Source organism: Mesoplodon mirus (assembly GCF_964341445.2).
Source record: "Mesoplodon mirus genome assembly, chromosome: 7".
NCBI classification, from domain to species: domain Eukaryota; kingdom Metazoa; phylum Chordata; class Mammalia; order Artiodactyla; family Ziphiidae; genus Mesoplodon; species Mesoplodon mirus.
The window spans coordinates 14,374,501-14,906,029 of NC_138983.1; the positions used below are offsets into that span (position 1 = coordinate 14,374,501).

Here is a 531,529-nt window from a genome sequence, read left to right on the forward strand (position 1 = left end):
AACTTCTCCAAGTCTCAGTTTACTACCTTTTGTGAGGATTAAATGAAATAATCTATTAAAGCCCCAAGTCTGGAACATTTTAAATGCTCATAAATTCAGGCTGCCATCTCCCCTCTCACTGGACCCTGTTCTAGAGGTGGTGGATTCTTTAAGTCCTGCTTGTCCAGCAGTAGGATTGGCTCTTCCTGAGCTACCCATGAACAGCACTGTGAGCACTGAGGCTCATTGATAGAGTCACTTTTATTGAGAAATATAGTTTTAGGAACAAGCCACAAAAATAATTCTTTCACTGGATTGGCTTCTGTGATTTTGCAGTGAGCAGTGTAGAATGTGGGTGGCCCCCTAACTTCCAAACCGTTCAGTGACCTTCTGTATCCACTTCTTCAGGCGGAACACATGTGTGTAGAAGCCATATTTTCCATCCCTGTCACAGCCTTCACCCCATGAGACGATGCCCATTTGATACCAGCGGTTGTTAAAGGGGCTCTGAGGAAGAAACATGGGATTTCCAAGAGTCAAGTCCAAGGTAGTGTCAGTATTACCCTGTCAAGCAATTGTTTCTGAAAACTTGGGTCCCTCCTCATCCACCCCAGAAGGATCTACCCACCAGCTCCTGGCCTTCTGGGAACTCAGCTTACCTTCATGACAAAGGGTCCCCCACTGTCGCCTTCACAAGCATCCCCTCGTTTCCCTTCACCGGGCTTGTAACCTTGAGAGAGAACAGCAGCACTCAGGGAGGGGAATAGCTCACACTCCAGCCACTCTCCCCTTCAAGAGAGACTGCTGGTGAGTGTCCACTGACTCCTTCTAGGCATCCTTGACTCCGCTCATTTCCTCACCCCACACATCCAATTCTTAGGCAAACCTTGCCAGCTCGATCTTCAACGTACATCCCCAATCCAACCACTCCTCACCACTTCTACACCTGGTCCCATCACATACACTCCCCTGAACCACTAGTTTCCCTAGTTCTACTTTTGCTGCCTACAATCCATTCTCCACCCAGTAAGTAGAATGACTTAAAAAAAAAAAACACGTTAAACTGACAGGTGAGAGAATAATGAGAATTATGGCAGTTACCTTTATCCAAATATCTCCACAAACAACATGAAGAACAACAAAGCTACACAAAAACCACACCTTCAACATAACTCGAATACAGAGAACACCCAAACTTCAAACCACTTTATCTAACTGTACATCTAATAACAAAACTTGTGTGGTCCTAATAAGACCTGGTTCCACATCTCAAAAAAAAATAAAATAAAATAAAACTTGTTTGGAGATGAGGAGGGAAATATATCCACGAGATCAAAGAAGTGGATGCAATGAATTAGGAATCTTGTAAATAACCCCAAATCTACAAAGTGAATAGATGAAAAGTAAGTACATCTATACCAAGGTACTATAGGAAAACAATAAGAACCAAAATACCTCAGCTAACAAAAATTCTTTCCCAAACACAACCATGAAACAAGAAAACTAACTGAATTAAATATCCTCAAGCAAATTTTTGGTATGTGAAAAAGAATGAATCAGAAATTCAAAAATGAGGGACTTCCCTGGTGTCACAGTGGTTAAGAATCTGCCTGCCAATGCAGGGGACATGGGTTCGAGCCCTGGTCTGGGAAGATCCCACATAACGTGGAACAACTAAGCCTGTGCACCACAACTGTGGAACCTGTGTCTAGAGCCCGCAAGCCACGGCTGCTGGGCCTGCATGCCACAGCTGCTGAGGCCTACCCGCCTAGAGCCCGTGCTCCACAACGGGAGAGGCCACTGCAATGAGAAGTTTGCGCACCGCAACGAAGAGTAGCCCCTGCTCGCCGCAGCTAGAGAAAGCCCACACGCACCAACAAAGACCCAACGCAGCCAAAAATAAAATAAATTTAAAAATTTTTTAAATTCAAAAATTAATAAATGGACAGGGACTTACCTCCCTGGTGGTCCAGTGGTAAAGAATCCTTCCTGCAATGCAGGGGACGCAGGTTTGATCCCTGGTCAGGGAACTAAGATTCCACATGCTGCGGGGCAACGAAGCCCGCATGCCACAACTACTGAGCCCGCATGCCTCAACTAGAGAGCCCACATACCGCAACGAAGATCCTGTGTGCTGCAACTAAGACCTGATGCAGCCAAAAATAAAATAAAATAAATAAATGGACAGGGCTTCCCTGGTGGCGCAGTGGTTGAGAGTCCTCCTGCCGATGCAGGGGACACGGGTTCATGCCCCGGTCTGGGAAGATCCCACGTGCCACGGAGCGGCTGGGCCCATGAGCCATGGCCGCTGAGCCTGCGCTCCGCAACGGGAGAGGCCACAACAGTGAGAGACCCGTGTACCGCAAAAAAAATAAATAAATAAATAAATAAAATGGACAAAACAATGGGAAGTAATTAAAAGCAGAAAGTGGTCGAAATGGAACTCAGACTAAAGAAATGAGTCCCTCAAGAAGAAAAAGAAAGCAATGGAACAGAATTAATATGTATAATATAGTCCAAGAAAACTTCACAGAAATAAAAGATTGGATGTGCATATTGAAAGGATCCACTGGGAACCTGGCAAAGCTGATCTGAAACACTGAACTCTGAGACGTATCCTAAAAAAACTGAGACTTCAAAGATGAAGAAAAAACCTTCAACGCCTCCAAGCAAAAAACTCAACTCCCTTATAAGAGCAAAAGAATTACACTGGCATCAGATTTCAAAAACAACATACAAAGCAAGCAACGATAAAGCTATATTTTCAAAAAATTCAAGGAAGGAAAATGTGAACCATGGATTTTATATTCAATCATGCTGAGCTTCAGGTGTCAAGGCTACAGAAAACCAGTTATAAACACATAAAAACTCAGGAAATTCTATACCCATAACTCTTCTTGAAAAATCGACTAGTGGACAAGCTTCATCCAACCAGGAGATGAATGCTTCAGCAAAAGGACTTATTAACTGTCTGACAAGTAGAAATAATACAACTAAAAGTATGAGAGGAGAAGAGAAAGAGGAAAGTAAACTCACTGATTGTAACAACTAAAAGAATATAAGAAACTAAGGGCATTTCAAAAAGGTGTAAGACCAAAGATAATGAGTAGAACAAAAATGCAAACCTTACTAAATATATGAAATTATTTGAAAAGTAAAGAAAAGATCACACAGGGAAAAAACACAGTAAATGAAACATAATAGACATAAAAATAACAAAATCATATGAGATACTAATTCTATTAATCATATCAATAAATATGAATGGGCTTAACTCACTTTTTAAAAAACAAAAAGATTTTTAATTTGACTCACAAAGCAAGACTCAACGATGCTATATATGAGACAAACCAAAGTGATTCATAGAGGCTAAAGTTAAAGGGATGGACAAAAGTGTATCAGGAGAATGGAAACAAAAAGAGAGCAGGGATAGTGAAGCTGAAGTTGAAAATAAAGAAGGACACTTCTAATGCTAAAAGCCACAATCCACAATGAATAATTTAACAGTTATAAATATCTGCACCGAATAACACAGCAACTGCCTTCATAAAGTAAAAGACTATAAGTGAGGCAAGTAGACAGAAATACATTAATAATAGAATTCAACACACCAAACTCAGTACAAGACATATCAAGTGAACTGAAAATGAACAAGGATATAAATGACCTAAATAACAACTGATAAGGTACATTTATGGAGATATATATATATATTGAACTTTACACATGGATAAAGGAGAACACATCTACACACCCCAAGCACACATGTACATTCACAGAATTTGATCAAACGGTTCTCAGAAAAATCAGTTCCATAAAGTAGAAATATTACAAACTATATTCCTGGATTATAATGCAGCAAAACTGAATATCAAAATACTAAAGGGCCCTCCCATCTGGAATTTTTTTTTTTGGTTTTTTTTGTGGTACGCGGGCCTCTCACTGCTGTGGCCTCTCCCGTTGCGAAGCACAGGCTCCGGACGCGCAGGCTCAGCGGCCATGGCTCACGGGCCCAGCCGCTCCGCGGCATGTGGGATCCTCCCGGACCAGGGCACGAACCCGCATCCCCTGCATAGGCAGGCGGACTCTCAACCACTGCGCCACCAGGGAAGCCCCCATCTGGAAATTTTAAAACCACCTATTAACTCTTGAGTGAAAGGAGAATACAAACTGAAATTAGAGAGTTTCTAAAAAAAAAATCATTCAAACATAATTCAATAATTCAAACAAACATAGTGTTTTCCATGAATGGTGTTTTCCATTCATAGCCCTACTCAGTAAAAATTGAAGATCAAAAATAAATTAACCAGGGACTTCCCTGGTGGTGCAGCGGATAAGACTCCGAGTTCCCAATGCAAGGGGCCTGGGTTCAATCCCTAGTCAGGGAACTAGATCCCACATGCATGCCACAACTAAGACTTCACATGCCACAACTAAGGAGATGGTGTGTCACAACTAAGGAGCCGGCGAGCCTCAACTAAGACCCCACGCAACCAAATAAATAAATAATTTTAAAAATAAAATAAAATAAAAAAGAAATTAACCAAATTGGCAGCTCAAAAAGCTTTTAGAAAAAGAACAGCAAAGTGAACCAAAAGGAAGCATAAGGGAAAAAAATTAAGATCAAAGCAGAAATTAATGGGGTACAAAATAGAAAAATAATAAGCCTAATTAATAAGTCAAATTCTTAGGTATTTTGTTTTTTTCCAATCACTAGCTAATTTACTCAAGAAAAATAAGGAAGAAAACACAAATATATAAAATAAGGCGCCAAGGAGGAAAAAAACCATAAGAGAAAACACTGTAGCACAAGATACAATATAGACTTGAACAAATTGAAAGACATTTCTGGTCCTTGGATAGAATGGCTCAACATCAAAAGGAGGTCAGTTCTCCCTCATTTAATTTATGACTTTAATGTAATCCCAATAAAAATACCCACAAGTTTTTTATAGAGCTAGATAAGTTGACACTAAAATTCATGCGGAAAAACAAACATGCAAGAGTTGCCAGGAAAACACTGGAAAAGAAAAACTACAAGAGAAGACAAGCTCTACCAGATATTAAAACATACTCTAAGGCCTCTATAATGAAAACAAGACAACATTTTAACAGAATAGACAACAGACCAGAAGAACCAAACAGAATGTCCAGAAACAGACTTAGGCACACATAGAAACCTAGTATGTGATAAAGGCAACATCTCAAATTACTGGGGCAAAGACAGAATTTTTTTTTCTTTAGTATATTTTTAAATTTATTTATTTATTTATGGCTGCATTGGGTCTTCGTTGCTGTGTGTGGGCTTTCTCTAGTTCCGGTGAGCGGGGGCTACTCTGTTGCGGTGCGCGGGCTTCTCATTGCGGTGGCTCCTCTTGTTGCAAGCATGGGCTCTTGGCGCACAGGCTTCAGCAGCTGTGGCTCGCGGGCTCAGTAGTTGTGGCTCACGGGCTCTAGAGCACAGGCTCAGTAGTTGTGGCACACGGGCTTAGTTGCTCTGCGGCATGTGGGATCTTCCCAGACCAGGGTTCGAACCCGTGTCCCCTGCATTGGCAGGTGGATTCTTAACCACTGCACCACCAGGGAAGTCCCCAAAGACAGAGTTTTTAATAAACGGTACAGAGACAGCTTATTAGCCATTTAGAAAAAGATAAATTAGATCCATACCTTACATCGTATGCAAGAATAAACTCCAAATGACTTTGATCTGAGTGTAGAAAAATGAAACCAAGTACTAGAAGAAAATATGAGTGAATTTCTCTATGACCTGGGTATAAGGAAGGTTCTTTTAACTCTGACTCAAAATCCAGGTGCAGTAAAATGAAAGATTAATAAATTTGACTACATAAAAAATTTAATTGGATGGCCAAAAAATAATAAAGGAAAAAGAAAAAGAAACTGGAAGAAAATATTTGCAAAGTATATCACAAATAGAGGCCTAATATCACTAACATATGAAGACCCCTTTAAAAATGATGGGAGGGACTTCCCTGGTGGCACAGTGGTTAAGAATCTGCCTGCCAATGCAGGGGACATGGTTCGATCCCTGGTCTGGGAAGATCCCACATGCCGTGGAGCAACTAAGCCCGTGTGCCACAACTACTGAGCCTGCGCTCTAGAGCCTGTGAGCCACAACTACTGAGCCCCACGTGCCCAGAGCCGGTGCTCCGTAACAAGAGAAGCCACCACAGTGAGAAGCCTGTGCACTTCAATGAAGAGTAGCCCCCGCTCGCCACAACTAGGGAAAGCCCGCACGCAGCAACGGAGACCCAACGCAGCCAAAAACAAATAAATAAATAAATAAATTTATTTTTTAAAAAAATGATGGGAGAGGGACAAAAAAATGGACCGTAAAAACATGGACAATTCACAAAAAAAGATATAAAAATGGTCAGTAAGGATATAAAAAGATGTTCAATTACAAAATATTGGAAATCTAAATACCCATACACAGGAAATGGTTGAAGACACTATAATACATCCTCCTAATGTGACTATAAAATTTTCTTTTTTATTGAAATACAGTTGATTTACAATGCTGTGTTAGTTTCTGGTGTACAGCTGTGATTCAGTTATACATATATTTTTTTCATATTCTTTTCCATTATAGTTTATAACAAGATATTGAATATAGTTCCCTGTTTTATACAGTAGGACCTTGTTATTTATCTATTTTATATATAGTTGTTTGTATATGCTAATCCCAAATTCCTAATTTATCCCTCCCCTCTCCTTTCCCCTTTGGTAACCATTGGGAAGTTTGTGTGGTAAGTTTGTTTTCTATGAATGGATAAACATGATATAAGATGTGCATGTGTGTGTATATATATATGTGTATACATATATATATATATATACACACACACGAACACACACACACACACAATGGAATATTACTCAGCCACAAAAAGTAATGAAATAATGCCATTTGTAGCAACATGGATGGACCTAGAGATTATCATACTAAATGAAGTCAGTCAGACCAAGACAAACATCATGATATCACTTACATGTGGAATCTTAAGAAATGATATAAATGAACTTATTTACAAAACAGAAAGAGACTCACAGACATATAAAAATATAAAAAAATTTTGTAATAAGGAAAAGCTCTATAACCAAAATGGAATGAATTTCCAGGATACATTAGGTGAAAAAAGCAAAGTACAAAAGAATATCTATACTGTGCTACTCTGTGAAAAGGGAAAAATAAGAAAATATACATGTGTCTGCTCATTTGTGCAAAAAGAAACAGAAGAAGAATAAACCTCAAACTACTGAGATTGGTTAACTGCAGGGCCTGGATGGAAATGCGGTGGAAAGGAAGGAGGTGGGAACAGGACAGGAGGAAAAGGGGAATATCATTCTCTGAGTGTACCTGTATAAAGAATCTGATTTTTAGACCATGTTAATACAGGCACACCTTGGAGATACTGTAGGTTCAGTTATAGACCACCACAATAAAGCAAATCATATGAATTTTTTGGTTTCTTGGTGCATATAAACGTTATGTCTACAGTATACTATAGTCTATTAAGAGTGCAACAGCATTATGTCAAAAAATATATACAGGACTTCCCTGGTGGTGCAATGGTTAAGAATCTGCCTACCAATGCAGAGGCCACGGGTTCGATCCCTGGTCCGGGAAGATCCCACATGCTGCGGAGCAACTAAGTCCGTGCGCCACAACTACTGACCCTGCGCTCTAGAACCCGCGAGCCACAACTACTGAAGCCCACAAGCCTAGAGCCCGTGCTCTGCAACAAGAGAAGCCACCGCAATGAGAAGCCCGCACACCACAACGAAGAGTAGCCCCCACTCACCACAACTAGAGAAAGCCCGCATGAAACAACGAAGACCCAACGCAGCCAAAAATAACTGAATAAAATAAAAAATATATATACACATACTTGAGTTTAAAAATATTTTGCTGCATACAAACTACTATGTATAAAATAAATAATCTACAAGGATATACTGTACAAACAGGGAATACAGTCAATATTTTATAACTATAAATGGAATATAACCTCTAAAATTGTGAATCATTATGTTGTATACCTAAAACTTATTGTACATCAACTACACCTTAATAAAAAGAATATTTTGTAGCTAAAAAATGCTAACCATCATTTGAACCTGCAGCAAATTGTAATCTTTTTGCTGGTGGAGGGTTTTGCCTCCACGTGGATGGCTGCTGACTGATCAGGGTAGTGGTGCTGAAGGTGGGGTGGCCATGGCGACATCTTAAAATAAGACAACAATGACGTTTGCCCCACCGATGGACTCTTCCTTTCAAGAACCATTTCTCTGCAGCACGTGGTGCTATTTGATAGCATTTTACCCACAGAAGAACATCCTTCAAACTAGGAGTCAATCCTCTCAAACCCTACCACTGCTCTTTATCAACTAAGTTTATGTTATGTTCTGAATCCCTTGTTGTCATTTCAACAATCTTCACAGCATTCTTACCAGCAGTAGAGTCCATCTCAAGAAACCACTGTCTCCTTATCCGTTAAAATTTTATCGTAAGATGGCAGCAATTCAGTCGCATCTTCAGGCTCCACTTCTAATTCTAGTTCTCTTGCTATTTTTGCCACATCTGCAGTTATTTCCTCCACTGATGTCTTGAACCCCTCAAAGTCATCCATGAGGGTTGGAACAACTTCTTCTAAACTCCTGTTCATGTTGATATTTTGACCTCTTTCCATGAAATCACAAATGGTTTTTTTTGAATATTTGAATTTTATTTTTTATACAGCAGGTTCTTATTAGTTATCTATTTTATACATATTAGTGTATATATGTCAATCCCAATCTCCCAATTCATCACACCATCACCACCACCTCCGCCAATTTCCCCCGTTGGTATCCATACATTTGTTCGCTACATCTGTGTCTCTATTTCTGCCCTGCAAACCAGTTCATCTGTACCATTTTTCTAGGTTCCACATATATGCGTTAATATACGATAATTGTTTTTCTCTTTCTTACTTCACTCTGTATGACAGTCTCTAGATTCATCCATGGCTCTACAAAGGACCCAATTTCGTTTCTTTTTATGGCTGAGTAACATTCCATTGTCTATATGTACATCTTCTTTATCCATTCGTCTGTCAATGGGCATTTAGGTTGCTTCCAGGACCTGGCTACTGTAAACAGTCCTGCAATGAACATTGGGGTGCATGTGTCTTTTTGAATTATGGTTTTCTCTGGCTATATGCCCAGTAGTGGGATTGCTGGGTCATATGGTAATTCTATTTTTAGTTTTTTAAGGAACCTCCACTCCACACTGTTCTCCATAGTGGCTGTATCAATTTACATTCCCACCAACAGTGCAAGAGGGTTCCCTTTTCTCCACACCCTCTCCAGCAGTTGTTGTTTGTAGATTTTCTGATGATGCCCATTCTAATTGGTGTGAGGTGATACCTCATTGTAGTTTTGATTTGCATTTCTCTAATAATTAGTGATGTTGAGCCGCTTTTCATGTGCTTCTTGACCATCTGTATGTCTTCTTTGGAGAAATGTCTATTTAGGTATTTCTGCCCATTTTTGGATTGGGTTGTTTGCTTTTTTTAATATTGAGCTGCATGAGCTGTTTATATATTTTTGAGATTAATCCTTTGTCTGTTGATTCGTTTGCAAATATTTTCTCCCATTCTGAGGGTTGTCCTTTCATCTTGACTGTAGTTTCCTTTGCTTTGCAAAAGCTTTGAAGTTTCATTAGGTCCCATTTGTTTATTTTTGTTTTTATTTCCATTACTCTAGGAGATGGATCAAAAAAGATCTTGCTGGGCCTCCCTGGTGGCGCAGTGGTTGAGAGTCCGCCTGCCGATGCAGGGGATACGGGTTCGTGCCCCGGTCTGGGAGGATCCCATATGCCGCGGAGCGGCTGGGCCCGTGAGCCATGGCCGCTGGGCCTGCGCATCCGGAGCCTGTGCTCCGCAACGGGAGAGGCCACAACAGTGAGAGGCCCGCGTACCGCAAAAAGAAAAAAAAAAAAAAAGATCTTGCTGTGATTTATGTTAAAGAGTGTTCTTCCTATGTTTTCCTCTAAGAGTTTTATAGTGTCCGGTCTTACATTTAGGTCTCTAATCCATTTTGAGTTTATTTTTGTGTACAGTGTTAGGGAGTGTTCTAATTTCATTCTTTTACATGTAGCTGTCCAGTTTTCCCAGCATCACTTACTGAAGAGACTGTCTTTTCTCCATTGTATATCCTTGCCTCCTTCATCATAGATTACTTGACCATAGGTGCGTGGGTTTATCTCTGGGCTTTCTATCCTGTTCCATTGAAATCACAAATGTTTTAATGGCATCTAGAATGGTGAATCCTTTCCAGAAGGTTTTCCATTTCCTTTGCCCAGATCCATCAGGGGAATCACTATCTATGGCAGCTTTAGCCTTATGAAATGTATTCATTAAGATAGTAAGACTTGAAAGAAAAAATTACTCCTTAATCCATGGGCTACAGAATGGATGTTGTGTTAGCAGGCATGAAAACAACGTTAATCTTGTGGTATGCCTTCATCACAGCTCTTGGGTAACCAGGTGCATTGTCAATGAGAATGAATATTTTGAAAGGAATCTTTTTTTTCTGAGCAGTAGGTCTCAACAGTGGGCTTAAAATATTCAGTAATCTTGTTGTAAACAGATGTGCTGTCATCAGGCTTTGTTGTTCCATTTAGAGAGCCGGGGAGAGTAGAGTTAGCATAATTCTTTTTTTTTTTTTTTTTTTTTTTTTTTTTTTTTTTGCGGTACGCAGGCTTCTCACTGTTGTGGCCTCTCCCGTTGCGGACCACAGGCTCCGGACGTGCAGGCTCAGCGGCCATGGCTCACGGGCCCAGCCGCTCCGTGGCATGTGGGATCTTCCCAGACCAGGGCACGAACCCGTGTCCCCTGCAGCGGCAGGCGGACTCTCAACCACTACGCCACCAGGGAAGCCCTAGCATAATTCTTAAGGGCCCTAGGATTTTCAGAATAGTAAATGAACATTGGCTTCAACTTTTAAGTCGCCAGCTGTTTCAGCTCCTAACAAAAGAGCCAGCCTGTCCTCTAAAGCTTTGAAGCCAGGCAGTGACTTCTCCTCTCCAACTATGAAAGCCCTAGATGGCATCTCCTTCCAATATAAGGCTGTTTTGTCTACATTGAAAATCAGTTGTTTAGTATAGTCATTTTCATGAATCATCTTAGCTAAATCTTCTGGATAACTTGCTGCTTTACCTTGTAGTTTTATATTATGAAGACAGCTTCTTTCCCTAAACCTCATGAATCAATCTCTGCTACCTTCAAAGTTTTGGCTTAAGGGAATGTTATGGCTGACTTGATCTTCTATCCAGACCACTAAAACTTTCTTCATATCAGCAATAAGACTGTTTTGCTTTCTTATTTATGTATTCACTAGAATAGCACTTTTAATTTCCTTCAAGAAATTAATTTAAAAAAATTTTTTTAATAAATTAAAATCTCTAATGAAGAAAAATTAAAAAAAAAATTTCATTCAAGAACTTGTCCTTTGCATTTACAGAGTGGCTAAGTGTTTGACACAAGAGGCCTAGCTTTTGGCCTGTCTTGACTTTAGACATGCCTTCCTCACTAAGCTTAATCACTTCTAGCTTTTTATTTAAAATGAGAGACATGCAACTCTTCCTTTCACTTGAACACTTAGGAGCCATTGTAAGGTTACTGATTGGCCTAATTTCACTATTGTTGTGTCTCAGGGAATAGGGAGGCCTCAGGAAAGAGACAGATATGGGGGAATGGATGGTTGGTGGAGCAGTCAGAACACACAGTTTGCTGTCTTGGCACAGATCATGATGCCCCAAAACAATTGCAATAGTAACATCAAAGATCACTGATCACAGTTCTCCATAACAAATATAATAATAATGCAAAAATCTGACACATTGTAATAATTACTAAAATGTGACACATGAAGTGAGCAAATGCTGTTGGAAAAATGGCGCTGATAGACTTCCTTGACGCTGGATTACCACAAACCTTCAATTTGTAAAAAAACAATATCTGGGAAGGGCAACAACACAAAGCACAAACCTAAGTGTCTATCAACAGATGAATGGATAAAGAAGATGTGGTATATATATATATATATATAAAATAAATATTACTCAGCCATAAAAAAGAATGAAATTCTGCCATTTGCAACAACATGGATGGACCTAGAGGGTACTATGCTTAGTGAAATAAGTCAGACTGAGAAAAACAAATACTGTGTTATCACTTACATGTGGAATCTAAAAAATAAAACAAATGAATAAATATAGCAAAACAGAAACAGACTCATAGAGAGAACAAACTAGGAATTACCAGTGGGGAAAGGGAAGCGGGGAGGGGTAAGATAGGGTTAGGGAATTAAGAGATACAAACTACTATGTATAAAATAAATAAGTCACAAGGATATATTGAACAGGAAATACAGCCATTATTTTGTAATAACTTTAAATGGAGTATAATCTATAAAAACATTAAATCAGTATGCTGTACACCTGAAACTAATATAATACTGTAAATCAACTATATTTAAATAAAATAAAAAATACGTAAATAAAGCAAAGCATAATAAAACAAAGTATGCCTATAGTCCAAAAATAAACAAATAAAGACAACAAAGATAGGAGGGAGGACCCAAAATTGAATACAATCATAAAAAAATGAGCCTAACTGTATTTTAAATAAATAAGACAGGGAAGGAGGTAATAATTACCCAAGTTACTTTTAGACACAGTACTGTGAAAATATATATATATCTTCAGGCTAAAAACAGAAACAACCATGAAGAAATGCTAAACTCTAGCTTGTAGGATTATTTTTCACAGTCATGGATGAATGATTCTCAAACTGTGCATTCTTGTATTAACCAAATAAGTAAATACATTACAGATAATAGGAATCAGATTTCTCATTATCAACAGAGACTGTTAAAAATGTGGAAAGGGAGAAGCTAAAATTAATCCTATTGCATTGCAAGAGGGAGGAACACTCCCCAACTCATTCTACGAGGCCACCATCACCCTGATACCAAAACCAGCCAAAGATGTCACAAAGAAAGACAACTACAGGCCATTATCACTGAAGAACATACATGCAAAAATCCTCAACAAAATACTAGCAAACAGAATCTAACAGCACATTAAAAGGATCGTACACCATGATCAAGTGGGGTTTATCCCAGGAATGCAAGGATTCTTCAATATATGCAAATCAATCAATGTGATACAACATATTAACAAACTGAAGGAGAAAAACCATATGATATCTCAATAGATGCAGAAAAAGCTTTCGACAAAATTCAACACCCATTTATGATAAAAACCCTCCAGAAAGTAGGCATAGAGGGAACTTTCCTCAACATAATAAAGGTCATATATGACAAACCCACAGCCAACATCATTCTCAACAGTGAACAACTGAAACCATTTTCACTAAGATCAGGAACAAGACAAGGTTACCCACTCTCACCACTATTATTCAACATAGTTTTGGAAGTTTTAGCCACAGCAATCAGAGAAGAAAAAGAAATAAAAGGAATCCAAATCAGAAAAGAAGAAGTAAAGCTGTCACTGTTTGCAGAAGACATGATACTATACATAGAGACTCCTAAAGACTCTACCAGAAAACTACTAGAGCCAATCAATGAATATGGTAAAGTAGCAGGATACAAAATTACTGCACAGAAATCTCTTGCACTCCTATACACTAATGATGAAAACCCTGAAAGAGAAATTAAGGAAACATTCCTATTTACCACTGCAACAAAAAGAATAAAATACCTAGGAATAAACCTACCTAAGGAGACAAAAGACCTGTATGCAGAAAACTGTAAGGCACAGATGAAAGAGATTAAAGATGATACAAACAGATGGAGAGATATACCATGTTCTTGGATTGGAATAATCAACATTGTGAAAATGACTATACTACCCAAAGCAATCTAGAGACTCAATGCAACCCCTATCAAACTACCAATGGCATTTTTCACAGAACTAGAACAAAAAATTTCACAATTGGTATGGAAACACAAAAGACCCGAAATAGCCAAAGCAATCTTGAGAAAGAAAAACAGAGCTGGAGGAATCAGGCTCCCTGACTTCAGACAAAGCAACAAAAATCAAGACAGTATGGGGCTTCCCTGGTGGCGCAGTGGTTGAGAATCTGCCTGCCAATGCAGGGGACTCAGGTTCGAGCACTGGTCTGGGAGGATCCCACATGCCGTGCAGCAACTAAGCCCGTGCGCCACAGCTACTGAGCCTGCGTATCTGGAGCCTGTGCTCCGCAACAAGAGAAGGCCGCAACAGTGAGAGGCCCACGCACCGCGATGAAGAGTGGCTCCCGCTCGCCGCAACTAGAGAAAGCCCTCGCACAGAAATGAAGACCCAACACGGCCAAATATAAATTAAAAAAAAAAAAAAAGACAGTATGGTACTGGCACAAAAACAGAAATATAGATCAATGGAACAGGATAGAGAGCCCAGAGATAAACCCACACACATATGGTTGCCTTATCTTTGATAAAGGAGGCAAGAATATACAGTGGAGAAAAGACAGCCAAATAAACTCAAAATGGATTAAAGACTTAAATGTAAGGCCAGACACTATCAAACTCTTAGAGGAAAACATAGGCAGAACACTCTATGACATAAATCACAGCAAGATCCTTTTGACCCACCTCCCAGAGAAACGGAAATAAAAACAAAAATAAACAAATGGGACCTAATGAAATGGAAAAGCTTTTGCACAGCAAAGGAAACCATAAACAAGATGAAAAGACAACACTCAGAATGGGAGAAAATATTTGCAAATGAAGCAACTGACAAAGGACCAAACTCCAAAATTTACAAGCAGCTCATGCAGCTCAATATCAAAAAAACAAACAACCCCATCCAAAAATGGGCAGAAGACCTAAATAGACATTTCTCCAAAGAAGATATACAGATGGCCAACAAACACATGAAAGAATGCTCAATATCACTAATCATTAGATAAAGGCAAATCAAAACTACAATGAGGTATCACCTCACACCAGTCAGAATGGCCACCATCAAAAAATCTACAAACGATAAATGCTGGAGAGGGTGTGGAGAAAAGGGAACCCTCTTGCACTGTTGGTGGGAAAGTAAATTGGTACAGCCACTATGGAGAACCATATGGAGGTGCCTTAGAAAACTAAAAATAGAACTACCATATGACCCAGCAATCCCACTACTGGGCGTATGAAAACCATAGTTCAAAGAGTCATGGGCTTCCCTGGTGGTGCAGTGGTTGAGAGTCCACCTGCTGATGCAAGGGACACGGGTTTGTGCCCCAGTCTGGGAAGATCCCACATGCCGCGGAGCGGCTGGGCCTGTGAGCCATGGCCGCTGAGCCTGCGTGTCCAGAGCCTGTGCTCTGCAACGGGAGAGGCCACAACAGTGAGAGACCCGCGTACCACCAAAAAAAAAAAAAAAAAAAAAGAGTCATGTACCACAATGTTAATTGCAGCTCTGTTTACAACAGCCAGGACATGGAAGCAACCTAAGTGTCCATCGACAGATGAATGGATAAAGAAGATGGGGCACATATATACAATGGAATATTACTCAGTCTTAAAAAGAAATGAAACTGAGTTATTTGTAGTGAGGTGGATGGACCTAGAGTCTGTCATACAGAGTGAAGTAAGTCAGAAAGAGAAAAACAAATACCATATGCTAACACATATATATGGAATCTAAAGGTGAAAAAAATGGTTACGAAGAACCTAGGGGCAGGACAGGAATAAGGACGCAGATGTAGACAATGGACTTGAGGACATGGGGAGGGGGAAGGGTAAGATGGGACGAAGTGAGAGAGTGACATGGACATATATACCCTACCAAATGTAAAATAGATAGCTAGTGGGAAGCAGCCGCATAGCACAGGGAGATCAGCTCAGTGCTTTGTGACCACCTAGAGGGGTGGGATAGGGAGGGTGGGAGGGAGATGCACGAGGGAGGAGATATGGGGATATATGTATATGTATAGCTGATTCACTTTGTTATAAAGCAGAAACTAACACACCATTGTAAAGCAATTATACTCCAATAAAGATGTTTTAAAAATCCTATTGCATTGCAATGGGAGGTTTCAGTGTCATCTCATGGTTTTAGACAGATAAATAGATAGAAAGAACATAGATATATATTTAGGGATATGCATAATACATGTATTTTCTAGTTCTGTCTGCTAAGAGGGCCTAGGAGCAATGACACCCCAGTAACAATGTGCACACCTGGCACCCAGATCTTGGTTTCTAAATACCATTCTCCACTAGAAGGCAAGTAGGATGAACCTAGAACATCTTGCTGTGCTGAAAGTACTCAGAGATGGACAGGACATCTCCAAAAGTCACAGAAGCCAGGTTTTTGGGGGGTTTTTTTTGACTCCCACTGGCCAAACCTGGGATAATTTGAACATTATAATAATGATAGTAACAAATTATAGCCCTTAGAATAAAGAAAGGACCCATGAGTCCACAGTGACAGAGTGAAAGAAAATTCTTCCTTACAATAAGATGATAACTAATAAATGTAGAAGGAATGACAGAATTTAAAAATCACCATTTGGCAGCTACCAGAGTTAGGAGAACAAGTTGATGAGAGACAGGACAGACAGTATTCAACTTTCTCCCCACAAGATATTAAGTCCTAAAAAGGAAAACAGAACTTTACAGTGAGAAACATGGCAGATGCAGATACCACCTTAACCAAGAGGTCAGAGTTAATCTCACCAGTTATGGGACAGAGACATCATATGCCTGAAAAGGACACAACATCACTTAGCTTGAATCTGATCATTAGGAAACCTTAGAGAGAGCTAAACTGAGGCCAATCTACAGAATAACTGGCCTATACATGTCAAATATGTCTAAATCATGAAAGACAAAGACTGACAACTGAGTACAATGTGTGATCCTGGACTGGATCCTGGATGGGAAAAACGTTTTTTTTTTTCTTTTGCTAAAAAAGACATCAGTAAGTAGGACAACTGGAAAACATTTAAATGAAGTCTAAACATTAGACCAAGGTATTATATCATTATTAATTTCTTTTTTCATTATTAATTTCTTGATTTAATAAATGTACTGTGGTTATGGCAGAGAACAACTCTGTTTTTTTGGAAATACTTAAGTGTATGGGTAAAAAAGGCAACATATGTACAATTTAGTCTCAAATAGTGTGTATATGTGTGTGTATAAATACACACACACACACAGAACACACACACACAAAGGAGGTGGCAGAATCTGGATGACAGTATAAAGGAATTCTTTGTATTATTTTTGCAACTTTTCTGTGAGCCTGAAATCACCTAAAATTTTTAAAAATTTAAAAATTAAGTTAGATCGTTTACTCACCTGCCCCAAAGTCTCCAATAATGTCCTATCTCAATAAAAGCCAAAGTCCTTCAAGGCCCTGAAGGAAGCACCCATCCCCTGCCTGCCCACCTCTCTCCCCTCTTCCAATGCTGCCCTTCCTGTGTTTACTGCCCTCCAGCCACACAGGCCTCCCTGCTGCTCCTAAGACACGCCAAGCATGCTCCCACCTCAGGGCCTTTGTACCTGCTGTCCCCGCAAGTCTGGAGTGCACTTCGTCTAGACCGGCTCACTCTTTCATGTCTTCTAGTCTCTGCTTAAACATCACTTCTCAGAGAGGCCTTCTCCAACCACACTGTGTCGATCGCCCCGTCCCCATCTCTCACTCCCTTACTCACCTTCATTTTTCTCCTATCAGGATTGCTATTCTAGATCTGCTTATTGACACACTCTCATTCTAGGAAGGAAGCTCTCTGAAGACACAGGAGACCCTATGTGTTAGGATCCTTGTTGGACACCCTGGAATACTGCCTGGACCACAGTAAGCACTCAGTAAATATTTGCTGAACGACTGAATGAATGAATGGCTTTTCCTCCACCCGTGGCCTCTGGTTGGTGTCTGGCTCACATATACTGACAACTTGACCAGTGACTTAGCCCCACGCCTAACACCTTAAATACACTATCTCGCTCAACCCTCACACAGCCTAATGGAATAGAGCCAGGACTTGAACCCAGGCCTGTGCTACTCACGTGTCTCAGTCCTCCCAACCCGAGGCCCTGCTGTTCCCGCCTGCCCAGCCATGCCCAGGGGACTTTACCAGCACAGAACATGTTGTCGGTGATGCGGATCCGGGTGGAGGCCTTGCAGACCGGCCGCTCCACGATGGGCAGGTTCACCACCTGCAGCGTGCTGGGCTGCACCTCAGCAACATTGGTTGTCCACGTCTCCCTCAGGTTGCCCCAGCCCGTCACTCGCCCTTTGTATCCAGCGTGGAGCAACCTTTGGGGAAAGGAGAAGGACTGAGTGAGAACAGACCAGTCTAGGAACCTCCTGGCCCCAACACCATCCCTTAGAGACCTGAATCTAAAACACCAATGCAGGAAGACACTGAGGCCTGGAAAAGGGAAGGAACTTCGGCAAGGCAATAGGGTGTCAGAGTCAGGCCCAGAACCCAGCCCAGGCCCTCAGCTACCAGGCCCCTGGCTGCCCCCCAACTACCTGACCCCTGGCCAACCCCCACAGCTACCCGCCGAGCCACCCCCCGGCTGCGCTTCTGGCTGCCCCACTTGATTGCTGTCTCCCTGTCAGGCAGGCACACGGGGTGGACATAGTCGGTGAAGCTGATGGGCTTCTTGAGCTTTAGCAGGGCGATGTCCCGGTCCAGGTTCTCCCTCCAGTTGTATCTGGGGTGGATGTGGATCTTTTCCAGCATGGAGATCTTTTCAATCTTTCGCTCATAGCTGTGCAGACCCCAGCAGAGAAAAGGAGAAGCTGTAGGCCACCCAATGAGGGGCAGCTGGTTCCCTGCCTGCCCTCAGGGTCTGGGAGTCAGGGTAACCAGCAGGCCACCAGTGAGGGGGAGAGGGCTGGCTCCTGTCCTGGCAGCTTCTTCCTGGCCTGAAGTTGCCCAGAGCTTTGGGATCAAATAGCCCAGGCAGGTAGGGGGAGGGACGCAGCCTGTAGGCCCTGATCCAAACAGCCTCTACTCAGAGGTCACACCTGGGCCGTGTCCTGGTGCCTGGAAGGGTGCTAAGGGCAGGCCAGGATTCTGCTCTCTGCAAAGGCTTAGTTTTTCTGTCCCCAGGTCCAAACTTCAGTCAGGACGTGGCCATATAGACTGTACAGCAGAGCCTACCGGGTTTTCTACTGTGGGAGATGTACAGACATATCCCTCGTGGCCCAGATTCACCAGAGCCCCTCACAGTCACTCAGGAGGACGCGGACCCCTGCCAGACACGCATGGGCCCCCACTTCTGTACCTGGTGCGGGAGTGCTTGCCAATGCGCACCAGAAGGTCCTTCTCAGTGAAGTTCTTGTCCCAAGGCGGGTACAGAAGACAGTGGGCAGCGGTGAGGATCCAGCGGTCACTGATGAGGCTGGCCCCGCACAGCAGCTCCTGGGGACTCTTCCGGAAAAGCATCACCTGCCTGGGAGAAGAAGTGGGAAGCATTAGGAGGTGGGAGGGCTGCCCCTCCACCAGCCCTACAAGCGCAAAGTCCCAGGTTTAAGAACTAACTGGACAGAGCTCCCTACTGGGCCCAGACACCAGCTTGACCTTCCCGTCCTTGGGGACTGGGGCATATATGTGACACCCCGGGGCTGCCACCTGCTTTTTGCACACACACACCCCCCCCAATCAAGCTTCTTCCAGGCCAGAGCTGGCACAGCTTAGCACAGCTCTGGGGTCAGAAGAACAGGAACCTAGTCCTGCTGCGTAACCCATTCACTAGCAGCACCACTTAGGCGAGTCCCTTCAGCGCTCTGACCCTCAGCTTCACCACCTGCTTTGGAGAAGTAGCAAACCCAATCTCAAAAGGTGGCTGTGAGGGTTCGATGAGATGTTGGTGCTGGGCTACGTTGTCTGTGGAGCCTAGACCTGTGAGGGCGGAGGAGTCTCCCAGGGTGCGGGACGCGGGCGCGCAAGGGGTCGGTGGGGTCAGGGAGCACGCACCAGGGCGCCAGGCCAATCTCCGCCTCCCGGCCCTCCACGATGCGCCCCTCGATGTAGGAATCGAACAGCTCCTGTTCCGTTTGGTCCTGCACCAACTTATTCTCGAACAGAGGCCGCAGGCCACAGTCTGCCGAGCCAGCGGGACCGTGAGGGGTCGAGCGCCGCAACACCCGCCCCCGCCCCACGCCGCGGCCCCGCGCCCCTCCGGCCGCCGCCTGACCTGCCTCCCCGGCGCCGAAGGTCCTCTCGTTGAAGAAGGGCTGAAAGTTGTCCGCAGCGGTGCGTCCCGCTATGGCCGCATCCGGTTCCTCGCCCAGCCCATATCCCACCTCCTCATCCACCGGCTCCTCTGCAGGGACCCAGACACCAGCTGCGGTTGCGCCAGGCCATTCCTCACCCACCCTCTGACCTCCCCAAGCCCCCAGGTAGCCGCGAAGGTCGGCTGGTGTAGAGGTTAAGAGCGCAAGCGCACCTGCGTTACTAGGAAACCAAATCTCGTGGGCCTCAGTTTCCTCAGCTGTAAGGTGGAACTAGGATTACGCCCACCTGATTAATGTCAGGTGTCATGCATGCACTCACTGGTGAGTGGTAAGCCTTAGATCAGGGGAGGCACTGTTCTTGTTATTCCCTCCAGCCTGTGTCCTCTCTCTGTCTCATGTCCCCTGCCCTGCCCTCTCACCACAATAGTCCAGGTCGCAGTATTCAAAGTCGCCAGGCTCCCCGGCCAAGTAGCACCACGCGCCCTCCTCATCCCTGTCTGGGTTGCGGCAGAAGTTCTCCACCAGTGGGACAGCCGGGTTGAAGTCCTGGTCCTTGCTCAGGGCCTTGGCCTGCTCGCTGGCCCAGGCAAGGCAGGGAGACCCATGGGCAGTCACCGCCAGGCGCCCCTGGTACTGCTGGCCGCGATCAGGGATGCACATTTCCGATTGAGGTGACAGATTCACTGGGAAGTCTCTGGAGTTTGGGGTCGGCTCCACAGTGACTCGCTCCTGGCCTGGTGGGTGAGGAAACGGAGGAGCGGAGTGGGCGGGACCCCACGTGGAGCCCGACGGGATGTGAATCCCTGCCTTTCGGCCTTTCTCCTATAGACCTCAAGTCACTTATCCTCTCTGAGCCGCAGTCTGCTTGCCTGTGAAAGGGATTACTAATGCGTTTTTGCAGGGTTATTGAGAGATTTAAACAAAATATATGGCATAAGTGTCTGGTGCATAATAAGCCAGAGATAGTAACCAGGTTTCATCTCCTGCACTATCTGTAATCTATTGGTAGTGACTGCCTGGAGTTTAAGGATTCTGTGCCTTCACAAGGGCACAGTAGGAAAGATAGCTGGGATCCACTGAGGATGTCTACACAGGCAGTAGGTCAGCTTCAGCATGCCTGCAACATGTTTATCATAGGTGTTCAGGGTGGGGGCTTGGTAAACTGTAGCTGTTTTCGTTACTATGATTGGCAACTCGCTGTAAGACTGGCCCCAGCATCCCGCATTGGGTCCTACAGGGATGCTTGAAGGACAAAGAAGAGCAACCCATGTTTGGTAGATTGAGTTACTGGCACTAATTCTTTACTCCTACCTGGATCCACCTGGATCCACATCCTCTGCCCTGTTATTTTACAAGCAAAGGTGTAAAGGTCCACCTCTTGACCTTGGACTTGCTTTGGCCAGTGGCGTGTGGGCAGAGCTGACTCTGCCAGTTCTGAGCCTAGGCTTAAAGATGTGTGTCTGCTCACTGCTTGGTATTTCTGCCGCCCCCATGGAAGAAGCTGCTGCCTTTCAGCCTCCCCCCACGATGAGTACACATGGAGCAGACATGGACCCACCCACACAAGGAGCCAAGCTCAGCTGGACCCATTGTTTGACGTAGGGCCACCAGTCGAGCCCAGCCTACACCTGGACCCCACAGACGCGTGAGCGAGTGCAGATGAGATCAGCAGAGCCACCCCAGCTGAACCTCAGACACATAAGAAATAAATGCGGGACTTCCCCGGAGGTCCAGTGGTTAAGATCTCCCCTTCCAATACAGGGAGTGTGGGTTCAATCCCTGGTCGGGGAGCTAAGATCCCACATGCCTCGTGGCCAAAAAACCAAAACAGAAGCAATATTGTAACAAATTCACTAAAGACTTTAAAAATGGTCCACATCGGCTTCCCTGGTGGCTCAGTGGTTGAGAGTCCACCTGCCGATGCAGGGGACATGGGTTTGTGCCCCGGTCCGGGAACATCCCACATGCCGCGGAGCGGCTGGGCCCGTGAGCCATGGCTGCTGGGCCTGCACGTCCGGAGCCTGTGCTCTGCAACGGGAGAGGCCACAACAGCGAGACGCCCGCGTACCGCAAAAAAAATAAAATAAAAAAGAGCTCAGTAATCCTTTACATTTTGGGCTTCCCTGGTGGCGCAGTGGTTGAGAGTCCGCCTGCCGATGCAGGGGACACGGGTTCATGCCCTGGTTCGGGAAGACCCCACATGCCGCGGAGCGGCTGGGCCCGTGAGCCATGGCTGCTGAGCCTGCGCGTTCGGAGCCTGTGCTCCGCAACGGGAGAGGCCACAACAGTGAGAGGCCTGCGTACAGCAAAAAAAAAAAAAAAAAAAATGGTCCACATCAAAAAAAAAATCTTAAAAAAAAAAAAAAATGCTTATCGGTGTATGCCCCCCAGCTTTTGTGGCTGTTGGTGATTTTGCGGGGTTTGTGGGGTTTGCAGCGTTATTATGGCTATAGCTAGCTGACACATCATGGGAAATAATGATGACAGAATCATGCAGGGCTGGACTGTACGAGGCTTGCTCTGTGATGCTCGGCAAAGGGTACATGGACTGAAATGGTTAGGAAGGGCTTCCTGGAGGGAAGAGTGCCTCAAGCATGAAGTAAAGCATATTTAGAATGGGCCACATCCTGGATCATAAGGAAGCAAAGGCTGTGGAGGGAGGGGAGGAGGCTGGAAGCTAACTCTCTCTGGTCTCCTGACTTCACTAACCAACAAGCTCAAATATGCTGTCAATAACTAACGCCAGCCAGGGTCTTGATTCCCGTCCTGTGCTGCCAGGCCCATTAGGACGCACGGGCCTTGGCCGTGCCCGCCTGACCTCCCCCAGCTCACCGCAGACAGGGATGCTGCACTCCTCCCTCTGCACAGTGGGGAGCGTAGTGTAGCACCAGGGCCCAGTGGTGCTGCCATCTGGGTTGCGGCAAAAATTCTCCTGCAGGTCAGCCCCAGGGTGGGTGGTAGAGTTGATTCTGGAACAGGAAATTGCTCAGCAGGAGGCGTCTCCCCCACCCCCAGTGTCTCCTCACCCCCTATTCTCAGCCCCCTGGCAGGCAGGCCTGCCCATCACTCACTCCGGCTTATGTGGGTAGCGACTCCTCCACAGCTGGCATTCGATGCCTGACCGGGTGAAGCTCACGTTCCCTCGGTAGTTCATACCCAGACCTTCGGCACAGTCACCTGCAGAGACCCCCAGCCCAGGTCTCCTATACTGAGGATTTGTCCCCGCTTCTCTCCTAGTAAAGCTCTATCGGTCCATCCCCTCCAAGCTACCTCTGGTCCATGACCCTTAACCTGCATTTACTCAGCACTTCCTCTGTACCCAGCAGTTCTACAGTCCATTTAACTGTAGTCACCAAATATTCACTGAGTGCCCACCGTGTGACAACCATGTGACAGGCACTATGCCAGGTACTAAGGACACAGCAATGAATAAGACAGTCATAGTCAAGGAGGTCCCTGCCCTCATAGAGCTATTCAGTGGCTCCTTATAGCCAGCAGAATGAAAAAGTGAACAAGGTTCTCCGAATCTGGCCCTGGTCTAGGTGTCCTGTTCTCTTAGCTCCTCGTGCCTAAGGGCCTTTGCACGTGCTCTTTCCTTTGCCTTGGAATGCTTTCCTATTTATTCATCAGTGCATCCCACAAATCCAAGTAAAACTCTACTTCTTCTGGGGAGCAGTCCTTGATTCTGCCAGCAAACGAAATGCTCCCTCTCCTGGAATTCTCTTGGCACCTGGAACAGAACTTTTCCATCAATTACTTTGATGTTTTGTATTTTTGTTTTCTGATGAAACTGTGAACTCCCTGATTCTTTTAAAATCCCCAGCGCTCAACCATAGAGCTTGACACACAGCAGGGGCTGAGTGAACTATTGATTAAATTACTTAACAAATGAAAGCACGGCCAGTGTGATTAAAGAGGTCCATGTTGTGGGGTCTACTGTCCTACTAAAGGTGTATTCAGAATGCTGTGGAGGAGGGAGGATGCACCTTGGAGGCTCTGCAAGGTGGTGGCATTTGAACTAATTCTTGAAGGATAGGGGGGTTTTCAGTACGCACTGACAGCTGCTCCAGGGGGAGACGATAATGTCAGCAGGGGCCAGGATCTAGAAACATCTTGCCCTGTTGAGAGAAGTGCTTGCTGTCAGCAAGCTGGGGGGCTGGATTCAGGGTTGGTGCAATGGTAGATAAGGCTTGAAGGGAAGGTTAAGATCAGAACCTGCAAAATTCACTAGGCTAAGAAGCCTGTGCTTTATTCTCGGGGCAATGTGGAGCCACTCAAGGTTTTGGAGAAAGAATGTGACATCATCGAAGCACTGCCTTGGGGACATGGGGAAGACTGATTGGCATGGGAAGGGGCTCTGATGAGAATGAGGCCTTAAACATTATTTCATTACCCGTGCATTCATTTGTTCCTCCAATATTAATCATCTTACTGACTGCCAGGCACAGAGCCAGGTGCAAAGACACATCCTTGACCGCAGGAACAGAAAGGCAATGTCAGCTGCTAGAGGTCACCACCCCTGGGCCACAACTCCTACCCCACCCCTACTCTGCTCTTCTCCCAGGCTGTCCCCTCCTATCCTGTCCCCACACTCTCATGTCAGTTCCTCACCTTCCAGACATTCAATGAGCTTTTCTCGAGGTTTCCTCACCGACTCACAAGCTGGAAAAGACCCAGAAACACCATTGAGATTGAGGTAGGGATAGGACAGGTTCAAGTGAAGGGTGGGATGATATTCAGAAATGGAGAGAAAGGGATGCATAAGGAAGAAAGGAAGGAAAGAGGCCTGGGTGGAGGAATGGATGATTGGATGGATCAGAAAATTCTCTGGAGTGGCGCACCCTCTAACTTGGGTCCCCAGGACTCCCTTCCCGGAGCAAACCCTTCCCAGTGCTCACCTGTGTACTTGGCCCAGAACACATCCTGAAAAACAAGGCTGAGTGTGAGGCTGTGGTAGGATCCTGCTTTGTTTTGTTCTTTTTGTAAACATCCTGTCTTCTCCTTATACTTTCCCCTTTCCCTTACCCTGGTCATGCTCTGGGGAGGTGTGTGGCCGAGTTTTCTACTTTTGCTGCTAAAAGCCCAAGCCCGCGGAGGAGAACAGTATCTGAGGAGAGGGGAGCTCCCCGCCTCCCCCACCCCGCCCCCGCCCCCGCCCCCGCCCCCAGCCGGACAAGCTTGAAAGGGATTCCCCTGGGTGGGGTAGACTGGAGGAGCGGGGCCCAGGCAGAGCCCCAGGAAAGGGGAAGCTGCAAAAGGCTCCTGGAACACTGAGGCCTAGGCCCAGGCCTGACCAGAGACCCACCTCCCAAGGGTGGCACAGAAGTAGCAGCAAAGCTAAAGCTGAGAGGTCATGCGGCCGGGGCCAGGGTCTCCAGAGACCCCAACATAGACAGATGTCTAAAGACTGAGGAGGCCTCCCTGCCCCGCAACGTCCTGGAGCCTCACCGTACCCTGGGGCCTTGGCATAGCCCAGGCACTGGGGCCTCCTAGAAAGGCTGAGCCGCTCATCAGGGCAGCCCAGGGAAACGGGGCCAGAAATGAAGTTATCAACAAAGAACTGTGATGCTCCCCGCTCCCCTCCTTGGTGCCCCTGCAGGGACCAAGGGCCCCCTTGGAGGGACCCCCGGCCCCCCTCCCTGGGGCCTCACCGTGGCACTGGGAGACTCCAGGGCCTCAAAGGCCTCCTCACGGCTGCACTGCTCCTCCACACACTCTCGCTCCAGGTTGCCCTTGCGCCACTCCTCCAGGAAGCCGCTGTTGGCGCGTCGGACCCGCTGGAGCAGCGACAGTGCTTGCTGAGGGGCCAGGAACACTGCAGGAGAAGGGGCGTGGGACAGTGGCCTCAGGGGCCCAGGCTGTCTTAGCCACCATGGCGGCAGGAAGAAAGCCGGGCCTGCCTGCTGGCTTCCAAAAAGGGGGTGTCTAGGATGGTGGCAGGATCTGAAAGGCTGCTAATGGCAGCCACTAGCCCCCCTCCTTTCATGGGTCACCCCCAGCCCACCCCCCCATATTGCAAGAGAGAAGCAGTCACTGTCTGTCCAGCCCTGAGCACCTGGCTCCTTCCCTAAGCTGGACACAGTGAGCCGAGAGCCACCTGGGGGCCGGCCCTGTGCTCTCTGTCGAGCCAGGGGACCGCAGCCCACAGGCCTACATCCCAGTCTGCCAGCCTGTCCCAGCTTCCAGGCCCCCCTTACCATGCTGGCTGTGCGCAAGGCTAAACAAGGCAGCCAGGGCCAGGCAGCCAGGTAGCCACAGGCCTCGGACGTGCGCCATAGTGTGTCCGCTCCCAGGACTCTGAGGACTTGTCCTGACCCCTCTGGGTTAATGTTGAACCAACATGAAGAAATCAGCCAGGAGGCAGAGGTCAGCAGGTCAGGGCCGTGGGGACAGGTGGATAGATAGTCCGCCCCCGCCATCTGGGAGGACAGGTACTCCTGGGACCAGGGATGGGTGGTCTGGGAGGAAGTCCCAGAGCAAAGACCAGCGTAGCCACCATCCAGCACCTCCCTCTCAGAGACACAGGCGAACTTGGGCCAGTGGGGTCACAAGATCTTCCTGAGGCTCCTTCCAGTCCTAACACACGGGAATGGTTGTTTTGATCTCTGTGTGTCTGTTTCCTCATCTGTACAGTGGGAAGAGTATCCTGCTGTGAGGACTAAAGGAGATTATCAATATACAGTAAGAACTTAATAATGAGTAGCTATATGGATGCAAACCAGTGGGGAGGGTTTTGTAATCACCACATGCACGTAAGAAAATGGAGGCGAGGGTGTGGCCAGATGAGAGCGGCCACCTTATCCCAGGACATACTGGGGCAGGGCCGGCCAACATTTGCCCTGGCCTCTCAGCCACTGATGGAGGGTCCCATTTCCCCTCTTCCTTGTCAGGGAGCCAGGGAGCTGTGTTTGTGTGTGGTGGTTGCCTGGGAGCGGGAGCCAGGCCCTCTGGTCTATTTTCTCTCCCAGGTCTCCCAGGTTGCGGCCTGGCCCGGAACAGGGGCAGCTCAAATCCCTGGTCTCCACAGCAGGGCCCTCCCTCTCTCCCTGCCTATCTGCCCCGTGCCAGGCCTAGAGTGGCTGCTGGTCCCACACTATCCCTGCCCAGCCCTCCCCCACTTCCAGTTTGCAGTATGAAAGGTAAATATTAGTCCTGGGTCTCATTAGGACAGAGGGCCAAAGAGCAGGAACCCAGGGAGCACAGGTTCTCGCCTCGCTGTCCTTCGGGCCTGGCCGTTCAGGGTCTGGACTGCGGACATGTACAGTCTGGGAAGATCACAGGGAGCGGCCCGGTGCAGAGCAGGGGAGGCAGGGTTGGCAGAGAACTGAGGACCAGGACTCGACTCCCACGAATCAGCTTAATGCCTGGGTGGCCCAGTTCCTACATATATATTTATATATTTATATATATATTTACATTATACATATATATTCATTCCTATTTTTCTACATATTTTAAAAATTGAGGTTTAGCTTACATACGGTAATGTTGAAACCACTCCTAAGCGTTTTTTTTTTGTTTTTTTTTTTAATTTATGGCTGTGTTGGGTCTTCGTTGCTGCACGTGGGCTTTCTCTCTAGTTGCGGTGAGCAGGGGCTACTCTTTTCATTTCGGTGCACGGGCTTCTCACTGCGGTGGCTTCTCTTGTTGCGGAGCACGGGCTCTAGGCATACGGGCTTCAGTAGTTGTGGCACACAGACTCTGGAGCGCAGGCTCAGTAGTTGTAGCGCACGGGCTTAGTTGCTCCACGGCATGTGGGATCTTCCCGGACCAGGGCTCGAACCCATGTCCCCTGCACCGGCAGACAGATTCTTAACCACTGAGCCACCAGGGTAGTCCCCCTAAGTGTTTAACTCAAATTTGTATGCATACACCCACCAGATCAAGAGAGAGAACCTTTCCAGACCCGAACATACTCCTTTGAGCCATCCCTGAGATAACCACTATTCTAACCACCATCACCATAAATCAGTTTTCCAACTTTCGAACGTCATGTAAATGGAAGCCAGCAGCATATACCTGTTTCTGTCTGACTTCTCTTGCTCAGCATGTTTCTGGGGTTCATCCCTGTTATGTGTATCAACATATCAGCAGTCTGTTCCTTTTAAAACTGTGTAGTATTTCACTACATGAATATTGTAATTTCATTTATCCGTTCACCTGCTGATGGGCATTTGGATTAGTCTCCAGTTTGGGCTATAATGAATAGTGTGGCTGTGAATATTCGTATGCAGGTTTCTGGTGTAGATAAGCACTAATTTCTATTGGGTACATGCCCGGGGATGGATTTTCTGGGTCACAAGGCAGGCATATATTTTAATAAGCAACTCTGACAAATAGTTGTCCTGAGTGGTTGTATTGGTTTACACTCCCACCAGAAATGTCTGAAGACTTCTGGACACTCATATCTCACCAACCTCTATCTCATCCATCCATTCCACATCAACCATTCTGATAGATATGTAGGTGTCTCACCGTGGTTTTAATTTGTATTCCCTGTTGACCAATGATGTGGAGCCTACACTTCTTTTTTTTCTTGGAGTGGAATGGTGAGAAGACCTCACCTCACTAATTTCTTTAAAAATTCCATGAGTAAGAGAAGGGGGCAGAGCTCTTGAGAAGTGGAGAGAAGAGAGGTGCGGTTTCGTCCTTCCTGCTTCAAGGTAGGTGATCCTCCTTTTTCTGAGGACAGGCTTGGGCCAGTGCTGAGTCAACCTGAGAGGGAGAAAAGAAGGGGGTGTTGCTGGCAGGGAGAAGGACAAAGCACATAACACATGGCACCTCTTCTACTGAGGGTTCGGGCGGCGCTAGGGGCCTGCTGACTTCCCCCTCGTTCCCTTGCTGTCAGAACCCACCACTCCCTACAGACAAGCACCACAGCATGAATGAGAGCACTGATTTGGGAGGCTGGTCCTGGGTTTCACTATCTGTAAAATCAGAATTATAGGGCTTCCCTGGTGGCACAGTGGTTGAGAGTCCGCCTGCCAATGCAGGGGACACGGGTTCGTGCCCCGGTACGGGAAGATCCCACATGCCACGGAGCGGCTGGGCCCGTGAGCCATGGCCGCTGAGCCTGCGCGTTCGGAGCCTGTGCCCCGCAACGGGAGAGGCCACAACAGTGAGAGGCCCACGTACCGCAAAAAAAAAAAAAAAAAAAATCAGAATTATAACAATATTCGCTTCACAAGGCTGTTGTCAAAAAACTTAAATAAGATCATACTGGTCGCTTTTGGCTCTCGGAGCAGCACCATGGCGGTCGGAAAAAACAGGCGCCTTACGAAAGGAGGTAAAAAGGGAGCCAAGAAGAAAGTGGTTGACCCATTTTCTAAGAAAGATTGGTATGATGTGAAAGCACCAGCTATGTTCAATATAAGAAATATTGGGAAAACACTAGTCACGAGAACTCAAGGAACCAAAATCGCATCTGATGGCCTCAAGGGTCGTGTGTTTGAAGTGAGCCTTGCTGATCTGCAGAATGATGAAGTTGCATTTAGAAAATTCAAGCTTATTACTGAGGACGTTCAGGGCAAAAACTGCCTGACTAATTTCCATGGCATGGATCTTACCCGTGACAAAATGTGCTCCATGGTCAAAAAATGGCAGACCATGATTGAAGCTCACGTTGATGTCAAGACTACCGATGGTTATTTGCTTCGTCTCTTCTGTGTGGGTTTTACTAAAAAACGCAACAACCAGATTCGGAAGACCTCTTATGCCCGGCACCAGCAGGTCCGCCAGATCCGTAAGAAGATGATGGAAGTCATGACCCGAGAGGTGCAGACAAATGACTTGAAAGAGGTGGTCAATAAATTGATTCCAGACAGCATTGGAAAAGACATAGAAAAGGCCTGCCAGTCTATTTATCCACTCCACGATGTCTTTGTTAGAAAAGTAAAAATGCTGAAGAAGCCCAAATTTGAATTGGGAAAACTCATGGAGTTACATGGTGAAGGTAGTAGTTCTGGAAAAGCTACTGGGGACGAGGCAGGTGCTAAAGTTGAACGAGCTGATGGATATGAGCCACCAGACCAGGAATCTGTTTAAAAATCAGACTTTTAATGGTGACAAATAAAAGAACTCATTTGTGATTAAAAAAAAAAATCATACTGGTCACTCTGCAGACTCTGCTTCGGAGCTGCAGCCCCGCTGAGTCCATGGCACACTCACGCGCAGACATGGCCATTAAGGGGCAAGTCTTGGGCCGTGACTTCCTCAAGCTGTTTACAGACGATGTTCCAAAGGAGAAAACTTTGGTTCTCTAAGCACTGGGAAGATGAGATCTGGTTATAAGGGTTCCTGCTTTCCCAGGCTTATTCCTGGATTTATGTATCAGGATGATGAATTTACATGCCATAATAGTACACACAGTAAGTCCATTTAGGGGGAGAACTTTTCTGATGAGAAATTCATTTTGAATATGTCCAGACATCTGGTCCTTGGCAAATGCTGGACCCGACCCAAATGGCTCTGTGGGTTGTCTGCACAGCTAAGACTGATGGGTTAGATGGCAAGCATGGGTTCTTTAGCCAGGAGAGAGAGATAGTAACGGATATTGTGGAGGCCATGAGCATTTTGAGTCCAGGAATGGCAAGACCAGCAAGAAGACTCTAGGCCATTGTGAGAAATTTGATTTTGTGTTTTATCTTATCCCACCATTCCTTTTGATCCTGTGGAGAGCACCTCCCAGCTCTCAAATCCTGTTATCTTTGTGCTCTGACTTGCTGTAATTCTTTGGATTCCATATACCCCTTGTCTCCTTCCAGGTTTAGCTGGATTCAGAGTTTAGGCGTTATGAAGTAAAAACTAAATTACTCCCCCAAAGCACATTATGTTTGTAAAGTATCACAAGTCCTGCCACACAGTCAGCACTCAATAAACAGCACTATTACATGATATGATGCAACAGGAAATCCACAATGCTGCCTATGAAGTGTTCTTCCTAAAAAAGTGAACCTAGGCTGGATCAAACCTCTAGCTTTACTTACTAGTTTACAGGAAATACAGACGACAGAGGAATAAGTTAGACACAACCACGAGGAATGAGGGACATTTGACAGGGCAAGTGACCCCGGTTTCTCTAACAAATTCATGATGTGGCAATGCAAGGGGTGGGTGGGAGAGGCTGTTCAGAATAATAGAAACCTAAGAGAGACCTAACAACCAAATGCATGAAGGGAATAAAATGACCATGGCTGATTTAAACCTTTGAACACATCAACTGTAAAAAGACTATTTTCGAACAAATAAGAAAATCTAAACATAGATTAGATATGCAATGATATGGAAGAATTATTGTTAATTTGCTAAGTGTTATATGACACATTGTTATATTTTTTTTTAATTCCTCATGAGTTACAGATTACACTGAAGGATTTACAGCAAAGATGAAACAAGCAGGGCAAAATGTTAGTGATAATTAAATCTAGGTGGTAAGAAGATTGTTACATTATTCTTTTAAATGTTCTGTGGTTGACAACGTTCACAGTGAAAAGTGGACTTAATTCCTTAATAAATGGAGGCTAGTATTATCAAGTGGGTTCTAGTTGTACAGCCTCCCTGTTTTCCTGGGTGAACACAAGACTGTACCTACCCTCTATTTTGCAGAGAGGACCAAGGGAGAGCACCCCTCTGTCAGTGTGGCTCTGGGGGGATCCAAGCACTTCCATGGATGCAGGGTCCCAATAGACTGAGCACACCCTCAGGCTCCAGGGCCCCCTGCAAGCCTCCCAGCCAGGAACCTTCTCTCTGGAACTCTCTCTGGGCCCAGTGGGTACTTGCAGCCAAGCGTGTCATTCCTGCTTTCCACACAAACACATACCTGCACCCTTAAAACAGATCCTACTTCCCTCCGAGAACAAGGCCATAATGAGGGGTTGCATTTCTGCCCAACAAGTTGGCATCAAACAAAATCACGGGTGAAGCCAGCATTATACTGTAAAGCGAAGCTCTATAATCACTGAAAACAGTTGAATTATGTTCCAGGACATAGAGTTACAGAATTTCAGAGCTGGAAAGGAGATCAGATATTATTAAATCCAGACATTCTGGGGTTTTTTTTGTTTTCGCTTTTTTTTTTTTTTTTTGGCCACGCCACGCAGCATGCAGGATCTTAGTTCCCCGACCAAGGATTGAACCTGTGCCCCTTGCAGTGGAAGCGTGGAGTCGTAACCAATGGACTGCCAGGGAAGTCCCAATCCAGATGTTCTGAAGTCTAGGGCTCTGTGCATGTACTACAGGGTGGCCTTGTCCTTTTGCAAAGTAAAAAAAACAGAACTCAAAAATTGTAAATTTATCTTAAGACAAAAATAATTTTTTCCCTTTTGGCTGAAATTATGTCTTTTTAGATGGTTAATTACCTTATTTCTTCCTCAATCTGATCAGCAGTTTTCTAATTTGATTCAAAAATATGAGTTTCGGGGCTTCCTTGGTGGCGCAGTCGTTGAGAGTCCGCCTGCCGATGCAGGGGACATGGGTTCGTGCCCCGGTCTGGGAAGATCCCACATGCCGCGGAGCGGCTGGGCCCGTGAGCCATGGCCGCTGAGCCTGCGCGTCCCGAGCCTGTGCTCCGCAACGGGAGAGGCCACAACAGTGAGAGGCCCGCGTACCGCAAAAAAAAAAAAAAAAAAAAAAATGAGTTTCTATTTAATAAAAATTTTTTTTTAAATACAGGACCCACAGAAGAAAAAAAAAGTTACCAAAAGGGCTTCATGGTGGAGCCGAGATTGGGATCCACTGATCTGGTCCAATTTCCCCATGTCACTGTGAGGAAATGGAGCCTCTGAGCTGGGAAGCTAATTGGTCAAGGTCATACAGAGAGTTGGGCAAGGACCAGGACTCGACTCCTGCCTCCCAGGCCATCGCTGCAAGGGGGGACTACTGTATACCCAGAGGACATGCACCCAAAGTACAAAACTATTGTGAGTTATGCTGACCGGCCCAAACAAGCACTACCTATAGGCAACATGTACCTCAATCTTGCTTGTCTTCCAAGTTAAGAGGGCTGACTCCAATACTATTAATAACCAGCTACAACTCATTAATTGCTCACCATGTGCCAGGTATGTAGCACTGATGAGGTACGTACTACAGCTATCCCCATTTTATGGATGAGGAAACTGAGGCATGGAGAAGTAACTTGCCTGAGTTTATGCAGCTAGTTAAGGGCAGAGCCATGATCCATACCTGAACTTGTCTAGTCCATGATGCTCTGCATTGTTTAAAGGTCCCTAAACATGAATTAAATTTTATTCTATTGTAAGATTTTTTTTCACACTATTAAAGCTGCAAATCAGGATAAAAGATTCTTTATCTCCTGCACTTTCTGATGTTTGGCTCAGCAGCTACACACACTGCATGGTTTTGTTTGTTTGTTTTTGGCCTCACCATGCAGCATGCAGGATCTTAGTTCCCCAAACAGGGATTGAATCCGTGCCCCCTGCAATACAAGCATGGCGTCTTAACCACTGGACCGCCAGGGAAGTCCCCTCACCCTGTGAATTTAAATTTGCATCTGTGTGAAGTAAGTCAGAAAGAGAAAAACAAATATCGTATATTAATGCATATATGTGGAATCTAGAAAAGTGGTACAGATGAACCTATTTGCAGGGCAGGAATAGAAAGGCAAACATAGAGAACGGACATGTGGACACAGTGGGGGAAAGGGAGGGTGGGATGAACTGGGAGATTAGGTTTGACATAAATACACTACCATGTGCAAAATAGATAGTTAATGGGAACCTGCTGTACAGCACATGGAGCTCAGCTCGGTGCTCTGTGATGGCCTGGTTGGGTGGGATGGGGTGGGGGACGGAGGTCCAAGAGGGACGGGATGTGTGTACGCGTATGGCTGATTCACTTCGCTGTGCAGCAGAAACTAACACAACATTGTAAAGCAATTATACTCCAATTAAAAAAAAATTTGCATCCGTGAAAAGGTGTCCAGCAACACTTTCACTGCAACTTTGCTCTATAGCAAGGAGCGGCATTCAAATTCAGTGCGATATACACCAAACAGTTCAAAGTGACTTTATCAGGGGATGGAGAAAAGGAGAAGTAGGGAATAAAGGGACTTTCAACATTATAATGATGCAAGAATTATTTTGATTGGGGGGGGGATATTTTCTCAATGAAAAAAATATTCCAGTGATCAGTCTTTCCAAGAACTGTCATTGCATTTTATTTTCATTGGAAGGGCACTAAAGTGGGTTTCAGAAGACCTGGGCCCTCTCCCGGTTCTTCTACTCACTGGTCTCATGCCTTAGTAGGTAACTTCTCTCTCGGCCTCCATTTTCCCATCTGTAACATGAGGAAGTTGGACGATGCTCTCCGAGGCCCATTCCCACTTCAGCCATGAGCGCTGGCTGAGCAGACGTGCTCAAACCAGGTGGCTTTGAATTTGTTGGCTTTGATCTGACACTTCTCTGCATCACCAGGGACAGTCTCAGTGGAGAGGAAAGTCCCCCATCTGTGTGGGGATGTGACAAAGGGGGGTAAACATCCCAGGTTTTGGCCTGAGGACAGTTGTGGGGTATCAGCAGGCCTCCCCAGCAACCCAAAGCATCCCCACTTCCCTGCACTGTTCAGTATCAAGCGATGGGTATGTCCCCAAGTTAGATAACAACACTGGGCAGACACAGCTGAGGTTACCTGAGTTGGAATGACCCGCCTGAAGCTGGAGCTGGAAGAGAGTAGGACCTACCAGACTGAGTCAGGAGGTTGGCTGACTCAAAACTAGTATTAGCAGCTGTTTTTCAGGCTTTGGATGGTGTGGCCTTTCTCTCCACAGATTGTCACCATCTCTTGCTGTCCTCCCTCTCCTTGGACAGTTTCAGAATGACACTTTCCCAAGAAGTTATTCACATTGGGTGGGTGGATGGGTTAAAGTCAGTGCAAAGCAGGAGACATGGGGCTGCTTATGACACGGAGATTGAGTGCTGGGAAGCCAGAGGACACAACAGGTCACAATCCTGGCTCTGTTGTTTACTGATTGTGCGGTCTCGGCAGTTACCAACCCGCTCTGAACCTGTTTCCCCATCTGTGAAACACGTGGCACAACACCCAATTTGCAGGACAGGAGGAGGATGGAACAAGAATGTAAGCTCCCCTGTCTCTCTTGCCTCCCCCTCCTCAAAGCAATGCAGTCTGGCTCCCAACTGCCCTCACTCAGCTCACCAGCGACGCAAATTTCAACCTTCCCAACAGCAAAGGACATCGTTGCCCTCTTCCTCCTTGTTGAGATGCTCTTCCATCAGCTTCTGCGACTTACACGTTGCAGGTTCTCCTGTTTCATCGGACGTTGACTTAGTCTCTCCTGAGGAGCCTCCCCTCTCCCCGCAGGTTGTGCCCATTTCCCACTGCCTTCGTGAGATCTCCCCCACAGGCAGCTCGACTCAACCCATCCCCAGCCAAAATCACAGTTGTCCCTCTCCCACCCCACGGCTACCTAACTTGCTAACTCAGAAAGCAGGGGTCAGATCTTCCTCTCTCCCTCAGTCTTTGACTTTGGTCACTTCTACCTCCCAGAGAACATGTCCACCCAAAGCCCTCCTCCCAGCCTGCAGCCCCTGCCCTCACCTCCTGCCACGCTCCGCCCTGGCCGCTCTGTTCCTTGCCCTTGCTTGAACTCGCTGGGCTCTGCTGGTACTGTTTCCTCTGACTGGAACCCAGCTCCTTCTGCAGACACCAGCCTGGCTCACTCCTCTCCGTAGTTTGGGTCTCTGTCACGTCACTGGAGGCCTTCCCTGACGCCCTCTGTAACATCACACTCCCAATGTTCAACCTCTCCACTGCATTACTTTTCTTCACTGCATTTACCACCATCTGACATGTATCTGTCTACTGGCTCCTGCCACACCAGAACGTAACTACACGAGAGCAGCCAGCATGCGGGAAGTGCTCAGTATTTGTTGGGTGAATGACTGCACTTCCACTACCACCCATTCCCAGCCACCTAACTGATTTCCCCACAACTGCACCTTGCCCGCTAGCCCTCTCCAGTGGTCTCTTCAATCATGAATCTGATCGTATCATTCCCCTGCTCAAAACCCTTCAAAGAGCCCCTCAATGTCCTGAGAATAAAGTCCAAGCTCTTGAAGCAAGGCCTGTGTGACCTGACCCTGCCCCCCTCCCCTCATTCTCTGCTCCAGCCACGCTGGTCTCAGGGCTCACACCCAGGCTCTCACCATGGGGCTTTTTCACACGCAGCCCCTCACATCCCCACCTTCCCCCACACCTCCTCATCCAACAAGTCACAGCTGAAATGCGGGACGCTAGAGTGTGCAGGTTAAGAGCCTTACTCCAGGGCTAAACTACGTGGATTTGAATCTCAGCTCTGCCACCTAGTAGCTGTCACCTTGGCAGGAAACTTAAAGCTCTTTGTTCCTGACTGTCCTCCTAACTATCTCACAGGATTGCTACAGGATTCTAGAAATAAACTCACATAAAGGACTGGCCCACAACAAAGGCTGTTTATTATCATTATAATTTCTTGGGGACACCTTCCCTGATGCCCACAGGTCAACCCATCCCGTTAAACACATCCACAGCACCGGGGAGTGCTCCTCTTTAAACTCTTACTGTTGCCCTTTGCCCCCTGTAGACCTGAGCTCTGTAAAGGGCGCTGCCTCTGTCTTGTCCACAGCTGCGTCCCCAGCACCTCGGGCAGGCCAGGCCCGCAGCTGATGAAACATGAAACACATGTTCATTCCTCGCTCTTTCCCTCAGCAGGGCTGCCTTTGGCCAGATACACAGAAGGGTGCAGACCTGCCCTAGCTACCTCCAATGAGTCTGGTGTCCTTCAGCACAGAACAAAAACCAACCTCACAGGCCTTCAGTGGTGAGAAAAGCTGCCAGAATAATCTAATGCCTGACTCAGAGACTTGTCAGCTGAGTGTCTCTGGCCTTTTAACCTTCACAAGTCATTCCGTTTGGTTCCAAATAGAAATGCTTGTCCCTCAGGGAGCTGGATGGGAGTGACTATTCCAGCACTAAGCACCCCAGCAGGGCAACAGTGCTGCCTGCGACCCAGCTACCTCACTGGGCAGGGTCACTTCTGCAACATTTAAAGAACAAGCACCTTGAGGAGTTCCCAGGGAGGGTGGCAGGACAAGCTCTACTGGAAGCTGATAAAGAACTTACATCTAGAAGTGGTTTACCTTATTAAGAGTCTTGGGAAACAAAGTGGTTGTCCATAAGCAGGAAGGGAAGTCCTTGACCTGCTTCTCATAGACTAGTCTCTATCAGGGAACCCAAAGAGAAAGATCCAGACCCCCAAGCTCATAAACACCAGTCTTTATACAGAGCTCTGCTGAGGGAAGGTGAGGGTGGTCAGGTGCCCGTCTCCACCTCTACCACTTCTGCCCAGGTGCTAAAGCCCATGTCCTTATGGATGAGCACCAGGCTGGGAGCAGGACCTGGCCCCTCGGGCACCACAAAGCACTTATCCTGGCTCTCGGAAAGGGTGACCTCGAAGACGTCCGGGGCTGGGGACCCGCCCTGTTCACTGCATGTGTCCAGTAGTTCTGGCTCAGTCTGCAGGAGCACCACGGTGGGCTCAGAAGCGGCAGGCGGCACACAGGGTGGGCGGGAGGGTGGCCCGGGCTGATGACTGAGCTGGTGCCGCTTGAGGCTTTGGAGGAGAGTGTAGCCCATGCCACAGGTGGGGCAGCGGTAGGGCTTGTCGGCCAGGTGGGATTTGAGGTGGCGCCTCAGCTTGGTCGCCAGCGTGTAAGCACGGCCACACTGAGGGCACGGGAAGGGCCTCTCACCTGAGTGCAAGCGCTCGTGCGCGCGCAGCGTGTGGGGATCCCGGAGGGCCTTCCCACACACGGGGCACAGGTGGGCCTCCCCGGTGTGGGAGATGAGGTGGCGCCGCAGTTCAGGCAGCTGGGGGAAGGCGTCAGCGCAGTGTGGGCAGTGGTAAGGGCGCTCCCCCGTGTGCAGCCGCAGGTGCCCGCGCAGGCTGCCCCGCTGGCGGAACGCCCGGCCGCAGTGTGGGCACAGGAAGGGCTTCTCCCCCGTGTGGAGCCGCATGTGGTTCCGCAGGGAGCCCTGGTTGGCCAGGGGCCGCCCGCACACAGGGCACGGGCACGGGGCAGGGGCCGCTGGCACCTGGTGTGTCTTGCGATGTAGCCGCAGGGAGGGCCGGCGGGCGAAGGCCTTGCCACACTGGTCGCAAGTAAAGGGCCGGGCACCTGAGTGTACAACCTGGTGCTCTCTGAGGTCTCGCCGGGTGCCGTAGGCCTTGGTGCACTGAGGGCAGGGGAATGGCCGCACCCCACGGTGGCCCAGCATGTGGGCTTTGAAGCTCTCCTCTGAGCTGTAGCTCTTGCCACACTCGGTGCAAAGGAAGGGCTTGTGGCCCGTGTGCACGAATGCATGCTTCTTCAGGTGGCACAGCTGCAGGAAGGCCTTGCCACACTCGGCACAGCGGTACCGTCGCCCCCGCTTCGGGGAGCCTCCCACCGGGCCAGGGGCGCTCCGCAAGCATGTGGGGAAGCCAGGGTGCTGCTGCTCTCCACTCTGCTGGGCCCCGGGCTCTGAGGTCTTCGCTCTGGGTGGCCATTGATCACTGGGGCTACGCAACTTCCTGACTAGGTAAGCACGCAGCTGGGGACCCCTGGCAGAAGATGAGGAACTGGCCTCACTGCTCTCAGGGCCCTGCTGGGGAGTGGAGCTGCTCTGAGGTTCGGGTGGCATCTGGGTCTGGGGTGGGTCCTCCTCATCTACACGGCCATCCTGAGGCAATGGGCCGAGTGGCTGGCTCTCCTTGGAAACTTGGTCCTGGATTCGGGGCTTAAGTCCAGGGCTCACCGCCTGGATGCGGGGGGGTGACTGGTGACCAGGATCTGCAAGGCAAGAGTGGGGTGCTAGGCTTAGTAGACACTGTAGCAGGGCGTCACGGTGGTCTCACCAGGAAATTATAGGAATACGTGTCTTCTCCTCCTCAGCCCCTGAACTGCAATGGGAGCAATGACACCAATCTCTTCCCTGGAACATGAGTCACACACTCTGTTTATCTTTCTGTCCAGTCTCAGGTGCCTTCTGGGGAGGCTCTCCTGGGAACCATAGTGTCTAGACATCTGGATAATTTCTAGAGAAAGGCCATCCCAGAGTGCCCTTGTTCTCCCTCTGGAGACATGCACTTAGGATGAGTTGAGACCACCACCTCCTCGCTTTAGGTCACGTGAAAATAAAGGAATCCCCAGCCCCAGCCCAGACAGAAAAAACATAAGAAAACTGGAAACCTTATACACAACTTGCTGTCTTTGTCAGTGTGACCCTACTATTCCAGAAAACTTAACTCAGGAAGATAAAACTTGCAAGTATCTATACAGTTGACCCTTGAAAAACACAGGTTTGAACTGCAAGGACCCACTTATACGAGGATTTTTTTCAACAGTAAATACCACAGCACTACATGGTTGACCCCACAGATGCAAAACCACAGATGTGAAACCTTGGATATGGAGGGTCAACCATAAGTTATACTCAGATTTTCAACTGCCCGGAGGGTCAGTGCCCCTTAACCCCCGTGTTGTTCAAGAGTCAACTATATTGTTCATTCCAAGGAAAAGACCTGTCACTCTTTAATAAAAAGCATCAAATGACAGTTTACATCCCCAAACTCTGTGAACCTCTACCTGAAAATTCTAGCCTTGCTGTCTGCACAAATCCTAAACTACTGTGTCATGATCCTTACCCAACACTGATCGAGCCCCGACCCCATCCCACACTGAAAAATCCACCTTATACCAGACTTCAAAATTTCGATAAATATCCAGGTTTTGCCCTTCCCTCTCAGAAATGCTACTGTTCTCCCCTACTGTCTTACGCCATAAGCTTTGCTTTGTCTTATCAACAGGTTATTTTGGTGATAACTGGGGAAGCCAGCATTTATTTGACACATACCTGTGCAAGGTTCTGCTGCATCCTCCCCGGGGGAGGCCACTTCCTGTTGTACAGCAGACTCCACTTCTGTCACCACAGCCAAGGATGCCTCTTCCTCTAGCCTGGGCTGGGTGGGGCTCAGGCCCTCTGAGGGAGGCTGAGGCCACATCAGCAGCTCAAAACCTGGCAGCACAACCCGGTACACCTGCAGGTGGAGCCTCTCGCTGATCCGCACCGGGGCCACGTTTCCCTCACCCTCCAGCCTGCCCCGCTGCACCAAACTGCAAAGCAGAGCAAGAGTTAGCTCAGGAGATCCCCTTCAAGTGGCCCTCCCTGAAAGCCCCAGCTCCTGGGCAGTCTGAGTTCTAAAGGATCCCATGCCTTTGGAACACTCACTGCAAAGATCCCTGGGTGGGAACCAGAAGTCAGCTTCCGGTTCCATCCCATGCCACAACAGAAAGCCTCAAAGGAGCATCTTCACTACATACTCTCCTGTAACTTACCTAGTCCAGCCTGAACTCTGCTCACAAGCACACACATCTCCCCATGGGCCTAGTGACACGTCCTGAAATAAACCAATAAAAGTCTTTCTCCCATGTGTTTGAGGGGACCAGGGTGAAACAAACAACATAAAAAACCCCTGATGTAACCTCTCCTGAGACAGATCTAAGATGAAGCCCCTAGAAGGTTAGTGGTCTCTGGTGTGCCTCTATAAGACTATGCCGTTCGAGTTTTCATTCAGTAAAGGCCAAAAAAACTGTCCCCTCACCTCCCTCCCAAAGTGTGGTGAATTACTGAATTGAACAAATTATTGCCTTTCAGTGAATACCAAAAAGAAGAAGTAGTAAGAGGTACCTCAACTGTAAATTTGTTTTTCAGGACTTATGCAATGAAATCCTTTACCTGTGCTTTTTCATCTTTTGTTCCAAATAATCCTGGAGAATTAAAATAAAGGAAACAGCCATTCCTTTATTTTACATGAGTTAAACGAGGCCTGCCATCTAACTAGCTATGTGACAAAGCTGGGATTTGATCCCATGGCTTTTTTTTAAAATAAATTTATTTATTTTATTTATTTATGTTTGGCTGCATTGGGTCTTCCTTGCTGCGCACTGACTTTAGTTGCTGTGAGCAGGGGCTACTCTTCGTTACGGTGCGTGGGCTTCTCATTGAAGTGGCTTCTCTTGCTGTGGAGCACGGGCTCTAAGCGTGTGGGCTCAGTAGTTGTGGCTCGCCAGCTCTAGAGCGCAGGCTGAGTAGTTGTGGCGCACGGGCTTAGCTGCTCCACGGCATGTGTGATCTTCCCAGGCCAGGGATCGAACCCGTGTCCCCAGCATTGGCAGGTGGATTCTTAACCACTGTGCCACCAGGGAAGTCCCCCCATGGCTTTTTAATTCCAAAAACCTTTGCTCTTGACTTTTGTCATCATTGCTGACACTCTACTAATTCACCTTGTTTTTTTTTTTACATTTTGGCTGCGCTGTGTGGCCTGTGGGGGATCTTAGTTCCCCGACCAGGGATGGAACCCGCGCCCCCTGCGGTGGAAGCGCTGGAGTCTTAACCACTGGACCCAGGGAAGTTCCATCTACTAATCCACCTTTTAATAATTTTTTGCACCTCCTCAGCTACCAAAAGTGAAGGGATGAGACAGTTCCTGAGAGAGAGGGCATAAACCATCTCCCATCTCTTGAAACACCCTGCATCTAAAACTGGAGAGTTATCGAGAAACGTCTGATCAAAATTCTCAGTCACGGAGAGGTAAAGCCCTATCCCTCAATACCTCCTTCTGCTTTGTTTTCACTCCATGGCCCTTCTGCTCGGAGACAGACTCCTCTTCCAGTGGCCCCCAGAGCAGTCCTGGCTGCAAGGGTTCCCCAACACACCAGACCCCCAAGCGCTGCTCCTTGATGAGTGAGGGGCCAAGGGCCAAGCCCCGCGGGAGGCTCTTTAGAGCGAGGATGGCTCGGGTAGGTCCGGGCGAGAGGTCTTTGAGTCCCTGTGCACAGCCTTCTCTGGAAGGGCTCCATCCTGAGTCCGGGCCCAGGCGTGGATCGGGGGCTGCAGGGACAGAGAAAGACAGTGAAGAAGCGGCCCAAGAGGTCGTGGGGTGGGGAAAGGTGAGGGAGAAAACCCGAGGTCCAGCTAGGCCTCAGGAGTCTGAGGGATATGTAAGGGCTCCAAGGGGGTCCCGGAAAGGTTTGAGGCGGTTCGAGGGCTCTTAAGAAGCTCCCAGAGGTTCTGAGGGCACTGGAGGAGGATGCCAGGCTCGGGAGGAAAAGGGTCGGGGTGGGGAGAGAGTTGACCAGAGAACGTCAGGAGTATATAGGCCAGGGCCGAGGGTCGGAGACACCGCAGGTCACTCACCGAACTGCAGTCTCTCCCACTCCAAGGGCAGCTCCTCCGCCTCCTCCATCCCGGGTCAGAAAGCCTCCCTTCGCCGGAAGTGAGACTCACCTTCTCAGCTCCCCCCGGAAACAGTCATTGACTACCAAATTTCCTCTCGGGAAAGAATCGTAAGAGTCAGACCTCATTGGTGCGCAGGACTGGGAGCTTGGCAGTAGTGGTGAGGCAAATCTCTGTCCGAGAACAATACGAGTTTAGAATTCCGGAGGTCCACTAGAGATTTGAGTATCCGGTAGAGAGGAACTAATTGTTTCAAAGGCTTCCTTTTGGGAGGGACGAGTCGGACGGTTATACTGTCCCTCCGCCAGGCGTGTACGTAAGCGCGCACGTAAGGAAGTGGGCGGGGCTCCTGGAAGGCCATGTTTGGACCGGGCAGTGGGTCGGAAGTGGGTCGGAGGCGTGGCGGAAGTGGCTGGGGAGTGAAGCGACAGGGAGGGGGTGGTTCCCATTCGACCGCGGAGCCGGATGTTTGCCTGTCTTTGACAGGCGTGGCAGAGGGAGCGGTGACCCGCCACGGTGAGCTGCGGGGCGCGGGGTCTCCCTGGGAGGTGGGGGGGTGGGGGGAGGAAAGGGACTGGCCTGGTCTTCTGAAGGGATGGGATCCGGATGGGGAGGATCCGGGCGGAACCGGGGAAGGGAGCAAGGGTGGAATGGGGCCTGGGAACCTGGCCTTCCTGCTGCGGGGATTCGGCCCCCCTCGAGGGTCTGAAGTGAGAGGACTTTGCTTCCTTGCTGCCTTCTTCCTGGCCTCCTCGCTCGCTGTCATTGAGCAAGCTCGTGGGAAGGGGAAGTCTCCCTGGTCCGATCTGGGGAAGAACTAAGACCAAGAAATTTGGGGGAAGTATTCCACCCTTGCCACTTATTAGGCCACACTTTCATATCTATTTCTTAATCTGTGAAATGAGATAATTACACCCAATCCGGGTTTTGTAAACCATGAGGCTCTATGCAAATGTGATTGTAGTTAAAAGTTTTGCTGTTGTATTGTGGGATTTGCATTTTCACAATTTTGGAGCCCCAACTAGGAGGGCGATCCCCAGGCCAGAGAATACGATTTTAAGTTGTTATTTCAGTTGTCCACGGAGGAGATTAGGAGAGAAGCTTTACTTTGCCCTTTTGTAGAACTTTGAGAATCGCTTGAATGACAGTCCATTAGAGAAGTACTGAGAGATTGACCTGCACAAAGCAACCACCTTAAGGGAGACATGGATTAAAATCTTGACCTTGCTGTATGACCCTAAGCAACTTGCTTACTTTTTCTGGTCCTCGGTTTCTCAAACTGTAAAATGGGTTTAGTAATACATACCTCACTGGTGCTGTTGTGAAAAGATAATTTGTATCCAGTTCATGGTGGTTGGTTCCCTTTTCCTCTTAGGATACAAATTGATTTGTTCAGTCATTCAGCAAATGACTGAGCATCAACTCTGTGCCAGATGTAATTTTGAGTAGGCAGGGTTTCTTAAACGGGAAAGAGGGTCTGTGAACCCCTTAAAATTTCATGCAAGATTTCATGCATGTGCTGACTTTTCTTAGGGAAAAAGTCCATAAATTTCTCCAGAATTTCAGAGAGCTCTAGGACTTCCCAAAGGTTAACACTCCTGCCTAAAGTGATTCTTGAAGATTATTGTAAAGGTAGCGAATTTACCAACTGAGAAGGGAGAAACTAATCTGACAATAAGGATTATTTTGCAGAGTGGAGCAGGACTTGTAAGTGACAGGAGTCTTAGGCAGCCAGGATGCTTCATTTCTACTACTTTATGTTAGAATTGCCCTGCACTAGCTTCCCTCCCCCTCCCACTGAATGGGAGCTGAGCTTCTGGGCTCACAGAGGGCAACAGCTGTGGGTTGGAGGGTAGTGAGGGAGGCTAGGCTGGCTGGGAGGTGGAAACAACTCTGATTAGTTGGGCTGGAAAAGGAGCTTATGGGGCGGGGGAGGGGTCAGTTCTGGAGGAACTGACAAAATAGAAGAGTTACTGGAAGAGGTGGAGTTCAAGATCGTCTCCCTTTTAGAGAGTGTCCCTCTCCCTCCCTCACACATACTTCAACTCCCAGCTGTTCCTTCTAATCCCGTTGTTCACTTCAGCACAAGTAATTTAGAATGCTGGAGAATTATATTTCTGGGAGGAGCCTTCACTTCTGTAGATGAGGAAATTTAGGCCTAGATAGGAAAAGGACTTGCTCAGCATCTTTGCGACTCAGTCAGGACTATAATCCAGTTCTACATGTATCTCATCCCATGTTTTTTTCACTGCATCAAGCACCCACTGTGTGCAGAAAAACTTCTCTGGAACTGCTGTGGGCAAGGCTGAAGGAGCTCTTGGTGCCTGGGCAGTAACCAAACAGAAGGGATGGAGAGAAGGCTCAGGCCTGGGGAGGGTTACTGTGAGCTAAATTCTGTCCCTGTTACCTGGCCAGGGGCCCCTTTGGGGGAGCCCTCACAGCTTCCTGGTTGAATATGGGGAGGAGCTTATAGCTGTATCAGGTGTGGATTTCTCAAGACTGAGGGTTGTTTGGAATGGGGAGCTGGGGTGAGGGGTACAGCAGCACTCTCTGGTAGATATGCATTCCCAAACAATAGAGAACTTCTTTCTCTGTGTTTGTGGTAAGGGACTTGTATTTTGGCAGTGAGCAGTGAATAAGGGTAGCAGATAAGGCCAGAGGAGAGGAAGAGGAAGAAAAATACGTAGTTTTTTTTTTCTGGCTGTTTGGCGGCTCAGTTTTGGCTCAGGAGCTTCAAACAGCTTTTGCCACTGAATCAGTGTGGTTGCCCTGGTAACAGGGTAGTTGTTGCTAGGTTGTTGCTAAGTAAGTAAGTAGGGAGCTGCTGGTTTGCCATCCGGATGGAGTCTTTGCTGTGATGTGCGCAGGCGGTTGTCACATCGCTCAGAGGTGTTCAGGATCTGGAGCTGGGCCCACAGTTCTCCTCTCTTCTCCCTACCCACGCCTGGGTCTTGTCTGTGCTCCTTATCTGCCCTGCTGATTCTGTGACCATATATGTCATTTTTTGAGGCTCCAGGAATGCACTGGACTTAGAGCAGCCTCGTTGGGGTTGGAAGAGTGGGTTGAATCGAAACTCCCGCCCTCACACATATGGTGAGCTTGTGAAGGGAGAGGGATTGGCTTCAGGTTAGGGCTGAGGGCAGAACGTGCCTCCTCCAGGCTGCACTCAGCCACATCCATGAGGCCACACCCCAGACCTGGGCAAACCCAGTTGCAGAGTTGGCTCCTCTCCCTCCCCGCATGCAACAGCTGTTGTTCTGTTTTCCACCTCCTGGCTCTCTGGACTCTGGGTGTCATGGGCTTCCTCCTTACCCACCTGTACCCCCCAGTCCTTAAGGTGGTCTGTTGATCTTTCCCACCTTGAAACTAGTGTCAGGAGCTCCCCCCAGAGTAGATTGGGCTTGGGAGCCTCCAGGAGCCTGCAGATTGTCACAGTGACTGGCAGGAAGGCTCCCTTTCCTGCTCCTCATTCCTGTCCTGGGGCAAACCCAGCTGGGCCCCTTGGCCATCGCCTTTTTTTTTTTTTTCCCCGGTACGCGGGCCTCTCACTGTTGTGGCCTCTCCCGTTGCGGAGCACAGGCTCCGGACGCTCAGGCTCAGCAGCCATGGCTCACGGGCCCAGCCGCTCCGCGGCATGTGGGATCTTCCCGGACCGGGGCACGAACCCGTGTCCCCTGCATCGGCAGGCGGACTCTCAACCACTGCGCCACCAGGGAAGCCCCATGGCCTTTATTTTTAGGTCTTATGGTCTCTGGCCACCTCCTCTTCCCTGGGCCAGGAGTGACGGATGGAGTAGCCAGGGCCACAGCTGACCTTTTTCAGGCAGGGGTTTGGAGCAGCCCTGTGCTCCTTAGATTCTTGCAATATCTCTTCCCCATCACTGCTGGGGCCTGGGAAGCTTCTGTGCTCTATGACCCTGGAGGAGAGGGGCATGGCCCTTGAACCTCTGCAGTTGGGACTGCTCGACTGAACCAGCTGGGTGGTGGGCAGTGCGGGGCCTGGCACAGCTCTTCCTCATCCAGCTGGAGGGCCTGAAGGCAGGCACTGAGGTGTGCCATCCTATGCCCCAGCTGCCTTTTCTGGCAACATGCCAGAAAACTGTGGAGCCAGGAAAGCCAGGAGGAGCTACATGGAGCTCTTGGCAAGGATGAGGAATGTTGAGGAACAGGGACAAGGGAGCTTGGAGGAGGAAAGTGGGGAGCAGGAGGGCTTGCTATAGAAGTTATGGGTGAAAAGAGTGTGTCACTGACCTCCCAACTCCCTCCTGTCCCCCAGGGTTCTCTTCAGGTTCTGCAGCGTGAAGCTGTGGGGCAGAGGCTTGGCCATGGACCCACTCTCAGAGCTGCAGGACGACCTGACTTTGGATGACACCAGCCAGTCTCTGAACCAGCTGAAGCTCGCCTCCATTGATGAGAAGAACTGGCCCTCAGACGAAATGCCTGACTTTCCCAAGTCAGGTGGGTACTGCTGGATCTCAGCAGCCATAAGCGCCTTAGAAGGGGAGACCCCCTTCCTGTGGAAGGAAGACCCCAGGAGGACAGGATGCGGGCAAACAGACCAGCCCCAGGGTGGGGCTGGGAGCACAAGCCTTACTGGGAGGAGGGCCAAAGAGCACGAATCTCAGGAAGAAAATTGTGCCAGACCCCCAGATGATCCCCTGACTTTGCTGTGTTCCTCAGATGACTCCAAAAGCAGCTCCCCGGAACCTGTCACACACCTGAAGTGGGATGACCCTTACTACGACATTGCCCGGCACCAGATTGTGGAGGTGGCAGGTGAGCACACCCAGCCTTGCACTTTTTCCCTCACAGTCTGCATCCCTGGCTTAAGGAAGCCAGGCCCTCCTGCCTTAGGGGAAGGGGCTGCAGGGGAGGGGCCGGTCTGACCCCTGACCCTGGGGCTATTGAGGCTCCATGTATCATTCATTAAAAATACAGACTTGATTGTGATGGCCACTTGGTCTGTTCACCTGCAACCACATCCTGACCTGTGACCTCATCATCTCCACTGGCAGATGGCGTGTGGGAGGCACTGTGAAAGCCCTGGGTTTGATTTCCAGCTCTGCAGTGTGAGCTCATTTCTTCCTCACAGGGTTGCTGAGAGGATGACAATCGTGAACGTATATCAGGGTCTAGCCCACAGCCAGAACATAGTTGGCCCTCAGTAAGCATTCATTCATCTCCCTTCCCTTTGCCCTCAGGTCAGCTTTTCTTCCCCATCAGTTATTGGGGAGCAGGGAGGTGCCAGTCCCTCCGGGGAAACCCTACCTCCAAGGAAGTCTGGAATGGCAGACCCTCCTTCCAGAAGTTAGGAGCCACATGACTCCTGGAGCATCAGGTTCCCCACAGATGTGCTACCCTGCTAAGAATGAGCGTGGAGCCCCCCTGGGTCTTGGCCTCAGTGAGCTCCCGCCCTCCTGTTCATAATGCAGGACCCAGAAGCCTCCAGGAGCAAGGGAGGTAGCAGAGATGTTGATGACCTGGTTTCTGCCTATAGGGTCCTAGTGCTAGAAGAAGAAATTGGAATTGTAGGATCCTTTGTCTTTTCTTCAGCTGTAAGCAAGGATGGCAGCACGGCCCTGCCCTGAGGCATTGGGGTGGGCAAGGGGAGCCAGGTAGCTTGTGGCCCCTGGAGCCCTGAGTGGTGCTGGCTGAGGGGGCCCTGGAGGCATCCGGCCATAGGGAAGCAGCAGGGAGCTCCGTCTCTCCTGAATGCTGGGCTCAGGGAGGGATGGGGCAGTTGAGAGGATTGTTCCTAATGTGAAGGTGTTTCCTTGGCATCTGTGTTCCTGATGCCTGCCCTGGTCTGGATTGGAGGACTTGGCTATGGCCTCTGTCACCCCTACAAAAGCAAGGCTGAGAGCTCTTTTTTGGCCTGGTCCTGCCCTGAGTACAGGAGAGTCACCTGAAGGCTCAGAACTTTCCTCACTCCTAGAGACGGACCTGACTGGGGCATGGGGATGTCTGATGTGAAGGAGTCTCTCAGCTGACATCCTCCTGGCTATGTGGCCAAGTCACAAGGCAGAGCAGGGCAGACTGCCCCCATCCCCACCAGGTGACCCCTGCAAGCAGAGCTGCAACATGTTTCTGTCTCTCCAGGGTGCGATGAGCCTGAGGGGGCCCAGCCAGGTAGGTGTGTTCCTGGCTGTCTGTGCTTGGCCTCTCTGGGCTGTGGATCAAGAAGGGCTCTTGGTGGAGGCCAGGTGGAGCCAGCTTAATTGCAGCCCCACTCCGGGGAGCTGGGAGCTGGGAGCTGGCAGTACTTGGGAGCTGGAAATAGCAGGGGATTTATGGGAGATTTGACAGGGTGGGGACTGTGTGGGGAGCCCACACATCCAGAGCCCAAAGGGAAAGGAGCTCCAGGGAAGGGGGGCCCTTGTCCATGGGGGTCGTGGGGCTGGCTGTAAGCAATGGCCGGGCCCGAGTGCTGGCTCAGGGCCCCTCTGGTAGGGTGTCCCCCATGTGTGTGCCTCTCTGACTGCTGAGAAGAGTTTGGAATCGCACTGCCAGAGCAAGAGTTGTTTAATGAGGCTATGGTGACTTCCTGGGAGGCCAGTTTCCTGGCCTTGGAAACCAGAGAAAGAGCCCACGTTGGAAGGGAGGGTGCGTTATGTCCCCAGCTCCTCTGTAGCCTCTGTTCTCCTTGCTGGCAGTAGCTGTCATGCCCCACGGTCAAACCTGACTGGTCCACGTGGGTTCTTTCCAGTGGTGTGCTGGTAAAGGTTTAATAGTTGGCCCTCCAGAAAGAAAAAAAAGAAAAGGCTATTATTTGTAACATGTGCCATTTCTAACTACAAATAGCAGATTTCTAGCCACCAACGATGATGTCAGCTGGCTTGCAGTATTCCTGACAATTTCACATTTTAACCAATGTGCCCCAGCCCCCACCTCCCATCTCCTTGGTTGGCCTGCTCTCAGGTCGCGGGAGTGTGCTGGTCTGGCGGGTCCCAGAACGCCTGCTGGAGGAGCTGCTCTGTTGCTGATTAATACCCAGGTTCCCCTGGGAAGTTCCTGATGCGTATCTTGGGAACGCAGAGGCTTCATTCTCTGGCGGCTGGTCTTTTCCCGGTGCTTTCCACAAACGCCGTGCCTCCTTTTGGAGCCCTCTCCCTCAGTGCTCTGGAGCCGCCAGTGCTCCTTCTTTCCTTTCAGTTTCCAGGGTAAATCTATTTGAATCTTCGGAGACGAGGAGGGGACTCCCAGGCCTTTTTACACATGCTTCTTGTAGGAGCCGTTACCCTGCCTGCTGGCAAATGCCCGAGCCACTCAAGGACTTGGGCAATGGGACTCCACTCCAGGGAGGAGAGGACGGGCTAAGCCCTGGGGTTGCCCATGTCTCGTTCTTTGCTGGTCTGGGAGTCTTGCCATCCAGTCCCTCTCTGAGCCCCCTCCTTTGTCCCCCATCCCCATCCTGACTTTACTTGGCATGCATTTATAAAACACCTACTTTGGGAACAAGTCCAGTACTCAGCACTGAGGATTTTTTTTTTCATATTTATTTATGCCTGCGTCAGGTCTTATTTGAAGCACGTGGGATCTTTCATTGAGGCGCGTGGGCCTCTCTCTAGTTGTGGCGCATGGGCTCCAGAGCACGTGGGCTGTGTAGTTTGTGGCATGCAGGCTCTCTAGTTGAGGTGCACGAGCTCAGTAGTTGTGGCGTGTGGGCTTAGTTGCCCAGTGGCATGTGGGATCTTAGTTCCCCAACCAGGGATCGAACCCGATCCCCTCCATTGGAAGGTGGATTCTTAACCACTGGACCACCAGGGAAGTCCCCAGCATTGAGGATTCATTGAGGAAAAATGCACATTCCCTCCTTCAAGGAGCGTACAGTCCAGGGAAGCGGTTCTTGAAACTGGTCAAGAGTCCTCCTTGAAAATATGAAAGGTGTGGACCTCTTCCCCAGAAAACACGTGCATGTGCTTGTAATATTTTTTATATAACATCATGACATTGGCGGATGCCCATTGATGGAAACCTGGTTGAGAACCCAATTTCCCATTTACAAGTTGCTGGGGCAGCTGAGCGGTGGAACTACAGGCCTCTGGCCTCTCACCTCAATTGCCTGCTTAACCAGTTACCAGCTCTTTAAATACCAGAGCCTTGGGCCTCCCTGGTGGCGCAGTGGTTGAGAGTCCGCCTGCCGATGCAGGGGATACGGGTTCGTGCCCCGGTCTGGGAGGATCCCATATGCCGCGGAGCGGCTGGGCCCGTGAGCCATGGCCGCTGGGCCTGCGCATCCGGAGCCTGTGCTCCGCAACGGGAGAGGCCACAACAGTGAGAGGCCCGCATACCGCAAAAAGAGAAAAAAAAAAAAAAACCAGAGCCTTGTGAGCTCAGACTTTCTGCTCTGCCTAAGTCCTCAAATCTGCCGGCCAGTGAGGGCTGCCTTACTGTTGGAGGGCAGGGCAGTGATGAAGAGAATCTTTTAGAATCCTCCATGCTCCTCCCAGCATTTTCTGCTATACCCTGGCGTTTCCTCTGCTTAGAGGGGAGTAGACAGATGATGTCCCCCCACCCCACAGGCTCATAATAGAAGGTCCAGGGGTTTCTGAAGCTCCAGATTGTCCACGAGGGTGGCCTGGGCAGTCTAACCCTTCATCCCTACCCACTGCCAGTCTGCTCTTTCTTCTGTCAAAGCCTATGGGAAGTGAATCAGAGCAGGCCGCAGAGCCACCCCCAACTGGCCTGGAAGGAACCCAGCGCCTCAGGATCTGGTCCAGGGTGTGGAGGGGAACAGGTGACACCTGGTCTTTCAAAATAGACCTGCTGCTGGACGGAGCTGCACCAACTCCTCCTCAGACATGCCTGCAGAGGGTTCTCTGCTTGTTAAGTCTGGAGAAATTCTGCCCCAGGCTTTGGGAAACTGTCCAAAGCAGTTTCATATCCCAGATAACATTGTGAGCAAACTCAGAAATAGAACCGTGCATACCGTGTAATGCCGACCTGTGACAGGCTACCAGCGTTTATTGAATACCTGCCACATTGCTGGGCTCTGGACCATCTGGACATTTAAAGATGGACAAGACAGTCCCTGTCTTTGAGCTGCTCACAGCCACTAGAGGAGACAGACACATAAATAGTTATACAGGAGAGTCAAAGTGTTGTGACAGAGACGGGTGATGGTTCATGCTGGGAGCTATGAAAAGGGACAGCTAACCTGCCTGCAGGGAGGAGGAGGGGACACAGGCTTCTGGGAGATTATGCCTGGGATGAGTCTTAAGGATTCAGAGGAGTTAGCCTAGAGGAAGGGAGCAGAATTGCCTAGAGGAAGTCTGTCTGGCATGAGAGACAGAGGCTAAAGCCACCTGCTGCGGACTGGGCTGAAGGTGTGCATGGTGTGAGCCTTCAGAGGCGGTTGATGGGGCCAAGCCTCAAAGTGAGCCTTTCTACGGGGCTTTTATACAGCTTGGGGTGGGGTTCAGGAAGAAAAGAGTCAAGGCAGGAGAGTCAAGGGCAGGTAGATGTTTCTAATTCTCCAAGGCTAGAAGCTGGGGCAGTTTAGAAAGGAGAATGGAGCCTCTCTCTGGGCTTGGTGGGCCAGGCCTCAGACCCTGACCCAGGAAATTCTTGGAGGGTCCTGGCTAGGACGTTTGGCTAGGGCCAGCAGAGACTAGGCAGTGTTCTGGGTGGAGATGGGATCATTGGAGGGGTTGATCCGGAGGCTGGATGCAGTGGGAGACTGCTGGGAGTCAGGCAATAGCTCAGGCCAGAGCACCAGCAGGGACTGGGGCCGTGCTGCCCACATTCCAGAAGCATTCCTCAGCCCCTCCACTGAGTCTTGCCCAGCCCTTGAGAAAAGGGTCAGAGCCTTGGCAACCACTTTGGAAAAGCACTGAGTCCTGGGTTAAGTCACTCACTGACCAAGAAGGATCATCAAGATCATGGTTTATTTAACATGGAGAAGACACTCAGCAAGTTGTTGGGGGATCCCTGAATCCTCAGAGGTAGGAGGACAGACTGTGTGGGCTGTGTAAGGGGTCTTTTTATTTGCCTCTGAAGCAGTGGGGATTAGGCAAGAATGACTCTGGAGAGGTGTGAGGGTAAAGATAAAGGGAAGGGCCCTGGGACACAGGGGAGTGGGGACCAGGCCTTGCCCCCATCGAGCCGTGCTTAGAGTTCCTGGTTCACACTGACCCTGGAAGAGCATCTCACCTTGGGAGGCTGTGGCGTATGTCTCAGGAGCTCCCCAGCTTCATGACAAAGCCAGATGGTCAGACCATGAAATAGTGACTAGTTTTGGACAGACATCGCTCAGTGATTACACTCAAATGAGCACCTTCCCAAAGTGTTACAAACTCCTCTCTACTCCATGTGTTTTAGAATATCCTTAATGAGAAAGGAATGATCTTTAGAAATGTCCAGAGGTCAGTCAACTGTGGCAAATAATTCTGGCAGTAAAATCAGAAAGTGTTGTTAGTAGTCAAGAACAAGACGTGACTATTAAGTAATCAGACTGATTTCCTCATTGGCCTCAGGCTTTCTGAGAAGGCAGCTTCAAGAAGTTTTTCAAATACAGGCTGCTCAGAGGAGACGCTTCTGGAATAGGTGTGGAGTTTTAAGATGATGTACGGCAAGATAACAGTTGCTTTGGTTGGTGTGACTTTTTTTGTTTTCTTAGTTATGGTGAAATTTATATAACATAAAATTAACCATTTTAGAGGCTTCCCTGGTGGTGCAGTGGTTAAGAATCCGCCAGCCAATGCAGGCGACACGGGTTCGAGCCCTGGCCCGGGAAGATCCCACATGCCGCGGAGCAACTAAGCCCGTGCGCCACAACTACTGAGCCTGTGCTCTAGAGCCCGCGAGCCACAACTACTGAGCCCGTGTGCCGCAACTACTGAAGCCCGCGCGCCTAGAGCCCATGCTCTGCAACAAGAGAAGCCACCTCCATGAGAAGCCCGTGCACCGCAACGAAGAGTAGCCCCCGCTCACCGCAACCAGAGAAAGCCCGTGCACAGCAACAAAGACCCAACGCAGCCAAAAAAAAAAAAAAAAATTAACCATTTTAAAGTGTATACTTTGGTGGTATTTAGTACATTCACAATGTTGAACCACCACCACCTCTATCTAGTTCCATCATTTCATCCATTTCATCCATAGTTTCACCCATACTAACCCCCATAACCATAAGCATCAATCCCTATTCTCCCTTCCTCCCAGCACCTATAACCACTAATTTGCTTTCTGTTGTTACAGATTTACCTATATAGCTCATATAAATGGAAGCAAACAATATGTAGCCTTTTATGTCCAGCTTCTTTGACTTAGCATCATGTTTTCAAGGTTCATTCACAATGAAGTGTGTATCAGTACTCCATTCCTTCTTATAGCCAATAGTCCATTGCATGGATACACCACATTTTCTTCATCTACCCATCCATTGATGGACATTTGGGTTGTTTCCACCAGGCATGACTTTTTAAGAAGTCATGTTATTTTTTTTGTGCCCCAGCTCTGTAGCCCTGAGACCACCTGTCCCTCTTTCTTCAGTGACACACCCTTGAGTGCAGGCACCTGCCCAGAGGTCTGTCCGCATGGGCCACTCTGGCCCCAACGCTAAATGGTACAGTCTCCAGGCCTGGCCCCTTTCAGATCCTCACCTGACTTCTCTTGGCTTATTGTTCACCCACTGTGCTCCACCTTTCTCCACACCTAGGAGATGACAAGTATGGGCGGAAGATCATTGTGTTTAGTGCCTGCCGAATGCCCCCGAGCCACCAGCTGGACCATAGCAAGCTCCTGGGGTGAGTACCCATGGGGAAGTGATGGAACCCGTGCTCAGATCCCCACCACGGCCTGGAGCCATTTTCCTTACTGTCCCTTCCTGCCCCGGGGGTACCAAGCCACCTCCCTCAAGGCCTCCCCTGTTCTCCTGAGGGATATTGGGAGCACTGGGCTAGGTGTCAGATCTGGTTTCTAGTCCTGGAAACCATCTGTGTGACCTTGGAAAGTGTGTTCATCTCTTTAAGCCTCTTTTTCTTCACTCTTCTTGGGGAATAATAATACAGCCCTTGTTCCTCGTAGGAGTGAGATACTGCATTTGAAAATGCTTTGAAAAGTAAAATACCGTCCAAATGTGAGGACTGATTATGATAACGATATGGTGCGCTTCTGAGGCAGTTGCAGTTGTTCATCATTTACATGAATAATTAGTGTTGTTTTGTGCCAAATCTGGTGCCAACAACTTGTGTACCTATCCAGGTTCTAATAGCTAAATACAGGTAATAGCTCTGTTTGGTCTAGAGATCTCCTGATGCAAGTCCGAAGGCTGATTGAAAGCAGGAGTTTGACAGACTGTGTTCTGATAAGTGTTCATCGTTGAGCCGCCACTGGGCCAGTGCTGGGCCCACAGCAGGTGCGGGATCCCTGGAGGCAGAGCCATAACTGACTTCCTCCTGAGGTCCTCAGTGTGTGTACAGTTTCCATCTTGTACTCCTTTCTTTCCTGACCCTTTAAAGCACTCCCTGCAATTGCAAATGTCTGCCCCACCCTTACCGGCTTCTTTGGGATCCTGAATGATTGTGTGTGTGGAGGGGCTGGTGTGGGATTGGGGACAGTCCGGGGCTACAGCAACAGAAGGGGAGGGCCTGACTGCAGAGGCTCTGCAGTCCTGTGAGCCAGGGCCAGGCCCGAGTCTCTCCAGCTTTGTGTGAATGCTTTCTCTCTGGTCTCCTGAGCCCTCCTCCCACTGCTCCTCCGCCGTGCAGGTAGGCAGAGCCTTCTTCAGGCCCGTCACATGGCCCAGCCAGGAACAGGCCAAGAAGCCCAGCCTGAGGGTGGCTGAGTCACCTATCCTCCTTTCTGGGTTTATTGTCACAGCATCTGACAAGGCAGGTGACAGACTCCTGGCCAGATTATGGGCTGAGTGGGAGGAAGTCAGAGGAGGTGGATGGGAAAGCACCCAGCTTTCAGGAGAGAGCGTGCTGAGCGAGGCTGCCCCCACTCTGGGGCTTTGTCTGCCTTCGGGAAGCCCTCTGTCACCCATCCTGTCCATCCTCCACTCCTTCCCAGCGGGATCTCCCCGCCACCACCTGGCCGGGCAGGGAGGCGCTTTCATCATGCATCAGTCCTGTCATCTTGTTTTCAGTCAGATTATCTCAGACTTGGCTTTTCCCAGCTGTCCAGCCAGATCTGGGGGGTTGAAATGGAAAGTGCCTGAAGCTTGGATGCAGAAGACCAGTTAAACTTCAACTCTGCCTCTTACTAGCTGTGTGCTTGGGGTCAGGTCTCTCCTGAGCCCTGTGAAATGTCATTGTATTCATTTGTAAAGTATCACAGATTTCAAGAATGTAGAAAAATGTAGATAGCTATTAAGAAAAAATACAGACAGCAATAAACAAAGTCTCCCATAAACCCACCACCCAGAGAGAAAACCACTGTTAACATTTCAGTGTATTCACTTCCCATTTTTTTCTATAACATATACAGAACTCTATAGTCAGTTTTGTATCTTACATAATGTTTTTATCTTCTGAGCATTAAACATTCTTCAAGGATATCCTTTCAAAAAATTTTATTGACATATGTGTATCCAGAAAAGTGAACACATTATGTATACTACTTGATGAATTTTCAAAAACGAAATACACCCATGTCATCCACACCTACAAACTTCCCTTTGCTCTTCCAGGCAGTACCCCAAAGGGTAACCACTGTTCTCACATCCGACTTCACAGATTGGTTCTGTCTGCAGAAACATCCTGTGAAGTATTCTATTTATAGATCTCCTGTGATTTATTTAACCAATATTCTGTTCTTGGACACTTCCTTTGCTGCTCATTTTTCCCCCCATTATAAAACAGGCTATAATGAGCAGCCTTTTACAAAAACATTTCTGTTCATCTCTGATTAGTTCCTTGGGATAAATTCCTGGACATATTTTTATCAGGTCAGAGTATGAACATTTTATAGCTTCTGATAAACATCACTTTATTGACCTCCAAAAGGTCATAACATTCATCAAAGGATGAGTGTATTTTCACTACAACTTTTGCTATTTTATTTATTTTGATTTTTATTTATTTTTTGCATGGCATGCGGTATCTTATTTCCCCAACCAGGGATCGAACCCATACCCCCTGCAGTGGAAGCACAGAGTCTTAACTGCTAGACCACCAGGGAAGTCCCTAACTTTTGCTATTTTATAGTTGCAAAATGCCATCTTTTTATGTGACAGCTGTTTTCAAACTGCAAAGTGCTCAATGTGTGTAAGGGGTAAATTACTGTATAGTGATAATGATGGGAATCAAGATAATAAATCCAGCATAAGACACCTCACATGTCCGCCAGTGCTGGCACCCATGGACCAATGTTTAGGTTAGCCTCTCTGGGATAGGTCGGGTTGTGTCTGGGCACTTAGTCACATCCTTGGGCACTTCCCAAGGCTCCTTCCTGGGCTTCCCTGGTGGCTCAGTGGTTAAGAATCCGCCTGCCAGTGCAGGGGGCACGGGTTGGAGCCCTGGTCCAGGAAGATCTCACATGCCACGGGGCAACTTAGCCTGTGCGCCACAACTACTGAGTCTGCACTTTAGAGCCCGTGAGCCACAACTACTGAGCCCACGTGCCACAACTACTAAAGCGCACGAGCCACAACTACTGAGCCCGTGAGCCACAACTACTGAAACCTGCGTGCCTAGAGCCCGTGCTCCGCAAGAGAAGCCACCGCAATGAGAAGCCCGCGCACCGCAACGAAGAGCAGCCCCCACTCACTGCAACTAGAGAAAGCCAGCGCGCAAAAATGAAGACCCAACGCAGCCAAAAATAAATTAACTAATAAAATTTAAAAACCATCAGATTTCTAATTAATAACTGTAAGCTTTCCAAATCATTAAAAAAATAAAAAGGCTCCTTCCCTCCTTTCCCTCCTCCCCTCCTTTCCCTCCTCCCCTCCTTTCCCTCCTCCCCTCCTTTCCCTCCTCCCCTCCTTACCCTCCTCCCCTTGGAAGCCCTTAGCATTCCTGCTTGCCCAGCCTCCCAGCCTGGAGTGGTGTTCCTGCTGGGGCCTGGGAGCTGTTGGCCAACAGAGAGAGGGTTTTCCACTGGGCTCCTCTCCCTTTCTGGAATCCACGTTCACTCAATTCATACTTCTCCACCTCAGGTGGGCCCAACACCCGTGTGTGTGTTTGTGTTGGATGGTAGGTATTGTGTTGTGAGCCTAGGGAACTTGAGGTGTGGGTCTTTGGTCCACAGACCATCCAGTGACTGGAGCAGGGGAGGGGACCCTCTGACCACCCTGATCCCCTTTGGTGGGCACAGTGTTCTACAGACAGCACTGGGAGTGTAAAAGGCAGAGCTGTCCCATGATCAACAAGGTGAAACTTGGAGAGTTAGTTCACCTCCAGTCTCCACCACAAGCTGTGTGACCTCAGAGAAGCACTCGACCTCTCTGAGCCTCACTGCCCTCGCTCGTAAGAAGGGGATTGTATTGGCCTCCATTATAATGAGGAAGGCACGAGATACTGCATACAAAGTGCTTGGTAGACACTAAGAGCTGAATACTGGTAAATATGGTGACTGTTGTCATTTCTGTTGGCTCGGGGCAATCCTGTGAGTGAAATGTTATTCCCATTTTTACTGCAGGTATGTGAGATGGCTCCAGTTAGAGTCCTGGTCTCCTGACTCCTAGTCAGCGCTCAGACCTGAGAGCTGCTGTTGTTCTTATTATTCCTCCACCCAGCCCAGCCACTACCTCGTTCCTCCTCCACCCCAACATGGTGACTGATTATACAGCCAGGACAGACAGGGCAGGAGAGGGGCTGGCGAAGGCAGGAGGAGGGGATTCCTGGGGCACTGGTTCTGTCTTAGTGGGGCCCCACTTGCATACAGGGCAGGCCTGAGTGGGGCTCGTCTCTTACAGATACCTGAAGCACACCCTGGACCAGTATGTGGAGAGCGACTACACGCTGCTCTACCTGCACCATGGCCTGACCAGCGACAACAAGCCCTCCCTCAGCTGGCTCCGGGACGCCTACCGGGAGTTTGACCGCAAGTGGGTTAGGGCCTCGGAGGAGCTCCAGGGCCCGGGGGCCAGCAGCTCTGCCGGGTTCTGGGCTGCCCTGTCTGGGCAGGAACGTATTCCATGCCGGGGGAGGCGGGTCCCCCCTACCTGGGTAAACTAAACACAAAGAGTCTCAAGTTGGAATGGCCTGGGCTTAAATCCCAGTTTCTCTACTTACTCGCTTTCCTAATCTATAAAATAGGGCAACAATGGCACTTACCTCGCAGGTTTACTATGAGTCATCAAATCAGTAACTGTACATTAAGAGCTTAGCTCTGTGCCTCTCCTACCATGCCCAGTCCTGAGTTCCCCGTTCTGCCTCTGCAGGTACAAGAAGAATATCAAGGCTCTGTACATCGTGCACCCCACCATGTTCATCAAGACCCTGCTCATCCTCTTCAAGCCCATCATTAGGTGAGTGGGCCCAGGGCGGGGCACTCATCTCTTGTGCTTCCCCTTGAACTGTGAAGCAGATACCTGAGGAAGCCAAGCATCCTGGGGACCGACCACTTTGGGGCTAGGCCTCTGTCTGATCTGGGTGGGCTGCTGAGGAGAAAGTGGAGGCCTGCTGAAGCGGGCCTACCCTGGACCTATACCCTTTCTTCCATCGGCAGCTTCAAGTTTGGTCAGAAGATCTTCTATGTGAACTACCTGAGTGAGCTGAGCGAGCATGTGAAGCTGGAGCAACTGGGGATCCCTCGCCAAGTGCTCAAGTGAGACTGGGCTGGGGGCTGTGTGTGCCCACCGGGCACACTGTCCACATATATCATGTTTGTGGGGGTAGGATGTGCTGGCCAAGGGGAGAAGCAGCCTTGACAGCGCCAGGATACACAAGGGAAGCAGATGTGATGAGTAAGGGGCAGCACATGGGGTCAGAGAGAGCAAGTCCAGATCCCGTATCTGGGTTGGTGGGGGGACTGAATGAGGTAATCCATGTAAGATAGCACAGAAAGTGCCTGACAAACAAGAGTTGCCATAGTGACTGCAGAGCCAGGTAGGGGCCCTGACCCTCCCCGCTGCTTCCCCAGGTATGATGACTTCCTCAAATCCACCCAGAAGAGCCCTGCGACAGCCCCCAAGCCCATGCCACCACGGCCCCCTCTGCCCAACCAGCAGTTCGGGGTCTCCTTGCAGCAGTGAGTATGCAAAAGGTGGGTGGGGCTGGCACCTGGGGACCAGGAGGGCTGCAGACCCGTCACTGCGTTGTGCCCACAGCCTCCGGGAGAAGAACCCAGAGCAGGAGCCCATTCCGCTCGTGCTGCGGGAGACCGTTGCCTACCTACAGGCCCACGGTGAGTGCTGGGGAGCCCTCTCCCCTCGGGAAGCTGCTGGGCAGGGCTGGGCGAGGTCCCAACGTGCACCAGCACCCACACTGACCCTGACTGGGACCCCAAGACACAGAATGGGTGGGGAGTCCGCACGTTGCTCCAGACCTCTGAGACTCACCAGGCCCCACTGTTTCCCAGCTCTCACCACTGAGGGGATTTTCCGGAGGTCGGCCAACACCCAAGTTGTACGGGAAGTGCAACAGAAGTACAACATGGGTGAGTGGCCCCGGGGACATGTCAAAGCCCAGAGGGCCAGTACAGATCGCGCGCGTGCACACGTGTGTATGTGTGTGCGTGTGTGAGGTTTCTGTGGCATTTGGTATAATTACATGGGTCTCACTCCTGCCTGGTTGTCCCAGGCCTACTTTCTCATAGGTCAGGCTTCTGGAGCCTGGGTTCAGGGTCATTCGGAGGCGAGGAATAACTGGTGTGTGTGCTCGGGGGCCCCACTCCCCAGATGGCCTGACCCTGTGCCCCCTGTCCCAGTGGGAGGAGGAGGAGGCTTGTGGCCAAGGGTGAAGTCAGGCTGTGGGGCCTGCTTGGCCTCTGGATTGGCTGCTGGTCTCCAGGCTCAGCCCAGCTCCTCCCCTCCCCACCCCCAGGGCTGCCTGTGGACTTCAACCAGTACAATGAGTTGCACCTGCCAGCGGTCATTCTCAAGACCTTCCTCCGGGAGCTTCCTGAGCCCCTGCTCACCTTTGACCTCTACTCCCACGTTGTGGGCTTCCTCAGTGAGTGCCCCTCTCCCCCTTCTCCAGCTTCTGCAGGGTGGGGTTGCAGCTGGACTCAAAGCAGGCGGGTTTGGCCTGTCCTTCAAGGAAAGTCTGGTTGGGTCTTCCCCCTAGCCTCATGACAGGGCTTCCCGAACCAGTCCGGCCATGGGCCCCTGTGACCTGGGCCCCCCTTCCTCATAGACATTGATGAGAGCCAGAGAGTGGAGGCGACGCTGCAGGCCTTCCAGATGCTGCCCGAGGAGAACTACCTGGTGCTGCGTTTCCTCACTGCCTTCCTGGTGCAGGTGAGACCTCGGCCTGGGCCTCTACCGCTTACCTGGAGGAGAGAGGGAGGAGGAGTTGCCATGGCTGCTGCTCCTGGGCGTGGTTGCCAGGCGTGGGAGGCGGTGTCTGTGGCTTCCTGCTGCAGCCCCCTGATTCCTTCCACAGATTTCTGCCTTCTGTGAGCAGAACAAGATGACCAACACTAACCTGGCTGTTGTCTTCGGCCCTAACCTGCTGTGGGCCAAGGATGCTGCCATCACCCTCAAGGCCATTAATCCCATCAATACCTTCACCAAGTTCCTCCTGGATCATCAAGGGGAGCTGTTTCAGCCCTGACTCCAAGGGGCTCTGAGCCCATCCCCTGCCCCACCCGCCCCCTTCTCTGATAGCCCCGGTTTGGACTCTTCCTCTTGGCTTCAGCCTTACGGGAGCCCAGGGCTCCTGCCCAGAAAGGGGCTGTGAGCCCCCTGGAGACAGAAGCTGGAGCCAGCCAACTGGACAGCTCCTCCTCCCCTCCTGTCCAGCCCACCTCACCGGCCCTGGAGGCCTCGCTGTAACCACAAGACGTTTTTCTTCGCCTTATACTTCTCACTGCCTCTTTGGATCCCTGGCTCCTGCCGGGCTCTGCAGAGCTGGCCTTGGCTCTTCAGGCAGGAGGACTGGCCCCAGCAACCGCTTGCTTACCTGCTTTCTCCTGCCTCTTCCCCTGGCAACTGGAGATGCCAAAATCACTGCCGGCTGGGCTGGTAGCTGGGGCTGGTCCTCCCCTTCCTGACTGCTGGGGAATGAAAGGCTGAGCTGGTCTGGGCTGGCCCTGCTGAGACTCCTCCCTGTCTGGGTGAAGGAAGGCCTGGTTGCAAGCACCCTGTTCCTGTCCTCCCCTCTGGTGGCTCAGCTTCTGGCACTTACACAGTTAACGAATGACAGCCTGGAGTCCTCTGTCTGCCTTCTCTTCCACACATCCTGGGTCAGGCTTTCCCAAGTGGTACTGCCCCCAGGGTGTCTTAGCCCCCTGGTTCTGCCAGGACTGGCAGCTTGGATGACAGGGCTGAGTCCCAGCATCCATTCAAAATAGACACCCCACTCTCACCCCTGAGAGCCTCCTAGTGTCTGGTCAGACCACTGACAAGCAGTCCCCGCCCACTCCACCCCCCATGCCTTGCCTCCCCTCCCTTCCTACTTGGACAGATCCTTGGTCACGTCTGATGTGGAGTCACACTGGTCCCTGCTCTGGCCAGGGGTGACTCAGTGCCTCAGGGTCTGGGGTGGCTCCTTCCTCCAGTTGTGGACTCCTGGAGGGGCTGGGTAGAGACTTTGCTAATTAGATTGGCCCCTGCCAGGTAAGTTCTAGCAACCTCCCCCTGGACCCTGATGCTGATGGATATCCCTCTTTCCAGCTGTCCCTTCCTGGTGAACCACCTTCCTGCAGCCTTGGCCAGAGCCTGTACTGTGGCAGTCCTCACTGACCAGTCCTGCCCCATCTGCGAGCCGGGTGTGGCCTGGGCCTGACTTCACTGGGCTCTTTTCCCAGGACACTAGCATGTCAGGAGTCCCAAGGCCTGGTGTGGCTGCTGTCAGTCCCTGTGTCTCTAGGCCAGGCCCAGGCTTCTGCTTTCTGCCTTCCTTCCTTTGTATCAGGTGTTGCTCAGAGCCCCATTTACTGGGGAGCCTCGTGGATCTATTTGGTCTCTCCCCTGTCGACCCCCGACTGGTCTTTACCTGGGGGCGGGGGGACTTGTACTGTGAATCAAGTATTCACATTCACAGTGACTTCCTTGGCACCAATCATGTATTTCACCTTTGCACTTTTTATATTTCAATAAAAATGGAAAACTGCCCACCTGGCTGATAAGCAAGTGGGCATGGAGGCTCATAACTGGGTGGGAGATGTGGTATGGCTGCGGAAGAAGAGCAGATAGGGCTTCAGGAAGTCCCCTCCCCAGTCAGTCTGACCCCTTCCTCATGCTGCTCACTTGTGAGCCGGTATGAAGCCAGCTTTCTGACCATATTCCAGGCTTAGAAGTGTGAACAGTCACCTTCCTTTTTGCACCTGTAGCATTCCAACTGGCCACCAAGTGCTAGATCCTAAAACCAGGACCTCTTTCCCCCAAACAGAGCAGACTGGTGGACCACAGCGCAAGCTTTAGAGTGAGACCAGGGTTTGAATCCTAGTTCCATCACTCACAACCAGCTCCAACTGGTAATTGTCACGTACCTGGTCCCATGTCCGAGACTGTTGCTTCATTTCTCTGAAGACCAGACACACAGTCGTCCCTATGTGTGGGGGACTGGTTCCAGCCACCTGACCCCATGACACCAAAATCCAAGGATGCTCAAGTCCCTTCTAACAAGTGGTGTAGTATTTGCGATATAACCTACACACATCCTCTCTCTACATCATTTCTAGATTACTTATAACACCTAATACAATGTAAATGCCATGTAAATAGTTGCCAGCATGCAGCAAATTCAAGTTTTGCTTTTTGGAACTTCCTGGAATTTTTTTTTTCCAAATATTTTTCTATCCAAGGTTGGGGGAACTCTCGGGTGTGGAACCCACGGATGCGAGGGCCGACCGTAACGTATACACTACATACAGAATGAGTGCCCAGTGGGAACCCGAATGATGGTCATTTCACAGAGGAGTGAAGTGATAGTCCCAACCTTGTACAGCAGCCAGGGTTGGAACCCTCATCTTCCAGCCATTCCGGTCCTCCCCACCCACCCCTCAGCCTGAGAGCCTTGGCTGTTTCCACCTGCCACCTAGTCACGTGGAGGCTATGAAAGATCCAGCTTTCCTCTTTCGAGCAGTTTTGCTTTGCTTTAAAGGTTAAGATGGTAAAATTTATGTTACATTATTTTACTACAATTGAAAAACTAAAATGGTTTGTCACAGGGAGGGCAGGCCAGAATTCCACTTGGCACTGGTCAAGTTCCAGCTGTCTGCTGCTTGCCTGCTGACTGCAATCAGGGGGCTATGATGGCCTCAGTCAGGCCTGTTCTTTTTTTCTCCTCATTGCTTGTTTGGGCTGGGGAAGCCGGGCCAAAGCTGAAGGATCAAGACAATGGTTACAAACACAGGCACTGAGTTCCAGGAAGCCAGTCCACCTGCACAACTGTGACCTTCGTCCAGGTAGCTCAAACAGAAGGCACTGGCGGCCTGTCCCCCCCGGCTCTGCTCAGCTCTAAGCTGGGTGACTATTTAGAATAGAAGGGCAGTGACCCAAGGAAATGACAAGACAGGGGAGCAGGAGACGGAGAGCTGTTTACTTGGGTTGGGCTCCTGGCAGGGCCTCTGCCAAGTGACTCAAAAGCCAGTTTACCCCTGCCTTGGCAACAGTGGGTCTCTGGGGGCAGAGTGTAGTGACATGGCTTAAAGGGGTAGGACACCATCAGACAAGGGGCAATTGAACACTTTGCTTTTGGGGGACCCCTAACTGAAGGTGAGGACTCCAAGGACAGTCTTTCCACCATTTCTGACCCAGGAGTTGGATGCGTGGTCAGGTATCATGGTCAGCGTCACATGCAGTTCACTCACAAGCAAGGGCTCCCAGGGCCCAAAGCAGCAGCAGTGGGCGGGCCCATTCTTTTCAGCCCCAGGTTTGAGTTGAATTTAGAATTTTCTAACTAGTCCTCTTCTGCCCTGGGGCCTGGCTTCTGGCCTGAAGGGCGTGGGAGGCAACCAAGACAGCACTTACCTGGGTTTGTCAGTCCCCGGTCTCCGGCCTCCAGAACCACCTCTTCCTCTGGGACACCAGCTCTACCTCCCACTCCCTCCCGCCACTGCAGGCGAAATAGGAGGAAGGAGCTGGCTTTGCCAGGGCTGACACCTGCCATGGAAGCCCCCAGGGGGCCAGGCAGGAATAATCCCCACAGGGCTCTTCTACTTTTCCAGTGCCCTGGCTCCAGCTGTTTGTCAGATCAGGGCAGCTAAACAAACATGCATGGGACCTGGACTTCTGCTTACTTCACTCAGTCCCTTCCCTGTCTGGTTTGCTCAGCCACAACCCCTCACACCACATCAGCAAATATCCCAGCAGTCTGGGGAGTCCCCCGCCCCCTGCTTGGCCTCTGCTGGAAACATGGCAGGGACCTGTCAGTTGTCTTTCCCTCTGAGCCAAAGTCTGTTGCCCAGGGTGAGTGGTGAGCTGTGCTGGGTAGGAAGGATAGTGAGCTGAAGATAACGGCCTACCCATTCTGAGGATTTTACTATGGGCGTACCTCATGCATGTCTACTTCATACACGTCATCTCACTGAATACTCTCACACAACCCTTGAAATGGAAACATTACAGCCAAGGAAAATGAGGCTCTAAGAGGTTTCCTGGGACTTCCCTGGTGGTCCAGTGGTTAAGACTCCGTGCTCCCAATGCAGGGGGCCTGGGTTTGATCCCTGGTCAGTGAACTAAGATCCCACGTGCTGCGCAGTGCGGCCAAGAAAAAAAAAAAAAATTCTGACCAGCCCAAGGCCCCAGGACTCCGAACAGCCTGAATGGCTCTGAGACCTTGCTGTGCCTCACATGGCACCACTCTTCCCTCCACGGAGCTTGTCGGTGACCCGGGGCTGCCCAGAAGTGGGAGGAAGTGGGCTAGGTTTTTCGACAGCTTGCAGGACAGGAAGCTATAAAGTACAGAAAAAGTTTATTGGAGATCTCCTGAATACATTTTAAAGTATAGCTCAGTATTTCCAAATAAAGTAGGCTGGAGGAGCGGGAGGGGCTCTCCCACCTGGAGACACGACTGGTCCCAGCCCTGTCCCGGGGGTGCTGTGCGGCTCCGTCGAGGGCGCGTACCTTTCACTGTACAGGGCTGAGGGACAAGGGCCGGCCTCGACAGCTGCTCTGCTCCTCCCAGGCTCAGCTCAGAGTCAGGGCTCAGCCTCCCTGGCCTCTCCCTGATGGGGTCCTGAAGAAAGGCTGCTGCCTGCAGAGGCCAACAATTAGGAGTCAAAGAGGCAAATGGCTAACAGGCCTTCCCATGCTTGGCCTTGGAAGAGGGCGGCGGCTGAGAGATTAGGACGAGGTGGGGGAGTGGGGGAGTGGGAGGCAATCAGTAACTTACCAGGGCCTTCGCCCATCTCAGTGCTGGGGCCTGGGGGGTAAGCCTGGATTGGTTTAGCAGGCCACAGGTGTGCTCTGGGCCAGTGACAGGATGGCCAGCTGGACGCCACTACTGGAAACACTTTTTTTTTAAATTTAATTTATTTTTATTTATTTTTGGCTGTGTTGGGTCTTTGTTGCTGAGCACAGGGCTTTCTCTAGTTGTGGTGAGCAGGGGCTACTCTTCGTTGTGGTGCGCGGGCTTCTCATTGCGGTGGCTTCTCTTGTTGCAGAGCACGGGCCCTAGGTGCACGGGCTTCAGTAGTTGTGGCTAGCGGGCCCTTGAGCACAGGCTCAGTAGTTGTGGCACACAGGCTTAGCTGCTCTGCAGCATGTGGGATCTTCCCGGACCAGGGCTCGAACCCGTGTCCCCTGCATTGGCAGGAGGATTCTTAACCGCTGCGCCACCAGGGAAGCCCTGGAAACACTTTTTTAGGCAGGAGGATGTGTGCACAGGGGCAGGGCTCAGCCCAACTGAGGCAGCATCAGAGCTGAGCCCAGCCCGCAGGGATCAGCCTCGCAGGTGAAAACAATGTCACGTAAGTGAAAACAATGTCACGTGCACTTGCTAACAAACAATTGAGGGCCACCTGCTCTGCTGCAGCACAGCTGCCGCCAATGAACACCCCAGGTGGGCCAGAGGAGCGGGGTTGGGCCTATCAGTTAGGCAGGGAGGAACAGATGGTCAGTGGGTGAGGCTGGGCCCTTGACTTAACTCAAGTAACAACACCTGAATGCCCAGCTTTGGTTTCTCAACAAGGAACCAATCCAACTAATAAACCTCAGGGCAGACCCTGGGGTTAAAGAAAGGTGGTGGCTAGGCCTAGGTGGAAGAAGGAAAAGGCCCGTAACCCAGCCCTGAGAATCAGGAACAAATGCCCCAGGAGGAGGGGCCTGTCTGGCCTTCCCCGGGGCCACAGCGCCCCTTGGGCACTACACGTGCCACAACTCTGGGGAGTCATCACATGTCACACCCAGGACTTCCTGGGCTGCCAGAACAGAGTCAGTCTCTCTGGAGAAGCTGGGAGATTCAGCGTTCTCACCAGGAATATGTACATGTCCAAGGCAGAGCGTGATGTCAGTTCAAATGCAGCAATTCTGGGAGGTTCTGCTGCCCTCAGCCAGCCCTATTTTTGGATCCCACCTTATACACATGGGAAGGGAAATCCTCAGGGCAGCAACCTGAATCCAAGGAACCTCTAAGGAGGAGGCGCTGCCCCAGGAAGAGGCCCTCCAACCTTCCCCAAGTGAAAATGTCTAACTTCAAACATGTTTTCTCTACAAAATATCTGATTTCTCTGAAAGTAATAAATATTTACTGGGTTCTATAACCAAGGAGCAATGACAGGGGAAGGGAGAGGAAAAAAAAGAACCTTTGTGGTGACTCCAATGACAGAATCCTAGAGAGGGAGGCTTCTGTTTCCATGTAGCTGAGCACAGGCAGCCGCCAGGGCTGCTCGGATGGGCTGGCACAGCCTTCAAGGGTGGGAATGGCTGACTTTAGGGTTCTTATCACCTTGGGCAGGAAGCCTGCCATACTGCCAAAAATACAGGCACGGGGCAGAGAGAGGGAGAGAGAGAGGGGAAGAAGATACCAGAACTAAAGGAGAAAGACCCTGAAGGAGAGCTTCCTTCCTTCCTCCTCCTAGCACTGTCTCCTTCCTCTTTCTGCCTCCACACCAGTCTCTGGGCCACCAGCTGGAATGTCGAATGGTGGATGGCAACGGCAGGCAGGCAAGGGGCCAGCTGCTGGGCAAACCCGGGGCAGGGGGCCGGCAGGAGGAGCGGGATGACAGCCTTTGTGAAGCAGCTGCCGAGGGCGGTATAAGCAGAGGGCCCTGCAGAGGGAGGTCAGAGGGTGAGTCCTCTCAAATGCTATCACTGGCCTTCACTGCTGCCGTGAGTCTCCAGGAGTGCAAGAGCAGGGACTTCCGGGTCCCCATGGGGGAACCAGCCTCCCCTCCACCTGGCTTGAAGCGGACAAGGGATGGGAGCAGCTGACGAGTGGGAGGCTCTCTGTCTCCTGGGACCACAAAAAGGGATGCTGCTGGTACTCGAGCACACCAACTTTTACTGCAGGGTTTCTACAAAGGCATCAAATTCTCGGACATTCTTCTCGTGCACAGCCAGCTTCTCTGGTAGTGAGTCCTGTACCGGGAGGGGAGAGAAAAGCTGCTTATTCAGGTAGGGCCTTGAAGCCAGCTGTCACCCTGGGCTGAAGGGAGCACGGCAGAGTCCGGTTCAGCAGTGCTGGGTTGGAGAGCAAAGTGCCGAGCAACTGAGCAAGCATTGGCCAGTGGGCCTTTGCCCAGCAGGGGTTAGTGGGGGCTGGGGAGGTGGACAGAACAGCCTAGGGAATCTAAGCCAGCCACACACATAATGAGATGGAAAAGGACCATGCCAACAATAGGATGACACAGAGAAATTCAACGTGAAGTATCTTTGGCACAGATGAGACTGACATTAGAATAACACAGTAGGTTTAGAGCCCTACAAATTCAGAACGTGTACAAATGATTTCTTCACAGCCTGTGGTGGGCAGGCATCAGAATCCCCTGGGGGCACATGAACAAGGCAGTCCCAGCCATACTCCCAAGAGATTCTGACCCGGCAGGTCTACGGTGAGGCCTAGGAATCTGCATCTTTACATCAGCTGAGAAAGGGATGGGTTAGAGGGGGTTGAGAGAGAACAATGAAAACAAAAAAAACAGAACCATGAGGAATTAAGTTTAACTGCCCTCAGGTATCAACCATTAATTAAAATGTGGTCCTCATCAGGTGGTCTGTCTCCACTGATGAATTTGCATTTGAAGAGTTCAGCCATCACAGAAGACTTCCTGACAGGCACGAGATACTTGGTACCACAGGACTTACAAAGCAGCCCAGACAGGCCCGATGCCCGGGCAGGTTTGGGAGGTTGGGGCAACCAGCCAGCACTGGCTGCAGCCTCACGTTGAGCCTTTGGACTCCGGTTCCGTCCAAGCAAACTTCAAATGAGAGGCCAGGGAGCCAATGGTTAAAAGCCTAAAATCAGAAGCCAGACTCTTAGGGGTCAAAGCTTGTTTTGCCAGCTCAGTGTAACCACCAGCAAGTTATTTGCTCCCAGTGTCGTTTTTCTCATCTGTAAACTGGGATAATAAGAAAACCTACCTCTTAGGGTCATTGAAGATTCATGTAAAGCACTTAAAAAATGCTTGGCACCTAGAAAGCTTCAATAAATGTTAATAATAATGACATTATTGCTGTATTATTATTACTGAGCATGCTTTTCTGATTAAATCAAATCAAGGGCAGCTAAACCTAGATTCCTATTCCTACAGCCATTCCTCTGATTTCGACACAGGAGGTGATATTCCTACCTCAGGCAGAGGGACCCTGACATCTTGTGGCATGGGGCACCCTGAGTTTGCGGCTGTGCAGGGCACTCCTCTGCCCTTCAGAGACAGGAAATAGGAAACACCCTAAGCGGAGATGTGGTCATTACAGTCAGTATCAGGACATCTGGCTGAACACGAGAACCAGGGAACGAGCTCTCCGAGGAAAGGGCAAGAACACCAATGCTGGGGACCTTCTGCCCTGTACCACTGTCATCTGTCTGGCAAGCTTAACAGCTGATGGCAAGAGCTGTTGGAGCAGCCTGGCTTAGTGGCATCAGCAAGCAGAAGACATCAGGCACCAACAACAGGAGTGTGTGAGAAATGCTGTGACAAGAGTGCTGAGAAAAGGAGGAAATGAGCGCAAGCAAATTTGAGATAATGACCGCCAGGCACAATGCAAATCTCAAGTGTGATTCCAGGAAGGTAATGGTCTAAAAATCTCCATCCTGTTACAGGGAAGATGGGAGGTGTGGGCGTGGAGGAGTAACAGGAAGAAATTTCCAGGCCTGTGGAGCAGGAACGACCATCGAAGGAGGAAAGGAGGCCAGAGGATGAAGTGGGGTGGGGGAAGGGGTTTCCATACCAAGTCCTCAGCCATGGACTGTGCCCCGATATCTATGGAGAGGCTGCTCAGCTGAGGGGGGTTCTGAAATTCACGATAGAAGGTCCCCAAGTCCATCGGAAGAATGTCGTCTTTAGAAAAAGCTGGTTTCTTAAAAAACAAGACAGACTCAAGTTTAGCTTGCCTTGGACCACAGAGGAAGATCAGAGGGGGGGTAAGCTATCAACAACCCTCTTTCCTTCCAGTAATTAGCAAAGAAAAGGCTCCTCCAGGCTTATCTTAGAGAAATCTTTACACCTTCCTCTTCTAGGCAGCTGAGTTAAGCCTGGTGATGACATCCCTCTCCCCTGGTTAGGTTTTTGTCCCCTTCCTTCACACTCCTCTCCTTGGAAAAGGACTATCCAGGGACTTCCCTGGTGGTCCAGTGGTTAAGAATCTGCCTTCCAACATAGGGGATGCGGGTTTGATCTCCGGTTGGGGAACTAAGATCCCACATGCCACGGGGCAGCTAAGCCCATGTGCCACAACTAGAGAGAAGCCCGCGTGCTGCAACGAAAGATCCCGCATGCCACAACTAAGACCCGATGCAGCCAAAAATTAAAACATTAAAAAAAAAGGGCGGGCTTCCCTGGTGGCGCAGTGGTTGAGAGTCCGCCTGCCGATGCAGGGGACACGGGTTCATGCCCCGGTCCGGGAAGATCCCACGTCGCGGAGCGGCTGGGCCCGTGAGCCATGGCCGCTGAGCCTGCGCGTCCAGAGCCTGTGCTCCGCAACGGGAGAGGCCACAACAGTGAGAGGCCCGCGTACCGCAAAAGAAAAAAGGGTGGGGGGCTACCCATTCATGAATAGGACCTACGCAGTTACCACTGGAAAATCCCATTTCAAGTTGAATTTCAATCAAAGACATGGCACAAAATGCCTTACTGTTGATGGGCCTCCAAATGCCTCCCCAAGCAGGGTGTAAGGGCAGGTTCCCCACATAAGATGCACAGCCAGCACCCATTCCCTCTGCCTACACCGACCCATCTGATCCCCAAAGTCCTATTCAAGTGCAACGGATGCTTCCAGGTTTATTGCCCCCGAAGCAGCAAAGGTCAAGGAAGATGACGGCAACTTACGAAGTCGATCATGACAAAGTCGTCCTGGGTATTGCCACTGCTGCCCCCACTGGAGCCATCAGAGTGCAGGCTGCCCTGAAGAGGAGATGTAGTCTCTGGGGAATCTGGAGGATTCACCTGTTTCAGAATAAGGCAGAGGTAGGGGCTGGTTCTGGGCACTGGCTGTAAACCAAAAGCCAAGGAGCATGGCTAATGGTCTGTGGAGGAATAGTGAATGACTCGCCCAGGAAGGACAACGACTACGGCACCATCTCACTGCAAACTTCAGTCAATGGTGGACTCACCATGGGATCCACATCCTCCAGCTCCAAATTCTTGGGAGCAAACATGGCAAAGGGTATGTCCAAACTGGTCAGGGTCACCTGAAGAGACATGGGAGAAAGTATTAGTGTCCCCCTTCCCCCAGTTTGCCTGCTTCCTTAGAGCCCACCAGAAGCCTGGGGGTCCAGCACGTTTGCACACCTCAGCTGACCATGCCACCCCTCAGGTTCCTGTCTTGTTGGAGACCTCTCCAACCCCCCGTGCCTCCCGCTGCATGCCCACGGCATCAACAGGGGTGAGGGCTCCCCAGGACCCTGAGAATTCAGCTTTGGAAGCTGGACCCACAGTAATTCAGTAACAACTGCTTTTCACTGGCAGAGCTGAGGAGGAACGTCCTATTTCAGGTTAGGCTGAGGCAATGACACTTCGGTGTAACGTGTCTGTACCTAATGGCGTGGTCTCCTCTCCTATATGATCGCAGAGCAATAGTTAACTTTTCTGGAGGGAGGTCACAGGTTATTAACCCTCTTCACAAAAAATTCACACACACACACAACTTCACATGCGATTTCAGTGGTTCCACAGATCCCAGGTAAGGCCTCACTCTGAGGGCTCACACATTCTCACAGTTGCAGGGGCAGAAAAATCACCTGGTTGATGGGTTTGTTGACAAAAGCGCCCACTTTCCGGACAAAGATGGTCTCCAAGACATCATGGGGGGAGGCCCGTCCCTCACTGCTGTTTGACACAGTTTCAGTATCCTCACTGGAGCAGAAAGGTAATGTTGGTTCTCATTCTCAAACCATAGCAGAGCCTACTTGGTTCCCCATAAATCCACCATCTTGTGAGACTGCAGCCTAGGGCAGGAGTTACCCCCCACCAGCTCACATATGTGGGAAATGGCAATATGTGGTCTGGCGGCTGCCACTGTCACCCTCCCTTTTGAGTTGAGAGCAGAGGACTGCATTTCCTGGAGAAGCTAAAAATTATGCATATGTTAATGAAACTTGGTGTTACAATTGTATAGAGCTTACATAAAATTTAATCTGTAATACCAATGCTAAGCATCAATCATCGTGCATCTAGCAATCATACATATAGGCAAGCGGCTCTCATAAGCAGCTAATTTTAATATTAATCTAATTACAAAGCCAGCCTCAAGATTTTAGATTTTTCCTGCCTTCTTTTGTTTTGTTATCTGAAGCTCCGCACCATGTTTCCTCCCTTCTCTCTGCCCCCAGTCATCCCTCTGTTCAGCAAGATGTTCCAATGACACATTCAATTTGGCTGCTCCCACTCCCTCCCTCTAGACTGAGGCTGAGTCCTGGAAGATGGGGGACTCCAGGCAGCAGAAACAGGGGCCCATACTGTCGCTACCAGACTAGCAGTCATAGCCCTACAAGCAGCGGGGGATGGGAAAGCCTCAAAGCAGGGGCTCAAGATGGGAAACACTATGCAGTCCACGTGGCCTCTAGACTCCAGCCAGCAGGGAGGACCAGCATTTAAGAACCCCCTACACGGTGTCCTCTGTCTTAAGTTACTCCCAGTCATACCCCAGGAATCAAGGCTCAGAAAATGAGAGTGTAAAATGACCAAGAGGATCCTCCTTTGATTCTCTGACAGGAGGAGGGATAAGAGGATGGAAGCTTGGGGAGCCAGGAATGAAAGTAATTACTTTTCCTGATGGATGGCACAGAAAGATCTTCCCAAACAATCTCCCCCTCCTCCATCTCCACTGTGGGAATGGAAAAAAAAAAAACCCAGGAATTTCTATGATCTGAAAGTTCGTTTAAGATGTGGTGGGGCAATCAACGTCATTAGCTCTGGGGCCTTCCAGTTAAGGGAGGGAAGGGCAGATCAAGACAGGCCCAGCTTCCCACAGAACTCCGAGTGTAATGGAAAGAGCGAGCCCAGGCCTTGCAATCCAAGGAGCTAGGCCTGTGTCTGGCCATCTTGTGAGCTCAGTGCTCTCTTAGGCAAATTGCTTTACCCTTCTGAGATCCTCTCGTCTTTTAAAAGGAGGTAACCGTGGTGATTTTTGCAGGGTGGGATTATGAGGACTTTTATTTCCACCTAATCAATGTCTTCAAATTTTGAATTTCACAGACTATCACTTCTGCAATCAGAAAAGACAAAGATTTTTTTTTCTTTTTCAATTTTAGTGAGGGAAAATAGTTGTTTCTAAAGGATCTCCATGAGGCACTAACATAGTAGAAAAAGAAAATCAATCCTAACTACCACCACAGACACACTGTGACTCCCGACGTCAGGGTTATGGTTAACAACGCCCTGTTGTGGTCTCAGAAAACACTGAGGATGCCAAGGGAGTCGATCCTGGGGTAAGAGAGGAACATCTGAAAAACACCTTCACTGGATGAGGGTGAGAAGCACTAAGCCCGACGCTTGCTGTTAGCAGCAGTGCCCAGGGAGAGCTTCCTCACGTATCAGCTGCAATGTACAATTCTTATTGAGAATTTTAAGGATTCCACATTTTTCCCTCAAAGGCCAAGCCTGAGCCAATGCTGAAAGCTACTCTTTACGGATACCAAATAAGCGCATGTGCTGGGGAGGACAGGTCCCTGGCTGGTCCAAAGAGCAGCAGAGCCAAGACGTGAACTCACCTGCTGGAAGGTGTGGCAGCACAGTGGGCCCCATCAGAAGGGGTGTAGGTTGCCAGTCTCTCCTGGTCACCAGCCTGGGCACCGTGGGCAGGCTGGTTGGGAGCGAGGGGTACCCCACCTTCCTTCCCGGGAACCATTAGCTTTGGGGAAAAATGGAAAAATACAGCGAATCATGGCCGTGTCAGGTAGAAGGGGAAACTCATGGCCTAGCATGATGGTATCTGCTTTTCAGCTTTTCCATCACCAATGCTGCCACCAAGTGGGCAGGAAACCTTGGAAATCTTTATCCTCTCTGGGGCTCAGTTAATGGAAGACATGCATGGAAATGACTACAGAGGGAAAGACAGGGAGAAAACACTTGGGAAACTCTTCTTCCCTTTTTGAAGTCTAAAAGGGCCCCGCTCAGAATCATCTTAGTCCTCCAAAGCTACAGAAGAGCTTTGAACACTGGTGTCTCAAGAGGCCCTTCAAATGTGTCAGGGCAGGGGAGGCAGCGTAGGAACCCCTAGTGTCCTCCCCATCTTTAAAGATATACCTGGTAAGGGTGTGTGGTGTTTAAGCCGGCAGCAAACACTGCTGGACAAGCCAGGTCAGCTGATCCAACGCCCAGGGCAGCAGGCTGACAGGAAAGGCGAGAGCTTGAGAGCTAAGCAAGAGAAAAACAAAGAAGGGCAGAGGAAAGGAAGAGGAAAAAATAGGCAATCCTAGAGTATGACTAATGATCAAGATCGGCAGAGAGGTAAGGAATGGATCCCAGCCCACATCCTCACGGTGCGGGGGGCCTGAGGTAAGGGTTAAAGACAAACCAGGCCATTACTCTGTAAATAAGAAAGCAGACTTGTTTGCAGTGGGATTGAGATTCCCAGCTCTGTGCCTTCCAAAAGCCTCAAATGAGTTCCTTGCGCCCCCTTTTCCCAGGGGCTCAGCTAACTGTTTCAGTTTCCACCCCGGTAGATCTGTGGAGCACAAGCCTGGGCAGAACTCGGAGCCAAAGTCATCAGTTTTTCCCAGGTCATTCTATTTTCTCCTTTGACCTTGAGGTCTCTTTGAAACAGAAGCAGTCTTCTCTAATCACACCCTCCATCACCACTGGGTTTGGGAGGGTTCCTATTTATATTGAAAAAGAAAGAAAACCATTCTTGGATGGTTTATTTGGAAAAAAAGATATAAACAACTCCATGTATTTTTCACATCAATGGTAGGAGGGAGGGCAAATGACAAATCCTATTTTGGGCTGCTGTGCTATGGCTGTATACTGTTAAAAATCAATTACCATGCCTCAAAATAACCCACAGAAAACTTGGGGATATTTAAATAGCTATACCCTGTACTTTATTTACAGTTTTTAAATAAAAAGATACCGCCTGATTATATATACCCCCTTCTTCCCAGTATGGACTCACTTGATGGGAAAAGGCCAGTCCTGCCATGGGGACCCTCAGAGTGTCCGTCACCACAGGAGTAGGGGTCTGAAAATGTGCCTTTGTGACAGTAAACACACACTGTGCACAGATACACACAGAGACAGGAGAAACAAGAGAAGAAAAAAGAAAAGGGACTTGAGAAAGAAGTGAAAAAACTCTGGAAAGGGCAGTTGCAATAGAGGCTGAAATGTACAATGAAGTCAGGAGGGAAGCAGGGAGAGAGCTGCATGACTGCCTTTGGAAAAGGACCGCCTGGAAGGATGTGAAGAAGAGATGTTTATCCCTGGTGCTCTCCCTGATGAGCAGGTGGAAAACAAAGCTGAGTTGAGCTGCTATGACTTGGCGAAACCTGAACCAAGCATTAGTCTGTCTTTAGTCAAAAGAGAGTGGAAGTTAGAGAGCAGCTTCCAATAGGAAGGTCCTGAGAACAGACACAGGTTGTGCTAAGCAGGAATGAGGACACTAAGGTTAAGATGTTAGACTGAAAGCCTTTTTCTGGGGACTCAGGATCTGCAGGCTCAGGTTTAAACAGTTGACGTTTGTTGGCTGGAACTTTAAAATGCTCAGATACCCAGCTGCAAACTTTCCTACGTCATCTCAGGGAAGATGAGTGGGGGTGTGCAGGTGTAGGCATCAGGGTGTGTGTGTGCACGCTCTTACAGTCCCTGACGGTGTAGGAGAACTTCATGGAGTAAAAGCTGGGGCATTTTCAAAACTCATGATTTCAAAGCTAATTATGGGTATGATGATTGTTTTGGGTCTTGCTGTTCCATCTTTAAGTCTCACCAATTAGCTAATTAACGCCTAGAAATGGAGGTAGGACCTTAAGTCACAGTAGCAGGTTCAGGGTCACAACTATTTCTTGACTCAACTCTGTGCCCAAATGACATAATGAGCCTTATTTTGTTGGGGGGGGGGGCGGGAAATCCAGCTCATTAACATGTATTTACTGGATTCTAGCAAAAGCTCAAATAGAAGTTGTTGAACGATTATGCAATTCCCTAGGTTAAACCAAGGAAGAAACTATTTCAATATTTACAGGAACAAGGAGACCAGATGGCATATGATTCTTCTCTCTCTGTTCTACCATCAAGGTTCTAAATGAGTATTTCTGCACCAAACTGTATCAGTCTTGATTACAGGTACTCAGGGAGAAGTGACAAGGCTCACCCATGGGTGCTCAGTATTGATGAGATCTTGACGTGATCTACTTTTAAACTGTAAGAAGACACAACTGAGACCATGAAAAATACAGACTCTCCTTACACAGGTTAACAAACTTTTTTGCAAACATCAGGTACAGAAACTACTTAACTTCCCTTTATTTTGGGGTCAGGTCGAATTTCCACTGTATCAGAGAAAAAGACAAACTGATTTGTTAAGGCCCAGACTCACCATCTTTCAGATCTCCCAAGTTTATATACTATTTATGAATTTATCACATGTAAAACAAAACTGTTTAATGAACATTAAATGACATATTCACATTCTGATGATCTTAAAAAACAATCTACTCACTAATGTGCACTAGTAAGAAAGTGGGCTCTCCCCGCCTTTTTTGGTCAGGATTGTTCCATGTCAGCAAGTGTACCAGAAGCTACCCCCTCCCAGAGCAATGGTGACATCCATGCCTACATATACTAATAGGTGGAGGGAAAAAACAATTTCCACACCCCCAAACCAAACTGTCTAGGTAACTTTACAACAAGAATCTCTTTAACTCTAAACTGGGACAACAGAAATAATAGTGATCCATGGATTTTGTAAAGTGCTTCACACACCAGTTAGCTTTTGTGCTTAACTTCTGCTTTTAAAACAAATTAGAACTATAATTTTAATCCAGTACCTAACAACCCAGGATATAATAAATTAAATTTTTTTCTTAATTAAGAAAACATAGAAAATAAAAATGTATGCATAGCTAATTAATTTGTTGGGTCCCCCAAGTCAGATGGTGAAAAGGGATAATCTGGGGCTAGTTTCAAGGAAAGTAGAACTGACTGATGTCTAGAACCATCTAATATGAAAGCAAAGAGGAGGGAAATAATAGAGATGATGGGCAGGCAATGGGTAGAAGATGAAGACTTGGGGTGGAAGGGAAGAAATGTGCCCCTGAAATTCAGTCAGCTGGCAAAAATGATTCCTTATCTGAAGCAGTCTCAGTACCACATACATCATACAACACTTCTTTGTGAGAAGAAGTTCTCACGTTGTTTGGAGACTGTGTTTTATTGAAACTGGATTTGACACTGAAGATGGACTCGAGTGGAAAAGTTAATGGTTAAAAATGTTCAGAGAGGGAATGCAGATAGGCAGATATCTGTGTAACTATGAAGAAAAACTGCACGGTTGGTGTCTTACTGGCATTTTATGCTAAATTATCATTGGCTCCTTTTGTGCTCCTTCCATTATGAGGAACCAGATTTACCACTTCAAAGAAGAAGTAGCTACCAAATTAACAAGTGTAGGTTAGAGTACCTCTCTGGTACCAGAACACATTTCTGATTTTCTGTGACTGATTTTCTAGGGAATTTTCAGATGTCCCAGGAAGGTAAAGGTTACAGGTAATCTTGCAGGTTAAGAATGATTACAGACTAGAAACACTGCAGTATTACCAGCTGGATAAGAAGGCTCTCCCTCACCCCTCAAAATAACCTCCTTGAAATGATCACCATCACCACCGAAAGAGATTGTATCTAAATTCTGACACCATTTCATAAGGCCCATATATGTACCAAATAACTACTGCCGCCCCGGATCCTGTTTCCCCCTACCTGGGATGGAGGGGAGGTGGAAAAAGAGGTGGTACACACTTCTTGAGAATCTTCCACAGAAGGATATGTTACTCCAGTGTCCTCACCAGCGGTTCTATGGTGAGTGGAAAAGAAATCATGAACTGACTGACGGCAGTAATTTCAGAAAAGATACAAAGAGAGGTTAGATACGGATGCAAGTTGTGACATGAACTGTTTCAGGCAGAGTTCCTAATGGCAAGAGAGGTATGTTGAATCCTTGATAATTTCAAACATTTCCAGAAAGCAGCATCTAGAAGTTGACAGTGGCTTTTTTTTTTTAATCCAAACATTTTACCTGACATATCATTTGAGAGGATTTTCTGAAGCCTGGCCAGTGTTGTGACCAAGAATTATCAGCAATAGAGAATGCAGTGAAACAAAAGTCTAGACTCCAAAGACAAAACCTATCCAACTTCATGAGTCCTTTACAGAAAGGCAGCATCTCTCCTGATACAAATCTATTCCAATCTCTAGAAAATTCTGTTATCTGGGATCTAGGTCTGGAGATATTTGATTCTGATGTATAAAACTGCCTTGTGGGGCCTCCCTGGTGGCGCAGTGGTTGAGAGTCCGCCTGCCGATGCAGGGGATACGGGTTCGTGCCCCGGTCTGGGAGGATCCCATATGCCGCGGAGCGGCTGGGCCCGTGAGCCATGGCCGCTGGGCCTGCGCGTCCGGAGCCTGTGCTCCGCAACGGGAGAGGCCACAACAGTGAGAGGCCCGCGTACAGCAAAAAAAAAAAAAAAAAAAAAAAAAAAACAAAAAAAAACTGCCTTGTGCCAGTCAGTGGTGACCTGAAAACCATTTAATTTGCAAAGGACATTCTACAAATTACTGTCACTCTCACAGTCCCGAAGTAAAATCAAATCAAAAGTCAAATCACTACTGTCAAGATCCAAAATATCCAAGAATTTTCTGAGACTTGGTACACCCTAAGTCTTGGTATACCCTATAGACAGCAGCAAGAATGAAAGCTGGCCACTCCACTTCCCTCCACATGGCGTCTCCATCAGTGCCCCCTGCCTATCAGTGAGTGCTGATAAAGGTGCTCTATGGACCTGTGCAAGATGGATGCTTCTGCCTAGCTGCAGTTTGGGGAAGTGTTTTTCACAGTCCTCACCTGTAATTGCAGGGATGCATGGGCGAGGAGCTGGGATAGGGACGGTCCACAAAGTGATCAATAATAATCCCCATGATAGGTGGGGTCCTCTCAAAGTGCCTGTAATGCAGTAAGCAGATTGCCGTATTTGTTAGAATGCCTTGTCAAGTCCCCCTGAAGTCCTCAGAGAGCCCCTCGCCTCTTATCTATCGGCAGGAACCACAGAGCCTTAACTACTACATCCCTAAATATAAACCACCCATTCTACATTGGCTCTGGGACCCTCAGATTCTCCAATCTGGAAGAAGGGTTCTCTCAGTTCAGCAATGGAGAAGCTGAATTGTAGGCTTAGCCACAAGGTTTGGAGGAAAAGAACTTTAATATCTTTAGAAGAGTTCTATTGGATTCCAAGGCTCTTTCCTCACCTGGTGGACATGAATGCCAAGTTAATTCTGTAAGCACAAGAAAGAGTGATGGTGCCCACAGGGGTACCCACTGTCCCAACACGAACTGTCTGGAAACCTAGGAAAAGAGATACATAATTAGGTTTTTCCAGAGAATACTTACAGTACCCGCAGTCTGTCTTTCCCTGAACCACTTAGCCTGTTGTGCAATCTCTGGCGTTACCCACTTAGCACCCTGAGTGCAGCAGCCTCAATTTCATACATACGTGCATGTGTGTGTATGTATATATATATTTTTTCAATTTATTCTATATTGACCTAATATTGCCAGGGGAAACAGCATTCTATTTCCAGATAAAACTACCTTCAAAGGGGTAAAATGATGATTAGTCCTAAAGCTTAAACAAGTCCTAACCAACCCTGTCCAGATGTGCTACTAAGACAGCAAAGGGGCACAGGGAGTTTCTCACACAAACACCTCAATTTATGAAGTAAATGCACTCCCACCCAAGTTGCCACCCCAGAACTAAATACAGAAAAGAGTCAGAGTGTTACAACAAAGCTTTCCTGGTTTTCTTGGTTTCATTTCCAATTTTTCAAAATTGTTGATGCTCATCAGAGACATTTAACATGCTCATTGTAGAAAATTAGGAAAACAGACAGTCGTATAAAGCAGGGGTCGCGAACCCCTGGGAGGCCAGGCCACAGAGCAGGAGGTGAGTGGCGGGCAAGCGACTGAAGCTTCATCTGCCACTCCCCATCACTAGTATCACCTCCCACTTCCGTGGAAAAATTGTCTTCCACAAAACCGGTCCCTGGTGCCAAAAGGTTGGGGACTGCTGGTATAAAGAGTAAGAAAGAATACTGAGTTACTGGAACTTTTGGGAAAATTATTCAGTCATTCCCTGGTGGCTCTTTGGACCACCTACCTGTCTTTTCCTTACTTGTATCACTCATACTAAAATCACAAGCTATGTATTATTACAGGCAGCATCCAAGCATATCTCTGAAGTCAGGAGAGCTCTTAACAATACTACAAATGTTTTTCAACCTTGATACATACCTTCTCCTAAGCCATTCAGCTGAACTTCCCCAAAATATATTCTGTAGGGAAGGAAGAAAGAAAATGTTACCTGGTTCTTTATTCTAAGGGACTACATACCAAACACCGAGAAACAAAATAAACAAAACCAACCCTTCTTATCTGCATGAACATCTCTCCTAATGGTGCAATATTGCTACCACTTGATTAAGCTGTAGGCATGGGCATGTAGATGGAGAGGACTGGTTAAGAAATTAGGAGAATAGGGACTCCCCTAGTGGCGCAGTGGTTAAGAATCCACCTGCCAATGCAAGGGACACGGGTTTGAGCCCTGGTCGGGAAGATCCCACATGCCGCGGAGCAATTAAGCCCGCGCACCACAACGAAGAATAGCCCCCTGCTCACCACAACTAGAGAAAGCTGGCGCACAGCAACGAAGACCCAATGCAGGCAAAAATAAATTAATTAGTTAATTAAAAGAAAAAAAAGGATCAGTTAGTAAATATTTTATGCTTGTGGGCCACATAGTCTGTAGCAACTACTCAGCTTTGCTGTTATACTGCAAAAGTAACCACTGATAATACGTAAACGAATGGAGTGGCTATGTTGTAAGATAATCTTATTTATAAAAACAAGGGACTTCCCTGGTGGTCCAGTGATAAAGAATCTGCCTTCCAATGCAGGGGATGCGGGTTCGATACCTGGTTGGGGAACTAAGATCCCACATGCCGCGGGGCAACTAAGCCCGTGCGCCACAACTTCTAAGCTCACGTGCCTCAACTAGACAGCCTGCGTGCCCCAAACTACAGAGCCCACGCGCTCTGGAGCCTGTGCACCACAACTAGAGAGAGAAAACCTGCATGCCACAACTAGAGAGAAGCCCATGCGCCGCAACAAAGAGCCCGCGCGTCGCAATGAAAGATCCCGCATGCCTCAACGAAGATCCCACGTGCCATAACTAAGACCCGATGCAGCCAAAAAAGAAAAATAAATACATAAATTTTAAAAATATATTAAAAAATAAAAATAAAAACAAGCAAATGGTCTGCTGACCATAGTTTGCTGACTCCTGCCATAAAGTAATACATGAATAATGTTAATAAACTGTCACCAAAGGAGATTTTGCTAGGCACCCTCTGACAAAAAGCTGACCATCAGCTCACTACTCATCTGAATACTGGTACAGTGCTTTAAATAATCTGATTATGTTCCACTTTTTCTTGGCTATATTCTTTCTTTCTTTCTTTATTATTTTTTTTGCGGTACGCGGGCCTCTCACTGCTGTGGCCTCTCCCGTTGTGGAGCACAGGCTCTGGACGCACAGGCCCAGCAGCCACGGCTCATGGGCCCAGCCGCTCTGCGGCATGTGGGATCTTCCTGGACTGGGGCACGAACCTGTGTCCCCTGCATCGGCAGGCGGACTCTCAAGCACTGTGCCACCAGGGAAGCCCCTTGTAAATACTGTATTACTCCAGAGATACAATGAAGACTTGAAACACAGGTATGAGAAGGACTAGGAGTCCTAGTTAACTAAGCTGATGACTAGTAGTGTAACATGGCTACTTACAGAAGAACCAAAGTGAAGGAAACTTAGCATAGGTAAATGGGAAATAAAAGAAAGGAATCTATTATATCTAAATAAAAGTCTAATAATTTTCAAATGGAATACACATCCTGAAACCTGGGAAGACAACAAAAATGTATTAAAGACTTGGAAAAATAAATATAGGTAGGGTTGCTGGATTATTTCAACAGAACTAGTTAAGTCTCTCATCCTTGGTCCTTCCAGCCTGCTATACTAATTCTTCTAAAGTTCAGCTCTAGGGACTTCCCTGGTGGCACAGTGGTTAAGAATCCGCCTGCCAATGCAGGGGACACGGGTTCAAGCCCTGGTCCAGGAAGATGCCACATGCCACAGAGCAACTAAGCCCATATGCCACAACTACTGAGCCTGCACTCTAGAGCCCGCGAACCACAACTACTGAGCCTGTGTGCCACAACTACTGAAGCCCGTGCATCTAGAGTCCGTGCTCTACAACTAGAGAAGCCACCACAATGAGAAGCCCGTGCACCACAACAAAGGGTAGCCCCTGCTCGCTGCAACTAGAGAAAGCCCGTGCGCAGCAACAAAGACCCAAGGCAGGTGAAAATAAATAAATAAATAAATAATTTAATTAAAATAAATAAAATAAAGATCAGCTCTATACATGTAAGCCAAAGGCTAAAACCCATGGCTCATCACTAATATGAAACAGAGTCTTGGATGATTTAGGAACCCTTGACTTTCCATGCTCTGCTCTCACACTCTGCTACACATCCTCCTCACCACCGCTCTGGTCCTTTCGACAATCTGAGTACAGCTCATTTCTGCCTCCCATTTCTGTTCCTTGCAATCTGCTGTACACCTCACCTGGAATGATCAGGCTCCCTTACTTCCAACAGATGAAATTTTCTCTGCCCCAAGGTCTAGCTGGAATGCTACTTCCTCCATGAAGCCTGTCTTGATTCTCCCACCCAGAATAAACTCTTTCTTCCTGTGTTTTCACAGCACTTTTTTCCTGACACTGCTATGCAAATCCTGCTTTTTACTGTGACTATGCATGTACCAAACCATTTCCCCCATTAGATTAGAAACACCAGTATGGCTGGGCCTCTGTATAGTTCTTCCTTGGGCCTACCACAATGCTTGCCTCAAAAGAGCACTCAAATATATGTTGATGTGAAATACTACAAGGAAAATACTCAAAGAACTGTTACCAAGTTCTTTATATCCACAGACAACTAATTAAAAACACACTGAATTAGCAGTTTGTTACACAAAAAGTTTTAATCTAACTCTGGAATACAGAACATTGTGGAGTCTTCCCAGGATAGCCTGTTTTTCAAAGTCTTAACTTCCTTTTCCAGAAATGGGATATATATCAGTAGGACTTCAAAATCCATTCTACAGGAGTCATGACTGTGTACAAACAAAAGAATAACGAACTTGGTTGCTTTGCAAAAAGCTGAGGTTCAGAAGGGAGAATAGACAGACAATCATAGTAAAGCTACAGCATCAACTATCCAAACGTCTGTCTAAAAACTAATCATGGAATACCTGAATGCTGGTCAGACAATGTGCAAAATGATGAGGCCCATGAGTGAATCATGAAGGTGACTGCTTACCTATACAATATGACATATTCATGCCCTTGTTTCCTGGACAGTCTGTAAGCTGGTGTCACCCTAGTTATAGCAAGGAGAGACTTCAGTAGCAACGACAGTCTGTTGTATACGGCATAGGAAACTTTGATTTCTTTATCACACCTGAGGAGCAAAGACACTATCAGCATTCTCCTACTCCACTAATGAAAAACAAAGAACAGAAATGCAATGAATAGAGATGTTAGTTATGTTCTATCTAGCTACTGAGATTAATTTGTTAGCATTAGAATATATATATATATATAATTGAATCACTTTGCTGTACACTAGGAACTAATACAACATTGAATATCAACTATACTTCAATTTTAAAAATCTAAAAAAAAATCTGTTAGCATTATTCATAAATTCTGATAGAATATAATCTGATTTGCAGTCTAAATAACCTTTCACAGAGTATTACAGTCAACAGAGATAGTCACAAATTAAGTGCTGGAACTGTGTAAGATTAAATTTATTATTAAAACATGTTCTGAACTAACATTGTAGTTAGAGTTCTTTGTCAGCTTATCAACAGATTGTTGAAGTTAGCCAAAGTTTCACTTTCTCATGCACTAGACAAAGGCAGGTGGGCACCAAAAGGTATCCAATATGTTTTTTTTCTAGCTTTGAAGCAGTTATCTTTCTAAGAAATAAAGCAACACCCTTAAAAACAGTAATTCAATATTGCAATTGTATTACTAAAGGTGCAAACAATTTCAATGTACTATCTCACAAGCAGTTTACCTCTATACATCTAACAGGGAATCTGGAGAAGTGTCTGGTACTAAAATTTTGGACTCTAACCTGGCAGTTGCTTTCTATTTAAGAAAGAAAAATAATGACCATACCACTCATACTTATTAATAAGATTTTTCTTCTGATGTGTTGCTATTTCCTCAATTTTCCTATATATTCTTCTTGAAAACTAAAGCTTTGGGCAGGAAGTAAGCTAACCTGCCCTGAAAGAAGAAAATGGAGGGGGAAAATAACATGCATTTCCAATCCGTGACCAACACAGCATGTCTAAAGGAGTAGTGAGGGGAAATCTTATTGGATGTCTGCCACACAGAAAACAGACAAAACAGAGTAGTCATGTTGCAAGGGCTCAAGGGATTTAATCAGAGAACTATTTGTACTCTGGGAAAACAACAAATCCTTTTTCAGCTTTCTCTCTGCTCCTCTCCCAGTGGTGTCTGAATCTCTCTCGACTGACACTCCCTCTGAAGGTCATCTCTGTGCCTGGGCTGGAAGCCAAGCATGAAGCAAACTGTAGCAAAGACCTATTGGCTCTGTCAAGTGGTCAGAACCCTCTCCATGACTGGTACAAAGCCCTGCTTTTCACATGATGTCACGCACTTTATCCTCAGCAACCACAACGAAGGACCCTGAGACAGACCACTTACTTTTCATTCATTTCCAGACACCAGATTTCTAGCTCCATGGAATCTCCCTGTAGATGGAACAATTGAAAGATATTTCAGGGTTTTTTTAATCTTCTTTTTCCTTATTATAAAGCACTATACAGTCACTATAAAAATATTAGAAAGTATAAATAAGCAAAAAGAAGAGACATCAATTTATAATCCAATCAGTGATTTTTCTAAATAAAAGTGAGATCATACTATATATACTATTTTTATCACTTTAAAAAAAATTTATTCATTTATTTATTTTTTGGCTGCATTGGGTCTTTGTTGCTGCACACGGTCTAAGCCCCTATCACTTTTTATCAATAAATACAACATGGAATTTTCCTTATAATTAAAAATTCTAGGGGACTTCCTGGTGGTGCAGTGGTTAAGAATCCACCTGCCTGGGCTTCCCTGGTGGCGCAGTGGTTGAGAGTCTGCCTGCCAATGCAGGGGACACGGGTTCGAGCCCTAGTCCGGGAAGCTCCCACATGCCGCGGAGCAACTAAGCCCGTGAGCCACAACTACTGCGCCTGCGCTCTAGAGTCTGAGAGCCACAACTACTGAAGCCCACACACCTAGAGCCCAGGCTCCACAACAAGAGAAGCCACCGCAGTGAGAAGCCTGCACGCCGCAACGAAGAGTAGCACCCACTTGCCACAGCTAGAGAAAGCCCACACAAAGCAATGAAGACCCAACACAGCCAAAAATTAAATAAATAAATAAAATTTAAAAGTCTACATTATTTTTAATGGCTGCGTAGTATTCCAACATATGACAATTATTTTATCCAATCAGTACCCCCATACTTGGACATACAGCTTGTTTCTAAATTTTCACTACTACAAACAACACTGTGATAAACAGACTTGAGACTAAAATTCTGTATGCATCCTGACTTAGTTCCTTAAGGTAAATTTCTAGAATTAGAATTGTTGGATCAAAGAATATTCATGCTTCTAAGACTTTTGCTATGTACGTCCAAATTGCTCTTCAGAAAGGCCAACACTTCAAACGATGGAGAGAGCCTTTCCCTCCAATTCTATAGAGGATATTTTTAGGTGATACTCACAGTTAAATATCTTAACAAGCTCCTTACTTAAAAGTCTTTTTAGCTATTTGATGTCTTTAGCCAAACTGTTCAGTCTCTCTACGTGTTACTCTGAACAGACTTAGTCTAGTGGGTGGGAAAGAAAAAGAAAAGACCAAAGCCAGAATCCCTTAACCCTGTAACGCTCTTGTGTGTCATTTAGTGAGATGGATAGTCACATACTTTTGAACACAAGTAATCTTTTTACGAATCAGCTGTAAGAGGGCCATTCTTTTAGGTTTGGGAATAAACTCAGGTTAGTTTGCGGAGTAGAGAATTTTTACTTGTTCTAGATCAAATTTAAATATGTATTCTTAATATATATCCTTTTCATCACAGTGCCATCTTTAAATGATATGATGAATTTTGAATCCACCCCCCCAAAAAAAATCAAGGGATGACTGGACACTAGGAAGTATCCAAGATAAATTGGTGTGGTTTCTCTAGGATAATCACAACAGTTTAGAATAGGATTACACAGATGCCTGAGAGAGGAAAGAGTTATTCCAGGGACTCCTTTTGGACTCCCCATGGATCGCTAAGAAAAATAATCCACAGTATAAATTGGTAATTCAATAAAGAAAAATACGAAGTTTTGTTTTATTTGGTGCTTAAGGTTGCCATGGAATAAGTACTGACATCATTCGTTCAACAAAATTGAGAGCCTACTGTGTGCCATCCCAGGCACTGTGCCACGCAGAGATGATTATTTATTTATATCCTGCTTCATTTCAAAAAGAATTTTTTTTTAAATTTTATTTATTTTTGGCTGCGTTGGGTCTTCATTGCTGTGCGTGGACTTTCTCTAGTTGTGGCGAGCAGGGACTACCCTTCGTTGCAGCATGCAGGCTTCTCATTGCGGTGGCTTCTCTTGTTGCAGAGCACAGGCTCTAGTTACGCAGGCTTCAGTAGTTGCAGCATGCGGGCCTGGTAGTTGCAGCGTGTGGGCTCAGTGGTTGCAGCACACGGACTCTAAGGTACACGGGCTTCAGTAGTTGTGGCTCGCGGGCTCTAGAGTGCAGGCTCAGTAGTTGTGGTGCACAGGCTTAGTTGCTCCGTGGCATGTGGGATCTTCCTGGACCAGGGCTCGAACCCGTGTCCCCTGCATTGGCAGGCAGATTCTTAACCACTGCGCCACCAGGGAAGTCCCTCAAAAAGAACTGAAGAACTACACAGATAAATAAGATGTGGCAAAGCTGCTGACCTCAAGAATAAAAGTGCAGGGACTTCCCTGATGGTCCAGTGGTTAAGAATCTGCCTTCTTATGCAGCGGACGTGGGTTCGATCCCTGGTCAGGGAACTAAGATCCCACATGCTTCAGAATAACTAGGCCCGTGTGCCTCAACTAGAGAGAAGCCCGTGCACTGCAACAAAAGATCCCACATGCCACAACGAAGATCCCAAGTGCTGCAACTAAGACCCGACGCAGCCAAAAAAAAAAAAAAAAAAAAAAAAAAAAAAGGATAGTATGAACATGAATATGTAATGATCACCTACCATATGTTATGTTAGGTAATTTACAAGTAAGAATGAAATGAGGAAGTATTATAGCTCTGCAAGACTGTGAAGTGTCATGTTACTTTGGTGGTGTTAGTGGAGGTGGGGTTAAGTAATTCGGACAAAGTTGCTCAGCTAGGATCTGAATTTGGGTCTGTATAGCTCCAAACTCATTTGCCTTTTATTATACCATGCACCCTCACAATCCTGTAGTGGATATTGATTAATAAACATGAAAGAAAGAATATTTGCCTCAATCCTAGCACGGAATAAGGTGAACAAAAACACATTAAAAAAACCCCACAATACAGCAAGTTATACTCCGGAAACAAACGTAAAGAAAACACACAGGAAATCTAAAGAGGGTTTAGAAAGGGAGATCCTCTAGAGCAGCGGTCCCCAACCTTTTTGACACCAGGGACCGGTTTCATGGAAGACAATTTTTCCATGGGGGGAGGGTGGTGTGGATGATGATGGTTCAGGAGGTAATGCACGTGATGGGGGGGATAGTTCAAGGCAGTGTATGCGAGCAATGGTTCACACATTAATGACAGCGATGGGGAGCGGCAGATGAAGCTTCACTCGCTCACCCACTGCTCACCTCCTGCTGTGCGGCCCAGAGGTTGGGGACGCCTGCTCTAGGGCATATAAGTCTTGAAGGATGAATAGAAACATACCACATATAGATGATATATATGAAGATGAGGGTGAAGAGTCTATTCCAAGTTGTTGGAAAAATAAGTACAAAAACTACAACCTCGGGCTTCCCTGGTGGCGCAGTGGTTGAGAGTCCCGCCTGCTGATGCAGGGGACACAGGTTCGTGCCCAGGTCCAGGAAGATCCCACATGCTGCAGAGTGGCTGGGCCCGTGAGCCATGGCCACTGAGCCTGCACGTCCGGAGCCTGTGCTCCGCAATGGGAGAGGCCACAGCAGTGAGAGGCCCAAGTACCGCAAAAAAAAAAACAAAAACAAAAAAACCACAACCTCCTCAGAGAATGATGAGGTGATAAGAGAGGGAAGGAGCAGGAATAAGGCTGAGTTGGGGGACTTCCCTCATGGTCCAGTGGCTAAGACTCTGCACTCCCAATGCAGCGGGCCCAGGTTCGATCCCTGGTCAGAGAACTAGATCCCACATGCCACAACTAAAAAATGATCCCGCATGCCACAACTAAGACCCAACACAACCAAATAAATAAGTATTTAAAAAAAAAAAAGGCTGAGTTGGAACCAGAGTGTGAAGAGCTTTGAGTGCCTAGTTAAGACACCGTCCTGGTGGAGAGAAGGGAACCCTCCTACACTGTTGGTGGGAATGTAAATTGGTATAGCCACTATGGAGAACAGTATGGATTGTCCTTAAAAAACTAAAAACAGAGCTACCATATGACCCTGCAATCTCACTCCTGGGCATATATCCAGAGAAAAACATGGTCCGAAAGGATACATGCACCCGAATGTTCTTTGCAGCACTGTTTACAGTAGCCAAGACATGGAAGCAACCTAAATGTCCAACGACAGAGGAGTGGATAAAGAAGATGTGGTATGTATATACAAAGGAATTTACTCAGCAATTAAAAAGAATGAAATAATGTCATTTGCAGCAACATGGATGGACCTAGAGACTGTCATACTGAGTGAAGTAAGTCAGAAAGAGAAAGAGAAATATCCTGTGATATCCCTTATATGCAGAATCTAAAAAGAAATATACAAATGAACTTATTTACAAAACAGAAACAGACTCACAGACTTAGAGAATGAACTTACCATTACCGGGGGAGGATGGGGGGAAGGGATAGTTAGGGAGTTTGGGATCGACATGTACACACTGCTATATTTAAAATGGACAACCAACAAGGACCTACTGTATAGCACAAGGAACTCTGCTCAATGTTATGTGGCAGCCTGGATGGGAGGGGAGTTTGTGGGAGAATGGATACATGTATATGTATGGCTGAGTCCCTTTGCTGTGCACCTGAAACTATCACAACACTGTTAATCAGCTATACTCCAATATAAAATAAAAAGTTAAAAAAAAATAAAAGACAGCCTTCTGGCCATAACCTTACCTCAGAAGTCTTGAGTGAGATCTCCACACACATAGACCTCCCGACGGCAGGCAGCTGCCCTGCCAGCGCCTTCTTCGCTTCATGTGTAACCTCTGGGATGTCTTTGATTGCTAAATTGAACTAGAAAACAAAAGGAACTTTGTGTTAAACACTCACAAGGAACATTATGGAAAGATTGTAAGTAGTAAGATTGGATGCTGAGTAAAGCAGGCATTGCTCTTGACTGATTAAGGACATTCATCTACTTCTCCCTTACCCATAAGATATCTTGCATCAAAGCCCCAAAACTCAGGTTGAAAAAGCTTTTCACCTATCACAGCGGAAAGCCAAAAAACAAATACATCAGACTAACATTGATGAAGAACGTACTTTCCAAATGAATGGATCAAATGGAATTAGGTTTTTTTTTTTTCAGTACGCGGGCCTCTCACTGCTGTGGCCTCTCCCGTTGCGGAGCACAGGCTCCGGACGCGCAGGCTCAGCGGCCACGGCTCATGGGCCCAGCCACTCCGCGGTATGCGGGATCTTCCCGGACTGGGACACGAACCCGTGTCCCCTGCATTGGCAGGCGGACTCTCAACCACTGCGCCACCAGGGAAGCCCGGAATTAGGTATTTTAATGTTATGATTTAGTAATACTAGAAATAGCATTATTTATTACTACATCGTGATTCCTTGTGACAAACACCATAGTATATCCCTTAACAAAGAATTGGAATTTTACCCAGTCTGAACCCGTTGGGGAAGAAGATGAACGAGTACAAATCTTCTCGCCCAGTCGAGCCTGGACAATCACTTGGACAGTCTAAAAAAGGCAAACAAACAAAAAATCAAAGATGAAAAGTTATAACAAATTGATTTGGCTCCTAATCAGGGTTAAAACCCTCCCAATGCAGGATTAAAAAGATGCTAGTGATCATAACTATACTTCAGGAAAGGGTAGGATTTAAAATCTTCAAGAACAGGTAGGAAAAAAACACGGCACAAAAATAATACTGTAAATATTCCTGAGGGCACAGTGTCAACCAATTGGAGAAATTACAGTTTGAGGCTTGTAATCTATAATATTCTCACATGGCAGAAGGGAAGTTGCACATGGTGGCTCTGACTTTCATAGAAAAACAAGTCCAACCATAGGTTTAAATATTCACTGCCATACACTTATGTAATCATAGTTGATTTAAACCAAGGATTCCACAATTATTCATAGGACTTGGCCCATATGGCAAAAGTCTTCCAACTAATTTTACAACCAGAATCTACTGCCTGGATTATTCTTACATAGCAATGGTTGAGAGGAAGGAGTGAGAGAGGTGGAAATGATTTTTAGATTTAGGAAAATATGCCTTCTAAAGCATTCAAAATTCAGTTTTAATTCTTCATTTACCCAGAAGGGAACAATAAGTGAAAGTGAGACATTTCAAAGGTAGTTGATGCTTACGGAAAGATGCCCAAACTTCTGTCCATTCCAGTCCGCAGTCTTTGTTCCCACCCCAAGGGAACATACTGTGCCAATAACCTGGCATAATAAGTTTGACATTTCTGCAAACAGGCTTGCAAAAAAAAATTTTTTTTGAACAAGTAGCTGAGGAAAATTGGAAGCTACTTTTTAGTTACACCCCCAGTACCGCCCCCAAATTTCACAGTTTGGTTTACAACAGACAGAAGTATCCCTTAAAATGGGCAAGCTGCAAGCTGTTATGCTATATTTCCAAAAAGGGAGAAGCACGGAAGTTATTTCTAACAGTTCTAGGCTCAAGAGAATGGATATAGTACCTTGAGGGCAAAAAACTTAATGAACTTGTCCAGGTCCTTTCTGTCCTGGGAATTGAGATCAGTTTCCATTGCCTATAGGAATCTAAAACAGGAAGAAAAAAAAAAAAGTGTTGAAAAATGTGACTAATATCTTTTAAAAGGGATTGCTACAACAAAGCATACAGAGATGGTATTGTCTACTAGCTGTATGAATAGTCACGTAGGAGGTAAAAAAAATTTCCCCCCTGACTAAAGACACCAAAGTGAAAAATACATACTATCTTTTGAGCAAAATAAATTCCACACAAAGAGCTAAATCTGTAGACCTTAAAAATAGATGAGACAAGCCGTTTTACCTGAATCTGAAACTTTGAGCTTTTAAATATAACTTATATATTTTAAAAGTTGTATTACTTACCTATTAAAAAAGTTTTATTACCCAGCATATTGAAGACTAGGTGTTAATGAGACAAAAACTTTATTAAAACATAAAGTGAGTTAACATTCCTTCAAAGGGCCAGTAAATCAATTTAACTTTGGGCGGGAGTGGGGTAGGATTGGGGGTAGGTTTTGGACCCTTTCTGAGAATCCAATGACATGACAAGCCCTTTCTCCAAAAAAATGCACAAATACAGAAACTTTGGGTATATTCAGGGAGTTCATGAGTTTCACGAAGTACATCATAAACCCCCAGGCTAAAATGTTTTGAGAAGGGGCTGGTATGAGGAAGAAAGCATTTACGGAGAGAAGACCATGAACAAAGGCGTATAAGCCACAGAGAGCAAAATGGGTTTGGAACTATTAAGTATGCCAATTTTCCAGCGGTTGTGTATGGCTGGCTGGGGCCAGATCATGAGAGTCTTAAATACAGTGCTAGAGACTGACTTGCGTCTAATATGCCAGAAATGGGAGCACCCTCAAGGCTTTTGAGGAGAGGAAGCAACACAATCCAAATGCTGCTTTAGATGACAGCTTTGCTGGCATATTGTAGAATAGTTTTGAGTATGGAAAGCAGGGAAACCAATTAGGTTCTTGGCAAGAATTCAGGCTTGTGGTCAAGGCTAAAACTCGAATACAGATACAGACATGATTTGGAAATAGTATGGATGGGAGGTATTTTAAAGGAAGAGCTAACAGGATTTAAAGACTGAGTGCAAAAAGTTTAATGGGCTTTCAGTTAACAAAAAAACAAGAAAGCCAGAGGGACAGCTAGTTTTAAGGAAAGGTATAAACAAAAGGATAGAGTTGAAGCAGGAAATAATGAATACAAGTTAAAAAAACAACAACATTGTTCTCTATTGAGGTATAACTTACACGTAGTGAAATGCACAAATCTTAGGTGTACAGCTCAATAAACATTTTGTATGTAAACACTCATACAATGACAACCCAGATCGAGTTATAGTACATTTCCAATAATCCAGAAGATGCCTTTGTGTTCCCTTGGTCAATAAAACCACCAAAAAGTAACCATGATTCTGACCTCTATCACCATAGATTAGTTTTGTTTGTTTTGAACTTCTTATAAATGGAATCAAATAGTATTAACTCTTCTGTTGTGTACCTTCCTTTATTCAACATTATGTCTGCAAGATTCATTTATAATGCTGCATGTAGCAAGTTTATTCTTTTTCATTGTTATGTAGCACTCCATTTTATGAATATGCCACAATTTATAAATTAAACTGTTGATAAACATTTGGGTTGTTTCCTGCTTTTAGCTGTTATATTCTTTTTTTTTTTTTTTTTGGCTACATTGGGTCTTCGATGCTGCGCACGGGCTTTCTGTAGTTGCGGCGAGCAGGGGCTACTCTTCCTTGTGGTGCATGTGCTTCTCATTGCGTTGGCTTCTCTTGTTGCGGAGTCCAGGCTCTAGGGCATGTGGGCTTCAGTAGTTGTGGCTCACGGGCTCTAGAGTGCAGGCTCAGTAGTTGTGGTGCACGGGCTTAGTTGCTCCACGGCATGTGGGATCTTCCCGGACCAGGGCTCGAACCCGTGTCCCCTGAATTGGCAAGTGGATTCTTAACCACTGCACCACCAGGGAAATCGGTTATTATATTCTCACATGAGAGTTTTCGTGAATATAAATACTCACTGCTATCAGATGTAGAGCCAGGAGTGTCGTTGTTGGGTCACAGAGTATGCATATGCAGGCATACCTTGTTTTATTGCACCCTGCTTCACAGATATTGCCCCCTCCTTTTTTTAAAAAACAAATTGAAGGGGCTTCCCTGGTGGCGCAGTGGTTAAGAATCCGACTGCCAATGCAGGGGACACGGGTTCCAGCCCTGGTCTGGGATCATCCCACATGCCGTGGAGCAACTAAGCCCATGCGCCACAACTACTGAGCCTGCCCTCTAGAGCCCACGAGCCATAACTACTGAGCCCACGTGCTACAACTACTGAAGTCCACGTGCCTGAAGTCCACGTGCCTACAGCCCGTGCTCTGCAACAAGAGAAGCCACCGCAATGAGAAGCCCACGCACTGCAAAGAGAGTAACCCCTGCTCGCTGCAACTAGAGAAAGCCCGCGCACAGCAACGAAGACCCAATGCAGCCAAAAATAAATAAATAAAATAAATAAATTTATTAAATAAAAAATTTGAAGGTTTGTGTCAACCCTGTGTTGAGCAAGTCTATCAGCGCCATTTTTCCCATGGCATTTGCTCACTTTGTGTCACAGTGTCATATTTTGGTAATTCTCAAAATATTTCAAACCCTCCACCAGCAAAAAGATTACAACTCACTGAAGGCTCAGATGATGGCTAGCATTTTTTAGTAATAAAGTATTTTTAAATTAAGGTATGTACATTGTTTTTTTTAAGACATAATGCTATTGCACTCTTAATAGTCTATAGTTTAGTTTAAACACACCTCTATATGCACAGGGAAACAAAAAAATTCATGTGATTCACTTTATTACAGTGATCTGGAACCGACCCACGATATATCCAAGGTATGCCTGTGTTTAGCTTTGATAGATACTGCCAAACAGTTTTCTAGGACCTGTACCAATTTGCATCACCACCAACAGTACGTTAGAGCTCCCAGTGTTCCACGTCTACACTACCACTTCGTATTGTTGATTCCTTAGCCATCTTGGTAGGAGTGTGGTGTTATTTCATTTAATCTGCATTGAATGACTGATGATTAAATTAGAGATGAAATGATGACTGCCTTTCCCCCACTGACACCTTTTCATATGTTTATTAGACATTTGGATATCCTCTTTCATAAAGTGCTAGTTCAAGCCTTTTGCCCACTTAAAAAATTAGGTTGTCTTTTTCTTACTGAATTGTGGGAGTTTTAAAAAATATATAGTGGATTCAGTACATTGTTGGATATGTACTGCAAATACCTTCTCCCAGTTTGTGGCTTGCCTTTCTTGTGGAATTTGTGTCTTATCATGAGAGTCACGACATACTAATGGACAATGGCCAGACTATGTATATAAAGATAGGGCTCTGACCCACAATCTGCAAAAATCTAGCCCAGGAAGCCAACCTACTATCTACACTTACCAGTCAAGGAAGTCAGACTATCTCTAGCAACCAGTCCAGGAAGTCAAACGATAACCCCTGTAAAAACTGGCCCCAAACAGCCAGGACTTGATTAACTGACAGCTTCCCTAATTTTTATCCCTGCTTCCAACTTAGGACCAACCAGAGAAAGCCAAATATGTACCCCAACCAAACATATAGAATACCCCCACTTGTAGTCAGGCTGCCTACAGCTTCCTTGTGCCAATAGCCCCAAATTAGGACATTCCTGAAGGCTTCCCTGCCTTTTTTCCATTATAAAGCTTCCCCAGTGGTCTACCTGCCTTTGCATCTCTGTCAAAGGCAATTGCTGGAGCTGACTCCTCTGCTACTGCAAGCTCTGAATAAATGGCCTTCACCTGTTCTCATCTGGGTGGTTTTTATGTCCACATTAAATACAGATGTATTGAGGTATAACTGACAATATCAGAAGTATAAGATAAGTTTTGACAGGTTTATAACTGTAAAATTATCACCACAAAATAGTGAACATAACAATTACTCCCCAAAAGTTTCCTCATGTTCCTTCGTAATCCCTCCCTCCAGCTGCACCCCCATAATCCCCCATACCTAAACAACCTCTGGTATGCTTTCTATCACTAAAGATCCCTATCTGCATTTTCCAGAGTTTTATATAAATTAAATCATACAGTATGTACTCTTTGGCTTCCTTCACTCAACACAATTATTTTGAGATTCACCCATGTTATATTTTTTTTCACCCATGTTATATTCTATGTCGATAGTTCATTTCTTTTTTTTTAAGTTTTTTTTTGATGTGGACTATTTTTTAAAGTCTTTATTGAATTTGTTACAATATTGCTTCTGTTCCATGTTTTGGTCACAAGGCCATGTGGGATCCTAGCTCCCCACAGGGATCGAACCCGCATCCCCCGCATTGGAAGGTGAAGTCTCAACCACTGGACTGCCAGGGAAGTCCCGATGGTTTATTTCTTTTTATTGCTGAGTATCATCCTCTTATGGAGTTTCCTGATGATCAGAGGTTCTTTATTTTAGTAAGTTCAATTTATCAATCTTTTCTTGATAGTTAGCACTGTTCTGTGTGCTGTTAAAAATTTTTTTGCTGATTTCAAAGTCATGAAAATATTCTCCTACATTTTCTTCTAGAAACATTACTGTTTACCTTTCACATTTAGATTCGTGATCCATCGAAAATTAGTTTGTATATGTGGTGTACGTTAGGGATCAAGGTTCACTATTTTTTGCCAATCAGTTCAGTTTATTTAATAGGTTGAGTTAGAAACACCTGAAGATCTGCCTGAAAATGCTAAATCTGTAGCTAATGGAAAAGGTTAAGACTGAGATTAAAGTTGGAGATAAATCTCAAAAAAGAAGGAATAATTAAAACTATAGCAACAGATGAAATCACCAAGGGAGGTAACAGGAAAAAAACAAAACAACGACCTTGGAATGCATTTGCATAAAAGAACCACAAAAAGAAATTCAAGAACTAATCAGAGAAATAGGAGATAAAATGATTTCTGAGAAGTTTTCATTGAAACTGAAGGAAAATTAAAGTTTCAAGATTGAAGGGATGGTCAAACAGTGTAAGTTCTTGTGGAGGAGGCAAAACTTTACCTCTACCCATCTTAAACTTTGAGCTGGGACTCCTTCAACAAAAAGACAGATTAACAAGAGAAAAACAGTTTACTGACTAATGCAGCACCTACCACAGAGGAGAAACCTCAACAAAAAATAACTCAAAGCAGTCGCTTAGAACTATGGCTCATATGGGGTCTTCAACAAAGAATAATAACTTCATAGAGAAATGACAGGACAAAGGAAAGCAGTTTTAGGCATTCAAGAGTGCAGGCTGAGGGAGGAAACTAAGTAAGGGAGCAAGGTTTGTTTGCAGATTTCTCTGGTGTCTTCTCAGGTCTGATAAGAATCTGTCTCCAGTAAAAAAAGGGGAATTTATATCCCGCCTTTAGGCAGAAAACAGGAGGGCAGAGAAAGGTTCTCCTGCATGTGCTGCTTCTTAACTGCCTTCAGCTCAAAATAATTATGTCAAAGAGGCATATTTTGGGATGACATATTCTGGATTCCTTCATTCTCAAGAGGAAAAGGCCACTGGACTTGGCATTACGTTGTTAATGACCTTTGAGAGGAGAGTTTCTTAGGGTGGTAGTGAGGAATGGATTCAGCTACTTCTGAGATGTTAGACAGGAAAAGAGCTCAAGCTTTTCTGTTAAAAGGATTTTCCCTGTAGGATAGGAATATCTGAGCAAATTTATGGGGGTGGGGAAGAAACCAATGAAGGAGAAATAAAACCTTTGAGAAGAAATAATTGATGAGATGCCACAGGAGAATCTACTGATCAAATTACAAAGGACTCATCTTTGGGGGCCTATCAAATAATATGCTTGACATGTACACCCACCTTCAGGCCTTCCTAATTTTGGTTGAAAAGAACACTAACAAATATTAAAGTAAAAATAAAAAGACCTTTTAAAGGGTTAAACAGCTGAAGGCCCTGAAGCAACATAGCAACAGATCTGAGATAAGAACAGTGCTGGAGGATTGGGCTGCCCCTATCTTACACTGAAGTGGGGAAGTGCTCCCACTACCAGAGCATCTACCAAAGCACAAACATTACAATGGCACAATGACTCTTGTGACTTTTTGTACCACTGGACGCACTCAAAGGATTATGTAACTAGAGTTAGTTATTGAGCCAAAAAGGGTGGTCTCCACAGAAAAAAAGTTCTCTCAAAGGGATCAGAGCTTATTGTCCCCTTAGGTCTAGGTTATCTATCAAGGATGTTAGTTCATCCTTTACAACAGAAATGTAATAGAAAGTTTACTTTTGCTTTGCACTTTGCAAAATTCCTTCTTTGAGTGCTCCAAGGAATATAAAGGGAAATTTGGTACAAACATTAAAAACACTGATTTTTTTCTTTTTTTCTGCCCTTTACTACACTAGCCAATTACTGAATCCTTCAAACTTATGCTTATACAAAATTCTTTATATTAGCGGCATTTTCATTTCCATAGATAACCACCTTAATCCAAGTCTCATTTCTTATCCAGAAGAGACTCTCTTGGTTCCTTACTTTACCTTTGAAGAGGATAGGCTATGCCATCCTAAAATATGCCACTCTGGCATAAAGATTATTTTTAGCTGAAGACATTTGAGATTCAACAGATGTAGAAAAGAAATCTTCCCAGAGCTTCCCTTATCTGACTAAAAGCGGAAACTTCTAAGAAATGAGGACTGCCATAAATTCCCATTTCAGGTTGGCTTCTACTCCCAGGAGAGAGACCTAATATAAACCTAATATAAATCCCTTATCTGGGGGAGTTTCATAGTCATGAAGAAGATGGAAAGACCATTTGCACCCACACAAGATAAAGTTTGTTATCACAAACTTTCTTATTTCCCATTTTTCTCCTAAACACCCATTCTTCTTTCCTAAAGAAACTAATTTTTCTTCCCATAAAACCTTTTTCCCCTCTCTTTCTCCCACTGAGTTAGGCATATAAGTCCCAAATTTTTACCACCTCCTTGAGCTATTCATCACTGAGCACTCCTGTGGTATACACTTTGCAGGCATTAATAAACTCTGTCTTTTCTCTTGCTAATATATCTTTTGTTGGTTTAATTTGCACACCCCCATCTGCTGAATCCAAAAGCTTATAGGAAAAGTTTCTTCCCCAACACCTCCTTCTAGATTATACTGTAAACCTCAAGTAAACCACTGAAAGGCTAGTCTAATAAAGCATTATGTCATCATATTGCTCCTATGTGCCAGAACTTTGGGCAGACTCCTCAGTCTGACCTTCAAGAGCCCACAAAGTCAGCGGGGAAAATAGGTAAAGTGATTTTGCAAAGGTAATCAGAGGCTTGCTGGTACTTTCAGGAAAGATCTTGGTCATTGAAACTAGCAAATAAATGGTGATCCTGGACAAGGATCTAGTCCTTGGATGTACATGCTCAGGAAACTAATTTTATTAGTTCAGTCAAGATTTGGGGGACTTCAGTTACAATAGACAGTATACATACCATAAATCCAATTTATTAATTGAGAAATAAAACTGCCAAGTCGATAAAAAGAAGCATCAAGTGATCAACATGTTGCCTTTCCTACAGGGAGACCATTTTGGGAAACTAAAATCGTATCAACCCACTATTAGCTTCATATATCCTTCTCTACCTCAGGAACAAGCACATTGGACTTCTGCCACCAAGAGTCTAGAGAGGGCCTTCTTGGCTGACAATGAATGTATGTGACTTTCTTTCCTCTAGACTTTACAGACCACTGCCCATATCAGTCATTGTCACCAACATGTTCTAACTGCCAAAGACCCTTGATGAACAGGTTTTAAGAAAACTGGCTGCTAGAAGACTAAGCCAAAGTAGGGCTTTTAGGTTACCACTTAGTTTAAGTCAAGGCCACTTTACCTCTTAGCATTCTAGTCTCTCAATTACATAGCAAACTCTTCTGCAAGTGAAACAGGAGGGAAGGAGGCAGGGCACAACCTTTGAAAGAATGACATAGCCTGAGGACATGACGTAAACTCAGTAGAACCAAATGGGTCCAAGATGGCAGACAAGTCGACTTCCACTAGACCTTGAGCCTTAGTACACACTCACATCAGCAAGCTAAATGACATACCCACAGGCGCCATGACAGTTTCAAGACAGACCACAAGGATCAAAAAGTGGGCAGTGGCCCAATTCCTGGAAATCCCCACCCCTTCCTAAAATAGCTGGAATACTCCTCCCACTCATTAGCCTATGAAATTACCCACTCCTATAAAAACTGACAACCCCAGGGCCTCCCTGGTGGCGCAGTGGTTGAGAGTCCGCCTGCCGATGCAGGGGATATGGGTTCGTGCCCCGGTCTGGGAGGATCCCATATGCCGCGGAGCGGCTGGGCCCGTGAGCCATGGCCGCTGGGCCTGCGCATCCGGAGCCTGTGCTCCGCAACGGGAGAGGCCACAACAGTGAGAGGCCCGCATATCGCAAAAAAAAAAAAAAAAAAACTGACAACCCCATACCCTGGTGCCTTTCTCACCTTCTGAGATGGCCCACCCTTTGTCTGTGGAGTGTTTCCCCCAAGGCTGCTCTCACCTTCTGAGATGGCCCACACTCTGTCTGTGGAGTGTGTTTCTCTGTAAATGAATCCACTTCTTACCTATCACTTTGTCTCTCACTGAATTCTTTCTGCTATGAGACAACAAGAACCTGAGCTTCATTAAGTCCTGAAACCATGTGTGTGATCTCAGTTGGAAGACCATGGGTTTTGTCTGGGTTCGAGTCCCGGCACATGGGTTCAAGTGCCAATCTGAGGTGCAAGGTTTCACAAGCATTCAAATTTCATGTCCCTTTCCTGTTAATATGTTGAATAAGCAAGCTCATCAGTGCTACTTATTACCTTATTAAATTTTTTTGCCTTAGGGACATAAACCAATTACTATGTATGATTTTGGATATTTACAAAAAGTTCTATGTGGTTCCCACCCACATATACTTGATTAAATTTACCAGGGGTCACCTCTAAAATGGCTTAATTAGGCCGAAAGTATATTTATGAATCATAATGCTCCTAATATTGCTGTCCCTTCAACTTTCACCAGCATCTATTTCCCCAGACTTGCCACTTGTAGCTTTTCTTGTCTGAGAAATACCTCACTTAATTAAGGCCTTTCTTCAAGGCTTAAGACATTTAACAAATAACAAAAACTATTTACTGGACCTTGACTAGCAATTTCAATTTAGCAACATTCTCTACACATCATTTTCATTAACAGAAGTTCATAACAACAAATAATTCTGTCAGGTTCCCACAGTGTTTAGAACATGTGCAGACTTGTGCCATACTAAAATGTTTTTAAACAGTTATCTGAAAATAGAATGGATAAGCAAAATGTGGTATATACATGCAATGAAATATTATTCCACCTTAAAAAGGAAGGAAATTCTGACACAGGCTACAACATGGATGAACTTTGAGGACATTATGCTAAAGTGAAAAGAACTAGTCACAAAAAGACAAATACTGTATGATTCCACTTATATGAGGTACTTAGAGTAGTCAAAATCGTAGAGACAGAAAGTATAACGGTGGTTGCCAGGAGCTGGGGGGAAGAGAGAATGGGGAGTTGCTGTTTAATAGGTAGAGTTTCAGTTTTACAAGGTGAAAAGTTATGGGGACGGATGATAGTGAAGGCTGCACAGCAATGTGAATGTATTTAATGCTGCTGAACTGCACACTCAAAAATGGTTAAGATGGTAAATTCTGTTGCTTGTATTTTAACACATACACAAAAAGAAAAAAAAGATGCCATTACTAAATAAATAAAGTTTCCCATTATTATGTAATGGATGTAGATAATCACCAACTCCCAAATACTAGACAGAAGATTTTACAACACTGCTCAAGTGCAAATGATACAATCAGGTAAGGGAAAAGTACAGTTATCTGGATAGACAGGTTTTTTAGATCTTTTACTTACTTTCATACTGAAATACTAATTTTAAATTTTAAAAATACGAGTTCTTCTTAGGCAGACAAAACCCATTTATCTCAACTAATTTCCCAATCCTCAATTAAAAGCACAGAAATATAAAAGCTATAAATAAACCCAGAAGAAGAAATAACAATGAAAGATGTCAACAAAATATTGGGGGAAAAAAGTGAACAGACTGGTTAAGGATAAAGGTTCAACGTTTATTTCTGCTCACTCCTAAAAAAAGGGTGGGGGACTTAAAAAGCATACGCACAGACAAAAGATAACAACATCAAAGTTCTGGAAGGTAGAAAGTAGAAGGAATAGATAACTGACTAAGCAGAGCACAGCTGATATTCAAGCCAGCAGCGGGAGATACCCTAAACAAAGAAAGCTCTTCTGAACCAAAGAACCTAAGAAAGTCTAAGGAATTAGTCACCAAGTAGCTACTAAAGTAGGGTGGCAGATGGGGCTGAAAACAGGAGGATTATTTCAAAGTCCACGGAAGAAGCAGTTAGACCCACTCTAAGCCCTACACCCACACCATGACCCCACTCAGACCAGAACTGCCCTTCCTTCCTAACGTTAGAAGGCTGGACATTGGGAGGTCCCCAGATGGTGGAGTAGGAAGACCCTGATCTCACCTCCTCTCACAAAACTTACAATTATGTACAGAACAACTATTGAGGAAAAAGACCCTGACCCTAACTAACCCTAACCTACCAGAAAAGATCTTCTACAACTAAAGATATAAAGAAGGAACCACAACAAGATGGGTGAGAGTGGGGAGTCCCAGTACAGTCACGACCCATGCCCCTGGTTGAGGAACCCACAAACATAAGAATAATTACCATTGCAGAGATTCTCCCCAAGGAGCAAGGGGTCTGAGTCCCACATTGGACTAACCAGCCTGGGGATCCTATGCCAGGAAGACAAGCCCCCAGAATGTTTGGCTTTGAAGGCCTGTGGGGCTTACATCTGGGAGCACCAGAGGGCTGTGGGAAATAGAATGGAGTCTCTTAAAGGGCACACAAGCTCTCACATGTGCTGGGACCTTTAAGGCAGAAGTAGTAATTTCAAAGGAGCCTGGGTCAGAACTACCTGCTGATCTTGAAGAGTCTCCTGGAGAGGCAGAAGGCAACTGGAGTTCACGCTGGGGACATAGATACTTGTGGCAGCCATTTTGGGGAGCTTGTTCTACCACATGGACACTGGTGCAATCACCATTTTGGAATCCCCCTTCTACCACTAGTATGGTGTGTGTGTGTGTGTGTGTGTGTGTATACACACACACACACACACACACAATGGGAGCTTGTTCTACCACATGGACACTGGTGCAATCACCATTTTGGAATCCCCCTTCTACCACTAGTATGGTGTGTGTGTGTGTGTGTGTGTGTACACACACACACACACACACACACACAATGGAATACTACTCAGGCACAAAAGAGAATGAAAATTTGCCATTTGCAACAACATGATGGACCTGGAGGGTATTACACTTCGTGAAATAAATCAGAGAAAGTCATATACTGTATATTATCACTTATATGTGGAATCTAAAAAAAACAACAAATGAATGAATATAACAAAACAGAAACAGACTCATAGATAGAGAGAAAAAATTAGTGGTTACCAGTGGGGAGAGGGAAGGGGGGAAGGGCAAGATAGAGGTAGGGGATTAAAAGATATAAACTACTATAAAATCAATACATAAAATAAATAAGCTACTAAAGGTTGCTGACTAACAATCAATCAACCAATCAATCACCTACAAGGATATGTAGCCAATATTTTACATTTATTTAATTTATTTTTTTGGCTGTGCCATGCGGCATGTGGGATCTTTAGTCCCCAACCAGGGACTGAACCCATGCCCCCTGCATTGGGAGCATGGAGTCTTTTTTTTTTTCTTTTTAACATCTTTATTGGAGTATAATTGCTTTACAGTGTTGTGTTAGTTTCTGCTGTATAACAAAGTGAATAAGCTATATACATACATATATCCCCATATCCCCTCCCTCTTGCGCCTGCCTCCCACCCTCCCTATCCCACCCCTCTAGTTGGACACAAAGCACCAAGCTGATCTCCCTGTGCTATGCAGCTGCTTCTCACTAGCTAACTGTTTTACATTTGGTAGTGTATATATGTCTATGCCACTTTCTCACTTCATCCCAGCTTACCCTTCCCCCTCCCCAGCAACTTTATTTTTATTTATTTATTTATTTATTTTGATATTCTTAATGGAGCATGGAGTCTTAACCACTGGACTGCCAGGGAAGCCCAGTAGCCAATATTTTAGGATAAATATAAATGAAGTATAATCTATAAAAAATTTGAATCCTACCTGAAACTAATATAATATTGTAAATTATACCTCAATTTAAAAAAGTAAAATAAATAAGAAAAATAAAAAGGACTGGACATTAACTTTTTAGAAACAGTGAATCAAAAACATGGTGAACTTTGGTTATCAAAGCCTTTATGAGACACTCCCTCTCCCACCTCTTGAGCCTCCTTCCTCACTAAGCTTGAAAAATACTGGCAGCTACAATGGACGCTTTCATCAAGTGACTGGTGATCCTTGGCTGTCCCATTCACATCTGAGCATTAGGCACCAAAAAGCCAGAAACTCAGGGTATATGAGTGAGGCTGGTAAACTGGTAGGGCTCAAAGAGGGTCATCAGAAACAAGCTGGGCGCAGCCTCACCCTTTTTTCTATGTAAAGAAACCTCAAAAGAGGAAAGAAAGTGTCAATATATAGAGGTTTTTCCCTCCAAAGACACTTAATTTCTCCAGAGAAGCCTCCAATCTCCTGCTGAAGACAAGTTTTCAACTCCTTTGGGTGAGTTACAGGAGTGCAACTGCTGGATCATACGGTAAGAGTATGTTTATTTTATAAGAAACCATCAAACTGTCTTCCAAAGTGGCTGAACCATTTTGCATTCCCACCAGCAATGAGGGAGAATTCCCAATGCTCCATGATCTCTCCAGCATTTGGTGCTGTCAGTGTTTTTGGATTTTGGCCATTCTAATAGGTGTGAGATAGCAACTCATTATCTTAAAAGATACCCCTTTGGGGACTTCCCTGGTGGTCCAGTGGCTAAGACTAGGCACTCCCAATGCAGGAAGTCTGGATTTGATCCCTGGTCAGGGAACTAGATCCCACATGCCACAGCTAAAGATCCCGCACACTGCAATGAAGATCACGCATGCCCCAACTAAGACCAAATAAATAAATAAATAAATATTTTTAAAAGATATTATCTTTTGCAAATATTTTCTCCCAGTCTGTAGCTTGTCTTCTAGTTCTCTTAGACAACCTTAGTTTTTTTGAAAAGCAAATTTATACATGGAACTAATCTAATATTGAAGAGTTTAAGTTTCCTTGATTTATCTTAAGGATGAATGTTATTAAGCAAATTCAGTTGTTTTGAGTAACAGCTCCTGGCATATTAACAATATTGCTTTCATATTTGTTTGATGCCTACTTCTATTCACACATACTCTACAAAACAGTAACCTCAAAACTATTACAGAGATAACAGGACATTTTGCCTTCAATTAAAAAAACGGGGCCTCCCTGGTGGCGCAGTGGTTGAGAGTCCGCCTGCCGATGCAGGGGATACGGGTTCGTGCCCCGGTCTGGCAGGATCCCATATGCCGCGGAGCGGCTGGGCCCGTGAGCCATGGCCGCTGGGCCTGCGCATCCGGAGCCTGTGCTCCGCAACGGGAGAGGCCACAACAGTGAGAGGCCCGCATACCGCAAAAAGAAAAAAAAAAAAAAAAAAACAAACTTGCTGACAAATGCTCAGCACAACATTACTTTCAAGACTGATAAGTGTTTAAATAACACTTTACACCCATAAAGTGTTTTTAAACTCATGTTTGTCATGCAATATGTAAAAGTTTGGGGAACACTGAAATTAAAACGGACACTTTTACATTTGCTTCTTCAACTAACAGTGGAAGAGCAGAGATAATCTTTTCTTGCCGTAGTCATTATTCTACAGCAAGAATTTTCACATTTTCTCCAACACTGGTTTCAAAGGCAGTTGTACAATAAGTGGGGGGGGAAAGAATGCTTCTTCACAGTAAATTGCCACTTAGTAAATGTATAATAAATAAAGATTTAGGAAAGTCACCATTTTGGGAGTTCCCTGGCGGTCCAGTGGTTAGGACTTGGAGCTTTCACTGCTGTGGCCTGGATTCAATCCCTGGTCAGGGAACTAAGATCTCACAAGCCGTGTGGCGCAGCCAAACAAACAAATCACAATTTTTCAATCATCACAGGAATAACTGGTTCAAGCAAATCACCAGTGGATGATAAAACCACTGTAAATATACCTTTTGCAAACAAATTTTCACAGTCTTCCTGCTTATTGACTTATTAATTACAAAGAGAAGTCAGATGAACACAATCTTAACAAAGTAATCAAAGAAACATACCAACTGAAAAACTGACATTACATTCTCTTGATGTGATGTAGGGAGAAGGACATGTCACTTATGTAGCTTTTACATTAAAACTGTATAGGGGCTTCCCTGGTGGTGCAGTGGTTAAGAATCCACCTGCCAATGCAGGGGACATGGGTTTGAACCTTGGTCCGGTAAGATTCCACATGCCACAGAGCAACAAAGCCCCTGCGCCACAACTACTGAGCCTGCGCTCTAGAACCCGCAAGCCATAACTACTGAGCCTGTGTGCCCCAACTACTGAAGTCCACGCATCTAGAGCCCGTGCTCCGCAACAAGAGAAGCCACCGCAATAAGAAGCCCGCGCACCGCAATGAAGAGTAGCTTCCGCTCACCGCAACTAGAGAAAGCCCACGCGCAGCAACGAAGACCCAACGCAGCCAAAAAAAACCCAACAACTGTATAACCCAAATCTAACCATGAGGAAGCAATCAGATGAGCTTATATTGAAAGACAGGGCATTTTACATAATAATGGGCTTGTACTCTTCGAAAAAGTCAATCTTATGAGAGAAAAAGTCTGAAGAACTGTTTTAGAGTAAAGGCAATAGGAGTATGACAACTAAATACAATGCTTAACCGAGGACTTTTTTTTTTTTTTAAGTTGCTATAAAGGAGGGTATTGAAACAATTTGGCAACATTTGAATACTGACTGTATACTACATAACCAGTATTGCATCAATATTAAATCTCCTGAATTTGATACAATTACACTTTGTTCAATGTTCTTGTCTTAAGAGATACAAGTAACTTTTCTCAAGAGTCCAGGGGAAAAGAAAAAAGTAAGAAATCGTGTGTTGTTCTATTATAAAGTATGTGATACATACAGAGAGAAGTAAAGCAATGTGGCCAAGAGAGAACAATGTATGCAATGTAGGTGAAGAGTATATGAAAGTTCACTTTAATAGTCTTACAATTTTTCTGTATATCTTAATTTTTCCAAAAAAATCGAGTAACAAACAAAATCCATTCTTATCAAATGGTCTATAGCAGGGTAAAGATCTTAACTAACTTTCACCCAGCATAAAAGTTTTCTATCTCCTTGTAGACCTATTTCAAATACAATTTTTCCAACATCTGAATGACTGCTCTAGCTATACTTCCAAGATCCCATCACAGGATATCCTTGCCTTGAGAGTGAAGGAGACAAGGAGTTCAATGCACTGCGCCATGTCAGATACAAGTTTCAAAACTTGGAGGACATCCAACAACAATGTGGACTGAACTAAAGTTATCAGTCACACCCCACATACCGAGTTTCAAAACTCGGAGGACATCCAACAACAATGTGGACTGAACTAATGTTATCAGTCACACCCCACCCCTGCCCACTACAGGTACATAAAAATGCAAATAAGATATGACAATAAAAAGGTTTTGATACACAGCTAAACCAGAAAGATTGAAAAATCCCAGGTTCCAGAAAAAAAGGTAAGTTAAAGCCATAGATATAAGGGAAAATTGATGCCAGGGAGCTGAGGTTTATGGAGAGCAAGGTCAGATTCTTATAATGAACACATGAGAACAAGAGTGGGGTGTGAGGGAATCATGCCTCAAGCTTATGGGCAGGTAGAAACCTCCCCTGCAGAAAACCCCAGAGCCAAGTGCTCCTTGATCAGAGGCCAGAAGAATCCTAGAAAAGCAGTGAAGAGCTTTGCCATCTATCATGGCAAGGTTGTGAGGTGGGGAAGTTACTCTCAAACCTTCAAAAGCATACATCAGTAAGGTACACAGATATAAGATCCAAAATTACACTACCTACATAGATGGTAAGGAAACAAAAAGCCAAGAAATTAACCTAAAAACTTGTCCAAAACCACTGAAACTCCTAGAAACAGGCAGAAGGAAGCCTGAAGGAGAGAAGCTTTCACAGACTTGGATCATCAACAGCCTACTGCCAGGCCATTCATAACCCTTCCTTCCAACTTTTAGCTAGATGAACTCAGAATTTAAAAATCTGCAGACTGCACGTGGAAATAAAACACCAAGAACTCAAAAGAACAAGACAATGTGAGAGACTACACATCTGAGATAGGAGACTGGGCAAGCTAAGAAGAAATACGCTTATTTATGAACTTGTTAAACACGTTGACTTACAATGTTAAGGCAGTAGGTTAAAATTTTTTAAAGAATCACTTTATATAGTTTTTCTTAACAGAGTTATAATTCACATACCATAAAATTTACCATTTTAAGGTGTACAATTCAGTGCTTTTTAGTATATTCACAAGGATGTGCAACCATCACCACATTTTTATCACACTGAAAAGAAATCCCACATCTGTTATCCATCACTCCCCTTCCCCTTCTCCCTGTCTTTGGCAACTACTAGTATGCTTTACTGCTATGGACTTGCTTATTCTGGAAGTTTCACATAAAGGAAATCCTATGTCACCTTTTTGTGAACTGCTTCCTTCACTTAGCATGTTTTCAAGGTTCACTCTGTATTTTAGCAAGTGTCAGTACGTCATTCCTTTTTATGGCTGAATAATATTCCACTGAATTGGCAGACTACATTTTGTTAATTGACTCATCAAGTGATGGACATCTAAGTTGTCTCCACTTTTTGGCTACTGTGAATAATATTCCTGAGAACACTCATGGGTAAGTTCTGGTGTTAACATATGATTCTCTTGGGTATACACCTACAAATGAAATTGCTGGATCATATGGTGATTCAACATTTAATGTTTTTGAGGAACTGCCAAACTGTTTTCCAAGGCAGCCATGCCATTTTACATTTGGTAATGGCTTAATTTTAAGATTAGGGTATATAATGAGTACAGAGATGACAGACATTATGAATGGGTCTTTCTTTTTTCTTTTTTCTCCAAGTATTTCCTTGTTACTCCTTTCCCTTTTAATCCATAATATACAACCCAGATAAATAGGCTACTGCTGTATTCTTTAAGGTTTTTTTTTATTTACAAAAACAATGGATAGTTCTTCTCTCAGAAAACAAATGTAGTTGTAATTTGTATGACTTCAAGCTAATTTTAAAAAGTTTTTATTATGAAAAATTCTACACATCACTCAGCTTCAACAGTGTAGAATAAGGTCTGCCCTTAGCCTCTGCCAGAAACACAGGTAATTTCTCCCTGGAAGAAAATAATGTTGTCCTAACCCATAAATTATCTCTATAATTATTCATATACAATTTCTGGCACATGTTAAAGTAAACCAGGCACTCAGGGAGACAAACACAAATTATCAAAATCCAAAAGATATTAGAAACACATTAACAGTTATCAGACACAGACCTTAAAATTACTATGCTTAATATGTTCAATTAAATGAAGCACAAAATTGAGAATTCGGACAGAGAACAAAAATGTATAAAAAGTAGGTAAGTATGATCCAGCCAGATTAGTAGGGAAACATAAAAGTGAGCAAAAGAGACTAACAGTAGATTACAGTAGGGAGTCAATGCAGATTCTTCTATAGGTAAAAATTTAGGGACATTAATCTGAATATAGAGAGGGGGAGATGAAATAAAGGGACTAGAGGCAGGAAGACCAGCTAGGAAGCCATTTCAGTAATCCAGATGAGAGTTGGTGATAGCACTGGATTAAGGTGAGGCAGTCAATAAAGGAAGGAAAGAGCAAATAATTTCAAAGAAACAACTGAATAATTTGGCAAGAGATTATACAAAAATGACCCCAGATAATATCTCCAGCCCCTAAAACTGGGGAAAGTTGATTAACATCAATTACTGAAAAAATAATTATGCTTTCCAATATTTAACAGTTTTTAAATGTTCTGGATTCAGGCTTAAAAGCTCAGTATGGCAAATCAGGAACAGTTAATAAGAAAAAAGTTAAGGGAGTTCCCGGCGGTCCAATGGTTAGGACTCTGCGATTCCGCTGCACGGGGCACGGGTTCAATCCCTAATCAGGAACTGAGATCCCGAAAGTTGGGTGGTGCAGCCATAAAACAACCCCCCCCAAAAAAAACCCAGTTAGGTACAAGTTCAAGGGTAAAGAGAACAAAACTGTAATTTCCCCACTTTCTAGGCATCAGAATTAGTAAATCATAAAGATCTTTTTTTTCCATTTAGAAAGTTCTTTGTAGACAAATGAGAAACAGAATGGAAAAGTTTAAACAACTGAAATAGTCTTCTACCAAAAGAGTTACAAAGAAAGTCTGAAAATAAAGAAGGAAGCAGAGATACACTCACTTGGGAGGGGGGCGGAAAGACGAAGAGAAAAGAAAGAAAAGAAAAATAAAGCAGGGCCTTCCCTGGTGGCGCAGTGGTTAAGAATCCGCCTGCGGGCCTCCCTGGTGGCGCAGTTGTTGAGAGTCCGCCTGCCGATGCAAGGGATACGGGTTCGTGCCCCGGTCTGGGAGGATCCCATATGCCGCGGAGCGGCTGGGCCCGTGAGCCATGGCCGCTGAGCCTGTGCGTCCGGAGCCTGTGCTCCGCAACGGGAGAGGCCACAACAGTGAGAGGCCGGCGTACAGCAAAAAAAAAAAAAAAAAAAAAAAAAAAAAAGAATCCGCCTGCCAATACAGGGGACACGGGGTCGAGCCCTGGTCCGGGAAGATCCCGCATGCCGCGGAGCAGCTAAGCCCGTGCACCACAACTGCTGAGCCTGCTCTCTCAAGCCCGCGAGCCACAAATACTGAAGCCCACGTGCCACAACTGCTGAAGCCTGTGCACATAGCGCCTGTGCTCCGCAACAAGAGAAGCCACCGCAATGAGAAGCCCGCTCACTGCAATGAAGAGTAGCCCCCGCTCGCAGCAACTAAAGAAAGCCCATGTGCAATGAAGACCCAACGCAGCCAAAAATAAAATAAGTAAAATAAATACATTAAAAAAAAAGAAAAAGAAAGCAGAAGTGTCAATATTTATGACAATTCCAGACCAGAAGTGATGAAATGAGATTAAAAGGGACATTCAGTAATGATAATCTCTGAAAATATGATAGCCATAAACCTTTACATATAAGCAATATAGCAATAAAATACATAAAGCAAAAATTCCTAGAGATACTAGGAGAGCTTGATAAAACCAAAACTATACCTGAAGATTCAACATACCTCTTTGATACATCAAGTAGATATAAAAAAATTTTGAGGATCTGAATAATAAAAACAAGTCATTCATATATATATATATACACAGAGAGAGAGAGAGAGAGATATGGTGGCATATAGTGCGAGTCACTCAATCTTTCTGTAGTTCAGATTCCTTTCTCATAGGGTTGTGGTGAGGATTAAATGAGATAGTTCCTGTAAAGAGTACTTGCCACATATGAGATCCTCAATAAAGCTCTTGGTTATCTAACTCTACCTTTCACATTATTCTCTTAGGTTCAAGGGACACCACAAACTGATCATGTTCTTGACCATTAAAAAATTTTTTTTCCAAGATGTTATTGCCCATAATCCAATAAACTAGAAACATATAATAAAGTTAACCGTGTATACACTAGGAAGCTTTATAATCAACATTGAAATAAAAACGAGTTACAAATGATCTAGAAATTAACAAAATGAAGAATATTTGACAACAAATGAGACACAGCAAAAGAAGAATTCAGAGGAAAATTTATAGTCTTTATAATTAAAAAAAATCTCAAGTAAGTATTCAATTTAAGAAACCAGAAAGTAAAGTAAACCAAAAGAAAATGGGAAGTGGGAATAAAGATAAAAGACAAAAAGCTGTGTTTGATTAACTAAGGAACAATTTAAAAACCAGTCTAAAGAATACATAATGCCAATATCTGATTTCTTGAAAATTCCAACAGAAATAGATTAAAGCATAAAAACACCCTTAAGCTTATATTTAAAACAGGGCATTTAAACCTCTACAAGTATTTCTCTACATAATCTCTCCTAATGACATAATAGCTCTGGGCAATACAGGAGGAATGTGAGGGTGGCGACAAACCACCCTGGAAATCCTTGAAAGAATAATATGATTTTTAACTCTATTTCGTTCATATTTGTATGAATCAAAAGTCAAGAGTGAAAACAGTATTTTCCAAAATAAGAATACTGGGTTATCACTTCTATACATTCTTTATTTACCTTTATTTTTACTAAGATACTATTGACAGACTGGGCATGTTAATTGAGCTGTTTTTCTATGTAGTGGTGATTCACTATCTTCTCCCTTCTCTTGTAACCAAGGGCATATGGGGGACACCACCAGGGCAAAAACAAATTTCTTGTGCCACCTATACTGGTATTTAGAGGCCTTCTCTAACAAACTGGCTCACATTTACTCTACAGTTAAAACAATTATTTAAAATTAATTTTACATCCTCTTAAGGGATTTAAAATCTTTTTAAAGATTCAAAACTAATTTTACATCCCTTTAAGGATTTTAAATCGTTTTAAGATTTAAAACCCAAACTTCAAGTTGTTGTTTTTTTGTTTTTTTGGGGGGGTGGCGTGCACCACTCGGCATGCGGGATCATAGTTCCCTGACCAGGGATCAAACCCGTGACCCTCTGCGGTGGAAGCGTGGAGTCTTAACCACTGGACTTTGAGGAATTTCCAAGAAAAGTTTCTTTTTCCCCTTGGTCATAGAGGTTTCTAGTTAGCCTCCTCTGCATTCTCCCTTTGCATACACTGCCTATATCCTGTCAGGGACTACCTGCAGTTTTTACTGCTCTCCACAATTTGACAAAGAGGAGGCAAGGACGAGTAACCCCGTGCACCCTCTCTTCTATTAAATCCATGCATGAAAAAATGAGGCCCTATGGAAATTTATTTTACTCAACTCAACACCCCAAGTTGGAAATTACTTCTAAATTATCCACACATAAAGTTTAGGCAAGCTTTTTCCAAGAATAAACTTTTAGTAAAGTATACATATTTTAAGACTCTAAAGTCAACATACAAGCCAAAAAAATCTTAAGCAATATAGTAGTTCAAATATTAGCTGAATAGCCTGCATTTCTTACTCAGTGAGTTTCTATACTTTTCTTCCATTAAAAAATAAAACCAGGGACTTCCCTGGTGGTCCACTGGTTAAGACTCCTCGCTCCCAATGCAGGGGGCCTGGGTTCGATCCCTGGTCAGGGAACTAGATCGTGAATGCTGCAACTAAGAGCCTGCATGCCACAACTAAAGATCCGGGGTGCTGCAAAGAAGACCCTGCACGCGACAGTGAAGATCCTGCGTGCTGCAGCTAATACTCAGCGCAGCCAAATAAATAAATTTTTTTTTAATTTTTAAAATTTATTTTTGGCTGTGTTGGGTCTTCGTTGCTACGCGTGGTCTATCTCTTGTTGTGGTGAGCAGGAGCTACTCTTCATTGCGGTGCACAGGCTTCTCACTGCAGCGGCTTCTCTTGTTGCGGAGCACAGGCTCTAGGCATGAGGGCTTCAGTAGTCGCAGCATGCAGGCTCAGTAGTTGTGGCTCATGGGCTCTAGAGCACAGGCTCACTAGTTGTGACGCATGGGCTTAGTTGCTCCGCGGCATGTGGTATCTTCCCGGACCACAGATCAAACCCATGTCCCCTGCATTGGCAGGCGAATTCTTAACCACTGCGTCACCAGGGAAGTCCCATAAATAAATATTTTTTTAAATAAATAAAAACAACAAAAAAACTTAAGTTGAATAATAAAGGGTCATAGAGTGAGGAATGCAGTGCTCCAACCATAGTGTTATGAATGTCATTTTCATCTCTTCTATAATAATGTAAAAAGTGTTTAAAAAGTAAAAGTTTTATGGATTTCCAAGCATTACTAAGATTAAATAAGTTCCCTCCAGATAAAAATTCCAAAATAAATAACTTCCACTCCCAATGGAACAAAATGTAATTGCAGAGCTTTGGTAATGAACCTTATCAAGTGACAGCAATAAGTTCTATAGTGGTTGCCCTTTCTGATTAGTCAAAATTATCTTTGAAAACTCACTCATGTAGTAGGTCTCATGTCTTTGGAAGCTCAATGTTAATGTCTTAGGCTTCTTTTTGCATTTAGGCTATGGACACCCTGCTCTGAGTCATGGAGGTCATAAGCTGATGCAGCTGAGTGGATGCAAGCAGGAAAGACAATGGAAAAAAAGAGATTTCTTGCCCCCACCTCCATACAGTACAATTCCAGTACGTGTATAGGGTAGGACTGAATTGTGTCCAGCTGATTTTTAGTCCTTAAATAAAACAATATAATTTGGAGTATTTAGTAGCTGAAGATCTGCAGTTTTTGATCTGCAGTTTACACTTGAGGGGAAAAAAAATACAAATTATAAGAACTGTTAGGTGTAAGTAAAGAAATAGCAATTTTTATGAAATGTAAATCTCGAAAGTTGCCATAGCCGTCTTAACTTCCGACCCAAAGGGGTACAATTTGAAAACAGTGGGAGAATTAACTACATGCATTTTACTATACAGATCAATACATATGACATTTGCGTCATCACTTATTCATCATCCCCTGGGTATGAAAAATATTAACTCAGGATTCCCTTCCACAAGCACTTACAAGACTTCTGCTCGGCTGAAAAATGGAGTTGAAAGAAACAAACAAAAACATATAATTTAATTGGAGTCACAATATCGACACATGAAAGGACTAACACATAAAACAACACACAATAACCTGGAGTTAATTTAGTGTAAAGAAAGGATCTGTTGTTTCTTATTATTGCACATCTCCCATTGAAGGTGTTCAATAAATTCTACCACCTTAGGAGATGACTTTTAAAGTAAGTGTAATGAAAAAATAGGCACTTTCGTTCTTTAAATATTCGTTCATTCACATCCATTCCCCCGCCCTCCACCCCTCTCTCTCTGGCTGTGGGATGGCCAGAGAGGAAGGAATACTAAAAGTGAAACGCTACACTGAACTGACCAGAAAAACTTGGTAAATAACTGAGAAAGTGAAAACTGAGATGAGTTAGTGATGAATCCAAGAAGGTGCTTAGCCACTTACCCAGAGATTTACTTAATGAGAATGGATCGCAGGTTTCCACAGGTCATTCCACTGCCAGTAAGAGAGTCGTGAACCTTGGGTCCCTTTTTGCACTAGTCAAGTCACCCTCACCTACACGCGGAGTACATAGTTGGCACTCAACAAATCTTCATTGAATGAAAACCTATCTCATTCATACTGGTACCCAACCACAGAGTTATGGGCCCACAAATTCCTTCCAAAAAGCCTTACGACTTAACCCAAAGAGCTGAGAAAGCAGAGTCGAAAGCTCTGGGCATCTCTGTAAGGACTGGGAATGATCAAGGGCCAATGAAGCCTACAGTAAGTAACCTGACTTCCCAAAGAAAGCTTAGGGGACTGACCTACAGCTAGTAGGCTTCGGCTTCGCCAGGACGTACCCGACAGGCCGCAGGCCGCAGGTCCACAGCCTCCCACCCGGGGGCGCTGAGAGATCCGGGGGTATCCCCTCTAAAGTTAGTACCTGTGAAGCTGCGACACAGAGAGTGGCTCGGGGCTCTCATTACGGAGGCCGGGGCCTGGGGCCGGCCAGCTGCGCCTCTTGGCTGAGAGCTCCGCGCTCCGGAGCTGCACTGACAGCACGGGTCGCAGATAATACCTCACGCCTCAGGAGCCTCGTGGCTCGCAGACCCCGGGAGTTTCGTTCCCAAGACTGCGCGAGTTGTCGCACTCACGTCTACAGGCGCTCTTCAGGGCTTCCCTCACAGCTCAAGTGATCACTCCTGCCTTCAGCCCAGCAGCCGGTCGCTTCCCGGCGCCGCCATCGTTACTGTTTGTTTTCATCCGCTTCGGTGACGGCGGTGGGAGGAAGAGGGCTATGGGGGAAATACAGCTATGTAACCTCAGCCGCCCTTTCGGCACAGTGTGGATGACCTACTTAATCTCTTCCCTCTTTGACGTTCCCATAAAAACTGGTTTCCTTACCATGTAAGTCTGATTCACCAATCTCTTCAAGCGTCTCAGAAAACAAAGGCGTAAAGAGGCGGTCTTTGAAAGAGCGTGAACCTTTGGGCCGTGTGTGGAATGTGCGCCGGCGAATCGCAGGTCGCGGCGGCAGCTGCAGTGAGGACGCGACTTGGGGCGGGCGGTGACGCGGGAGGGCGGTGCCTACACAGAGCGCCGTGGCGGCTTGTGCTCGGCCGCCGGTTCCGGAGGAGGGCCGGACCCGGCTGGGTGGGTGGGAAGTGCGGCTGGTAATCTGGCAGCCGCCGAGAGGTGGGTGAGCGGCCTCGGCTGACTTTGAGTGGCCGGGGCAGTCACACTTTCGTATCCATTTCTAAGACATCTTTTTAAAAGCCTTGGAGGTGGAGTGTCTTCTCAGCCCTAGCTCTCCCAGCCTCTTCTTTTGCGCCTTCCTTCCAACCTGTCTGGTCTTCCCTGCTTGCTTGCCCTCAGCCTCATGATTTGGATTTCTTGGGGTGAGGGGAAAGGCTTTTGTTACAACACAGAATCTCCGTCTACCAGCCTGGGTCGTGGGCGGTTTTTTGCCCCTTCATCCCTTGTTAGACTAGTTTGAACAACGACACTCCTCCCTCCCCGCCCCCGTCTCTTACCCCTTACTTATCAGGTGGAGCCAGAGGGCTTTGGGTAATGAATCCTGCCGTGACTAATCCCTGTCCTGGGTAGCTATGACTTACGTCAGCTGCTTCGTGGCCTGTATAGTTAGGAGCAGATCTCTTTTACTTTGTGGATAGTTATGCCATCACTTCCATTAATCTTTTGTTCTTCCCAGTGCAAATGCCAGGCATTAAATGAGCCACCAAAAGTCAGCCCCCATTCTCCTTCAAACCAAAGCAAGCCTGTTGTATTTTGCCATGAGTTAGTGGAACAAAACCGAATTACAGTTACAGCACCTTTTGAACAAAACGGAAATTTGAGAAAAGGATCTGTTGTAGCCTTTGAATCGCTTTTTTTTTTTGATGTGGATGATTTTTAAGGTCTTTATTGAATTTGTTATAATACTGCTTCTGGGTGTTGTTGTTTTTTTTAATATTTTTGGTTTTTTGGCCGCAAGGCATGTTGGATCTTAGCTCCTCCACCAGGGATCAAACCCGCACCCCCTGCCTTGGAAGGAGAAGTCTTAGCCACTGGACCGCCAGGGAAGCCCCTGAATCACTTTAAAATCTTTGGTACGTTTCTAACGTTTTTTGTTTTTTTCTTTAACCTTTACAGAGAGAAGATTATAAATGCCAGAGCCATTTAAATGATGGCTAGCTGTTGAATTCTGACACTTCCTTAAATACCTTCTTGCACCAACATCTTCAGAGGGAAGAGTTCAGGCAAAGTAGCAGAGGGAAGGAGAGACAACAGTTACATGTACCATGGCTATACCAATAACAGTACTTGACTGTGATCTCTTGCTATATGGCCGAGGTCACCGCACATTGGACCGCTTTAAGCTGGATGATGTGACAGATGAATACTTGATGTCCATGTATGGGTTTCCTCGACAGTTCATTTACTACTTGGTGGAACTCTTGGGGGCGAGTCTTTCTAGACCTACCCAGAGATCCAGGGCTATTAGCCCAGAGACACAGATCCTTGCAGCACTGGGCTTCTATACCTCAGGTTCCTTCCAGACTCGGATGGGAGATGCTATTGGAATCAGTCAGGCATCTATGAGTCGATGTGTTGCCAATGTCACCGAAGCGCTTGTGGAAAGAGCTTCGCAGTTCATCCGCTTTCCAGCTGATGAAGCCTCCGTGCAGGCTCTGAAGGATGAATTCTATGGGTTGGCAGGGATGCCAGGGGTCATAGGGGTGGTTGACTGTATCCATGTGGCAATCAAGGCGCCAAATGCTGAAGACCTTTCCTATGTGAACCGCAAAGGTCTTCATTCTTTAAACTGCCTCATGGTGTGTGACATCAGAGGGGCACTGATGACTGTGGAGACAAACTGGCCGGGGAGCCTCCAGGACTGTGCTGTGCTACAGCAGTCTTCTGTCAGCAGTCAGTTTGAAGCTGGGATGCACAAAGAGAGCTGGCTGCTTGGTAAGTCTGCAGGTGTAAATGCTTCATTTTTGTAACTATAGAAAAAAGTTTGGGCAGAGTACAATGAAATATAGGGGTCTATAGACCTGAGACTCAGTCCTGTTCTGTTTTAAACACGACCTCAGATGAGAACTCTCTGAGCCTTAATTTTTTTTTTAATTTTTTTATTTAATTTTTTTATTTTTTTATTTTTTTATATATATTTTTTTTATTAGTTTCTGCTTTATAACAAAGTGAATCAGTCATACATATACATCTGTTCCCACGTCCCTTCCCTCATGCATCTCCCTCCCTCCCACCCTCCCCATCCCACCCCTCCAGGCGGTCACAAAGCACCGAGCTGATCTCCCTGTGCTCTGCGGCTGCTTCCCACTATCTATCTACCTTACGTTTGGTAGTGTATATACGTCCATGCCTCTCTTTCGCTTTGTCACAGCTTACCCTTCCCCCCTCCCCATATCCTCAAGTCCATTCTCAAGTAGGTCTGTGTCTTTATTCCCGTTTTACCCCTAGGTTCTTCATGACATTTTTTTTTAATTCCATATATATGTGTTAGCATACGGTATTTGTCTTTCTCTTTCTGACTTACTTCACTCTGTATGACAGACTCTAGGTCTATCCACCTCATTACAAATAGCTCAGTTTCGTTTCTTTTTATGGCTGAGTAATATTCCATTGTATATATGTGCCACATCTTCTTTATCCATTCATCCGATGATGGACACTTAGGTTGTTTCCAGCTCCGGGCTATTGTGAATAGAGCTGCAATGAACATTTTGGTACATGTCTCTTTTTGAATTATGGTTTTCTCAGGGTATATGCCTAGTAGTGGGATTGCTGGGTCATATGGTAGTTCTATTTTTAGTTTTTTAAGGAACCTCCATACTGTTCTCCATAGTGGCTGTACCAATTCACATTCCCACCAGCAGTGCAAGAGTGTTCCCTTTTCTCCACACCCTCTCCAGCATTTATTGTTTCTAGATTTTTTGATGATGGCCATTCTGACTGGTGTGAGATGATATCTCATTGTAGTTTTGATTTGCATTTCTCTAATGATTAATGATGTTGAGCATTCTTTCATGTGTTTGTTGGCAGTCTGTATATCTTCTTTGGAGAAATGCCTATTTAAGTCTTCTGCCCATTTTTGGATTGGGTTTTTTGTTTTTTTGCTATTGAGCTGCATGAGCTGTTTATAAATTTTGGAGATTAATCCTTTGTCAGTTGCTTCATTTGCAAATATTTTCTCCCATTCTGAGGGTTGTCTTTTGGTCTTGTTTATGGTTTCCTTTGCTGTGCAAAAGCTTTGAAGTTTCATTAGGTCCCATTTGTTTATCTTTGTTTTTATTTCCATTTCTCTAGGAGGTGGGTCCAAAAGGATCTTGCTGTGATTTATGTCATAGAGTGTTCTACCTATGTTTTCCTCTAAGAGTTTGATAGTGTCTGGCCTTACATTTAGGTCTTTAATCCATTTTGAGCTTATTTTTGTGTATGGTGTTAGGGAATGATCTAATCTCAAACTTTTACATGTCCCTGTCCAGTTTTCCCAGCACCACTTATTGAAGAGGCTGTCCTTTCTCCACTGTACATTCCTGCCTCCTTTATCAAAGATAAGTTGGCCATATGTGCGTAGGTTTATCTCTGGGCTTTCTATCCTGATCCACTGATCTATCTTTCTGTTTTTATGCCAGTACCACACTGTCTTAATTACTGTAGCTTTGTAGTATAGTCTGAAGTCAGGGAGCCTGATTCCTCCAGCTCCGTTTTTCGTTCTCAAGATTGCTTTGGCTATTCGGGATCTTTTGTTTTTCCAAACAAATTTTGAAATTTTTTGTTCTAGTTCTGTGAAAAATGCCAGTGGTAGTTTGATAGGGATTGCATTGAATCTGTAGATTGCTTTGGGTAGTAGAGTCATTTTCACAATATTGATTCTTCCAATCCAGGAGCATGGTATATCTCTCCATCTATTTGTATCATCTTTAATTTCTTTCATCAGTGTCTTATAATTTTCTGCATACAGGTCTTTTGTCTCCTTAGGTAGGTTTATTCCTAGATATTTTATTCTTTTTGTTGCAATGGTAAATGGGAGTGTTTTCTTGATTTCATTTTCAGATTTTTCATCATTAGTGTACAGGAATGCCAGAGATTTCTGTACATTAATTTTGTATCCTGCTACTTTACCAAATTCATTGATTAGCTCTAGTAGTTTTTCGGTAGCATCTTTAGGATTCTCTATGTATAGTATCATGTCATCTGCAAACAGTGACAGCTTTACTTCTTCTTTTCCAATTTGGATTCCTTTTATTTCCTTTTCTTCTCTGATTGCTGTGGCTAAAACTTCAATTTTTTTTTTTTAAGGAGGACTGAAACAGAAGTAATGTCTTTTTTTTTTTAAGTCTTTATTGAATTTGTTACAGTATTGCCTCTGTTTCATGTTTTGGGTTTTTGGCCTCGAGGCATGTGAGATCTTAGCTCCCTGACCAGGGATGTAACCTGCACCCTCTGCGTTAGAAGGTAGTGTCTTAACCACTGGACCACCAGGGAAATCCCCAGCCTTAATTTTTTTAAATCAACATTTAAAGGACACTTGTTAACATTTAAAAACATACAATTTGACCCAGCTCTTCTTGGAGGTACATGTTCAGAAATATGTAAAACAAAATTACAAGCATTTGCATCGCAGCAGTGTTTTGTACTCACAAACGACAATAGCAACAACAACCCGACAGAAGCATTCCTCTTAAATATAGCCAAGATACTTTCAATGCAGATCTGGTTAAATATAGTACATCCATACAGTTGAGCCTTAATTTTTATCATCTGTAAAATGGTGAAAATAATGCTAAGGGCAGTAATACCTATTGTTAGGATTAGGGAATATATATGAAAGTTCACTCTAAAGTATTGTACAAATGTATTATTTTTGCCATTGGTGATTGTCACCATGATATCTATATGAAAATGATAGTAGACAGTGCATGTATACAGTTCTTATGGAAACTCACTTCATAGATCAGTTTGCCTGAGTGCCCTCGGAAAGCCTGGCTTAATGATCTGAGTAGGACAAGAACCTATTCAGTACTGAGCAGTGCAAACTGATGTGACTGTAGAGCTGGGAGGAATACAGTTAGTTAACAGTGATAAAACCCTCGAGCCTGGCAGCTTTCTTTTTTGTTGTCATTTTTTTTTTAAAGCACCCTTCTATGTGAGCAATAGGACAAGGGTTATCTTGTACACAACATGTTATGTGGGAGATGAAGGCAATGAAGGATTGGAAGACCTCTCTTTAAGGCCACTAATCATGTCTGCACTGCACATGCTCATAACACAGTGTTTTACATGTAATAAACACTCAGGAATTTTTCTCTTTAATGTGCTGACTGGCAGTTAAAGAAAAACCTCCCCTTGGGACTTCCCTGGCGGTCCAGTGGTTAAAACTGCACGCTTCCACTGCAGGGGGCACAGGTTTGATCCCTAGTCGGGGAACTAAGATCCCACACGCCACAGAGGCAGCCAAAAAAAAACCCTCCCACCCCTGCCCACTGTTCCAAGTGAGGAGAAGAGACTGCTCACACTGATTGGTTTAGAGCTGCCAGGGTACCATGGGTAACATCTTGGAACTTAACTGATTTTCTTCAGTTGTTGCTTCTACACACTGTTGTCAGCACCCCACCTTCTTGTTACCCTACTGGAACTTTGTCTTAATCCCACCTTTTGCCTACTCTGAACTTTCAAATTCCATTTTCATACAACTCAAGCCAAGAAGTGAAGGGAAGACTGTTTGCAAGTGTCTCATCCAACTACTTCTGCCACAGCTGGGGAAGTACTTGGGTTCCAAGCTGATTTCTTGTGAAATCACTTTGGTACCCTAACTCTAAAGCCAGCTAAGGGGACTTCCCTGGTGGCGCAGTGGTTAAGAATCCGCCTGCCAATGCAGGGGACACGGGTTTGAGCCCTGGTCTGGGAAGATCCCACATGCCATGGAGCAATTAAACCCATATGCCACAACTACTGAGTCTGCAGTCTAGAGCCCACGAGCCACAACTACTGAGCCCACGTGCCACAACTACTGAAGCCCATGTGCCTAGAGCCCACAGCAAGAGAAGCCACTGCAATGAGAAACCCGCACACCGCAATGAAGAGTAGCCCCCGCTCGCCGCAACTGGAGAGAGCTCGCAAACAGCAACGAAGACCCAATGCAGCCAATAAATAAATAAATAAATAAACTTAAAACACATGGTTTCTCATTTAAAAAAAAATAAAGCCAGCTAAAAATGATTGAGCACTTAGAATTTGTCAGGCAATCTTGTAAGCACTTTGCATTGGATTATCTCACTTAATCCTTATAAAAACTCTTAAGGAGTTAAACACTAATATCAACATTTTCACAGAATAGGAAATTAAGCACAGAACATCTGTGTCATTTGTGTTTATGTTTTAAACTGGATCATGTGAGGAGTTACTCTATTTGGCAAATGATCCTTTTGTTAGGACTTAAAGGTCATGTATGAATTACTGATTTTCTTTTCCTTCACCCCTTGGGACCCCAGATTCAGTTGGAATTATGACTTTAAAGTAGTTTGTTGTTTACAGAACATAGCTGAAAATAAGTAAAAACTCGGACGAATTTTTATTTATTTTTCTGATTCCCCTCTTTACAAAAAGAGTGGAAGTGGAAGAGATGGATATTGCAACATTTAACAAATGTTTACTAAGGCCAGTTTCGGTACCAGGCCACATGCTACTCACTAATGATGCCGGGAAAGTATACCCACAGAAGTTGATGATGTGGAATTTGACTGCCTTAGTACTATCGGTTCTAACACAGACCCCCTGGAAATCCTCCATGAGCCGTAAAAGGCAAACTAGTTTGAAGACCCCTTAACTAGTATAGTGTTTCACAAATTTTCCAGATGAAAAGTTATCTGGGAAATTTACTTAAGATGTACACTTCTGGGCCCCACTTCAAACTTCAGGAATGAGAATCTTCAAGAAAAGAATCTGGACATCATTTTTAACACGTGTCCTAGATGATTTGTAATGAATAGATGTTTGGAAAACATCAGTCTGGATGTGTAGGGAAGACTGGCAGGATTATAAGGAATGACAAGATGTTAAAAGAGAGAGGGAGATAAGATGGTTGATTGTGGGACTTCCCTGGTGGCGCAATGGTTAAGAATCCGCCTGCCAATGCAGGGGACATGGGTTCAAGCCCTGGCCCGGGAAGATCCCACATGCCACGGAGCAACTAAGCCCGAGCACCACAACTACTGAGCCTGCGCTCTAGAGCCCGTGAGCCACAACTACCGAGCCTGCATGCTGCAACTACTGAAGCCTACACGCCTAGAGCCCATGCTCCGCAAAGAGAAGTCACCGCAATGGGAAGCCCACGTACCGCAACGAAGAGTAGCTCCCGCTCACCGCAAATAGAGAAAGCCTGCGCGCAGCAACGAAAATCCAACTCAGCCAAAAAAAAAAAAAAAAAAGAAGATGGTTGATTGTATCTTAAGAACACCATCAGATTTGTAGAGTGGTACTAGATTTGCCAAACCTAGAACTAGCTGTGATTCCCCCTTGTTTTTTTTTTTTTTTTTTTTAGTTTGTTTGTTTAGCATATTTTCATCTTGGCTGTCATCCCTTCATGTCCTCATTCTCGTATGCCCCTTCAGAGGGCATCACCTAATTCCTCTTCTCTAAATGTACCTGCTCCTACAAACAATACAGCCTGAGTTATTTCTTCAGCTCTTGGCCTAGTCTTGTTAAGCAGCTTTGGGTAAGATCTGCCAGAATGTCTCTTGGATGACTGATCATGTAAGCAATTGTAGTCTGTTTGGGAATTCTGATCCTAATCCCCTCCTGAGTGTCTGTCTTCCAGTGGTGCTTGGATTATAACCAGTTAATGATGATGGAGCATTTTATAAGAGGTCTACATTAACTAGCTTGTCTTGTATGTCTTCCCAATTAAGGCTCATACTGTTTCTTAAGAGACGTTTAACAAATATCTAGAATCTCTTTGTTTTGGTAGTCATCTTAAATGTTTTTCTTATTCTCTTTTACAGCATTATACCATTGTTTTAGTGACTTTGAGTCTGACATTATTAGCATTTAGTGACTAGCTCCTTCCTCTTCCTGTGCCTAACATATCAAAGGATGGGTGATGTTTATTTTTATTTTCTCACATGTAAAATGAGGTCAGTAGTATCTGCCTAGTGGAGTTGGGATTGGACAAGTCATAGATATTATTTTCATTATTATTTACAACATCAGTTTCTAAAATTCAGTATGTAGTAGGGATGAGTTCAATTAAAATAGGTTGTACTTAGGAGGTAAAAAGCCAGCTAAATATACAATTTGAAAATTTTGTGAGCCATCTCAGATATTTAAAGTTAATCCAGTATACCTAAAACTAATACAATGTTATATGTGAATATCTCAGTAATTTTTTTTGCTTTGAACGAAAGTTTATGGCATATCATTAATAGAAATTAGTGGAAATGGCTATGAAAGTAAAAGTTGAGGTGAATCATCTGAGCTGACTTATCTTGTTGAATCCAACACAACCTATATCTTAAATCTCCTTGCTAACAAATTTAGTGATAATTTTTTATACTACTACTTAACAAGTTAATAAAGACATGGTACCCATGAGAAGCTAATCTCATTTAATGGGGGACACAGTTTCCATACAGTTCTGCCAATATTCCCTAGTATCAATCTACACCTTCTTCGCTAATCAACACCAGCTTATTCCAAAAGAGCTCATGGTTAACGAAAAAGGCCAAACTCCCTTGACCTTAAAAGAAAATTAAGCCCAGGGTCCACCCCCACCCCCGTTCCCCCTCTAGGGTATAAGGTTAGTGTAAACCCACAGTGTAACAGTGTATTGCTTTATGGAGGGGGTGTGGTTGGGAGGGAGACACCATGGTGAGGAATGAATCCAAGTCACACAAGTATAGGAAGCAGTGAGATAGTAATACACAAAGTGGATAACTGCAGTCATTTTCATAGAGGACTCAACTCGTGGAAGAAGAACTTTGACTGGTGCTGCAAAAACATCTGTATGAAGTAGAAATTGATTTCAATAACATTAGTAGAGAATATGTTCTAGAAAGTGGAGGTAACTGGATGCAAAATCCTGGTAGCAATTTAATAGAACAGTCCCAGATGGCTAGGCTGAGGCCAACACCTAATGAAGACGAAAGCCTTGTCTGTGGGGAATGTTGGATGATACCTGGAGAAAAATTACACCCTGTGTAAACCAAATTAAATTGTTTTCACAAGTGTTGTAAAGTTTCATACAGTAAAAGGTTTCTTCTACATGCACTTCAATTTCACAGCAAGAGTGGCATAGGATACCTAAACACAGAAGAGAGCATTCATGCAAGATATCTAACTCCTTGATATAATAATGCATACAATTCAAAATGATTACACTGTCATCACATCTAGGGCTTTCTGCAACTACAAGGTGGCAGTTACGGAAAGCATGGCCCTTGGTATCAATATCTAAAAACCAGCCACCACCTCCTTCTATGTGTGTTCTCTTTTTGCACTTTTTCTTCATTTTTCTTAATCAACTCTGCTGTTGCTGCTTCTTAGCAAAACTGGTAAAAACAAAATTATAATAATTGAACATAGTGCTCTGGCAATCAAGACGTTTAAAACCTTCAATCTTCTGGGGTGAAGAAAGCACTGTGTGACATTTAGAACTCTGATTTACAAACAGGGTGGTCACAAATTTTCCTGGCTTGAAGACTTCCACAACTTTCCTGATCAGGTCATCATAGGAGGTCTGACTTAAGTTTGTTTCAAAGCTAACATAAGAAAATTCTGGTTCTGGAGTGATGTGAATAGTCCAATAAGTTCCATCCAGTTTCATTCCATTCATTGAATACCCACAAGGATTGAACAGTGTGGCATCAATGACAGAACCTGGTATCAGTTCACGAATTCCACTCTCACGAGTGACATCCTTTGCAGTAACACCATCTTTCATGTAGAACTGGTCCATAACTGCTGGATCAAGCTCACTCATCAGAATTTCCAGGGTTTGATCTGGCTGATTGATTACCCGACTCTCTGGGAAATCCAAAGTATACAAGTACCAACAATCAGAATTCATACGTCCCATACAATATGCTGCTCCATTTGGGAAAATTGCACTAAGAAACTCTATTTCTTCCTGGAAATTCCAGTGTGGGTACCCTTGGTGAGAAGGCTTCATGAAATTCTTACGAGAGTAAAAGAAGCTTTGAATTGAGTCAAACCCACTGTAATCCCTAGCAAGTTTCAACAGGGGAACCAGTGCTTTCAGCAAGAGGGTGGTACCACATGTCTTCAAAATGAAACGTCTCTTGGAGACAAACATGCTACTCTCACTGAGTACATAAGCTTCCTGCTTGTCAGTTTTTGTCATACTTATGATTGAACATTGCACATCCTTCAAAAGTATGTCCCACTCGGATCTTGGGATGGTGTGAAGATCCCCAGATCCTTGGTTTGCATCGGGTTGCTGCCTGGAGAACCAAACCTCTAGCAGCTTCTCGGTCCCTTCGACAAAATGTGCAGCTTCCATCACTGTGAGACTAGCAAACAACCAACAACCACAGAAAATCAACTAAGTTAAATCTCTTCTCCCACCGCTGCCGCCACCGCTGCGGATTGTTCCAGCTGTGTTACTAAAGTTCAGGTTCCTTTTTGGCTATAATTTTATATTAACTTTTTTTAAAAAAAAGGTTAATAAAATTTTCCCGGCTTTTTGTGTGTGTGTGTCTGAGCGAAAGTTGAACGTGAGTCTGTTGGAAATAGAGGCAGATACAGCTCAGTCTCTTGTAGTCCGCTGTTTCCCCGTTAGAGAGAGTAGAGCGAGCGCTAGCTAATGTCGCCGGCCATACTGTGGGAGCCTCAGTAATTTTTTAAATTTAAAAAATTGCATTTAAAATAAAGTTGGGACTTCCCTGGTGGCACAGTGGTTAAGAATCCGCCTGCCGACACAGGGGACATGGGTTCGAGCCCTGGTCCGGGAAGATCCCACATGCTGCGGAGCAACTAAGCCCATGTACCACAACTACTGAGCCCACGTGCCACAACTACTGAAGCCCGCATGCCTAGAGCATGTGCTCTGCAACAAGAGAAGCCACTGCAGTGAGAAGCCCATGCACTGCAACGAAGAGTAGCAGCCAAAAGTAAATAAATAAATTTATTTAAAAAATAAAATAAAATAAAGTTAACCCATGGGGAATTCCCTGGCGACCCAGTAGTTAATACTTGGCTCTTTCACTGCCACGGGCCGGGATTCAATCCCTGGTCAGGGAACTAAGATCCCGCAAGCCACGTGGTGTGGCCAAAAAAAAGAAAAAAAAGAAATGTAAGCTCCTAAAAGAAAGGAGTGCCATATGTTTGGAACAGTGCCTAGCACTCTCTGAACAATCCATAACTATTTACTGAAATTGATGGTGGGTGAGGAACACAGCAACTATACAAGTTGGTATTCCTCAGGTCTATTTGTCTCAAATTTCTAAGGGGTTGTTCCTCTGAGACATTTCATCTTCCAGATTTAGTGAGTCAGGACAATTAAACATTATAGAAACATTGTACTCTTGTAATGGGACATTGCACCCCAGTTTTGTTTTGGTTTTAGCACTTCCCAGGATTATTCCATAAAGAAGTCACTTAAGGGAAATGCCTTGTGTATATTATTTTAATTGACTTCTGATTTTATTTCTTTATCCCTATTACTATTTGCATCATTATATTTATGGTCTCCTTGTTAATGTGAAATTCTACCTGTTCCTCTATTACAAAGGCATGGTTCTAATGAAGGTAATATCTAGGAAGGCAGAACACCTGAGTTCTCATCTCTGCTGGGAATTTTCTCTTATTCTTCTTAGCACTGGGAGAATGAATGATTATTGTCTATGAAATACTCTGAAATTCCTAGGTAGTGCTTTCAGACCTGACATTTTAATGGTAAAGTCAGAGATTTTTCTTCACAAGTGTTTTGAGGTCTCCTGGCAGAATTCTCTTTTTCTCTCTTGCACTCTTGCTCTTTAGAGATTTTGAAGATTGGCTCGCTATGTGATAGTTTCTACTAACCTTTATTTATTTATTTATTTATTTTGCGGTTCGTGGGCCCCTCATCGCTGCGGAGCACAGGCTCCGGGGTCATGGCTCACAGGCCCAGCCGCTCCGCGGCATGTGGGATCTTCCCAGACCGGGGCACGCACCCGTGTCCCCTGCATCAGCAGACGGACTCCCAACCCCTGCGCCACCAGGGAAGCCCGTACTAACCTTTTTTTAAAATTTAATTTTATTTATTTTTGGCTGCGTTAGGTCTTCCTTGCTGCGTGCATGCTTTCTCTAGTTGCGGCGAGTGGGGGCTACTCTTCATTGCGGTGCGTGGGCTTCTCATTGCAGTGGCTTCTCTTGTTGCGGAGCACGGGCTCTAGGCACGCGGGCGTCCGTAATTGTGGCTCGCGGGCTCTAGAGTGCAGGCTCAGTAGTTGTGGCGCACAGGCTTCGTTGCTCCGTGGCGTGTGGGAACTTCCCGGACCAGGGCTTGAACCCTTGTCCGCTGCATTGCCAGGTGGATTCTTAACCACTGCGCCACCAGGGAAGCCGTATTAACTTTTTATTAAATAATAATATCTCTGAATTCAGAAAATCCTGGAATTCCCTGGAGGTCCAGTGGTTGGGACTCCGCGCTTCCACTGCCGGGAGCCCGGGTTCGATCCCTGGTCAGGGAACTAGGATCCCGCAAGCAGTGCATCGCGGCCAAAAAAAGAAAATCCAGGAATTTCATGTCCTCCAGTGCCTTCACCTCTGTCCTACATTCTTTCAGACTTAGCTTTCTTTAGCCGGGTCAGCTTTTTTCTCTGTTGGTTTTAGCCAAGGGTATTCCCAGCCAAGACTCACTCTAGTCTTCCTGCTCCTGACTAGCTGTGGGCTCTCTACCACAGCATTTCCCTCTTCATTTCCCTGGTGTGCTTTGGCTCTGGAAGCTGTTGCATTTTCTTGTCCATTCTCTGTACATGCTCCTGGATTTTCCTTTTTGTTTGTATTCCAGTTATAAACATCTGTGATGTCTTTGGGCCTTCCCCACAGGTGACAGTTCCTTCTTTCTCCGCACCTGGCTTATGACCCCACTTCACATTCCTGAAACTCCAGCCGAATATCGCTATAACATGGCCCATTCTGCAACTCACAGCGTGATTGAGAAGACTTTCCGAACCCTCTGCTCCCGATTCCGCTGCCTGGATGGATCCAAGGGGGCACTGCAGTACTCACCGGAGAAGTCCAGCCACATCATCTTGGCCTGCTGTGTCCTCCACAACATCTCCCTGGAGCATGGGATGGATGTCTGGTCCTCTCCAGGGACAGGACCCGTGGAACAGCCTCCTGAGGAAGAGTATGAGCACATGGAGTCCTTGGACCTAGAGGCTGACCGTATCCGTCAGGAGTTGATGCTCACTCACTTCAGCTAATGTGGAAGGTGGGGAGGGGGGAGGCTTTCCAGAAGGAGCTGTGACAAACTTTCCCTCTCACCACCCCCTACACAGTTCCATCATCTAGCATGGCTGAGCCTGTGGACACTTGTCACAAACTGACATTTAATCTGCATGTTTTAGAAAGGTTGAGGCTAGGCCAGAATATCTTGATTCATTTGCAAGTTTATTAACTAAACCAAAACCTCCGAGACAACAGTTCTCTCCTATCCGTTGAACACCAGGTTAGCACCACTCACTCATTGGAAAGTTCCCTGGTTGCAGACATTTATATCATGCTTACAAAATCAAAGCAGAGGGAAAAATAGCATCTAGACAGCCAGAACACTTTGTTTCAGTTATCTAGAGATTTCAAAAGAAAACAATATTTGTCCTGAAAGATTTGGATGGTATTTTAGCTTTTCTACTTTACTACCTATATAGGCATAATCTGAGGCAAGTGTGAAGAGTAAATTTCAGTTGGGAAATGGTCCTCTGACATAAATAAATGGCTACTAATGTGATTTTTCAGCTTTGTGTTTTTAAGAGGAGGTTAGGGACAGTCCAAAACCTCCATCTTAATTCTGTCTGTAATTACTGAGCTGTGACGTGGACCTAGTTCCCAGGGAGAACATCTGGACTCCAATCTCTTACTTCCAACCCTGAGTAGGAGCTAAAGGCTAAATGGGTTTAAGAATTCAATCAGCTTAAAGAAGACAAGTCAAATAGAGACAAAACAGCAAGCTTACACATTACAGGGGATCTAAAGACCCTGAAAGATTGATGGGCAAAGGAAATTCACCCAGGTTTAGACAGTCCACATCTAAATAGATCACATTTCTTATGATTATGATGTTAGGATGTCTTTTTGGTCATTCTGCTTTGAAATTCCTTGTTCAGAAAGAAAGTTTAGGGGATACAGAAGACATGTATTAAAAAGGAGAGGTAAAAGGAATATAATTTCTTGGTTTGAAATGAATTTTGGAGTTAGACCTACTTGAATATCTTCTGTGCAAAGTGATGGACAGAACTTCTCAGGAAATAAATAATCCTCCACCAAGTCTTATTCTAAAATTATACTGATATAAAAATAACCTGGGCTTCCCTGGTGGCACAGTGGTTGAGAGTCCGCCTGCCGATGCAGGGGACATGGGTTCGTGCCCCGGTCCGGGAGGATCCCGCATGCCGCAGGGCGTCTGGGCCCGTGAGCCATGGCTGCTGAGCCTGCGCGTCTGGAGCCTGTGCTCCGCAATGGGAGAGGCCACGGCAGTGAGAAGCCCGCATACCTCAAAAAAAAAAAAATAACCTGATTGGAATAATGAAAGTGTGAATTAGGTTCACACATTGGTGCCTTTGCTGGGACAAAATAGAGCCTTTCCTGAGGATTGTTTTGTTCCCAGTTTCTCAGCCACTCACCCATGTGATCCCTCTGAATTGTCCTCATGGATCATTTCCTACCTGCCTTTGGCAGTGTTAATCTGGTGATTTTCAAAGTAAAGAAGTGAACAGCTGATGACAAAAGAAATTTGGAAATAAATTGAAGGTGACTCATGCACAAGATTAAAAACAATTATGGATTATTATCTGCTATTTATTTCTACTCCAAATGCTATTTTCCATCATCATCCTACTCTGTAAGGAGTGGGTCCATTTGGCAGGAGGTTGAGCTTAACAAGTGCAGTGATATTGCTGAGATGGGAGTGGACAATGAAGAGGTGACTGGAAACTTTTGTTCTATTCATTATGCAATAGAGGTGCCCTGTTATGTTTTTTTTTCTTTGTCAAGTTAAACCTGTGACCCAAGCTTGCTTTGTCTCCCTGATAGGCAATATTTTAACTCTCACAGTCTTTCCAAGTTTCCTGAGATGGGTACTTTTCCCTCTAAAGTTTTGGTTCTATTAATGAGTATTGCATGAGGAAAGGCATACTGCCACCTGTGCATCTTCTTCTTCTTCTTCTTTTTTTTTTTCTTTGCGGTACGCTGGCCTCTCACTGTTGTGGCCTCTCCTGTTGCGGAGCACAGCGGCCATGGCTCACAGGCCTAGCCGCTCCGCGGCATGTGGGATCTTCCCGGACCGGGGTACGAACCCGTGTTCCCTGCATCGGCAGGCGGACTCTCAGCCACTGCGCCACCAGGGAAGCCCACACCTGTGCATCTTAAGAGGCAAGGTGGAGTGTAATCTTGGAAAGTGCCTAGCACTTATCTTTCAAAAACCACATTAAAGGAAAATTGGGGTTTTTCACAACTTAACTCATTAGATGGTGACGTGAAGCCTCAGTGGGAGGGACAGTCTGGGGGAGAATTCATTAGCAATTTCAAGCCTATTATTTGCACACCAAAGATAATTTCTAAGTGCTGAACAGACCAAACATTGGCTGGAAGTGTTTTTCCCTGGGAGCATTTTATTTCCTAATAATTCCACAGAATAACAGTTAAAATCTATTCCTTTAATCTCCTTTCAACGTGGATTTTTATAGGCCAGGATTTTTTTTCAGTCCAGTTACACTTTCCTCAGAATGACCTAGGGGAGGGATCACGATCTGTATTTCTAAATTGCCAAGGGTTTGCTTATAGGGACTTTTTATAGGTGCCTGAGAAGTCTTCTCTTGAGGTCCTTATTGTGGATTTATAGTATCTTCCTGGTATAGCTTTGGGACAAAGTCAAGGATTTCACCTGTCTTATATAAGCCTCATCTTCCCATAGATGATTCCATCTGGCCAGCATAAAAGTTTTCCAGATTTGCCCTTAGCTGTTCCAAGACAGCAAAAGTCCCAGGATGTATTAAGGGAAAACTACAATACTGGTTTATCAGCGGTTTACTAATTCCAAATTATACAAAAGAGGGACCATAAACATATTCTTAGTTTAAAATGAACTAAACAGAGATGGAGCTCCTTTCTTGGACTGTAAAGGATCTATAGCAAGTTAATCTAATTTAGGGACAAGGAAACGACACAATTTTAATGGGATCATATATGAAAAAGTATAAGAGATAAGGAGGAATAAAATAGAGGCTATATAGATAATAGACATACTACAATTGTATCCCTACCTGACATAATAAACTGGAAGCTCAAGAACTGAGCTTAACCATTGATTTCCCTGACAGTGGAGGGGAAGTTAAGAAGAGATCAAGAAAATAAATTGGAGTTTTAACCACTGTGCATGCATATATCCTCAGGTCCCTCTTGCTCCCTAGATCCCACCCAGATTTTACAAAATTGTGAGTATAAGAGATAATGGACTCAGAATTAAGTAAAAATAGCAATGCAGGAAGGAAGAAAAAGTACTAGTTGAAGGCTGGGGACACCCCAGGAACCTAACTGCATAAAACTCACAGGTTTTTTATTTTTAATGTGACTACCATCTAATACCCTACTTCGTGATAATCAGATAAGAGGTATGAGATCTCTTGATATTAAACAGGAACAAGAAAAGTAGACCTTGAAATCACAGGCTGGTAAATTTCAAAAAGTCTTTTGGAAAGGAGTCTCCATGTTTGCCCAGCTAAACATTCCGTTTCAGTCTGTTGAGACTTTTTCTAACCCTTATATATACAGTTGTCTTTATAGAAGGGCTGATTTCCATGCCATTCTAGAGTCTTAAAAAGTTCAGACATTTCAATCCATTGATAAATTCCACCACTAGAAATTTATCCTATATAAATGATTCCAGAGAAGGAAAAGCCTGTTATGGTTCTGTGAATGGTTACCTGCTGTTCTGGGATCTCTCCTCTTCCCTGGGCTGCTCTTACATCACTACACAGCTTCTACCTTTACCATCCAACCCAAAGTGTGTACATTACCCCACAGTGCCATGAGACCAGACTACCAAAGAACAATAGAATTGCAACGCAAAACCTACAAGCGGCTCATCATTTTGGCTGCTCAAGGCCTAACTCCGCTTCCTGGACTTCATAATAAGATGACTCATGGTACTGCTACAGAATCTCATCTTAGGTTCAGGCCTGATTCCTACCACCCAATGTGGTAGGTTTCTCAGAGCCCAGAGCAAGATAAGGAACAGTCTCCTCCCATTCTCTCCTTTTCCCTCCCTTCACCCTTTATCACAGGCAATTCCCCCAGGTCAATAAGTCCCAATCCTCATTCCTGGTTTAGTCATTTTAAAAATATTTATTTATTTATTTATTTATTTTTGTTTTTGGCTACTTTGGGTCTTCATTGCTGTGTTCAGACTTTCTCTAGTTGTGGTGAGTGGGGGCTACTTTTCGTTGTGGTGCACAGGCTTCTCACTGTGGTGGCTTCCCTTGTGGAGCACAGGCTCTAGGCGCACAGGCTTCAGTAGTTTTGGCACACGGGCTCCGTAGTTGTGGCTCGCGGGCTCTAGAGTGCAGGCTCAGTAGTTGTGGCACACGGACTTAGTTGCTTCTTGGCATGTGGAACCTTCCCAGACCAGGGCTCAAACCTGTGTCCCCTGCATTGGCAGTCGGATTCTTAAGCACTGCACCACCAGAGAAGTCCCCTGGTTTAGTCTTTCCAGATTCTTTCCACATGATTGACAGTGGTTATATTTATTCTTAGGGTGACTAACTCTCCCGGTTTGCCCTCAGTTGTCGCAGTTTTAGCACGGAAAGTGCTGTGTCCTGGGAAACCCTTTAGTCCTTAGCAATCTGGGACAGTTGGTCACCCTACTTCAGGGTAAGCATCCTCTTACCTTCACGGGGGGTGACTCCTCCACAAGAATCCTATCAGAATACAATAATCAACAATCAACATAATAATGAGTTATTGAGTTTTTAACACCAAGGTGTAGGCTTCTGTGTTACATCCCAAGATGATCTTTCCTTCTGCCCACCTGGTTTCTTTTTCTCAGGTCTTCCTCCAATGTAAAAAGATTTCTGTGGGTTTGAGGGTTTCAACCCCTGATCTTTTGTGATCTACTCTTCTGTCCAAATATACTTGATAAGAACAAATAGTAGTTTACTGTCACTCTTGAAACAGTTTCTCTAATGAAATGTATCTGTAAAGATGCAACTCTGCCTGTAGAATAAACCATCTTTTCCATGGTTTCACAGAGCAGTCTAGCCTCAGTTTCTCAAACATCTCCATTTTCAGATGTTGATTTTAGGTTTATATTTGCATAACCTTCAGGTGTTTTTCCCAAAATAAATGTCTCCAGATTTGAAAAACCTAAAACTTCTTATAGCCTCAAAAGTAGTTTGTTTAGTTTTCCTCACTGAAATCAAGGTTTCAAAATAAAGTCATTGTATGGGTCAAGTTTGAGTGAGGGCTGTAGCTTTAGACACTTAAGCCCCACAAGCCTCCCCAAGAAGGAAGCTTCCCTAAAGCGTGTATTCTAGAAGTAGAAACTCAGCCCTGGGAAACAGTAAAGCAAAGTCTAGGAATTTGGCAGACTGCTTATTTAGTCATCTCCTAGAATCCAGTTGCCCCTGACTTTTCATGGGTACATGGCTTCCCAGGATAAGGACAAATTCCTAGTTAGGTGTGGCTATGTGACTAAATTCTGGCCAGTGGAATGTAAGTGGAAATGTCCTGTGCTATTTTCAAGATGTGTCCTTATGGCTAGGAGACATGCCTTTCCTCTTTCAGCTTCCTGCTGGTTGGAATGTAGACATGATGGCTAGAGCTTGAGCAGCTGTCTTGGATCTAAGACAAAAAAACACTTATTGAACATATCACAGCAACAACATAGAAGCCTGGTCCCTGATGCTGAATGGCCACACCTTACCCTAGATTTCTTTTATATGACAGAGAAATAAACCTCTGCCTTGTTTCCTTACTCTTTTTTTAAAATTAATTAATTAATTTTTGACTGTGTTGGGTCTCTGTTGCTGCATGCGGGCTTTCTCTAGTTGCAGCGAGCGGGGGCTACCCTTTGTTGCGATGTGTGGGCTTCTCATTGTGGTGGCTTCTCTTGTTGCAGAGCACAGGCTCTAGGTGCGCGGGGGCGTCAGTAGTTGTGGCACTTGGACTCAATAGTTGTGGCTCATGGGCTCTATAGAGCGCAGGCTCAGTAGTTGTGGCACACGAGCTTGGTTGCTCTGCGGCATGTGGGATCTTCCTGGAGCAGGTCTCAAACCCATGTCCCCTGCATTGGCAGGCATACTCTTAACCATTGCGCCACCAGGGAAGCCCCTTGTTTCTTTACTCTTTTTGTTTATGTGCAGTAGCTTCTTTTTTTAAAATAAATAAAATAGTTTCATTTATTTATTTTTGGCTGCGGTGGGTCTTCGTTGCTGCCTGTGGGCTTTCTCTAGTTGCGGCGAGTGGGGCCGAGTCTCCTTTGTGGTGCCTGGGCTTCTCATTGCAGTGGCTTCCCTTGTTGTGGAGCACGGGCTCTAGGCACGCGGGCTTCAGTAGTTGTGGCTCGCGGGCTCTAGAGTGTGGGCTCAGTAGTTGTGGCGCACGGGCTTAGTTGCTCTGCGGCATGTGGGATCTTCCGAGATCAGGGCTCGAACCCATGTCCCTTGCATTGACAGGTGGATTCTTAACCACTGTGCCACCAGGGAAGTCCTGTGCAGTAGATTCTAATCATTAATAATAAGGTTATAACTGCCTCTTTCCAGGAGATGCAATACCTATTACACAGAAAATGTTTGGAAGCAAGATACATATTCAAAATGGGAAGCATGTTTAGTAAATCCTCTCAATGGAATATTGCGCAATTGTTTAAAAAAACAACTATTAAAGCCTTTAATAGGGAAATAATATAATGCAAAAAAATAACACTATTGTATCTCTGCTTAAATTAAACTTTAAAAATTATGTAGAGGAATTCCCTGGCAGTGCAGTGGTTAGGATGTGGTGCTTTCACTGCTGTGACCCGGGTTCAATCCCTGGTCGGGGAACTAAGATCCCACAAGCCACACAGCATGGCCAAAAAATTAAATAAAAAAATAAAATAAAATGAAAAATTATGTAGAATATTTCCAAGGACTTTATGAGAACATGAACAAATTAAAAGTTCGTGTTTTGGACGCAGATTGTTAAATTCTTTCTTTTTAAGCTTTTATAAATGTTGCTATAATGTTTACTCATTTGAAAAGTCCTCTAAACAGTGATAGACAAGGGACTTCCCTGGTGGTGCAGTGGTTAAGAATGGGCCTGCCAATGCAGGGGACATGGGTTCAAGCCCTGGTCCGGGAAGATGCCACATGCCGCAGAGCAACTAAGCCCATGTGCCACAACTACTGAGCCTGTTCTCTAGAGCCTGTGAGCCACAACTACTGAGCCCATGTGCTGCAACTACGGAAGCCTGCACACCTAGAGCCTGTGCTCCGCAACAAGAGAAGCCACCGCAATGAGAAGCCTGTGCACCAGGACGAAGAGTAGCCCTGCTCTCTGCAACTAGATAAAGCCCGTGCATAGCAATGAAGACCCAAAGCAGCCAAAAAATAAATAAATAAATAAATAAATAAGTTTATTTTAAAAAAAGTGATAGACAATAAAGCGTTTTGTCCTCATATTATGGATGCTGGTCTTATCCTGCATTTTATACATATGAGCTGTTCCTTAAATATTTTCATGAATTTAAAGGATTTAAAAAATTACAATAAATTGTGAATAAAGCTAATGTTTTAAGAATGTGGGCTTTCACTTTGATTAGATTATATACTCTTTAGGGGCTGGGACTATCTTTTCTTTTTACACCTTTACTCTCCAAGTCTCTTCCCTCCTTCGAAGGAGGTAAGGTAAACTATTATTGCTCACAGTTGGTAACCCATATTGTAGTGATCTATATGATTTACTAAATTGTGCCTGGGATGAACATATTAATCCATATTTGTGCTGACCATATTAGTCTGTCTACTAAGAGACTCCAGAAAAAGGCTATTGTGATGATAAAAATGTCAACACACTTCGTTAAGTTCAGAACCCAAAGAAACTTGGTTATTATGTAAGAAGCACACCTGTGGTTCTAGGCCTTTGGAATAAAATAAAAGAGAAAAGCAGTACGTGTATTATTTATTTATTTATTTATTTATTTATTTATTTATTTATTTCCTGTCTTAAGATCAGACTACAGAACCCTGAATATGGAAGCTAAATTGGAGCTTTAATAGAGATTATTCACTCTGTTCCTCAGTCTGGATTCTCTCATTCTCTGTGTCATACCTCTATCTATATACCTATCTATCTATCTATCATTTTTTTCATTCACCTCAATGTTTCATGAGGAAACTAAGGTCAAATTTGCTCAGTTGGGATAGTGTTGAGAGTCCATAAGGCAGTCGCTGAACTATAGTTAGATAACGTGTTATTATACTATGACTTGATCTTCAACACTCTCAAGAAAAATTCGGTTCTCTAAACAATTTAGACAGCAGGCAGCTGACACAGAAAATGGCAGAAGCCCAGTCTGCTTTACTCCGTGGCTTATGATCTGGGTTTGTTTATTTATGCCTTGGACAGGAGCCGGACCTTGAGTTGGAGCGAAGCTGTTTTTCGACGCTCGACTCTACTGCCTTGAACGATTGCCTGGGCGCTCCTCCTTTGATGTCTGGGCGTTCGTGTATTCGGTGATCTTTTGCGCCGTCTTCTTGCTTGATGTCTCCCGAGCGGTGGCGGCGCCGGTTGGAAGGCTGACTTATCTGCGAGGCCCCGCGCTCAGGCTGCTTTCTCCCGCTGGTCGGTAGAGCGGACCCCTTGCTTCCTCCTTGCTTCTTCTTCTAGTCTGTGGCTCAGTCCACTTGCTGGGCTGCAAACTGAGCCCCCTCCCGCCTTTCAGGTAGGCCACGGGAGGAGCCTGGGAGGCCCGGCCCGGCATCCTTCCGCCGCCGTGTTGAGAAGACCTTGGCGCCGGCGGGTGGGCGGCGGGTCGGCAGCGGAGACACGGCCAGAGGAGGAACTACCCGGCTGCGTTCGGGGGCGCGGTCGGTGAGGCGGCGGGAAACTGAGGGAGAAGCCGGAAGGACGCAGAGATGGTGGGGCTGCCCGGTGCGGTTCGGTAGGGAGGGGATGTTGGCTTTGGGGCGGGTGTCGGTACCCCCAGTGTGTGGGGAAAGTCGCTTTCCAGGAACGGATAGAGCTTTGCGCGCTTTGGCTCTCCTTTATTCCTCCCCCTCCACCCACCAAAGGCTCCGGGTGTCATGACTCAGTTGCACTGGGGACACTTTATGAGTCCGGCCTTTGAAGGGGCCTTTGAATAGGTGGAGGCTTGTGGAACAGGGCCCTCTGGCTCCTGTGAGCGAAGTGTCATGTTCTCGCCTTTTTTGGGTAGGGAAACTGAGGCTGATCTAGGACGTGACTTTTCCCCGTAGCCCTGACAGATCTTTAAATGCACCGTAAGTCATTTTTTGTTGTTTACCAGTTCAATTTTTTTCCCCTCACTTTACCAGTCATTTTATCCACATAGTGATTTGCCGTTTGATTGTCTGTGATCCCTCCTTCCTAGGAATATAGAGTCCGTCACTGGGGATTGCAGAAGTTAAGGGACCACGCGATCTTTGGCTGGTTTTGCTTTTTAAAGTCTGTATCATTTTAGCGAGAGTAGAAACAATTTCTTTGTTTCTTGATAGAAAATTTTGTTTGCTGTCTGTTTTGCTTACTGATTGATACTTATTTCTCCTTCTTCCCCTCAGCCTGTTTCTCTTTGGAAGTCTTTCAACTGTGGTGTTAAGTGGTTAACGTCCTGCAGAGGATGGTCAAGATTTTGAAGTCAGATATTTATCCTCAGAGAGTGCTTTCTAGGAAGAATCCAAATAAAACTCAAGGAGTCTCTTTCGGACCAGTTTTGTATTTGACTAGTGGTTTAGTTACTGCATATACTAGAGTTAAAAAGCCTGTGTGTAGAAATCATTCAAGTATTGAGATATTTAAATTGAAAGTTAGCATTCTGGGAACTCCATTATGTTTTCCTTTTCTCTCCCAGCTTGGAAATTTTGGAGACTACATGTTCTTACTCATTTTATTTTCATTGGATTCAGTGTCATGATTCTAATTTGTGTAATATCTTTGTTGAAAGAAATAACCTAAAGGTCATTCTAGGTTGAATAAGTATTTCTACAATACGTATGTAGAATCAGTAGGAGATAGGCTTTCTTAAGGGAGAGGAGACTAAATTTGTAGTCCTTGGATGGAAACTATACAAGTCTATGTTCTTTAACAGATTTAGACTTCTCATATGAGTTTTGGAAGGATTATTGTTCCTTATTATTATTATTGTTATTATTATTATTTTGTTGAGGTCAGCAGGATTTAAATGAAGGGCCCTTGATCATGAGTGATTTCCTAGTTACTAGGACCTTAGTGCTCCCAGAAAGGGATTCATGAAGAGTCATGAGACTATCTTTATGGAGAATCTAGATTGGGAAGTTAGGCTAAGAATGTGTGTTCTCTGGAAAAGTTTTTACGGTAGAAGAGAATTTATATCAGAGGAAAAAATTTGGAGAAGGAAAGGACATTACCCTCTGGGGATTGATAGGGTCTGCATAGAATTTAGAGTTAGTGTAGTATCTCAGTGGCTACTAATGAATGCTAAATAATAAATGGAATTTGCTCTGAGTGTCAGGAAGAAATGTTAGGAACATTTTGTTATGCTTCCGTAGAAGATAATTAGCAGAGGTTTAAGTTGAATTGAGGAGGACAAGAAATATGGTTGTGCTGGTGGGGAGGGGTAGAGCTTCTTATCAGCTTCTCCCCTGCTTTGTGATAGAAATTCACTCAACTCTTACCTTTCTTGGTTAAATCTTGTGTTCTTTCAAAGTCAGATCAAGCTCTCTCCTGGCATTTCTTTTCAGAATTTACAAATTCAGGGTGTGACTGAATTATTCTGTCTTCTCTTCTCGGGGATTGTTAAAGATGTGAACTTCTTCGAATGTCTTCTAGAACTTTTCCTAGAAGGAGTTATGTATAGCACTTGAAAAAGATTAGTTATGTATATCACTTTGAAAACAATCGGTTATTTTTATTAACAGAGTAATTACTTATTTTTATATTGTATAATTTTCAAAATATTTTCAGCTTGTTTTAGGATACTTATGAAACTTATTCTTTTGATCATGCTCCTTTATGCTGCTTATTAACACTGAATCCAGAACAAACATTTATGGTCTTCAAGGATCTTCATGAACGTTTATGTTGACAGTTTATGTTGACAATTTATCTCACTCTTCCCATTTATCTCACTCTTAAAGGAATTGGAGAAAAGGTTTGTTGTTAGCACACTGAGGTCTCTTTTTTTAAGATACTTCTCAGCCCTGATAGAGTTATTTTGGAATGGGATGCAAATCGTTTTGCCCAGTGGTTTGGTTTACCAAAAAAAAATACCCTTAAGTTCCTTTAATCATAGTCATGCTCGTTTCTTTCTCCAGTTGTTCCTCATAAAACCAGAGAGAACTTTCTGTTTCTTGTCATAATTTTTGTTTGTACGGAAGTGCTATGGTACAACTGTACCACGGTTTGGGGGTAATTTATATTTTATATTTTCGAACCCCTTCTACCCCCAAGTTAATTAGATCGTTTTTTTTGGTCCCTTTTTCTCAAAGCTAAAATTAGTTGCTGATAGATAAAAATGTTGTGATCGCTTATTGTCAGAATATATTTATATGCTCAGTAGTATGTGGCAGTCTGCCAAAGTGATGTGGCTAGAAGAAAACAGATTGAGGAATCAGGAGACCTGGGTTTAAGTCCTAGGTTTACCAACTTACTAGCTGAGAAATCTTGCACAAACTATTTAAGGAGGCCATAGGGAAGGTTACTGTCCTTTATTGAGCATTTACTGTGTCGTGTTCTTTGCAGGTGTTAATCTCACTGAATGCTCATAACAGTCCCTTAAGGTAGATACTAATTTCCCCATGGATACTGAACTCACAGAAAGTAAATAATTTGTCCAAGATCACACAGCAAGTATGTAGCAGAGCTGGGATTCAAATTCAAGGCTTTGAGTGCTTTTATGTGTCTGTATTTAAAGAATGGGAAAGATAGTACTTCTATTGTAATACTTCTGTTGAGAAAAAAAATACATGAAGCTGCTTTGAAAAGATAAAGTGCTCTTCACATGTTAACTTCTATGCTGTCTTACAGCAACAATGAACAGCTGTCATCTGGGTTCTTGGACAGCTTGCTTCTTTGAAGGCAGCATTATGCCTGACAGTCATGGAGGATAGAGGTGACAAACATTAAATGCATTGGAGAAGCTTACTACATGTTTGTGGAAAGGAGTAAGTCCTTGGAAGTGCTAGTGAAAGAGTTGTACGTGCTGCATGTTACTCCCTCTATTCCAGTTAGTCCTGGCTTGTTTATAGATTAGCGTAGTCTTTTCTAACTTGTTCTCTATCTCTTCCTTCGCTCTTAAGAGTTGATAATCTTCACTTCACCTAAATTTTTTCCTTTATTTATTGAGTATTGTTGCACTGCATTTTTTCCTGAGGTATGAAATATTCCAGTCAGACCTTTTGGATCTATTCCTTGATTGTGACTGTATGTTTCAACCCTTACCTTTTCAGACTTTTGTTCATCTACCAAATATTTATGGAAGTCTCATTAGATGCTGGGATATAAAAGTAGACATGAGTGTTCCTGCCCTTATGGAGATAATCCCAGTGGGGAGCAGAGTTGACCAGGTATCTGGTAAAGACTGAAATTTAGGCTGTGCTATTAAGGAAACAAACAAGGGCTGACAGAGAGAGAGATGAGAGAGATGAAGGAGTGAGGAAGGCACTGGGAGTTCACGGGGATTGGGGTCTTCAGCCATGGCATCCTTAAGCCCCCTAAAAAGTTGGAAACATACCATGATTCAGTAAATTAATGTTCCCCTGTTGCCATTGCAATGGAAGTCTTCATTTAAGATTGCTACATAAAATATTTGTCTGTTACTTAATGTATGATGACACTGGATTTGGCATAGCAAAGGATAACTATGACTTAATGAATATCCAGCATGCTTGACTAATGAGTTTAATTTTTTACTTCTTATGTGTTAGTTTTCATTTATTAATTTTTTCCAAAAAAAACTGTCCTTTGGAAGTTGAGTTCAATGAATTTGAAAACTGGGTACATGCCTTCAGGTGTTTGTAGCAGGGAATAAGCTGAGGTATTTAGCTTAATATAAAAGGAGAGATTTAGGAGAATTGTCATGAAATTGAGAGAGGGAAAATGTAGGTTGCTGTTGGGTGTGTATATAATAACACCTACAATCTTGTTTGGTACTTTTCCTGCAAGAAATTAAAAGTATTTTGCAAACATTTTTTCCTACTACTTACTGGAATTACATTTCTATCTGTAGGATTCACTGAGGCAAATTTCACATTTCATGATTTCATCATTTGTTTATTTCTGCTTCCCAGGATAGAACATATATTCTCCCATGAACCGAAATTACTTTGTTTTAGGTATATATGCCTATGATATAATGAAACATCTGAAATTTTGCTGAATTGGAGAGGATTAGTATGCATGTTTGATTTGGGGAGAGAATTGGAGTATTTCTGTCTAGCTGACCTGTGAAAACAAGGCAAAAAAATATGTCTTGCCAAACTCTTGAAATAATAGCATAGTGGTCCTGACTCTGGAGCCAGGCAGTCTGGGTCCAAATCACTGTGCCAGTACCTAACTAGGTCTGCGACTTGGGCAAGTTAATTAATCTCTCTGTGCCTCTCCTCATCTGTAGAATATCATACGGTTTGTTGTGAGAATTAAATGAGTTGACATATGTAAAGTGTTTAGAATAGCACATAGCACTATACATGCCAGCTGTTATCATTTTCAATATTGTTATAATAAGCTAAAGACTATATGTTCTTCAAAAGCAGAACAGATAATAGTGATGCTTAGATTGAAGTGTAGGGTCTTTTGAGAAAGCTTGAGTAAGGAATAGGAAGTTAAAGCAGCATATTTGTCCCTCCTTCCCCTCAGTGTCCTTCAACCTAGAGTGACAGGATAAGTCTTTACTGGGAAAGAGAAAACCTCCAAAGCAACAGTGTCTGAAAGAGTTCCAGATATTAGATTGAGGGCAAAACTTTGAGGATTTTGTAATATATGTAGCAAAACAGTCTAGAGCTATTTTAGGAACAGAAGAACATTTCTTTGCAAAACAGGTAGAAAATGATAGTATCTGAATTTTACCATCTATTTGAACTGTGATTGGTGCTTGAAGGATTTTGAAGAGAGTGATTAAAGTTGTGGAAAAGGGTGATATTTAGGGAAAAGTCAAAGCAACCAAATCACCTTGGGTAAACATCTGGAAGAGTGAACATATTTTTTGCTTAGTGGTAAAGACTGAGCATCCAGTAGAGTTAGTTTTTCTGTTTGTTTTTTAATTAATTTTATTTTTGGCTGCGTTGGGTCTTCGTTGCTGCACGCGGGCTTTCTCTAGTTGCGGCGAGCAGGGGCTACTCTTCATTGTGGTGCACGGGCTTCTCATTGCGGTGGCTTCTCTTGTTGCGGAGCACCGGCTCTAGGCGCGCGGGCTCAGTAGTTGTGGTGCACGGGCTTAGTTGCTCCGCAGCACGTGGGATCTTCCCTGAGCAGGGCTCAATCCCGTGTCCCCTGCCTTGGCAGGAGGATTCTTTTTTTTTTTTTTTTTTTTTTTTTTTTTTGCGGTAGGCGGGCCTCTCACTGCTGTGGCCTCTCCCCCTGCGGAGCACAGGCTCCGGACGCGCAGGCCCAGCGGCCATGGCTCACGGGCCCAGCCGCTCCGCGGCATGTGGGATCCTCCCAGACCGGGCCACGAACCCGTGTCCCCTGCATCGGCAGGCGGACTCTCAACCACTGCGCCACCAGGGAAGCCCGGCAGGAGGATTCTTAACCACTGCGCCACCAGAGAAGTCCCAGAGTTAGTTTTTTATTACTGTTATCCCTTTATGCATTATAAATTGTGGGTTTCTTCAGTCTTTGCCTTAACTGTTTGTTTTCATCTCCAAATCTCTATAATATTCCTGCTCTGTCATTTAAAAAAGCCTATTTAATGACTACAGTAGAGTCTGTTTTTTCAGTCATTCATCCAGTAAATGTCTATTGAATGTTTACCTCTGTGGGAGATGGTGAGGATACCCTAATAAGAGCTGATCAGAGCCAGTGCTTATTGAAGTGCTTTGCACCAGGTACTGTACTAAGTGCTTTGTGTTGTTGATTCTTTTCATTCTTATAACAACCTTATGGCGTAGGTACTTTTGTTCTCCCCATTTTCTAGATGTGGAAATGGTGGCACAGAGAAGTTAAGCAGTTTGCCCAAGGTCATAGAGCTCGTACGTGGCAGAACCAGGATTTGACTCCAAGCAGCCTGGCTCCCCTGCTCCTAATCCCTAAATTATACTGATTCTAAACTATCAATACTTTAAACAATTCTAAACTCTCTAAACTACTGCCATTATACCAAGAGTACAGTGAAAAAAATAGACGTTGTCCATGCCCTTATGGAGATTATGATCCAGAGGAGAGAGAGGCAGTAAACAAAAAATACACCAATAGGGACTTCCCTGGTGGTCCAGTGGTTAAGAATCTGCCTTCCAATGCAGGGGACGCTGGTTCATCCCTGGTCGGGGAACTAAGATCCCACATGCCATGGGGCAACTAAGCCCGCATGCCACAACTAGAGAGAAGCCCACTGCTGCAACACAACGAAGAGCCCGTGCTGCAACTAAGACCCGATGCAGCCAAATAAATAAATAAATATTTATAAAAAAATACACCAATAAATGTATAATTACAAAGTATGTAAAGTCTTATGATGGAAAAGTAAAAAAGATTATAGCAGGGGGACGTGAATTATATTGGAGCTTTGGGGGAGGTTTCTCTGAAGAAGTGATATTTAAGTAGAGACTAGAAGGATGAAAGGGGAAGGGAAAGGAATAGCATGTGTGAAAGCCTTGGGGTGGGAGAGAACTTGGCACATTTGAGAAGCTGAAAAAAGACTGGTGTGCTTTGAATGCAATGAGCAATGGGTAAGAATGGGGGGCATAGGATGAGGATAGAGACTTAGGAGGACTGTGTCAAGGATTTTGGATTTTTTTCCTAGCTATAATCAGAAGCCTTTGAAGGTTTTAAGAATGAGTGTTGTAACCTAATATATGATTAAAAAAATTTATTCTGGCTACGTTGTGGAAATTTTTGAAAATGTGGTGGAAAAAATTGGAAATTGTGGAAAATGTGGAAAGAGAGGAAGTGGGGAAAGTCTAATAATTAGGATGCCTTATAGTGGTCCAGGCAAAAGATGACAATGGTTTAGATTAGGCTGTAGGCAGAGGAGATGGAGGAAAGTAGAAAGATTCAGCAGATATTTTAGAATTAGGACAGAACGACTTAATGATGGATTGGATATGTGGGAAGAGAGAGGTATCAGGTATGATTCCCAGATTTCTGGCATGAGTATCAGCATCTCAGAAGTGGCCATTTCTGAGGTGGAAATATTGGAGGAGGGGTAGATTTTAACTTGAGTTGGGGAGTGGAATGAAAGCCTCAATTTTAGTCATGCTAAGTGTGAGATATCTGTGAAATAATACACGTGGACCCATCAAGTAAGCAGTCATTGAGCTAATGCTCACAAGTGGCACTGGAAATAAACCTGGATGCCCCAGTATATAGGTGTTAACAGTGAGGGAAAATGGATGAGTTTACCCAGACGAAAGGCATGTATAGACTAGGAGTAGAAGAGCGCTTAGGGCCAAGCTGCAAGGAATTTAAGAGAAAGTCTCAGAAACTGGGAGAGGAGCGTGTTTCAGGGAGGAAGTGATCACCTGTACTTTGTTTGATTTAGCAACGCAGAGATCACTGATGATCATAGCAAGAACAGCATTGGAGGAATGTAGGGCCAGAGCCAGATTAAAGTGGGTTTAAGAAGTGGAAAGGGAGGAAGTGGAGATGGTCTGTATATTTAGATTACTACCATGTGTGTCTTCCCATAAGAAGTAAGACTTTAAGAAGAAGTAATATCATAAGGTCCATGAACATAGGAACAGTACCTTTTCACTTTGTTGTCCTTGCCTGCTTAGTCTTGGTGTCTTGCGAAAAAGTTGTATTAAAGCAGAAAGGGACAAGGGAATGAGGATATTCTCAAGATGGTGAGATAATGATTCTCATGGTCTTTATACGTGGCCTCAGAGTTTAAGGCTTTATGTATACTTTTTAGCTTTGCTATCATTAGCCTTTCTATTTTCACCTCCCTACCTAATGGATCTTTTGTATTTTAGTATTATTGGTTTTGGATTTTTTAAATTATTATTGTATTTATTAACCACCTGCTTTGAGCAAGCACTTTTTTCTTTCTTTTTTTTTTAAAATTAATTAATGTATTTTTGGCTGCGTTGGGTCTTCGTTGCTGCACGGGCTTTCTCGTTGCGGCGAGTGGGGCCTACTCTTTGTTGCGGTGCGCAGACTTCTCACTGCGGTGGCTTCTCTTGTTGTGGAGCACAGGCTCTGGACGCATGGGCTTCAGTAGTTGTGGCTCGTGGGCTCTAGAGCACAGGCTCAGTAGTTGTGGCGCACGGGCTTAGTTGCTCCATGGCATGTGGGATCTTCCTGAACCAGGGCTCGAACCCATGTCCCCTGCATTGGCAGGCGGATTCTTAACCACTGTGCCACCAGGGAAGCGCCAGTTTTGGTTTTTAAAGTTCATTCCTTACCTTTATCTTTTTGTTACTGCTTTCTTATGGTCATTATTGCTATAGCTAATTAGCTGTTATGTTTGGTTATTTACTTTATTTCCCTTTATTCATTCACTTATTTATTGGCTCTTGTTTCCATATGGGATACTATATAACTCTAGACTTTATTTTGGTTTCTATTTTGTTTCCCATTTACATATTCTTTGCTCAAAGTCTAATTGGCTATATTGAAGTGATATTAAACATTTTGGCTACCATTCTGCCTAGAATTTTGTATGATGACTTTCCTGGAAAGGGTAAGCATTTTATGGTTATTGTGCCCATTAGTTCTCCTAGCATTCTTTTTTTTTTCTTTTAAAATAATTTATTGAGGTAAAATTCACATAACACAAAATTAACCATTTTAAAGTAAACAACAGTTCAGTGGCATTTGCACAGTGTTGTGCAACCACTACCTCTATCTAGTTCCAGAACATTTCCATCATTCCAAAGTAAATTCTCTTTCCAATTGAGCAGTTTCTCTTCATTCCCCCCTTCCACTAGCCCCTGGAAATGAGCAATCTGCATTCTGTCTCTATGGATTGATATATTTTGGATATTTCATATAAGTGGAATCATCTAGTATGTAACCTTCTGTGTATGTATAGACCAAAATTTTGTTTATCCATTCATCCATTAATGAACGGTTTAGACTGTTTCCACCTTTTGGATATTATGCATAGTGCTACTGTAAACATGCATGTGCATGTACTTGCTTCAGTTGTTTTGGGTATGTACCTAGGAGTGGAATTACAGAGCCCTGTGGTAATGTAATTGTTATGATTCTTCCTAAACCATAGGGATCAAAGCCAACACCTGCAGTTTCTATAGAGTGTGTGATGTGAGAGTTGTTGGCTTAGATTGGGATTGAGAATCTCTTTTCGTGTGTTTAACTTTTTGAGGGATTGAGTTCTCCTTTACTCATTTTGTTATTTGCATTTTACTGATGGGATAATTGAGGTACAGCATCTGCATGGTTTTAACTTCATATCTTCTTCAGAGCAAGTCAGTGATGGAACTGGGAATTTAAGACTCTGAATCACGTTCTTTGTCTAGGTGACCCACTGAAAGCCATGTGGCATTTACATGAAGCTGTTTGAAATAGGTTTCCTATATTTTATAGTGTCTTGAAGGGGTATTGTTCAGGTGGTGTTAAGCAGATGTTTTCTTTCCATAGTGGAGAAGACAAGAGGGAATGTGTTTTAACTGCAACGGAAAAGATATAGATTACAAATTAGAAAGAACTTCCTGACTACAAGATACTGGAATGTTACCAAGGAAGGTTGTGAAATATCTTTCCCAAAGACTTTGTTGATTTAGGTGTGCACTTCTTAAGAAATGAGGGAGATTACAAAGATGACTTCCCGAGGTCCCTGGTAACCGCAGGAAATAGTTGTTTGATGGTTAATCAGGCAGTATCCCTGGCATTTTAATGAGTATATTTTCATTTTCCTTATGAAGAAATAATCATTAGAGAGTAGGTGAATTGCTCAAGGTCTCCTGGTAAAATAGATTAGCATTCTGAATCTTCTTGGCTCCCAAGTTGAATGCTTAGGGATGTGTTCTTTATTGTAAATGAGTCTTTTCATGGCTGTATGATGTATTATTGTTATAATTCTTCCTAAACTGTAGGGGGTCAAAGCCAATACCTGCAGTTTCCATAAAGTTGATAATTTGAGAGTTGTTGGTTGAGCTTAGATTAAGACTGAGAACCTCTTTCCTGTGAAAATGGATTTAGTCTCCTGTTACACATATAGAAAATGGAACACATTATCAGTAACAGACTAAGGTAATAGATTCTTTTTTTTTTTTTGGTTAATAGATTCTTAATGACTAGTTTAGGAAGGGCCAGGTTAAAGTTGCTTGGGTGAAGGTGCACATGACATCAGCATATTTTTGGTTTGTAATGCCTGGAGAAATAGAAGCCAGAAGATGGGCAAATGAACATTAGATTCTGTTGTAGAACATGAACATAAAAATACTCATTAAATGCAATATTAAGTAGCCAATTTAAATGGTCAGCTCAGGAAGTGCCAAATTTAAGGTGCTCAGAACAACATTAACTCATTCACCTGACACTTGCGGTCTGCATTATGGTAACTCATAAGGGATCTCAGGTCCATTATCAACATTGTGCTTTGAGATCCATGGGTCATTGACTGACTGGGAAACTAAGCTGGGAGGGGGTATTACCACTGGTACCTTTAATGAAGGGTTTGTTAGGTTTGTTTATTTTAGTTGAGCTGTGGGAGCATTTACTTGTTTACTTCTTTGCTACTGAAGATAACCATCAAGTATATTTTATTGAGCTTTCTTGAATTGGCAACAACTGCTACCTCTGCAGGATAAAAGAGTGGGGAGCCAACTTGCCAATACTTACCATGTGCCGGGAAGTTTATATTTGTTCCTCCATGTAATGTTAATAACAAACCTATGAAGTGGATGGTGGTATCTCTGTTGTAAAGGATAAGACAAAGTGATCCCTCATGAGGGGTCTCAGGTCTGTTATCAGAATCGTGCTTTGAGGTCTACTGGTCCTCTTACAGATGGTGAGTGGCAAAGCTGAGATGGAGAAGGCAGCCTTCTGTATTAAGCTAGTGTATTCTTTGGAGGTGCCTAAGGGATGTCCATGAGAGTGAGGAAGAGCTTTGGTTCTCCCAATCTGCTTAAACCAGAGCAGCTCAACTTTGATCTCTTTTATATTTTAGTGTTTTCACATAAGATTTCATTTGGAAAAAGGGTTTTGCTTCTATAAAAACAAAAAAAGGAAACAGAGCTGCTCAACTTTGATCTCTTTTATATTTTAGTGTTTTCACATAAGATTTCATTTGGAAAAAGGGTTTTGCCTCTATAAAAACAAAAAAAGGAAAGGAAGAAAACATGGAAGACCACTGTGGAATCATGAAAGAAATTAGTTAAGACAACCTGAAGATTGAAAAGATGGCTAATTACATAACTGCCGATCAGGAAATTATGTCAGAGTTTGAAGTGACTTGATGTCACAGCCATATGTGCAGTGCAGTTATTCTGTTCTTAGGGAGCATAGGATAGTGGGAAAAGAGCATGGACTCTAGAGTTTAAATTCTAGCCCAGCCCCTGGGTAGCTGTGGAATTTGGGGATTCTTCTTTAAACCTGGTGTGCACCAGTGTACAATACAACACCTATCTTTCAAGAGTTGTAAGGATAAGAAATATCATGTAAATACTGTGAGTGCCTGGCTCATAGTCATATCCCCCCCAATACTAGCTATTGCTAAGATGATGATGATGTTGATGATGGCAATTTTTTAGTGTATTAACATTGCCTTCCCAAATGCCTGAAGAGCTTCTGCCTTATCAAGGATAGGCAGTCCTTTACCTCTGTATATATGTATCTCATCATGCTTAGCATGTCTGTTTTTGATAAAGTTCATCTTTAAACTGCACATGATTCATGAATGCATCTATCATTGATGAAATGAGAAAACTTGAACATCACTAAGTTTTTCATTGGACTTAAAGAAGCAGGAGTGGAAAGGAACTCCATACAATGAGTTGAGAGACTTGGGCTTTTGTCTGAGAGCTGCCCTTAGTGAGTCTTGTAACAATGGACAAGTGAATTTTTACCTTTTTAAGTCCCTATGTTCAAAATGTTGTCTAAGTCACTTTTAACTCTGCACATCCATGATTTCACCAAAAAGGTTAATTTCTTTTCATTGCCAAAATTTCAAAAAATTACAGCATTAAGGAGCTTTCTGCTGATTTGAGCTGGCAGCTTCTGTTCATACTAATTGAGCATGTCTGGGGCAGTGTTTTGTATAGAAGGACATTGCAGACCTTTTGCCAGAGATCACGAAGAGAAATATGTGACTTGTAGAATATGAGTGGAATTGAAACTAAGAACAATTGTAAGGAAGCTAATGACACTTGATTTCGGGAGGAGAGCTGGATTCTTCAAACCCACAGCACTTTGTACTTCCTTGAGGGTAACACTCGCCACATATCAATATGGCAGTTATAGTTACAGTATATTGCAGTTGCAGTTTGAAAGGTCTTTGAGGTTGGAGGCCTTTTCTGTGTTTTGTTTGTTTGTTTTTACCTCTCTTTCACTGTCACCTATGATAGGTCCTGGCACATAGTATAGTCCCCTCAGACGTGCTAAATGGAAAAAAAGGTTGAATCAGAGTCAGCAGACATTTAGAAAATGGATTCTGCCTAAATACACGTATTACACTTATTGAATCTCTTCTGTTGACATGTGATATTATAGAAAAACCTGATAAAGTGGAAAAAACACTTGTCTTGTACCTTTGAATGCCAGCTTTACCACCTGCTGGCTGTTTGATCATGGGCAAGTAATTTCACATCAAGCCAGGTTTTGGTCTGTAAAATGGTAGTGGGGTAGGAGGGCGCTCTAGAGATACATTAAGAGCTTAATCGTGGTAGTTGCTGTTTTACAAATGGATGTCTTAAATGTTGTCAACAATATATTTTGCACTTCTGCTTGAAGGAGGAATACATTTTCAGGGAAGTTTGTTTGCTGTGGCTTCAGTATGTTGGAGAATTATCCCCCCTTGCAGTTTTCTGCTGAAAAGAAATCATTTAGCATTTCTTCCTCCATGGGCCCCCGGGATGGTTCCATGGAGGAGGCAGAGAGGGGGATGGGATCCTCGAAGAGCTGCTGAAGACCTTGCATTTTTGCAGATCTCTTTAGAATGCTACTTGTATATTGTGCTCTCACTGAATGCACCTGGCTCAGCTATGGCACATTAGCACGGTAAACATTTGTCACATTTGCACTAGTCAGAAAATTTTCTATACCTGCCATCCTGCTTAGCACTTAAAAAAATTTTTTTTTTTTTTAGCTCTCTATGATATAGTGATAGGTGAAGAAGGTAGGCTGCAGGGTAATGTGTAGTATGTATGATCCCATTTTGATACAGTAAACAAAAAGTATTAAATCCATGCGTGTTTGTATGAGCAGTGAGTTTGCATGGTTATCTCAAGAGGGAGGGAATGGGATGGGTAGGGAAAGATATTGACCACAGACTATTGTTTTACTTGTTACAAGAGGCATGTGTTGCCTTCATTTCTGATTAAACTTTTTGTTTACAGGTTATTGTAGGTTTACATGCAGTTGTAAGAAATAATAGTGAGAGATCCTGTGTGTCCTTTACCCAGTTTCCCCCAATGGTAACATCTTACAGAACCATAGAATACTGTCACAACCTGGGTATTGCCATTGACACAGTCAAGATACAGAACATTTCCATCCCACAGGATCTCTCCTGATGCCATTTTATAGCCACTGCTGCTCCCCCCGCAAGCAAATCATAATGATCTGATAGTGCAGTGGATAAAGTTGCAATAAATTTTTTGTGCAGATGATCAAGGGAAAATACCCTCTGGGGGAGATGGCCCATCTCCCACTCCCCCGGCCCTATCTGTCCCTGGCAACGTGTCATTTCAAGAATGTTACGTGGGATTTCCCTGGGGGTGCAGCAGTTAAGAATCTGCCTGCCATTACAGGGGACATGGGTTCGATCCCTTGTCCGGGAAGATCCCACATGCCGTGGAGCAGCTAAGCCCATGCGCCACAACGACTGAGCCTGTGCTCTAGAGCCCGGGAGCCACAACTACTGAGCCATGTGCCACAACTACTGAAGCCCGTGTGCCTAGAGCCCGTGCTCTGCAACAAGAGAAGTCACCGCAGTGAGAAGTCCGCGCACTGCAACAAAGAGTAGCCCCCGCTCGCTGCAACAAGAGAAAGCCCCCATGCAGCAACGAAGACCCAACGCAGCCAAAAATAAAATTAATTAATTAATTAATTAAAAAAAAGAATGTTATGTGAATAAAATCATATAGTGTGTAACCTTTTTTTCTTTTTCTTAGTTAAAAAAAAATTTTTTTTGGCTGCACTGCTGGTTATGCGATCTTAGTTCCCCGACCAAGGATTGAATCCAGCCCAGGCAGTGAAAGTGCTGAGTGCTAAACACTGGACCGCCAGGGAATTCCCAGTATGTAACCTTTTGGATTGGCCTTTTTCAATCAATGTAATTCCCTGGAGAGTCATCCAAATTGCATGAATCAATAGTGCTCCTTTCTTTTTTAAAAAAATATTTATTTACTTATTTATTTATTTGGCTGTGCGGGTCTTTAGTTGCAGCATGCAGGATCTAGTTCCCTGACCAGGGATGGAACCTGTGCCCCCTGCATTGAGAGTGCAGAGTCTTAACCGCTGGACCACCAGAGAGGTCCCAGTGCCCCTTTCTTTTTAATTGCTGAGTAGTATTCCATGGTTTGGATATACTTCAGTTTGTTTAATCACTTGCCCATTGAAGAACATCTGAGTTTTTTTCCCAGTTCTTGACTATTACTGATAGAGATGCTGTGGACATTTGTGTACCTTTTTTTTTTTTTTTTTTTTTGGCGGTACGCGGGCCTCTCACTGCTGTGGCCTCTCCCGTTGCGGAGCACAGGCTCCGTGGCCATGGCTTACGGGCCCAGCCGCTCCGCGGCATGTGGGATCTTCCCAGACCGGGGTACGAACCCATGTCTCCTGTATCGGCAGGCGGACTCTCAACCACTGCGCCACCAGGGAAGCCCCTTGTGTACCTTTTTTTTGTGCGAACATGCGTTCTCTGGGATAAATGCTGTGTGGTATATGTTGCTTTTTTTTGGGCTATGCTGTGCCACATGTGGGATCTTGGTTCCCCAATCAGGGATCGAGCCCGTGCCCCCTGCATTCGGAGCTTGGAGTCTTAACCACTGGACCTCCAGGGAAATTCCTGTATTGCTCCCCCCACCCCACTTTACTTACTTATTTATTTATTGGCTGTATTGGGTCTTAGTTGCGGCACGGGGGACCTTCGTTAAGACATGTGGGGTCTTTTTTGTCGTTGTGGCGCATGGGTTCTTCCTTGCAGCATGAGAGCTTCTCTCTAGTTGTGGAGTGCAGGTTTTCTCTCTCTAGTTGTAGCACATGGGCTCTGTAGTTGTGGCGTGCACGCTCCAGAGTGTGTGGGCTCTGTAGTTTGCGGCACGTGGGCTATCGCGTTGAGGTGTGCAAGCTCAGTAGTTTGGCGCGAGGGCTTAGTTGCCCCGCAGCATGTGGGATCTTAGTTCCCCGACCGGGGATCGAACCCACGTCCCCTGCATCGCAGGACGGATTCTTTACCACTGAACTAAACAGGGAAGTCCCTGTATTGCTTTTTTAAATTAAAAAAAAAGGGGGGGAAAAATTAGAGGTAAAACAACTTATTATATGATTGCCTTTCAAAGTACATATTCAAACCCTACGTTCTTGGTGTACATAACTTACTTATGTTGATTTTTGGTGTTTTGCGCTAGCAACAAGGCAATAATAATAACACTGTAGTTTTCCTTGTTTCTTTCAACTGATGATGTGTGTATTTATTACAAATAATAATTAACACTCACAACCTACCAGGAGGCAAGTAATGGTTAGCACTGGTGTGGTTAACTCCTTTATAGATAGGGAGGTTGAGTCATGGGTACTGTGGAATTTGCCTAAGGTTATAGCACTGTGTTCTGACTCAGATTCATTCAGATTTATTTCTTCTCTTTCTGTCTCCTGAATTAACTCTTTGTAATTTTGACCTAGGTGTGAGGACACGAAAAGGGTTTTTTTCTGTATCTGAGGTTTAGTGCTTGTTCTGTAGAAACAATATAGTGTAGTGGTTAGAGTATGCACTTTGGCATCTGATTTTTTCTTTTTTCTTAAGTCTTTATTGAATTTGTTACAATATTGCTTCTGTTTTATGTTTTGGTTTTTTTGGCCCTGAGGCATGTGGGATCTTAGCTCCCTGACCAGGGATCGAACCTGCTCCCCCTGCATTGGAGGCAAAGTCTTAACCACTGGACTGCCAGGGAAGTCCCATCTGAATTGACTTTGAATCTCTCCTCCACATGGACAAACCATTTAACCTCTCTAAGCCTCAGTTTTGTGATTTGTAAATGGGGATAATGATAGTACTTATCTTCATAGTGTTGCTGTGAGAAGTAAATGAGATAATGTGTGGAAAAGTGCTTAGCACTGTCAGGTATGTAGCACATATTCAGTGAATGTTTGATAAAAGTATTGCTTTAAGTATATGTGTTATATTCTGCCACTGGGCTTGTCTTTATCAGTTGGTGGATGATTGGATAAATATTGCTATCTTACTGCCATGTACTTGTAAGGCGTTAAGATTGCTGTAACTTTTGATAAGAATACTTTCTTTGAATGCTATTTCAAATTTAGTCTTATATATAATTATTTAAAAATAGGAAGTGATGTTGGATTATATTTATTGTAGTATTAGTTTGTATGAAAATATTTTAAAGTTTCTCCTGAGTTATTCATATTTTCTCAGGCTCATAGTCATAGAAAACTAGAAAGTGATTCTGAACTGTTGATTTCCTTCCTTTAATCTATCCCCCCCCAAAACATTGCTTTTCCTATTTTCTTCCTAACATTTATCAGTACTTGAAAGTGTCATCATTTTTTTAATTACATAAATAATCACATAAGCTCCTTGAGGGCAGGTATGTTCTCATTCGCTGTAGTATCCTCAGTGCCTAGAATAGTGCTGAGTACATAGTAAACACTTGCTGGCTGTCTGTTATTGCTTTTGCATCTTTCCAGTCCCCCTTAAGTGTTTTTTATTTGGGAAGTAGGGGAAATACAATCCAACTTCTAGTCAGAGCTTAAAATGGCTAGGTTCTTAAAATCCAGTGCCTTATTTTGATTGGCTGAGAAATGTGATTGGCAAGGTAGAAGGGCATCTGGACCTTTCAGCATAAGAGCTCTGCATTTAATAATTTGACTTCTCCTTTTCCTGAAGCCTTGAGGGAGATTTTTCCTTTCCCTATTCTAGTCAGCCAAGAACCTGACCTGGGCTGACTCTAACATTGGAGAACACTGAACACAGTATCTGCTGAGCCAAGGACTGAGAGTCAAGCTCTGATACTATCTGAAGGAAAAGCCTGAATTCAAATCCTGCTTTGCCCACTGACTCATCTTGCAAACCTAGATGAATTTCTTAACCTCTTCCAGGTTTAAATGTTCTTATTTGTCTGGTGAGTAATCTTACCTGTCTGGGCTTGTGAGGATACCTGGCTTAATGTTCTCAAAGCTTTTTACAGTACTGTTGCTGTGGCTCCAGGAGTTTCCAGGAACTACTGGGGGCAGTGTGGTACTCCAGGGAGGAGAGCTGGACTCTTTTTCCCAAAGACTACGCAGAAAACAGAAAGATGTGATCCTTCGTGATTTGAAATCGGCTCTACTTCAGCCTCCTAATGTTGTTGGTGGATGAAAGGTATGTTGTTGCCAAAGCCATTAGGCCTGTTTGCCTGAGGCAGCTGGGGTCAGTTCCCACTTCTGGGGTTAAGCTGTTCTTGTTTCTGTGAAATTTCTTCCATCAAAAGCTACTCTTTTTTCTTTCTTTCTTTCTTTTTTGCTTGCTAGTAGGAAATCTCTTGCCATTTTTGTGCACTTCCAGTAGCCTTCCTGGTCCTGATTCTGTTGACAGCTTGGCACTCAAAAATTGAGCTTCAATTTCTTTTTGGTTCAGTGGTTTCCTCTGTGTTCTTCCTTGAGTTTTCAGGGGTTCTCAGCTCACTGTTTTCCCCAGAAGAGTTTGCAGGTGAAGCTTCGTTTCTTTTCTCTTCATTCTTCTGAGGTAAGTGAGAGTATGGAAGATTGTCAGCCTCAAATTTGGGTCTTACGGCTTTCTGTTTCTAGCTTTGATCATACTTTGTTCTTGAGCGTAAACTTTACTATGTTGCAGACATTAGGTTATATCATTGTGAGTTACTTTAGGAAGTGGTAGTCAGCAAAATCTATAGCAGAAAAGCTGGTGTTTTTTTCCTCCCCTTCATTATAATTACAGTCACTAGAATTTATTTAGTTTTATATCTTCAAAGCATTTTGGAAAGTTGTTAGCTTATTTGTGATATACCCTGTAGTGGTCTTCCTTACACTGAGTTTATATATAAAAAACGCCCTGGGGAGTGTATGAGAAAAAGATAGATATGAGAAAGAGAGGTTACATTGCTTGCTTATCTCTTGGTAAATTTGGGCTGACAACCTTTTACAGGTACTTGATTCACTATTATCTTTTAGCCTAACTTTCTAGAGGCAGACCAATTGTATTTTAGAGTATTTGTAATTCTGAACATAAATGCTGTGCATGTCTACAGTACAGGTGCAGGTTCTATTAACATTTTATTTCTGGTCTTTGGCTGCTTATAAAGGGGCTGTGTATAATTTTGATTGTATAGGTCTTGATTCCATCAAATTATTTGCTTTTAGTTTGTCGGGTGATTAATTAGAGGTACTCTCTGATTCTGCTTCATAGCCACCGTAGTTTCCTTTGCACTTTCTCTTAGAGCTGCATGTGCCGGACTTCTTTGTGTGAAGTCCCATTTATTGTTTATTCTGATTACTGTTGGTTCCTAATTTGGCTTTTACTTAGAAAAGTTGTAATCCTGCCTTGAACTTTTTGCGACTCCTAAGATACTCCAAGGATATTATTCCTTTAAGGTAGAAAGAGAGGGTGTTGTTACTTTCAGTTTTTATATGTGGAGTGTGATTTGTTCAAGATTATATAACACCTCAGTGGTAGGAATCTGTCATTGAAGCTTCTTACCTATTAGCCTTATCTTTACCCATTAAATCACATCACTTTTATATCCAGCACTCTCAAGCTCGGAAGATAGAATATCCCATATTCCCAACCTTGCTCTCAGAAAATCCACTGCTTCTGTATTTTGTTCTAAATATTTTGTGTTTCAAATATGAGTATAAAGAAGCATTGTCATATGAGTATAAAAAGTACAAAAGACTCCTGTCATCTCTGTATATGTATTTTTTTAGGTTTAGGCCCCCCTCCCCCTTAGTAGTGGTAGGGATGGATTTGCCCTGTTCATACTCTGTTGCCTGGCCTTGTCTTGATTAATGACATGTACATAATGAAATGACTTGTTGAGATTAGTTAATGGTACAAAGTTTTCTCTTTTTGGAGATATTTGACTCGTAGAAATCTAATTTATGACCTTGAAACAACAGCAGTACCTATAACTGACCACGTTTTTTTTCACCTAGGTGTTGCTATTTATGAGAGTTTGGTGTTTGTTTTGGGCTTTCCTCACAGTTGGATATAAATATACAGACATATTCATTCTCTTCTATGTTAGGCACTAAAGTAGGTACTGGACTAGGACAGACGTGATTTTCGCCCTCACAGAGCTTGCAGTCTAGTGAGGAAGATAAAGTCCTAACAAGGCATTACGTACACTGGGTATTAGGTAGTAGTGTTTTAGTTATATGTTGCTGTACAAAAACCACCTCTGATGTGTGGGTTTTTTTTTTCCAAAACTGGCAAGCATTTCTCCAATTCTCAGCAGACACTGACCGGGTATCCTACAAATTTAACTCAGTTCTGACACTCTCTACCTGGAGATAGCGTCTGATCCCACAGGTTTAAGGGCTCAGTCCCAAAAAGCTGCACCCCCTCAACTTTAGATGCTGATTGCAAGTCCAGGTTGTAACCTGTGCTTCTGGGCTATAGGTGGTAGGTTCCCACAACCCCCTTTTTGGGTTGGACTAATTTGATAGAGTAGCTCACAGAACTCAAATATTTACTTATATTTACCAGTTTATTATAAAGGATTCAGATGAACAGCCAAATGAAGTACATAGGGCAAGATCTGGAAGGGTCCCAAGCACAGGAGCCTCTGTCCCTGTGGAACTGGGGTGCATCACCCTCCTGGGCTGTGAATGTGTTCACCAGCCTGGAAACTCATCAGATCTTGTACAGTAGTATGTATGTATGTTTGTATGTATGTGTGTGTGTGTGTGTGTATGTATTTTTTATATCCATTTATTTATTCATTTGGTTGCACTGGGTCTCAGTTGCGGGAGGTGGGCTCCTTAGTTGTGGCTCGCCAGCTCCTTAGTTGCGACATGTGGGCTCCTTAGTCGTGGCATGCAAACTCTTAGTTGTGGCATGCATGTGGGATCTAGTTCCCCGAGCAGGGATCGAATCCGGGTCCCCTGCACTGGGAGCGAGGGGTCCCCTGCACTGGGAGCGAGGAGTCCCATCCACTGCGCTACCAGGGAAGTCCCTTCAATAGTTTTTATAGCACTTAATCTGCAGGCCCATCTGTCCCCTTTCCTCTCCCAGAGGTCAGTGGGTGGGACTGAAAGTTCCAACCTTCTAATCACTTGGTCTTTCTGGTGACCAGCCCCATCCTGAGGCTTTCTAGGGGTACCTCCCTAAGTCACCTATTAGCATAAGTTTAAAAGAGACTCCTTATGAATGACAAAAGACTTCTATCACTCAGGAACAAGGGTTTTAGGAGCTCTGTGCCAAAAATGGGGACTAAGACCAACTATGTATTTCTTATTATATAAATCACAGTATCACACCACCTCCAAATTTGTGGTTTGAGACAATGATGTGTTTCTCACGATCCTGTGGGTTAGGAATTCGGGCAGGGTTTGTCTGGTTGGTTCTTCTGCCCTGTGTCGCATCAGTTGGAGTCACTCATTTGTCTGCTTTCGGCTGGTGACTGGGCTGGGTTAGACAGAGCAACAGGGTTTCAACTCATTGGTCTGGCACCTTCAATGTGGCCTCTCCTAGTAGTGTCTTATCATCCAGGTCTCTCTATATGGTCTGTATCTCCAATGGGACATCCTGAATTTCCTTGCAGCCTGGTGGTTGGCTTCCAGGAGTGAAAGTGGATGCTGTCGGTCCTGGAACTGGCACATCATCGCTTCTGCCATATTCTGTGGTCAGAGCAAGTCACAGGGTCAGCCCAGATTCAGGGAGAGAAAAATATGTTCTTATCTCTTGATGGGCAGAGCAGCAATGGGAGTAGGGTAGAAGGAATTGATGGAGACTGTCCTTGGAGAGAACCTAAGTTAGACTAAGTTAGTTGTGGAGAATCCTAACTCTAGCAATGCACGGAGGTCACTAGCATATGTGTCTGCCATGTGGATAAGAAAGGGTTGGTATGAGGCTCTACATTGAAGACTCCCCTTTTTCTTTTCTCAGGTGTGTTGATGTCATATTTCATGTTTGACAAAGGGGTATGCACAGACATGACAGAGTATGTTCAGTCACATTCTTTGTTGACTGTGTTTTTTGAGATTTATGTTCTATCCTGGTTGCCGTACAAAAGTAAATTACTGTGGCATCTATCTCTATTTCCTAATAGGTAATTTTTTTATTTGGATGGATTTGGTAGGTTTGTAGGATAAACACGTAGTAGCTGAATTTCATGATATAGTCTTATTTGGCACTTTATCAAATTCAGAGTTATTTCTGGTCAAAGGTTTTGAAGTCCCCTTTTCTTGCAAAAACTATGTAAATAAGTTGCTGTAAAGGAAGGAATGAGAAGTTTTTTCATTTTTCCTCAGCATCATTTTTTTTTTTCTGGCCACACCATGGGGCCTGTGGGATCTTAGATCCCCCACCAGGGATTGAACCCGTGCCCTTGGCAGTGAAAGCGCAGGGTCTTGACCATTGGACTGCCAGGGAATTCCCCTCAGCATCATTCCTTAATTTCTTGACCTTTGAGGAAATGAACATTAAAAATAGAAAGCAAGCTGATTTCCAGTTGATACGGTAAGACAGTGAAACGTTGGTTGAGGGCCTAATACATGTGAGACTAGTACATGAAATAGGAGAGAGACCACATAGGAGGTTTTATCTCAGGCATTAGGGAGTTTTCTGTTGTAATGAAGTATGTAGACTCTGGAGCCAGACTGCCTGGGTTTGGATTCTGAATCGAGCACTGACAGTGTGACTTGTTCTCTTAGGGCCTCATGTACCTGAGGATTGTAAATGAGTTACTTTATGTAAAGTGCTAAGAACAGTGGGAATGAAAAGGACTATGCAAGTGTTAGTTATTATTATTTTAACCATTATCTCGAGACTTTATTATTATTTTTTTAAAGGTTACAGTGGTAAGATTTTTTTTTTATATATGAAATGGTTTGGAGACCTTTGCGGTGGACAGTCTCATTTTGCCTAGAAGAATTTGTCTTTAATTAGTCTGATTGTTTATAGGACTTTGTGGTCTTAAATATTTTTTTTTCTCATTAGATTCTGTAATTCTTCATTATAGAATGAAGGTATTATTTTGGTACAAGCACTGGAATTATATAATAGCCAGCACTTTTCATTTGGTAAGTCTTTTAATCCCTGTGGTAATCCTATCATATACATACTATCTTTTACGATGATGAAACTGGAGTACAGGGAGGTTAAGTAACTGTTCCAAGAAACCTTCATGTACCAAGAAAATGACAGAGCCGTACCAAGAAAATGACAGAGCCGTACCAAGAAAATGACAGAGCTGGGATTCAGTCGCCAGTCTGATTTCAAGACCCATATATCACTATACTATACTATCTCTTATTTAGAAATTATGGATAAAAAAATTAAACATTACTTAAAGTTTCTCTATCTAGACTTAAACCACAATTAGCAGTTTGGTATATCCTAGGATATCCTTTAGTACTCTGCATACAATAGATACACAACTCAGGTAATAGTTGAAGTTTTTATGCTTCCAGGTGTGTTTGCTTTCAGAATTTGTTACCTGATAACAGTTCTAGATTTGTGATGCTTTGTCCCAAATTCCCTGCTCCCCTCCAAGTTCAGTCTACTCTAGGAGTCAGGCAAGAGCTATATAGAGGCAGGGATGGTTGCTGCTGTGGTGCTTACATATTTGGACTTGGATCATGTATGGTGTCATTTGAAGTGTCCTGAAATGCCCTGTAGAAAGTCCTATTAATGAAAACAGAGCTGCCAACTGTAGAAAACCCTGTGTATTTCCACCCACATGGAGTTTCTAAAGAGTACTGGGCCACTTTTAGGCCTCTAATTAAAGGCCTGCCATTTTGTAGTTAATTTTCCAGTTGTTGGGAGAACTCTACTTATGCAGGTGATCCTAGGTTTAGTATTTAAGGGATTTTTTTTTTTTCTTTTAAAGAGTTAACCCTCAGGACTTCCCTGAGCGGTCTATCAGTTAAGACTCCGTGCTTCTAGTGCAGGGGGAGCGGGTTTGATCCCTGGTTGGGGAACTAAGATCCCGCATGCCACGTAGTGCGGCCAAAAAAAGAAAAAGCAAAAACAACAAAAAAAAGAGTTAACCTTGGGTTGAATCCTGTATGCTATTTTGGGATATATATTGGTATTACATGGCTGAGTTGACTCTTAGACTTTGCCTACATGGGCATGGCGAAGTGGAGAGAGATGCAGTTACTCAAATAAATGAGATCATTGGACTGCATTTTAACAGTGCTTCCAGGCCTAATAACTTTCTGATTCACACCCCTGGAATGCTATTGGTAGGGAGGATTTGGGGTGTGAATTATTAGCCAGGTTTTGCAGATACAGCTCTAAGTTGTTGGTTCTGTTTTTTAATTCACTTTTTATGTAGAGATAGCCCAAATCTCATTTAATTATTTTTGCCACACAAATGAGTACAGTACTTTCCCTGAGTACTTTTTATTTTGTTGTCTGGTAACAGCCTTTGAAATGTTTCTTAGGAATCTGCTACTCTTGGGAATCATGGCATCTCAGGTCTCAGAGGTTTTAGTTGGCCATATTGTTTGTTGAGGGAAACCATGGTGAACCCCAAAGAGGATTCAATAATAATGACAAGAATAACAACAGTGGTCTTAATGCCCCACCACACTTTTCTTTTTGTGTTTTTTTTTTCTTTTTTTCTTTTCACCACACTTTTCTTATTGGAGCCTCACAACAACTCGATGAGGCAGATATTGCACTTCCTATTTACAAAGGGGGCAGAAAAGTCTCAAAGAGGTTAAATAACTTGTCCAAAGTCATATTGCTTGAAGCTGGAGTGAAATTGCTAGCATAAGGTGATCAAATTGCAAGGAGAACCTGTAAGTCTGACTTTAGTTTCCACTGGGCTGTGCATAATCTCTAGGTGACTTTTATTAGTGCTCGTTAAATATAATTTTGTCCTAGAATTAAGCAGAGAAAACCTTTCAAGGTGGTTATCTTCCCATCTTTTTAGAGTGATCATCATATTATGGAGGGGGGGTGGTTAGAAATGGGGTGGAATAACAAATAATATTTGTGTTATGTACATATCCCAGTCGTGCCCTCTGGTTGTACGTGCACAAGGCTTTTGGTGATTGAGGATTGATTCCGGGGGCCTGTGTAATGGTATCACAAAGACTCTTCTTGGCACCCTTTGTCCCAATCTGGTTTAAGGGACAGATTGGGAAACTTGTTTCTTCCTCCTTTTTAAAAAGAGGAATGAAAAACACACTTGACTGGCACTTCCTCCTCAGCAACAGGCCTGCCTGACTGCAGTTTGATTTAGCTCCTTTTGTTCTTTATGGAGAACAAAGTAAAATTTCTTCTCAGGTGGCTGTAAGGAGTGTATCAGGAGAAGGCCCCTTATCCTTTTAAAGAAACAGAGCAAATATTTTTTCTTCAGACAAAAGAGAGACTGTGCAGTTGTTTTAGTTCCTTTGACTTCTTGCCATCAGTCAGACTTTCTCTTGTTTGAACTGTTGGTGTGTTTAGGTCTCTGGGAATTGGTAGACAAGCTCTTCAGTAATCCTGAGCTTTAGTTTTTGAATTTTCTTGATAACTGGTATTTGTAGCAGCTCTTCCCTCGTCCTTCTGATTCCTGTAGGAACTTCAGACTGCATCACAGTTTTCTGAATCATCCAATGTTTGTGACCTATATTTTCTTCCTCTTGAGTTACACGAGGTCAGAAGGTCAGACTTTTTTTAGGAATTGGACTGCTGCTGTGTTCACCACATTTTATAAGATTATAAATGGTTTAAAAGTACTTTTAATGTTGCACTATAGGTCAAGGAACCCTCAAAACACATTTCTGCTGAACTTCTCTATATTAGGTAAAAGAATGATTGGCTCTAAAAAAATTATAGGCTCAGTTAAGGGTTAAGGTGAATGGATGGGAACTGTATTTCTGCCACCTTCCTGGTTAGTAATTATTTAGATTTGTGGCAGTTTCACTTCCAGACTTTTGGTCTTAAACCATGAGTTGTCAGGGTCACCAAGGAGATTATTTCTTTCCAGTTAGTTCATCCTTAGTTTATGCAGGAGGTTGGCCTGCACTGTGTTGACATATTCAGTGTGTACATAGTATTTATATTGTAGGCTACTGGGGGATGAGAGCTGTACTACAAGAATACAGGCTAGAGTGTTCCTCAGTCAATCTTTAGGGAACTTTGTGCTGTATGTGACTAGGAACTTGGAATTATGTTTTTCTGTAGAATCTTTCTGACTTTTTAAATTTTAATATTCCAGGGAGAAAACTCATTTCAGCACAGGTGATAAATATTTTTCCTTCTGTATTTGGATGCATCTAGTTGTGTACTTTTTAGATTGCAGCCTTTCATGAAGTGTAAAGAGCTGATTATTGTTTGACTTTTTACAATAAGCATTTACTTTTTAAATTAAAAAAATGAAAAGAACACTGCCTTTTCTGATGATTGTCACTTATAATCCTGCCACCCAAAAAGAACCATGGTTAATACTTTTTATATTTCTCTTCTATCATTTTTTTTATGATTTAAAATATTTATTTATTTATTTATTTATTTTATTTATTTTTGGCTGCATTGGGTCTTCATTGCTGCGTGCGGGCTTTTTCTAGTTGCGGTGAGCAGGGGCTACTCTTCGTTGCGGTGTGCGGGCTTCTCATTGCGGTGGCATCTCTTGTTGCGGAGCACGGGCTCTAGGCACACAGGCTTCAGTAGTTGTGGCATGTGGGCTCAGTAGTTGTGGCATGCGGGCTCAGTAGTTGTGGCTCACGGGCTGTAGAGTGCAGACTCAGTAGTTGTGACACACGGGTTTGGTTGCTTTGCAACATGTGGGATCTTTCCCAGACCAGGGCTTGAACCCGTGTCCCCTGCATTGGCAGGTGGATTATTAATCACTGTGCCACCAGGGAAGTGCCTCTATCATTATTCGTAAAGATTTAAAAAAAATAAAATTTGGATCATACTGTGTATATAATTTCTATTCTGTTTTTTTCACTTAATATGTATTTTTTCACATTATTAAATATTTTAAAAATAAATTTTGAATAGGTAATTTCAAAAATAAAAATGACATAAAACAAAAACACTGAGAAGTCTAGCTTCTATCTTTGTCTCCATTTACCTTGTCCCTTCAGTCCCTAATAAGTGACCCTTAATTTCTCCTCTTTTTCAAAAGTTAGCCTTACTATATACGTTGTTTTGCTCCTTGCTTTTTCCTCCTCTGAACAATGTATCTTGGAGATCTCTTGCTATCAGTACCCAGAGAATCTTCCTTACTGTAGATTAGTCATTTAGTCCCCTTTAGAGACTTGGGTTGTGCCCTATTTTTGCTATTACAAACAATAAGAAGTAGTAATTAAAGGGAAAAAATTAAGCATTTACTCTGCTTCAGTTATTAAGGGAAAGTTCTTTCCAGAAGAATGTCAGCTAATAAATGTAGAAATAATGATGGAATTGGAAAATCAACGTATTCCAGCTCCCAAATGAAATAATTTAAAAAGGAACCATCAGTGATTGCTAAACGATTAAGCAAAAGGTTGAAGAGGAACAGCATATTCACATGGTGCCAAACGTTAGCCACAGATCAGTAGTTGTAAAGGGGGAAATATACCTTTATAAAGAGAGCTCTGGCTGTTACAGACTCAGCCAAGTGATCATGTTTTGCCAGATGATCATGTAATTTACCAGGTCTCACTAAGTGGAACAGTCTGAGAATATGATGTGCTGCATCATGAGATGAGGTACATAGGTAGCATCACCTGAGAAGCATTTTTGCCCAAGCCTCTTAACCTAAACCTAGTCAGTGTTTACAGGAAGTATTAGGGATAGAGATGCAAGCTAAATGGTACTGTGAGGAAATAATCAGACAAAACTAGGATGTAACTGTCAACTGAAAGTCAACAAGTCAACTCTCCTGGTCTTTTTAAAAAGCTTGTGTTGTAAACAAACAAATGAGCATAAACAGAACCAACCAAAATAAACCTTGGAGGCCATTCTAGAGTAAGAGAGACTAAAGAGACATAACATCCAAATTCGTTGCTTGAACCTTGATTGGGTTCTGGATTTTTTTTTTTTTTTTTTTTTTTTTGCGGTATGCGGGCCTCTCACTGTTGTGGCCTCTCCCGTTGCGGAGCACAGGCTCTGGATGCGCAGGCTCAGCGGCCATGGCTCATGGGCCCAGCCGCTCTGTGGCATGTAGGGTCTTCCCGGACTGGGGCACGAACCCGTGTCCCCTTCATCGGCAGGTGGACTCTCAACCACTCCCCCACCAGGGAAGCCCTGGATTTTTTAAAAGACACTTTTTGGTGTATTTGGTGTATTAAAGGCACAAATGATAATGGGTGTGATAATGGTATTGTGGTTATGAAGTTAAATGTCTTCATTCTTAGATGCACAGTGAGGTATATAGGATTAGAGTATCTCAATGCCTGCTGAAATGGTTCTTAGGAAAATTAAAACAACCCTTATATATCTCTATCCATAGAGATAAATGAGGCAAATTTGACAATATATTAGCAATTCTTGAGTCTAAGTGGTGAGTAGTTGGTATTTATTCTACTGTTTTCAACTTTTCTGTATATTTGAATTATTTCAATATATAGTTGAAGAAACAGTGTTGCAATGAATGAGGTTTATATACGTATTCTTTTCAAATGCCATTTCACTGGGCTGCATATTCCATTGTTTGGAGGGACCACAATTCTTTAATTGTTGCACATGTGTATATTTTGCTGCTATTTGACATTTTAGTAGAATTTGTGTTTATTTTGTGACAGTTTTATACAGTTAAGGCTTGCAGTGGATGAGAAAAAGGAATTGAAATTTTTTCTTCTCTTTCCTTTATCCTCTATTCTGGAACTTGAGTGGGGAAGAGAAAAAGAGAATGAGAAAGGTACCTTGAAGTGGTTCTGTGCACTTGCTTTTAGGTAGGAGATAGAATTGAAACTGCTGCATAAGGACCATACCTTAAGTAATAGCCTTTTAAAATAGGTTACATGTCCTTTAGTTTGGAGGCTGCCCAAGTGATAAGGAGGACAGCTAGCAACTAGGGAAGCAGCTTGGCAAAGAGTGGGGAGTGCAGATTTTTTTTTTTTTTTTTTTTTTTTTTTTTGGCTGTGCTATGTGCCATGCAGGATTTTAGTTCCTGGACCAGGGATTGATCCTGTGACCCCTGCATTGGAAGCACGGAGTCCTAACCACTGGACTGCCAGGGAAGTCCCCAGAGTGCAGATATTGTGTTTTGATTTGTTTTGTTTTTGACAGGGTTTTAGACCTTTTGGTTAGTAAAAAAGTTCTTACTGCCTGATAAAAAGAATAACTCCTTTAGACAATGGTCTGTTCTTTAGATATAAGGCTGAGCTATGGAGGATATGGGAGGAATTTAAGGATGAAATATTCTTGGAAGAAAAGTTCTGGGAGAAGGGTCTTTTCTGAGAAGATGTCATTAAATATGAAAAGAACAGTACTTTCGTCTTTGAGCTAGAATCGTATTTGCAGTGGGACCCTCTCTGACTGCAGAATAGATGTTCTTTGACATTAATGTCTATACCTTAGATTTCCATGAAGGCAACTTACAAGGACCTGAATGGCCTCATTTTAGCTGCTTCAGCGTGTAGAGCTATTGCTCGCTCCTTCTCTTCCCGGGCCTGGTGTGACAGTGGCTACTGAGGACCATGAAGGTTGTTCCAGAGAAGAATGCTGTCCGGATACTCTGGGGGCGAGAACGGGGCACTCGGACCTTTGGAGCTCAGCGACTTCTGCAGGAGCTGGTGGAAGATAAAACCCGGTGGATGAAATGGGAGGGCAAGGTGAGAAAAATGGGTGTTTTTCACATAGGAGTTGTAGGGGTGACGGTAGAATGGGGCCTTAGAATGGGTTAATGACATAGAGTTGGGGTACAATTTATTTTGTGTAGGAGAATTGATATATCTAACTTGTTTTTTTGTGGGGGAAGGTTTTAATAAATTTGGAAGCATAATGGGCTGGAAATATCATTTTTCTTTAGAGCTAGATATTTTTCCTGAAGGTAATTTAGATTTATCTCTCAATTTGTAGCTTGATCATTGTCTCCAGTTTTTAAGCTTACACTGTAAATACTAGTCTAGAATGGTTTGGTGCTTTTGAGATAGAGTGAGCCATAGTTTATAAATAATGTATTTTAACTTTTGTTTGTTTGTTTCTCAGAGAGTAGAACTGCCGGATAGTCCACGCTCTACCTTTTTATTGGCCTTCAGCCCAGACAGGTACCACCAAGTCCTTACCTAAACTTTACCTGAGACTTGTGACAGTATTGCTTTCTGTGTATTTGGCCTAGCTTGATCTTCTAAGTCAAATCCCTTTTTTTAAAAAAATTTATTTTATTTATTTATTTTTGTCTGCATTGGGTCTTCTTTGCTGCGTGCGGGCTTTCTCTAGTTGTGGCGAGCGGGGGCTACTCTTGGTTATGGTGCTCCGGCTTCTCATTGCGGTGGCTTCTCTTGTTGTGGAGCACAGGCTCTAGGCACGCGGGCTTCAGTAGTTGTGGCACGCGGACTCAGTAGTTGTGGCTTGCGGGCTCTAGAGCGCAGAATCAGTAGTTATGGCACACGGGCTTAGTTGCTCCGCGGCATGTGGGATCTTCCCGGACCAGGGCTCGAACCCGTGTCCCCTGCATTGGCAGGCGGATTCTTAACCACTGCGCCACCAGGGAAGCCCCCTAAAGGCTCTTTGAAGCACTGAATGAACAGAGCTTTGCCAGTGTTATCAGAAAGGGAAAGAAAGTAGATGAGCAGTGCTAACCATAAAAATAATGGGAATAAGCAAAGGAGTCTATGAACGTCGAGGATCAAAACTTGGAAAGTTTCTCAGTAAGAATCCTTTGCCTGTGTGAAATAGGCCACCAATACTGTGATAGTTTTCCCTGCTGGAAAAAATATTCTCTGAAGGGGTTATGTGTCATCTGGGGACAGAATGGAGAAGCCAAAAGCTTTTAGATGAGAATGTTTCTGTTGGTTGTAATGCCCAAGTTGTAGTTTTTATCATGTTGGGATGATAAAATTTTCAAAAATTTTCATTTTTGTCCAAAGCTGATAAAGTTTATTGCCCTCCCACGTGCTTCACATTTACTTCCTCCTCTTTGATTCCCTAGGACTCTCTTGGCCTCCACCCATGTAAACCATAATATCTATATCACGGAGGTGAAGACAGGCAAGTGCGTTCACTCTCTGATTGGACACCGCCGCACTCCATGGTGTGTCACTTTTCATCCCACCATCTCAGGCCTTATTGCTTCTGGCTGCCTAGATGGGGAGGTTAGGATTTGGGATTTACACGTAAGTGTTTCCTTTTCTTTGGTATTCTAAATGCAGAGACTTGTTTACCCTTGGGTTCTTAACTCTGGAGGAGAGACTAGCCAGGTTCTTAGGACTATATCTGAGTACTTACTCAGTACTCATTGCCTACTTACTGATAGGGAGTCTAGCCGACAGCCCTCCATTCTGAGATGAACACCCTGTTTAATTGTCTGCCCATTGTGACATAGTACAGGACACTCTAAGACGTCTTCAGGATGGATTTCTCTTGTTTTAGATCAAGGATTGTACTGTATTCTGATCATGATCATCAAAGCAATGTGCCCTTGTCCTGGTGACTGGCTAGTGGGTAGTCGTGCACCATGTCATGCACCAAGCTTGAGTTTTCACAGGCTACAGAAACAGGAGCTGTGCGGGTGCTCATTGCTTACGGATTGTAGATGACAAAACTGAGCTGACACTAATGTTTTTCTGATAAAGTCGGTGACACTGCCAGATCACTGGTTTTGTACGTCGTTTTCAGAGGACATTCTTAAAGTAGGCCCTACAAGTAGTCGTTTTATGTTAAATGGACTCCCCTTTTTTTTTTTTTTTTTTGAAATTGACATCTCAGTCTGCTGGCAGCTTGTAACCTAAGAATGTCTGGGATTTGTTCATTCATAGGGTGGCAGTGAAAGCTGGTTCACAGATAGCAACAATGCCATCGCCTCCCTGGCTTTCCACCCTACGGCTCAGCTCCTGCTGATTGCTACTGCCAATGAGATCCACTTCTGGGATTGGAGTCGACGGGAGCCCTTTGCCGTGGTGAAGACAGCCAGTGAGATGGAACGGGTCCGGTGAGTGCCCTGCCCACCAGCAATGTCTGGCATAGGGTTAGCATGGCAGAGAGCACTTACCCGTGCTTGCACCTCAGGAGACAGATTATTATCTCCGTATTATCCCTGCTCAGGGCGGGGTGTTATCCCTATGGCTCTTCCTACTTTTTAAGCATCTGGCTAATCAGCCAGGAAGCAGTTCATATTGTTCATTTCAGCTGTTCCATATTGGCCTCATCTTCTGGTCTCTGTAGACTGTTAGAATCTTTTTTAGGTTCAAAGCTATCTGGTTTGGTATAAAGCCTTTTTTTTTTTTTATAATCCTGAAAGGTATTCAGGTGGTGGGTAGCTTGGTGGGTAAATTGCTCATCCCTGGTTTTCTGGCAATGGAAAGTGGAGATGTAGATATGTGTCCAATCTGCTAGTAGATATTTACATATTTAGCCTTCAAAATCAGCGCACATATTGCCTGAATTAAAGTCGATGCATTGTTTTCCTTTGGTCCTCTTGGTATCGCAGTTGGATATTAGCTAATTTTCTAGCCTCAGCTGTGTCACTTGATGCTGAGACTGTTCCTTGTCACCAGCACTCATGCTTCTTGCCAGTGTAGCTGCTGTGTGAGGGGAGACCTGAACCTGTGGCAGAGTATGGGAGCATTCTCTGCTTTACGATTATGATGGGCTCTTAGACATGAGCAGCTGCTTCCTGGGATGGAATCCCAGGTGTTTTTTGAAATTATTTTTGTGATACGTATTCCCTTATTCTGGCAAGTGTGAGGACGTAAGAAGTAGTGACCTTTATTATTTTAATCTGTTTGAAAGTTTTGGAAGTCTGTAGCATTAAGTGGATACCTCGGTGATCCCACAATTGTCAGTAATGATTTCCAGACGTTTTCTCACAGGTTTCCTCTTCTCGGTTAACATAATTTCTCTCTCTGTGTCTCTGTCCCTCTCTTCTGTGCTTTCAGTCTGGTGAGATTTGATCCTCTTGGACACTACTTACTCACAGCAATTGTTAACCCCTCTAATCAGCAGGTAAGTTAGTCAGCAGTTTCAACTCTGTCTAAACTGTGGGTTATTTTCTCAACGAGTGCTCTAATTCTGATTATATTGGACTTCAATTTTCAATGTCCAAGTGTTTCTTTCCAGTCAAGATTCAAAACTAGCTTCAGACTGTATTCAAAGTTATAGCCATATCGTGACAGGGGAGTCCATTCTGAAACCCCTGAGTGATCGTCCCAGTAGAAGTAACCAGGCCGTGTTGGATAACTTGTCATTCATGTGCCTCTGGCTGGTTGACATTTTGCTTCGCCTTACTGCCTCCATGTCATGGAAATGCCTTTCGTAACAGAGTTGGTTTGCCAGCTGTACTCGTTCAGAAGTGTTGCTAATTGGAAGTGAATAATTTAATACCATATGACGATTCTGAATCTGGAACCAGTTAGTTCTCAGTACTTCAAGGATGGAGTTGTTGCCTCTCTAGAAAGGTTTTCCTTGGATGATTATCAGTAGTTTTTCTTGATTTACCTGCAAGTTCTACCTAACTACCTGGCTCTGCCCCCGCCCCACCTTGGTCCACGTTGCAGGGTGATGACGAACCAGAGATCCCCATAGACGGAACAGAATTATCGCATTACCGTCAGCGTGCCCTCCTGCAGTCACAGCCAGTGCGCCGGACGCCTCTCCTCCACAATTTCCTGCACATGCTGTCCTCCCGCTCCTCTGGCATCCAGGTGGGAGAGCAAAGCACAGTGCAAGATTCTGCCACCCCCTCACCCCCACCGCCTCCCCCTCAGCCCTCCACGGAGCGTCCCAGGACTTCCGCTTACATCCGGCTCCGACAGCGGGTCAGTTACCCCACAGCCGAGTGCTGCCAGCACCTTGGGATCCTGTGCCTTTGCAGCCGCTGCTCTGGCACTCGAGTTCCTTCCCTCTTGCCACACCAGGACAGTGTCCCCCCTGCTCCTGCCAGGGCTACTACCCCTTCCTTTTCTTTTGTACAGACCGAGCCCTTCCATCCCCCGGAGCAGGCCTCATCAGCGCAGCAGGACCAGGGCCTCCTGAACCGGCCGTCTGCCTTCAGTACAGTCCAGAGCAGCACTGCCGGCAACACGCTCCGCAACCTCAGTCTGGGTCCCACCCGTCGCTCTTTGGGAGGCCCTCTGTCTAGCCACCCTTCTAGGTATCACCGAGAAATCGCTCCCGGGCTGACAGGATCTGAGTGGACCCGGACAGTGCTCAGTCTGAACTCCCGCTCTGAGGCGGAATCCATGCCCCCGCCCAGGACCAGTGCCTCTTCGGTGAGTTTGCTGTCTGTGCTGAGACAGCAGGAAGGTGGCTCTCAAGCATCTGTGTACACTTCAGCCACAGAAGGGAGGGGTTTTCCAGCTTCAGGGTTGGCAGCTGAGTCAGATGGAGGGACTGGCTCCAGCCAAAACAACTCGGGCAGCATTCGCCATGAGCTTCAATGTGACCTGAGACGCTTCTTTTTGGAGTATGACCGGCTTCAGGAGCTGGACCAGAGCCTGAGTGGGGAAGCGCCCCAGGCCCAACAGGCCCAGGAAATGCTCAACAATAACATTGAATCCGAGAGGCCAGGCCCCTCCCATCAGCCCACCCCGCACAGCAGCGAGAACAACTCCAACCTGTCCCGTGGCCACCTGAACCGCTGCCGCGCTTGCCACAATCTCCTGACCTTCAACAACGATACCCTGCGCTGGGAAAGAAGCGCACCTAACTACTCCTCTGGCGAAGCCAGCTCCTCCTGGCAGGTCCCCAGTACCTTTGAGGGCATGCCCTCGAGTGGCAGCCAGTTACCACCTCTCGAGCGGACTGAGGGCCAAACGCCGAGCTCCAGCAGGCTGGAGTTGAGCAGCTCTGCTAGCCCGCAGGAGGAGAGGACTGTGGGGGTGGCCTTCAACCAGGAGACAGGCCACTGGGAACGAATTTACACCCAGTCCAGCAGATCTGGAACTGTGTCGCAGGAGGCCTTACATCAGGATATGGCTGAGGAAAGCTCCGAGGAAGATTCACTCAGGAGGTGAGCAGATGCTTTCCTGTCTTCTCCTGTATCCCTTACTTTCCTCCTGATATCTCTTCCTTCAGTCCTGTGGGTGTTGTGGCTGGATCTGGAGTGTCTGGGATCCATGCATCATGCATCTGGTTCTGATTTCCCTAGCTTCCATTGCATCTTCTTGGAAAATCTTGCTCTGGTGGCGGAAAGAGGATAGGCCTGGCAGTATGAGTCAGGTGACTCGGCTTGCTCCTTTTCTGGCTAAGCTCATGTGACGTTTAGCCTTGGAGGAGAATTGTAGATGAGGTTAGAGAGGCATGAGGAGGTAAAACCGTTGACTTCCTCTGCTCTGCTTTTTGGCCTTCTCCAAGGATTGTATGTGCACGACTGGTTATTGTGAAACAACAAGATGTCCCAGAGAGACTAGGAAAAAGTAGTAAAAGAGAACCCTGCTTAGGACAGATTAGTGTATTGGGTCTTTGATTGTGTTGCTTTGGACAAATTCTGAAACCATATCTTTTGGAACATTGCAACTTGACAAAAGGAAAAGAAAATAGTACATATATATGTCAAGGAAAAGTTTTTTTTTTTAGAGATATATGTTTTTTGGACAGCAAGTTAGTTGCTTAGTTAAGATTCTTTGAGTGGATCTTCCAGATGGACATTCACCTCGAGGTGGAGAAGAAGAAATTCATAGAAGGAAGGCCTCTCCATACTTGGATTGTCATCCCAGGCAACTCTTTCATGGAAGAAACAGAGTGGGTGTAGTTGATCGCCCACCACATGTTCCGTGTATGGCTGTGTGCGCATCTATCTTGATTTATTAGGGACTTCTTTCTGTAATTCTGTAAAGGTCAAATCTAGCATAATCACCAACTCCCAGAATATGCTTGTTGGATCCAAACAGCATATTGCTGTGCATTACATCCTCTGTTGAAGCTACTGAAATTTCTCTGACATAAGCTTCTAGCAAGGGTGGGAATATGGATTGTGCACATAATGTACTTGTTATTTTGGGAGAATGCTTTAGAGAGTTACCCAGTTAATAAGTATTTGTTGAATTATATATTTTTTTCTAGCACTGTGCTAGGCACTGTCAGGAGTACAAAAGAAGTATAATACCTGGTCTTTGCCCACTGGCAGTATACGGTGTTGTTGTAGAGGCAAGACTTATTTACATGTAATTACATAAAAAATGTAAATGAGCCGAATGCTTCATTGTATGGTACTGAGAGTAAATGTAGTCTAATTTCAGAGAAAGGGAAGGATCATCAAAGAAGTCTTTACAAGAATAAGTCTTGAAAGATGGGTAGGATTTGGGAAAGGGAAAGACCTTTTTATTTTGGGGGTATAGCACATGCTAAGGGAGGAAAGGGCATGATGAATTCAGGATAATAAGAAGTTACTTAAGGGCAGTTAGTAACGTGAACACAGGGAGACTTGGTCAGATATGAAAGATAGACGAGGTACCTGAGATTGTTACTCTGCCCGTTTGATTGAGGCCAGTTCTGGATTAACATCTAAATTCCCAGCTTTGGAATACTTTGCCTTGCATAATGACCCATATCAGGAGCATGAGACTCTGTTCTTCCTTTTTGTCAAGAGAGGTGAGACCGTAGCAAGCATGGTGCCTGACATATAGTAGGCATTCAAAAAGTTTATTAAAGGTAGCAATAAAGGACTATCTTCAGTTATTGCTCTAAAAGCCTACCAGTGCCTGTTTCACTAGCATCCGTGGGTTTGTGGTCAGCCTCTGTCCATTCTGTTCTAGCAGGACCTCTTCATGTGTTGCTGTTCTGAGAAATACCTGAGTTGTTTAAAAACTGTTGTTTGATAATAATTAGAGATACCAATTACTGAGAGCCTACTACTGTGTTCTAGCTTTGCATTAATTATTTCTAATTTCCACAGTAACTCTGTGCAAGGCAGGTATGAAATTTCCCATCTTCCAGTTGAGGAAGGAGTGGCTCAGAGAAGTCAAGTTTCTTGTTAAAGGTCACACAGTAGGTTGCTGAGTGGAGATTTGAACTCCAGTGTGCATGACTAAAGATTTTTCTTGGCTGCCCTCCATGGTGTATTTTTTTAAAATTAATTAATTAATTTATTTTTGGCTGCGTTGGGTCTTTGTTGCTGCGTGTGGGCTTTCTCTAGTTGAGGCGAGTGGGGGCTACTCTTCGTTGTGGTATATGGGCTTCTCATTGTGGTGGCTTCTCTTGTTGCAGAGCATGGGCACTAGGTGCGTGGGCTTCAGTAATTGTGGCATGCAGGCTCAGTAGTTGTGGCGCACGGGCTTAGCTGCTCTGTGGCATGTGGGATCTTCCCGGACCAGGACTTGAACCTGTGTCCCCTGCACTGGCAGGTGGATTCTTTTTTTTTTTTTTTTTTGCGGTACGCAGGCCTCTCACTGTTGTGGCCTCTTCCGTTGCGGAGCACAGGCTCCAAACGCGCGGGCTTAGTGGCCATGGCTCACGGGCCCAGCCGCTCCGCGGCATGTGGGACCTTCCCGAACCAGGGCACGAACCTGTGTCCCCTCCGTCGGCAGGCAGACTCTCAACCACTGCGCCACCAGGGAAGCCCCTGACAGGTGGATTCTTAACCACTGCACCACCAGGGAAATCCCCATGGTGTATTTCTTAAAGTGATAATCTCATTTTTAGATGAACCATTATTATGTTTTTCTTTTCTTTTAACTTTTTGTTATGGAAATCTTCAAACATATAAAAATTAAAAGAAAAGTAGTATAAATGAACTCCCATATACCTATCACCTGGCTTCAAAAATTTTCAACACTCGTCTGTATCCCTTACCCACTCCCAGCCACCCAGACATCGTATAATTTTGTCTGAAAATACTCCAGTATGTTTCTCTAGAGCAATTCTGTCTAATAAAATGTTCTATATCTGTGCCATCTCGTATAGTAGCTACCAGCCACATGTGGCTGTTGAGCATTTGAAATGTGGCTAGTGTGATCTGAGAAACTACATTTAAATTTTAACTGATTTAAATGTAGATAGCCACGTGTGACTAATATATTAATAGTCACTTCTTAATAAAGTAGGCCATTTAAAACCCAGAAACTATTAAGGATCTATCAGAATTTTTTGTAGGCAAAAAGTAGTATGTGGTTGTGGTTTAAATAAAAAAGTTCAAGCATTTAGAAATGTTATGTTGTAGAAAGTGAAGTCCCTTGTCATCTTGCTATAAACAATTATATATATATGTATATATGTATATATATATATATATATATATATACACACACGCTTTTTAAGTTTTAAAATATACAGATGCACAGTTCTCATTGTAAAATAGTATATTAATCCAGTGGTTACATTATTTATGGAGTTGCTTTTCAGATGAGCTTGAATGAGGTGTACCACGAGGGTTTACATCCTATCAAAAATGAGGTATATTGTAAAATATTCTAAGTGCACACCCATTAAAGAAGGGCCACCACTTCCTCATAAACTGAGGGGCTGCATTCTGGTATAAATCACTAATATATACTTGTGTTAATCGGCATCTTCTACCACCTTCTGAAGGTCCAGTGTTCTCTGGCTGATGAGCGGCCTTGCTTGGATTTCCCCAGCAGGTGTCACTGTTGGGCTAGGCTGGCAGGGAAGAGAAGGTGTCCTTACTGTGTGTGTGCACAGTCTACTTGAAGGGAGGGGGTTTATTCTTCAGCCTTGTAGTAGGAGATGGACTAAGGAGGCATGTTTTGATCCTTAGTGTTGCTGATATAATCTATAGTGTTTTCAGATAGTGAGAATATGAAGCAAAAGTGTGTATTTCAGTGTAGCTCTATGTTGCTGAACAGTGATGCACAGTTTATCTCCTTTTGCCTCTGGGCAGTGGAAGGTGACTGTCTCTATATAGTCTGACTCTAGGTTACAGTTTATAACTTGGATGGCAAGCCCTTTGCTTCACCATGAGAAGCTTCTTTTGGGGTCTGATAGCCCAGGACTTAGCAGGAGAAGATGAGGGTGTTGGGGCTTCTTGCAACAGGGTCCCTGTGGCCTTGAAAGGCTGGTATTAGGGAAAAAAAGAAAATTATTTAAATGGCATCTTAAAACTGGAGAAAACCTAGAGTTTATTTAGTCCAGTGTCTGTCTGTCTGTCTCTGTCTCTTTTTCTAATTGATGAGAAAACTTAGATGCAGAGAGGGGAAGTGACTTTTTAAAGAGGTGCTTGTAGCAAAGATGGGAGTCAAACTCCTGGGTCCTAAAGAGGGCACTCTTTCCTCCTCTTCATTTGAAATTAGTGCTTTCACACATCAGTTTTCTCTGTCAGAACTTCTGTTGCTCCTGTAGATCATTGCCTGAGGAGACTCTTCAGTTGACTTCCTTTGTAAAAAATTGGAGCTCTGATAGATCATTTGTAATTATTGTCACTGGGTAAATGTAATCAACGTGATGTTTCTAGGGATACAGGAGAAACACTGTTTTAGTTATTTGCCATAGAACCACATTGATTAGTCCTTTTATTTATTATCATTTTTTAAAATATTTTTTTGGTTGCACCACGAGGCATGTGGGACCTTAGTTCCCCGACTAGGGCTCGAACCCGCACCTCTTGCATTGGAAGCACGGAGTCTTAAATACTGGACCACCAGGGAAGTCCTGATTAGTCCTTTTAAAGTGATCCCAGTTAGGGAAGTTCACTGTTAAAGTCTCAACAATTGGGGTATCAAATTTGGGCTAAATCTTCCCTAACTAAAATTGTTACTGCATTCCTTCTCCAGATAGGTAACAAGGCCTTGTGTCTGAAGTATTTACTAAGATCAAGTGTGTTCTGAGAACAGACATCTCTTGATCTGTACTTTTCTCTTATGATAGGTGAAGACTGGAGAAGACATTCATGGTTACAAGCATAAAATTTGACCCAGAACCTCGAAAGTTAGAACTGAAAGCCCTCATTAGATTTCTATGTTTTTTTAAAAAATTATTTAATTTTGACTGCGTGCGTCTTCGTTGCTGCACGCGGGCTTTCTCTAGTTGCAGCAAGCAGGGGCAACTCTTCGTTGCTGTGCGGTGGCTCCTCATTGCCGTGGCTTCTTGTTCCGGAGCACGGGCTCTAGGTGTGTGGGCTTCAGTAGTTGTGGCACGCGGGCTCAGTAGTTGTGGCTCTTGGGCTCTAGAGCGCAGTCTCAGTAGTTGTGGCCCACGGGCTTAGTTAGTCCGCAACATGTGGGATCTTCCCGGACTGGGGCTCAAACCTATGTCCCCTGAGTTGGCAGGCGGATTCTTAACCACTGCGCCACCAGGGAAGTTCTGAGATTTCTATGTTTTTTTTAAGACTTTTGTGAGGGAATTGCTTTGTTGGAGCAGCCTGAAACCTCTTGAGGCTTCATGGGCCAACTAACTTGCTTGAGCCCTCAATCCCTCAGCTCTAGTCACATGGGGATTCTCCCTGGAGCTACAGCAGAACATCGTTGATGGAGGGAAATGCATGAATGACTATGTCCATGGGGCTAGTCGCAGGTCCACAAGAGGGAGAAGGCAAAGTAGAAATTAGGAAAGTACCAGTCTTCTCAGCATGATTGTAATATAGATGAGGTTCCATCTCAAGTAGTTCTTCTGTGCCACTGACCTGAGTCTACAGGGTTTTATATATCTAAAATCGCTCCCAGTTTCTTTGGATGGGGAGTAGACTCAGCTTATTATTCAGAACCTAACACAGTGGTCCCCTTTTCCTTTGGGAAACCTTCTCTGATTGCCCCAAATGATCACTTTCTCCTCTTTGCTGTTTGTGTACTACATATAGATACTTCCTTGTAGTATTGCACCCATGACAGAGAAATATTTGTTTCTCTTTTTGTCATTGAGCACCCTGAAGGCAGTGACTGTGTCTGTATCCCTACTGTACCTAGAATACTACCTGGCACATAGTAGGTGCTCAATAAATGTTAGTCATATTGAATAAATGGAATTGAAATTACATCCTCTGTGATTCAGTATGCAGTGTATATCCTTTTTGGCTTTCTTAGTAAAAGAGAAAAAAAATCATTATATCACATCCTTAGTCTTCTAGAGAGTTCTTGGCTCAGTGAGTACTTGTTGAATAAATGAAGTAGCATAACTAGAGTTGTACGTGGTAGACACCTTCTATAACTTGAGCTCAGGTGACCTAAAATTTGTTCTCTGCTGTTTCACCATTGAGCCACGTTTCTAGCTTGTGTATTGGTTTTGCTGAGGGCTGTAATAAGTCTTAATGCACCTGGTCAGCTGTCCTTCATATTGGCTCCCACTGATGACTCAGGGCCTGCACACTCCTGAGCATCATCTGCAGGTTCCTCTTGAGACCATTTTGTTGGTCTTGGCTTGGCATCTCAGTAATATTAATATCTCTGGCAGTCAGTGCTTTTGTTTTGTTTTTTTTCTTCTTAAATACTCTGCAGTCTCAATGATGGAATACTTGATCTTGATAAAGTTCAAATTAGATGTGAATAAGCCAAATTAGATGTGATGGTTCTGTTTCCCATTGGTGGTTTATGTTTCTTTTAGTTTCTTTGGAAAGTTTTCACTGAACTTTCTTAGAAGTAGGATGATTGGGGATTGAGGAAAATAGGTTCTCATCTTTTTTCATTTTGGGGGTCTGAGCATTATTAGAATGAATCTTTTTTTTTTTTTTTTTCTTTTTGCGGTATGCGGGCCTCTCACTGTTGTGGCCTCTCCCGTTGCGGAGCACAGGCTCCGGATGCGCAGGCCCATCGGCCATGGCTCACGGGCCCAGCCGCTCCGCGGCATATGGGATCCTCCCAGACCGGGGCACGAACCCGTATCCCCTGCATCGGCAGGCGGACTCTCAACCACTGCGCCACCAGGGAGGCCCTGAATCTTTTTTTTAAATTAATATATTTAATGTATTTTATTTTTGGCTGCGTTGGGTCTTCGTTGCCGCACGCGGGCTTTCTCTAGATGCAGGGAGCGGGACTACTCTCCATTGCAGTGCACCGGCTTCTCGTTGAGGTGGCTTTTCTTGTTGCAGAGCACGGGCTCTAGGCACGTGGGCTTCAGTAGTTGTGGGTGCAGGCTCAGTAGTTGTGGCACATGGGCTCTAGAGCACAGGCTCAGTAGTTGTGGCACACAGGCTTAGTTGCTCCACGGCATGTGGGATCTTCCCGGACCAGGGCTTGAACCCGTGTCCCCTGCATTGACAGGCAGATTCTTTTTTTTTTTTTTCTTTTGCGGTACACAGGCCTCTCACTGTTGTGGCCTCTCCCATTGCGGAGCACAGGCTCTGGACGCGCAGGCTCAGCGGCCATGGCTCACAGGCCTAGCCACTCTGAGGCATGTGGAATCTTCCCAGACTGGGGCACAAACCTGTGTCCCCTGCATCGGCAGGTGGACTCTCAACCACTGCGCCACCAGGGAAGCCCTACAGGCAGATTCTTAACCACTGCGCCACCAGGGAAGCCCTAGAATGAATCTCTTTTAGATTTGAAATGATTTTAGTTTGTTCCCCCCACCCCAGGGGGCAGGATCCTTATATTAAGAACGAGTTTTGCTTTACCTCTAATTATGCCCCCCAAAACTGGTGGACTCGTTGTCTTTTGATATTCAAATTAAAATAAGCCCTTCCTAACTTTTGAGTTTTTACTCAGAAGTTTGGGATTTGAGGACAAAGAATAGGGAAGAATCCTTAACCAAGGGAATTTAATATGTGGATGGGCAAATCATGACTTGTTCCTTCTGGGAAAAGAGAGAACCAGGTATTGAGAAATCAGAAAGGAGACAAAGCTGATGGCGGAATTAAGCAGCTTAGTTTTAAGAGTAAGGGAAGCCGAGGGGGAAGATAAACCCAGGCCTTAAAGCAGGAAGCTCCTATGAGGGAGCGTGGCTCTTGTTATAACCCTGGGAATTGGGCTGGTGAAATAATTACTCTGATTGATCGATTCATTCATTCATAAGGTTGACAGATATTTACTAAGTACCTACTGTGTACCATATACTATTTAAGTACCAGCAAGAAGTCTCTTATTTATTCTAATGAGAGAAAGAAAATAAACATATAAATAAAATATCTAGTATGCCAGATGGTGTTAATTTCTATGGAGAAAAATATTTGAAAATGTAGGTGTTTCTGGGGTGGAAGTTTGTAGTGTTAAATAGGGTCATCAGAGGAAGTCTGGTACGGTGACATTGGAGCAGACACCTCTTCCTTCCTTCAAGCAAGTAAGGGAGTAAACTCTGCATACATTGGGGGCAAGGGCATTCTAGGCAGAGAAGGGCAAATGCAAAATCCCTGATTGGATTGGAGCACAGTGAAGGATGGAGTGATAGAAGATGAAGTTAGAGAGGTAATGGGGACTAGATTATGCAGGCCTTCTAAGATATTTAAGGGATTTTACATCTTACTCTGAGTGATTTGGGAAGCCTTGGGAAGTGGAGTAGCATGATCTTATATTTTAAAAGGATCATGTGGCTGCTGATTGACAATAGACTGAAGAGGCTCTGCTAAATAGGATAAATTAAAGTTAGGCCAACATCACACACTTTTAGATTAATTTGTGTCTTGATTCTGTGGTGAAAACCAGAAGGCGGGAGTCAATGATTGTGTCAGAATTAGAAGGCCCTTAAATGTTTGGATGAACAGTTGCCAAATAAATAAAGAAATAAAGCCTCTTGGCAGGCATATTATCTGCAACAAAGCCACCCCCATCCCCCAAGCATGACAGCATGTTATTAAAACTGTGAGGGAGAGCCTGAAAAATTTGTACTCAGCAAGGTATCATAAATGGAATTTTGAGATGCCTGTTTTGTCTGCTTACAAAACAAATACAAATTCATTTGTAAAACTTCAAACATAGAAATGTGTGATTTATCTATCTATAGTGAACGTCCTCTGCAGTGCTAACCGCTGTTAGCAATTTGTGTGTTAACTTCAGAATTTTTTCTCTGCAAATGAAAGCACTTTTTTTATTTATAAACATGGGATCCTACTAACTCTACTCTTCCACCGTTTACATATGTCACTTAATATGTCATGGACACTTTTCCATGTTGATGTGTATCGATCTGCTACATTCTTTTTAACAATGGCGTTGCATTCCAACAGTTGGATGCACCATAACTAAACAAGTCCTCTGTTGATAGAATCTGTGTTGTCTCTGGTTTTTGCGTGCAGAGACAGTGCGGTAGCATCTTTGCATACTTGTGCAGGTGTCTCTAGAGGAGGATGAAGTTTCAGAACTACAGTTGCTGGGGCTGAAGAGTATGAACATTGTTCATGGTAAAAATGAATTGTATTCATTATTACTAATTTAAAATGAATAAAATGATATTTTCTATTTTAGTGAGCATAATTTCATAGATATTCATAATTTCATAGATTAGGACTCCGAATCCTGTGTTTTTTCCCCTCCCGTAAGGTCTGACGTTTCTTAGTTGTAAATCCTACCACCGGGTTTTTCAGGAATCTGATCCTCAAGGTTGAGAAGGACTTCTAACATATGCCACCTGGAGGTGTTCATGTACTTTTCTTCTCCAGTAGCCTTGTATGAGGGAGACGTGGTTCCATCTTTGACATTCACTTACTTACTGGCTTTGGGCCACCTAGTCCTCCTGGCCTTGTTAAATGATTGAGAGAGTCCAGATATTTCTTGCCCCATCATAAGGCAGTAACATTTAGATATTTAAGTTATTTGTTTTTGGGGATAGTTAGAAAACCCACTTCTCTCTTTGGCAATATGAGGGTGAGGGTAGAGTAGAAGAGAGGGTACCATTGCTGTTCATCTTTTTCCCCTTCCCTGCTCATCTGCCCAACTAAGTCACTCTGTATTTGAGCCTCTGAATTCTGAGTGTGATCCCTGGTTGTATCCTCTGTTTCAGTGACTAGGACTTTTTCTGTGAAGGGCAAGTTTGTAAATATTTTAGGCTTTGTGTAGGCCATATGGTCTCTGTTGCAAATACTGAACTTTGCCATTGTAGCACGAAAGTAGCCATAGACAATAGGTAAGTGAATAAGCATGGCTCCGTGCCAATAAACTTTACTTACGGACACAAATGTGATTTTTATATAATTTTCACGTGTCATGAAATATTCTTCTTTTGATGTTTTTCAGCTATTTAAAAATATAAAAACCATTCTTAGCACATGGGCTATACAAAAACAGGCAGTAGGCCAGATTTGGCCTACAGACCATGGTTTGCCAATCCCTGCTTTGTGTGAATATGACTTGGAATGGAAGAGAGTTGGGTGCTATAGTAATAAAAGGCATTATGATAAGGAGGCCCTGGAAGAGGTAGGGAGGGGACCCCTGCACTTGTCTCTCTCTGTACTTTGGACTAGATGTCCTGAGTATTGGCTCTTGTAAGATTCTTTGACGGTTAAGAGCAGGCTTAAGTGCGGGACCCCTGCACTTGTCTCTCTCTGTACTTTGGACTAGATGGCCTGAGTATTGGCTCTTGTAAGACTCTTTGACGGTTAAGAGCAGGCTTAAGTGCATGAAGAGTTTCTTGTTTCCTCTGCTTTCTGCCCTGAAGCAAGGTTTTCTAACCTTGCTATATATCTGTCTTGGGAATTGTTTGCAAGTGAGGAGGCTTGCCCTGGTGTTAAGGAGGGTGTGAGCCTCCAGGTCCTCCAGGCATTATGCTTGACAGGCAGCCCTTCCCCCACTGCAGGTCACATTAACACCTGTTGGGCTGATCTAAATTATCCCCCATCATCCCTCTGTCTGGGGCTGAATGGTGTAGAGCAGGCTGTGTGCTTTGTATACACACTGAGAACTTGAAAATATGTAATCGCTTCTGTCAGCTCAGAGTGTTGGAGTGCCACCGGGACTACAGTGGGATCTATGTGTACTGTAAATATATTTGGAGCAATTTCCCATGTACTCATTTCCCCCCCTTCAGATCCCCTTCTCTACTGTTATCTGTTCAGAGTAGTGCTCTAAAGGATGTGTTGGAGGTTTTGCCAAGACAATAACACCAGGTGTGTGGGGTTCTGTTTGCATAATATATTTTGCTTATTGTAATCGGTCCCAGCCCATTAGAGCTGTGCAGGTAGCTTCTCCTCCTCCTCTAGGATTTCTTGTATATTTATGGGGAGGAGGAGGATCCAGTACATCATCTGCTCCTTCTTGGAAGCACTCCTGACAATGTGTTCACATGAGCAAATTTGGCTTTAGCAGGTGGGCCTGTTATATTAGCCCAGAGATTGCAAAATAACCTTCAGGTACATTTGTTTGGCCCTCACGATGTCACTAAAAATTTCAGTTTTTTCTACATAAATCCAGATTTCTGGATTCTCTTGAAAAAAAAAATTAGATCTGGCTTACATTCCCACATAATAACAGTCAGCAGGAGTTGAGTAGTTGTTGCCCCTTTAGTCAAGGTGTGGACTTTCTTTGTGCCTTAGTCTGCACTGGGCTGACTTCATCCATTTACGTTTCCTGCTTAATTCCAATTACGTGTTGGTTACCATTGCATTCATTAGCTCAAGAAGGTCTTCTTAAGTTCCCTACCCCTTGTCTCCACCAGGGGGAGGCACTGGACATGGCAGTACTCTCTCCTCTACGCGACCCATCCTGCCTAATTCACGCATAAAGGGCTCCCCTGCTGGCAGTAGGCTGACTTGCTGACAGCCCCCTCACCTGAAAAGCTGCCTGACTTTTTAATAGCAACAATTAATAAACTCCTCCTTTGTTTCCAAAGAGGGAAGGTGGGGGTGCCAAGCTTATTTGCTGGCTGGGGCACCATTCAGTGAGCAGACCTCTGTCATGTCAGGTTATGCAGTATGAAAGTAACCTTCCTTTCATGATGAACTATGTGAAATCTTGGACAAGAATGTCTGCACCCACCTCTCCCTGTGAGCGGAGTGCCTTGGACAGAGGGGTAGGTTTCAGTGAAAAGGCCGATTGATTTGGATGTCACCCGCCAGAAAATTAAAATCAAGTTAGAGCAAGAGTAGAAACTTGTAATAATAAAGGAATCAAAGGCTGAAAGTATGACCTTGTCATAGAAGGAGAATTGCAGCTTGTTAACATTGTGCTCTTTTCCTTTGCTGCATCAGAAAGTATGAGTTTGAATCTTTTTACCTCTTTTCCTCCCCTACACATGTTCATATACGTTTCTCAATTTTCCTCTATCTCCCTCCTGTCTCCTTGGATCACTTCACCTCAGCAAGGTGGCTTTTATCCTTTCCTTTCTTTGTTCTGGTGGCAATGTAACCTATTTTGGGGGTCTTTTTTCTTACTGTGATTAAAAAAAACATAAATTTACCCTCTTAAATTTTAAATGTACAGTGTTGGTAAGTCTGTGCACGTAGTTGTACAGCAGATCTCTAGAACTTTTTCTCCCTGCAAGAGTGAAATGCTCATTGAACAATTCTCATTTCCCGCTACCGCCATCCCCTGGCAACCATGATTCAGTTTTCTTTTTCTGTGAGTTTGATTGCTTTAGATCCTCATATAAGTGGAATCATGCAGTATTTGTCTTTTGGTGATTGGCTTACTTCACTTAGCGTAATGTCCTCAAGGTTCATCCATGTTGTAGCATATGACAGGATTTTCTCCTTTTTAAATGCTGAATAATATTCAGTTGTGTATATATACCACATTTTCTTTATCCATTCATCTGTGGATGGACCTTTAGGTTGCTTCCACATCCTGGCTACGTGAATAATTCTGTAATGAACATGGGTGTTCACATATCTCTTTAAGATTCTGTTTTCAATGGCTGGATCATACAGTAGTTATATTTTTAATTTGTTGAGGAACTTTTATGCTGCTTGTCATAGCAGCTGCACCATTTTACAGTTCTACCAACAGTGCACAAGGGTTCCAATTTCTCCACATCCTTGCCAACATTGTTACTTTCTGTTTGGGTTTTTTTTTGTTTTTTGTTTTTGGAGATTGGCATCTTAGCATGCATGAGATGATATGTCATTGTGGTTTATTTGCATTTCCCTGATGATAAGTGATGTTGAGCATCTTTTCATATGTTTGTTGGCCATTTGTATATATTCTTTGGATACCTGTCTATTCAAGTCCTTTGCCCATGTTTTAATTGGGTTTTTGGTGGTTGTTATTATTAAATTATAGGAGTTCTTTATGTATTCTGGATATTAACCCCATATCTGATAAATAGCTTACAAACATTTTGTCCTATTCTGTGGATTGCCTTTTTATTCTGTTGTTTCCTTTGCTTAAGTTTTAAAAGTTTGATGCAGTCCCAGTTGTCTGTTTTTGTTTTTGTTACCCGTGGGTTTTTTTTTGTGTAGTATCTAAGAAATCATTGCCTATTCCAGTGTTATAAAACTTTCCCCCTATATTTTCTTCTGTGAGTTTTATAGTTTCAGGTCATATGTTTATATTTTTAATCCATTTTGAGTTAATTTTTATCTGTGGCATAAGATAATGGACAATCTTCATTCTTTTGCATGTGGATAGCCAGTTTTCCCAGTACCATTTGTTGGAAAGACTGTCCTGCCCTCATTGTGTAGTCTTGGCACCCTTGTCAAATGTCATTTGCCCATACACACAAGGGTTTATATCTGGGCTCTCTATTCTGTTCCATTGGTCTATATGTTTGTCCTTATGCCAGTACCATACTGTTTTAATTGCTATAACTTTGTAATATGTTTTGAAACCAGGACAAGTTAGGCCTCTAGCTTGGTTCCTCTTTCACAAGATTGTTTGGCTATTCAGAGCTCTTTTTGAGATTCCATATGAATTTTGGGATTTTTTTTTCTCTTTCTGCAAAAAAAAGGGAAAAAAATGCCATTGGGATTTTGACGGGGATTGCATTGAATCTGTAGATTGCTTTGGGTATTATGGACATTTTAACAATGTTAAGTTTTCCAATCCATGAACATGGGATGTCTTTCTTTTTATTTGTGTTGTTAATTTTTTTCAGCAGTGTTTTATAGTTTTCAGTGTACAAACCTTCCACCTCTTTGGTTAAATTTATTCCTAAGTATTTCATTCTTTTCAACACTGTTGTAAGTAGGATTGTTTTCTTAATTTTCTTTTTAGCAGATGTAACCCTTTTAAAACTAAGACAAGAAAGAACTCTTTTTTTTTTTTTTTAACTTTAGTCTAGTGTTTTCCCAGAAGTCTAGCACTCTTTCTTTTCTGCATGCTTTTCTGATTCCTTTTTATGCTCGTCTCTTTTGAGTTCTCAAAATTGAGGCAGAAGCTGGGCTGGTCATTTTCTCTTAGCTCCTTGAAGGCAAAGGACCATTGCTGTAATGGTCATCCTAACAGAGTTACTGAATTAAAAAAATTTTTTTTAATTTAATTTAATTTTTAAAATTTATTTATTTTATTTATTTTTGGCTGTGTTGGGTCTTCGTTGCTGCACACGGGCTTTCTCTAGTTGCGGCGAGTGGGAGCTGCTCTTTGTTGCGGTGCATGGGCTTCTCATTGCAGTGGCTTCTCTTGTTGCCGAGCACGGGCTCTAGGCACGTGGGCTTCAGTAGTTATGGCACGTGGGCTCAGTAGTGGTGGCTCGCAGGCTCTAGAGCTCAGGCTCAGTAGTTGTGGCACACGGGCTTAGTTGCTCTGTGGCTTGTGGGATCTTCCCGGACCAGGGCTCGAACCCATGTCCCCTGCATTGGCAGGCAGATTCTTAACCACTGCACCACCGGGGAAGCCCCCAATTTTTTTTTTAATTGAAGTATAGTTCATTTACAAAGAGTTGCTGAATTTATAGTCATTCCTAGAGCAACTAAATTTGGCAGCTGTGTTAGATGGTACTATTTTGGACGGGGTAAGGTGTATGTGAGAGAGAGAGAGACAGAGGGAGAGTGAGAGGTGTAGATACATCAGAATGTGTTTGTCGTGTGATCTTTGGCCAGTGGTTCTCAAAGTGTGGTCTTCAGACCAGGAACATCAGCATCTCCTGCTGATGTTAGAAATGCGAGTTTCTGGGCTCATTCCAGACCTACTGAATCAGAAACTTGGGGTGGGAGGTGTGCAGTCTGTGTTTTTAACAAGCTCTGCAGATGATTTTGATATGCACTAAGTTAGAGAATACTGTTTTAGGCCACCCAGGAACCCTTAACATCGCAACCACCACCTCCTCCCTAAATCTCTGTAGTGTACTAAAATTCCTTTGCATCATCCATCACCTTTATTTTTCCTTTTGCTCCTGTCCCATGTGTGATGCAGTGTTACTTTAACTCTCATAGTCTCCTTAGGTTCCCCCTCTTTTCTTGTAATGTATTCTAATAGAAGGATTTGGATTTGAGCAACTTTGGATTCAAATTCTGGCCCTATTGTGTGACCCTGGGCAGATTAAATATCCTCTCTGAATTTCAGTTATAAAATCGTTGTTATGCAGGTTAAATGAGTTAAGTATCAGTTGCTTTTACATGTTTAGAAGCTCAAGAAATGCCAGCTCTTTTCTCTCTTTCTCCATTATTACTCTGCTCAAAAAACAAACAGGAAAAAAACAAAAAAGCAAACAAAAAACTCCTTTTGCCATGACACATTCCCTACAGGTCATTTCCTTTTGTATCTGTTAGTATCTTTTTTTTTTTTTTTTTTGGACTTCAGTCTTCATGGTCTATCTATGAAATCTCACCATGTAAAATTGTAGTAAACCAAGTACATAAAAATGTGAGGTGCTGTATAAAGGAAAGGGTAAGGAACGGCTATTGTGATAGGGCTGGTGCCAGTTACTCCCATTAGTCACTTGCAGCAGACGCAATGAGATTCTATTTTAGAAAGTGCAATAATACAGAAAGTAGTTTGGCCCATAGCAAGAGAATGGGATATTATCTTCATTTTTCCTGCACTCTATTATAATGATCTGTGCAAAAGAAACTGTTTGCCTCTTGATAAGAGAGGGAGTACAGATAGCCTTAGTTTCCCCAATTCTAGGGTCACCTTCAATATTGAGAGGGAGCCGTCCAGGTCAGAATTGTGTTTCAAAAAGAAGGAGAGCCTGATTGAGACAGGTAGAAAAGAGTAGAAATTTCTAAATTGACATCCACCCTTTTGACCAGTACCAAGACCTCATGCTTTGGACAGTGAGCAAGTTTGCACTGAGTTTCATTGTTTAAGGTCCCTTTCCAAATGTCTTGTTTGGTGTTTTGTTTTGGTAGCCGAGTTTCCCTTGTAAACTAACTTTTAATGCTGCTGTTGTAACTAACTTGAAAGTTCTAGAAGATCAGGAACTATTTCATTCATCTACTGATGCATAACCAACCAAAAAACAAAACTAGTGACTTAAAATAACAATTTTATTATCTTTCATTGTTCTTTGGGTAGACTGGGCTCAGATGAGGAATTCTGCTGGTCTTGCTTGGGGTCTCTCTGGAGTCATCTGGAGGCTCATTTGGAGCAGCTAGGCCTATTAAGGGCTCCTCTCTCCATGTGGCCTCTCCAGTAGAGTAACCAGACTTTTTATGTAGTGGCTTAGCGCTTCTAAAAGTGACAGTTCCAAGAGAGAGGAACTGGAAGCTGTCAGTTCTCAAAAAGGCTTAATCCCAGAACTCACCACTTTTTTTTTTTTTAATTTTTCACCACGTTTTCTTTTCTTTTTTCTTTTTCTTTTTTTTTTTTTTGCGGTACGCAGGCCTCTCACTGTCGTGGCCTCTCCCGTTGCGGAGCACAGGCTCCGGATGCGCAGGCTCAGCAGCCATGGCTCACGGGCCCAGCCACTCCGCGGCCTGTGGGATCTTCCTGGACCGGGGCACGAACCCATGTCCCCTGCATCGGCAGGCGGACTATCAACCACTGCGCCACCAGGGAAGCACCACGTTTTCTTGATTAAAGCAATTAACAGGCTGGTCTAGATTCAGTGTGGGAGGAGACCACACAAGGGCAAGAATACCAAGAAGTATGATTCTTTGGAGTCCATCTTCAGATACTAGCTACTGCAGGGACCATATCTATTTTATGTACTAATATATACCCAATAATAGACACTCAATAATTATCTGTGGTTTGAATCAGTGGTTGGATGGGCCAATAGCCAGATTGGTGGATGGTTGACTAACTGCTCTTGTTGGTTTATTTGGGTGAGGCTTATGTGATTCTTAGGGCTGAGGTACCCATGTCTCTGCCTTTATAGTACCAGTCCTTCTTCAACACATGTCTTTCTAGGAAACCACCTTTGTAGGCATAGTGACTTGGGTGGCTAGGTGTTCCCTGCAGGTACTTTGGGAATTGTAATCGAGGGAAGAAGAAAATAATCATTGTTTATTAGACTGTACTGGCTACTATACTTATGTTCTTACTTAATCGTAACAACCTTGTGAAATAGGCATTTCCCATTAAATTTGGACACTGAGGTTAATGAACTTGCCCAAGGTCACACAGCTAATAAGTGACACAAGATGATGAGCTAAACTGCAATTTGTTTCTGAAGCTAAAGCACGGACTTGCCTCATATATTAGTTATTCAGTTTCCCTTCATTAATCTCAGACTGTTAAAATGTGTCAGAGGGTTTCTCAAAAGCAGCACTATTAATGTTTCAGGCTGGATAATTCTTTATTGCGGTGGAGGAGGGGGGAGCTGTCCTATGCATCATACGATGTTTAGCAGCATCCCTGGCCTTTACCCACTAGATGCCAGTGTACTCCCCCCACCCAGTTGCAACTACCAAAATGTTTCCAGACATAGGTTTCCTGGGGGGAACCCCCTCCCATTGAAAACCATTGATAAGTTATTTCATGATTTTCTGTCCCCGACCTTGCTGTTTTTTGATATTACATTTCACAAGGAACTGACAGTGGCTTCAAACTATCTTATTTTTATAATAGTTATAATCGTACTGCCTGGTTCTGATGCTCTTGAGTCATGCCTTTCTCTCATTGCCTCTCGTCTCTTTTGCCTTGTCTTTTTGCTTTTGTCTGATTCCGCTGAATAAAATGCAGCTGGATAAAGTGTAAGGACTTTCTACCCAGGTATCGATTCAGCAGGCATTCAGATCTCTGAGATTATAACCATTAGTGCTAGAGAAAAGAAGGCAGTTTAGATCTTCTAATTATAGTGGAGTGGGGGGGATGCATAATATTTAGCAAGCTAGAAATTAAATGGCTTCCAGGCTCCACAGAGTTAATCTTCATGGTAGTACTGATTGACATGCATGTGCAGTTCTTTTGGGAAACGGGGGAGGAGAGTAGAAATTGCAGGTTTTCTCCTAATTGTACTTTAGGTATCATTTATGACAATTTCGTGTTGTCTAGACAGAGGGAAATGGTAGAGAAATTATTCCAGTGGAGTCAAATGCTGAGTCCAAAGGGAATCAAGAAGGTTCCTGAGGTCGGGATCAGGGTGGAAGGGCAAGTAGTATACCCCCAGAGGTGAATCAGTGAAAATCAAATGTCACTAAGAGAAGCAATTCAGAGTGAGCCCAGGATATAAGAAAAGTGATTGTACTCTGAGCTTTGGGTTAGCGCAAGGGCTGACAGTGGATTGTTTGGGGGCCCAGCTGGGAGTCTCTGCCCTCTTTTCTATTTCTATAGACTCCAGAAACCTAATTGCTTGAACAGACAGCCAGGAAGGCTGCCTCTTTGCCTCTGGTTAATAAATGCCCCAGCCCACTGTGCATTCCTTTTTCCTCACTCTCTTGTTAGGCTTCATTTACTAACTCCTCTTTGCCTTCCTGATGTTGGCCCTAAGGTTTTACTTCATATTATAGAATATGCTGTTTGCAGTATACCAGGGTCGGTAGAACGAATGGCCCTCGTTGAGGGTTTTTAAAATTTCAGGTCAGGAATGTGAATGTGAAAAATCATCTGAGAAGAAATGTGCAAGGTTTGCTGTTATTGAAACAGTTAATGATTATATCATATATCCTTTGTAGTATTAGTAGGTCTAGAGATAAGACTTTTTTGGAATTGTCTGTTATTCTGAATAAAACTAGCTGAGGGGGACTTCCCTGGTGGTCCAGTGGTAAAGAATCTGCCTTACAAAACAGGGGACGCGGGTTTGATCCCTGGTCAGGGAGCTAAGATCCCACAAGCCACAGGGCAACTAAGTCTGGGCGCTGCAACTACTGGGCTCGCGCACCTCAACTAGAGAACCTGCGTGCAGCAAACTACAGAGCCCACGTGCTCTGGAACCCACACACCACAACTACAGAGCCCATGAGCCCTGGAGCCTGCACACCACAACTAGAGAAGAGAAAACCCACACGGCACTAGAGAGAAGCCACGCGCCGCAAGAAGAGCCCGCGCGTTGCAACGAAAGATCCCGCACGCCTCTTTGAAGATCCTGCGTGCCACAGCTAAGAACCAATGCAGCCAAAAATAAATAAAATAAAATTTAAAAAAATTAGCTGAGAATTCAGGATTATTGAATTCTGTAAATCTCTTCTTGATTTGGGGGGAAACCAGTCAATTATGATTCACTGCCTCTTAAAAAATTTTTTATTTTTAACATCTTTACTGGAGTGTAATTGCTTTACATTGCTCTGTTAGTTGCTGCTGTATAACAAAGGGAATCAGCTATACATATACATATATCCCCATATCCCCTCCCTCGTGCGTCTCCCTCCCACCCTCCCTATCCCACCCCTCTAGGTGGTCACAAAGCACCGAGCTGATCTCCCTGTGCTGTGCGGCTGCTTCGCACTAGCTATTTTACAGTTGGTAGGGTATATATGTCGGTGCCACTCTCTCACTTTGTCCCAGTTTACCCTTCCCCCTCCCCATGTCCTCAAGTCCATTCTGTACATCTGTGCCTTTATTCTTGTTCTGCCCCTAGGTTCTTCAAAACCATTTTTTTTTTAAGATTCCATATATATGTGTTAGCATACGGTATTTGTTTTTCTCTTTCTGACTGACTTCACTCTGTATGACAGACTCTAGTAACTGCCTCTTGATTAAAGTCCAAACTTGCATGTCATGACTGCTGCTTGTTGGTATGTGTGCATGTGAATATCAGAACTAGCTCTGGAACTTGTTATTGATGTGATCCTACTCATCCTTTGGTGAAAAGCCTCTGATCTAAATTCCTAGTTTAAAAATGTCTGTGGTCTGTGGGCAGACCTCCCAAGTCACCCAGAGAGAAAGAATTGGAGACAGTAAACATGTCCATGTAGATCACCTTGGACCTTTGAGTTCAGATGCTGACAAAAGTGAGTTTTTATTATAAATGGAAGTTTCATAACTATAGTGTGATATGTTGAGGATATACAGGAGCTAAGCATAGTGCCAACCAATCATTTTACAATTGTATTAAAAATAACCTATCAACTATGCTCCGATATAAAATAAAAATTAAAAAATAAATAAAAATAACCAAGTACCTAATGGTCAGCAGAGGGTCCGCTGTTCTAAGAGGGGTCTGGCTGACTTTTCAGGCAAGACTTTCGTTTAGCTAGATACACAATTGCACACCCCGTATGAATTGTTTCCACCTTCTTTCCTCTTGGTGTCTGTGATTATGTTGTGCTCTGATATTTTGCCATCAATTGCTTGCTGCACAGAGACATTGAGGGATATGTTAATGTTTTGTAAAGATGTTTTTCTGGTAAAAGGCTTTACTTTGAGCCCTGTGAATTGTTTATGCTGGATGATGGTAAAATAAGGCTGATCCACACAACAGGCACTGTGAGCTCTTTCTGTAGCATGTCTGTTTTTTTCCTGAGATTAGCCTTTTAGCAGTGCCACCTTGCCTTGGTCTGCCTCACAGCAGGGGCAGGAATTGCCTGCCAGTCTCTGCTGGCAACTGCATCATTTGCTGCAAGTGCACCCCTAGAACTAGGGGGCCCCACAGGGATCAGATGAGTGCCTGTCATTGGATAACTTAAGCGATAATTGCCAGTGTGTGAAATGGGGAGGCTTGGATGCCTCCGCTTTAAAGCAGAGATGTCAATTTGGAAATCATAATAGAAGTGTCGTTTCAGAACACACAATTATTTTTTACAAAGAATAAGGGCTTGTCATCTCCCAGCCCTGGCATGCGCCAAGGCAGAGATCTGGGGCTTGCCGAGCAAGATGCAGAAATGAAGGCAATATTGTATCCAAGTTTCTTTGGCCTCCCACTTCTTCATTCCCCTGAAAACATTGCCCTCTTTCCTCTGTGAGGTCTCTTTCGGCAATAAGCTGTCCAGGAGCATCAGTGGTAGCTTCCCAGGCTAGTAGCCAGCCTCTGACTTTATGACTTAACAAGCCTCCTAGGGACCAGGCTGCACTGCATTTATCAGGACAACTATGTCAGCACTTAAACCTGAAGGGCTTAAGTGACCGAAGGGATGAAGAGTGATGTAAGCAGTTTCTGAAAAACTAGTTCCTTCAGGAATTTCAGTGTGAGTTTTTGGACATCCAGAAACCTTGTCTGAAAGTCACAGGGTCAGTGAGGGGCAATCAGATACGTCTTCTTGCTAATTTTTCCAAGTCTACTTAGGCCTGCTGATTTATTCACTTAGATATTTATTGATCTCCTATTGTGTGTTAATTAGGATGTGAGTTTTAATGGGGATAAAAAGATGACTTGGACCCAGTACTTGCTTTCATGTACCTTGTAGTCCAGTAGCAGAGAGAAGAAGACATACTTACAGGGAACTGCAGTACAGGTGACTTGGGAGAAGGCCTTTTAAGAGAGGATTCACATGCTACGGGGTGTGGGGGAAGAAAGGGTGAACTTCTGGCTAGAGGAGTCAGGTATTTGAGCTTTGAAGGGGTTTTACAGACAGAGATGGGGAAGAACTTTCCAGAAAGAAGAAATGGCCAAGCTAAAGACAGAGGTGAAGCAATGAGGGTGTGTTTAGTTTAGCTAGAGCAATAGTTCTCAAAGTGTGGCCTGGGATCCCTGAAGTCAAAACTATTTTATGATACTGAGATGTTCTTTGTCTTTTTCACTCTCTTGCATGAGTGTTCAGTGGAGTTTTCTAGACACTATATGATGTGTAATGAGGTTATCACTCTGATGGCCAATGGAATGTGTGCTTGTGTATTAAATTTTTCTCAGTTTTAATTTCAAATACAGTACATATTGATAGATAAAACCCATATAAACCAAAACTCTTTGGGGTCATCAATAATTTTTTTAAAATTTATTTTATTTATTTATTTTTGGCTGTATTGGGTCTTCATTGCTGCTCACAGGCTTTCTCTAGTTGCAGTGAGCAGGGGCTACTCTTCATTGTGGTGCGTGGGCTTCTCATTGTCGTGGCTTCTCTTGTTGTGGTTGTGGAGCACGGGATCTAGGCGCACGGGCTCAGTAGTTGTGGCTCTTGGGCTCTAGAGTGCAGGTTCAATAGTTGTGGCGCACGGGCCTAGTTGCTGCGCAGCATGTGGGATATTCCCGGGCCAGGGCTCGAACCCCTGTCCCCTGCATTGGCAGGTGGATTCTTAACCACTGTGCCACCAGGGAAGCCCCATCAATACTTTTTAAGAGTGTTAAAGGAACTCTGAGACCAAAAAGTTTGAAAACGATTGCACCAGAGCAATGAGTATGTTCAGAAGGAATGAGAAATTTGGCTGCAAGGCTTTGGATGTCAAGCTGAGGAATTTGGATTTTATTTCCTAGGTGGAAGGGAGTTATTCCTTTGGGTTTGGCTTCCCTGAACTGAACTAGCAGATGTCACCCAGACATCAGAGCCAGGCTGGGAAATTACTCTTCAGGCACGGGGCACCAGCATCTTAGCTTCTAAGAGCAACTTTCCTTATCAGTATATATAGGTCACAGAGTTATAGCAATTGATTGTTTCCAGTGATTGGAGAAGGTCTGTACATGTTTGTTGGCTTTAGTTTGTTGATTTTCTCTGTGATCTGACAGTTAGTTAAAAGAATATCTTTAGGATATAGTTGTTTATTAAGGAAGAGTTGTCACTGGCTTGTTTATTTGTCTAGACTGGTACCCAAACTTTCTGCTTCTTCACCCCGATACCCATTGAATTTGAAACAAAGATGCTTTACTTTTTTTTTTTTTTTTTTTTCCAGCTGCGCTGTGCGGCTTGTGGGGGTCTTAGTTCCTGACCAGGGATGGAACTCATTCCCCCTGCAGTGGGAGCACGGAGTCCTAACCACTGGACCACCAGGGAATTCCCCAAAGGTTCTTTTCTTTTGGGTAACCCATCTCATCTGCCCTGACAACTTTGTTCTTTTCCAGAGCTTTCTTCTACTACTATTTTTTATTGTTTTCCTAGTCATCAAAGGATACAGCTGATCTAGGGAACCGTTGTACATATTCAGAGTATTAATTAGGGAAGGAAGAAATAGTTGTATTCATTTAAAATACTAGGAATTTTACAGCTTGAATTGTGTTCCTATTGACTTATATTTTAGTAGCGCTTAATATTAATTTTTGATAACTTATTCTAGTGTGTAATACTTTGATTTCAAGTTTTTCTGTTACATTCCTTAGTGACTCCACCTTATCTTTCAAGGGATTTTATGTAAGCAAATATTTTAGAGCACGGGTGGGCAGATTTTTTTCTGTAATGGGCCAGGTAGTAAATATTTTAGTCCTTTCCCTATTAGGACTACTCAGCTCTGCCTTCCTAGCTCCAAAGCAGCCACAAACAATATTTTTCTTTTTTTTTAATTAAAAAATTTTTTTAAAATTTATTTTTGGCCATGTTGGGTCTTTGTTGCCACACACAGGCTTTCTTTAGTTGTGGTGAGCGGGGGCTACTCTTCGTTGTGGTGCGCGGGGTTCTCATTGCGGTGGCTTCTCTGTTGCAGAACATAGGCTCTAGGCACGTGGCTTCAGTAGTTGGAGCAGGCAGGCTCAGTAGTTGCGTCATGTGAGCCCTAGAGCATGCCGACTTTAGTAGTTGCAGCATGTGGGCTCAGTAGTTGCAATGTGCGGGCTCTAAGGCACGTGGGGTCAGTACTTGTGGTGCACGGGCTTGGTTGCTCCATGGCATGTGGGATCTTCCCTGACCAGGGATCGAACCTGTGTCCCCTGCCTTGGCAGGCGGGTTCTTAACCACTTTGCCACCAGGGAAGTCCCCATAGACAATATTTAAATGGGTGGTTGTGGCTGTGTTTGGATAAAACTTTATTTATAAAAACAGGCAGCTAGCCCAGTGCCTGTAGTTTGTCAAACCTGCCTTTTAGAGGCAACTTGCTATTTGAAGAAACTCTTTTTAAGAAATGAGTAGTTCTTTTGAAAATGAGTAGTTTTCTCTTTAGTTTTCAGTGGTTTACTTTTAGATTTTGTATATTGGATGTTTTAAATTTTGAAATAATTTCAGACTTGCAGAAAAGTTGCAAAAATAGTGCAAGGAATTCCCATATACTCTTCACCCACATTCCATAAATATTAACATTTTACCACATTTGCTGTATCATTTTCTCTCTTTTGCTCTACCTGTATGTGAATATAGTTATGCCTTTATTTATAGTTTTTGTATTTTATATATTTGTGATTATTATATTCTATTAAATACTGAATTTTCTTAAAGTAGTGTGTAGTTTGATAGAACAGTGGCCTTTAGACTTAAAAAAAAAACCAATCTCTGTTAGTAAAAGGCTTTTGAGCAACCTGTGTGTGCGTGTGTGTGTGTGTGTGTGCGTGTGACATTATGGTTATACATTTTAAATCAAAAGTTATAATATTTTCCTGTTCTCCAGTGGATCAAAAGAGCAGAACCCCTGATGTACCTCACTTGAACACCACTGGTTTAGAGAATAAACCTGGCAGACTTGTGAAGAAAGGTTTTTTTTTCTCTATCAGAGCTTCACTGACTCTTTAAAACATTCTAAATAACAGGTCAGAATGAAATGGTAGCTTCAAACTTGAACAAGCTTGTCTGAGCCCATCCTAAATCCTACCTGACTTCATATTACTCAACTACTTGATTGATCATTGTCAAGTGAAATTTGTGGTGGCCAGAGCAGAAAGCACTCAGCTGCCATTCCATTCCTTTTTCTTGTGTCATTTCCCCATCTATGGCTCTTTGCAGGAAGCTAACTGTGAGAGAGAAAGATCTTTCTTTGAGTTTCCTAGGAGTGGTGGTGATATTTACTCATTCTTTCTTTATTCAACACCAATTGGAGAAGTGTTTTTTAATCCCTCAGATAGTGTTTGTGTTGTAACTGTAGAGAACTTAATGTTTCATCAATGATACGTGTATGGGGGTGCTATTCACAGTAATTGGATCTCCTGATTTTGTGTATTAGCAGTTAAGATGCCACATGTGTATGACTTGCTAGTCCACTGTATTGCCTGAGGAGCAAATGGTGCCAACAGATTCTAGTAAGTAGGTACAGGGGATATATATATGTTCCAGAAGAACCTCATCAGGGACTCCCCAGAGACAAAACTTAACATTTTGGTATAACTCTGTTTTAAAACTCCTTCCTAATTAAGGTAAGAATTTAGGATGGGAAGTAGAGTTTGCGGGATTATAAAATGGAATCATTAAAATTGAAATTGTCTAAACCAAGCTCTTCTGGTTCAAGAATCTCCTTCATAGCATCTCTAAAAAGTCATCTCACTTCTTTGAGTACCATCACTGCCTTGGCAGAGTAGTGGGTAATATTGGCCTCTTAATTTGGCAGGGTCATTTTTCAGGCAGAAGTACTTAAGAAGGATATATGTTGGTCACTCTGGAGGATGCCTCTTGTCAAAGGGCCTCTGCTTATTAAGCAGCCATTTAGAGGGTAACACGACAGGGCTCAATGAAATTCAAGACTCGTTCCAGAACCCTTTGGGATAGAACAAGCTTCTGGGTGTTCCAGGGCAGTCAGCTGCTCCCAGATCTTGCTTCTGTTCTTCAGCTCCTGCCTAATTCCTATAGGACAAATTTATTAGTAGTGAATATATGATGGACTAAATTGATACTCTTCTCAAAATTTTGCTTTTCTTCTTTCTTCAGTCTGTGTACCTCTCACTATCCCTTCCTCTCACAAATAGTCCATATTTCAAGATTCAAAGACATGCCATTATCTTACGTGCTCCTATGAAAGAAGAAAATCCTGCCACTTAAACTGCGTCACACAATTATAAAATGTATCCTAATTTCAGACACATTAAAACATGGGGGGGAAGCGTGTCTTAGAATTGATGAAACACAGCATTGCTGCTGCTGTAAACAGTGGTATCATTGAAGATTCAGGTTTTCAACCAGAGAGAAGTGTTTTATTGCTTTCTTCTCTTCCTCATTGGTTTCATTGTATTCACTCCCTTCAGTGGTAGGACTGTTTAACTTGTCCTAAGTGTGGGGATTAGAAGCCTTGTCTAGATCCAAAACATCATGTAACAGTTATTTTCCTGGGTGGGAAAGGTAGCAAGCCAGGTTGACAGGGCCTCTGCTGTATCTCTTTCCCAGGCTGTTAGGGAAAATGCTTCAGTGAGCCAGTCGCTGGGATAAAGTGACTGCACATGACTATACCTAAAGCCAGCTGGTTTTAATAACAGTGAATTGAATTAACTCAATTGGAAAAGATTGGTAGCTGCTGTCCTTATCCTGCAGATCTGCTTTAAAGAAGAGTCCAGCAGGGAGCTGGAGACCTGCTCCTGGTAGAGCCAGGCATAATGCTGCTGGAGAGGAACAATATGCATTTCTTTCTGAGTCCACTTCCTTTGAAACGTCTTCTATGGCAGGAGCTTGATTGGCTGCCAAGGCACATTTGAGTTGGGAAGCAGTGTGGCAGACATGGCAAACTGGGGGGCCTCGAGCCATGTTTGTCAGATGTGTTTTAACTGGCCCTTCCTGTATGAAAAGGAAAAAAATGTTTTAGCTAAAATGTAACAGGAGATTTCATGCAAAAGTCCAGATTTTTGGCTTCCCTTAAATAAATAGGAAGAGCCAGTGTTACTGGACCCATTCTAGTTGGGACTTACAGTGGATACATGTACATAGTGGTCTGAAGCATTTTGGAGTTGACAGGCCTTCACTGGAGTCCTGGTGCTATCACTTGGTAGCTGTGTGCTGCAGTGCAATACACTTAACTTCTAGGCCCATTGATCTCATGTATGTATAGTAATGCTTACCTTTCCAGGCTGTGGTGAGGTTTAAATAAAGAACTACATGTGAAGTGCTCAGTATTTGCCTGGCACTAAAAAAGTGCTCAATAAAATACGTGTGTAACACATATGATCATTGAATTGACAGTTGGGCTAGATTACATAATTATAGATTTTTATCAGTTGTTCAGAGAGCCGTAGGAGGACTCACAGAAAGGGTGTGGGCAGAGCAGAATGCGTAGAAGATGAGGGGCTGTGGATTAGGATGACATGCAGGAACTGAACACCAAGGTAAATGTTGGCACTACATGATAGTCTCTAGGTATGCCTCATTTTCCTGTCCCATGTTGAGCCCAACCTCCTATTTGTCTACTGGAGGTACTGCGAATAGAAATAAGATCATGTCTCTAAAGCACTTGTTCATTTCTCACAGAAGAGCAGTATTCAACATGATACAGTGGCCATATCCAGTGTGGGAGCTCTGGAGCTCTTCATTTACTTATGCCTCTAAGTGCTTATAGGAAGGGTGTGATCCCAGATAAGAGGTGTTAGCTAGCTGCAAAGGGGGATGTTATTTATCTCTCCCCCCGTTTTTCCTTATGAATGACCTCTGAGTTGGTAATTGACAGGGATTATTGCCATTTTTTTAATCTCTGCTAGGAGGCTGCTGGAGTCTTCCCTCATTTCATTATCCCGTTATGATGGAGCAGGATCCAGAGAGCACCCAATTTACCCAGACCCAGCGAGGTAAGGCCGAAGTGAGAAATGGCACTAGGTGGGGGGGAGGGACTGCCCTTGGGGTTGCCAAGCTGTTGGAAGCCCCATTCTGTGCCTCTCTGGTCCTGGTGCTCTTTTACTCTTCAGTTACAGTTTTGAGACAGGTGGTTCAGGTGATTGGGAAGTATTACAGGTAAGTGAACAGAACCTCTGGTGACAGAGGGTTATGACTGAGCCCTTGTCCTTTGGGGCTCATTTTTGTAAGTGGGACACTAGAGGAGGGACCTGAGGAGGTCATTGGCAGAGTCACAGGATATTTCTTTTCTGCTCGTCAGAGAGGCTGTTGCCATTCAGATGGACAGCCAAAAGTGAAACAAAAGTTTTTATTAATAGGGAAATCACTTACAAATTAAAAGCAAACAATTCTCTCTCATTTGAGAGAAAATTTAGAACATCAAAAGGCAGAAATCAAGTTCATTCAGATGTTGAAGTTTTGGAGACTATATGACGGAAGAAATGACTGACAAAAGGGTAACTGAATAAAACAAGTTGCCATATTATTAAAGTGCTTGCCTTACCCCCATTAGAAGACATTTAAAAGTTCTTGAAGAGATAAAAAGAAAAAAAGAATTCAGATGAGTTTAAGGCCCACCTTTACCTTATACTGGTAACTCAGGACCGAGGATGGGGTGTTGAGTTGATATATAACATTTATTTATAGTGAGCAGCCCTTTAGGGTTGTCACAGCAGGACTTAATAATTCTGTTAATGATCCGAAAGGGGGATAACCTGCACATTCTCTAGCAACAGCAGACCGCACATCGTGAGGCTTTGCCAAAAGAAGAGGGTAATTTATAATGGTGGAGTTGAAGTTAACAGTGTAGGTCAGAAAAGGCTAAATGAGCTTTGCTGTAGATTAAGAATTTAAAGTCTGCAAAAACCTTTAGATCAAGTTGTTTCCAAGGTTATTGAGTGATTTTGTTGTTACTACAGTTATGTCATGATACCGAGCATTCTTTCTGAGATACTAGTGAAAAGATTCCCTGTTATCCTCTTACTTCCTTTTCCGTACCCCAGAAATGGCAGATCAGGGAACATGGGGATTGATGACTTTAAAACGGGTAGGCAACTTAGATGATGACTGAAACAAGGAAGTTTATGTTAGTCTCTAGTCATATTTGAAAGTAATAAGCCCTAAATAAGAGAAGGAAATATTTTGCATGAATCAAATTCTTTGAAACCCTGAGAGAACTTCTTGCTGTGAAACAGTTTCTTTTAGGACAGTAATGGGAATCTCATCCCCAGAATTTTTAACCTGACAAAGTTTAACGGTGACTCTTAAAGACCATTATTTGTCCTCCTTTCGTGTAATAAATTTGTTATTTATTCCTACTCAGATCTCTTTATCACAGAAAGGCCAGACTTTGTGGTGGTGTTATTTTTACATTTTCCCTTTAAACACAAAAAAGGGTTTTTTGGAGGGGGAAGTATTCTTCCTTGAAGAAAACTTGAGGAGTTATTTAAAATATTCACTTGGAACACTTTTAGAGTTTGATAATTATCCACTCTTCAGTAGGAGGATGATTGTTACCTCATTACTGGTTGTTTAATTTCTTTTTCCTCTTAGATTTCACCCTGCATAATCTGTATAGGTCAAAGCCTTTATGAGACATGTCAGCATTCAGATCCTTAGCTTCCCTCTGGATACCTAAAAACATGAGGCTGTGATGTACTTGTACTTAATAATTGTGAATCCATTTTTCTTTACCATTGATGAACAGTTTTGTAGCTTAGGGAATTCCTGTCCAATGGTGAAATTAAACAATTGAGGTTACGTAGTGCTGAATTTTTACCCCTACATAAAAGGACAATCTTTATTTATTATTGTCAGCATCAACATTATTTCTACCTCTATCACCATAATATAATTTTTCCATTAGTTGAGGTAGGCTATCAACTCAGTAATGAGTGTATTTATGGTCACTTTTCAGAATCTTTTCTAAAAAAAGAATCTTCATTCTCCTCTTAAAACATTTTTTTAACATTCTTTTCTACTCTGACTGACTTGAGAATTTAACCAACAACGATTGATTTCTACTGGAAGATTTCTGTATATTTGGTAGCTATAGGAACAACTCAACAGTATTGGCTTCTGTCTGTTGAAAATTTAGGGTTCTTGATTCATCCTTGCCAAATGCATGGGAACAGGTGCCCAAAGAGACAGTGAAAGTTCCACAAGTTGAAACTTTAAATCTTATACTCTGATGATCTTGGCCAAGGCCTCTGTACGTCCCATGCCCACCTACTGTATAAAGATAATTTGGATTCAGAGGTGCCAAATGCAGCATATTGTTCCATAACATAGACTTTTGAGTTCCAAAGATTGTCACCTGGCCTGCTTGGAAATTCTGTTTGATGGTTGGCCAGAAGGACATCACCTCTGATGAGAGGCATTTCAGAGGCAGCCCTGTTTTGTGTAGCAGTTGACTGCAGGATCTCCTTTGGTCTGAGTGAGTAGATTTACTGAGGATTTACCTAGAGGCTTACTTTGTCCAGGGGTAATGAAAGGTCAGGCAGGAAGATGTTTGTAAATACTTTTCCTACCATTTGGATGTAAGTATTTCCATTTCCATTCTCAATCAGTTTTTCCAGATTTCCATTAAAAAAAAAAGTTACATGCTTTTTTTTCCCTTCTATATTCAAACATTATAGAAGTTAAGGTCCCTAGGAATCCTTACCAGGATTGCTGTGTTTCATTTTTTTGTTCTAGTTACAGAAATAAATATTTTTATGTACATATTAGTATATACATACCATTCTTTAATTTTTCCCCCACTTAAAATTTTATTTTAGAGGGCTTTCATTGTGCATATATAGGGATATTCTTTTCAATTGTTATATAATGTTTCTTTGTATAGATATAATTTATTTAATCTGTTGGTGGACATTTGGGGTGTTTCCCAGTTTTTCACTAGTGCCAGCAATATATATATATATCTCTTCGTATCCTGGTGTGTTTCTGTAGGATAAAATTACTAGTGGAATTGTTGAATCAGAGTTGGCAGGTTTTAGGTCTTGGGCAGGTTTTAAGTCTTGAAATTTCTTAGTAATCCACTTAATATTATATATAAAACATTTTTCTGTTACTGTTCTTCTCTCACTTTTTCAGTTCACAGCCTCAAATTATATGCGTTGTGAAAGATGGAGGAAAAACTCGACAAAGAAGGGAATGTGCAAATTGTATAGGACACTAGACATTTTCATGGAGTATGAAGACAGTGAACCATAGCTCGAAGAATATAGACCTTTTACTAATTTAAAGTAGATTAAGTCTTTTAAGACTAATTACTGAGAACAGCCATTGTAAGGGAGAAGAAGAGTGACTGTTGTCTTCTGTGTTGCTCAGTGCCCACGTAGCCTCTGATGCTCTGTCGTAAGAAATAGAAAAAATCGGTTTTTTTCTTTTAGATTTTCTGTTCTCCTGAGTATATTTTACTCTCAGTCTCTATCCTGAATATTTTCTCTGTGTTAAAATATCTGGATAATCTGTAAAGGAGGGATAAGAGGTTCAAAGAGGTAGTTTTAAGGAGCTAGGACAAATCTGGAGCTACAAGTATTTGTTGGAGAAGAAAGGAGTCCTGGTGAAGGTGATGCCTGAAGATGCCTTCTTTAGTCATCTCGGGTTCACCATCTCTTGGCCTGTTTTCTCATCTATAAAATGGAAGAAGCTGTGGTCCCTTTCATTTCTTATATTTTGAGTATGGATGATTAAGGAAAATCTGCGCATCTATATAAAGGGCACACCCTGAGAAGTTAAAAGAGGTCCCTTAAGAAACTAAAAGAAAGGTCCAGTGTTAAACTCTTGGAAGGGGCAGCTGTTGATCAGATGATGACTGATTAAACAGCCTGTTTGCCTTATCTCAGAACAGAAACACTGGTGGTAGTCTGATAAGCATATTGTGCAGTACAAGCCTCCTGGTGAGTTAAATGCCGTTTCTTTTTCACGTCTCCAGAGTTCACCTCAGCAGGGAGATGTGATGGGGGAGCTGGATTTACTGTCTTTCACAGTATTCCCCACATTAGTGCTAGTTTGTGTTTGTTCATCTCTGTTTCTCTCAGATTATCTCCTGCTGCATACTATGCCCAGAGGATGATCCAGTATCTCTCACGGAGAGACAGTATCCGCCAGCGTTCTATGCGCTACCAACAGAACCGCCTCCGTTCTTCCACCTCCTCCTCTTCCTCAGACAACCAGGGTCCATCAGTAGAGGGAACCGACTTGGAATTTGAGGACTTTGAGTAAGTATATATTCAACTTGCTTTCTTACCCCTCCTCCCGAGCTGTGAGTGCTTCCAGGTTGGCCACTGTCTGAGCAATAGTGGTTTGACATTCTTGCTTCAAACCCCTAAGTTATTATTTATGAGAAGTAGGATGGGGAGAGGGACAGAGGGTTAAAATGCCCAGGGCACTCCCACCTCTGGTAGTTGCATTGCTGATTCCCTGAAGCCTCTGGGAAGAGACAGCCCATTGGGCCCCAGGCCAGGCTGGGAGAAGATGGCCGCTGCTCTTTAGGCAACTTTTAAATTTCCCGTTTGCGTGAACAGTGACTCTGGAAGTGCTTCATGTGGACTGTCTTCATAACATCAGGGAGGCAGGGTTCATGTTTTTTCTCTTAAGCAGAGTAGATACAGAGATTAACAACAAAGACAATACTCGGATTTCCCTAGGAGACAGATTCTCTCAGTACCCTTAACCACACTGCTTCTCTGAGGTCCTACTCCCTTGCCCCTAAACGTTCTCAGTCTCTCTCTACCCCCAGTTAGGATCCTTTGGAAGTTGCCTGTCAAATTAACGTGGAGGTTGAGAGGTGATTCCTTGCTCTGCTAGTCTCTTTGAGCGGTTGGCTGGGGTACGGGGGTGAGCTAAAGGAGCAGCGTCAGCCCCGGGCTCCAAGGTCAAGCTCCCCAATCTTCCTGCTGGGTTTTACATTCTCTGACCTGCTGCTCCTGACCTTTCTAGCCATGTATTGTGTTCCTTTCCATCTTGAAACTGAGCTTTCCTGGCTTGTACCAAATTGGACATTTGGCTCTTGCTTTGACTCCTATATTTTGATATTCTCAAAACATGCAGAATAAGAGGGAAGGGTGGTTAAACATTTTTCTTTCCCCGTCTTTTTTGCCGGCAGTACTGGAATAGGACAGCCTGTCATCTTCCTTTTTTTTTTCCCCTTCATCTTGACATAGCCTGGTCAGGTCTGGGATCTTAAGAGCTCCTGCCTCCCTTCCACCTTCCTCTTTCGTGAGCTGAATGAATAGTTCCCCAGGAGCCATCTTGCAGTGGAGCTTTATGAAGTGTTTGAGAAATATCTTTGCCAGAGAGGACTAAGAAGGTGGGAACACCCTTTGTACCAGTTGGCCTTCCCGATACAGTCCTTAAACACACTGGCCAATTGTGCACTGGGAAGCAGAAGGAACATGCAATGGGAGGCTCATTTGTCTGAGGAAGATGTAAATGTGAAAGGAATGCAGGGATGCCCTCAAACAGCTGTGCTGTTGCAAACAGAGCAGGGGTGGTGGGAGAAGGGCCCAGCTGCTCTGTGACTCTCAGATGTGTCCTTCTGCCTTAAGTCCTCACTGGGGGAAGATGGACGTGGGCACAGCAGTGAAGGGAGAGTCTCCACTCCTTTAGCCAGGCAGACACCTGTAGGGAAATATGTTCCCCTGTAGAAATGATTATTTTTCCAGCACCGGGGTCTATTCAGGGAAGCAGTTTCAACACATAGTGCCAAGGCTGCTGGGACTTAGTGCTGCTGAAAAGCCTCGGTAATCCCGTGGAGCTCTGGGAGTCAGTGCAGATTGCATAGCCCTCTCTCCAGGCATGTTTGGAAGGCTGTTAGCTCTTCGCAGTGGTGAAACGTGGGGCTCATGCCTTTGAGCTGTATCTTGCCTCGTGACTTGTCCTTCACAGTGGAGTTCTGGGTTAGTTTAAAATGTTCTGTTCTCATCTTACCTTCTCTTTCTTCTGTTACCACCTCCTCCCTTTCCCCTTCCTTCCCCCTTGATTTTCCTGTGTCAGACTGCCTCCTCCCTGTGCTCCCCACAGCCCACTTCTGCTCTCGCCTCCGCCTGGCTTCAGCGCAGCCTGAATTTACATCACCCTCTTCACCTTTCATGCTCTGACTTACCACTGTATTGCTCCCTGGTTAGTAACAACGGGCTGGTTTCTCTAAAGCCCCTCCGAAAGTCCCTCCCCTTGGTGTTTGCCTTTCTTGTGGGGCTGAAGCAGACTATAATCTTGTTTTTAATAGCAGCTGTGGATTAGTCACCTCAATATTAGCAGTCCAGGTCTTCTAGTAAAGGATGTTGCTGGCTGGTTGATACTGAGTTACCGTCTGTTCATTCTTTCTCTGTCTCTTTCCCCGCCCTCCTCCCCCTGCTGTAAACCGAGGGCTGCTTGTGGTTGTGCCTCTTCTCTTAATTTCTAGGTACTCTGAGGGGAGAGAAAGTGAGAAATTAGGGAATGTACCAGCCCATTTTAATTTCTCTGCCCCAATCCTTTTCCTCAGCTTTGATAACTAGAAAGAAAGTTACAGGCTTATACAGTCATAATTTATAGTTCTTTCAAGTACAGAGAAGCAGATTAAGTTAGATATGGCCTGGAATCCTAACACATAGGGTACCATTAAGAGAGACTGTTCTCCTGGGTTTCCTCACCTTCACAACACAGCATGGTCTTGCCTTTGCCACCCCACTCCGACCTCTTCACCCTCCTTCCATTTGCTAAGTCATAGATCATTTTGCCATTCTCTAGCTTGTCCCATCCAGGTGTATAGGGACCTCAGAAAACAAAAGGGAGACATTAGGCAGATCCCATCTTTTTTGGTTCTCTTTCATCATCCATTGAATGGAAGGTATCAGCTATCATATTTTTCATGTATACTAATTTATAACATACACAACATTTGTAGTATATATAAATATACTAATATACATATATCTTTTAAAATCTTGTTTACTCCTTATAATAACTCAATGAGATAGTTGTTCATTTCATTGTGTTTTTTAAAATAAGGATACAGAGGCTTGACCAAAGTCAGACATGTCTGAGATTAGAGATCAGGAGCAAGCATGTTTAGTGTCTGACTTTAGTGTCCTGTAGATTTAAAAACCTTTAAAAATGATGTCCAGCCATATTTGAGCCCTTGCTCCATGAGCTTGCTGTGGAACAAGACTATCTAGATTTATCGCTAGGGAAGATAGGTTTGAAGGTTGGTCAACATCAGGTTAAACTTTCTGTTCTTTTGTGGTCTGGATTAGTGACAATCTTCCCAGGCAGGCATCTTCTCCTGTCATTTGTCTCTGTGTGCGGCAAGGATTGAGACTGCAGGGTCCCTGTGTTTATCAAAATGCACAGGACATCCAGAAACCTGCTGTCAGGAGGTCTGTCGTGAAGCCCTCAGCATGTCTTTGCATAAAGATGTTCACAAGCAGGGTAAAGGTGTGGCTGCCCCTGACCCTGCTGTCTGCCTCCTTCTGAGCTCAGACTACCTGCTAGAATGTAGACAGCAAATAAGCATAAGGAAAACTCACATTTTTATTTTCACCATCCCTTTGGAAAGAGGGAGGGAGGCTTTTATGAAGCCCAGGTTGAGTGCTGTGTTCCCGTAGTTTCTAAGGCCTGCAAAAGAGGTGGTACCTGTGACTTTATGACTATTGTTCAAGCTACCCTCACCCTCCTCCTCATTTTATCTGTTATTCTAAATGTAATTATAATCTTAGAATCATCTCCAGTTCATCTTCTTGCCTCTTTTTTTACCTGCTTTGCCTTCCAAGGCAAGGATACCCTGAGCTAATGACAGTCAGAACTGGAGAAGCTTCAGATTAGACCAGTCACAAATATCTCCAACACTGCGTAATTATATTCAACTTCTTTTTTTTTTAATTATTTATTTGGCTGCATCAGGTCTCATTTGCGGCACATGGGATCTTCCTTTGCAGTGCGCAGGCTCTTTGTTGCAGCACGCAGGCTTTTCTCTAGTTGTGGTGCGTGGGCTCTTAGAGTGCATGGGCTTAGCAGTTGCAGCGTGCGGGCTCTCTCGTTGTGGTGCGTGGGCTCCAGAACGCGCGGGCCTAGTTGCGGATCTTAGTTCCCCGACCAGGGATCGAACCCGTGTCCCCTGCATTGGAAGGCAGATTCTCAACCACTGGACCACCAGGGAAGTCCCTCAACTTCTTAAAACTTGTTGTCAGCACAGAGAGAACAAGTCCTTCATTCACAGTTGTGACACCGGTCTGTACTTGGGGAAAACATCTCAGTGAGAATTCTAGTCTTTCAGCCTAGTCTTTCAGATGAAGTGTCTTGAAGTCAGTTATACTTATTTTATTAACTCTTCTAATTTATCTCGTTGTATTTGGGTTCCTTTTACCCAGAAATCCATGTTGTGACCAAATATGCAAAACCGTTTCATTGTGAAATGAATGACAGTCATTTCTGGTTGCCCAAGATGGGTTCTGGTTTCTTAGTTTGGCATGATATGTTCTAGCAGTACCACATACACATGTGCGGAGGAGCCTCAACCAGAAGGCTTTCATGGTCCCCTTGCTAGACACCTTCTAGCAAGGAAGTCATTAAAAGGTCTTCTTGGCATATAATGTAGCTGAGGACAGTTCTGAAGGCTGTCACTCAGTTCTGCCATCTGATTGGGTGTGGCATAGAAGTTGCTCGCCTTTATAGTTCAGAATTTAATATTCTTCATCGGCCCTTTTGCCACTACTGAAATTTAATTGAGTCACACAAAGAAAATATGTTAGAAACCCGATGATGTTACTCTTATCTGTCTATAGGTGAAATCCTGACAGCTTTGTGAGACTCATATACTTGTGTCAAGTTCTCATGGCTAGAAATTTCAGGAGAGTGAAGCCACATGTCCTTGGTAGTGTTTGCCCCTGCTCTCTCTTCTGTGCCCCAAATTTCCAGGACTCCTATGGGAGTCAGTGACTACTAATAACAGATATGTTACTTAGAGCCGAGAAAGGGCAGGGGCAGATCTTCAGAGCGAGAAGTTGCGTACTTCATTCTGAAACGGGGTTGCCTTTGTCTCTTCCCTGGACTTACAGACCATAATCTCTTTGATATTAGAAGTGCAAGAGAAACTATAAGGGAACACGCTGTAAAGTGACTCTTCTCTCTACAGACTGGAACCTGCCAAAGCAGTCAAGGATCAGGCAACCAGCTACAGTTATTGAGTGGTGGTACTGTATAGAAGTAGTTCTTAAAGTGAGATGAGATAAGAAACCATTCACTTCCTTTTTACCAGAGTTTTAAATAATTTCATTTAATTGATGTTTGTGGTGGTTGACTGTTTTTTACAGCGTGGGTTTATAAAAGAGAAAGTCTTAAAATAGGACTTTTCTCCAGATATACTTAGAAGAAAGGCAAATAAATGCATAGTCATAGAAACATGAAACAGCATGGAGCATGTCAGGAATTCCCTTGTTGACAGGTATGGTCAGGTTGTAAAGTCCAAGCTACAGCAGGAGATGAGCCCCAAGAGTTAGCATGGCACCAGATCTTGGGGAGTTTTTTGTGCCTTGCAAAGGAGGAGAACTTTACCCTGCAGGTGAGAGGGAGTCACTGAAGAGTTTTAAGCTATGGAATAACATCGGATTTTTACACAATATCTTATAAGATAGACTGTAATAAGGTACCCCTAAAGTACAGGACAGCATTGTATGAAGGGAGAGAGTACCTGGGGAGATGTGAGAAGGCTTCATGGGTTTCAGCTAGGTGTGAAGACCCCATAGGACTTCGACGAATTGACGTGGAGGATGGAAGTAGGGAAGGAGATTCTAGACAAAGGAGTAGCTTAAGCAAAAGCCCAGACACAGAAGATTTACAGGGTTTGTTCGGAGACCCTGCATACATCTGTGGTTAGAGCAATGGAGTATTTGTACTTTGAGCAATAAGATCGGAAAGACATGGACTGTGGAGGGCCTGGAGTGCCTGGCTGAGAAGTTTTGACCTTGTTTTTGCCTAGGGACAGCCATTATTCAACATGTGTTTTAGGCAGCGAATTCTGACAGTGGTTGTTAGGCAGGTGGCAAGTATATGGATGCAGGAAAACCAGTTAGAAAACAGTGGGCAAAATACATATGAGGACATATGAGGACTGAATGTTAAGTATTGGACATAAGAGGCCTTGGTGTTTTGTAAGAGTGGGACCTGCTTGTGAATGTTCCTGGGGAGATGAGCTGTGTGAGAGCTCAGCTGCCTCACTTCCTACTTCTCCAAATAAAATGTTGCTGGAGTCCTTTTTTACTCTTACTGGAACTGATTTTGAACTAAGTTTATAAAGTAGCAAGTGACTCCCAGAACAGCTGTGATTGGAACTGGGATCTCTTGTTAGTGCCCACTGGTCCCCAGAGCCTGACAACTATTGTCTAGGGAATAGCCCCATGTTCCAGTTTTGGCTGAGCCTGTGATATGCCATTTGATCTTTGGCAAGTCCCTCTCCTACCCTAGGCCTCAATGTCTGACCTTGTAAAATTAGATTAGATAATCTCTGAAGTTTATTTTAGCCCTAAATCTCTTGGATCTTTGTTGGAGCTAATTAACTATCTTAGAAGGATTTCCCTTGTACTCAGCAGAGGTAGAATAATGAAAAGTTTCAGAAAAGTGGAGAGACTTCTTGAGGATTAGGAATAGGATATCTGGTACCTGTGGAGCCCCAATAGATTTATAAAATATATGCCTACCTGAATTCCAGCTCTTTCCTGAGGATTTTGAGCCTATTGCTTAGAAATATATAATATTGCTTGGCAGCTTTAAAATTAGTATTCTTTCTGGGCACCTAAAATACATATGAATATTTATTATGAGGAATGCTAGGAGAAGAGAAAGAAAATGGAATATATCTGGATTTAAAGAATTAAACAGCTGTGAGGGAAGAGGGGGAAAGGAGGATAACCATCACTTAGAGATATGTATTTATTTTTTAACATAAAATGCACAATAGGAATATGGATTTGCATAATACATGCAGATGAAATTAAAGGTAGAACAAGAAAGGAGAGGACTTCCCCGGTGGCGGTAGCGCAGTGGTTAAGAATCCGCCTGCCAATGCAGGGGAAATGGGTTCAAGCCCTGGCCCGGGAAGATCCCACATGCCACGGAGCAACTAAGCCCATGCACCACAATACTGAGCCTGCACTCTAGAGCCCGCGAGCCACAACTACTGAGCCCGCGTACCATAGCTACTGAAGCCCGTGTGCCTAGAGCCCGTGCTCTGCAACAAGAGAAGCCATGGCAATGAGAAGCCTGCGCACCGCAACAAAGAGTAGCTCCCACTCGCCGCAGCTATGAAGACCCAATGCAACCAAACAAACATTAAAAAAAAAAGAAAAGAAAAAGGAGAGGAATTTGTAAGTGGTAATTATCTGTTATATTACTATTCCTTGGAGAAAAATTAAGGCTCTGAAGTTCCAAGAGACCTATGCTATTAGATATCCCCTATGAATGATGTCAGCTGGGCCTGTGCCTTCCTTCCAGAAATCTAGCCCTGACATGCGTGCACAGTCCTTCGAAGTAGAGTCTAGTGCCTTACTAATAGCACCCGAGTAAAGAAAGGACTTGGCCAAGATCACTGTGCCATCCAAGGACAGGAACACCAGCTAGGCCTTCTATTGTCTGGAGATTGAGTAGAAACCGAAGAGCACAGGGAAACAAGTATTTTTTTAATGGTCTAATTTTCAACACAGTCAACTGTGTATTGTCAAGAAGACAATGGCCTTTTGAGCTTTGTGCTGCCAGAGCTTCATTTACAAAGGCCCAAATCAGAGCTGTTTGTCACTGAGTAGTAATGGCAGCCTGACTGTCTGGTTAGGACTCAGACAGCAGTCTGTAGGTGTATTTTACATTCCTTTAAGTTACAGCCTCTCTCTGAGGCAATTAATCCCAGGCATTTAGCAAGAGTAGCTGCTGTGTTTCTCCCTTGTTCCATAGATGCATTTTCTTGTATTTGGCACTTGTCTTGGATGCTTGTTTGAGGGGTGTTTTTTCCTTACAAAATCTTTTATGAGAAAGTCTTATTTTTTTCCCCCTTTCCTTCCCAAATAGCCTTCTGAGAGTTAATCAGAGATGCACAGAGTTCAACAACTGGGAAGGCCATTAATAACTCAGCCAGCTTCTATCCTGCTGGCTTAAAGGCAGCTTCTGGCTGATGAAATTGATGAGGATTTCTCTGGTGTTTCCCTGAAAAGTATTCTGGTGAGAAAGAGTCCTCCAGTGATAGAGGAGTGGTACCAGCATGCTTGCATACTCTGGCCTTCACTGTTTTTGTTTTTGTTTTTTTTTAAGTACCCCCCTTGAAAAGGGCATGGGCTATGTTATGTTAGGCCCAGTATTTAGCACCCTCCATTATTCCTAAGGTAAACTGTCTCTCTGGGTCTGCCTTTCTCCCACTGTTCATCTGGCAAACATCTTCTAATCTTTAGTCTCTGCCTAAATTTGCCTTCTTCATCTCGTGGAGGCTTGCTCCATGTTGGCCTTGTATCAGCACTGAAGTGAGTGTCGGAGTCTGTGTAGTTTTCTCAATTGAACATTATTTTAAGTACTTTTAATTTCTTTGCCCTTTTCTTGAAACTCTTTTTTTTTTCCTTTTCTTGAAACTCTTAACCACTCTTCCTCTCCCCTCACTTCTACCCCGACCCCGCCCTTGCAGATATCCTTTGCATTGAAGTTTGTTTCCCCATCTCAGCTCCTTATTTTGAATTTTCCCTTCTTTCTAGACTATAGAAGCTAGAGTCATTAGTTGCTCTTTTCACCTCTAATTTATTTAGAGCCATGCTTTTAGTCAGGGATTTTTGTGTGTCAGCATTAAAACCTGGGGCTTTTGCCCTCTACTTGCTTAACTTGTCCTGTGGTTGGACATTCTGGCCTTTGCCACCTTACCCATTCATGTTTTAAGTTTTTCCTGGTCAGGAAATGTTTGAGCTGTTCTAGGCTATTTTCTCCTAGATGCCTGTGTTTTTTTCTCCCATAGGCAGCATCTCATTTGCGTGTTCACCACATTTCACATTTTACTAATTGTTCTGTGTACAATTCTGTCATTTCTCCTTCTTTGCTAGTGTGCTCAACACTTTCAATTGGAAGTCTTCTCTACATTTTATTGAGATGCTGTTTAACTCCTACTTCCCCATCATTAGTCAAGATGTTAAGCTGAGGAGCAGCAGATACATCTCCACTCACTTAATATTATTGCCTCTTTTGCGGTGCCTAATGTAACCATCAGTCTGAGACTGCTTGTATCTGAGCCAGCTGATTTTCATATATATATATATATATATATATATATATATATATATATATATATATATATATATATAATCTTCTGGTAATCTCTAAATAACATAAAGCCATTATCTCTGACCATGTTTTGCCCTTCCTCTTCCCTTTTTTTTTTTTTTTTTTTACACGGAAGGAGAAATTGAATCAGAAAGAAGTTAATTGTTTTTAGATTTTAATAACAATTAAAAGAGGCTTGTGAAATATGTCATAGGAGCCAAATTTTCTCCCAGCCCTGGCATTTGTCCATTTTTCTAAGTTATCTTCATATGTCCTTTCACCCAGCTCTGTGTCATGTTTTTTTGTTTGTTTGTTTGTTTTTTGCGGTATGCAGGCCTTTCACTGCTGTGACCTCTCCCGTTGCGGAGCACAGGCTCCGGACGCACAGGCTCAGCGGCCATGGCTCATGGGCCCAGTCGCTCCGCGGCATGTGGGATCTTCCCAGACCGGGGCACAAACCCGTGTCCCCTGCATCAGCAGGCGGACTCTCAACCACTGCGCCACCAGGGAAGCCCTGTGTCATGTTTGATTCTGGCAACTGCTGATCAGTACTGTCTCCTGTACACCCCTTTCCTTGCCTGCTCTTCAACTCTGCTAATGCCAGATAGAATACTGTTTATTGTCCAGAGAGAGAGGGCTCTTTGGCCCTTGTTCAGTAAATTGTCAGCTCCACAACGTGGTTCTGGGAAGGCCAGCTCTTTCTTAGCTGTAGAATAAAGTAATTGGATTTGTCCCATGATGCTTCTTTCTATAACTTAATTTTCAACCTTTCTGAGGCTTAGGACCCTTCCCCGCCCCCCTTAGGATCGTTCTTTAACTTCAGTATGTGTTCTGACTTCTCTCATGATAATTAGTTGTACTTTTAGTGCCCATCCGTAAGTAAAATATACTGTTATGAAAAGCTGTCATGAATTCACTTGTACTTTTAACCGAGTTGGTACTTTGATCACAACTTGAATCTACATATACTTGAAAAATAATAATATACTTAATTTGGGAGCTGTCTTATTTGTTTGATATTCGGCTACTCCTTATAATAATTTGTGGGCTCCCCAGAGCTGCAGTCTGCTGGTCAGGAACTTCTGATCTTATTGTTCTTTATAATCCCCTTTTCACTTTCCATATGGTCTTATCTCTCTTTCCTTGCCTCTCCCTTCATCTGTAGAGTTTCAAGTCAAAGGAATATGATACATTAAAGAAAACAGTAATATGCTTTCTCTTCTGGGAAAATAAAAACCAAGTACTGACTTTTAATGGATCAGCTTCCAATATCCCTGATATTGATTTGTCTCTAAATGCTCAGCATCCAGTTCCACCAAGATATAAAAACCTTCCTGGGCTTTCATTTCTGGTTTGTAGGGGTCCCAGTAGTACACTTGAAAGCCAAAGTGTTGTCTTAACTTTGGTTACAGTGCCAGTTTGAAGATTATCTCATTAAGTTGAAGATAATCCAAAGGAAGAATTTCAAAAATACCCCAAATCAAGCTCTCAAGAGGTTCATTTCTTTTGTGGAGTTGGTTAAGCAGCTAATTAACTGCTCTATCCAGCCAGTGCCCTTTGGCTTATTGTTCCTTTGATGCATTGGAAACTAAGCCACGTGAAGTTTCTGTCTTCTCTTGTAGGAAGCAGTGAAGTGTAGTGGAAAGAGCAAGGGCTTCAGAGTCAGATGGATCTTCCTTGAATCTTGTCTCAACCACTTACTAGCTGTGTGACCTTGGGCATTTGCCTCTCTGGTCCTTAGTTTCCTTATCTGTGAAACAGATCTAATGAGACTTATTGGGAAGCTTGAAAGATTAAATGGAGTAACATATTAATAACCTTTGTATTAGGACTTAGTAGATATTTAATAAATGGTGTTTATTACCATTACTTTAACAGACCATAAAGAAAACAGTAGACTTTTTTCTTTTTAATCAAATGACCGAGTTTAGGATTGCATTGTCTAATAATCTTCATCATTGTTAATTTTTCAGTCTCTAAAAGAGAGGACTGCCTAGTCTTTTTCTTGTGTTGTTTTTCTTTCACATATCCATGATTTTTCCACACCAAGGACCTAAACAGTTTTAAAGATAACCATATGTTGAATGAACTTGATGGGAGAATTCTTCTTCCTTCAAGATCCCCCGAAGCCATAGTTTCTCTATCTTTCAATCTAGAAAAAGACATTTATATACACATCCATTCTAAATTCTTTTAGAATATCTAAACTTGGCTTCAATTTCAGATGCTGCAGAGTTCAGAGACCACATTATTTCAAGAAAAATCTTCCTTCTTACTGAACTGTTAGTAAATGCTCATAAATATTTTAATTGAGGTACTCCAGAAACGTAGTATATTAATGTGCCACCCAAATTAGTAAGCAACCAGATGACTCATTTCTCTGGGACCTTCACCTAAGTGTAGGAATTTAGTTTGCGGGATGTTTGTCTTTTGGGCTGGTGTCTGTTTCTGCTTTAGTGACTCTCTTAGGTGTAGTCTTTTTGTTTTCTCCAGGGACAATGGTGACAGATCCAGGCACCGAGCTCCACGAAATGCCCGGATGTCTGCACCTTCACTTGGACGCTTTGTCCCAAGGTAAGAACTGGATAGTCAACTTTTATGAGAGACTTTTCTGAGGGAGGCTTTATGAGAGCCTGGGATTTTTAAACCTACTTTCTGGTGTGGATTGTCCATATCTGGAATTATTTTCTAGTGAGCCTACAGTCCAGCCCTGCCACCTAAAGACTTGACAGGAAATGATTAACCACAATGAAAAGACATAGAAAAATGGCATTGGGAGCATCCTGTTCAGGAATAGAAGCCCCAGGGAACTTTAGAAGAAAGATTGGAAGAAGATACAAATGTGTGAAAGGAATTTTACTCTGCTCTAGGTTTCTGTGGATTCCTAGGCTTAGTGGATCCCTTATCTTTGATTGTTGAGGGTTGGTAGATAGTATATCTCCTTTGTTTTAAGGCAGTCTATAGTAGGCTTTTAACGTGTGATTCCTTCATATAGGCGTTTTTTTAAATTAATTTTTATTGGAGTGTAGTTGCTTTACAATGTTGTATTAGTTTCTGCTGTACAGCAAAATGAATCAGCTATGCATGTACATATATCCCCTCTTTTTTGGATTTCCTTCCCATCTTATAGGCGTTTCTTGCTGCCTGAGTACTTGCCTTATGCTGGGATTTTTCATGAACGTGGACAGCCTGGCTTGGCTACTCACTCTTCTGTTAACAGGGTCCTGGCAGGTAAGGAGTTGTTTCTTTGGATTTTGAAAATTTAAAGGGGGAGGGAGTCGTGTAAAGCTTTCCCCTCCTTTACCTATGTTGATGTGATGGCATCTTGGCATCTGGCTGAAAACTCTTTTTTAAGGTCTTGTACTTGGTTCCTTACTTCAGGGCAGGAAACTACAGATTGAGGAAAGCTGCTTCTTTTGCCCATTCCCACTTCCTTCAGACATCTCTTTTTAAATTAATTAATTAATTAATTAATCAATCTATTTTTGGCTACGTTGGGTCTTTGTTGCTGCACACAGGCTTTTCTCCAGTTGCAGCGAGTGGGGGCTACTCTTTGTTGCGGTGTGTGGGCTTCTCATTGCCGTGGCTTCTCTTTGTTGCGGAGCATGGGCTCTAGGCACGTGGGCTTCAGTAGTTGTGGCACGTGGGCTCAGTAGTTGTGGTGTGTGGGCTTAGTTGCTCCGTGGCATGTGGGATCTTCCCGGGCCAGGGGTCGAACCCGTGTCCCCTGCATTGGCAGGCGGATTCTTATCCACTTCGCCACCAGGGAGGTCCCCAGACATCTTTTTTAAAATTTATTTAAACCATTTGTTTCTTAGTCAGCAAATAGACTTTTTAAATTGAATGATAAAGGTGCCTTGCTCATATTTTATTGTTGAGGTACCCATGAGCCAGATCCTGTGATTTAATTAGGACTGAAAGCACACCTCTCCAACCCTTTGCTGCTGCCAGCACATGGAGTTTCCAGGCCCTGTGGAACCTTCAGAGGAAGGAGGAGGAGAGGGACCCATGAAGCTGGCTTAGAAATTTCCACAGAATAGAAAATGGACTGGAGAAGCCCAGCTGAGGCAGTTTTATGGTGGCTGAATAACTTAGTGACCAATGTTTTGGGGCTAATATGCGCGATGTGACTGGGCCGAGACCCAGTGTGTGCTGCTGCTTCTGGGCAGTCTCTAGAGAAGGAAACAAAGCAGAACCTATTTTTTTTCTGACAAAGGTTTTTCTCTTTTCCCCCCTCCCCCCCACCTCCACTGCCATCTTGTAAATGTATGTATGTGAAGGCATTAAAAACTATAAAAATCAAGCCACATTTTGGTGTATTTTTTTAAAATAAATTATGTAATTTTTTTGGCTGCGCTGGGTCTTCATTGCTGTGCGCAGGCTTTCTCTAGTTACAGCGAGCAGGGGCTACTCTTCATTGCGGTGCGCGGGCTTCAGTAGTTGTGGCATGTGGGCTCAGTAGTTGTGACTTATGGGCCCTAGAGCGCAGGCTCAGTAGTTGTGGCGCACGGGCTTAGTTGCTCCACAGCATGTGGGATTGTCAGGGATTGAACCCGTGTCCCCTGCATTGGCAGGCGGATTCTTAACCACTGTGCCACCGGGGAAGTCTCTTGGTGTATCTTTAATAAGCATCTTTATTTAAAAAATGCAAATGACATTACGTTTTGGAAAACCTGGGCCACGTGTTGGTTAAAGGTAGCAAGGGATCGGTGTGAGGCAGTAGCATTGTCGGGCTGGGGGATATGATTTCTGACCAAGCTGTGTGGCAGCTGGTAGGCCATGGGACCTGGCTTCCTTTAAGTAGCAGTATCCTTGACCCAGTGTCAAGGCCTAGAAACCCCAGAAACCTCAATGGTTTCTCTCTACTGGACACCAGGGCTTCATAGGCCCAGACTTGGTGGGGCAGTAGACTGCACCGTCGTGTCCTGACAACCTTGACTGAGGAGGGCCCTAGTCGGTAAACAGACCCTATGGCTCTGTGCCTCTCCTTGCTTGGCGCTTCTGTGTGGCTTGGCTCATGGCACGTGGAAGCTCCTCACTGGCAGATAATCACTTGCTGCCAGAGAGCACTACAGAGTTCTCCACCCTTCTTTGTTCCAGACATCTGCCTCTACCACCCAACACAGCAGCTCCCTGCTCCTCTACTGCTGGGAAGTCTCTATTTCCTTTGCATTTAGGTTTTTTGGAACAGCTGTATGTTGTTTTTCTCTCCTTTGATCTAATAACTCTTTACCTCCATTTCTTCTTCCCTACTTTATGCCCAGAGGTCTGACCCCAAATAACCCAGTTTCACTTATGGATACCTTTGAATATGGGGGTTATGTTCCAGCAGGCAGTTTACAAACATGAAATCTACTGAGAAAAGTTCTCTAACAAAAGATGTAGAGTGCCTTGAGAGGAAGGAAATCTAAGCTCATTCTTGAATTAGATAAGCGGATGGTTTCCATTCACATTTAAACTCATTTCTCCCATTTTCTCAAGATGCGTGTTGCAGAGTATCCACTGGTCTTTTCTTCTTTTTTCATTTTTTTTTTATTGAAGTATACTTGATTCACAATGTTGTGTTAATTTCTGCTGTACAGCAAAGTGACTCAGTTATACACATATATACTTTCTTTTTTATATTATTTTTCATTATGGTTAATCCCAGGATATTGAATATAGTTCCCTGTGCTATACAGTAGGACCTTGTTGTTTATCCATTCTGTATGTAATAGTTTGCATCTACCCCATTGGTCTTTTCTTAAATGCCCTCATCACTTGTAGACATTTGGATGTCCCTCCAGATTCTGTTGACAGTTGTGTGTTACTTTTTTTCTTCTCTTAAGAAAATTCCAATGATAATAATAACAGCAACAAAAAAAAGCTTAACATTCATTGAGCATTTGCTGTATGCTAGGGAGTGTTTTAAGTGCTCTTCCTAGTCATATTTCATTTCATTCTCACAGTAATCATATGAGATGGGTGCTATTATCTAACAGTGGTGGGAACTGAAGCCCAGAAGGCTGACTTGCCCAGAGTGATGCAGCTAGAAGTAGAGGAGCCAGAAGTGAACCAGGCAGTGGGACTTCTGTTTCCTAGTCTGCCTGCCTCCCCACGGCTATTTTTAAGGACAGAGCATCAAAATAGCATTCTTCTTCTAGGTCCTTAATCTAGAAGAGGGAAGGAGGTCTCAGGGAACTTGGCTGATCTTCAGGGGTTTTCTTATTTGTTCTAATTCCTCTATTTTAAGTGGTTTCTAGACATAGCTTTTTGTGACCCAGTAGTGCTTGCTAAGGAAAATCTTATTATATAACAGGCCTTTTCCCCGAGCCTTCATGCCCTCCTGGACACAGATGTTTTGCTTTTTATTAAACTTATTTGTGATCATGTAATACATAGAGCTGCTGTAATAATGGCTTTTGAAGTGAAGACAAATTAGTGTTTTAGCAGTAAGCACTCCCAATTTTCCTGGAAAGGCACTTTCTCTTGTATGATTGGAATGAGGTTGTGATGGTCTCAGAACAATTAGATTCAGTAGACATTTGTTCCGCAACTGTGTGCCAGGCACTGTTGTAGGCTACCAGAGTGAATAAGACAGGAAAGATCCCTGCTCTTCTGTAGCTCAAAGTTTAGGTGGTTGGTTCTACCTCAGTCTTGCTGTTTGGTTCTTAGCTCCAAACATAAGGCAGAACCCTTTGTATGGTGAGTGGCTTTTTGTAGGGGTGAAGCATGGAAATTTGGCAGACCTGGAGGGACAAAGTATATACACACCTGCAGTTTTAGGAGGCATTATCAGTGGCAAATGAGTTTTCAGTGGACCCTAGCCAAAGCCATTCAGAATCATCAACAAAAATGGATTTGCAGAAAATTAAGATCCATTCTGCCCACTTCCTCCCACAAGAGCCTGAAAGTAGTAATATAAAACAGAAGCTGCTACAGAAAAGTGTTTTGATAGTCTGTTAATCTTCATCTCTTCCGCCTTATCTTGTTGTCTTCTCCACAATTCTGTAGGTTCCTGGTGGCCTCCAGTCACCCATCAACCCACACCAGGCCCCTTCTTCAGCAGCACAAATTCTGAACCTGTACTTAAAGAGGTATAACTACATTTAAAGCTACTGCAACTTTACCGGTATATTTTTGGGGAAACACGCAAAAGTCTGGGGCACTCCCCCTGCTGACTTTTTAGCAGATAGCTCTAGCTCTGTGTAGTAATAGCAGCCTATAACAGAGAAGGAAATGAAGTTAATGACTGCCTACTATGGGCCACGTACAGTCCAAAGTGCTTTCCCATACATTATGACAACCCTATGAAGTAGATGGTGTGTTTCCATTCTGTAGGGAAGAAAGCTGAGGTTCAGAGAAGTTACATTACTTGCCCAATATAATGCAGTGAGAGGCGGACCTGGAACTTTAAACCAGGTCTGCCTGACTCATAATAACTCTGTTCTGCCTTCTGTGCCATGTTTTGCCTGAGTTCAAGTAGGGAGTGTCTGCCGAAAGGTTCTTAAGCCTATAATATTTTTCTGCATGCTTGAGACCTCATATAAGTGAAATGAGAAGCCCTGGCATTTGACGTCTTCCTGGTAATTACTGGAAGAAAAACGCTGAGGGATAGGGACCTGGGTAATGTAGGGTATTAGTTATCTGTTCTGTCTAATCTTTTTGACTTTCATCCTAATGAGCATCTGCTCCCGGCAGATGTGATCCTGATGGATTTAATTTAGTATTTTGATTAAAATCAATGGGAAGTGTCAGGATTTTTTTGCTTCTAGCTACAGGTCATTGGGGCCTGGTTGAGTGTCATGGGCTTTGTGCCCAGTCATCCTAATTTCTCTTAGGATTTCTTCTTTGAGCCATTAGTTTAGGAGTGTGTTCTTCAACTTTTACAAATTTCCTTCTGTTGTTGCTTTCTTATTTAATTTTACTGTGGTCTAAGACCATACTTTGTATGATTTCAGTTACTACAAATTTATTAAAACTTGCTTTATGGCTTAGCATATGATCTGTTCTGGAGAATGTTACCTGTGTGCGTGGCAAGATTGTATATTCTTTTGTCGCCGTGTGGAGGGTTCTGTACATGCCAGGGAGATCTACTTGGTTGATAGTGTTATTCAAGTTTTGTATACCCTTGCTGATTTTCTGTCAGGTTGTTCTACCCATCATTAAGAATGGAGTATTGAAATTTCTAATATTATTCCTGAATTGTATATTTCTCCCTTCAGTTTTGTCAGTTTTTGCCTCATATATTTTGGGACTTTGTTGTTAGGTACATATATGTTTGTGATTGTTTTGCCTCCCTGATGAATCAAGTTTTTTGTTATAAAATGTTCCTCTATCTCATGTAATATTGTCTTTTTTTTTTCAGGTATAGATGATGGTACAATATTATATAAGTTTCAGGTGTACAACATAGTGCTTCACAATTTTTAAAGATTATATTCTCTAGTAATATTGTCTTTAAGTCTAGTTTTTCTTATATCAGTATAGCTACTCCAGCTCTTTTATGAATGTAGATTGTGTAATATATCTTTTCCCATCCTTTTACTTTCAGCCTATTTATATATCAGAATATAAAGTGTGTCTCCTATAGAAAGCATATAGTTGTTTTTTATCTAGTCTGAAAATCTCTGCCGTTTGATTAGATTGTTTAGTCCATTCGCATTTAACGTTATTAATATAGTTAGATTTTTGCCTGCCATTTTGCTGTTTGTTTTCTGTATTTCTAATGTCTTTTTTAATACTGTTTCTCCTTTACTAACTTCTTTTTTTAATTAATTAATTAATTTGTTTGTTTTTATTTTTGGCTGTGTTGGGTCTTCATTGCTGTGCGCAAGCATTCTCTAGTTGTGGCGAGCGAGGGCTACTCTTTGTTGTGGTGCACGGGCTTCTCATTGCAGTGGCTTCTCTTGTTGAGGAGCACGGGCTCTAGGCGCACAGGCTTCAGTAGTTGTGGCACGTGGGCTCAGTAGTTGTGGTTTGCAGGCTCTTGAGCACAGGCTCAGTAGTTGTGGCACACGGGCTTAGTTGCTCCATGGCATGTGGGATCTTCCCAGGCCAGGGCTTGAACCTGTGTCCCTCGCATTGGCAGCAGATTCTTAACCACTGTGCCACCAGGGAAGCCCCTACTGACTTCTTTTGTATTAAGTGGATAGCTTCTAATGTGCTATTTTAATTCCTTTCTTTATTTTAAACTGTACTTTATCAGGATCTACTTCAGACTTATAGAAACTTGATTCTGGTAAGATACAGAAACTTTGTTCCATTATAGCTACATTGTCATACCCCTCCTTTGTGCTATTATTGCCATATATATTATGTCTGTATATATTACAAACCCAGCGATACAGTGTTATAATTTATTGCTTTATGTAATCTCTTATCCCAGGCATCCTTCTGTTTGTTGCCTGTTGTGAGTAAAATAGAGCTACCCCTTTTGCAAGAATTTACTTTTCTTTTTCTTGTTAACTTTATTTTTGGTTGTCTTTTGCCCCTTTCCTCTTTTGTAAAAACACTGATCCTCTTTCTTAGATATTCCCCACTTTTCTGGTATCTTAGGGAATTACTATCAGGAGGCCTGTCTAATCTAGTTTGGCCAACTAGGTGGACATCTGGGTCCTCGGCTTGCTGACATTAAAGAATTAGTCTAATTTCTCAATTTAATATCATAGTTGTTTAATACAACAGATGGTTTAATGACTGTATATCAGATCTTCATTTGAATTGGCAAATCTAGGAAAGATAAAAAAGTAGTGAATACAGTTGAAGGCCATCATGGTATACTTACATGAGTATGAACAGAAATGAATGCTAATTCTGGTGTTGGACCCTTTATCTCCTTGGCTGGACCCTTCTCCATGTTCTTTACCTCTCCGGTACCCAGTTGCTAGGCTAATAAAGTAAGTGGCACATTCCAACTCAACATCAATTAAGGTATGAGATTACATCATTAATTGTTTAATAATAGCTGTTTATAAACCCCAGATAAATGGACAGTTAGTGGTGGTGGTACTAGCTAGGACCTCTTTAATAATTAACCCAATTACCTTTAATTCTGCTCCAGTGATGAAAGTAAAGGCGATAAGGGGCTGGCTTGGTTGCCTGGGAAGCAGCTCCTTCCAGAGAACCCAGCTTTCACAGATGCCTTACACAGCATCCAGGGCCTTTTACTGATTTGGTTTCAACCAATCACTGGAGCATCCATGCTCTCTCTACCCCAGCCCTTTGCTGCATCTCCTTATTCCACTAGTGAGAAGTATGCTTGTCGAGAACCTAGGTCCTGGTTTCTAAGCTGAATTATCTGTGCTTCTTCAGTCTTTTCTAGAGGAAAATACTGGGCCTTGTCAGCGAACTTTTCTGTTCCTTTTATAATGTGTGACTAAGTTTTTCTGTGCCTCCATCTCTCTCTACCGTAGGAAGTTTCCTCTTTATCTCTCCCCACTGATGCTTTACACCTGTGCTCTTTCTGTACTGTCACTTTGAAATGTACATAGAACTTTCTAAATGCTTAGCATTTTCCAGAGCTCTTTGGGTCTTTTTTTTTTTTTTTTTTTAATTTTTGGCTGTGTTGGGTCTTTGTTGTGGTGCGGTGGCTTCTCTTGTTGCGGAGCATGGGCTCTAGGTGTGTGCACTTCAGTAGTCGTGGCGCGTGGGCTCAGTAGTTGTGGCTCACGGGCTCTAGAGAGCAGGCTCAGTAGTTGTGACACACGGGCTTAGTTGCTCTGTGGCATGTGGGGTCTTCCCAGGCCAGGGCTCAAACCCGTGTCCCCTGCATTGGCAGGCGGATTCTTAACCACTGCACCACCAGGGAAGTCCTCTTTAGGTCTGTTAAAAGAATTGAATGGTTCTGCCCTTAATGGAGTTTACTGTCTAGCCAGGTTGTAGCCTGAGTTTCTATGTGTTTTTTGTTATTGTTTTGGCCCTGCCACTAAAAATTTAATAATTCCCCTGAGAATTTAACTGCCAATCCTATAGATTAGCGTGTGTGTAACACAAACCTGGGCTTGGACCAAGAACTTATGGGTTTTGGTGCAGTTTGAAGTGACTCTGAATGTGCCCCCGTTTGTCTTTTGCATGGGTCTGTGAGCCTGAGTGGAGCTTGGGAAGGACAGCTGCCACTTGCAGTGTGGAGTTGGTTTGAGAGGCAGTAGAACAAAATGTTCAAGAGTTTGGGCTCTAGAGCTAGACTATCTAAGTTCAGATATTCATGCTGCTACTTCCTAGCAGTGTAATGTTGGTTAATTTATTTTACCTTTTCTTGGGACTCAGTTTCTTCATCTGTAAAATGGGCGTAAGAATAGTATTTAGCTCGTAGAATTGTTTTGAGGATTAAATGAGCTAATATATATGAAACACTTAGAATAGGTTTTTGTTTTGTTTTGTTTTGTTTTGTTTTTGCACAAAGTAAGTGTTCAATAGATTTTAGCTATTATGATTATGATTTTTATTGTAAATCTTGGGGACCAGCATGAGTTAGACCTGTGCTAGTCTCCTCAATGATTATAACCTTGCTGATCTCTCACTGTTCTGTTTTCCTCAACAATGGTTCACTTCCTGGGTACCAAGCAGGGCTTTCTCTTTGCTATGGTCAGTGAGTTGAAAAAACTGGGAGCTTGTGCTTTAAGGCACCAACAGATGGTAACCTGAAGGTCCCTGTGTTGATAGTTTGACATGCTAATGTGTCCATTGTTGCCTGTAGTCATGTCAACCAAGGGGGTTAGATTAGAGGAGTCACAGAGTTTGCATTTGAGAAACCCTTTTCTGTCTCCCATCAGAACCTGCGCTCATGAAATAAGTATCTACTCTCCAGACTAAGTGCTTGCTCCTATGTAACCTTGGCAACATGGGACTCTCAAAGTGGACCAATAACATCAGCATCATTTGAGAACTTGTTACAAATGCAAATTCTTGATCCCTACCTCAGACCCACTGAAGCAGAAATTCTGGTTGTGGGCCTAGGAATGTGTTTTTAAAGAGTCTTCTAGGTGATCCTGGTGCACTTGAAAAATTGAGAACCACTGCTCTAGATTAACTCATTAAAGCTAGGAACAGAGGCAGAGGGAAGAAATGGGAAGAGACGACTTGCCACACATTAAGGAGTGTGCCTGCAGGAATCTAAGATTTGTTGGTCCTAGTGAGCTCCTGGTGTATAACTCTTCTTGATCTGGAGCTAAGAGTAATGGGGGGAAAAATGAATGAATTTGTTATTACCTACAGAGTGCTCAGCTGGTATATAAGCCATTTTTACTTGATAAGCTTTTATTGAGCTTTTGTTGTTTATATGGTACAATGTTAGGTATATGATAGTACCCAGATGAAAAAGACATGATCTCTGATCTCCATAAGCTTACCGTCTACTGCGTAAGCCCATCGTGCTCAGAAATAGCTATAGGACAGTGTGTTTTGTGCTAAATGCTAAGGTAGACGTATACACAGAAAACTGGCTATGAGAGCACAGAACCTGCCAGCATTTCTGCAGCAGAAAATATGAGTCTATTAAGCTTTTATGCTGGGACAACAGGTTCTTGTCAGCTCTGTTAGGAGTTTTATTCCTAGGAGAAATTGACCTATAACTTTTCTTGTAACTTCTTAACCAATTTCCTATCTCTTCCCCTTCTTGCTCCTGAAAAAGAAAGGTTAGCATCAACATACCTGGATTGAGATCCCACTGTTTACTTGTACTGTAAGTTCTCTGTACTCTGGGGCTTCCCTAGACCTAGAGTGATCTCAGAGTTTATTGAGTCCTGTGGGTTGTGTACTTCTTAGAAATACTACTCATTTTGAAGGTGCCAGCTGAAGATGCCCTCTAGGGCTATAAGTACCCACTGTAATGCCAGGACCCTTTTACTTTTCTTAGGTTATGATTGGTATACGCTTTGACATGTTTTACAACCCCTCAAAACAACAGTATAGAAATCTACAGAGGAGATGTGAGGAAAGAAAAAGCAAAATATGAGGTCAAAGCCCATTTTTTCCAGTGGAGGCAATAGCCAGTCTCCACTTTACTTAAGATTAGAGGTCTTATACATACTCTGGAAAGACTTGAAACAGTCTTCTTTGCTGTCCCGTCTACTCCGTCATTTTTTACCTAAGTGCTTGATATTAATGTTAACCCTCCACCTCCTTCTTTTTTAAAACTCTGATCTCATATTAGCTTTTCTTCCTCTTTCTCAGACCATGTCCTTGGGCAGTCTCATTTATTCCAAACTGGCTGGAAATGCCATGGGAGCTGGCAGACAGTACCTCTCACCCTCTCTACCAAAGTAGATCCAACCCGTGGGTGTTAATTTCTTTTCTTTAACACCTGCTGATCCACAAGGCCAGCTCTTCCCCAGGGTCCTTGTGGCACTCAGCTAGAAGCCAAGAATAAGCACAGATATCTTAGTATAAGCCATGAGGTGGAAAGAGGCACCTGCAGGTGGGTGACCAGGGACCTTTTGAAGTGTTGAAACTCTTTGGGGGGGGGTGTTTCTTTTGGCCAGGTGTTTAGTGTCACCCCAGAGCCAGAAAGTTATCCTGTAACTACATACGTCAGCCTGTAAAAACACTCTCTTGTATTACAGGGCTACCATGATGAATCCCATAAGCCCAGCCCACTGCAGCTGTGTGCCATGCAGAAGGGGCCCAGCTTCATTCCTACTGCCTTGAGCTGTGGGGTTGTATACTTTGGGACTGCTTGGCAAGCAAACTCATGATTTTTACTCTTATGGCTCATGCCTGGTGAAGCACAAGCCAATAAATATTCTTCCTAGACAGAGAATTTAACTGGTCCAGGCTACAAAGGAACAGAGGGAAAACTGGACAGGAGGTAAAAGGTGGAAGTTCCCAGTGGGAACAAGAGTCTTCAGGGGGGTCGGATATACTGTAGGCATGTGAGGAAAATATATCATTCACTTTCATGAATAAATCTGTCTAAAAAGGTGAATTTTCTCCAGAATCTGCCATATTGCCAGTGGCTGCTTTTGGTAGTATTTGCTCGTTTTTCCAACAACAAGATTTCACAACAGAGGCTCTTTATTGTAATATCCCTGGACTAGTAACACAAATGAAAAGAATGACATGGAAATATCTAGTCACTCCTGCTTATCGGAGAGTTTACCTAGGCAAATAGCTCGGAGACTGTGACAGTTCTATATCAGCATTTAAATTTTTCCAAAACACTGCCCCCTGTGCTGAATTGGCAAAAGGGTTGTGGACAGAAAGAATGCAGTAACTCAAGCTTAGATTTGACCATGAGCTGATGTTAGATCACATTTGCAAAATGTGGAGACTGTGGTGGAATACAGTGCTTCAAATGTGCTAAAAACAAAACAAAACAAAGACCCAGCAGCACTTACTGTATGCCAAGTAGTGCTCTAAGCACTTCGCACATGTTACTTCACTTAATCTTCATAATATTCCAGTGATATCCTCTTATTACTCATTTTTATAAATGAGGAAACCGAGGCATAAACAGATGAAGTAATTTGCCCAAGACCACAGCTAGTGCTTGACAGAGTAGGAATCAGAACTCAAGCAGTCTAGCTTTAGATTGGGACTTTTCAAATAGAACCGTCATGGGGTATGGGTGATTCCATGTTGGTAGAAAAAGAGGCTGAAATGTAAACCCTGGCTTTACTTTAAGAAAACAAAAATAGGGCTTCCCTGGTGGCGCAGTGGTTGGGAGTCCGCCTGCTGATGCAGGGGACACGGGTTCGTGCCCTGGTCTGGGAGGATCCCGCATGCCGCGGAGCGGCTGGGCCTGTGAGCCCTGGCCACTGGGCCTGCGTGTCTGGAGCCTGTGCTCCGCAACGGGAGAGGCCACAGCAGTGAGGGGCCTGTGTACTGCAAAAAAAAAAAAAAAAAAAAAAAAAAAAAAAGAAAACAAAAATAATTTGTTCAGCTACAGAACTGCTCTTGGGGAGGGGGCTACAAATTCTCATATACTCTTGTTGCAGCTCCTTTCCACTAGAAAGAGCCCTGTAGAAGAACTACGTTCCCAAACAGTGATTCCTGAAGAGGTAATTACACTGTTGCCATCCCATGGGGAAGAAGGCTGGGTCGGTGATTACGTTCCAAAACAAAGCTGTTTGGGTATAATTGCACTGTGCTGTTCTTATCAGTCTGGGGAAGGCAGGCCTCTGGTCTCTATCCACATTGATTTTTGAGATAGAATCCAAATAGCATTCAATTAATAGGCAAGGCCTAGGCATAGGGAAGTCAGCCAAAATAGCCAAGATGACAGACATTAACTTGCTGTTGGCATTTTCCTTCCACTGAAGTTTTCCAGACGTTTAAGTATCAGCAAATTTGAGGGAGAGACCATTTGAGGAAATATATTTGGCTAATGAAGGGTTAGAGACCCCCACTCAGATGCTGTGCCCCAAAGCTCTCATTGGTGTTTATACATGAAGAGGAAATGGTTAGGTGGCAATGAAATTTCCCTCTCATCAGGAGTTTTTGCTCTATCAAAAGTTGGCCCTTCCTTCAAATCTTTCCCTAAAACTTCTGGTGTGTATGTGTGTGTGTGTGTGTGTGTGTGTGTACATATATATTTATATTTATACGTATTTTGTGTGTATAGCTTCTAGTTGTCCATCAAAAAGCCCCTCTCTGGTTCTGTTGAGATTATAAGGCTGACTTTTGTTAAATTTCAACAATAATCTCTAGATCTGGACTGGAAGAAGAAATAAAACTAATTAATTATTTTGTTTTATGATTCAGAGGACAGAAAACTGCCAGTGACCTCTTAGGCATGCTTGTTGAACTGGAGCAGAGAAAGGGGAAACATCTGTGTTATCAGGTTGAGGGTTGCACAGACCCTTCGGAAGTGGTGTAGCCTTGGCCATTTTATCGGTTAGCTTCTGCTGCCTCACAAACCACCCCTAACTTTACTGGCTTTAAAAAAGTGTTTACTATTCCTTAAAATTCCATGGTTCCTGTGTACAGTTCATCTGGTCTGAGCCAACTTGGCTGCTCTGTGTCAGCTGATGACTTGGCTGGGTATTGATGGTCTTGGTGTAATAAGCAGGACAGTGGACTGCTGAAGATCTCTACATACTAATCGCTGGAACTTGTGAACATCTTACTTTATTTGGCAAAAGAAACTTTGCACATGTGATTAAGGTTACAGATTTTGAGATGGGGAGAAGATACTGAATTATCTGGGTGGACCCAGTCTAATCACATGAGCCCTTAAAAGTAGAAGAGAAAGGCAGACAGGTCAGTCCAAGAGATGCAGTGATAGAAGATGGGAATTGTTTGGCCCTCAGCTAACAGTCAGCAAGGGAAAAAGAACCTCAGTCCTAAAAGTGCAAGGAACTGAATTCTGCCAAAAACAAAGGAGCAAGGAAATGGATCCTCCCCTAGAGTCTCCAGAAAATAACATAGTCCTGCCACCACCTTGATGTTAGCCCCATGAGACCCATGTTGGACTTCTGACCTGCAGGAATGAAAGCTAGTAAATTTATGTTAAGCCACTAAGTTTGTGGTAATTCGTAATTATAGCTGCAGAAAACTAATAAAGATGGCTTCACACATATCTGGTAGTTGACAGGCTGGTTGGCCTCAGCTGGATGACTTGTCTCTTTTCTCTTCACCAGTTTCTTCACACAGTGTCTCAGGCTTACAGAGAGAAAGGAGCCATCAGGCCCCAATACACAAGCACTTTGCAAGTCTCTGCTGTCACTTTTGTTATTGTCCTGTCAGCTAACGTAAGCCACATGGCTAAGCCCAGAGTCAGAGAGGGTACTCTCTTTAAGGGCATGGATACAGGGGGGCTTAAATCATTAAAGGCCATTACTGTAACATTCCTCCACAGCAAAGTAGATTTTTGAGATCTGAGGTAACCTGGTAACTCATTCTAAACAAACTGCTTTTTAAAGTGTCCTTACATATACATGAAAGGAAAGTTTCAGCATACCAAGGGATACAGATGTACAGATTTTGAATTCCAGAGAAGCATCTTGGTCTAAATAATTATTTGGTTTATTCAAAGAGACATGAATTTAGAAATTACATCCAAATGGGAAGCTAGATCCTGGTTTTCTAGACATAGCATTTCAGAGAAACTGCCTTTTCTCTTTCTCTGTTTTCTGGGATGTAGCCCTCTATTTCTGTGTGCTGGAGGGTAAAAAGATGTGCAAAAGAGCTCTGTGGGTGGTTGGGCCCCTTGGGGCCACATGTATTTCTGTGTAGGAGTAAGACTGACAGAATTAACTGTGTGAGCACTTACTAAATTGGCTGTAAGTGAACCTGTACCCATGGCATTATTTATAATCCCCAGCTCCTTTAACAGAAGCAAATTGGAAGAAAAGTTCCTAAGGCAAGGGATCTTTGTGTGCCCAGTCACTGTGGCACATTATGCGTTTTTATAGCAGTGGTTGGGAGAAGCTAGAATTCAGTTCTCCTCAAGCATAGGAGTTAGCTTTTGCTTGGCCTTATTGATGAGATTGGTTAAAAGCTATTTTATGGGCTCCAAATGTGAGTGCATGGATTGGGCCTCAGGGCATATAGAGACAAATTTCATATCCACTAGTCATTCTTTTAGGACATCCTTGATGTTCAGAGCCATCTCCATGATTGGTGGGATGCAAGCTCTGCTGTTGGTGAGCTCTGGATTTTGCACTGGGCAGTTGGGTTCAAAATAGGATGGGCTGTGTACAAGAAAGATGTATACTTATCATAGGAGTTTTTTTTGTTTTTTGTTTTTTTTTGCGGTACGCGGGCCTCTCACCGTTGTGGCCTCTCCTGTTGCGGAGCACAGGCTCTGGACGTGCAGGCTCAGTGTCCATGGCTCACGGGCCCAGCTGCTCCGCGGCATGTGGGATCTTCCCGGACCGGGGCACGAACCCGTGTCCCCTGCATCAGCAGGCGGACTCTCAACCACTGCGCCACCAGGGAAGCCCCTATCATAGGAGATTTAAGCTGGCTTTCACAAGAACTTCATCCAGCTCAACAGGGAACCCAGTGGTTTAGTGTGTTTACTGAACATCTCTTTGCTCTGTCTCAAAGCTTAGCCAAGATTCATGAAATGACTGTGAGGCATAAAGGGAGCTGCCACAGCTTGGGGAGAGAGAGAGAGAGAGAGAGAGAGAGAGAGAGAGAGAGTGTGTGTGTGTGTGTGTGTGTCCATATTTGCTACTAGAAAGTGAAGAGAAGCTTAGCCTGGGATGGGGAACTGTCGATTCCACTCCCCAGAGGAGGTGGAGCAGTGGTATGCCTTGGGAAGGAAAAAGTGTGGAGAATGGAAGTGTAGAGACTGTTTAAAGAGGCAGAGACTCTCCCCAAATAAAACTACAGATTGTCTCTTATTCCCTTGATAAGAGGTTAGAGTGTGTAGTGATGGGATTCAGCCAGTATCCTTCCATTCCTCTGCCTTTGCTCTTTGGGTCCCCTTCCCCTCCTATCTTTACCTTTATTTATCATGGGTCACTGAATTTGAACTTGATGTTCTTTTAGGCAAAATGAATACAGCTAACATAAGACCTAATTGAGAGCTTATAAAAGTCACAAAGTGTTTCTTGGTCTGAATATTTTCATTGATTCTGCTGAAGTGAGGTGACTGGGAGAAAGGGATAAAATGTTATATTGCTTATTAGGTAAACTAATTAAACCTGAACATATCAATACAAAGCTTGAAATAAGTTTTTTCAAATACTCAGTTTCTCCACCCCCATGTTCTAGGTAGAGAGACTACAGGGACAGCTTAAGAACACCTGCTCTAAAGAAGTTTCCAGCTATTCTAATCTTTGTCTTATCAAGGAAGAATTTTAAGGTCCTATGGGATAGAAGCAGCCAGCACCAAGGGTGAGCTTGGGAGTTCTTAGATACCTCTCTGGCACCATGATGCAACCCAAGCTACCCTTAAAAATAACACCATCTAAGTGATGTGGCACATATATACAATAGAATATTATTACTCAGCCATAAAAAGAAACGAAATTGAGTTATTTGTAGTGAGGTGGATGGACCTAGAGTCTGTCGTTCAGAGTGAAGTAAGTCAGAAAGAGAAAAACAAATACCGTATGCTAACACATATATATGGAATCTAAAAAAAAACAAAAGGTTCTGAAGAACCTAGAGGCAGGACAGGAATAAAGATGCAGATGTAGAGAATGGACATGAGGACACGAGGAGGGGGAAGGGTAAACTGGGACGAAGTGAGAGAGTGGCATGGACATATATACCCTACCAAATGTAAAATAGATAGCTAGTAGGAAGCAGCCTCATAGCACAGGGAGATCAGCTCGGTGCTTTGTGTCCACCTAGAGGGGTGGGATAGGGAGGGTGGGAGGGAGAAGCAAGAGGGAGGGGTTATGGGGATATATGTATATGTATAGCGATTCACTTTTGTTATACAGCAGAAACTAACACACCATTGTAAAGCAATTATACTCCAATAAAGATGTTAAAAAAAGAAAAAAATAATAATACCATCTAAGTGAAAACAGTGAGCTTGCTCTGCTGGCAGCTTCAGGACCTAACCTGTCCCCACCCCACCTATTGAACTGCCAGCCCTAAGACTCATTTATAGAATTTCTTGAGCTGCCACTGGGTGGAAGTACCAGAGGAATTGGACATAGAATTTGGAGGTTATAGTGGTGAAGGAAAAGGCTGACTGGTGGTTTATGTCCTTCAGCTTCATGTTTACTTTTTGTCCTATTCTACCATTATTTCCAGGTACACTGTGTTTTAGTTTTGGTTAGTGTGGACTTATTGTTAGTCTTCATTCTCAGGCATGAAGTGGAGTTGCTTACCTTTTCCTTTGTGTTATTAGTGTCTCTCCTACGTGGGACTCTACGTGCTACGTGTTAATGCACTACAGAGAGAGACAGTGTTCTTTTCTGGCACCTGAAGAAAAGTTGTTAGAGTTTAGAAGTCTTGAAAAAAAATAATCATAGTCTTGGTATCTGGGGATCTCCTTTATTTAAAGATGCCTGCTGCGGGGGCTTCCCTGGTGGCGCAGTGGTTAAGAATCCGCCTGCCAATGCAGGGGACTCGGGTTCAAGCCGTGGTCTGGGAAGATCCCACATGCCACGGAGCAACTAAACCCATGCGCCACAACTACTGAGCCTGCGCTCTAGAGCCCGCGAGCCACAACTACTGAGCCTGAAAGCCACAACTACTGAAGCCCGCTCACCTAGAGCCCGTGCTCTGCAGCAAGAGAAGTCACTGCAATGAGAAGCCTGTGCACTGCAATGAAGAGTAGCCCCCGCTTGCTGCAATTAGAGAAAGCCCGTGCGCAGCAACAAGACCCAACGCAGCCAAAAAAATAATTAATTAAAAAAAAAGAATGCTGGATAAAACATAGTAAATACCCTTTAAATATATAAACAAACAAACAAATAAATAAATATACCGGGAATTCCCTGGTGGTTCAGTGGTTAGGACTCCACCCTTTCACTGTCAAGGGCCCGGGTTCAATCCCTGGTCGGGGAACTGGGATCCCACAAGCCTCGTGGCATGGCAAATAAATAAATAAACAAGCAAACAATACAATACAATACAATACAATACAATACAATACAATAAAAAATAAAGATGCCTGCTTTCTTTGCCTTCTTCATTTTGTATGCTAGACTTCCCTCTTCTATGTCTCTCCTGATCTGAGACCTTAAAGTAAGAGTGAAAAGGATATGGCAAGAAATTATGGGATTCTTATAGCAAGAGCTAAGCAATGTTGGTTACAATTTGACTATTTCACATTTTATAATTTTACATGACTCAAAACTTTTATGTGGGGAGCATAACTGAAACTATCATCCTTGAAATGGCTTCAGGGCCCTGTCTCTAAAGGCAACTATTGGAATTTTGAGTTCTTAGACCTCATTTTGACAAATTGAATTATCCTCAGAACTCCTTTTATATCTTTCTTTTTTGTTTCTTTATTGGGCAGTCTGTGACGGGAGGGGATTTTTTTGTGTGTGCATAAATAGACTCAGTCAAAGAATACTGCAGATTAATACAGGCAAGATTAAGGTCCAGTCTACTTCCCAGAGAACCGCATTCCTCCCCATTCCTTTTTCAACCTAGGATCTGGACATTAAACTTGAATATTTCACTTATGTTCTCCTTTGGCTTTGATGTTCATAAATGTTGAACATTAGGAGTTACCAAGGGCACCCATAACTGCTTTCTTCTGAGAAGCCAAAGGTTTGAATTCTTCTTTTAATCATAGCTAATCCTTTTTATTCCAGATTATACCTAGCATTGGGCCTTGGAGGCTGCATGCCAGTTACTTGACTAGGATTTAAAGTTAGTTGGTTTTCTATTTCACTTTCAGAAGGACCTAAAATACTTTATTTATTTATTTATTTATTTATTTAAAACTTTTGCTGTTGATAAGACTTTTTTTCCATTTAAAAATTTATTCAGTCCATCCCACTCGTTTTCTCCTCTCCTTACCTCCCCTCCAGGTGCTTAGGTTGATCCTGTGGGAACATAATGGTGTCATCCTCATTCTGTAGATATCTGTGGACGTTCTTAAGCTGAGCCTTAAAATTTCCATTTCTCAGCTCTACTCTGTGTTGCTTCTCTTATGACTTTCTTGACTTCAGCTTTTTTTAAAATTAATTAATTAATTAATTTATTTATTGGCTGTGTTGGGTCTTCGTTGCCGCGCGCGGGCTTTCTCTAGTTGCGGCAAGTGGGGGGCTACTCTTCATTGTGGTGCCCAGGCTTCTCACTGCGGTGGCTTCTCTTACTGTGGAGCATGGGCTCTAGGCGTGCGGACTTCAGTAGTTGTGGCACATGGGCTTAGTTGCTCCGCGGCATGTGGGATCTTCCCAGACCAGGGCTCAAACCTGTGTCCCCTGCATTGGCAGGCAGATTCATAACCACTGTGCCACCAGGGAAGTCCAACTTCAGCTTTTTCTCCCCATCTTTCTTGCTCTAAAGATCACGTCCAGCATCTCCTTAGAAGAAGATAGATAGGGATTAGATGTCCTCGGTGAACCAGTATTGTATTTCTCTCCTTGAGCCTAATTTTTATCTGCTAGGCATAGGGAAAAATCTAGAATGAGTACTAGCCCTTTGTATTGGGTTGGCCACAAAGTTCTTTCAGTTTTTAAGTAAAAACAAAAGATACATTTTTCATTTTCACCAAGAACTTCATTGAACAACGTATTCACTGTTTTGTTCAACTACCTTCTGCCATTTTTTTTAGGCAACTTCATAATTCCATCTTCCCAAAACTTTTTATCTTTTTGAGCAAAGAACTGTTCCAGGTACCTTTTCCAGTCTTCCAGGGAATTGAAACGTTTTCCATTAAGAGAATTTTGTAAAGACCAAAATAAATGGAAATCCAAAGGTGCAATGTCTAGTGAATATGGTGGATGAATCAGAACCTCCCAGCCAAGCGATAACAGTTTGTGCCTGGTCATCAAAGCAACATGCCATCTTGCGTTATCCTGATGGAAGATTATGCACTTTCTGTTGACTACTTCTGGACCCTTTTTGTCAAGTGCTGCTTTCAGTTGGTCTAATTGGGAGCAGTACTTATAGGAATTAATCGTTTGGTTTTCTGGAAGTAGCTCATAAAAGAGGACTCCCTTCCAATCCCACCATATACACAACATCACCTTCTCTGGATGAAGACTGACTGGCCTCTGGTGTGGTTGGTGGTGGTTTATTTCACTTGCCCCATGATCTCTTCCATTCCACATTATTGTACGGTATCCACTTTTCATTGCCTGTCACAATTTGTTTTAAAAATGGAACGTTTTGGGCTTCCCTGGTGGCGCAGTGGTTGGGAGTCCGCCTGCCGATGCGGGAGACATGAGTTCGTGCCCCTGGGAAGATCCCACATGCCGCGGAGCGGCTGGGCCCATGAGCCATGGCCGCGGAGTCTGTGCTCCGCAGCGATGAGGGGCCTGCGTACCGCAAAAAAAAAAAAAAAGGAACGTTTTCGTTACGTTTCAGTAGAGAATCACACGCGGAAATACAGTCAAGAAGTTTTTTTCGCTTATGTGGAACACAAACATCAAAGCGATTCACATAACCAGGCTGGTGCAAATGATTTTCAACACTTGATTTGGATATTTTGAGTATGTCGGGTATCTCCTGCGTGGTATAACATTGATTGTTCTCAGTTTAATGTCTCGATTTGATCTTTATCAACTTCAACTGGTCTACCTGACCGTGGAGCATCATCCAACAAGAAATCTCCAGCACAGAAGTTCACAAATCACTTTTGACATGTTCATTCAGTCACAGCACCTTCTCCATACACTGCACAAATCTTTTTTTGCGTTTCAGTTGTGTTTTTACCTTTCTTAAAATAATAAAGCATAGTGTGCCAAAAATGTTGCTTTTTTCTTCCATCTTCGATTTTAAAATGGCTACACAAAAATTCGCCAATTTTGATGTCTTTTTTGTGGTATGCGGGCCTCTCACTGTTGTGGCCTCTCCCGTTGCAGAGCACAGGCTCCGGACGCGCAGGCTCAGCGGCCATGGCTCACGGGCCAGCTGCTCCATGGCATGTGTGATCTTCCCAGACTGGGACACGAACCCGTGTCCCCTGCATCGGCAGGCGGACTCTCAACCACTGCGCCATCAGGGAAGCCCTTGATGTCTTTTTTTAAATGCACACTGATATGACAGCTGTCACATACAATCTAACAAATTTGTTTTGAATGAAGTTAAAGGCAACTAAGTGCAACTAGAGCCATCTTACAGAAGAAAACGAATGAACCTTTTGGCCAACCCAATAGGTTTTTTTTCCCCTTCTGTTCAATAGACAGTATAGCTGCATTAGAAAGAGTAGAATTTAGGGTAGAAATTAGGGTCTCTCTTTGTATTTGAGAAGTATGTGAATGGATCTGTTCTGTTCATGTCAATCTTATACCTCAGAACAATGATTTGTTCATTTATTCCCTTATTCATTGGAAACTATCTTCCCCTAGTGGTTCTAATACTTATTAACTTCATTATGAAAATAATCAATCAGGAAAAATACCAAAACTGAATGATTTTACTATTGCTCTCATTGTTATTCAGACAGATAATATAGTTTTGGGGTTTTTTTTGTAGCCACATTGGGTCTTCGTTGCTGCGTGCAGTCTTTCTCTAGTTGTGGCGAGCGGGGTCTTCTCTTCATTCCAGTGTGTGGGCTTCTCATTGCAGTGGCTTCTCTTGTTGCGGAGCTCAGGCTCTAGGCGCACGGGCTTCAGTAGTTGCAGCATGTGGGCTCAGTAGTTGTGGCACGCGGGCCCTAGAGCACACGGGCTTCAGTAGTTGTAGCTCACGGACTCTAGAGCGCAGGCTCAGTAGTTGTGGCGCACGGGCTTAGTTGCTCCACGGCATGTGGGATCTTCCCGGACCACAGATCGAACCCGTGTCCCCTACATTGGCAGGTGGTTTCTTAACCACTGCACCACCAGGGAAATCCTGATAATATAGTCTTATAGTCTTGTTTTTAAGTTTGTGTGTAATAAATTCAGTGGAATATACTTGTTTTTGTTTTTGTTTTTTTTTGGCCGTGCCACGTGGCATGTGGGATCTTAGTTCCCTCAACAGGGATCGAACCTTTGAGCCCTGCAGTGGAAGCATGGAGACTTAAACACTGGACCGCCAGGGAAGTCCCGAGTGGAATATACTTCTTGAGTGCTACAACTTGCTAGGCCCTACACTAACCCTAACCCTAGGTTTTATCTGTTTCCTTACTCTTGATCATTACATCACTCTGTCACAATTTCCCCCACAGGTAACAGGAAAATAATTAACTTTGATCTGTAACAAGGCTTTACCCAAAGATATCAATAGAATACTTAGCCTATCAGAGAATTGTGTTACAAAAATGCAAATTATCACTTCTCTAGTTTTCCTTGTGTCTCTTAACCACACCTAAAGTACCTACCACTCAAACCAGGCTTCAACAGCCTTCTTTTCTTCAACAAGCTTTTTTGGGAGGTACAGTGTCTTTCCAGCTTAGCTTCCTTAGATGAGGTCAGTTGTTCCTCTGGCTGTCAGAGAGGCTGTCATTCTGATGTGATACAGAAAGATATAGTCTTTAATGAGCGCCTTTGGCACTGATTGTCAATTGCTTATTTCCTGGTGATGTTGCATTAAAGTATTAATTAACCACTAAATTCAAGTTGACCTCTTAGTCAAGGAAGCAGCTTTGCTTTCCTGAAGGGAGGCTGGCTTTTCTTGTACAACCTAGCATGCTGGTATTCCACTAAGTTTTGTCTGGTGTGTAAAATGCAGTTTTGCTAAATAAAATTGTTATTTCAGTGTGAGGTTGACTTTGGGCCTGAGGATGTCACACATGTGTTCTAGAGTAGGACATAAGTTGGTAGGAGTAAGAGGTAAGATGCTGGTGCCAAAGACAGAGCTCGTGTTTCCTAGAGCATGTGAGAAGTTAGGTTGGAGTGCGAACAGTCAGGGCAGGGAGTACTGTTCTGCTCGTTGATGCAGTACCAAAGGCCATCAGAAGTGTGCTGTGAGACACTGTCTTAATAAAATAGTGCGGGCATTTTTATTAGTGTCGACTTTACTGTTGCGTTGAGTCTTTTAATCCCTTCAAAAATACTGCCAAAAAATCTAGTACCCAGAGTGTACATTGTGAACACAAAAAGACTGAGAACTACTGATCTTGTGTGTTAGGAGCTGAACTAGACATTGACGGCCGGGTTTTTGTCATTCTGGCTCTTTCAATAATTCACACTGTAATTTGAGTGAGTCATTTTGTCTCTTTGTCCACTTGACAGGTGAGGATGTGGTGCTTACCTCCATGTTCCTTCCAGGGATTAAGTGGAAAAAAATGGTAAAGCACTCTTAACTTCTTTGAAAAAGATATTATCTGAAGTTAAAAGGAATAAAAGTAGATGTTTGCCTTAGCGCCCAGGTTATTTGCAGTACCTGAACTACTTGGGACAAGCCAAGACTGCCAACTTTAGATGTTCTGGTGACAGGAACACCTTGATGCTAAGAGACAGGCTTAGGAGACTGAAAAGGATCCATCCATCTCAGCTTAATAAAATGAGTTGCTGAAGCACATCTGAGTTGTGCTAGGCACCCTTGGGACATAAAATAAATACTTCTTGATGAACTAAATAGAGGTGGTTACAGCAGCAGTAACAGGAAGCAGGACTTGTCTAGGGTTTGTGCATAATCTTCTTAGGCTGAATGTAGTTTGTGAAGTGTCCTTTGACTCTCCTTGACTAATTATTTTGATCTCTTCTCAGCTTTCCCAAGAATATAATGTCAACCAAAGATCTTAGGCCATTCCCTACTCCTTCGTAAAAGTTATGTGGATATGAAATAAGACATCAAGTCCTGAAAGTAGAAAGTTATTTCTTAACCACTTTGGGAGGTTAAAAATGCCAACATAATCTTAAAGAAATAATCTGATAAAGCAAACCTGTGTAAATGAATTTATTATTGCCTTGGGGAGAGGCCATATAGCTTAATACTAAAGGACAGCTGAATTCAAATTTCATCTCACCTCTTACTAACTGGGTGACCATGGGAAAGTTGTTTAACTTATCTGAGCCTCAATTTCTTCATATGCAAAGAGGGGTTCTGTAAAGCCTTTCAGTGACGACCCTATTTAAAATTGCCAACTCTTCACCCTTTGTACTTCCCATTCCGCTTCTCTGTTTTATATTTCTCCATGACAGTTAACATAATTTAACATGCTTTGTGGACTCATGTCTTTGTTATTTGTCTCTTCCTCCCCACAGAATGTAATTCCCATGAAGGCAGGAATTTTTGTCTGTTTTGTTCACTGTCTGGCATGTCGTAGGAACTCACTAAGTATTTGTCTAATGAATAAACAGATTTCCTGTAGGATACTTATGAAGATTGAATGGGAACATTAATTGAACAAGAACTTATTGTGTCCCTTGGCACAAGATAAATATTTAGAAAATGGTAGCCATTATAGTTCGTGAAGTATCTTGCTACATATTTTTGAAAAATGAACATAAACCACAGTGCTCAGTTATATCTGAATACAAGGTATGGATATTAGATGATTATAACTTTAAAAAAGTGAAATATATACTTCTGCTGTGTCTTGTTCTTAGATTTATTTTACTCTCAAGGTAACATATTCAAATTGTACCTAGGTTGTATAATGTATTTATAATTTTACAATGTTTATCCTTGTAGTCTCATGTTTGTATACATATTTTCTGTCTCTCACTAAATTATTAGTTCCCTCAAGTCAAGAACCTTGTCTTTTTTCATATTTCTAGTGCCCAGTGCTTCTGTTATAGCCTATTTTGCTGTAATGCAAGAGTTATATTCCTAAGACATTCAGTGTAATAAAATAAATTCTGTTTTAAAAACAGTAGTTTCAGGGAATTCCCTGGCAGTGCAGTGGTTAGGACTCAGAGCTTTCACTGCTGAGGGCGTGAGTTCAATCCCAGATTAGGGAACTAAATCCCACAAGTCGTGCAGCACAGCCAAAAGAAACAAAAAACAAAACAGTACTTTCATTTGGAGGCAGGAGGGTTATAAGAGCTAGGGAGTTCAACATACAACAACACATTTTACCTGAGGCAATTTCAGTTAAAATATATTACAACTATATGTATATAAGCATAAAGCCTATACCAACCAAACCTAACATTTGATTACATCTTCCTTAAGAGTGATGGCTGGGCTTTTTTTTTTTTTTTTAAATAACTACCAGCACATAACAGCTTACTGCACATTCTTACCACTTTTTTTTTTTTAACCATTTTTAAAAATTGAAGTGTAGTTAATTCACAATGTTGTGTTAGCCTCAGTTACACAGAAAAGCGATTCAGTTATAAATAAATTTAAATATATATATTCTTCTTCAGATTCTTTTCCATTATGGACTATTATAAGATATTGAATATAGTTCCCTATGCCATACAGTTGATCCCCGCCACCCATCCACTTTATATACAGTAGTGTGCATATGCCAATCCCAAGCTCCCAATTTATCCATCTCCCCCTCCCTGCCCCCACTGTCCCCCTTGGTAGCCACAAGTTTGCCCTCTATGTCTGTGAGTCTATCTCTGTTTTGTAAATAAGTTCATTTCTATCATTTTTTTAGATTCCACATATAAGTGATATCATATGATATTTGTCTTTGTCTGACTTACTTCACTCAATATGACAATCTCTGAGTCCATCCATATTGCTGCAAATGGCATTATTTCATTCTTTTTATGGCCGAGTAATATTCCATTGTGTGTGTGCCATCTTTAATGATGGCCATTCTGCTTGGTGTGAGGTGATACCTCATTGTAGCTTTGATTTGTATTTCTCTAATAATTCGTGATATTGAGCATCTTCTCATGTGCCTGTTAGCCATCCATATGTCTTCTTCGGAGAAATGTCTATTTAGGTCTTCTGCCCATTTTTTGATTTTTTTTTTAATATTAAGCTGTATGAGCCGTTTGTGTATTTTGGAAATTAATCCCTTCTAAGTAGCCTGGTTTGCAAATATTTTCTCCCAGTTCATAGGTTATCTTTTCACTTTGTTTATGGTTTCCTTTGCTGTGTAAAAGCTTTTAAGTTTAATTAGGTCCCATTTGTTTATTTTTGTTTTTATTTCCATTACTTTAGGAGACGGATCCAAAAAAATATTACTGCGATTTAGGTCAAAGAGTGTTCTTCCTATGTTTTTCCTCTAGGAGTTTTGTAGTATCTGGTCTTACATTTAGGTCTTTAATCCATTTTAGGTTTATTTTTGTATATGGTATAGAAAATGTTCTAATTTCATTCTTTTACATGTAACTGTCCAGTGTTCCTAATACCACTTATTGAAGAGACTGTCTTTTGTCCATTGTATATTCTTGCCTCCTTTGTCATAGATTAATTGACCATAAGTGTGTGGGTTTACTTCTGGGCTTTCTATCCTGTTCCATTGATCTGTATGTCTGTTTTTGTGCCAGTACTATACTGTTTTGATTACTGTACTTTTGTAATATAGTCTGAAGTCAGGGAGCATGATTCCTCCAGCTCTGTTCTTCTTTCTCAAGATTGTTTTGGCTATTGGGGGTCTTCTGTTTTTCCATACAAATTTTAAAAAATTTTGTTCTAGTTCTATGAAAAATGCCATTGGTAATTTGATAGGGATTGCATTGAATCTGTAGATTGCCTTCAGTAGTATTGTCATTTTAACAATATTGATTCTTCCAATGCAAGAAGACAGTACATCTTCAATCTGTTTGTGTCATCTTCAATTTCTTTCATCAGCGTCTTACAGATTTCGGAGCACAGGGGTCTGTTACCTCCTTCAGTAAGTTTATCCCTAGGTATTCTATTCTTTTTGATGGTAAATGGGATTATTTCCTTAATTTCTCTTTCTGGTGTTTCATTGTTAGTGTATAGAAATGCAATAGATTTATTAATTTTGTATCCAGCAACTTTACAGAATTCATTGATGAGCTCTAGTAATTTTCTGGTTGCATCTTTAGGATTTTCTATGTATTGCATCATGTCATCTGCAAACAGTGACAGTTTTATTTCTTTTCCAATTTGGATTCCTTGTATTTCATTTTCTTCTCTGATTGCTGTGGCTAGGACTTCTAAAACTGTGTTGAATAAAAGTGGCTAGTGTGGACATCCTTGTCTTGTTCCTGATCTTAGAGGAAATGCTTTCAGCTTTTCACCATTGAGTATGATGTTAGCTGTGGGTTTGTCATATATGACCTTTATTATGTTGAGTTATGTTCCCTCTATGCCCACTTTCTGAAGAGTTTTTATCATAAATGGATGTTGAATTTATCAAAAGCTTTTTCTGCATCTGTTGTGATGACCATATGGTTTTTATTCTTCAGTTTGTTAATGTGGTGCATCAAGTTGATCAATTTGCAGATTTTGAAAAATCCTTGCATCCCTGGAGTAAATCTGACTTGATCATGATGTATGATATTTTAAGGTATTGTGGGAGCCAGTTTGCTAGTATTTTGTTGAGGATTTTTGCCTCTGTGTTGGTCAGTGGTATTGGCGTGTAATTTTCTTTTTTTGTGATATCTTTGTCTGGTTTTGGTATCAGGGTAATAATACTGGCCTCATAGAATGAGTTCTGAAGTGTTCCTTCCTCTGCATTTTTTTGGCATAGTTTCAGAAGAATAGGTGTTAACTCTTCTCTAAATGTTTGGTAGAATTCACCCGTGAAGCCATTTGGTCCTGGACTTTTGTTTGTCAGGAATTTTTAAATTATTGATTCAATTTTAGTACTGGTAATTGGTCTGTTCATATTTTCTGTTTCTTCCTGTTTCAGTCTTGGGAGATTTTACCTTTCTAGGAATTTGTCCATTTTTTCTAGGTTGTCCATTTTATTGGCATATAGTTGCTCATAGTAGTCTTTTATGATCCTTTATATTTCTGTGGTGTCAGTTGTAACTTCTCCTTTTTCATTTCTGATTTTATTGATTTGGACCCGTTTTCTCTTGATGAGTCTGGCTAAAGGTTTATCAATTTCATTCATCTTTTCAAAGAACCAGCTTTTAGTTTCATTGATCTTTTCTATTGTTTTCTTAAGTCTCTTCACTTCTTATCAGTTTTATCACCCATTGTTTTTAGAGTGCACAGAACCAGAACCACTTTAAGAAGGCAACATTGTTCAACCAACATTGCTTCATTCAACAAATGTCTGAGGGCTTTCTGTGTACCTTTCAGTATCCTATGCCCTGGGGATACAGCAGTCATGTTTTTCTAAGTAAACTGAATGTTCCAGGTTTGGGATCAAATTTCTGTTCCTGATCCAACTTACATTATAAATATTTACATTTTGGATAAGTTCCTATGCTTATACATTGTTACCACTTAATGCATATTTATTGAATTAACATCTGACAAAATCTTTTCTCCATTCCTTACTAATGTGATTTTAGAGCTTATTCAAATCCTTGGGACAGACAGTTGAAGAATATATAGTTAGGCTGAGTGTTTTAAGCGATTTTTTTAGATATCCTCTTTTCTTAGGCTGTGTTGACCTGCTCTCAACTTCATTTATAAGAAAGTGGATGATCTCTTATATTTTTTGTTCCTTCACAGTGACTTGTCCCCCAAACTAATGACTTTTTCCAGGACTTCTCTCTTTATTAATTGAGATATAATTCACATATAAAATTCACCCTTTCAAAGTGTACAATTCAGTGGTTTTTAGCATATTCACAGAATTGTGCAACGATTGCCACTGTGTAATTCCAGAACATTTTCATCACCCAAAAAAGAGACTCCATACCCATTAGCAGTCACTCCTATTCCTCTCTTCCCACACAGGCCCTGGCAACTACTTTCTGTCTCTGTGGATTTGCCTCCCCTGGACATGTCATATAAATGGAATCATACAATACATGGCTTTTTGTGTGTGGCTTCTTTCACTTGGCGTAATATTTTCAGTGTTACTCCATGTTATAGCATGTGTCAGTACTTCACTTCTTTTTTTTTTTTTTTTTGCGGTACGCGGGCCTCTCACTGCTGTGGCCTCTCCCGTTGCGGAGCACAGGCTCCGGACGCACAGGCTCAGCAGCCATGGCTCACGGGCTCAGCCGCTCCACGGCATGTGGGATCTTCCCGGACCGGGGCACGAACCTGCGTCCCCTGCATCGGCAGGCGGACTCTCAACCACTGCGCCACCAGGGAAGCCCCTTCACTTCTGTTTGTGGCCAAATAATATTCCATTGCTTATGGATATGCCACATTTTATTTATCCATTTGTCAGTTGATGGACATTTGAACCATTCCCACTCTTTGAATAATGCTGCTATGAACATTCATATACAAGTTTTTGTGCGGACATATGTTTTCAGGTATCTTGGGTATATACCTAGGAATGGAATTGCTGCTTCATATGATAACTCTGTGTTTAACTTTTTGAGAAACTGACCTCTCTTCAACAGTAACTTCCTTTGATCACTTTCCTTTTTGAAAGCTTTCCTTTCCTGGCTTCCCTTTTCTCCATGTACCATGTACATGGTAAACTCCTGTTTACTTTGGTCTTCTTCAGTTTTCTGAGTTATCACTTTTATGAAAATAACTCAGACATTTTTCTTTTTTCTTTAATTAATTTATTAATTTATTTATTTATTTATTTTTGGCTGCGTTGGGTCTTCATTGCCACGCACAGGCTTTCTCTAGTTGGGGCGAGCGGGGGGCAACTCTTCATTGTGGTGCACGGGCTTCTCATTGTGGTGGCTTCTCTTATTGTGAAGCATGGGCTGTAGGCATGTGGGCTTCAGTAGTTGTGGCATGTGGGCTCAGTAGTTGTGGCTTGCAGGCTCTAGAGTGCAGGCTCAGTAGTTGTGGCACACGGGCTTTGTTGCTCCATGGCATGTGGGATCTTCCCGGACCAGGGCTCGAACCCATGTTCCCTGTATTGGCAGGCGGATTCTTAACCACTGCACCACCAGGGAAGCCCCTCAGACATTTTTCTAAATTCTTTCCACTTTGAATGGCCCACAACCTTCTATATTTAATGCATTGGAAGCCAAACTTTCTCCCACTCCCTATTTTTAGTAATTTTACCAACATTCTTCTTGATGCCCAGGTGCTAGGCCTGTAAATTTTTGTGGGTTATTGCTTCACCCCAGCTACCTATATTCTGTTTCCTGCCGTGTATAGGTGATTCATCCCTACTGGAGTGTCTCATTGTTTCTTATTTCTCTTCTCACTATTCTAACCCTGATTCTGGCCATTGTCATACCACTGCAGTTTTCTTTCTGGTGGCTCTCTGTTTCTAGTCTTCCCACCTTTAAAATATTTGCCAGGGGCTTCCCTGGTCGCACAGTGGTTAAGAATCCACCTGTCAATGCAGGAGACACGGGTTCGAGCCCTGGTCTGGGAAGAACCCACATGCCACGGAACAACTAAGCCCGTGCGCCATGACAACTGAGCCCACGTGCCACAACTACTGAAACCCGTGCACCCAGAGCCCGTGCTCTGCAACAAGAGAAGCCGCCGCAATGAGAAGCCTGCGCACTGCAACGAACTCGCCACAACGAGAGAAAGCCCGCGCACAGCAACAAAGACCCAACACAGCCAAAAATAAATAAATATGCTCATTGTATAAAGAGAATGGGAAAAGAAGGGTTACGACTAGCAACTTACAACATTTCTCCTCCAGAAGAAACAAAATTGTATGTGAAAGGCAATATAAATTTATTATACTATTCCTGTATGCTATGAATATTTATATAGTCATAATACTGTAACTAATTAACATTATTTAACCTAAAAATGGGGTATAACTATTTTGGTAGGATGAGGGAGGAAAGAGGGCAGGAGAAATCATTTCTCATCTTAGGAAGCCAGTAGATAATTGCTGAAATTGAAAAATTAGTAACAGCAGAAATATGACAGTTAATTATCAGAAGAAAAACAGCTGAAAGATTTGGAAAGTAATTGCTTCTGGAGAGCAGAAATCAAGGGAGAGGATGGAGCAGGAGGCTGCTATTTAACTTTATTAGCCTTGTAATACTCTTTAACTTTTAAAATCATGTGTATGTAGTATTTTGATAAAAATTGAAACTTAAAAGCTATCCACTTTGTAATTCCCTTACTCAAAAAATTTCAAAGGGTTTCTGTTTCCTGCTGTACAGATGACAAATTCCTTGTCATTTTTTAAGCCTTATTTTATATTCTGCTTTATATGAGCCTTTGCTTCCCACTGAACTGATATTAGCCCTTGAACCCTGAATCACCTTGAGCAGTAGCCTCTTCCTGCCTTGAATCATTCTCCCCCTCTCCTCCTTTCCAAATCCTTTGCTCCTTCCTTTAAGCCCTAACTCCTCTTTCTTCCCTAAGCTTTCCTGGTTTCCCCTCCCTAAGCCCAGTGACCTTTCCTAAACAGCTGTGGCTCTAGTCATCTGTACCATTCATTAGATACTTAAGTTGCCTTTTCTTGTTTGTAATGTTTTTGACATAACTCTTATCTCCCCAACTGGATTATTGGCTTCAGCCAAGCAAGAAGGACATCATATTACCATTTTATGTACATCTTCCACTATGTATGTTTGATAGATATATGTTTAATATTCAGTTCTCATTCAGCCATCAGAAAGCTTTCTGGTTTGAGATCACTACTCTTTATTCTGGGCATGTCTCAGGACTCCATACTTTGGTCTAATAATCTATCTCTGTCAGCCTTAGTGAGGTTGAAAGCCAAGATTTTATCTCTTTGCTGGTGATACTGTCATTGTTGGCACAGTGTGCCTGTTGTTTTTATAAAACATAACATGGACAGTGATTTAGGGCAGAGGATATATTGGTTGAGGCTGTGGGATCTGGATTGGTCGGTTTGCATGCTTGTAGGCAATTGTTTGCTATCTCTAGGAATTAGCTAATACAGGGAGGGGCAGTCTATCAGTCTGTGTGGCCCCCAAGATATCAAAGCACCATAAAATATAGAAAACAAAACCCACTTCATACAGTGATGCACACACACACACAAAATTTAATTTGCTATTTCAGTGGTTTCTTGGAGCTCCTGAAGACTGTCTATAGACCCAGTGTTTAAAACCCAGCCTGGGCCCTGGGAGCTCTATGCCTTTGAATACAGTAGTTGAGTTTAGGCTACCTCTTCATAAGAAGGTCTGTAGTTAATTATCTATTAAGGCAACAGAGTGTAGCAGCTGCTCAATTTTTTATGGTAAAGCTTTCCTTTCTACTTTCTTTTGACTTTTACCCTAAGAGCTTATTTGTGGGTATTTTGTGCCAAGAGGGATAAGCCTGTATCCCCTAATTGCTACATCAAGTCTGTACTCATAGGGCTTCCTGATGACATTTTAAATACATGGAAGTTTGAATGCATGAACTGTCTGGTGCTGATTCTCTGCTGCATTTCTGCTCTGGCAGCTGCTCCTCTCTTCTTGGAGTTTATCCCATTGCCTAATTCTGTACATTGTCTCCAAACCTTTCATTAAGCATTGTTGGAAATTTTGCTTTTTAACCTCAGCATCCCCGCTTATCTTTTCAACAGAAACAGAACCGTCTCTGGCTACTAGGCACTTCCTCAAGTGAAAAGGTCCCCATCTCGCCTTTTCTGACTTTTCAGAGCATGAAATGGCTGTGGTAATCCTGTTGGCCTCAAGGCAAGAGCCTTGCAGAGGCAGACAAAGGGGACGGCGTGCTCCCAGCTCGGATCCTCCAGAGGCCAAAGGGAGAAACTTTTTAACATTAAACCAGCTTGCAGTCAAAAACCTGGCCACCCCTGCTTTGTTTTGGCTGCAGTTAAGAAGGAAGTAAATTCTTAGAGTGTTTCTCCTGCATGTAACCATCAATTTCTTAGTGCCCTGAGTACTGTATTTTGTAGATTTCCAGAGGTTGGGTACTTTCCTAGAGTTCAGAAATTAAACAAAAGTGGTTTTAGGAATTCTGGAGGTGTCCTTCTGCTGGTTGAATGGATATTTCTCAAAGCCAAGGGTACTCTGGCTCCAAGGCAACAAATTGAGTTGCAACTATGTGGTTTGTGCAAAGTGCTCTTCTTAGGGCACAAGGACTGAGAGGTACTTAAGTCTCTCAGAGGGATTTAAGATAGTCCGTACTCCTAAGAGGCTAACAATATAGTAGTAAGAGTCTACATATATTCAAAGAAACCTTTGTTTCTGTGTTTAATACAGAGTTATCGCACACCTTCTGTGGCAGAGCATCAAGATATTTCATACAAAGATGAGAAAATCATGTATTGTCTTCCAGTCAAAAGAACCTACTTATGGGAATTCCCTGGTGGTCCAGTGGTTAGGTCTCGACTCTTTCACTGCTATGGGCCTGGGTTCAATCCCCTGGTCAGGGAACTAAGATCCTGCAAGCCGCTCAATGTGGCCAAAAAAAAAAAAAACAGGGAACCTACTTATAATGGAGTGTGGGGATTCAGGTCCAGGGAAAATGTTGAGCAGGAACAGAGCAAGTATACTTGGCTTACAGATTTTGAGTTGGACCTCTGGTGGACTGAATTTTGTACTTGTCTTAAGTGGACTGGATAATGGCAGAGTCCTGCCTGGACAGGAGGGCCGGAGATAGAGCAGAAGCAATATGACAGAATAAGAGAGAGAAACAAAATGCTATGGGACTTCCAAAGAGAGGATCATGTCAGGTTAATGAGATCAGTAGACTTCTTGGAAAAAGGGATTGGGAGAGTCCTTGATCAGGGATGGGTATTGGGGGATTTTAGGAAGCATTTGTTAGAAGAGAGAGGAAAGAGTCTAGATAGTAGGAACAGTATGAAGCAAAGTATAAAAGTGGAGATATATTTAAAACATATTTCCAGAAACACATGACTAATGAGCAGTAAGAGATAAGCACAGAAATGTAGATGGCAGACAGATTGTTGAGGGCCTTAAATAACAAACCAAGGAACCGGCTCAGTTTAGGCAATGAGGAACCATTAGAGATTTTTGAGCAGATGAGTGACACAATCAAAACTCTGCTTTTAAAAGTAATCAATCTGGTATTCAAAGATGGATTGGAGTGAGGAGAGTGGAGAGGAAGATAGATAGATGGTTTTGTAAAGGACAAGGGCCCATAGCTTAGTGATAACTGCAAGATTCTTTCATGATGTTACTTACTCACACCCTAAGCGGCCTATAGAGAAGTTTGCAGGTTGTCATGCATTCTTTATGATGACTACGGACAGAGTTCGTCTTTAAAAGGTATGGGTACCATCATGCTCACTGGCTTTCAGGCATCCCTGAAGAGTGATAGCAGGCCCAGTTTATCTCAGCAGCTCTGGCAGAGAGGAAGAGACTAAAACATAGCTTAAACTCCTTTGCTTTCTCTCGTGAAATATCCCTTTCAAAGACTAGAATTTTGCCACAGGCCTTTCTCAGAAATTTGTCTAACCTGACATTAAAAATAAATCTTTCGTTTCTTCAAGGTAAGATGTTTTAAGGTGGCATCTAAGAGAAAAGCTTAGGGCTGGGCATCTGTTCGTACGTTTCATCTGTGCAGACAGACTGTTCCTAGTGTGAACCCAGGAAGCCTATGGCCTTAGAGCCTCCGCTTTTGTTGGGTACAAAGTTTGTGTGACCATATGCCATTCATAGCTGCCTGCTGGATGGTTTCACCAGTGCAGTAGCTCAGGCTTTACATGGTATAAACTTGATTCACTGAGACACAGGATATGTTTCTGTGGGAGAAATCTTTCATGTCAAGAATTCCAAGTAAACAGAATATGGCCGTCTCTGCCCACCTTTGGAATTTAGTGGGACTGCACATCCCAGAGTATTTCACTTTAGCCAATTACTGCCTCACCCATTCTTTGTTGGACAAGGCTTGAGATTGTGGGGAAGCATTTAAAGGTCTTTACCTTGTGTCCTCGGCTTCTTGCTTGTTTACTTCCTTCCTATCCCCTTTCTCCCTCCCTTCAATAGCGAGAAATTTTTTTAATATAAAGAAGTATAAATACATACATACAGGCACACACATATATAACAAGCATCTGTGCCGCCACACCAAGATTTAATTAATAGTTGTTAACAGTTTGCCCTGCTTGCCTCAATTCTTTTTTTTTTTTTTTTTCTGACTGCCGCGCAGCATGCAGGATCTTAGTTCCCCGATGAGGGATCGAACCCATGCCCCGTGCAGTGCAAGCAGGGAGCCCTAACCACTGGACCTCCAGGGAATTTCTCCCCTCAATTCTTTTTTTTTTTTTAATATGGAACACTTCACAAATTTGCGTATCATCCTTGTGCAGGGGCCATGCTAATCTTCTCTTCATTGTTCCAATTTTAGTATATGTGCCACTGAAGCAAGCACCCCCCTCAATTCTTAAAAATAAAATCTTTTCAGATAAAGTCGAAGTTCCCTTTGACTTCCATAATTATATTTCCCGTTCTACCTAGAGGCAGCCTCTATCATGAATTTGGTTTATATAATTGCAGTCCCTCTTTTATAACTTAACATGTTAGTAAAATATCATTGCTTTGTGTTTGTTTTTTTAATTTATTTATTTTATTTACTTTTTATTATTTTTGGCTGCGTTGGGTCTTCGGTGCTGGGTGCAGGCTTTCTCTAGTTGCTGCGAGCAGGGGCTACTCTGTTGCAGGGCACAGGCTTCTCATTGCGGAGACTTCTCTTTGTTTTGGAGCACGAGCTCTAGGCACACGGGCTGCAGTACTTGTGGCTTGCGGTCTCTAGAGCGCAGGCTCAGTAGCTGTGGCGCACGGGCTTAGTTGCTCTGCGGCATGTGGGATCTTCCCGGACCAGAGCTCGAACCTGTTTCTCCTGCATTAGCAGGCGGATTCTTAACTACTGCACCACCAGGGAAGCCCTAATTTGTGTTTTAAGAGTTGTATTTTTATAAGTGGTATCATACCATATGTATCATTTTTACAACTTTTATAATTCAATATTATGTTTTTCATCAATCCACAATGACACAGTTTGATTGATTTGGTTTGTTCCTTTTAATTGTTGCCTAGTATTCATTTATAGACATTATCTATTCCCTATTGAAGAACATGAAACTTTCTAGATTTTTACTATAACAACATGCCTTGAACTTTCTTGACATATGGCCTTGTGTACATCTGTGGCATTTTTTGTAAGATAATTCACCCAGAGATGGAATTGTTCTGACTCCTTTTTAGTCAAATAGCACAGATTTATTGATTACCAAAGACAACCCTCTTCTTAGATGTATGAAGGGCATCTCAGAGTATCCTTCTGACTGTCACTTGGTAAAAATGGAAAACTTGAGGTTTTTGGATTTTATTGCAAACCCAGGATCAAGGAGTTTTTCTCAAGTCCTTCAACTAGTTAGCTTCATGGAGCAAATAAATGTATATGTTGAATATAGGGGATATTAAATGGTAAAATGTACAATTTTTCCATAGATCATTATAAAGGTAACTTCTCACTCTTCCTGTTTTCCCTTCTAAATCTTGTTTAAAAAAAACAAACAGGTTCATTGTAATTCAGCTAATATCAAAATATGTACTGTAAAATGCTTAAGTCTCTCCTCACCACTCTTATCCTCAGTCCCATTCCCCAAAGGGAATTCTAAGTCCTGCAACTGTACAGTATTTAAAATTTAAGTGGAAAGTTGACCCCTTTTTCTCAAGGAGTTCACCATCTTTGGAGTATATCTTTCCAAATTTTTCTCTATGCCTCATCACACACATATATATTTATATACCTATTTTTTTCTTCATTTTGTTTTTTTATAGAGATGGGATCATACAGAACAATATATCAAGGACATCCTTCTGTATCGGTACATACAGATCTACTTTGTTCTCTTGGATGGCTGAATGGTGTTCCATAGTATAATTGACCAGAGTTTGTTAAGCTGTTTTTTTCTCGATGGATGTTTCAGTTTATTTATCATTAAAGGCAAGCTCTTTTTGCAAACTATAATTGCTTAGTCCCATTCCTGGATGTATATACTGGACTGAAAATTAACATATGATTTGGTTCTTTATAATTCAGCCTGTCCCTATAATAGATATAGGTAGTAAGGACTGTCTAGGGCATGTCTTCTCGCTTGTGGAAGGACAGTTCATAGGCTAGCCGTGACCTTCCTTGCAGCTCCCATTGGTGCTCCTCACCCTTTGTAACTGTATGAATGGCAAAACTCTAAGTTCTGCGACTGTACAATATTTAAAATTTAAGTGAAAAGTTGACCCCCTTCTCTCAAGGAGCTCATGATCTTAAAGAAGAAGGAAAGAGACCAGGCAGTATCAACTGAAAATTGATGGCTAAGTGTACGCAGAGATATAAACACTTGAACTCATTGCAGACTTTATGTACAGGTAACCTACAAGATGACAAATGTTTTGTGTTATGAAAATGGCTAATGCTGTGTGGGGAGGGATTTCTCCCTAATTCTGAAAAGCTTCCAGAAGGAAGTGAGATTTTATTTAGATTTTATCCAGATTGTTGTCTAGCTTCCAGGTGCATCCTTCTAAGCAGTGTCTCAATATGGGGCTTGTTAATAATGCTTTTCCACTTTGTGCCTGATATTAATGTCTGAACAGTGGATTTTAATTAGAAACTATTTCAAATTAGCTATCTTTATGTGACAAGTGTTGTTCTCCCAGGATCCCAGAGCACATGCCTGGCTCTGGGGACTACTCACGTTTCCGAGCAGTTTGTGGTTTGAAACAGGCCCATTTACCAAGGTCTCTCACACTTATTTTTGCTCCAGACTTTCCACCAGTTGGTGCCTGCACGTTAGAACAAAGGTCTAGAATCTTTTTTCCACCTCTGATCTGGAAAAAACCAGCCAGGCTGGGCCAGTAGGACAGAATGTCTTTTTGAGTATCTTAAAGGATCTAGTTACTAAGATTTTTGTCAGGCTCACTTTTAGCATAATCAGGATGTAGTTTTTACAAAATGCTCAACCGTCTTCCTTTAAGCAGCTGCCACCACATGGATTAGGAATTACTAACCTTTTGACCTTACTCAGAAAACCCTAGTCACTTTACAAAAACTAAGTCAGCTGGATGCTTTATCTCAATGTCGCAAGTCCTAAAATATGCAATATTTCCCTCGGACTTACTTGCAGGAAACCCATATGATCGTCGACCTTATAGATGTTTCCTTCACTCCAAAGTGAATGTGAAGTTGGCAGTCAAGACTGAGTATTGTATTCTGTATCCACTTTGTGATCTGACTTCACCTTTGCCCTCCAAGCCCAAGGGGCTTCTTTGTTGGCCCTCAGAGCTTACTCAGCCCTTCTGTCCCTGGGTAAATAGTAATGTGGCAGTGACTGCAGTGAAGTGACGCCATGCTGTCTTTGGAGCTTGAGTCTCCTCTAAACTGAGTGAGCCAGGCTTGAGTTAAAGAGTCTCACAGGCTTGGGGCCTCTGTGCCTTCCACTCTGGGAGCAGCCTGTGGCCTCTTTTTTACATGCTGGCCCCAACTGACTCAGCCCAGTAATGCGTACCCTGAAATGTACAGGTGTGATTTGACAGGAGCTTTTCACCCTTTACAAACTGGGCCTCCTAATGAGAATGTAGGCTCATAGAGCAATAATTCACGTGTAGGTGGCCTGTAAGGAAAGTTTTAACAAAAGAGTTGGTTGAGAAGCTGATTTATTTTCTTGCTTTAACTCTCTTGTCATGTGCTGAGTGGGGGCGTAAGAGGAGGGGCGGGTGGGGAATGATGCTGCTGAAAGCATTTGTCTTCATTTCTGCCATCTCCCAGTGTTTATTACCCTGTGATCGGCAGATGAGGAAAGCTGCCAGTCAAACCCACGTTCAGCACATTTCCATTTCCCTTCATTGCAGATTTTAGGCTTTTGAAATTTGCATCCTCTTTGCAGCAGTAAAGGTCGTTTCCCTCCTGCTGCTGACAAGCCCAAGATCCTCAGGTCCAATTCCCCTCACTTGTGCTTCCACCAAACAATAAAAGCCGCAGGAGCTTCAGCAGTCTAAGACAGGTGATTGGTGAGAGCTGTTCAGTGTTTGAGTCGGTCAGTCGCTCTCTTTATCATTCTCTCTCACCTCTTTCTCCCTCAGTACTTTTCCCCGCCTCCCCCCGCCCCATCTCTGCCCATCCCTCTGCTGCTCAGGCACCCACCGTAAGCAGCCCTGTTGTGCAAAGGTGAGATGATGACAGATTTCCGGACTCCTTTCCTGGCTTCACTCGGGGACCTGCCTAAGCCAGTGTCCTTCCAGCAGCAGGGGTTGCTAGGACCTAAATATAGGAAATGCCAGGTTGTGAGGGATGTGGAAGTGGAGGTAGAGTAATTCTTAATACTCTCATCCACCTGCATATCTTCAGTCAGAAGTAGAGGCTTTGAGGAAATCCCTGCCTGGTGGGAGTCAACGCGAGGTTTTTTGTTTTTGTTTTGGGGTTGTTGGGCTTTTTTTTTTCTCCGTTTCTCCTGAACACATTGGGGTTTGGAATGCTGTTCCTAAATATCTTCCTGTAGCATGTGTTCTTGTGAGCTTATTTGTGTTTGTCTTAAATAATGTTTGTGGGTGGAAGAAAGGTAATGATATTCATTTCTTTGAAAATGGATGTTCTGCTTTCATAATTACTTGTCCCAATTACATCATTAGTGTAAGTGTAGATAATTGCTTCATTAGGACATACATATCGAAGAAGGGGAGGTCTACAGAATGGTTGATGAAAACAGGCCTCAGCGTCTTCATCTACCCACACAGGAGCATCTTAGCTTGACTTCAGAGAGCTAGCAGGTACCAGTCACCCTGCCAACAGTCAAGATTAATCCTGGGTTTTAATGTGATAGGAGGAAGGAGTGAGGACCCAGTGAAGAGCAGCTTACTGCTTTGCTTTAGGCTGGTGATGCTTTGCTGAACTCCTGCTGACACTGGTACCATCAAGGCACTGTGATTCAATCATTGATGATCTCTGAATTGGGAAGCAAAGTGGTCTTGTGGCAGCCCCACCACCTTTGGACTTTATGAAACTTTCTAGGTCTATTGGCATGAGCCCTGTGCTCTGTTTGACCTCTTTGAATGACTTTTTTTTTTTTTTTTTTTGAATGGCTTTTTAAGGGGAAATGGCCATGCCAGGCCTAGAGGTTACATTCTCCCATCAGACCTAAGGACCACCTGTAGGTTTGAATATGACTGTGATTTCACACCATGTCTGTGAATGACTTTATGTGTGTGCTATCTAGTTGTGCATTCTTTTTTATATATATAAATTTCTTTTCTTTTCTTTTTTTTTTTTTGGCTGCTTTGGGTCTTCGTTGCTGCGTGTGGGCTTTCTCTAGTTGCAGCGAGTGGGGGCTACTCTTCGTTGCGGTGCGTGCGCGGGCTTCTCATTGCAGTGGCTTCTCGTTGCAGAGCACAGGCTCTAGGCGCATGGGCTTCAGTAGCTGTGGCACATGAGCTTCAGTAATTGTGGGACGCGGGCTCTAGAGCTCAGGCTCAGTAGTTGTGGCACACGGGCTTAGTTGCTCTGCGGCATGTGGGATCTTCCCTGACCAGGGCTCGAACCCATCTCCCCTGCAGTGGCAGGCAGATTCTTAACCACTGCACCACCAGGGAAGCGCTGTGCATTCTCTCTTTTAAGACACATTAAAAACAAATGCCAATACTACGTACGTGCTTCCACTTATACGAGGTATCTAAAGTAGTCAGATTCATAGAAACAGAAAGTAGAATTGTGGTCTGAGGGGAGAGTGAAAAGGGAAGTTGTTTAACGGGTATACAGTTTCAGGTTTGTAAGTGTAAGGTGAAAAAGTTCTGTTTCACAACGTGAATATATTTAACACTACTGAACTGTAACTGTAACTAACTGTACACTTAAAAATGGCTTAGATGGTAAATTTTATGTTATGTGCTTTTTACCACAATTTTTAAAAAAGCTAATATCAGATTCTGTGTACTACTTACTCCAGATAGGAAGGCTGTATCCACTGCCCTGGCCCTAATGACCATCAGGTTAATTTCTCTTCTTCCTCTTGGCCTGTTCTAAAGCTTACTCTGCTGTGGCCACATAATCCTGGTTTGAATTGTTTTGAGAAAAATTTTGATGACACTGTGATGCGTAGAAATCTTTCATAGCTGTTTCTTTCCCCTTCCTTGGACAGTATCTGTATTCCAGGCCTTACTAATATCCTTGTTGAGTTCACAGGCTATAATTTATTATTTTATTGGCCTCATCTAATGCCTTTGACCTTAACAGTATCTTTCTTGGTTCTGCTCCTAAAGTTCATGATTTGTATATGGACTAATGCTACCCTTGTTTTTATGAGCAGGAGCTTTAGAGCCTTTAGGAGTTTACTGGACGATAAAATTATGTTGGTTTAGGGACCGGATTCCTGCTAAGAGCACGTATAGTCGGGAATTCTCTGGCGGGCCAATGGTTAGGACTCTGCGCTCTCACTGCCTAGGGCCCAGATTCGATCCCTGGTTGGGGAGCTAAAAACCCCACAAGCCACAGGGTGCGCTCCCCCCAAAAAAGGGACACATATAGTCAGTGACATCTGTATCTACAAAATACTTACCCTTTAATTTATGTTACATATGTTTCAGACCCGGGGAATTCTCTGGTGCTCCAGTGGTTAGGGCTTCACGCTTTCACTGCCGAGGGCGCAGGTTCCTGCAAGCTGCACAGCGCAGCTGGGGGAGGGGAAAATTATATTTATATATATATATATATATATATATATATATATATATATATATATATTTCGGACCTTTATTGTATAATGGTTGATCTCAACATCAGTTTCAGTGACCAGTTAGAGCAGTTATTAAACAGCCTAAGTCTGATAGACCACATACCTTACTGAGAATATTTCCTGTGTCATAATTATAGTCACCCATATGATATTTTGGGGGGGGGGTCTTTTTTTGTTTTAATTTTTTTTATTGAGGTAACATTGGTTTATGACATTATATAAGTCTCATGTGTGGAATATAAAAAATAAAACAAAAATAAGTGAACAGACCAAACCAAACCAAACATGTAGATACAGAGAACAGAGTAGCGGGGTTTTATTTTTGTGTTTTTACAGAAAATGATGTCCCTTAATACTCCTCTTATCTTTTATTTTAGCCTCAGAAAAAAGCAAAGACTCGCTTCAGCTATAGGTGATATATTCAGAATTGTTTTGTTTTGTTTTGTTTTTAATTTATTTTTGGCTGCGTTGAGTTTTCATTGCTGCGCGTGGGCTTTCTTCTAGTTGCGGTGAGCAGGGGCTGCTCTTTGTTGCAGCGGGCGGGCTTCTCATTGCAGTGGCTTCGCGTGGGCTTCAGTAGTTGTGACACGTGGGCTCAGTAGTTGTGGCTCACAGGCTCTAGAGCACAGGCTCAGTAGTTGTAGCATGAGGGCTCTAGAGTTGCAGGCTCAGTAGTTGTGGCATACGGGCTTAGTTGCTCCGCGGCATGTGGAATCTTCTCGGACCAGGTCTCGAACCTGTGTCCCCTGCATTGGCAGGCGGATTCTTAGCTGCTGCGCCACCAGGGAAGCCCCCAGAATTGATCTTTGAAAGCCTACTTTTTCCTTCCTTTGGAAGGACATAAATCTGTTTCCCTCAACACTTTTATGATTGCTAGGTTCCATGCAGTGTGTTTTCTATAAATAAAAACTAGTATCTTAATCTCATGTGAATCTGTGGTTCAGTTATAAAAAAAATACAGTGGAACATTATTCAACCATAAAAAGGAATGAAGTACTGATAAATGCTAAAACATGGATGAACTTTGAAAAAATTATGCTAAATGAAAGAAGCCAGACACAAACAGCCACTTATTGTATGATTCCATTCATATGAAATGTCCAAGAGAGGCAAAATTATACAGACAGAAAATAGATTCACTAATCTCTTCCCTCGCTTAGGGCAAGGGAGGGAGTGGGGCGGAGGGGAGGGGAGTAGCTGCTAATGGGTTAGGTATTTTGGAAGCTAGGGAATGATGAAAATGTCCTGAAATTAGGTAGCAGTGACGGTTGTTGTAAATTTGATTTTGATAATGGTTGCACAATTGTGAGATATACTAAACCCCCGTAAATTATATGCTTTAAGTAGGTAAATTATATGGTATGTGAATTATATCATAATAAAGCTGCTATTTTTAAACAAACTACACATAGTTTGGTCATTTTCCTCAATGTCAAAACCATACATGAGAACTAAGAGAACCATCTACCCTTGGAGAAAGTCTTGTTATTTGCCACCAGGAACTCTATAGAATAATTGACTATGATCTTGGATGAGATTTTTTTAAATGGTGATAAGGTGATAAAGTGAGAGTTACAACGTGCTTAGTTATATACTCCTTCATGGAACAGATTTAAAGACTGCATTTTTTTAATGTTTATTTATTTATTTTTGGCTGCGTTAGGTCTTCATTGCTGTGTGGGCTTTCTCTAGTTGTGGCAAGCGGGGGCTGCTCTTCGTTGCGGTGCGCAGGCTTCTCATTGCGGTGGCTTCTCTTGTTGCAGAGCAGAGGCTCTAGGTGCGTGGGCTGAATAGTTGTGGTGCACAGGCTTAGTTGCTCCGCGGCATGTGGGATCTTCCTGGACCAGGGCTCAAACCCGTGTCCCCTGCATTGGCAGGCAGATTCTTAACCACTGAGCAACCAGGGAAGTTCCTAAAGACTGCGTTTAAATAAAGCTTTCTGGAAAGAGGAATAAGTGTTCTTCCTAGGATGCCATTCAATATATACTTACGAAGAATGCTTTTTTTTTTTTTTTTTTTGCGGTACGTGGGCCTCTCACTGTTGTGGCCTCTCCCGTTGCCGAGCACAGGCTCCGGACGCGCAGGCTCAGCGGCCATGGCTCACGGGCCTAGCCACTCCGCAGCATGTGGGATCTTCCCAGACTGGGGCATGAACCCGTGTCCCCTGCATCGGCAGGCGGACTCTCAACCACTGCACCACCAGGGAAGCCCAAGAATGCTTTTTATGTCCAAATAATCCTGTGTTGTATTGCTCTAAGAATTATTTTTCGTGGACAAAAACCAATTTATTATTTACAAAGAACTCAGACAATCTATAAAAAAAAAAAAACTTAAAAATACCCAAACATAAAAATACACAAAAGATGCGGGTAAGCAGTGCACAGTAAAAGAAATACAATGAGCCAGTAAACAAATATGGAACAGAAAGATACTCACCAATACTCTTAACTTATTAAAGAAGTGCGAAGGGATACCAAAAATGGAATTGCCATATTTTACTTCATAAATTGAACAAAAGTTATATTGAATACTGTTTTTTAATAATAGCGTTATTGAGATGTAACTCACATACTGTATAGTTCACCTGTTTTAAGTGTACAGTTCAGTGGTTTTTAGTATATTCACAGAGTTGTGCAATCAATGCCACTATCTATGTATTTCAGAACATTTTTATCACCTTGTAAAAAACCCCATGCCCGTTAGCAGTCACTTCCCCCTCCCCCCTGCATTCCCCTGTCCACTCCAGCCCTAGGCAATTTCTGTTCTACTTTTTGACTGTTGCTTTTCCTATTCTAGACATTTCATGTAAATGGAATCATACAATATGTGGTCTTTTGTGGCTGGCTCTCTAAGAAGAATTTTGAAAAGTTGCTTAGTTCTTTAGTTGGATCTGCCTTGGGGTTTCTAGTTTCAGTTCTACTGACCAATTAGCAAGCTGGTTCTTGGCTTCATATCACAACCAAGCAGAAGAAGAGTAACTGTGTTTCTGGGCTGATGCGTGTTTTCGCCCCCAGCCCCATTCTTATTCTGTCTTCCCAGCAGCAGCACAGTCAAACGGCTGTTCTGAATTAGGCCGCCTCAAATGCAGCAGTTTTATAGGACTGAGATATAATTTAATCGCTTCCTTCTTTGTAACTTGCCCTTCTTTAACCTCCCGAATTAGCTTTTCTGATAGATTTGCTAATGATTCCTATTGTTCCATATTTTCACTGTACTGTTGAATCATACTCTTCATATCCTTGCTCCTAGAACAGATCTTGGAGAGAGCCTAAAAAGCTGTTTTGGAAAAAAGGGTCCCTGATTCTCCTTTCCAAGGAACAGGAGAGAAGAGTCTGAGAGAAGCAGAGGTAGAGAGATGTATGCAGACTTGGTAGAGCTCACCTACCATGTGACTGTCATGACTATTAAAATTTTATCCTTAGACACATTCCCAAGGCTTCCAGCCTGCAAGTTGAACACAGGACTCAGAGAATGAGACTTAGCAGTTTGGTTTTTGCCATGGTTGTTTTCTTTTTCTTTCTATTTTTAAAGAAGAGAAGGTTGTTTGTTTGTTTTTTAATATAAATTTATTTATTTATTTTTGGCTACGTTGGGTCTTCGTTGCTGTGCGTGGGCTTTCTCTAGTTGCAACAAGTGGAGGCTACTCTTTGTTGTGGTGCGTGGGCTTCTCATTGCGCTGGCTTCTCTTTGTTGCAGAGCACGGGCTCTAGGCGTGCAGGCTTCAGTAGTTGTGGCACACAGGCTCAGTAGTTGTGGCTCGCGGGCTCTAGAACACAGGTTCAGTAGTTGTGGTGCACGGGTTTAGTTGCTCCGCGGCATGTGGGATCTTCCTGGCCCAGGGCTCGAACCCGTGTCCTGTATTGGTAGGCGGATTCTTAACCGCTGCGCCACCAGGGAAGCCCTCCATGGTTGTTTTCTGATGGTTGGCCAGGATCACCGGATTCAAGTTTCTTTTCCCTTTCATTTTGTCTCTCGTCAGAATAATCTTCATTTACTCTTTTGCTCTGAGGCTCCAGAAGAGCTCTGTGGTTGTGAGATAGAAAGTGAACTGCTATGACTAACAGTATGCTTATGGACAGCCACTCTTTCCACCATTTCCTAGAACATGAATGAGAGTCTTGGGCTCTCTCTCTCTCTCTCTCTCTTTTTTAATTAATAGACTTTTTTTTAGAGCAGTCTTAAGTTTACAGAAAAATTAAGTTGAAAGTACAGACAGTTGCCATATACCTTCCTCCCTCCCCACACACCCATAGCCTCCCCCACCATCAGCATCCTGCCCCAGAGTGATTGATACATTTGTTATAATCCATGAACCAACCTTGAAACATCATTATCACCCGAAGTCCATAGTTTACATTAGGGTTCACTGTTAGTGTTGTAAGTTCTGTGGGTTTTGCCAAAAATATGGTGACATGATCCACCATTATAGTACCATACAAAATAGTTACACTGTGACAAAAAAAGTCTCTGTGCTCCACCTGTACGTTCCTCTCTCCCCCCAAACTCCTGGCAACCACTGATCTTTACTGTGCCCACAGTTCTGGCTTTTTCAGAATGACATATAGTTTAGAATCATACAATATATAGCTTTTTGCTTCTTTCACTTAATAATATATACTTAAATTTCTTCCATGTTTTTTCATGGCTTGATAGCTCATTTCTTTTTAGAACTGAATAATATTCCATTGTATGGATGTACCACAGTTTACTTATCCATTCTCCTATTAAAGGACATCTTGGTTGCTTTTAAGGTTTGGCAGTTACAAATAAAGTTGCTGTAAACATCTGTGTAGGTTTTGTGTGGACATAACACCTTCAACTCATTTGTGTAAATACCAAGGAGCGTGACTGCTGGATCATATGGTAAGAGTATGTTTAGTTTTGCAAGAAACTGCCAAACGGTCTTCCAAAGTGGCTGTACCATTTTGCATTCCCACCAGCAATGAGGGAGAATTCCCAATGCTCCATGATCTCTCCAGCATTTGGTGTTGTCAGTGTTTTGGATTTCAGCGATTCTGACAAGCGTGTAGTGGTTTCTCTTTGTTGTTTTAATTTGCAGTTCCCTGATGAGGAATGATGTTGAGCATCTTTTCATATCTTTATGTGCCATCTGTATATCTTCTTTGGTGAGGTGTCTGTTTAGATCCTTTGCCCATTTTTTAATTGGGTTTTTTGTTATTGTTGAGTTTTAAGAGTTCTTTGTATATTTTGGATACCAGTCCTTTATCAGTTAAGTGTTTTGCAAAGATTTTCTCCCAGTCTGTTGTCTCTTCATTCTCTTTAACAGTGTCTTTCACAGAGCAAAAGTTTTTAATTTTAATGAAGTAAAATCTGTCAATTTTTTCTTTTCATGGATTGTACTTTTGGTGTTGTATCTTAAAAGTCTTTGCCAAGCCCAAGGTCACCTAGATTATCTCTTATATTATCTCCTAGGAGTTAGAGTTTTGTGTTTTTCAGCTAGGTCTATCCAATTTGAGTTAATTTTTTGAAAAGTGTAAGGTTTGTGTCTAGGTTTATTTTATAGTTTTGTATATAGATATCCAGTTGTTTCAGTACTGTTTTTAAAGAGATTCAATTCTCTATTGAATTGCCTTTGCTCCTTTGTCAAAGATCAGTTTACTATATTTGTGTGGGTTTATTTCTGATCTCTTTTTTCTGTTCCATTGGTCTAGACATAGATCAAGAATAGGTCTAGGGCTTCCCTGGTGGTGCAGTGGTTGAGAGACCGCCTGCCGATGCAGGGGACACGGGTTCGTGCCCCGGTCCGGGAAGATCCCACATGCCGCAGAGCAGCTGGGCCTGTGAGCCATGGCCGCTGGGCCTGCACGTCCGGAGCCTGTGCTCGGCAACGGGAGAGGCCACAACAGTGAGAGGCCCGCATACTGAAAAAAAAAAAGAAAGAAAAAAAAAAGAATAGGTCTAGACATAGATCTAGAATAGACATATTCTTTCACCAGTGCCACACTATCTTGATGACTATAGCTTTACAGTAAGTCTTGACGTCAGATAGTGTCCTCCAAATTTGTTCTTTCTTTGCATATTGTGTTGGCTATTCTGGATCTTTTGCCTTTCCAGATAAACTTTAGAATCAGTTTTTTGATATTCACAAAGTAATATTCTAGGATTTTGACTGGGATTGCATTGAATCTGTAGATCCAGTTGGGAAGAATTGACATCTTAAAAGTGCTAAATATTCCTATCCATGAACATGGAATATCTCTCCAATATTTTTTCAGATCTTTTGTGATTTGTTTCATCAGATAGATCTTGTACATGTTTTGTTAGATTTATACTTAAGGTTTTCATTTTTTTGGTGCTAATATAAATGATATTGTATTTTTAACTTCAGATTCCAATTCCATTTATTCATTTATTCATTGCTGGCATATAGGAAAGCAGTTGACTTCCATCTTACAACTTAATATAATCACTTAATAGTTCCAGGAGGTTTTGTTTTTTGCTTGTTTGTTGTTTTATTCTTTGGGATTTTCTACATAAACAATTATGTTATCTGTGAACAAAGAAAGCTTTATTTCTTCTTCTCTAATCTATGTACCTCTTACTTACTTTTCTTGTCTTATTGCATTAAGTAGGCTTCCAGTACAGTGTTGAAGAGGAGTGGTGAGAGGAAACATCCTTGCTTGTTCCCCGTCTTAGGGGGAAAGCATATACAGTTAACCCTTGAACAATGTAGGGGGAAAGGGACTCTGACCCCCGCACAGTTGAAAATCCATGTATAACTTTACAGTCAGCCCTCCATATCTGCTGTTCCACACCCTTGGATTCAACCAATTGCAGATCCTGTAGTACTGTATACATATTTATTGAAAAAAATCTGCATGTTAGTGGACCCATATCGTTCAAACACATATGTTTTTCAAGGGTCAACTGTCGTTTCTCACCCTTAAATGTAGCTATGGGTTTTTTGTAGACATTGTTTATCAACTTGAGAAGTTCCCCACTCTTCCCAGTTTGATGATAGTTTTTATCAAAAATAGGTTTTAGATTTTGTCAGGTGCCTTTTCTGTATCTATTGATATGATCATATGATTTTTCTTCTTTATCCTGTTGATGTGATATATCATTATTAACTGATTTTGAAATGTTTAACCAGCCTTGCCTACTGGAATAAATCCCCATTTGGTCATAGTGTGTAACTTTTTTTAATACATTATTATATTCAATTTGCCAACATTTTGTTGAGCATTTTTACTTCTGTGTTCATAAAAGATATTAGACTGTAGTTTTCTTTTCTTCAACGTTTTTGTCCAGTTTTGGTATCAGGGTATTGCTGGCCTCAGAAGCAGTCCCACTTCTGTTTTCTGAAAGAGATTATGGAGATTTGGTGTAATTTCTTCCTTAGGTGTTTGGTAGAATTTACCAATGAACCCACCTGGGCCTGGTACTTTCTGTCTTAAGAGGTTTTTAATGATTGATTCAGTGTAATAGATATAGGCCTATTCAGATCATCTGTTTCTTCTTGTGTCAATTTTGGTAGTCTGTGTCTTTCAAGGAATTTTGGTCCATTTCACCTAGCTTATCAAACCTGTGGGCCTTGAGTTGTTCATAATAGTCCTTTACTGTCCTTTTAGTGTCCATGGGATCAGTAGTGATAGCTTGTCTTTCATTCCTGGTATTAATAATTTGTATCTTCCCTCTTTTTTTCTTTGTTAGCCTGGCTAAAGGTTTATTGATTTTATTGGTCTTTTCAAAGAACCAGCTTTTGGTTTCATTGATTTTTTTTCTCTATTGATTTCCTGTTTTCAGTCTCACTGATTTCTGCTCTAATTTTGATTATTGCTTTTCTTCTGCTTACTTTGGATTTAATTTGCTCTTCTTTTTCTTGTTTCCTAAAGTGGAAGTTTAAATTATTGATTTTAGATCTTTCTTCTTTTCTAGTATGTGCATTCAAAGCAGTAACATTCCCTCTAAGCGCTGCTTTCGCTACATCCCACAAATTTTAATTAGTTGTATTTTCATTTAGTTAAAAATATTTTAAAATTTCTCTTGTGATGTCTTCTTTGAGCCATGTGTTACTTAAAGTGTGTTGCTTAATCTCCAAGTATTTAGGGATTTTTCCAGTTATCTTTCTGTTACTGATTTCTAGTTTAATTTCCTTGTGTTCTGACAGCATACTTTGTATGGTTTCAGTTCTTTTAAATTTGTTACAGTGTGTTTTGTGGACCAGAATGTGGTCTGTCTTGGCCTAAGCTGTTTTTCAAGGAGAACATTACTAAGGAGTCTGGGTCCTATGCATTTGCTCTTAATTCTGAAATGAAGTGCTTCTCTTCCTTGGTCCTGGCACGTTATTTGGGCCAGTCTCTTACAAAAGAACCTCTGTCTATGAGCTGTTGATTCCAGAGCTATACCTATAGAGGAAAAGCATACAGAGATTGGAGTAAATGATTAAATAATTTTAATGGTGGCTATTTATTAGACATTTACTATTTGCCATCACTTTACATTTATTATTTCAGTAAGTTTTCTAAACAGCCCTATAAGTTGAAAGGATTTTTATTATCTTTTTACAGATAAGGAAACTGAGGTTCAGAGAGATTGATTTACACAGAGTGATACTAATATAGGTACTAGCAGGAGGAGTCAAAATCGGGTCCATCTGATTCTGAAGCCCGTATTCTCAGAAACAGTGTTAAAAACAGACACATGAGATCCCAGTTCAAGCCAAACTCTAATCCATGGCAGAAAAGGAAAACTGGAAGTTTGCTAAAGGAATATTTGTATAATGCTGTGCCTTTTATTGGTTTCTCTCCAAAATCAGTATCGCTAACAGTTTTGGTGCCTTTAGCAGCGAGCATTCCAGTAGTAGTGCTTCCTAAGGAGCACTATCTTGGAGTTAAAATGTAGGCTGGGGCTTCCCTGGTGGCGCAGTGGCTGAGAGTCGCCTGCCAATGCAGAGAACGCAGGTTCGTGCCCCGGTCCGGGAAGATCCCACATGCCGCGGAGCGGCTGGGCCCATGAGCCGTGGCCGCTGAGCCTGCGCGTCCGGAGCCTGTGCTCCGCAACGGGAAAGGCCACAACAGTGAGAGGCCCACGTACCACAAAAAAAAAAAAAAAAAAAAAAAAATGTAGGCTGTATTTATCTAACTTAGAGTTTCCCAACCAGGAATGATTTTGATCCCCAGGGAACATTTGGCAATGTCTGGGTACGTTTTTGGTGGTCACAACTGCGTGACTACTGGCATCTAGTGGGAAGAGGCCAAGGGTACTGCTAAACATCCTACAATGCACAAGACCCACCCCACCCCCTAAACAAAGAATTATCTGACCCAAAATATCAATAGTGGAGGTTGAGAAAATGTGAGTCTAGCTTGTTCCATTCTGTTATTACTGAGAAAACCTTGATCCCTCAGAAATCCCTCAGCATTCTGTCAGGATTTGGTTTCCAAGGCTAAGTGCCTCCTATGTAAATACTTTGTGGCTCAGTCCATTAACTCATTCTGGCACATTTCCTATACCTTGAGCTTAGTAGCCAGCCAGAGGCCTGTTAAATGGTTGGGGTTTTTTTTAATAGGGTGATACTTTTTCTTCCTGATGTTTCTTGAGAGACAGGCTCAGTTGGCCTGCAGCTGTTACAGAAGAGAACCTGGTGACAATAATCTGTTGCTGGCATCTTTAGCTCCCTAATCTATGTTTACGCGGCACTGAAAATCAACTCTCCCTGCTGCCAGGCCCCATTCCTCCTCAACACTCTGGCATCAGTGACAGAGAATACCTCCCCAGTCTCTTCCACACAGTACAACCATACATGATTATTTTATTGCACAGCTGTTTTCCAGAAGACGTTTCCTGAGGCATGGATATACAGGATGCTTCTGGAGCTGTGAGTTGGAGTCTCAGTCATTTCTGTTCCAGTTGCAGATATATCCACAGCGCTCTTAAAGCATCTGGTATTTTCCTTAACTGTTTTCCTGTTTGTAGCTCTCGTCCTTTCCCCCATATTTTAAGCTCCTACAGTACGGGGTTTGTTTCTTCAATTTTTTTCCTATCCTGACTTAGGAACTAGCATTTCTTTCATCATATACTAAGAAAATCAACTTGCCTTCTTCCATTTTGGGTTATATGCTTTTCTATTAAAAGTTGGAGGAAATTATAAGGAACTAAAATCATTTGAGAGAGACTGGTGGTCAGAGGTTGATATCAACCATCTAGATATAGATAAGCAAGCCAGAGGAACAATTCATAAACTCAATGGAATTGAGCCTGGGTCCAAATAAAACTGAATAATTCCTTCCTGAGTAGTGGACCTTGGAATTTAAAAAGTTATTTTCATTATCAAGGAGGCCTAGAAAAATCAAGAAATTTCTTATTAAGGACGTCCTATAGGGGAACTTCCCTGGTGGCGCAGTGGTTAAGAATCCACCTGCCAATACAGGGGACGTGGGTTCGATCCCTGGTCCAGGAAGATCCCACATGCTGCGGAGCAACTAAGCCTGTGTGCCACAACTGCTGAGCCTGTGCTCTTGAGCCTGCGAGCCACAACTACTGAGACCGCATGCTGCAACTACTGAAGTCCGCGCACCTAGAGCCCATCCTCTGCAACAAGAGAAGCCACCACAATGAGAAGCCCGCACACCGCAATGAAGAGTAGCCCCCGCTCGCCACAACTAGAGAAAGCCCTCACACAGCAACCAAGACCCAACACAGCAATAAATAAATAAATAAATAGATAGATAGATGGATGGATAAATTAATAAATTTATTTATTTACTTACAAAAAGAAAGCCTTATAGGTAGCTTACCCTCCTCATGACCCAGAGGTTCAGCAAAATTTCCCAAGTCAGGTACCATTATTACAGAATTTTCTGTAAAGTTTAAGCAAAGGCATATATTTACCTCATTTAAGTGATATGCCACAGGGCCCTCAATAGGGATTCTCTTTTTTTATTTGGCTGCGTTGGGTCTTCGTTGCTGTGCACAGGCTTTCTCTAGTTGTGGCGAGCGGGGGCTACTCTTCGTTGCGGTGTGTGGGCTTGCCATTAAGGTGGCTTCTCTTGTTGTGGAGCACGGGCTCTAGGCACGCGGGCTTCAGTAGTTGTGGCACGTGGGCTCAGTAGTTGTGGCTCACAAGCTCTAGAGCACAGGCTCAGCAGTTGTGGTGCACGGGCTTAGTTGCTCCATGACATGTGGGATCTTCCCAGGCCAGGGCTCGAACCCGTGTTCCCTGCAATGGCAGGTGGATTCTTAACCACTGTGCCACTAGGGAAGCCCCCTCAATAGGGATTTGAGGTCAGTGGGCTCATTGACAGAACCCTCAAATGCTGTCTTTCTTAGGCCTTCAGAGAGATCATGACCATTTTGAACAATGTCTTTGAATCTGCAAGATTGTAAAGAATGTATTGTTTGGATGGTATTGGTTTATCTAAAACAGTATTTCTCAACCTTTATTTTATCATTACCCTCCTAAGGAGCCTTTTTAGACATTTTTTTCCCTAATCACCCCCCTCCCATGAAATTTTAATATCACAGATAATGCTGTGTATCTGTTCATATACTGCAGTACTTTGGCAGGGACTGGGGGTTGTACTATCTAAGATTTTTCCCCCACCATGAACAGTTTTCACCCCCATGGGGGCAGTCCTGCCCATGTTGACGACATGTTAATCTAGAAGTATCATCATCTTGGGAACGAATTAATGTACCTTTCTTAACAAATTGAAACAGGGACAAGGACTCTATCAGTAAATTAATGTTAAAAAAGAGTCTTCTCATACAGTGGCCTGAAGCAACTGGGGAAGAGTGAGAAGACTTTCTCATATTTCATAGCTTATATGGAGGACATTTTCTCTCTGAACAACCTCTTGACCATCTGAGGAAAGAACAGGGAAACACCAGGAGTAGCAGAGCAATAAATGCAGCGCTCTGAAAGGAGGGGAAAAATAAAAAAAGACAAGACCCTCTTGCAGTGACATGCAGAGGAGGAAAATGGTGATACTGAAGAATCTGGGTATAGAACTGTCCATTGTTCCAAGGCTAGTCAGCTCTAACAAGTTCAGTTTCTCAAAGTCAGAGTTGATTTGCAGCAGAGAGTACCATTTAGGTTGTGTAGCACATAAGAATGTTCTATTCTCCCAAGAGGGTTTGGCTCTGTCTGATCAGAAGGGTGGGTGTGTATGAAATGCACCTCGGAAGGAGGAGGAGGAAGAGATGACATGTTCAAGTAAAATGAAATACAACTGCAAATTAAAGTGTCACCCTGTTTTAAAAAAATCCCTTTTTTATTTAATTGGTTACCAAGGAAAAAAATGTCATATAGAAGTGTATGTCTCAGGGAAAGTTAAACTGTGAGATGTTACAAGTGAATCTGGATTCAAGGAAGTTCTCCTGGGGTGGGGCAGGGCAGGGGTTATAAAATACTGCCTTAATAAAAATATTCTGAGGCGGAAAAGCTAGGCTCATAAATTTCTATTGTGTTACATGCCAGAGGTCCAGAAGAGATTAACAAATATTACCTCATTTGTTCTTTGCTGTCTCTCTCTATCCTATCAGCTGAATGCTGGCTGCCTCTTCCCTGGGGGAAGCCTCCTTTTGAGATGTTTTATTAGGAGGAAGGTCATATACAAAGGAGATGCTTTCTCCCAAAGGGTGCTGCTTACTACAAAGACATCCAGGGACTGAATGCTTTTCTGTGTTAATGGTGTCCTACCATTTTTCAAGTTTCTTTCCCAGCCTTTTTATGAACACCCATTTGTCTCTTTAGATTGTGAGCCTACCAGATAGGATATATACAGTACGTGCCACATTGTTGGCACTCAGTAAATGTTACGTAATAATGGGAAGGGGGGCTGATTTATATTATATTATACTATACTATACTATATTATATTATACTGTATTATACTGTATTTACATGTAGAATTGTTCTTGAGAAACATGTCTGGTTTCTCTTTGAGATAGAGACTTGACAGATAGGACTTGTCAGCTTTCTTCAGCCTTAATTGTGATTCTTCCTTTTCTCCTTCTTCTACTAATCCTAGTTTTGTCTCATGTTTGCAGTGGAAACATATAGATAAACACTATAATGTGCTCTCTTTGTCTTCTCCCCCACCAGGGGCAGTGATTGGTGATGGACAGTCTGCCGTGGCCAGTAACATTGCCAATACTACCTACCGGCTCCAGTGGTGGGACTTCACTAAGTTTGACCTCCCAGAAATCAGTAATGGTAAGCCAAGGTAGAACTGGGGATACTGGTGGAAGGTCTGTCTCTTACTGGTGAGCCAGAGCTCAGAAACCCACATAGCACTGGATTTTTCATCGCCTCGTTGAGCAGCTGACTGCCGTGTGCCATTTCTGCAGTTCTTCTCCAACTCTCGTTAAGCAATTCAACAAACGTGTATTGAGCACCCACCCTGAGCAGTGAACAATGCTTTGGTACAGTGATCAGAACAGTGCTAAGGTGGACACCAAAATGAAGATGTCTGCCCCAGGAGTTTACCGACTAGTAGTTCATTGTCCCAAGCCTAGAAGTTTGGGTGGAACTGAGAGGAACAGAAGGAGAAGGGAGTGTAGGAACTGAGAGCCAGACCCTTGAGGAAAGACTACAGTGATGATAAACTCATTTATTAATCTAGGTCTGAATAGAACAAAGGGAGTGGCCTGATGGATGTGTGATTTACAAACATGTCTGTCTGTCAGTCCGTTTTCCCAGCTTCTACGAGTCCTCACTCCCATGTCCCAGTTGTTTGATTGAAATCACATAATTTTTAAAAATTAATTAATTAATTTATTTATTGGCTGCGTTGGGTCTTCCGTTGCTGTGTGAGGGCCCTCTCCAGTTGAAGCGAGTGGGGGCCACTTCTCGCCGCAGTGTGAGGGCTTCTCACTGCGGTGGCCTCCCCTGCCGCGGAGCACAGGCTCCAGGCGTGCAGGCTTCAGCAGACGTGGCACACGGGCTTCAGTAGTTGTGGCTTGTGTGCTCCAGAGCACAGGCTCAGCAGTTGTTGTGCACGGGCTTGGTTGCTCCGCAGCATGTGGGATCTTCCCGGACCAGGGCCTGAACGCATGTCCCCTGCATTGGCAGGCGGATTCTCAACCACTGCGCCACCAGGGAAGCCCAATCACAGCATTTTAGACATCTCATTTCACTTTCTATCTGATGACGGACTCTCACACATCCCTGGGAAGTGGTGGTTGAGCCTCTGCTTGAACACTTCAGATAGGTCACACTGTCTGATGAGTTGGCCCTAGTCCATCACTGCTAAATTCCTGTTCAAATGTTTTTTCTTATACCCAGCCACCATTTCCCTTGCTGTCACTTCCTCCCATTGGTCCTAATTCTACCTCTGAATCTCCATAGAATAAGTTTAATGATGTCTCTTCTAAGTGACAGTTCTCCAGCTATTTGAAGATAAACTGCCATTTCCCTTTAAATCATTCTTCTTGGGCCAGAATTCCTGAGATTCCTTTTACGATCTGGTTTTCAAATCCTTGACAGTTCTGCTCATTTCCCCTTTAAGCTTTGAGATGGCAGAACAACGTAGAACACTCCAGATGAGATCTGTCCAAAACAGAGAACAATGATGGTTTGGACAGTGTTAGTTCAGCCTAAGATTCCAACACCTTTTTCTGAAGCCACTGTTGAGTTTGCAGTCACTTAAAACTCCTTGATGGGACTTCCCTGGTTGCACAGTGGTTAAGAATCTGCCTGCCAGTGCAGGAGACACGGGTTCGATCCCTGGTCCAGGAAGATCCCACATGCCGTGAAGCAACTAAGCCTATGCACTACAACTACTGAGCCTGCACTCTTGAGCCTACGAGCCACAACTGCTGAGCCCGTGTGCTGCAACTAATGAAGCCTACGTGCCTAGAGCCCACGCTTTGCAACAAGGGAAGCCACCGCAATGAGAAGCCCGCTCACCGGAATGAAAAGTAGCCCCTGCTCACCGCAACTAGAGAAAGCCCGTGCACAGCAACGAGGACCCAGTGAAGCCAAACATAAATAAATAATAAATAAATGTATTTATTTATTTAAAAAATACTTGATAACTATTAATAAACCAAGACTTTACCGTCCTATACTTACTTGCGCAGTTCGAATGTTTCAAAAACCAAAGGTTTGTATTTGTTTCTGTTAAGTTTTATCTTAATAGTGCCAATTGCTCTTCTTAGTTCCTGCCTCTCAACATTTTTTTGAACTTTGATTCAGCCCTTTTTTTCCCAACCTTACATCATCTTCTAATTTGATAAACATACTTTCTCTGTCTTTTTTTTTTTTTAACACTAAGTACTTTAATTCTTTTTTGGGGGGGCTGCATAGGGTCTTAGTTGCCCCGAGGCATGTAAGATCTTAGTTCTCCAACCAGGGATCGAACCCTAGTCTCCTGCATTGGAAGGTGGATTCTTAATCACTGGACCACCAGGGAAGTCCCTGTGTCTTACTTTGTTTTTCTGTTTTTTTTAAAGATATTTATTTATTTACTTATTTGGTTGCGCTGGGTCTTAGTTGCAGCAGGCGGGCTCCTTAGTTGAGGCATGAGAACTCTTAGTTGCGGCACGCATGTGGGATCTAGTTCCCTGACCAGGGATCGAACCCAGGCCCCCAGCATTGGGAGTGCAGACTGTTTTTTTTTTTTTAAATAAATAAATTTATTTGTTTATTTATTTATTTATTTTTGGCTGCATTGGGTCTTCGTTGCTGCGCGAGGGCTTTCTTGAGTTGCGGTGAGCAGGGGCTAATCTTCGTTGCGGTGCGTGGGCTTCTCATTGCAGTGGCTTCTCTTGTTGCTAAGCACGGGCTCTAGGTGCACGGGCTCAGTAGTTGTGGCTCGCAGGCTCTAGAGCGCAGGCTCAGTAGTTGTGGCACACGGGCTTAGCTGCTCCGCGGCATGTGGGATCTTCCTGGGCCAGGGCTCGAACCCGTGTCCCCTGCATTGGCAGGTGGATTCTTAACCACCGTGCCACCAGGGAGTCCCGAGAGTGCAGACTCTTAACCAACTGTGCCACCAGGGAAGTCCCCCCTCTGTCTTACTTTGGATTGCTAGCAAAACTAGTGCGTCGGTCAGGACTTTGCACCAAGTGTTGTGGTATGTTCCTGTGGGCTTGCTCTGTGTCAGTTTTGGTTCACGAATTTGCACCTAGGCTTGGTTGTTTGCATGTGAAGCCCATATTTTTCTATCTTGTCTATGGGTATTGTAAGAGTTGGTCAGATACCTTAAAATAATCAAGATAGCCCCTTCTGTGGCTTTCACAGTATGCCAATCTTGGTATCCTTATCAGACCATGAAAATGAAGTCAATTTTTCATCTCCTGATCTTAGTGAAACCTCAGCAGCAATCATTTTTTCCTAAGTGCTTTTAAGCCGCATGTTCGGTAATCTATTCTTTAGTAGAAATCAAATGCAATCTACCTTTTCCCTTATTAAATACTGTTTGCTTGTTTATAGATTTCTGGCCCTGATGTTTGCCATAATTTTCCGTAGGTACTTTGTTTCGTTATTTTATTTGCTTTGTTTCTTTTATTATAATCTGAAATACATTTACCAAAGATTTTTAAAATATAAAAGGATATACAGTGAAAAGTTTCCCAACCCTGCCCCCAGCTACCCACCACTCCACCCCATAGGCAACCACAATGAGCAGTGTCTTGCATATCTCTTCAAAGATATTGTACGCATATACAAGTACATGCAAATGTTTGTTTTTCCACCTCTACTTAACCTAAATGGTAGCATGTTATACATACTTTTCTTTCTGTACCTTGCTTTCTTTACTATATGTCTTGGTGATCTTTCCATATCATTACATAAGCATTTACTCAATTCTTTTTTAATGGCTGCCTAGTATCCCACTGTCCTTTTATATATATATATATTTATCTATCTATCTATCTATCTATCTATCTATCTGTTTATTTATTTATTTATGGCTGTGTTGGGTCTTTGTTGCTGCATGTGGGCTTTCTCTAGTTGTGGCGAGCGGGGACTACTCTTCGTTGCGGTGCGCGGGGCTCTCATTGCAGTGGCTTCTCTTGTTGCGGAGCACAGGCTCTAGGCATGCGGGCTTCAGTAGTTGTGGCACACAGGCTCAGTAGTTGTAGCTCGCGGGCTCTAGAGCGGAGGCTCAGTAGTTGTGGCGCACGGGCTTAGTTTCTCCACGGCATGTGGGATCTTCCTGGACCAGGCAGGCATATCCTTAACCACTTTGCCACCAGGAAAGTCCCCCACTGTCCATTTTTTAACCAGTTATTTTTTAACCAGTGTCCTGCTGAGGAATTTTTTTTTTTTTTTTTTTTTTTTTTGTCTGCTCCGGGTCTTAGTTGTGGCACAGGGGATGTTCGTTGTGGCATGCAAGATCTTTAGTTGCAGCATGCGGGATCTAGTTCCCTAACCAGGGATTGAACCCAGGCCACCTGCGTTGGGAGTGCAGAGTCTTAACCCCTGGAATACCAGGGAAACCCCTCTGCTGAGGAACTTTTAAGTTGTTTCCAGTCTTTTGCTATACAAACCATGCCACAGTTTGTCATTTTGCACATGTGCAAGTATATCGTAGGATAAATTCCTAGAAATGGAATTGTGAGGAGGAAGAATATGTAGATTTGTGATTTTGGTAGATACTGCTAAATCACCCTCTGTAGAGATTATACCAATTTATACACTCGCTTTTGGTTCATGAGAGTGCATGTTTCCCTAAACTCTTGCTTGTAGAATGTGCTATCATATTTTGGGGTATTTACAAATCTGATGGTAAAAAATACTATGTAGGTGGGACTTCCCTAGCGGTCCAGTGGTTAGGGCTCCGCACTTCCACTGTTGGGGGCGAGGGTTCAGTCCCTGGTCGGGAAACTAGGATCCTGCAAGCCGCGTGGTGTGGCCAAAAAAAAAAAAAAAAAAAATACTATGTAGGTATTTTAAATTTGTATTTCTCATATTATAAACCAGGTTGTGTGGCTCTGCATACATTTAGCCACGTGTTGCCTTTTCTTGGCTTGTCTCTGTGCTTTACCTTTTTTTTTTTCATTGTGTTGTTGGTCTTTTCCTTACCAGTTCTACAGGAGCTCTTTATAAATCAGAAAATTAACTCATAATAGGAGTTTCCTGGTTGTCATTTGTCTTTTGACTCTGCTGAAGGTTATTTTTGTCGTAGAACCTATTTTAAGTAGTCAGAATGATCCAACTTTCCTTTTATGGTTCCTAGATTTTGTGGCAGCATCAAGAAGATCAGTTAGTCCTTTTATATTTTAGTTTTTTCCTTTACATCTTTGATTCATCGGAAGTGTAACCTAGTCCTAAATAAGCAGAGTATGATCCAGCTTTTCCCCCATGTGCTACTCATTTGTCGCAACCAATTCGTAAAATGATCCATTTGTCCCCATTGATTTGGGATGTCATTTTCATCCTATTAATTTCCTGTTGAGTATTTAGATGTATTTCTTCTGTCTCTTCTGTCCCAGGGATCTGTCTGATTATTCATGTAACAGTACCACATTGGTTTAAGTTTGAGGCTCTGTTTTAGGATCTGGTAGGACTAGTCTCCTCTTGTTATTTTTTTAATCCAAAATTTCTTGCCTGCTTGAACATTTTGGTTTTCTGTATGGACTTTAAAACTACCTCGCTTCTTCCCTTCATCCCCCTGAAAAAATCCTGTTAGTGTAATTAATGTGATCGCATTAAACATATAAAGTAACTTAAGGAGACTCAATATTTTTATGGTATCTTCTTATGTAAGAAGATACCATACATAAGAAGATACTTATGATTTTTCAGTTTCTCCAAGTCTCTCTTGTGGTCTTAGGAATGTTTTAAAGTTTTCTTCATGTAATTTTATACATTTTTAAAGTTTATTGTTACAAGCTTTAAAAAAATTTGTTTTACTGAATTTGTTTACTAATTATAGTTGTTATTCAGTTAAATCTCATGGGTTTTCTAAGTATGTTATCTATAAATAGTATTAACTTTACCTCCTCTGTTCCAAGTTGTACACCTGTGATTTCTTCCTCTTGTCTGAGTGCATTGGCTGCTACCATCAGAACAATGTTAAATAATAGCAGTCATCCTCATATCATTCCTGATTTCAGTAGAAAAACTTCTAGCTTTTTCCCAGTAAGCATATTGCTGACTTTTGGGTTGAACCAGAACTAGTTTATTGTTTTAAGGAAGTCATTATTCTTATTTTATTGTGAGTTTTTAATCAAGAATAGATACTCAGAATTCCCTGGCGGTTCAGTGGTTAGGACTCCCCCCCCAACCGCCCCCAGCCAAAAAAAAAGAATAGATGTTAAATTTAGTCATGCCTTATCAGCATCTGTGAAGATGATCATGTTTTTTTCTCTCCTTTGACCTAATAATGAGATCATTATGTTTTTTTAAACAAGTATCTGTAGATTTAATTGACCTTAAATTAATTTTTAAATCCCAATAATACCAATAAACTTCCCTTGATTATTTTTTTTTAAATTTATCTATTTTTGGCTGCGTTGGGTCTTCATTGCTGCACGGGATTTCTCTAGTTGTGACAAGCAAAGTCTACTCTTCGTTGTGGTGCGCGGGCTTCTCATCGCGGTAGCTTCTCTTGTTGCGGAGCACGGGCTCTAGGCATGCAGGCTTCAGTAGTTGTGGCTCGCGGGCTCTAGAGCACAGGCTCAGTAGTTGCAGCGCATGGGCTTAGTTGCTCCGTGACATGTGGGATCTTCCCGGACCAGGGCTCAAACCCGTGTCCCCTGCATTGGCAGGCGGGTTCTTAACCACCGCACCACCAGGGAAGCCCCGAGATCATTATGTTGATAGATTCTGTAATATTGAACCCAACCTTACATCCCTTGAATAAACCCCACCTGGTTCATGGTATATGCTTTAGCATTAAATTCTTTCCATGTAGCTTGCTAATAATTTAAGAGTTTTTTCCTTGAAATTTGTGAGATGGATCTATCCTATTCTTTTTCATAAAATCTATGAGTTTTGGTATCAGTGTTTTGCTTGTGTTACAAATATAATTTGAAAGTTTTTCTTTTTGTCTGGAACAGCTTAAATAGTATTGGAATTACTTGGTACTTTTTATACTTTAAAGGTCTGAGCCTGATGCTTTTTTCTTCCCTTTTCGTCGCAAGTATAGGGAGAGGTAGTTCTTTGATAACGTTTTCCTTGTCAGCTGTCCTATGATGGTTAAGCAAATGAACTCTTCAGCTATACTGTCCAGGTCCAAGTCTTGCTCAGCCACCTTCTAGCAGTGTGACCTTGGTTACTTAATCTCTCTACACCTTAGTTTCCTTGTCTATAAAATGAGGGTTATAATAGTGCCAACCTCATAGGATTGTTAGGAGAATTAAATTAGTTAACATTGATACATGTCAGGCACTCTGAACGGCATCTGGCACTTTCTGTAGTAAATGGTCAGTAAATGTTAGCTCTTTTTATCATGTCTTTTTCTTGGAAATTATACCGTGATTCTTTGAGAGTATGGCTATAATTCTAAAGTCACCCCTGCCCCTGTTTTCAGTACTCTGAGAGGCGTATTTTCCATCTCTGTACAGTGATGTTCATGTGAAAAAGATAGTTCTCTTTTAACCTGTTGCCTCATCTGTAATTGGCTTCTGATCCTTCTGAAGCATGTTGTTCTCCCCAGTTGGAGACAGTTTTCTTTGATAGAAAAACCAAATATTCCGAGGAATACAGGCATTGGATATGCTGCTAGCAGAGCTGAGACGGTCTTTTTGGTTGTCCTTAACGTTCTTTGTACAAGCCTCCACTTGTTCTGACTACAACTTCCTGTCATTCACCTTCTGTGTTCCTTCTTACTTCCTTTGATCATGGCTGTTGTAAAACCTGAGCTGATCAAAAAGCATCATGTGCAGCCAGATTGACTCATTTAGTTTGGCTCACCTTTCTTACTTAAGTCCTGTGCGGTGTTAGAATTCTGCTTTTTAAAAGTGCCCTATTTTTCTCAGAGTTTTGGCCTTGGGAAATACTTGGCATTCTAGGAGTTTAGGGCGTATATGTCTGATGGTGGCCAGTGTTCCTTGCCATGGTATTACCCTCTAGAATGACAGCCACTTTCACCTGAGGCTCCTGTAATTAACTCTAACTGCTTTTCCTGGTTGGTCTGAATAAAGTCTAGTTACAGTTCTGAATCTGGTAGATTCAGCTGTCAGCAGAGTTCAGTTGGGAATCTGTAGGATTCGTTTCTGAACCTTGCATACTTCCAGAGGAGGGAAGTGTTTGGCTTTGGCACAGCTCACGCCTGGGAGCCACTGGCCCTCAGTTCTACTCACGTGTTCAGCAGCCACTGTGTTGTTAAGAGGTCATCTAACTTATCTGAATTGAATTTAACTCTTTTCTAGAATTAGGCTAAGGAGTGTTACCACCTGGTTCTCTTAGTTGAGATACAGGATTAATGAATTGCAATCTGTAAAGTGTTTAGAAATTTGTGAATAAGGCCTCATATAACATAGATAATTTTGAAACCGCTCTCATGGGAAAAAAAATAGCTCATTAGATTCACTGTGGTTTTTAAGAGTGAACTCTTATGGGAGAACAGCATTAGTCACCAGGGTGCCCTGACAGAACGGACCTTAAGAAACCCAGGGGCTGAGCAGTGTGGGGCACACACACATCCAGAGAGGATGTAGTGATGGGTGCCGTTGGGAATGCTTATGTAGTGTCATCTGGAGCTCCGTGCAGAGGTCCTATTCTGAAATCTGAGGGCTCAGAGATAGTGAAAAGGACATTTTCCTGCTGATTTAAACCGCTTTGGGTTTTCCAAATCCATATCTAATGCATCTGTAAAAGTACTGCAACTGCTCATTGCTCCTGTGGCCTCATCTGGCCAGCCAGCAACAGGCTACAAACCGATCTTTGTACAGGGTGTTCGTTTATAATTTATGGAGCTGATGGAAAAGCAGAGCCCTGTGCTCCTCCAGGCATCAGTACTTCTTACCCCTCCCATTCCCTGCTAGGGCATTTTAACTTGGAAATCATTTATAATTAGGAGGAGATTACATTGCACAGTCTGGAACGTGGCTTCCTGCTGTCTTCTGCATCGTGTTTGCTCCTCCTGGAGCTGCCCCCTGAAGCTCTTAAGCAGTTTTGATTTGAAAAATCCTTTCTTTCCTAGACTTTATTTCCATTCTCAGCTGCCCAGCTAACTGCTCCATCATCACTCCCCACGTGTGTTTTGGCTTTAAGTGCAGGGCAGTTTGCTGGAGCTCCAGCTCGGGGGTCAAGGACTGTCTGGTGAGACAGCAGTTTTCAAGTGTGGTCCCAGACCAGCAACATCAGATGCCTGGGAACTTGCTAGGAATACAAATTCCCCGGTCTCACCCCAGCGTTCTGTGTTTTAATAAGCCCTCCAGGTGATTATGATGCATGCTGAAACTTGAGAACCACTGTGGTAAGGCAAGGCAGGGAGCAGAACAAAGATTTCTAGTGGTGTGTGGGTTGCCACTGTCTTAAACTGTATTTCACTTCACCTTTTTCTCTACCTGCTTATTACATCATTATTGAGTCCAAGAAGGATGAGCTCTCCTTGTCGTTAGTGCATTACTTTGCTATGGCCTGAGAAAAGAAGTAACAGAGACCCAGGAAATCTCTCCTTTTGTAATTTAACTCATCAAAATTTCAGCCTTACGAGAAGCTGCATGAACAAATTGAAGCAGTGACCACTCACCACTGTAACTGAACATTTCCATTTCCATTCCATGTTCCATCTGAACATTTCCATTTCCATTGCTTGTTGTATATTAATTTCCATGAAATTAATATACAACAAGCAATAAACGTAAATTGCTAATTGGAGCTTTGAAATATTAATGAAACTGTAAACACACCACCCAGTGCTCAATGAAGCTACCAGATCACTCTGTGCCTACTACATCCCCTTCATTATGGTAGAAGTAAAACCCTAGATCCCTAGCTGTACAAGTTCTGAAAGGGAGCATGCTGCTGGAGAAGCTCCGTTTTAATTTTCAGCATTCTCTTTTCATTTGTTATTTGCATCTCTCTCTCTGAGCTCACTGCAGGAACTGGGAGCAGTTGCGAAATTGGGTGGAGTTGAGGGGAGGGGACAAAATTTGGGAGATGGCCATTGACTTGGAATCATCATAATACAGTACAAACACAAACACCATGGCTTGAATTTGAGGCTGACAAAATGCTTTTTGTCTATATGCCCAGTTTTTCGTGGGCTTAGAGCCCAGCCTCCCAAAAGAAGGAAAACCCTACTTGTACTTCCCCCCACCACCCGCAGACCCCTCTTAGTAATTAATCTGGCAGTATCTAGTTCAGTGCTTTTTTAATGTTGGTGATGAGTTTTGAGGGTCATTGTAGGCTTCTATATGTTTGACTGAATTGCAGGTTAACACATATAAGCTAGATGTCTGTAACAGCAAGATAGAAAGCCGACTTTCATAAAATACTCACCATGCATTTTTGGGACATTAAATGTAGATAAAATGGAAACCATACAAAGCTGTCTTAAAGCCCACAGAGTCCCATTTCCTTTTCTGTTTATTTTCATGTCCTACTTAATATTTGTCATTGCCTTCTTTCTCTCTCTGCCTTTGATGGTTGCAGTCTAAATTGTCAGTTTCTTTTTACCTTTCCGAGGATTGTGCCAACATAAAGTCTAGAAAACCAAGATGGACTCACTCTTTTTTTTTTAATAAATTTATTTTATTTTTGGCTGTGTTGGGTCTTTGTTGCTGCGCGCGGGCTTTCTCTAGTTGCAGCGAGCGGGGGCTACTCTTCGTTGCGGTAGGCAGGCTTCTCATTGCATTAGCTTCTCTTGTTGCAGAGCATGGGCTCTTGGCATGCGGGCTTCAGTAGTTATGGCACGCGCAGACTCAGTAGTCGTGGCTCGCGGGCTCTAGAGCGCAAGCTCAGTAGTTGTGGCGCAGGGGCTTAGTTGCTCCGCAGCATGTGGGATCTTCCTAGACCAGGGCTCGAACCCGTGTCCCCTGCATTGGCAGGCAGATTCTTAACCACTGCACCACCAGGGGAGTCCCTGGACTCACTCTCGAAGCTCCCCCAGTTGCTTTGGTTCTGTATCCCCAACTGTAATCATGTGTCAATCCAAGGAAGGGGGAGGAGGTTATCTTTTTGGCAACAGGCTTGGGACCCTGAGTAAGGAGCAGACAATCTCAGTGCTAACTAGATAAATCTAGCCATACAGGCTCGAGCAGATGGTGGGTTGGAAGTTGAGCAGTACAGAGCCCTAATGGTGATAGCAGTGAGTATTTTGGATGTCATTATCTTGTTAGTTAGCAAACAGAACCATCCTTGTGGTCCCTCCTCAGCTTTATGTGTAATGGTGCTGTACGTGTCAGCCCCCAGGAGTTGGCACAATAGCCTAATCAATGTGTTCTGATGTCTTTTTTGATCTCCTCTGTCATCTCTGTGGCTTCATTAACAACACACACAGGGAAAGGGGGATGAATATAGAGTTTTAGAAATCACTCTGAATCCCTGATCCCATAAGTCTCAAGTTCCCCCTGGAAAACAGCTCTTTGTTTTGTTTTCCTTAAGGTAATTTCCTGGGGAAACTTACCCTTGACCTTCTGGGTCAGGCCATTTGGCATCCTGCAGTAGATCACCTGGAATCTGGTGAGGGCAGTTGAGCTTGCCTTCTTGTTTGTTTTAACCATAATGCCTCTGACAGTGGACATCTGAAGTAATCTCCTTCAAATAAGAGAAAGTGAATTAGTCTCTTTGCATGTAAGTGGATCTAAATGAGACAGAGCCCAGAGGAGCTTGGTCCCTTTGGATGTGTTGTGCTGTTCTGCTCACGCCCGTGGTGTGGGCCATCTGATTCCAGGCTCACATCAAGGGTAGGCCAGTTCCTCCGGGCAGGGATTTGCACAATGGGCCTCCGAGAGGGATTCGAATGAAAGCCGAAACAAAGCATGCAGGCACAGCCCCAGAGCTAGCTAACATCTCATTAGTCCCCTCATGTGGAACGATTCTCCCCACCGACAGGCATTCCTCCACCCCAGCCCCGACCCCACCCGTTCCCTCGTGCTGAGCCTGCCTGCTGCCTGGCTGACTGTGCTTAATTCTCAGTAACTGCTACGTGCAGACTGGGGCTGCCCACAGTCACTGGCTTATGGTATGGGTGAGGGATAGAGCATAGTGAGAAATGAAAATAGTTCCAGCCATCCAGCCAGGGCTAGGCTTTGTTTCTCTTTATCCTCTCTTGTGGAATTAGGGCTTAGCATTAGCAAGGAGCCGTCCAGAAGACTGAATGAAGTCTCTGAATGCTCCAGTTTTCTTAAATGAGAAAATAAGACAAAAACTGGTGAAATGATTTCCTTCTCCAGGGTCACGTAGAGGTGGGGAGTAGGATTCTCACCCCCAAGGAAGTTTTACGTGGATCACCTTTTTCTTGGAATCAGTGGGTTTACATTTTCATTCATCTCAGTTTTGATCTTTTGGACAATAACAGCTGTTGAGTGGCTCTCCAGGAACAATTGTTGATAACTTTTTCCCCAGCTCATCTCTCAAATGATGTTTCCTAAGTGTGAGCTGAGACTCAGCAGGTGGTTGTGGTTGTGTTGACTCTCTGTAGTTTCCTATTAAAGTGGTAGAAGAGACATATCTTTTGTGTGTCTTGTGTTGCTTGTTCCATGACATTTCAGTTTGATAAGGCAGCCTTTAGTATTTCTAGAGAGGGTTCAGGTTCAGGCCCTTAGAGAGGTCCCCAGATTTCTTGACCCAGAATTTTTTATACCATCAACTCCAAACTTTCTTACCCTCTTTTCTTTCTTTGTCTGATGCAGCCTCCATGAATGTGCTGGTGCAGAACTGCAAGATCTACAATGATGCCAGCTGTGACATTTCTGCAGATGGCCAGCTTCTGGCGGCTTTCATCCCTAGCAGCCAAAGGGGCTTTCCTGATGAAGGCATCCTGGCAGTGTACTCTCTGGCCCCCCATAACCTGGGCGAAATGCTCTACACCAAGCGATTTGGTAAGGGATAGGAAGCCCAACCTAGTGACAAAGGGGTGCTGGTACCTTGGCCTGGGCATTCCTAGGTGAGGTATAGCTTAGGTGGGAGTAATGGTCACATACTGCCCCTGCTTCACTGGGGCACGTGTCAGAGGAAGATTGCTTTGTGCTGTCTGGTAGCATTGCAGAAGAATCTCAGAATAAGATTCCTCCCTACCGCAGTGGCATCACTGGCATACTCCTGTTGTTATGGGCAGGAATAAGGGGGAGCTTCGTTCTTGGCCATGGCTTGGGGAAGTGGGCACACACACACTGCAAGGCTGTTTGGCATTGTGTATTAAAAGCCCCCAAAATGTATGTTCTCTTTGATCCAGTAATTTCACTTCTAAGGAAGTAATCAGAAAACTATACAAGATTTATTTAGAAGGATGTTTTCAGCAGTGTTATTTATCATAGAGAAAAATTGTGAAGAGTTGCTTAAAGAAATAATGGTGCATTAATAAGGCAGAATACCATTTGGCCTTTAAAATGCTCTTATAGAAGACTATTTAATGGTGAAAAATGTTCGTAATGGATGAAGTGAAAAAAGTAGATTTCAAAAAAATAGTATTTACAGTATAACAATTTTTTAATGTGATTCTATGATAATACTGGTGAGCATTTATTAAGTACTTTTTATGTGTCAAACACTGTACTCAATACTTTACATGCCTTCTCATTGTACTCTTCACTACAGTCCTATGAGATTAACCCCAGGATGACCAAACAAAGATGAAGATCAGAGAGAAAGAGAAAATACTAAGAGGGAAAATTATTCCCTTGTAATAGCAAGAACTCTGGGAGATGTCTCTCTGTTTTTCTGGCCCTCAGGTCCCAATGCCATTTCAGTGAGCCTGTCCCCGATGGGTCGATATGTAATGGTGGGCTTGGCCTCACGAAGGATCCTGCTGCACCCCTCCACGGAGCACATGGTGGCCCAGGTCTTCAGGCTGCAACAGGCCCATGGTGGCGAGACCTCCATGAGGGTGAGTGCGTTGCCCGTGGCTTCACTGTATGGCAGCTCTTCTAGGCCTGGCTGGCAGGGTAATGCAGGACAAGGTTGTGGTCTCCCAGCCAGGACCAGAGATGTCATGCCCATAAGGAGCCAGGAAGGACTCCAGTCCAGCCTAGTAATGACCAGCAGGCCGCACTTTTGGAAGCTCTGGACTATTAAAAGGCAGGGGCTTTCTCATACCCTAAATCATGAGCTGGGTCCCCAGAGGCCTGAAAGGATCTTTGCATCAAGACCAAACTGAATACTTCCTTACCTCAACATGAAACCTTTAGTCTGGAGATACACAGAGAACCCAATGAAATATTTATGCTTCTTTTTAAAAAAAATTTTTCAGGACGCAAGCTATAAAAAGAGATAGATAGTATACTATGAAATGTTCTTTTCCTGAGGTTGTAGTCACGATGGAGGATAAGGACTTCGGGCAGCTGCTGTGCTCTTAACTGTCCCGTCCACTTCACTAGCACAGAAATGTTCTATTTAGGACCCTTTCTTGTCTGAAGCCGTCCTTGCTTGTATTGCCATAAAAGCCTTCTGGGCATCCTGGGGTTAGTGGCCTCCTGGACTCACCCTGTCTAGTTTCTGACTGAGATTATTCCCACATCCCATGGGGGCTCATTTGGCCAGGGTTTTGTCAAGGGGAGATGAGCATTTGAACACTTCTCTAATCAGATGGTGTTTAAGGTCGGTCTCGATCTAAGAACCTGTGAATTCCCTTAGCACTTTATGCTGTGCCATTTATAGTTTTATGCACTTGTTTATGTGTTGTTTTGTGTTTTCTTTAGCAGTGTGGTGTGTATGTTTAATCCACTCAATTAGGTTCAGTGTAAGCTCCTTAGGGGCATATCCCCCGGGGTCCCTCATTTAGTGCCACACATGTAGATGCTTGTTGAATTCAGCCTGGAATATGAAGCATTTGTTTTAAAGAAAAAAACCCTAAAGATAGGACCCATTATATACAAAGCAATAGAAAGTGGGTGGCCAGGTGTGGTGTCTCCAGCCTCTTCTCCCTCCTGTCTCCTACAAGGACCTTCTATCCAACTCTACTGAGCCACTTTCCAAGCCCCCTGAATTAGTAAGGCTCTCTCTTGCCAGGGTGCTTTTACCTGGAGTGCCCTTTTCTCCCTGAAACCCAACTGCCTGCAAGCTCTTCCCCTTCTATGGAACCTTCCTAAACAGAATTGATCACTCCCTCCTGTGCCACCCCTGTACCTAGTACACTCTCTGTGTTAACACTCATCACACCAAACTGCAGTTATTTATTTCCACATCATTCTCCTCTCTTGGCCCATGAGCTCCTTGAGAGTAGGACCATGTCTGTTTCATCTGTATGAACTCCAAATACCAATAAGAAACCTCTCATTTAGGAGAAGCTGAATAAATGAAAGAGAATCTCAAGAAAAGCATCCTTATTGTTTCTAGGTGGTAACTAGCAGAACCATTGATAGGTGACATCGTGTCCCGTCATGTCTCTGAAAGGGTAGAAACAAGGCATTCCATTCTCTGCTCTTGACGTCACAATGACAGGAAAGTTCTGATTCTTGAATCCATGTGACTAGAAATATTTGACATTGAGTGACTGGGAGAGGACTTTGTGGGAAGTTCATCGATCCTATTTTCTTACCTAGATACATGAGGATGGAAGGTGAATTTTAGTTTAAATATTCTTATCTTAGGCAGATTTGGATGGTAAAAGTACCTGGTGTCTGCTTTTTACCACCTAGAATCTTGGTCCTTGCTGTTCTTCTAACCCTTCCTACCTAATTGTGGAATAATTGTTTCTAATCATTAAGAGACAGGATCTGATTTCAGCAACACTAATGGACATCTCCAGCCTCTTCTGGAAACGAGGGCTCCTGCTCACTTTTGGGCACAGCTTGCCAGTCCTCCATCCTAGCAAGGTTCCTCTTCTCTATAAGTAGCCAGAAACATCTGGCTAAAGGCAAACAGCTCCAGGGCGGAAGCCAAGATTCTGTCACAAATGGGGCCGGCAGCTCAGGGAATGCAGTTGGAGAAGTCTGCTGTGGAGATGTAGGGGCTCAAGGCACCTAGCCAGCTACTGCATGCCTCAGAACAAGAGCTACTTCTCAGCATTCCCAGCAGGGTTTTTTTTGTTTTGTTTTGTTTTGTTTCTTTTTTTGCGGTATGTGGGCCTCTCACTGTTGTGGCCTCTCCCGTTGCGGAGCACAGGCTCCGGATGCGCAGGCCCAGCGGCCATGGCTCACGGGCCCAGCCGCTCCGCGGCATATGGGATCCTCCCAGACCGGGGCACGAACCCGTATCCCCTGCATCGGCAGGCGGACTCTCAACGACTGCGCCACCAGGGAGGCCCACCAGCAGGGGTTTTTTGATTCTCAATAGACCCCGTCCGCCACTTAGGAGAGGGAGCTGAAGTAACTAGAAAGCTCTCATTTGGGAAGCATTTCTCTCACACAAGAGGCAGGATCCGGGCTTCTCAACAAGGTTTTGCTCACCCTGTGTCCACCCAGTCTGACTTTAAACCCCCGTGCTACAGAAAGATTTCTGGTTTTCCAGGTCTTGGTTGCCCCTTACGTCCAAAGGCACCAAAGCACTCAGCACATGTCCCTGAATTCAGTCACTGGTGGAAGGGAAGACACCAGCTTTTTTGGATAGCTGTGCTGTACCACCGTTTAAGGCAAGAAGTGCATTTTTGTCTGAGAACAGGGAGCGAGGGTTTAATGGGACAGTAGAGCATCTCCCTCTTTGCACAGGTAAGTATGGGTGGCTGTCTCCATCTGTAATGTCAAGCTCTGTCCTTGAAGGAAGTTGTGGGTACTGGGCCTGTCCTAGAGCTTTTCTACCCAGAATCCCCCTTCTCTGTGGTGTTACCTCTTGGAATTCACTGTGGGAACGTTCAGAGAGGTGAAATTGTTGGGCCAGCAGACGTTCCCAGGAGAACATCCTCCAGAGCACCAACTTACTTCAATTCCCACTAAGTGACCATCTCTCCCCAAGAGATGATCTCTTACACAATCCCATATGAAAACTCTTGTAAAAATGAATTGCTAATTGCTCTTCGCCTTGGCATGCTTATTCTAAGCAGTTCTTCAGATCTCTGGATCAGTGCTTCTCAAACTGTGCTCCTTGGACAACCTGCATTAGAATGCATGGGGTTCTTGTTAAAATACAGACTCCACTTCAGACCAAAATCGGAATAAGAATTGGGCAGGAAGGGGACCGGGTATTTGTATTTGTAAAACAAGCTTTCCAGGGCTTCCCTGGTGGCGCAGTGGTCGAAAGTCTGCCTGCCAATGCAGGGGACATGGGTTCGTGCCCTGGTCCAGGAAGATCCCACATGCCGTGGAGTGGCTGGGCCCATGAGCCATGGCCGCTGAGCCTGCACGTCTGGAGCCTGTGCTCCGCAATGGGAGAGGCCACAACAGTGAGAGGCCTGCGTACCACACACACACACACGAAAAACAAGCTTTTCAGATGATTCTGATACGCACTTGAGTTTGAGAACTGCTGTTCTTAATGACTGCTTTCTTCATTTTAGGTTTCTGCCCTCAGCCTCTTCAGCAGAGGCAGAGATACAGTCTCAGGTTTACTTCTTATCGTGGTTTTATGTGTGATGCTTTGATCCTTTGCTAATTTTGTTGCAGGCACAGTGGTGTTTGCGTTCTATCTCCTATAAAAACTCTTAGCTTTTTGGCTGTCAGTGTGCTTCACCTCCCATTTTTCTCAGCTGTTGTTGCTTTACAGGGTTCTCCCTTGAATATCTCTATGTGCTGAACTACTTTCTTCCCCATGTTGAGTTTAATTATTATCCTCGTTTCTAGGATCTAGGGTCCTCGGATATTTCCCTTCTCTGCTTACCAAGGCTAGGCTTAGTCTTCCCAATTTTAGTATCATTGGCAAATCAGGAAAAATAAGACTAGGCACATATTTGATCTCCCCCTTCTGTCTGTCGATTCGAGGCTCTTCCAGGATGAGTATGCTACTATCTCTGCCTCAGGGTCTTATGTGCCATCTGACTCCCTCATACTTGAGCCAGTAGGACTTTTTGTTAATTTCTGTTTGGTTTTTAAGTTAGGCATTTAAAGATTGTTGAGCTGAAGTTTTGCTGAATTCTCAAAACACTAAACTGCCTGAGTTCTCTCACTGCTTTCATTTTCTAATTGGAACAAGGCACAATATTGTAGCAGAAAACTGCAATTAATTTTCTAAAATTATGGCAACTTGCACAATGTAATAACTTTGGTTGTAACCAAGTGAAAGCATAATAACAAAAATACAAAATTACTAATGAAACCAGAAATAGTCATATAGCAAACTATGCCTGCAGTTTGTAATAAGTGCTGTTTTACCTAGGAATGGGGGCAAACGTCAGCGGTCAAGGTGTGGGTGTAGGTGGGGAGGCAGTGCTGGGGCAGTTTGGGCAGAAGTGATGGACAAGGGGCTTGGGTGGGAGAAGAAGCCCTAGGACAGAAAGCAGTTTAGCTCTCCTTTCTCCATGAGACAGCATTGTGCTCTTTAAGGCCAAGCCTCAAACATCAATACTTAAGGGTCAATTTTATTGAAAGCTTTTTCTTTGTGGCTATGTGGTGAAACTGTATTCAAGGGTTGAGCAACTAATACCCAGACAGATTGTTAGTTTGGAGGGGGTGTTGGAAAGAAAGCCCGCCCCTCCCTCCCTCCACCCCTCTCTCTCCCCCCTCTTCTCCCCCCTCTTCCTCTCTTCTCTCCCGCCTCCCCCAATGCCTTCTTGACCCTGAGAGCTCTGCTCTTCAGTAGTGGACAGTCCCCTTGTATACCTTCTCCCTCTAGAGCTCCAGCTCTAAAGATATGCATCCCCCTCATTCTCAATAGGTCCTAGGCAGCTGGAAAAGGAAACAGATTTTTTTTAGACCTACAACCTACTCATATCTTAACTGGCCAGTAGTTCTCAATGTGTATTCCCTGGGACTAAGTCAGCATCATCAGGGAACTTAATAGAAATGCAGCTTCTCAGCCCTGTCCCAGGCCTGCTGAATCAGAAGCTCTGAGGGTAGGGCCCAGCCATCTTTGTTTTACCAAGCCCTCCAGTTGAGTCTGCATGCTGAGTCAAGATTGAGAACCAGTCCTCAACTGCATGCGGATCCCAGTTAGACCTCACCTATCAGTATAGCTTTGTTGTTTTCTTTTTTGCTCTCACCTTGTCTCTGGAACCTCATCTGGTTTATTTCTTTGGCTCCTTTAACCAGATCTTTCATATACTTTCAGGAAGTTGAGAAATTGATGAGTACCTCCTGCCCTTAGCATTTCTGGATCATGCTAGCATCCTAGTGGTGGTACTTTAAAGAGTAATGCTGTGGGGCCTTTTTCCCAATTCTAATTAAAACTCTTACCTGCCCACAGTTGACTTTGTTCAGGCTCTTAACTGTGATCCCATTCCTGTTTGCCTTCGTGCTATAGAATACAGAGATTCTTAGGCTTAAAAAGTGAGAAGAAATATCTTTATCTTTCTCTCCAGGACCTTCCCCATCTGACGGTGTAGTTCTTGAGTTCCTTTTTCCAACATTCAACTCACTGTTATCCTTGGAAGGAAGATGTCGCCGTGGTACCCATTAATGGATATCTTAGTGTCACCCTGGTTATAAAGAAACATTAGTTGGCTTTCTTTATTTCATACCATTTCATAGCCATCTTCAGAGAACAGCCTAGTGATGACTGATTATTATTATTATAAGTTCATTAAAATGAACCACAGAAAAGGCTTGGTGTCCAGAGTACTCAAATTAGTCATAACTAAATTGTAGCTTAGACCCTGGGTCGGGATGGGTAGCCAGCACTGTCAGCACTGACCAGCATTATGTAACTAACATGCATAGGCTCTTTTGGCTCGTCCTAGCTCCATTCTTCAACATACAATCTTTACTGTGGCTTACTCCTTGCCCTGAATTTAGCCTGTGATCAAATCCAGTCATCAGTACTTCCCTAGATTCTAAAAGTTTGGTTTTCAAAAGTGACCTAGAGGGCTTTCCTGGTGGCGCAGTGGTTAAGAATCCATCTGCCAATGCAGGGGACACCGGTTCGAGCCCTGGTCCAGGAAGATCCCACATGCTGTGGAGCAGCTAAGCCCGTGCGCCACAACTACTGAGGCTGTGCTCTAGAGCCTGCGAGCCACAACCACTGAGCCCACCTGCTACAACTTCTGAGCCTGCACTCTAGAGCCCACGAGCCAAAACTACTGAGCCCGTGTGGTACAGCTACTGAAGCCCACGCGCCTAGAGCCCATGCTCCACAACAAGAAAAGCCACTGCAATGAGAAGCCCGCTCACCACAATGAGGAGTAGCCCCTGCTTGCCGCAACTAGAGAAAAGCCTGCGTGCAACAGTGAAGACCCAATGCAGCCCAAAAAAATTAAAAAAAAAAAAAAAAAAAAGTGACCTGGAACTCTAGTTCAAGCCAGAGTATTCTCCAGCAATCTAAGGGAACTGAGCTTCTTCTTAATCTTATCTGGGCTTGGGAGTGGCAAAAACCAAAAATAAAGATATTTTATTTTTGTATCCTAGAAGGGTACTATTTCTTCAAGGGGAGATTGGGATAAAAGACAGCTTTGTTGTCAGAAATGATTTACTCCTTCCTAAGATTTTGTCCTCATTAATTTTCTTAAAGCTGCTTGTCAGTTGATTAAAAGCTGCTCCCGCTGCAATTATCTTAAAGTTGACTTCTGAGATGTGGTACAAAGCATCTATCCTCAAAAAGTTTCTTTCTTCACCATGTTGTAGGAAAGGGGGAGGAGGTATGAGAGAAGTCAGGGGTGTCTCTGATGCAATTTGTCAGAGAAGGGAGGGGGCAAAATAAAAAATTTAAAATAACATTAGAGCTACAATCAAAGCCATTAATTTAGGCGAATTTTTCCATGACAGATTCCTCCAACTTTGATGCTTTCTCTCCTCCATGGCTTCTTAGTAGAGCACAATCTATGCTGCATTTTATTCTTTTCACTCAGCAAAATTTTACTGTGCCCCTACCCTGGGCCAGGTACTTCGCTAGGTCTGGGAATACAATGAACAGAATGGATCTGGTCCTTGCTCTCCTGGTGCATACATGCTGGACACCTGGCTTCTTAACGGATCTTTTCACTGCTGTATCCCCAGCCTTCACTGTGCTTGGCACACAGGAGGCACTCAGCATTTGTTCTGGGAATGTGTCGCTTTGAAATCTTGTGTGCTGTGTATTCCCTACACATACATGAACACACACCCCTACTCACCAGCACCATCAGTGTGCCTAGCACGTGCCTCAGGAAATGGTAATTAAACATAAGTATTAGATGTAATTCTTATGAAAATAGAGAGTGTCTTGCTCATGACCCCAGTTCTGCCCAGTATCAGTGAGTTTCTCAGGGTTCCAGTCACAGCACTGAGAAATGGTGAGAGATTCCCAGTGGCTGTTTCAGAAGTGAAAGGCAAAACATTTTGTTTTTTAAGAATTGGTAGGAGGGGCTTCCTTGGTGGCACAGTAGTTGAGAATCCGCCTGCCAGTGCAGGTGACACAGGTTCCATCCCTGGTCCGGGAAGATCCCACATGCCGCAGAGCAACTAAGCCCTTGTGCCACAACTGCTGAGCCTGTGCTCTAGAGCCCGTGAGCCACAACTGCTGAGCCTGTGTGCCACAACTACTGAAGCCTGCGCACCTAGAGCCCACGCTCCACAATGAGAGAAGCCACTGCAATGAGAAGCCTGCGCACTGCAACGAAGAGTAGCCCTCACTCACTGCACCTAGAGAAAGCCCGTGCACAGCAACGAAGACCCAACACAGCCAAAAATAAATAAATTTATTTTTAAAAAAAAGAATTGGTAGGAGAACCAACTTCTGCATTTGTAGAAGCTGAAAGTATTTTATTGTAACTCCCATCCTGAGTTTTCTTCTTTCAAAAAAATATGGATCAAGTAAAATGTGTGAATATATTGAAAGACTCCCTTATCTGAGCTGAATATCTAGAACAACTACTCATTTGGCCATTTCCTTTGAGATTTAGAAAACTGAGGAAGGTCAAGAACTTGTGCTGTGCACAGAGGTGTGGGCACAGGAGGAAGCAATTATTTTAACTTCTGGGAGTTCCAGGAGCATTGAGTGCCTTGGTATTTGATTTAGCACAGAAGTAGATCCCTCAACTGAAGTAATCTCTGCGCTTCAATCCTAATGGCCAGAGATGGACTTTGGAAAGCATCAGGCCAATTGAAAAATAAAATTCCTGTTCTCTGACTGTCCTTGGGATCTCTTTGAGGGGAACAGGTGAATAAGACAAAGTCTGTAGGTCTCAACAAATCACAGGAGATTGGCTGGAAATAACTACAAGGCATCAGGTTATCAGGAACAGAGGAGGGCAACAAGTTCCCAAGAGATAAGAAAAGGAGCTGTTTGCTCTTCTGCTGGGGGAGCTTTGGTTTAAACAAGAGTGTTCTAGGCAGATTTGTTCCTGCTTCAACTGAACAAAGAGTCTCGAAAGTAAACTGACTTGGTATTCCGATTTTTGTTTTTAAATAACCACTTTAAAATCAACATTCTATGAGTTCTAAACTCCAAAGTAGAATATAAAGAAGGCTTAGAGACAGTAAAAGAAATTAAAGGTTCTGAAAAACAATCACATTTTCCTAGGGATGAAGAAACTCCAGTAACTGATGAATCTAAGCAAATCAACCCAAAAGAAAAAAAGGATGACCGTAGTATCCCTCCGCCCGCCTGTTTTGGGATGTGTGCATTTCTCAGCCTGCGACAAGATGTGTAGCCATCCATTTCCAATGGAAAGGTCAGCTGTCTCTTAGCATCTGCTTTCCACTGATTTTTTTCCTCTTTCCAGAGAGTTAATTCTCCTCTAGTAACCCTCTCTAAAAGCTTAAAGCCTCCCTTGATTCTCATCACGACCCAGAAGGCATTTCTCCTCCTCACAGTTCCTTTCTTCCTCAAAGCCCCTTTGGCTTGCGACTTCTCTCATGGTCCTTCTGGCCTCAGTTTCCAGTTGTCCTCTTCCTTCAACCAGCTTTCGTTGTCTTGGTTAAAACAAGGGGGATCTGCCGACCGCACTTGACCTCTTGCCACAGTGGCAAGTTTCCAGCTTTAAGGATAATGAGATTCCCAAATGTAAACAAGAAAACCGAAAAGTTTTTTTCTTTTAGCTTATTTGGGCTGATCTGAGCAATGCAGTTTGCTACTTGGACTAATGGTGTGAGCTTTATTGACATGTGGTAGAAAAGAAAGCATCTTGTTGAGGGCAGCAATACATTTTTCCTCTCAATTTTAAAAAGATGGAGAAGAAGTTTTCCTACTGAGTTCCCCTGGCTACCTCTCGTTCTTTTCCTGTCTATCTTTGAACAAGAAACAAGACCCTTTTAGTTTTGATCTGGGAACTGTTTTCTTTTGTTCCTACTTCCTATTAGAGACTTCGAGGGATAGAGCCAAGAGGTACAAGAGATTGTCTTGGACCCCTGAAGTAGAGAAATTATCTTCTCCCACTCCTTAGAACTGTAAAGATCTTGGTGACCTGACTCATTCCCTATTGACATGCTGAGACTGCACTGACTCTAAAGAATTTGTTCCTTCTAGCTCGTTGATCCCAATTCCCTTCACAGATGTTATACAGAAATGAGAACAGCCTGCCTGGGGAGGGGGGTTTCTGTCAGCATTTGTCGTCTACCAGGGAATAGCTGCCCCGGAGACAGGTTGAAACCAGGCCTCTGCAAACATGAATCCGCAGCCAGGTTTTGTATCCAGCCCCACAAAGGGGCCCCAGAACCTGATAATCCTCCTCCAGTATAATGGAACTTGGTGGTGTAGCTTCATAAGGTGTCACTTTTGTCAGAGACGGGGAGGCATTTTTTGGCAGGTCCCCGGCTTTGTCCTTAACATCTGACAGGGAGCTTCTGGGCACCTGACTAGAGTTAAGGAAGGTTTTACTGGAGATATATTTGGAGTGCCTTAAAATAAAGACCAGAGCTTCCTTTACTGTCTCGGATCTTCGTTCTTGTCAGTGCTGATGAACTTCGGGTTTATGGAGCCAGCCCCCATTGAAATCTGGGAGGAGACTCACAGATCACCCAGTCACTGGGTTGGAAAGACTGTTGGCCGAAACCATAAATGGTTTGGGAGTAGCCAGAGCTATAGCCATCTGTCAGCACTGGGGAGCTTGTTGCCCAGTATTCTCTTGTCTCTAGGGCTAATTGTGAGGGGTAGTTCCTGTCCGTGAGGTACTTTCAGAGCTGTTAAACTGCGGCCAGAGAAAGGAATGGAAACTACACCTCTGGGTGTTTTTCCAAATGGGCCAGATTCTCATTCCTCTAGGGTCCTTTCATTCCAGGTATGTGTGAAATAGGAACATTGGATCAGATGACCTCTCAGAACCTATAAATCAGTGATCCTACCCATCCTGCATCCTCTGTGTCATCTCCTTGTCATCCCCTTCCTTCTCACCCCCACATTAGAGTGTGATAAGTAAGCAAGTGCGTATCAGGAATTCTGGAGGCTACTGATCTTCACGTGGCACTTTCTGGCTTCCTGCCACAAAGCAGGATTTAGCCTAGTACCCAAACACTGGAGGAGATGGGCTCTTGGGAGCTGCCCTTTCAACACTGTTTAAGGACTTGGGCAGGGTGGGGAGCTGCCAGAGTCAGAGGACAAATCGATACCCCATGACTCCTATAGCCATGGAGGTTGTGAATATCTGTGCAGCAAGGTCTAGGGGTCTCAGCCTTTAATTACTTCTCTCCAGTCGCTCTGACCTTGTCTCACCTAAGCTGGGTCACCCATCATACTGGCTTCTTGATGGTTTTGTCCCCAGAGCAAGTTCCTGTACTTAGAAGCAAAGTGATAGTATTTGCTTGTTAATCCCTCTGCAGCAACAGACTATAAAAGGTAAATTTGTGACGTGTGAGAGGCTTGTTTGCTTCTTTCCTGGTCTGGAACATTTCTAGAAAAGAGTCCTTGTTCTTGTGAGACCATGGTCAAAGCACTCAGCACAACCTCAAAGCATTTGATTTACTAACTGCATTGTCTCCCTTCTTGCAAGACCACTTTCTCTGGCCCTCTGGCCCATTACCTGCAATAATGAATCATTGTGATTTTAAGGGAGACTCTTGTGAAGCCCATTAGAACTGCCACAGGCGAAAAATAAGGCTCCCTTCATCCAACCCACTGAAATTAACACACATCCCTTCTGAACTCTGGGTGTATCCCCAGCTTATATTATCTGACCTTTGGGAGAAGAAAAATTTAACAGATTAAGTGATCCCAGCCACAGTTGTCTGATCACAGCCACTTTGTCCTTTTGATTTGTATATCAAGTCATATTTAACCATATAGCCGATAGGTTGGACAGAAACCATTGATTATCTTCTGGAAAAGTGAAAACCTCTGTGAGAAAGGATGAAGGCACCACACCCATCCCCTGACCTGAAGGAAAAGAGTTGATTAGGTGCAAAGGGAAAAAGACTGGCATTGCCATCTCTGTGGACAGTCAGCCAGTAGTGAGGCCGATGGAGAGGAGTAGCCATGAATTCATTCCAGGCTCCTGCCAGGTATGTACGTGTAAGGAAGGGATTATCCAAAGGTCAGGCAAGCATGTTCTGGATGACTAGTTTAGAAATTCATAAACTTCATTGGGCTCTTTTTCAGTAGTCTCCTCAGACCAAAGATTTAAGGAGCCCTGGTTAATTCTTAAATTTGGAGTTGAGTCAGATGGGGAGGGCATAGGAGGCAGGAGGTTCTTAAGGCAGCAGCAGCCATGGGGCAGTCTGTCTTATGCCTCAAACCAGAGCCAGTTCCATATTTGTAACAGACCCATTCGACCTCAGGACCATAACAGGGCCGTTCCAGCAGTGTGCTGTAAGCTGCCCAGGCACATTTCTCAGCACCACAAAGCCGGGGAATTTTTATAACAGGATTCTCTGTGTGTGTCATTACATCGAGCACACGTGCTGCTGTCCTCTCTAGTCCAGAGGCTGTCCTGGTAAAGGCCTTTCAGATGCTACCCAAGGCACATGAACAAGTTCCCAAATGCAGGACTTCTTATCACTTGATTTCTGTAAATGGCGTGGACCCTTAGCTCAATATTTACCTTTTTGGGGGAGCGGGGTCTCTCATCAGGATAATCAGAAAAATAATAATTATTATACTGCCCTAAATTCATTTTTTAATATTACTTTCTAAATCACGCTCTCATTTGTTCTCTCATTTTTTTTCCCTTCCATCAACCCTTAGGGACAGGTAAAGACAGTTGAAGTTCATCCTTATTTTATAAAAACCTGAAGAGGCTAAAAGAGAAAACATTGTATTGACTAAAACTCCAGTCTATAGATTCTCAGCCTCACGTCCTTTTCCTAGGGCCTGATGACGTGTTTTTCTTGTTTGTTTTTTGTTTTTTCTTTAAGCCCCAGATGCGGGTTCATGGTAATACTAACAAGAGTTACCATTTATGAGCTTGCACCACGTCAGGCATTTTATATACATCATTTCTTTTACTCTCCCCTATTATTTGAGTGTTGGTGCTCTTTTTAAACTGAGATCCAGAGAAGTTGTGACGCAGTGACGCCAGGACTCAAACCCAGATCTTTCTGACTCTTAAATTATGCCCTTCATTCTTCCACTGCCCTGCCCCTGTCTCTGACTAAAGTCGATTCTGGAACATTGTGTAGATCAGTAGCCAGATAGCACCTTCAGCCCAACCTGAGACAAGCTAAGCTGCCCCCTGAGAAAATAGTAGCTTTGGAAAGATGTAGACTAATGAAAGGAGACTCCCTTTGAAAAATGGAACTGATCTGTTTAATGGTGATTTATAAAAGCTAGAAAGAAATCTTATACCTGTGTGTTCAGGATTCCCCCCTGCCCTGCTTCCTACATCTTATCGCACCTTTTAGGTTTCCTTAACAATAGCAGTTTTAACATTGCTTTTAATTAGATGAATTAAGAATGTTCTTTGATGTTATCACCCCCTCCCGCCCCCCTATCACCTTCAGTTCCCCATTACAGTGAGAGTGCTGTGATTTCCATGGTAACAGGACTACCAGTGGAGCTTGGCTCTCACTGGTTTGTCTGGTCAGAGGAAAGTTTGGGGCAGTCCTTCCTGGTGTGCTAGGCTCTGCATGGGGCTTTCCAGGGGGTTACCTTAAAAGCGATGAAGTGAGAAATGTTAAAGGCTGTGAGGAGAGCATAGCGAAGCTTCATGCAGAAGGGTCCAAGTATGCCCCTGGTATTTCCTGACAGTCCTTAGCCCTCACCTGAAGTAAGAGGGCCCCACCCTCCCCTGTGCTTCCCCAAGTTCTCAGATACATGTTAAGAGTCATCCCATTCCCAGTCCAACCATCTCTTTTCTTCCCTGTGGTTAACTTGCTTTAGGCTATAGGAGGGACTTTGTTCCCCTTGGATTGTGTTATTCTTGGTAACAGACTGTTTCTCCTCCCGTTCCCTTTTCTTCCCTCTTTTTCCCTCACCCAGAGAGTTTTCAACGTCCTTTATCCCATGCCTGCTGACCAGCGGAGACATGTCAGCATCAATTCTGCCCGGTGGCTGCCCGAACCAGGGCTCGGCCTGGCCTATGGTACCAACAAAGGAGACCTGGTGATCTGCCGACCAGAGTGAGTGGCTCAAGGGGCTGGCAGGGTGGGGACTCGGGGTCATCCAGGCTGAGGACTGGAGTCGTCAGCATTCGCCTGTGGATCTGGCAAGTGAGGTGGGGTCTTTTTTTTTTTTAATTTTTGAATTTTATTTATATTTTTATACAGCAGGTGCTTATTAGTTATCCGTTTTATACATATTAGTGTATATATGTCAGTCCCAATGTCCCAATTCATCACACCACCACCACCCCCACCCCCGCCGAGGTGGGGTCTTCTAGATGGGAAATTCGAATCCTGCTAGAGCCTGACTCATTCTCGGCATCACTCCTTAAAGTGTCCTTTTAACCTAGGGGATGGTAAAGTTAGCTCTCCATTCCAAAAATCTTCAAAAGACTGGTATAGTTATTAGGTGTTTTTAAATCTAAGGCAGTATTTTTTTTCTTTGTTTTCCCTCCTTCTCTGGTTTCCTAGTGATAGTAAAGTCTCCCTGCAGGCAAAAGCATAGATATCAAAGATTCTTTTCTAAACCCTTTTTTTTATTCTTGCGGTACGCGGGCCTCTCACTGTTGTGGTCTCTCCCGCTGTGGAGCACAGGCTCCTGACGCGCAGGCTCAGCGGCCATGGCTCACGGGCCCAGCCGCTCCACGGCATGTGGGATCCTCCCGGACCGGGGCATGAATCCGTGTCCCCTGCATCGGCAGGCGGACTCCCAACCACTGCGCCACCAGGGAAGCCCTCTAAACCCTTTTTGAAAAATTCAACAGGTGGTCTCAGGTTTGTGTAAATGCCATAGACATTAACCTAAGAAACAAAATTGGAAATATTAAAGCCCTAATTTGTCAAGCTACGGATCTCTGACAGCCTGGCTCTGTCTGTGTCCTGCCTGTTTTCCTTTCTGCTTGGGGTTCTGGCTCATAATAGTGAAGGCAGATTGAAAAGCTTAGTTTAGAATAAAAATGATAATTAACTGGTCTTGATTGAAGTAGGGGGTAGGAGGCGACAGGGAACCAAAGCATATCTGTCTTAAGTCCTGATGAAACCCGCTTCTCCCCTTCCTCTGGCTTTTTGGAGGAGAGAGGTCTGTTCAGGCATCCTTTCACTCAAGACCCTGGGAATCAGCCAGGTCTGTCATCAATTTCCAGACCCAGCCAGGTGGGGAGAGTGAAACTCTGTACTTCAGTGCAGATCAGGCTGATTGCTGCGTGGGTTACTGCGGGCTTCCAGCCGACTAAATGCCACTTCTGCTTCCAGGCCGTCCTAATGTTGTCCTTCACTTGGTGCAGAGTCTTCTCCAAGGGTGGCCTGCAGATCACAGAACACACACGGTGTGGCTGGTCTGGTAGGGTCTTTGGCTGCTGGGAGTGTCCATGTTGCCTTTTGATAGGGCCCTTGGTGATTTTTCCTAAAGTGTGTATTTGGGTCAGTTCTTGTGGCCTGGTAGGTGACTGGTGATTGAGCCCTTGTCAGCTGAGCTAGGTCGGTGGCCCAGGAGAAAGAAAACCTGGTTCTGATGACAGCTCTTTTATTCCACCTAGAGTTTTCGGAGCCCCTTCCAAAGGGAAGCTGCTGTCTCCGCCTGACCTAGTCAAGCTGCTCTTGGAGCTGGGAGACTGCTTGGTTCTGCCAGCCACACTCTCCTCAGACTCCCGTCCACAGAGCCCCTTTCACTAGCTCCTGGTGCCTCTCCAGAACACAGCCTGCCTCTTTCACGACTGTGCCACTGTTAACCCAGGTGCTGGATCTGTCCGTTTCTGCCCTCCCTCCAGCCTGTCCGTAGTCTCAGGATCAGTCTTCCCTGAACGATTTCTTTTTCCCCAAAGCACATTATCTTACCTCTTCCTCTTTTCTTAGAAATTCATAAGAGGACTCTAATAGGCATCTTTCCCAAAACTGGAAAAGAATTCTGGATTATAATTTCACTCTTACCAACACTGTAGTTACAGGCCTTTCTTTCCCTGATTCTCCAAGACAGCCTTCCTTAGCATTGTTGTCTTGTCCCTGGCTCCAGCTACTAACCTTTGTCCCAACCAGACTCCCAGCCCCTTCTCTTGCAAAAGCGATCTGCTCTTACAGAGGCAGTGTCTCTGCTCCGAATTTGTCGTGGCCCCACAAAGCTTTTATGTCTACAACCCCAGCCTACATACTTGGTGTGACTCACAGACATCTCAGCCAGACATGAAGCTGGCTTTGGCCTCTCTTTTCTCCCCATATGTCATCTTCAGCATCCACTGTCTCAGCAAGCTGGAGCCATCTTGAGCTGCCTGGGGGGTTCTCTTACCCACCAGCAACTCAAGTCTTTTCCATGACAAGATAGCACTAATGGGCTTCCCTGGTGGCGCAGTGGTTGAGAGTCTGCCTGCCGCTGCAGGGGACACGGGTTCGTGCCCCGGTCCGGGAAGATCCCACATGCCGCGGAGCGGCTAAGCCCGTGAGCCATGGCCGCTGAGCCTGCGCATCCGGAGCCTGTGCTCCGCAGCGGGAGAGGCCACAACAGTGAGAGGCCCGCGTACCGCAAAAAAAAAAAGAAAAATAAAAAGATAACACTAATGTTTGACACAGCGAACAGCACCCCATCACAGACCAAGTTGTGTTGGACTCAGAGAGAGCTAGTTGAGCCTGCCTTTTTGGTGTTCCTGTTTCTTCTGATTTCTTGGGTTGTGTGGGTAAATGCCCCATACCTTAAGCCCAGTATTTAAGGGTACCATATAAAATTAAGATGGACTTGACTTTGTCCCAAGTTGTCCAAAGCTTCTCCAGTTCTCAATCACCTTCATTTCTGTACTTTAGGCAGGAAATACTATGAACAATATTCAGGTAAGTAAGTTAAGACTCACCCGAGGTCTCCCAGCAGATCAGTGACAAAATGAGCCTTTCTAATTTTCCGATCCAGAGCTCTTTCCTGTAGCTGATTCTTAACCTTTTTTCAATCAAAAACCCCTTTAGAATTCCGACGAAAGCAACATACTCTCTTCCACAGAAGAATATACCGCAAGAACACACATATAATTTTGTAACTCTTTTAAGACCTCAGGTGAAGAATGCAGCTCTAGATCATGTTGAGGCATTTAAGTGGGTCAGGTGACTGATGCAGTGAGAAATGAGAGAGGATAAGTGAGAACATGTACATCTTTTTTAACAGTCTCTGAGTGATCTCCGGCCTCGAACGAGGAGAACAAATAAATAGGGAAGTAGAAGCTCAGGGTTGTTGCCTGCTGCCTGGCCCTGTGTGACACAGCTCCCTGGCACACCCATTCCCAAGGGCACATGAGCCAGCGAGCCAGCCAGCTGGGCCAGGATTATAGCCCTCCCTCCAAAACAGGTGGTTGTCTGCCTTTGTCTCAGGCACAGGCAGCTTTACCACATTTTGTGCTTTCAATCCTGTTCTTGATTTCTCCTCCATTGTCTCAGCCTTGGCACTCTCTCCAAGCACAGAGACAGAGGTAACAAGCTCCTTGGGCATCTCTTGAAGGTATTAAAACCCCACTTGACAGTAGAAAAAAAGCCTAAGGAAACACTCCATCTCTCCAGGCACAGAAATTCTTAGGACAGGTGAGGAGACGGACCACTGGCCCTTCCACCCATATACAGAGCCATTTCAGTGGCTGATAGCCTGATCCCCACCCCACCTCCCAGCAGTGAGATGCTCCTTTCTCCTTTGCTTTGCTGTCCGACCCACCACCCCTCCCAAGCTGCTCCTGTGCCTCTGGCTGTCTGCCAGCCCAGCCAACCCCCCCCCCCATCAGTAACCAGGGTGGGTATGAAGTGCCAGATTGATGTGAGGGGCTGCTTGCTCACTTCCGTCTCATAGATCAGCCCTACAAATGGTGGGGTGGGGAGGTGCTGGGAAGACCTCTGAGAGTCAGCTCAGAAGACAGAATTCAGAGACTCATGTCAGAAGAAAAGTAGGCTGGGGGGAATTCCCTGGCGGTCCAGAGGTTAGGACTCGGCGCTTTCACTGCCGAGGAGGGCAGTTCTGTGTGAGAGCGTTTTCACCACCGAGGAAGCCAGGCTGGCTCTTAGCTGTGTTCAGGGAGCCCCAGGGGTCCCCAGCTGTGAAGAGTCACTGAACCAAGCCCAGAAGCACAGCTCACAGAGGCTGTTGAAGGAAGCCAGGAAGGCTGACCCTGACTGGCCTTTCCCATTCTTCTTCACCCCTCTGTGTGTTTGTCTAGCTTCCAGGAAGAGAACCTAGAGCAAACAGTGGTGACTCATTCATCCTCCCTGAGGTCCAAGGAGGAAGGAGAGGGTTGGGACTGTTCTTTAGCTTACAGATGGAAATAAGCAACACTGAATATTGAACACTCAGAGTTTCAGTAGCCAGAGAGGGTATCTTCAACTCTCTTCCTTGGTACAGTGCCTGGAATTTCAACCAGATCCATGAGCTTGTCGTAGTCGAAGCTGGTCTGACCATAGAAGGTAGAACAAATCATGGCTGGAATTGGACCTCTCAGTGGGGAGCAGAGAGTATTGGGGTCGGGGGGGAGAATGGAACAGCATGTTGATAGCCTCCATCACTCCTGTTCTCTTTGGCAGTTGATATCCTCAGTAAATGGCCAGAGTTCATAGCCTGGAGCCGATGGCACATGCTACCAGATGGAAAGTGTTTGAGGAACTCTTTGACCATCAGCATCATGCTGGCAGTCGCAGCTCAGAGAGTGTGCCTTCAGGTGGCCTTTTCTCTGAGATGGGAAGGAAGGTGCCTGGTCACGCAATACATGGTTTGGTATAGGTTTGGTGTGAGCAGTTTGTTGTCACTAACCATCCCTGGGTAGCAGGAATTACAGACGAAGGATTTGGCGGCGACCCACGTGGTATTGCCACCTGTCAGTAAATCTTGACAAGTTTGTAAATCAGAGACTCCCTGGCAGCTGGCTTCATGTGGAGCCTCATGCAGCCAAGATTTGCTCATCAAAAATTGCAGTGGTGGCTTTGTTTTCTGGGGGCCTCTGCTTTTGTTTCTGGTCATTTGCCTCTTCCCTCACGTAAGGTCTTCTCTCACCTTTGCTCTCCAATGCCCTGTTGTTCTCAGACAACCCTCACAAAAATAGCTGAGTGTCTGGTGACTCAGCTCCCTGTGGTCTCGAGGAGAAACAGCAGCTCGCTGAGATCCAGGAAACATGGCCCGCCACCTCCTGTGCGGCTATGGGAGTGGTGGAGATTCGGGTTGAGGTGTCCCGGCTCAGAGTGCTGACCTCAGTCCTGGCCCCCGGGCTGCCGTGAGAGGCAGCCACCTGACCGCAGGTGTTGTTACCCTGAACTTTAATTCTTTATTGATGTTCTTTCAGAGGGCTCGTCTGAAGATCACACCACATCTGCCCTCTAAGAGGAGCTGGGAGGGGCTTAGTCCAGAACAGGGAGAGGAAGAGTACTTTTGTTTGGCTGTGGCTCTTTCCCACAGGTAAAGCCTAATCCCCAGGATCTTAGTGCCCGTCTAGTGATGGATTTGGGGTCCCAGTGCCTAGGCCCGTTTCCTTTCACCTGAGGTAGCACAGCCTCCTGACATGCACTTGCTCACCGTGCAGGCCCCATCAGGCCCCTGCCCTGTCCAATCCTCGCATTTAGGAAGGAATCACCTTACATCACCCCCCCCAACTCATCTTTTCCTGGCTGATCCTCACAACCCACTGACTTTCATTTGTTTGCTCTTTATTGAAGAAGTTCTGTCGTTAAAGGAAGGTGACCTCAGCCTCTAGGTTAAAAAACTGGCTTCCGTTGGAGCTTTTCTTAGTCAGCTCAAGACGGGGTGGCTTAATCACCAGAAATTTATTTTCTACCATCTGGAAGCTAGAATTCTGAGATCAGGTGCTGGCATGGTTGAGTTCTGGGGAGGACTCCTTTCCTGGCTTGCAGACAGCCACCTTCTCACTGTGTCCTCACATGATGGAGGAAGAGAATAAGATCTCTCTCTCTCCTTATAAGGCCAGAGTCCTTTTGGGTTAGGGTCCCAGTCTTATGACCTCATTTAACCTTAATGACCTTCTAAAGACCCTATCTCCAGATACAGTCACTTTGGGGGTAGGGTTTCAACATGTGAGTTTGGGGGGGATTCAGTCTATAGCAGAGCTCTTCAAGCACATATGCATGCCCTGTCCCTCTTAGGAGCGGAGCTAGCTTTTTTGAGTATCTCCTACAGTCTCTACATAGACACTGGAGTTCTCATCAAAGGGCTCAAAGACACCTCTTTCCCAACTCATATCCCTCTTCCTTCACCACCATCAGTGGCACCCCACCCTCAACCATGTGATTGGTGCTAGGTAGCTGTCTTGCATTTTGGGACCCACCACTGGCAGCCAGGCTTGCTGCCTGAGATGGCACATCAGTATAGAAAGATAAGAGGCCACTGCTTCCCTTCTGGCAGTTTTGCCTGCATGGGGTTGGAAGAAACTGCTTGATACTCCATTGCAGGGAAAGAAGGAACCAGGAAAAGGTTGGCAGCCCAGAGAACTTGATGGATAGAAGCTCTTCTCTCTGCTGTCAGCAGTCCAGCCCATCGCTGCTGGAGTTTCTCTCCTCCCTCCCCCAGGGGAAGTTTGTGAGCCCTCCCGGGTCATCTTCAGCTCTCCCAGTTGCTTGTCCAGCCTCTACCTGGCAAAGGAGCCTCTAGGGCCAGAATAGAAAGAGATGTGGGCCTCTCTGGCTCAGTGGGAGCTTTTTCCTGCTTAGACTTCTGAGCTCCAGGCAAAGTAAATATGTCAAGGTGCCCTCATTTTCCTTTCTCCTGACCCCATGGCTGTAGGGAAGACCCAATGGTGAGAGCCTACACTCTCTGTTTCTGAGCACTAAGCACGCCCTTTAGATAGGGCTGTCCATGGCACCTGGTGTCTCCAGGGCCATCTTAGCTCCTTTCTCATATGTCTGAAGAACACGCAGAACTCACTGCCTATGACTGGCATGGCTATTTTTTAGCTCATCCTTAGCCCCAAAGAGGAGCCAGTTAGGCTCTGGGGGATGGAAGAGGCTAAAGCCACCACTCCAGGCTTTGGGGCTGTTGGAGATTCGTCTGGTCTTCTCTACACTGAGTATCCTGATGCAGGAATATCTTTGGTCCTGGCCTCGGCCCAGCCCCAGGAGAGAGGAAGGAGGGAATTGCAAGGAGTTCTGGCCATTCCCTATCTAATGTCTTCCACCTTTTCTCCTTCCCAACTGATTTTCAGGGCCTTAAACTCTGGTGTTGAGTACTACTGGGACCAGCTGAATGAGACTGTCTTCACTGTTCACTCCAGCGGCCGAAGTAGTGAGAGGCCTGGGTGAGTTTTTGAAAGAGGAGGCCCGCCCTCCCTTCTGCAACCAGTGGGCTCTGGAGCAGTGCCCTCAGACTGTGCTCCAGGGCTCTGTAGCTGCCCGTCCTCAACCAGAGCAGCTCCTCTTTGATCTGCTTCACGCATTGAGCTTTTGCACGTGATTTCGTTCGAGAAGAGTGTTTCATGGCTAAGAAAGAGAACAGAACCTCTTCCCTCAGAGCCTTGATTTAAGACGAGCTAGGACACCGTCTAGCCCTCTCATTCTGGTGTGGTGTCTGGGCGAGCTGCGGTGAGGAGAGAGGAGTGGACACTGGAGAGGGATGCCCTCCCTAGGAGATTGCTTGTGGGCAGTCTCCCACGTGACCCAGGCCTCAGGGTCCAAGCTGCCCAGAGCTGCAGCCCAGGAACAGACCCTCCCCAGGGGCCAGTGAGAGAGTAGGAACCTGGTACTGATCCTCTCATCACTTAATGCATTAACGAAGACTAGAACATTTTGAGAGAAAGTCCTGGGTTGATGATAAAGCCAAAGCAATCACTGCTTCCTAGAGGAAGTACAGGGCACAGCTGGAGGAAGCAGCTACAAATAGGAGCGGCTGGTGACTGTCTTGAAAGTCCTGGGCTCCCTCTGCTGCCAGCTCGAGCTGTCCTGAGGGTCAGTGCCTAGGAAGTGCCCAAGGAAGGGGGTGTATAGCTTGGGGCCTGGGCCCTACTCATTGGCAGCTGGCCCTCCCTGCTTTTAAGAGTCTATTTTCAGAAGACCCCGAAGGAGGATCCCAGAGCAGCTTCACAGGAGTCCTGGTGCTTTTCCTCCAAAGTGGACATTCAGTGGAAGTTCCAAGAGTTTAAACTGGAATCTTGTCAGCATATAGTTAGAAGGAAGGAAAAGCTAAAGAGAGAAAGGGCCCTCTTCGGCTGCTCACCCTTTGTCCCGTGGAGCTCAGCTAGTGGCTTCCTGAATCTAAGGAAGCGTCTTTTAAGATCAGCCATCTCTACCTCCCCAGAAAGGCCCTCGTTTGAGTGACTGGACCAGCTGGGTTTGTAAACCTGGACGGGTCTGCCGCCTCCTTTCATTGTCCCGGGGTGTGGAGTGATCTGGAGGAGCACACAGGCGAGTTCACTGCCATCGGGAGGCAGCTGCGGGAGCGGGCCTCTCAGCCTGCAGGCCCTGGTCCAGGCTATGCCCTGGGGATTGGCATGGAGCACACGGAGCTGTGTGTGATGTGCTGTCCCCAGCCCTGCCCGACTCTGCCCTGCCTTTCTCTCCGTAGCACCAGCAGAACCACATGGAGGACAGACAGAGACATGGGCCTGATGAATGCAATTGGGCTGCAGCCCCGGAACCCCACCACCTCAGTGACATCTCAGGGCACCCAGACTCTGGCCCTTCAGCTGCAGAATGCCGAGACACAGACAGAGAGGGAGGTCCAGGAGCCGGGGACAGCAGCTTCGGGTCCTGGTGAAGGTAGGAGCCGTGTAACGCTAGAGGGGAAGTGAGACCGGGAGAGTGGCGTGGGGTGGGGGCTGGGACCATTCTCACCCCTCCCTGAGGCTCCCGGCCCCTCCACACGGACAGCTGGTGCAGGGCGAGCACCACTGCCGTCAGGGTGAGTGCCCCTCATGTGGTGGCGCCTCCTCGGGCAGGAAGGTCATTCCCCTGATCTGGGTCACTGCTCCGGCAAGCCAAGCTGCTCTCACAGCTTTGCTCAGTCCCACCGAGGACCCTGACCTCCTTATCCTCTAAAACTTGGAGGACCCAGGGTGTTCTTCCGGAGAGCGAGCACAGAGTCACCTAGATAGAGGAGACTCCCTGCTGTGAGCTCTCTTTTCAGAGACACGCACCCCAGGCCTCGGGCTTCCAGGACCACCCCACAGGGTAGCTTGTCTCCCCCTGCCGCCAGCCTGGCAGAGTCGGGACTGCCACAGGTGAGGCCCTCACACACCCGTGCTTCATGGCCTTTTTTTTTTTTTTATTGCGGTACACGGGCCTGTCACTGCTGTGGCCTCTCCCGTTGCGGAGCGCAGGCTCAGTGGCCATGGCCCATGGGCCCAGCTGCTTCGCGGCATGTGGGATCCTCCCGGACCGGGGCACGAACCCATGTCCCCTGCATCGGCAGGCGTACTCTCAATCACTGCACCACCAGGGAAACCCCTTCGTGGCCATTTTGACTGCAGTCTGGCGCGCAGTCAGCCCCTTCCGCTCACCTATTGCAGGTGTGGCTCAGCCAGCTCCGCCCTGGCTCTGCGCCGGCCTCACACTGCTAAGAACCAATTAGCACTTCCCAGCGGTAGCGCTTGAGCCCCTTCGGAGTGTGTTGGCAGCTGTGTTAAATAGGCTGTTCTCGCTCAGTCACTGTCCTTACCCCCTACCCCAGCCCCTGGCTGCTCCAGGCTCCAGACAAGGCAGCCTCCAAACAGACCCACATTTCCTAGGTCTGTGTTAAGCCATTTGCTCAAGAGAGACCATAAGAGAGGACAGGTGTTTATCAGGCAAGGAGTAACTAATCTGCCTGTGTCACCTCCAGGGAACAGCTTTCCAAATTGCAGCCCCCCAGCAGGGCACTATCCCTGTCGCTGCCAGGAACTGACACTTTTTGCAGTTAAGTCCCTTCTTGGTCTGTGGCCCAGGCCACCTCCTACATCTGTTGGGTGGAAACCCCTTGGTGTAGAGGTAGCGGCTGCAGCAGCCCGACACAACTCCAAGCCTCACTGAAGAGGACAGAGCTGGCCAGCCCCAGGCGGAAGTCCTTGTCTGAGGCGGCCCCTCTGCCGCGATCTCATGGCCGTTTACTGACTGTCTTCCATGCATCAGCCACTGGGGTTGCAAAGACAGATAGGCCTTGGTCCTTCCCCAAGGAACTGGAAGTCTAGACAGGGAGGCAGGCACCCAGCAGGTAATTGCTTCACACGATAAGGACCTCGGGGCCACAGAGGAGGGGGGGCCAGCTTCCAACTGTGGGGCTCGGGGAAGACTTCTGGAGGAGGTGACCCTGAGCTGAGTCTTCAAGGATAAGTAGGAAAACGTCAGGCAAAGTGGGATGGGGGCAGGGGGCAGGCATTCCTGGCGGAGGGGACAGCAGCTGCAAGGGCACCAAGTTCAAAAACATTACAGTCTGCACCGCCACTCACTAGTGGGCTCTTGTTCGTGGCCTGTCAGCGCGTGTTGAGACTGAGGCTGGATGAGCAGGAAGGGCAGATTACAGGGACCTGGGTCAGAAGTGAGGCCTTCAGCCTGAAAGTGAAGTGCAGCAGGGGCTCCCCACTTGAGAAGAAGAGCATCCACCCGTGTTTTCACCTCCCAAAGAAGTCTCTGATATTTCTTGATTAGCATCAGCTGATTTCTGACCTCCAGTCAATGATAAGTTCCTTTCTTCCTGTTTAGGGATGTGGATGACGGGCTGGCAGGAGGAAGGAGGTTCTGTTTTCCAGTTTGAGACCAGAACCTGATTCTCTCCCCATCTCTCCCTGCAAAGTAGAACACGTGGTGGAGGGTGAGCCCTTCAGAGGCTAGAGGCACTCTTCAGCAGAGCCAGCAGTTGAATAGGCTGTTCTCTAGAACGGGAGCCTTGGCAGGGTAGTTCAGGATGGCTCGCTGCATCTGTCTGGCCTGGTGAACTTTGCCTGGAACTCTGGACCTCCAGCTCTGAAAGGGCCAGCATCATAGTCCTTTCAGAAAGCCCCACACCTAGAAAGAAGTATGGGGAGGAGATGTGTGGGGCATTGACCAATGGGTGTGACTGGCCAACCTCGTCCCTCCTGGGGCCAGGAACGTTGTTCTGAGGTGCTTACCCCACTGACCACCGTCCGCTACTGCCGCTCTGGTACGGGGAGCAGGAATCAAGAGTCTTCTTGGGCTCAGACTTCCTTCCTGGTCCGCTTTCCCCGTCTAGCAGGCAGACGCAGCAGCTACACACACACACACACACAGGCACACACACACACACACACACCTGCCTTCTGTCTCCCAGTTGGCAAAACTACTAGAGGAAACCGCTCATCAAGTTGGTTAACTCTTCTGGGCTTAGCTAGAAGGTGGGGCTGGTTGGGGGATACCCCCCTCTCTGTCCCTCCACACACCAGGGCCCAGTCTATCAGTGTGGGCAACCAGCTCGACTTGTGATTACCATTCTGTGGCCTGCCCCTCCCCTAGCCCTCTCCCATTGGTTAGCACTGAAGGGTCCCAGGCTACTCCTCATTTTCATGTTCTATGAGAATTTTATTAAAATCTATTCAGTTCTGTCTAGGACTCCCCAGAAGAGCCCTCCACAGGGGGAATTTGCAGGTGTTGGCTTTTTTACTTGTCCAGCTTTAAAGCTTCCCTACCCTGTCACTCAGAAAGGGAGGGGAGGCATTCCCTGGGCTCACTGTTTGCTCCCAGCTCTGATACAGTGCCTGCCTGGCACACAGTGGGCGCTCAGGAAGTGTGTGGAATGAATGAATTGAGCACAGGCAAGGCCCTGCCCCTGAGCTTGGCTGGGCTGCACTGTTTGGGGAGCCCATGGCTCTGCCTCTGACCCCTGAGAAGGGTTGCCTGGACCTTTTTGTTGTCTGGTGAAGATGACAGACCAGCTGGGCCAGGGAAGAGCAAATGTGAAAAGGGAAGGAAAGGGCGCCCCCTGAGGTCAGCTCCTCCTCTGATGCAATCTGGCTTCCGTCTTCTGGGCAGTGAAACCCCCAGAACTGGGCACTATGGGAAGTTCCTGATCCCATTCTGGCCTCTGCATCCAGAACGTACCTTAGAACTTGCCAAGGAAATGATCTCATGTCAACACTAAATCAGTTTACCATTTTTCAGAGACAAAAAGAAATGCTTTTGCTACAGGGAAGGAGACAGCAGAATTAACCCTTGTGGCCGCCACTGCTCCTGGAGCTAATAGCTTGGATCCCTAACCATGGCTGCCACTTCTCTCAGACCCCAGTGTGTTTTCCTCTTGAAGAATGTGCTGGCTGCCTACCTTGGCTCGCAGCCTTGACTTGGAGCTCCCAAGAGACAAGCACAGCTCACAGCTCTCTAGGCTGAAGCTACCTACACGCAGCCCTGAGGAAATCATCTGTGTGTACATTTTAAACTCTTCTATCCCATCTTTTATGAGTACTTACTTTACATCTAGTATTGTATTAGGCAGCATGAATCCACAGGTGTTGCAGAGGGAATCCGATTCAGAGATGAAGCCATGTCTCTACCCTCAGAAATAAGTCCAGAAAGGAAACAGACATATAACTGTGTCCCCATAGCAAAAGGGTAACATGTGACCAGTTTTCAGAAGCCACCTTAAGTCTGGAACGCCTGTAGGCAGCCTGGGAGCCCTTTATTCACCCACACATTCGACAGGTAGATGCCAAGTGCAAGCCCAAAGATGAATAAAACTTAGTCCGAGACCATCAGGAACTTAGAGCCCAGAGGGAGAGAACTCGGACGCAGAGAGGTGTGGGTCACTGTGGGGCTCAGAGCAGGAGCAGCCACTCCCAGCTGGGGACCACGGAAGGCAGGGTGAGGGAGGTGGTACTTGTGTTGGCCCTTGAAAACAAGTGGACTTCGGACGTGGGGAAACGGGCAGGTGTGTGGCAGGTAGAGCACCCACAGTGTGTGCAGGTAGGGGCGCTGGGCACACGGCAGCGCTGGGTCTCTGGGTTCAGGAAGGGGGATGGTCAGGGAAACAGCTAGGACCTGACCAGAGAGGGCCCTTAAGTGTCACGGTGAGAACCTTAACTACTTGAGGACTCTTGGAGCTGCTGGGTTTTGAACAGAGTATGGACTTAACCAGACCTCAGTGGATCAGAGCTGACTTAGAATGGTAATAGCAGCAGCGTATGGAGGCTGGGTGGAAAGGGGAGAGAGAAGCAAGAAGACCATTTAGGAAAGACAGCCACAGTTGCGGTGAGAGGTGGCCAGGCCCGGAGCCGCTGGCACAGTGGGAAAGGGCAGGAGGGCCCAGACCTGGGTGCCAGCAGCAGGGCCAGGACCGAGCTGTGACAGCCCCCCTAGGGCCCCAAGGCAGACCTGTCCTGCCCCTCGAAGTGAGCTACAGGAAGAGAGCTGACAGTTCACCGGGCACAGAGCCCAGCCCACTGAGCTCCAAGGCCAGCAGGCCGTGGGCCAGCCTCCTGCATACCCCAGGCCGGGCTGGGGAGGCCCCCAGTGCACAGCGTTCTTGGAAAACTGCGGCGGTGGCAGTGAGCACAGGGAGGTCCCCATGGGCTCTCTCCAGGTAGCCCTTTTGGCTCACAGGGTAGAAGCTGTGTGGGCACCAAAGCCCTAGGTTGACCTTTCCTCACTGCTGAACAGCTTTTCCCTTGAGAGAAGTACTCTGAGAGCCCTTCAGGTTCTCCTTCCTTCTGCCCTGGGAGTTGGCACTGAGCTGTCTGAGGGGGAAGCACGTAAGGGCAGCTTGCCTTGAGGGGTTGGAGGTGTGGGGGGGTAGAATTTACTAGAAAATCTGGAGAAAAGCAAGCTGGACATAAGTGAGAGCCCAGGCGGAGTCCCTCCTCAGTTCTGGGGTGAACTGTCTCGCTGAGACCCAGACGAAGAACTGCCAGCACGTGCCTGCCAAGCACTCGCAAGGAGGGAGAGAGCTAACAGGACTTCGATGCAGCCAAGCTGCAAAACTGGCCGCCTGGAAATCCAGCTCCGACAAGGTGAGCAGAGAGAAGGCACTGGACAGTGTGGGGGCAAAGAAAGTCTTGCAAAGATAGGTCTTGACAACAGGTACCCCCCAAAAAGTTCAAACCTCACCATCAAAGCTGCCCAAACTGCAGAACCCCAAAGGGGCCAACAGGTAGCCAAAGGAAGCAAATCTGGACATAGTTTGGTAGAGCAGCCCTGGTAGCCTGGGAGCCTTGATCATAGTTGCCCACAGGCTTGGACTGAATGTCTGTCCAGTGGGGGCTGAACACAGGCTGGAGGAAGGTCCCTCAGGGTGGGGCTCTTCCTGCAGAGTCCAGGTTATTCACAACAGCCACCATTGACTGAGCACCCGCTGTGTGTCAGGTGCGTAACGGGCATTATCTCATTCCCTCTGCCTGGCACCATGCAGGCTGGATGTTTCATCCCTCTTTTGCAAGTCAGAAAATTGAGGGGTACTTCCCTGGTGGTCCAGTGGTGAAGAATCCGCCTTCCATTGCAGGGGGACACGGGTTCGATCCCTGGTCGGAGAATTGAGATCCCACATGCCATGGGGCAACTAAGCCCTCATGCCACAACTACTGAGCTCGCGTGCCTCAACAAGAGAGCCCGCGTGCCTCAACAAGAAAGCCCGCGCGCCACAACTACAGAGCCCACATGACCTGGAGCCTGCACGCCGCAACTAGAGAGAGAAAACCCGCATGCCACAACTACAGAGAAGCGCGTGCGCCACAACTAGAGAAGCCTGCACACCGCAACGAAAGATCCCGCGTGCCTCAACGAAGATCCTGCATGCTGCAGCTAAGACCCAACGCAGCCAAAAAAAGATAAAACAGGAATGTGGGTGGCAAGGGACTTATCCTAGGTCACACAGCTAGTGAGTGGCAGAACTAAGGTCTGAGCCAAAGCCTTGTCTGCTCACAGACAAGGGAATACTCAGGCTTTTGGGGAAAGAGCAGAACCTTCTCTCTTCCTCCCTAGAGGTGCAGACTGAAGCCTCAGGCTGGGGCAGTTGGCTGCCTCTAGTGAAAAATGAGGGTATCAGGCATCCAGCCCCGGGAGAACAGTATGTGGGAAATAACTTGGAAAAGTTGGTGAGTAAAGTGGGACAAGAGGAGAAGACAGAATGCCTTCTAGGGAACAGTTAAAACTCGTCTTCCTCGTGTGCTTTTAGGAAGTGACATAAACAGAACAACAATGAAGAGAGAGAGCACAGCTTTGAAACGGAGCGGAGCAGACCGTTTGCCTTCTAGCCACACCCCGTACGGTGCCCTCGCTTTCCAAAGACCAGGCAGTGCACCCTGTTCCAGGGCCAGGTCTACCAGGTTACCCGAGACAGGGAGGAGCAGACACAGCCAGCTGTCTGGGCTGCCTGCATTAGCTGCATGACCAGTCTGCCTGTGGTATCCAGAGGGTTAAAACCAGACTCCCAGCTTCTGGTCCAGCCCTGCCTCTTAACCAGCTGAGCAGCCTCGGCCACCTAGGCCTCAGTTTCACCACCTGTAAAACAGAAGTACGAATTATGATTGTTCAGGGAGCCTTATCTAGGTTTCAAGTCCCTGATTTATTCTTTTTTTAAAAAATATCTTTATTGCAGTGTAATTGCTTTACAATGCTGTGTTAGTTTCTGCTGTTCAACAAAGTGAATCAGCTATATGTATACATATATCCTCATATCCCCTCCCTCTTGAGCCTCCCTCCCACCCTCCCTATCCCACCCCTCTAGGTCATCACAAAGCATCGAGCTGATCTCCCTGTGCTATGTAGCAGCTTCCCACTAGCTATCTGTTTTACATTTGGTAGGGTATATAAGTCCATGCCACTCTCTCACTTCGTCCCAGCTTACCCTTCCCCCACCCGTGTCCTCAAGTCTGGTCTCTACACCTGCATCTTTATTCCTGCCCTGCCACTAGGTTCATCAGTACCATATTTTTAGATTCCATATATGTGTTAGCACACAGTATTTGTTTTTCTCTTTCTGACTTACTTCACTCTGTATGACAGACTCTAGGTCCATCCACCTCATTACAAATAACCCAGTTTCGTTCCTTTCTATGGCTGAGTAATATTCCATTGTATACATGTGCCCCATCTCCTTTATCCATTCGTCTGTCGCCTGACTGATTCTTGAAGTGAGGGATCGGCCCTCTTCTTGTTTCTGCTTTGAGCTAGAATCCCCCAGTTCCTACTAGCGGTGGCCTGCCTGACTCAGAGGCCCAGGCCAGCCGTTAATCCCCTCCCTTCTGCTCTGTGCCTTCCAGGTGAGGGCTCGGAGTACGGTGCCAGCGGGGAGGACGCTCTCAGCAGGATCCAGCGGCTGATGGCGGAGGGGGGCATGACGGCCGTGGTGCAGCGGGAGCAGAGCACCACCATGGCCTCCATGGGCGGTTTTGGCAACAACATCATCGTCAGCCACCGTATTCACCGCAGCTCCCAGACGGGCACCGAGCCTGGGGCCGCGCGCGCCCCCTCGCCCCAGCCCTCCACCTCTCGGGGACTGCTCCCGGAAGCTGGGCAGCTGGCAGAGCGAGGCCTGAGCCCCCGGACAGCCTCCTGGGACCGGCCTGGTACCCCTGCGCGGGACCCACCCCAGGCAGCCCTGCCCGCCTCCTCCCCCGTGCCCCTTCCCAGCGCTGAGGGACCAGCCCTGCACTGCGACCTCACCAATGACAGCCACCTTCCCGATGGCGGGGGCAGCAGCCTGGGGGAGGCTGCGGGCCCCAGTGGGGAGCCACGGAACAGGTAGAGACGTGTGTGCACTGGTGCCTCCCCTCGAACCGCTGAGCAGAAACCGGACCTCACAGCTGACTGGGAACTGTATGCGCAGAAGAGCCGCGGGCTGCGTCAGGAAACAGGAGCGAGAGGGTGGGGGGTCGAGAGGGAGTCTGAGTCAGCCAGCATGAGGCAGTCAAAGGGGCAAGGCTTGCCTCTGGGAACTAGAACCTTCCAGGATCTGGAACCCAGGGGAGCCACAGACTGCTGCGCTCAGTGTGAATGGAGGTGGAAATGGGTATCCCTGCCATGAACCCCCCTTTCTCCTGGAAACAAGGCTCAAGGGACTCAGCCCTGGGCAGAGAGCCCTCAGAAGGGTGAATAGTCTTCCAGATCTGGGCCAAACCATCCTGGACGGTGGCCAGTGGGCCAGCTTCTCCCTGTTCACCTGTGGTGCAGGAGGAGCCACTAGGAGCCCTAGTGCAGGAGGAGCGGCCTGGCTCCCAGAAACCAGCTCCATCTCTGAGCCTTCCAGAGCTTCAGCCTCTCTTGATCATCTTACCCCACAGAGACCACAGTCAGGGGTCAGGCCAGGCCTCTGGATTCCTGAGGACAGGGACTTCCTGCACTTACTGGTGGGGAACAACCATGGAGTGAATGGGGCAGCCTGCTTGCCTGAGACAGGATGGGGTCAAGGGATGGTGGGCAGGTCCTCGCTCAGGAGTGGGGGGTGTAGGCTGGCCAGCCCCCAGTGCTTGTCCACCAAGCTCCTCCTTCCCCACCACCCCCCAAGGCCCTCAGAGCAGCACCTGTGGGTGTCAGTATTAGCTGAGCCTAGGCCAAAGCCAGCCCAAGGCTGGGGGAGGGGATGAGACTCCAGGTCAGAATGTGAGGTCTTGGTCTGTGATTTAAGGTGTTGCATGTGGAATCTTGAACTGTACATGTAGTTCCTAGTGGAGAAATCAAGGCTCTGATTATTTTGTTTTTAGTATGAAAATGTGATTTCTTTTCTGTTTGTAACTCATCATAGAAACATTGTGGTGGGAGGAGAGGGGATAGTCTGACTGCTAATGAGGGAAACACCAAAGATCTACATCATTAAAATGATGACATGCCCCTCACCAGTCTCCTCTCTGTTTGTTTCCATGGGGGTTGTGGAGGGGGGTAGTGATGGGGGGCCGGGGGAGGACATTGAACTGAGCCGCCCTGGTTCTCCCAGGCACTGTTTCTGGTGCTGCTGTCCTCCTAGGTGGGGAGCCCCGTGATGCCTCAGCAGAAGCCACTCAGGTAAGGGCTGCCACCTCTGCTTCATGCCGCGTCTGTGCCTCCACCTCCTGCTTCCCAGGGGCCTGCTAAGGACTGGAGCAACCTTCACAGTAACAGGTGGGTAGGTAAGAACGATCTAAGGTTGTTCGTCGTGACTGCTTCCTACCCAGGATGATGGGCCTGGAGTGAAGATGTAACTGGCCAGAAAGCTGCCTCCCCTGCAGTCCTGGGAAAGCACCCATAATGGGTGTCTGGGTTGGCCAGCAGGGAGCTTGGCCTTATCTACAGGCATCCCCCAAAGATGCCATTTGCTGGCTTGCTCAGGTTTCCCTTTACTTTGTGTCAGTACAGCGGCTGAGGGGCATGCTGTAGTCATGGGCCTTGGACGCTTAGTTTTAAGTTAGTTAGAAAGCGGAAGAAGGATGTTTGACCCTGCTCTCACAGAGGTATACAGGGAAATCAGAGCCACCCCAGGGCTTTTTGCCAGCAACAAGTACTTCTTGAGTAACTTCTGTGTGCTCAACTCTGTCCCAGACACTATGGGGCATACAGAAGTATAGGTTCTGCCCCAGCAGAGGCAAAACCAAAAGATCAAATGGGCAAGCAAATAATACAAAACAGTGTGAAGAGTTATATGGTGAGGAACACTAGAAGTTTTTGGAAAACTATTATATTACAGCACACTCTGGACTCAGACACATCAGCTGTGAAACCTTGGGCAGGCCACTTGCCTTTTCTCTTGCTTCATTTTCTCCCTCTAGGAGGCAAGGCTTGTACTCTGCAACCTCTTAAAGTTACTTCCAGCTCTGTAAGACAAGGCCTCCTTGAAGAGGTGAGGTTTGAGCTACGCATTGAAGGATGGAAAGAGAAGGGCGCCCACTGCAATGTGTGCCCTCCACCCACATACCACCCGCAGTGGGAGAAAGAATTACGTGGTCCAAGTGTGGGGACTATGAACTTGTTGAATGTAAACCGTGTGCCAAGGATTCAGTGTTTATTATCTCTCAGTCCGTAGCACAGAAACCCTCTGAGGTGGGTACTGGTACATCCAGACCACACAACTAAATGGTGGAGCCAGGGTTTGAACCCAGATGGGACCCTGACATATTCTGTTACTTTGAAAAAGGGGGTATGAGGAGGCTTTGTGGATGAAGTGACCTAAATTCAGTCCTGCTTGGCCTCGCCTCTGTCCTTACTGGCCAAGGATGAACCCAGCCCCTGCCTGTTGGAGGCCCCTGTCAACACATTGCGTCCCCACACCAACCTCTTTCCTTAGAAAGCCCTTGCTGTGTGGGTAGAGCCTCCCCAGTGGGGCCTTCATGGGCCCCCTTGCATATCATGATGAGGTTATGGGGCCAGCGGGGCAGAGCTCAGCAATCCCACTTGGAGATGAGGAAATGGGTTCAGAGCAGTTCTGTGGACCCAAGATGTCTATGGACCCAGTTGGATCAAAGGTAGAGAGTACAGACTAAACCAGGTCCCTTGGTTCCTGTCTCAGCTCCCCACGTTCTGGGATTGGGCGAGTCCAAATGCCCTACACCATAGCAGGGATTTTGGAGAAACTGGAGCAGGTTTGCCTGACAGCTTCTGGAAGAATTGAAGGCAGTGGTTGGAGACATTTCTAGTGATAAGTTTCTGTGGCCTCCAGTGGCCTTGCTTGTTTCCCCATCTGACAGTTATAAGTGTCTGGCCTTCTCCCAGCCTGTGTGCGCGTGCACACACACACTTTCACCGTCCTAGGAGGACCACCCTCTCCTGGACCCCAGGAAGGATGTGAAAAAGGGAAACCAGTGAGTACAGACTGTCATCTAACTGTCATATAAACCAACCAAGACTGTTTCCTCATCTGTGAAGTGGGAGCAAGAACAATAGGGCTTTTTCATCCTTTGGTTATGAGAATCATGGGAGACGAGATCGTTCATGTAAAGGACCACGGCTTCTCACTGTAGCCGACTGCCAACTCCAGCCGTCGCCTTGGGGAGCGTTAGGACCCGACCTCTGCCTCGTTGTTCAGCACAGAGGGCTCCACACCAAGAGCCCCAAAGGGCCGCCTCTTGCCTGAGTTCCCGCCCCTTCTCTGGCAGCTCCTGCTGCCTCCTCCACTGGTGCGGCCTCCACCTCCCCCGCACACACAGCCCCCCGCCCAACCCTTGGGGGAGGGTGGAGGAGGGGCGGGACTTGAGTTGTTTTTCCAAGAGAAGAACCCATCCGTCTTAAGGTTAATCGGGTGTTTGCGCTCAGAGAGTTTGGGGTGAGAGGCCCGGGCGTTGTGGGAGCGAGTCGGACTTTGACCGGCCCGAGGAAGGGCCGTCTCGGAGGCAGAAACGCCGGAGCCTGGGCAGGCGGAGCAGAGCCGCCAAGGTCAGGGCCGAGGTGGAGCTCTCCGAGGTGCTGAAGCCTCCCTGCTCTCAGTCCGGCGAGCGCCCCAGCGGACCCTCCTGCTCGGTGCAGGCAAGGCCTCAAGTCCCAAGGCTCCGGCCCGCGCGGTTCCCGGACACTTCAAGAGACCAGCAGCTCGCCCTCTGGGGTCTCGTTCCGGGCTCTGCTCCAGGTGACCTTGGGCACTCGGCTTTCCCGCACAGGCATCGGTGAACCTGCCCTCCAGGCCGCGGCTGGATGAGCGGCGCGTCCTTTCCCGGGGCTGGAGAAAGGGTGCGCACCCACTCCCCGGCTTGGAGCGCTGGAGCAGGGAACAGGGCGGCAGGAATGGGGGGCGGGCGGGGTTGTGTGCGATGAGCCGGCTCCTCTCTTCCTGGGGACCGTTGCCTGGCTTCTCTCTCCAGCTCCTTCCCAGGCCCCGACGGCGCCCCTCTTCCGTGGCTGCCCGGTAGCCAATACGCAGCCTCGAGGCTCGAAACTGCCGGCCCTCGGCTCTCTGCCCCGACGGAACCGGGGCGGCAGAGCCTACCCCAGCCACCCATAACCTCCTGTTGGGGTCAAACACTCGCGCCTCCATGGTCCAGCTGCGAGCCGGGCAGTATAAAGAGTGAGGTCCGGGCGGGGCGCGAGACCACCTGCCGGTCCCGGGGGCTTGGTCAGAGCGGAGATGGGAACGCAGCCAGACGGGGCTGCCAGCTCCCTTCCCAGCCCGCGAGGGGGCGCCGCGTCCCCATGACAACGCGGACACCCCACCCCACCCCCAGCCTCCCGGGAGGGCAGCGCCCCCCGCTAAGCAGCACTGGTGACCGTGGACGGTGCCCCCATAGTGCCCGAGTGGAGAACTGCCGGCCGGCTCCAGGGAGGGGCGCACGTAGCTGGGGTCCCCGACGCCCGGGGTGGTGGCCCCCGCGCGTCCCCGTTGGGTGGCCGGCCCGGGGCGGGCGGCGCGGGCCCACCAGGATTGGCTGCTTCCCCGTGACATCACGCGGCTCGGGGAAAAGTGCGAGCGTGAGCGCGAGTCGGAGCCACAGCGCTGGGAGCTGCGGGAGGAGCAGGGGCCGCCCCTCTGCACCCCGTCCCGCCCCCGGCCCGCGGCCCCGCCGCCCGCCCCACCCGCTGGCCCGCGGGGCCACCTGCCCGTCCAGCCGTCTGTCAGGTGCGAGGGGAACTGGGCGGAGGTGTCTGGTAAGTGACTCCGCGGCAGCGCGGGGGCGGGGGACTCGGTTGGGAGAGAAGGACGCGTGGCTTCTGTACCCTCTGAGGCGCCCCGAGGCGGGCCCGACTGGGCCAGGGCCTCAGGCTCCTTCGGGGGCGAGCTCGGTGCTGGGAGCTCCAGAGGGCCCGGGGGCGAGGGGCCCGCTGGAAGCAAGGCCTGGAGTCGCCCGGAGGCATCTCCGGGTGCGCCTCTGGGAAGGAATGGACTCTCAGTGGGTCTGGGTGGTGGTGGTGTGTGTGTGCCCGCCCACAGCCCGCCAGGAGCCAGGGGCAGCCGTCGGGGGAGGGACCCCGCACTTCTGCCCTCCTCTGGCAGCTCTGCAGGGCGCCGGGCGCTGGAGCCCCAAAGAGCCTTTTTCCCGCCCCTTCTCCCCGCCCCCCAGCCCCCAGCGCTGCCAGCCCACTCCAGTCCGTGGAGTCCTCCATCAGCGACCTTGAACTCCGACGGAAAACACCACTGTCCTCTCCTGGTGCCCCTCCCCCCTCCAAGACTCCCCACCTCTGTTGCCCAGGCTCAGAGACTGGGAGGTCCAGCGCCAAGCCCCGAGCCCCAGGGCGGAAGCTTCAGGCGCAATGTTGGTGCCAAATCCCCCTGCGCGCTTTCTCCCTCCCCGCAACTCCTGAGTCTCCTCTCCCGCCCCAGGGACAGATCCAGAGACCGCAGCCTTCCCGGAGCCCTAGAGTGAACGCCTAGGAATCGAAGACCCACCCCCACCCCCGGCGTCCAGGGAACACGCTCCCATCGCGTCCGGGAAAGGGGGGCTTCAGGACCCGGGAAAGCACGGTGCCCACGCCCAGAGGCTGCAGGAACTGCGCTCTAGGGAGTTGGGGGAGGGCGGGGCACGGGAGAGCCGGGTCCCCTTCGACAACCACGGAGACATGGAGGAGCCTCCAGATGGGCCCAGTAATAATTCCCAACGAGGCCCGACCAAGCCCAGGGCTTGAGAAACAAGGTGGCCACGCCAGCCGCTGGGGCCGGACTGTGCCTCTTCAGCGGGGTTCAGGGTTAGGAGTGTGGGATGGGGAAGAATTTTACACACGCCTGACCCAAGCCCCGCTGGGCCTCCCCATTATGGAGGTGCTTCCCGCACCCTCCTGCCAGGCAGACTGGGCACCCTTTGGCGATAACTGCTCAGTGGTCACACTGAGCTGAACCTAGCGTCCCGCAAGCCGGGTTGAGAGACTCTAGCAGCAGCCCCTCGACAGAAGTCAGTCCCAGCCTGGGACTCTGCACCGCAGCATTGGGGACGCAGACACCACAGGACTTTCTGCTAAGACGACGCCCCCAAGGTCAGGAGGTCTGTCGCAGCCCAGATTGTAGCCCGGTCTTGTCGTCCTGCCGGCGACTCTTCCCCATGCACAGGCGGGGCGCCATCTAGACACCGGTTCTTGGCCCAACCTTCTTCCTACTCAGACAGCCGATGTCTGGGCTGAGCCTCCCTACAGCCCTTTAGAATGTGGCGGGTCACCCACTGTGGGACCTGCATTTGCTCGTGTACACAAGCTCACAGGTACAGGCACACCCGAACCGTGTGCATCCCCCAGGCCGCAGCACTCCAGGCGCACACACGCATGCACATGCACGTGTCCACACAGCGCGAGCATGCTCACATGCACACGGGCGCACTGGTATCCAGGCGTGGCCCGGCGCGCGCACACACGCACATGCAGACAGCTACTAGCTTCTACTCCAGCTCCCCAGTAATCACACACAAACAGAACTCGCAGTCGCCTTCCCCGCCCACACTTTCCTCACCGCGTGAGGGGTGGAACCAGGCGCCCTTAACTTTCCCACCACTGAACCCCGTGCGGAGCCAAAGGCAGTTACGGGGTGAGCCTAAAGGCAGCTATGGGGTGAGGCCTGGAGAGGGGGTGGGCCCCAAGTCCCTCCCCTGGGAGGCCCTGCCTGGGACCTCCACTGCTCTCCCAGTCGCCTTGGAGTTGGGGGCGGTGGCGAATAGCGGCCATCCTCTCCAGGTCCGGAGCTGGCACCCAGGGACCGACATTGCCATCTAGCGGTGCGCACACGCCTGGGCGGCGGTTGCTCACCTCCCCAGTTTTCGGGCGGGCCTGCGTCCCAGAGAAACGCTCCAGAGGAGGGTGCAGTCAGAACGTCTGCGTGTGGCCCCCCAGGGGTCCAGAAAGATAGTTTGGGTGGGGAACAGGGAGAGTGCCTTGCCGTGTCTGCAGCTGGCAGCTTCCCCCAGAGGGCCCAGAGAGGGACTAAACCCTTGGCCAACTGATTGGAGACTAGCTGTACAGATGGAGACAAGAGGTCTCTTTTCTTCTGGGAAAGCTAAGTGTGGGAGCTGGCAGGGAATGAGAAGGGGCCCTACTCAGGCCTCCCCTGACCCACCCCTAGTGGAGTGGTTTTGAGGAGGGGAGAGCAGAGGCGGGAAATCAACTCTAGAGGAAGTAGCACCTTGCAGTTAAGAAGGTGGCTCCTGGGTTCTAATGGTGCCCCCCCCCCGCCCCTGCTTACACGCTGGGTGACTTTAGGCAAGTTAATTAACATTATCCTCATCTGTAAGAAGATACTTACTTCAGTAAGATGAGGATACTTATAGCACCTGCCTTTTCAGGCTGCTGTAGGAATTAAACCCGATAATCTGTATAAAAAGCTCAGAGGGATTCCTGACTCATAATTAACACTCAATAAACAAGAGCGATTATGTTTTTCGTATTTGGTACCTCGAGCCCCATTCTGATCTCACTGGCCTGTGTCCTGACCCTGGGAGGCTAGAACGAGGGTTTCCTTGGGGCTGGCTGACGGGTCACTCCTGCCCACCCTGTGCCTACGGGCAGGTGCCTGGGAAGGACAGCCTCTCCACGCTGGGTGCCTCTGCCCTCCACGCTGGGTGCCTCTGCCCTCCCGCCCCTCCTCAGAGGGTGGTGCCTGAGGTTCCATTTTGGAGTCTCTCAGCACTGAAAAGGGCTGTCAGAGACACCCCGCCCCTCAGGAGAGGGCAGTATCTGGTCTTTGCCCTTGATTGCTCTGTGACCTTGGGGGTGGCACCACCCCTCTGTGAGCCTCTCCTGTGAACCAAGGATTTGGGCATGAGAACTGAATCTACCAGGCCAGGAGGCTGGGTCTGCATCTGCGTCTAGTGTCTGCATCTGCATCTGTGATGGTGGCTTAAGGGGACTGAAACCAGGCTTGGAGAGGGGGTGTCACCCTGGCACCTGGCTCCAGCGTCCAGTGCACGTTAATGCTGGAGATGGACTTGAGTTCCTGACCCCCACTGCTGCCGGGAGGGAGGCCGCCCCGGGACAGGCATTCTCTCTGTTTTGCAGATGAGAAAGAGAGGAGCAGGAAGGTGAGGTGGCTTGTGCAAGGCCACATGGCTAAGAGCCCGCTGGACGTGGAGCCTGGGCTGTGGGGCGCATGCTCCTTCCTGCACACCCCACTGTCTCTTCTCTGCTTCTCTGACACAGACGCACAGAACTGCATATACGGCGGGGAGCTGTGGGGCTGGCATGGCTGTGATGGGCCTGTGTGCGTGTGTAATGGTGCGCGTGTTGGCGGGTGTGAAGGAGGCTGGGCTGAGCGGCTGCCCTGGCACGGTGCCCTGGGCGTGGGCCTCCCTCACACGCAGGGGAGAGGAAGAGGGGAAGGAGACGTGACGAGGCTCTGGGGAGGAGCCTCGTGCTTGGAGGACCCCAGCTGGGGCGCCATGGTGTGTACCGGTGGGCCGAGGGATACCCTCAGGGGCTGGCCACAGGCTCCCCTGCTGCAGCCCCTCTCTTCCCTCTGGGACACTCGCTCACCCTTTGGGTTCCCTGTCAGGCCTTGGGGAGGGCACTGGCCCCTGGGAAGCCGTGTGTGTCTTTCCTCAGCTGATGGGCCCTTTAGGCTTCTGATTCTTCACAGGTCTTAGCCCCTGGCTGCTGACAGACCCCAGCTACGCTTGCACTGCATCCCCATGCCCTGGGGACGGGGGAGGCCTCCGGGAGGGGATGCCACAGTGGCACTTTCCTCCTCCTCCTTCTTGGATTTCTGGTTCCATGTCACCTCTTCTGGTCCTCTGGGAAGACTTCCCCAAGGTGGGATCACTGGCTCTTGTGGCTCTTTGGGCCTCCCTCTACCAGAACCCTTAGCTCTGGGACAGCAACATGAGATCAAGGAGCTGTGGAACCTCGGGCAGTTTATTTAACATCTCCGTGCCTTACTTTCCTCATCTGTTAGTAAAAAATAACAGTATCCGGGACTTTCCTGGTGGTCCAGTGGTTAAGACTCCTTGCTTCCACTGCAGGGGGCTCGGGTTCATTCCCTGGTTGGGGAACTAAGATCCTGCGTGCCGAGCCACATGCCCCCCCCCCACCCCACCAAAAAAACAAAACAAAACAAAACAACACAGTATCTACTTCATAGGTTTGTTATGAGGATGAAAGGAATGAATACTTATAAAAAGTGTAGAAGGTGCCCGGCACTGAGTAGACAATAAATGTTAGCGGGTATATATTCTTGCCTTTGTCCCTAGTGGCTTCTGTAGGGACTGAAGGGCAGGTCCCCGGTAATGTTTGGTTAAGAAATCACCAAACGGGTAAATGAATGAATACCTCTGACCAGAGCCACCTACTGATATCTGGGACCTCTCTTCCCCCCACCCCGCCACCCACACTGGCCTGTCCGTGCCTCACACATGCCTCAGGGCCTTTGCTCATGCCATCGCCCTTGACTAGGCCACTCTCTGCAGCTCTTCTTGTGGCTGCCTCCCCCTCATCATCCAGATCACCTCCTCGGAGAGGCCTTTGCTGATCACCCCTCTGACTCACTCACCATCACCTGCCCTTGTTTTCTTTCCAGCACTTTTTTTTGCTCACATGTTTATATGTCTCCCCTGATAGGGTTGTGAGCTCCGTGAGAGCGGGGGCTGCGTGTGTCTCCTTCACTCTGTAACCCTGGCATAACCCCAGCGCCTACAACAGTGCTTGTACAAGAGTAGGCCCTCAATAAAGGATGAATGACCGAATACAGGAGGAAGGGATGGGACAGGGTTCTCTAAGGACGGAGTTCTGCAGGATGATGATGCTCCACCGTCGCCTTGACTCCGGTGTACCCCACCTCACCCCTCTAGTCCACTTCAGCCATTCACCCCTTTCCTCTCTCCTTCCTCCTCCAGACACTGCCCGCCCACTGCTGCTAACCAAAATGGCGAACTTCACACCGGTCAATGGTAGCTTGGCCAACCAGTCTGTGCGCCTGGTCACGTCAACCCATAACCGCTATGAGACCGTGGAGATGGTGTTCATTGCCACGGTGACAGGCTCACTGAGCCTCGTGACTGTCGTGGGCAACATCCTGGTGATGCTCTCCATCAAAGTCAACAGGCAACTGCAGACGGTCAACAACTACTTCCTCTTCAGCCTGGCATGTGCTGATCTCATCATAGGCGCTTTCTCCATGAACCTCTACACCGTGTACATCATCAAGGGCTACTGGCCTCTGGGCGCCGTGGTGTGTGACCTGTGGCTGGCCCTGGACTACGTGGTGAGCAATGCCTCTGTCATGAACCTGCTCATCATCAGCTTTGACCGGTACTTCTGCGTCACCAAGCCCCTCACCTACCCAGCGCGGCGTACCACCAAGATGGCAGGCCTCATGATTGCCGCTGCCTGGGTCCTGTCCTTCGTGCTCTGGGCACCTGCCATCTTGTTCTGGCAGTTTGTGGTGGGCAAGCGGACGGTGCCGGACAACCAGTGCTTCATCCAGTTTTTGTCCAACCCGGCGGTGACCTTCGGCACGGCCATCGCTGCCTTCTACCTGCCTGTGGTCATCATGACGGTGCTGTACGTCCACATCTCCCTGGCCAGTCGCAGCCGAGTTCACAAGCACCGGCCCGAAGGCCCTAAGGAGAAGAAGGCCAAGACCCTGGCCTTCCTCAAGAGCCCCCTGATGAAGCAGAGTGTCAAGAAACCGCCCCCAGGAGAAGCTTCTCGGGGGGAGCTGCGCAACGGGAAGCTAGAGGAGGCCCCTCCGCCGGTCCTCCCCCCACCACCACGCCCAGTGGCTGACAAGGACACCTCCAATGAGTCCAGCTCGGGCAGCGCCACGCAGAACACCAAGGAAAGACCACCCACAGAGCTGTCAACCACAGAGGCCACCACGCCCGCCACACCTGCACCTCCCCTGCAGCCACGGACCCTCAATCCGGCCTCCAAATGGTCCAAGATCCAGATTGTGACGAAGCAGACAGGCAGCGAGTGTGTGACAGCCATCGAGATTGTGCCTGCCACGCCGGCTGGCATGCGTCCGGCGGCCAATGTGGCCCGTAAGTTTGCCAGCATCGCCCGCAACCAGGTGCGCAAGAAGCGGCAGATGGCAGCCCGGGAGCGCAAGGTGACTCGGACCATCTTTGCCATTCTGCTGGCCTTCATCCTCACCTGGACGCCCTACAATGTCATGGTCCTGGTGAACACCTTCTGCCAGAGCTGCATCCCTGACACCGTGTGGTCCATTGGCTACTGGCTCTGCTACGTCAACAGCACCATCAACCCGGCCTGCTATGCCCTCTGCAACGCCACCTTTAAAAAGACCTTCAGGCATCTGCTGCTATGCCAGTATCGGAACATCGGCACTGCCAGGTAGGCAGGCAGGGGTACCACTGGAGGCGCTGGTGTGTGCGCTGGGGGCCACGTGTCAGCTGCTGCCAGGGAGAGATGTGGAGGCACTTCTCAGCGTTCATGTTTCCTGACGAGAACTGATGTTCCCGAGACCCCGAGAGCCTCAGGAAGAGGCTCTGGCTGGATTCAGAGACCAGGTCTCTGCTCAGGCCGAGGAGGATCAGCCCCAGGAAGTGACCAAACTGGACAGTCTGACCCATCGCTCTTGTCCTGCCTCAGGGAGCTGGGGAGCACTGGCCTGTGTGGGCACCTGCCCCACTGCGACCAGCCAGCGTGGCTGAAAGAACGGACATCTGGAGGGAGCAGAACCCAGCACCCCTCTGGGAGGAGCAAAGGGGCCAATGCTTGGGAAAGGAGGCTCAGGGAGGGAAGGGTCCCCCATCCTGCTGTAATCGGTGCTTTCTGCCCCCCTGTACCCCGCATGTAGGCTCAGCCTCCTCCTCCTGTATCTCTCTCCAGGGGCAGAAGTCTCCCCTTGCTGCAGCTACTCAGCAGGGTTCTGGTTGGGTGGGCGGGTCAGTGGGTGAGCTGGCTGGAGGCCAGGCAGAGGGGGCTCCGAGCACCCCCTACGGCACTACCCTGGCCACGTTCAGGATGGGCTAGCGGGGAGATCAGGGGTTCACTCAGGAACTGGGGCCTGGCCACCTACCTCCCCAGGCTGAGCTGAGTGGCCCCTGTCGTTCTGAAGAGTTGCCCTCCCTCCCCAAGGAGAGGGCTTGGCTCGGGTCACACACAGTGAAGGTGGGACTGTGGTGAGTGGTATTCACAGCTGGCCTCTGCAGCACGAGGGACGCCCTGGTGGGTCACCAGGGAGAAAACGGGGGTGGACGTGACCCACACACAGGCTTCAGTGACAGTTGGGGCGGGGCTGGTGAGGCAGGCAAGTGACCCCCATCTCTCCTCTCCCAACTGATAGAACCTTCTGGATTGGCAGTGGGCTGGACCAAAAGACCTTTACCTGGGGGAAACTGAGATGGGGGGAATCAGTTCTAGTGAGTCTCCTGGGTTCCCCCCCCCCAGCCCTGGCCCCTGGAGAAACAGGACTGAGAGGCTCAGGGGACTTGATGGGGGGGCACCCTTCCAGGGGTCAGTAGGGGGCCCCGGAAGAAATTTCCATAACCGTTTTTTCTCCATGAGCTCTGGGGGGCACTCACCGCCAAGTCTTCAACCCCCTGAAAGCCACTGTTCCCTCCAGCCCTCTCTTTTCTCCATTCTCCCACCTCCAACAAATCACCACAGCAAACTTCCTGGGAAGGGGCTTTTATATATTAAAAGAAAGCTTTTATTGGGGGAAAAAAAAAAAAGACATTTATTTATTTCTTAGTAATGGCATCATTGGGGGAAGAAGAAAAGTGGGTACAGGGGAATCAAATCCCTTTGGGCGGGGCTCAAGCTGCCCAGAATCCCTTGTGCCTCCCCACTTTGGGCACTTGGGGTGGGTGTGGGCAAGTGAAAGGGAAGAAGCAGGACATGATTGATAAAGCTAACGAGCAGGCAAAAGGCACTGGTGGGTTACATCCTGGGCCGGTAGAGGGAGGGCGTGGGCCAGGCCTCCGAGTAAAGCCAGGGGCTCCTTGGCATCCAGGCCTGGCCGCTAGTCCTTTCCCTTCCCTTTCTTGGCTGTAAAACAAGAAAGAAAGACCGCATTAGCAGGGTTTGGGTGACCCACTGGAGACCCCCTTCCCCCCAACACAGACATTAGAGAAAAGAAAATTCTGCCCCCTGGTGGTTCTCTATCAGCTAGCCTGGAAGCCCGTGGGACAGGACAGCCATTATGATGCTGGACATTCCTCACTCCCTCCAGCTTAGACTTTGGGGATCAGAAAACCTTCAAGTTCCCAGTCTCAGTCCTGGTCCCAGCAGCCCTGGACAACAGCCCCAGTCCCCTCACCTGAGAAGTGGGCAGATTCCACTCTGCCCTGTTGGCCTCCAGGGCTGCTGTGAGTCAGGAATGAAGCTAAGGGAAAGAGGGAAGTAAGGACTTTGAAGTCCTTCTCATATAGAAACTGCCCCCACCTGCTGGAAAGATGACAAAGCCAAGCCGTTCCAGTACGATTTCCCTGAATCCCAAGCCAAAGGCTCCAACAGAACAGCTGATTTTGTCCTTACTTGAGCCAGGATTTCAACCTCCCGAGCACCCTCTGAGGGGCCCTCAGTACCGCCCACCTAAGGTGTCTCTACCTACAGGGAAACCCGGTACAGACACGTCAAAATTTCACTGGCCAGGATCCAAAACTTCAGGCTTTACCCACTCCCTTCACAGGTAGGGGCAGCCACCTGTGATGACCCCACCCCTGCCCCCTCTGCTAACCTTTGGCCTTGGCTTTGGTCTTGGGGGTGCAGGGCTTGGTCACACGGATGGTCTCCTGGCACTGGGCATTGTACCGCGCCTTCTTCAGGGTGCCTTGGCGGGCTTTGGTGCCTGTGCCCCCATCACATGCCCCCCAGCTCTCAAACTTGTACTTGCAGTCGGCTGGCGGGAGAGTGCCCGAGTCAGAGCTGGGTGGCCTGTGGCCCACTCCACGGGTCTGTTCAGGTCCCCGTGAGGCTGGGCCCCCTGCCTACCCTCCGCCTGCGCCCCACCTCACCTCCAAACTCCTTCTTCCAGTTACAGGGCACCCGGCACCGGATGCGTTGTGTCTGGGCCCCACAGGTGCCCTCGCGGAAACCCACGCCGCAGTCCTTGCTGCTGGGGGTGCAGGGCCCCCAGATCCACTCCGCGCACTCGCTCCCCGGGCCTCCCTTCTTCACTTTGTCTACAACGCATGGGGAACAGAGCTCAGGACCCGGGCCAGGAGAGACTCACTCGGAGACCCCTTCCTGGAGTCCCGGCCTCGGAACCGAGGCTGCCGGCCTCACCTGCCCGGCTCCAGCCCTCCTTAAACCCCCCACCCTCCGTATCACCTTTCTTTTTGGCCACCGCGGAGGTGAGCGCCAGCAGGGCGAGGAGGGCGAGGAGGAGGAAGCCTCGGCGCTGCATCCTGGGGGTAGAGCACGGGTCAGAGTCCCCACTGGGGGCCGCAGGCGTGAACCTCCCACCCCCTTTCCCCAGTTTCCAGGCCCAAAGGGTCGGGCTGCTACTGCGGTGGCGGCGGACTTGGGGGGCTGGCCCCTCGCCGCCAGCCGGGGCGCACAGCGGGAGGAGTCTCCCCAGGGGCCGCCTGGAGCCCGGGACGCAGCTCAGACCCCCACCCCGCCTCCAGCCCCCAGATCGGCAGCGGCCGAGGGGCCGAAGCCGCCGCGCGCCCTCCGGGGCCCCGTACGCTCACTCGCTCGCTGCCCGCGATGCTTCGCTCCCTCCCGCGCCGGGCCCGTCCCGCTCCGGCCGCCGCGGCCCCTTTTGTCTCCAGAACCGGTCTGAGCCGGTCACATGGGCCCCCGCCCCCTCCCCCCCACCGACGAAGGACCTGCCCCGCCCCCTCCCCTCAAACCCGCACCGCCCCCCGACCCCGGCGTCCCCGCCTCCGCTCCCTCCCCGAGCCCCCCGCGCCTCTACCCCCTCTTCCCGCCGCTCGGCCCCACACCCTCGCCTCGCCTCGCCCGGCCGGTGCCCTCCGCTCTCAGACGCCGGGCTCTCCTGGCGTCCCCATCCCCAGACCCGGGTCTCCGTCCTGTCCCGGCACCCCCTGTCCCCAGTCCCCAGCCCCCAGTCTCGCGCTCCCTCGGCCCAGACCCCTGTTTGCCGTCCCCGCCCTCTGCCCCCTCCTCGGGGCCGTCCCCTTTCCCCTCTGGACGCCAGCTTCCCTTCATGGCCACGGAGCCTTAGGTGGAGACCAGGAGGGAGCACGGAGCCCCGGGTGTGTCACAGGTCCCGGCGCGGGGCCCGCGTTCGAGCCTGTGTGCGGCTCTGTCCGTCGAGCCCCGGGTGCAGTGATTAACCCCGTCGAGGCCCCGCTCCGCCTCCCAGGGCCCGCTCGACTCTCAGCGCCCCTTAGATGCTGGGGAAGGAGCGACAGCCCCCGCCTCGGGTCGCTTCACCAGGTCTGCAGTGAGATGCTCTGCTCAGTGTCGGGATGGGGCTCGGACGGGGGACCCCAGAAAAGCGCACGGGTCGGAAGGGCGCGGAGGCCGCTGCGCCTTTCTCCACGCGCAGGTTGGCGGGGCGCACGGGGGGCGGGGGAGCTGGGGAGGGAGGAGCCCGCAGGCCTGGATTTGGTTAAGATTTAGAGTCGACAGCAGCCGTCTGAGAAGTTCCAGACGCGGCGCGGCAGCGGCTGCAAACGCCCACCCCTTCTGAGCCTGGAGGCTCGGGGATCACCTCATCCGATCCCCTAAACAGCGAAAGCAGTTGAGGCCAGGAGGAGGGGGCTTGCCCCAGGCCATAGGGCGACCGGGCGCAAGAAACCAGGCCTCGCCCCCGCTCCACCTCTTTCACTTTCATTGTTATCTTCCCCGCGGGAAGCGGGAAGCAGGAGGAAATCAGCTCCTCCCCCGGCCACGACCAGCGCGGCAGCCAGGCAGAGGTCAGGTCCCGGGCAGCCCCTCGGACCCCACCCCAAAACGGGAACCAGGATCCCTCGAAATGAGTCTGGGTCTGGGTCGACGGTGTCCAGTCCCCCACCCGGAGGATAACCCAGCAGATCCCACCGCTTCTGGAAGACCTCCCCCACAAAAAAAGAAAAGCGGAAAGGAAAAAAAATCCACTTTACTGAGTCACACCCAGCTGTAAACATGTCACCGTGAAAGCCCCGCCCCCCGCCCCCCAGGCCACACAGTCGGAGGTGAAATGACTGGGTTTGGGAGGAGGGTCACCGGGTAGGTGCTAAGCAGGGCAGCGGGCAGGCAGATGCAGCAGGCTCCGTGTTTCCGGGAAGAAGCCCGGGGGGCGGGGGTGGGGGGGTGGTGTCAGGGCGGGAGAGGGGCCCAAGCTCCCAGGAGCCTCAGAATGAGGGTCCTAAAGGACGCGGAGGCTTAGGAAGCGTCTTCCTGGGGGCTCCCTCACGGGGCCTCAAGGCCCTCTGCCCTCCGGGCTGTGGGCCCTCAACTCCAGGGCACCACTGCAGGGAAGGTGAGGGCCCCCCCAAGCCCCCAATGGTCTGCCCAGCCCAGTCCAGTTTCCTGGTCCCCTGTGAGCCTCTGGGTTAGGCTGTGGCCTCAGGGGGCCGGGTGAGACCCCCCCCACCCCCCACCCCGGCTCCCAGCTCCTCAGAGTCCAGCCCTAGGTCTGGGCAGCTCCTCAGTGAGCAGCACAGGGCTCCTTCCCCGGGGCCTGGGTCTCGGGTCCCTCTGGCCATCCGACTGGAATGTGGCAGTGAGGTGGGCGAGGAGGGGCTGGTCCCCTGGCGGCCCGTCCCTCCTGCTGCGGGTCGACGGCCTCACACGGCCGTCTCCTGGTCCTCCCGCTGGATCATCTGGTAGTGCTGCCGGTTCTCCAGGTACGCGGCCAGCTCCGTGTCCTGAGCCCTCTCAGCCCGCTGCCGGGGAGTGTCGCCCTGGACGGGGGGGGGGGGGGCTGCCATCACCTCAGGGACCTGTCGGCCCCAGCAGGCTTAGAAGACGGGGGCTCTTCCCTCGGTAGCAGCCAACTCTTGCTGGCTCAGGTTCTCGGGGTCTGGACTGTGCTGGCTGAAGGACAGCTTTGACTCCCCACAGGCGGCCCGCCCCCAGACTCCCCTCTCCCCGGGCTGGAGTTTGGGAAAGGGTTGCTTGTGTTTGCGTGGATTCCCTGCCTGCCCTGCTAGTCTGCTCACCTGCTGGTCTGTCTTCATGAGAGAGGCCCCGGCCTCCACGATGTAGTGGCAGATGGTGCGCTGGCCCAGGGCTGCGGCCTGGTGCAGACAGGTCTCCCCGCTGGGGGAACAGGGGCTGGCTGTGGATCCCATCCAGTCCTCTGAGCCCTCCTGTCTCCCGAAGGCCATCAGAAAGGGCAGGAAGTTCAGGGTCCTGGGGCAAGGGGGGGTGGCCCAGAGGATGACAGATGGGGCCAGGAAGGGTTTATGGGCTCTGACAGGACCAAATGGGAGGGGCTAGATAAAGATGGGGCAGTTTCCAGGGTAACTGGGGTAATGCACTGCCCACATACTCACTTTTCTTCCACAGCATCAAGGATCTCTGTGGGGGCTGGAGAAGGGGGAGGGGGAGGTCAGAGAGGCCTGGCAGCCTCTCCCTCCTCCCAGGGGCCCCAGTGGCACAGCTCACCGTGGTCCAGCAGGTAACGGACCACTTCCTTGCTGCCGGTGCTGACGGCGTGGTGCAGGAGCGTGCGGCTCTGCTCGTCTCGGTGCATGAGGTCACCCCCGGCTCGGTGCAGCTCCTGGAGCTGGGGGCAGGGGGCAGAGCAGGGCTGGGGCTCCTCAGGGCCACCCTCCTTCCAGCCACAGAAATGCCCCCCAACTCACACAGGCCCCAGGCTCCCTAGGGGCCTCTGGGGGTCTTTCTGGAGCGCAGGGGAGACAAGATGGGCTTCTCTCACCCCAGGTGCCCCCGGACACCCCGGGAGCACTGACGACCGAGGCTTGGAGCCTGCGGTTCCTCTTAAGGCTCGATCCTTTCTGAGCACCAGGGACAGGCAGAATGAACTAGGAAGCTCCTATGCAGGGACACCGATTGTGGGCTGGACAGGGATTGGGGGCAGGGCTGACTGGGACAACCCCACAGAGGCCCAGGTGATGACAGATGACCACACCTCAACAGATCAGCTCTTGGCCCAGCCCAGAGGCCCCACTCCCCAGGGCCTGAGGGGGCTGCCAAGGGGAAGAAGCCCGAGCCTGGCACTAGTACCTTACAGAAATCGTTCCTCTTGGCAGCCTCGATCAGCTCTTCACCTGCACAGAACACCTGCCTGTTACTCTCTGGTGCTGGACGCCTAGGCATGTGTTGGTGTGTGAACATACGTCTGAGGCACTATTGTGCAGAGAAGGGGGCCTGTTGGGGCACGTGTGCCAAGGGCTGTGGGCTCACGGCGACTGTGATGTAGCTGTGTTCTTGTGAGGCTGCGTATGGGCTCCACCCCACCCGACCCCACCACACCAAGCCTCGGTCCTAGGACCAGGGAGGAAGCAGGGGCCCTGCAGGGAGAGGCCTCACCTGTAGGGGGTGCAGCATCCCCTGGCAGTGACCTGCAAGCAGAGCAGGATGAGATGTGGCAGAGCTACGGGTGACATGGCTACAGCACAGGCCCAGCTTGTCGCCCTCCCCAGCCCCAACCGGGGGCGCCCTCTGTCCTTTCAACAGTTTATTGAGTGCCTCCTATGTGTCAAGTGCTGTTCTGGGCACTGGCAATACAGCAGTGAACACGACGGGTGGAGAACTTGCTCTCAGGGAGCTTACATTCTAGTCAGAGAGACAAACAAGTAAACAAATAAATAAGGTATTTTGAAACAGCAGGAAGTGCTACAAAGAATAGGAGACAGGGTAGTGTGACTGAACAGCAACTTCAGGTGGGGCTCCTGGGAGACTCCTCTGAGGAGGAAACACCCAAGCTGAGATATGAATGGAGGGGCAGCTCTGTGTAGATCGGGGAGGCAAGGACAAGTCCAGAGATGGGCAAACTTGTGCTTTAAAGAACCGAGAGGTGAGTGGGGCTGAACTGTGGTGCTGGAGCAGGGAGGGCGCTGGTGGGGTCAGAGACCACCAGGCTCAGGCTGTGTGGGATGAAGTGACCAGGTACAGGGGGAGGGCACATTGACCGTAGGGTGAGTGCTGGGGAAGAAGGTTCCAGGCTGTGGGGAGAGAGCAGGAGGCCAGGGGCTCCGTGGTGTGCTCAGACGCGGGCAGGGAGCAGCCAGGCAGGGAGCCCGGGTCTTTGGCCCGCGCAGCAGAGAGGACGGTGGGGTGGAGGGCTGGCAGGCTGGGTTCAGTTTGCTGCCTGTGGGTCAGTGAGGCGGGGCCGGTGGGGACTGCAGGCAGCTGGACGTGCGTCTGGCGCTCAGGGAAGCGGCTGGGGCGGAAGACAGGGCTTGAGGAGCTGCTGGCTTACGGGTGGGATTTAGAGCCAGGGCACTGGCTGAGGCCTGGGACTCACCAGGGCCTGGGTGAGCAGGGCGAGGTGGGGAGAGGGGAAGAGGGGGTTGGGAGGTCGGGTCGGGCAGACGCGCCCAGCAGCTCAGGGTCCAGGATATAAATCTCATCCTGTGCGATCTCGGTCACGTAGTTGAGGTGTTCCTGCGGGTGGGGAGGTCAGGGCCGAGGGTCAGGGCCCTGCAGGGTGGCCGGCGGGGTGGTGAAGGGGCTGCCAGGCCAGGAGACCTGGAGAAGCCTCTGCTGTGAGCAACACTGACAGGAGGCAGGCGGGCCAGTGGCCCTGCCAGTCCCCTGTCCCCTCCCCCATTCTCCTCTCCTCTCCTGCCACCCAAGCCCAGCCCCTGACCTCCGCACAGCGGGCCCCCCAGCTGGCCAGCCCCTTCCCACTGGTGACCAGGCCTCTGGCCAGAAGTGCCTTTCCTTCCGTGTCTGGATGGATGACAGCTGTGCCATGAGGGCTGCCCCCACCCCACCCCACCCCAACCCAACCCGGCGAGCCCTGTCTGGGCACACGGGCTCCCTTCTCCCGTCAGCACCATCCCTGTGCATGGCCCAACCGTGGACACTATGGGACGCAAGGATGGCTGTGCCCGGCTGTGGAGGGTGGCCTAGCAGGACAGGGGACACTGGGGCCCCGGAGCTGGCGGCGGACGGAGCAGGACGGCGAGTGCTCACCTGGGCCCTGTCGATTCTGTAGAAGCGGCTAGCAGTGGTGGCTGTGGGCAGAGAGGTGGCTGAGGAAGGGGGCCCTTGTCCAGGCCTAGGTCTTCTGCCGCCCCACCTAGGACCCCGAAGGGAGGGGGCAGGACATGGCCCGGGACCACCCTGAGCTGGCCCTTCAGGGCCACTCACCATCCAGGAAGCACCACTTGGGGGAGAGTTTCTGGCACGTCGGAGACTTGGCTCCAGCACCTTCGGGCTCCTGTCGAAACAGAGGCCGGGGCTGGGGGCGACCAGAACCCAGGGCAGGAGGGGCAGCCCGGGCAGGCCCCAGACCTCTCCTCACCTGCCGGAGCCTCTCGATGTGGGCGCGGCACAGCTCCAGGTCGCTGTCTCCCGGGACCACCACGGTGCCCAACGGCACGGCTGGAGAACAGAGCGGCCATCAGCAGCTGGCCGCCCCTCACCGCCCTGCCCTCAGGGGACCCAGTGCTCCTCGGCGCCCCCGGCGCCCCCAGCCCCCCCAGCCCCGTTCGCCACTCACAGGCCTCTTTGAGCTGCTCCTTGTCATAGTGCAAGGCCTCGTAGTCGTGCATGCTGACCCTGCTCACCTGGATCCGCAGCTGCTCCGGCACGGGCTGCTGGCTGCAGGTGGGGCGACCACACAGTACTCGGCGAGGGCTCTGCTGGGCTGCCCGTCCCCGCCAGGCACCGAGCCACGTGCCCCACCCAGCTGCCCTGGGGGACTGTGAGCCTCCTTTCCAGATGGGGATACCGAGGCTGGGGAGGGGCATACTCGCTGTGCAGGGGGGCGCTGCTCCGCCGCTTGGCCTTCTGCACCATGGTGGCCTGGTTGCGCAGGGAGATGCGGATGCGTGAGGCTGCGAGCTTGCAGGGCTCACCATCCACCTGCACTGGGATGGCCTTGGACGTGGTGAGCAGCACCTCTCGGCACTGTGTCAGCCGCTCGCCGTGCCCGCCCACCTGCAGTGCTGCCTGTGGGCGCGAGAGGCTCAGGTCAGGGGCCAGGGGGTGGCAGGACCTCAAGCTCCGCTTTTCCCAGGGATGCTCTGGCCAAAGTGAGAGCGACCCCCCGCCCCGTGGAGAGCAGACGGAGGGTGAGACCTCAGCCAGAGAAGGAGGTGAGGGTCAGCTCTCCTGTCCTGGCCAGTGAAGGAAGTTTAGTGACCGCCCCCCCCCCTCCATCTCAGGGCCAGGCTCCCGGGCACTGTGGGGACAGGGCCGGGGCAAGGCAGGGCCGGGGCTCTAGACGGGCCCCGTGCTGGCCCACTCACCAGGGATGTCATGGTAAAGCCAATAACCTCGAGGTAGCCATCATCGTGCCGCTGGGGCTCGAAGTCATGGTGCTCCCCAGGGTGGCCCCAGGGCATGGTGCCCGCACAGTACCTGGAGGGGAGGGCACCACAATGGGCTTCAGAGGACAGGCGTGCAGGACAGAGGCCGCAGGGCCCACACAGAGCCCGTCCCTCCTCACCTGGGGATGTTCAGGAAAACAATGCACTGGGGTTTCAGGTCCTGAATCTTGGGGGTCAGGTCGGTCCCGTCACACTGGAGGCGGGAACGGCGGAGGGTGTAGAGAGTATACGTACCCAGGTGGTCTCCCTCCCGCTGGGCCTGCCCACCCTGCCTGCCAGCATGGCCCACTCACCACCACGCGGATGTGCTTGGCCAAGTCCTTGGAGCTGCCCATCAGGAAGTCGGAGAAGGCTGTCTGTGGGAGACAGAGGGCGTCACCATCTGGTGACAGGTCATTTCCTTCACCGCTGCCACGCAGGGGTCCTGTGGCCTGGTAGACACAGGTGGGCAGGGGGCACAGGGGGTAGAACAGGTGGGCATGGGAATGGTGGGGCGTAGCTGGCAGACCCCAGACTCACCCCGGCGTAGAACATCTTATTCCGAAAGCGGCTGTTGAATTTCTCTGGGTTGGCCTCTGGGTGGTGACAAGAAATAGGGGACAGTCAGTTGTTCTGAGCCTGCTGGGGCTTCCCAGGCTGGGGTCAAGAGGGACGGTTGAGAACGAATGCCTTTTACTGGGAAGGGCAAGGTCTGGTCCTCTCGGGGACCCCCTCCTGTATCCCTCCCTCCCCAGCCTCCCCAGGCCTCCTCAGCAAAAGTTTGCTAACCTCGAGACTCGTGAAACTCCAGGGTGACGTGGGCATCAAAGCCCAGGCTGAAGTAGTTGTTGAAGACATCCAGCGGCAGCTGGAGAAAGGCCAGGGGCAGGCATGAGGGGCCGGCTCAGCCTCCGCGTGTCCAGGCCTTTCCCACACAGCCACGTCCACCAGACAGCTCTGCCCCCAGCCCACCGGCCTCGGCCCTGCCGTCTGAGCTCCCGGGCTAAGTGCCCCGCGCACGAGGGCACCCTGTGCCCTGCTGGCCCTCTCTTCCCACAGCCCTCCCCTCCGATGGGCCGTGCTCTGCAGGAGCCCCACGAGAGCCGGGACTTGGTTTTGCTCGCTGCTGAGAACAGACGGTGCCCGGCAGTAGCAGGTTCTCAGTAAATATGTGCTGAGTGGCTGAGTGACAGCTACCTCATGAGGTGAGTACCATTACTCCCTCTTCCCGTGAAGAGGCCGAGATCTGGAGACACCAAGAGTCACCCCGAGTCCCAGGATCCCAGACACCCCCGGCCCCGCCCTGGCCGACCCACCCGGTCGGTGGCCCCCTCATCTCGCTCCTCAGGCCCTGCCTCGGGGTTGGGCTCAGCACGGAGGTCCCAGCGGTCCAGCTGCACCACGTTGCCCTCCTCTACGTGGGAGAGGATCTTGGACACGGGCTCATCGGTGTAGCCCTGGGGGGAGGCAGGAACTGAGCCCCTCCGGGGTCTGGGCCTTCCCCGCTGCCCCGCCCTCCCCAGCTCCCTGCCCTGTGGGCGCTCACCCCACCCCAGTTGAGGGTGCGGGCCAAGTCGTTGCCGGTGCCCAGGGGCAGGATGGCGACGGGCGGCGGTGGTTTTAAGCGCAGCTGGTCCAGGGTGGAGAGGATCCAGCCGACCTGCAGCAGGCAGAGCACGAGAGGCCAGGTCAGAGCGCGAGGCCAGGGCCAGGCGGGGACGGGCCAGGCCGGGACGGGAGGGGCAGGAGCACTCACCGTGCCATCGCCCCCGCAGGCCAGGATCCGCAGGTTGTGCACCCGGCGGTACATCTCCAGCCTGGGGTCAGGAGACAGGAACGGGGTCAGGGTCCGAGTGCTGTACCCCGAGCGCCAGGCGAGCCCCTGCCACCATCTCCACGAGAGCCCTGGCAAGTACTTACGCCTCCTTGGGCCCTCCCTGGCTCAGGTCAAAGACTTGCCGGGGATTGAGATACCAGAGGAAGGACTGGATGATCTTGGCGCCCTGTGGGAGACCAGGAGCCGACAGGGACGGGGTGGCGGGGGGCGGGGGGGAGGCAGTCAGGGGTGGCGGGCTGAGGTGGGGAGAAGCGTGGGGAGAAGGGTGGGAACTGTGGGAACAAGGCCCAGGCAAGGGCGAAGGGTGGAGACAGAATTGGATTTTCTCAGCGTCCCTGGGAAAGAGGAACGGGGCAGAAGCTGCAACAGAACCTGGGAACAGCTGCTGCGGGCAGGGGCGTGAGCTTGACCCCATCCCTCCCCCAAGGCGCTCAGTGGAGAGGGCAGGCTGTGGGTACCTGGTTGCCCCCACTCTTGGGGTTCACGAACACCAGCAGGGGCTTCATGAGGGGGGACGGGGTGGGCCTGATGATGAAGGGTCTCCAGCGGCCCTCCTTGGAGACACAGAGAGCCCATAAGGCTCTTTCCTGTCCTGGCAGACCCCGCTCCCGTTCTCAGCAGTGCCCCTGGGTGCCCCCTTGAGGATCACACCAGGTCACACCTCACAGTGGGCCTGGCCATAGAGAGGCACCTTGGATCTGAGCTCTCACCCTCCTCAGGGCCGCAGAGCCCAAACTGACCCACTGATGGCCGAGCTGGCAGCATCAGCCCAGGGGGCTCAGCATCCCAAAAAACAGGCCCCTCTCTCCTGTTCCCCTCCAGCTGCCCACCTGGTCCCAGGTCTAACCTCAGGCCCTTTCTTGCTCGATTTCCTCTTGAAGGATGCCCTCTTTTTCTTCTTGCTTGCCTTGAGGGTATTCTGCAAGGAAAGCAAGGATGTTGGTGACCAGGTGGGTGGGCCCAGGTGGCCGGCAGACCCTAGGTGTCTGCGGGGGTCAAGGGTGCGGGCAGGACTCACCTGGGGCCTGCGGGCACGGAGGATCCAGGTGGGTGGGATGACCACGGCGGCGTGGACCCCCAGGGAGCACGGCTCCTCGATCTGCTGCAGCATGAAGCAGGACACCTTGCTGTGGTACTAGAGGGGGTGGTTTGGCGTGGCTGAGCCGGACCCAGCTGAGACCTGGGACCCCCAACCCAGCGCAGCCCGGGGGACAGCCTGCAGGTAGGGCGAGCAGCACTCACTGCTTGCTTGCACCAGGAGCAGCTGATGGCCACGATCTCCTTGCTGTGGAAGGTGAACTTCTGCTGGAAGCCCTAGGGCGCACAGGGTGATGAGGGCACCCAGGACCCGGCCTGGAGCAGCAGACCCAGCCCCTTTCTGGTGCCAACCTTTCTCCACCCAGGGCAACGGAGCACGTTTTTTAGAAATAAAAGAACTGTAAAAGGAGTCCCTAGGGTAGGGAGGGAGGCTGAGCCAGGTGCCCACAACTCTCTTTAGTTAATTGCGTGATCTGCTGGAAAGGGGTCCACAGCTAACTCCTGCCTGATTCCAATCCCTCCTTCCTGACCCAGGCCCGCCAGGCCCACCAGTGCACTCTGAAAGTTCTTTATAGTACCGATCACATTCATTCCTGTCCATTCCACACACGTTCCTCGCGGGCCTGCTGTGTGCCCCACACTGCTGGATACTGAGTGGACGGAGGAAAGGGGGACCTCTCAGAGCCTGAACTTACTGAGGGAGCAGACAAGAAGCAGATGATAAATAAGTCAACGAAACCACAACCACTGTGGACTGTGCTCAGGAAGCCCCCTGCAGCCTGTCTGGGAGCCACATCCTCCTCGAGGAGGACAGGGACCCGCTACCCAGCTCGGTGCTTGCCCCCCAGCAGGCCCTAAACATGCATCTGCTGAGTTAATGAGTGAAGAAGTCTATATGCTTCTCAAAGGGCTCACTCACGACTTCAGAGCAGTCCAGAGACACTGCTCTAGAAGGCTTTCCTCCCTGCTGTCCTGCTCTGCCCAGGGACCTGGCTGTTCTGGAACTGGCTGGGCACTGCAGCCAGGCTGAGAGTGAGCCCTGACCACGGTCAGTGACGGACGGGCCACACGAGGCTCAGGGGCCATAGGGCCTGGGGCCAGTGGGCAGCAGGCTGGCCAACTTCCTTGGGCAGGGCCTCACCTTCCCACAGTGCCGACACTTGCCATCCTGGCGTCGCCTGTGTACCCAGTGGTGCCGCACAAAGGTTGGCTGGTGGAGGAGAGAAGCATCGCTGGAGTAAGTGAGGGGTGGAAGCTTTGAACGTGGCCTGTGCCCCTCAGTGATATCAACAGTGAGGGGCAGGGGCTGCAGGACGCTCCCTGCAGTCCTGTGTGTAAGTGAGAAGGGGCTGGAGACTTCTCCCCGCGGCCCGGAGCCCAGGGCTCAGAGGAGGTACAGAGAGAACTGGGAGGCACGAGAGGTAGGCAGTGCCCTACCCCTTCTGCAGGCAGGGCCAGCCGGGCCTTCCCCTTTGAGACCCTCAGAGCCTCAGCCCTGTACCTCCCTGGGCCCCAGAGCCGCCTAGAAGGAGCTGAGCCCCTGGTGACACTCTGAAGACACTGCAGAGAGGTCCACTCAGGAAACCTGGGGCCCTAACTACCCTGGGCACTTACCTCACGGACATTCCTGGAGCCTGATTCACGGAAGGATGGCTTACAGCGAAAATTTATCTGTGAAACGTGAAATGGTCACCAAACCATCAGAACCTCCCTTCGTGGGGTCAGGCATATGGCCACCCCCTTCAGGAGAGTGTCACTCAGAGAGGTATCCTTGCAAGGTAGGGATAGCCCCCAATCATCCTGGGAGCCCTGAGAACGTGAGACACCTCTTCTCAGAAGTCCTCCTGCACCCCCGCTCCTCTCCATTAGCCAGAAGGAATCTTTCCTTCCTCTGCCCAGTGTTCTGGGATGAGGGAGACAGCAAGCTCCGTATCCCCCACTAAAACAGCACCAAGGCTTACCCCTCCTATACCTTTCCTCACCCTCCAGCACTCCCAACTCAGGCACATGCAGGCAACCCAGTCCTTGCTTGCTGACTGGTCCCTGGAGATTGTTAGCTCATTTGTGAAATCCTGGTTTGATTTTCACCTTAGGGGGTGGTGTGGTGGGTCTATAGTGCCTGGGGTTACACTGGTTTCTCTTTTCCTAACTGTCCCTGCTTCAGCCTTAGCAGAATTGTAGGGAAACCTCACACTACGAGTTGGGGGGTAGGGGAAGCAGTCCATGTTAGCCTTGTTCATGCCGTTCCTAGTCCTACAGGATTTCTCTTATGCTGGTCTGGGTTTCTGCTGCCTGGGGAGCCCTGATGGGCCATGGCAGCCCTCCCACCCTCTGCCTGGACCCACCCGCCCAGCATTCCTTCTACCTCTCTTCCTGGAAGCACGCGGCCCAGACGTGCCCCCAGCCGCAGACACACCGTGGACAGTGGTCCTCGGGGAAAGGTCTTTACAGTGGCAGCGTGGAGAGGACAGAGCCAGGCTTCAGGGCCGCACAGGACTGGCCCTGACACAGCTGAGTTTCACAGCTTCAGCAAGGCATGGCCCCTTCTAAGTGTTACTTTGGGAACTGATAAAACGGTGTCTCGGTCATCATTTATGACTTCATCTGGTTGAGTAATAGTCTACAAGCCCCACTCTGTGCCAGGCTTGTTCTGGGCAGTGGGGTCACAGTAACAAATAAAGGGGGGGGGGAGCCAGGATGCACATGCAGGCATCTCAGCTCCAGGGTCCTTGCCTCTTCACCACTACGCACACTGGGGTACCCCCGGCAGGTGATGTTTGTGTAACGTGAAAATGCGTGTACAGATACACACGTGTGTGCACTGGGAGGGCTTCAGCACCCAAAGGGGAGGGGCCGGAGAGCCTGAGCAACCACACTCACCTTCTCTAGCTGTTCAATGCAGGGGGTGTGCACCACAATCTTGCACGCTGCACACTTTCTCCGGGACACTGATTTCTGATGCAGGAAAGAGAGCGCCCCTGAGGCACCAGGTAACTCCACCCAGGATGCTGCCCCAGGGCAGGCAGAGAACTCCTCGCACCTGCCCCGGCACAGCTGCCCACTGTGTGCACCGGGAGGCCCCAGCCCTGGCATCAGGACACAGCCCCATTCCTCTCACCATCCTCGGGCAGCCCACCGCAGGGGTGCTTAGGTGAGAGCCTTGTTTCCGCCTTCCCCTGGAAGGGCAGCCGCCTGTCAGGCCCGCAGGAGCCGGCCTGCAGGCTTCTAGACCTGGCTCCACCACCAGGGGGCAGTGTGCTGCACAGAGCTCACTCACCAGCATCTTGGCTACACAGTACTGCTCTCCAACATAGCAGAAGTCCCCGGACACGTTGGTCTCAAACCAGATGTGCTCCCCATACGTCGCTGACTCCTAGACCACAGGATGAGCACGCTTAGTGCACCCCTGCCTTCCCCGACCAACCCTCCCGCTCCCAATACAAACCTGCTCCAGCTGCCACAATCTACTTTGCTCCATCCTGTTTTCCCTACTGTCCCTTGGCTTTAAGGCTTGGCTCAAACATGGCCACACCAGGTCTGCCCTGACCCCATAGGCCCACGGGCTCTTCTCGCAGCTGCCCATAGTACCCCCAACCCGACTGCTCCCGTGGCCCTGAGCCTGGCGAGGACTGGTCCTCATTTGCCCCTTGCAGCTCCCGGCCACTCACGCTCCAGTCCACAGTGCTCCGGATCTGCCGCTCAGGCTCACTGCGTGGGGCCCCGGGAGCTGGAGGAGGGGGTGCCAGGTGCTGGAGGCCTGACTTGGTGATGGCTTTCCTACAGAAAAGGAGATAGCTGAGGCTAGCTGAGCACTCGGCGACTCTGCTTCCTTCCCCTCACCTGGGATCTCTGCCCTCATCGTGACCTCAACACCGGGTCAAGACAGGGACAGCGACAGGGAGGGCAGAGGATGCCCTAAGGCAGCCCAAGACTCTGAGAGGGTCCCCGAGGAGACTGGGCCCTCCTGAGAGTCCTGCTGGCTTCCGAGCATGGCTCAGAGCTCTTCCCAAGCCGGGGGCCCTCAAGCCAGCCCCCGGAGGCCACTCGCCCTGCTGGCTGCAGCTATACCTACGCAAGCAGGGCACTCCAGGTCTGGGGTCCGGCTGACTTGCGCCGCAGGGCTACCTGGCGTCTGCGGGACAGCGGGCGCACGCAGACAGGCATCCTGGGGCCAGCTGCGGTGCCCGAGGCTCTTCGGCCCCCCAGGCTGAGGTGCTGGCCTGAGGGCCGCTGCTGGCTGAGGGGCCGGTAGTAACCGTGCAGGCCCCAGAGGGCGCGGTCTTTCACCACGTCAGCGGGCAGCAGGTGGGAGGAGGCCCGGCGCCGGCGCCAGCGGGGAATGGGCAGCAGGGGCACGGCTCCCCGATGCGGGGATGGCCCCGGTCTCTTGGTGCCTGGCTGGACGGCCGCCAACGACGCAACTGTCACATCCTCCTCCTGGACCCCCTCCTCCTCATCCACGCCCACGAGCCTGGCCAACAGCAGGGGTGCGCCCAGACGCGGGGCCCCAACAGCTGCAGGCTGCAGGGCGGGCACCTCATCCACGGTGAAGCGGGGGTTGCAGGCAGGGGGCGCGGTGCTGGAGCGCCGGCGGCTGGAGCGCGGGGCCCCCACCCTGCAGCCCAGGAAGCAGCCCTGGAGCTGTGCACTGAAGCGGCGCCGCTGGACCAGTGAGGAGGAGGCCTGCCCCGCAGGCGAGCGGCGCCGGGCCTTGCCTGTGGGCAGCCCCACGCCGCCAGGCCGCCTCTGCCCCTCTCCAGGGCCTGGTGCCTTCCGCTGGAAGTGTCTCCTAAAGAAGGTCTCCATGGCAGGGGCAGGCGGGTGGCTGTCGGGTGGAGACCGGGGGCATGAGGAGCTGGGCCAGGCCATGGCGCACCCTGTGCCCGGGAGCCCCGTCACAGCCACTGCCCTTTGAGCAGAGAAGGGACACTTGGGAGGCATGGGGCGGGGGGCGTCTGGGGCCTCTGAGCTCCGTAAACGGGGTGCCTGGGGGTACCAGAGGATCCAGCAGGGAGCCTGCACTCATCACTGTTCCCTGTGCGGCCCCAGGAGTGCTGGGTAGGAGGGACTGCCAGCTCCCCATCTGGGATCCCCTGTCCAGGCACCATGATCCACCAAGCTCTAGCCTAAAGGACTTCAAGTTCCTTGCCTGAAGCTGATGGAAAAGAAAAGAAAAAGGAAGGTGGAAGCCTGGAGCCGACCTAGACAGACTGAGGGGCTGAGGGCAAGGCTTTTCCTCTCCTTAGACCTTTGTTTTGCCACCAACACAGGGCAGGTTAGGCTTAGGTGTCCCTTCCTGGAACATGGCACAAACCAAGCCATGGTAAGAAAATGAGGCTCTCTGAAGAGAAATTCAGTCCTGATACGACCCCCCGACTTGCGGTCAGGCTGACAGTGGCACTAGAAATGGAGAGGATCTGACGTCTGCCTTGGGGATTGACGGCCCCGGGGAACTAAGGCCCCCCGAAAACTGGAGAGGCAGCTGCACAGGGAGAGAAGCCGCCAGGGGGACTTTGTGTGGGAAGCCACAAGAGCCAAGAGAGTGCCTCTGGGCTCTGGGTGTGTGTGTGCTCTTGCTCTGAGGGGCTGACAGTAAGAACTTTCCTGGTCTTACCTTTCTGAAGAGGCACAGTACGGACATTCCATGTGTGCAAGAGCTGGATGATGTCAGAAAACCCTTGCAGCTCTGCTGCTGAGAAAGCCCATGAACTGCACCTTGACCTGGGGGCCAATGCTCGAAGCCCACACACTGAGAATTCCAGACACTAAGCTACCCAGAACTCCCTCCTGCAGGAGCCTTGGGGACCACCCTTGCTCAAGCCATCCTCCCTTGACCTGGTCTGAACACAGGCTCCACTTCCTTTGCCAGCTCACCTACCCCCTGCCGCCCCTTCTGCACAGGCGGCTGGGAGCACCTGCGCCCTCACCTCCCCCTAACAGTGTGGGAGGGGCAGGAAGCCTGGTATGCTTCAGGGGGGCAACGCCTCCAGAATTCCCAGGGACACCTGTGTCCTGCCATCAAGTACTCTCCTGGGCCCGGGCAGCCACAGGGAGGTCTGAGTCACGGCCATGAGACACCTGCCTGGGGCTGACAGGAGAGAGACTTCTGCTAGCTGAGGGCCTCTGAGAGAGGGTGGGAGCCCTGGACAAAAGGTGGAAGATGATGGGTCTGAGGAATCGGGACTGGGCTGCATGTCCAGCGCCTACTCCTCCCATCCACCACCCCCACGCTTGATTTGCTACTGCCCTGTGGGTCCGGGCAGGCAGGGCCCTGGATAGCTGTGGAGGTACTGACATGGAAGCACCCATGCCTGGGGAAGCAGTGCTCGGGTCTGTCCAGCTCCGGCTCTCTGCCTCTTACAGTCTGCCGGCCTCTGCAGGTGACAGGGAGAAAGGCAGGAGAGCTCTTGGCCTCCTCCTGAAGTCAATGCCATCATGGCTTACGTTTACTGAGCGCCTACCTGTAACAGGCACGGTTCTAAGCCCTCTGCAAACATGTGTACCATTTTATAAACCACAGCACCCTAGGGACTTCCCTGGTGGCGCAGTGGTTAAGAATCCGCCTGCCTATGCAGGGGACACGGTTTCGAGTCCTGGTCTGGGAGGATCCCACATGCCGCGGGGCAACTAGGCCCCTGAGCCACAACTACTGAGCCTGCGCGTCTGGAGCCTGTGCTCCGCAACAAGAGAGGCCGCAACAGTGAGAGGCCTGCGCGCCGCGATGAAGAGTGGCCCCTGCTCGCCGCAACTAGAGGAAGCCCTTGCACAGTAACGAAGACCCAACACAGCCAAAACAAAAACAAACAAACAAACAAAAACCGCCTGCCAATGCAGGGGACACGGGGTCAAGCCCCGGTCTGGGAAGACCCCACATGCCACGGAGCAACTAAGCCCGTACGCCACAGCTACTGAGCCTGAGCTCTATAGCCCGCAAGCCACAACTACTGAAGCCTGCACGCCTAGAGGCCATGCTCCACAACAAGAGAAGCCACCGCAATGAGAAGCCCGTGCACCGCAGCGAAGAGCAGCCCCTGCTCGCCACAACTAGAGAAAGCCGCGCACAGCAACGAAGACCCGATGCAGCCAAAAATAAATAAATAAATAAATAAATAAACACAGCACCCTAAAGAACAGATACTGTATCATACCCCGTTCCTCATGGGAGACTGCGGAGGTAACTCGCCCAAAGTGCACAACTAGTCTGTGCGGAGCCACTGCTGGAACCTGCCTCTACCTGAACCCCAAAGTCCGCGCCCCAGAGACGTGGCGGAGAGCAGGGTCTTCCCTGCTGGGTCACGAGCTGGGACTAAGGTGGGATGGGGGGAGGGAAGGGAGCCATAATAAGGACAGTAGCGGTCCCATTTACCCATCACCTACTATGCAACGGGCCCTGGGCTAAGTGTGTTCGTTTATCATCTCGTGTGATGCTCACTACCACCACCTCCTGAGGCAGGCAGGATGGACGGCTCCGTTACAGCGATGAGGGAACAGGCCTGACGAGGTGCAAGTGACGTGCTCCAAGATCACTCAGCTGGTCAGCGGCAGGACTGGGACCTGAACCCAAGGGCTGCCCGACGCAGGGTCTGCTCTGCACCCAGGAAGAGGAGCCTAAAGGCCCAGCTGCCCACTGCCCCAGGGCACCGGCTTGCCAGCACTGCCCCAGGGTGTCAGCTTTCCCTGCCCGCCTGGTCAGGCCGCCCTGTGACAGCTGCCCAGCCCGGAGGAGATTAGTCAGCCGAACACACCGCCTGATGCAGAGTGTCACCCAGAAAACAAAAGGCCACAGTCACTGGGCGGGGTGGGGGTGGGGGTGTGGGTGCGGCAGTTGCTCTCTGGGTGGCAGTGAGGGCTGGACCCTGCCTGCTGCCCCAGACCCACGACAAGAGGCGCCGGGAGGACGAGATCGCCCGCACATCTGCCTCATGACACGGGGGCGACGTACAGGTGCTCCCCTACCGTGTTCGAGCCCACACACTGCCCTGGGGTCTCCTCAGGGGCCTGACGGTGCCGTCACTGCAAGCGGGGCGGGGCAGGCTAGGCCAGCCTGGCCTCGTGTGGCCATGTGTAAAGCCCCTCCCTCACGGGCCTCAGTCTCCTTGTTGGTCCAAGGGGGCAGTCAGCTGGCTGACCTGACACCTTATGACAAGCTCTCCTCTAAGGCACCCACTCCTCTACGCTCCCCCCAGGCCCCATGCTTCCTGCTCCTCCCGTCTCCATAGAAACCTCTGTCCTCTGGTCAGCAGTGGCCTGACTCCTGACTTCCTATCTGTGCTGAGGCTTCTCCTGGGTCTGCTCGGAAGCCCAGCCTGGTCTCAGGCCTGCCCCAGCCTTTCCTCTGCTTGGGCGTGGAGCTTCTCCCCACAGCACAGCTCCGAGCGGCAGCTTCTTGTCACCTCACGCTCCGTCACCTTCCACACACCACACGGTATCTGTGAAGGTCACCGGAGGACGCCCCGCGGGGCTCTGACACCAACAGCAGAGCCCAAATGGCTGCCCCTCAGCCTCCCGGCGGGGGACCTGGGGCAGCCCTGTCCCACCCGAAGGGGACAGAGGGGGAAAGGACTCACGGGCCCCGTCAACTGGCTGCTGGGAGCCTGGGGAGGACAAAGGATGCTACGGGGAGACACGCACAGTGGTGGCTGGCCATGCACCCCTGGTGAACAGCACCGAGGGGGGCTGCAGGTGGCCAAGCTAAGGCAGCTGCCGGGGGTGAGCAGACACGAGTGCCCCAGCTTCATCGGCGACTGGCTAGGAAGCACAGGACTCCTGGCCTCCCAGCCAGACTGTCTCACACCCTATGTTAGCTTCAAGTGGAAAAGCCCATGAGCCTTGGCATCCCGTATCTGCCATTGCTTTCTTGGGCTGACCAACTAACCTTTCCGAGTCTCAATTTTCTTATCTGCAAAATGGGGATGAAACAACCTAGTTTAGAAGGTTTGACATAAGGGAGATTCGGATGAGATAACGGTAGAAAGTACCTGGCGGCTGGCAGAGAGGAGGGGCAGGGCAGGGCCTACGCCTATAGCAGACACCAGGGCGTGTGCATAGTGCCACCTCCTGGGGTCTGTCTCTGCCCATGGTGGGGGTGGGAACCCGGAAAGGGAAGCTGGAGTTCCCAGGATGGCCACCCCCCACCCCCTGAGGAACAGAGCCTGGCAGCTAGAGCCACCTGGGTGTCTGCTCCTGCTGTGATGAACGCCCTCTGCCCCTGGCACCAGGCCTGGCCCCCGGAGACCCCTCTGCTTTCAGAGGTGCTCGCACAGGCCGCCCTGTGGGATTCGGCCAGAGTGCCCGTTCCACGCTGTGGATGGGCCCCTCACGCCCCTCTTCCTGGTGCAGGCTGGGAATGGTGCAATGTGGCCCCATTTCCAGCAGCCCCAGAGCCGGGGCCTGGAGCTGCTTCCCCAGGGTCTGCTGCTCAGAAGCCACCTCTGGCTGCTTTGCTCCCACGGCCCTGAGGCTGAGGTCGGAGGGGAGGAGACGGGGACGTCTGGAAAGGGGGCCTGCCTGGGGCTGGTGAGCCAGGTCTCTGTTCACTCACTAAAAGGATCCTGCCCAAACCAAACCAAACCAAACCAGAATGCACAGGTGGGGAGAGGTGGGCCAGGGCTGCACGGCAAAGGAGGCGACCAGGCCAGTCATGTTTACAACAGGGTACTGCCCTGGCTCGGGAACAGGAGCTCAGACAGGAGCTCGGTCGGCCTACGCTTTGCCGGTCCCTTTCCATCAGCTTCAGGAGCCTCGACTGGGGATGGTGGTGCCCGGCCCACCCTGATCCACCCCTCCCCAGGCCCACCCAGACAGACCCAAGAGGGAGGAAGCAGAAGGCAAGGAAGGGTTGAGGCGAGCCCCTTTGACCTGATCTGGAAGGCAAGGCGGCAGGCAGGAGGTGGGCCAGCGGGCGGGGGCTGGGGTCCCAGGGGGCAGGCGAGCCCCGGCTCTGGCTCCAGCTCACGGCCGGCCTCCGGCTGAGCAAGTCCTAGTTTGGGGAGTGAGCTGCTGTGGCTGCTCCCCTGCCCCCTCCCCCTCGCCACCCTCCTCCCCCACGCCTGAGACGGCCGTTATGAAAATAACCCGGTAAGCGACTGCACTTCCTCTCCCAGCAGTGCAAGCAGGCGGCAGTGGGCGGGCACACACACGCGCACGAGCCTCGCCTCCTGGCTTCTCTTCCCAAAGTCCCCAGAGGCCGGCTGAGCAACAGCTCAGTAGCCTCCCCTCCACGCGGCCCCTGGTACAGCTCAGCCCCTGCCTCAACTCCGGGAGGGTTGGGGGGAGAAGAGGCGGGTCACCCTACACCCTCTCGCACCCACTGGACAGGTTTTCCGGGGTCTGGGGAAAGCATCTGAGACAGCTAAGCACCAGCTTCAGACAAAATAACCACAAAAATAAGTATCTATGGAGTGTTTTACAACTTACTAATAAGCACTTTCACAAGCATTGCTGGACAGGAGGCTTGTAATTCCCCTGTGCAAGTGGCATTTCGCTCCCAGCTGAACCCCCAGGGCACCTGAGGCTCATGGAGGCCCGTGACTGCCCACAGCTCAGAAGTGGCTGAGCGGAGCCTCCTGATCCTGGGTTTCCCAGCCCTGCCAAGGGGGCCTGTCAGATCCAGAAGAAAGCCAGCCCATGTCACACCCATCCTGCCTAGAACGCCACCCCTCCGTTAACACTCCTAGCCCCTAGGATCTAGAGTGGCAGCTCTCAAACATCCTGGTCCCAGGACCCCCATACACTCTTAAAAATTATTGAAGCTCCCCAAATGGTTTTGTTTATGGGGGTTATAGCTATTAACATTGACCATATTAGAAACTAAAACTGAGAAATATTTAAAATGCTATCATTCATTTGTTGAAAAACAATAAACCCAGTAACTTAATATAAATAACATACTTTTATGAAAAATAAACTGTATCTTCTAAAACAAAAAAGTAGTGAGAAGGGTGGCATGTTTTAATTTTTGCAAATTTCTCATGTCTCGCTTAATAGAAGACAGCTAGATTCTAATATCTGCCTCTGCAGTCAATCTGTTGTGATATGTTGTTTCGGTTGAAGTACATGAAGAAAATTCTGCGTCACACTGACAATTCGTTAGAGAAGGAAGGAGTATTTTAATAGCCTTTTCACGCAATTATGGATATTCTTCTCTGCTACTACACCAAAATATGACAAGTGGTAGTTTCTTAAATGTTAGTGGCTACGTGGAATCTGAACTTTTCCCTGGTCTGTCTTGCATTCTGAATTTTGAAACATCAAGCATAGGTCATTGGAGAATATTGGTTTACTGAGTTAGGCAGATCTCCACACACTGGAACAAAGTTTCCAAAATTTTAATTTTCACTCAAATTTTAATCAATAGCAACAAATTTTATCAATAGCAACAAATACTGATACTGTTTTTGAAGTGACAAGCTCACTTCATTCATTTTTGAGAAAACGTCTGCTAAATATCCAAATCTGAAGAGTTCTGTCTGTCATTAGGTGTTCAAGTTTAAATGGTGTTCCTTAAAAAAAAAAAAAAAAAAAAAAGTGACGAGTAGGGCTCGCAACTCAGTCACAGAAGTGCTTTTTCAAGACAGTCATCATAGTTCGGTTTGCAGCAAAAGTGCCGTATGTATATTTCACATTTCTTCACACAGAACTTTTAAAAAAGTGTACTCAAGGATTTACGCTTTAAAAGATTAATATATTTACTGCATTTTTCTTGTTGTGAGTGTGAAGAATACAATGGCTACAAGTTTATGTTGGGGCCACTGCCTTTGTCTGTGCCGAGGCTCCAGCAGTTTTACCCACCATTGCTTTTATACAATGAGTACAAATATCAACACAGTGAGAAGGACACAAACTAGGGCAGCGCTGAAAGTATTATTACGAAAACAGTTTTGACCTCAACCATACCCTGAAAGGGTCAAGGGCAACCCCAGGACCATACTTCGGGAACCACTGATTCAGAATGAATTCTAAATCCTCTAGCCTAGCAAACGTGGTTTCTGCAATGTGGCACTAACTCAGCTTCCTATGCCTTGATACAACCCTTGGTGCTAACCAAGGCAACTTATTCTCCACCCCCTAATCTGGCTGAGCCCAAGCTCACTGCTGTGTCCTTGCACACGGCATACCTTCTGCCTGGAATACCGGCCTCCTTCCTCACCTCGTATCAAAATCCCACCCGCTCACAGCTGCCCCAGCCAAGAGTACCTCACTCCCACTGATGACTCCACACCACCCATCTGGCTCCTCTGCCATGGGACCCCTGGAAGTCCTGATTCTCTCAAATCCATATGCCTCGTTCCTCCCACCCACCAGACAAGCTCCTGGGGGGCCAGGGGCCAGATCTAGTGCAACTGGGCAGCCCAGCACGGTGTCTGGCAGTGAGTCCAGTGTTGACTGCTGATTGGCTGAGGAGGAAGGAACAGGGAATTCCATCGGGGAGGGACCAGAGCCATAAGGGGAAGAGAAGGGTTTCCTCCACCTCGGGTACCCCACCCGAGGGCTGACCACAAGGCCCAGGCTACTTCTCTTTGCTGGGCACAGGGGGATGGCAGCAGCCTTTGTTTTAGCAGTTGGCTTCCTCTCCTCTCCAGAGGACCCAGAGAGCGACAGCTGAGGTTCCTTTCCGGGCTGGGTGCCACTGCCCACTCCACGTCCTCCAAGGCTTTCCTTATGAAACCTGGCAACAGGGTTTGGTGACATGAAGTCACAGGTGAAGATGTGGGCAAGGAGGGGAGAGGAGCGGCTGCCTCAGATGCCGGGGGTGGGGGGGCCAGGCCAGGACCCAGCTCTGAGCTCCTTGCTGAAACATCCCCCGTCTCTCTCTCCTTCTATCCTGAGTCCCTGTCTCAGGGTCTGGCTCCTGGTAGGCCCTGGAGAAATGTTTGTGGAATTAATGACTGACTCATGCCTTTAGAGCCTCCCCTCCAAAGCATCCTCCCACTGCCACCAGAATTCATCCTAAAGTGTCCACGTATCCTTCAATGGCTCTCTACTGTCAAGGGAACAGAATGCAAAGACCTGGGCCTGGCAGTCAACAGGCTTCTCGGCCTCCTCTCCCGTCTCGCTTTCATACTTTTTACATTTTACTTGACAAATACATAACTCACTCTGTGCCAGACACCGTCCTAAGTGTTTTACAAATACTAACTCATTTCATTTCATAAAAAGTAATAGTAGTATTATCCCCACTTTACACATCAGAAAACCGAGGCACAAGGAGATTAAACAACTTGCCTGTGATCACGCAGCTAGTAAGTGGCAGAGCTGGGACTCCAGCCTAGGAGTCGGCTCCGGGTCTATGCTCTCAACCCCTCACTCTACCTCTAGATGCTTCTGCCAAGCAACACACAGGGGTCTCTTCCTGCCTGTGTGCGTGGCACCTGACAGTCTCTCTGCCTGGAACACCATTCTCTTCTTCTGCTCAGTGAACTCTCCTTCATCTTTTTCCTCTCATCTTTTCAGAGCTGGCTCAGATATCGGCTCTGCCGGAAAGTTCTCCCCAGCCTCCTCTCCCGCGCGCTACCTGCTCCCACGCTCAGGCCCTCTCTTGGTTGCTCTGGGCCATCAGCGCTGGTTTGCAGCTCGGTATCCCCCACCAGACCGTGCGCCCCTGGGGCCATGTGTTACTCGTAATTGCATCCCCAGGGTCTAGAAGCGCTGGATGTGGTTTGAAGAGTGAATGGAGGGAAAAGTGAATGGTCCAGGCTCAGTCTCAAGGATCACGCTGAGAGCAAAGGGCTTTGGGCCAGCGCAGTGACCCAGTGGCTGGCCAGTTCCGGAGGCCTTCCTGCCAGCCTTGGGTGGACAAGTTGCTGGTGTGGGCTGAGCTCCTGTGTCTCAGAGGCACATAGTGAAATCGATCCCTGATGGGAATGCTGATACGTCTCCCTCTGAGTCTCCCGACACCTTGTTGGGAGCGTTACGAAGCCCCTGCTGGCCCCCACGTCCCTCTTCTCTTGTGACTGGTCCCTCTTGTTGCCTTCTCCTGTGTCTGCAGCAGGCTCCCATTCCCCATCTGCCAGGAGCAGCATTCCCCCTTATCCCTCATTCAAAATTTAACTCCCCCTCTGACTCTTCTGACCAAGTTGCTCCCTCCTCCATCTACTAGAAGATCTTCTTAGAATCAGCTGTCAGCCCCCAGGGCCCCACTCGGCCTCCCAGGCTTCATGCACTCCACACAGGGTTTTTTTTTTTTTTTTTTTCCCTGCCTCGAAGACAGAAAATGTGCCTCCAATCTTCCTGAGAGGTCACAGGGGTCAAAGGGGCTTTCCGAGGATCTGGACTCAAAGGTCCAGAGGTGTCCTGCCTCTGACCGGCTACGCAACCTCACCTCAAGCTGAGTCTCTTACCCTGGCTGGGCCTCAATTTCCTCATCGGATTAATGGGGATAATACCACCTTGTCTTCCTCATGGGATATTGCAGGCTTGAAAGAGAAAGTGTTCATGGTAACCCATTCCTCAGTTTACCAAAACTTTAAAGACAGAAAAATAACTCCAGAGGCCTAAAAATTAGGAAAACCACTTTAGTGCACAATTTGGCTACAACTATCTAAGCTGAAGATACACTGCTCTGTAACCAAGCACTGGTGGACAGAACACACAAGGAGCCGTGTCCCAGCACAGTCCCTGAAGGATTACTTGCAATGGCAAAAAAACTACCAACAACCTAAATGTCTGTCAACAGTTACAAAAAGGAATGGTATATGGCAGTTAAAATGGCTTCACACTAGTGCTCATGTCTCAAGACAGTTAAATCTCTAAAACAACATGGAGGGAAAAACCTAAATTCAGAATACATACAATACACCATTTAACTCAAGGGCAAAGCCGTACAAAACAGTACTATGTGTTACTATGGATGCATACATACATAGGAAAAAAAAATCTTAAAACAGGCACGAGAATATAAACACCCAAATCAGGATTGTCGTTTCTTCTGGGGAGGGAGACAAGGAGGCCTCCATCTCTGTCTAAGGCAAATATGGCATAATGGTAAGATCTGACCAAGCTAAGTGGTAGGTGTTAACGTTTTTCTGTATACTTTCCTCATGGCAAATACTTAATGCTTTTCAAAAGATTTTTAAGTATTAAAAAAAAAAAAAAGGCCCCCAGAGGGAGAACAGCTTCCGGGGGTTGCCCTGGGTCTTCCATGGGTGGAGTTCAGCAGTGGCATGGAGCCCCAAGTATTCCTTACACTGTCTCCTGGTAGGAACCCCATATCCGTGGAGCCGGAAGGAAGGTCTCACCCGAAAGGATGCCTTTCAGAGGAGGGCGAGTGGCTGACAGGTTGTGTCAGTGGGGTGTCTGCGTGGGCTAGGGCCCCCTTTCACAACCACCCCCGCCCCAGTAAAATGTCAGCAAGCTGGGGAAGGGGGGCGGAGAGACAGGCAAGCTGTTAACCCGCGAGATGCTGCGGCGTGGGCGGTGCAGGCCCAGGCTCCTAGACAGCTATTTTGGTTCAGCCCTGGCAGGGGAGAGGCCTCTATGTGGGAGCTCTGAACTGGCGCTAGGCCAGGTGCAAGCGGCGGGGAGGTCTCTACAGTGGAGGGAGAGAGCTGGGGGGGGGCCCTCCCGGGGGGGGCCCTCCCTCTCTCTTCAGACCTCTCACCGTGAGGCCCGGTGCGCTGTGCTCTCCTCCTCAACACCTCCCCCCAGGCCACAGGCCACCCACCGACTCCAGGGTGGTATCTGGAGCTCCTGGGAACACGTCCCTCGAGTCATCTGCTCCCTGCACTTTGAAAGCAAGATGAAAGGTCCCAGACTTGCCCCTCCGCTCCAGATCCAGCCAGGGAGCCACATGACACCCTCCTTACAACCCGAGTCTCCCTACCCAAGGGTCTCCCCACCCCCCGACCCCGCTCAGCCTTGCTCCCCGTGAGGCTAGGATCCTGGTGGCGGTCCTCCCTTGGGGTTGGGGCACAGATCATTTCAAGGGCCTCACTCTACTCCCACACAAGACAAAGATCTCTCAGTTTCAAGGGGTTCAAACACTTAAACCCCTTCTTAGGCTCTACCAGCTTGGTGATGGGAAAATAGAAGAATAGAAGGAGTGCTAGTAAGTAGGGCAGCCTGGTGTTATGAAAAGATACTTGGGTTTGGGCTCCAGCGTAAGCTGCATGATCCTGGGCCAGGCCCCTGACCTCGCTGAGCCTTGGTGTCTCATCTGTAAAACGGGAATAAAATCAACTACAAGGTTGTTCAGAGGAGTACATGAAACTGATGGATGTACAAGCGTCTGGCAACCGTTAACGGCCAGAGAAAGGAGAGCTGGCACATCCCCTGCATCCAATGAGTGTAAGAGGGGTGGCAGGTGGGAGAGCTCATCTCTTCGGCCTCTCCCTGGGCCACAGAGCCCTTGGGCTCATCAAACCTGCTCTGCACCGCCGAACCATGCCTCTGGTGTCTCAGCTGAGGAGGGGGGCAGACGAGGAAAGACGGCAGAATGACAGCTCCTCAAGGGCATCTGGTCACTGCTCTGGCCTGCCCTCTTCCACCTGAAGCTGCCTTCCAAGACTCCCACCTGTGACTGGAGTGCCAGGCAGGCCCGGTGCTGAGAACCGTGGGGTGGGAAGCCACACGGCAGCCCTATGTGAGGATGATATCCTAAGGGCATCAGGGGCTCCCACACATGAAGCACAGAGGAAGCAGTTCAGGGGGGCAAGAAATGAGTGCCTGGCATCACCCAGAGGTGCACCCTGCTAATCTCGCCCAGGAGTGAGGGGAGACGGTGAGCCTGGATGCAGGTGCAGGGCTTGCCCCCTCCTGCCCACGCTGCCCGGCCCCCCATGCCGACCTAGAGAATTACTCAGGTGGCGGCAGGGGGGAGGGGAGGCGGAGGGCAGGTCGGAAGGTGCCGGATGAGGATTTCTCAGAAAGCAGGGGAGCCTTTGGGGTCCTGTGATGTGGTACAAACTGACACGCTCCTGGAGTTAGGGGACTGGCACTGAAGTCCCAGATAACCCCTAGTGAGCTGTGAGACCTCAGCCCAGTCAAGGTCAATGCGCTGGACCTCAGTCTTCAGAGAGGGGGAGGGGTCGGGCCAGCTGATGTGGAAGCTCACGCCCAGCCTGCCTTCTGCCGCAGCCAGAGCATCAGGTAGCTCAGCAGCGGGGGTCTGTGCGGGTCCACTCACAGCAGGCCTGTGGTACAAGTGGACGGACGGCAGCAAAGGGACTCTCCCCTCTCACGGCCCCACCGTGGCAGCTGTCGCCCCCTTGTGTCGCTCTAGCGACGCTGCAGGGCCAGTTTCCAGTCAGCTCCTGGACCTGGAAACTCTCTCGCCTTTGTCGGGGGACAGGGACCCAACCTCTGCTTCTCCTAGGGACCAGCACAGGCCAAGCCTCGGGGCCAGCATGCCCACTCGGCTCCCCCTCTGCTCGGGGGGTGACTGGTGAATTCTGGAGAGGGCTCTAGGAAGCAGCAGAGGCAGGCCTGTTTCTCCTTCTCCCAGGGCCACTCAGTCCTTCCTCTGTCCTTGCCTGGGAGGACACCCACTCTCGTGCTCTCATTTGCCAAGTGAGAGTCCCGGGCGGCTCCGCATCCTGAGACTTGACCTTTTCGGAGGACGGCACAGAGAAAAAATGACGAGCTGCCCGCCCCCTCCCCTGGCCTGTAAGCCAGAGCCGCTGGCGGGTGTGCGGCAGCAGAGGGAAGACCGCAGGCTCCCAACCCAGGTCCAGGCCTGGCTGGCTCCACGCTGGCACACGATGTCGCGTGGGGAACAGGCCGAGCGAGGTGAGCCGATGCACGGCTCAGTCACCGAGGCCCCTTTTTCTTCCCAAACCTGCGGGAACCCAGGGACTCTGGCTTACACCCGCCTCCCTTGGCCACCTGGGCAGCTCCCAGAATTAGCCTGAGCAAGACAAACCACTCCAAGAGGAACCTTTTGCTCCCAGACATCCCGGCACCACAGCCCAGATTCTTGCCTCCGAACGTGAGGCATCCCTCAATACACCCCTTCCCGATCGTTGCGAACTCAACCCAAACCGGCGCTGTTTCTGCTCAGGCTGCCCGGCGGGCACGCTCTGCCATCCCGGACTTCAGGACCACGCTCACTTGGCCCCGCGTGGCATCACCTCTAAATGGGACCTATTGTCTCAAACTTGTCCCACAGGTGCGTTTTCTGCCCTCTAGGAATGAATGACTTTAAGCACGAATGAAGGGCAGGGGTGGCAGGCTCCCAGGGGCTCTGCAGGCTGAGGTGCCTTCCGCCTAGATGTGTGAAGTGTCAGGTAATTTCTGATGCCCCTGGGGTGCAAAACCAGTTAATCCACAAGCTGCGTGACCTGCCCGGGTCAGGCTGCTTGGACAGGGCCAGAGGATGAGGGGGTCCTCTTCAGGTGGGCCCTGGAAGAGGAGGAGGAGGCAGTCATCTTCCCTCCCGCTTCTGACTGACCACCCCTCCAGGCCAACAGAATCTGAACGGTAAGGACAGAGGAAACCCAGATGCCCTGGGGAGGGCAGAACCTACACCTCCTCATGTGGGAGTGGCTGATGCTTCCCAGCGAGGACAGGCGAGGTGGAATGGAGCTGGGCAGGAGCATGGCTCAGCCATGTGCCTTACTGGGCTACATAAAAACGGGGAGATGGCAAACTGCTCCCCAGAGTCCAGAGGGTGAGCCAGATGTGGGAGGCTGCAGTGGGCTTTAAGAAAAAGCCTCTTTAAGGAAGATGCTGAAGAGGCTGCCATTCACAGACCGTTCTACCAGACCAGGAATGGCAAACATGTGGCCCATGTACCATCACTACACCTCCCAAGCCCACAGCAGAGAGTGCTAGTCGATTCTAGAACTCTACCACTGAGCCGAGATCCGAATGCAGAAGTCTCAATAGAGCTTCCGCAGCCACCACCAATCTATTTGTTATCCTCCCTTCCAGCCACTGTCTGTTCGCCTTGCAGGTCCCTCAGCCCCAAGGCCTGAAGTGTGTATGGCTGGGGGGGGGGGGCGGCGGGGGATATTCAGAGGGTGGATGCCCAATGAGCAGCAAGAGCCGGACTGAGAATGGGCTTGGAGCCTGGGGAAAGACGGAGGGCTAGGTTCAGTGGGGGCACTGGGGAGTTTTGAGGCTGGCAACTCGCAAAGGTGGCAGGACCAAGTAAACAGCGTTAAAGGGACGGTGCCAAGGCGGTGCACTGTCCCCCCAGCCTCCAGTCAAAGCAAGAGGAGGCAGGTCAGCCCCGTGGACATCTGATTCTCCAAACGCCCAGGCTTGTCAGGGGGAAGTCTTTACCCCACTGCCCTTTCCCTGACTCTACTGGGTTTTCCAAAGGCATTCATTTCTGTGTGCCCCAATGCCCCAGCACAATGCAACTATGCAGGGGAGACTCCTTACACTCTCCCGGAGGTGCTGTTTGATTTTCTTCTCATTAAGGCATCCTGTCAGATCACTTACCATCCCCAGAGTGAATGTAATACTGTGGTTCTCAAACTTGAGACCTTAGAAACACTTGGGAAGCTTTATAAAATGCCCCAGCTCCGGGACTTCCCTGGTGGCGCAGTGGTAAAGAATCTGCCTGCCAGTGCAGGGGACATGGGTTCGAGCCCTGGTCTGGGAAGATCCCACATGTTGCGGAGCAACTAAGCCCGTGCACCACAACTACTGAGCCTGAGCTCTAGAGCCCGCAAGCCACAACTACTGAGCCTGCGTGCCACAACTACTGAAGCCCGCGTGCCTAGAGCCCGTGCTCTGCAACAAGAGAAGCCACCGCAATGAGAAGCCTGTGCACCGCAAAGAAGAGTAGCTCCGGCTCGCCGCAACTAGAGAAAGCCTGCATGCAGCAACGAAGACCCAACGCAGCCAAAAATAAATTAAAAAAAAAAATGCCCAGCCCCATCTCCAGACCTGATGAGTCAGACATGCCAAGGGTAAGATCTAGGAATCTGTAGTTCCTAAAGCACCCGAGGTCACTGTGATGTTCTGTTTGGGAACCTGGTATAGAGAGAAGGATGTGGGTTTTGGAATCAGACTAGAGTTCAAACTCTATCGCTGCCTCTTACTTGCTAGGTGACTCTGGGCAAACTACTCATCTCTTTGAGCCTGTGTTCTTCTCGTCTATAAAAATGGAGAAATAACATCTGTCCTGATTATTTTAGAGAATTATGTAAAGGTACTTGCTGTTCTCTTACTTCTTATCCTTCCTCCTGAATGTGTCTGAGGTTCACTGCTACATGCACAGACCTGTGCCCTTCACAAGGGGCAACAGCCAGAGGTCAGAAGAGCCCAACACTTGGTACCCTGTGGGCAGGGACAGGAAGCCTCTGGCGGAGCCCCCCCCTCCCCCTCACAAGCCTGTGAACACTGGAGGCTACATCCTGCAGAGCTGGGTGTAAACTGCTCCGGCATGCAGGGCTGTGGGTGACAAAACAGAGGTACGAGAAGCTTTGTTCCCTGCCCCGTTTTATGTGGCACTGAAGCCTGCCTGGTTTCACAAGGGCCTACAGAGCTCCATCTGCCAGTGTGAGGATCCAGATCTTTGTGCATGGCAACACAGTGCAGGCACAAAGAGCAGGGCCCTGCTTAGGGCAGGGCAGGCAGAGGGCACAGGGCAGCATTACAGGGATGCCAACTTGTACAGCAAAAAACTACCCATGTTATTCGTGGGTGAGGTCAACCCTGGGAAGGGACAGGGCAAAGCTCGAGGGGGCCAATTGCCATGAAGCCTGGACAACTGAAGAAAAGTGAGAGGGAGGCCCTGGGCAGACTCCAAGTGGTCAGAGTCCAGTCTAAGTTGGCTCTGGGGTCCTGAGCTGATTGGCTGCAAGCTCCATGGCCACTGTAGAAGGACAGGGTAAGTCAGGCAGAAGCCCAGGGAGCCAGGTGGAGTCCTCATGGGGCTCCATCTCCCCTCACCTTCCACCAGAGCTGCACTGGCAGGAAGCGGCTCCCAGCCAACACCAGCACACATGCCACGGGTTGCCTGCACTCAGTCTTTCCACACCCTCCCCACAGTTCCTCACCAGAGTCCTGGTCAAAGCCCTGTCACAGGCACAAGATGGTGACATCTGGCGTGCTGGGGGAGAGGCCAAGATAGAGCTTTAAGAGTCAGCACCCCATCCCTTTCCCAGCAGGGCTAGACGGGGGTAGGGGGAGATATGTCTACTGCCTAGCAGAGCAGAGGTTGAGGTCTCCCTGCTAATTAAGAGCATTGTAAAACAGGTGGCCAGGAACTCCCAACCCCAAGGAGAAGCTGAAAATGCTGAGCGATTAAGTCTGTGACCAGTGCTCCGGGACAGGCATGGGTCGTAACAGTAGTATCAATCAGGCCATGTTCTGCGGATGTCACGCAGCGGTGGTAAGCAACCCGGCCAAACCGAGGACCAGAGTGGCGACGTGACCGCCCACCTCCCAGGGTCCAGGAGTCTCAGAGGCGGCCCTGTTCCATCAGTGCCAAGAAGGGGATCGTGACCAGTCATGGGGGCCCTACCTGCTGGTGCCAGGGGGTTAGGTGATTCTGTCTCCCTGCTGGAGAGTTGGAAGCCGCCCCTGCCTCGGTACCACAGAGGAGGCGCGCTAAGCTGCCGGTGCCAGGGAATGACCCCCACTCGGTGCCAGTGCCCGGATGCTGGGGGATGACCCCCCACGCAGAGCCAACGCCAAGACAACCCGGATCGCCGGTGCCCGGGAACACCCCGCTCGGTGTCAGTACCAGGTGGCCGAGGTATGCCTCCCGCCGCCGCCGCCGCGCTCACCTGTGCCCGAAGAGACGCAGCCCTGGGAAACGCCGCTTGCTGAGACGCCGGGGCGCCTTGTCCGGTTCGGGACCGGCGTCGCGCTCGCAGCCGCTGGACGAGGCAGAGGCCGACTCGGAGTCGCTACTCCGGGCCTCGGGGCTGCCGTCCCGCGGCTCCATCCGGCCCTAGCCCCGGCCGGCGGCGGGCCCGCGGAAGACGCCCATGCCGGGCCGGCGGCCGGGGCTTAGCAAGCCGGCTCCTCGCCTCCCGCCGCGGCCATGGCGCGCGCTCGCTCCGCCCGCCCCGCGCCGCGCGCCCCCGCGCTCCACGCCCAGGTGCTGGGAAAGCAGCCGCAGTCGCCGCTCCAGGAAGTGCCGCCAGCTGCGGCCGCAGGACCCCGCATAGCTGGCCGGGCCGCTGCCTGCCCGCCGCCGAGCACGCCCCCTCGGCTACGCGGTGGCACCGGCCCGCCGCGCCCTCTGCCGGCCGCCGGCCGAGCCGCAACCCGCCTGGGCCGCCAGAGGGGGCGGGGTCGAGAGGGGCGGGGGCAACGGAGCCCCGCCCACAAACCCCAGCTGGTCCGCCTCCTGGATCAGAATAGAATCTCCAGCCCGACACAGCTCCCCTGCGCGCACCCAGGCACACGCAACTTTTTTTTTCTCCCTCTTAGCCCCGTCTCCCCGCACCAAACAACCTACATACTCACAAGTGAACACTCGCGAGGGTGGCTATCACCACCTCCCCTCCCACATCTACAAGGAATAGACACCTCTCTCGCACACCCTGTGCCCGTCACAGCCACTCACACAATCTCCACTCCTACCCGCTTCGCTCTCCCAAATCACGCCCTCGGGAACAAAAGTCACACAATGCTCCCCATACGCACAGAACAGACACGCCTCTCACACAATTATGCTCACTCATTACACAAACTAACACTTCCCACAACAGCCTCTCACACTCAGGAATGTATACCAGGACCAAAATCACTTAGTGACCCTCACACACACCAACAACACGTTTCTCATTCAAATTCATCTTTCTAAATCCAAAGCTGTTTCTAATCCTTTCACACTCCTAACACATAGCACTCTTCCAACACAATATCCAACGGAACCTGTAAATCTCTTGCACTACAGGAATCACCTGCACACCTCTTACATACTCATAAATACATACACAAAAGCAAGGACCACACTCTCATTCCCCAACATCCATGCCCTCAGTAAATATATACGTCTTTCTCCTATACCCAAATGTAACCCAGGACAACGGTTACATGTTGCCACATCCCTCTTACATATACCTCATCCACCCAGAAATATACCTCGCAGCCACACACAAACACACCCCCATGGGCAGCAAAGGTTGTCCCCCTCAAGAGATGAGGACAGCAAGTGGAACCAGAGCAGTCGCCTGTGGGGGCACAGCCAGTACACATGCTTAATCTTAGCCTTCTGCAAGCTCAGGCCCCACCACACCGCCCCAGCAATTCAAACATCAGAGCCCCTCTCACCCTGCCAAGAACCCCTTTGCCCTTTTCTGCGCCTCTGCAGGGCCACTGGACACAGGGAGGGGTGTAACCCCACTTCTGTCACTCCCCCAACCCCAGATAAAAGACTTAGGGAGGGATTGAGGGCCAGAGGTCCCTGTGCTCATTCTCCGGCCACCCAAGTACCTACTGTGACTGGGGGGCCTCAGCTGGGATCTGTGGCACGTCCCAGGAGCGGTAGCGCCACATCTGCCTCAGTGCCCCGGGCTGCTCTCCTTCTTCTGTCTCCAGAACCTCCGCGGGGCCCAGAGCTGCAGCCTCATCGCAGCCTCCCCCGGTACTGTGGCCGGCCCCCAGTGTGCTCATCCTGCCCGGCGACTCTCTTCCTCTTTCGGCACTTCCTGACCAGGGGGCCCTGCGAGAGGCCGGCCGGCTGCCCCGTCGAGGACCGTAGGCCTCGTAGGCGCCTTCCGCTGGCCAGGGCAGGAGGCTGGCTGGGAAGAGGAGTTGCCCCGGAGGGCAAGAGGCAGGTGAGGACAAGCCCAGCCCAGCAGCCAGGAGACAGCACCAAGTCAGAGGCTGCCAGGCAGCCAGCAGGCCTGCCCAGGCTGGAATCTGAACCTGGGCCCCAGTCTGGCCTTCCTCTCCACCTAACTGCTCCGATCTTCACCTCTTGGTCCTGCTGAGGTCTCCTGCTTCCTCACAACCTCTGGGTGCACTGGGACCGTGCCCAGCCCACACACAGCTCTCTCTCCTCTCAGCTCTGTGAGCACCACACCGTCTAACACACGGACAGTGGCGGAGTGGAGAGAGTAACCAGAATGGAGCTAGAAGATGTGGGCGCACGTCCTGTTTCTGCCACTTACCAGCTGTGCACCCTGGATCAGGTCAGAGAGGTTTACCTCTCCAGGTCACCTGAAATCCTTTTTGGAATAAGGTAGGCTATAAACAGATAAACTGGTGAACATGTGTGTCAGGGAGCCTTTCTGAGCCTCAGTTTTCTCATCTGTAACATGGAAGGGGGCAATAGTAATAATTGAGCTTGTGGAGTTTTAGGAGGATTAAATGAGAGGCGAAAGGGTTTACAAATGAATTCATTCAATAAATATTTATTGAGTGCCTTCTATCTGTGCATCAGGTACTGTATCAGACTAGTAGCAGTGTTCAAGGAACCAGCACTCTAACATTATGTTGCTTAGATTCTATTCTAAACAAATAATATATGAAATAATGTACGGTAATGAGATGAGATGAGCTATAGAGAAAAATAAAGCCAAGACGAAGGGGGCAGAGGATGATGACAGCAATGTTACTTAGGTAGGGGGACTGGGGAAGGCCTCCTGAGGTGACATGTGAGAACAAACCCGAATGAATTGAGAGAGCAAATTATGTGACAATCTGGGAGAACAGCAGTCCAGGTGGAAGAACAGTAAGAGCAAAGGCCCTTTGAGTAGGAATGTACTTGATGAGTCTAAAGAATAGCAAAAAGGCCACACTGGGTGGACTTTGAGGCCATCATGAGGATTTGGTAAATAAATAGTAAGGCATACACTCGCTCTTTATTATTAGGGTTGGTTCTGGGATGGAAATCATACCTTCCTTAAGCACTCTTTAATCATGCTGCTCTATAATTAGTTCTTTAGCTCTGGATGTGTTTGTTACCCCAGAAAGATTGTACATTTCTCGAGGACAGAAAGGGTGTCAGTTCAGTTCAGTTCAATAAACGTTTACACTACAGAACCTGCAGACACAGGAATGTACACGATGCCATCCCAGCCCTTAGAAACCTCCATCTGGTGCTGTAATCTCCTTTGTGTCCCTCATGACTGGAACATAATATTTCTCAATAACTATTTGCTTAATAAATCATGCTATGTCATGACTAATTGATACTTGGTAATAGTAAAAAATAGCTAATAGTTCTTGGACATTTCTGTGCCAGAAACCTTTGAATTCTTGTGACAATCCTATGACATAGATCTTGTTATTTTCCTCCTTTTACAGATGGAGAAACTGAGGCACAGAGCAGCTAAGCTCATTTGTCCAAGGTTACCGAGCCTGTAAATGGTAGAAATAAGAATTTCACCCCAGAGTCTGTGCCCATAAATAAGGCATCCTATTGCCCCTCTAGGATTGGGGACATAGCCAGGTGACGCCGCTGAAGCTTGGCAGCCCCTTTCCCAGTGGCTCTCCCTCCAGCCCATCACCCTGCCTCAAGGCAGGTCCTGTGTGCTGTGGCCCAGCAGAGACTCTGCCAGCCAGGCCAAGGTCTGTTCTAGAAGGAGGCTGTTGCAGGGCCCCGTCCTCCTCTCCCAGGGATTCTGCAAGTAGCTTGAACAGTTAAACAGAGGAAATGGGGCTGGGCTTGTTTTCAGTCTGAGGCTTCTGGCAGCCCTGGAGTAGCAGGGAGCAGGAAATGTGACGCCTGGAGGGGAAGCTGGGCAGGCTGGAGGCTCTGAGAGGCAGAGCAGTCCTAGCTGTGGGACCACGGTCCCCCTGGGCTTGTACTCACTGAAGCTGTCAGTACTTTGCAGGTGGGGTGGGGAGGACAAGGCTGGAAGGGACAGGTGCACAGGGCTGGGGAGGATGCCCTCGGCAGTTCCTAGGACAACGTGTGCCAGCACTGGGGAGCTGGGGACCCCTCAGAATCCACCCAGATACACACAGGAAGAGGAATCTGGGTAAGAAAATTATTCTGGGCTTTTTTGAGGCCCCAGAGGGTGAGGTGTTCTACTTTCTGTGGCCTGGATGAGCAAGTGGGAGCTGGGGAAAAGAAATGTACCAGGGCACCAAACACTTAACCCACGATCTGGACAGCCACTGCTCTCACAACCAGCCAAGCCAACCTCCTTGGCCTGACCTTCAAGACTCCTTGTGTTCTGGTTCCTTTCTTTTTTGCCTCTTCGTCCAAGCTTTCCCTGCAGAGATTTTCTCTCGGCTCACACCATGCTGGTGCCTGCCTCACAGTAAGTACTCAATAAACATTTCTTCCCTCTTTCTTCACACTTCTTTTAACATGCTGCCTCACCCCTGCCATTTCATTCTGCTTATGCTGCTCTCCTTGCCCTGTCTGCCCATAAAGCTTGGCCAATCAAAATCTCCATCTTTCAAAACCCCAGCCCAAAGAGCAAAAGTGGGAAGGTGGAAAGAGTTGGTACAAACCCCAGCCCTTGCTGTGTGATGCTGGGCAAATCACTTAACATCTCTGGGTTGGGTCAGATGATTTCTAAGATCTCGTCTAGCTCTGACAGTTTCATTTGAATCTCCTTCCCTGATCTCCAGGTTTTCACTCACTCATTCATTCATATGACAAATATTTTATAAATATCAATACCTACTAAGTGTCAAATGCTGCTCCAGAGCCAGCACTCCCATCCCACTGATGTGTCTCTGACACTCACCTTTGTTCCCCCCAAATATTCCTCTATTATGTGACCTTTTATGCGTATTAGCCTTGTCTCCTTACAAGATTCTTGAACCCAGTGTAGCTCCTAGCTCTGTGCTGGGTGCACAGTATGTGCTTAGTAACTTCGTATGGAAGTCGAAATGAGCTGAATATAGCTGTCCAACAAGCGGAGCAGAGGGAGGGGGGCTGGCTTCCCGTTTGCATGAGTGGCTGTGGTGAGACATGAGGGACTTCTGGAGCCCATGTCCCTTCACAGCAGCTAAGCTAAGCCTGTGATCCAGGTACCTGCTGGGAGCCCTTGGGAGCAACCTAGAGCCTAAAAGCACCTGCTGATCTTGGCCCCTGCCCAGGTTCTGGGCCTTTACCCCCACAGAGGAGACAGATGTACCTGAGCTGGGTTGCAGGTGCTGCTGGCTAGTGACAGATGGAAATTTGATTAGGCTCCTTCTGGGTAGCCTCATTAAAGTCACGTGTGGGAGGAAATCTGGAGGAGGGGCTGGGGACCCTTTCCCACTGGGGCAAGAGAGCTGTGGGTAGAGCACAGGCAGCTCCGCAGTCAAGCGTGGTCCCTCAAACCATGATCGCTCTTGGAAACTGCCTTTGGCACCTTCCAGGTCCCCAGGCTGGAGGGGAGAGGAGCTTGGGTGTCTGCCCCCTTGCTCGGGGTCAGCTAGATCTGCCCTGAGGAGCTTCCTGCTGCTTCCGGCCTGGACTGCAGCACCAAGCTCCCAGGGCAAGATCAGCAGGTCTCCTGCCCTTCAAGCCTCCCATCCCCATCTGTTGGATCACAAGCCCTGATTGCAGAACCACCTTCCAGCCCTCACACCCCTTTGCTATTACCCCTCCGAGGGATATGTGCACTTAGTACAGAGCCAAAAGAAGAGAGCCTTAAGAATGAACGTCCAGACCCTTGAAAGCCTGACAACGGGTGTGGAGTGAAGCTGATCTGAGTCTGGATCCTGGCTCTACCAGTTACTGACTGGGATCTTAGCAAATTGCTTAACTTCTCTGAGGCTCAGTTTCTCATCTATAAGGTGCTGCCCAGTGATCCTCAAATCCCCCCCTACTCTATGAGTCCAGATGAGTCTTCCTTCCCCAAATGCCTGTAGGCCAAGAACACTGGTTAAGCACAGTGGGGCCCAGCAGAAACCAGATCTGTTCCCGGTGCCTTCCCTACCCACTTTGTGCATCCTTAAAGACAGGTCTTCCTTAGCCTGTGCTAACCCTTGTCCTTGGGACCTGGATCCTTGGGGGCTTCTCTGTATGCCCTGCTCTGAAATGGCACCAACTGAAGCAAAGATGAGACTCCAACCCAGGCTTCCTGATGTCTTTTTAGCAGCACAGCAGAGAAGAACCTGTTCAAGTGCTTCTGCTGGAACTGGTCCTCCCAGCTCCCCTCCAAAAGGCCCAAAGGACTTATGTCCCCTGGTGCGGGAGGTGCGGGGCATGTGATACTGAGGGGGCTTGTCTCAAGCGCCCTGGGCTAAAATAGGCTCAGATAAGACCCTCCTCCTGGAATCCCAACCCTACAACATAAGCCTGGCCCCACCTCTAGGCACAGCCTTCCTGGCCTTTGACTCACGAGTCAGCAAGAACCTTGGGTCCCTGAGGGGAGGAAGGAGTTCCGGGCTGGGCCTGGGCCCGCGCCCTTCCCAAAGGAAGGAGAACGATAGACCCCCAGCTTCCGGCTTCCTCTGGCAGCGGGCCCCCTCCTCCAGCTCCAGCTCCGCTCTCTGCCCCCGGTTTTTGCATTTCAAATTCAGGACAGAATGTGATCTCTTGCAGCTCTTTGCTTTATCCCGTTGCTATTTAAATTACAAATCGGCCCCATCTCCCTGTCACTCTTTGGTTATTTTTAGCTTCTGGTAAATAGCAGCAGGGAGAGTTGGATCAGGTGCCCCTCCCTCGAGGAGCTTGGTACCCACAGTCCCATGCCCACAGTAGGGGGCACCCTCCCCTGCCAGCTGGCACCCTCAGTCGCTTCCCCCCAGCCCCTCCGTGGGGGTGGAGGGGGCAGGGGGAGGATTGCAGCCTGGGACGTGCACACAGGCTCAGCCCTTGCTCTTACCCTTTGTTAAACTCTGCCACTCCCAGGTCTCATCAGCCATCCACCACTCAGGGCACACCTCGTTCAGGGGCCTTGCTGAACCTCTCCCCAGCCCCAACCCACAAGAAGGTCCAGCTATAGAGGGCAGAAGATCTAACTTGTGTCTCACCCACACTACAAGTCAGGAACTTTACATCTCTTATCTTCTTTCATCTTGCCAGCCACCTGTTGTACAGGTAGTATTGTTCCCATTTTCCATAGAGGAAATGGGGTCAGAGGTGAAAGTGATTCACCCAGCTAGGAAGGGGCAGAGCTGGAATTCGAACCCAGGTTTCTCTGACCCTGAGGACTGCATGCATGTGCACTGCACTGCCTCTCTCAGTGCAATGCATGTGCCACTTTGCCCAATGCCCGTGTTAATTCCTAATGCCCACCATCAGCTGTCTTTCCCATGTGTTTGTCCCATCCTATCTGCTGGATCAGGGGTTGGCAAACTATGGCCAATGGGCTACATCTGGCCTGCTGCCTGATTTTGTATGGCTGTGAGCTAAGAATGGTCTTTACAAATTTAAATGGTTGGAAAAAAGCAAAAGAATATTTGTGACAGTAGAAATGATATGAAATTTAAAGTTCAGTGTCTATAAATAAAGTACTGGAGTCCAGTCATGCTCATTGGTTTCCATATTGTCTGTGGCTGCTTTTGCACACTGCGAAGGCAGAGCAGAGTGACAGAGACCGTGTGACCTGCAAAGCTGGAAATATTTACTGTCTGGCCCTGGACCGAATCATACTTTTGTTGAGAGAAGAATGTTATCTAATGCTTCCATCTCATACAGTGTCTGGCCCAGGGTCAGAGCTGCAGACAGAGATGCTGATCCTCCTTCAAGGTCCCTCTAGGGCCACAAAAGCACCCAGGACAGGGAAGCCCCCTACCAGCCACACCCCAGTGATCCAGCTCACATTTTACCCTTGCTCTCTCTCCTCCAGCTTCTCCACAGGTGAAGTCAGTGGTTTCTGAACCTACTTGACTATCAAAATTAACCTGGGGAGGTTTTTAAAAGTTGGCATGCCCAGGCCCAATCCCAGACTCTCTGTAACAGGATCTCCAGGAAGGGCTTTAGAAATGATTTTAAAAGAGATGCTCAGCTGATCTGGTTTGGGAACCACTGAGCTTATCTCCAGAGGTTCAAGTTCTGCATCTTCTGACTGCTCCTTTCAGACCGAATCCAGTGTCCCTTGTACCCTGGCTTCTCCCAGGCTGGAGGCCACCCTCCAGTGGTCTCTTGAGCCCAACCCTGAGCATTTAGGACTTCCTTGAGTGTCTGGGAGTTTTCCTCAGGCCCAGATGCAGACACAAGATGTCCTCCCACTTCCCTCTCCCTGAGAGTTTCCACTGGCAGAGACCTGCCATCTCTCCATCCCCCTAAAACAGCTGCCAGGGCTGCTTGCAGCCCACACCAGAGCTGTGGGGTAAAGGGAACCTATTTCCCAGAAACCTCCACGTCCCTAAAAGCTCCTACTGTGCTGCTGAAAACCCCCATCCTCACTTACGTCAGAGGCAGCCAGGCCCCAATCCCGCTTCTGCTGCCACCCCTCGCCCTTGGATTTTTTTGCCCCCGCATTTCTGCCTAAAAGCCTTTTCTCTCTGTGAATGGCTTTCAACTGCTTTTCTTAGCAACTCCTCACAGCGGGGTGGGAGGTCTAGTTGCAAGCCAGAGCTGCGTGGAACTGTGGCAGGCAGAGGATGTGGAAAGGGCCACTGTGGGCCTGGCTCTTGCCAGCCCCCAGCGGCCTGTATGAGGAAGAGCAGCATTGGTCACAAGGCTGATTAGGATGGCAGCCACAGGGGAGGGCTGAGTCATTCCACTGGGGTCCCTGGGCAGCCCAGGGCTCTGCCTCTTTCCCAGGGCTTCCTCTCCCCTCTACCCAGGGTGCTCTTCTTGACCTGATGCTCTGTCCTGCTCTGGTCCTAAGATGGGGCTTCTGGCCTAACCGCAAGGTATGAGGAGGTGCCTCACTTGATCTGTCCAGGGGTGACAGTTGGCACCCGCCCTGGTGCTTCTTCTGCAGCCCTCACACAGGTGACCCGGAGGTCTCCTGATCTTTTCACAGTCAGAGAGGAGCCACAGCTTGGTGGCCCTGCATCCTTAGTGACTAGAGGCCTCAAGTTTGGGCTGTGGAGGGGCCTCCATTCAGGAACCACCCTGGGGGAACCCCAGCCCTTGTGGCTATCTCTGAGTGTGTGTGTGTGAGTGTGCACGTGTGTGTGAGTGTGCGCACACAGCACCTTCTATCTCAGCCTTTTGATTATTCTCTGCCCCCATCCCTCTAAGCCTCTACCCCACTCTGGCACTCTGGCTTCCTTTTCAGCTCCAGATGCTCTTTGCTCCTGACTTTGGGTCACCCTCTTATGTCATAGGTGAAGAACTGAAGCCCAGAGAGAAAGAGAGATTGTCTAGCTCAAGGACACACAAGTCACTGGCAGAGTGAGAATACAAGCCAGGCCTCCTGACTCCCAGACTAATATCTCCTTCATTCTATGCCCCATCACCCATCAGTCTCTTTGTGCTCTCTCCTCCCTCCGGGGACTTTCAGGGGCCCTTCTCTCTGCAGCTAGGGGACAGACAACGCCCTTCTCTCAGCACGGTGTTCTAGAAGAACTCAGTCATGTAGCTCAGTGTACTCCCGATTCCTCATAGGCCCCAGACAGTGAAGGTAGGGCCTATGGGAACGTAACCTCCTGCCCATTTATTCCGAGCGTCTCACTTCATGATGGTGGAAAAGTCCCCTCCTGTTCTCTCTCATCTTCCCCCAAGTGATGGAGGCCCGATGGTCTCATAGCCATTAAAAATACTGGGGTCCTTCAAGCTCCCAGGACTGGGTCAGTTTTATGAAACACCCTCCCAGAAGCCCCACGTAGCAGGGCAGCCTCAGACACATCCCAAGTCCTCGGGGTTGTAAACAGGAAATTTGTCCTCTCTAACCAGGCCGATGGTTTCAAGGACTGCAGACACCTCGTTGTCCCTGTTGGACCCTCCAAAGGTCACTCTGGCCCAGGGGCTTTAGAGGGGCAGCAAGCCCTGGTTGAGGCTGTGGTCTGGGAGAGGAAGAGGATGGCGAGGGCTGCCCCTGCCCTGCCTCCACGCCCCTCCTCTGTGTAACATAAGCACCCTTACTGAGGGGCAGTCCTCTCCCACCCCATCCCAAATCATAAAAGTGGTCTCTGGGGCCCACTCCAGCTGATTCCTCTGGGCATAGGTGGTGGGACCTGGGAGGCTGGGAATCTTTCACAGGCAGAAGACGTTTAAGAAGATTCGGGTGGGAGTGCAAGTTTCAGTCTGCCACTGGGATGCCGGTGAAGGTCTGCTTGGGCAGAGGGGTCCAGGAGGGGATTCCTTCCCCTTCTCTAGGCAGCAGGGTCTCAGCCATGGTGGCAGCGAGCATCATTTCGGTCACTTCCACAGGCCAGTGCCTAGCACAGGGTCAGCCGACAGGAAAGCTCAGGTAAGGCCTATTGAATGAGTAGGGGGTCCCTCTTTCCCCTAGAAGAAGAGCCAGGAGCATCTCCTGGCTCTCCCCAGCAGATAGAGCTTCGTAAGGATCACGTCTTGGTTATTTTTCCCCTCAGTGCCCAGTGCCGTGCCTGGCACACAGCGGGCATCAGTAATTTCACGTTGAATGAATAGGGTTTTCACTGTTCATTAGAGAAAGGGTCCCAGAAGCTCCCCCTTGGACACAGAAGGCAGAGACCCCTTGGTAGTCATTTCTGAATCCCCAGGGCCTAGAGCAGTGTCAGGCAAGCCGCAGGCGCTCAATGACTGCTGACTGAAAAGGGGAGTGGTCCCAAGCGCTGGGCTCCCCTCTGCCCGCATTCTTACCTGTAAGACACCTGCTTTCGTAGGTGCATCTGGCGGAACCGCTCCTCCACCGGGGGTCCAGCGGCCATGCCCCGGGGTGCCTCGAGCCACTGCTGCTGCGAGACCTCGGCCTCCGCCCCCCGCCGGCAGCGTCGCCTCACCACCTCCTCCTCGGCTGCGCGGCAGCCGCCGCCAGGCCCGTCCCCGCGGGGCCCTCCGCCGCCCGGCCCCTCGGCCATCCTGCGGCCGCCCTCTTCCCGAGGTTCCTGCGGCCTTTCGGGGTTCCCTGCTCAAGTTCAGTCTCCCTTCCTCCTGGGCCCGGGAACGCGAGGCGGAGAGGGAGGGAAGCGCCGGGTCCCGCACGCCCCTCCCGACGCCGGGGCTCAGACGACGGGAGCGGCAGCTGCTGGGCGCTGCGCCTCGGAAAGGCCGGCGGGGATCTTCCCGGGCCCCTCGGGAGGGGGTCTTGGTGGGTGTCGGGGTGCTGCGTGGTGAGCGCTGGGGCGGCCCCCGGACGGCTGGAGCCGGAGACTGAGCGGAGCCCGAGCCCGGGCGGTGAGCGCGCGCCTGCAGCCACGGCCGCTGCCGCGCACCGGAGTGTCACCTTAGAGACACCCGCCAGCCCGCGGGGTCCGGTGCGGAGGGCGCCGCCCGGCCCAGCCAGCCCGGCTCGGGCACTGGAGGAGCGAGCCCGGCCCAGCCGGCGGCGGGCACGAACCCAGCCCTGGGCGCCCGCCAAAGCCCACCCCTGCGCCCCCTCCCCTGTACCCTGCAGCTCGGCAGCGGCCAATCACCGCCCCGCCCGTCACTCAGAGGCTGTGATATACCCACCTTGTCCCGCGCTTTCCGGCTTCGGCATTCGCCGCTGCGGCGGGCAGGTGGGGTGGCGGGGGCGGTGACACGAGCTGGCTTTAACCCCGTCGGCGCCACGGGACTTTACAGACCCAATTCGATTTGGGAAAGGGGCACAGGAAGGGGAACATTCTCTCGGACGCCTGGAATGTGGGGATGGACCCGATTGCCAGTAACACTGCCTCTAGGACTAGAGCTCTTCTCAACCCATCCAGGAGAGGGACCCAGCTCGGGGTGGGTGTGGGATGGAGACCTTCCCGACCCTGGAGCCTGGCAGCCTCCTCAAGGCCCAGCTGCCTCTTGTGACCTGCCCCCCTGAGGCTCCTGGGCCAGGGTCTCCCAGGAGTTTGAATCAGCCTCCTGGGTCGGGAGGGGGGGGGACCCAACTCCGGAAGGAAAGACTAGAGGTCTCCTTGGGGTCCATCTTCTTCCCCCTGGAAATCCCATGGTTCCTCCTTGCATCCTCTCCTCTTGTCATTGGGGTGTTCTTCACCTGAGCCTTACATCTGGATGATGGTGGGACCCTGGTTAGCTTCTCAGGTCTAATGCCTCCTATCTACTACCCCAGACTCATCTTTCTGAAGTCAACCTTTGACCGCAGCATTTACTCTCCCTCTGTAGTATTTAGTGGTTCCCCCTTGCCTATACTTCAGCCTGGCATTCGAGGTCTGCCTTGATCTTCCCACATCCTATCCTCCAATTCCATCCATTTCCTTCCACTCATCTGTGCTCCTTATTCTGGGAATTGGCATCAGGGCTGTACAGTATTGTTCATCTGAAATCTCCTTCTGTTGCTGTACTTCAAATTCTGAGGAGCCACTAAAATGCCTCCTCTTCCAGGAAGTCTCCCTGGATGGCTCCAGCTGAAAGGCACTCTTCTTCCTCCCAGATCCCATTGTCCTCTGCACCCAGTGTCTAGTCTAGTCTGTCTTATCTTTTCCCACTGACGGTGAGCCCAGGAAGGTGGGAGGGACCAGACTCTCAGAGGTAGAGAATGGATTACAGAGGAGGGAGAGCTGTACTGCTCAAGGCTCCTCCAATTCTCGCCAGCCCTACAGTGGCTGTCCTGCTCTGTGCTTTTTCTCACGTTGTTCCCATTGCCTGGAGTATGTCCCCTTCTCTGAAATCCTGTCCATCCATCAAGGCCATTCTCAGGTGCCACATCTCCCATGAACCCCTCCTGGCACTCCACTACAGATGCTGTCTCCCTCCTTCAGCCCCATAACTATTTCCTGGGCCCCTCTCTGGGCATTCCCCTTCACCCTCTAACAATAACTAACATCTCATTTGACTCTTACCACAAGCCTGGGTGGTAGATATTTATCACTTCCTCCATGTTACAGATGAGGGCCCTGAGATGTCATTCAAGTGATTTATTTGCTCAAGATAGCTCAGGTGAGGTGAGTGAGTGGTGAGCCAGGATTTAAATCTAGGTCTTTTGGCCCCAGAACTCATGCCCTTTCCCACTCCCCCAGTGCTGCCTGCCACACAGTAACAGCCTCACATTTGCCCGTTTCCTTCATCTGTAAACTCCCCAAAGGCAGATGTCTCAGCTCTGCCTCCCCACCTCTCTCCTGGTCCAGCGATCCCATCTTGGATGAATGGTATAAATGGAATTGCATTAAACAGCTTGGCCACAGGGAAGCTTCCTCCCTAAAGCCAAGTTCTAAAGAAGCCCTGTTGCTGGAGAGGGTGGGCTGGGGCACTTGGGAGTTCCCCCTTCCCCACATCTTCGTCCCTGAGATTGCCTTTAGGATTGCTCATTTTCCAAACACCCAGGCCTCCTATACCAAGAATTATGGTAGTTCTAGCTGGATTTGACATTCCCTCACAGCTGCTTAGCTGCTGGGTTGCCGGTTGGTTTCTTGTTCAGCTCTTTCCTGCAGAGCTCTCCCCGCTCAGTCCTTTTTAAAGTGAAGCTTCTCCACTCTGTCCTCACACCTTGCCCACTTAGGACCAGCTGCTGACTGCATTATTTTTTAGCTGTGGCTCTGCCCTCTTCCCAAGAATCCAAGGGAAAAATGAAAGCCCTCCTCGCTCCCACCCCGACCCGCTTGACCACCTTCTGCAGCCTCTCCCAGCTGCAACTCTCTCCATGGAATGACTGCAGCCATCGTCTCTGCACTCAGAAAATAATAGCTAATGCCTTTTGAGTGTTTACTGCATAACTGACCTTGTGCTAAGGCCTTCATGTGCAAGCTTTCATTTACCCCTCACAGCAACTTTAGGAGGATGGGTATTATTCTTCAGATGAGGATGCTGAGACTTCGAGAGGTTCGGTAATTTGCCAAGGTCACATCAGAAGTGCAGCATGGACATCAGACCCATGCTCTTAACTGTCACTCCAATGACAGAGAGACTCGGGCTCCTTTGGAGGTGAATTCCCAGCCTGTCTCCTCCATCCCAGTGCCCCAGTGGGCACCTGTTACCCACATCAGATAGGTGCCCCATTTGGCCAGATGGCTTCTGGGGTCGTCCACCCTCTGGAATTGGAGCCTGGCCCTGGCTCATCCCAGCTCCAGGCATCACCCACAGCTGCTCTCCCTGCTGCTACAGCTTTGGTTTCCAGGTGTAATAAAGGGTTTGTTGTGGCAATCTGAGCAGGATGACTGGCCCTGTGAAAGCCATCACACGTGTTTGTGGCAAGGCCAGCTGCCAGGGCTGACAGTAGAGTGCGGAGGCTGCAGCTCCATCACTGGGGCCATACTGGGGATGTGCCCCCTTAGCAGCAGTGACACAGCGCTGAGGAGGCGGGATGTCAACAGGTGGCTCGTGCGAGGGGATTAACCCTGCCTCCTAACACAGGTGGGGAAGACTGCCTGGGATGGACAGGCATAGAGTGGTGACTGCAGATGACCATGCTTTGACCAACTTGCCAAACCCTGGGCTCCAGGACACCCCACTGTGCTTGGATCTTGTGCAAGAATAAGAAGCTTGGCTGTGGGGAAGGAGGGAGGAAGGCGTGCTGGGATGAGAGCTGGAGAGCTGGAGGGGCAACATAAGCTCTGAAGCCAAACAGACCTGTCTTCAAATACCCACTTTGCCACTTACTAGATGCATGACCTTGGTCAAGTCATTTCACCTCTCTGAACCCCACGTTCTTCATCTATAAAAATACTCACCCTTTAAGATTATTTTGATTCCTAATTGGGACATGTAAAGTTCTCAGTCCAATGCTTGGTGGGTGGTCACAAATCAATAATGGGAAGATGCTAGATTTCAAGCCCTTTGCTATCAGGAGCTGGGTCTTGTTTGTGCTCCAAGGTCAGCATGGTGCCATGTACATAAGGGGTACTCTGTAAATATTTGGTTTTTAAAAATTTTAATTTTTGGCTGTGTTGGATTTTCGTTGCTGCGTGCAGGCTTTCTCTAGTTGTGGCGAGTAGGGGCTACTCTTCGTTGTGGTGCGTGGGCTTAGCATTGCGGTGGCTTTTCTTGTTGCATGAGCTCTAGGTGTGCGGGCTTCAGTAATTGCGGCACATGGGCTTAGTATTTGTGGTACCCGGGCTTCAGTAGTTGTGGCTCATAGGCTCTAGAGCGCAGGCTCAGTAGTTGTGGCACACGGGCTTAGCTGCTCCGCGGCATGTGGGATCTTCTGGGACCAGGGGTCGAACCCGTGCCCCCTGTATTGACAGGCAGATTCTTAACCACTGTGCCACCAGGGAAGTCCCAGTAAATATCTGTTGAAGGATGGGGCTTTGTCTCCTACTCCTCTGAGTGACTATTTCAAACTCTCCCCCTTCTCCCCAGTGCAACTCCCATGCCCACCCTCTCCATTGCCCCATCCCCAAACTTCACAGCCTTATGGGGGCTCCCTCAGTTTCCTGTCTCTCCATGTTCTGCACTCACAGCGTGCCCTCCATTTCTGTCTAGGCTTCTCCAGTCCTAAGTGGATCTCTTGGGACTTCCCTGCTGGTCCAGTGGTAAAGAATCTGCCTTGCAATGCAGGGGATGTGGGTTTGATCCCTGGTCAGGGAACTAAGATCCCACATGCCGCGGGACAACTAAGCCCACACGCCACAACTACTGAGCTCCCGTGCCTCAGCTGGAGCCCGCGTGCCACAAACTACAGAGCCCACGTGCTCTGGAGCCTGAGCGCCACACCTACAGAGCCCACGCACCCTGGAGCCCGCGCACACCACAGCTAGAGAAGAGAAAATCCGCATGCAGCAACTAGAGAGAAGCCTGCGTGCCGCAACAAAAGATCCCACATGCCTCAACGAAGATCCCATGTGCCGCAACTAAGACCAGACGCAGCCATAAATAAATAAATAAAATTAAAAATAAATCAATCTTTAAAAAAGTAATAAAGTATTTCTTTAAAAAAAAAAGTGGGGCTTCCCTGGTGGCACAGCGGTTGAGAGTCCGCCTGCCAATGCAGGGCACACGGGTTCGTGCCCCGGTCCGGGAAGATCCCACATGCTGCAGAGCGGCTGGGCCCGTGAGCCATGGCCGCTGAGCCTGCGCGTCCGGAGCCTGTGCTCCGCAGCGGGAGAGGCCACAGCAGTGAGAGGCCCGCGTACTGCAAAAAAAAAAAAAAGTGGATCCTTCCACCTGCTCCCTGGATCCCTTCCCCTCCCCCACCCACCCACATCATCCATCATCTTCCCTCTCTATTGGGTCTTTGTCTTCTAGAAATAACCATGGTCAACTCTCCCCCATCTAAAAGAGCAGCCCCAAACTGCTCTTGATCTCACTTACATCCCCCCTCTAGTTGCCACCCTCTGTGACAAGTGTTCACTACATCCCCCGTCTACCCCAGTCTTCACATCCGACCCACCTGTCCTCACTTCCACCCGGTTCTTCCCTACACAGCTCCAGCCACGGTCACTGGTGACCTCCTCATTACCAAAGCAAATAGACACGTTGTCTTCTCATCTTTTCCAGCCTCTCAGATAGCATCTGACACTTGTGAGCACCGTTCCTGGAAGCTCTCTCCATCAGTTTCTGGGGCACTCACCTCTCCTGGTTTTTCTCCCCTCTCCGACCATTCCTTTTCAGCCTTCTTGTTCATTCCTCTTCCTCTACTGTCTCTTAATGTCCAACTTCCCCGGAGTCCTTCCCTAAATCTCTCTTCACTTTATGCAGACCCAAGACTTTAACATACCACTTGGATGCTGACAATTTTCTAATCTGCCTGGGATCCCTTTCTGCCAAGCCCTAGACTTGCATGCTAATGTGAACATTCTACAGGCAGCTCAAATGCAAGATACGGTAAAACGAATTCTTTTTCTCTCCAAACATGCTCTTCCTCCTGCATTCCCTGTCTCAGCGAAAGGTCTCATCCACCACCACCGTGGCCTCCAAGTCAGACACCTAAATGTCATGCGGGGCTTCACCCTCCCTCTTGCACTCCACAGCCAATTTGATGTCAAAGCCTGTTGATAATTCCTTCTAATTATCTCTGGAATCTGTCTCATCTTCGCTATACCCCCTGCAGAGCCCCAGGACAGACAAATCTGATTATCTCACGCTCCGGCTTAAAAATATTCAGCGGCTCTCTATCACCTTCAGGATAAAATGTTCTTTCTTTAGATCCCTGCAAGGGCCCTACTTTCTATCAGGGCCGGGATGAGGGTGAAGCAAGTTGGGGCTCCTAGGGTGCCAGATTTAAGGAGGTACTCACTCTCAGGGCTGTACAAGTGCCTCCTTAAATTTTGCACGCTAATCACCCCCTTGCCTCACCCCGGTCCTGGCCCTGCTTTTCATGGCTCTGTGTCTGCACCTGACATTCTCTCCACCCCAAACACCCTAACCCCTTCTGTTCCTCGCCAACTCCTACCCATCCTTTAAGACTCAGTCCAAGTTGCCCTCCCTGACCCACAGAATCTGAATTACATGACATTCTTCTGCATCTCCTTAGCTTCCTGTACACCCCTCCATCACATTGGCTCTGATGACTGGTTTACTCCCCAGCCTCCTCCACAAGCCTGGGAGACCTTTGAAGGCAGTTTGCTGAATGACTAATAGAGAGAATGGATGAATCAATCAGGAAAGGGGGTGTGCTAAAAGTTATTTTAATAATAATCATAGCTTTGGCCCAGAGCCCAGACTTTAATGGCCTTGCTGCAAAGGCCTGTGTATTCTAGCAGTTAAAACTGATGCCCAGCAGCAGACAATGAGGTCCCCATCAAGTGGTCAAGATGAGGCTGTGGGAGGAGGATAGCGGTAGGGCTTGAAGGCCAATTCTTTTTTTTTTTTTTTTTAGATTTTTTTTGATGTGGACCATTTTTAAAGTCTTTATTGAATTTGTTACAATACTGCTTCTGTTTTATGTTTTGTTTTTTTGGCCGCAAGGCATGTGGGGTCCTAGCTCCCCAACCAGGGATCGAACCCGCACCCTCTGCGTTGGAAGGCAAAGTCTTAACCACTGGACTGCCAGGGAAGTCCCTTGAAGGCCAATTCTGAGGCTCCATAGTTCGGTCTGGTCTTGTCCATCTTTTCCTCTGGTGGGCGGCTGGCCCAGGTGTCATCCCACCACCAGGCTCCTTCTTCCGAGTATGAAAGTATCATACCTGCATGATAAAGTCCAAATGCCAGAGCAAGGCATTCAAGGCCCTTCTGGATCTGGGCCCTGATCACTATCCAGCCTCAGTTCTCAGCATCTTTGCCCTTTACCTTCTGGCTGTTCTGAAACTGTTCTTGAAGTTTTCCTGCTCTCTCTCCCACCTTTGAGGCCTTAGCCCAGGCTGTTTCTTTCTGGAATGCCCCTTTCTCTCTCCTGCCTACTTCCAACAGTCCTTCATGTCACCTCTTCCAGGAAGCCCTTACTGCTTGTCTGGGTGAGGACCCTCCTCAGTGCTTATAATAGCACCCCTAGCTTGGCCCTTAGCTCACTATACTGATACTGCCTCTAAATGCACAGCTAATCTTTCTCAGAGCCAGTATACGTTGGGCCCTGTTCTAAACACCTTATATGGTTTACCTCATTGAATCCTTACAACAGCCTCATGTACTGAATCTTAGTTATATCCTCTTTTTACAAACGGAGAAGTGGAGGCTCAGAGAGGTTCAGGTTACGTAGTGTCTTAGTTTCCTACACTGCATAACGAATTACTACAAACATGGTTTAAAACAACACATGTATGGGCTTCCCGGGTGGCGCAGTGGTTGAGAGTCCGCCTGCTGGTGCAGGGGACATGGGTTCGTGTCCCAGTCCGGGAAGATCCCACATGCCTCAGAGCGGCTAGGTCCGTGAGCCATGGCCGCTGAACCTGCGCGTCCGGAGCCTGTGCTCCGCAACGGGAGAAGCCACAGCACGGAGAGGCCCACGTACCACAAAAAAAAAAAACAACAACACATGTATGATCTCAGTGTCCATGGCTCACATCTGGGTACAGCTCAGCTGGGTCCTGTGCTCAGGCTCTCACCAGGTGGCAGTCCAGGTGTTGGCTGGGCTGGGGTCTCATCTGGAGCTGAGGCCCTCTTCCAAGCTGCTCAGGTTGTTGGCAGAATCCGATGCCTTGCCACCATAGCATGAGGCCTTCAGCGCCTAGAGGCCGCCCTCTCCATGTGGTTCACACAGTATGGCTGTTTGCTTCTTCAAAGCCAGCAGGAGACTATCTCTTCAGGAAGGGCTCAGTCCCTCTTTTAATGGCTCTCACCTGATTAGGTCAGGCCCACCCAGGATAACCTTTTTAATTAACTCAGAATCAACTGATTTGGGACCTTACTTACACCTGCAAAATCCCTTTACTTTTTCCATGAAAGGTCACCTAATTACGGGAGTGACAGCCCCTCACATTCACAGGTCTGCTCAAGACCTTAGGGGAAGGGATGAAACAGGGTGTGTATGCCAGGGGGCAGGAATCTTGGAGTCATACTGGAATCCTGCCCACCGCACATGGCTAGCAAGTGGCAGCTCCAGTAGCCAAACGCAGCTCTTCTTACTCTGAAGTCTGCGCGTTATTTTTATTTATTTTTTTATTTTTTTTGCGGTACACAGGCCTCTCACTGCTGTGGCTTCTCCCGTTGCAGAGCACAGGCCCAGTGGCCATGGCTCACGGTCCCAGCTGCTCCGCGGCATGTGGGATCTTCCCGAACCGGGGCACGAACCCACGTCGCCTGCATCCGCAGGCGGACTCTCAACCACTGCGCCACCAGGGAAGCCCCGCGAAGTCTGTGCTTTTAATCCAGCCGAAGCAAAGGATACAAGAACCAAGAAATTGGCAGGTCTTAGGAGGACCAACCTGAGTACGGCGTGTACAGTGCCTGGTGCCGCTCCTGGCCACCCTAGGTGCTCGTTATCGCAGTTGCCACCCCCTAAAGTCCATCTTGGTGGCTTATATGCTTTTCTGCTTCCATACTCAGCAATCGTAGGTGCTTGGAGGAGCCTTGGGGTGGGGGAATTGCTGCAGAATTCTTTGACCATCTAGTTTGAACTCTGTGCCTGGCTGGAAGAGGGAACTCAACGCAAATGCTTTCTCAAACCGCTCACCCCCAATCACCTCCGGTCAGAATATAAAATAAACTCACCCTTCTTACTCCCTCATCCTTCAGTCCCACCCCCCACCCCCAGCCCAACCATGAAGAAAGGCACAAAGTCAGGAATTGATGCTGCATCTTTTTTTTTTTTTTACTTATGCCTTCTTAAAGCATGTGCTGAGCTGATGGGTGAAGCAGTTTGGCAATTAAAAAGGCCCAGCGGCTTGGGCAGCGGCAGGGGGAGGCCAGGTGAGGGGTGGGGGGGACCCTCTTTCCTGGGCCAGGGAGCAGCAAAGCCCGCACTAACTTCATAAAATATAAAACAAGGGAGGGGTGCAGGTCGGAGGGAGACTTGTAAAATACAATATCTTAGGGATTGGCAATAATAAAAAATAAGGTTCATTATTTACAAACAATTTCTGTTCTTGGTCTCTGTACAGTGGGGGGAGGGGTGGGGGGGTGTCAGTCTGTTGACATGTGTGTGTATGTTTGTGTGTGTGTGTGTGTGTGTGTGTGTGTGTGTGTGTGTGGCGGGGCTGGGGCAGGGAGGCAGTGGTCCTGTTGGTCGTTATGAGAAAGGTAACCCAGTGAGTGGTTTATCTGAGAAGGACGGATGGCTGTGGAGTGGTGGTGAGAACAGAGCGGTTGGCCTAAGGGGACAGTCCAAATGTGCGGGGAGAGGAGAGGCCCCAAGTCAAGATCTGGGGCAAAGGTGGGCTGGGGGGAAGACGGACCCCAGGGGGCAGGGGTACTAGCCGGATCCGGGTTAGTGAGCAAGACAACCCCTCTTCTGAGTGCCAGAGGGTACGTCCTGTGTCCTGGGTCTTGGCACGGCTTAGGAGAGTTTGATGGTGGTGTTGGGGCCCAGATCCCTAGAGAGAGAAGAGAAGTCAGGGGTGACTCTGTCCAGGGAGGACCCTCTTGCCCCTCTGCAAGCTGGATCTGGACACGGGAGGGATGGGGCCTTGGGAGGGTGTGGCTGAGGACACGGGGACCGGGGGCAGGCAGAGGGCAGGGGGAGCCTGGGACCCCAGGAAGGGAAGGGGTCACCCACCCACCTCTCGTGGAACCACTCCTTAGGGTGGGAGAAGTCAGGACTGGTGCTGTTTCCACCGACGTCCTTGGGCCAGGCCTCACTCAGGTACTTGCTGGTCTCGTGGGTGCTGTCCAGGTGGTCATGCTGCAGGTGGTCCTGGGGTCGCTGCTCCGCCGGCCCCCCGGGCTTGATCTCCCAGCCATCCGGGGGCTCCACGGGCAACAGGGCGCTGCGGCCATCCTCCCACGAGCCTGGCCCCTCATCATAGAACAGGAGGCTTCGGGAGGGCACTGGAGAAGGAGCTCAGGGTGAGCTATGGTGCCAAGAGGCTCCCTCCCCATCCAGGCCACATTCAGGGCCTGGTGTTTAAGGACCTGGGCCCTGGAATCTTACGGGCCTGGATCTGAACCCCAGCTCTAGCAATTCTGAGCTGTGTGACTGCAGGCAAGTCATGCCTTTGCTTTCACCTTTCTGAGCCTCAGTTTGCTCACCTGTAAAATAGGAATACGAGGGCTAACCTCCTGTTGATGTGAGGTTTAAATGAGATAATAGAGTGATTGAAACTGCACTAAGAGAAAGTTAGATCTTCCTAAGCAGAGGGTACTGGGCTGGGGCATCTGAGACCTGGGTTCTGATCCTACTGTACCACTCACTTTTTGTGAGACCTCGAATTAATCTTTTTTCCCGTTCTAGGCCCTAGTCTGCCCTTCAGGGAAATGCAAAAAAAAAAAAAAAAAAAAAAAAAAAAAAAACACATTTTTTGGATATCTATCTTGTGCCAGGCATTGTAGGCATCTTTTAACCTATATCAAATCATTAACAGAAACTCTTGGAATGAGATATTTTTAGCTCCATTTCACAGAACAGGTAACTGAGGCTCCAGGTTGCCAGGCACGCTGTCCCAGGCTAGTCTGCATTGAAGGTGAGATGCAAACCCAGGCGTGCCTGACTCCAGGACCCACCACCGCCCTTCTCACTCTCAGGGCCCGGATCTCACAGTCTATGTGAGCGGAGCCCCTGGAGCTGTGCGGTACACCAGCTCTGTAAGCCAGCCTGCTCCAGAGGTCATCTCCTCCTCTTCGCCCTGCGGACACGGCCTGAAACCCACTGTGTTCACTCGGAGGGGCTCATTCATTCCCTCGCTCCTCTGGCTCCTCTGACTCTGGTTTTGTCCATCAACACTCCCTCCCTCCCTCTCCCCCTAACCCCAGCCCCCCTACCCATTTCCATTCCTTCCTCTCCAAGGTTCCCTGTACCTCCCAACACACATAGGCCCCTCAGGCCTTGGGAAAATGGACACGTGGCTCTCAAGACCTTACATCCCTGCCACCCACCTCCCTTAGTAACTGTCCTGTTCTCTCCTTCTCAGGCTGCTCTGGTCCAGGGAGTGGTTTTCACTCCCCGCCTCTGCTTCCTCTTCCCCTAACCCTCCCTACGCCACTTCCTCCCCTCAAGGCCCTGCAGGCTTAGCTCATCCTCCCTGAAGTATCCCTCCTTGAAACTCACCCCTCCCCAGCTCCTCTCTCTCTCTGACCTCCCATCTGTTTCCTCTTCCTCCTCCGGCCCTGCTGGATAACTCACTCCTGGTAAATGATGAGGGACTGTCTGGAAGTTCCTCCGTAGGTCTATCTGAAGTATCCTCTGCTTCTGGAAACCCATACTACTTTTTGCTGCACCCTATACCAGTTCTCCCCTTGCCACTGTGTGTTGTATCTTTTCTCTCCTCTTGTGAGTTCATCAAAAAGGAAGCGATTGTGTTCATTTAGTAGGTGCCTGCTGTGTACCAGGCACTGTGCTAACGGCCTTTGGGCACCATGTCGTTTAGTCTTCACGACAAATGTGCTCAGGAAGTGTGGAACTTGTAACTCCCATTTTCAAGATAAAGAAATTGAAATTTAGCGTGCTTAAGACACATGCCTGAGGTCACGCAGTTAGTGAGTGGCAGATATGACTGACTCTGAAGCTCTATGCTCTTCTTAACAATCCTCACAGTTCCCTGTGGGATGGTAGCTATCTGAGCTCACACTACCACTACCCTGCCTCTGCCCATGACAGACATTACCAGTGGATCCTGGCACTCCTTCCTGTTGATCCTGAATGGTGCCTCGGAGTCCTTCTTAACACAGTGCTTCAGGCAGCCACCACCAACTTATGGAAAATGTCCCTGGAGCTGAAACTGATTTGCTATCCCAGTTGTAAAATACTGATGGTGCTTAGCAGATGTCCCTACAAACTGGCACCATAATACATGGGGGCTAGGGTGGAAACATTCCTGTTATTCCCTAAACCTACCCCCGCAAGCCACGCCTGGGTGGGCTGGGAATCAGGGGCTCTTCACTGTAGTCCTAATTCTATAACTAACATTGAACACATCATAGACCCTTTGGGGGCCTCAGTTTCCCCATCTGCAAAATGAGGAGGTAGAATGAGATGGCTCCAGCCCCAAACCTGGCTCCTCTCTTGTGTCTGGCTTCTGCCCAGAAGTTGGGGCTGGCGTGGGGGGAAGGCAGCCTGGCTCAAAGCACTCACTCTGACTGGCAGTGTAGACGCTGTCAGTGGCCATGGGGTCTTCCTTCACAGTCTGGGAGCCGGAGGAGAACTCAGGGAGGCAGGGCACGAGGGAGCCCAGCACCAGGACGAAGCACAAGGCTGCCACCTGGTAGTGGAGAGAGAGCGGAGGGGCTGCAACCCTGGCCACCCCAATCCTCCCCCTGCCCCCAAGCCAATGGGGGCAAAAGGCTCAGTATTTTTCCAGGAAAGCTGCTCCCAGAGCCAACCACCTCCTGCACGTGGTGGAGGAGAAGGTAGAGGCTGTCGGGACATCTCAGCCCATTGTAGGGGGGCCGCCCCAGGCAGTGCTAGAAAAGAGGGGGAATTGGCCAGTGTGGTTATCACCTATGGGGTGGAGGAATCAGGAAGGGAAGGAAGGGGTAGGTGTGGGAGGAGGCTGAGATTGGGGCAAGGGAGGGGGACGTATCTTCACACCAGATTCCCAGCAGGATTTCCAGGAAGGCAGGCCAGCAGGAGGAGGTTAAGAGTCACAGAGCCCAAACTAACCCCTGCCTCTAGTGGGGCTTTGCCACCTGAGAGCTTGAGGATCTCGGAGGACCTGGGGAGTGATTAGCCAGGAGGCAACAGGCTGTACAGCTCCAGGAGATGTGGAAGAGGGGCTAGCAGAAGCCTGAGCCACAGCCTAGGCACCCACTTTCCATTCCAGAAAGAACCAGGTCCATACTTCCCCGCATCCCCCCAGCCCCATCACTCCACTCCACTGGGCCTGCAGAAGCTGCCTCCTCACGGGACTTGCCCTGCCATCCTCTAGCTGAGTTCACGTGAGTCACTACACATCTACACCGTGTTAGAACTGGTCAGGGAAGGTCATATTCTGGAAGGTTCCATGGACTTGGGGAAAGAGGCTGGGGTCTGCTGGAGCCAGTGCACCAGGTACTAGGATGGTTTACTCTGGTGACACCGCCCACAATATGGCCAGGACCTTGAAGCTCTGCCACCCCCCCATAGAAAGCCAGCCTGGGGAAGACCTGTCCTCCTGTGGCCCTGCAGTGAGGGAACAGCACCTACCATGAGGCAGGTCCCAGTCTGGGTGGCAGCCATCTTGTAAGGTCTGGAGATCTTGTTGGTGACCAGAGTCTGGAGTTTCTGCAGCTGCTGGAGCAGGGTCCTGAGGAGGGCACAGCGGTCACCCGGCAGGTTCTGACCCAGCAGGCATCTGCCTCAGGGAGCTCTCCCGGGGAGGAGCTGGGCAGCCTCCAGACTTGGCTTCCACGCCAGGTGCCCGTTTCAGTCAAGACAGAAAAGGTCACCTCCCGCGTGGCTCCTCTGTGGTGTGGCTGGGTCACCCTATGGAGGCTCAGGGGTGCCCCGTGACGCTCTTGGCCAAAGGGGGGTGTTGGAGGCGAGCCTGGACCACCCCAGCTGAGGCCACTTTCTTTTTCTTACCCTGCACCAGCCACAGCTAAATTAACCCTCCCTCCTTTGTATCCACGGCACCTTGAGCTGATACGAAGGACACGTCTGGCAGCTGCCTGGTACATGGTGAGAAGCGAGTGTCCAGGAAATGGTAGCTACCAGTTTTGTTAATTTTGTTGCTGTTTTTATCACATCACCTGTAACACTTCGTTTATTTATGAATGTCTATGTCAGTCTCCTTCGCTAACTGTGGGCTCCCTGAGGGCAAGGACTGGGCCCCTCCCGGCGAGGAATCCTCTGGGTACCCACAGAGGGTGCCCAGCCCACCCTTGGTGAACAAATGTTTAATTCTCTCTTTCCTCCACCCAGCCGGTCGGTGGGGTTGCAGTTCCCAGAATGTACAGCAGGTGGCGAAACAGCTCCAAGGGCCTCGCCCTATTTGGGACTAGGGAGGAATCTGGACCAGAGGAAGGGGGTGAGGGGTGAGGGCTCCCGCCCCCCATCCCTGAGTCAGGGGGGCATTCTCCAGGTCATTCAGGGGAGTGGCTGGATCCCGCTGGAGAAGCTGGGGGAGAAGGAAGGAAAGAAGGAAAAAGCCTTCTGTTGAGCACCTGCTACATACTAGCTGTTGCCTGTTATTTTTATTACTCCCAGCAAACAATTATTACTCCCACAAACCTACTGTGGGCTCATGGCTGGTCACTATCAAGAATTCAGAATAATAACAAGAAAAAACGAGGAAGAAAAGCTAACATGAATGGAACATTCTCAAATGCCAAGGACAGTGCTGGCCCTTTACTTGCTAGGTCTCATCGCATCGTCACATGAATCCTGGGAGATACTGCTTCTATCATCTCCATTTAGACAGAGAAACTGGGGCCCAGAAAGGTGTATGTAACAGTTTTTCCAGGATCACAAAAATGGCACCCAGAGTTGTGACTTTACGTGGCTACTGCATGCCAGGCCCTGTGCGGGTTCCATACTAATGTTTCTCAAGCTTAATTGTGCACGTGAATCACCCAAGGATATTGTTGAAATGCAGATTCTGATTCAGTAAGTCTAGGGAGAGTCCCAAGACTCTGCATTTCTTTCTTTCTTTCTTTCTTTTTAAATATTTTTTTGATGTGGACCATTTTTAAAGTCTTTATTGAATTTGTTACAATATTGCTTCTGTTTTAGGTTTTGGTTTTTTGGCCGTGAGGCATGTGGGATCTTAGCTCCCCGAACAGGGATCGAACCCACACCCCCTGCACTGGGAGGCGAAATCTTAACCACTGGACCGCCAGGGATGTCCCCTGAAATTCTGCATTTCTAACAAGCCCCCACGAGATGCTAATGCTGCTGGTCTGAGAAACTCGCTTTCGGTGGCAAGCATGTACACCGGTAGGTTCTAACTTTAGGGTGCGTCAGAATTACCTGGAGGGTTTATTGAAACACAGATCATTGAACACTCCCCCTGGAGTTCCTGATTCAATAGGCCTGGCATGAGGCCTGAGAATAAGCATTTCTAACAAGTTCCCAGGGGCTGCTGCTGTGCTGGTCTGTATCATCACATTTAAGCACCTTACCAGCCCTGTCTGGTATCTAGATGGGAAACTGAGGGTCCCAGGCTGCAGAGTCCCTGTTTCTGGGGTTCCCATCATCCTGAACTCAATGACCTCTCCTCTCTCCTGCCTCCCAGAGCTATGCCATAGCCAGGCACTGGCTGCAGAAGGGCAGGGGCCGGGGGGACGCAGGTGGCACCACCCACCTGTTGGCATTCTCCAGGGTCTCCACCTTCTTCCACAGTTCGTTGTTCTCAGATGTAAAGGTCTCCACCCTGCGGGGGCCAAGCAGGCACAGGCTCGGGGGCAGCCCCCAGACTCACTGCTGCCCCCTTAGCCCTGCCCACCAGCATCCTAGTTCCTGTGCCCCCCGCCCCTGTGAGAGAAGGCTGGGGGGAGCAGGCCAGGCTGGGGAGTGGGGCCCAGGCCACCCAAGCCGCCCATCTGCCCAAGGCCTCTTACTTCTTTTCTAGACACTCCACGTACTCCTTCTTCTTACGGCGGCTCTCCTGGGCCGAGATCTAGAGGGGGAAGCCCCCAAACGGGAGTTACCACACCACATATCCACTTCCTGGGGCTCCCCAACTTCAGGGTTGGCATCACCAGGAGAACAGAGCCCTCCCCCCAAACCAGGGAAGCCCCAGGGCAGGGGCAAGGCCTGGCTCACGCTTTACCTTGTTCTTGATTTTCCTCCGGACCCTCTTTAAGGCCTTCTCCTCAGCTTTGGTGAGGGGGAGTTTCGTGGGGATGGGGTAGCCCTCAGCAATCAGGGTGCGCTTTTCCTCCTCCGTCAGGAGCAGTGGTCCCGATGTCCCCTGTAATTTCTGTGGGAAGGGGGACATGATAGTTAGGAACCAGACAGCCCTGCATTCAAATTCAAGCTCTGCCATTTACTCTTCACATGACTTGGGCAAGGCACTCAATTCACTGAGCCTCGGTCTCCTCATCTGAAAAAGGGGCAGATCTGAATTAAATCCAATAATATGTATCAAGTGCTCAGGACGTTGCTGGGAGCCTGGCATGTTTGGCCCTCAGTATATTGCTGGGGGTGGGGTGGTCCTGAGATCCCATCCTGGAACCCACAGCCTCAAAGCTTACTTGTCCAGGGCCCCCTAAACAGCACCCATCTCAGACACCCACCACCTCTTGGGAGGTTCCACACCCATCCCAGTGGATTCTGGGCCTCCTGAACATTGTTCTCCAAACAGTGCTCTCTGGGGACAGCCTGGGCTGTCCCCCTGAAGGTGAGGAATGTCAAGTTCTAGTCCTGGCTCTGCAATAGTGTGGGTTCAGCAGGCCTCTTGAACTTTCCACCTGTTTCCTATTTACCCCAAGGCACGATTAAAAGATTGTCACTCCCATCTGCGGGCAGGCACCTCTCTGAATTCTGATGGGGGTGGGGATCAGGCTTAGGGCTCCCCAGGCACTCAATTCCTTGACTCCAGGGTCAATCCACCCCCAGGTGCTTACGTGAGGGGCAGTGAGGAGGGGGGAGGTGGAGATGGCTGTGGAGGAGCGGGCCATGGGCCGGATGGGGCTGGAGGGGGGCAGAGAGCGGGGACTCTGGGAGCCGTCACTGTCGCTGCCATGGCTGCTGGGGGGCGTCGGAGGCATCTGCACCAGGTCCTCTGGGGAGAGCAGGAGAAACCAGGTTAGCAGGGTGGCGCCCCAGCTCTGGTCGCACAATCAGAGTTCAACATAGCATGGGCCTAAGCCAGCCCGGACTGACTGTGGGACTGGCTGCTGGGGCCTTGACCGCTATAACATCAGAAGCCCCTCTGCCATGTCAGAAAGACGAGCTGATGTCCCAGAAGACAATTCCTGAGTGCCACCCCATCTCTGACTCCACAGAAGCCTGGCTCCTTTAAGCCTGGTTCTTGGTGGGGATATCACAGAGGCTGGATTCTTGGGGTCCCTCCCCTACCCCTGACTTCACAGGGCTCAGGATCTTTGAGCCTCCAACTTGGCAACCCCAGGAGGTGACTGGAATCTGCCCATAGCAAGACCCATGGGGTTCAGGCTGGGCAAGCTGCAGCCTCTGTCCCTTTCTTTCCACTGCAAAACCCCAGGGTGTCCATTTTCAACCTCAGGGTAACAGGACAGCAGGCACTGGGCTTTCAGTAGACCCACCAGGAGCACTGCTCTCCCCAGCATGCCTTCTGTGCTGCCTCTCTGAGGCCACAGCATCAGGAAGATTGACGCTCTGCAGGTGGTCAGGAAGAGGCCTGGGCAGAGCCAAGAGGACCAAGAGCCTTGTTGCAGGGAGAGCTCCCCGGCCAGCACAGAACACCCAGATTTAAGTCCAGGTGCGGGAATCTGGAGCTGACTGCGCCGCAGAGCCGGGCTGAGGCTGGCAGGAGGAAGCACTGCATCCTTCCGGGCTCGGCCCATGACTGCCTCCTGCAGGAGTCCCCTCTCCCTTCTTTGGCTCTCATTTGCCTATTATGGATGCCAGACTGTAAAGACCACTGAACTTGGACTCAGAGAGACCTGAGGTCAAGTCTTGACTGTTGCACCCCACAACTGTGTGACCTATAGTTATGTTTACTTAACCTCTCCCAGCCTCACTTCCCTGCTGAATGGGGGCGAAAGGACGCCTTGCATGGAACCAGGAGGATGCAATGGGCTAATGTATGGGAACACGCTTTATGAATTGAAGGGCACTCTACAATGTAAGGTGTTTTCACACTGGTCCCTTTCTACCTCCTGTTAATTCTATATCTTCTCTCAGAGGCTGGGACCAACTTGAGGGTGAAACTTGGGCCTTATTCATCTTTCTAAACCTTGTGGTACTTAGTCCAGGGCCTGAATAAGCACAGTAGATGCTTAGTCAATGTTTGATGAATTAATGAGGTGGGATTGGAAAGATTCAGTTAGCCCTTTCTCTTTCTGGTCAATCCAAGAAGCTTCCTCTGTTCTCTTCTCCCCTGTCAGGTCTGGGGATGTGCTTTCAAGGCTTCCTGGGGACCTGCCATCTTTAATCCATAACACTGCTGTATAATTGGTGGTTTGTCTGTGGCTCACACTACTCTGTGATCTACTTGGGTACAGGGACTGTCTTCTCTCTCTGCTTCCCCAGCTCCTGGGACTAGGAGATGCCCAGTGAACTCTAGTTGGATGGATGGATAAATGGATAGATGGATGGATGGACAGATAGATGGATAAATGAGTAGATGGATGGATGGATGGATGGATGGATGGATGGATGGATGGACTGATGGCTATAGAGTGGACTTCAATTAATGAATGATGGGAGGGATGAGAAGGTGTTGATAATAGTGATGACAGCTGTAGACTGTGTAAGAAGGGGACTGGAGGGATGGAGAATGGGCAGGGTGGGGAGGAGAGAATATTTTGGGGGGAGATGGGAGGTGTCGAGGGAGATGAGTGGGCTGGACCAAGGGAGTAAAGAATGCGGTCTGCCCAAGACTGGAGAGGAAAAGTCCCTCTCTGGACACACTTACCTGGTGTCACTTTGAGGAACTGGTTTACCTCCTGAGGCTCTGCTTTGATCACTGGCAGCTGAGTCATCTCTCCCGGGGCCTGAGGAAGAGACAGGTCCAGCTCCGTCAGCTGCCCCGGGGGGCCCGACCCCACCATGCCATCCAACCTCCCTCTCTCCCTGGGCCTGGGGGTCTGCCCTGCAGCATTAAGGAAGTATCTGGGCCCAGGGTTCCAGGCACATTCCAGAGGAGCAGAGGCAAGTTCTCGTGCTTAGAGAAGTCAAGTAGACCTAAGAAAAGAGAATGGTGGCCAAGTAGCATCGTTTAGCCTCTAAGCTCAGAGAAGGAGGGCCTCCTGTGGCCTCTGAGGCCAGGGCCATCTTTCTGGTGGAGGCCGACCCTACACTGACTGTGAGCCCATGTGGGTTGCCATGAGGACGGGAGGTAATGTCTGGCAGATCGTAGTTGTTCAATGAGCGGTAACAACAGCACAGGTGAAGGAGGCATTAACTGGCTGGGGGCCCAGAGAAAGCTCCCTGAGCAGCTGAAGTTTGAGTCCTGATGTATAAATAGGAGTATTCCAGATTAAGGATGGGGCAGGACGTAGATGAGGGGAGAGGCATTCCAAGAAGAGGAAAAAGCATCTGCAAAGGCACAGAGGCCAGACAGAGCACAGCTAGATCTGGAAACTGCAAGTATTAAGGGTGTCCAGAGTGTAGGGGTGTGTGTCAGAGGTGGAGTGGTGAGAAACAAGACCAGAAGATCTGGGGGGAGGATGTGGGGAGGGGGTGAGTAGAATCCAGACAAAGAAGTCTGAAACAATGAGGAGCCCCTAATGGGTTTTTAAGCAAGGGACTGATAGAATTAGATTAATGCTTTTAATAAACATGCATTCCTATTCTTTATGCCATCCCAACTTGCTGTTCCAGAAAGGACATCAACAGGCATGGCTTCCTACACATGAGGACCAACATACATACAAGGGGTGTTCTCTTTGAGAAGGCGCTGTGTTGGGTGTTGGATTTCAGGGCCATCTCTCCCCTCCAGGTCTGCAGCCAGCAGAGAGGTCATGATATCGTGGGTGGGACCCAGAATCCCAAATTTAGGCAGGTGAGTAAGAATCCCAGGAGGTTAAGGCTGGCAGGGACCTTGGAGACTCCCTGGCCTACATCCCAGCTCAGGCCTCAAGTGACAGATGAAGGGACTGCGATGCAGTAGGGTGACAGCTCTCATGTGGGTCACACGCTCATCATTGTCCTACCAACTCCTGGTTCCTGTGCCTTCCACTAGGGGGTCGCGGCCTCACTAGAGTGGAAAGTGTGGGCTCCGGGGTCTGGCGGCTGAGTTTGGAATGCAGCTCCATTGCTTCTGACTGTGCAACGTGGGGCAAGTTGCTCAACCCCTTCCACCTCAGTCTCCTTCTCTGAGGCATGCGCGCAGCTTCCAAGACCCTGGCTGCCGCTGCTGTCATGCCTTCCCTTCCTGCTATGGCGAGGGCTGAGGAGTTGCAGAGCCAGTCCTAGAGGTGGTCCCAAAAGATCCTCCCCATTTGCAGCCAACCCTGAATCCTCAGGTCCCTGGTGGTGTAGGAGGGGCTGACCTTTCTCACTTTGGGTCCCGTACATTTTGACCAGGTGAGCTGTGTGGCCAGCAGGGGGCAGTGCCAGCCAAACCTTGACTCTAGGGATTTCAAGGTAACCCTCACGCTGTAGAGTCAGGCTTAGGACCCCCTTTAGCCGTAGTTCATGCTCCCATTTTACAGAGAAGGAAGCTGAGGAAAAAACAGTGAAGGCAACATGCCCAGAGCACAAGTGAGAGCAGAGCTGGGACCCAGGCAGGGCCTCTCCCAGGAGCCAGGGGTCTGGGATGTCAACTTTGGATTTACAGCCGACTGCTCTTATCTATACATTCACGGGGGTGAGGGCTGGCATGAGGGTGTGGGTTAAAAATATTCATCTCATGAATATAAACAATTGAAATATGGCATAATTTTTATATTTCCATTTAGGTGTTTCTTCCTTTTTAAAAATCCAGACACTTTGAGAAAATTAAGTGGCCTGGGCTGTCTCCTTCCCTGAGACCCTGGACTGGGCCCCTGATGCCCAGCCCTGCCTGGGTCCCTGTCATCTTTCTTCTGCACACAGTGAGGGCCCCAGCTTATTCCGAGGGTGCTGTGGTTTGAGCCCATTCTAGGATGGTGAAGGGATGGCCCAAGGGATGGGCAGGGGCCTGGTCTGGGAGTTCCGACTCTCAGTCCTGAGGGTCACATTGCTCCCTGTTCGCAGAGCCCCTGTGTGCACAGGGCTTTGGATCGCTCTTCCCACAGAGACCCATCATCCCTCCTCCCTCCCTCAGCCCCTACTAACAGTCCCCAGGCTCACCTGGTGGGGGATGGGCAGCCTGGTCAGGGGGCTGAGGCCCAGCAGCGGGGTGGTGGCCATGGCGGCAGCGGCAGCCATGGCTGAGGAGGCAGCCAGAGGGTCCACGGGCAGCTCCGGGCTCTGCTCCTGCTTCACCATGACCGAGCACAGTTTGTGTCCCAGCACCCACGCTCCGTGTTCCACATCTAGGGAAGGGGGCAGGACCCAGGCTCAGGGGACTCCTAGAGCAGAGGGCTCAGCCCCACTCCTGGCCCCTTGGAGCTGCTCTGGACAGGACTGTGGAGAGATGCTAGGGTATACCGGGAGGCAGGTGGAAAAGGGCAGGGGGCGGCGCTTGTGAGGTAGGAGGGCGGAGTGGGCTGGGGCCAGAAGAGGTGGGGGCATCTTCTTCATTCAGCAGTTTACAGAGTGGGCTTGGACAAACAGACCCCTCCTGACTGGCTGTGTGACTTTAGGTAAGTTGCTTAACCTCTCTGAGCCTTAGCTTCCTCATCTGTAGAAGTACCTGACAAGAAGTAAATGTTCAATAAATGGCAGCTATTGTGAATACAATTATTGTTATTCAGTAAACATCTGCTGAGCACCAAGCTAGGCGCTGGCGATCTGGTGAGAGTCACGAGCAGTTTAGTGCAGTTAGAACGCAAAGGGAAGGGGAAGATGGGGTCAGAGAGGCCAGCAGGGATGGCACGGCCTTGGAGCCGCGACTTTGTCCTAAAGGTAACAGGGGGGCATTGAAGAGTTTTAAGCATGCTCAGATTTGTAATGTTAAAAAAGATCATTCTGGGGCTTCCCTGGTGGCGCAGTGGTTGAGAGTCCGCCTGCCGATGCAGGGGACACGGGTTCGTGCCCTGGTCCGGGAAGATCCCACATGCCGTGGAGCGGCTGGGCCTGGCCATGGCTGCTGAGCTTGTGCGTCCGGAGCCTGGGCTCCGCAACGGGAGAGGCCACAACAGTGAGAGGGTTGCGTACTGCAAAAAAAAATCATTCTGCCTGTGTGTGCAGACTGGCCCGGCAGAGGGAGGCAGGGGGACCCGCAGGAGGCTGTTGAAATTGTCCAGCGAGAGAAAGTGAGGCACATGCTAAGGCAGTGGCAGTGGGGATGGAGAGGAAGGAACATACTGGAGACAAATTTAGAAGGAAGAATCAACAGGACCTGGTGCCTGGGGGGGCATGTGGGGAGTGAGGGGTGATGCTCAGGTTTCCCAGGGCAGCGTCCACCTCGTGGGCCTCCTGGCCTCACCTGGGTCACAGGGCTGCTGGGTATCCCCCCTTTTCCTGATGGGTGCCACTCGGAGTCAGCCCTGCCCCCGGTGGCCCCAGGACCTGGCTCTGGTGAGGCAGAGGACTGAGGAGCCAGCGTGGGTGGGCTAGAGGGGACTCTAGCCTTTGGAACCCAGTGTGGGTGGGGAGAGGGGTCAGCAGCTGCCTGATCCCACCTCAGAGGCTAGGCCCCACCCTGCTGGGAGGCTGAGGGCCTGAGTTCTGGGCTGCAGGCTGCCCCTGGGCTCCAAGAACACCCACAATCTTCCCAAATTACAGGGCCAGCCCGCCGGCCTCCGGGAAGCTGCCCCCTGCAGAGGACCCACAGACAAACTGCTCTAAATATAGACTTGGGGTGGTGAAGAGTTGCCGGGCTGGGAGGCTGTCCACCCCACATGCTACCCTTCCCCAGGCTGGGGCCTGACACCCCATCGAGGTGACCTCCAGAGGCTGGGCTGAGGCCAGGGCACACAGGGAAGTTGAGACCTCCACAGCCACGAGCCCTGGAGCCACTTAAAGCCCCAGAAGGTGTCCCTGCCTTCAAGCAGCTGGATGGGGGCCGCGTACAAAGTCCCGTCTCTGCCCCTGGGGAATCTCAAAGACCCTCAGAAGCAGCTCACACTTCTTGCACTGAGTCTAATTCTAACCTCTTGCTGCATATGAATTTGTGTATTCCTCCCACCAACCCTGGCGGCAGGCACTGCTATTCTGCCCATTTAATAGTTGAGAAGATTAAAACACTCACTCAAGACCATTGTCCTCCAAAGGGAAAGAGGAATAAGAACCCTGTTCATGGTTCTAAACACGATAGTTTTAATAGGACTTTTATACACATAAGGAAATAGTCACTAATTTTATTTATATATATATAATACACACACACACACACACACACACACACACACATATATATGAAATGTGCTGGGCACTGACTGAGCTGGGTACTTTTCATATATATATTTTTAATCCTGGCCAGAATTCTCAAGATACCTAGTGTCTTCATTCTGTAGTTGAGGAAACTGAGGTCCAGAGAGGTTAAGCAACTTGTTAAAGATCACACAACAGCCGGTTGAGGCGCCGGGATGCACACCAAAGCCAGTACCCTTTAGCGCCCCTTAAGGCCGGCAAGTGTGGTGGTGGCATGGGTGTGAGGTTTAGAATCAGGGGGCCTGCTTGCTCCCAAGTCCCTGCTCTCCATTTACTGTGTGCATAACCTAAATAACTCAGCTTTCCTGAAGTCTCATTTTCCTTATCAGACAAATGGGGAGTATGATAAAAGTGATTCTGACCTCACCTGTGAGTTGTGAGAAACAAATGAGATAAGAACATGAAGGTACTTTGTGAACTGGAGAGTGCTATAGAAATGTTTATTGTTATTCCCATTTGTAGATGAAGAAACTGAGGCTTATCAAGGCTAAGACATGTGTGCAAATATGATGGAGCCCTATGAGGAAATGCCCAAAGAGACCATTTCTAGGTGGGGCACAGTCTGGAGTTCTCAAATGTTGATCACCTGAGGGGAAAAACTCAAAGGGCCCTTTGCTTAAAAGGAAGGGAGGGGGCTTCCCTGGTGGCACAGTGGTTGAGAGTCTGCCTGCCGATGCAGGAGACGCGGGTTCGTGCCCCGGTCCGGGAGGATCCCACATGCCGCTCAGCGGCTAGACCCGTGAGCCATGGCCGCTGGGCCTGCACGTCCGGAGCCTGTGCTCCGCAGCGGGAGAGGCCACGACAGTGGGAGGCCCGTATACCGCAAAAAAAAAAAAAAAAAAGGAAGGGAGGTGGGGGAGAGGAGAGCTTTAGAGAACCCTACCTTTGGCAATAAAAGTAGGGTGCAGGGGAGTTCCCTGGTAGCCTAGTGGTTAGGATTCTGGGCTTTCACTGCCGGGGCCTGGGTTCGATCCCTGGTCAGGGAACTGAGATCCGTGTGATGTGGCAAAAAAAAAAAAAAAAAAAAAAAAAAAAAAAATAGGGTGCAGGTGTTTTGCCCAGGTAACATCTCAGAGGACATCACAGTGTGAGGAGGTGGTAAGGCTCTAGAGTCTTGGTGACTTGTCCACATTTATTGTTTAATCCTCCCCTCCCCCCAAGCTGTTCCATCTAAGGCTGGTTCCCAGACCTAAGCACGCATCAGAATCACTTGGAAGGCTGGATCCTCCCCACAGGGTTTCTGATCCAGCAGGCCTGGGTGGGACCTGAGAATCTGCATTTCTAACAAGTTCCCAGGTGCTGCCCCTGGTCTGGGACCCACCCTTTGCACATCACTGACCTAAGTCAGCCAAAGACCCTCTTGAGAAATGCCCTCCTGGGTCTGACTTGCGGAAGAACAAAAAGGCGGGGGGGGGGCTCCTCTGAGAGGTTTTTGTGGGAGCCCCCTCGGGTCTGGTGTCCCTCCTCTGGGTCTGGTGTCCCTCCTCGGGTCTGGTACCCTGGGCCCCGCCACCCCTTCTTACCTTGGGTGGTGTCCTCCATCTTGATGGGCACAATGGGGCTCTGAGGTGCCGAGTCACCGCTCAGGGAGTAGCTGTGCTCGGCCTGGATGCCCGGCGTGGGGGAGTCCAGTTCCATGTCCAGTAGAGGGCTCTTCTCGTCCAGCACAGGGTCATCAAAGAAACTGCTGAACAGGTCGTTGGAGAAGTCCTCCATGTTCTCTGCAAAGTGGTCCAGGTGCTCAGGGAAGTGCTAGCAAAGGGGGAGGGGAGAGGAGGGAGTCAGCTCACCCTGGAAAGGGGGTGCAGATGCTGCTCTGGTGGTGCCACCAGCCCTGCCACCACCACTGCTGTCCCCGCAACCTCCCCCTTACTCTTCCCTCCACCACCACCAACTTCCCCCCGGCCCACATCATCATACCAACTATTATCATTTCTATCACTACTGTCACCCCGTCATCACATTACTGCCACCACCACCTCCACCGCCCTCTCTAGCCTCTCCATCAGTATCCTCAAGGATGAGTCCTGGATGGTGTGAAAGAATCCAGGCGATAGGACACAGGGCTTTAGTGCTGGCTCTGTGACCTTAGATTGCCCAAGTCTGTTTCTCAGTCCACCCTACTTCTTTCATGGGAGGACTAAGTACTAAAGAATAAGTGTATCTATGCCAGCAAGATTGCATTCCAAAGGCAATATCAGTGACTTTTGTATTCTCTTTTGCTGGAATGCAAGGTGGTGAGATTATTGAGGACTCTGCCCCCCTCATTAGTACAGTCTCCACTTGTCCACATGCCTCCAGTGTCTCCCTTTTCCCAGCCATTCTTTATACCAAGAAATTAGGCTCCAGAGCCATATCATTTGGATTTGAATCCTGGCCCTGATGCTCCTAGCTATGACTCAGTGCCGTTCAAACTGTGGGTGTTGACTCATTAATGGGTTGTGAAATCAATTTAGTAGGTCACGACCAGAATTTAAGAAAAAAGAAAACAGAACAAAATAGAGTAGAAAAATATCAGAGTGCACATAGGGAAGTTAAACACTTGGTAGATTTTTTAATATCAGTTGTGTGTGTGTGTGTGTGTGTGTGTGTGTGTGTGTGTGTACGTTCTTGGGAAGGATGTAAAATATATTTCTCAGAAACAAAATAGTCTGAAAAACATTGGTCTCCACGATCCTGGGAAAGTTGATTAATGTCTCTATGTTTCATTTCCTCCTTTGTACAGTGGGGATGATAATAGTTCCTATCTGCTAGGGTTATTGTAAAAATAAAACAAGTTAATGCACGTCAAGCACTTAGAATAGTCCCTGGTACATAGTAGTTACTCAACAAACCTCTTATTAGTAAAGCCTCCAGTGGCTGGCGCATAGGAGGTGCTTGTTTTTTCTCTCTAAAGAATTATAAATATGTAAGGAAATGTTGCTCATTCTTTTTTTTTTTCTGGACGCACCACACAGCATGTGGGATCTTAGTTCCCTGACCAGGGATTGAACCTGTGCCCCCTGCAGTGGAAGTACAGAGTCTTAACCACTGAACCGCCAGGGGAGCTCCCTGTTCATTCATTTTTTACTGACTGAATGAATTTGCTGGGGCTTTGCTTCTGGCCCTGGGGTCCCACCTGGAGAGTGGGTAAGGGCTGACTTCTGGAGTCTGGAGTTGTTGGCTTTCTGGCCTGGAATACTTGGAGCCTGTCCTAGTCTGGAAGGGATGAGCAGAAAAGCCCTCTGTCTGAGAATAAGATTCAGAGCCACATGAGCATCTGTGTGTGGGGGGCAGGGGATGAGCCCAAGCTCTGCAGATAAGCTTGCTTTTGACTCCTAGCTCACTCCTTGCTAAGTTTACTTCACTTCTCTGGGTCTCAGTTTCCTCATCTGTAAGGGGGAAATAATAGTTCCTACCTCACAGTCTTGTAATGAGGATCAAATATTTGTTAGGTGCTTAATGCTACCCTCATAGGATTATGAGGATAAAATGAGGAAATACATATAACACATGTATACAAATAACATATGTATATATCTATACAGCAAACACATGTAACACTGAGAACAGGGCCTAGAATGCAGTGAGTGCTCAATAACTGTTAGCCATTGTTATTATCAAAAGCCTAACTCTGGACCTGAGGTGAACGGAGCCTGGAGCCAATGCAGGGAGGTGGCTTGGTCCTCCCCCACAAACAAACATGGATCAGAGAATCCATGATAAAATGAGTTCAGAATCCCATCGTCTTAAGTACTCTCTCCTCTCCCCAGCTTGTCAGAACTTACCATCCCTATCCTACACTTTTCTTGTGGTTTTAACTTTCTGAAGTGCTTTCATGCACATTGCCTTATCTAATCCTCACAATTACCCAAGGAGACAAGGAAGTTGCATATCTATATTTGACAGGTAGGGAACCCGAGGCTTAGGGAGCCAAGGAAAGCAGGGAAGCATCCCCAACCACAGTCACACTCCAGTCCTCCCCCAATGGCAGCAGACATTCCCCTGATCGGGAATTGCCCGTCTGTCAGACTGTGAACTCCCTGAGGTAGTAGGGTCTGGACTTGTTCACCTGCTGGGTCCCATCCCCTGGCCCAGGATAGACACTCAACAGCTACTGGTGGAGGGACAGGGCCTTGTACCCCAGAGGGCAACGCCATCAGTATGTCATTCGTCCCATCAATGCCTGGGGTGAGGCAGTACCAGGAAGTCAGAGGCTGAACAAGCCTCCAAGACTGTGATCCCAGCCAAAGGCCGTTTACAGGGTGCAATGCCCCCCAGCCACCTAGCCAGCCACAGTCTGGACTGTGCTAGCTACATCCTCAGCAGAGTCTGGGTCAGCCCACCTGGGGGCGCCCTCTCTCTCTCTCTCTCTCTCAGGGTCTCTCAAAGGCCTGGTGTGAGGCCCAGTGGGAGGGGGTTGTGAAGAGCCTAGTGAGTCAGCTGCTAAGGTATTTCTTCGGCAGCTGCTTCTCAGGCGATAAGGGTTTGCCAAACCCTTTCCCCGGGCCTGGGAGAGGAGAGAAGCTTCCTCCAGTCTGGGCCGGGGTCCCTAAAGGATTCCAGGCAGATGAGCCAGGTCCTTCTCAGAGACCCCTTTTGGGGTGCCCGCAGGCACCTGCTGAGGGAGATCAGTTGGTCCCTGCTTTGTGAGCAGTCCCACCCCACCTGCTGGAGACAGCAGCGAAGGCCCAGCAGGACAGAGCTTCCAGAGCGTGGGAGCCAAGTGGAAGGGGAGGGCGGCCAAGGGGCAGGCGGACTGGGGGTGGGGGACACTCAGAGAACCCAGTCCTCCTTGCTCAGGTCTTCACTGTGTGCTGGGTGGACCTCTGGGGGCAACAGTGGGATGTGCCATCATCCCCAGGCCCACCTCCTGCTCATGCGAGCGTGCCAGAGGGCCTCCCTTTAGAGAGCTTTGAGCCCTATTTCTATCTGGTGTCTGGCCTCTCAGAGCAGCCCAGTTATGGCTGGTTTATACCATCAATTTAGAGGCAGAAGGGACATGAGAAAGCCCATGGTCCACGCCCCCTCTCCCCACTTGCTAATGAGGAAACTGAGGTCCAGAGAGGGACCTACCAGGGTCACACAGTGAGTTGGTGATGCTGAGGGAGGGGTTATCCGTAGCTCTGGCGCTGCACAGGAATGTGGAGCAACTTCTCCTTCCTGTCCTCTCTTCTTCCTCTGTACCCACCCTCCCCTCAGCCCTGGAAAGCCCCCTCTGGAGATCTAGGGCCTCCTCAGCTTCAGCAAGGCCCCTTGTCCCTTCTCCCACCCCCCAAAACCACACCCAGCTCTTTCTCCAGTTCACACACAAAAAGTTCAGGTTTCAGACTACCTGATGGAAAATGATTGGGGGTGGGAGGCAGGCTTCTATAGACGGCAGGGAGTCAACGTTCTGAGGGGGATAGGGTTCTCCTGGGGGTGAGCGTTCTACCGGGGGTGCCTTTCCAAGCAACTGGGGTGGGAAGCCTGAGAAGGAAATATTATGATTTGTTTCCCTCCTTGTTGAAGACTTTTTCCAACAGTCTTGCCAATGTAAGCTCCTTCTCGGCTGCCACGCGCAGCCGGCGCCGGCTCCCCTCTCTTGGAGGACAGGTCCCGAGCTCTCGGGCCCCCAGCCCCGCGCACCCCTCCCCCTCCGCAGCATCTCCTCCCGGAGACGGGTCTCAGTCGACAACCCTTTAAGTTTAAAGAAGGAGAATGTCCAGTCGGCCCCGCGTGGCCCACGAAAGGTTAACGCCTGCGCGCGGGGGGCCGCCCCGCGCCGGAACCCAGCATGCTCATTGGTCGGATCTGCGGAGGTCGTGGCCAATGGGAGGAGGCTGCGAGACGCCCGCCGCTGGAGCCGCGAGGAGGGGGCGGGAGGAAGGCACGGCTCGCGCGGGGGAGGGTTCGCGGCCTTCGCCGAAGGCGCGGGCTACGTCAGGTTAGAGTGTGTTTGTCTTGGGTCCCTTTCTGCACCTGGGGCAGAGGCAGAAATGGCCTCTTTGAGCTTTCAGGTGCCCCTGGCAGTTCTATGGTGCCCTAAGACCCTTATCAGCTGCGTGGCCTCGACCCCGCACCGGGAGCCCGAGGAAGTGAAGACAGAGGGGAGGCCAGGCCCCAATTCTTAAGTTCCTTCGCGGCTCTTCCAGCTCAGCTCCTTCCTTCCCTCCTCGAATAATCCTACCTTGGGCTCATTGATGGGGCAACGGGGTCTCTGTCCCAGGTAGGGGAGGTGGGACACTCCTGGGCGGTAATAGCGCCGTCTGAGGCTCCTCTCAGTTCCCCTCCCCTAATTCCTCCTGGGGGTCGATGGAGAGAGAAGGAAAAGCTCTGGGGGCGTGGCTGTCACCTGAGGGTGTGTGTGGGAAAGAGGTTCCCCCACCTGCTGCAGCCTGAGAGCGCCCCCTTCTCTCTGGCCCCTACCCCTCGGCGCCTGCACCCCCATCCCGGGCTTCTCCCCCTCCCCCGGTCCAGGCTGATTCAGTCTGTGTTTGGGGAAAGGAGGGAGGAGGCCGGAGTGGGTCCAGGCTGAGCTGTGGGATAAGGAGTGGGGGGAATGCCGAGCCCGGACATTCCTTCCGAGAGAGTGAGCTCTGGGGAGCGATGGGAGGAGAGTCCTCTCACATTTCCCCTTCCCCTCCCCCGCAGGTTAGCTCCCCCCCCCCTCCACTGACCCATACATTCCGGGACGGTTACTTGCCTCGTGGTCACTAGAAAATTGCCCCCATTTCTAGCTGAAGGGCCACCAGTCTGAGTCACTGTTGTGCCCTGTGTGTGGCGGTGAGGGGTGGGGGTAGGGTCAAGAGAGAGCAGGGAGGGGCTTGGGGAAGGGAGGTGGGCCCCTGGGTACCCAGTGGTCCTCCTAGTCCTGAAGCATCACCATCCAGTCATTTGGGGGTAGGGGGAGATCCAGGCATCTTCCCAGAGCTAGACTGGAAGGCTGTCCTATGAAGGAAAAAAGGCCCTAGACAGACTCAGGAGGCCCTAGTTCAAGATCCATCTGTGCTGTGAGACCTGGGCAGGGGCAAGTGGTGTCTCCTCTCTAGGCCTGTTTCCCCATCCATTCCCCAGCATAGTCTGTGTTCCTACTGAGGCAGGGGTGGCAGGCATAGGGAGAAGTGGACTAGTCGTCAGAAAGTGGCCTCTTTTCCTCTGCTCTGGCATCTCTGGGGACTGTGAAAGGACAGAGCCAGTTTTCCTCATCCCTGGAGCCAGCCCCTCCCTGAGCCTTCCTGGCAGGGCACAGGGGTGAAGGGAAGCACATTGTTCCAGCCTCCAACCTCACTCTCGTCCCCCATTCCCCACAGGCCCGGGGAAGGCGGCTGCTGAGGTTTCATATTTTCCCCCTACCGAACTCTTCACCACAGAGCCCAAGTCCAAATAAGCAGAAATGCTTCCCTGTGTGTGTGTGTGTGCTTGTGCACGTGCGTGTGCATATGTGTGTGCACATGCTACACAGGCGTGGGCTGTGAGGTTCTTTCTTACACAGGGAAACACCATCTCCTTGACACCACACAACATAAGATCCCCACATTTAGACACATTCAGACTGTTCCCTATACAGCCTGGCACAGATACTAATGCACATACACACTCTTCTGGGCTCACATAGGCTGACACTGGCAGGCACTGACACAGACCCAACAAGGAAACACTCCTCAGATGTGATCAGACGGACACAGACTCCCATGTGCGCACACACACACACATGTGCAGTTACCCCAGACAGTCACGGTCACAGACGTGGGCATGCACACTCGCACACAAACACACACAACATCTCAACACCACAGCACTGAATGCTGACTGTGCCAAGCCACATGCCTGAGTCATGTGACCCCCAGCGAGGGAGCGTTGGGAGTCCTGGGCTTGCCTGGGGCTGGGACGGTGAGGGCTGGGACGGGAGGAAGAGGTACCATGGGGATTGAGCTTTTCTGTGCCTGTGTGCTGGAGAAAAGAAGTGGGAGAGGAAAGGGCAGGCTGGTGCCCACCACAGGCTGCCACTGTGCAGAGCAGGGTCCACAGTCTCTGGAGCCCCCAGCCCTGTTAGTCTGGCTCTCCAGTTCCCCCTCCTGACACTGTGGTAGCCCTTCCCTGGCCGGATCACAGGTCCCTCAGGAAAGTGAAGAGCTGGCCTACAGGTTCCCAGCCAGCCCCTGGCATCTTCTGACCAGGCGGCCCATGTGCTGTGGCCCAACCTTGGGGTGGGTGCCAGGTACTGTCTGGGCAGAAGGAAGCCATGGCAGTTAGTGCTGCCGCCCAGGGCTGGGATTAGCTGTGACTGGCACCACTGAGGGCACAGCAGCCCAGGGTCTGGCTGCTGGAGATGTTGGTCCATAGGCAGTAGCCAGAGGATCCCTGTGGGACAGCTCAGGACCCTGGAGACTAAGTGCCAGGGCTGGCGCTGGGGGCCTCTGGAGAATAAGGGCATCTAGTCCCATCCACTTATTCATCACTCGTGCATTTGTTCAGTGTTTACTGAGGACCTACTGTGTGCCCAACCCTGTGGATACAGAGATGAACAAAGCCCAGTTCCTGCTCCCAAAGGGCTTCCTGACTAGTGGTGTGACCACCCATTTATGAAGGTAGGTCCAAGACTTGAACTCTGATCTGTCTCCAGAATATTCTCCACCTTGGGATCTTCTAACATAAATATGACTATGTGACTCCCCTGCTCACTATCCACTAATGACTTCCTCTGCCCTTAGGATAGATTCCAACTTCCTTAGTACAGCTCGAAATGATCCAGCCATGTCACCTCTGTGTCTCGCTGTGTCCACTTCTCATCCGTGTCTCCAAAGCCTAGCACTGGTCTCAGCACATGGTAGGTGCTCAGCTCTTTGCTGAGTGACCGAGTGACTGGCTGAATGAGTGGGCGAATGAAGGAATGTGCCAGTGAGCAAATGGACTGAGGCTTTTCCTTCTGCAGCTGAGCCTCCAGGAGTGACTGCCCTGAGTTCCGCTCTGCTGCCAGCCTGCTCCTGCCCCAGGCAGTTTCCATGCGCCTGGACGCCTTCCCTCGGCTCCTCCCTGGTGGGGCCTGTTGTACCCATTCTCTGGGTTGTTCTTTCCCAAGGCCCTTTTGCTCTTAAGCCCCAGCCAGACCGGGTACCTGGGGACCACAGCCCCCAACTCAGCTCTGGAGGAACTGTCCCCAGGGTTAGGCCAGGTCTGAGAGGATAAACGGAGCCCAGTGGCCAACCAGCCGAGCTGCTCTTCCGGCCCCTGGCCAGCTGGAAGGCCCTCTTGGGCTGGAGCCTGCCACCAGGCTCTGGCTGGAATTCCCTTGGCCTGTTCCCTCTCCTCTGTGCACTCAGCATTCGGCCTCTGGCTTCCTCAGCGGTCCCGGGCCTGTCTGAGTTGTCCTCAGGTTTTATTTTTGGAAGAAGTTGCATTCTCTCTCCTTATTTACTCCCTTCCTTCAGGGAAGGTGTGGGACCCCTGGGCTCGGCTGGGGATCAGGCTGTGACTCCAGCCCCTGGGGTTTGGACTCCTCTGGGGCTCCAAGGAGGGGACCTCCAAAGATTCCTGACCGATCTGATGCTTCAAAGCCATCTGACTCTGCCCTCCTTCCCCCACCCAGTGTGTGACTAATGCCTGCCCCTGCCCTTCTTGAAGAGCCCCACATTGGCCAAAAGAAATCCCTACAATTTTAGAGCTGAAAGGAATTCTGGCATCATTAGGTCCATCTCCTTTTACTTGTAGAAGCAATGTAGTTCAATGGTTATAAGCAAGAGAGGCAGACAGATCCAGTTCTAATCCTGGCTCTGCTGCCTACTGTGTAGCCTTGGGCAAGTTACTTAACCTTTCTGAGCCTCTGTCTCAGCTATAAAATAGGGGTACTTATATCTACGCCACCTGTGAGGTTGCTGTGAGGGTTAAATGAGACAACATTTTTAAAGTGCTTTGTACAATGCAAGACACATAGAAGGCTCTTTTCAAATGTAGCTATTATTATTATTATTATCATTACAGAGAGGAAAACGATGAGAGCCAAGGGAAGGAATGGACTTGCCCAGGATCACACAGCTCAAGGTAAGCAGCCATTCCCAGAGTCTTTCCTCTGTCTCCATCTCCCTTCCAAGGAGAAGGGAGGGGGCAGGCACCAGCCCAAAGGAGGAATCTCCTTGAGTCAGTCGCATGGGCAAACCCCTGGGTCTTCCATGGCTGCCTCCTGCATCAGGCCCGGGCCCTCCTCTGACTCAGGCATTTCCTCCACTGCCCCAGGGGCTTCTTGCTCACTGGGGTGAGAGGTCCAGGGAGGAGACCCCAGGCTGAGGGTCCACCTCAGCCCCAAGGTGGACCCCAGGCCAGCGGGACTATGAGAGGAGGGGGAAATGCTGGGTCCTGACATCACAGAGCAGAGAAGCTGGAGCCACAGCCATGCAGGCCAGCTGGGGCCCTTCCAGCACGTCCAGATGTCTCAGGAATGTGCTGAGCTGGGAACCACCTCACTCCTTCCCTCACCACCCCCAAGCCCTCATCCCCTCATATGCTTGCTCAAGCTCTGCCTCTGCCCCGCCCCCTACCCTTCCTCTTTCATCTCTCCCTGGGAGAGCCTCGTGTCCACTGTCCCTCTGGTTCCTTGCCACAGTCCAGCTGCCTCTCAGACCTCTGAAGGGGTCACCAGAGGCAAGAGCCCTTCCCCTTCTGCAGACCCCCTGGTCTGACTAAGACGGGTGGTGGGGGAGATGGAAGCCTGAGCTAACTGGGAGGGGAACGTTCTGAGCAGATAGTGCCTGCCAGATCCCAAATGTGGAACTGATTTGCAGCCCTGGGAGAGAAAGGGGTGAAGGCTTTGGGGTGGTAGAGGGCAGGGTTGGGCCTCTTCTCCGGGAGGATGATGAAAGGGGCTTTGGGTATCTTGTCCCAGTTGATGGGTGGGAGGGCCAAGGAGAGGAGGTGCCAAGCTGGGCTGGGCTCAGAAGGAGGGCTCAGATCCTTCTAGGCTGCTGGGATCAATGGGGACATGCTTTGCCTGATAGTGGAGGGTCCTGAGGGGGTGAGGGAACCCCATTAGGGTCTTGGGGTTGGGCCAGGAGGCAGGACATGGTTCAGACTGGAGCTCTCAGCCCCAAAGAGGGACAGCTTGTGTCTCTGCAAGGGTGGAGTTGCCTTGGGCCTCCCCAGGCCAGCCTGGCCCCAAGTGCTGGGGATGAGAGAGCCAGAAGGGAACTGGTGCTCCTGGCCAGTGTGAGGGTGACATCAGGGCAGGAGGTAGAAATCAGAGGAGAGAAGGGACCTGGGGTCAGTTGCTGCCTCGGCCTGCTCTGGGCACAGAGAGGGGCCCACAATGCTGTCTTGAGGGAGAGGCCCTGATCATCCAGACAGGCTGACAGCTGGGATGCCCTAATGGACTCTAGACCTCCTAGCACTGAGACGGTTCAGGGGAGCTGGGACCACTGCCCTGTCCAGCTCAGAACTATCATTGAGAACTATCACTGGCTCCCTTCTGCCTGCTGAAAAAACTCCCAGCTCCTCAGCACAGCATTCAAGGTTTGTCACAAATTGATCTCAACTTTCCACTATAGCTGGAACCCCTCATCTTTCCTTTCCCTCCAGCCTCATTGGATGACTGCTCCCAGTTCCTTAAACCTGCTGTAAGCTCCATGGCTGCAGGGCCTTTGCTTGTACCATTCCCTGTGCCTGGAAGGCCTTTGCCTTTTATCTCCTCATTCTAATTCCTATCATCCTTTAAGGCCCAACTCAGTGCTGCTTCCTCCAGGAAGCCTTCCTTGATCACCCAGCTGGAGGAGTCCTCTCTGTCTTATACCACTGTAGCATTCATAGGCCACTGGTTAATATCATGCCTTGAACTCTAATTATCCACAATGGGACCCATCTCTCCTTCTAAACTTTAACCACCTTGAGGGTAGGATATAGGATGGAGTTCATCCTCGAACCCTCTGCAGGGCTTCACACAGGGACTGGCATACAGTATACCTAATAACAATAATAGCTAATATTTATATGCCAGGCACTGTTCTAGTTCCTTCCATGCAGTACCTGATTTAAGTTTCAGAAGATCAGGTAGGTACTATCACTACTGCCATTGAATGGTTAAGGAAACTGAGGCACAGAGAAGTTAAGTAGCTTACCCAGTTTATTCAGTTAGCAAGTGGCTGAGCCAGGATTTGAACCCAAGCTCTGACTGCAGAGCTTGTGCTCTTAAGCACACGCGACAACACTGGACGCTGAAGGAATAATGACCGATTTCCTGCTGTCCCATCCCAGCACCTAGTACAGGGCCAGATACAAAATATGGGCCCCCATTCCAGGCACTGGGTCCTCACCTGGGGCCCCAGGTTTGCTCATCCCTGGCCATCCCTCTCCTGATGCCCAGAAAGACATAGCCCTGAGAAGAGGCCTGGGGTCTTTTGCCTTTACCCAAAGACAACAGCCTTTCAGCTCCAGAGAGGTCCAACATGTAGGCAAATAAAATCCCTATAATTAGGGGTCAACAAAGGGACGAAGATGGGACATTTCTCCAAGGGCAGTCCAATGCTGAGGACCGTCCTTTCGGGCAGTGACAGCAACAATCAGAATAAAAAGAGCAGCAACAACTCCTGTTTACAGGGGGCTTGCTGTGTGCCATGCCTTGTGCTAGGATCTCTGCAAGAGCTGTCTAACTGAGCTCGTGTAAGAACCCTGTGTGCCACAGTCATCCTTACGTAATGGATGGGGAAAATCAGCTCAGAGAGGTTAAGGCACCTGTCCAAGCTCACACAGATGACAAGTGGTGAGAGCCAGGATTTGCTCCCAGGTCTGGGCAGGGCTAAAACCGACCACTAATGGTCACCCCACCCCACCTCAGGTATGGCTTGGCTCCCCAGTGCTTGTCGAGGTATCTGCCATCTGACCTGTGGACTTGCTGTCTGGTCAGGTGGGGTCTGGGAATAGACACCAGGTCTCAGGAGAATTTCTGTTCAGAATCTGCCCGGAGTGGAATGGATTTAGAGTCTACAGCTCAACTTTTCCCCAAGCTCATGCAACTTTGAGAGCCCAGGATATTAAGAGCTGGGTCGATTTCTTTAGCTGGGTAGTGAGTACCCAGGTATCCATTTTATTACACTTTGTAATTCATATACATGCATTATATATATTCTCTTATATGCACGATACATTTCATAATAGAAAAGGCCACCATAATTAGGAGATTGGGATTAACATATACACACTACTATATATAAAACAGATAACTAACAAGGACATACTGTATAGCACAGGGAACTCTACTCAATATTCTGTAATAACCTATATGGGAAAAGAATCTGAAAAAGAATGTAGGTATATATATATATATATATATATATGACTGATTCACTTTGTTGTACACCTGAAATTAGCACAACATTGTAAATCAACTATACTCCAATAAAAATTAAAAAAAAAAAAAGGCCATCATGATAGAGTGAAAGGTAGATGTAGGATTTAGGTTAAGATTCACTACTTGATAAATAAAATCCACCTAAAAAAAGAAAAGTACCATCAAAGCTGGAAGTGTGGAAGTATCCTTTCTCTCATTACCCATCCATCCACTCGTTCATCCATCCATCACTTCTTCTCACTCCTTCCTTCCATCTATTCAATAAGTAAACATTTCCTGAGCACCCAGTCACTATAGCTATACCTAGTGAATAGATAAAAACAATTGCCTGACACTCCCTGCCCTCAAAGAACTCTCAGTCTAGTTCAGCAATGAGGAAACCAAGGCCCAGAAAGGGGAAGTGATTTGCCCAAGGTCACACAGAGAGTTAGGGAGATGAGGTGAGGAGACGTGAGAACATTCTAGGCAGCAGGGAACACATGGGAAAAGGCTCGGGCCTGTCTGCCTCCCCAGCAAGTCCCCTCAGTTGCTGCTTTCAAACTGCCTCCTGGCTCTCCGTGAGGGCCTGAAGAGCCTGCCTTACTCCACTGCTGCTTTCATTTTTGTTATTCTTTTGGAAGGAGAAGAGGGGGACAGCTGCTGCTGTCCAGCTGTTCTGTCAGACCACACAGCCCAGCCCAGATGTGTCAGGCTCTCTGTGATGGGTGAAATGGCTCCTGGGCCAAGGGCCAAGGAAGCTGCAGTGAGGGTTCTGTCCCGGGAGAGTTGGGAGAAGAGGCACCTTCAGCCCGGCAGCAGAGAAGCCCAATATTCCTCCAGCTGTCAAGTTGGCCTCGCTCATGATGTGGTACGTCTAGGTCATAAGGATCAGGATTTTGATATTCCAAGGAAATCACCCTTGATCTATTTTCTCTGTTGGTCAGAGTTCTGGGCTGTATATCTTGCCCCTCCCAGCTTCCCGAGAACCAGACATCCTCATGCCTACCTTCTGCCCAGTCTTGCTCCCCAGTTCTACCATTTACTCTGCCTGCTGAAGCGGGTTACTTCGTGTTCCAGCCAGAGCAATGCTTACGGCCTTGACTTAACTCCACCCAAATCTTCTTCCTCCATCCTGCCCCCTGGAGTGCTGAGACTTCCAGAAGAACAGCCTGTTCTCCAGCATCTGGAGCTGGTTTCTTGAGGAAGGTTCAAGAGCAAGCCAGGTCCCACAGAGGGATGCTCTGAGAGGGCCTTGGTACCAGGACTTGCAGGAGGCATCGTATGGGGAAGGGAAGACACAAAGCGGGGCTGGCCTTCATCCTCTCCTCTCCTGGCACAATGGCCAGGCCAGACATAAACAGACCCTCCTGGGGAGTCCTGGGAACTGCAGAGGGCAAAGGTCCAAGTTCCCAGGTGGGCTGGGGAGTGGCATCCTAGAGTGAGGATGAGGAGAGGGCAGGGGATGGGATGTGTGGTCTCTCCTCTGACAGGCCAGGCAACGTGCTGGCTCTGCCCTTAAAGCTCTAGGCATCCATGGTGCCCTAAGGATGGGAGTGAGTGAGCGTGAAGGCGGAGCCCCTCTGATATCTGAGATCCCAAACGTTCCTGCCCTGGAGGGCAAAGTCCAAACCAGATCAAGAGGGGGAGAGAAGGTGGTGATTTCTCCTCCTTGACTCCATGGGACCCTGTCCCGAGAACAGCATTTAGATGTCCCCTCCTCTGTGTCAGTTTTCTCATCTGCGCAGGGGCCAATGATGCTTATATAACAGGCTCAGTAAAAGGGACACGGCCCCAGTCCTTCCTTGCTGAAATGCCTTCCAATAACTCCTTTGCCTATAAGGATGGGGATATTGGAGAGGGAGGGTGAGGAGGTCACCTCCTCTGAGAACCTTCCATGACCTCCAGCCCGGCTGGAGGCTCCTCTTTGGGCTCCCATCATGCTCTGCTCCATCGTGGTGCCCCGTGGTGCTGCTCTGTCTGCTTCCCTCTCTGTCTCTCTCATTTGGCTGTGAGTGGCTGGAGGTCATTCTGCACAGTGACCAGCACTGGCACTCCTTTAGCTCCCAGTTGTTAAAGGACGGATGTATGTATTGAAAAATAACCAAGCGAATTCCCGGCTGGTCCAGGGAAGCCGGAGGGACCTCACAGCAGATGGGGGCACAGGCAGCATTTTTGTGGGATCCAGTTCGCATCACCCTCAGGGCTGGCTGGGCCAGAACCTGAGAATCCAGGGCCCCTTCTGGAATTATCAGTACACTTCTTGAACACTCAGGCCTGTCTTTTTAAAAACAGTCTCCCCTTCCCTTATAGGGACTGCCTATAAGGGAGTCTGAAGTCATTTTCTCTACAAATACAGTAAACCCTTGAAATAGAGCAAAGTACACTACAATGTGACCAAAACTGGGCTTCTGTCCTATGCCTGGGACCCATCTCAAATGAAGGTGGGAAAAGCTCTTATCTTTGTGGGGCTGGTAAAGAAGTGACTGCCTCGTGCTCCTCTGGAACTTCCTCAGTTTGGTTTGCTGCATGTGCTAAGGTTTCACAATCTTTACTTTTGTGCTTTTTGTGATAGTACAGACCAACTGAAAAATACCACTTTTCATTGATCCTACAATAACATAACTCCACATTTTGTATGATTGAAAATTTTGGACTCAGCTTATTGTTTTATGGTTGAGTTTTACTATACTAAGCGCCTATTTTGTGCCACGGTACTGTGCTAGGTTTACGGCAATGAATACAACTGACATGGTCTCTGTTCTTAGGGAACTTGCTTTCTCACAGAGGAAGTGGACAATAAGCTGATAAAATAACAGCAAATTGAGAGAGGAGCTATGAAGAAGTCAAAGGACTGAAACAGGGACTTCCCTGGCGGTCCAGTGGTTAAGGCTCCTTGCTTCCACTGCAGAGGGCATAGGGTTTGATCCCTGGTCAGGGAACTGAGATCCCACATGCTGTGTGGCATGGCCAAAACAACAACAGCTACAACAACGGACTGAAACAAAACAATAAGGGGTCCCACTTGAGGTGGTTGGGGAGGTTTCTCTAATGAGGCTTCCTGTGAACTGAGTAAGTTGAGATGGAGCGAACTGGAAAGCGTTCTAGATGTCAGGAAGAGCATGTGCAAAGGCCCCGCGGCAGGACTAGAAAAGACTTAATTTTAAGCTGGGTGAGTGTGGATCCAGGAGTCCCAGCGAACTGAACAAGGGGAAACTGGGGAAGGTGGAAGCCCTAGAGCCAACTGGTGCTCAAGGGTGAAGCCTAAGCCACAAGTTCAAATCTGCTGTGCATCTGTCAGCTGTAGACTATCCTACACCAGGGGTTGTGGGGGTCTGCGCCAAGGGTAGGGATGACTCGAGGCAATGATAACTCATTGGAAACCTTCCTAAATTTCAGAGACAGTGTGGGCCGCAGGCCCCTGATGGCTGGGAGTAGAGCGCATCCTTTTTCCTCTTCCTTAAAAAATGTGGGGCCTGGCCTGAGGGTTAGGGAAAAGGGATTCATCCAGCAACGGTTGGTTGAAGCCTCCTCTGTGCCAAGCACTGTACTGGGCACTGGGGATACAGCAGTGAACAAGACAGTTAAACGCCTGCCCTCAAGGAGCTCACATCCTAGTGGGGGGAGCAAAAACAAAATAAAAAGCTGCCCAAAACAAACTTAGTGTTTTAGAGGAGAAGGAGGTGTCTGGGGCAATCTCCCTTCCTGAAGGGGAGCCCTGAGATTTGGGTTCCTCCATTAGTTTTTCTCTATTAGTTCTTTTGTAGTGGATTCTACTTGGAGACCAGAGTGCCTTGGCCTTTGGGTCCTCTTTCCTGTTAGTGAGAATTTAAAGAGAAACACAGGCACATGCGCTCGCACCCCTCCCCTTTTAAGGGCTGTTAAAGGCCCACACACAGACATAGGAACACCCAAATGCACATACTTCTCTAATCTCCCTAAATCCCCCAAAGGCTGGGGTGGTGGAAATAGTAATGGTAGTGGTTCTCTGCTTCCCCACTCAGCTCAGGAGAAGCCAGTCTGGGGGCCTGGGGAGCAGTGATCAGGTTTAGCCCTCACCACCCCCCTTCCCCTGGGCTGGTCCCCGGTCCTGGTCATTCCCACACCTGGCCTCCCCAGCTGCTGGGAGGTGAATGAGTGTGCTGGGCAAACATCCTTGCAGCTTCCTGCTGTGCCCCTCTGAGACAACAGAACTCCTCTTCCTCCTTCTCCTCCTCCCCACCCCCTCCCAGCTGGGGCTTCTCTGGGATCCAAAGCCATTTCCCTCTAGAGAAACTAGAGTCATCCTTTCCCCTGAGCCAGAGGACGGACCTAGTGTCTCTCTCTGGAGACATGACCTGTTCTCCCTCTGGTCCTTTATCCCAGTTCTCTGAGCACCAGGCCCTCTCTCATACCTGCCCAGGGGCTGAGGGGTCACAGGGTCCAAGGGAAGACGGCTCTAGGGAGGCCACATCAGGAACTGTGGGAGAGTGGGGAGGGGCTGGGAAGAGAAGCCCCCTCATCTGGCGGGACGGGCAGCTCCTTCTGAGGGATGTCTCTGAGAATCACATAGACAAGATTGCAAGAGGATGAAGGTATCCTCACAGAAGGAAAAATACAGCACCCCTGGCCACCTCTAAGCACACATGGCGTAGGCAAAGTATGCAACTCATTTTCCTGTCTCTGTCCAAGAGATTGCATATTTCTTACACAGTTGTGTTCAGGGTAAGCATCCTTTTTGATTTTTGCCTTTTGTACAGAGGAACAGAGCACACACGATTTCCACCGTGACTTTATGGCCTTATCTGGATGTTTAAGGAGAGTGAATAACCTACCCTCCGTCTTCCAGACTGAGAAGCACACAAACTTCACCCCTTTCCATCTTTAACCCTGGAAACACCTTCCTGTCCTCACGCAGGATGAAGAGGGAGTTGGGGATGGGGTTGGTATGGGGTCCCAGCTGGGAGGGACCTTAGACATCTAAACGATGGAGGCACCAGAGAAGGAAGGTGACCTGCTCAGGGTCACAGAGCAACTCCTACCAGAGTATTCTTTACCACTACCCCATCTAGTCTCCAGAGCATGTTAACTATGGAAACTTACCTGGCAGGCATCATCCTGCATTAATCTTTAATTAATTTTCTCACTAAATCTCTATAATAACACTATGGGGAAGCTTCTGTATCTCCTTTTTTCAGATGAGGAATCCAAGGCCCACAGGAATAAAAGTCACTTGTTTCAACTGCCCAGCTGGCTGGTGGCAGAAGCACAGCTAGAACCAAATTTCCTGATTCCCAGCCCAGGAGTTTTCTTTCCTCTTAGACATTCTTTCCTCTCCCCCTGCCTCACCTGGCCTTGCTTAGGCCTGAGGTAAGGAGCTTTCCCATTAGGGCTTTCCCTCCCCAGGCCCAGTACTGGATACCACTGTCTGATCATGATCATGCCTCCTTTCCTGTGCTGGACCAAGGCCCAGATGAGCAGCTGGGGATGCAAGGCTGAATGGAGCTGCAGGAAGAGGCTGTAGGCGGCAGAGTTCATTCAGAAGAAAGTCCATCTCAAAGCTGCTGAGGGCTGAGGGAACCTCACAGGGGGGCTCTACCCATAAAGGTACACGCTGCAGCAAACTCTCTCCCTCTGACCAGTACCTGTTACCAACTCCAGGAGGGGCGTATGGAACCCCAGATCCCTGCTTCTTCATTCCTAGGATCTGTGCCAGACCATCCTTAGAAAGAAAGATCCAACCTCTTCCCATTTTATAGACACAGAAACAGGACCAGGGAGGAAAGCTGGTTGCATGGCCCAGGCTCACAGGAGAGGCAGAAGCAGAGGGACGACTAAAACCCAGGTCTCCCCACTGCTGGTTCAAGCCCTCTCCCCTCTTCCCCGCGGCTTGTCTGCAGAAGTGTGCTCCCTCTGACTGGAACCAGGGGCCTTCCTAGAGAGCAGGGTGACCTGGATCTACTGCCTAATGGAGGACCGGGAGACCTCTCACCCCATGCCTCCCTGACTCAGGTTCCTGTCCCTGGACTTGTTCCCCACCAGCAGCCTGGAACAGTTTAGGTGGAAGTCCAAGATGCCCAGTCCTTTAAGTCTCAGTGCACTTGGCTCTTGTCTGCCAGGTTTATCTTAGTCCCAGGAGTTAGAGGCCAGCAAATAGAGACCCTTGAGATGATCACTGGGTGTGTTGTGTGTGTGTGTTTGTGTGTGTGTGTGCGGGGGGAGGGGGGAGAGGAAGAGACTGGCAGGTCACTGCATGGGGTGGGGGAATCCCCCCAGATGCCCCAAGCAGCCCACATTTCAACCCGGCAGGCCCTTCTGAACCCAAAGATTTTCTCCCATTACCGAGCCCATCCCCCCGCCCCCCAGGGCCTTAGGGCTGAGCCTGAGAGAGGGAGGGAGGGAAGAAGAAAGAAGCCACGTTTCCTTAGGGAGGGAGGGGAAGAGAAAGAGAAGGACAAGCCCGGAGACAGAGACAGTCACGAAGCCACAGGGAGAGAGAGACAGTCAGGGAGACATAAGGGACAGAGAAACAGACCTAGAGAAAGACCTCCCTCCTTCTGAGCGATCACCCCGTGCTGCCCTGACCAGTTGAAGGTCAGGTCCCTCCCTGGGGGATCTCTGGCCTGACTTACTGGGGAGGCCACGGCAGCACCCCTATATTTCCGGGTCTGGCTCAAAACCCGGGTCTGGCTCTGGCCCCCCAAGGGGCGTCTGGTCTCTGGCCCTCGAACACTCCCCTGTGCGCCCCCCAGCGGAGAACCAGACGCAGAGCCACCGAGGTCTTAAAGGGGGCGCAGGAAAGGGCGCCGCCAATTTGCGCCCAGTCTGGTCCCGGAACCCCAGGGTGGGTGGAGGACGATTAGAAGACTTGGTGGGGAGGGAAGAACTGGTGTTTCTTGTGGTCGTATCAGTGGATCCGATGGCCCCGACGCCTCGACGTTCCCTTCCCCTAGAAGGCCGAGGCCAATGTATCCATGGACGGAGCCTCCAGGAGGACCGTGCACGGGCGCAAGCTCAGAGGCTCCAGGTTCGGGGTCTAGGGAGGTGTCGAGGGATCTAGTCACCAAATCTCAGAGCTCTAAGCACGTGTCTCTCAAGGGGACCCTGCACCGAGCCCCCTCCCCCACTTCTGCCCAGTGCTGTGTAGTCTAGGCCTTCAGGGGGCCCCAGGTGCACCGCGAAGAGGAGTAAGGAGTGGTGGAAGGAAAACACAGACCCTTCATCTTACCGCATTGTTGAGGAAATCAGACTCGTTCAGATCCCCCAAGTCCAGGAAGCTGGATCCGGGGAACAGCCTGTCGGCCGGGAAGGGCTCCAAGACGGCGTCCATCGCGGCAGGCTCCGGAGACCCCCTTCGGCTGGGCTTCCCTCACTCCAGGGCGGCGGCGCGCCCGGCCCAGAGCTCCGGCCCGAGCGCTGGCAAGCGGGCGGGGGGCAGGTCCCGGGCAAAGCCCCGGGGGAGGGGCGGGCAGAGGCTGCGCGGCCCCGGGTAGGGGGCGCGGGGGGCGCGGAGGCCTTAGGGCAGCGGCGCAGAGCTGGCTGGGCTCAGGGGCCCCGGGCGCACCGCGGGCATTTAGCCGACTCCTCCTCCTCCCGCTCCTCCGGGGGCACAGCTGGCTTCCATGGGGAGCCCGGGAGTGGGGCTGAGGGCTTGAGGAGCCCCCCGGACTGGGTGGGAGCCGGGGGCGGGGGAGCTGAGCGCTCCCCCGAGACTGGGTGACTGCCGGGCGCTCCGCTCTCTCTGCGTCTCCCTCTGCACGGCTTCTGTCACTTTTCCTCTCTGTGAAACCGGGAACCCCTTGGCTGGTTAGCCCAGCTGGCCGAGGCGCCACTCCTCCACATCAATATTCACGATAATTTCATATTAATGAGGAGAAGGAGGGGCCTGAGGAATCGTCCCTCCTCTTTTAAAGAGACAGCTGCGAGCTAGTCTTGCCAATCTCTTTTCTCTGAAAAGATAGGGGCTTGAAGCAAAATTGTCTTAGAGCCAATAACTGTGTTCCTTGAACCTCAGCCTCTTAAGGCTTTGCCAACCACACTCCCGTAAGTTCATGAGGCAGCTGAGTCATTTCTGTTCTTCCAGGCTTATGCTAGGGCCTGAACCAAATCCAAAGTCGGGGAATTCCATCTCTTGGGCCCCTCAACAAATCTCCTTTCAATGGGGAGATTTTCAGGTCTCCTCCTCCAAGAAGCCTTCCCTGACCCCCAGGCTGAAGCAGTTACCATCACTATACACCCACAGGGCATGGTGTGCTTACCTCTATGTGGTGAGTCTAATACAGTATTGTCATTGTTTGCTCATGTGTCTATAAACCCACTGGACTCTGAGATCCCTCAGGGCGAGGACTGTATCCAGCTTTCCTGTGTGTGAAAGTGCCGGGGGGGACAGCAGAGGTGAGGTAAGGACCCCTCTTCTCATCAATCATCGAGTACCCCTAGTGTTTCTGAAGAACAAGAAGTTGGAGAACAGTAGTCATGGACTCTGCGTGAGCCAAGATGTAGGTTGGCTGCATGCTCCATGGTCATAGGACACTCCCAGGCCCCCTGGATCCATTACCTAAGTGGCCCGCTCCAGAGTACAGCTTAATCTCTTGAAAGGGCTGATAAACAATCACCAGGCACCTGAACAAATGGAAGTGGTCAGAAAGTCACTCCCTCAGAGGGCTGGGCACACTGTTGCTGCCCAGAAGTCATTAATAGGATTAAGTGTGTCCTCCCTGTCTGGAGCTTTTAATTAGCTCAGGAACCAAAAGCCTTTAAGAAGCAGAGATGTCATTGCAGTTAAGCCAGGGATGTCACCCAAATTGCTCTCTCAGTACCAAGGTGGGGAAAGGGCACACAGCTAGGCTGAGATAGCAGCTCTTTGCCTGGGGCGGGTGGGCAGGCATGTGGCTTTCCCCCATCTCCTGATCCAGTTGACATAGTTCTGGAGAATGATGTTCTGACCCTCCACATTGTCATATGACTATTAGCTCCTGGGCCTCCCGGAGAGTTTGCTCTTGAGAAGCTGGGAATACAGCCCATGCTCTGGGGACCAGTTCACCAGCAGTGTAACTCTGAGAAGTTAGACAGGGCCAAAAAGAAATCAGTTCACTCTCTAAACAGTGGCAGGTAGAATTAGGGTGCTGAGGCCATGGGTGTTTTCCCCAAGTGAGTCACATCTGGCCAACTGGGGAACAGTCAGACACTGAGAATGTAGCTGATCCTTTGTGGGCGTGGGGGGTTGCCATCTCTGGCTGGGCGGACAAGTCAGTCCATGGTGGGTGAGCTTGTGACTGCAGGTGTCTGGAGGCCTGGCTCCCGAGCTGGAGTCCCTGCAGGTCCCCAGAAGGAACAAAAGTGCCCCTCTGCCTGAGGTTGGCTGAAAATTGTGCCTGTGTTCCTCCCAGCCTGCTCTGTAATTAAAGACATAGGCACCACTTAAGTGATTGGGGAAGATTATATAGTTTTAGATAAATAAGATTAGAGTGTCCTCTCTTTCCTGATTCTTACCCAGGTGAACACCCCAGGGAACCGTTGAAAATAATCCTGGGGAGACACTCTGGTTCTGGCACCTCCTGTGGAGTCTGAGAGGCAGGAGGTCCCAGGAGAAATCCTGGGGGGAAGGGATGGGGAGAGGAGAGAAGAGGAATGGGCAGTGTGGAGCCTGGCACGTACAGTAAAGAGAAGGATGACGGGAGGTTTGTTCACACATTCTACAAGTATTATTGAGCACCTGTGAACAGTCCCTAGACCAGGCCCTGGGGATACAGTCGTGATTAAATACTTAAGTTCTAGAGTGAATGAGGAAAGAATGGGCAAAAAAAAAAAAAAAAAAAAGTTACAAAGATAATTTCAAATAGTGATAGGACTATGAAGGAAATAAAATAGTGTGATATGATTGAGTAGGTAAGGAAGCCCTCTCTAAAGAGGTGATGTGTGAGCTGAGAACTGGAGTCATTTATGGGGCAAAAATGGAGGGAAAGGCATTCCAGATAGAGGGAACAGCAAGTAGAGGAGAAAGCAAGAGAAAGACTGGGAGGGGCAGGCAGTGACATGGGAGAGAGAGGATGAATGTGAAACCCCAAGGCCCTATACACACTCGCTATGGTCTCACTGATTCTATTCAAGTAGTGAAAAGAATTGTGCCTGTTCAGGTTAGAGGGCCCACCTGAAGCCTTCTGTAGCAGTCATCCCTTCGGTATCTATATCTCTTAAAGACTTTCCAACAGAGGAAAGTAGACAGCTCGCCGGATCTGCAGTCTGGGTTCTGACCCAACAGGGAGGGTCTACTTCCTCCAGGCCAGTGCTGAGCTTGAGGGCCAGATGCCTCAGGCCCCTTCTCTACATCTGAAGGGGCAGGGGAAGGAGGCCCAGATTGGTGCTGCAAACACCCCGAAATACTCCAGGTCAAGAAAAGCTCACAGACCGTAGCCCCTCCGGTTGTGGACTCAGGAAAATCTGGTTGGTGCTCTCAGCAATGGCTCCAAGCTGTGAAGCATAATGCATAAAGATGCTCCAACCCACACAGTGACGCACAGGAGAGAAGGAACAGAGGTAAGCTTCCTGCCTGTCCCAGACACTGAAGGTCAGGTGGAGAGAGAGGCGCCTGACGGGTTGAGCTGTGAGCAGGGATGTGTGTGTGTGTGTGTGTGTGTGTGTGTAAGGGGAGAGGGCTTGGCTGGGGACTGCCACACTTCGACACGCCTAGAGAGTCACTGCCCTTCTCTGGGTCTCAGTTTTCACATTTATCAAATGGGGGAGGTGTTAATGACCCCTAGGGTCCTGTCTTCTCCAAGCAGGGAATAGGGGGAGGTGGGGTGAAGGACCTGCCTCCTTAGGAGGCCTGGAGCTCCGATTTTCCAGGCTTCCATCCTGGAGCCTCCAGGAGGGTGCAAGCCTGGGTGTTTACATTTGGCAGGCAGGCTCTGGGTGGTGGTGAGAAGGTCGCCCAAAGTAAACCTGCCTTGTTTGCCTGGATTGTAAAGGAAAAAACGCTTTGGCACACTGTAACAGGAACTTCTGAGAAATGAAAACATATTCATCCTGGAGATTAGGCTGACTTCCGGGGCACAGAAGGGGGCCCTTTGTTCTCTTGTGGCTCCCTAAAATGGGCCTCATGTCTGCTCTCCCTGTACCCCCCACAGGGCTAGAAGTGGAGTCCCTGGGGCTGCACCCTGCCAAGAGGGCGGTGGTGGGCCTCAGACCCCAAGCTCTCACTCTTCTCCATCCCCTTGGCCTGTGGTTCCTTCCCCGCTCCCCCCCCGAACCATAAAAATACCTGACATTTATTGAGAACTTGCTTTGTGCCAGGCACTAAATACTTGACTTATATTATCTCGTTTAACGCTTGGAACAAGCTTGTGAGATAAATATCATATTCACTGATTCTGAGATGCACATTTACACCTCTGAAATCAGAATGTGTCTTATAATCAGTAGTATGTTATACTTGAATGGACAGTGTTTTTTCCTTCTTAGTGTCCAGTACAAAAAAAATGGTGTATCGTACAATTGATGACATCTTAGGTTCGATGAAACATGATATTATTATCATCCCCGGTCTGCAGAGGAGAAAACCTAACCTCAGAGAGTTTATATGACTTACCACTCCTTTATTTTGCAGGAAACCAAGGCCTCGAGCCATAAGAGGCTTCCCTCAGGTCAGCCAGCTTCAATGAGACAGAGATAGGACTGAAATCCGGGCCTCCAGGCTCCTCACCCAGGGCCCTTTCCACTCACCCCAGATGAACTGGGTTTGCTCACTAGGGAGAGGCAGGCGCTGAGGGGAGGGCCTTCCAGGACCTTCCTCAGCAGCGAGTGAATCACCAGCCGCTCTGCCTTGGAGAAGGGCCTTAAAGACAGATTTTTTTCCCTCTCCAAATTCTCTGAAGACTGAAGTTCCTTAAGGACTAAGAAAACACTTGTTTCCCTTCCAGCTCCTTTTCCTGGTAATTATTTTAGCTTCTCTTTCCCTGAATTTCTGCTCTACTGTCCCATCTTTGGACTGGAGGCAGGCCCGCCCCTTGGCCCTCTGTCTGCCTGCTGCCTGGGGAACAGCTCCACCCGCTTCCTGCTTTGCTCTCAGCCCTGCTCTGATCTCACCCTTCTTTCTTCCACCTCGAATCACCTGCACCAACTCTGCTTCTGGATGCCTCTATAACCCAGGCTGCTGGCTCCAACCCCGAAGACATACACTCAGGCATACTATAGTCCTCCATCTCCCTCGCTCTCTGAGTCTAAAGTCAAGGGAGGAAAGTCAATAAAGCTAGTCTTTCCTCTCGCCTCAGGGAGCCCTCATGTTGTCGGGACACTCTCCTGCCAATCCTGCTTCACTTAGGGCTGCAGAGCTGGAACTGTGGGAAGGGCAGGGGCATGGAAAGTCAGAGGCTTGACTCTGCCTATGATCTACTGCACTTTAGATCTACCCCCATCCTACCCCGTAGCCTCGGTTTCCCCAACCTCCAAGGCTGGTGAGGCTGAACGGCCCGTCACCAGGAAGCGGAGAGGCAGCGTCAGGCGTTTAAATCAAAGGCTTTGCTAAAACGCAACCAGGCACGGTTCACTTCAGCGGGGACTGACCGCCACCCAGGTTAAGCCAGGGCCTCAGATTCTTCCCAGTCAAAGGAGGGTTTTGGATAGGATAGTGTCTGAAATTCCATCCTACCAGCTCTGAACCGCTATGATTCTGTCTCCCTCTGCCCAGAAAGCAAATATAGGCCTTGTGTGTGAGGAGCCCATGTGTTCTCTGGGCATCGATTTGGCCAGGAGCTGAGTGTGCTGCCCGTGGTGGTGTGACTGTGCACGCACATGCCGCTGGGTGGAGGATCCCGTGTCTGGAGGTGTGGACCTACATGTGGGGCTCCTGCCATCCGTGCACATGTACAAGCCTCTGGAGGAGAGAGTGCCGGTTCACACCGAAGAGCAGGCCCACCCCGCTGTGCACATCCATGCCAGAGCGTGCGGCTGCAAATCTGGTTTCCATCTTCTTCCAATAGGCAGCTGGGCTGGGGGAGACTGAGTGGAATATTAATTGTGCTTTTGCACGTGGCTGAGCTCCATGAACGTGGTCGGAGGGAACAGCCTGAAGCTATGTGGGGAATGAGGGGGAAGCCACAGGAGCGGGGTGCCCTGGGGTTTACGGGCACACTTGGGAGAAGGCAGAGCCCTGAGACCCAAAAGAGTGGGTGGCAGGGGGAGGGAGAGGGCTTCTGAGACTAAGGATCTGGGGACAGCGGGGAAGATACTAGCTAGCTTTAGGGTGATTCGGATGTATGCCTGATCCAGAGCCTGGCACATAGTAGGTGTTCAATAAGTGTTTGCTGAATGATTAAATAGCTGACTGCTTGAGTGCATGAGAGATCTCACAGATACTCTTACCTGGGAGAAGATGGAGGACTGAGCAGGAAGAAGGAAGTGGGCACATTTGAAGCACCTACCATAGCAGGCCACTCTGAGGGTCACTGTCAGGCATTCGATTTTATTTCAAACACAGAAAGGCCTAGGAGATAGTATCACCCTTGCTGCACACACTCTCCCCTCTCCACTTGCCCTTTTTTGGAAGGTCCAGGTGAGAACTTTTTCTTTGACTTCAGGGCCCAGAAACGCTGGCTGCTTCTGAGAGGTGGGTCTATTTTTTTTTTATTTATTTTTTCTGCCTGTGCTGGGCAGCATGCAGGATCTTAGTTCCCCCATCAGGGATCGAACCTGTGCCCCCTTCAGTGGAAGCATGGAGCCTTAACCACTGGACCGCCAGGGAATTCCCAGAGGTGGGTCTATTTTCAATCTAATGGACACTCTGGATTTTATAGCTCACTGCCTTTCCTTCTTTACTTGGGCTGTCAGGAAGCTCAGAGATGAGTTTGCTGGGGCCCACCTCTTGCAACAGGGTCTCATGGGGGTGCATTTCACAAACTAACTGCATCCCTGGCTCCATCTTAGCTTTTTAATTTATTTTATTTTATTTTTTGCTGTGTTGGGTCTTCGTTTCTGTGCGAGGGCTTTCTCCAGTTGTGGCAAGCGGGGGCCACTCTTCATCGTGGTGCACGGGCCTCTCACTATCGCGGCCTCTCTTGTTGCGGAGCACAGGCTCCAGACATGCAGGCTCAGTAGTTGTGGCACACGGACTTAGTTGCTCTGCGGCATGTGGGATCTTCCCAGACCAGGGCTCGAACCCGTGTCCCCTGCATTAGCAGGCAGATTCTCAACCACTGCGCCACCAGGGAAGCCCTCATCTTAGCTTTTTAATCCCCCTTCTCCACATCCTTTTCCCTCTATTAATAGCCATTTAATTCCATCGTCTGTAGGGTTTCTCAAGAAACTTTAATACACCCTGAAGTGAGACAGGTATAAATACAAAAATATTTTTACTTTTATAGGTGAAGAAGGTGAGGGGACTTCCCTGGTGGTCCAGTGCCTCAGACTCCACGCTCCCAATGCAGGGGGCCCAGGTTCCATCCTCGGTCAGGGAACTAGATCCCTCATGCCTCAGCTAAGACCCAGCACAGCCAAATAAATGAATAAATAAACATTTAAAAAAACCAAAAAACAATTAACCATAAAAAGAAAGAAAGTGAGGCTCAGAGAGGTTATGTTATTTGTCCAAGGTCACACAGGTATTAAGCAAGAGAGTTGGGAATTTGAGCTTGGATCAGTTTGACAATATTTTCACTGTGCCAGACTCTAGGAGTGGACAAGATGTACAGCAATAAGGGGGCTTTCAGGGAGTTGGGAGGAGCCTTCAACTCTCACTGGCCCTCATCCAGTCTCTGCTGCTTCTTTTTTTAAATAAATTTATTTATTTTATTTATTTTTATTTTTGGCTGCATTGGGTCTTTGTTGCTGCATGCGGGCTTTCTCTAGTTGCGGTGAGGGGGACTACTCTTCGTTGGGGTGTGGGAGCTTCATTGTCATGGCTTCTCTTGTTGCAGAGCACGGGCTCTAGGCGTGTGGGCTTCAATAGATGTGGCACGCGGGCTCAGTAGTTGTGGCTTGCGGGCTCTAGAGCGCAGGCTCAGCAGTTGTGGTGCACGGGCTTAGTTGCTCTGTGGCATGTGGGATCTTCCCGGACAACGGCTCGAACCCACATCCCTTGCATTGGCAGGTGGAATCTTAACCACTGCGCCATGAGGGAAGCCCCAGTCTCCGCTTCTTGAAGAGCAGGTCCAGGTGGGGATTCCCATCCCAGGTCATGCACAAAGAGGGGGCGCTGGGGGTCCTGGGCATCCCCTGTCTTCAAGGACCAGCCCCAGGCCCCATAGCTAAGCAGAACAAACAGAAAACCAGCAGAGCTGGTCTTGGCAATCACCAGTTAAAGCAAATATATATTCCAGATGCTCTGAGGAAAGTTTCTGGATCCTCCAGAACTGAAAGGCGGACCAATTCCCTGGAGGAAAGGAATGGATTTGGGCCCAGGGGAGCCACATTTTTTCTCAGCTCTATGGCAAGCAAGTACCAAGGGTCCAAGAATCAGGGCAAGGAGCTCCAATGCTGCATATTCCGCACCTCTATCCCTCGCTATAGCCCTTCAGACCTGCCCACCTAGAGTCTGTCTCCCGTGGGGAGTCCCTGGATGATGACTTTGGGATTCCCCAGGGAGGCCTTATACTTACCTGTTAGTGAATTCATTCCTTACAGGGGATCACGCATGTGCTCCACAAACCTGGGGACCCCTGGGGAAGGCACAAAGGATGAGCCTAATCTAGGGGAAAGGGGTGTTGTTATTCTGAAAGCCGCAGTGGAGAATGACAATGTCGGTCAACCCAGGGGACACCGTCACACTGACAGTGACACAGAGCCAATGAGTAAAGACTCATTTCCAGATGAGCCCTGAGGTCTCCTGTGTGGGATGCCTTCAGACACAGCCTGCATGGCCTGGAGGAGAAATAATCATAGAAATAATGATTTTCACAAACTGTCATTTATCGTGGACCTGTTGCCCTTCAATGCTCTGCCAGTTTGCAGTGCGTATCTCAATCTTCTGAATCTATAAAGAGCTCCTATAAATCAATAAGACAAAGACCAACAATCCAATAAAAATATTGACAAAGAATATGAACAGTGAATCTGGTACATTTATACAGTACTATTTATCATGTCCCAGGATCTATCTAAGCACTTCCTCTGCATTTTCTCATTTAAGCCTTACCACAAGGCTTGGAGACAGATAACATGATTACCCTGTTTTCCTGAGGCTCAGAGAGGTGAAGACACTTACCCAACATGACACAGTGACTTGGTCTGACTTCATAGTCTGTGTTCTTAAGGTACGAGTTGGGATGAGAGTCACCATTTATGGGGACCCAAGGCCTCAGGAAAACCTGGCAGGGACTGGGGAGGGACAGTGACGGAGGGTCAGCCAACTGAAGTGAAATCCTGTCTACTCAGCAACTTGGGAAGAAACCTGGAACCTCCAATACCTAGGGAGAGGGGTTTTTTGGTTTTTGTTTTGTCTTTTTAAATTTGCTGAATAGATAATGCATCACATGACTCAAAAAAAATATATATATATAATGAAAATTAATCCTCTCATCCCTACATCCTATGTCCTAATCACTAAGTTCCCACCCTTCAACCAACATATAATTAATTTTATTACTTTCTTGGGCATCCTTCAGTGGGGTATGTGTGTGTGTGTGTGTGTATGCGTATTCATATGTATATACATCTTTTCTCTCTTTTTTATTTAACCAAAAAGGAGCGTATTAAATACACTGTTCTAGGGATTTCCCTGATGGTGCAGTGGTTAAGAATCCACCTGCCAGTGCAGGAGACACGGGTTTGAGCCCTGGTCCCAGAAGATCCCACATGCCAAGGGGCAACTAAGCCAGTGCACCACAACTACTGAGTCTGTGCCCGCGAGCCACAACTACTGAAGCCCACGTGCCTAGAGCCCGTGCTCCACAACAAGAGAAGCCACCACAATGAAAAGTAGCCCCGCTCACCACAACTAGAGAAAGCCTGTGCACAGCAACGAAGACCCAACACAGCCAAAAATAAATAAATAATAAATAAATAAATTTACATTAAATACACTGTTCTACATCCCCCCCCCCATTTTATCTGTTTTGGAAATCTTCCACATTAGTACATAGAGAACTTCCTCATTCTTTTTTTTTTTAAGTAGGTGCATAGCTACCAATTGTGTGACTGTACCATAATTTATTTACCTGTCCCCAACTGATGAACATTTGGATTGTTTCTAGTTTTTTAGTGTAATAAATAATGCTATAATGATAGCCTTGTTCAGGCACTGTATATATGTAGGATAAAATCTCGGAAGTGGGATTCCTGGGTCAAAGAGAATGTGCATATGTAATATTGACAGATATTGTCAAATATTTCGTATCGACTTACCCCCCCACCAGCAGTATATGAAGCTGTTGGTTTCTCTACAGTCTCTCAAACAGTGGATATTATCAAACTTCTGAGTGGCTTCCAGTTTGCATTTCTCTTATCATTAGTGAGGTTGAGAGTCTCTTTAGATGTCCTCAAACAATTTATGTTTCCTTTTCTGTAGACGTTTTTCGTTCTCTGACTTTTAAAAAATTGGTGGTTTGTCTTGTCTTATTGATTTCTAGAAGCTCTTTATATGTTAGGGAGATTGTGATATGATTTGCAGCAGCAGTGGGGCCACAATTGGCATCCCCTCTGGGAAAGGCTGTGGAGGTGGATTCTTCCCCACATCTCCACCCTCTCATCCAAGCCCAGCCATTGATTCAAGGAGCATTCATTGAGTATCTCTTGAGTGCCAGGCTCAGTGCTTAGGCACCTGAAACCAGAGGTGAATAGACCAAGTTCTCAGGTTGCTGGAAGTTCGGGGGGTACCAGATCTGTAATCAGACAGGTGGTGATCCAGTGTGAGATGAACTGTAGTTCAGGGGTTCAGAATGAAGGCTTCAGGAGCCTGTGGGAAGAAGCAATAGCCTCTGCCTATCCCAATAGACTCTGACGCCTGTCACCTGTGTCCACCTGGGGCTGCCGAGGCTCTGCCTGCCTCCCCTCTCCCTGTGGGTTCAGCCCTCAGACTCTGATTGCAGAAATGCCCTGCTCCAGGAAGATGGCTCCCTCAGTACATATTTACAGAGTGCTTACCACACACCAGTCTTCCCTGAGCTCATCCTGTCTGCTCTGCCTCCACGTGGCCTCCTTCCCTGGCCTGCGCTGGTCCTCACCGCCTGATTCTACCCTGTCATGCATTTCTTTTTACTTTTTCTTCTTTTTTAAAAGTATTTATTTATTTGCACGCCCTGGGTCTTAGTTGTGGCACGTGGGACCTTAGTTGCAGCATGCGGGATCTTTAGTTGTGGCATGCGAGCTCTTAGTTGCGGCATGTGGGATCTCGTTCCCTGACCAGGGATCGAACCCAGGCCCCCTGCATTGGGAGTGCAGAGTCTTAGCCACTGGACCACCAGGGAAGTCTCTGTCGTGCATTTCTTGCCACCTGTTTGGGGTGTCCGTGCCTCCACTGCTCAAAGGGTTGTAATCTCTTTGATGGTACGATGGGAGACTTTCCTCTGGGTCCCCTCCCCTGGTGCTTAGTATCCAGTGACGCTCAGTGAAGGCTTGTTGGATGATTGATCGTCAGGTGTCTTGGATGTTAGGGAAGTTGGAAACCATGGCTCACCTGAACTGGGGTGTGTATGTCGGGGAGGTGAGGATGGCCCATTAAGCACGGGAAAGGATGGTAAGCCAGCACCAGCATCAGAGGCCAGCCAAGAAAGGGTTAAGCTTGCCAGAGTTTTGTATATGAAATGGCATGGGGGGGGGGAAATACAGACTAGCAATTGAGCCCTGTCTCATCCTGGTTCAAATGACATTGTCTGAGCTTCCCCAGCCTCGCCTCCTGCACTAATTACAGACCTTCCCTAGGGAGGAAGACCAGGGCCAGGAGGTCCTCATTACAGGCTCGCTCACTGGAGGGAGCAAACCCCAATGACTGAACTCAATGACCAAACAAACTCTCTTGAAGAGAGACCCAGGGGTTCCTCTGTATATCGCTGCTGCTGCCTGGCTGGGAAAAGGTTAAGAAGTAGGCATGCATTGGAGGGACAGGCCAAAGGGAAATAGTGAGGGGCCAGGCTCGGGCTAAGGTACCCCTCCCCGGCTCAACTTGCCCAGGCCTGGGCTCCCTTCTTGCCTGTGCCCCCCAAGATGTCTGCCACCAGGGCTGTGTCAGGGCCTCCTCGCTGTGGTCGCCTGCCGGCCGCCTCTCCCTGTGGCCTGTGGAGACCTCGCCTTCTTTAATCTTCCATTTATCTCGAGGCCTCGCCCCTCTGAGATTGGCTTTGATGTGGGGCCTGCTCCCAGGGGAGAAATCAAGGGTTTCTGAGGCCTGGACTCTGCCCACTGCCCCCACCCCAGGCGGGGCCCAGAGGTCTCCCAGCCATCAGGGCCAGACAGACCCCCAGGGTGACCTCAGCAGCCAGGGCAAGAGCTCTGGGCCTTGACTTTCAGGCGGATGGAGGGGCTGCTGCCCCAAAGTGGAGGAGAGGGCTCAGAAGTAAGAGTTTTGTGAGCACATTGTGTAATTTATTTTTATACCTGTCTCCCCCATGAGGCTGTGAGCACAATAACAACAGCAGCGGCGGCATGCTTGCGTGCCAACTAAGCACCAGGCACGAGGCTAAGCGTCTTCCATTTATAACACCATTTAGTCCTTGTAACTGTGTGCTATGGGTATCATTTCAAAGGGGAGGAAACTGAGGGTTATTGATTCATTCATGTGCATAAAGATTTATTGAGTTCCTACTATGTGCCAGGCACTGCTCTAGGCTCTGAGAAAGTAGCAGTGAACAAAGTGGGCACTTTCCTACCCATCTGTACTCGTAGGGGAGACAGGTCATTAACAAATGGTCAAATACACATAGTATCATGTTCTATAGTATAAAGATACGGCCTTGAATAAAAGTATCCTCTCGAGTCAGGGCCATCTTTTTGGACTCAGTGGTGTCCTCTTCTGTGAGGAAACAGAGACCTGAGGGGAGGGAAGGAGTTAGTCATGTGACTAAGGAAGAGAAGGGGCAAAGGTCAGAGGCTGGAGGGATCTTGTTTTGCTCCAGGCACAGCCAGGAGGCCCGTAGGATGAGGGGTGGACAGTGATAGGAAGCGAGCTGGGTAAGAGGGCAGGAGCTGGTCTTGTGGGATCTGCTGAGGAGTTTGGAGCTTATTCTGCGTGTGATGGGAGCGACTGGAGGGGTTGAGCATGAGAAGGACTCAGAACGTAAGTGACAGAGGCTGACAACCAGCTCCACTCACATGGCTAGAAATGGAAATTTAAACACAGATGCGGTCTGACTTGAGGATGGCAGCTATGTTGCTGTCTTCCACAAGGGACAGGGACTGTGTCCCACTGGCCTCTGTGTCCCCTTGCCCAGCAGAGGGCCTGGCACAGACTGAAGGTCCAGCAAAGGCTTGGGGATCGGTTCTGGCACTTCCACTGGCCAGGCAGTGAGGTTGGGCAAGTCATTGACATCTCTCTGAGTCTCAGTTTATCCATCTGGAAATGGGGGAGAAAACAACATCTGCCTTGTCTGTAGGACCCCACCTGGTGGGGGGCCAGTGAGACCTGATATCTGGAAGGACTTTGAGCGGTGGGAAGTGTCAGGAAACGCTCTGCTGTCTGATTTCATCTCTCCTCACTCCCAGGACAGCTCTTGACATCACTGCTTAGGGGCACAAATGTGTCCTCGTGGCTGTCCTGCCCCATGGGGCAAGGCATGCCCATGTCACCTGCCTTAGGTATGTGTGAGCCTGTGTGTATGTCTGTTTACCTGTGGTGACAGCACCTAGAGGGTTGCTGCCTTGGCCTGGTGGTCTATGGGAACTTGACCTCCAGACTTTGGGGAGAGGGAGTGGAAGACATAGAAACAGGGGCTTCTCTCCCCCCTCATCCATATTGGGGCCCCTGGAATTCCCACAGCTCCTTCTATAGCCTCTGTCCCAACTCACAGTGGAAGTTGTGGGGATTGTCTGTACACCTGTCATTCTATCCCACCTGCCTGTGGGCTCCTGACGGCCAGGACTGCACCTCGTTCTTTGTACCCTAGGAAGCAACACAGTGTCTGGTGTATGATGGATGCTTCATAAGTGATGGATGGATGAATGAATGGTCCACAGTCCCTGTCATCAGAAGGGCCTGGAGTTACAGGGCTTCTGGACTCTACTTTAGCCAGGTCACTGCTCCTAGATGGGCCTCAGTTTCCTCTTCTACAAACAGGGTTTTTGTCTTCATTCAGTCCGTCATCTCTTGTGACTGTTACGGTACCATGGTATGTTCTAGGGAAACAGACACTAATTAGAATCAGTGCTGCCCTCAAGAAGCTGAAAGGTGTCACAGGCAGAAACTGCAACGGTTGCAATGTAAAGTGATAAATGTCTTTATGAAGAGAACCAGAGTGGCTCAGAGGAGGGAGTGGTCTGCTCTGCACTGAGGGGAGGACAGGAACATTTCACACTATAAGGGGTTCTTAATGTGGGTCTTGAAGGATGAGTAGGTGTTTGTTAGATAAACAAAAAGAGAAAAGGGCATTCTGGGCAAAGGGAATAGCATGGCAAAATCCTGAAGGTACGGCAGAGCCTGGCACCTTTGGGGCACTGCTAACAGTTTGGAATGGCTAAAACTTTTCAAGGCAGTGAAGGCATGGTGAGGGGGTAGGATTGGAGTGGGTAGCCCAGTGCTATTTCCTGCAGGACCTTGTAGGCCCCCTAAGGGATGCTAAGAGCCGTTCTGAAGGCAAATGGGAGCCACCGGCAGATTTTACAGAGGAAAATGGCATGATCAGGATTGCATTTTCCATAAACCACTCTGCTGTGGTGTGGACGACAGATTGGAGGCCAGCAAGACTAGGATCAGCAAGTGGAATTATGAGGCTGCTGCTGTTATCCAGGCGGATGTGATAAGGTCCCAAGCAAAGTCAACAATGGCTAACGGTTCTCCAGTGTTTACAGTGTGCCAGCCATGCTCTGTGATAAACATTTGCAAATATTATTGCATTTCATCCTCATAGCTACCCTGGGATTACGTGTTATTATGATTATCACCTGTGTATTATAGATGGAGGCACAGAGGCTCAGTCACAAGGCTAATAAGTGGCAGAAGAAGACTTAAATCCATCCACCCTGACTTCAGCCCCCAATATTCTGCTCACTGATGAGGGCAGTGGGTGGAGACAAGGGCTTGGAGTCCAGAGCTGGGTAGGAGGTGGGCCCACCAGGACATCGGTCAATGGGATCAGCAGTGAACCCAAACAAACAAGCAGGTTTGAAGAACCCTGCAGCTATAGGTCTGGGATTCTGGGACAGTGTCCAAGCTCAGGAAAATTCCAGTGTGTCTCTGGTGCTCTTACCAGGGACCTCCCCATGGCATGCTGACACGAGGCCAGGCGCTCCACCAGTCGTCTCTGTTGCAGCTGGAGTCATCACTGCCTTTACCTCTTTTCCTGCAGGAGTTCTGGGAAAAGGAGCCCCACCTCCCAGTTCAGGCCGTGGGAGGAAATTTTTGCGGCCTCCCCTGTCCTTCCAGGACCCTGCCCCTCACAGAGGGCACTACTGGTGTGTGCACACTGGTGGGTGGGTGAGCTAACACTGGTCATCTCTGGACCAGGTCCTGGTCTTCACTTGGAGACCCATTTCCTTGGGCCTTGTGGGCTCCCATACTAGAGTGGGGCAGAGTCCCCTGAAAAGAGTCTGGCTTTTTGTTCAGAGCCGGGAAAATGGCATCTGCTCCCTAGTTAAGAGGTTTCCAAGTGGCAGTGTGGGTTCTGTTTGTGCTCCCCATCCTGGGCCACAGTTTGAGATGCGGGCCTCCCCACTTACCTCTGTGGACTTTTCCAGGCCTTGCAGCCGGCTGCGTCAGCTGATGTCAGGAGGCTGGTGGACACTGAGCAGGGCTGCTGATTCAGCCCCAGTAGGGAACACTTTGGCCTCCGTGTAGAGCTTTGCTTTGTCCTTCACAGGTCAGGGTGCTGGTTTTCTTTTTTAATAAATAAAGCTGAACCTGACTCACAACTCAAGAGAGGCTCTGGTGCTCAGAGTCACCAGCATCACCATGGTAACCACGTCATCCATGAGCACTTGAAAGGGAAGTTATCAATAGCAACCTGCCTCTTCCTTCGTACCTCACAGCAGCCCTGGGCTTCCACATTCCTGACCCTTGGGGCTGGGTGAATGGCCCAGCTCTAGGCCTGGGCTTCCCCAAAAGCAGGCAGTTGAATGAAAGTAGGGACCTGAGGTTCCCACTCATGCTTACCTATCTGCCTCTTGGACATCCTTCCAGAAGGACCTGAAAAAGTCTCTTTCATGCTGGGGCACTAGGGGCAGACATGAAGTCCACATTTTAAAGCCATGAATCCATGGCTTTGTCCATGATTTCTGTTGGGAGGACAAAATTGTGTGGTGGGTACAGCTGCAGAGATGATAAAACCTAGAATTAAACTGAATGTGAGGATGTTAATAATAATAACCGTTTATTGAGTGCCTACCACCATGAGTCAGGCAGTGTATAAGAAGCTTTATATACCTTGTCTCCCTTGCTGTAATTACTTTTCTAGAGGCAATTTTAATTAATAAATTAATTTAAATTAGTTAAATAATAATATCTAGAATTTGTTGAGTGTCAGACACTCTGCTAAGCACTAATGTTTATTTTCCCATGGGAAGCACTATGATTATCCCCATTTTACAGATGGGAAAACTGAAGCTTAGAGAGGTTAAAGAATTTGTCTGAGGTCACTCAGCTACCAAAGGATAGAACTAGGGTTTGGGTTCAGTTGTGACTGGCAGTCATCTTCATTATTTTATTATCTCCTAAGACTCAGTCAAGGCACAAACTACATATTGAGCAGGGAGAGGCTCCAGGTTTGCCTGGTATAAGAGATTTTCTCCAAGATCCTTGATTGATATTTTTCCCCCAAAATGGCTCCTGGTCACCCTCATCAGGGTCAACTGGGGAGACTGAAAGAAATGCAGATTCTAGGCCCACCAACATCTATTGCCTCAGATTTTGGGGTGTGGGCCCTAGGATTCTGTGTTTTAGGCAACTCTCCATGTTGAACTCTAACACTGGAGAATTTAAAGTTGACTAAGTTCCTGGTGAGCAGGGACCACGTGTTCTCTGAGACATCCCCAGGGCCTGCGCAGGGCACGGCCCTGAGTAGGGGCTTGGAAAGCATTTGTTGGATTTGAATGAAAAATGGAACAGGCCCCATTGAGACCCCCAAGCCTCATCAGGGCCAGGTCCTCCCTTGGCTCTGAGAGTCCACTGGTTTCCTCCTACGCACTCCCTACTCCCACCCATCCCCCATGCCTGCACCCCCACCCTGAGCAGAGCTGCCCACTAGGCTCTGCCCACTCCTGTGACTTCCCTTGCAGTGGGAACAGCAGGATACAGCTCTTGCCAAAAAGCTCCATTTTTGGGGGTAGAAACAAACTCAGGCCCATAAGCCAGCTTTCAAGGCAGATACTACCCTGACGCCCCAGCCAAATGTCTTGGGTAGGTACCCACAGGGTATAGAGGAAAGCTTGGGAGCTCTTCCTCCGACAAGTTTCAACCATAGAAGAGGCTTATTTATCAGAGCAAAACACCCAAGTGTCAAGGCACTGGATCTATAAGCAATGCTATATGCATATTATGGACTATTAAGCAGCCATTAAAAATTAAGAATGTTGAAGAATATTTAATGATGTGGTAAAGTGTTCACCAAAAAAATAAGAGAAAAATACAGAATACAAAGCTATATGCACTGGAAAGATGTTTGTGAAATGTGGCAGAGTGGCCTGTGCTCCCCCAGCATCCACTCTCCCCTTCTGTTGTAGTAATAGAACCCCTACTTAGAAAAGATCCTATTTCCCAGGGGCCGTGGGGCTGAGTTCTGGTGGGTGGGGTATAAGCAGAAGTGATGCATGTGAATTCCAGGGAGTGTCCTTTGAGGAGAGGCAGCTCCTTCTTTGCTTCTTCCTCCTGGTGCAGCCGTCTTGGGTCCCGAGTCGGGGGCACGTGTTGAGGATGGGGACCCCCAGTTAGAAGAAGCCTAGGTCCCTAATGGTCACAGAGCTGCTGTACCAGCCTGGGCTCCTTCCCTTTGGATGTCATTTACTAGAGAGAGAAATGAACATGTTTAAGCCACTGTAACTTTGGGTTTTCTGTCATTTGTAGCTGAAACAATTACAATCAATGTAAGATATGTTGTTAAGTAAACAAAAGTGTAGGTTCAAAATAATATGAATTGTATGATTCCAATTTTATTTTCAAATGTGTGTTTACATATATTTACATAGGTACGTAGAAAAGTGGACAGGAAGGTTAAACACTAAAATGTCAGCAGAGGCTATTTCAGGATGGTAAAGCTACAAGTATTTCACATGTACTTTTTTTAAAAATAAATTTATTTATTTTATGATTTTATTTATTGTTTCTGGCTGCGTTGAGTCTTCCTTGCTGCACTTGGTCTTTCTCTAGTTGCGGCGAGTGGGGGCTACTCTTCGTTGCGGTGTGCAGGCTTCTCATTGTGGTGGCTTCTCTTGTTGTGGAGCATGGGCTCTAGGCGCGCGGGCTTCAGTAGTTGTGGCACGTGGGCTCAGTAGTTGTGGCTCCTGGGCTCTAGAGCGCAGGCTCAGTAGTTGTGGCTCATGGGCTTAGGTGCTCCGCGGCATGTGGGATCTTCCCGGACCAGGGCTTGAACCCGTGTCCCCTGCACTGGCAGGCGGATTCTCAACCACTGCGCCGCCTGGGAAGCCCTCACATGTACTTTTGTTTGCTTATCTATATTTTGTACTGATCTACAACAGAAGTAATACTTTTAGGATAAGAAAAAATAATAAAAGGTATAAATGACCCAATGTATGATCCATATGGGTCCAAATCATAAAAAATATACCTTATTCATGATTACATGGAAAAAAGACTGAAAAGAAGTGTACTAATATTAAGTAGATATTAATATTCAAGGGCATGGGAAACTGTTCAAAATATATTGTTGGGGGAAAAAGTGTTATTAAACAGTATAATTCTAGAGTTTTTTTTTTTTTGGTAAAAAGAATAAAGTGAACCTAAAATGAATACAGTGTTATGTGCCAATTATATCTCAGTTAAAGCAAAAAGATATAAATACATGCTAGAAAAAAGACCAGGAGAAGATAAGCCAATATATAATGGTCTGATTCCAAAGTAGAGATTTTGGTGATTCTTATTTTTCTCTTTATACTGTTTGGCATTTTTGAATTTTTTTCCAATAGACCTGTATGAATCTTATTTATTTAGAGAAATTTAAACAATACAGAAAAGAATGTTACAAAGAGCAATAACACACGCACATCCTCACTGCCCAGAGTTAAAATGATTAATATATATATATATATATATATATTTTTTTTTTTTTTGCGGTATGCGGGCCTTTCACTGCTGCAGCCTCTCCCGTCGCGGAGCACAGGCTCCGGACACGCAGGCCCAGTGGCCATGGCTCACGGGCCTAGCCGCTCCGCGGCATGTGGGATCCTCCCGAACCGGGGCACGAACCCGCGTCCGCTGCATCGGCAGGCGGACTCTCAACTACTGCGCCACCAGGGAAGCCCTAAAATGATTAATATTTTGTTATACTTAATTCCTGTCTTTATTTTTAAGAAACAAAGAGGAACAGTAAAGTTCTCTTTATGTATGTCTATCATGATCATTAAAAACACTTAAATTAGAGAGAACTTGCCATGTCTGGGATGGCCAGGGTGGGGCTGAGGGAGGGCAGGAGGGAAGCACTCAAGGCCTGTCAACTTCCTTCCACCTTCAACCAAGGGTTTGGCTCCAAATGCCTATTTCCAGGACAGAGGCGGTCTGGGTACAAGGGTGCCAGATTGGCCTGGCGCTTCTCCTGGAACATACAGTGGCAGGCAGGGCTGAAGGAGGAGGGTCCCAGCCGAGCACTTCCCTCCTGAGGTCAGTTGGTGCCCAGCTAGTGTTTACAAAGAGGGTGCGGCCCCAGTCGCCCAGCTCTGAGGCCTTTGCTCTCAGGGGAGCTGGCCCACAGCAGGCCACAAGCAAAGGGTGGCAAAACCACTGTCTCCTGAGAAGCTCAGAGGCTGGGAGGATGCTGGGAAATGAGGGCCTGCAGCTAGGTGTGCACGTGGTCAGTGGAGGTAAGGAGGTCCAGGAGGAGGAGGAATAAAGGGAGGAGGCAGGAGTGCTCACAGTTACTAGACCTTCTGTGGGTATAGTTATTACCTCCATGTTACAGAAGAGGAAACTGAGGCTCAGAAGTGTTGAGTCACTTGCCCCAGGTCTGACAGCTCCTATCAGTCTGGACTGAGACTCAGATGACCCCAAGGCTCATGCTCCTGCAGCCACACCAGGCCATGGCATGGGGCTGTTAGGAGGGAGCCATTCTGCATGACTCAGAGCCTGGAGCAAGGCTTGGGGTCATGTGGAGGTTGATTTCCAGGAGGTGGTGGGATCTGGAGATGAGGTTTCTGAGGCAGCCTGTCCTTACTCAGTGTGAGTCCACAAGGGCATCAGCCACCGTCTGGCTCGGAGGCTCAGAGAGACTGGTCAAGTCTGAACTGATTTTGGAGAAGGAGTTTCCCAGTGTCCTTTCTTCTTGACTTTACGGAGAGTAAGAGCCTCCAGGCCCATAGCCAGCTCTTCAGGAAAACATCAGAGCACCTCCCCAGAACTGGGAGGGGGATGAGAGTGGAGCCACCCGGCCCTTCCCACTCACCTGCCAAATGAACATCCCTTCACTGTCCTCTCCTGGGCCAAGGTGGGGGTCAGGCCGGTGTGTCCACACACGTCTGTGTGTATGTGGTCAACCCCCGCCAGGCATCAGTAGCAACCTCCTGGTGGACCACCATTTTCAAGCCTGCAACATCTGGCAAACATCACAAAGGTGGAACAGGCCTGGAGGCCCAGGCTGAGTCATGGATGAGCTCTGTGAGCGATCCGTTTCCCAGTGGGCCTCCTACTTCCTTGATTCAAATGCCAGGACCGGTGCCCTCTTGATGCCAGAGCCATGGGCCGAGAGAGACACATTAACTCCTCCTTGGGAGGCTGAAGTCTTCTATCAGGTGGAGTTGGTTGAAATTTTGGCTCTGCTGAATTCTGGCTATGTGATCTTGGCAGTTCCTTAACCCCTCTGAGGCTCAATGCCTTTATCAAATGGGGATGATTTTGTTGATGATGATGATGATGACAACAGACACATACCTCCTCTTCTAGTGGCTGGGGGATTAAACCCGAGAGTACACAGGAAGTGTCTATGTGTTTCACACAGAGCCTGGCATATAGCAAACGCCCACTGGAGGCACCTGATGCTTGCATAGTCCTCCGCCTCTCCCACCCCCAGCCCTTTGTTGGCATCCGGCCTTTACTTGGGAGCGGCAGGGGAGGGACAAAACCTCCATCCCCTTCTGAGGCATTGAATATTCCCCTGCTAGGACCGTGGCAGCTAGAGTGTCCGAGGACCAGCTGGAGGAAGAATTGTGACTGAGTCTGAGGTGTCAGGGAAATGGGTGCCAGTCCTCCAAGCGGGGGAGACCAGCAGGTGGCCCCTGGATGCAGAACCCCAAATCCTGCTGCTTTCCGGCTTGACTGCTCCATACGGGGCCCCACCTTATCTCTTCTGCCCCTGCTCTCTGAAGACCCTCACAGACAGATCACCAAGTCCTCTAGTGCTGCCCAGGTTATTATTATTAACAACAGTTATGACTGCTACTCCCACTTACTGACCACTGGCTCTGTGCCAGGCATGGCACTAGGCGTTATTTCGTTGTCATGACAACCCAAGAGGGGGTACTCTATTTCCCGCAAAATATGGAGGAGGTCACTGAGGTCCAGAGGGATTAGGTGACTTGGCCACACGGGGAGGAAGTGGCCCAGCTGAGATTGTACTGAGGCTGGGAGAACATGAGGGGCAGAATAATGAATCTTGTTGGGCAGGAAGACATCCTACAGACTCAGACCTGCCAGCTGCCAGGGCTCTTGGGCTGGGGTCCGTGAGGTCCTGCTGGAGGCTGCTCCATTCTGTTCATAGTCACCTTACCTGGCACCCAAGGGGCACCCTAGAGGCCTGGCTGTAGGATGGAGCTTCTGCCCACCCTCATGCTTGGGAGTTTCCTGTCTGCTATGGTCTGAATGTTTGTGTCTCCTCCAAGTTCATATGTCGAAATCCTATGCCTGCTGTGATGGTTTTAGGAGTGGGGCCTTTGGGAGTTGCTCATGAGGATGGAGCCTCATGAATGGGATTAGCGTTCTTAGAAGAGACCCCACAGAGCTCCCTGGCCCCTTCTGGAAGAGGGTTCTCACCAGAATCCGACCATGCTGGCACCCTGATCTGGGATGTCCGGCTTCCAGAACTGAAAGAAATAAACTTCTGTTTTGTTTTGTTTTGTTTTTTTTAGTTTCTGCTTTATAACAAAGTGAATCAGTTATACATATACATCTGTTCCCATATCCCTTCCCTCTTGCGTCTCCCTCCCTTAAACTTCTGTTTTTTATTAGCCACCCAGTTTACGGTATTTTGTGATAGCGGCTCGAACAGACTAAGACATCACCGCTCTGCCCAGGGAGATCCTGACCACCCTAGTTGTGTCCAGTAGTCCCTAACTGACGGAGCTGGCCACACTCTTTGTTCCTGACTCTGACTGCCTGCTGGTCTTTGCCAGTCTTGTCCTTCACTCCAGTGACTGTGTTTCTCTCTGGTCTTAACTTCCTCCCCATCGGCACTGACCTCACAGGTCTGGGGTCTCACCATGCCTTTCCCCCAGGCCCGCCTAAGTTATAAAAGCAGAGAAGATGCTGTCAAATTACAAAGGTCTCCCAGCAAGCATCTGGTTAAGAACCTGAGGTCAAATCCCGCTCTGTCACTCCAAGCAAGCCATTTCACCTCTTTAAGCCGTAATTCACTTATCTATAAAATGGGGCTAGCAATGATGCATCCTACAGATCCCTTGTGAAGAGAAAATGAGCTAATATATGTGCTCAGCACATGGTGAGTGTCCTATAGGTGGTAACTTCAAAAGGCGTGGGAAGAAAGGATTGGAGTTGCTGCTGAAGCACCTCTGGACCTTCAAGGTCCTGGCTGACCAGGGTCCATTCACTGGTCATTTTCCCGGAGGCCTAATTTTCCCACGTTCCAGTTGGCTGAGTAATGAGGCTGCCCTTTCCCCAGTCTGTACGAGTGGAGTTCTCATGGCTGAAAGAAGAAAGTGTGTTGCCTGGAACTGGCACGTGCCCTGTTTTGGGCACCACTGAGGGCAGTCTGGATGGCTGAGCGATGGGCACAAGGAACTCGAGTGTCCTTGCTGCAGGATGTACTGTATGTATGTCTGAGCACTGTGAGGCCCCTACCTGCCTGTTTCTCAGCAGAGTCAGCCTCTGATTTCTTCTGGAAGGATAAGGCTGTGATAGTCCAGGCCCTGCTCTGGGCTTTCTCTTCTGTGCTGCGGGGCAAGAGGTCTAGTAGCCACTCAAAAACTTCCTTGTGTTCAGCATAGTGTTACAGGATCTTGGGACTCCAGAGCTTGAGAAGGCATCAAACAGAACCCTAGACCGTAAGGGAGTGGGGGCAGGAGCCCAGAGGGCCCTCTTGGTAGACTGTACATTGTTAGTGCTAGAAAGGTCCTCAGTGTGGACACAGAATGACACAGAGAGCCTCAGGCAGAGCCATGGGTCATTAGAGCTGGACGGGACTCAGGATGTTTCTGCTGGAAGGTAGGCTAGAGTGTGTTTAATTCAACTTTCTGATTTTATAGCTGGGTCTGTGAAGAATTTTCTAGAGATGAGGTCCATGTGACTGCTTTAGGTGTTTAGGCTGGGGCCAAGAGAAAGACAAATGTTTATAGTTTATCTGTGAGGTTGTCATTTCAGGTAAGAGAAGAAAAATAGTGACTGGGCATTTATTTCACCAATATTTATAGACCTCTTCTGTGCTAGACCCAAGAGGAGTGAAACACTGTAAGGTTAGAAGTGGCAGAAAAGTAATGTGAGCTGGTTTCAACAAAAGGACATTTATTGGCTCACAGAACTGGAAGCCCAGAGGTAGAGTGGGTGTTATGGACTGAATTGTGACCTCCTCCCAAATTCATATGTTGAAGCCTTAACCTCAGTGGGACTATATTTGGAGACAGGGATAATTAAGGTTAAAAGGGGTCATAGGATGGAACCCTAATCCGATTGGACTGGTGTCTTTATAAGAAGAGGAAGAAACACCAGACTGCTCTCTCTCTCTGCAAGCACACAGGGAGGAGGCCATGTGCGGACACAATGACAAGGTGGCTGTCTGCAAGCCACGAAGAGAGGCCTCACCAGAAACCGACCCTGGACTTTTAGCCCTCTAGAATGATGAGAAAGTAAATTTCTATTGTTTAAGCCCACCAGTCTGTGGTGTTTTGTTATGACGACCCAAGCAGACAAGACAGTGGACCTCAGAGTTGTTTAGTCCAGAAACTCTGACTCCATTTCCCTGTGGTTCTCTCAGCTCTGCCCTCCTTGTTTGTAGCCCATGTATTAGGCTGGTAGCAAGAGCACTGCGATAGTTCCAGGCCCGGCAATGTGCAGAGGAAGAGAAAGAGAGAAGGTTGCTCCACGATGTTCCCTCATAAAAACAAGAGAGATCTTTCCCAGAAACCCCCATTAAACCTTTCCTTGTATCTCACTGGCCCTTAGGTCACAGGCCTAAAAGAAGTGTAAACAGAAGTGTATTTGGAAGTGTACACTTCCAAACAGAAGTGTAAGCAAAATAGAAGTTTATGTCTCTTTCATATCATAGAAGTTAGGAAAAAAAGCCATCCAAGACTGATAGGTGGGCTCCACCATCCTCCAAATGTGGCTTCCTTCTCTAGGTCCAGGGAGACTGTTCCAATTTCTATTACCTCTCAGAAAGGGGGAAGGGCAGGGGAAGGACAAGGCAGCACATGCACATTCTTTGTGAAGGCATAGCTTAGAAGTGGTACAATCGTGTCTGCTCACAGTCCTTTGGTGAGAACTTAGACTTGTGGCTACATCAAGCTGCAAGGGAGGCTGGGAAATGTAGTCCTTACCAGGCAGCTATCCGCTTGGCCCCAAACTGGGAGTAATGTTACTAAAGAGGGGAGAGTGGATATTAGGGAACCAGAGAAGTCTCTACCACACACTGATTAGCCCAGGCCCAGGTTCCCGAACCAATTCTTGAGAAGGGTGGTGGGCCCACCCCTGGAGCTGGGCAAGGTGTCAGCTTCCCTTGAGGCATATGGGCTTGCTTAAGCCTCTGTACTCTGGGTCTGTTTGTTATGGCAACTTAGCTTGTCTGCTAAGTAATACACTGTGCCTTGTATACTTCTTAGGAAGCTGGAAGGGGGGGTGAATGGGTCTTGGGTAATCAACCAGCAGGGTCCACTGCATTCCCTTCCTTTGAGGCCCTCTGACTCTAGGAGAGGGACAGATTTAAATAGGTCACTATGGGTCAACATAACAAATGGTCAACTAGCAGCAATATATAAATCCCAATGAAAACAGAGGGAAGAATTAAGAGAAGGCTTCTAAGAAGGGATAAAGGATATCATGAGTTCATTTTGTCTGGGTCTTAAAGGATATGTGGGAATTCCCCCAAATGAGTTTGGTTGGGAAAGAGCCTTTCAGACAAAGAGAACCGCAAAATCACAGAGGCGTGAAGGCCTACAGGGTGTGGCTAGTGGTCTGGTGTGGCTAGGGAGCGGGAGGGCGGGAGTGACCTTGGAAGCAGTTAACAAAGGGCACCGGAGAGCCAGGGGGAGGCAGCAGCCCATCGGACAAGCCTCTGGAAGCCAGGCAGGGTTTCTAAGCCAGCAGAGACATGGGCAGGTCTGTGTCTTTCTCTGAGGTAGAGACTGGAGGATGACTCGTTAGGAAGCTATTTCACAAATTCGGCTGAGTAATGAAGAGAGCCTGCATCAGGGCTGTGGTGGTGGGAAAGGAGACAAGGAGATAGTTTGCAGAGAGATTTTGGTGGCAGAACTGACAGAACTTGGTAACCGGGTGACTGAGGGGGGTTGAGCAAGGACAAGGCAGAGGGGGGAGTTAAATATGATCCTAAGTTTATTTGCTTGTGCTAGAAATCTGGAGGAGTACAAGGAAAGCAAGTTTGGGGGGTGAGAGGAGAAAACAACTACCCACTGTCCTCAGCCTGGTCCATGACAGACTTCTCTGGGTCCCTTGAATGTAGGACATTCTCTCTTAACTCAGTGCTTCTGAACACTCTGTTTCTACTCCATGGAACACTGCCTCACCCTCAAATCTCCAGCTGGCTAATTCCTCATTTCCTCTAAGAGCCTCTCTTGACAACCACCTCCGACCTAGGTGAGAAACCCTCTTCGGTTTTCTTGTAGTACCCCAGGCCTTTTCTTTACAAGCCTCTAACTCAGGCTTGTTTAATCACTCAGTCACTTCCATGAGGGACCACGTCTGCCTTGCTTGTGGCTTCATCCTCAACACCTTGTCCAGTGCCTGGGCACTTGTGCTGGGTTTGAGGTATTCAACAGTTGTCAATGGAAATAGGAATTGGCCAATAGTTTCTATCAGGGCCCATTCAGATGTAATGCAAAGCAATGAGGCCACCATGGGGACAGGTGACGTGACCCTTTAATAGGCCTGGATCACTCTAGACCAGTGGTTTTCAACCAGGGGTGATTCTCTCAGCCAAGGACATCTGGCATGTCTGGAGGCATTTCGGGTAGTCCTGACTTGAGTAGGTGTGTGTGTGTGTGTGTGTGTGTGCGCTGCATCCAGTGGGTAGAGGCCAGGGATGTTGCTAAACATCCTACACAATGCACAAGATAGCTCCCCACAACAAAGGAATATCCAAGCCGACATGCCAGTAGTGCTCAAGTTGAGAAACCCTGCTCTAGAGGTGGGTGAGCCAACCGGATGGCCAAGCGCCCATTTGGAGTACTGGCTTCTGTGGCCCAACTGAGGAAGAGTAAGAGAAGCTTAGTGGCTGTCACAAGAAATATGGACTTATGATGTGCAGCCAGGAACCACCTTGGATTGGTCTCAATCAAAGTCCCAACACCTTGGGCAGTTTCTCCTTAACTCAACTCCCGGCTGTAAGCCCAGGAGGCCCAGTCTGGCACTCGCCTCTCTCTGACTCACTCCACTGGGTTTCTCTTGCTCTTTGGTGGAAGTGGCCACCGCACACTCTTCCCACCCCATCTGCCTCGCTGATTATTTTCAGCTTGGCTTGCAGAGGCCCAACGCTGCAATTACACCCCAACCTCAATGGCTCCTTCTGAAAATAACATTTGGGTCGAAGAAAACCTCAGTCTGGTGGGCTGGATTTTATACTAAACAGTTAAAGAGTGGGTGTGGGCATGGGGGTGGGGATGGGGACAAGGGAGTGGCAGGATGGTACAATTAAGAGAAGAATCTGGAAGAAGGGGAAGGAAAAGGAAGGGAAGAGAGGGAAGGAGTGGCGGCAAGGGCTGCTGCAGAAAAAAAATATATCTACGGGGCAGGGGTCAGCCATCTTTTAGAAGTCTTATGCCAAGTCTTCATTTAAGCCCCTAATTGAAGGTTTTGTTTGCTGAAATAACTCACCCCTACCCCCAATCATTGAGGCCTGGGAAATTCATGTCTGCCTGAGGCCAGATGAATTAGTCTATGGGCATACCAATCTTTGTCCTAACTAGTGACCAGATTTTCCAACCCCAAAATAGGAGCCACATGGTTTGACACAGGAGTTTTGTTCTCTTTCCAGGCGAGCATGGCAGTCTGGGAAATGTAGTTTCAATGCCGATAGGTGGAATTTCTAAGCAGTTCCATAGTCAGTGGAGGAGAGAAGACAGGACCTTCAAAGTAGGGATTCCCAGGGAAATTAGAGATTTATGGGTTACTTTAATTCAGAGAAGAGAACACTAGAAAAGAGAAACTTTGTCCCACTCAGGGGGCGGGGGAATAAGGAGAGAAAGACCTGGAAGCGCATTTTGGATTCCAAAGGAAGCGGACAGAGAGAAGATTGTATGAGGTGAGATTTGGGAAAATAGGCAAAAGAGTCCCACACGTTAGTTAAAAGCTCAGTTCTGCAGTCAGCCAGACTTGGGTTCAAATCCGGAGTGTGCTAACCACCTGGGGGATCTCGGCAGTAACTTAGCCTCTTTTTAGGCCAGCAGTATAGGTCTGGAGCGAGGCTAGTAGAGTTTGCATCCTGGCTCTGTGACCTTAAGCAAGTTCCCTAACCTCTCTGTGGCTCACTTTTCTCCTCTGTAAAATGTAAACAACACCCACCTTCTAAGGTGTCCTAAGGACTTAGAATCTTAGAACAGTGCCTGGGACATTGGCAATCACTCAGCATATGTTAACTATTGTCATTACCTCTGGAGTTTTTCTTCAAATGTAGTAGACAAGACACATTTTAGTTAACACACACTTTTTTTATTTGACTAGTTATGAGTTTATTTTCAAGTGTATTAAAATATATGACTAGCACATCAGAGCTGTGGTTTCACTAATGTTGTTGCTTCAGGCAAGGCTATGTAGAAAAAGGGAATCGATTTAAAGTTAATTTTAAAAATAAGGAAAGTTAATAAAAGTCAACTTAAAATATATAATATAGGAGGAATGTGGGTATGGAAGAAAATCATGCAGGCAATACCTAAATGGCTCAAAAATTTGGAAAAAAATCCGCGAAGCCATGTTCCTTTTTGCTTATAAAACCTTCTAAGGCACATGGGTGGAGAAATGAAGGAGGAAAGATACTGATCTAGATGCTATCAAAACTGCCTCTTTTCCCCTCTGTAATCACTGTTCTTCCCTCTTTGAGAATTCAGTAGAAGGGCCCAGGCAAGCGAGACCTGACGCCCTAGTGAGCTTTGGAACCCCGAAAGCATTGTGGACTTGGGGGGCTCGGGGAAGAGAGGCCGAGCTCTGGAAACCTAAAGCCAACTCCCCAACTTCGCTCTCCTGTCGCGTTTAGGGCGATTCGGGCCTCTCTGATTTTTTTGGATCACTGGGTCAATCAGTCAGCCAATGCCTCGGGAGAAGTTTAATTAAGCTCAGATCGCCGGCGCAAGCTGCCAAAGGTCTCCCTGCCCGCCCCGCCCCCAGCACATCTGGTGAAAAGCTTCTCCCCCTCCCGGCAGGACGGGCCGCAGCCCGCGCATGCGCATCGGCAGGACGCCCAGCGCCCCGCGGCAGGCTCGGCTCCCAGAACAGCGTTGCAAACTGTTGCATCAGACAGCAAGCAGCCGGCCGGGCCGCCAGGGTTTCTAGGAAGATAGGAAAGGTTTGAGATCTTCTGTGGTCGCTTGGGAGCGTTGGCGGCCACTCAAGGTGTTTACACACTGGTAACGGGATCCACTGAAATCTCACGCTTGCGTCAGTCGTGGTAGGGACTTAGCCACAGGTGAAATTCGCTGAACTCCGCTGCTGCATCTGCTCCCACCCCAAGGCCCCAGGCTGGACCAACCGAACTGGGATTCGCTGTGCTATACTAAGAGCCAGGGCCCTGAAGGAGTGAGCGGGGTTTGATTCCTCTTCCCAAGAACAAGAATGCCCCCGAGGAATTTCTCACTCTGTCAAAGTGCAAAACTAATTTCCCCGGATAAGCGCTGTTGCCGATTCCCAAAAGGGCTTGGAAAGATCCCAGTAGGAATGTTTAGTGGTTTCCAAATCTCTTCACCCAGCAGCTGAACACGCAGACACTGACCATCAAAAACTTCTTGGTGGGTGGACACACGTCCTCCTTCACAGATAGGCCTTCTTTTGGTACATCTCAGTCCCCATGTTATGAAGACTTTGGACATTAGCCAGAGGATGCACAATCATGAACTCAGCGCAGACACAGCACACATATACAGGTTCTCTAGACCCAAACAGCTCTGCAACTCAGGTAATGGAAAAAGTCTTCCTTACTCTCCCTCAGTCTTCTGGTCTCTGAGCCACTCCTTCCTCAAGGGGAGAGAAAATAATACTGTATCTAGAAGGGGTGGGCCAGTCTCTCGGGGGTGGGATATTCAAGAAGAATGAGTACTGATTTAGAATCTACTTTCTAAAGGGATTTCCAAGGACGTAATCTGAATCCTACAGTTCAATCCTCTCTCTCTCTCCCATTTTTTTTTGGGGGGGGGAGTGGGGGAATGGTTTAAAACCAAGATCATTCAGTATTAATGGATTTTCCAAAAAGACAAAAACTGGCAATTTACCTTATGCATTCTGTCTTTGCTAGGGTGTTAATGGTGGAAATCTATTCCATTTGAATAATCTTGAAAGCTAAAACAGGCCTAGTTTTCTTCCTTGCCCTCTTTATTATGAATCACTCAGTCCCAAGATTCAATAGAAAAATGACCCAAAAGACTCATAAGCATTATCCCACACACCCTTTTGCCAGATAGTCACTGTTGTTTGTTTAAGCCAACATTTTCCTTTGGACAGTGGGGTATTATGGCACTATGGGATTTTTCACCATAGTAGATGCTTCATAAATATGGCCTGAGCTATTTTGGTCAATAGTGATCTTATAAACGGAAGGAATGACTACTAGAAAAGGAAGGAGCATGGGCTAGTGCTGGAGCCAGAGCATTTCTGAGCCCTGCTTCTGAAGGTATATCAGGACCCAAACCTTCAACCAAAGAGGTGTCACCACAGTGGCATCTGTGGTCACAGAGTTTGATCTCAGGGAGCTGCCAGAAGCTGACAGAATGTCAGATATGTCTAAGCAACAGTCCTCACCTGGAGAAGCAAGTCATGTACTATTATGGGGCCTCTCCAGGCATAGAAGTTGGAGCCAGGAGGTCAGAAGCCAGGTGGGAATGGGAGAAAGTAACCTTCTGAGCTCATGTACAGTACAGCTCATGCTGTACTCATGCTATACTGCTAGGATCTACACATCGTGGGCCCTCAATACATGTTTGTAGAATGAATGAACTGAAAGAATGAGGGAAGCAGCAGAGAGAGGAAAGTTCAAAGAGGTCTAAGAATTTTGCAAGAAGCAGCCTGGGATGTTCAGGACTCTCTGGTCTTGGGTAAGAGGGGAATCCTTGTAGTTCAAAGACTTAGGGTGAGAGAGTCACAACTGTTAAGTGACAAGTCTCAAGAAGTTCCTTCTGCTTTAGTTTCCCAGTTTGGAAAACCTCCAGTTAGTGATTCCAGAGCTGGCCAGTCAATCTCTTCAACCAAGCCTAATGACATCATCAATTATTGCTTCACCTCAACAGAATTCCCGGAGCAAACTTCTGGAAAAGTAAGGGGTCTGAGGGAGGGTGTGTGACTGAGATCCGGAGGACAGGAAAATCCCCCAGAAGCCATCCTTTAAAGCCATAAGCAAAGTGGTGGCCCAGATGACTAGATGATGCAGACAGACACTAAAAATGTGATTCGTTTTCCACATTCTGGGGGCACTCATAAATTCTCAACACTATACCCAGCCTAAACCCAGACAAACCTTCTGTTCTAAAGGCTTATGATCTAAATTCCATTTTGGAAAGTCTGTCTTTGAAATGTTTAAGGCACCTCATTTAATCCTCATTTTCACTTCAAGTCAGGTACCTCCTCCCTGAGAAACCCACCACATTTGAAGTTTGTAGCTGGCCTTCCTTCTGTTTTTGCTATTTATGTGCCAATTTAAAGGGTGGAGAGAGCCACATTAGTTTAAAAATAAAACACAAATAGCAAAATGAGTCTTGGTTAAAGTAAAAACCACAGAAGGGATTTTTTTTTCCCTCTCATACTTTTCAGATTTTCCTAGAACCACCTTTATTTCCTCAGAGCCCAGACATAGAAAGTGAGTGGGCCTCTCCAGATGCTCTTCCAAGGGAAAGCTGAATGCCTCATCCCTATTCTCCTCTCATTGCACCTTGAGGATTTGTTTTCCTATTTTAGACAATTGAGTCTCAGACTGGGTCTCAGAAAGCTATTGAAGCCATTGCTATACATATGGTATCTTTGAACACTCTTAGAATAGATTTTGGTTTGTTTTTGCATGGTTTGTATCTTAACCTCTTTTGTTCAGCTGTATCACCTTGTACATTCTGGGTGATGGGTGATGGGAACATCACTTTAAAGTCAGATACTCCTGGTAGATTCCCAGCATTGCTACTTACCAGTCTTATGACCTTACCTGTCAAATGAGAATAATGATGCACACCTCTCAGGGCTGTAATGAGGATTAAGGAGTCAAGACACAGAGAAGACTCAGCACAAAACAAGCGCTTAATACACTGTAGCTATTATTTAAAAAAGATCCTTTTATCTCTTCGCTCCTTCCTTAACCAATCCTCTCCTATTTTGGAGAAGGAAAGAAAGTTAGTCAGCTGTTCCCATGGATGATTTTTGTCAATTTTTGCATCACCAAAGGGTCTATCAGAAGGGGAGACAAGGCTGAGTTGACTTGTAAACACCTGGGCCTTTTAATGGGATGGGATCAGTGTTCTTGCCTCTCAAGAGGTGACCAAACCAGCAGTGCAGGGACAGGGGAAACACTGAAGGCCGATGGTTGGGTGGTAGGGGCACAGAAGATGGGGAAGAGTGGACGCAGGCCCAGGGCTAAGGCGAGGGGCCAGATGGGATGCCAGCTACCCGCTTTGGGGTACTGAGTCTAGCTCCTGCAGGCCGAGGCCCGCCCACCCCGGGGTCTGGTAACCGTGGGACCCGAGGCGCATGCGGCAGCGCCCTCTGCCGGCCTCTCGGGGCAAGCCGCCCGCCCGGCAGTTCTGCAGGTGGGACCCGGGATCCCTCTCGCTGCCTCCGCCCCCGCTCCATCCCTTCAGAGGACCTCGCGGCCCGGTCCCCGACCGGATTTCGGGAGAAGCGTCCCTATCTGACGCCTGTGGGCTGAGCAGAGACGATGCTCGGAAACATCCAATTCATCCGAGATCGGAGGCCGCGGGAACCCACCCAAAACCCGCAGAGGCTGCGCCTCTGGGACCCGGGGCCAAAGCCTGCTGGGCTGTCGGATCGCCTTTGGCCAAGACCACGGGTTCTGCGGACAGACAGGAGCCCTGGGTTCGCTTTCTGCCTCATCCATTTTCCAGCTAGGTGACCTTGGGCAAGGTACTTAAATTTCCATGAGCCTTGATTTCCTCATCTTTAAGATGGAGAAAATGACCCCGACTTTAGCGGGTTGACATGACGATTACGTGGGACCAGACAGCCTGGGTTGGAATTCGGGCACTGACTTCAGCTAGCTGTGTGCCTGGGGCAAGTTACTTAACCTCTCTGTGCCCCGGTTTCCTTCAAAATAGGGATAATAAAGGTACTTACCTCTGAGGGTTGTTGCCTGCAAAGCGCTGAACACAGTGCCTGGCACAGAGTAAGCGCTCAATAAATGGTGGCTATTGTGGTTGTCGTTATTATTGTTCTTAAGACCGCTGAGCACACGAGCAGAACTCTAGCTGGCGGCTATTATTAGTCTTTCCTGGGTCCGGCTATTTCTTTCCGGGCATTGTTAAAATCTTTTACCAGGCGCTCGCGTCCTAATCAGTAGCCGAAGGACAGCCGGCCTTCCCGAGTTTGGAAAATCGAGGTTCCCCTGGAGGAGGGCCAAGAACGCGGCCGCGGGCTGCAAGGACCGGGACCTCCCGGGAGGGGTGCCTGCGCCACGCCGCCTCCGCCCGTGCCTCCATTAGCGCGCGTCAGAGCCGCAGTGACGTCGCCAGGTCCGCGGGCGGGGGGGAGGCACGGCCTGGACACGCGGGAGCCTGGGGTGACTGGGATGGCCGTGGTGGCCCGGCCGCGCGAGTGCCCTGCTGCCCCCGGCGGCTTCGGCCGAGGCAGCCCGAGGAGCTGCGGGAAGGCCCTGGCCGGGGTTGGCTCTCCCGCGCCTGCGGGCGCTGGGCGCGCCGGGGCTCCGCCTGCAGCCCTCGCGCCCCGGGCCCGCCCAGCCCCGCGCGGAGCTGACCTCCTGGCAGCCGCTCAGCGTCTGCGTGGTCTTTCCCCTCCTGTCCTCTCTTCCCCGCACCCGCCCCAATCTCATTCCTTCTCGTCCCCAGCGACACGCTCAGTTTCTTCCTCCACCTTCCTTCTGGACCAACTCATTTGCTGTGAGTGGTTATTAACCACCCACAGGAGGCGCCTCCCACTCCAGGCTCTATCTGCAGCCCTCGGCGCGCCCATCTCTTCGCTGGCCTGGCCGGACAGTTCCACTTGGCTTGCCGTGCACGCATCTCCAACTCGCCGTGTCTGGTCCATCTCAGTACCATCATCCTAGACGCCTCGCCCCTCTAAACACCTCTCCAGGCACTCTCCATTTCTTCATTTTAATCCCAGCCAGCCTGGTTTAGGGGTCCCTCTCCCATTGGCTATTAACATATTCCCCTCAAGGATCTCCCTGCTGCGCTCCCGCCTCCTTCAAATCCATCCTCACGCACCGCCAGAGCGATTACCTGCAGTCATGCCGGGCCATGCCTTTCTCCGCTTAAGGTTGCCCAGCCTGGGACCCCAAGCCCTCTCTGTCTTCATGGACACCCTCCTCTGCCATTTTCTATCTGATACCTTTCAGAGCTAGCCCTGGGTGTTGCACCATGTTGGGACCACACGATTCAAAGTCTTCCGTATCTTTACTGCCGTTGGGCCCTATCAAGGGAATTTACTCCCCACTCCCCTTCCTGCCCCAGCTGGCTTCCTCTTACTCATTCCCCAAAGCTCAAGATGTGAGTCACCTCTTCAAGACTGCCTTCCCTGTTCTGCTATCTGGCTGAGCGAAGTGTCTCTGGACCCCCAAACTTTCTACCCCTGCTGCTTTAGTTGTATTTGGCATAAGGGCCTGATCTTTCAAGATGGCCTCTGAGGCCCTGCCTGGTCTGTGCACTGACCCGCACCTTCACCCACAACTCCATCCTCTTCCTCCCTGGCTCTGGCCACAGTGGGGGTCTCAGTTCCCAGCCTCTGTGTTCACCTTCCCATGCCAGTGGCTTTGTACAGCCTGTTCTCTCTGTCTGTACCTTTCTGCCCTTTCTCAACTACTCAACTTTTGGCTCTCATCCTAAGTAAGCATCATTTCCTCAGACTTCCTCCCCTGACCGTCCCCCACCCACTCCCAATTCAGTTGAATTCTCCTTTGATGGATCAAAGCATACAAAAACACCTACAGAGAATAATATTCTTAACACCTATTTATTCTGTACCCCTTCCCTGGCTCCCCGCTCCTTGCCAAAGCTTAACATTTGCCGTATTTTCTTCAAATCTTTTTTTAAGGACATAAAACTTCACAGATCTAGGTAGAGTCCTCTGAACTCATTTCTGTCCCTCCCCCAAGGTACCTGATCTCTTGCATTTGGGGTTTATCGTTCTCATTTATGCTTTTGTATTTTTTTTTTACTACATATGTTTGTGCCTGTAAACACTTCATAGAATTGTTTGGCATGTTTGTAAACTTTGAAGAAATGGCATTTACTGGATATATCATTGTGTAACTAGTTTTTTTCACTCAGCATTATGACTATGAAATGTAGCCACACATGTAGTTCTAGATCATACATTTTCACTGCTGATTCGGGTCCCATTGGATGAGTTCAACACACTTTACCCATCTCCTTCTGGAGGACATTCAGCTTATTTTCAAAATTTTTTTCGTTAGAAACAATGCTACAATTAATATTTTTTATACCCATCCCTTTGTGTGAAAGTGAGCCACCCAGGACGATTCTTGGGTGTGGAATCTCTGGCCTCAGGTCGTGTAAATTGGCAGCTTTACTGGGCATGGCTGAAGAGTTTTTCAAAGCGGTTGTACCAGTTTACACTTCGATAGCAATATATGAGTTCCCATGCTTGGCTTCCTCAACAACACTTGGTAATGTCAGGCTTTAAAACTTTTGCCAAGCTGGTGGGTGTGAAATGGTATTCCAGTGTTTTAATTTGCAATTCCCTGTTTACAAGAGAGACTGAGCATACTTTCATGTGTTTACCGGTTATTTGCCTTTCATCTTTTTAAAATTGCTTCTTGGTTTATTTGACAGTGCTTCTATTGGATTATCTCTTATTATGTGTAGGAGTCCTTTATGTATTCTGGGTACTAATTCTTTGTCAGGCTGTAGCCCATCTGGTATCTTCTACTCCACTCAAGCGCAGTTTTAAATCTGTGTGATTGATTAATGGCTGACTTTCCCACTAGACTATAAGCTCTATGAGAAGAGGGACCAACCCCCGCAAGGTATGTAGTATCTAACACATACCGGGACTTAACAATAAATATTTCTGTACTGAGGTGTATTGACATTATTTGTCTTTTTACATGCTTATCACTTCATCCCTCATCCTCAGTGACCCACAAGGCTGCAAACTCCTTGAGAGCAGGAATCTGGATCTATTTTATCCATTTTTCATGTCTCCATCTTTGTATCTATCACAACATAACACCTCTGGCACAGAATATATATCCAGCCAGTTTTGCTTAATTTCCTTTGAGCTTTCTTTCTCTTCTTTCCTTTCTCCTTAACCCATCTTCTATCCCTAAGCCCAGTTATATTATCTATAAAATGAAGGAATATGAAAACCTTCTCAGCTGTTTGTGAGAATCACACGATACAATGTATTCGAGGAAGTAGAACAGTGCTTAGCACACAGTTAGCGCTCAATAAGTGGTGACTTTCATTATTCCCAGAACAATCATTCTGGTGACTAAAGATACACTCTATTTAATTTTAACAGCAGAGTTCTTTCAGAGAGAGAATAAAACTGAACTTCCTGAAGATCTGGTGAGCGCTTTTTTTCCCCTCCCTTTATTGGCATTTGACCCACTATATAAGGCTCAGTCCCAACACGATCTCTGAAAAGCATCAAATATCATTCTTCTCCCTTTCTTTTATAAATTCCAGACATATCAAAGGCATATGAACCATACATAGAATTCAAACCTTTAAGTGGAAACATATAAAGGCCAATTCCACATCTTTGGCCAGAAGTCAGAGAGCAGAAAAAAGGTCTGTCAGTGATACCAGAAGTGGGATTTAGTGGTTACAGCCAGGGACAAAAGCAGAATTCTTACATCTGTTTCCTACATCTGCCATTGATTGTGTGACCTTTGATCTATTTATAAAATGAAGATAATAATTCTTGCTTTTTCTGGAGGTTGAACTTCATTAATTACTCGTTTTAAAATGCTTTGAGATCCTCAACATGAAAGGCAGTTTGGCTGTATTTAAACAGCGCTCCCAAGAGGTAAATGGCCCAGCAACATCTGTCCAAGCAGCTCGGGAATCTGATCTCCATTTTACCAGAAAGTGAGGCCCGGGAAGGCAGATTGCTGGTCCAGAGTTGTAAGTTGCCGACAGACACGGGGAAACCCCCTTCATCTCCAGCCCCAAGCTCGCAGGAATGAGAAGTCTCAGGGCAGCCTTATTTGATCAAGATGTAGTGCTACTCGGAGGCCCGTCATCTCTAGGGTTTCATTGCTACATGAGGAAAGCAGGTGGCTGCACTGGGCCCACTGCAACGTGAGGCCACCGGCGAGAACAATTAGAGCCACGGTGACCGTGGGCAGCGGCGTCTCCCCAGAAGGCTCAGAGGAACTTTGCTGAGAGATGTAACAGGAGAAGGTGGGCTGAACCCAGAAGGCAGCGTAGGCAGGGCCCCTCTGGAGGCTGACCTCCTCCTCAACTCAGAGATATGGGAAAGGGACCTGAAAGAAAACAACGGAGAGGGATGAGATCCTTGTCTGACAGCTCTGCGTGGTAGCATCCGAGGGCTGAGCTGGCCCCTACCGCGGCTGTTAGAACCAGCGACAACTGTGCGGTGGTTTGAGGAGAGAGCCCTGAAGCCAGAAGAGCAGGCTTTAAAATCCATCTGCAAACTTACCAGCTGTGCAATTTGGTCTCTGAGCCTCAGCGCCCCAACTAGGGGAAGGGATAATAATACACCAACTTGTCAGGGTTGTTAGGAAGATTAAACAAGAAAAGGCACCTGACAGTGTGCCACTTGTGGAAGGGATTCAATCACTACTCATGAGAAAGATGAAAACACTACCAACTCATTTATGACTGAGCAGAGTTCTCTCCCTTTTCTTAAAAAAGTTTTCCCCTCTTTATTCTTAAGCTAATACTTGTACATGATTTAAACAAACAAACAACCAGAAAAAAAAACCCACCACATCACGAAAGAGGATTCAGTGAAAAGTGAGTGTCTCGTTGAAACCTCTTTTGTTTTTTTCTTTTCTTTTCTTTTTTTTTTTTTTTTTTTTTTGGCTGCTCAGCTTGCAGGGTCTTAGTTCCCTGACGAGGGATCAAACCCATGCCCCCTGCAGTGGAAGCACAGAGTCCTAGCCACTGGACCACCAGGGAATTCCCTTATTTGAACCCCTTATTGACCATTTCTCCTCCCCTGGTGGCAATAAATATTATCAGGTTCTGGTGTATCTTTCCAGAGATAGTCTATGCACATATAAGGATCTACCTGGATTTTGAACTTTGCCTTTTTTTTTTTTTTTTACGAAACAATGTATTTTTTTTGGCCGTGCTACCTGCGGAACTTCCCTAACCAGGGACTGAACCCGTGTCCCCTGCATTGGAAGTGAGGAGTCTTAACCACTGGACCACCAGAGAAGTCCTAAACAATGTGTCTTGAAACTAATTCACTATCTGTATATATAGAGCTACCTCATTCTTTTTAAGGCTACATAGTATTACACTTCACTTATTCAGCCAGTCCTCTACAGATAGACATTTAGCCTGTGTTAGTTTTATTTATTTATTACCACCAATTTAATGGCTTAACAACAGTACAAATCTATTATCTTACAGTTTTGTACATCAGAAGTCTGAAATGAGTCTTGCTGGGCTAAAATCAAAGTGTTGGCAGGATTTCCTTCCCTTTGGAGACTCTAGGTGAGAATCTGTTTCCTTGTCCATTCTAGCTTCCAGACGTGTCTAGACACTTCTAGACCTGCATTCCTTGGCTGTGTCCCCTTCCTTCATCTTCAAAGCCAGCAACCATTGGTAGAGTTTTTCTCAAGTCCCATTATTCTGACCGTCCTTTTATGCTTCCCTCTTTCACTTTTAAGGACTCTTATGATTGCATTGAGCCCACCCGGATAATCCAGGATAATCTCCCTATTTTGAGGTCAGCTGTTTAGCAATCTTAATTCCATCTGTAACTTTAATTTCCCTTTGCCATGCATATTCACAGGTTCTGGGGATTATGATGTGGACATTTGCGGGGGCGGGGCGTTATTCTGCTTACCACAAGGTTATTGCCTGTCTTTTACTATTACAAACAGAACTAATGAATGTCCTTGTATAAATGTCACTTCCTACCTGTGAGATCAAGTCTGAGAAGCAGTGTCTATGTGAAAGGGCATGCATTTAAAATTTTTTGGAAGGTATTGTCAAATTTTGCTCTAAAGGGATTGTACCAGTTTGCACATCTACCACTAATGTACCAGTGCAATTTAAAAAATTAGTTGCCTTTTTTATTTTAGAGCAGTTTTAGGTTTACAGAAAATTTGATCAGAAAGTACAGTTCTCATATACCTCCTTCCCATAGTTCCCCCTCTTATATACATGTTATATTACTGTGGTACTTTGTTACAATTGATGAACCGATGTTGATACATTATTATTAACTGAAATTCCTAGTTTACACTAGGATTCACTCTTGGCATCCTACGTTCTATGGGTTTTGACAAATGTATAATGACATGTACCTACAATTATAGTGTCATACACGATAGTTTCACAGCCCTAAAAATCCTCTCTGTTCTGCTTATTCATCCCTCTCTCTTTCCCACCCCAAACTCCTAGCAAAGACTGATATTTTTATTGTCTCCATAGTTTTGCCTTTTCCAGAATGTCATATAGTTTGAACCATATAATATGTAACCTTTTCAGATTGGCTTCTCTCACCTAGCCATGTACGTTTAAGATCCCTTCGTGTCTTTTTGTGGATTGATAACTCTTTTTTTTTTAACTGTTAAATAATAGTCCACTGTATGGAGGTACCACATTTTGTATAGCCGTCACCTAGTGAAGGACATCTTGGTTGCTTCCAAGATTTGGCAATTCTGAATAAAGCTGCTATAAACATCCATGTGCAGGTTTTTGTGTGGACATAAGTTTTTCAACTGTGCCAATTTTTTCACACCTTTGAATACACAGTATTTTAGCAAACTTATTCATCTTGGCTAACCTGATAGATGACAGTGGTATCTAGTCATTGTTTTAATGTACATTTCTTTAAAGAAGAGTGAAATTTGACATCTTTTTATATTTATATTTTAATCTTTGGCAATGGTCTGCTCATGTTTATTCTTCTAGTGGCTTGCTTTTTTTTTTTTAAGTGAGTGATACATACAATCTTTTTATATAACAAGGAAATTGGAAATTTGTTCTATATTTTTATAAATATTTTGTCCAGTTTATGTCTTTTGATTTTTTCCATGTTGAAATTTAAAATATTTATAAAGCAAATTTATACCTTTTGTTTTCTTTTGAGGCCTTTGCAGTTTGTGTCTTGACTTTCCCACTTTGAGATTTTAAAAAATTCTCCTGATTAATTCTCCTGTTTTTATGGTTTTAATTTTTACATTTAAGTCTGGGATACATCTGGGTATGCTTAGTTGAAAGGAGCAAGGTAAGGTTCCAAGTGCTGCCCTCCCCACAGCCCCCTCCCCCTGCCATTGTTAACCCATCAAGGAATGTTGTTCCAGTATCATTTTCAGAAGAATTCATCTTTCCTTTATTGGAAATGCCACCTTGATTATATACTAAATTCTAGTGGGTAATTGTGTCTTTTCTAGTCTTTTGAGCTATTTTGCTTACCAAAGTTTTCCACTATTTTTAAAATTAATTAATTTTATTTTTAAAATTTATTTTTAGCTGCGTTGGGTCTTTGTTGCTGTGTGCAGGCTTTCTCTAGTTGCGGCGAGTGGGGGCCACATCGTTGCGGTGCGAGGGTTTCGCACTGCGGTGGCTTCTCTTGTTGCAGAGCACGGGCTCTAGGCACACAGGCTTCAGTAGTTGTGGATCAAAGGCTCTAAGGTGCAGGCTCAGTAGTTGTGGTTCGCGGGCTCTAGAGCGCAGGCTCAGCAGCTGTGGTGCACGGGCTTAGTTGCTCTGCGGCATGTGGGGTCTTCCCAGCCCCCCAGGGCTTGAACCCGTGTCCCCTGCATTGGCAGGCGGATTCTTAACCACTGAGCCACCAGGGAAGCCCCTTCCACTATTTTTTTTGATTACAGATTTACTGGGATATAATTCACATACTATAAAATTCACCCCTTTAATTATACCAGTCAGTGTTTTTAGTATATTCACCAAGTTGTGTAGCCAACACTGCTCTCTAATCTCACACCATTTTCATGCCCCCACAATGAAACCTTGTACTCATTAGCAGTCACTCTCTACTCCTTCCTGCCCCTAGCTCCTGGCAATCACTAATCTTCATTTGGTTTCTATGGATTTGTCTATTCTGGACATTTCATATAAATAGAATTATCTGGTATGTGGCATTTTATTATTGACTTCTTGCACTTAGCATAATGTTTTCAAGGTTCATTCATGTTGAGGCATGTATCAGTACTTCATTCCTTTTTTTTTTTTTGATGTGGACCATTTTCAAAGTCTTTATTGAACTTGCTACAATATTTCTTCTGTTTTATGTTTTTGGTTTTTTGGCCATGAGGCATGCGGGATCCTAGCTCCCTGACCAGGGATCGAACCTTCACCCCCTGTATTGGAAGATGAAGTCCCAACCACTGGACTGCCAGGGAAGTCCCCTTCATTTCTTTTTTATTGGCATATAATATTCCATTGTATGGCTCTACCACATTCTATTTATCCATTCATCAATTGACTTACATTTGGATTGTTTCCACTTTTTGGCTATTATAAATAAGGCTGCTATGAACATTTGTGTACAAGTTTTTGTGTAGATATATGTTTTCAATTCTCTTGGGCATATATAGAGGAGTGGAATTGCTGGGTCACATGGTGACTCTATGTTTAACATTGTGAAGAACTGCCAGAATGTTTTCCAGAGTGGATGCATTATTTTACATTCTTAACAGCACTGTATGTGGGTTCCAATTTCTCCACATCCTCACCAACACTTGTTAATGTTTGTCTTTTTGATCTTAGCTATCCTTGTGAGTGTGAAGTGGTATCTGATTGTGGTTTTGATTTGCATTTCCCTAATGACTAATAGTGTAGGACAACTTTTCCTGTGCCTATTCAACATTGTATGTCTTGTTTAGATACATTTCTATTTAAATTCTTTGCCCATTAAAAAATTTAGTTATTTATCTTTTTTATTGAGTTGTAAGAGCTCTTTATATATTCTCTCTTATCAGATATATGATTTGCAAATATTTTCTCCCACTCTGTGAGTTGTATTTTAATTTTCTTAATGGTGTCCTTTGAAGCACAAAAGTTTTTAATTTTGATGAGGTCCAATTTATCTATCTTTCCCTTTTGTTGTTTGTGGTTTCAGTGTCATATCTAAAAAACTACATTATGTTTTAATGTTTGGCAAAGAGTCTATCCTCACTTCCCCCCACCCGCCCCCCCCAGCCTATTCTTGCATGCTTTTTTTTTCATGTGAACTTTAGAATCAGCTCATGTTGTTCCAAAAGCAATTCTTTCAGTATGTTTTAAAAATTGGAATCACTGTAAATATGAATGATTTGTGAGAACTGACATCTTTACAACAGTACATCTTCCTATTCAAGAACAGGATATGTCTTTACATTTATTCAGACTACTAAGTCCTTCAGTAGCATTCTAAAGCCTTCTTCTTATAAATTTAGCACATTTAAAATAGTTGTGTTTTTTTGCTGTTGCTCATATGAATGGAATCTTTTCTTATATTTTCTAACTGGTTGCTGATTGCATGTAAGAAAGCTACTCACTTTTGTATATCAGTCATATAACCAGTCATCTTAGTTTATTGATATTGAATGACTTTATTGATAATGCCCGAGTTATATTTTCTAGATATGCAGTCATATCATCTAAAAATAATGATAATTTTGTTTTCTCCTTTCCTGTTTTTATACTTCTTACTTCTCTCTGTTTTCTAATTGTATGGGCCAGCACTTCTAGAACAGTGTTAATAATGATGGTGTTAGTGGAAATCTTTACTTTGCTCCTGACCCTACAGAAAATGCTTCTAGGTACAGACTTTGCAGAGAGGCAGCTGTCAGTGTCTCTTTCTGAGTCTTTCTTTTACTGTGTTCTCTCTGTCAGGTTTCATAGTGTTATGCTAGCTTTCATAAAAAGAATTTGGCAGTTTTCCTGCTTTCTCTTTGCTCTGGAACAATTTAAATAGCAGGTAGAATTCACCCATGAAACCGCCTGGACTTGACACTTTTTTTGGGTATAGCTCTTTGAAAACATCCTCAATTTATTCTGTGGTATTTAGTATGTTTCAGGTTTTTTGGAGTATACATTTTAAAACTCTTCTAAATTAGTTGTAATATTTTCTATTTCCTAGAAAATTATCTATTCAACTCAGGGCTTTCAACATTTTGGCTTAGGTTGACCAATGTAAATGCTTATGATTTTATTAATTAGTTTGGTATCTGTAGTGGTCTCCCAACTCTCATTTCTTATTTTGGGTATTTGATCTTTAAAAAACTGGTGGGAGATCTTCCACTGCAAGGCTGCCTGTTTGTATGGCCAGTCTGAGGCTGAGGGTTCCCAAGAGTGAAATCTCCCAATGACCAGCCAACTTGGTTTTGTTTGAGATGATGTAAGACAGACATTCCTTCGTGTACATGGCTTTTGCTGTGATCAGCTGAGTGTTTGGCACGTGCCAGACCCTGTGCTAAACTCTTTATGTGTATTTTCTCATTTAATTTTCACACCATCCCACAACATAGGTAATATGGCATTATTCCCATTTTATCGACAAGGAAACAGAGACCCAGAGAGATTAAATAACTTGCCCAAGGTCCCACAGCTGGTGGCCAGTAAAGCTGGGACTCTGACCAGGTCTGTCCACCTCAGGACTCATTCTAAGTAAAGGGTCTTCTTCCGCAGCCCCTACTCCCACTCTGCACCTGCCTTTTACCTCACCTGGTGTCAGCAGCACAGGAATGGCAGCAGTTTGTGGACTTCAAACTCAGGCCTGTGTTTTCTGGACTCCTGAGGTGCCTGCCTCATAGTGTGACCCCCACTCCACCTCTTAGATAATTTTTGAGGCCTGGCTCTGGGCCAGCCACGGTGCTAGGCGCTGGAAAAACGGCTCTTATATTCTGGTGGGGAAGGATCTGTGTCACCAGCTAAGTAAGATTCTCATTTAAATGTCAGAAACAAACCAAACCAAAACAAAAAACCAACCATCAAATCATTGTCCTTGAGGTACAATTGTAGAGAGAGCCCAGGACTAGTTTGAATCATACACGTCTGACCCTTAATAGCTGTGTGACCATGACATGCCACTTTATGCTGCTGAGCCTCCGTTTCCACATCTATAAAATGTAGATAACATCACACATTTTTCACATTCTAGGGATGCATCTTACAGTTGATGGTGTCTCTCAAGGATACTTGGCAGTGTTGGGGTTTTTTTTGTTTTAATTTTCTTATTGTTACATAAAATAGTGGTGTGTCCTACTGATGATCTTAGATCTGATGACATATGATAGTAATCACATGGTTGCTGTGAGAATGAAATGAGCTCATATAAAGTGGAAAACCCCGTACAAATTCAGGTAAAGCAGTGCAAGAAGCACTGGCGGCGATTCTAATCCCAAATCTGTTATCACTATCTTGTTGGATGACCGCAGGCAAATTACCCCTGTTGTGTGGTCCCCACATTTCCTTCTCTGGACTTCCTTCTCAGCAAAATGAGAGATTTCTTTAATTCATTAATTCAGCCAACATGTCCTGAGCACATTTTCTGGGCCAGGCACGGTGCCCCTCGGGAAGGACTTGGCTCAGCAGAGTGAGGGAACAAGACTCTCCTTGTGAGCAGTGCTCTGGTAAAGGTAGAGACGGGAAGGGTGAGCTGATCTCATGAGGCTCTTCTAGCTTTAATTTCTGTCCTTCTGGAACTAGGAGGAGGGCCAGATAGGGCAGGTGTGTTTGGGGAGGCCAAGTGGTATAGGGGTTAATGTACAGGCTATGGAGTTGAACAGTCTTGGACCACCTCTGTCACTTTCTAGCTGTGTGACCTTGGGCCAATGACTTAACCTCTCTGAGCCTCAGGAGCCTTAACTGTAAAATGAGAGTGACAAGAGTTGCTGTCTCCCAGGGTTGTTATGAGTATTGAATGAAATGCAGTATGTAGAGCGCTCAGCTCAGTGCAGACCAGTAACCAAGCAATTAATGAACTGTAACCTGCCTTCCTCCCTGCTGCTCTCCCTCTTTCCTTCCTTCTTTCTCCTTCCTGTTCTTCCTTTTCTACCTCTTCCTCCTTGCCCCCCTCCTTCTCCCCAGTTTACCTGCTGTTCTTGAGAAACAAAAACTTACTGTGCAGGAATCCCCTGTCCAAACCTTCCCACTTTGTATTTGGAGGTCGGCACAGAAAAAACGACTCTGCCGCATAGATTGGCCTCTCCCATTGCTGGCCTTTGCAGTGACTTCTACCCTTGCTGGAAGTTTCTGATAACTGTCTGCCATGACTGCCCAGCAGCCAAAGGGTCTCAAGCAGGATGTTTTCCTCTGTGAGGCAGGGTGGACACAGAGCCCAAGGCACAGGGACTTTTCAAGGGCCTGGGGAAAAGTTTGAGATCTGAAAAAAGTTATTGGCACCAAAATAAGAAAAGGGAACTGTAAAATCAAGAAGTGTTTAATTAAAAATCTACAAAATGTAACACTGTGTTCACTTCATTAAGTGTTAAAATTTAGTGTTTCTTTATATTTGAAAACAATTTATAGGTTGGATTTTACTCACTTTGTAAGAGTTGCCCAATATGCACGACAGTTACTGAGAAATTATTGCCAATTGTACATTAAGTGAGTTGTTCACCAGTTGTAAATTAAATGAGTATGTTTAGCCAAATTCAGTAGCAAAAATATTAAAAACCCTTTCAAAAAGTTTACAGGTAAAATTGTTAATATGGAATATTTTAGGTATTTTATACAATACGTGGCCTCTCTAGGGCCTGGGAAAGTCCTTAAAATGCGTTATGCTGTACATGGGAGGCCATTAACCCTCTTTTTAGTTCTCCTATTTTTTTCCCTAGGATAGCTGATTATTCTAACCTTTTGTAAGACATCTGATATTTAGAATTTGTAATAATTTTTTGAAAATGTTCACAATGTAATAAAAAATTGCAGGATATTAAACTATAGATCAGTTAGATCTCAAGTTAAAAAAATTCATACATGCATTAAAAAAAAAAGACTAGAAAGAAATATACTAGGATGTTAACAGACTCTGGGTAGAAAAACGTGCATAATTAGCTTTTCTTTTTTATAGTTTTCAGACTTTCCAAATTTTCTACAATGAAAATGCATTACAATCAGAAAAACAATTTTTGGTAGTTAAAAAATTTTTTTTCTTACTACAAAAGTAATTTATGCTCATTATAGAAAAATCACAAAATACATACAAGCATAAGGAAGGAAGAGAAACATGCAAATTCCACCCACCCAGAGACAACCACTGGGTCCTTCCAGACCTTTTTTATGCATACATAAACATTTATATTTTTATCACAAAACGGGATCATTCTGTACATAGTACTGTTTTGAAAACTGCTTCTTTCCCTCACAGTATATATTGAGAACATTTTTTTTCAATGTCAACAGCACATTTCTACAAGATGATTATAACGGCAGCATACCACCACATTTTAAGGAGGAACCATAATTTACTTAACCTCTAATTATTAGACATGAATGCTACTTCCCAGTTTTCTCTATTACAAATGGTACTGTAATGAAAATATTTTAAAGCACCTAAGAATCCTTCATTTTCACAAGGAAATCATAAAACACTACCTGACATTTATTTTTTGAATGATGCCAGGCTCTGAGGATCCAAAGGTGTTTAGAGGTAGTGATTCCTGCTGTGAAGGAGTTTCCAGTTCGGCAGGAGACAGTGGCCGGAGCCATGAGCTCTGCCTGAGAAAGCCAGGAAAGGCTTCTCTGGGAGGGTCACACTGAGCCGAGACTTGATTGAGTTGGAGTTCACCAGGAACACAGGGTACGGGAAGCAGGGAGACCTTCACAGGCACAGAGAACAGGACAGGAGAAAAAGGGAAAGTAGCATTTAATCTAGAGCCTGGGATGTGCTGGCTACTTTCACGTTTTCTCATTTAACCCTCACATCAACACTGCAAAGGTACTGTTATGATTCCTACTTTCCAGCCAAAGAAACTGAGGGTACTGGCCTTGTTTAGCTAGAGATAGAGCCAGGATTTAGACACAGGTCTCACTTAGTCTAAAATCCAAGCTCTTTTCTCTTTTTTTTTGCGGTACGCAGGCCTCTCACTGCTGTGGCCTCTCCCGCTGCAGAGCACAGGCTCCAGACGCACAGGCTCTGGACGCGCAGGCTCAGCTGACACGGCTCACGGGCCCAGCCGCTCCGCGGCATGTGGGATCTTCCCGGACTGGGATACAAACCTGTGTCCCCTGCATCGGCAGGCGGACTCTCAACCACTGTGCCACCAGGGAAGGCCTCTTTCTTCCTTTCTTTTCTTTTCTCTGATGATAGCAGAGGCAGTCCTGTGCTCCCAAGGAAGGTAATCCCTGGCCATTTTAAGGCCTGTGCTACCCCCTGACGTAAAGAAGTACTTAAGTTCCAACCCGCTTTGGTCTTTTCCTAACAGAGCTTGAAAGAGAAGTGGGAGCATCCAGCCGCCATCTTGGGTGCTGTGTTTTGCCACTGCTTGACTAAGCTGTCCTCTCTCCACTATATCTTGGCACAAAGATGCAAAGTTAGGCTCAGAGTGGTGTGTTTTGGGGATGGTGAGACATTCAGTGGAGCAGGAGTGTGGGAGCTGGGGCTGGGGTTGGGGAGAAGTGGAGGGTAAGCCGAAGAGGTGGGCCATGCTAAGACCCATGTTCCCGATGTTTGCTAGGAAATGGCATGGTTAAATGGTTCCTTAGGAAGAAGAGCCAGACCGCTCGAGAGAGGACGGTTTGGCCTCCAGGGAGCTGGTGTTGGAGAAAATATGACATGGACTAAAAATAACAATAGTTAAAATTTTTTGATTGCCAGGCTCTGTTCTAAGCATTTCAATTTTTTTTTTTTTTTTTTTTTTGCGGTACGCGGGCCTCTCACTGTTGTGGCCTCTCCCGTTGCGGAGCACAGGCTCCGGACGCGCAGGCTCAGTGGCCATGGCTCACGGGCTTAGCCGCTCCGCGGCATGTGGGATCTTCACGGACCGGGGCACGAACCCGTGTCCCCTGCATTGGCAGGCGGACTTTCAACCATTGCACCACCAGGGAAGCCCATTTCAAATATTTTAATTCTCTTAATTCTTGCTATTGTTATCCTTGTTTTCCAGGTGAGAAAACTGAAGCGCAGAGAGGTTAAGTAACTTGTCTAAGGGCACACAGTAAGTGGAAAAGCTAAGATTTAGACTGAGGCAGTCTACTCTTAACCTTTAATCTAGTTTAGCCCTTGCAAAGCTGAATGAAGCCGCCTGTTAGCTCCAGGAAGACAGGGGAGGGGAGAGCGGGGGTGGGCCTTTGTAAGTCTGATCACCAGCGCAGAGCCCAATTTCTGAAACATAATGCACTGTCAATAAATATGATTTATTAATATTTATTATCATAATAGTATAATTAAAGAAAACTGTATTGATGTATATTATAATTGTATATAATATTATAATAATATTAATGATTAAATGTGGATGAGATTTATCTGAATTAAAACAGTGGCATGGAGGTGGAAGGGAAGAATGTTTCTGAATTAAAATTGCAGGATCTGGTGACAAGACATGGGGTGAGGAGTGGAAGGGGAGGATTCTGGGTGGATGACTTGGTTTCCAGCTTGGCGAGCAGGAGGAAGGTGGTGTCATTGATGAGGCTCGGTGAGAAGGGGGTTGTGGAAGAGCACTGTGCTTGGGCCATATTAACTCGAGGGGCCCGTGGGCTTTAACCTTGTCCCTGAAGAGCACCTCCCATGGGAAATATATAAAGCTTGTTCTTCTGGTTTTGATAGCAAAACTAACAGGTTTACAAACTTCTCACATGCTAATTAAGAAACTAATTAAAACCCATCAGTTCTAAAAGGCATATGGTTTACTTAAGGTTGATCCAAGATTGATGTTTGCTAAAAACAATGTTTTAATAACTCATAAAATGAATTGGCTCTAATAATACTAGCATGGTGTTCTAATTTACTGGTTATGTTTCACATGTGTTTTTTTCCATTTGGAAGAAATTAAATGAGATAGCCTAGATAAAAATGCCTAATGCCTCACGATCATTTAAGATTAGTCCTTGAACTTGTCCTTGAACTCCACAGCAACTCTGTGCAGTAGGTAAGGTCTTTATCCCCCTTTTACTGATGAGGAAACAGGCATAATTAAGAGAAGTTAAGGGACAAACACAAGAAGCTTCTGCAAGGAAGTAGAAAAGTCAGAACTCATACGTAGCTCCCCCACTATTACTGTAAAATAAATTATCCCCAAACTTAGCAGCTTAAAATAGTAAATATTTATCTCACACAATTGCTGACAGTCTGGAACCTGGGAGTGGCTTAGCTGGTGGTCTGGCTCAGGGTCTCTCATGAGGTTGCTCTCAAGCTGTTGGCTGGGACCTCAAGGTCTGAAAGCTTGACGGGGGCTGGAGGTCCCATTTCCAAGCTCACTCATGTGGCTTTTGGCAGGAGGCCTCAGTTCTTCTCTATAGGGATGCTCATGACATAGCTTTACCCAGATTGAGGGATCTGAGAGACAGAGAGAGAGGAGGAGAAGAAGAGGAAAAGTGAGAAAAAGCAACTAAGATGGAATTCTTTATAACCTAATCTCAGAAGTGACATTCCATCAATTCTGGCATATTCTACTCCTTAGGTCAGTCTACACTCTAGGGGAGGGGACTTCACAAGGGTGTGAAAGCCACGAGGAAGGGATCACTGGGGACCATGTTAGAAGCTGCCTACCAAGGGCACCTTTTCCACTAGATACAGTATCTTGTCGTTTTCATCTTTGCAGCTACTCCCCCCACCCCTCCCCCAATACGTTATGAACTGCATAAAGTTGCAGTGTGACCAGTTTGGAGTGATGCATATTTTCTGTAGACAACAGCATTGAACTACTTAGCAAATCAGGAAGTGGAAAATGGTTATAAAGGGATCCAATTACTTTCATTGCCAAGCCAGTGTAAAATGTGACATGTGAAAATTGGTGAAAAATTAATTAGACAATTAAACTTACTTCTACTTAAATACATTTAGGTGTTAATTGGTGGTCTGACTTGAGGTTTATTTTAAGGTGGATTTGTTGTCTTGACTCTGTCCTTTAAGAAATGATCTCTGTTTAAATGCCAGGAAGCCTCCTGGTCTTGCTGAGAAACAACGCCTAGTTCATTGTCACGGTTCTTCTCCAGATGGGACTGATCAGGGTCAGAATGGCCCAGAAGGCAAAAAGGCATTTGCTTTGGAAACCCCATCAGGAGGAAAATCTTTCCACTGCCTGAGGGACTTTTCTGGGAAGGCCGAATGGCAGTGGGAAAGGCATTGGATTATAAGTGGAAAATACAGGGACCCCTTACGTCTCTCTGCTGTGACTTTGGGCAAGACTTTGCCTGGGTTTCGTTTTCTATATCTGTAAAACGAGGTGGTGAGAATAGATAATGTCTGAAGTCACTTCACCCATAAAAGTCCATGACTGTCAAGTACAGTGGTCTCGCTATGGGAGGGATCCCCTGCAAGGGTTTTCTTTAAAAAATTATTCTTAGTGTGATCTCTTTGCTAGAATTTGTTTCATAGAGTATCCATCTGTTCTGGTTAAACATAGTAGGTTGAAAGCATGTTTACATGCCTGCTGTTTTAAAATCCCGTTGAAGTGATAAGGACAAGGGCAAGGGCAAAGGGGACACCAGTGGACAGGAGAGGGGGGGAAGGAGCAGATATCGCAGAGCCTGCAGGGGGAGATGCTCACGAGAATACAAAAAGCTTGCCCTGCAGAATCCCAGAAAGGCCCAGGAATTCCACGGAATCACTGAAGGTGAAGTGAGGGGAATTAAGTGAAAGCCTGGATGACTGATTGGTGACTTTGCCTTCCCCTGACACTTCCACCCTCCTTCACCACCTCCAGGCAGGAGACCCGGAAGATTCTTCTCTGGAAAGACTAAGCAATCCCAGAGGAAGGAGCTCCCCAATGAAAGAGTCAACGTGCCTCCTGGTCACCTAACAGTGACTGCCACCATGGACAAGCCAAGTCACACTGGCAGCTGCCCATTAGCTTTTAGTGTCTCTTTCTCAATGTGACCACTCAGCCAAAGATCACCAGACATGTGAGGAAAGCCTCCCGACAGGAGAGAGAGACCAAAAAAGGTGGACAAAAGAAACTGAAAAGAAAAAGAGACAATACAAGGAACAAAAGAAAAATATAATAATTTTCCCCCGATAGACGAGAAGACACTCATCCCAATTTCTGCTCAAATGTCACTTCATCAGAGAGACTTCCGCTGGCCACTGTGTCCAAAACAGTATCTCCCATTACTCTCTACCTCCTAATTCTGCCTAATTTCAGAAGGAAAGAACAGAAATAAGTAATATGAAAAAATCTCCCCAGAGCCGAAAGGCATACATTTCCAGTTTGGCAGGGTCCACTAGGTGCCAAACACAATGGGCAGAAGATTCCACTAGAGCACATCTCGGTGAAATTTCAGAACCTCAGAGGTAAAGAAAAGATCCTAAAAGCTTCCCGAGAGACCCAAAAAAGGGGGCTTTTACAAAGGATCAGCAATCAGAATGGCCTCAAACGGCTCAATAAAAACATCAGAAGCTAGAAGAAAATAGAGCAACGTATCAAAATCCTGAGGAAAAGTGATTCCAGCCTATAATTCTGTACTGAGTTCAATGATCAATTAAGTGTCGAGGGTAAGTAAAGACATTTTAGACATGCAGGCTTATCTTTCTTGGAATAAACCAAGAAAGAGGGTGACATAGGGTTCAGGGGGTCCATATCAGGATAGTGGCAAAGGAAGCTTCCGGGATGATGGGAAATGGACGCAACCAGTCCAAAGAGAAGGAGAAAAACCTAAGGTTCCAGGAGGGAGGTCTGCGAGAAAAAAGAGAAGGGGGAGGTGACCTGATTGCTTGGTGTCTGGAAATGTTAAAAGGCTGTTAGAAGGTGTCAGAAAAGTCATTGTTAGATATCTAGAATACTAAGCAAATGAGAAAGAAAAAAAAAAGCTAATTACTAACTTCAGGGTAAACAAAAATTTGTCCAAGAAAAGAAGCATAACTTGGTATGCTAGTTCAAGTGAATAAATATCATAATAAAGCAAACATTAGGTGTTAACTTAAGCAAGAGTTGTAACTACATTGAGCAGAAGAGGGGAACAGGTCATGCTTTAGAAGACCTCACTCATCATGCTGGCCAAGGGATGACGGAGAAACACACAAATCGAGACATAGCCTCCATGCTTGTTCTTTCTTTCTTTCTTTATTTTTTTTGCGGTATGCGGGCCTCTCACTGCTGTGGCCTCTCCCGTTGTGGAGCACAGGCTCTGGACGCGCAGGCTCAGCGGCCATGGCTCACGGGCCCAGCTGCTCCGCGGCATGTGGGATCCTCCCGGACCGGGGCACGAACCCGTGTCCCTTGCATCGGCAGGCGGACTCTCAACCACTGTGCCACCAGGGAAGCCCCTGCTTGTTCTTTAGACATATGAAGGTCAATACCAGAAAGAAATGTGCAGAAGAGTGATGGTGGTTGCCTCTGGGACTAAAAGGAGCTGTTTCTTGTTAAAAGTGTATTTAGTACAATTTGACTTCTTAAACTAGGAGCGATCATGATATTGAGAAAAATAAAGTTTAAAGACTGTATCCCATGTATAGACAGTTCAGATTTACCCCTTCATCAACAGCCAGTGTGAACAGAAGAAAATCATGGCCAGAGATAAGACCTGGCTCATGCTTACACTGCTTCCTGAGTGTGATTTGAGGAGGCCTGGAAAGGTTGTCCTGCTTGCAAATCCCTATTGGTGATGGATGTCCCACAATGCTGTAGTGACTGTGGGGAGAGAGAGTAATGGGTTGAGTGAAAGGATTATGGGTTCAAATTTGGTTTCTGCCGCATATTAGCCAAGCAGTGTTAGGAAAATAACAAATCTCACACATTCTCTGAGCACCCACCAGGACTTTTGTTAGATATTGTGGATACACATCTCTGTTCTCGAGGAGTTTAAGGATGGGGATGGGTTAGTTTCCTCACGGATAAGATGGGAATTCATCTACTGTGTGTATGAGCCTGGCTTTGAGCCTGGCCGCTGGGCAGAAACAGCAGTGCTGGGGGCCGTGACCCGCAGAACACACAGAAGACTGTGGGATAAAGAGAGGCCGGGAACGCAGCATCACGGGGCAAAGACCCCAAATCAAAGCCCTTGTGCTTGGGGGAGGGGGAGGGGACGGAACCGTGATGCCTGTTCCATCCAACCCTGGCTGAGCTGCACCATTATATTTCCTTCTTTAGAGTTTCCTTCTTAGGAGTATCTTCAGAGAGCTGGGATTTTAGGATTTTAGAGGTGAGAGCCCTACAAAATATCTAGGCCACTTATTCCTGCACTTTGGCAATTCATAAATCATTTCACTGAAGTCCTGTGAATCTGTGGGTGGGGACCAACACTGAGTGGAGGCCTGCTTCAGGCACCCTTTTACTCACCCACTCCTTCATGTTGCAGGTGAGGAGATCAAGGGTCGAGCACAGGTCAGCTGCGGAGATGACAGCAGAGCTGGACCGAGAGCCGGCCTCTGGGCTTCGTCCTCAGCTTTGGTTGCATCACATGTGTACCCTCAGGTGAGCAGTCAAGAGTGGGGTCACGGACTAGCTCTCGCCACCGTGGAAGGAGAGAGGAAAACTTGAGGAGAATGACTTCCCATTGAGGCTAGAGCCCTCTCTCACACCTTCCCAACACCCCCAAACTGCCTGCAAGATAACTCTGCACCCCCTGATTGGGTCTCTGCCTTGGACGTCCTCCTCAGCCTCTCCTCTCAAAGACCCTCTGTGGGAGTCTTCATTCTCCGACCCTTGTAGCACTGGAGGCATGTAACATTGTTGGCCTTTCTCCCCCTTGAGCCCCCTGGTATTTGGCACCAGTGTCTGTTGGTTCCCCAACTGGCCCCTAAGCAGGCCTTTCTCCTTCACTCATTCCTCTCCTGCCCTTGCAAATGCAGGTTTTCCTTAGAGTTTATTCTTCATCCTCCAGTGATCTCACGCATTACCACTTAACATACATTCCCCAGCTTTTATCCCAGCGTCGTTCTCTCCTCCAAGCTCCAGACTCATGTTGTTAATGGGTGTGTTGACATCTCCACCTGGAACTCTGGAAGGCACCCCAAGTAACACGTTGCAAACAGGAAGCTTTGTTTTTCCTTCTAAACCTGCGCCTTCCCTTTTCCCTGTCTTGCCTATTACTGTCACCCTCCATTCAGCCTCCACTTTGGAGTCAAACTTGACACTTCTTGCTTCTTTCCTGCCAGTTTCACACCAGTCACAAATCCAACCCATCCTTTCTTAGAAATGTCTTTCTAATCTTAAAAGTCTTCTAAACCCACCCACCTTCACTGCCTGGCTGTGTTGTTTCTTTTTTTCGCTAGTGCAATATTTTCCTCAATGGTCTGCACTCTCTCACCTCTCTTCAGCCCAGCCTCTTTATCATCTAAAACACAAACCTGAGTGTGCTACTTCCTTTCTGATGAAACCTCTACTAGAATAAAAACAAAAACAGCAAGGAGAATTTTTTAAAGTGTAATCCTCAGTGCTGATGAGGACGCTGTGAAACAGGCAATCTCATTTATTGCTAATAGAAATGCAATTTGTCGAATCATTTTAGAATGCTGTATAAGAATACATCATAGGGCTTCCCTGGTGGCGCAGTGGTTGGGGGTCCGCCTGCCAATGCGGGGGGCGCGGGTTCGTGCCCTGGTCTGGGAGGATCCCATGTGCCGCGGAGCGACTGGGCCCGTGGGCCATGGCCACTGAGCCTGCGCGTCCAGAGCCTGTGCTCTGCAATGGGAGGGGCTGCAGCAGTGAGAGGCCTGCGTACCAGGAAAAAAAAAAAAAAAAAAAGAATACATCATAAGAGCTTAAATATATTGTCTTTGACCCAGTTATTCCATTTCTGAGAAGCTAAGGAAATAACCCCAGCTATGAAAAAGTTTCATGCGCAAACATATTTATTACATCATTATTTACATAAAGAAAAATGGGAAATAACCTAACTATATTACAATGGAAGTAATCTGTGATCCTGGATGGCCTATTATGCAGCCATTAAAAATGACATTTACTCATAGAGGACTTCCCTGGTGGTCCAGTGTTTAAGATGCCATGCTTCCACTGCAGGGGGCGCGGGCTTGATCCCTGATCAGGGAACTGGGATCCTGCATGCCATACAGCAGGGCCACACACACACACAAAGACATTTACTTATAGAAAAATAAGACAAAATAAGATACGCTAAAATATTAGTAATGATTACTTCTAACTGGTGGGATTATGGATGATTTTAATTTTCTTCTTTATAATTTTCTATATTTTCCAAACTTTCTACCATAAATAACTATTATAATTAGATAAGAAATTTATTTATTTATTTATTTATTTATTTATTTATTTATTTTTAAAAAATTTATTTATTTATTTATGGCTGTGTTGGGTCTTTGTTTCTGTGCGAGGGCTTTCTCTAGTTGCGGCAAGTGGGGGCCACTCCTCATCGCGGTGCGCGGGCCTCTCACTATCGCGGCCTCTCCTATTGCGGAGCACAGGCTCCAGACGCGCAGGCTCAGCAACTGTGGCTCACGGGGCTAGCCGCTCTGCGGCATGCGGGATCTTCCCAGACCAGGGCTCGAACCCATGTCTCCTGCATCGGCAGGCAGATTCTCAACCACTGCACCACCAGGGAAGCCCAAGAAATTTATTTTTAAGTAATGCTTAGAATAAGTTTATGGTAACTGACAAAAAAAGCAGCATACCAAATTGTACATAAAACATAATCTTGATACAAACACGAATAAGAGCATAATGAGATACAACAAACTTTCATCCCAATTGCTTCTAGGTGACAGCGCCATGTGGGATTGTTTTGTTGATTTCACCTTCCTGATTTTCCAACTGTAGTGGAAAAAGTGAACATTTGTGTCATAGGTACACACACACACACACACACACACATAATATTAAGGAACTCTTCATTGCCCACAGGATTTAATTCACATCCCTTAGCGTGGCCTTCATGCTACAGGGACACCACATGACATTTTTAAAAACTGAGACAAAAAAAATTCACAAAGTTGTGCAGCCATCACCACTAGCCAATTCTGAAATATTTCATCACCCCCTCAAAAAAACCGTGTACCAGTTAGGTGTTACTCCCCGTTTCCCCCTTTCGAAACCCAGCTGCTGTGAATCACTAATCTACTTTCAGTTTCTATTACTTTATTCTGGGCATTTCATACAAATAGAATCATATACTATGTGGCCTTTTGTGTCTGGTTCTCTCACTTAGCATAATGTTTGGGGATTCATCCATGTTGTGGCTTATATCAGTACTTCGTTCTTTCTTACTGCCAAAGAATATCCATTGTATGGCTATACCACATTTTGTCTATACATTTATCAATTGATGGGCGTTTGAGTTGTTTTCACTTTTTGGCTCTTGTGATTCATGCTGCTTTGAACATTCATGTACAAGTTTTTGTGTGGACATGTTTTCAGTTCTCTTTCTCATATAGGAATGGAATTGCCAGGTCATATGGTAACTCAATGTTTAACTTTTTGAGGGACTATTTTCCAAAACTCCTACACCATTTTACATTCCTACTGGCAATGTATGAGGGTTTCAATTTCTCCACGTCCTCGCCAACACTTGTTAATGTCTGTCTGTTTTATTATAGCCATCCTAGTGGGTATAAGGTGGCAACTCATTGTGTTTTTTAAAAATTAATTAATTTATTTATTTGGTTGTGCTGGGTCTTACTTGCAGCAGGCGGGCTCCTTAGTTGTGCCATGAGAACTCTTAGTTGCAGCATGCATGTGGGATCTAGTTCCCTGACCAGGGATTGAACCTAGGCCACCTGGACTGGGAGTGAGGATTCTTAACCCCTGCACCACCAGTGAAGTCCCATCATTGTGTTTTGATTTGCATTTATTTCTCTAATGACTAATGATGTTGGGCACCTTTTCATGTGCTTATTGGCCATTAGTATATATTCTTTTTTTTTTTTAACATCTTTATTGGAGTATAATTGCTTTACAATGGTGTGTTAGTTTCTGTTTTATAACAAAGTGAATCAGTTATACATATACATATGTTCCCATATCTCTTCCCTCTTGTGTCTCCCTCCCTCCCACCCTCCCTTTCCTACCTCTCTAGGTGGACACAAAGCACCGAGCTGATCTCCCTGTGCTTTGCGGCTGCTTCCCACTCTCCCTGTGCTATGCGGCTGCTTCCCACTAGCTGTCTATTTTACGTTTGGTAGTGTATATATGTCCATGCCACTCTCTCACTTTGTCACAGCTTACCCTTCCCCCTCCCCATATCCTCAAGTCCATTCTCTAGTAGGTCTGTGTCTTTATTCCCGTCTTACCCCTAGGTTCTTCATGACCATTTTTTTTTCTTAAATTCCATATATATGTGTTAGCATACAGTATTTGTTTTTCTCTTTGTGACTCACTTCACTCTGTATGACAGACTCTAGGTCCATCCACCTCACTACAAATAACTCAATTTCGTTTCTTTTTATGGCTGAGTAATATTCCATTGTATATATGTGCCACATCTTCTTTATCCATTCATCCGATGATGGACACTTAGGTTGCTTCCATCTCCTGGCTATTGTAAATAGAGCTGCAATGAACATCTTGGTACATGACTCTTTTTGAATTATGGTTTTCTCAGGGTATATGCCCAGTAGTGGGATTGCTGGGTCATATGGTAGTTCTATTTGTAGTTTTTTAAGGAGCCTCCATACTGTTCTCCATAGTGGCTGTATCAATTTACATTCCCACCAGCAGTGCAAGAGGGTTCCCTTTTCTCCACACCCTCTCCAGCATTTATTGTTTCTAGATTTTTTGATGATGGCCATTCTGACCGGTATGAGATGATATCTCATTGTAGTTTTGATTTGCATTTCTCTAATGATTAATGGTGTTGAGCATTCTTTCATGTGTTTGTTGGCTATCAGTATATCTTCTTTGGAGAAATGTCTATTTAGGCTTTCTGCCCATTTTTGGATTGGGTTGTTTGTTTTTTTGTTATGGAGCTGCATGAGCTGCTTGTAAATTTTGGAGATTAATCCTTTGTCAGTTGCTTCATTTGCAAATATTTTCTCCCATTCTGAGGGTTGCCTTTTAGTCTTGTTTATGGTTTCCTTTGCTCTGAAAAAGCTTTTAAGTTTCATTAGGTCCCATTTGTTTATTTTTGTTTTTATTTCCATTTCTCTACGAGGCGGGTCAAAAAGGATCTTGCTGTGATTTATGTCATAGAGTGTTCTGCCTATGTTTTCCTCGAAAAGTTTGATAGTTTCTGGCCTTACGTTTAGGTCTTTAATCCATTTTGAGTTTATTTTTGTGTATGGTGTTAGGGAGTGTTCTAATCTCATACTTTTACATGTACCTGTCCAGTTTTTCCAGCACCACTTATTGAAGAGGCTGTCTTTTCTCCACTGTATATTCTTGCCTCCTTTATCAAAGATAAGGTGACCATATGTGCATGGGTTTATCTCTGGGCTTTCTATCCTGTTAATATATATTCTTTGGAGAAATATCTATTTAAATCTTTTGCCCATTTAAAAATTAGGTCATTTGTCTTCTCATTGTTGAGTTGTAAATATTCTTTGTATATTCTAGACACTAGTTCCTTATCAGAGGTATAATTTTTTTTGTTGTTGTTTTTTTGTTTTTGCGGTTCACGGGCCGCTCACTGTTGTGGCCTCTCCCGTTGCGGAGCACAGGCTCCGGACGCGCAGGCCCAGCAGCCATGGCTCACGGGCCCAGCCGCTCCGCGGCATGTGGGATCCTCCCGGACTGGGGCACGAACCCGTGTCCCCTGCATCGGCAGGCGGACTCTCAACCACTGCGCCACCCGGGAAGCCCCCAGAGGTATAATTTGCAAATGCTTTCTCCCATTCTGTGGGTTGTTTTTTTACTTTCTTGATGGTTTCCTTTGAAGCATAAAAGTTTAAATTTGATGAAGTCCAATTTATCTATTTTTTCTTTTGTTTTGTGCTTTTGGTGATATAGCTAATTTATTATTTAGGATTTTAGACTTCCTGGCCTAATCCAAGGTCATGAAGATTTACACCAGGTTTTCTTCTGAGAGTTTCATAGTTTTAACACTTACATTTAGGTGTTTGATCCAATTTGAATTACTCTTTGTATGTGGCGGGAGGTGGGAGTCCAACTACATCCTTTTCCATGTGGATATTCAGTTGTCCCAGCACCATTCGTTAGAAAGACTATTCTTTTCTCATTGAATTATTTTAGAACGCTCACTGCAAACCAATTGACCATAAATATAAGGGTCAGGTGACGTTTTTAGCTTAATTTCTAGTTTCATCAGACTTCTCAATTTGCCAAGCTTTCCCCATCCCTGATACCTTTGGAAAAACTGGTCCTTCACCTGACTTCCATTTGTCTTGGTTGCTGACCATCTTCATTCTCTTGATGTTATCTGAACCCACAGCCGTCCCCTCTTCCCCTGGCAGTCAGATTCAGGGCTCTTGGAGCATTTTTCTCAGACCTCTGTCATTACTCTATCCACATTGTATCAAAGTTATTTATTCATGAGTCTGCCTAGATGGATATACTTTAACATATCCAAGAGCTGCAATCACGTCTTCTTTTTCTCTGAAGCACGTAACACAGCACCTGGCACCTAACAGGGATTTCATGAATGTTGAGTGACCATTGACTGAAATTTCTGAAAGTGAGGGCTGTAGTGAAGACTTCAATGGGAAGAGAAAGGACAAATTATTGGATCAATGCCTCCATCCTCTCTTTCTCCAATCCCAGAGAACAGTATTTGTTCATTTATTCTAGAAGTTTTTACTGAGTACCTATTATGTGCCAGGCATTGAGCTAGAAGCTGAAGATAACATGGTGGACACAAATAGACATGACCCCTACCCTTAATGGAAAATACAGTGTAGTGGGTGAAATCGACATCAATCGAATAATCATATAAACGTGAAAAAGATGAGCCCCTGTCATGAGACCATGTCTTGTTCTCTCTACCTACCTCCTGCTCATGTGTTTATTGACAATTTGGCCACCTGGTTCCCTGACTTCCTCTGTACCTCTCCTCCTGCCATTGTCCACGGTGACTGTAAGATCCACATAGATGACCATCCATCCCCCTGCCTCTCGTTTCTTTCTTTCTTTTTTTTTTTGTGGTACGCGGGCCTCTCACTGTTGTGCCCTCTCCCGTTGCGGAGCACAGGCTCCGGACGCGCAGGCTCAGTGGCCATGGCTCACGGGCCCAGCCGCTCCACGGCATGTGGGATCTTCCCGGACCAGGGCTTGAACCCGTGTCCCCTGCATCGGCAGGCGGACTCTCAACCACTGCGCCACCAGGGAAGCCCTGCCTCTCGTTTCTTGATGCCTCAGTGCCACGATCCCCGTCGTCTACCTCAGCCACAGAGTCAAACACAGACCTGGCCACAACGACAGTCCTTCTGGAGTTTCCGTTCTAACCATCCTAGTCAGATCATCACCACACATCACCCCAGCTCAGTTATCCTGGGACTCCCATTCCCACAATTCTCTGATCCTACTGAGATCTTCAATGCCTCGACCACTTTTTTCACTGTCCTTACCAGCCCTGACCCAGGCCCTCCCTTTCCTCTTCACCCAACCTGGGCTCCATGGCCTGGTATTATGGTTGCTCCATAACATCCTTGCTCTGCTGTTTCCACCTGCCAAAACCCCCACCCTGGTTAAACCCAACAGAGCACCTCCTTTGCACCTGCATTTGGGCACAGGAACGTGGCTGGAGAAAACACCTACAACAGCCAGGACAGGTTTCATTTTACATTTAAGTCTGCAAATAAGTGGACTGCCTCAGCACTGCCCAGTGATCCTGTTGCAGTGCTCAGTCACTCTGCCACTCTCCAAGATGCCTCTTTGTCCCTTCTCCTCTTTTCTCCAGCTTCCCTGCCCTTCTCTTGCCTGGCTCTCAGCTGATGATCTCATCTTCCTATTCTTGGGGAAAACAGGCCATCAGAATGCTCATTCCCCACCACAAACTTACCAACCTCCAGCATCCGTACATGTTTGCTCTGTCCTCTCTCCTGTTGCAAATTACAAATCATCCGTGTGCCTGTGTAATGCCAAGCTCTCCACCTGGGCCATGGGCCACATTCTTCCTCACCTGCTCAGGGACTGACTGCAATTATCTCCTCTCTCATGAATCGCCATTGTTGCCCTAGCCCCTGGAGCCTTCCTTTCAACATACAAATATGCTGTAATACTTCCCATCTTAACACAAATAAAAAACAAACCGGAAACACCCACCACAGAGCTCATGTGCTCCCCTGGCTCCTTCCCTATTTCTCTGCTCCTCGTTTTGAGCAAAATTCCTCAAAAGACTTGTCTGCATGCCCTGCAGCCTCATTTAGCACTTTCCCAATTTGCTGTCTCAACCCTAGCCACCCTGGCCTTCTGCTGTTCTTTGGGCTTACCAAGTTCATTCCTGCCCCAGGGCCTTTGCACTTGCTGTTCCTTCTGTGTGGAGTCGTCTTTCCACACACCTTTGCATGGTTTGCTCCCTCATTTCACTGGGGTCTCTGTTTAAATGTCATCTGCTCAAAAAGGCTTTCTCTGCTACCCTTTTGGAAACCATTACCCCTACCCCTGATGCCACACCAATCCTAACCCAGCTTAATTTTCCTCATAGCACTGATCACTGCCTAGCATTCTATTACACATGTATGTGTTTATTGGATTATTGTCTCTTCTTCTGTTAGAATGAAAGCAACCCAGGGCCTTCTTTTGTTCACCATTACATTTCCAGCCTACAGAATACCATCTGACACATAGTAGGCACTCAATAAGTATGAATTAAGGAACAGATGGATGGCTTTACACGATTCTATGAGATTGTAGAAGGGAAGGATTCACCCAGTCAGGAGAGGTGGACAAAGCTTCTTTGAGAAAGTGTGCTTACACTGATATTGGGACAAAAAGAGAGGGTTAATCAGGTGAGGGAGGGAGGGATAAAAGTTCCAGACAGTGGGCCTCCCTGGTGGCGCAGTGGTTGAGAGTCCGCCTGCCGATGCAGGGGACACGGGTTCATACCCCAGTCCGGGAGGATCCCACATGCCGCGGAGCTGCTGGGCCCGTGAGCCATGGCCGCTGAGCCTGCGCGTCCAGAGCCTGTGCTCCGCAACGGGAGAGGCCACAACAGTGAGATGCCGGCGTACCGCAAAAAAAAAAAAAAGTTCTAGACAGAAGGAGTATGCAAATGTCCTGGAGCTGGAAGGAGTGTGGTGAATCTAAGCTGAGAGAAGGCCTGCTTGGGGGCACAGGGAATGAGAGGGAGCGGGTGTGCGGCGGGCAGGAGACCAGGCCATGCAGGGCGTGGAGGGCTGTGATACTGCTCTGGCTTCTGTCCTAAGAGCAGTGGGAGGCCTTGGATGAAAGGCACAATGTGATTAGATTTGCATTTGAAAAGATCCCCCTGATCCACTTATTATTGCTAATAATGATGATATGATGATGATGATAAACGCTTGCATCTGTATCGTAAAAGGTCTTTTTCAAAGTATTTTCACGTCCTCTACCCTAGCCTCAGCTTCTTGAATCCATCAATAAAAGCTCCCGGACTTGAGGGTACAGAGTTCTCCTGTTACAGGGATCATGTTTTCTGAATCCCAAATCAGGGCACATGGTCTGACAAAGGACTCCCCCCCTCACCTTCTTTTTTTAGAGTATCCAGAAAGCTGTACATTCCAATCACATTTAATTCCACATTTAACAAACTGCCTCAATTAAGGAAAAATATGCCCAGCCATTGAGGTGGTTTCAGAAAGCTAGGAGAAAATTATTACTGTAAGTGGGCACCCCCTCCCCCCAGCCAGCCCCGTCCTCACCAAAGCATGATCACACTTGTAGAGTGACATGTGTCCTGACATTGTTGGGCCACGAGTTCAGTACATTATGACAATTTCCAAAGTCAACCAAATTTATTCTCCCTCCTCCCCTCAAAAAAAGCAAGTGCTCCTGTGAGTCCAGAGTCTTCGTCTCATTTTAGGGATGGACAGGAAAGCAGAGGGAAGGATGAGGCCTGAACCTCTTGGGAGTCAAGGGATCGAGGGGTCATTTCCTTCTGAGCAGAATGTCCCTTCAGCGAGGTATCCCAGGCTAATATGCTTCTGTCTGTTGCTGTTGTGTACTTTGAATGATGATGAACCCACCGAATTTATGACTGGGAGACAGCCCTGGGGAAGGCAGGAGTGGACAGTGAGTAGTACCGGGGGCAGATGAGGATGAACAAAGATTATCTAGTTAATAGATACTAGACATAAATGTGCCTGTACATGCACAATTACATACAAAGACACTAAAATCAAGTCCTTTTCTCAGTTTGGCCAGGAGATGGGCAAAGGGACTTAGTGAGATCTTGTAAATAGACCAGTGGGCGTTAAGGGGTCCTTCCAGAAGTCTCCTGGAGAAAAGCAAGAAGAAAGGGTAACTTTCTGGGCGATGACTGTGGAGACCAGTCAGAAAGGAGAAGGTGGAGTGAACTCTAGGGACCCGGGAATTTATGGCAATCAGCTGTCAGAACTGAGAACATCAATGAGTCACGTTCGTTCCCTTTGGTATTAGTAACTGGCATCATTTCACTGGGAAATAAAAGGCTGAGACGTGATTTTATAACTGCTTTTAAGTAGGGAGAAGGTTTTCCTTTGGAAGATGGTCATGAGCTGTTTTCAACCCTTAGGAGGAGGAAACAGCTCATTCCCAAGCTGGTTGTAGATTTCAAGAGCTTTTCAGCTTCAATATAAGAACTGCCTGACCCTGGGGCTGGCTCTCAGTGATGACTCAGGAAGATCCCACAGTGCCCTGAGCTCTGAGTACAGAGGCTTGGAGCTGGAGATCCCTTGGGAGGTGTGTTGTCCTGCTCCCCAAAGCCTCCTCCTCCTCCAGGTGTGGGGGCCAGCTGTGGGTGGGGCTACCCAGTACCTGCCCAGAGCCCTTAGCTCTCTGGAGGGATCCTCAGATGGTGAACCCAGTCACTTTCCGGGAAGGGCAATCTCCTGTCCTCTTGGGGTGCAGTGGCTGAGTTCTCCATCGAAATTGTGAAGACAAAAGCACTGTGTCCTCCGGTGCCATTCGACGGGAGGAGAAGTATGACAGAAGGGAGTCAAAGTGGGAAGAGACAGCAGTCTTAACTGATTGTTATTAACATATTTTACAGGAGCAGGTGACCACGTAAACGCATGGCTGAGGGGAGCTCCTGAAGCTCCATTAGCTTCAGGGTAAATCTGCCTTTGGTGCCCAACACTGTACGTTCATGCTCTCACCGAATCTCCACAATATTCCTATGAGATAAATATTGTTCTTTTGCAATTTTCCAGAAGAGACTGAGACTTGGGGAAGTTAGGAACTTGTCACACAGCTAGGGTGTGGTGGGTGGCCCGGATTTGAAGCAGGTCAGCCCGACTCCAGAAGTGCCTCTCTAACCACTGCTCTCCACTGCCTCCTCTTACTCTCCAGGAGCTTCTAGTTTCCCAGAGAAGCCAAGCACATATAAGTAGTCCCCTCATTTCCTTCCAGTGAGTCACTTCATCAAAAACAGGGGATTAATTAGGAGGAGGTAAGGAGAGACAAGTGTTCCAGACAAAAGGATCGTGCAAAGGTCCTGGGGCTGGAAGAAGTGTGGTGAATTGGACAAGCTGAGAGAAAGGCTGCATGAGGCACAGGGAATGAGAGGGAGCTGGTGTGAGGCAGGCAGGTCTCAGGTGTCAGCATTCCTCCTGTTTAGAATAGCTACACCCCAACCCTGTTCTAATTTTTTCCACTGCACTTTTTTTTTTCTTTTCTTTTCTTTTTTTTTTTTTGCGGTACATGGGCCTCTCACTGCTGTGGCCTCTCCCGTTGCGGAGCACAGGCTCCGGACGCACAGGCTCAGCAGCCACGGCTCACAGGCCTAGCCGCTCCGCGGCATGTGGGATCTTCCCGGACCGCGCACGAACCCATGTCCCCTGCATCGGCAGGCGGACTCTCAACCACTGCGCCACCAGGGAAGCCCTTTTTTTTTCTTGTTGGCACACCATGTGGCATGCGGGATCTTAGTTCCCCGACCAGGGATCGAACCATGTACCCCCTGCAGTGGAAACGCAGAGTCCTAACCACTGGACAGCCAGGGAATTCCCTCCATTGCATGTTTTTTTTTTTTTTTTTTTTTTGCGGTACGTGGGCCTCTCACTGTTGTGGCCTCTCCCGTTGCGGAGCACAGGCTCCCTACGGGCAGGCTCAGCGGCCATGGCTCACGGGCCCAGCCGCTCCGCGGCATGTGGGATCTTCCCGGACCGGGGCACGAACCCATGTCCCCTGCATCGGCAGGCGGACTCTCAGCCACTGCGCCACCAGGGAAGCCCCCATTGCACTTTTGATCAACTGATACACTCTACGTTTATTTTCTGTCCCCCTGCCTTCTTCTAGAGTGTGAGCTTCATGAAAGCAGGGACCACATTTGTTTTGTTTATTTCTGTGTGCCCAGTGCCTAGGACACTGTCTGGCAGTGTAGAAGGCATTCAATATATTTATTGAATTAACCAATGAAGTAATTAGTTAGTTATAATACTAGCCTGTTTTTGGTAAATGCCTGAAGAATTTACAGCCATCAGGTGTTATAGCAGTTAGAAGACCAAAAACATTTCAAACCAGGGGATTATCAGAGAGGTTTCCAAAAGGAGGTCTGCCTATGAAGGATGGCTAAGCTAATATATATATTTAGGAGGCAATGGTAGGGGGAAGGGATAGGATGGTAACGGTCCAGCAGGCTGCTTGGCATGCCTCCCAGCCTCCGCCAGCCTCCTTGGATGTGGGCCTCTGTGCTATATTCACACATCATCTAAGTGGGTTGTGAAACACAGACACTAGCTACCAAGGGATGCTATGGTTTCTCCTTCCTTGGAGATCTTTAAAAATAGGAATAAGAGATCAACTGTCCTAAATTCTTTAGGAAGGGAAGCACTGGCATTGTTGGCTCCTACAGTGTATCAGGCAGTTTAACTTTGTCATCTGATACAAGCATCTCAAGAACCTGTGAGGCTGGCACTATTATTATTATCCCCATTTTATAGATGAGGAAACTGAGGCTCAGGGAAGGTTAGTCCAAGGTCACACACCTGGTACAAGATGTGAATCTCTGACTGCAGAGGCTGCAGTCTTCCCACTACCCTCGGGCCCTGAGGCACTCTCTTCTAGGCTGTCTTTTCAGGGCTTACGCATTCTGTATTAGAATAGCACATGGTGCTACTTAAGGTTGACTTGTGATAATTGAGATGGCAAAAGTGACTCCTGTCACGTGACTGAATGCTATTGATTTTAGGCAGCATTTCTTTGAGGCAGGAGCTTGGACCAGACAACCCATTCAAGCCTCCCCTTCAGTGCTGTTCTAGTTACAAAGAGTGCTGTGAGTACCAGTAACAGCTTTTTAGTCTAGGGGAATATGGATTAATCGCTGAATTAAACACTGGGTTCCCCATGTGGAGGTGTAGTTACATTAGTGCAGTGATGTATTGCCACACCCTGTAGGTAGAGAGACATGGAAGTAAGTGTGTAAGAATTTTACAGGGAAGAAGAAGATGGCAGGGAAAGTGAAAGTTGGGACTTGGAAGGCACATGAACTTGACCCCTTATGCATGCCCTTTGAGAAGTGACATGAGGCTTTGACATCAGACAGCCCTGGGTTCAAATCCTTGCTCTGCCATTTCCTAGCTGGGCAGTCTGGGGCGAGTCAGATATTTCTCTGATAGTCATCATTCTTTAGTTGTGTACGATAGAAACCAACTCGGGCTGCCATGAGCAGGGAAGGGTCACAGAATGGACAGAAAAGCCCCAGCCCCTGACCTCAGAAAGGGCCAATGGCTGACCTCTTCAGAGTGTCCAGCAGCGCTGGCCTGAGCATTACTCCATGCAGGCCGAGGATTACAGGAGAGCCCTGTGTCCCGCACCTCTGGGCAGGAGGGCAGGGTACATTGGCTGTCAGTTTCATCAGTGAGGGAGGGGAGTTCCCTGAAGCAGAATCAGGGCAGAAACTTTGGATAGTCACTACTGCTTCTGAGCCTCAGTTTATTCACCTGTAAAATGGGGATAATGATACCTGCCTTGCAGAGGTTTATTATAAGGATTCAAGTTAATATAAGTGAACTGGCTTCCACAAAAAACTTCCAGTAAACAGTAGTTATTGTTATAATATAGTCAAATCTTTATTATCCCTTTTGCAGATGGTCTTTGGTAACTTATTTATTTGTCAATTCCAGGCTGCATCTTTTTTAAAAAAGGAACATATCCCTCCATAGCTAAAATAATATTGATATCATAGTTAAAACAATTAACAATAATTCCTTTATATCATCTAATATGTCAAAATTTTTTTGCAGTACTTAAATCTAGCCTGACGACTGCTTGTCCCAGCATGGTCTCTCTGTGGGCTAATGGCGGATAAGCTTATTTTAATATTCACCTAAGCCAAACAGAATTGGAAAGGTACATTTGTTAGAGGAAAAAAAAATGATGGACTGTATTTCAAGACTAAATAGAGTTGATCTGGGATTTCCCTCTGTTTTGGTGTATTCAGGTCACCACTCCCCCTCATTAGTACCGGCTGTATTTAACACTGCCACAGTTAATGAAAGCTTTAGTAGTTAAACACGTACATGAAATTCCCTATTACTCCAGGGTGCATGTCTCAGTCTTCTGGTGCGATTCAACAAATATTTATTGAGTGCCTACTATATGCAAGAGATTTCTCATTATAACCATTCTTGTGGAGTTCTTGAGCCAAACTTAAGGTTTTTTTTGTTTTTTTTTCTAGTAAATTTTATACATCGGAAGCCAGATTTGGCTGTCTAAAGTGGGAGAGAAGGAGAATTACTTGTCTATGAATTTTAAGATCTACTAAAAGGAGCCCTCCTGGTTCCCTTGGGGACAAACATTTCGTAATATAAATGTTTAAAAATCAACCAAGATTAAAAAAAAAAAAGGTTAGCCTGTTTGTTTCTTCTCACCCAGTGACGCTTTTTCTACCAAAGAAAAGAAGGGTCTTCTGCTAAATCTAGGAAACCACAGCCTTTGTGGTTTTGTTGAAGCAGGGAAAGACAGCAATTCCCAACCTGGAGTCTTCCCCAAAGACTGCCGTTTCCAGTTCCTTGAGCCAGAAATTGCTGCTTTCAAGACAGCAAAAGGAGAAAGAAAAGTTCTGAGCCAGGGTTAAAGAGGTACAGAATATAGTGTTTTATAAGACCAGATGTGAGCAATGATGTGGGGAAAATGGGCCCTCTTAGAAGCCGCTGGCAGGAGTGTAAATAGATACAAGCTTTCTGGAGGGCAATTTGGAAGTACTATCAAAAGGCTTAAAAGTGATCGTACTCTTGGAATTGATCCCAAGGCAATAACTAGGGCTGTACTCAAAGATTTATCCATAGGAACAGTCATTGCAATATTGTTTAGAATAGTGGAAAATTGGAAATAATCTAAATGCCCAATCATAGGGGACTGACTTAGGTTGGTTCAGTAACTTATAGGGCGTCCATTCATGATGGAATATTGTTCAGGCATTAGAAATAATGTTGTACCCTGGGATAAACCATAATGGAAAAGAACATAAAAAAGGATGTATATATATACATATATATATATATATATATATATATATCTGAGTCACTTTGCTGTACAGCAGAAATTAACATGACATTATAAATCAACTATACTTCAATAAAAAAAAAGAAAGAATATTGTAGAACTGGAGCTCCCAGGATCCATGGTTCAGGGAGTCTGAAATTATATGCAAAATTGTGTGTGTGTGTGTGTGTGTGTGCACATTTTGGGTGAAAGGGAGAATTTTTATGGACTCTCAAATAGGTGCATGACCCAAGAGAGTAAAAAAAGCACCATTGTAGAAAATATTTAAAACAGAAAGATATTGACAACATATTATTAGGTGAATGAATGAAGGATAGGTTAAAAACAAATATAATATGATCTTATTTTTTTAAAAAAATGTTTGTGTGTGTGTAGGAAAAAGATTAAAATGTTATCCACCAAAATGATAATCATGGTTATCTCAGAATGGTAGGATTATAGGTGATTTTTTCTTTTTTTTTTTGTTGTTGAATTTTCTAAAATTGTTACCATGAGTATACATTACTATTATATTTCTTAAAAGCACTTCTTAAAAAACGTAAGGGTATGGACCCTACAATCTAGAACTACAGTGCCTGGGTCCTGACTTACCAGCTGAAATGTCTACAGTAAGCTTCTTAACTTCTCTAGGCCTCAGTTTCTCCATCTGTAAAATGGGGATGATAATAGTTCATATTAATAATTGTAAAACACCAGGGCCTGGCCTGAGGTAAGTGCTCAGTGAAGGTTGGTTATTGTTAACAAAACAAAAGTGAGGCAGTGTGGTATGTGCATGAGCTTTGGAGATGCATAGGCTTGGGTTTGAACCCAGGTTCACGGCTCTTTAGCTAGTGATCCCCTTATATGAGCCTTACTTTTCCCATCTGTAAAATGGACACAATAATATCTACCTTGAAATCAGCTAGTCTGATTTCAACACTAGAGAAATACATGTGCCTAATGTATAGTAAGGGCTCAAAAAATGATAGGAATGTTCCAACTAAAGTAGAGTGTATCCTCTGGGAATTGACAATCAATGTTTAAAGAACTAATCCTTTTGCTTTTTTTTTCACACCTTAACACAAATGACTCCTCATTTACCTCATGCTAAAAGCACTGCAATGAAGAGGCTGGCCTAGCACAGGGCTTCAAAAACTAACATTCCACCTGTCTAGCTAATATTGCCACTGTGATTACTAATAAGTGTTACCTCTGGAGTTATTATCATTTTTTAAAGGCTGACATTATTTTTCTTTCTTTTTTTAAACTGAAGTGTAGTTGTCTTACAATATTTTATTAGTTTCAGGTGTACAACATAGTGATTTGATATTTTTATAGATTCGTACCATACAAAGTTATTACAATATTATTGACTATGTTTCCTGTGCTGTACATTATGTCCCTGTTACTTATTTATTTTGGAGTTATTACTATGTACTGGTCCTAGGGTGAATCATTCTTGTTTTTTTCTGTTCCTACTCTATTATCTCCTATTTCCAGAACTGAGCTACTGACGACAAAAAAATATTGCTTATATATAAAAGAGGAGTTATTAGAGTTGACTAGAGCTTGGCCATCCTCTTCTTTCAATTTCCTTGTGTGTCCCGAACCCCACCTCCACAAATTATCTAACTAAGATATTACCTTGCTGAGGACCATCATCTCTTCTGAAATTTTGTGGGATTTTGGTATTTGCTAAATATTTAATATGTGCTTGGCACTGTGTGAAGTCATTGTCATATGTCATCTTGTCTAGGCTATAGGCTGAATCTTCACTTGCCCTCATACTCCACATCCAATCCACTGGCAATTCTGTTGGCTCTTCTTTCAAGATAAATCCATAATCCAACTACTTCTCCGTACCTCCACAGCTACTACTTTTGCCAAACCACCCTTGATTCTTACCTGAATTAAAAAAAAATAGACTTGATTTTTTAGAGCATTTTTACATTCACAGCGAAATTGAGTGGAAGGTTCAGAGGTGTCCCCTATACCCTCTGCCTGCCCCTAGCCTCCTGCATTATTAACATCCCTCACCAGAGGGGTACATTTGTGACAATCAGTGAACCTACACTGATACATCATTATCACCCCGAATCCATAGTCTATATTAGAGTTCACTCTTGGAGGTGTATATTCTGTGGATTTTGACAAATGTATAATGACATGTCTGCCATTAGAATATCATACAGAATAATTTCACTGCCCTAAAAAAATGCTCTGTGCTCCGTCTATTCCTCCCTTCCTCCTCCAACTCATGGCAATCACTGATCATTTTGTTTTCTCCATAGTTTTGCCTTTTCCAGAATGTCATATAGTTGGATTCATATAGTATGTAGCCTTTTCAAATTGGCTTCTCTCACTTAGTAATATGCATTGAAAGTTCCTCCATGTCTTTTCATGGCTTGATAGATCATTTCTTTTTAGTGCTAAATAATATTCCATTGTCTGAGTGTATCACAGTTTATCCACTCACCTACTGAAGAGCATCTTGGTTGTTTCCAAGTTTTGGCAATTTTGGATAAAGCTGCTCTAAACATCTGTGTGCAGGTTTTTGTGTGAATGTTTTCAACTCCTTTGGGTAAATACCAAGTACCATGACTCTTGGACCATATGTTAAGAGTATGTTTAGCTTTTTAAGAAAGTGGCAAACTATCTTCCAGAGTGGCTGAACCAATTTTCATTCCCACCAGCAAAGGATGGGAGTTCCAGTTGCTCCACATCCTCAGCAGCATTTGCTGTTGTCAGTATTCTGGATTTTGGCTATTCTAATAGATGTGCAGTGGAATCTTATTATTGTTTTAATTTGCATTTCTTTTCTTTTTTATTTATTTAATTAATTTATTTTTGGCTGCATTGAGTCTTCATTGCTGCACACGGGCTTTCTCTAGTTGCGGTGAGCGGGGGCTACTCTTTGTTGCAGTGCACAGGCTTCTCATTGTGGTGGCTTCTCTTGTTGTGGAACATGGCTGTAGGCACGCTGGCTTCAGTAGTTGTGGCACGTGGGCTCAGTAGTTGTGGCACGTGGGCACTAGAGCGCAGGCTCAGTAGTTGTGGCACACGGGCTTAGTTGCTCCGTGGCATGTGGGATCTTCCCGGACCAGGGCTCGAACCTGTGTCCCCAGCATTGGCAGATGGATTCTTAACCACTGTGCCACCAGGGAAGCCCTTGCATTTCTGTAATGACATATAATGTGGATATTTTTTTCATGTGGTCATTGCCCTTCATATATATCTTCTTTGGGGAGATGTCTGTCAAAGTCTTTGGCCTGTTTTTTAATCTGGTTGTTCATCTTCTTATTGTTGAGTTTTAAGAGCTCTTTGTATATTTTGGATAACAGTCTTTATCAGATACATGTTTTGCAAATATGTTCTCCCAGTGTGTGACATGTCTTCTCATTCTCTTCACAGTGTCTTTCACAGAGCAGAAGCTTTTAATTTTAATGAAGTCTAGCTAATCAATTATTTCTTTCCTGATCATGCCTTTGGTGTTGTATCTAAAAAATCATTGCCAAAGCCAAGATTATCAAGGTTTTCTCCTTTGTTATCTTCTAGGAATTTTATAGTTTTGCACCTTTTACATTTAGATCTATGATTCATTCTTTCAAGTGTCCTTAGCTACTTATGATCCATTTTGAGATTATCTTTGTGAAAGGTGTAAGGTCTGTGTCTAGATTTTTTTTTTTTTTGCATGTGGATGTCCAGTTGTACCAGCATCATTTGTTGAAAAGACTATCTTTTCTCCATTGTATTGCCTTTGCTCCTTTGTCAAAGATCAGTTGACTACATTTATGTTGGTCTATTTCTTGGCTCTCGATTCTGTTCTCATATATGTACCTCATATAAATCTTGTACATATTATATTAGATTTATACCTAATTATTTCATTTTGTGTGGTGCTAACATAAATTGTACTGTATTTATTTATTTATTTTTATTTGGCTGTGTTGGGTCTCAGTTGTGGCATGCGGGATCTTCGTTGAGGCATGTGGGATCTTTCATTGTGGCAAGTGGGCTTCTCTGTAGTTGTGGTGTGCAGGCTCCAGAGCGCGCGAGCTCAGCAGCTGTGGTGCATGGGCTTAGTTGCCCTGTGGCATGTGAGATCTTAGTTCCCTGACCAGGGGTTGAACCCGTGTCCCCTGCATTGGAAGGTGAATTCTTAACCACTGGACCACCAGGGAAGTCCCAATGGTATTGTATTTTTTGTGTGTGTGTGTGGTACGCGGGCCTCTCACTGTTGTGGCCTCTCCCGTTGCGGAGCACAGGCTCCGGACGCACAGGCTCAGCGACCATGGCTCATGGGCCTAGCCGCTCCACGGCATGTGGGATCTTCCCGGACCGGGGCACGAACCCATGTCCCCAGCATCGGCAGGCGGACTCTCAACCACTGCACCACCAGGGAAGCCCCAGTATTGTATTTTTAATTTCAAATTCTGCTTGTTCATTGCTAGTATATTGGAAAGTGATTGACTTTTGTATATTAACCTTGTATCCTGCAAACTTGCTATAATCCCTTATTAGTTCCAGGAGTTTTTTGGTTGAATCTTTCCGATTCTTTTTATAGACAATCATGTCATATATGAACAAAGAGAGTTTTATTTCTTCCTTCCCAATCTGTGTACCTTTTATTTCCTTTTCTTGTCTTATTGCATTAGTTAGGACTTCCAAGATGATGTTGAGAAGGAATGGTGAGAAGGGATATCCTTGCCTTGTTCCTGATCTTAGTGGGAAAGCTTCCAGTTTCTTACCATTTATGTATAATATTAACTGTAATTTTTTGTAGATGTTCTTTACCAAATTGAGGAAATTACCCTCTATTTCTAGTTTGCTGAGAGTTTTTATCATGAATGAGTGTTTCATTGTGTCAGATACTTTTTCCTCATCTATTGGTATGGTTATGTGATTTTTCTTCTTTGGCTTGATGTGATGGATTACATTAATTGATTTTCAAATGTTGAACCAGCCTCCCAAACTTGGGGTGAATCCCACTTGGTCATGGTGTATAATTCTTTCTATACATTGTTGGAATAGCTTTGCTAATATTTTGTTGAGGATTTTTGCACCTATGTTCATGAGAGATACTGGTCTGTAGTTTTCTTATAATGTCTTTGTCTGGTTTTGATATTAGGGTACTGGTAATGCTAACCTCAAAGAATGAGTTAGGAAGTACTCCCTCTGCTTCTATACTCTGAAAGAGACGGTACAGAATTAGTATAATTTCTTTCTTAAATTTTTAGTAGAATTCACCAGTGAACCCATCTGGGCCTAGTGCTTTCTGTTTTGGAGGATTATTAATTATTGATTCAATTTCTCTAATTTACATAGGCCTATTCAGATCATCTATTTCTTCTTGTATGACTTTTGGCAGACTGTGTCTTTTAAATAACTGGGTCATTTCATCTAGGTTATCAAATTTGTGGGCATAGAGTTGTTCATACTATTCTTTGATTATTCTCTTAATGTCCATGGGATCTGTAGTAATGTTGTCTCTTTCATTTCTTTTTTTAAAAAATTAATTAATTATTTTTTATTTTTTGTTGCATTGGGTCTTTGTTATTGCGCATGGGCTTTCTCTAGTTGCAGCGAGCGGGGGCTACTCTTTGTTGTGGTGCATGGGCTTCTCATTGCTGTGGCTTCTCTTGTTGTGGAGCACGGGCTCTAGGCACGCAGGCTTCAGTAGTTGTGGCATGCAGGCTCAGTAATTGTGGCTCGTGGGCTCTAGAGTGCAGGCTCAGTAGTTGTGGAGCATGGGCTTAGTTGCTCTGTGACATGTGGGATCTTCCCAGACCAGGGATCGAACCTGTGTCCCCTGCCTTGGCAGGCAGATTCTTAACCACTGTGCCACCAGGGAAGCCCTCTTTCATTTCTGACATTAGTAATTTATGTCCTTTCTTTTTTACTTAGCCCAGTAAAGGCTTATCAATTTTATGTATCTTTTCAAAGAACCAACTTTTGGTTTTGTTGGGGTTTTTTTTCTATTGATTACCTCTTTCAATTGCATTGATTTCTGCTCTAATTTTTATAGTTTTTTTTTTCTTCTGCTTACTTTGGATTTAATTTCTCTTCTCTTTCTAGTTTCCTAAGGTGAATGTTCAGATGACTGACTTTTCTTTTTGTAATATACACATTCAATGCTATCAATTTCCTTTTAATCACTGCTTTTGCTGTATCCCACATATTTTAATAAGTTGTGTTTTCATTTTTATTTAGTAAAATATTTAAAATTTTTTTCTTGAAATTTCTCCTTTGACTTATGTATTATTTAGAAGTGTGCTGTTTAATCTCCAAGTATTTGGGGCTTGTCCAGTTATCTTTCCGTTATTGATTTCTAGTTTAATTCTGTTGTGGTCTAAGAGCAGACATTGTATGATTTCTATTGTTTTAAATTTAATGTGTGTTTTATGGCCCAGAATGTGGTCCATCTTCGTGAATGTTCCATGTGGACTTGAGAAGAATATGCATTCTGCTGTTGTTGGATGAAGCAGCCTATAGACGTAAATTATATCTGGTTGATTGATGGCCCTATTGAATTCAACTATGTCCTTACTGATTCTCTACCTGCTGGATCTGTTTATTTCTGATAGAGGGGTGTTGGAGTCTCCAACTGTAATAGTGGGTTCATCTTTTTCTCCTTGCAGTTCTGTCACTTTCTGCTTCTCATGTTTTGACACTCTATTGTTAGGAGCCTATACATTAAGGATTGATATGTCTTCCTGGAGAATTAACCTCTTTATCATTATGTAATACTCCTCTTTATCTCTGATAACTTTCCTTGCTCTGAAGTCTTTTCTGTGTGAATTAATACAGCTACTCCTGCTTTCTTTTGATTAGTGTTAACATGATATATCTTTCTCCATCCATTTACTTTGCTCTATGTTTGTCTTTCTATTTAAAGTAGGTTTCTTGTAGACAACCTGGAGTTGGGTCTTGTTTTTTTGATCCACTCTGACAATCTCTGTTTTTTAATTGGTTTATTTAGACCACTGATGTTTAAATTCTAAAGTGATTATTGGTATAGTCGGATTAATAGCTACCGTATTTGTTACCTTTTGCTATTCATTGCCCTTGTTCTTTATTCCTGTTTTTGTCTTCTATTCCTTTTCTTCCTTTTGTGGTTTTAACTGAGCATTTTATGTGATTCCATTTTCTCTCCTTTCTTAACATATCAGTTATAATTCCTTTTTTATTCTTTTTAGTCATTACACCAGAGTTTGCAATATATATTTACAGCTAATCCAATTCCACTTTCAAATAACACTATACTACTTCATGGGTAGTGCAAGTACCTTATAATAACAAAATAATCCTATTTCCTCCTTCCTGTCCCTTTTATCATTGCTATCATTCCTTTCACTTATAAGTAAGCATGTGCACACACACACACACACACACATATTGAATACATGGTTACTATTATTATTTTGAACAGTTCTCTGTTAGCTCAATTAAGAATAATAAAAGTAAAAGTTTTTATTATACCTTCACTTCTTCCTTCTCCGTTGCTTTTCCTTTCTTTATGTAAATGAAAGTTTTTGACCTATATAATTTTCCTTCTCTCTAAAGAACTTTTAGCATTTCTTTCAAGGCACATCTACTAGCAACAAACTCTCTCATTTTTTGTTTGTCTGAGAAAGTCTTTATTTCTTCTTTACTCTTGAAGGATAATTTCACAGGGGACAGAATTCGACGGTGGTGGTTTTATTTCTCCCAGCACTTTAAATATTTCACCCTGCTCTCTACTTACTTGTATGGTTTCTTAAGAGAAGTCAGATGTATTTCTTATCTTTGCTCCTCTATGATAAGGTAATTTTTTCTTCTGGCTTCTTTTAAGATTTTTTCCTTTATCTTTGATTTTATGCATTTTGAATATATGTCTAGGTGTAGTTTTTTTTTGGAGGTGGGGCGCATTTATCCTGCTTGGTGTCCTCTGAACTTCTTGGATCTGTGGTTTGGTGTCTGACATTAATTTGGGGAAATTCTTGGTCATTTATGCTTCAGATATTTTTTCTGTTTCTTTCTCTCTTTTTTTCTCCTTCTGGTATTCCCATTAAGTGTATGTTATACCTTTTGTAGTTGTCCCACAGTTCTCGGTATTCTTGGGTATTCTGTTCTGATTTTTTTTTTCAGTCTTTTTTCTCTTTACTTTTCAATTTTGGAAGTTTCTATTGAGATAGCCACAGGCTCAGTGACTCTTTCCTCAGCCATGTGTGGTCTATTAATGAGCCCATCAATGGCATTCTTCATTTCTGTTACTGTGTTTTTGATCTCTGGCATTTCTTTTTGAGTCATTCTTTTTATTTATTTATTTTTGGCTGCATTGGGTCTTTGTGGCTGTGCGTGGGCTTTCTCTAGTTGTGGCGAGATGGGGCTACTCTTTGTTGTGCGTGGGCTTCTCATTGCGGTGGCTTCTCTTGTTGGAGAGCATGGGCTCTAGGCTTGTGGGCTTCAGTAGTTGTGGTACGTGGGCTCAGTAGTTGTGGCTTGAGGGCTCTAGAGCACAGGCTCAGTAGCTGTGGCACACGGGCTTAGTTGCTCTGTGGCACATGCGATCTTCCTGGACCAGGGATTGAATCCATGTCCCCTGCACTGGCAGGCGGATTCTAAACCACTGCACCACCAGGGAAGTCCCTTGATTCATTCTTATAACTCCCATCTCTCTGTTTACATTACCCATCTGTTCTTGCATGCTGTCTACTTCATCCATTAGAATCCATAGCATATTAATCATAGTTGTCTTGAATTCCCAGTGTGATAATTTCATCATCTCTGCCATCTCTGAGTCCGGTTTTGATGTGTGTTCTGTCTCTTCAAGACAAGTGTTTTTTTGCCTTTTGATATGCCTTATAATTTTTTCTTATTAGAAGGACATGCTCTACTGGGTAAAAGGAACTGCAGTAAACAGGCCTTTAGTAATGTAGAGTAAGGTATTGGGGGAAGAAAGCATTCTGTAGTCCCATGATGAGGTTGCAGTCTTACAGTGAGTCTGTACCCCTGGACTGTGAATTTCACAAGTGCTTCTCAGCCTCTCACCCCACACCCCACCCCCAGCTTAGATGGGAGAGGATGAGGAGAGAGGGCTGGAGCTGGGTATTTCCCTTTCTCCATGTGGATTATGCTCTGGAAACTGCCCAATAGTTTAGACTCTTGTGAAATAGTTTCTCTTGAGGGCAAGCCTTGTTAAGAAGAACAGAATACTCTGGTATATTTCAAAATGGTTCCTTTTCTTTTACCCAAGCCAGAAGCTGGAGGGGTTTTTCTCCAATATTCACCATGAGAACACGGTTGAGTCCCTGGAGGTAAAACTCACAAAAGTGTGGGCACCTCTCCATGACTGGGTCTTCTGGAGTTTTTAACTCTCAGACTTGTGCACACTGAGCCTCAAGAAATTTGTCAATTACAGTTCAGGTTTTCCTGCCCGGGCACTGCTTCCCACAGATGTTTCTGCTCGTGGTCTCTGCTCTAAGTGGTGATTCAATGTATTGGCCTGGTTGGCTGTCCAAATTTGTGGGGGCAGCAGTTTGCCTCGAGACCTCACTTCTTTGATGAATCTAAACTGTTTTTTCAGTTTTTCAGCCTTTTACTTGTTGTTAGGACAAAGTGATAACTCCCAAGCTCCTTACAGCTGGACCAGAAACTAGAAGTCTCACCTGGATTTTTGCTATAGCCTGCTAACTGGTTTCCCTCTTCTGCCCGCACTTAAACATAGCAGCTCAAATGAGACTTTAAAATATACATTAGAATATGTTACTTTCCTGTTCAAAACCCTTCAGTGGCTCCCCATCTCCTTCAGAGTAAAAGCCAAAGGACTGTACCTACCAGTCCTAGGCATCTGCCCTGTCTTCAACACTCTTCCCTGATCTCCATCTTCTCTCCAGTTATAAGGTCTCCTCCGGCCATCCTGGCTGCCTTGTTATTCCTTGAACTTTCCATGTGTGCTCTCACCACCAGACCTTTGCACTTGCTGTTCCCCCTGCTTGGAATAATCTTCCCCCAGGCACCTGCCTAGCACAGTCCTTTGCTTCTCTCAACTCTTGGTTCAAATGTCACCATCACATCAAGTGTCACCACTGGATTGTCACCTAATCACACTATAGATTATAGTAACTCTTCCCCAGTCACCCCAATGGCTTCCTTCTCTGCTTTATTTTTTCCATAGCATTTATTATTATCTGATATACCATATATTTTACCTTTTTTGGTTCTTTATTTACTTTCTTCTTCCACTAGAAAGTAAAGGCCATGAGGGCAGCAGGGGTTTGTCATCTATATTGTTCACCATTATATCATCAGTGCCTAAAATAATACCTGGCATATAATAAGTCCTCAATAAATATTTGTTTAATGGATTATTACTGTACTCATATAGATGAGGCAAGGGATGGGACTAGAGTTCAAACTCAGGTCTTCATGACTCAAATCTCGTGCTCTGAATGAATATGCTACATTGCCACTGTGTTGAATATTGAATATCTGATGCGTTCTTGCAAATGGCTATTTCCTACACTCTGGCAGTTTTCTATTTCTTGACTCTCGCTGGAGTTGATTTTTCTGAGTTAGTAAGAACTCTCTATGAACTGCATCCTAATATTTCCTCAAGATCATTGCATTGCAAAATAGGCTGAAATAAGACTGCCCACTGCATTACCTGCAGAGCTCTCTCCTTCATCTCGCTTCACTGCAGCCTATCTGCCAGCTAAGGTCAGAACTGCACTGCTTCTGGCCAAATGCAATCTCAGGTTAAGTAGTCAATGTGACGTGATCTGCAAAGTAAGTTAGAAAAACCCAAACGACCAATAACAGTCCCTCAAGTTTGCATGTTTAACAGCCTTCGAAGTGCCTTCAAGCACACTATCATTTTTTAAAATAAATTTATTTATTTATTTATTATTGGCTGCGTTGGGTCTTCATTGCTGCATGCCAGCTTTCTCTAGTCGCAGTGAGTCGGGGCTACTCTTTGTTGTGGTGCATGTGCATCTTATTGCGTTGGCTTCTCTTGTTGCAGAGCATGGGCTCTAGGGTATGCAGGATTCAGTAGCTGTGGCGCACAGGCTTAGTTGCTCTGTGGCATGTGGGACCTTCCTGGACTAGGGCTCAAACCCATGTCTCCTGGATTGGCAGGAGGATTCTTAACCGTTGTGCCGTGCCACCGGGGAAGCTGCACTGTCTATTTTGATGCTTATAATGACCTGCTGGATAGATCACTGCCTACCCCATTGCTTAGATGAAGAAACAGAGGTCACAATTAGTAGCAGTGCTGGGACTAGAATATGGGTCTTCTGATCCAAAAAGCCCAAATTCTCCTGAAACTGAGCTTCCTTCCACTGATTTCAATCCTGCCTATCATGAGCTTTAGTTTACAGTTCTACCAACTTTTCATACACAGCACTCGGAATCTTGGTAGACAAGTAAATTGTGCAAGTGGGGAGAGACTGGGGGTGTTTTGAACGCATGTAGTTTTTGGTTGCCCAACATTCTGCTCCCTTCTTTTGATAAGAGCCCCAATTTCTGTTTTGGACAATTGCTTCTGCTCCAATCTCAGTTGCGTTGTCAATCAAGGTGGCAAAGGAGAGGGCATTTTACTCAAGCCAAGCCAATCAGATTCAAGGACTTAGGATCTTAACCAAAATGGCAGAAGGACAACGTAGCATTGTGCAAGAAGCAGCCCTATCAAGATGGTTGATTAGCTCCTATCCCAGGATGTCGTGGCTGTCATTGTTCCCAACTCTTCCAGCCTCATTCTCAGCTGTCTCTGGATTCTGTGAACTGGCCCCACCCTCCCAATACATCCCCTTGCTTAAGTTAGCCAAAGTTTGTTTCTGTTGCTTGCAACCAAAGACTCCTGCCTGGAGTAGGGAAGAATCATGGGAAGGCTATCCTCCTTTAGCAAGACTGGAGCCCTTTTCTGTCAAGATGAGCTGGGGTGAGTGAGTGGACTGTGGTGCTCTTCTTGATCAGTGGGTCAGTGTGTGCCAGCCTGCTGCCTTCTTTCTTGGGACCTCACAACCTGGATAGATGTGGGACCTGGTAAGGCTCTTAAGAAAATGAAAGGTCAGGTTGAGAAGGATGTGGGTGGAATGGGGCTTTGGGATACCCCTCAAGGACTGGAGAAGGTGAGAACAAGGAGACTCAGGGTGTCTTTACACAGCTGCAGGAGTTGTCCAAGCAGGAAGAATGAGATACAACTTGGGAAACACCTTTTGCTTTGCTAACCAAGTTTTGTGAAAGCTGGGCTTCAGTGTCACTCTCAGGCCCCAATTCTCATATTTTAGATGAATGTCAAAGTTATTAGACAATTATGATGGAATGGGGAGTGGTGCTGGTAGATGAAAGGGAGATTCATTGCTGCCACCCTCAACATACAGAGAACAGAGACTTTTCTCCCAGGTGCCCTCTCCCCACTTGCTGCTTCTCCACTGGTTCTGATACCCACCACACACCTCCTCTGCTGTGGACAAAGTGTCTGGATATACCGCTTCTATCCGATGACAGAGAGCTCTGAGCCCATGAGACTGTATGACTAAATGGATCTGACAGAACCCATCTTGTGATGGGCAGCTCTGGATGCAAGATCACTTAATGTCCCATAATCAGATGCTCTGTGTCTACCAGGGCTCTGCAGAACAGTGGTTGCTGGTTTTTGAATGGGATATACAATTCTCTGTTACAGATGGCATGGCCTTGTTCCGGAACCCCAGGGGTCTACGTTGTGATTCTTCTTGGGGCTTGACACAAACTCCACACAGTGTCTTGTCCCGCCATAGATGCCTTGAATACCAGAGGCAATTGCATCACAGCCTGCACCTGCTGCAGAGCCTTTCGTGCTCTGGGCCCCACTGAAAGCTGACAGTCTTCCTTGTCACTAAGTAAATGGGTCAGAGCAACGTCCTCGAGTGTAGAACATGTCTCTAGCACCTGAAAAGGCCTGCTAGGCTGTGGGAAGCAGACTCAAAGATGGTCCCCAATGATCCCTGCCCCCAGCACTCACTCCCTTGTGTACTCTCCTCTACTGGTGTATGGAGCAGACCCTGTGGCTTGCTTCTAATGCACAGAAAATGGCAGACATGATGGGATGGCCCTTCCAAGATTAGCATCCCAAAAGGCTGTAGGTTCTGTCTTGGGAGACCCTCTGGTTCTCTCTCTGTCTCTGTCTCCGATCACCAGCTGCTGTGTTGTAAGGACACTCAGGATACATAGCAAGGTCCCAAGGCCTACCTGCAATTGCAGGAATGAGCTTAGAGAAGGATCTTCTAGGGGCTGCCGAAGCCATGAGGGTGATCTTGGAAGCAGATGCTCCAGTCTTAGCTGAACCTCAAGATGACTGCAACCCTGACCAATATCTTGATTTTCAGCCTCATGAGAGTCTCAGGGTCCCATTCTTTCCAATCAGATCCCCAGATCTTTCCAATCGCTCTGCTAGTGTTGAGAATTCATTCTTCTTATAATTAAGTTCTGGGCCTGATCCTCTGCCCTCTGGTACAGGAGCTAAGAATCTTTTTATATGCTGCCTTATATATGCTACCCTCAAGCTTTTACACTCTGCCTTATATTGGTGATTAATCATTCTGGGCCTTTCGTTGTCTTTCTTCAGTGAATCAATCCACTGCCCCTCCCCTAACCCACAGCAACAGCCTTCTCATTCTACAGTCTTTACAAATAGTTCTTACCAGAAGCTCTCAAACACTTGATAAGTTGCACCCCCAATGCATTAATGTCCAACTGTGTCCCATCCCAGGTCATCACCAGTGAAAATTTTAGCAGTTGCACCCTAACCATATGCCCGGTGCTCTCACTGTTGACCTACCATTAGTAATGAGGTCCTCAGTGCCAGTCAGCCAGCAAGTGATCCTGTTCCAAAGTCTCATTTTTGGGACTGCTTTCTTAGACCAACTATTGTAGGTCAGGTTTCCTGGGAAACAGACTCTGAAGCAGATATTTGCATGCGTGTAGTCTATTGAGGAGTAGTTTTGGGAACAACACCTGTGAGGGGAAGGAAAGGAAGCTGGATTGGGCAGAGAGAGAAGCTGGGCTCTGGTGCAGTCACACCAGAGGCCTCAGTGAACTTTATGGGGAGATCAGAAGCTGAAATGGCCCTTTAGAGTTGTCCAGTTAAGGCAAAGAGGCCAGGCTTTTGTACCCACTGTTGACCCCTCACTGGTTGCAGGCTGCCCCAGAGAGAGGGCCTCATCTTGGGTGGTGCAGCTTCCTTTGATTAAAGGCAATTCCTGGAAGGGACTCAGTGTGAGCAGTCGGCAGCCAACACTCTCACAGCTGGAAGAATACGTATCTCAGCCTTGAAGGGGGACCTGTGTGGCTCATCACCACATCCACTCCAGAGGGTGCTGTTTCTAGCCTCCTTTTACAGATGAGCAAAACTGAGGCACAGCCAGGAAATAACAGAGCCAGAGCCCATGCCCTTAACCTCCATGCTCTGTGCCTTTTTTGAAGGAGGAAGAGGGAGAGAATCCTTCTCCCATTCCTGGGATCACGGCCAAGTCAAGGAACAAGTTAGAAACATAAAATTTGCTTTTGATATTCCCCAATCTCCATTTAGATGCCCTTCTCTCACCTCTTAGAGTGTCTTCTCCAGGCTCTGAAGTCACGAGAAGAGCATTCCAGGCTTGGGAGTGGAAGAAATGGTGTTGCCTGGGTGGGTGTAGGCATGACCAGTATGGAGCAATTAATAGGCTAATTTGGTTGCCAAAAAAAAAAAGTTTGTAAAGGCAGAGAGAGAAAGATAAAGTGGGAGAGCAAGGCTAAATTCGCACTAGAGGTCTTGATAGTCAAGCTAAGGAATTTGTACACGGTGGCAAAGGAGTGGAGGGTTCTGAGCAGAGTGGGTGGGTGAGAATGATGTGTGCAAAGGGTTGTCTGAGGAAGATTTAATGTGTCCCTGAGGCCAAGGATGAACTGGCAGAAACAAAGACTAGAGGAATGGAAATCTGTTACGAGTCTGTTGCCAACAGTCCAAGAGGGCAGAGGAAGCAGAGAGAAAGAGAGAGAGAAGGGAAAAGAAAGAATGGTGGGACAGGCATTATGAAGGCAGCATGTCAGGAATCTATGTGTATATTAAAGACAATCTTAGAAGGTATCAACAACAGGACTTCAAGGATGCTAATTAAGCAAAGGGTCCTATAGCAAAGCTCCATAAAGATGAAACCTCTCAAGGGCTTTCCACGGAAAAGGCCACAGAAATTGTCTTGTCACAGTAAAAGTCTGAGTACCCACAAGGCAACTAACCCTAAGAGTACAGGAGGCACGTGGGCACACGAGTGTATTTGTCGATCTAGGTAAAGAGTTTATTTAACAACACTGATAGGGTGCTTGCTGTGTGCTAGGCGCTGTTCTCTTTATGAATATATACTCACTGAATCATTTGTTGTCATTACAATTCTGTGTTGGTGCTATTATTATCTCCATTTACAGATGATAAAACTGAGGTACAGGGAGGTTAAGTAATTTGCCCAAGCTTACCCAGTAAGCAAGTGGAGGAATCTGGATTCAAACCCAGACAATGCCTCCACATTCCGTTATGTTAACCACTGTACTCTGCTCATGACACTTTGGGATTAACCATGATAAAAATTAAAGTGGGGATAAAAAAGATAATCACCAACTTACCGATATGCCCAACTGGGCTTTAAAAATTCCCAAGATTTCTCATTTTTATTTTAAAGGCGACTGCTTCCCCACTTTTATCCTGTGACCTCATCTTACCTTCTCCCTCAGATCTTTACTTCATAAATACCTTTGGGGAAGCCACGCCCATTACCATGTCTCAGGTTAGATCATGAGTCAGAGCAGGCTGAAATAATCTCGTGTATTGGCAGTGACAGAAATGGTATAGCATCCTTAGCTTAATTGCAATAGTCATTTATTCTTTCATTAGGTGCTTCATTCAGTTGTACAGGAAAGAACTATCCAATACTTATTCTGCACAGGCACTGGGCTGAAAACTATAAACATGAAGATGAATAAAGCTTGGTCCCTACCCTTGAGGGGCTGTAGTCTTCTTCTATTGCCTCCCCAAGACCCCTAACCCAGAATTCTAAGAGCAACCAACAGTCAGGGATGCAGATGAACATTCCATGGTTGTTGGAAACAGTTAGGGGGTGGGAGTTTGGTGGATGGGTATAAGGAAACTGGAGCAGTTATTCTATAATGGGAAATGATAGCCAATTCAACACCTTGTCTGGATACCCTTCTTTTCAGCCTGAAAAAATGCTTGTCAGCTATTTTTTCACACTCTTGGAAGAAGATCAGGGGGCCCTATTCTACTGATATTTTTAAATATCAATGGCTTGCGCAATGTGGCTAGAATTCTCTGTCCTCCAATTTCATCAACTTCATTTCTATCTTTTAAAAAACGTTTGATAGATAAAAGAATATATACAATGTATATCTAAGTACAAAGCATAATAATGAACATTTGTAAACCACCCAACTTAATAACATTTCCAATTCTGTTAGCTACTGTGAACTCCCTAATCCAACCCTCTCCCTACTCGCCAGAGGTAACTTCTGTCCTGAATTTTGTGTTTATTGTTCCTTTGATTTTTAGGGTAGTCCTATCACATGCATGGATCCCTAAACAATATAGTGTTTACTTTTGCTTGCTTTTTTAGCTTTTTAAAAATAGTTTTGTTCAGTATAGAATCAACTGTGACCTGCTTTGTCCACTCCACATTGTATTTCTAAGATTCATCCAAACTGCTCCATGTGGCTGTACTTCATTTTCACAGCTGTTTATTAATTCATTCAATAAACATTGATTGAGCCCCAGTAATATTGTATTAGGTGAATATATCACAATTTATTCATTTAGCTTCCTATTGATGGATGTTTTCCTTTTTTTTTTTTTTTTTTTTTTACGAATAAATGCTACTGGGAATATTCTCTTACATGGCTCCTGACACACATGTGCAAGAATTTCTCAAGAGCACTGGCTTTCCTACTGGGATTCATGATTTGTAGTGGCCTGTGAAATCAATTTAATAGATTCAACCAGGATTTTAAAAAAAATATGGGGCTTCCCTGGTGGCACAGTGGTTGAGAGTCCGCCTGCCGATGCAGGGAACACGGGTTCGTGCCCCGGTCCGGGAAGATCCCACACGCCATGGAGCGGGTGGGTCCGTGAGCCATGGCCGCTGAGCCTGCGTGTCCGGAGCCTGTGCTCCGCAACGGGAGAGGCCACGGCAGTGAGAGGCCCGCGTACCGCAAAAAACAAACAAACAAACAAACAAAACAGAGCAATAACTACCTTAGTGCATTTCCTGTGGAAATGGTTAAGTATTGTTTTGTGAAACTTTTGTTTCAGTTATGTTTATGTGTCCTGGGCTGTGATGTGAAGAGTTTTTCTTTTCATGGGTCTTAGAAAAGTTTGGAAGCCCTTGCTCCAGGGTGGTGCTTCTTGAACTATCTGTGGGTAGATTTAGAAAAATTTCCAATCTGTCACAGATTATTTTTGTAAAATACCACGAAAATGAATTACTTGGAAAATGAGATTATTAAAAATTCAAAGACATACAAACAGAAAGCCCAGTTTTAATTGTTATATTCAACAGACATAAATTATATTTCAATAAATATAGTAGGGCAATTATTCACAATAGACAAAGGGCAGAAGTAACCCAGGTGTCCATCAATGGATGAATAAACAGAAGGTGGTATATAGATTCAATGGAATACTATTCAGCCTTAAAAAGGAAAGCATTTCTGACACATGCTACAATGTGGGTGAAACTTGAGGACGTTATGCTAAAGAGAAGTAGGGCAGTCACAAAAGGACAAATACTGTATGATATTCCACTCGTATGAGATACCGAGAGTAGTCAAATTCATAGAGCCAGAAAAATGGTTGCCAGGAGTTGGGGGTGCAGGAGGAATAGGGAGTTATTGTTTAGTGGGTATGGAATTTCAGTTTGGAAAGATGAAAAAAAAGCTCTAGATATGGATGGTGGTGATGGTTGCACAACAGTGTGAATGTACTTTTAATGCCACTGAACTGTACACTTAAAAATGATTAAAATGGTCAAATTTTATGTTATGCATATTTTACCATGATAAAAAAGTCTAAAAAATTAAAAATAAATATAGGATGGCAGTGTCAAGTTGCTATCAAATTTTCTTAATCCTTACTGTCAATTTTTGTACTTGTCTCAAGGTGGCTGGCTTGTATCAGATCATTCCTTCACATACTGGCACCAGTCTGTGGACTGAACTTTGAGTGACAACGTTCCAGGGTATAAACCTAAGAACAGATAAACTGACATACAGGCTACACACATGCTCACCTTTACAAGATAATCTCAAATTGTTTTCTAAAGAGGGAAACAATTTCCACTCCCACCAGCAGGTGTATTAAGAGTTTCCTGTGTGCCTCATCCTTGCCAATGCTTAGTATTGTCAGAATTCTTAATGTTTTCCAATCTGGTAAGTATAAAATACTATCTCATTTTGGTCTTAATTTGCATTTCCCTGATTATTAAGAAATTCGAGCATCTTTTTTATGTTTATTGACAAGTTGTGTTTTTTCTTATTGAAATTCCTGTTTGTCTTTTGCTCATTTTTTTTCTATTGAGTTGTTGGTATTATTATCATTGATTGGTAGGAGTTTTAGCCAACAAATATTTATTGAGTACCTGCTACGTGCCAGGCACTCTTCTATATGCTGGGAATAAGGCAGTGAACAAAATAGATCAAAATTCCTTGCCTCATTTAGGAGTTTAGAGTCTACTGAGGAGGGAGGTGGAAGGCAATCAAATCATTTAGTTACATGTATAGTATGTATGGTAATGATAAATGTTATAGCTAAAAATAAGGCAGGAAAGGGCAATAGGCAGGGAGTGGTGGTGAGCTTGCAATTTTTTAAACAGGGGACAGGGAAGGTTTTATGAAAAACATGACATTTGAGCAAGGTGCTGAAGGAGATCAGGAAATGAACGTGCAGACAGCTATAGGAAAATTTTCTTATGTATTCATTTGTCAGTTATATGCATTACAGATATCTTATCCCACTTTGTGGCTTGCCTTCTCACTTTCTTTAAGATACAGTTTGATGAAAGACATTCTTATTTTTAATATAGTCTAATATATCAATCTTTTATTTTGTGGTTGGTACATTTTGTACCTTGTATAAGAATTCCTTCTCTCTCCTGATATGATAAATTGTTCTATATTTTCTTCTAAAAATTTTAAAGTGTTGCCTTGTACACTTTGCTCTTTTTTAAAGACTTTAAAAATTTTATTTACTTTGTCTGTGCTGGGTCTTAGTTGCGGCACGCGGGATCTTTTGTTTTAGTTGCAGCATGTGGACTTCTTAGCTGCGGCATGCAAACTCTTAGGTGCAGCATGCATATGGGATCTAGTTCCCTGACCAGGTATCGAACCCATGCCCCCTGCACTGGGAGCGTGGAGTCTTGGACCTCCAGGGAATTCCCTACATTTTGCTTTTAATTCATGCAGAATTTAGTTTTGGATATGGTGTGAGATAAGAATCCATCGTTTTTTCCCCCATGTAAATTACAAATTGTGTACCATATACTGGCTAATCTCTCCTTTCTCTGGTGGTCTGCTGTGCCATCTCTCTCATAAATCTGGATTCCATATACGTGTAGTTCTGCTTTGGGGCATTCTATTCAATTCCATTGGTCAACTTATCTGTCCCTGTACGTATATCACACTATATTACTTACTAGGGCTTTGTAGTATGTTTTATATATAGTAGAGAAAGTCCTTACACCTTATTCTTTTTTTTTTTTTTAAGCACTGTTTTATTATTTATTTGTTTGTTTATTTATTTATTTTTGGCTGTGTTGGGTCTCGTTTCTCCACGAGGGCTTTCTCTAGTTGCGGCGAGCGGGGGCCACTCTTCATCGCGGTGCGTGGGCCCCCCACTGTCGCGGCCTCTCGTTGCGGAGCACAAGCTCCAGACGCGCAGGTTCAGCAGTTGTGGCTCACGGGCCCAGTTGCTCCGTGGCATGTGGGATCCTCCCAGACCAGGGCTCGAACCCGTGTCCCCTGCATTGGCAGGCAGACCTTCAACCACTGCGCCACCAGGGAAGCCCACCTTATTCTTTTTTTCAGGAATGTCTTGGCTTCTTTTAGGACTCTTCCCTTCCATATAAATTTTAGAATTAGTTTGTCAAATTACTTAAAAATCCCTCTTGAGATAAGGACTTGAGTTGAGTTGACTCTATAGATCAATTTGAAGAGAGTTGGTGTTATTTTCATATTATGACTTTTTATCCATGAATGTGGCTCATCTCTCCATTTACTTGTCTTATGTAATGTCTTTCAATAAAGTTAATTTTTTTCTTTTTAAAGGTCTTCCACACCTTACATCATGTTTATTCCTAAGTACCTTAATTTTGGTTGCTATAATAACTGACATCTTTTAAAATTAAGCTTTCTGTTTATTGGTGGAGGGTAGAAATGCAATCAATTTATATTATTCACCCACCTTGTTAAACTTTAGAAAATTAATTCCAGCAATTTCTAGTCTGTTGTGTTTTCTAAATAAGCAATTATATTATCTATAAAGATATCAGTCTTATTTCTTCCTTTCCAAAACTTATACATTTTATTTCTTTTTTATTATTGCACTGGATAGGACTTCAAGTACAGTGCTGGAAAGAAGAGGTGATGTGGACGTTTTTGTCTTGTTCCTGATTTTAAAGCAATGCTTCAAATCTTTCGCCTTGAAGAATGATGTTTGCTGTAATTATTTGATAAAAGCTCTTTATCAGGTAGGACATTTCATTATGAATTGGTGGTAAATTTTAGCAAATATTTTTTTCTACACTTGTTTTGATAACCATATGGTTTTTCTCCTTTATCCATTAATATGGTGAATTATATTAATAGCTTTTCTAATGTTAAATCACTCTTGTGTTCCTAGGATCAACCTAACTTGACCACAATACATTATCTTTTTTATACACTGCTGAATTCAATTTCTAGGATTTTTGCATCTAGGTGAAGAAATGAGACTGGCCTCTAATTTTCTTGACCAATTTAATTTCTTTATATTCCTCCAACAGATTTGTCACTGTAGCTAAGCACAGGTCAATTATCTCCAATTTAGAAGGCCCTTCCTACCACTGCTGGCTACTAAATAGCCTTTCCATTCTGGCTTCCTCTCCTAACATCAATGCATTGATGCCTGGGTACCAGCCACAGTAGAGACCCAACACCCCCTTGGAAGTCAGTGGCAGGCCTGAAGAAGCCAAACCCTTGGAGGTCTGGCTGATTGTCAATCCACATCCCTGCTCTCCTACTCAAAACTCACTTTGTCTAAGAAGCTCTTCTTGATTACCAGCCTGTGATCTACTTTGAGGTTGGGGGCCATGTGTTTTCCGTCTTTGTATCCCCAGGGTCCAACACAGTGTGTGCACACAGAAGTTGCTCATAAATGTTTGGGAAACTGAGTTTACCCAACCCAATTCTGAGCGCTTCCTGGCTCAGGTGACCCTGATTTAAATTTTTTTTTTTTTTTCAAAATAGTCTTGAGGGCTTCCCTGGCGGCGCAGTGGTCGAGAGTCCTCCTGCCGATGCAGGGGACACGGGTTCGTGCTCCGGTCTGCGAAGACCCCACATGCTGCGGAGCGGCTGGGCCCGTGAGCCATGGCCGCTGAGCCTGTGCGTCCGGAGCCTGTGCTCCGCAACGGGAGAGGCCACAACAGTGAGAGGCCCGCGTACTGCAAAAAACAAAACAAAAAAACAAAAAAACCCCAAAATAGCCTTGAGCTTTTTTTGCATGCATTACAGGCATAGGCTCTGTCTCACAAGACAGACAGTGGTTATTTTGTAGATGAGAATTGTGTCTACTGAGGAATTGCTTTTGACTTTCCAACTGCAGAGCCTGCCCTTCACTGACCCAGAGAGTCTTGTCCATCTGTGTTTTCATCCACATCCTTCCTCACAGATTGGAAACTCTAGGTAGGCTTCGCTCTTTAAGGTTTCCAGGAGGGCATGTCCTCCGTGCTTTCATGCCACACCTTTGCCCATGACCTTTTCCTAGCCTGCCCTCTCTCCAACCCCTCTTCTCCAAATGAACTCCTTCTCTGTCTTTTCCCTTGTACTCAAAGGTCAAATCCTCAGTGAAGCCCCTCCCTACTCTCCTCCTTCCCTTCCTCTCCCCTCGGAGTCATTCTTTCATCCTCTGTGCTCTTCAGATGTTGTATACACGTGCCTATTGGAAAAAACAACACCACCACCAAAACCCACCTTCTTTTAAACCCTGAAATACTTCAGTGTGTATTTCCTAAGATCAGGATATTCTCTTACAGAGCTTACAGCGCAGTCGTCAGAATCAGGATACTTATCGTGGATACAAATACATCTTCGAATCCACAGTTCATTTTAAAATTTCATCCATTATCCCTTTCTTTAACTTTATTGTAACCATTGTCACATTGTTTTATAGACGTTTGTTCACATTTTTCTGTATCCTGTGTGATCACATGCACACAATCACACCCCAAGGGTCTGGGCTTGTATCTTTTATCTTTGATTCCAGTAAGGTGACTTGTAAGGAAGTTTTGTCTTGTGTGTGTTTAATTAATTAACGCAGTGATATGACTTGTCTTGGTTCCTCTAGTCTTCCCAGTCTGGCCCTCCCCTCCTCACTCTGGCTTGTGCTCCCTCATTCTATGGACCCACGCCCTCCTCCTCTCTCCATCTTTCTCTCTCTCTCTTTCTCTCTGTCTCTGTCTCTCTCTCTCAAAAACCCTTACACTAACGTCATTCTCAGCCTTCATCTATACTAAGTAGTAAATGACTCATGGTGGCTTGCAGTGTCCTTCTTCCCAGCGGTAGATACTGAGGGACAAAAAAAAATAAAATAAAATGAATAGTACGCCTCTCCTGTCCTCAATGACCTGCATTTCTAGTGTCCTGTGTATTTTGGTTTCTTCCCCAAACGCCAGCACCGTGGCTTGCCCACCGCTGATGCTTGCTGGCTCCTGGTTTGGTGAATGGATGTAAGCACGAAAAGATGGCTCCCGAGATGGAGAGCCCGGGGTCCAGCACTCTCTAGCCAGGCCACTTGGCCACATAATCGATGGCTGGACCTGATGTTCCAAACCAGCGTTATTATATTACTTCTCTTTAGCTTATTTAAAGCCAACAGGCTGTTCTGAGAAGCATATCAGACTAAAAACTTGGAGTGCTCGTTTTATGAGGGAAAAAAAATCACTAAGAGACAGAGGGGAGAAATTGAAAAAGGACTGAAATTCACCTCTTGGGGGTTGTCACTATTTTAAAATGCTTGACTTTGTAACTGGTGTCATTTATCCCTTAAATGTTTGGAGCTCCATGGAGGAGAAAATACTGCAGAATTTGTAGACAGATTCCCCTGCCCTCAGTAAGCTTGTAATTTATGCCATGGGCCTTATTTAGCTCCTAGCTTGCCCCCCTGTCCCACTGCTCACTGTGTCTTTCCATTCTTTGCATTGTTCTTATGTTTATTTAATTGCACTGTTGATGACAAACCTTTGTGGAGGGCCAGTAATATGCGTGACAATGTAAGAAACAGGGGAATTAGGTCCCAGAGGGTTTATAATACAAACTCGACTAGATTTCTCTGTTTTTCCATCTCTCCATTGCATTTTTTTTTACAACTTTATTGGAGTATAATTGCTTCACAATGGTGTATTAGTTTCTGCTTTATAACAAAGTGAATCAGTTACACATATACATCTGTTCCCATATCCCTTCCCTCTTGCGTCTCCCTCCCTCCCACCCTCCCTATCCCACCCCTCCAAGCGGTCACAAAGCACGGAGCTGATCTCCCTGTGCTATGTGACTGCTTCCCACTAGCTATCTACCTTACGTTTGGTAGCGTATATATGTCCATGCTTCTCTCTCGCTTTGTCACAGCTTACCCTCCCCCCTCCCCATATCCTCAAGTCCATTCTCAAGTAGGTCTGTGTCTTTATTCCTGTTTTACCCCTAGGTTCTTCATGACATTTTTTTTTTTTCTTAAATTCCATATATATGTGTTAGCATACGGTATTTGTCTTTCTCTTTCTGAGTTACTTCACTCTGTATGACAGACTCTAGGTCTATCCACCTCATTACAGATAGCTCAATTTCGTTTCTTTTTATGGCTGAGTAATATTCCATTGTATATATATACCACATCTTCTTTATCCATCATCGGATGATGGACACTTAGGTTGTTTCCATCTCCGGGCTATTGTAAATAGAGCTGCAATGAACATTTTGGTACATGACTCTCCATTGCTTTTTGTTTTTTCCTCGGTGTTCAGTGCATTCTCAAGAAGGCACCACCCTTCACCTGCTCCCTCCACATCCCTAAGTACTAGCCTTTTCCCAAACCCACATTTGACCCTTTGGCTTCCTGTCCTGCCTGCCCCCTTTTCCTCAGTGAGGCGTTTCAGGACAAGAACTCATTCTTCACAGGTTGGGCCAAATGGTTTTATCGCAGTGGAAAGGAGACAGAATCCCTGGTCTTCCATCTTTTTCTGGGCAACAGGGCCCAGGGACTCCTAAGGCACTTTCAGGCAGAAGGTGATTCCAGCAGCTGACGAAGCCCAAACTCTGCCCAAATGTCACCTTCCTCTGCCTGCAGTGTTGGGGAACCCCTCGTGTGCTGGCAGTAAATCCTGTGACAGCTGGTTCTGGGTAAATAAACCTGGTCACCCCATCCCTGCAGGCTCCAGGGGAGAGGCCTTGAGGGGCTTCTCTGCCCTCAGGATCGTTCTGCTGTGGGACTGGTTTCTTGGGGGATAATTAATGCTCCTCTGCCATGGTCCCAAATCAAACCGAGTGGTGGGCTGATGTTACGACACCTTGCGATATTTGTTGACACCATTTCCCTCCTCAAATTGCCATCCTATCTTCCTGAGGTGAAGGGGAGGAGGGGGAGAGAGGTGTGGAAGCCGTAAGAGGAAGGCAGGGAAAAGACTGAGGTCACGTCTCAGCCCAGAGGGGCGCTGGTCCCTACTGTGCCTTATCTGATGCTTTGTCCAATCTCGCCGGTGTCTCAACCCCCGTGGGGTTCTGGCTGCTTCCCTCTCCCATCCCCCCACCGAGGTGATTTTTCACAGGGAGTCCACGTGTCCCTGACTTTCAGCTTCTAGCTCTTTCTCAATTCTAGCCATTGTTTCACTTTTAAATGTACATTGAATAGCCCATCTTTCTTTGATTCTTTCACCTTGCTGGTGTTTGTAGATGGAATGAACGTCCTTGATTTATGAGTTAGCCAAGCTGTGCGTAATTATTTCTTCATCTTTACTCATGGATTCTTCCATCCCTTAATCACTCTTGTTTTTCCCTAAACTGTCACTTTCTCTACATTTGTCTGGTAATGGGGCAGCTGCTTCCGTGTCCAGTTCCTGTTCTCAGCGTCTGAAGAGGGCAGTTAATGTGCTCAGGACCCGCCCCTGCCCCTTCGCATTATGAATCAGCTTGTTGCTGATTGTTCAGCACTTAACACTTTCATAATTTCACCCACTGTGTTTTTGAAAGTGCATCCACCATGGAATAGCATAGTTCACCTCCCTCTCCCTTTCTCTCTCTCTCATTTGTGGATGGAAGGGTTGTTCCTGATCTGTGAATGTATTTACTCACTGTTGCTTCTGAATAAGGCCCTACACCTACTTCAATTTTAGATGCTTTTCTGAATCTCCGATCGTGTTGGGAATTCTGGAATAGACATGAGGTGGAGGAGGGGACTCCGGATCTAGTTTCATGCAGCCTGGGTTCAAATCCCAGCCTTCCCTCTCCCCCGTCCTAGCTGAGTGATCTTGGTCAAGTCCCTTAACCGCCAAAAGCCTTGCTTTCCTGATCCATCAAATGGAAATACTATCACCCGCTCCCCAGTGTTACTGTAAGGATGAGATGAAATGACTCATGAGCACAGCACGGGGCAGGTACTCAGTTTATATGCATTTTTTTTTCTGTTCGTGCACTTGGCTCCTTCTCCAGGTGATTCCCAGACTTCAGGGGTTTGTAGACTAGGAAAATCTCAAAATACATTTTGATGAGCATGAAGTTGGCAAACTTTTTCTTTGGCCAACTTTTTCTTTTGCCGAGAAAGAACAGTATAAAAAAACCCAACACAACTGATCTCCATCTCTTGTCACTAAATTTCATAAAAGAATATTTGAAAACAAAAAATAAAGAGGACATCATTTAAGAATTAAAAATGGAATACCTTTAGCTTACGAAAACCTCTCTGCATTGTTCTTATTTATCTTATCTCACTAGGGATGGGTGGCAACTTGGTTCACAGATCAGCATTTGGGAACTCTTGCCCTCACTGACAACTGAGAAGGGCTTTCCAGATGCGCCTTTCCTTGCTGTGGACACCTTGCCCTGAGGTGGGGAGGGGGTAGGCGGAGGGTGACGGAGCAGCACGTTTTTCCCTGTTAAGTTTAAAGAACTGCTGAGGTGTGATTGCTGAGTCCGGCGGGGACCTGGGGATGATTAGAGAGCAAATGTGAGAAGCTGATGTGCACAATATAAAGTACATGAAGAGAGCAGAGGCAGAACGTTTCGTGTCTGAGTTCCAGGTAAAATAACGGCTGTATTTGCATTTGAGTTTTTTGTTTGTTTTCTTGTTTGTTTTTTAAGACGCAAGCAAACAATCAAAACTTGCCACGTCCGTCTGTAGCTGAAGGGTGTTTCGGCTCATGATGACTTCACTCTGACCCTCTTCCGAATCACTTGTGGTTTTTCAGACACACACACCAACAAGTATACTTTGGGGTTGAAACATTCCATATCTGGTCTAAGTGCAGAGGTGAATTGTTTTTGAGAAGTTTGAGCTAACTCTGCTCATCTGGTTTCGCTTAGGGGAGTGTGGGAAAATCCTTGTTCCTTCCTAGGAGAAAAAAATCACACAATACACAGATACACACAAACACGCTCATCATCTAGGATCTTTTAAAGTCAGGTTAACTCATACCTGGGTGGGGAACATTGGCCAGATAGGAAATCTTAGTGGACAACAATTGATCTGATGTCTGGAAGCAGGCACAGAGCAGGCCTACACCCTGTCTGTGTCCTGTGGGAGCATAGAGCCCTGGGCTAAGAGACTGCACTGGAGCCCTTGCAGAGAAAGAATCACGAACACCTACTGTGTGCTGGGTACTCCGCAAAGCACCTCATTTATGTTGTCTTGTCTGACCCTCACATAACCCTTGGAGCTAAGCATTATTAGAAGGCCCATTTTGCAGATGAGAAAACTGAGGCTTACACAACTTTTGGCAAAAGTTGTCCAAAGTCACATCAGAGCTGGTCAGTGCTAGAGCTGAGATACACATGCAGGCCTTTCTGACTGGCATTTCAACTACTAGGATGTTTAGCTCCTAAGATCTTAGGTCTGACAGACTTGAACTGACTTGAACCATCCCTTCTGGGGTGGCATTTGAAAAAGGAGACATCGCACACACATACACACAAACACACACACACACATTTAAAAAACTCTGAAGCACTCCTAAAACACATAGTGTTTCCCCCTTTCTTTAAAAAGGCAACCTAGGAAACTTTCTGGAGAAGAATTTAAACCTTAGAATGTTTATGCTCTTTGACCCAGAAATTGCCCTGCTAGGAATTTATCTGGTAACTAGTATGTTCCAGGCTTCTCTAGCCCATGGGTCCAAAGGACTATGCTCAAGTGTTCCCTCCTCACAGGGGCCCTGCCCACCCAACCTGAGGTGGCTCCCCCCCTCCCCTCACCCTTCCTTGTCTTCTTCAAAGCACTCCCTCCAGCTGAAATGACAGGATGTAACTGTCAGAGAAGGTGAGTCCCATGATAGCAGGGAGTTTTCTGCTTCGCCCCTGCTTTATCCCCAGTGACTAAATCAGCATCTGACTCATTGAAGGCCCTCGACAAAGATTCACGAAGGAATGAATGAGCTTACGTTACATAAATCCCTCAGATCTCAAACTCTGCTTGACTGGCAGCGGATCTAGTCTTTCACAGATGTCTCGCTCTTCCACACAGCTAAAGTTCCCCTTGAAGTTTCCATAAGTCCTGACCCTGGTCATCACTCACCACCTTTGTCGGTGAGTGGAGGGGGACACCCAGGCATGTCCCTTGAGACCAGAGTCCACAAACCCTGGTCTCCTGTTGTGTCACTGCGCCTGCTGTCCTCCCTGGCCCCAAATGCTGCCTCCTCTTAGAGGTTTCACACTGCTGCTGGGTGACTCGGGGCTCACCCATTGGTGAGGCAGTTTTAGGCCTGCAGACCTCTGCCCATTTGCACAGGCACTGAGGCAGCCCCACTTTCATCAAGTTCTGTTTGGGAGTGTCCTGCAGCAAAGTTGCCTAAGCCCCAGTGTGTTTTAGCCCTTTCCCTGCACCCCAACAAACAGACGTGTCACAAAGCACCTACAGCCTCAGGGCTGCTGGGTACGGTGGGTCCACTCTATGTGTCTACAACCTGCGTTCTCTCCAAGCCCAGGCCCTGATTCAGCATGAGGGATTCCTGAGGAGTGGGGAGAGGCACATTTCAGAAACAGAATGAGGGCTTCCTTGGTGGCGCAGTGGTTAAGAATCCGCCTGCCAAGGCAGGGGACACGGGTTCGAGCCCTGGTCTGGGAAGATCCCACATGCTGTGGAGCAGCTAAGCCCATGTGCCACAACTACTGAGTCTGCGCTCTAGAGCCCGCAAGCCACAACTACTGAAGCCCGTGCGCCTACAGCCTGTGCTCCACAACAAGAGAAGCCACCACAATGAGAAGCCCATGCACCACAATGAAGAGTAGGACCTGCTCACCGCAACTAGAGAAAACCGGCTAGTCGCAACGAAGACCCAACACAGCCAAAAATAAACAAATAAAATAAATAAATTTATTTAAAAAAAAAAAAGAATCAGGATGAGCATCTCTCGGTGATGAAGGGTGGGTGAGAGAGACAGAAGAGGCCCTACCCCCTTCCCTAAGAAGGCCTCCTTGCCTACTCCCCTCCCCTCTGGGTTCTTTTTCTGCAATCTAGACTCAGTTTTGTTTTTTTTCTTTTTTTTTTTTTTTGCGGTACGCGGGCCTCTCACTGTTGTGGCCTCTCCCGTTGCGGAGCACAGGCTCTGGACGCACAGGCTCAGTGGCCATGGCTCACAGGCCCAGCCACTCTGCGGCATGTGGGATCTTCCCGGACCGGGGCATGAACCCGCGTCCCCTGCATCGGCAGGAGGACTCTCAACCACTGCGCCACCAGGGAAGCCCTGTTGTTGTTTTCTTTTAATCAACTTTATCAAAGTATGATTTACATACCAAAAAATGCACCCATTTTAAGTGCCTTAAAACTGTATAAACTTGTGTAACCACTACTACATAAAACATTCCCATCACACCCAAAAGTTCCCTTGAGTCCTTTTCAGTCAGTCTCCCCCATCTCAGGCACTGGTTTATTTTCTGTTCCTATAGTTTTACCTGTTCTAGAATTCCATACAGATGGAATCATATTGAAGGTACTCTTTTGTGTCTTCTTTCACTCAACATATTTTTATGATATTTCTGGAAATGTTGTTATACAGAGCAATGGTTTATTTATTTTCATTGCTGAGTTGTATTCCATTGTCTGGATAGACCTCAATTCGTTTATACATTCACCTGTTGATGGACATTTAGACTGTCCCTGTTTTTGGCTTTTACAAATAAAGCTGCTATGACTATTTACTATTAGTATTTTGGTGGACATGTTTTTATTTCTCTTGGGTAAATATCTAGGACTGGAATTATCAGTGATATGGAAAGTGTATATTTAATTTTATAGAAACTGCCAAACTATTTTTCAAAGTGCCTACGCAGAGGAAGGTTTGGTCTAAATCCTTTCACCGGTCTTGTCTAAGTTCCAGCTTCTGCCCTTTTATAACTCAAATGAAATATCAGATAAATATACCTATTTATATATTCTCAAGGATGTTCATTGCAGTCTTGTTTAGAAATCCAAAAAAAAAAAACCCCAAAACAAAAAACTGGAAATGATCCAAGTGTCAAAAATAGTAGACTGCTGATTCTTGGAGTGGGGCAAGAAAAATATTAATACAAGATAAACCTGTAGCATCATGTAGTGCCAGAAAGTAAGGAAGTGCTCAGAGAAACAAAGACTAAACCCACAATGATGAATGTCAAAGAAATGCAGGAGCCAAATGAAAGAGCTCCCAATGGCTAAAAGTGGAACAATTTGAGGAACAAAACAAAGTAATATTGGATTATAACCCAAAGTATAAAATAAATATCCATGAGTCCATACTGATATTGATGATTGAAAAAATAAAAAGTGAAAGAGAAGAGACATATCTCCCATGCAGAAGAATTTCAAACAATCTATGTAGATACCCTGCCCACAAGGAGGGGGATTAACTCCTCACTCCAGAGAGTGGGCTTCACATAGTGACTTTTTTCCAAAAAGTACAGTATGGAAAAGGGGGGGGGAAAGGGAGTAACTTGACAGAGGAGAAACATGACAAACAGTACACCACCCAGGTGATCAAGGTCAACATCACTGGTGATAAGTCATGTTGATAGTACATATCCTTGATGGGATGTGCTGAAAATGGCAGTTACTTCTGTGGTCTTCTTCCCCAAAACATAACCCCTGTCTAATCATGAGAAAAACATCAGACAAATATCCCAATTGAGAAGCATTCTACAAAAGACCTGGCTAGTATTTCTCAAGACTGTCAAGGTCATCAAAAACAAAGAAAGTCTGAGAAACTGTCACAGTCAAGAGGAGCCTAAATAGCCATGACAACTAAATGTAATGTGGGATCCTGTATGGGATCCTGGAACAGAAAAAGGACATTAGGTAAAAAAGCAAGGAAATTTGAATAAAATATGGATTTTAGTTAATAATGATGTATCAATGTACATTCATTAATTTTAACAAATGTACCATATTAATATAAGATGTTAATAGGGGAGACTATTATTTGGTTGGGTGTGAGGTATATGTCTCTCTGTACTAAGTTCACAATTTTTCTGTAAATCTAAAACTGTTTAAATATGAAAAGTTTATGTAATCTCCCCCCCAAATTGTGGACTGCTTAAATAAATTATAGGAGCTTCATAAAATGGAGTGTACTACATCCTTTGAAGTGGATGCAATAGATATTTGTGTGTGGCTATAGAAAGATAGTTTCAAAACATTGTTAGGGTGAGAAAAAGTCAATAACGGAAGAGTATGTATGCCACAATCTCATTTTACAAATACATTCACGTGGGAAACGTGTAGGGGGCTAAGTCAACAAGCTAAGAGAGGTTATCTCTAGGTGGTAGCATTTCCAATTGTTTAATTTATCTTTCTTTTTGCTTACTTGTATTTTTCTCATTTGTCTATGATGGCTCAGTGTAAAAAATATGATGTCATAGTCAGAATCCTAAAATGACCTCCAATGACCTTTGTATAATCTCTTCCCCTGGAGTGTGGGTGGGTGTGTAAATATGTCCGCTGCCACTCCTTTGATAGGTTACATTTGTGGCAGAGGTGAGGGGGTTTTTGCAGATGTAATTCAAATTCCTAATCAGTTGACTTTGAGTTAATCAAATGGGAGATTATCCTGTGTGGGACTGACCTAAGCAGGTGAACCCTTTAAAAGAGGACATAGACCTTCCCTGAGATCAGAGAAGATCCTGCTGGTCTTGAAGAAGCAAGCTGCAAGGAAGTGAATTCTACCAACAAGCACACAGCTTGGAGGAGGACCCTGAGCTTCAGATGAGACCCCAGCCCTGACCACCACCTTCACTATAGCCCCGGAGACCCTGAGCAGAGGGCTCAGCTAAGCCATGCTCAACCACGGAAACTCTGAGATCATAAACTGATGTTGTCCAAGCCACTAAATTTGTGATAATTTGTCACACAGCAATAGAAAACTAAGAGATGGTAAAAAAAACCCCAACAACAATAAACAAAGGAAAAAGCAATTTAGGACAAATAGAATGAGATAGCTTCATTTCCAGACAAACTCAAAATGCCATTCTTACCCAGCTTTTGGGCTTGTTTGCTTGGCTCTTCATACCTCCTCACTCTAAAGTCTTTCAAACAATGTAGGTAAAGTTGTTTGTATTTTATGCCAATAGATTAATCATACCAAATGCTACGGATAAGAGGACAAATACTTTTAAACTATATGTAGCTGTCATCCAGTAAACTCAAGCAAATTGGAAATAACTCAGCTGTAAAGGATGCAGGCAGAGACAGCTATTAGAGTGTCTGTTCCTCCCACCCCCCACCCCCCATGGAAAAAAACTCTTTTTAAAAATAACATAATCGTTATTTAAAATATCTAACAATAGAGACAAAATGAAAGGACATCCTTCTAGGAAAGTCATTTTTAAGATGAAGAAATCTTTGAAAGAAGGGTGTGTGAGGAAGGACTGTTTTTTTGTTTGTTTGTTTGTTTTTGTGGTACGCGGGCCTCTCATTGCTGTGGCCTCTCCCGTTGCGGACCACAGGCTCCGGACGCGCAGGCTCAGCGGCCATGGCTCACGGGCCCAGCCTCTCCGCGGCATGTGGGATCTTCCCGGACCGGGGCACGAACCCGTGTCCCCTGCATCGGCAGGCGGACTCTCAACCACTGCGCCACCAGGGAAGCCCCAGGAAGGACTGTTTTATGTGAAAGAGGGAAAAGGCTCAAGTTCTTGCACAGGTGCTGTGCCCTGGTCACAGGCAGCCCCCATAAAAGCTGCCATCACTGTCATCATTATTAAACACGCACACAAGCCCTTTTATGTCCCATACATCGTCTTGTTTGTTAAGTGCCTGTAGGGAAGAGATGGGAGTTTGAGAGAAACAAAGTGAGAAGCCGGTGGTCTCAGAGGTGAAAGCTGACATCCATGGGGCTTTCCCCACACCACGTTCAGGTCACACTTGCCCTGACCCACGCAGGCCCGGGGTCCAGACCAGGCTGGCTGGGAGGATGCTGTCATAGGAGTCGTTACGCTGCTCGAGTGTCCTTTTGACTTTAGAAGGAGCAGAAAAGGAGGCTACCTTTGAGGTGTGATTTCAAAGTTAGGGACAAAACTCTGGGCTCAGAATTGTTTCAACGACTACCTTTCACTGTGTTACTGGTTCTCTGTTAAAGATTCACTTGGGGGGATTTTGAAGGGTTTTCTGTTTTCAAGAAGCCCTTCATGAACACAGATATCCCTGGGAGACCTTTTTAAAGGGAAGCTAAACCTTGGAAAAGATTAGATAGAACCAATTGCTAGTAAGAATGGCTGAAAAGTGGAAAGAAAGAGAAAGGGGCCAAATTCCTGGAAAAGGTGGTGGAGAGCAGCCTCTGCCTGTTTCACTGCCTTGTGTAAACAAGAGGTGTGTGTGTGTGTGTGTGTGTGTGACTCCCCCTTCCTGCATCCATTTCAGACACTGCTGAGGATTGTGATGCACTTGCTTGCTGGCTTTGAGCATCCTTCTCAACACAGCTCCCCAAGGTGTCACTACCAGTTGGCTGGGGCAGGCTGGTGAGATGAGGCCTCGCTGACATGAACTCAGGTCCTGGGCAAGCCTTGGCTGTTTGGGATAAGACTTGAAGAGGTCAAGGTGCAGGACAGTAAATGAGTTTTGGGATGCCAGGATTAGTGTAGTAATAATATAATTAACCACCTGAATGTTGTTTGTGATAGAATATCTTCTCATGTAATCCTTATAAAACCCAGTGAATACTCCCAATCAACAAACAGATAAGAAAAGGTTCCACTAGTACATATTGGTGCCAGAATTTCCATCTGAGGCTTCTATCACTGAGCTCATATTTTTTCTACTACCCCTCCAGAGCCTGCCTCTGCTGTCATAGATCTAATGGGGGTAATAGAATAAGAGCACAGAAGTAAAGAGGAAAACCTTTCCAATCCGGCTTTCACTCTCATCATTTATCCCTGAGACAACATGGCTAAACTCACCACCAATAATCCCCATGTTCCTGAATTTCATGGGCATTAAAACATAAAAACTTAAACAATTCACCAATAAATTTTTGTTTGAAAAATGCAAACCATTCCAAAGTATACAGAGTAAAAGCGAGTCTTCCTTTACTGATGCTTGCTAACGCTAAACCACTTTTTAGGTTAATCATTGTTAACAGTTTGCTAGATATTCTTCCAGACATATGTCTATGTATTTATACCCATATATATCTAAATACGCAAGTATGCAGGCTTATAAATGTATACCAATAAGAGTTTACTATATCTATTGTTCTACAACTTACTTTTTCACTTCAACATGTCTTGGGGGGCTTTCTCTTTAAGTGTCTATAAAGTTACATTATTCTTTTACCCTGCTGCCCAGTATTCAATAATATATGCCATTGTTTTCTTTCTACCAAATGACATTTATGTTATTAGCAGTTTTGCAGTTTTACAAACAATGCTGCAGTGAATAGTATTGTAATCACAACCTCTTGTATATGAGTGAGCATTTCCCAAGTATAGATACATAGAAGAGAAATTGCTGGGTTAAAGAGTGTATGCAGTTTATATTTTTATAGATGCTGTCAAGACAACCCCCAAAGTTGGTACCATTACATTTCTACCAACAAGATGTGAGAGTAACCCTTCCCCATCTTTGCCCGCACTGAATATTATTAATCTTGAAAATCTTAACCATCTGGTGGTTGAACAGTGATATCTTATTGTTTTAATTTATATTTTCTGATTAGAAGTGAGATTGAGCAATAGGCACTTTTAAAATCTTAATCTCTCAGCAATTGTTGATACTCTCTCCTTAAAATACTCCCTTTCCCTGGCTTCTGTGACAATCCACACCACACTGCCCTGGCTTTGCCTCTACACCTCTGGTCATACTCTTTCAGTCTCCATTCCTGACTTCTCCTTCTCCACCTGGCTTTAAATATTGATGTTCCTCAAGGTTTGGTCTTAGTCACCTCTCTCCTGTTCCCCCAAACACGCAGATCTCTTAATTGACATTCTCTCCCCAGACGATCTCATTCAGGCCATTTCTGCCTTCAAACTTCATCTATACACCAATGACTCTCAGATTTGATCTCCATCCTCTCCTCTCCTGTTGCTCTAGATCTATCTACAGTATTCCACATCTCTACTTGGATGCCTCAAGTACATGTTAAACTCATCATTCCTAACATGAACTCAAGGGCTTATTCACCCAAACGAGACCTTCTTTAGGATTCCCGACTCAGTGACTATCTCACCAACTTCTGGTTGCCCAACAAGAACCAAAGGACTCATTCTTGATGGTTTCCTTGCCATGACCCCAGTATTCAGTTCATCCCAAGTCCTACTGGCTTGGTCCTGAATATCTCTGGAGAGTGTCCGTTTCTTTCCTTCTCCATATGCCCCATCTTCCCAGAACTTGTGCAATGGCTTCCTAACTGGCTGAATCCATACTTGCTCTTGGCCAGCCTATTCTCTACAATATAACCAAAGTGATTTTCAAAAAGCAAATCTGATCATGTCATTCCCCTACATAAAAATACAGCCACCGGGCCTCCCTGGTGGCGCAGTGGTTGAGAGTCCGCCTGCCGATGCAGGGGATACGGGTTCGTGCCCCGGTCCGGGAGGATCCCATATGCCGCGGAGCGGCTGGGCCCGTGAGCCATGGCCGCTGGGCCTGCGCATCCGGAGCCTGTGCTCCGCAACGGGAGAGGCCACAACAGTGAGAGGCCCGCATACCGCAAAAAAAAAAAAAAAAAAAAATACAGCCACCAACTTGTTAAACACAAAGTTGTTTATAATTGTTGAAAGAAAGGAAGAAAAAAGAAAGAGAGAAAGGAAGCAATAACTTAAATATTCAGCAATAACAGATTGGTTAAACACATTTAGTTCATTCATCTGATAGGACATGTAGATATAAAAAAAAAAGTGTAGTCCTAATAAATCAACTGCAGTTCAATTTTTAAAAAAAGAAAAAAGTGTAGTTCTATCAACTATAAAGGATCAGATAATTGCTATTATTTAAAAATTTAGAGCAGTGGTGACTGATAGAAATATAACATGAGCCTCATATATACTCAACAATTTTCTAGTAACCACATAAAAAAGAAACAGGTAAAATTAATTTTAATAATATATTTTAGTTAATCCAATATATCAAAGATATTATCATTTCAACATATAAAAATTATTAATGGGATATTTTAAATTATTTTTTCACACTGTCTTTGAACTCTAGTGTGTGTTTTATACGTACAGCACATCTCAATTCAGATGCCAAATTTTCGTCAGAAATACTGATCTCTGAAGATTTAGGTTTCATGAAACTTACAGTTGAAAAGTAGAGTCACATACCCACATTGTTCCAAACATACTTAAAACAATTTCCAGTAACTGAATTGAGGATCGGTTTTAACTTTAAATGTACGTTAATTTAAATTAAATTAGAAATTTAGGTCCTCATTTGGAGTAAGCACATTTCAAGTGCTCAGTTGCCCACATGGCTAGTAGCCACTGTATTGGATAAAGCAGTTCTAAAGTAAAGTAAGGACTGCAAGTTCCCTAATTCATTTTTAAATGGTGCAAACTTTATTATAAAAATCCTTCAAGGGATAAAAATATTATAGCCCAACCTCTCTTGGGAGTAAATGCTAAATAAAATATTAGCAAATTGAATCAAGCAATATTTAAAAATAGTCATAACTGAATAGGGTTTATTTAAGGAATGCAAGAATGCTCCTTCCTTAGCTTTCCTGTTGGCATAAAAGATCCTGTTCAAAATTGGCATAAAAAATAAAATGCAAATAAACTTAATGAAAATGGGTATTTATAAAGAAACTATAAAACCTTGCTAAAGGACATGAGAGAAGGCTTGAAAAATGGAGAGGCACACTCCATGATCCTGAAAGGAAAGACTAAACATTAGCAAAGGCGTGAAGTCTTCTAAAATTAATCTGTAGTTTTAATGTAATCCCAAAGTGCCAAGAGAGAACATTTGTTGGAAGGGACTAGTTAAACTAATTCTAACGTTTATTTAGAAGAATAAACAAATGGAGAATAGCCAAGAAAATAATGAAAAAAGGATAATTTGTTCTAACTGATATAAAAATGACCTATAAAACTATAGTGATTAAAAACATCGTGGTACCAGTGCAGGAAAAGACAGATAATGGAGATAGGCCCATGAATATAGGGGAATTTCATATATAACAAAGATGGAATTTCAATGTGGTGGGGAAAGTATTTACTATTTAATAAAAGTTATTGGTATCACTGAATATCCTTAGGGGAAAAAATAAAAGTTATGTCAAACCACACCCCAAAATAAACTCCAGATAATTTAAAGATGTGGAAATTAAGAAAATTAAACAAACAAAAACCTTGAAAGTTCAAAAAGATAATACTGGAGCACATTTTAAAAGAATTTGTGGGGTGAGCAGAGCCTTTGGTAATATGGCACTAAACCACAAGTCATGGAGGAAATGATTGACAGGTTTGACTATTTTGGCAGACACCACTGGTTACCAATGAGATGTAAATAAAAATCTGCTGGGGACTACTGGGAAAGATTTTCCTTCCCGATGAGAAGACAGACCTGAGAGATGAAAAAAAATTGTCCGTATCCTCTTCCTTCCTAATTGGCACATGAGGATGTAGTATTTGGAGTGTTGTAGCCATCTCATTTTACAAGGGGAGACACTGTCAACACATTATAGATGGCAAATTTGAAAGATGTAAAGGGACTGATGACATCTCTGAACCATCAAACCAATTCTGGGACAACCTACCTCTGGACTTCAGGTTAATTAAATTGTTAATATTTTAAATGGTTTAAACTGCTGTTACTTGACTTTTCTGTTCCCTAGGACGGATATAAACATATAAAAATAAAAACATCCTATGGCACAAGACACAATGAACTGAGAAAACAATTTCAACATTGATGTCAAGGTTAATAGCCTTAATAAAGGTGACTACTTAATAAAAAAAACCTCTACTCACCAGAAAGAAAAAAAGAGAATACTTTAAGAAAATAAAATGGACAAAAAGCATAAACAGATAATTTGTAAATTAAATTCAACTGACAAAGATATAAAAATACACTCAACCTCACCAATAATCAAAGACTTACAGATTGAAATCACAATAAAATATCATTTTTGGCCATCATACTGGCAAAGATAAAAAAGAGTGATAATGGCTAATGCTGGAGATGGTGTGGAGAATCATCTTATCTCTTACTTGTTGGAGAAATGTAAATTGGTACAATTTTCTACAGAGTCATTTATTAATATGAATCAAATTTTTAAAGATGTATCCTATTTTTCTCAGCAATTTTCCTTTTAGGAATTGTTTTAAGGGAATAATCAGACTTGTGACAAAGATATATATACAGTGATATTTAGTGCAGTATGCCTTAGAATAGAAAAAAAAATGGAAATAATTCAAATGTTTTCAAGAATAGGTGATTAGTTAAATAAATTATGAGCATTCATTGAATGGAATGGAATTCTATGTAGCCATTAAGAAGGATGATGCATTACTATATGTGTTAACATGGAAAGATATTCATGATCTAGTGATAAGTAGGAAAAAGCAGGTTACAAAACACTATGTGTTATGATTCTGTTTATGTAAATGTGTGTTTATACATATGTATATACATACATATAAATAAAAACTTGAAGGATTTCTTTTTTAAGAATAGTGATTATCTTTAGGAAGTGGGATTCTGAGGGAATTTATTTCTCTGTATTGGTTGAATATTTTATACATCAGAAGAAACAAAATTGATTCCAGTTTAGGAAATAAAATGTTTCCAGAATAATTTGCAATGATATGAAAAGAAACATATGATATATTGCTAAGTTAAAAAATAGAATACAAGTCAACGTTATAGTAGGGTTATTTTAAGAGTGGAGCTAATTTTATTGAAAATTACCTGGAAAGTTGTATACCAAAATGTTAAAAAGTAGTTATCTCTTGGGAGGGGTGTCGGGGGCCAGTCTGGGGGGGGAGGTGGGATTGAACGATTTTTATTTTATTGGTGATACTTCCCTGTTTAAAAATATTTCTAAAAGATAGTTGTTACTCTTAAAAAACAAAAGAAAGAAAGAAGGAAGTTGGGAGAGGGAGGAGGGATGGACAAACCAAGACTAACTTGGACCAAGCCCTCTTGGAGGACAGCTAGGATCCTGAGAAGCCTTCAAGATGGGTTATTTTGATGGCTTTAAATACAACCCCTGACATTTATTTAATTTTTTGGTTTTTTGTCTCCCAGCTGGAGACGTCCAACATCCTGGGATCTGCACAGGGTGAGCCCAGGAAGAGGATAGTGGACACTGACACACTGTGGAGTGTCTCCATCCAGCCCATAAGGATCCCTTTTCTTCTGCCTCCTTAAGGGGCCCTGGCAGCATCACAGTGGACTGTGCCAGGGTGACCCTCTGGCCCAAGTGGTGCAGAGCAGCCTCTCCTAGACATTCAGAACTGGGCCTGAGAGCTGGCCTGGGCCTGGCCGGCCACTTGGGGTGGCTACACAGAGCAGAACACAGCTCTTAGTTGAGGCCTTAGAGCTCACTTCTATTTCCTGAGGCTCCTGACACATTAAGAAATAAAGAAACAAGGTTACAAAAATGATGGTGTATTTCTAATGTCTATATTAAACAAATTAATCCTTTTAACACCAAAAAATATAGTGCCACAAAAATGATCTGTTCACAAGATAATTACAGGATTTATTAAAAATATTAATTCATGGTGCACTACAGGCAATGTGGTCGGGAGCCAAACATGCCTGTGTCAACCTCCCGCTCCCCTCCCGCCACATGCCCCCGAGGCTGTGAACTCCATGCACAGGAGGAAACCCAAGTGCAGCTGGCAGCAGGCAGACGTGGGGTGCCGCTGCTCCAGCTTCCCAACCCTTGCCAGGGCTCGAGTCCAGGTCCTTCTGAGGCCTGCTGATCTAGCCCCCTGAGACACTCATCCTTCCAATGAGGTCCCTCGTTCACTAACTCCGCCTGATGGTGGATATCTTTCTATCACGGGCAATCAAAAGAACTTCAGAACAACTTGCCCACATCCCAGATTCTTATTTTTCACTTGGGATGAATTCGCCTCCCAGGGAGAAAGGGAATTTTCAGCTTCCGTGGCCCTAGTCGGCAGTGAGTTCATGCATATTCTCCCAAGGTGGAGGAGGATTGTTTAAAAGATGCTGAGTGGCAGGGAGAAGAATGTCACCTCAACATCCCTCCACCAAGCTGGGAGAGGTTTGGCTGAGTCTCAAGGGCACAGGTTCAGACAAGGGCAGGCTTGGCTGCCTTACTGTGAGCTGGAGTCGTTTTCCTAGTGGTGAAAAATGTTGGGGAGCCTTGGGGCCCTGCTTGAAGACCTCTCCTAGAGTGGCTTGGTCCTAAAACTGGTTTCCGAAGTGGGGTGAAGAAGGTGAGGCAGGGTATATGTCCTCTAAGGGGTTGACTTGGTTCTGTGGAAAAATAGAACCGTAGAAGCTGGTTACCCTTAGCGATCTTATTTCTCCGTGGTTCCCATGGTGCCTAGCAGTGAGCCTTAAATAAAACAGACCCACAGTAGCTGTTTGTGGTCCCCAGTGCTGCTGGCCACAGAAAGCCTTTGTCCTTTGCTCTTTGCTCAGGCAGCCCCAGGAGAACATTCCAGGACTCACCTCCTCCCCTCCCATTGCAAACTGGAATTCATTCATTTAGTCAACAAATATTTCCTGAGCACCTACTCTGTGCTAGGCTCTGTCTAGGAGCTGGGAATACAGGGGTGATAACCAGCCAGTCGTGGCCCTCTCTTGGAAAGTTTACATCTTTCCATGTGACCTTTCACCACCACCCTCAAATATATGTGAGATGAAAACACTCACAAAAAGAATCATGTCTCATTTCTCTAGACCCACCAAAGACTACCAAACTTGTGGTTTGAGAGAGAGAGAGAGAGAGAGAGAGAAAGAGAGGGAGAGAAAGAGAGGGAGAGAGAGAGAGAAGCACTCACTAGAGAGAAAACTCCTAGTTTTGCGGTAGTCCCTTAGAACAAGGGGCCCATTTTTGTCAGTCCTTGTTCAAAAATCCCATGTCCCCCACTCAATGCACATACATATGTTACTCTCACAGTTTACATTCATAACATGTCCAGCTGGAGAGTGGCGAAGTCTGCCTCCCACATTATACAGAACGGATTGGCAGCTGGGACTGAAGGCGATAGAAATAAGCTATTGATCAAAGGTTATAAAAGTACTGCCACTGGTATCCTGTGATGCTTGCCAGCTGAGGGCAGCAGTAAAGTGCTACACAAATGCAATAACATTTATAACCCGAGGGCAAGTGCTTTGTACGTGAAAATAAAAAACTGATCCTCTGTTTAAGTCTTTCCCCCTCCTTGGGCTGGTTGGCCTTTGACAAGTGCATGGACAAATGCCTAAGCAGGGCCACTCTGGATAGGTTGGCCTCTTACTCTCTGGGTAGGTGACATGGGTTCTCTTTTTCCCCATGCCAGTGCCTTCTGGTGGTCTTTGGAGTAACCTGCACTTTTAAAGCTCCTCTGGCAGGCAGGCAGAAAGAAGAAGCCATGTCCCTCCATCCTGAAGGGCCCAATAACGCCTTGGCCCCATGGCCTGCCTTGGTTTGCTTTGTGGATGTCGCCTGGTCCTGTTGGGAGCTGAACTTTTCACTTGAATGGGTGCTGGAAATCACTATTTAGAGCTTCATTCTGTGACATTTGTAAAAAAGAGAAGTCCTATTTTAGGGAGAAATAAATGGAGAAGAGATATGGCTCTGGAGGTACTGCAGAATAGTGAATGCGTCATAATGACTGGACCTGAGCAACTCAGCTTTTTCTTCCAAAACTCACCAGACCAGCACTTCCTAACGTGTTCACAGGAACATCAGTCCTGTAAGATGCTTAATAAACAACTGGGCTATATAATCAAATAAATTGGGAAAATATTTCCTCTTGGAGATTCTTATTGGGTCTTTGCAATTTAAAGGCTCTGAGAAGTCCTGCACTAAGGAAACAGTGTAACTTGGTTAACAGCATTTCCTGGGTTTACTTGATTGCCAAATTGTCCTCTCACTTAAAATTTCTTTGATCTTTTCTCATTTTATTACCTAATGCCTACGAACAACACACTTTGGGAAATGCTGCCAAGGTACTTACAAAAGGATACGATATTTTGCCTGTTGTATATTGTATGCCTACCATGTGCAAGACACTTTACGTGGATTATTTCTAACCACCAAAACAACTCTGCAAGTAGTATTATGGCTATTTCACAGATGAGAAAAATGAGGCTGAGAGTGGATAAATAACCTTCCCAAGGCCGTTCAGCTCAATAATAACTTAACCAAGATTCTCACTTAGGCCGTTCTGACTCCAAACTCCACATTTCCTATTATACCATGTGTCTTCCTACTTGGGATAGAGACTTACTTACATCTCTTTTTGCCAAAGAGTAGGTGAGTTGCTCTTCTTCAGAGACCCTTGTCTTGGAATTCATTCATTCTTTTTCAAGCCTTGCCTGATTTACCTCTTAGTCTAGCAGTACCCTATATCTCCTTCCTCCTGGCTCGTGGGAATTCCCATTAGAAAGCAGAACCTGAATCTAAGTAGCCATGGGCAGGAATCCCAGTTTTGCCATTTACTATTTATGTGACTTTAGGCAATTTACTTAACCCCTTTCTACCTCAATTTTCTTACCTATAAACTTTTAAGTATGTACAAAACATCTGGCCCAGAATGCTTAGTAAATGGCAGCTGTTATTTTTACTGTTATTGATTAACAGTAAGTCTTTGCAGAGGAAAAAAAAAAAACAAGACTCATCAAGAAAATTTTAGAGGGGCTTCCCTGGTGGTGCAGTGGATAAGAATCCACCTGCCAATGCAGGGGACACGGGTTCGAGCCCTGGTCCGGGAAGGTCCCACATGCCACGGAGCAACTAAGCCTGTGTGCCACAGCTACTGAGCCTGCACTCTAGAGCCCGCGAGCCACCACTACTGAAGCCCACGCGCCTAGAGCCCGTGCTCTGTAACAAGAGAAGCCACTGCAATGAGAAGCCCGTGCACCACAATGAAGAGTAGCCCCTGCTCACCGCAACTAGAGAAAGCCGGGCGCTCAGCAACGAAGACCCAATGCAGCCAAAAATAAATAAGTAAATAAATAAACAAAAATTAAAAAAAAGAAAAGAAAATTGTAGGGATCCCTGTTTTAAATCCCCGAACTATCCTGGTATGATAAGATACAGATATTTTTGTGTTGAAGAAGAAAAAACAGAAATCTGTTAAGCCAGCGGCTTTTTCAATGTACAGCTAGCAAATAGCAGAACTAGGACTTAGATTCCAAGTTCACAGAAATCTAAGACACTTCAATGTGTCAAATAGCTAAATGTACCTGAGAAGGCAGAGAAATTCAGATTTAAGATTTTGGGAGCTATTTCCAATTGAAATCCAGTCAGGAATGAGGATAAAATTTCTCTGAAATTTAAGTTTGGTAAAATGAAAAATGAGAAACTTTTTTTTTTTTTTTTGCGGTATGGACCCAGCTGCTCCGCGGCATGTGGGATCTTCCCGGACCGGGGCACGAACCCATGTCCCCTGCACTGGCAGGCGGACTCTCAACCACTGCGCCACCAGGGAAGCCCCGAGAAACTTTAATTTTAAAAATTAGATCTAAAATTAGATTGGAAGCAGGGCCCACGTGTATTACCCACTACCATATCTTGTGTGTTTACTTTTTCTTGTTATTCACAATTACTCAGGCCAAATCATTTTCCCTTAAAACAACATTTTTGTAAATTGACTTAGGTCCCCGTAACAGATTAACATAAAATCTCCACATGAATGTTGTCATACTCTCAGTTGGTTTTGCTCTGTGATCTTTTTGGTTTGGCCTAGGCTGCTGAGGCGAGGATGCTCCAGGATGAAATGAGCTGTCCTTAGGCAAAGTTAGTCACAAAGCTTAGGTTCGAGCATTTCAGCGTGGAATGAGTGTGTTCCTATCAGCCCACTGATGTTTAGCATAGGAAATGTAGTCTTCATCCAGATTGGAATTGGAATGGGTTTTTCTTTTCTGTTAGATGAACAGCGACAACACAGTGTACTTGGAAAAACAAATTTGTGCTTATGCTCATTGAGGAAGTAGTATTCAAGTGTCTGTGGCTCTGAGACTCATAACCCCTGTACCTTCGTGGAGTCAAAAGTCCCCAAGTGGCTATTGGAAAATGCTTCTTGTTTTTTAATTCTCACTCTCAATAAGTTAGGAGCACATATTGCTGTTTCTGGTCCTTACTTCTCTGTGTTATCTCCCTATCCACCAGTGAAATTCTTAGCCCAAAGTTGCTAACCCACTACTACCTCTAGTTTCATTCACCCACCCAGATGCTGGGATGGTAGAAGTAGTGTTATTTGAAATTAAAATGAAAATTTAATGAATTCCTCTGTCTTTCATTTACAGCACTAGTTTTCAGTAAACTCAGTCTTTTGCAATTTCTATCTCATCAGTTCTCTGCAGGCAAAGAGAGGAACATGAGCGGTATGGCGTGTCCATTTTACAGATGGGAACAACAGGGGACTGTACCCCAAAGCTGGGAACAACCTCTCTCCCATCTCATCAACATCATAGTGTGGAAGAGATTTGGCTTATTCATGCAACAAAGTGTAAAACACAAATGTTCAACCTCTGTTTAGCCCTGGGGGAGTAATAAAGCTTTCATCAATAGACATCTATAGACATAGTGTTTTGAGTCCAAAGTTTTTGAGTTCTGCGAGCCTTAAAAACATTTATTATTTGAATAGTTTTCTTAGCATTGCCACCCATGGGGACATACTATCCCATTTTAGAGATGAAACTAAAAGGAAAGTACATTGGCCGGATGTAAAAGGAGAGAATAAAGTCTAGGTCTTCTGCTTTTCCACTCCCACCACTTTGGGGTATGTTTCTGTGTGTGTCTAGCTCGGATGCACACAGATGTTGAGTTTAACACTAATGGGTATCAGGTTCATCCAGAGATCATGACCTCAGTATATAAATTATTCAGCAATTAGTTGATGTGACTATTTATAGGGCATAAATCAGGTATAAACTCAGAAATATGAGAACAGGTCCCTAAATAGGCAATTGTTACCTATCAAGGGCTTAATTTAAATATGCAGGGTTGAAGCCAAGCAAATTACATATCTGATACCCTATGTGTTGGGCTTTGAGAGAAGTGGTTAGGATGGGTGCATTAATTATAACAAGGGATGAGGGGTAAATCCTGCTATAACAAAATGGATTTCTATCTTGAGCAAGCTCCAAATAGTTGGTAATGGCTGATGCACTGTGTTGAGAAGGATTCTGAGACCAAGTTCAGACCTCTGGAAACGCACAGGCCACAGATTTGCCATCCCTGACTTGGGTATTTCATACTCTTTATCCATCTGTCACTGATGTTTCCTCAAAATGAGCACACTGGGTCACATTTATTCACCAAAATTGTCCTGCTGAATCTTATACTCTGATGCATCTCCTACAACCAATCAAGGAAAAAGAAACCAAATTGCCTCCTTTCAAAGACCCTTAGAGAGATGATAAGCCATTTGCAAGATTGAGATAATGAAGAAGAAATAAGGACACTCTAAGGTCCAGCTGTGACAAATCAGGCTGCTGGCTGGATTTGGGGTAACTCCTTGTTGCCGTCATTCAGAGGGGCAGATTTCTCTGCCATGTCTGGGTTCTGAGACTCAGACTGCCTCCTTTCTTTCCTTCTTTAGTAGTATATCTTTCTCTATTCAGGATCCAAATCGATTCAAGTGCATCCTTCCATCGTATTTCAGTGTGAAGGAATGCCAGGCCAGATACATTTGAGGTCATTCCTAAACTCTAAGTTGCTCCAGTCTCCTAGCCGTGGATAAAGCCCTAAATGAGTCCCCTTCCTTCAGTGGACAGGGCTTTCAAGGATCTGACCCCTGGGATTATGATTCCTGTGGCTGCTTCTTCTCTCATTCCTCTCTATAGGCCCACATCAAACAAACAATCACTCCTAGACCTTACTCTGGTTTCTGAAAAATCAGGTCATGTCCTGTTTGGATGCCAGGCACACCCCTGTGGCTTTCTGTTCAGAACCGCACTATCTTTACAGCTCCTTGGTTCAGCACCCTGCCTGCCAACTCCAGGTACTCTGCTTTGTCTCAGGCTTAATTCTGCAGACTTTCCCACAGACCAACCCTCCCTGCTGGTCCTGGGGCTCAGTGATAGCACCCCTTAGCTATTTTGATCCCACTCCCCTTCTGTGCAAAATTTCCCTTTTTTTCTAAAAGAATTCTTGAGATCTCTGTAACTTCTTTCCTATTGTCCCAAGGGGCATCATCCTAAATAGATAATAATTTACATTTATTGAGAGCTTATGTGCCGGAACTCATCCAAACCTTTACCAGCGTTATTTCATTTAATCCTAATAACAATTCTATTCTTATCCCCATTTAACAGATGAGGAGACTGAGGAACTTGAAGTTAATTGTCCAGAATCATATAGCAAGTGGTAAATGGTGATATGACTTTGGCCATCTGATCCAACTGATCATTTTGCAAAACTGCCATGTGATAATTCAAAATCACATTTGGACAGCAAAGGCAGTTGCTATCTCCTCTGGGAAAGCTCCACTGCTTTCTTTCAAATTCGTGATAACCTTTTTCTTTACACCCCTAATGATAAAACACATGTTTATGACAGAATTCTCAGACCTTTAAAAACACCCAATGATTACATAGGTGTGTTCGTTTTGTGAAAATTCCTG

General features: G+C 46.6%; 12 protein-coding genes, 1 long non-coding RNA gene and 1 pseudogene across 46 annotated transcripts; 6 read left to right on the forward strand and 8 right to left on the reverse strand.

Moving 5' to 3' along the window:
• Positions 1-222: 222 nt before the first annotated feature.
• Positions 223-26,566, reverse strand: F2 (coagulation factor II, thrombin). 2 transcript variants are annotated; one of them, XM_082628612.1, is made up of 15 exons: positions 26,458-26,566; positions 25,912-26,075; positions 25,159-25,183; positions 24,872-24,922; positions 24,316-24,378; positions 23,332-23,437; positions 23,093-23,229; positions 20,680-20,994; positions 20,221-20,349; positions 20,001-20,127; positions 19,309-19,476; positions 18,616-18,789; positions 18,147-18,328; positions 639-709; positions 223-486 (listed from the first exon to the last, which is right to left on the reverse strand). In XM_082628612.1, exons 1-15 carry the CDS (start codon positions 26,534-26,536, stop codon positions 343-345), a joined length of 1,935 nt encoding a protein of 644 aa, XP_082484738.1. In that variant the 5' UTR covers positions 26,537-26,566; the 3' UTR covers positions 223-342. The 2 variants fall into 2 exon arrangements, with proteins under 2 accessions (XP_082484738.1, XP_082484739.1); XM_082628613.1 differs by lacking the exon at positions 24,316-24,378.
• Positions 26,567-29,494: 2,928 nt separating this feature from the next.
• LOC309808147 (small ribosomal subunit protein eS1-like) lies at positions 29,495-30,355 on the forward strand. Its single transcript, XM_082628161.1, has one exon. The coding sequence runs from the start codon at positions 29,510-29,512 to the stop codon at positions 30,302-30,304; it is 795 nt and encodes a 264-aa protein (XP_082484287.1). The 5' UTR covers positions 29,495-29,509; the 3' UTR covers positions 30,305-30,355.
• Positions 30,356-36,537: 6,182 nt separating this feature from the next.
• On the reverse strand, positions 36,538-42,852 carry ZNF408 (zinc finger protein 408). The gene is made up of 5 exons (XM_082626916.1): positions 42,512-42,852; positions 41,928-42,205; positions 40,651-40,712; positions 40,169-40,428; positions 36,538-39,105 (listed from the first exon to the last, which is right to left on the reverse strand). Exons 1-5 carry the CDS (start codon positions 42,558-42,560, stop codon positions 37,586-37,588), a joined length of 2,169 nt encoding a protein of 722 aa, XP_082483042.1. The 5' UTR covers positions 42,561-42,852; the 3' UTR covers positions 36,538-37,585.
• A 119-nt stretch (positions 42,853-42,971) lies between these two features.
• ARHGAP1 (Rho GTPase activating protein 1) lies at positions 42,972-62,710 on the forward strand. Of its 2 annotated transcripts, XM_082627631.1 has the most exons (14): positions 42,972-43,066; positions 46,826-47,007; positions 47,230-47,325; positions 48,649-48,678; positions 54,206-54,293; positions 58,406-58,537; positions 58,874-58,960; positions 59,161-59,259; positions 59,575-59,682; positions 59,762-59,838; positions 60,013-60,090; positions 60,477-60,605; positions 60,789-60,892; positions 61,038-62,710. In XM_082627631.1, the coding sequence occupies exons 2-14, from the start codon at positions 46,875-46,877 to the stop codon at positions 61,206-61,208; spliced, it is 1,332 nt and encodes a 443-aa protein (XP_082483757.1). In that variant the 5' UTR covers positions 42,972-43,066; positions 46,826-46,874; the 3' UTR covers positions 61,209-62,710. The 2 variants fall into 2 exon arrangements, with proteins under 2 accessions (XP_082483757.1, XP_082483758.1); XM_082627632.1 differs by lacking the exon at positions 48,649-48,678.
• Positions 62,711-67,264: 4,554 nt separating this feature from the next.
• Positions 67,265-116,088, reverse strand: ATG13 (autophagy related 13). Of its 8 annotated transcripts, none has more exons than XM_082626918.1 (19): positions 116,001-116,084; positions 115,540-115,891; positions 115,059-115,169; positions 91,697-91,778; positions 90,645-90,725; positions 89,921-90,040; positions 85,264-85,310; positions 83,840-83,980; positions 80,696-80,736; positions 79,654-79,750; positions 79,250-79,348; positions 78,109-78,202; positions 74,446-74,556; positions 73,911-74,050; positions 71,940-72,054; positions 71,313-71,390; positions 71,029-71,145; positions 69,932-70,060; positions 67,265-68,119 (listed from the first exon to the last, which is right to left on the reverse strand). In XM_082626918.1, exons 4-19 carry the CDS (start codon positions 91,763-91,765, stop codon positions 68,042-68,044), a joined length of 1,557 nt encoding a protein of 518 aa, XP_082483044.1. In that variant the 5' UTR covers positions 91,766-91,778; positions 115,059-115,169; positions 115,540-115,891; positions 116,001-116,084; the 3' UTR covers positions 67,265-68,041. The 8 variants fall into 8 exon arrangements, with proteins under 8 accessions (XP_082483044.1, XP_082483050.1, XP_082483046.1 ...); XM_082626924.1 differs by lacking the exon at positions 116,001-116,084 and adding an exon at positions 75,314-75,412 and having other exon boundaries at positions 115,540-115,992; XM_082626920.1 differs by lacking the exon at positions 116,001-116,084 and having other exon boundaries at positions 115,751-115,991.
• Positions 116,089-116,103: 15 nt separating this feature from the next.
• Positions 116,104-131,389, forward strand: HARBI1 (harbinger transposase derived 1). 2 transcript variants are annotated; one of them, XM_082626926.1, is made up of 3 exons: positions 116,104-116,138; positions 117,249-118,067; positions 129,168-131,389. In XM_082626926.1, exons 2-3 carry the CDS (start codon positions 117,398-117,400, stop codon positions 129,545-129,547), a joined length of 1,050 nt encoding a protein of 349 aa, XP_082483052.1. In that variant the 5' UTR covers positions 116,104-116,138; positions 117,249-117,397; the 3' UTR covers positions 129,548-131,389. The 2 variants fall into 2 exon arrangements, with proteins under 2 accessions (XP_082483052.1, XP_082483051.1); XM_082626925.1 differs by lacking the exon at positions 116,104-116,138 and adding an exon at positions 116,162-116,291.
• Positions 125,582-126,639, reverse strand: LOC309808148 (S-adenosylmethionine decarboxylase proenzyme-like; the record flags this gene model as incomplete). The annotated part of the gene is made up of 1 exon (XM_082628162.1): positions 125,582-126,639. One exon carries the CDS (start codon positions 126,637-126,639, stop codon positions 125,638-125,640), a length of 1,002 nt encoding a protein of 333 aa, XP_082484288.1. The 3' UTR covers positions 125,582-125,637.
• A 6,655-nt stretch (positions 131,390-138,044) lies between the features above and the next one.
• On the forward strand, positions 138,045-316,321 carry AMBRA1 (autophagy and beclin 1 regulator 1). Of its 15 annotated transcripts, XM_082627255.1 has the most exons (22): positions 138,045-138,258; positions 156,226-156,408; positions 156,664-156,775; positions 161,232-161,285; positions 167,710-167,963; positions 168,340-168,398; positions 169,283-169,466; positions 170,109-170,281; positions 171,228-171,294; positions 171,846-171,992; positions 172,263-173,299; positions 200,752-200,838; positions 204,928-205,107; positions 216,644-216,724; positions 217,281-217,381; positions 271,213-271,323; positions 283,863-284,051; positions 284,901-285,055; positions 298,516-298,655; positions 305,792-305,884; positions 307,147-307,340; positions 314,759-316,321. In XM_082627255.1, the coding sequence occupies exons 5-22, from the start codon at positions 167,829-167,831 to the stop codon at positions 315,241-315,243; spliced, it is 3,618 nt and encodes a 1,205-aa protein (XP_082483381.1). In that variant the 5' UTR covers positions 138,045-138,258; positions 156,226-156,408; positions 156,664-156,775; positions 161,232-161,285; positions 167,710-167,828; the 3' UTR covers positions 315,244-316,321. The 15 variants fall into 15 exon arrangements, with proteins under 15 accessions (XP_082483381.1, XP_082483376.1, XP_082483382.1 ...); XM_082627250.1 differs by having other exon boundaries at positions 171,846-173,299; XM_082627256.1 differs by lacking the exon at positions 200,752-200,838.
• Positions 316,322-325,196: 8,875 nt separating this feature from the next.
• Positions 325,197-326,658, forward strand: CHRM4 (cholinergic receptor muscarinic 4; the record flags this gene model as incomplete). The annotated part of the gene is made up of 1 exon (XM_082629725.1): positions 325,197-326,658. The coding sequence occupies exon 1, from the start codon at positions 325,222-325,224 to the stop codon at positions 326,656-326,658; it is 1,437 nt and encodes a 478-aa protein (XP_082485851.1). The 5' UTR covers positions 325,197-325,221.
• Positions 326,659-327,952: 1,294 nt separating this feature from the next.
• Positions 327,953-331,061, reverse strand: MDK (midkine). 3 transcript variants are annotated; one of them, XM_082626868.1, is made up of 6 exons: positions 330,672-331,061; positions 329,598-329,674; positions 329,282-329,449; positions 329,005-329,166; positions 328,585-328,650; positions 327,953-328,313 (listed from the first exon to the last, which is right to left on the reverse strand). In XM_082626868.1, exons 2-6 carry the CDS (start codon positions 329,671-329,673, stop codon positions 328,288-328,290), a joined length of 498 nt encoding a protein of 165 aa, XP_082482994.1. In that variant the 5' UTR covers position 329,674; positions 330,672-331,061; the 3' UTR covers positions 327,953-328,287. The 3 variants fall into 3 exon arrangements, with proteins under 3 accessions (XP_082482994.1, XP_082482993.1, XP_082482995.1); XM_082626867.1 differs by lacking the exon at positions 330,672-331,061 and adding an exon at positions 329,963-330,042; XM_082626869.1 differs by lacking the exons at positions 328,585-328,650; positions 330,672-331,061 and adding an exon at positions 329,963-330,042.
• Positions 331,062-331,323: 262 nt separating this feature from the next.
• On the reverse strand, positions 331,324-363,065 carry DGKZ (diacylglycerol kinase zeta; the record flags this gene model as incomplete). 6 transcript variants are annotated; one of them, XM_082628314.1, is made up of 31 exons in its annotated part: positions 331,324-332,125; positions 332,384-332,483; positions 332,720-332,753; positions 332,832-332,952; positions 333,414-333,457; positions 333,720-333,751; positions 334,657-334,796; positions 335,331-335,371; positions 335,508-335,577; positions 335,662-335,741; positions 335,860-335,960; positions 336,112-336,311; positions 336,611-336,722; positions 336,811-336,884; positions 336,985-337,047; positions 337,211-337,266; positions 337,460-337,538; positions 337,987-338,127; positions 338,217-338,330; positions 338,427-338,487; positions 338,591-338,673; positions 338,966-339,061; positions 339,355-339,426; positions 339,526-339,642; positions 339,750-339,821; positions 340,687-340,755; positions 341,160-341,216; positions 342,426-342,500; positions 342,823-342,918; positions 343,214-343,322; positions 362,890-363,065. In XM_082628314.1, 31 exons carry the CDS (start codon positions 363,063-363,065, stop codon positions 332,009-332,011), a joined length of 2,802 nt encoding a protein of 933 aa, XP_082484440.1. In that variant the 3' UTR covers positions 331,324-332,008. The 6 variants fall into 6 exon arrangements, with proteins under 6 accessions (XP_082484440.1, XP_082484439.1, XP_082484438.1 ...); XM_082628313.1 differs by having other exon boundaries at positions 332,384-332,576; XM_082628312.1 differs by lacking the exon at positions 362,890-363,065 and adding an exon at positions 343,618-346,442 and having other exon boundaries at positions 332,384-332,533.
• On the reverse strand, positions 360,088-362,131 carry LOC309807946 (annotated as a pseudogene). Its single transcript has 3 exons — positions 362,128-362,131; positions 360,961-361,716; positions 360,088-360,149 (listed from the first exon to the last, which is right to left on the reverse strand). The product of its transcript is annotated as an uncharacterized misc_RNA (transcript).
• Positions 363,066-381,411: 18,346 nt separating the features above from the next.
• On the reverse strand, positions 381,412-416,877 carry CREB3L1 (cAMP responsive element binding protein 3 like 1). 2 transcript variants are annotated; one of them, XM_082626445.1, is made up of 12 exons: positions 416,278-416,877; positions 397,327-397,555; positions 393,617-393,801; positions 391,257-391,335; positions 389,263-389,420; positions 388,467-388,616; positions 388,255-388,313; positions 387,999-388,067; positions 385,901-386,000; positions 384,851-384,977; positions 382,340-382,611; positions 381,412-382,157 (listed from the first exon to the last, which is right to left on the reverse strand). In XM_082626445.1, exons 1-12 carry the CDS (start codon positions 416,377-416,379, stop codon positions 381,936-381,938), a joined length of 1,752 nt encoding a protein of 583 aa, XP_082482571.1. In that variant the 5' UTR covers positions 416,380-416,877; the 3' UTR covers positions 381,412-381,935. The 2 variants fall into 2 exon arrangements, with proteins under 2 accessions (XP_082482571.1, XP_082482572.1); XM_082626446.1 differs by having other exon boundaries at positions 381,996-382,157; positions 382,344-382,611; positions 416,278-416,876.
• A 28,211-nt stretch (positions 416,878-445,088) lies between these two features.
• Positions 445,089-469,799, forward strand: LOC309807601. The gene is made up of 3 exons (XR_014294601.1): positions 445,089-445,846; positions 447,077-447,196; positions 469,689-469,799. It is a non-coding gene; the product is annotated as an uncharacterized lncRNA (long non-coding RNA).
• The last annotated feature ends 61,730 nt before the right edge of the window (positions 469,800-531,529 follow it).

Coding starts and splice junctions, on each gene's coding strand:
- F2 (XM_082628612.1), bottom strand. CDS start 26,536: ATGGCGCACGTCCGAGGCCTGTGGCTACCTGGCTGCCTGGCCCTGGCT. Junction 26,076..26,457: donor CCTTGCGCACAGCCAGCATG/GTAAGGGGGGCC, acceptor CTTCTCCTGCAG/TGTTCCTGGCCCCTCAGCAA. Junction 18,329..18,615: donor GACAGGGAGACAGCAATCAA/GTGGGGCAGCCA, acceptor CTTTCCCCAAAG/GTTGCTCCACGCTGGATACA.
- LOC309808147 (XM_082628161.1), top strand. CDS start 29,510: ATGGCGGTCGGAAAAAACAGGCGCCTTACGAAAGGAGGTAAAAAGGGA.
- ZNF408 (XM_082626916.1), bottom strand. CDS start 42,560: ATGGAGGAGGCGGAGGAGCTGCCCTTGGAGTGGGAGAGACTGCAGTTC. Junction 42,206..42,511: donor GTGGGAGAGACTGCAGTTCG/GTGAGTGACCTG, acceptor CTGTCCCTGCAG/CCCCCGATCCACGCCTGGGC. Junction 40,429..40,650: donor CAGAGTTCAGGCTGGACTAG/GTAAGTTACAGG, acceptor TCTGCTTTGCAG/TTTGGTGCAGCGGGGCAGGC.
- ARHGAP1 (XM_082627631.1), top strand. CDS start 46,875: ATGGACCCACTCTCAGAGCTGCAGGACGACCTGACTTTGGATGACACC. Junction 54,294..58,405: donor GACCATAGCAAGCTCCTGGG/GTGAGTACCCAT, acceptor CGTCTCTTACAG/ATACCTGAAGCACACCCTGG. Junction 58,961..59,160: donor CTCTTCAAGCCCATCATTAG/GTGAGTGGGCCC, acceptor TTCCATCGGCAG/CTTCAAGTTTGGTCAGAAGA.
- ATG13 (XM_082626924.1), bottom strand. CDS start 91,765: ATGGAAACTGATCTCAATTCCCAGGACAGAAAGGACCTGGACAAGTTC. Junction 90,041..90,644: donor CCCCAACGGGTTCAGACTGG/GTAAAATTCCAA, acceptor TTTGTTTTCTAG/TTCAATTTAGCAATCAAAGA. Junction 78,203..79,249: donor ATGCATCCCTGCAATTACAG/GTGAGGACTGTG, acceptor CACTCACCATAG/AACCGCTGGTGAGGACACTG.
- HARBI1 (XM_082626926.1), top strand. CDS start 117,398: ATGGCTATACCAATAACAGTACTTGACTGTGATCTCTTGCTATATGGC. Junction 118,068..129,167: donor CAAAGAGAGCTGGCTGCTTG/GTAAGTCTGCAG, acceptor CCTTCCCCACAG/GTGACAGTTCCTTCTTTCTC.
- AMBRA1 (XM_082627250.1), top strand. CDS start 167,829: ATGAAGGTTGTTCCAGAGAAGAATGCTGTCCGGATACTCTGGGGGCGA. Junction 168,399..169,282: donor TTGGCCTTCAGCCCAGACAG/GTACCACCAAGT, acceptor TTGATTCCCTAG/GACTCTCTTGGCCTCCACCC. Junction 298,656..305,791: donor CTGGTGATCTGCCGACCAGA/GTGAGTGGCTCA, acceptor ACTGATTTTCAG/GGCCTTAAACTCTGGTGTTG.
- MDK (XM_082626868.1), bottom strand. CDS start 329,673: ATGCAGCGCCGAGGCTTCCTCCTCCTCGCCCTCCTCGCCCTGCTGGCG. Junction 329,450..329,597: donor CGCGGTGGCCAAAAAGAAAG/GTGATACGGAGG, acceptor CATGCGTTGTAG/ACAAAGTGAAGAAGGGAGGC. Junction 328,651..329,004: donor GACCAAAGCCAAGGCCAAAG/GTTAGCAGAGGG, acceptor TCTTTCCCTTAG/CTTCATTCCTGACTCACAGC.
- CREB3L1 (XM_082626445.1), bottom strand. CDS start 416,379: ATGGACGCCGTCTTGGAGCCCTTCCCGGCCGACAGGCTGTTCCCCGGA. Junction 391,336..393,616: donor GGCTGCCCATCCCCCACCAG/GTGAGCCTGGGG, acceptor TCTCTTCCTCAG/GCCCCGGGAGAGATGACTCA. Junction 382,612..384,850: donor CGTCTACACTGCCAGTCAGA/GTGAGTGCTTTG, acceptor CTCCTTCTCCAG/TGCCCTCCCGAAGCCTCCTG.